This window comes from Phyllostomus hastatus, unplaced genomic scaffold, assembly GCF_019186645.2.
Source record: "Phyllostomus hastatus isolate PE091 unplaced genomic scaffold, TTU_PhHast_1.1 phas_contig_196, whole genome shotgun sequence".
In the NCBI taxonomy this organism is placed as follows: Eukaryota; Metazoa; Chordata; class Mammalia; order Chiroptera; family Phyllostomidae; genus Phyllostomus; species Phyllostomus hastatus.
The window spans coordinates 25,199,035-25,675,000 of NW_025333709.1; the positions used below are offsets into that span (position 1 = coordinate 25,199,035).

A 475,966-nucleotide genomic window follows, 5' to 3' on the forward strand; every position below is an offset into this window, starting at 1 on the left:
AACCTTATATGGTTCTTTGCTGTGTCTCGTGAATTTTGTTTAGGTTGTATGGTTTTTCCATGTATTTTGTACCTTTGGATTATACGCTCGACTTCAGCAGAGTTTGTCTGTGGATGTCCTGTGAGGCTTACATGGAGGGCATGTCTTCCAAAGGGATTTTATATTTGTTTCTTCTAAGTGCCCAAGTGGTCCTAGCCCAAATTTTAGGTTAATTCCTTAGTACGGGGGGCCTCTGAATCATGAGTATGTTGTTTATAAAAAACACCAGGCTTTTGTGTACATATTCTCAAGGGAGGTTCACTTACACCCCATCAACCTAGTGCTGAGGTCAAGACAATGAAGCTTCCTTGTTGTCCTTATTATCTCCTTCTGTAGTGATGGTGGAATATTTTTTGACTCATTCTTTCTCTGTGGGAGTAGTGTGTGTGTGTGTGTGTGTGTGTGTGTGTGTGTGTGTGTGTTGTGGCTCAGTTTCAGTTCTCCACGTGACATAGGCCCAGGGCCTCGGCTTCTCATACTAAAACCCTGGCTCTGAGTGTCTGGGTCTAGCAGCCACTGTTCACTATGTCTCTCCGTAGGGCAGTCAAGGGTTGATTCAAGAGCTTACTGCTTTTGTTTTATGTTTCCTCTCCATTCTGTTTCCTGGGAAATTTCTGTTAATTTCTTTTGAACTCAGCTATGCATGCAAAAAATATTTTTTATATTTTGTGTGGCATTTATGTGAGTTTTTGTAGCAGGAAAGTTATTTAATTTGTCATAACTTGGGAAACTAAAATTGTCATTTGCACTCTTGCATTCTTTTTAAATGGCTTTAAAAAATCAAAGTACTGCTGAATTCAAAACCCTTCCTAAAGATTCTTATACTCCCTTTGCTATGTTGACTTGGTTGCTAAGGAAGTCACCAGAAATGTGACGTTTCAGTCAGACTTTGGAAGATGAGTAATTTAGTACACTTTTGTACCATCAGCCATAAGTCTTCAAAGTCTTACATATTATGAAATTTAAAGTTAGTTTTTGTCCAATTGATTTATCTAATTTTCTCTATTAAAAGATATAAATATTTTAATACACAATATCATCAAGGTTATTTATAACCACTGATTTCTAAGTGCTAGGCATTTAGGAAAAACAGGTGCTTTATTAATTAAACTGAGATGCAGAGAGGTTAAACAACATTTTTTCTCATGCAACATAATGAGTGACAGGGCTGGATTCAAACTTAAGTGTAGCAACCATGAAATGAGCCCATCAGGGAGCTTAACTGACCAGGTGCCTCAAAGTCCATTGCCATGTTTGCATTGAGCTGCACTTTCCAGGTGGCTCCCAGCCAGTTACCAAACATAGCAGGGATTCTAAGGTTCCTTCTTTTGAGAACTGGGACACCTCTAGTGGGTGATGGCTCACGAACCTCCCAATGGCTTTGCCGAGTCTTCCTTAGACTGAGGGGCAGCCCACATGCATCTACCCGACCTTCCTTTCCCTCTCCTCACTACAGGTCAGACTTGCATCGTGTTCCAACTGCTTTCCTAGCATACTCTGGCTTCATCTGCATTTTCTCTTACAGTCATTTCCCTAATTAAACCCTTCCATCTTTAAAATTCCACTTTTCTCAGAAGACCCAGACTATTACTCTATTTGTCTGATCTCAAAACTCATGTTTTTACAAAAAATAACTAAAAGTGGATTAAATAGCCAAATGTAAGAGTGACCAACTGTAGAACTGTTAGAAGAAAACATAGGCATAAATCTTCATGACCTTGGATTAGGCAGTGCTTTCTGAGATATGACACCAAAAGCATAAGCAACAAAAGAAAAAAATATATATACATTAGACTTCATCAAAATTAAAACTTTGTGCTTCAAAAGACAGTATTAAGAAAGTGAAAAGTCAACACTACAGACTGGGAGAAAATACTTGCAAATCATACATCTGATAAGGTACTCCTTTCTAGAATATAAAAAGAACTTTTATAATTCAATGATGAGAAATGACCCAATTAAAAATGGACAAAGGATATGAATGGACATTTCTCCCAAGAAGATGTTCAAATGATCACTATGTACATAAAAAATACTCAGCAGCATTGGTCATCAGGAAAATGAAAATTGAAACCACAATGAGATGCCAGTAGGATGGTTATGATAAAAAGTCAGATGATAACAAGTGTAGGAAAGCATGTGAAGAAATTGAAACCCTTATACATTGCTGGTGGGAGTGCAGAATTGTGCAGCCACTTTGAAAAACAGTCTGGTAGTTTATCAAAAGTTTAAACAGAGTTATCATATGACCCAGCAGTTCTTCTTCTTGGCATACTCCCAAGAGAAATGAAAACATATGTCCACACAAAAACATGTATGTGAGTATTGATAGCAGCATTATTCACCATAACCCCAAAATTGAAACAACCCAAATGTCCACCAACTGATGAATGACTATACAAAATGTGGCCTAGCCATATGATGGCAATTTCTTTGTCCATGAAAAGGGGTGAAGTCTGGAGGCATGCTGCAACATGGACGGACACGTTCTGCTATGTGGAAGAAGCCACACACAAAGGGCTACACATTATATGACACCATCTACATGAAATGCCCAGCGTAGGCAAATTTAGGAGGCAGAAAGCAGAATAGGGGTTGCCAGGACTCGGGGCCAAGGGGCGCTTGGGGGATGACTACTAAATGTATGGGATTGCTTTTTGGGTAGATGAAAATATACCAGATTAATTGTGGTGGTGGTTGCACAGCTCTGAGAATATGCTAAAAAACACTGAATTGTACTCTAAATGAGTGGGTTGTGTAGTATGTAAGTAATATCTCCATAAATCTATTATAAAAAATCCATGCTCTTTAAATACACCGTGTCTCCCATTTGGCATTTATTGTAGAGTACCTTGTCTTAGGGTTATTGTTTGCCAATCAAAATGTTTCTTCATATTCCCCAAGTAGTGATGATTTTTGAATTGTAGGGTTTCTTCTGGATTTGTTTTCTTCATTATATCTTTCCAATTTTCTCCAGTGGATATATATTACATTATACTGGAAACAACATTATGCAGAAATGAAAATATCATTTCAGGAACAAAATTATTATCTCCTAAAGGGTAAAGTCTGTGTACTTTTGTGGATTCTTCCGATGCTAGTACAATCTCTTCTGCATAGTAGGTGCTTAACAATGGCATGTAAAATATATGGATGATGGCACCGGGGTTGAATTTTCTTATGGTTGTAAATCTTCCAGTCTTTGGTAACCTATATGAATTTGTTATTGAATTTGTTCGAGTTCAGAAAAAGCAGATGTTCCTTTGCAATTATAAACCTTAAAAGAGTATTTTCACTGAGAGAAAAAAAGTTTTAGTTGAATGTTAATTTCAATAGCAGCTATTTCAGAGATATCGTAGGTTTAATCCTAACGCTTGGTTTTCAGATGGATTCCGGCACATCATTTAGATCACCAGGCTTCCCTCTTGCAGCTACTGCATGCAGTGGGAGCTGCGTTAGTGCAGCCCCTGTGCTGGTGTGCTGGAGTCATTGTGTGGATTATTTACTCTGCCATGTTTCTTCTTGAAGACAATGTCATCTTCTGACTGCATTTTATTAGCCCTTTTCCTTCATCTGCTTTCTTTACCCTTCTTGGTAACTTCTCCTCCGTCTCCTCTTTTCTGGAAGGCAGCACAGAAGGGCTGGGCACCTGGCCTGCACTGGGTGCTAACTATGTGCCAGGCCTGCCTTCTGTCTTTTCGCATTCAGAAATACTGTTTCCTCCTCACAGTGATAGTGCTGAAATGTTGCCATTTCAACCTCATCTGAGAGGAGGAAACTGAGGCACAATTTGTAAGTGGCAGAGTCTGGACCGGGACAGGCAAGGCAGCTTGGTGTGCGGTGAAGAGCAGATCTGGCGCCGGGCTGTCTGGGCTTGAATCCGGGCTTCCCTGTTCACCAGCTGCGTGACACCCCTCTCTGCTTCCTGGTTTCCTCATGGGGATAATAGTCTATCGTACAGGCTTGGAATAAGGAATGAGTTAGTCAATTATTTGTAATGCACTTAGAAGAGTGCCTGGCACCATGCAAGTGCCATATAAGTGTTTTAAAAGTAAATAAACCGAGGGCTGTCTGACTCCAAGGCCAGTAATGGTGGAATTTCAGGTCTGTTTTTTGTTCCATCCATCCCCCATCAAAGCAGCAGAGTTGAACAAAGGCTAAACTTGAGTTCTGAACAGGAACAGAGACTTTGCTGCTGAGGCACCCACAGGACTTCCTGCCCTGTCCTACCCATCTTGCCAGCAGCCATTCTGAAATGTGAATCCATTTGCTTTAAGTTAGCTCAAAGCATTGAGCTATTATATACCCAGTGCTGGGCTCACCAGTGGATGCCCACGCAATACATTCTCACCGTGGTCTCACATAACACCCTCCCCACCCCCACCGTTCTTGGGACCTGGCCTGCCTCTCCCATGCTATCATTCCCACCTGGTTCTTTCCTCTCCAAGCTCCAGCTTGTGGGGTCCGTGATCCCCATCCAGCTCATTCCTACCTGAAGGCGTTTGCACCCACCTGGAAATATGTCCCCAGATTGTTGCATGGTTAACTTCTCTTCCATTCATGTCATCTCATCACACTGTCTTGTCAGAAAAACCTTCCTTGATCATCAGTTGGGCTCTCATGCAAAAACAGAAGGCGTGTTCTAATAGGGGCAGCTAAGAAGAGTTTATTATGGGACCATTGGGAGGAAGTGGGCAGGGTGGGGAAACCAGAATGGGATGGGGAAGCCTTTACCACCACCAGGCCTGGGGAAGTGTGGTGTGACAAGAGGAGACAGGGAACCATCAGGGAACCCAGAGGCCCCAAACAGAGCTGCATGCAGCCCTGAGCTGAATGGTGCAGCCAATCCCCTCACGTTTGCAGGGCGGACAACATAACTACCCACTTCCCTCTCCTCTACCCCCTGATCTCCTTCCTGCCTCCCTCCCATTCATGGAACCTGGACACACAGGTCAGTCCGTCTCCCAGGTGGAGGGTGGAGAGGTGATGGACTTAGCCAACACTCTCTTTTCCCAGGTCATAGTTCATCTTCTCTTCTTCTACTTAATATATGGGGTCCAGCAGAAGTAACACCATTGAGTGTGGTTGGTGGGGTACATGAATGTCCTGCACGAGATGGACAGTAATTTGAACATTTCACCGAAAATGTTATATGATGTGCTTGAGTGTGATGTTGCTGTGTTACAGAATTACATGCTTATGATTTTATAATAAAAGATTTGGTATAGATTAGCAGCTCATAAAACAGGGGCGTTATTTGTGCCAGACCCTGTATATCACTCTTCACAATTACCGGGCCTTCTTTTCTTCTACATGTTGATTGTCTGCCCGCCCCCCTCTAATTCCCTCTAGAATATAATTATTTTAAAGGCTAGGACTTCGAGTTGTTCTCTCTTTTTCCTTCTTTTTTCATCACTGGGTTCTCAGCAACTACCTCGGTGCACAATACTTACGGGTCGAATGCATTATAACAGACTGGGACACAGGTAGCTTGCCCAGAGAAAAAAAGGCTTATAAGGGTCGTCTTTCTTACAAAAATATCAGGTGACTGAACCCTCCCTGGTGCCGGGTCAGAGGGCTGCCCTCTTGCCCCCATTTCTGCAGTAGGAGGGACAGCAGGTGCGGCTCGGCCACTACCCGCGCGACCTCCTGCCTCGTTGCAGCAGCGCCGGCTCTCCGGGGACTTGTGCACCCGGCTCCGTGCGCATCACCCAGGTGCTGCCCGTTTTGCCCTCCCCTCCGCAGGCAGCCCTGCGCCGGGACGTGCAGGGGGGCTGGCCGAGTCCCTCTCCAGGTCCGGTTGTGGGAAGGGAGGCAGACACCCAGCCCTCCCTCTTGGTTATTTTTAGTTGGTAGCTGGCACCCCACCCCTCCGGTCCCTGGCGGAGGCGGGGCGGCCAGAGAAGGTGGAAAGCAGAGGGAGCTCCCGGCACCTCCACGCTCGCTCCCGCGGGGACTCCAGGCGCGGCCGAGGCCAGGCGGCGCTGGGAACAGCTGCCGCGGCGTCCTCCAGCAGCAAGCTCTGCTCTCCGCCGCGGAGACCTGCACCGACGGGGGAGGGGCGTGCAGGGGAGGGGGAAAGAGGGTGGGCGGGAAGGGGCGGGGAGCGCGCTCCAGCGGCAGCGACGGCCGTTCTCACCCAGGCGGCCCAGCGCTCGGGTGGACGCGGGGCTTCGCAAATGGCTTGTCCCGCTCTCGGTCTGGAAGCTCTTCAGCCCCTGCAACCTGAGCCGCCCCCCGAGCCCGCCTTCTCCGAGGCGCAGAAGTGGATCGAGGTAGGTGCTCGCGGCTGGTGGGCGGCCTGGCAGGGGCTCCCGGGGCCACCGACCCCCTGTCTCCCACCCCACGGACTACAAGTCCAGCCTCGCCTCCCCTGGCGCTTTCTTTTGCCAGCTGCTTTGGGTCGCCCTCCAGGGCCTCAGGCGCGCTGCATCCCCTGGCGCTTTGGCACTGGAGTCTCGGGTGAGAGCGGGAGCGAATGCGGGACACTGCAGTGTAGCTGCGCGTGCCGGGGCCAGGAAGCGGTTCCCTGCACCTCCATCCCTCCTGTCCGCCAGCCGCGCAAATCTCGGCTCCCGCCGCTCCCCGGCGCAGCCACGGGAAGCGCGGTTCGAGCAGAAGCGCCGCAAAGGCGCAGGAAGCGTGAGCCCCCAGAGTCCTTGCGGACGCCGCATTTCGGGGGTCTTGCCGCAGGTCCTACCTTCCGCCTTTTGGCCCCCCACCCTGCCCTTCCGGAGCGGAGTCGGCAGTGTCTCCGCGGAAGCGCATACCCACTGGAGCCTCTGGCTGTGTTCCTGGTACCGGGTCAGGTGTGAGGCTGGCACCGCGCACTGGGCCGGGAACCTGCAAGACCCACCTTCGAGCGTGCCAGCCGCATAGACGTTGTCCAGCCATTGACAGCCCCCACTCCAGCCCAGAGGGGGCGGGCTCCCAGGTGCCGGGTACCCGGCCCCGTTGGCATATTTCACTTCTTCAATGACTCGGTGGCAGGCCAGGGAAATCACTGGAGCTCTCGGCTCAGTCCAGGAAGCAAGCGTTAGCTGGGTGATCCTGATTCTCGATATCTATCTGTAGAAGCAGCTTGGTAGCCCTGCGCTCCCGAAATGACGTGTGTGTGTGTGGGGGTGGGGTGGGGTGGGACGAGGTGTTGGGACGCTTGGAGGGCGCAAGAGGGTAAAGGTGACCTCCCAGTGATCCGTGCAATGAGCCTGTTTCTCTGGACAGCCTTTCTTGAGTCTTTAGCACGAGGCAAATCTGCCCCTCTTCTCCTCGGTGGCAGACAGCGCTCCTTAGCTGTTAGTTCAAAGGAAGAAACATACCGTTTCGTCGTGACCCAGCAATGGTGAAGCCAGTTAATGCTCAGACTGTCACTTAGCGACACCCTCTGTGGCACTGCGGATCTTAAGATGCTGCTGGGGTAACAGGGCTACCATGGTTCAGATTTAAACCTGCTGATCAGCCGGCAGAAACCACGGCTCCCTTAATGCTGCTCTAATGCTCCGCCAGAGGCCTGCGCCTTACAGGGTTAACCCGTTTCCATCAAGCAAGAGTGTTAGGCAGAGTTTAGAAACATCTATTTAAAAATAGGGTTAAATAAACAGAAGGACACATCCGGGGCTCTATTGCTAAGAGCCCCAACCGTGTCCCTCATAATTCGAGAGCCCATGGCCAGATGAGAAAAAGACCTTGGCTTTTTATTTTTGATAAGTGGCTGGAAGAGCTTGGGGTGTGACAGGTGCTCTCTCTGTGCTGCATAGTCGGGCTCCCGGGACACACAGGAGACATTGTAGTCACTGGCTTAGTTAAGAGTTGGAGAACTGTATTTTTCACGTTCTTGAACTTGAAAATTCTTAGGAGAGATCTTGGGTGTGGAAGGTGGTGAGGGGAGGCTATGGGAGCAGAGCAATCTTAAAATTTCAGAAGGCAAATGGTTTATTCCCAATATCCTTGATTGTCACTGACATTGGCATACTCTGCTTTAAAAATGTACTGTGGTGTAAGTTACATACAGGAAGGTGCACAAATCTTTAGGGCACACATCCTATTGAATTTTGACATGTCTCCATTACTCTAGCCCCTACCTAGATCAAGTCCTCAAAGAAGATCACAGTCTGAAAGTGGTGGTATATTTTAAGCTAAATATCAGTACAAAATACCAGCTTTTGTCTTTGTTCTATGGGATAAGAAAAAGGAGGACTTCCTTAAGAAAGTAGAGTCCCCTCAGGCCCTAGAGACAGTTCGGCATTATTCTTGACACTGTACAATTGGAGAATGTGAAAACCTGAAAACCCTAATGGGGCGTGTGTGGTTCTAGGATGGGGGCCCTGGAGCTGCGTGCATTATTGAAGTGGCCTATCTCCTTTCAATTGAGGAGTTCGGTTTCACGGAAAGGAGAGCTTCCCCTCCCAGGCTACACAAAAAGGTATTTGCTCCAGGGAGAGATAGAGACTTTTCCCCCTTGCTCCCCCAAGGTTCCTCTTGAAATGCAAATGCCGTGTCTGCAAATGGGGGGGGATCCGAGGAGCAGGAGCAGATGGTTCGGCCGGCAGTTGCCCGGTGAACAGAGATTCCTGGGCTAATATAGCCAATAATGCAGTACTTAGTGTGAGCTGCATTCCCGAGGGGGTTGTTATCTGGAGACAATTGCATCTCCTTCAGGGGCCCCATTGTCTTCGGCAACATCCTCATTGGCAGGGCTTTGTTTTTCACTTTTGTTCAGTTGGTGATTAAATTTCCCACAGGCCCTTTCTTTTTTCTTTTGAGTAGTCAAGAATTTCACCATTTCAGAAAAATGTTCCCTTGGGCGCAGCAGGTTAATAAACAAACTTTGCCACTTGTCACTCCTCCTTGGGCCTGAGTCTCCCTTGAGTCATGGGTTGGCCGGATGGCGAGAAAACTAAAGGAACAAGCTCTGGGAGAAAACTCCTTAGTGAGGAATTTCTCAGCCTGCAGCCGTGGCTATTTGAGGGCTGTGTTACTGGGCAGGAAATGGTGGCCTGGGAACCTGGCTTGCACCTCACTCCTCCCCCATTCCCAGCTCCTGCCTTAGCTGGCAAAGGTGAAAGCCCTAATGGAGGTCACAGACCATGTGGGAACAGTTCAGTAACACTTGCAGTGACTTTTTTATAGCTGTACGAGCAGGCGGCTTGTCTTAATGTGGGTTTGGGGAGACTCCTAAAGGAAACAGCAAACTTTAAGTATTAACTCTGACTCCTGGCAGGCAGGGGCCTACCTTCCATCCACATTCCTGCTCTGGAAGGCCTTCCTAAGCAAAGGGGCAGTAAGTACAGCGCAGTTAGGAGGTCAGACTTCGGGGCTCGACAGCCTGGGCTCAACAGCCTGGGCTTGGAGGCTGCATCTAGTGCCTTCTAGCTGGGTGACCTTGGACAGGCTGTGTTTCCTTTCCTTTGAGTTCCAAATATTTTCTTTGAAAGCTAGCTGTAGTTGGTAATAACAACAGAAATAACAAAGAGATATTGTTGAAAGCATCTGTTAAAACGGGAGTACTAATAATAGCTTACGTACCTCAGAGGAGTGACAGGAGGATTAAATACATTAATATTATATTTAAAACACTTGAATAGTGTCTAGTACTTAGGAAGTACTGTATAAATAATAGTATTAGTCCTACTGTTAATATTACTCTGCTATTATTTTGCCTACTCCCATCATTATTACTAGTACTGCTACCATACTGCTCTGTCACTGTGACTCCCATCATTAATACTGGTCTTACTGCTATTGTTGTTAATAATAACCAGAGTTGGTTTTGAAAGAGAAATTTCAGAACCCTAGGTTTCTAGTGTAAAGAGTATAATTTAATTACCTAATGATCTCATTCTCTTTCCCTTACTAACTCTGGATACCTGTACTAGAAGTTAGGTAGATGCTATGTGTTACTCTAACTTGCATTAAAATAGAATAAGGGATCAAGGGAAAGCTTGTAATATCTACTCATGAAATGATCCTGATAGTCCATTAAGGCTCAGAAAATGGCACCTTGGTATTATGCTGAATATGTAGGTTTAATGCCTAGCCTTTGTTGCCAGACTTCAAGCAGAATGCTCACTGCCTGTCTCTCAGACAAGCCAAAGTTTGAGATGAATATTCATCTCAAATGCAGCAGCGTTTTGCTCACCGAAGTGTCAATTCTTGCAGGAAAAAGAATAATTCCTCCATTTATTTTCCTTTCTCCTTCCTCCCTCCCTTTCTTTCTTCCCTTCTTTCTTTTTCCCTGATGGTATTTATTGAGTTATAGGAGTTTGTGAGCAGGTAGATGATTCTAATTTTCTTGGTCCCCCCTCCCACCCACAACAGTATTTATCTCTAATCTGTCATTCTTCTCTGCAATGCCGAACACATAGAAAACAGATGTCCCTTCAACTTGGTTTCAGTTGTGATTCGGAACAGGTTGCCAAGTCTTTAGGGAGGGGTTGGAAATTTCAACCCAACTCAGTCTTAGTTCTCAACTTGAGTTTCTGGACTCCTTTAACTTAATCAGAGCGTTCTTGTGGGGTTTGGTGATGAATATAATCTTATTTGTGACCTAATCCATATTTCACATGAGTGGGAACTGGTTGCACTTTATCATTTTGGGTCAGTTCCCCTGCCCACTTAGAATTGTTTTTTTTTTTTTTATTCAACTGGGACCTGATTTTGAAGATTAAAAGCACCAAGGGTACCTTAGCTTTGCAAGACGAAAAAATATTGTATTGTTTGGCAGTAGGGAGAATTTATGTGTAGGCTTTGAGAGAATCTAGCATTTAGTGGCCAGCAGCATATGACATTTGCAATGTGATGATGAGTGAGCATATGCCATAAGTTATATAGTCATTCTAATTCTCTGTCTCTGTAGGAACTTGATGACTCACATCTTTATACTACAACAGAAATAAAACTTTGCATATGGTTCTCCAGCTCTGCACGGAGAGGGAGAGCCAAGACGAGGAAGAGGAAGAGAAACTTTTTCTGGCAAGATCAAGAAAGGAGTAGGGTCTGAATAGATATGTAAATTAGAGCAGGCAGCATCTCTCTCACAATGACATTTAAATAGTCCGGCTTGTTTGTATACAAGGGCTGCTATGACACAATGCTGTCACATGGTAGAAGAACAGTGAGGTCCCACAGATTTGGGGAAAAGGGAAGTGGATTGGGAGGTGGAGCTGGCACTTCTTGCTCCACCATCTCCCTGGAAACCGGGTTGCATCAAGTCAACTCCAAAGGGCCAGACTGAGCTCTGGCCACCAGGAAGGGGTAGGGTGGGGCATGTGTTCCCAGCAACTGCATCTCTCTGGCCCCTGCTCTTTGCCGACAGATAACAATGGTGCTATGATGCAGACATCTGGCTGTGATTCCGAGGGTGGCAGCCAGTGCGGGGTGGGACCAGGAAGCTCCTGGACATTGGCCTGGCAGCTTCTCTTTTTGCTTTGGACCATTTTGAAACTTAAATATGTTACAGTTAGGGGTAACAAGATAATGATAATGATGGCAATGAAGTTAATGATCATGGGTGAAAGCTGGTATGTATTTTTAAAATTAAATTTATTGGGGTGACATCAGTTAATAAGGTTATATAGTTTTCAAGTTAAAGGCTGATATGTACTTTTTTTTGAAAGATTTTATTTATTTATTTTTAGAGAGGGAAGGGAGGGAGAAAGAGAGAGAGAGAGAAACATCAATGTGTGGTTGCTGGGGGCCATGGCCTGCAACCCAGGCATGTGCCCTGACTGGGAATCAAACCTGTGATGCTTTGGTTCGCAGCCCATGCACAATCCACTGAGCTATGCCAGCCAGGTGGAAGCTGATATGTATTGAGTTCTTACTGTGTGCCAGTCTCTGGGCTAAAAAGTCTATGTATGCATTAATCCCTTAGGAATAAGTGCTATTATTTATCCTTGTGTGCAGATGAGAAAATTGGGGCTCTGAGCAATTGTCTTGCCCAAAGTCACACTCAAGTGGCAGAACTAGGACTTTAAAGCATCCTTTCTTCCACAAATACATGTATCTAAATATCCAAGATATTCAAAATGTGTGATTGGGGAAACTGGGCTCTTCAGCAGTTAGGAGACTGTCCAGAGTCATCTAGTCACAACGTACCTGTTAGAGTCAGGATTTGGACCCAGGCAGACTGGAGCCCTTGCTATCCGATCCCTTAATGGTGTCCCACATTTGCTGTGCAGAGGTGCCTCCCTGCCCCCATATGTGGAGGCAGGATGTGGATTTCAAGAAGCTGTAGCTCCCTAAACCATTTCCCATAGTCCATCTCTTTCAGCGGCAGGACTTAGGGGCTCTCCTCACTTGGGGAGATGGCCTCAGTGTTACATTGGGTGGGGAGCAGGAAGCCAAGTAGGTGGTGGTGCTACCCAGGCCCTCAGGCAAGAAGAATCAGGCTCCTCAGCTTTGCGTGCTGCTTCCAGATTTCGTGTCGCTCAGCAGTTGTCTGTAGTTGAGGGCTGCTAGAATCTGGTTCCCATCTCCTGTTGTTATTGCCACAGCCCTCAGTCACTCCACTGAAGTTTTATCAGGGCAAAGTAATTAGTTTTTGACTTTTTAAAGTTTGCTGATTCATTAACATACGGTTTCTTTAGATGATAGATATTCTAGCATATTTTATGTTTATGACACTAGAGACCGTAGCTCTTTTGTTATATATAGTTTTATCTCCAGGGCCTGTTTCATATGAGGATAAATGAATGCATAGTCCTTGTGTGCTTGTAACATTTTCTAATGCAGCAGGTGCATTATTCTATATTTTACACTCCCCAGAGAGTTTGAGTAAAGACCTAATACCTGTGTGGTCTCTTTTGTTCTGCAAATACGGGTGCGAAGGGATATCTCTTCTCAGTGCTGATGTATTTAAGCATTGTTGGCACATCTGTCCGAGGCCTTTACCACAGCTCTGTCACCTCTACCTGCGAGTTCTCCCATCTGGACAAGATCTCACCTGGGAACGGTTCTGTTGCTGAGTTCAGCCAAGAGGCAGCTTCTTTGCACAGAGGAGATTGGCAGCCTCCTCTGCAGGGCTCCAGGTCCCATCCTTCGTACTGAAGGGCCCGAACAAAGCAGCTCTGTGGCTTCTGGGAATCTTGGCTGGTAGTCGGCGTCCCTATCACCTACATTCCTGTCCACCCCCAATCATCTGGGCCTTCATCTTCATGGCTGAGGACTGACGCACTTCACACTGGTTGATTTTTGGCTAAACTACTCTGGAACTAGCTTTTCTTTTTAAGCCCAGTTCACTATTCTGTGATTTAGAAAAATGTACAATACAATTTTATAATATTCCCCTCATTTGTTCCTTAGGGTGTGTGTGTGTGTGTATGTATTTACATTTAAAGCAAAAGAAAGGTGTCAGATATGATTTTTTGGGGGTGGGAGATTAGGGTGGGAAAAAGTATGACTTTAGTGTGATTACATGAGAGGAAAAGATAATTGAATGTTCTTTTTAAGTGATTGAGAAATATAAAGATAGCCTAAACTAGTGGGTTACTAAATAAATGATACAGGGGGAAAAAGCAGTCCTTTAAAAATAAAAGAATGACAGAATAATGGAAGGACCTCTGCCTGGATGCAAGGAGATGCTCTATCTCCCTCTGCAAGGCAGAGGGGTGTCATGGAGGTCAGTTCTGCGGTGGTGAGATTCCACATTTCCAGTATTGAAAACAGCATTCCCAAAGAGGTGTGCTCACGCAGCGAACTCTGTTGGGATGGCCATCAGATCTCAGGGAACTGTCTTTGGCATGAAGGGGGAAAATGAGGTGAGGTTGTCCAATAACAGGTGTACCTAAGGAACATCTTGGCTGACACCTTTCCCACTAAACTAGACGATTGGCAGAACTGTGTCCTTACATCTTTGCTGGCACCTTCAGAGTTAAGTGTTGGTTAGGTTGAGAGAGCTCCATGTTGCCACAGCCCTGCACTCTGCCCAGGATAGTCACTCTGCTGCAGCTACTGCAGAATGCCGCTGGGCCTCCCGGTCCACCTTAGAAGTGAGGGCCGTACCCCACCCTTCAATCCCTAAATAGCCCATTAGGAGGCCATGTGAGAATAGGCCTGCCCTTTTAAAAAAAATAAAGGTCAAGGGCATAAGGGCTTGTGGCTTTTTTATTTCTGTGATCCAATACTATTATTAAAAAAAATCTTCAGCCTTCTATTTTACCAAGTGGGTGCACCAAGTGAGGAATTCAAGTTATATTTATTGTGATGGGTACACAGCTCTCTTTTTCTCCCCAAGAGACATTTAAGAAATGATGTTCAAACAATTATTTATTCTAATGGGTAACTGAATGAAGGCTTGGATAGGCTTAGTCAAATGGTTTAAACTATGAAAATTATTATGTGGGATGCTTGGCTGTCACCCATTTGTTAGCTCGCTTCAATGTAAACACTCAAAATAAGCATTAATGGTGCAAATAAGCATTAATATGTGAAAGTGTTTTAAGCAAATTAAAAATTTCATTTCCTGAAAAGTGTTTATGAAGCTCCAGCGATGTGCCAGCCATGCTTCTAAGAACCAGGGTTAGATGGTGAACAAAAGAAACTTAATTCTTGTCCACATGACGTGCACAGTGTAGCTGGGGGTGGGGAGAGAGCTTACATGGTAAATCTGTAATTACAAATTGGGGTAAGTACCATGAAGACAAAAATGGGGGTTTTAAGAGAAAAGTACTTGAGGCAGACAAGGACTGAGAGTGCAAATAACACCTGACCTAGGACCGTTGAAGGGTGCTGAGCAGGGCAATAATAAGACTGTTAGTTTATTGAGATAAGGGCTTTCATATGCACGCAACAAATGCTTTTATTGTGAACATGCTTTGGAAAAAAGTAGGAAAAAGTAGAAATGTTCTTGTCGTTCTCCAGGTGTGTTGAAGGTATGTGTGTGGGAGGGTAGAGGGCCGGGAAGGGAGCTGAGTCAGAAGTTCTCAAATATTCTTGCAGGCCACTCAGGAAAGGGTTTGCATGATGATCCACTGCACCTCTCAGGACCGAGGCCCCGATAAATAAAAAAAAATCTTCTAGGAGAAATGGTAGAGAGAACTCTGCAATCAAAATTCTTGTACAAAACAGGGCTGTAGAGGCTCTGCTCCATTCTGAGGTCAGAAGGGGCTGTAAGAAACCTTCCTGCTTTCCAGTGAGTGAATAGAGCAACTCTGTGTGAGACTTTGGAGGCGGCACCCACAGATGTCTTCTGATTGGGGAACTTGCCCTCAAATTCCTCTAAAAGAAGGGGCTTTATAAATGAATAAAGTCATGTGCCATTTGGGAGCGCCATAAGTTGTAACTTCTGGAGGTTTGTGATTTAGGTTTCTTTCAACACTCAAACCCATCTTTCTAGACCCCACTTCCTCATGGTCCAATGTGGCTGCTAGAGATTGATCGTCACATCGCCCTTTCAGGAAGCAGGATGGAGAAATGGAAAATGAAGGGTGTGTCCTTGCTTTATAAGAGGACTTCTAGAAGATTCTGACAGGCATTTCTTCCATTTTATTGCCAGAATTTCAGTAGCATGGCCACTCGTGAATGCAGGGGAGCCTGCAGTGTCCCCAGGTAATAGTCTGGGTTCTGTTCCTCACCCTGGCATGCCCCTTCTCTACTTCTCCAGTGACAGAGCCTTTCAAGACAGAGCTTAAATATGGCCACCTCTGAGGTGGACTCCCTGCTTCCTAGCTTCCCGATCCTTCCTTCTCTGTGCACAGCTGCCATTTAGCATTCACCTCTGTTGGAAAAGTTGTCCCATTTCACAGGGACAAAGGTATGTTCGGGTAGGATCTACCACCTTTGACAAACCCCAGAGCCCTTGTGGCCAAGGGCTGGGTCCTCCTTGCTGTATTCCCCCTGCACCCTGCCAGGGCCCAGAGCCACAGTACCCACTGCCAGAGAGATTTCTCGGTGAGCCTGTGCCCAGCTATAATTGCCTGATTGGCACTTGGACTCTGCTGTGGCAGAGAAAATAGACTCTGTTGCTGCCCTGACAGGAAGCAAAGTGTTTTTTTAAAAGACTGATTAAAAAAAGCAGTTTACCCAATAGTTGCCTGGAGACAGTCAGTGATTGGACGCTTGGAAAGCGATTCCACTGTTGGCTCTTAGATAGGTGGTATCAGTTGAAGGAATTATTTAGGAGGCCAACCTTCCTCTCAGGTTGGATGGGTGTAGGGCTTCCTGCACTTGGAGGTCCTGTCTGCAGGGGTGGACAGCAAACAGCTCTGTTTTTAAAATAAACATGCCCCGGCATGCTGCACTGGGACTCTCACCTTCCCTTTCTCTTCTCACCTCAAAGCAGTCAGCCAGCCTCCTCTTCCTCGCCTGTTTTCAGAGAATTACCTGTTTAGGTAATTCCCATATATTTATATGAGTACTTCCAATTGCAGAGCATCTAAAAAGAAAAAAAAAACAATGAAGAATTTTTATTATAGTGGCTACCTATATGGATTCTGTTAGGTAGTTGTAAAAAGAAAATACCCCACCCACACCAGTGACTAGTAGCTGGCATTCATAAAGGATCATGGCTATGACCACTAATTGTCATGACCCAATGGAAACACTGACAAATGGCATCCTCTCTGCCTTTCTCACACGAAATTAAAAAAGGAGCTTGTGGAGCTGAATGTTGTCATCAGCCAACAGATGTGGTTGCCGCCTGTTTCCTCAGGAACTTTGCAAGATGTCATGAAGGGGGGTGGTGACAAGTGGAAGCCTGATTCATTATGTTTCAAGAGTTGACATAATGTGATAATATAAAGCAATAATGTGGCTAGTTCAGTGCCAAATAAAGTAATAATAGTTATCATAACATACTTTTTTGTGGGTCAGTGCTAGGCTACGTGCTTGTTTAAGTGAATGACATAATATCTATATATATGTAGATATATTTAGATATATAACGATATGTATATAAACATATAATGAGATTTTATCTATCATCTATCGATGATTTATACATCTGTATATCTATCACCTGGTATAGTGCCTGACAAATAAGGAGCTTCTTAGATAAGCACCACTTTATGTCCATTTTACAGATGGGAAAACTGGAGCACAGGAATGTGAACCAATTTTCCTGCAGTTCCATAGCCAATAAGTGGCAGAGCTGGGATCTGAACCCAGGCAGTCTTGTTCCAGAGTTTGAACTTGGGCTGGTGACCATCATGCTCTAGAAGTAAAGCAAAACTTCTAAAAATATCATGATCCCAACCTAGCTATCCAACCAAGCAGAAGACCTATTTCCCTTTTCTACCCGCTCTTTCTCTTAACAGGTGTTAAGAGAAAAAATTGAGCATCTTTTTTTGGTGTATGGTGCTGTTAGTTGCTAGGAAACAGCCCACCTGTATGGCTCTGGAACATGTTATCTGAAACTGGAGCCTTTTCAGTGTTTTTAAAAAGATAAATTTTAGCAGGAGAGTAGTTAGGGCTACGATGAAACATTATAGGAGAATGAGCATGGCCAATGTGTGGAACTATTTTTCTCCTTTCTCTTCACTTTCTCATCTCTTTGTCCCCTTGATTGAGATCTGGTTCTCCCTCTGTGTTCAAATAGTCCTGGGCACTTACATCAAGAAATGAAATCATTATTAAGAGAGGGGGAAAAAGCATGTATAGTTAGTGTGTCTCCCTGCCAGGCATTGTGATAGGTTCGCTATATTTGTCATCCGTTTAATCCTTGTGTAATAGACATCTGTTGCCTGCCGTTCCAGTTCAGCGTTTTCCACTTTGTGTGTTCCAATCAGATTCACTCATGTTAAGACTGGGAGGCAGGCCAGTCAGGATTCTCATCTGACGTGGCTCCTAGGACCTCAAGCAGTGCCCCTGATGGAGGTCCTTCCCTTGGCTTTCCCCTGGGGTACCTCCTGGCCACAGCTCCACTCCCACCTGGCATGGGCCCCTGGTGAGCAAATATAATGTATTTTTCAGTGCTGTGATTATTGCATATGCAATTGGAAAAATAGGGAATGATGCTTTGTAAGGCACACGTTGCAATGGTTCACATGAGATTTTTCTTGGTACCTTAACCTTTTACATCACCTCACTTTGTAAGGTGTATAATGTCTAATCACTATGTTGCTCATCTCAAACTAATATACTATTCTGTGTCAACTATAATTGAAAAAATACATTTTGCATCACCAAATAGCAGTAGCTGAAAGCAAAGTAGGCTGGTACAGGTGAACCAGGGAGGTGACCATTCCTTGTTCTTGCTCTGGGCTCCATTTGGCTTTTTGCCTGTTACCAGATCTCATTGTCTGAGATCTTTCTGCATTTTTCTCTTTTGTTCATAATGCAGCGGCCTGTCTTTCCATGCATGCTCTTCATCCTGCCCCCTTTCCGCTGTCTTACCTTTTTGGTGTAAGTTCCATATTTATTCTGTAATAGGAAAGAGAAAAACTCTTTTTATCTGTGCTGGTAATTTTCAGCATTCTTATTCTTTTTGTTAGTGTTCTGTTTACAAACTTGAGCGGGATTTGAGCTTTCTGCCCCAACTCTGTATTTTCCATAAGCCCTGTTATTTTCTAGTGTGTGATTTAGCAAAATATGAGGTTTTTGGTTATTTGTCTTACTTTGAAACATATTCATTCCTTTTCAGGAATGTACACATTGTTTTATAGTAAATATACTTGGATACTCATGTTTTGTGCAGACTTACTACACAAAACATGAATATCTCTCACTCACACGCTCACATACAGATGAGTAAAACAACAGCTTGGAGATTCCTGACACTGGAGTCTGGGATCTTGGCTCATAAGGAAACTTCTTTTTTTAGGAGCTTATTTTCTATCTACTACTCGAAGACCTTGGACAGCCCTTCCAGAAGAAGCTCCTCCTGCCTTTGGAGAGATAGTGGAATATTGTTTTCTACTTTGCCTGTTCCAATAGGTTTTTTTCCTGACGCATTTTTTGGGGGTGGATTTTTTTTTTTTTTTGCCTTGGTAGTGTTTAAAGTAGCAGTCTTCTCCCAAAGAAACTACAGGAGTTATTTGTTATGGGTGAGAACCTCTTGGGAGGTGAGTGGGACAAGAGGAAGCTGAAGCTTGAGGGTAAGTGGTTTGTCCAAGGTTCACAGATTTCAGGGCTGTCGATAGCCACGTGGCCTCCCTGCGCCAGTGTGCATGCATTGGCAACTTCTCTCAGTTTGGGACAGTCTTCATTCATTCATGATATGTTTGTTGAGCACATGCTAGGAACTCAGTAGTATATGAGACAAGCGTGGCTTCTGCCCTGGTGGGGTTACATTCCACCAAAAAACACAAACCCTGGACACCAAATCCTGTGTGTGATGTCTGTCCAGAAAGGGAGGACCTGGCTATCAGGACCTCCTTTGGTTTTGGGGGCTTTGGGCAGGGCTCTCTGAAAAAGTGCTATTTAAGCTGAGACCCAAAGGATGGGCAGGAACTGGCCAGACCGAAAAAGTAAAAAATAAAAAGCAGGAAATCGTGTTTTAGGTGGAGGCTCCTGGCTGTGTAAAGACTCGAAAGAAAGAGCCAGAGGAGCCCAGGAAGGTGGGAGCTTTGGGAGTCAGGGTGAGGGAGGTGCGGGATGAAGCTGGAGTGGGTAGCAGGAGGGCGTCTCGGCCCTGACGCAGAAGGTCAGGGTCCCTGCGCTGCCTCTGGCCCAAGCCCGGGGCCATGGCTGGCTCTCTCTTGGAGGACAGTGATCAGATTTTCTCTAAACTCCATCAAATTTCCATAGATCATGACAAAAATTTATGAGGGCTGATAGCTTGGCTGGCCCTGTTCTAAATATTTAACTTCTCAATCATCCTGTGAGCTAGGGACAAGCTCTTATTATTCTCATTTTGCAGAGAGGTAAGTGAATGGCCGTAGTCACATAGTCATTACATGGTGGAGTGGAGTAATCTTCACATGCAGGCAGTCTGGCTGCATTGACCTGTGCTAGTAACCACCGTGCAGTGGGGCGTGATACAGGCTCTTCACCAAAGGCATCCTTCAAGGGTATTGGTGAGGGGCAGCAAGAGTTGGGGGGCAGGGTTGGGGGTAGACTAAGGATGCTGGAGATCAGTGTTGGTTTTTGACATGTTTTCAGTGTTTAGAAAGAACCCATCCCCACACTTGGGGTGGTGAACAGACAATGCGTTGTACAGACGATGTGCTGTAGAACTGTGCCCCTGAAACCTGTAACATTTTGTTACCCAGTGTCACCCCAACAAATTCAGTAAAAAAGAAATCCCCCAAATGAATCCCTTCACCCAATAGTTGCTGCCACCTGAAAAGGAGAGACATCTTCTCCAAAGGAGGCTCCAAGCATCTCTCCAACCCCACATTCTAATGCATATGAGGACTTGGAGGGGGACCTGGGGTTGCTTTGACATGATGAGCCACTGACTTTTAACTTCTGTTAAGAGTTGCCAATTATATGATGTGTTAACAATTTTTTTTTATTCATTTGGTTTTAGGTGAGTGTGTGTGCAATAATTTTTTTCATTCAAAATTTTCTTTGTGTGTTTTGGTATTTGATGATTACCAAACAGAAATCCGATTGAAACTGGCTTTAGGAAACAAAACATGGCTCGTTGACAGCCTGGAGATAGATTCCCCACATCAGACAAGGCTGACTCAGCAGCTCAATGATATCGATAAGGACCTGGATTTTTCTCAGCCTTTCAGCTGTGCTGTGCGTTGCGTGGCTTTGTGCCAGGCTTTATGTAGTGTAGCCACACCTGTCCTACCCCGTCCCAGAGAGTCCAGGCGTTTCCCCTTGATGGCTGCCTGGGCAAGAGCAATTTTGGTCTTCATATTCTTTTTACATTCGCTGGCCAGAGAAAGAGGCCCCACCCCTCATTCATGATCCTCGGGAGGATAGACAAGTTGATAAACTCTAGCCAGCCAGGGTCCACCCTGGTCCATCCCTAACAAAGGCTCTGGCTTCTACCCAACAGAGAAGCAGTGAATTCCCTACAGGAAAATCTGGGAGAAGTGGATGCTGAGGACGCCACCAACATATGGTGCCACTTTTTAATGACAATGTGATAATATATAGGAACACATACATGAGCGGTAAGACTGTACAGAAAAAAATCAAAGAAATTATTAAAATAAAAACTTAGAACAATGGCTACTTCTCAGAGTTGAGCATGGAATTATAACCTGGGATTGGTTAAAAAGGCATTCATAGGTTGTTTTACTCCTGTTATTATAAGACTAGAAAAGGGTCATGTTTAGGCGTATGATTGAGTGTCAGGTATCTGACCCTGTCCTGGTTGGGTAGTTCTATTGATTTGTGGGTGTAAAAAGTGTGACTGGATGAATCAGATTGACTTTGAAGTGCTAAATTAAAAATAATGTAACTTCTACTACTCCATAGGAAAAACAATCACGCAATCTGATTAAAGATTTGCCAGAGGAACTGAATAGACATTTTTCCAAAGAAGACATAGAACTGGCCAACAGGTGCATGCAAAGGCGCTCCATGTTACTAATCTTTAAGGAAACACAAATCAAAACCACAATGAGATGCCACTTCACACTGTTAGAATGGCTGTCACCAAAAAGACAAGGGACAAGTGGCGGGGATGTGGAGGAAAGGGAACTCTCGTGCCCTGTTGGTGGGAATCTAAATTGGTGCAGCCGCTGTGGAAAACAGTATGGAGGTTCATCAAAAAATTAAAAATAGATCTACCATATGATCCAGCAGCCTCACTTGTGGGTACGTATCCAAAGAAAGGAAAACAGGATCTCCAGGAGATACCTGCACTCCCACGTTCGCTGCAGCCGTGTTCACAATAGCCCAGACATAGAAACAACCTGAGTGTCAGTCAACAGATGAATGGATGGAGAAGATGCCATATACAACACTGGACTATTATCGAGCCATGAGAAGGGAGGACATTCCATCGCTTGCGACAACATGGATGGATCTCGAGGGCATTATGCTGAGTAAAATACTGTATGGTATCACTGATACGAAGAATCTAAAAAATAAGTCAAACTTAAAAAGTCAAGCAGAGAGTAGGAAAGTGGTTGCCTAGGGCTGGGGAGGGGTTATAGGGAGGAGTCGGTAAGTGGATGCAGACTTTCAGTTATAAGATGCGTGAAGCCCAAGGACCTAGTGTAAAGCATGGTGACTATAGTTGATACCACTGTGCTATGTAATTGAAATTTGCTGAGAGAGTAGAACTTCAATATCTTCTGTCCCACTAAAAAAATAAAAAGAAAGAGAAAAAAGGAAGCGAGGCGATGGATGGACTTGTTAATTAACTAGAGGGAAGGAACCCTTTCACAATGTATATGTCTATCAAATTACCACAGTGCACACTTTAAATATCTTACGATTTTGTCCATAAAGCTGGAAAAATATAAAAAGGTCCTTCTGGGTGTTTCAACTGTGCTTTCTTCCCAATAAATGCACCTTTTTACCAAATTATAAAATAGCAGCTCTGAAAAAGTGTTCAAAATGAAAGTACCCAGTACCAGAATCTGAGTTGTTTTCCCCGTTGAATTTCACATTCCTCAGGTGCGGATGTAGTTTTCGGAGCCTCATGCCCAGAAATAACAAAGCCATGCTGTTCGCTGGCCACTCTGGGGCTGGAGAATGTTCGGCACTGCGCCTGCACACTCCCCAGGCATGTGGGGCCCTTCTAAAAGTGGACACGCGGCTGTCGCCCACTGATCCTCTGGTTGAGTGACCCAGATTGGCACGGCGCAGCTGGGTCTCGCACAGAGCCTGTACGGGAAAGAGGAAGGTAAAAATAAAACGTGGTTGGGTAGCTGGGGTGGTGTCAGGATACTTGAAAGCTCCTTGGTTACTTTGCTAGTTTTTGGTCAGATTTTCACTTTTTTTTTTTTAATGGGATAGTGGTGGGTAGAATGACAGTTTTCTAGGTTTCTTAGATTTGGTAGAATAGGTTCACATAGCACAGCAAAACAAAGTTCTGGGGTACTTTTTCTATGTATGTATGGAGAGTTTTTAGAATATTTTGCCCTTGATCTGAGTTCTTATTTATCCCATTACTCATCGTTTAGGTCCTGACTTACTCTCTGAAACAAGACAATTTATCTTCCTTTTCAACCATTAATAGAATGAAATGAGCTTGTTATTATAGTTCTTTTGTAAAATATACTTTTCTTTGTTATCTAAGAAAGATAAGTAACAGGGTTTAAAAGTCTGATGCCAGTTATCCAATGCAAATAGTTTTTCAACCCGGCCATTTTTGGGGATTTTAACATTTGTATTTTCAAAGTGTGGGTTTCCTAATTTTTGAAGCTCTGGTCCATATTAGTGGAAACTTTGAGATTTTAGTTTTGGCACTTGACCAAGAGTTTTTTTTTAAGTGCAGATCCTATATCACATTTTCCTCAGTTACTGATAGCTTTGAACTATATGCGATTTTTTTTTCTCCCTGAATGCTTTGTGGCTTCTAATGTAAGCATCTCTCTGCGAGCTGTAGATGGAAAATGAAATCCCTAAAGGGCCTTTGTCTTGCAATAGCAATTAAAAACAATAGCAAATATTTATATTTCAAATGTATGGGAATGTGAGTATAACTTATTTTAAAAATAAAATGATCTTAACATACCTAGTGGAGACATATGTCTGAAAAAAGTTTTTCCTGCAATGTTTACATTATCACACTAGTTCTGATAAAAGTTCAAAGAATTTTCTTACATTTTCATTCATTAAGTTACTCATTTATAAAACATCTACTAAGAGACTATTGGTGATGGGTTTCTTTTGAGGGTGATAGAAATATTTTAGAATTAGATAGTGGTGATGGTACTGAGTACAACTACTAAAAATCTGAATTATATACTTTAAAAGGATGAATTATGGTATGTGAATTGTATCTTAGCAACAACAACCCAAAAATCTGTTAATAGCTCTTAATGCTCCAGGCAGTGTTCTCAGCCCTGAAGATATCTAAATGAACACATGAAATTACAACTTCTGGGTATAGAGTAGTCAGCTCTTGGTACAATAGTGCAGTATGAAAAACCACTCCAAAAATGCAGTGGCAAATAGCAGTAGTATTTTTTCCCCTTGTTCACAATTCAAGGTCAGCTGGAGCTGTTCTGCTTCAAGCTCTAGCTTGGCTGTAGTTGACTCAGGGCTATGGGCTGGGTTTAGGTCTGTTTCATGGGTCTTTGTTCCCCTGGACCAGAGGCTACCTGGGGATGTTGTCCTTATGGCAAAGGAATGACAGGTGCACCAGAGCCCAGCCAAATCATGCCACCAATTTCAAGTCTCCACTTGCGTTGCATCTATCACATTCCACTGCCAAAGCAAGTAATGGGGCCAAGCCCAGAGTCAGTGGGACGGGGAAAGACATTCTGCTTACAGTGGGAGAGGAGGGGAGTGACTAGTTTTTGGACAATACTCCAGCCTGTCACAAAGTGTTAGGAAACAGGTCTGTGCAGAGACTCTGGGAGACACAAAGGAGGAAGTGAACATTTTTTCCTTGTGTAGGGGTCAGCATCTTTGAGGAGATGGACATTGGGTTGAGTCTTGAAAGTGAGCAAGTATTATACGTTGGATGGGGAAGAGAAGTGAGAAGAAGTGAGAGAGCAAGGGCTGGAGAAGGGCCTTGCAGGTCGTGAGGGCAGCTTGAGCAGAGGCAGGGAGGTCTGCAGGAGCGGGGTGCAGTTAGGAAGCAGCAGGGCTGCAGCGTAGCATCTGGAGAGGCCCATGGGAGAAAAGATGCCGGGTCCTGTCAGCGAAGGCCTGGTGCCTTGGGCTGTGGTGCCGGCACTAGAAGGGCAGGACACGGGGTCAGACAGCTTGCTTCAGATCTTGACTCTGCCGTTTACTCGCTCGGTGACCGTGGGGACCTTTACTTAGCCTCTCTGTGCCTTAGTTAAGTATCTGTAAAGTGGTCAGGGTATATTCAGTATCTGCCCCATGAATTGTGTTTAGGATTAAAAAGTTAATACCCATCGCTAAGTGTAGCCCACACTCATTTTTCAAAGGGATGATCATCAAAGAATTTGTGGATATAATTTAAAACTATCAAAAGTGGCTACAGAATCAACATGTACTTTTAACTGCAACTGCTCATGAACTGTTTTATATGTAAGGGATTCAATAGTAGATATTCTGATATGCAGTAATCGTTTGTCCTAATCCATTCTATTTGTGTAAATGGTGAGTTTAAGATGTTCTCTATAGATATATTTTCCAAAAAAAGATCTACTCTTTCAACTCATAAGATTGAGAAAACAACAACAGGAACAACCAACAATGTAGGATTAAAGAGCCACCAAACCTCACCTGATACAGGTAATCGATGGTAATATCTATCACCTTTTATATCTAAACCTGTCTTGCTCAAAATTTTGCTCAATTCTGGAGCCTTTTGTTCAAACAAAATCTTACAGAGATTTGGGATTTTCTCAAAGTTTATTATTTATTTACTAAAAAAAATTAAAACAAATCCTTACCCAAGGATATGTTTATTGATTTTTAGCGAGAGGGAAGGGCGGCAGGCGGGGAGAGAGAAAGGGAAAGAGAAACATCAATGTGAGAGGGAAACATCGGTCAGCGGCCTCGTGCACACGCCCGACTGGGGATCAAGCCCGCAGTCTCTCGGTGTGCGGGACAGCGCTCCGACCAACTGAACCACCTGGCCAGGGCTGCGACTTCATGTCTTTAAGGATAAGCATTCAGTAATAATTACCATCTCCTGCTCGTGGAGAGCCGCTGCTCCGCAGCTCTCAACCCTGGCTGCACACTAGAATCACTTGGGTGTTTTTGATTTAAAATGATCTGGATCAGGGCCTGGGTATTATTATTATTTCATAAAAGTTTCCCCCAAGTGATTGCAATGTGCGGCCAGGGTGGAGAACCCAGCAGATGACAAAACAAGTGAGTAAGTTGCACAGGGCAATATTGGCAGATGTAAAATTTAAAACTTATTTTAATGATTATTTCCTGTAGGCGTGTGCGAAGGGATGTGCATCCAGGGAATACAGCTGTATCTTCTGCCAACAGCATCATTCCTAGTTCATACGATGGAATAAATGATCAATATTTCACGGTGGGATCTGAAGAACAGTATGAGATTCCAGATATCTGAGCAAATTTGACACATTTCTTTAGGAGAATCTATTTTCTACACTGAAACACAGATGTCCCAGCATATAAGCTCACACCACAGCCACTGCCCTTTTCATGAATGCCTTCATTTGTTCAATACACAGTTCCTGAACACCTACGATGTGCCCGCTACTGTGCCAGGCACTGAATGCCCAAGGAAGACTCAGGTGATCACTCTCCATCCAGAGCGGGAGACCATCAGGCACACAAATAAGAAGAGGCATAGGTAACAAAAGGTCGAAAACTGTTATTAAAACAGCACAGAAACAACCAGTTTGAACAGCCCAGTCACGGTGGTGCCAGCCACTGGCAGTAGGTCTGGTGCCCACTGGCTGTCTGTCAGCCCTGAGTGTGGAGAGCACAAAGTATAATATTTTAAGATATGATATTTTAAATGCCAAAAGAGAAATGTCAAGAAGAGGAAGCAGAGAGGCAGAACAATCATATAATCTCAAACCTGTGTTTCCCTCGTAGACAGAACAGAACTAGTAGGATTGATTGCACCGGTTCTCCATCCTGTCTTGTCTACTCGCCCTTTGCCAGGTGACTGCCGTTCTTACTAACGAGGTGAAGTCTGTTGCCCTACTGCCTGGACATGGGGCGGCCTAGCAACTGGCTTTGGCCAATACAATGTGGCAGTAGTGATGGCGTGCCAGTCTCAAGCCCAGACTGTGAAATGCCTTGCGTAGTTCTGCTTGTTCTTGCTCCTCTGCCATCACCACAACAGGATGATCAAGACAGCCTGCTGGAGCAGAAGAGACTGTGGACCGAGCCAAGTTGTCTCAACTGTCCCAGACAAGGCCGTCCTAGATCAGTGAACAGCCAGTCAACACCTATAGCAGGGTTTCTCAACAGGGCCACTGTTGACATTTGGAGCTGGAAAATTCTTTCTTGTGGAGAGATACACATTTTAGGACAATTAGCATCATCCCTGGCCTCTACTAGATAGATGCCAGGAGCACCCACCACTCCCTCTCCAGCTGTGACAACCAAAAATGGCTCCAAACATTGCCAGATATTCCCTGGGAACAAAACCACCCCTGAATGAGAACCCCCGCCTAGGCTTATGACTGTATCCATTCAAGATCAGCAGAAGCACCCAGCTGCTGACCCCAGGGGTGAGAGGAATAAATGCTTATTGTTGTTTGCCTCTGAAATTTGTGGTTGTTATGTAGCATTTTGCAGCTAATACAATGAATGCAAACGTGGACATGTGAAAATGGCTAAGGTTAACGTAAAATTTTTAGCCTGGCTGTTTGGGCACATAGTGATGGCATTTGCAGCAGAGCAGGAAGAACAACCCGAGTTTGGTGTTGTGTTTTAGATGTAGAAGGGAGAGGGCGAGTTGGGTTTGGATATGTTGAGTTCGATGCTTTCTTTCTGAGCATTTTGCAAGTAGAGTGTTATCTTCAAAATCCATTCTAAATCCAACAAGGGATTACTTACAGTTGACCAAAACTGGGGGTTCCCCTAAAATTTATAAGCTTGGGAATGTGATAGAACTTAAATATAAAAGAACCAGAAATCTAGGAATTTCAAGAAAAAAGGAATAAAAATTCTTCCTGGGCGGAAATGAACTAGAACTGATGGAAGGCAGAACACAGCCTCTTCAGCTGAACTGCCTTAGTTATGGTATCTTTGAATCGCACAGTTGATTTTTCAGTGTATTTAACTTCTCTTTCCTTTTGAAATTGGGAGAATTCGGTTGTACTCTGAACCAAGGGGTAATTGTGCTCTGGCTCTGTTCCACCTGGGCAAGCTTTGCTTCCTTAATGAATGCACTTCCTTCATCTGTTAGTGATAAGCAGGCGAGTGAAGAACCCTTATCAGCATAGATGGGTTGAACATCTGTTTCTGTTCTACTGTGTTTCAGTTTAGACTTTTCTTTGCTAAGAAATGATTGCAAATAAGTAAGCCCCCTCCACATAAAGCCATTTTGGGTTGAGAGTATTTGGCATCTGAACACCTTCTATGGGTGAAATTGATAATTCAGAATTCTTTTTCTGATATTTTGAGTGATGCTGAAATTGCTGTCATGTGACACACTTTCTAAAAGTGTGATATTTGGCATGATGACTACCAAGTTTATCCTATGGGTGTTAGGATAAATATACTAGAGTAATGTAAAACACTTTTGTTCTGCATATAAGAAATATTCCAGAAAGGAGAGCAAAAAATGACCTTGGAAACATGGTAGAACACCCTCACTTGTCTTTTTGGAAAGGCGAGTGACAAATCGGGGTCATGAGGTATAAAAGAGCAATGCAGACTGTGCAGCTGGATCCTAGGAAGCAAGCTCAGGAAAGAATGGATTGGGTGCCTTGTGTGGGTCAGTCTTAGTGAGTATCTCCTTTCTCCTGAGGAAGAGCTATAAAAAGGTCCAGCAAACAGCCTGGTGAATATTTCTGGGCGATGAAACTTTTTTGGAGCCCCCTGCAAGCATCAGGGTCAAAGATGAATGGAGAGTTGCAAAGGTTGGAGGGGAAAGGTTGTTAAGAGGCCATTAAACCATTTTTGGCATCTTGAACACTGGAATAGTGCTACCAGGGTGAGTTTGATTAGAGTGATTTTGACAAGGAGAGATAAATGTCAAAAAATAAATGATGGTAGTTAATGAACTGACTCCTTGGTCAGTAAGAACTAAAATATAGAAGGACGCCTGCCACCCTTTTTGTAGGAAGACTGGTAGGCAAGGCAGTTGTCACTGTGACATCCGGTTGTAACACCAAATGGATCATGCAGAACTCAGTGGCCCACCTCCCAAAGGGCTGCTCCACTGGAACTGCGGTGACCCCTCTTGAAGGAGCACCATCAGGCCTGTAGGGGCATCGGCACAGGAACTCAACAGAGCGGGTGAAGTGCCCAGGCAGAGAGCCCGGCTCGCCAGGTTGGAGTTCCAGGTTCACTGTCAGTAGCTGGGAGAGCTTGGGAGAGTTGCTTAATTTCTCCAGACTTCAGCGTCCTTGTCTATTTAGTGGTTATGACCATAGCACTTACCTCCTAGGGCTGTTGTGAGAAATAAATCAGTCAGTGTATAAACAGCACTAAGAGAAATGTCTGAAACATAGTAAACACCCATTATTAGCTCTGATTATTGAAGAATCTATGAGTAATGCTTATTTTGGCTGTGACTTTTTTTTTTGAATTGGATATATTTACAAAATGGCCAGCCAAGCAATAACTTTTTTTAAAAAAAAGATTTTATTTATTTATTTTTTAGGGAATGGGAGGAGAAAGAGAGAGAGAGAAACATCAATGTGCGGTTGCTGGGGGTCATGGCCTGCAACCCAGGCATGTACCCTGACTGGGAATCGAACCTGCGACACTTTGGTTCGCAGCCTGCGCTCAATCCACTGAGCTATGCCAGCCAGGTTGCAATTACTTTTTGTTGTTCTTTAGCAGCTGCGTTTTGGTGAGTTAAAATAGGACAAATATCAATGGGGAGGGGAGATGTTGAAATCCTGTTTTTATCACGTGAACATGTGGCATCGTGTATAACACTGGGATGTAACTGACACAACAATCTGGTCTTAAGCATTCAGGGAAAGTGGGGCTGTTTAGCAAAGGTGCTTTGGAGGGACCACCTAGATGACCATCTGTTCAAGGGTGGGGCTTCTGAGGTGCATCATATTTAGGGTGGGTTTTCTGGTGTGCACAGCAGGAAAATGAATGGCATACCTTTTTTTTTATTGGTCTTTTTTTTTAAAGCTAAAATGGCTGCTATAGCTCTACACTGTTGTGAACAGTGCAGCTTTTGGTCCAAAGGAAATTTTTGGATTATCCAGGTTCTCCTTTCCCCAAGTTTTGGTGAGGGATGAAGAACTGGCTGTCAGAGGTGCAAAAAGAATAAAACAGTGTTTTACTTCTGAGACATAAATTGTTATGCATGGTGACAAATAAATACTCATGAATGTTATATTCTTTTAAAAAAGTTAAATGAAATTCACTTTTATCTGTCTTATTACAAATAGATGGAAATACAGAAAATCAGAAACTGTAGTTAAGTACAAAGAAGAAAAAGTGTTTATAATTCTTTTCACATGGAAACTACTTACCTAACCATTTTCTAGGTATATATACATGCTTTCATTTAAAAGGGGCTCATATAATTTCTATGTGAAGTGTATTGTAAATACATGTTTACAATTAATATACATCTACAGTATCACTGAACAATTGATAAAGAATAAAAAGATACAGCAATAAAACTATTTAATTGTTACTTTATTATCAACATGTGGGTTGTTTCCAATTCTTATGAACACATCGTTGAATAACCAGGACTGGCAGCTTGCCAGCCATGCATAGCAGTGAGGCTCCTGCAACCTAACAGATCATTTACTTTGACAAAGCAGAAGAAGTAGCAGCCCTCTCTGCACATGGACCTCAGCTGGGACCGCTTCTCGATGAGAGTATGGTTAGTGTTCCATATATTAGTGTTCAGTGAGGATCTAAGTGATGAACAAGGGGGTGATTACCTTGGAGATCTACAGTAGGCAACCATGTCACAACTTTTGCCAATTAAAACTTGGTGTTCAGTTTCTTAAAAACATAACTATAGACCCAGCAATTCTACTCCTAGGTATCTATAGAATAGAATTGAAGACAAATATTCACATAAAAACTTGTACCTGAATGTTCATAGCAGCGTCATCCATAATGACCCCAAAGTGGAAACAGCCCAAGTGTCTGCGGGTTAGAAGGTGGATAAACCAAGGCTGTATATCCATGGAATGGAGTACTATACTATTTAGAAATAAGGAGTGAACTAGTGCTACATGCTACAACATGGATGAACCTCAAAAACATGTTAAGTGGAAAAAAAGACGCAAAAGACTATATATGGTATTACAACTTTCATATGAAATGTCCAGCAAAGGCAGATCTGTAGAGACAGAAAATAAACCAGTGCTTGTCTGGGGCTAGAATTGGGGTCAACTGCAAGTGGGAGTGTGGAAGCATTTTGGGGCGATGGAAATGTTCTGAAACTGGTTTGTAGTGGTGGTCACGCAACTCTATGAATGCCCTAGCAATGACTGAATTAGGTATTTTAAGTGGGTGAATTTTATAGGATGTAAGTCATTCATCCATAAAGCTGTTAAAAAAGCCTGATGATTAATGCTTGATTATCAATACTTTAAAAAGGAAACTGATAAAATATCTACAGCAGAAGTTGCCTACCTGTTTGCTTTGGGGAAATTAAAAAAAAAGAGTCCTGGGCCTACTTCCAGCCCTGCTTTCAGTGGTCTTCCTAGGTCGCTGTCATGGCCAACTGGGGTGGAAACCACTGCTTGGTGCTTTTAGGTCCTGAACTGTCACAAAGAATACAAAAACATGCATAGCCAATCCATGATACGCAGATGTCCCGGACCACACTTAGACTCCCCAGGTTTGCCTACAGCCTTTCTTCTCATACCTAGAGTCGATTGGGTGCATCTCTGTATTCACCCCGAGGAACCCACTCACCTTAGAAGCATCAACCTCATGGATTTATTTATTTATGTCTGGAAAGAAAGACAGAAAAGACATATTAGCCCCAGAGCAAACAACATGGCCATTCTTCCTAAGTCCTGGGTGTCCTTTTCCTGTGACCCTTCCATCAACTGGTTACCGTACGCCTCTCCCTCCACCGCTTTTCTGCTCCAGCAGTTTCTCTCAGAGAGGGGAGGCCCTCAGGCTGCGTGGCCTCCTTCCTGCCTCCTTGCCCCCCGGCCTCCCTGACATTCTGAGGAATACAGTGTTTCTTCATTCTGTTGAGTCCTTGTTGCTTGTTCCTTTTGTCTGCTCGTGCCCTGCGTAGTTAAACTCAGGCCATCACATAGCTGCAGAGGGCATGTGCCAGGCGGAGGTCTGTGTGTCACAGGGCGTGACACCACCATGCCACGGGCAATCGGATGCTGTCAAGGTACCCCCCACACTTTGGAGTCTGACTAGGGTTGCCAGATTAGCAAACAAAAATACAAGGTACCTAGTTAGATTCGAGTTTTGGGTATATGACAACATTTTAAAAAAAGATTTTATTTACTTATTTATAGACAGAGGGGAAGGGAGGGAGTAAGGGAGGGAGAGAAGCATTGAAGAGAGAGAAACATCGATCAGTTGCCTCTTGCACATGACCTGACTAGGGACCGAACCTGCAACCCAGGCACAGGCCCTGACTGGGAATTAAACCCGTGACCTTTCACTTCACGGTACAATGCCAAACCAATCGAGCCACGCTGGTGAGGACAATAACAATTTTTTTGTTTTTATGTGTCCCTTTATCTGAAATTCAAATCTAGCTTTGTGTCTGTATTTTATTGGGCAACCCTAAAATCTCCATCAGTCCTGGCTTCACTGAACTAGTTAGGAATTCAGCAACTTACCTGACATTTTAAACCTTGTTTTCTTTATCTGGAAATTAGGGTAAATATTACCTAGAAGTGTGAGCACCCCCCCTTCTCAGTGGACTCTGAGATCATGGGGGACAGGGTAGTTAGCCTTACTTACTGAGTTTAGAACCTCTGCTTATATTTTGTTGCCTGGAACTTAATCAAATGACCACAGCCAGCTCCAAGGGTGGCTTGGACATGGTCCTCCCTCTGGGCAGCCCATGTGCCTAAGCTACAAATTGAGGATTCTGTTCATATTGTAGGAAGAACTTGGGAGCGATCAACAGTCTTGGCCACACACTTTGTTTTCTCTGTGCAATGCTATGAAATAAATGCAATGGACTACACACAATTAATAGAACAAAGAGTATTACCCAGTTGCGACAATGAAGAAATTGTTTGGATCCTTGCCAAGGATACAGAATGGGGGATTATTCTGGGATTCCACTTACTTGTCTTTTACCCTGCCATATTGGGCAACTATTTTAATCTTTAAATGCTCTATTTTTCCATTTGTGTGTCATATTATAACCAGATTATGACCACAGAAATAGGGGAAAAAGTCTATGCTGATTTAATCCACAGAATAACCATATTATATGGCTGAAAATTGATGTGTTTCTGGCACGTCACCCATATTTTATAGAGACCTCGTCTTCTCTGGTGACTGAGCGCATGCAAGTGGAGGTGCGTTAGGCAGGCATCAGATTCTAAACTCAGCACCCAAAGTGAGCATCATGTATAGTTAAAAGTGCTCCTGAGTGTGGGCTGACGTAGTGACTCACTTCCAACAAATAAGATGGCGAAAGGGAAAAACAGTAAGTAGCTTTACTGTGGAGGAAGCTAGCAGTACCAACTTTACCAAATATCCAGGGTCAACGTCACCAATAACAACAACAATAACAATCATCAGTAAGAATAATAGTAGTTGGCCTCATATGCACTCTGAGATGATGTGATAGAAGGACAGTGCTTCTCCGAGTTCCTTTTTCCCCCAGATCCACACCCCAGGTAGTCATGATAGAGCCTCAGACACACCCAAGCTGAGGAACCTTCCACAAAACACCTGGCAACTACTTTTCAAAAGCATCCAGATCGTGAAGAGCAAGAGACACTCTTGCAGATTGGAGGAGAATGGGGGGTCATGATGAATAAATACAGTAGGGACATTAGTGGAAAAACTGGCAACTATTAATAAGCTCTGTAGTTTAGTTAACAGAGTTGGACCCATGCTAATTTCTGGGTTGTGATAGATGTGCCATGGTTAGATATTAGATATTAGCATTAGGGAAAGCATGTGGAGTTCTTCGTGACTCTTTTAAAACCTAACTTTTAAAACATTTTATTTTTTCCATCACCATTTATCCCCCCATCCTCTCTTCCACACCCCGCCCCCCACCAATTACCACACTGTTTTCTGTATCCATGCATTTTTTTCTCTTTTTTGTTCAATCGCTCCTCCCTAAACTTATTTTTTAATGCTTTAAAAAATACTTCTGAAATTCTTTTGAGAATGTCCCATGTTGAGAATGAGAACCATGTGCTACCTTGAAAGATTTGCATGTGTGTTTTTCTTCCAATATTAGAGCAGATTCCCGTTAGGTCAATAGATAGTTAACATGGTTTTCTCCCTGGAACTGAAGACAAAGCACTGAACAAAACAGTAAAAAAAAAAGCAAAACAAAACAAGCAAACAAACAAAAAAAACGCCTCTGCCCTTATAGAGCTTACATTCCCTCTATGTTAAATAGTTTTAAGTGCTATGGGGGGAAATAAAGCAGAGAAGGAAGAAATGAATATTGGAGGACTGGTAAAAGTTTGCACTGGATGCTCAAAGGGAGACCTCACTGAGAAGATGTCTTTCACGTCAAGATGTAAAACGAGGAGATGAGCCACGTAGACCACAGAGATCCTTTGGGGAAAAGCCTCCCAGGCAGAGCCAACAGCATGCGCAGATGTCCTGCGGTATCGTGTGCTCGGTGTGTTCGACGAACAGCAAAGAATGCTGTCGGCTTGTTTCAGCCTCAGAGTAACTAGTTTTCATCTGGGGGCATGTTGTAGAAAAAAAATGCACATCTTTAACTCCTGGAATCACACTCAACTTGGTGAGACGCTGGATTATGGAAGGCATATGGGAACTCAGCCTGATTGAAGGGGCTGTCTTCTTCAAATCTTATCCAGTGCCATATGCTTCGCCAGTAAAATGTCCATACTCTTCAAAATGTTATTTTTCTCTCTTTTATTTTTGGTCAAGCACATATGGTTCATATTGAATTTGTTCAAGGCAAGTTGGATGTGACGACACAGTACATTCATAATCGAGACGTTGAATGTTGCCAGAGAAGATTGACTTTCTCTTTGATGGCTACCAGTCTTCTCTGGCTTTCCTCATTTAGTGCCCACTCCCTACCTGCTGGTGAGAGAGGTGGCCGGCAGGAGGGTGCTCTGTCTTCCTTCCCTTTGGTGGAGGCCGAGAATGTGGCAGCTGCTGCGGGTAGTGAATTACGATGCCTCTGCCCTGCTCTCCATGAAGGTCGCTCTCACTGGCAGTAAAGTGTGCATTAGTAGAGTCCGTGGGATTGTGGCAGCTGGTTTTGGTGTGCGCTTGGATAAAGGATTTCTTTATTATAGGGCCCTAAAAGGCAGCCTCTTTAAACATGAGAAGGCCCAGGCCAGATACACAAACGTGTGTTCCAGGGACTCGCTCAGATCTACCTAGTTAGCCCTGTGAGGGAGGCTGAGGGCTGGAAACTTTGCTGGAAATAAAAGAAAATGAGAGTTTCACCTATAAAAGAGAGAACCATTGTTTCATTTGGAGCTTTAGTACCGTATAACAAATACCAGGGCTCTAATACCACATAAGAAAAAGGAAAAAGACTTTTATCTTGACCTTGTCAACTTGTAAAAAATGGGTCCCTTTCTTAGTCATCTAGACTGGTGTGTGTGAATATAAACTGTAAACTTGGAAAGGCCCGAAGATGCTTGTACAAAAAGAAATAACTTTTCTTTTATTCAAAATGTATTTTTACCATCTGGCTCAGACTTTTTCACTTTTTAGGAGCTGTATAAAGTGGAACCCTTGCAGTTGGATTATCTCAGCAATGATTTTTACTATGTCATTAGGAAAAGTAACGATGACTTTGGAAGAACATAAAATGCCCTCGACTCTGAAATATATGGGCATGAATAGAAACTTTATATCTGAGGGCAGCTTTTTATTCTTGCTTTTGGGACTGAATTCTTTGTCTACGTGAACTTAGTTTGTGCCGTTTGAACAGAACTACATAAAGGGTTTTCCTCCTGTTTCCGAAGCACACTGTGCCAAAGTGGGTTCTGTTTTGTGCAGTATTGACAGTGTGGATGGCATTTGGGGAGCACGGCGGGAGGGGACCGGGGAGCCCCTTGCTGTGGTCCGTTCAGGAACGCACACTTTCAATCGGACCCTGGTCGCAGCACGCTGATAGAATCAGAAGAGGGGTTCTTGGGTTACACTCAAACTCTCCCAGTGAAAAGGACTTTTTTTCTCCTACTATGAAATAAGAATGAAATATTCATTGGCTTGGAACCTGTTAAATTCTTAAATTTCATATAGGAGGCACAGAATAAAGACCTATTGTGGATTAACCTAATCTGAGAATCTCTATCACACTCCCTGCAAGCTGGAAAAGCTGTGCAGCTGGACTCTGGGTCTTGGCAAGGAAAAGCTCTGGATTTCCTGTAATTGGTGGTGGAAGTGAAAATGCCAAGGAAATTACTGCGCTTCTTAGTCTGCAAGTGGAGAGGCTTCTGGGACCTTTAATTCAAGATTTCTGTTATGAGTCACCTTCATGTGGCCCTGGAAATCACATGTGTTGGGGAGCACCTGGATAGCTTTTTCTTGGTTCTGTAGTTGGGAGGTGCTCAGGGCAGGGCAGATGATTTAGAGAGCACCTTTCGTGGCTGCAGGAAGAAAGACCAGGCCTCAGGCCGTGGCGTTGGTGTGTGGTGCTCAGAGCAAGGGCACTGCCTGGGTCCATGTCGGAAAAGAAACTAAGGACCTAGCATGAGTTCTCCTTAAAATCTGTGTAGAGTGAGCCATTAAACCTCAGTTAAAGGCCTCGCTTCCTTCTCTGGACAAAAGGACAAGACATACTGTTGGACATCTAAGAAACAGAATTGAAAATGCATTTAAAGGTAGTATTAGAGAGCTGTCAGCATAAGACAAGGAATACCAGGAGTGAATTCATTAGTACCTTAGCCATTCTAAAGTAGTTTCTGAGAGGGTGGGGGGGAGGGAGAGAGATTGCCTATATGATATGATTGTTGGGCATCAAATTACTTAGCAAAATAATTTGACTCCTTATAGCTTACCTGAGAGAAGAATAATTGATATACCATTTTATACTTTTAAAATGGACTTTCTTCATCAACTGGATTAGTAAACACATATACACAGTGGTGGTATGATTGTTTTTCCTTTTGACTTGAAAAAGAAAGAAAAACATGCTGTTCCATTCAAGTGCTTCCTGGTGGCTAGATCTCCCTTTCCCTGCTTTTAAGCCTGGGTTTACTTTCATAAAAGTCTTGAGCACATATTTTTTTTCTTGTATGGTTCCCTCTTATTCCCATTAGTTCATCAGCAAATAACCTATTGAACACCTATTATGTGTCAGGAACTTTTCCATCTCCTCCGGATCCCTGTCTTTAGGGAACATATGTGTGTCCGTTAGGCATAAGTCCTGTAGAGAAAAAGAAAGCAAGGCAGTCAGCATAGTGAATATTTAGAACGGGAACATGCTGTGTACATAAGGGGGCCTCAGTAGGAGGGTGGCAGCTGAGCTCAGACCTGAAAGGGACTAGGGAGAAAGCCATAGCAACTCCTGGGAGACAGCCCCCTGGGAATGGGAGCAAGCAGGAAGGAACAAGAGGGAGTGGGGGATGCAGTAAATAGGAGACCCCCTCAGGCAGGTCACGGGCCCAGATCTGTAGGATCTCACAGGCCAAGGGCGAGATGTATCTTAATGTGATCACTGGCATGTCTTCTGCCCAGCCCCTTTCATCTTCTTTCTGTACGATCCCCAGTTATTTCACCACCCAGACTTGTCAGAGTTAAAAAAAACCCACAAAACCCTAAACCAAACAAAATCAACCCGAAGAACAACGTGCTGAAGGCAAGTCATTGAACTCTAGGCATCTGCTTCGGTTAAGTCACTCTTCCTTACATGTGTCATTGGCTGGGGAGAGCAGCATTTGCTACTGACCCTCGTCAGTGCGTGGAGCTCGTGCCCTTGCCAGTCCGACCTCTGCAGGGCTAGAAGGTTGATAGGTTGTTTGTTTCATGATGGAGTTGTGTTTTCTTGGTTGTGTGTCCGGCTTTGATGTTCACCTGCATCAAGACATTTTTGGAATCTGAGCTCTGGGAAGACAGATATGTTCTCTGACATCCAGTTCCGCCCATCGTGGTCCTGTGGTTGAGTCTCATGTGTCCCATCCCTCCTGTGCTCCTTGCCAGGTATTGGTTAAGGAATGGGCTGGAGAGTCAGTCCTGGCCATGGCCAAAGTTGGAAGGACTTCCATGAAGGGTTTCCTAGGCTCTAAGAAAGACATGAAGGTGGCCCTTCTTGCTGTGGTCATTGCTGTGTCTGTATGAGATGTCTGGAACCAAAGCAGCCATCTTGCTACCAGCCGGAGAAAGAAGTCTGTACTTTCCAAGCTACGGAATCATCCAACTCTGTAGCCCACCCATGTTGGGCTTTTTATGGTTGAAATATAATATATTGTTTTCTTTTTAGTTTTTATTTTACCATTTTTTATTGTTGTTCAAGTACAGTTTTCTGCCTTCCCCCCCCCACCCCTCCTCACCACCTCAGTCCTCCCCACCTCCCTCCCGTTTCCACCACCTCCCCGCCTTGTTATTGTCTGAAGCAGGTTTGTTTCCCTTAGAGCTGACAGCTTCCTAAGGAGTCAAGATTTGTTAATTTCCTCCCGCAGCCCTTCTCGGAATGTGTTATATGCATTTACACGTAGTGTTTTCTAGTAATACTCAGCTTCCTGGACCTTCAAGTTACTGAAATAATTCAGAAGATTAAAATGGAAACGTGGTTACTCTAAATTGCCTTTGTATAATATCTGGAGTTTTGTGTACATGAAGGGACTATGGTCATTTCCTGTGTTTTAAGAACTGAAACTCTTTAGGCAGCATTCATTCATTTTAACGATCATTACTCTGCTCTTCAATAGCATCAGAAATGACAACAGTAAGAAAGAGAGGTACGTTTTAAGGTACAAACCCATGCCTCTATGCCAGATCACTGGGGGCTCTTTTTGCACAAACCCCAATACTTTAAGAACTTAAAAAAATCATCCAAGAACTTTGGATTCATCCCTTCGTCCCGTTCATTTACCAAAGAACGTCTTGAGCACAGGTGGTACTGGCACACGGAGACGCTGGTATACGAGGGTTTGCAGGTGGCAGGAACTGCGGTCTCAGCAATGTCTGCACTTTTCCATCACCCACCTGAGTTGAGTGGGTTAATGACATCACCACTCCCTTTCTTTTGAACCAATATTTTGGGTGTTTTGTCCTAACTCACATATCTCTTTTAGTAGTTATACAGACTTGGAGTGGAACCTGGCTTCTCAAAAGAGGAGCGAGCAGGTAAAATAAAAATGTTTGGCTGAGACCCTGGGAAAATGCTAACAGGGAGTGCCTTTTCTGCATCAGAACTGAAATCTGAGAGGTTCCGAGGTTCTGTACAAGGTAGCTTTGTGCATATTTCTCGGATTGCTGAGTCTAGAGTGAGCTACCTGACAGGCCTCTGATACTCAATCCCAAAGGACACACTGTTCTTCTTCAACTGTTCTAGGGAAGGGTGGACAAACGAGTGTACAATTAAGGATTCTCTTCCCAAGTGCCCCATCCCAAGCTCAGCATTGCTGTGGGATGCTGACAGACTTGATTACTGATTGCCCTCACCTCTTTCCCGCCTGGGGATAACAATAAGCAGACAACACCAAATGCCTCACAGAAAGGTGGGTCCTTTTTATTTTGGCAAAATCTAGGAACTGCTTGTGTTGTGGTGTCCAGAACATAAAAGGGGATTTTTCTGAAAAGATTTCACCTAATGAACATTTACAGGGTTCTCATTGCTACACTACTGTGTTAAGTTGCTTAAGCTTTGCAGAGATAAATTAAAATTTCCCTTTTGTCTCCTTGCCTACTTACAGGGGAAAGCAGAAAGTAAGGAGGTTGATTTTAATGGGACGCTTAGTATGATCAGTTTCATTACTCTGTCTTGTTGTTTATTCTGCAAATCATGCCATTTACACATTACAGCCTTCTTTATTTAATTGCATGTTTCTTATATTAAGATGGCTCAGCCCTGGCTGGCGTAGCTCAGTGGACTGAGCTCAGGCTGTAAACCAAAGCATCGCAGATTCGATTCCCAGTCAGGGCACATGCTTGGGTTGCAGGCCACGGCCTCCAGCAACCGCACATTGATGTTTCTCTCTCTCTCTCTCTCTCTCTCTCCCTCCCTTCCCTCTCTAAAAATAAATAAATAAATGAAATAAAATAAAATAAAAATATTAAAAAAGACAGCTCAGTGGGACAAATAAGAGAAAAAAGCCATGAAACTAGAGATGATGAAAGGTGTAGTGGAGAAGGGAGGAAATTCAGAAGGAGAAGAAATATCATGATTTGCCCGAAGGATGCTGGGAAATAACAAAATGGAAGAAGTGGAGATGCATGTCATTAAAATAATTAAATGGTTGGTAGAAGCAAGAGTTCCTAACACAAGATCTTCATGTAGCTGGTCAAATATGGTAGATTCTAGACATACCTTTCAAAAAAGATATAATTATAATAAGAGTATTGGCTAGTGGTTTATGAATGCTTATCATGTATGTGCCCATACTTGTGGGAAGCAAGACTTCATGTACATTTTTTCAGCTAATTTTACTCTTAATTATCCAACAAGGTAGGTACAGTTTTCATTTCCATTTTTTTAAAAGGAGAGAATGGAAGATTAGAGAGATTAACTTTCTTAAAGTCTCAGTTGATAGTTGATAAAACTGAGATTTAGACCAAGGCGGTGCCACTAGTGGCTACCCTGTACTGCCTTTGAATACTTGAGCAAATAAAACAAAACATACAAAAACATCATTTTGTGTGTTGTTTTAAAAAACAGTAGCAGTAAAAACCGTAATAACATTTTTATATTTAAAAGGTCTTTTGGGGTCAGTTTATAGGAGAGAAATCTGAAGTCCAGGGAGAGTGTTTGAAAGTTCTTAAACTGGTTATGTGATACCGTGGAAGAATTTCCACCCTTGCATTTCAACTTTCCAGAAAGGATACAATGCATATTCTACCCTGTCAATTTTCCCCCAGCTTGTTTGTGATGAACATCAGGGCAGATATCTATTTTAAATTGGACCCTGTCGTGAGTAGTGCTTGAAGAATTGCATGTGCTTGGCAATTCACACTGAATGCAAAGCTGGGATGTAGGAAATTTCCTATCTTGTTACTCTCTTTCTTATGCGTAGGGCGAGAAGAACAGAGTGCTAATGTTGTTTAGTTGGCAAGTGTAGTATACCAACAGTAATTAGAATTATTATTATGCTGTAATGCCAAAGGCTCTAGAATATAGTTTAAACATTACCTGGCGTTTTGTAGCCAGATAGTAAAACAGATACCAATATAAAACAAATTGGGGTACAGAAAATCGATCCTAGAATGTCAATTCTGGGACATACTTTTGTGAGCATGTGAGAAATTAGACACAGATTGCACATTATACCTTGAAATTTGCCATAGAAATTTCAGAGCAAAATATGTTTGAGGTGTTCTTTGAGCCCACTTTTTGTTTTATTAAAAAAAACCCTATCTAAATGTTGAAATGAAATGAGTGTGAATTAGGTAAGGATGAAATATTTTACATTGATGATTTTACATAATTATCATGGCCTAGATATTTTCCAAGTCCAAAAACTAAACAAACCTAGTGAGTCAGATCTAGGAGAGTGGACTGGATGCTATAAAAATGCCTCAACTACTTATTAGACATTTTATTACTGAATTTTCTCCTGGGGTGAGGGTGGGAGATGGAATTTCCTACGTGATTTATAACTTGAAATTTAAGATGTGAAGAACTATGTTGCCTTTTCTATTTTACAAGACCCACCAGAGTTTTTGTGTGGCTCCTCTCCAGCAGTAACCCTGTAATTTCCACCTAGCTCCCGCATTGGATCATAGGTATTTTTCAGTCCAGTACACTTCTGCTGACCTACCTGTATATTGAATTCCTGTGGAATGCTTCATTAATGTCCCACACCCTTGGCAACTGCTGAGAAGAAAAGTTAGAACTTGGGATGAATTCTGTTGGATGAAAAGATGGAATGATGGGAAGCTCCTCTTCTTTTTCTTCCTTTCCCTCTCCTCTCTCTTTCTTCTCCCTATTTTCCTGTAAAGGAATATTCTAAAAGTAAACTAACTTTAAATATTTGGGATTTAATACATTTGGGGAACTAAGGGATGTTTGGTATGAGATATGGGTACAGGGGAGATGCGAATGGCTTTTAGGCGTTTAATAGTGTGTGCCTGAGCCAGGATAGGCTAGATTATGCTTCTGTAGCAAATAACCCCAAGGTCTCACAATGGAAGTTTCTTCTCACTCATGTTATATTTCCAACATGGGCTGGTATTCAGACTGACAGAGGCTGCCTCTGTAATATCCCCTACCATGACCACCCTTACAATGGGAAGGGGAAGTAACTTCCTGCCAGTAAATTATTCACTGGCCACAGCAAGTCCTATAGGATGCCTGATTGCAGAGCGGCCAGATAACAGCCATCCAACCGTGTGTCTGAATGGAAAGCCAGCAACCAATGACAGGTGGTGCTCCTCCCTGCCTTTTCCCCAAGAAACAGCAATTTCAGTAAAGTTTAAGGTGGATCCATTTGAGTTGGGCTCTGCCTCTCTCAGAGAATCTTCTTTTTGAAAAGCTATGAACAGAATCTGATAAACCAATATTGCATATGGAGGCAATGGTCAAATAAGTGATCCCAGCGTGTGTTTGTCTGCTCATTCTTTTCTTCATTCCTTTGCTCCTTTGATCCCTTCAATAAATATTTATTGAACTATCATATATCAAGTGCATAATGTAAGCCTCGATTTATTTATTTTCTTGATTTTCATTTTACTTGTATAATCTTCGGTGTTTGTTTCTTTAACACATTTTTTACTGTCTTGTCAATCTCTTGTATGTGTGTTTATTTTGAGTCTATTATTTTTTAACTGTCTTGGGGTATGAATCTGATCTGTTTTCTTTACCAGACTCTCCAGATGTGTTCTTACTAAATATTTGAAAATGAGGGAGTAAGCATAGTGTATTATTGATTGTTTTTTTCTCAGTATTTCTATGAAGCCATTTCAATTAAAAAAAACTGCCCTAGTTTATTAACATTTTATTTATTTTGTTTTATTTATTTATTTAGAGAGAGGGAGAAGGAGGGAAACATAAATGTGTGGTTGCCTCTCACACGCCCCTCCCTAAGGACCTGTCCCGCAACCCAGGCATGTGCCCTGACTGGGAATCGAACCAGCGACACTTAGGTTCACAGGCCGGTGCTCAATCCACTGAGCCACACCAGCCAGGGCTTTTTTTTAAAACATTTTAATTCATATCTTAAAATTTTACCTGTAATACATTAGGATAATTTTTCCCTTGCTGTTTTAGTTGAAAAGTCAAATGAGTCTACCATATGTCATTAAGGTGACTCCAAAAACCTCTGAATAATGAGTAAAATTACTTGAAGGGACGGATATCATTTAGACCACAAAACGTGGCATGGTCCTGGAGTGTGACTGAAGAAATGTTTTTCAGTGATTGCTGCCCCCAGGTTCATCCTTACTTTGTCGCCTCCATTGCCACCTTGCATGCTGACCTGTAATCTGGTCCTCCAGGCTTGCCTTCCTCAGAACCGGCCAAGCACAGGAGGCGCCTCACTTTGTAGCCTGCACACCACCCCTGAAGCCTCCCATGATACCCTGCACATAGCAGCTGTTCAATAAAAGCTTGCTAAATGGGTCTGATTTTTATTGTCTGTAGTGATTGAACTTTTGAAGTGATACAATGCTAAAAATGAAGCCATAATTACTTAGTACCGAAAATGGTTGTGGAACTAAGTTTGAGGAGAGATGGAACACAAGATAATACCTTGAAGATTATCTGTATGGAATGTTCTGACCTGTTCAGATCACCTTGACATGTCTCAAGGTAGCAATTTATTTCACTTTACTTATATAAAATTAATATTTCTGAAATTAAAAAAAAACCCAAAGAGCTTTCTGATGTAACGAAGCCTCCATCAGTCACTTGCCTTATACTTTCTTCTTAGTAATTTCAGTATCTTCTTTTCAGGAGGGTGGTTGAAGCAAATTCTTCTGGGACCAAACCCAGTGTTTCTGCCTTGAAGGAACATAATTAACTGACATTTTAAAAGCTCCTTTATAGCACTGGTCTGAGTCTGGGCAAAGAATACTACTTGATTTACAGTTTATGTAAAGTCTCCTTGCAGGATTTGGGTGTGTGTTATGGTAGCTTTTTTAGCTGATTACTCTCATTTTTGCTCGGTAAGTTATCTAGAACTGCCATGTGATGTTATCAGAAGCCTGACTTTCACTTCACTGTACTTGGAAGGCTGAACACAGGAAAGTATTTCACAATGAATGGGAAGGTTAAGCTTGTGTGCACACGGAGAAGGTAGGTGGGGACCATAGCTATCAGTCATTGATTTCCCTGTTACCCAGGGGTTTGGATATTATTGAGAAAAATTATTGAAATCTCAAGGATTTTGTTTTGTGACTTAGATTCTCTGAAGCCTCGCCCTAAAAGACTCTGACAGTGGAGTAGAGTGTAAGATGCTAAAGACATCACTGGCAAGATTTGTGTCGTAAAAAGTACTGCAACAAAATGCTGGATAATCATGCCTTTTTTTGGTGTGTATGGTAATAATTATTCAAGTGAACTGAGGCAGCGTATATGTTCATTATAAAAGATCCCAACAAGGATATTGGGTTTCAGTGAAAAGATTCTCCCTAAGTTACCATGCTTCAGGAAATAGGAGTAAGAGTTGGTGACCTTTGTTCACAAGTCACGGGCATCCTTGGCAGCTTGAGAGCGTGGGCACGTGTGATGTCCACGCTTCCACACATATGTGCCCATCGCCGTTGGCTGTGCTAAGGTGTTCAAGTCAGTGTGCCTGTGGCTGTAAGACCCTTCTGTGGAGCCCAGCCCCACTTCTGTGAAAACGGGTCCCTCCAGCTTTCTGATGGCTTTGTGTTGGTCCTTGTGTTGATTCTTGGGATTTAGGTCAAAGGAAGACACGCCTTTGTGAGTTCGGATTCCACACTGGGTGCTTCCTGTGGCCTCCATCCTCCACCCTAGGAGTCCTGGAGGGACCAGGCAGTGTCCGTAGGTGAGTGGCATCACTGTTGTCATTGGGCCTGTTGTGCCCTCTAAGGAAGGTGCTCGGCTAAGAAAAACAAAACAATACAAAATCAAACAGCCCTGGTCTAGGTCGGAATATATGAGTGTTTAAAGCCATCAGCCAGTTGCAGCTACTGAATACTTTCCCCGGTTCTTATGACTCAATCTCTAGGCTACTAGTGTTTTGAATATTTCAGTTGGTCACTCAACAGATCTGCTCAGGACCTGTTGCTGGGCTTAGTTTTTGTAGGTGCTTTTTTCATTGAAAAAGTTCCTGGAAACAAGGCAGACAGGAAGTATTTATAAAATTATCGGCCTGGCTTCATTTCATACTTTCCCTCACTCCGTGTCTTGTCTGTAATTGGTGCCCAAGGTACCGGGTTGAGTGGATGAGGAGGGGGCCCCAAGCAGATTTACTAATAGGAGGCAATGAAGTGAACACAGTGAGAGTGGACAGGAGTAGGGGAGAAGCCCGGGAGCACCTGGAGGAGTTAAGGACAATGAAGCTCTCTGGGCCTGTGAGGTCAGAGAAGGTGGAGCAGAGATGGCCAGGTCGGAGAAAGGAGCATCTCCGATTTTCTTGAAGCTGGCAGTCTGAAATCTTCAGAACACAGAAATGCTGTGGGAAGGTTAAGGTTTTGCTGTGCAACAGAATTTGGCTTTGTCCATGCCCTGTCACTTACTGGCCGTGACCTTGAGCAGGCCACATGATGTCTTTGGGCCTGAGGAGCAAGTTTAATCATTGAGATAAGATTGTATTTTGCTCAGCATTATCTTGAGAATTAATAATGCATGCAAAAGTGATTAACAACAATGTATATATGTGTGTCTATGTGTATATGTATGTATATATACACACATATGATTTCGTTTGGTAATTTATCAAATGCTGCCTGGGGCTAGGCAGCGTTGCCAGTACTTTCCAAGTATTTACCGATTTCATCCCCACAGCAACATGTTAGGTCCGAGTTATTTTTCCTGCTTTTCTAATGAGGAAACTCAGGCATTGGCCAGACAGATAACATGCCCACGGCCACCCAGGCAGTGAGCGGTGGAGTGGGGCTGCGAACCCAGGCGGTGTCGGAGGGGCGGGTACTCTAGGTGCTCAGAGCACAGCAGGGCCCTCCTCGGAGTTCCTGCCATGGGTATCAGTGTTGGTCAGACGTGAGGGTGATACTGCCATAGTCACGGAGTCACTTTTATTTTAGTCAAAGCTGCCATCTACCCCCTACCCCCTCTTTTAAAAAAAATACTTAGAGCAAAATGATTAGTATTTACTGGTTATATTGCTGTATAAGTCACTCAGCTGGTTACCCTCAGTTTCTTTAAAATAAAATAGAATAGGTCGTTCAGCAGATAGCGGGGGCAGGTAAGCGAGAGAATGCACGTGAGCACGGTAAACTGTAAGACATGGAAACGAAAGGCACTCCCCAGTGTCTGATGTACGGGCTCGGACCGGGTGCTCCTTATTTCCCTGGTGACAGCACACGAAGAGTAATTACGTTGGCTAATATTTGTTAAACAGCTATGATGTCCTCAAGCACTTGTGATATTTCAAATTTACTTTCAAGTCTCATCTGACATAGGGATTAGGTTTTAAACTTAAAGTCAGTTATATAAGATGAAAAACATATCTAGTAAAAATTATCCTTAAAAGACCTTAATAGCCACCAGTTGAACTTTAGAATGTTTTCTTCAGTGTTCTTTTTTAAAAAAATTTAATTGTTGTTCAAGTACAGTTTTCTGTCTTTTATTCCCAGCCAACCCCCCGAGCTTTAGAATGTTAACCCCAAGGTCCTTTTTGCTTTTGTCTCCTGCCAAATCCCAGGGCCTGAAAGAGTGATTGGTATATATTTGTTGAATGAATTAGTAGTTGATTTGCATTGAAGGGCTAACTGTATTAAAAAAGTGACTCCTTTTTATGCTGGTGTCCCATTCAATGCAGTGCAAGGCTCATCCTAAGAGATCCTCATGGGAACTCCCTTTGTGGAATCTGTGTAGTTGGATTTCTCAAATTTAATACAACTATAGCAAGACCCCACTGTGTATATTTTTGTGCTTACGACAAGCTTTCCAACAGCTATTACTCCTCCAATTCAGAAATGAGGAAACTGAGACTCAGAAGTGGCAAGAATTTTGTCCAAATTCTTACAGCCAGAGCCTCCCTCCTGGCCCTCATGCTGTGCAGATTCAGGATGTTGGGTTTCCTAGTCTTCCTCCTGCAGCCAACCATATAGTGTTTGTTTGCCCTGAGCAAAAGTAGGGAGTGAATGAGAAATAAGAACTGAGTAGGGTTGTTTCTTGTGTGATTCTGTAGAATCAGAAAGAGCAGTCAAATCAATAGGTATTGTTTCTGTCTGAAATAACGTCTTCATTTTGTTGGGCCCTGTCTTAAACATCTGTGATGGTTTGAGCTTTTGGGAGTTCAACTGGATTATTACTGAGGATAAGCTTCCAAGATGGGACAATTATTGGCCCCGACAACTATTGCCGTGGAATCTTCCAGTGCTCAAATTGGTCCTGATGTTTCTGATAAATTCCAAGGATGATCAACAGTTCAGTCTTGGAGTTAAGGTACTTTAGCTGCAGAAACCAGTGACTCCGAATAATTTGCTGGCATCTGTATTCTGATTGAAAGTATTTTATGACAGTTACTGGACCTGACTCAGTCAGCACATGGGTTGTGTTCAGGTCAGTGTGGGAAAGTGTGCCTGCTTCGTTTTGAGGACTTTTGTATTACATAAGTTTGGAAACTTGCAAGTGGGGCCAGGACTTGGCTGGTTTTTTCATGTAAAATTAAAAAATTTTTGTTTGTAAGCAGTTGTATTTGACTCATTATTACTCATAAGCACCTGATGTCAGCGGTCTGAATTTTGAGTCAGCTCATTAGGAAATAGTCAGCAAACAACATTCCTCGGGGCTCCCCTGGGCGCAGAGTATCAAGAGGATCAGTACAGCCAATAGACTCTTTCCATTATGACATTTCACATTTGCGTGGTATGCCATTTAGGCGAGTCAGAAAGTGTATCCAGTGATACCTAGTGATATCTTGATATTGAGTAAATATTGACAGATTTGATTAATCTTCTAAAAATCTGGACATCTTTGCTATCATTAAAAAGCTGTTATTTATACCTAAATGGGGAAGGATGATGATTTGATAGCTATAAGTTGGTCTGATCTTTATTCAGAAATTGTGTTGACATTTACTTATGGGCGGTTCTTATGAATGATGTCATGATACAGTAACACTGTATTAATCTTTTAGAAGCCCATTCTTGGCTCTTTTACTCCAATAATGTTGCCAAATTTTACAGCTGTAGTATCATTTGAAACAATGTGTAAACTTCCTGTTTACCAAGCAGAAGGGCTAATAATAAGTTATTTTTCAGGATACTAGTTGATTGAGTTGAGTAATAGCCAACTTTATTTACTCTTCTCTGATGCTCTTAATTAAAACCTCTCCCTCAATGCAATCATTGTGATTTGAATTCTTTAAAAAATAAAAGAGAAAAAAATCCTCAATGTTATTCTTTATCCTTTATCTGCCTCAGAATAGTATTGTGTTAGGAATTCCTGAAAATGGAGTCATAAAAGGACTTTCTATCTTATGCTACCAAAATCCTTTTATGTAAACTGGAAAAAATCATCAGATTCTGATGAAATCCCAGGAAAAAAAGGTGGGGCTGATTCTAGCGGATTAGCTGTGAAGATGAATGCATTTTCATTGTATTGCCTTCCAGAAACAAGGGAGGTGGTGATTCACGGCCCAGTTGATACCTGTATACCTTCCCGGAGGCCGGGGTCTATGATTCCTAGGGCCATAGATTGCACCCTACACAGTATTTGATTCTGCTCCCTTGTCTTGGGTAATGCGGCCTTCACGCTCTCTGATACAGCTGCTTTTGGTCCAGTGAAGATTGGCACTCATCTCAGTTTACTTCTCCTCTTCCACTGGCGCCTGTGTTCCTGGTGCTGTAGGAAAGAACGGCTTCTTCCCGTCCCTGCCCCTGGTGTTTGTATCAATGGTCCTTCTTTGCCTTTCCCTGAAGAATCTGCTCTCAAACCACTTTACATCTCGATCGGCAGGTGATAGCTCTGCGTGGGTGCACTCAAATAAAAAGCGGTGGAAAACAGCGCTCCTTGTAGTCCCTGCAAAACAGCCCCCTCCCCTGCGTGGTCACTGCAGCAGTCCCCTCCTTCAGCCTGGGGGTCTGGGGGACGTACCCAAGCCCCTCACATTTTGGGGGTTAAGTCATGTGCTTCTATTTCTGTTACAAAATGGGTTTATTAGTCCACCTTCTGGTGCTAGTCAGCTCATCCCTGGGTTAGGTATTAGGTCTTCTGATGTTTTCCATACTTGCTGCAAAAATCAAAAGTTACTGTCACCTTGTTGTTGGGTCACAGAGACTTGAAAAAAAAACCACTATTGACTTTACTGGCTCCATAGGTGCTGTCTTACAGCCGAGGTCCCTCCACCTGTCTGGAGCCCCAGCCCCGTGACTGTCTGGAGGAGCCTATGGACCCTCACAGAAAAATGTCTTAAATGTATCAAATGAGATATATAGTGTTACCAAAAAAGCCAATTATGCTGCAATGTTATGAAAATATTAAATTTACGATACAGTAATGTATGCATTGCTTTAAAAAAAACTAATTAAATGATAAGATTCAGCAGTGGGTCTAAGAACCACCATAATTTTAAAGTACTGGAGGCAGTAAAAGATGTTTTTGATATCTGCAGTTGTAATAGGACAAAGAAAAATCTCTGATTTCTTTTGGTGACAAAGTCACAGATTCTGCTAATACTGCTATGATTTATTAGCAGCATTCATTGGAAGAAAGTTGAATTTCAGTTAATTTAGTGAAATAAAGTGCATTTTTTTCTTTCCTTTCAAGTTCACGAACACCCTCAATGCGATCCACAGGCTCTCACCTGTTCACGTATGATACCCATTTGACCTTTTGCTTTAACTGACTTCCCTGTACTGCAACCCCTATCTTTTGGGGACAATGGTGTCACCTTGTCTTTCCATCTGTTTTCTTGGTCCTTGCTTCTCCCTGGCCTGACCATGCCCTGGCTCTGGGGTCTGACAAATTAACCCCATTAGTCCTGCCTATTGTGTCTGTAGAGGTTTATACAGCACAAAGCATCCCTTGACACCGTTAGATGATTTCTTTTGTCTTTTGTCAGACTCCATTTAAGACTCTCAGTCTTCTCAAACTCAACCACTGAGTAATAGTCTGCATTTGTAAAGCGTATTTTACTGTGTATTTTCTCCTAGATGTCTCACTTGATCTTGAAAGGAAAGAAAGATATAGATTATTATCCCATCCATCCATCTGTCCATCCATCCATCCAGTATTTATTGAGAGTCAACATGTACCATGTGTAGATACAGGCACTTGGACATGGTGGAGAAATGCTAAGGGACTGTACAGCATGGAGACCTCGTCTAACCTTAGGAATCAAGGAGGGCCAGAGGCTGAGAGATTTAAAGCAAGATCTGTGTGATCTGGTGAAAGAGGGTTGGGGAAGAAATGGAGGGAATGTTCTAGGTAGAGTCCACAGCAGGTACTTTTCTACAGACAGGAAGGGAAACTGTCCTGCAAAGTTAAATGACTTGTGAAAGCCTCATCACCTGGAACCTGGGAATCCTTATCTCTCCATTGTGTGCCGTCAGGATTACCAACGCCATTATCCTCTCTGTTGTTCTGCTTCTATTGACTATTTTGGTTCATACCCATATAGAATTAGCCAAGCTGATATATCTGCTTCTTGTCTTTTCCTTTCAGGTTGGATAGTCATTGAGGAAACTTTTATGTTTGTGTGTCTTTTAAAAAAGTCAAAGTTAAAATTTTCTGAACTTGATTGGCACCCAGGGAAGATTTAACGATACATAATAATTATAATGATAATAATATGAAATGGTACTATTTGACATTTACTGAGCCTTCCCTACGCACCTGGCACTCTTTGATATACTTTGCACATATTTATTCGCTTACCACTCAGAACACCTCTGAGAACTGGAATACACAGGGGTTGAGCGGCTTGAGCTTCCAAATGTGTCTAGGACATAGGCTGGGATGTGAACCCAGGTAGTCTGGTTCCAGAGCCTGTCTTCTAAATTACCAAGTTTTATACTTGGGATAACAGGGAAATAAGAACTTGCACAAAACCCTTTGCTTGCATGGCACTCAAACTCATTATGATCATCAGAACTTACTAACCAAAATACTGTATTCACTGTATTGCTGTTTGGCGTTGGCCCACTGAGTTGCTTTGGAAGTTGAAGAGACCTTCAGACCTCACTTTTCCTCTCTCCCTGCATTGGCCACAATGGGATTCATTGCCCGGTGGACACGTTCACCGCCCACTCCCAGGGTCTGTCCATCACCTGCCAGTGAGCTCAGCTCCAGAGAAAGAGAGGGTAGCCCTGACACAGGGTGCAATGCTTGAAGAATAAAATAAAAACAAACAAATAAACAAACAAGTTAATTAATTAAAAAGTAGATTGCAGGGAATGCGCCTTTTAAAAAACCAACTCCTTTAGCAGAGGTTATGAGCTATTTCCAATTTAAATTAAAAAAGTTTTTTTTCTTCTCCGCTGTGCCTGGGATACACAGTTTTCCTCACACTTGCACACTGGGGTTTGTGCCGTGGAGCAGCGATTTATTAGGTACAAACTGAAGATTCCATATGGAGCTTAGTTGTCCTCCTGCCTCATGCAGCCAAATATTTTCGATTGTGTCCAAGAAAGGGTCCAGTTGAAAATCAGGAGATATTAATAAATGAAATAGAATCATGTACTGAAGATATCCAACAGCTGCTCTAGGTACGGAATTGCCTATCTCAAATCATATTTTTCCCTCTCTTTTTAGGGTTGAAGACTTTTAGACAATCCCAGGATCTGTAGAGGTTATTTAAGGATACTAAGGGATTTGAGGTTTTATAGTCATAGGGGGAAATAGAGGTAAAATGAAAAACTCTAAAATATTAATATGTAGGGCAGTATTTAAAAAAAGAATATGGTAATTGGGTCAGTTCTATATGTATGCATGTGTATGAGGAAGACACATGCATCGGGAAAGGGAAAACTTTTTTTTATAGTCCACATATACTCTCACATATTTGGATAGCGCTCTGTGGGTGGAGAAGTGAGTCTAAGAGAGGTTCAACGGGTTGACCAACAGGCTAGGAAGGAGTGCAGGCAGAGCCAGGACTGAGTGCATCCTTGTGGCTTCAAGTACACTCGGCCTTCGCCATCTGGCCAAAGAGATGACAAGAAGCTTCTACTCTGACAGGAGAAGAAAGTGGAAAGAGAAGACCTTCATCCCGGGGGCCAATGTAGTATGGCATGGCATAGCATAGCATAGCATAGCATAGCATAGCATAGCATAGCATAGCATAGCATAGGGCCTGGATTACAAGTTTAGTGCAACACTGGGATCACCAGCTGTGTAACCTGTGTGAGTTACTGGACCTGGGGCCTTGAGTCTGGAGCTCCCCATACCTCACCTGAAACTTTTTTTGAGGATAAGCTTATCTACCACCTCTGAGATGAATTAAAATCAGTCACGTGATAACACCTAGTGCTCGATAAATGTGAAAGTCCCTTTCCCTTCCTTTACCTACTGATCTGTAAGTTGTCTGAGTTTTTCCTGATGACATTTGTTTTCAGATGAGTCCTCTTTGTCTTGTAAACCTTATAGAAAATGACTATTTTCTGTAGCATCATCCTGTAGCTATAATAAGTAAACTCCAACCAAACACACAAAAAACAAAACGGGGCTTTTGCATGTTGCAGGGCGACTTCCAAGCAGTTATTATCTGACCAAATGGTCTGAAGACTTGTGGAGTCATGAAGATGCTCTCCACAATTTGACTTTTAAGAAAACAGCAAAGATGTAATGCAATCACCAAGAGAAACAACGAGATGTTAACATCTTCTTCCATTTATACTTGTGGCTGTGCATATTTATATGGCATGGTTGAGATTTGTGTGTGGAGTGGTTAGTGGAAAGCTGGCCTCACATAGGATGAGGATAAATGGGTTAAAGAGAAGAAAAGACTCGCAGGGGTTGCTGTGGTTTATGAAAAGGAAGTGGTTGGGGAGGAGATTGATGACCGAGGATTAATAGACCAGCGAGGGCTGGTGCAGGGTTTTGATGCAGACCTCGAGGGCAAGGGGTGGTGGGGCCGTGCCTGCCTCCTTCCGAGTGGAATGGGAAATATCATTAGAGGGTAATAAATATATTTAGTTTAAACTTCAGGTCTTTATGTTTATGTGAGGGAAGATTAGGTTACAGATTTATTGTAATTCCTTTCCCCCAAATATCTGGGAGTAAATAAGAAACCGAATAATCCTCAATAACTCATATTAACAGAATGGGGGAGGCAGGAAGAGGGTGTGTGTGGATGACACAGAACAATCAATAACATAAAAACCACTGGTGGCTGACAGACTCCCACAGTATCTTCTGCTCTATCTTCTGCCTGACCTTGGCTGACAACCCTGGACACAGCTGAGTCCTCCGTGTGAGGAGAGGAGATGGGAGGAAGAGACAACTCACACACTACTGACAGTGGATGATCTTCCATTTTAAGAAAACATTACTCCAACTCCCCCGCCCCTTAAAAACTCTTTTCCTCTCAACTTCCCACACTCAGTGAAATATACTTATAAGCCTCTAATGCCTGACTGGATCCTCACTGTAGTGATTAGAGTCAGATGTTTAGACACACTAGGCTAATGTGCTTTGACTTGGCCACAGCCAAGACTATAAATCCCTATGACAGATACTGGTCGTTTGCCATTTCTGTTATGAACATAAATTATGTGGGACCTGGAGCCCGAAGTAAAATTATTCATTACGTTGCTGTGTCAACTAATCATCACAGAAGCCTTTGTTTGATGTTGGTCCTGATTGTCTAATTTCAGGAGTATGAAATGCAATAAAGGGTGCCAATTTCAAATTCAGATGTCAGCCACTCCTGGTGATAAGGTTTTATAAATGTGTGCCTTAAAGGAACTTTTAATTTTACAAATGGTTCTCACTATATAAAGAATAATCTTGTTCAATGCTTTTAAAGAGTGTTGTTTACTTACTGCACTCACAGTAGTAAAAGAAAAAGGGAAATGTCATTGATAAAATGGCGAGTGAACATAATAGAATGATCCGGAACATCGGATTTGGACTAAAACCTTAGTTTGAGTCTTGGTCCTGCCACTTATTAGTTGTTTAATCTCTGTCAACCTCTCATTTTCCCCATGTATGTGGTGGGGATGGCATAATACCTGTCTCATAGACACAATGTGACAATTAATTGAGATGATGCATATGCAGTCTTTAGCCTAGTATGTAGTGAGTGCCCCAGAAATGCTGGCTGCAGTTAATAATCATAAACATAAATAATAAATCTACTGCTGTTAACATCTTGAATTTGTAGTACCTTTCTGAAAACACAGAGGGATTAATGTCTGTTATCGTTACCGATGTTGTAGAACGTATTTATGTTTATTCTTTGGTGCCCTTTAAAGCATGTGGAGAATGTCAGTCGTGTGGCTGGAAGGTCTATTATTGGGAGGTGACCTGATATTGATTTTTTCTTAAACATCCGGTTGACATGAAATGTTCTTTAAGCTTTCCATCCCCTGTTCCCTTCCCTCCTTGGAGAGAAATTGGGTGGCCATAATGTGTATGTGATTTTTCACTTTTGCTGGCATAAATGATCTGAATTCTCTGAGTTGATGCCGCAGGAGAAGAAGAACAGGCCTGGGGGCGGAAGGCTGGCCCCCAGCCGCGCCTGTGCATCTGTCTGTCTTCAGCTTTGGCTCCAGCTAGTCCTTCGCTCCCTTTGTCCCCACGCCCGCTATCGAATTTGTGTGCATGCCTGCTCTCATGCTTCAAACACTATATGGTTATTTTTTTAAAAATTAGTAACTGCCTACTCAATAGACTGCGAGTTCTTAGAGGGTATTTTGTGAATCTGTACATCCCCAGTGCCCAGCAGAGAGCCCGGCGCTGAATACTGGTTTAGTCAAGACTGGTCGAATGCGCACATGCAAGGTCAAGGCATGACTTCGGGCTTACTTCCTGGGTGGTCTTGAGCAATTTACTCACTTAAACACGCAATTTCTTTGTCTCCCAAATGAACCTGGCACTTGATTTGTCGCCTACCAATCATTGATGTGAGCTCAAATGAACAAATGTTTCTGGTGGATTTCGAAGTGTCAGACAAGAGAAGGTAATAAAAAAAATCTAGTCATAATTCTGAAACCTAAGCTGTAATCTTCGCTGCGGTATGCTCTATAATAGCGAGGACTGGACACAATGGAAACTTCTGTCACTGGGGTGTTTACTGAACGGGATGCTATGCACACACGCATACATGACATAACCGTGGGCAGCTGATGATGCTGTTCATTGAATTCTTTATTATATGCCAGGTCCTAGTGTAGGAACTTAACACATACTGTCTCATTTAGTCCTTGCAGCATTCTTCTCAAATCTGGATGCCATTATTTTGAATTTGCAGGTGAAGTAGAACTATATGACTAGCACAGAAAGAGGAGCAGAACATTTTGGATATGAATAAAAAGCAAGTTGAAGGGCAGCATGTCGAATGTTGTGAGCATGTATTGAGCAGAGAAGAAACAGCCCAGAGAGGCCACCCACCAAAGATTTAACGGCATTGGTCACTGGGGACTTTCACTTTCTCTGCGTACCTTTCCATTTAATTTGAAAAAAAGATTTTTTTCCAAGTGTGTATATTTTATAGTTAATAAAACAAAGCAATAAGTCAGAGTTATAAACAAAAAGAGCTTTTTAAACAAATTCAAAACAAAAGATACGCAAGATTTCTTGTTCCTGGGTCTGGGCTTCAGGTTTTCATCTGTCGTCTTTGGGAGGGAGCGTGAAGTTCAGGCTGATAAATTGTATAGCTTGAAATCTCAGTCTCTGTGAGAAGGATTACAGCTTTCTAGGCAGCAAACGGCTCTTTCCCTTAGGGAACAGACTCTTGAAGTTTCAAAAAATTTAATATACCAAACGATGCTGTCCTAGCTTACGTGGAAGTTGTAAAACTGAATTAAATCTGCCTTCCCCGTTCACGAGGTCTGAGGGGGTCCACAGCCTGGGCGAGGTCACCCAGGTAGGGACGTGGGCTGTCGTGAAGTCCAGGTTTGCTTCAGGAGTACGTCACTACGTGTGTGCATGCCAGTGGCGTCTCCGGGCTTCCAGGGGCCACACCAGGGCCGTGCGGCCGTGGCTCCTGCCATGGGGTTGTCCAGCCTTCTGGGCACGGCACCCCTGCCTTGCTGCCCCTGGGATCCCAACTCTTACTGTTGCCTCTGTTACCACAGAAGTTTCTCACACTCACCGACCCAGATGTTCGCCGAATCCCGGGCCAGTGTGTGTGGTCAGGAGCCAAATCCCAATTTAGAATGCTGCTTACGACTGTGAAACTCCAAGAACCTAGGCCTTTAAAGGGCTGACAGGGAGCGTGCATGTGTGTGCGTGTGTGCGTTTGGGGAAGGGGTAGTGATGCAGACCAATCAAAGAGCAATCGCCAACTCGGGAACAAATGTGTATTTTAATTTACAGGGGCCCTGAGTGTTAGCAATGACCAAACAAAGGTGTCTGAAAGGTTGAAGGGCCCTAGGATCTTAAGTTATCCACATTTTACAAAGGATTGCAGTTTTGTTTTGTTTTTTCAGAAAGACATAGTGCTCACTTCACCTTGGAGTTTCCAGTCACTTCACAACTTTCTTCAGCAATGGCTCAGAGTTTGACATCATTTCTAATCCTAGAATAAGCCTTTCTTCTTCTAAAATTCATAGAAGCATCTGCATTCCCTCCCGCCCATACTCAAGTGCCCATTCTTGGAATAGGTATTGTCATTGGCATTGAGACTACAACCTTGAATCAAATGGATGCGTTCTCTATCTCTTAGAAGTTGACATTGTACTGGGGCAGACAATAAATAAACTGAATAAGAATGTTGGATAACATTAAGTGCTATGAGTAAAACTAGACAGGATCACATAACGGGGAGGGAGTGTGGGAAGTGGGGTGGGGGGAGGACTTGCGGTTTTAGACTGGGTGGTCTGGGACAGCCTCTCTGTGGAGCCGACCTTCCGGGTGAGACCTGCAGGAAGAGAACCTTTGGGGGAGACTGTTGGTCACATCTGGGGGCTTCAGGTTCCCTGTGTGTGAAAATGGTGGCAAGTGGGGCAGGATGATGGTATCTACCTCCCAGGTGGATGGGAATGAACAGGCAAGAATAGCCAGCAGTCTGCTTTGGTACATAACAGCCTTGAATTAGAATAATAATTGGGCTTTTAAAAACACTTCCCCATACCACTTTGCATGTCTGTTCATTGAAATAGTTGGTCATCATATCATCTACATAAAAATCCATTAGCTGCAGAGCCAGAATACAAGGCCTACCGAAGCCATGGTTTGAATTAAGGGTGTAGGACCGAACAACATGGTGCCAGAATCCAGCCTGGGCTCTGGAGATTACCAGGGGAGTTAATTGTGTCCCATTTTTTGCCAACTTTACTTCAAGGGTTGGCTAGAACTTAGGCATTTGATAGATGAGTTGGACATAGGACTTCACAATATGAACCACGCCTTAGGTTTACTTAACTAGATTTCTCCTCCCCAGGGAGGTGAGTTGCAGGAAGCCCTCAAGGCAGGGCCAGCACGCTAGCCTCGGGAGGCTCCTGAGATATGCTGCAATCTTGGCAGATCCTCCGCTGAAACTCCCCAGTTCTGCAGCGCAGAACACGGAAGAGATGGCTTTGGCCCGGGAAGGTTTGACGGCAGGTGTTACCCTGTGGCTGCCAAGTGCTAGATGATAGAGATTCCTCGTTGCAGGAATGCTGGAGAAAGCACATTTTCCTGTACGTGGGCCAATTTGAATTTCTTCCTACTAGTTCATAATTTTTGTACACTTTATTTCAAAATCGGCATTCGAGTTTACTGAAATAGCACAAGAGTATCTAGTGCTTGCATTTTTGTAGCATATACACTTTGACCCGGATCTTCGAGCCTGACAACAGCCCTGGTGAGTGTCAGGGTGAGCCCGGGAGTGGTATACCCAGGTGGTGGGGCCAGACTCCTGGGGGCCGCGTCTGGGTCCTCCCCCTAGCTGTGAGACCCTGGTTGACTGACTTACTCTGTGACTTAATTCTTTTTAATAAAAAATATATTTGATTGATTATTATATTATAGTTGTCCCAGTTTTTTCTTCTTTGTTCCCCTCTGCCTGGTACTCTCATTCCCTCCAGCAGTCCCCGCTTAGTTCATGTCCATGGGTCATGTATGTAAGTTCTCTGGCTTCTCCATTTCCTATACTGTACTTTACATCCCCCTGTCTATTTTGTAACTACCAATTTGTACTTCTTAATATCTGCACCTTTCCCCCCATTCTTTCCCTTCCACCTCCCAGCTGTTAACCCTCCAAATGATCTCCATACCTATGACTCTGTTCTTGTTCTGCTTGTTTGCTTAGTTTGTTTTTTAGATCCAGGTGTTGAGAGTTGTGCATTTGTTGCCATTTTAATGTTCATAATTTTGATCTTCTTTTTCTTATGTAGTTCCCTTTAACTTTTCATGTAATAATGGCTTGGTGATGATAAACTCCTCTAGCTTTACCTTGTCTGGGAAGCACTTTATCTGCCCTTCAATTCTAAGTGATACCTTTGCTGGACAGAGTAATGTAGGTTGTAGATCCTTGCTTTTCATCACTTTGGATACTTCTTGTCAGTCCCTTCTAGCCTACAGAGTATCTTTTGAGAAATCAGCTAACAGTCTTATGGGAACTCCTCTGTAGGTAACTCTCTGCCTTTCTCTTACTGCTTTTAAGATTTTCTCTTTATCTTTAACCTTTGGCATTTTAATTATGTGTCTTGGTGTGGTCCTCTTTGGGTACAACTTGTTAGGGACTCTCTGTGCTTCCTGGACTTACATGTCTGTTTCCTTCACCAAATTAAGGAAGTTTTCTTTCATAATGAAATCTCATTCTTCGAATGAGTTTTCAATTTCTTGCTCTTCCTCTTCTTTTGGCACCTCTATGATTCAGATGTTTTTACGTTTGGAGATGTCCCAGAGGCTCCATATTTTACACTTGTTTTTTGGGATTCTTTTTTTTTTCTTGCTGTTCTGATTCAATGCTTTTTTCCTTCCTTATGTTCCAAACTGTTGATTTGATTTTCAGCTTCATCCTCTTCACTGTTGGTTCCCTGTAGATTTTTATTTATTTCACTTCATACAACTTTAATTTCTGCCTGGGTCTTTTTTATGCTATTGCAGTACCCAGTGATTTCTTTGAGCATTCTGATAACCAGTGTTTTGAACTCTGCATCTAGGTTGCTTATCTCCATTTCATTTAGTTATTTTTCTGAAGTTTTGTTCTGCTCTTTCATTTGGGCCATATTTCTCTGCCTCCTTAATTTGGCAGCCTCCCTGTGTTTGTGCATTATTAGGTAGAGCTGCTTTGACTCCCTATCTTAATAGCATGACCTGCTGTAGAAAAGGCACCTGTTAATTGTGTGGGATGGAGCCTTAGGTAATCGCTGGGGAAGGGCAACCTGCTTCACTGCTTTGTGGCTCTGTGTGGGGAAGGGCTTGGAGTGCAGACAGTGTCACTGACTGGCATTTGGGGATTGCCTGGGAGGAAGCTGCCTCCCAGCACTCACCTCCTTGCCAGTCACTTCACTTTCTCCCCTTCTCCCCATATGCCACTTGTGCCCTTCCAGCTGTTGCTCTGGTGCTGAATCCCAGAGGGGGTGGGTCTGAGTGAGTCCTAAGTCCGTTGTGGGCCTTTTAAGAGGAGGCGCTTGAGAATCTTGCAGTTTCTCCTGCCACTCCAACCTCCAGTGTTTTTTTTTTAATTTTTTAAAAAGATTTTATTTATTTATTTTTAGAGAGGGAAGGGAGGGAGAAAGAGAGAGAGAGAGAAACATCAATGTGCAGTTGCTGGGGGCCGTGGCCTGCAACCCAGGCATGTGCCCTGACTGGGAATCAAACCCGCGACACTTTGGTTCGCAGCCCACACTCAAGCCACTGAGCTACACCAGCCAGGCCCCCAGTGGTTTTTACAGCCAGAAGTTATGGGGATTTATTGTCCTGGTGCTGGAACCCTGGGCTGGGTGGTCTGTTCTGGGGCTGGGATCACTTGCTCCCAAAATGTCCCTCCTGATGTTTATACACCACACGTGAACGTGGGATGCCCATTCTGCCGCCTCTCTGCACCTCTCTGCACGTCTCCGTATCTCTACCCCTCCTACCCACCTGGATGAACGTGGCTTCTTTAAATCCTTGGTTGTTGGACTTCCATACTGCTCAATTTTCTGATGAATCTGGGTGATATTTGTTTTGTGGTCTAGTTGTAATTTTTGCTGTAGTTATGTGTGGAGGTGAAGCATGTTTACCTACGCCTCTATCTTGACCAGAAGTACCTTAATTCTTCATTATAAAGGGAGGATCGTGGTACTCACCTCAGTGGAGTGCTGTGATGTTTACGTCAATGTATGTAAACCCCTTAGGGTAGCACCTGGGTGTGAACCAAGACTCTACATGGAGGAAGATGGAGACTCCAGAGGTCCCTTCACTGGCTCAAGTGAGCAGGTTTGCAGAGCTGGGACCCAGCGTGAACCTCTTAACTCTAAGTCTAGTATTCTTCCTACTTTTGCTTGTGTTGAGCAGTTATTGGTTATGATTTTAAAACATAAACTCAGGAAGTCATGTATTAAGCTATTTCAGGTTATAGTTATAACATAGTGTAGTATTAGTAGTAGTGGTGCTGTTAACTCTGCTTTCTATACGGAGGTATATAGTAGTTTTTCTGAAATTACTGTTAATGTTACTGTTGTTGATATTTTTCCTATGCCACTGGTCTTTATATATTTTGTTCCCAATTTTATGAGTGTGAAAAACATAAGACTGAAAATGATATTTCTAATATTACAATCAAATGGACTTTCCTGTGAGGCAAAACTATAAAAGAATATGATTAAAAAGATGAAGTAGAAACGTATCCATCACGATAAGCATTTTCCCTTCTCAAATGAGGTGACAGACTTTTCTCAGGGACGCTGTCATTTCTCAGATATGTCTCAAATGTGTCTTTGGAAAATGCCTGATCAGTCAGCATTACCTTATTTTAAATACATTTTTAAGGTTAACATTAACTTGTAAAATAATTTAAGGACACATTTAGTTAAAAAATGGGGAAAATCACTCAGTAGTTTTTTTTTTTTCCAGAAGTAGAAAGTGGCTTCAAAAGTAAAACAAGAAAACAATAGGTGAATAATAAATTGGGGTTAAAAGGCTAAAGATGCGGCAGGGTTCCCATACAGTCGCAGTGGCTACAGGAAGGATTTCAGTCGCTGTCTTTGTCACCATGGCAACCTCTGCAGGAAGGGAGTCCCCTCCCCAGAGGACCCCACTCTGAAGCCAGCATTCATGGGGGTGCTTGATAGACATCGTCAGAAACACTCTGTGCGATACGGAGAAGTAACGAAGAATCATCAAATGTATCATCGGGTCTGAAGTCGTAACTTTTCTTTCCAAGGGTCATCACTTAAGGGAAAGCCTTTGGTTTTGACTGCAGCCATCAACAACAGGAAAGATTTGAATTGCATGAAGTCTGGGGGAGAGAGTTGTGGGTGGGATGTGTTCTGATGTGATCAAGAGGCTGTTGGAGTGAATTTTTCCAAGGCGCGAAAATGACCTGAATCACAGAGAAGTCCGTTGTCCGGAGGTGAGAATGAGTCCCGCAGAGCTCTGGTGACTGCAGTGGCGGATTGATTCGGGAGTGGGGTGGGAGGCGAGGTGGTCCGTTGGAAGACACAGAGGAATGGGTAAGTGGGGGTTTTATAGAGAATTTCCTGAAAGAGGGAGGAGGTAGAGTTAGCTAAGGAAGGCGGGGGGGGATGTCCTGACAGTGCCCCCAGACCAGCTTAATGCAATTACCCAATTGGCTTCAGGGGGACACACGGAGACGGGAAGACAGGAGGTGTCTGCTGGAGTTACAGATTGGGAATACGGGTCATGCACTTCCCCGCTTCAGTAAAAACCTATACAAGTCACCCATTTTCATGAGCTATTCCGGACTGAAAGCAGTCACTCAATTCACCTGAGCCAGGACACTGTGGACCTACCAGATGTCTCGGAATGTAGTAATTATACCTTCTCCTAAGACTTCTGTATTACATAAAAGTCAGATGTTTCTTTGATATCTGACTTAATCTAGGATTTGCAGTCATAGTAGGGGCATTGGTTAACTTCAACGCCAATTTAGTTTGCTTATATTTTAGAAATTGAGTCCAAAGCAGTAATTTCAGCAAACATCAGCTATGTGAATGCATGGTCGTGTTCAGGAAATTTCAGCATCAGGAGACGATTTCAACTTGGTTTGAGATGAGAATAAGTTGCTGTTTCAAGGTTGACATCATGGAGAATACAAGCCAGGAAAATGTTACACAAACATCTAAATGGAAAAGACCCTTCCAGGTACCTGTTCTACTCGGGGAAGAGAGTTCCCCCATCCAGGAAAACAACTGGGAGCGTCATTCTTTCTCACTGGGGCTGCAGCCGTAGCTGGGAAGCGAGAAGGAAGAAGAGTTCTGTGGCCCTGAGTTAGCACTCGCCCACCCTACACTGTGATCTCCTCGTATCTAAAATGAGGTTAACAACAGTATCTGTTTCATTGTTTTTTTGTGTGTGAGAATTAAACAAAAGATGTATAACACCTGGCATATGTGTGCAGTGAATATATTTTTAAAAAGCGATGCCAGGGTGCTGTTTTCATAGCCCAGAGAGGTAAGGGGCAGTCAACCTCTTCTCCCCTGGGGAAGTGACCAGTCCGAGTCCAAGCCCTGTTCTCATGGCCACATTTGATGTCCTGGTGGGGCTGGATGCACACCGAATGCCTCAGGACTGCAGAGGTGCCTGTTCTTCCCACTGCACGTATTTTCTCTGATTATTAACCTATGTGCAGGATCACACAGTGAACAGTGGTTTGCACTTGATTAGGTTTTATTCAATATCGTGCTCTGGGTCCCCCGTTAGCTGGTGTTAGCCGAGCAAGCTCACACACGTTGTTTCACCTTTGTCTGCTTCACCTTCCTCACCTGTAAACGGGGAGTGAGACGTATCTATACAGGCGATTGTGTGGACCTTAAACAGTAGAAATACGGAAAGTGTTTACCCCCGCCCTCTCTCATGGCGCATGCCCAAGAAATGCCCATCATTATCAAGTTTATTGTTAGCACTGTTGCCGTGATTGGTTTTGTGTTGGCTCATGGCCTCTGTCTTTAATTTCGGCTTCCAATACTAAATTTGATTTCTGCTTCGGTGCAGGAATGCAATCCCCCTTTTCTGCTATCAGCCTCAGAGCCCGCCAACATATTCACTTATGTCATATAGAATATGTGCACTATGTTAACTTTTTAAAGTCTAGAAAATCCCGAAAGATGAAACATATCTGGCCCCACGGGTCTCAAACAAGGCTCTGTGGTCTGGTACCTGGTGCAAGTCGCCAATAAGAGTCTTTGAAGCAGGAGTCAGGATATTTTTTGGACACAATTGTTAAGTACAAAATAAAACAATGTTTGGTTAAGCAGTGAGTAATAAAGTGTACTAAGACACTGTATCTCACTTGTGCTCAAGTTTTTTAGTTCATTCAGCCAGCATTTTTCAAAGGCTCCGTGATGTGCCTGGTGCAGTGCTAGACTCACAGGTCCTGAGTTCCTGCCTTCTCCAAGCATGCAGCCTGGGAGTGTGTGTGTGTGTGTGTGCAAGTCAGTCTTCTAAACAGATGTGTGTCAGTATATCCTTGTGGTGGCTATACTCATCCCAAGGTGGAAGTTGTGGTTGAAGGCTGAGAATTGCAAAGTTAACTTCTAAGCCAAAGTTAAGGTGTTGGGTTTGGTGGAGAGAGGGTGGAGGTAGCTTGGGGAAGAACAGTGAAGTAGCATGGTGGTGTTTCAGGTTGTCAGGACCAATCAGTGGGTTCTCTAACCCCAGGAGTATGTTCCGAGACTCAGAATAATGGGGGTAGATTCTGCCAACAGTGCTGCTGCCTCCCTCCCTCCCTCCTTCCGTCCCTCCCTTCCCCTTCCTCCTTTCTCCCTTTCCTTCATACCTTTCTCTTCCTATGAACATGGAACTCCGTGAATAATTTAAGCAGCCATAGTGATATTTATTACTGATCTTGTTTTGCACACAAGGCAAAAATAAAATTGAGGCCTTTTGGAAACACACACACCAATACCCAGTTTCAGGACATAGTGAGTGCTTTGAAAATGTCAGTTGAATGAAAGAACCTAGGTCGGAATTAGAAACTCTTTCATGCATTCTTATTGGCAGCTTCAAGTAGGCTCGCCATGCACAGACCTGCAGATACTCACCTGGAACTCTTGGAGTCAAGAAGTTAATACAGTACCTATAACTTGTAATATTATGTAATATCTCTAGTGGCTGCACCCTATATTCAAACACATTGATATTTTGTTTTCAATGAAACATGTAAATGTTTACACTGACTAAATAAAGATAGTTACATGGTTTCAAAAAAAGTTGAGGTCTGGTATTGTCACTAATTGAGTTTTTACCACACTTACATACTTTTGGTCTTCAGAGTTTTTGGGATTCTGGAACTGAGGATAAGGAACCGTGGACCACAGTAGCTTTGCAGCAGCTTCCTGCTTATGCTGCTGCCCAGGCTGCCTTTAAAGTATCGGGTTCCCCTGGGTCACCCAGAGTGGCTGTCAATATCATTTGTCTTCTGTTTCCTGCAGGGAATCTGTATTTCTTTTATGTTCCACCGTCAAAGAGAAAATCAGAGGGGAATTTGTCCTGGGTGTCTGTGTTAGGTCCCGATTCGCTCTGTGTCTCAATTATGAAAATGTTCTTCTTGGCCACTGAGTTTCTCAGTCACTCTCCTGGTCCCCCTCTCATCAGTGCTCGAAGAATGTGACATTGTTTGTTGCTTTTAACAACCAGGGTTTGGCCTGGTATAAATGGTTTCTTAAATGGAGAGGAGCATATCTGTTTTTCTTCTGAACATTTAAAAGGATTTTGAACATGCAGCAGCTTGAAAAGAGTAACTTACTTGTTTTCCTACAGAGAGAAATAAGGGCTTCTAGTGGCTTCGTGTCTGTCAAGGGCTGAGATCTCATGAACGGGTCCAGCCGCATCCGTTGCTGCCGTGTTCCTCCTTCCACGGGAGCCGTTCCCACCTTCACTTCTCAGTACTTTCAGGAGCTCTCTTTCCTGCCACCGCATCTCTGTCTCCGTTACCTGCTACTTTTTAGCCAATTATATTGACTTACAGTTATTTTCCCCTACAGACCTGGTGTCTGTAAGCGTTGGATTGGAGAATCATGTGCCAATCTCTAAAAACAGTTGCCTAACAAGCTGTTGCCTCTAACTGGCTCTTGGTGCCAGAGGCTTCTCTGGGATTCTGCTCACATAGGTAGGTGCTTACTCTTCCAGCTTCCTGGCTGCTGCAGAGAACTGCCCAGAAAGGGTGTCCAGGTCACATCGGGTGAATCAATAAGTGAATGATCAATGGTACTTTCGGAATCCATCGGACAGTCGGAGAAAGAGGCCAGCCCTAAGTTATTTTACATCTGAGCATAACCTAGGCTAGACAGTTTGGAGAGGGGCATGTTTTGAAATTGATGGCCTGAGACAATTTGAATTGTTGGAGGATTTCCATTGCTCCTCCTGCTCCTTTCCTCTTTCCACCATAAACTGTCCAGCGTCTTGCAGCCTCTTCATTTCTCCTGACTCAGGGGATAGACATATTGTGCGTGTTTTAAGTATCAGATGAAGTTTGTCTTCAGAGTAAAGCTTCCTTTGCCAAGCTCGCAAATGATGGATTTCATTTTCCTTCTGCCTGAGGGTCAAGAGAGTGGGCAGTTTTCTATTTATCATTCTTCCTGGCCATTTCCTCCTTCCTACCCCACTGCCCTCTCCCGGTCTCATACAAGAAATCAGTTGGTCTGGTGCAGTGACCTCCACTTTGTCAGACGCAATTCTGGAAGCCTTTGTAAGCTCATTTCCTTAACTTAGTGGAAGGTAAAATGTTTGAAAGTGAGGCAGCTGCGGGGCTGTTCCAAAACATCAGTGTTGGTTGTTTGTTTTTCTGGGTTTTAACAAAGGCGCTTTTGCCAGAAGACCTTTGCACTCCCACTCATACACCGCCCCCTCCTCCGAATACAAAAATACATAACAAAAATAAAACAGAAGCCAGACTCAAGGTTATCTTACCAAAACAGGACTCCTTCCTTTCGACTGCACAAACAAACGAGTCCCCCATTTAAGTTTCAATCATTCCTGGTGAATTCAGGGCACGTTTCGCTCTATCTTTAGATAGACACCGCGTTGTCTAGTGTCTAGTCCTCCCCGCTTCCGTCCGTTTCCTCACCTTGTTTACCCACTAAATGGTGAGTCCCTTTGGAGAAAAAGAATAGTTTCTATTTTTTTTCCTCTCCATGTGTTCAGCAATTGGAAAATTCTCCAAAACTTGTGCGGGGGAATGAGATAAGCAGTTTTCCTTGGGTGGTCTCACACGTGTGCTTTCCCCTCTCAAGCATGTGGTCCCCTTTCCTGTTTTGACCCTTTCCCAAGCAGCTGGGCTCGCAGCCCCGCGCTTCTCGCCTGCTTCCGAAGCTGCGTGCGAGAGCCTGGGTGCCCGAACCCTCTGTACCGGGGAAGGAGGAGAGCGGTGAACACCGGCGGCCACGCAAAGAGCAGGAGCAGATGCTCCCGACGAGTTCCCGCCACGGGAGCGTGCCCACGTGGCTGTGCCGCATTCTTCCCACGACGGCGCACCTTTGACATGATAGTCCCTCTGTGCTTTAAATATTTCTGTTCTACAAAGCAGCATTTTTTTTTCTTCTAGTGCTCTGACCCCTGGGTTCCTTGGATATAAATGTACTGTGTTTAGCCATTGGGCACTCATGTCTGAGGAACAAACGTGTTACTCTGGTCCAAAATACACGAACAGGCCGCTCTCTATGGATTTCAGTATCTTCGAGAGGTGTTGCTGACACTTCTCAAAGGAATTTGGCAGCATGATGCTCGATTCGGATATTCAACTTGGTTGTGTTCATGTTTGTATCAGGCTGCGGTAAGCTCAGTGTTCTCAGGTTTGAAGCTGAAGAGTTACGAAACAAGGGCAGTGAAGGACAATGAATTCAATGGGAGTGGTCATTCCCCTATAATCGTCAAGTTTTTCTTTCTCGATTTCTCTTCATTTAAGTTTCATTCAGAGGTTTTTGTTTGTTCTGTTTTTTTTTGTTTGTTTGTTTTGTTAAATCAGTCAGGCTGGGCTCGGCTATGCTGCAGTAACAACACTCAAATCTCAGTTGCATAAAAGAACAAGTTTTCATTATTGTTTATGTTGCATATCCATGTAGGCCTCATGCAGGGATGCAGGTTGATGAAATCTTCCCCATCTAGAATGTTGCCAGTTTCCATAGTGAGGGGAAGGATACATGATGAGGTATGTATCACATTTTGTGGGGTTTAGCTTAGAAGTAATATTACTCCCACTAGGATTTTGTTAGTCAGCAAGCAAAAGCATGCAAAGGTAAGTCAAATGGCCATGCCTAACTTTGGGTGGGCAGGAAAGTGTAACCTTAGCATGTCCTTGGAGAGAGAAATTCAGAAATTTAAGCCAGATACTGTAGTGAATGCTGGGGATGCAAAAAGGAATGGGGTGTGCCCTAGTCCTAGAGAAATTACATTTTGGGGCACAGCTTTATTTAAGAATTTCAAAAAGATGATGAAGCTAACACAGTTTAAAAATGATCTCTGTATTAAAAGAGATTCGAAATGTCTTCTTTATCATCCAATTTCTCCAGTTTTTAAATTTTCCAAAAGTTACAAATAGCTATGAAATAATCTTCAAAACTTTAAATCTGGTTAAGGAAAATTGATTTCACTTAATTTTACATAATTTAGGGTCCTCCTTTGAATTGTGATGAAACACATAGTTTTTGTGGTCTTCCCATGCTTTAGCAGTCTAAAAATTAAATGTGCCTAAGGAGAATAACTTCTTTATTACACGCTGGCTGAAAACTCAGACAACATTCCATTGAAAGCCTATGGCTTTAAAATTTTTTTTTCCTGTGTCCTTCGGTGCTGAAATTGGAAATAGACCAGCATTATGGCTTCATAACTCAAAGTGTAGCAATTCTGCACAATACACAAGCAAATTTGTCATTTAAAATATCAGACATCTGTCTGGAGTTGGTGCTGACCTTCTAAACCGCAACTGAATGTCCAGATTGTTATTTCTCCATGCTGGGCAGAGGCATGCTCAGCGCTGGGTTCACAGCCCCGTGCTTCTTGTCTGCTTCCTACTGCGTTATGGGTCGTTTCCTAGAGTCTAGACATGAAATGAAAAAAATGATTGTTTAATCCGTTTCCTGTTTGTCTCTGCGACATTCAGAGGAAGGTCTCGAAGTTCGGAGACGTACCACCTCCTCTTACCTGGTAGAAAGGGCAGACGTTCGGGCTCTATAGGCCTGAGCTGAAATCTGGCTGGCCTCCTGCTACCTGTAGAACCTTGAGCAAATTGCTTAATCTCTTGAAGTCTCTGTTCCCTTCTTAGTAAAATGAGGAAATAAGAACTTTTTTAAAGGGTTGTGAGAGTTAAGAATATGGTTTATATGAAATGCCAATGAAGCCTGACATGTAATAAGCACCCGATAAATATTCCCCATTGGCACAGGGCTTACTGGTTTTCAAAGGGTTCCACTGCACTTTATCTCATGGGAATAAATCAAGGAGGTGGAAGGCATATACCTGAACTGGCTTTCCATTAACTTGCCCCCCCGCCCCCCGGCAAAAAAAAAAAGACTTTGAATTCTCTTGGAGTCACAGCCACAATTGACTTAGCAAAGATCTTATTTAATTATGACGTGTATCTGTTTTCTCCTCTGCTCCCATTTCTGTCTATTCCTCTTGTTAGATTCCATATAGACTGAGTCCCTTTCACTTTCTTTCTTAACTTACAGATCTTTTCCTCATGCCCTTTTGAGTTTTGAGTGATTACTTTAGTGAGCAATGATTAAGGGCTGAGGGATTGATGCCAATACTATAGGAAAAGAAAACAAAAACTTTAATAGTTTTAATAATAATAGCTAACACTAATTGAATCTGTGCCCTGTTTGTAATTAAAGTTTTTTTTCCATATGAAGTCATAATTAATGCTCCCTGTAAGGTAGCTATGAGTACTCTATATCACAGGTGAAAAAATTCAGTCTAGAAAGGTAAGTAATTCACCCAAGGCAACACACTTAGTAAATGCTCACCAGTTTCTGGAATTTGAATGGAGTGGTTTAACTTCTAAATAGCTTGTTTTCCCCTCACTGAGTTTACTGTACAGAGAAGTTTGAGTTCAAAACAGGGAGGTTATATTCCTGGCTGAGGAATGCTGGGGGAACACTGTTTGAGTAGATGAATTGTGGAAACTAAAAATAACAGGGCGTACTGTTGCCTTTGTATACAGTGGAAGCTTGCTGGTCTTGGGGACCTGAACATCTAAGCATGGCTGCTGCTCCTGATTCTTGCCAGGGGGGTTTCCAGACCTGGAAGCCTGTCCTTTGTGTAACTGTCCATATGTGACCTCAGAGTTTGTGCTGTGTGGGCCCCCCTCTGCATCCACCCTGGAAGGATTGTAAGGAGGAGGAGACAGGGTAAAAATGGAAACTGGAAAAACAAATAGGCTGCACCTGCCTGTCCAAACACCGTCATTTTTCTCGTCCCTGACAACTTTCTAAACAAGTTGGCCTGGTGAATAAACCCAGGGATCCTCTGCATTGTTTGGAACAGGATCCTTTGTGCATGGGTGGCTTTGCTGCCAGTTTTCCCTTGGAAAGCATTTCCTAAGGTACGTGTTAAGAATTAGGTGACAGCTATCAGTCAACATTTTTTCTTTGAAGGATGAGGCTGACTTGGTTGGACCGCATTCTTAAATGTTAGTGGTCTTTCACGATTTAAAAGCTGGTTGCTAAAACCCAGGACATTTGGCAGATCTTAAAAGGATTAACGTTTTTATTATACTGTTTATTTTTTTTTAAGTAGGCAATGGAGGCTGGTGCATACTTTTCTAATCTAGTTTCATGGTCCTTGTGATGAACCCCAAATAAAGTTGAACCAGACAGTGTCTCTCTAAGGGTTAATACCCTGGAAGTTCACACTTAACAATTGGCATTATGTCCTCTGCATTCTTCGGGCATTTTCTCACTGATGTCAAAAGACTTTGGTTTGTTATGCAAGACAGTGGCCCAGTAACTATGCATATCACATTCTCTTAATCAGGAGGGAAATCCCTGCATGGTAATTGGGGGGAAAAAAAGTAGTAGAAGTGGTTCTGTAGCTACCGATGAATGAAATGAGTGCATTTAAGTTAAAAAATAAAGCACAACAAAACTCTTGCAAATGAGTGGATGTTCTGTTCAAAAGGCTGCTTACCATATTTTTGTCATTTTTTGCATGTCTTATTACTGTGTCACCGTTGGTCACACTTTGGGGAAACATTTTAATATATTTATGTAGTTTGTTCTTCTATTTCTCTGACTGCTTTTGTCACCATTTACAGGCGGAGAAGCCGCTCCAAACTTCATGACTTAAAGTAACAACAGTTTACTATGAAGGATTTCCGAGCTGATGTGCAGCTGGGTGTTTATGCTCTGTGGGGGCGTTGGCAGGTCATTGTGTCCAGCGGGTGTCAAGGCCAGGCGGGGAGGTCCAAGAAGTCTTTTCCCATGTGTCTGGGACCTCAGTGCTTCTCGCCGTGGCCTCTTTACCTGACTGGTGTAGGGCTCCCTGAGAGCTTTCCGGATACTTGACTGTCCTCAGGCATCTTCTAGGAGAAAGAAAGCAGGTGCCGCCTGGTCAAAGCACGCAAATCCCAGGTCATTCTTCCCACTATATCCTATTGGTCAAAGGAAGTTACAAACTCAAGTCCAGGTTCAAGGGGAAGGGAAATAGACCCCATCTCTTGTTGGATGGAGAGGTATGTGCCTAAAGGACTGGAAGGAATTGATGGCCAAATGTAGACAGATAGAGAGGAGTGGTGGGGCAGAGGTGTCCTGTCCTAGTCGGACTGCCAAAGACAGGAAAGTTTTATGCCACTTCCTGTTTAGGGTTCTGGGTGGAGAATGTCACATACAGTGACTTTATGACAATTTGGAAAGGGTGCACAGCAGCATCAGAAGACAGAATGGTAAGGTTAGGTGGAGAGAGGCCTCAGGTGCACTCACAGTCCTCTGTCAGCGCCTGTGTGGTGGCAGAAGGAGCTGGAGGTTTTTGAATTCCTTCAGGGGAGGACTTAGAAGGTAGCCGAGTTAAGAGGCAATGGGTCTAATCCAGGAACTGGGTGCAGCATGAGACCCAGAGGGGGCGGTCTCACCCTACCAGAGACCAGCCAGTTGCAGCCCAAGGCCCTGACCAGAAGCTGTGGATGTCAGCAGCAGATGTCCACAGAATTGTCTATGGAATTGTCCATGGCCGGAGATCTAGCCAGACTCATTTCTGTGGTCCTCAGGCCCGGCAGCAGCCCAGACCAGCCGCTTTGCTGAGGCGGGCAGCCAAGATCCAGAGGACACCACTGGTTTTTGTTCTCCATCTCCCATATCACATAATAATGGAGACAGCCCCTCGCTCCATGCACCTAGTGCTTATCTTCGAGAAAAGTGGGAAGAGGATGAGAAGCCTGGGCAACGGATCATGCTGCCTGCAACGACTGTACCTAAAGGAGTATTTAATTTATTGTATTGGACTAAATATCTGCCAGATGTGTCTACAGTTAAGTCTTCCTCCTTCTGGTAGTCTGAATAGTGGCTCCCAGACATGTTCATGCCCCAGTCCTCAGAACCTCTGAGTATGTTACCTTATGTGGCCCAAGCGACTTTGCAGATGTGATTGAGTCGAGCATCTTGAGTTGGGGAGATTATCCTAATTCTCAGAGTGGGCCCAGTGTAATCTTGGGGTCCATATGAGAAGGAGATAGGACACAAAATTAGAGAAAGGAGACGTGATGACAGAACCGGATGTTGGCGTGACATCCTTTGAAGACGGGGCAGGGGCACGGGCTTAGGAGTGCAGGTGGCCTCTCAGCGTTGGACCAGGCAACGTTGGACACAGGGAGGTTCCTGTGAAGAGGCAGAGACAGAGAGAGAGAGACAGAGACAGACAGAGACAGAGACAGAGACAGAGACAGACAGAGACAGACAGAGACAGAGGCAGAGACAGAGACAGAGGCAGAGACAGAGACAGAGTGCAGCCCTAACAAGCCCTTGAGAGTAGACTTCTGACCTTCAAAGCTCTACGAGAATTAAATCTGTGTTGTCACAAACCACTAAACTGAAGGTGTCCGTTTGTTCTAGCAGCAATAGGAGACATTCACCCCTCCCATACCCAGTCGGAGTCACTTAGAAACATTGAAACTGCAATTTCTTTGTTCTTGTGAGTGCAAAATAAAGCTAGAATTAGCTTTATTCTTTGCCATTTGTTTTCCTAGTAAGATATTATTTCTGTCTATTTGATAAATAAGAATGCTGAGGCGTAGGGAGTGAAGTTCAGTACATTTGTCCAGGTTGAGTGGGTTAATGATTAAACCAGGATTAGAACTCATTTCTTTCAGAGCCATAGAAAAGCCCTCTGATCATGCAAGAGCATGGTCTTGTATCCAAATATATCAATGTATCCAAATGTATCAAATAGAAATGTATATTCAGAATAAGCTTTCAGGGTCTCTGAATCCTCTCTTGAAAATCCTATATTGTAGTGAGTTACTGACGTGAGGCCTCCTAGAAACAATATGGAAACAGTTGCATCTGCATGATGGAGTGATCCACCCCATCCTCCTCACACTTGAAAACTTTCACTGACTCCTTCAGAAATAACTGGTTTATCGTGTTTACTCCACTCTTAATGGTACAGGCAGTCTTCACAGGTCCAGCTGTCATTTCCCTTGGTGGGAAAGGTCATAGAGCCACAAGAAAATTTCTTCAAATTTTGTTTTCCTACTTAAAAAGCATTCTGATTTCTAAATCAGGTTCCAAGGAATCCTTGCTGCATCTCTGGAGTGACATCGGTGGTCAGGTTTGGGCCGCTCCTCCCCTCACCCAGATCTGGACGCCCGGACGCCGGGCTTGCTCCCTCTTTGCCTTCCTCCACCTGTGTGGTACCCCTGAGCGGTTGCCCGGATGTGGGCATCCCTCCCGTTTGTTTTTCTTCCAGCTTTTCTGAATTAGGGAAGGTGGGCAGTTGCCCCCGCTGGTGGACTGGAATGGTGGGTTTCCCCGGGGCCTGCTGGCGCATCTGGGCCATTCCGAAACACTATCCATATGCTGGGGATAGCTTGTGTTAAGAATAATCTTTGCACGCCAGTTAACACGGCGAGAGATTTTTTCCTAACGTTGTCATTGTGCTATTTGCAGCACAAGTTCCAACAAAACAGCTTTTCCATTTTATCATCGGGATTATGGAGGCAGCATGTAAAGTAATTAAAATAATGGCGCCAGGGCAATCTGTGTGAGAGATGCTGTCAGAACTGGAAGCGGAATTCAGGCGATTCTGCATTTCTGGGCATGAGCTATGGTCATGGTCAGGGAACTTTAATATGTGTTTCAGGGCTTTGTTTGGGGAGGACAGGAAATTCAGATTTGGTCGGTATCCAGGTCGATATTGGACGTGTGCAGCTGGTAGGAAAAAATCCATTAAGGAGATAGAAAGTGGAAAATGAGGGCAAAAATACATGGTTTCTGTCTAGTCTTCTACACTGCGTATCTGAAAACTGAATTCTTTAATCTAAAACTGAACTCCATGCCCAGAGCCCCGTAGGTGACATGTCAGATACTGCCACGGGGCCTGGGGCTCTTTATTTATGCTCTTTGTTATTTCTGAATGTGAGCCTGACTCAAACATCTTCTTGTAAGAGGGATTTCCAGAAGGGTTACGGTGGCCACATCCATGCTTTAGAATAAAAGTAAATCCATTTCTCGCTGAAAGAGGAAAAACAACAACCCCCCTCCCCCTAGTTTGTGTCTATGAAAAATATCTTCACATGTCTAGACAGTAGGGGTGATTAGTTGCTTTTCGTAAGGAAGCGGTACAGAAAAAGTATTCTTCTCCGCAGAAACCTTGTAAGGTCCTGTGTGACCCCAGTGACCTCTCACTCAAGTAGTGTAACAGGAGCCAGGAGTTAGCGCAGAGCCCGCGCCTGATGACTGATGTGAGAAATCAATCCAGGCGCAGTGGAACTTTCCTGTTTTTAACCAGTGGCCTCTCAAGGACTCCTGCGGATTGTCCTCCAGACTGGGGTGAAAACATGTCAGAACCAGTGTGAGGAGAGTCACTGGTGCATTGTTAGGTTTGCATCCAGATGGCATTTACAGCAAACCAAAAGGAAACTCTGTGATGTCATTGCATTAAGCAAAGGAACGAAGAGCTAAAGCATGATTTTACAGGTGCAAATTGCACAGGAGGGTCAAAAGGGAACATTTATTGGCTATCTGCTTTAGCTAGATATTGTACTTGGGGGATTGGACTTCACAATAATGAGGAAAGGGCTTTGGTTTTTCTTTACAAAGTGGCCGGAATGGCCTTGTGCATGCTAGTTAGAAGTTATCTGTGTGTTTCTCTTTGTTTTCCACATAATTTTTCCCTCTCTTTCTCCTGGACATTTTCTTCAGCGTTTATGTCATTAAAGCCATCCCAGAAAGCTGTTCTTGGGTCTTCAGCTGTTGTTGGATGGAGTTGAGAAAGTTTTGCTTTCTTCACAGTGGCCCAGGGTGAATTGTCACACGTGGTTAAGTCTGAACCCTGCAGTGACCACAGGATTATTATACCCACACCCAGTTCATTGTGCACGGAGTTTGCTGCCAAAATATTTTCTACCTGGGGTATGAGAGAATGCTGGGCCACTCGCCATATTATTGTAGGAGAGCCGATGTCCGACACAGCGATGGGTTTGTTCACACAGCTGTGGAACAAACCACATCTGAAGCCTGTTCAAGTGTGTGATTGACCCTTGTCAGGGACATGCTGAAATTGTAGCCCATTTCATGTCCTGGGGAGGAAGTGGCTCATTTAACAGAGACACAGCCTCCTGAATCCAGATCTGCTCAGATAGAAGGACCCGGGTTCAGAGTGGTTAAGCAACCTGCTTAGGTCACATAATCAGGTGAATGGATGAGCGAGAGGTTTTGGGGTCTGTCTTGACTCCAATGCCCATGTTCTTTATTGCAGGGCTTCTCAGACTTCTGTGGAGAAGGGTGAATTTTTTGTTTTGTTTTTAAAGTTTCCAATCCATTGCAGTTCTCTACACATTGCATTACACATGGGAATACTGGCTGTACACAGTTCGTACACAGCTTGCATTACCCACAGCTCACCCAGGCCAGCTGGCCAACGAGTTTCTGAATGCTGATTCTCAGTTCCTGTAATGTATGATGCCGTGGGCTGGAAATGGCCAACTCACAGATCACACTTTGAGTAGTGCTGCCTTGGCGTAAGGAGAGGGGAACACGGCAGGGAAAGCCAGACTGGCTAAAGAGAAACATTGGGAGGAAAGCTGAAAGTGTGGGAAGTTGGCCCTTCCACTGGCAGGTGGGGTGGTTTCCCTTACTCTCCTGCAGGTCACGCTCTGGAGTCAGATGGGAGAACACGGCCACCTCCTCTGCAGGAGAAACCCCACGTGATTTCCAGTACCCAGGGCAACATTTCAGTGTGGGGGCAAGGTGGGGCAGTTCAGAAGGGGAAACATCAGAACACTGTTTCTTGCAGTAATTGCTCACAAAGTCCTGTGCAACTTGTTCAATTCACATATTGAGCACCTCCTGTATACTAGGCACCTTGGTAGATGCTTTGTGATCAAGGTAGTGTTTCTATACCATGTTGTTTGCTGCTGCTGGAAGAAGGGAAGAAGCAAGAAGACACTTTAAAAATATAATTAAATAAACTTTAGTATTAATTTTATTATTAATTGGTCCAATATAAATAACAATTTTAACAAAATGTGGTGACGGCTGGGTGGGAGGAGGGGGAGGGGTGGAGGTGGAAGAGGAGATAGGGGGATAAATGGTAATGGAAGAAATACAATTAAAAAAGAAATGTTTAATGCCTAATTATGTTCTTTATAGGTGATGAAAATAGTATTTGTAGTAGTAATTTTATTTTTTAAAGGTATCAATCAGGAAACTAACATCTGATTAGAACAGTATTTCTATGGGGAAAAAATCACATCTTGCTGAAATATTTTCGACTTCAACACTTTCCTCAAGAATAAAACCTGTCAGATGGAAGTGTAAAAACTGCCTGTACTTAGCAGAATAATTTATGTGAGCCAGTACTGGTTAAATGATGCGGTATGGTGCCATTTGGGTTGCTTTAGTCCACGACATTATTGAACAATCTCCTAAAATTTTAGTTTCTACCAAATGAAGAAAAAGCATTACTATCTATGGTAATATGGGCAGATCTAATTCTACAGTGACTAAGTCTAGAAACAACTAATGAAGTTTTTAAAAGCCTTTATAATGATATTGAATATGAAGCGATGGAATAGTAGGTTTGATTTTAAGTCTCTGACTCTCACTGTTCACAGATTCTTCTCCCGTGTGTGAGATTTCCCTCCTACCTTGCGGTTAGGCGGTGCATTTCCCTTGGTGCTGCCTGTGTAGGTGTGACTGGCTTCAATCCCTCTTCCCACCACTCTGTCCTGGAAAGTCAAGGGCGACGCAGATTGCTAGGTATCCTTGATTCAGCTGATCTCTTGAATTGAAATTAATTTATTAGGAGAAAATATGGAAATGCAGATCTGAATTATTATGGAAATCAGTGAGAGTGACATTTGTTTCTGTTTTCATGCAAAATGAAAATTGAACAGCCTCTTCATGAATAAAATCTGTTAGTCATATCTTAAGTAAAATCTAATTAACATATTTAAAAAAATACTGGTATTTGTTTTGATTCCTTGGCTCAATTCTCTCTTGCTCTCTCTTTTTATGAGTCTCTATAGGAAAAGACTTAAAAAGTTAGGGTGTGCTGTCTCTCAAATGTGTTACTTCTTCCACTTTGATAAAGGCATTGTTGTGCCTTGGTTTTAATCTGAGGGAAATGAAGGTGGGGGTGGAATTTCTATTAAATATTTGGGTATTTTCATCCTCCCCACCCCCAACATCTAAAATGTGCATGGTATTTGGAAAACAAATTATAAATAGGATGTGTCACAGATATTTAAAAAATGCATTTCTAAGTGTTCAAGAGCTCTTATTTTTGAGTAGTGCTATTTTATTTAGGGGTTTGGTTGCTAAGGGGTTTGTATGTTATAATCTCTATTCTTTTCCTTGGGTCTTATTTTGACTTCCTAAAGCATGAACAACCTTTGATTTAAAAATTAATATTAAATATCCATTTTGCTAATGTAAACTCACTTGCTAGTATAAACTAATAATACTGTATGCTAAAATGTATTAATTTTACATTTTTTGAGGGACCTCTGCTAAGGAAATAGAAATAAATTAGAATCTGAGGTAGTTTTGCTTCGTTGTCTCTCTTTGTCCCTAAACTGTTGAATTAGTAGGAATGTGGAGACCATACATACATGAAATGAGAGATGTGATTGCTTTGCAAAGACCTTAGTTTCAAAATAAAAGAGGACAGGTGGGTCAGAAACAGAACCCCAAAACAGCATTTTACAAAAGACATGAGTTTGGCCACTTAAGGTCAGTGTCTGTATTTGCTCACTATTGTGTGCATGTGTAGCCTATTCCCCAGCACATACATGGCTCTCAGTATATATTTGTGGAATGAATGAGTGAAGGAAGAAACTGGGTAGGTAACCGACCAATTAACTAACCAACTTAAACGATAGTTGGGAATTTCATCTGTGTGGGTCATGATTGTGGGTCGAAATCACCTGTATTTTCCAAACAACCTTTCTCTGTACTCATTTTGGTTGACCGTGTTGATGAGGGAAGAGACTCTCTAACACCCAGAAATCCAAATATAGCTTCGCACAAAAGCACTCATGTTATAGTGATGCAATATGGAAATAATAACAGACTGAGTTTTAACCATGTAAGCGGCACATGCCTCCTTTCCCTCCTCCCTCTTATTATAGCACATGTAATTATGTCATTAGACATCAATGGTTTAAACAATAATTGCTGGAAAACTACGGCTTTGAATTTGAAGAAAGGAATTATTGAATAAATGAAAGAGGAAAACACGAATGTGTTGTGTTTGGTGATTCTTTTTGTGTCACTGTTTGTTTAACAATTCAGGAAGTGCCTTAAATTTTGCCTGCCAATGTTTGATGCTAGATTTTTATCAAAGGAAGGGCCGTATCGGTTTTCATGTGTGTTTAGTTAGAGATTTGTTTAAATGGAAACATAAGCTAGCAAGCAACAGCCTCACTTTTGAGGGACGAGTTCTCTAATGAAAGCTTTGTGTCGTGTGCTCCAATATAAAGAGAAGAAAATCATATTGGATGTCTTTTTCTTTACGCTCTGGAGAGTACATCAAACGCGGCCAACATCGTGAGTTCGGACCACCTGTGAGACGCCAAATTGCTTTTCCTGAATCTATGTTGAATTAAATAACAACATTTGATTATAGTATTTAAAGCAAATCAAGGAGTATGTAGATGAATCAGTGGATAAACACATTTAATAGTAGTATGGACCTTGCTCATATTGCAAATGGATTATTATCCAATGAAACCACGGTTCTTTCATGTAGTAAAGCTTTCCAGATTTCAGGAAGCCAAGGGCAGCTGTACTTTTTGAAAGCTCATACATGATCCAAAAGCACCATTTCCTAGGAGAAATGAAGATCTGTTAATGTACAGAAAGTAATGTGCTTAAAGTATTTGTAAGCAATGGCTGAACTCTCTTCTGGAAGCATTGGAAATACACCTGGTGGAGGAAAGCTCTCCTACAAGGTCAAACTGAATGTTTTTTATTAACCAAGGGAGCAGTTTGGATGAAAGGACTCATGGAGCAGGTGCTGCTGGGCCACTAATTCCAGCGTGCAAAGGATGTGAGGAGATTTGTCTGGCCTCAAGGGTTGAGAACTATTAATATAAGCAATTCAGCAATTTCCTTCTACATTGCTTCCTTTGTCTTGAAGGCTGTGCCTACAGAAAACTCATTGACTCAAGGAAATGCTGGCTGACTAGACCCACTAAAGCTGTGATTAATAGAAAAGGCTGCATCTGCCACAGACAACCCTGTAATCAGAGACGAGGCAGATATGTCTATTTGGACAGCAATCATCAGTGGGACTGAAGGGAGTTGGAGTGTGTGCAGGAGATGGCGTAGAGACTAAGAGCTCTTTCAGTTCATGTGAGTGTGAATCCGTATTGATGCATTTGACTGGTATCTGTCCAGTTCATACTTTTGGTGCCTGCTTCCTTGCCCAACACAATGGTGTCTTCGCCTGGCGACCTCTACCCCTCGTTTGAGCAGTCAACATATCCCAGCAACTCTTCCCTCCTCAAATAACCCTGGGATCAGAGGAGCTACCACAGCCGCAAACCCTTTCCAAGTACAACAACATGAGGTTCCGTCTGCCCCAAGGAGGGGCGTCCCTAGAAACCTCAGTGCCCTCAAGCTGGCCACTAGAGCAGTGGGATTTTCAGTCTTGCTCAACACTGGCGATTTGAGTATCTCTTAGGATAATCTTTCCTTCCCTGGTGGTTAGGGATAGCATCCCCATAAAAGAGATCTTCTTGTGGACTATATTTGCCTAAATATGCCTATCCACAGTCTCCAATGTGATGACCAGACCACCAGACTGAGGTTAGAGTGCTGGGTGATTTACTGGAGATGTTGCCAACTTCTGGCTCAGAGAGTCCTGCTCAGTGACCACTACGTGCTTCTGTGTGTACAAACTGAGAGACTCTTTACCATTTTCCATTCTATTAACTTATAAGAAGCCAATGTGGACCTCAGGCCTCTGACTGACCATCAGGTGATTGCCTGTGAAGGGTGGACTCATCCCATCTTGTGCTCCCCAAGGCAGTGTAGGAAGAAAATGACAGCAGCCTCCTGACATGAGAGCCCCTTGAAGGCACCCACAAAGCAAGGAGGTTGGAGGCACCTTTGGAATTTTTATCCTTAGTATTTTGGCAATAAAAATTGTGATTGAAGTCCTCTCAGTATTTTTAAGAAAAACAGAAGTGGACTGTTAGAATTAGTTCCTTCATTGAGATATTCAAGGACACTGTAAAAATATGCGAAGATTTCCTTATTTGTTTTTGTTTGCTGACCTGTGTCTTTCCACCATACTTTCTCAAATGGAATTTATTTAGCTTAAAATGGCGATGAATTTTGCAGCAGTGACCTGAGGTCGGTGTTTCTGTGTGTTCTGGAGGTGGGTGGCTGCCGACCTTCGGAGCTGGCGTTATCACCCATTGGTCTTGGTGGCACCTTCCTCTTCCAGGACACATTCCCGGAACGGTCTGGTGAGACAAATGCGGTCTTTGGAGGACTTTGGCTCTTTGTGGCCGAGATAAATATATATCAACTAAGAGTGGGTTTTATTCTCCTCAATGAATGAATTCTTAGAGAATTGCAATTGCGGAGAGAATTAGAAGTTCAAAAATAATAGAATGAAGTGTCCCTAAAGCATTATGGTTTGAAGCCTCAGTCCATTGAGTAATTGTTCTAATATAGGTGTTTCTGTTCCAAGGGTTTGAGGGTTGCTGCCAGGCCGTTGTCCAAGCTGAAGATGAGGGGAACAGTTCAAAATTCCGGTTTGGTTGGAACATAGTAGGCGTAAAAGTCGCCATTCTGTCTGTCATTACTTGGTTTTTTGTTTGTTTTTTTTTATCTTCACCCGAGGACTTTTTTTTTTCCATTGCTTTTAGAGAGAGTAAAGGAGGGGGAGAGCGAGAAACCTCAATTGGTCGCCTCCTGTATGTGCCCCAACCAGAGATTGCAAATGCCAGAACTGGGGATAGGATCTGCAACCCAGGCATGTGCTCTGACCAGGAATCGAACCCGCAGTCCTTGGTTATGGGACGATGCACCTACCAACTGAGCCATACTTGCCAGAGCTCTTGTTACTTGTTCGAAGCACAGATGGGATCTGTGAGATGTGGGCAGGACAGGGTGGGTGGTGCAGCAGTGGTCTAGAGGGTTTGGCCTAGTGTTCCTATTCCTGTTGCACTTTCGAAACCTCTGAGTCTACTAATGCCCCTAACAATGCATGTTAACGCAGATGAAAGACCAGAGCCTTCATCAGTAGGGAAGGGAAGTTCACCCTGAGAGATTCCCAAATACATGTAATTCCTGGAATCGTAAGCTTTAGAAGTCAGTATTCAGAGAACAGCATGGGACTAGCTGGGATGAAGTGAGTTTTGAATGCTGATTGCTTTATTTTCATACCAGCTCGTGAGTTAATGTGCCGCACATCCTCCCGCGTTCCTGGAATGGGGACCAAATGGAGAGATGTGCTGAGTAAGTGCCGGACGACAACACGAGCCCTGAGGCAATTAGCTGGAATTTAAAGGACTCAACCATGCGTTTACGATTAAACCAGTAAAAGCCTGTATATAAATCCGATGGGTAACACTTTATATAAAGACAAGTGATAAAACCCCTAATGCTTTCCTTGATCTTTCAAAGTTTCTTTAGAAAATGGAAAGTGACTTCAGAAATGGAATTAGTCTGAGAGGAAAAGGAAGGATGACTTAAGGGTGTGCATGTGTGTGCGTGTTTCCGAATTAAAGATTCTGCTGTGGAGCAGTGTAATGAAAACATCAGAGACACATTTGAAGGTTGAGTTAATTCACCGCATCTCCAGGGAAGCGAGGGTCGGGGAAGAGGGTTCCTGGGGCCGTTGTAAGTTGGGGTTCAGCACCAATTGCTGCTTCTTTAACAGGATCACCATTTGTGTCTCCGTCTGGAAATCAGTAAGAGGGTTTTTAGACAGCAAATACTGTTTTTATTATTATTTCAGTGATGTCAATCCAAACTGGATGAGTATGATTCATGGAATCTTCAAGGAAAACCAAATATTCTTTTTTTAATAAAGTAATGGAGTTGGGATTTGCACATCTGTTCTTAAAAATCTGTTTTTTATAATATGGAACATATGTTAATAGCTACATCTTTTATTAAACTGAGGGAAAGTTCTTGTCAAGTGGATTAACTGTAGATCCTGGGGATGTGGGAAAACGGAGAAGAGCATATCGAGACACACACCCACCTGTGTGTCTCGCCTCTTACCCGTAGAGCAGTGGTTTTCAGACTGCTGGCTGTGACCCTTTTGTGGATCATAAAAGGAAGTAGTTTGTCACTACCTTCTATTCCAAATGAAATGGAATAGAAGGTATCAGCGAGCACAGAATACAGTGAAAGGTAAGTACTGTTCCGTGAATGTTGTATCAGTGCCCTGTGCGTGTGTACACACGGGTGTTGGCAGTCAGGACACAGATGCATTTTTCCTGTATTTTAGAGCTCCGGTTTGGGAGGCTGCTTTAGGTTTGGCTGGGCCAGAAAATCACACCTGTGATTGGAGAGGTCAGGCTGACGGGTCCAGGCTGCCAATGTCTGATTCAGAGGCCTTGAAGACTCAACCACAGCTTCTGAGTCTGTTATTCTGAAGCGACATCATACCTGCAAGCACAGCTGCCTGTGCTGGTCGGTTCCCCCCAGATGAAGGACTTCTTCCCTTTGTCCTTGTGTTCCTTGCTGTTCACACTCTCTCCTTGGCCTGCACTGACCCAGGAACTACTAGATGCAATGTTTGAAATGTATAAAGCAGAAAAATTCATTAATTTTGAAATATCTTTTTGGTAACCTTTTTATAATTGATAAATGATTCATATACCATACCATACAATTCATCCTTTAAAGGAGGAAAATCATGGTTTTTGAAGTATATTCATAGAGTTGTGCAAACACCACCACCATCCATTGTCAAACATTTTGTTGCCCCAAAGGAAATCCCATACCCTTTAGCTGGGGTCCCCCAGCCTTTGTTTCTTGGGTTGATGGTGCTGCCTCTGCAGAAACCTTGAGGGAAATGATTAATTTCCACATCTAGGCTGACACAGTGGTCTCCAAACGTTTTCAATCACTTAACCTATTCAGTAAAAAAAAGTTTTTGAGTATATACTCCCACTTTATGTACACTGAAACACATTTATAAATTATATATGTCACTATTATATTATCAAATACACACAAATCAGTTAGGCATAAGGTAGAGAAGCTGATATTTTCCCACACCCCCTGTGGGTCATGTGACATGCCCCACCCCGTTTTGAAGTGAAGCCCTCAGTCTAGCGTGCTCAGCGCGGTCTGTCTAGGTTCAGATGACCTCTTAGTCTCCGTTTCTACCTCCCAGCACCCTCCTCCTACTTCTCACACACTCAGGCAGCTTTCCTGGATGCTGAGCTTCTTCTCACAATGCCAAAGCAGTGTCTTAGCTGGTCCCTGTGCCTTGAGTGCTCTCCCCCCTTCACCTTTCTGGAGGACTCTTTCTAATTCACAGAGAATCTGCCCAGTGTATTTCCTCTAATGTCTTCCTTAATCCTAAGCAGTTAGGTGTCCCCACCTCTGCCTTCCCATAACAGCCTGTACCTATTTACTACTAAATAAATTTATTTGCCCGTGTCCCATGCTAGGGTTAGAATTGGAGATTGCTTAACTTTTTTTTGTTTACTATTTGAACAGTGTGGCGAAGAACATCTTTTGTACATGAATATACGCACTTTTCCACTTGTCTTGGGATAGATTCCTAGTCCGTTGATGCCATTTTTTTGGTCATAGTTTAAAAAAAAAACTAGAAAAATATATTGGGATTCGGTTGTGGAGGACTTGAATATTGGATTAGAAAAATTCCAAGCATCAGAGGTTGCCTGTCGGGATGTCAGTGGTACCAGTTTTCTAGGGCTGCCGTAACAGAGTCCTCCAGACTGAGGGGCGTTAACAACAGGAATTTATTGTCTCACAGTCCTGGAGACAAGAGGCCCAGAATCAGGGTGTTGTCCTGTTTGGTTCCATGTGAGGGATCTGAGGCCCTCAACTCTTTCTCTTCTAGGCCTTTCTCTGTGGCTGTGTTCATGGCATTTTTCTGCATGTGTGTCTGTGCACGAACTTCCCCCTTCCGTGAGGACACTGGTCGTACTGGATTAGGATCCCCTCCTACTCCGGTTTGACCTCATCTTAACTAATTATATCTGCAGTGGGCTTAATTCTGAAAAAGGTCACATTCCAAGGTTCTGGGGGTTAGAACTTCAACATATGAATTTTGGAGGTAACAATTTAACTCATAACATTGATTGATACAAAATTGAATTTGTATTTTGTTCAGGGAAATTTGATATATTTATAATGTTGATTTTTTCTAATGAGAAATAAGATGTATTTTTCTTTTTATTTAAGACCTATTTATATCTCTTTCATCAAATTTTATGGATTTATTATATTTAGGGCACTCAGAAAATTACACTATTTGGAAAATAACATCAGAGTAGGAATATTGAGTAGACTGTGTTAGGGAAATTAGGAAGTTACAAGAATGGAGCGGGGTACTTGACATATAGTTGGACTTCTTCAATGTCTGTAGAACCCTGACTGGTGTGGTTCAGTGGATTGAGTGCAGCCTGCAAACCAAAGGGTCACAGGTTTGATTCCCAGTCAGGGCACATGCCTGGGTGGTGGGCCAGGTTCCCAGTAGGGGGCATGAAAGAGGCAACCGCACATTGATGTTTCTTTCCCTCTCTTTCTCCCTCCCTTGTCCTTTCTATAAAAATAAATACAATCTGAAAAAAATAAAATGTCTGCGGAGTAAATCTGTTTAACAACTAGAGTCAGAAAATTTAAGTTTGCAAAGTAAAAGTTGTAACAGATATTGCTGTATAATTTGGGGGTACTGACATCGGAATTAGTCTAAAATTGTCCTTTTTCAGGATGGACTGGGTTTGAAACATGGTAATTCAGTTGGTGTGTATAATTTATCACAGAGGAAGTATAGAAACTGAAATACTATTATGAGAAAAGAGTTTGCATAAGATAAACTCATTACTATGACGATCTCCTTTTCCTCTTATTATAGTCTTCAGAAATATAGATGATTGAAAATTATTTACATTACATGAAAAAATAGGAAGCACCCTCAAAGGAGTAATTAATTACTTTAAAACACTTATTTTTATGATGAAAAGCACACTCCCAGAGTCCACCTCCTCCTATACCCTGTTGCATTTCTAACTCCTGGGCAATTTTCCTTCTTATGGGTCCTCCCTTCCCAGGCGAGTGCTGGCTCAGGAGTATTTGAGGATGGGCCCAGTGTGTCAATACTCAACATTGTATCTCAAATCCTGGAGATGAAAGCAGAAATACTTTAAGTTTTGAAAGCATGGGAAGCCTTTGCAATTCACGATCTGCAGTTCCTCATTTCAAAGAGTTGCTTGATGTTCCTGTCTTATTACAGGGCTCAGTTCAAACTTCTACCTTCAGAGTGGTGCTCCGTATTCGGTTACTGCACCCACCTTTTGGGAAGTCTCTGCTGGCGTGAGGCCTGTTTCTGAAGGGAGGCTGAACTTGTCACTTCGATTCCTCATTAGCCGGAGGATAAGCAGGATAAGCTTTCCGCATGAAGTCCTTTCTTCTCAGGATCAAACAGCCCAGCCCCTGTTTGGTGCTTCCTGTGGGCTCAGGCTCCAGTCCTCAGAAGCTCACCGCCTGCCCCTTGAGAACTGAAGAAAAGGCAAAAGCATGCTTCTGCTACTATGGCAACCACTGCCTGCCACATCTTACCTCCTTTTGAAGTTGTTTTCCTAGTTGCCAGGGTGAATTTGTATAGTTGTCCAACAGCTGAGTTACATGCGTATAACTGTCCTCATCCTCATCTGAGGGCTAGACCTCGCATCCTTCAGAACCCCTTGTTATAGCTGTTCGGTGCCTGGATCTCTCCCCTGCAGATAATCTATCTGGACCATTTCCCCTGCCAAAGGCTACTAGATTGTCTCTAGATCTGCAAGCCCCTGTGTGTGAGGTGGCGCATCAGCTTCTTATGCACTCTCAGTTTGAAAATTATCTCCTGGCAGACTTGGGGATGACAAATTGGCTGTAAATCTAAAATAAGGTGGTCTCTTTGAAAGTGCAGACTCAACAACACATAGTAGCTCACTTTGGGCCGTTGTGAAAGTGAAAATTCTTTACTTGTCCTAACAACGGTTGACCCACAAACAGCTCTTAGGGGCTGCCTTAGTTTCTACCACCTGTACGGTGACGATGTCCAGAAGACGGTGGGAAAACACAGAATTGCATGCAGGCAATGAAGGGGAGCACACAAATGGCTCCTAATGACACGATTAGGGATTGGAGGGCACTTCTTTTGGGTGATTATTGAAGCAAGGATTCTGAAGTCTTTGCGGTCACGTGATTCCTGAATCCCTTTTTTTACCTTTTGTTTCAAGTAGACTTCTCGCTCCACTATAAATACCTTCAGGGTCTGGAAGGTCCCTTTTTTTAGGGGATCCCACTTTATCTTTGGCAGTCTTCTACTTACACATTTCTTTCTTATTGAGACTGCCTCTCTGAGGTCTGTCGTTATGTCAGCTTGAATTTCCTGGGCAGTATGCAAACATTTGCGTTGTTGTTGTGTGGCTGGAGGAGACGGTAGCAAGGAATGATGTGTGCACGCGAGGCACAGGGGCACGAAGCTGAGTAACGCTCGGGTGAAATGTTGACTTTGTCGACTTACTCAACAGACCCTTGAGGACTGGATAACTTGCAGGGCATCCTGCTGGATACCGAGGACTTAGCAATTGGTATTGCTGGCCTCAAGAGCTTCTAGTCTGTTTGGGGAAGGAAGTATACATAATACACGATGGGGCAAAGGTTGGTTTACAGTTGTTCATATGAAAAGTAAAACACTAAATAATAAAAAATAATATAGGAAATAACTGTTTCATGTACTCACAACTTAAACCTACTTTTGTCCCACCCTGTGTATATCTGAAGCCTACTCTATACCTCTTCCTAAGTCCATCTTCTATCCATATTTAGAAGCAACCACTAGCCTGCATTTTTTTTTATCATTCCCATGCATGCTTTTACATTTTTATATATGCTTTTACCACATATGTATATATCTATAAACTATGTATAATATGCATGTTTTTGAATTTTATGGAAGTAGTAACACACTAATCAGTAACTTACTTTCCTTGCCTTTGAGTTTTATCCATGTAATTCTAATGTATAATTTTTGCTACTGTGTTTTATTTTATGCCATTATTTATGCAAGCCATCTGTTAATAAATCCTTAGCGCATTTCAGTTTTTTGCTGTAGTGAACCTTGATGGATTGAACAGTGTTGCACGTGGCCCCGTGCAAGCATTTCTCTAGGTCCATTTATGTACTCGTTGAGTCATATGATCTGTTTTCCTCAGCCTTTCCAAATTTTGATCAGTTAGTTGCCCTTCAAAGCCATATGCCAACTTTCTTTTTTTTTAAGATTTTATTTATTTATTTTTAAAGAAGGAAGGGAGGGAGAAAGAGAGAGAGAGAGAAACATCAATGTGCGGTTGCTGGGGGCCATGGCCTGCAACCCAGGCATGTGCCCTGACTGGGAATTGAACCTGCGATGCTTTGATTTGCAACCTGAGCTCAATCCACTGAGCTATGCCAGCCAGGGCCATATGCCAACTTTCTTTCCCACCAATGTTATGTTGGGGTTTCAATTCTTTACATGCTCACTAACACTGGGTTATGTTGTCTTTTTTGGTAGTTGCCTTTATGATATTCTCATAATGCCCTGAAATGTTTTCTTCTTATCACACTCGTTTAATGTCTTTGCCAAGTTACAGACTCAAGGAGGCTGTGCCTCCTTATTCACCATTTCACTCTCAGGAGTTACTTACATCCAACTCTTTCCTCCTCCTGTACCACAAGGCCAATTTAAGATGCCCTGTCTTTCACAAAGCCTTCCTTGATCCCTCAGAATCAGATGGCTCTTCCTTCTTCAGGGAATAATAATAAGTGAGAAAGCACATTATTTGTGCCTATCATACTTCTGTGTGTACCCCTTTCATGTTTACTATTGCCTGCTGTGTCTCACACCTAAACATGACCTTTTCTGTTGTCCCCAACACATTAGTTGTTTTTTTCCTAAATTTTATTTATTGATTTTACAGAGACAGAGAGGAAGGGAGAGAGAGAAACATTGATTTATTGTTCCACATATTTATGCATTCATTAGTTGATTCTTGTATGTGCTCTGACCAGGGATCGAACCTGCAACTTTGCTGTATCAGGACGATGCTTCAACCAACTGAGCTACCCAGCCAGGGTGGCAATAGACTAGCTGCTTCTTGAGGATAGAGAAGGTCTTGCTCATCTTTGCAGCACCCACAGTACCTCTGCCTTACGTATTTTTGGTGCTTGGTAAATATTCGTGCAGATACTTTAGTGTGCGGTGTGTGCTGGGCAATCATCACACCCTTTTCACTTAGTGATGTTCAGTGGGGTCGCTGATAAAAGATATGCACTTATCGTAGGCTGTTGGTCCACGTCCAGAAGGTGCCCTAGAAGGACTGTAGAAACAAGAGGGCTTTTCACCCCACACCTGGCCCAGGACTGGGGTTACCCGCCTCTTCATATTTGTCAGTAGGACAGGGAGAAATGGTATCTCTCTAATTTACTTTGAACATTATTAGTTAAGTTGGAAGTGTCACAAATAGTAGCACTTGTATGTTTCCTTTTGTAAGATTTCTATTTGTGTCCTCTGCCCTTTTTTCTTTTGGGGTATTGTTTTATTGCTCATATGACCCCTTTCTCCATGAACAGTATTAATACTCTTTCATGCTGCCAATTTATTTGTCATATATGGTTTGTTTCTTAGACTGAATTTCCTGCCCAAGCGCCTCCACTGATATTGTTTCTCTGGAAGGCTGTTTCTTCCTTTTTCCACCCTTCTCTACCTCTTCCACTCTTCTCTCCTTGCCTCACCCCCTCTAACACTCTTAACCCGGCCAACTCCTACTCATCCTTCATAGCGAAGTTCACATACCGCTGCCTTGGAGGTGCCTGTCCTATGCTGCCCCCGCCTCATGTAAACCAACCCTCCCCCAATTACCCTCTTCTATAATTGCCTCCATGCTCCCTTCATGGCCCTCGGCATCGTTTTCAGTCACATGCACGTTTCATGTCTTTCTCCACCACCACCACCACCATGCAGACCTTGGCTTCCAGGGCTGGGTTAGAATCTGTATGGTAAATAAGGGAGTGAGTAAATTAAACAGCCAAGCGCTTCTCTCTGATCACCATTTTATTAAATCAAACCAAAATTTAATTTGTATTTCATCAGTTGGTTTAAAGACTTTCATTCTAAAAAAATTTGTATTTGCTAAATGGAAATTAATAAAAATGGAGCTATTTCAAATGGGTGGATGACTGAGACAGAGAGAGAATGTGTATCTGTGAGCAAAACAGCCGCACATTTGGGAGTAGGTGTGGCCAGCTGGTCGCCTTGTGCCAAGGATGCCACACCCCTCCTGGTTTGTTTGCCCACGTAGGCTCTGGGGAAGTCTGCAGCACCCAAACAGCCCTCGGAGCATACGTCACAAGGTGGTGTCTTTAGTGGCTGTGCACATTTTACAACTCTTTCTAAAAGATAAGGCAGAGACGTCAGCTATTCGAGGCACGTCAACATTCACAGCAGGCTATTTTCTAGAGAGCACTTGTGAATCTGATCTGATTATTAGGCTATTTTCTCACATGGCAGGTGCATATTAGGGGCAATTTCATGCTCGTGGTGTGAAAACGAGAGATGGAAATCCTGACCCTCTCTGATTCTGCATCAAATGTCTTCATAGTACAGAAATGGATTCCCTAGGGTTTTATAGCTGGTGTGTAAACGTGCATGGGTGTGTACGTATGCGTGTGCATGCATGCGCACATGTATGGGCAAATTTAATGCAAACCTGCTACTTTGACTGGTTAGGTGGAGTTATTGAGATGAATACTATGGATACAGCCCTGACACGTACTGTATTACTCTGGGGGGGTTTCGCTGTTGTAAATATTTATGTGTAGTTTCCTTTCTAGAATAAATTTTCCCAGATTAGCAGGAAAACACAATAGCTGACTATTCTGCATGAAGAAGAAAGGGGAGGCTGCTATCAATTATCGTGTTTAACAGTGTGGCTTTAGATAAAAGGATGACTTGGTATGTAATGTATCAGACAATATTGTGAGACAATTCTGGTTGACCACATCTGGGCGTGTTCCCCTTGACCTTATAAAAAGAGGAGTGAGCCAGGAGTGACGAGTTTGGAAGCAGCCCTTGGGGCAGAGCGGTGGGGCTGGAGTGCACAGAGTGGGGGGTGACTCTGCCTGGATTGGTCCTGACGACCGAGCGTAGTATTTGTGAGGAGACACGGCTTCCGTCCAGCTGTGTGCAAGGTCACAGCACGTGATCCCCAGTTGTTTCTTCAAGTCAGCTTCTAAGAATGTGGCTTAAACTCTCAGCTATTCCCAGGCAGTTGGCATCATCTAGTTAGTTTTTTCTTTAAGATTTATTTTATATAATGCCCAAAATGAATTAAAAAAAAACCAGCCATACTGTAAATGTACTGAGGACTTTTGCATTTGGTTGCTGTGACTCAGCATGCAGATACATTTAATGGTCTGAGTTTGGTGAATTACGGCTGTGGTTAGTTTATGATACCAACAGTTTTGTCAATCGTTTTGGCTATGTTTACCTGTTACTCAGAAGGAACTCCTCGGCTTCGGACAAGGCATCCAATGGTAGCACCGTCTGACTTGGCCCTAAAACACAGAAATGCCTTGTTCCCTTAGATTTACTCGTATCAGACTTATCCAGTTAGTGAGTTCCTATTTTAATATTTCTTTATTTCTCACTTTATGTAGCTACTAGATCAAAAACATCAGCCTTTTTTTGCTTTCATGGGTTCTTACAATATTGGTGAAACAGCTAAATCAATATCTTTTATTATGATAATAGTGATTTTTGTCCATGAGAACATTTGGTGTATGGGAATTTATAAAACTTAGGACTCGGTAGGAGCAAGACCATTATCGATCCTGTTTCAAAACATGGCTTTTCTACCCACTCATCCACTGATGGGCACCTGGGCTGTGTCCAGATCTTGGTTATTGTAAATAACACTGCAATGACCATAAAGGTGCATATATTTTTTCAAATTAGTGTTTTGGGTTTCTTCAAGTGTATACCCAGAAGTGGGATCAGTGGGTCATAAGGCAGCTCTGTCTCTTAATTTTTGAGGCCACTCCATACTGCTTTCCACAGTGGCTGCACCACTATGAGAAAATGAATGATCCACTTGGATTCTCTGCTGTTGTAGTTTTTAGAAGTGTGTACTATTTTTAAGTGTACTTTCTTATTTCTCTTGTTATGTTTATTTGATCTTTTTGTGCGTGTGATGTTTTCTTGGCCAAAAGAGCAACAGCAAATTCTCAGGTACAGCAAGTGATATGCCTTGTCTTAAGCTGTTAATTAGACAAATATTTTTAGCTAATTTTAGGTTTATTATCAGATTGCGGTAGCTGTAAAACTGTGATATGTGTCTTAGACCATCTTCTTCAGCCAAGGCTGCAGTTCCGAGGGAGGTGCCCAAGGCAGAGGCAGGTGGAAGGTATTGCCTTCACCAGCGACCTGTGCTGCATGGCGAACCCTCTGCTCTGGTTACTATGCCTGCGTAACAAATCACCCCAAAGCTCAGTGGCTGAAAACAATGACTGGATTTTTTTCCCTCACAAACCTGCAATTTGGACAGAACTTGCAGAGATAGCTTGTGAGAGAGCTTGTTCCTGCTCCATTCAGCGCTGGCTGTCTCAGCTCAGAGGCTGGGGGCTGGAACTGTCTAAAGCTCACTTGCACATCTCATGGTTGATGCTGGAGGTCAGCTGAGACCTTAGCTGGGACTGTCACCATAGGAAGACATGTGGCCTCTCCATGTGGCTAGGGCTTCCTCACGATATGTGACTGGGTTTCAAGGGCAAGGACAATGTTCTGTGACTATGTGAGAAGAGGAGGCCAACCAGCACTCTGTCACCGATGCTAAGACCATCAGAGCTAGAGCACACAAAGGGAAAGGACCACTTGGAAACTGGGCATAGCAAACCTAAAAACCCCAAATCCATGCCTTGGTTAGATATAAAGAAATTGCATATGTGTTCTCTCCAATAGCATCATGCAACAACTCTGTTGGGTTTATTGGACACATAGCTCTCAATTTAGACAAGTTTTCTGAATATATTTTAACTTCTCAATTGTCAATTAAGTTTATCTTTGCTTCCTGGTCTTATTGATATCATTCTGCTTATAACCACTTTGATTATCTTTTTTTGTAAGTGTGGACTATTTGTTTGCTGGAGGCCAGAATGAGACCCAGTGGGGGATTACGGATCTGAGATGTTCAGCTCTGTGACTTAGGGATTATGTGCATTTTAATCGGGTCCATCATACCACTGGTTTGAGAGGCAATGTTATACTAATGACAACTGACATTTATTGGGCACTTAGTATGTTGCAGGCACTGGATGCTGCATCTGTGAAGAGTTACATCAGTGAACGCAACAAATACTTGCAGATCATCTGAGTGATTTCTTAAAGTCACTTAGATGCTAGTGGGGGAGTTTAAAAAACCTTTAAAACACCATCTTTTCCCTCAAGGACTTTACAATTTAGCAAAGATATTAAAACAAGAAGACAACTAAGGTATAAACCAAACAATGGATAAATGCATGAGAAATTATGCATGAGAAATTATGCAACCTCAGAGACAGGCCAGAGGACTATGTTTTGGAAACAGTAGGCAATTAATAACTATTTGTTAGGCTGAAGTTAAATCTAATTTTGAGCTGGTCTTGAGAAGCCTCTGAGTGATCGAATAGAGGTGGGAAAACACGAATCACATGTGTGAGGGAAAGCCACGACTGGAAAGGTGAGTTAAAGCCAGATTGCTGAGAGCCTTTTCAGACAATCAGGCTGAGGAAGTTGAACTGATCCTCAGACAATGGGCAGTCATTAACAGTTTCTGAATAGTGGACTAGGGTGGAAGGGGTGTGCATGAACTTGCATGAACTTTGAGGCATGCTGAGTCACCTGGCTGCTGTTTAACCAGCATAAGTTGCTCTCTAAGCTTCATTATTCTCAGTTATAAAGTGGGGATAAAAATTCTGGCCTCATAAGGTTTTATAAGGAACAAAGAGGTATGATATGTAAAATGTCCCATGTAATTCTTAGCATGTGCAAGCTCTGTACAAAGGATGCTTCTGTAGTTTTATAGTGCATACTGTTTTGATGGTGACGATGATGGTAATGGTGGCCTCATGGCAGCAATTTTCAGGGTGAGTTAGAGTTTCCGAGGAAATGCCAGTTAGGATGGGGTATTAGTTAGTTTTCAGGAAGGGAAACAAAAGCTGTGTTAGGTATTTCAGTGGAGAGGATTTAATAGAGGGAATTGGTTACAGGGATGCTGTAAGGACTGAGAAGCCAAATGGGACACCCCAGAGAGGAACCATGGAAGGCAGCTACCACTCCTCTTAGAGCTGAAGGGACATGGGGAGAAGATAGTGCCACCTGAGCCCAGAGACGAAGGCCACTCTGGAGGACTGTCACTGTGGAGGGTGGGGCTGGCCTGTGCAAGCTGGAGCTAGGGAGGGGAGGTGGTCACTCTTGGAGATGCCACCCGAGGCAAAGCGCCCTGGCTGTTCCGCTCCTCCTGCCCTGGTCTTCACCGCAGCCTCTCGCTGATTGAACTTACCGGGAAGGCAGTTGTCCGGAGAGCCTGGGAACCGGAAGTCTCCTGCGAGATAAAGCTGATAGGGGGTGTGGGCAGTAGGGGGTGGATCTGAGAGCAAACAAATGACTGGTACAATTGCCATTACATGTGGCTTTCTCTCTGCTGTCCATTATGGTAGCCACTGGCCATATGTACAATAGCTCTTTAAGTTAAAATTTAAAATCAGTTTCTGAGTTACGCTGGCTATACTTCAACTGCTCAGTGGTCACATGAACATTTCCGTCATTGCAGAAAGGTTTGTGGGACAGTGCTGGTCTATAAGCTGTCACGGAGGGTGTGTTAGGGTGATGCAAATGGGAAGGTAGATTCAGATTTGAGAGGCAGTGAGGGAGACGAACAGACCTTATAAAATTATGGGAGGGGGAGGGTGTGGAATAAAGAGATGACAGTACTGAAGTTTGTTTCTACAGCAAATACATTGGTAGTCGTTTTAGGAACAACAGGGAAACCAGGAGAAGAACCTGCTTTGGGAAAGGAGATACTAAGTTTGTTCCGGGCCATGGCAGGTTTGAGGATCCGGCAAAGCCATATGTGTGAAGCGACCTAGGCAGTTGTGTCTTTGGATGTGGTTACAAATTGGGCTGGAAATACAAATTTGAGATTTGCTCCCATAGAAGTGATAGTTGAACTTTTGGGAAGAGAGCCACCACTAAGGATTTGGCACTCTGTTTAAGGGTAGAGGTGCAGACAGTGTAGACCACGTGGGCCATGCCTTGGTGGATCTGAAGATAGTGATCCCACCTGAAATTGTCAATCATCCTACGCAGCCCTGATGCATAGGATGGTTGTCAAACCTAAAGAGAAGTGACGTTAGGAAAGTGGGGTGATTGGAGATCTTGATGGAAATGAAAAGTTGATACATTAGGTAGACATGAGACAATGTCAACAGTGAAATGATAGTGAGGAGCAGATGCTGCCATTAGGAAGGCTTCTGAGTTTGGGATCATTCAGGAGATGCCACAGGGGAGGTTGCAGAGGAGGCTTGAGGTGAGGCAGACGTGGAGTGGAGGGAAAGAGATGTGAAGAACTGGGTCTCTATAGAAGTTGAAACTGCTATGGGTTTGTCCATGAGATAAATGTTTTTGAGCACTCATTGTGTGTCCAGCACTGCGGAGACACTGGGCACAGCATGTTCAAGATACAGCCCCACCACGTCAAGGGATGTGTAGCCTAAACTAAACCAAGAATCTCCTGGGCAAGTGGAGATCTTGTTTAAAATGTGGGTGCTGTTCCCATCCCTGGAGAGCCTGAGAGATGTGGCGGCTGGGGGACAGAGGGAGTGGGAGGTGAGCTGAGATAGCAGAATAGAGCAGAGGCAATGCTGGTGCTGAGGAGGGATTATCACCAAACCGTGCCCAAGCCACAAAGGCGGTCAAGAAGGAGGTAGGAAAGAGACGGGAGGCAAGCTCTTGACCCGTGTGAAGGCAGGAGCGATGCCCAAGAGGCAGGTTTTTGTTTCTGGGGGAGTTTACAGAACCAGCCAGCCCTAAAATCCCATGCATCATTTTCCTCTCCATGCCTTTGAGCTAATATTTAATGAAGTTAAATATTTTAGTCTACATGGTGGATGTAGGGTGACTTGACCATGGCCTTCAAAAACTGAGATGTTTATCAGCACTGTAGACAGATCATGACGTTGTAGCTGTGACCAGTGAGCTTGGCGCTCCTCCTAAAGCGGCTGCTGGTTTTGACGACCTGTGCACCCAGCGTGGTCGGATGCCTCCCACCATACACTGCCACTTAACTCAGTCCTGGGGACGAGCGACTTGCTTTGGTCACAAGTGCCTCTGCCCCCAGCCCTCTCTTAGTTCACTTGTGTGCTGCTGTAAGTGGCTGAGAAAGTGTGTCCTTTTGGCTTTTCCTTTTGCAGATAAGATGTTTATTTCAGTTTGTGACTGATGTTTAGAACCAAAGTGACATGCGTGGTGGCAAGGAAACGCCTGCCCAGATGAACTTCCTGCTGTCCTCAGCTCCCCCTGGACCTGTGTGTGGCAGGCCTTGCACATATCGGCCCTTTGGATATTGCTTGTTCTTTTCGTTGTTGTTGTTTGTTTTTCAAACAAAGAAAGTCATTTCCTGAATGGCTCTTTTGTTCCTAATTCACTATTTGTTAATGACCAAGATGTAATAATCTGGTTTGATTTTAGTTTTGTGGAAATAGTAATAGCAAACATTTATACAGTGGTTACCATATGCCAGGCCTTCTTCTAAACCCTAGTACCTCCTAAGCACTGCAAATGTGTTGACTCTTCACAAAAAAACAGGAGGTAGACGCCATTGTTATCTCCGACTTACAAATGGAGAAACTGAGGCAAAGAAGGTTTATGCACAACAGCTAGGAAGTGGATGAACAGGTTTCAAGCCCCAGGAGCACTCTCCGCAGGTCTCTCGCCCTCGAGGCCTAGCGGCGCTGCCTGCCGTTTGCTTGGTTTCTTCTCTTTACTTAAAATGACCAGAGAGAGTTTGCCTCATTTGATGTATACTTCTATTGTGAGATGCACAGGTTTTTTTGTCTCTTGCTTAAAAAAGACGAAGATGAAAAGCATAAGAGAAAATTACAGATGGTTTTTGAGAAGCTGAGGGTCTGTGGTCCCTTTCATTGTATTGGTACCTGGTCTGTGCCTCACATCACAAGAGCAAGCAAGTACAGTGGGAGCTCGCAGACGCACTCCTTTGGGCTGTGACAGACTCAGCACAGAAACAACAGAAAGGGGAAGCAGACTCTACCGGGGCTGCTTTCGGGGCCAGTGCCTGATTGCTGGTCGGTTCTTGAAAGCCTGGCAGTGTCTTAAGGGCTGGGAGGCCCTGAACACAACCTAGTTTTTTTCCAGGACTTACAGTCTAGAAAGCCATCAGCCAAACATTAGCCCAAGTGGCATTTCCCCTCCCATGCTGTCCCTCCGCTTCGTGTGGAAATGATTACCTTAGTTTAAAAACATAAAGGAGAAAAGTCCTCAGACCTAAGGAAGATCCTAATAAAATGAACATGTGCAGACCATGGGTCTTCAGCAGGCCCTGGGCCGTGATTGATTGTTCTGCAGGGCTGTCTAAATCAGTAGCATGTTTTTGGACAGCTTGCAGAAGACCAACCTATTTAGCATTTTGGCCAGCATGCCAAGGGGGCTGCTGCTACGGGTCTGTGCAGTTCTCTTCATATGATAAATAATTGCAAAGGGAACCGTCAACTTGAGCATCTGGATGGAAAGACTGACTTGAAAGCATGCTGAACTTTGGGTGTATGCAGCCCCAACATCTGGTGTGGGGACTCCGTGGGTTTGGGAAGGGGGCAGTATGTTTGGCATCTGTGTAGTAGTTCCTAGAATGTTCTTTTCAAGTCGTTTGTGCTGGTCCCAGTTGACTTGTATCTGTAGGAGCTAAAAAGGCAACGGCAAAAAGGATTAATTAGGTTCCATCTCTGTGGGACAAAAATCCTCGTTGGTGACTTAAGAGTTTGAGATGGGAGTTTTCATTGCTCATGTAACTTCGCAGGGGCTTGACCTCCTCTGTGAGTGGATTATAATCCAGGACAGGGTGCAAGCAGAAGAATAATTCTAACATCACAAAGGTAAAAAGCTAGAAGAAGAGAGAAGAAGATTCCTACAGGAATCGTGAGAGCATTTGGCATAGTAAAAACAGAAGTAATTCAAACATAAACTAAAAAAAAAAAGCTTTGAATCACATGGAAAAACATAAGTAAGTCATCAGTTTGTGCTGGATGCATCTTGAAATTTTGAACTTTTGTACATAACACAAACTAAAAAGAATACAAGTTTTATACCAGTGACCCAAAACCACAAAGTAATTTACTTTTATTAACATTAGAGTAAATACCAGTGTTTGCTGGCTTGCGGCTTGGATATGAAAAAAGAGGAAAAGTGTGTTTGGCTTTTTTTCCCCCCAAAACTAATACAGCTGGCAAAGGCCACATTTTACCTCACTTGTAATTGCCCGGAAATTTAAAATAGACCTTTTATACTTTTTCAGAGTTTATATTGAAATTCCATCTTTACATGAAGTCAGTGAACATGGGTTTAATAGCACATGCTGGTTTCTCCTATGTAGTTTGTGTTATGTGAAAGGCCAGAGCAGTTTTGAGCACCAGCGTGGCCTAACTCAGTTCCCTTGGGACGAGGCTGCTTGGAGTGCATCCAGGATCTCGAACCTCCTGAGTGTCGGACTAAACACCGAACCAAGTGAATGCTGTCTTCTGTGCGGCTGTAATTGTTTACCCCCTGGAAGGTCTCAAAAAAGAATGTGTACATACAGAGTGTGAGTTGAGGAAAATTCATACTATTTTTTTTTGTTTTACTTTGAAGTTCCTTCCCCAGATCCCAAAGGCCCTCTGAAGAGCTGGGGCAGGTTAACCCAAGTGTCCACTGTTTAAGATGGAGACACAGCTGACTTCCTCGAGGTTACTTTTTCTTGTTAGGATAAACTCACATTTATGTTACCAACCATAGTCTAGAGTAAAGGCTGTATTACAGGTATACCCACTTCTCAGAAGTTCGCATTAGCCCTTTTTCATGAAAGACCTACATTAGTGCCTATTTTCACTCACTGAAAGAAATCCAAAGAGGATGTTTGCTTTTCCAACAAGGGGGTGGTGCAGAAAGGGAGGCAACAAGTGAAAATAGCAGTCAGCGTGTTTTGCAGTGAGCTGGGATAGAGGGGCAGCACCCTGGGCAATGAGAGCGCCCCACCCGGCTTCTTTGCAGGGAGCTACACTCAGCGTCGGGCTGCCAGAGCTGTGAACTGTGTCTGTGAGCATCTGGCTCTGTCTCAGCTCATTCTGTACGTCCCTCAGCAAGATGCGCATTTGTAGGCACTAATAGGCACAAATAGGCACTAATGTAGGTCTTTCATGAAAAAGGGCTAATGCGAACTTCTGAGAAGTGGGTATACCTGTAATACAGCCTTTACTCTAGACTATGGTTGGTAACATAAATGTGAGTTTATCCTAACAAGAAAAAGTAACCTCGAGGAAGTCAGCTGTGTCTCCATCTTAATGCGTCCCTAAAGCATTTGCTTCTTTGCTTTGGCCATTTCAGTTACCAGAGATTTCATAGGCACGCTCTACTTTCGGATGGTGAGAAGGGGGACTGAACCCTGTATCTGTTTTCAGGGCTCAGACAGAGCAAGAGAAAACAAGAGAGGCTTCATTTTACTGTTGCCAGTAAACCTTTGATAAATGTCAAGAATCTAGGCCCCGGGCATTTTGCATTGGTTGAAATCTACCTTTATTGGTTCGCTGTGGCATGGTTTCCGGTTAGGGGTCCACAGCCAAATGATCCCAGTGCTGTCCCCTTCTCCCAGTCCTTTCTCTCCACCATAGGATCTTCCTGAAACACTCATCTAACCTCTTAACCCTTTTCTTCTTGAAACGCTAATCTGACCTGTTAAACCTTTTCCCAGTTCTGCTTTCCTGTATTTTCCCAACGTGGGTCTGTGCTTCGTGTCATTCCTGGGCTCAGCTGCCATGTCTTCAAGACTTTGTGCTGGTCCTTGTTCAACCCGCATCTCAGACCAGGTGTTGGCTCTGCTCACCTTGCTCCCTGGGCTCCTGCTAGAGTGTTCCTCCCGAGCCTCACTCTCGCCAGGGTCCCTCCCCCTGGGCTGTGCCTAAGCCATTTCCTCTTCCCAGGAGGCTCATCCCTCTCTTTCCTTCCCTACCTCCTCCTCATGTTTACCATCTCAGCTCGGGAGTTGTTTTCTTGAGTAGATCATCTCCTCATCCAAGCCATTTGAACACCATGTGTTTTTCCTTTCTAGAACTTGCAGCCGTTGTAATTTCACATGTGTGTAACTGCATAGACTGTCTTCTCCCTCCCACATGCGTCATCGCTGTGTTTCTCATGTCCAGCACAGTGTCTCTCTCACAGGAGGCACACACCGATGTTGTTGAATCAGTGACTGTTCTGCAGGGTATCCACACTCCCGGACCACAGTGATCAGAAGCATGTTCATCTACGTGCAGACTTTAGAAATTCACAGTGGTGGCACCTCTCAATTATGTGTTTTCTGGGGTCCCAGGCTACTCTTGGGTACACATTCAAAACCTCAAACTTCCAAACTCTTGTCTTGTCTTGGTCTACTACATTCATGGCGTCAGAACTAAGTTGAGCAGGCCATTCCCAATTTAGAGGAGGGACTTCTCCAAGAGGCATTTCCCCCCCGTCCTCCTCCTGCTCATTTCCACGTTTTCATCCTCAGCAGACTCCCTAAGCTTTCCTACCCTGGTGCTGCCATTTGCTTCTTTCTCTGGAACTCTGAAGCTGGTGAGCCAGTCTCCTGGGGTGCAGCCCCCGCCCCCATATTTGCTGCCATCTGAGAAATCAGCTTGGTGGGTTTCTGAACTGGTGGCACCCTCGGTAGAGATTCCTAAGTCGCTGCTGCCAGCACAACAGTGAAGTCCAGAATGTCTTGGCCAAGTGACCCTTCTCCGAGGCTTGTCTTTGCCCTGCCTTTGGATTCAAGGCCTTGAGTAAGAATCCCCTCCCTACTGACATGCCTTTCCGTGGCCTCTTCCATAGCCTGGGCCGTGATCCCTGTTCTTCCCACACTCCATGCCTGTTTTCCTCTGTCAACACAGCATTCCCACCCAATTCTTAGGTTGCTTTGCTCCTATCTACATGTGGAGCCAGATGAGCCTGTTTGCCTCCCTTTTTGTTATTTTCCCAACAGTTCTTGTTATAAACTCCCAAACCAGTGTTTTATCTTGACCCTACTCCTCTCTGCATTTGAGACTCTCTTTCCCCAGCTCATGTGTTAGTTTTCTCCACGTTGAGTATCTGAAACCATCTTTCCTTGTAGAGCAGAGATCAGCGAACAATGGCCCACTTCCTGGTTTTTATAAATAAAGTGTTATTGGAACACAACCATGCCTATTCTTTTATCTTTGTCTAAGGCAGAGTTGAGTAGTTGTGACAGAGATAGTATGGCTCATAAAATCTAAAAGATCTACTTTCCTGCCACTTACAGAAAACCTTTGCAGACTTGCTGGAAATCAGTGGTTATCTACCCTGTCTGCACATCAGAATTACCTGAGAAGTTTAAAAAAAAAAGTTACAGACCAAGCCCTGCCCTGAAACAGTTAAACTAGAGTCTCTGGCTGGGGCAGTATTTCCAGTGATTGTACAATGCAATCAGATTGAGAAGCACTGCTAATAGGTTCCCCTTTCTTCTCTCTTGATTACTTGATGAGCTCTGCTTCTGGAGCCTCCCAAATTTATGATCCTTATCAGGGCTCAGAAACAGTTCGGTTGCTTGGCCTCAGCTAAGAGGGAGAATGAGTCCAGGGAACCCCGTGCTGCACGGCACATTGAAAGCCACCAACCTGCACACTAAAGGTCATGGCAAACTCCCAAGGAGATAATTTATTCAGAGGCAAACAATTCGGTCTTCTTTTCATCCTGGCCTTCTGCATAGCTTTCTGGTTTGTCACTGCACTCTTTTCCTTGTAATTTGGACTCTTTTGGCTGCTTCTTGTATAGTTCTTGTGTCATTGTTTTCAGAATATGCCTTCTTTCACTATTAAATAATTCACCATCATCGTCATCATTTTTAATTGCAATAAAACACACATAACACGAAATGTACCACTTTGACCATTGTGCGCGCCCAGTTCTATGGCAGTCAGTGCATTCATGTTGCCGTGCAGCTGTCCCAGCCATGTGTCTCCAGAGCTCTTTGTGTCTTGCAAGACTGAACCTCTGTACCCCCGAGACAACTCCCTATCACCCTTTCCCTCAGCCCCTGGTAACCATCATCCTACTTTCTGTCCCTATGATCTGAGTATTCCAGGGATCTCACATAGGTGAAATCTTACAATAGTTGCCCTTTTGTGACTGGCTTATTTCACACAGCATTATGTCCACAATGTTCATCCATGTTGTAACAGGTATTCAGCCTTCCTTTTTAAGGCTGAAGAATATTCCATTGTATGTATATACCATGTTTTGTTTCTTTATCTTTTGATGGACACTTTTGGCTACTGTGAATAATGCTGTTATGAACACGACTATGTAAGTATCTCTTTGAGTCAATTAAATTCTTTTTTAACGTGCTACACCTGATCCTGTCTTTGGGGAATTTGGATCTGGTACAAGGTCCTTATCATTCTCACGTAAAAGATGATGTTCTTGGAAGCTCAATGGTCAATGAGCGTTTTACATCTTGCAGGTCTACAAAAAACTAGAACATCAGCATCAAGTTTATAGGTACCGTGGAACCCAGAGGCCACATAATGTTTGGCAGTGTCCACCACAGGGCGCTCAGAAGCACTGACGCATGCTGGGCACCCTTCGTATAATGTCACACATTGTACTCCGAAGATGGTGCTTGCCTGGTGGAATCTAACATTTCCATAATCTCCATTTTTTAAAATGTACTTTTCATATGGTAAAAGTGACAGCCCCTCAGGGGCCTGGCAGTCCAATGTGGTAAACTCACAGGCCAGAGCTTCGAGTCCGCTTTTGTTCGTACATGCCCACCGTCGTTTTGGCACAATTACAGAACCTGAGAAGCTTCGAGAAGTGGAAGTGCTCTTTTCAGTTTTAGCTTTTTTTAAATTTTGGGTTTTTTCCCTCCCTCCCTCCCTCCCTCCCTCCCTCTCTTCCTTCCTTCCTTCCTTCCTTCCTTCCTTCCTCCTTCCCGCCCTCCCTTTCTTCCCCCCTCCTTCCTTCCTTCATTTTGTAATTCATTTAGTAACAAAACTTGGACCTGATCTGTAATGACTCTAGGTTATTCATTATTTTTGTTCCCTTTGATGTGATCTGTCAAACATTTCACCACATCGATATTGTGTTTGATTACAGGTACTTCTAGACCCCTTGGAAGTGTTACATGGTAAACAATACATACATGTTATTACAGTTCTGAAGCTTAAGAAATTATAAACTCAAGAGTTCGGGGTAAGGCCCGTAGCCCTGCACTATAAGGTATCTGTTTTCCTCTCATTCAGATCGGATCAGAGTTGGCAACCGCAGTCCAGCTAACTTTTGGAGTCTGTTTACTTTTACACACCATCCGTTATCTGGCCAGCACAGCACATAGGTAGCAGCTCAGATTTCTAACTCTGGGCTTTTGTCTGTTGGGAATGTGCCTGAAGCTCACTTGTAGAGAGACTCTTCTTTTTAAGAAGCTACAAAGTTGTCATATTGCCCTAGGAAACCCCAGCCAAGATATTTATCTTAGGGATTTGCAAACCCTTATCCCAAAGACTTAGCAGAGGATTTGACATCATGGCCCCACTTAAATATCATCAAATAGGCAGCTTTCACCATGACGTTTATATGCATGTCACAGGGTCATCTTATGAATCCACTGGGCTGAAGACCATGAAACTCCTTAGGAGGTGGACATTAGTAAGCTGCACATCTGGTAGCTGGGCATTGGTCATTTTCAATCTCCTCCCTCCCAACAATTGACACAAAGCCAGCCACATTTGGCATGCTCCTCTGTTCATCGTGCTTCTCCATCAGGAGAAATAGGGTCCTTTGTATTACTCCAGAATGTACAAGTGTGGTCACAACTAAAAAACCGTACCACGCTGGTTTATTTTCTGCCTCCTCTAAGTCAATACAGAACTTCCAAGTCTTCAAAGTGTTGTTCCTCTGGAATGTTCCACTCATCCATGACTCCCACGCACTTGTCAAAATGAGAGATGAAGGTGACTCTGCATGCGGGCTGCAGGCCATGCTCGCCGTCCTAGGCATTGTTCATGGCGTCCAAGGCGTAGCTGGCCGCACATACTTCAGAAATACTTTTCTTTTCATTTTAATATCCTTTTTCAGGATAATATCATGGCTCATTTTGAAAAACTTGCCAAAAAATTGGTTTTTGAGTTGCTTTTGACTTGTAGGTTTTTGTTTCTCAAAGTTGCTAGGCTCATCTTTAAGCACAAGTCCCAGGATCCTGGGCTCATGGACGATGCCTGCAAGGCCGCAGGCGTCCCTGAAGGAGAGCCAAAGAAGGGGTGAGGGGGGAATGCGCCATCAAAGGGCAGCCCACACGTATTCACCACCCGGTTATCAGCTCGCTTTCCGCCTTCATGGTTTTCTTTCCTAAATCTCCTGCATTGTTCTCCTTTTCTCCTCCTCTGCTGATGGCTTCTAAAATGCAATCTGAAGAGGACTGCTAATCTTCCTACCATCAAACCTGGCATCTACCCTACATCTGTACCCATTTGCTTTGCCTTCTGTCTTCTACGATCAATGACCTCTCTCTAGGGCTAGACCTTACCCTTGCGATCTGTATCCCCTCACATATTCAGATATTTACTCTTTTCTCCCTCAATGGTCATCCCTCTCTTTTCTACATCATTGACTTCGCTTTTTCTGGTGGGTCAGTCCTTTAGCATGTGCCCTTTTTAAACTACACATCCACCTCCGCCTGCTTCTCCATATCCACTCATTCAGAGAGTGGACTATGTTTTCCTTCCTCTATGCACACGGTGTACTTGTATCCTCACCATTCTATGGAAGTTACTCATGTCAAAGTTACTGGTGTCCGTCATTGCCCAAATCCAGCAGACAATTCACAGTTCTTATCTTCTGTAACCTCTCAACATTGTCAGGCCATTAGCCACTCCTTCCCTTTTCAAACATTTTTTCTTCCTTGATTCCCGTAACATCCTCATTGGCCTCCTAACTCAATAGCCTTTCCTTCTTGTTCTCCTTTGCTGGAGCTCCTCTTTTTTCTGACTTTTAATTGTTGGCTGGCCCAGGGTTCGGGCCTTGGACCTGTTACGTTGCACACTCCACGGGTGATTTTATCTTGTGGTCCGCATCCAAATACGTATCTTTAGCTCTGTCCTTTCCTTTGAGCTCTAGTGTATCTAAGTGTTTCCCCGGGATATCACAAAGTCATCTCAACCTTAGTAGGAAGAAAATAAATCTCTTGATTTGTTTTCCCCCAAGTTGCCTCTCTTCAAGTCTTCCCTGTCTTAATAGCTGTACTACTATGTACTCTGTTGCTCAAGGTCAAAATGTACCAACATTCCCAACTCTTCTCCTTGACTGATATCTCACATTTGGTTAGTCTGTCAGCAAACCATTTATTTAGCTCCTACCTTCAAAATAAACTAGGACTGACCACTTCTCATCATCCCTTTGGCTACCGCCATAGTCCAAGTTACCGTCTTTGTCACTTAGACGATGCCATTGTGTCCTGAAGGGTCTTCCTGTCCCCAGTCTTTCCTGCCTGCTCCCCCCAGGTCGATTCTTCAGACAAGGGCCAGGATGATGTTTTTAAATGTTAATCAGATCACCTCATTTCCCAGGTCAAAGCCCTCTTTTCAGTGGCTGAATAGCACTGAGAATAAGTTCCAAGGTCCTGACTACTGCCTATAAAGCCATTGGCTCCCTCTCTGTCCTCATCTTGTCATACTGTCACTCTCATTGGCTCCATTTCAGCTCTACTCGCCTTTTTCCGTACCAGACATTCCATGCTCGCACCCACCTGTGGACCTTAAACTTGCATTTCTCTGCCTGGAATGTTTTCCCCATCGAAATGAGCATCGCTCACTACCTCCTTCATTCAGACCTGATTATGTGTCACCTCCTTGGACGATCATTTCCAGTCTAAAATATCTCAAGTGGCAGTCTATTCTTTACCACTTTTTATCACCTTGTTTTGCTTTATTTTTCTTCATTGCTCTCATCACTATCTTATATTATATTGTATGTTATATTGTTTATTATCTGTCTTGTCTACTAAATGGTGCCACAATCCTGGGTGTGGAGAACATTATTAGGCACAGAATGTGTGTTCTGTAAATAATTGTTGAATGAATGAATCTACTCGGGGACACAGGGACAAAACATACAAATATTAATAATAATTCAAGGTAAATTACATGAATAGTTTTCATGTGCTCTCAATATACATCATCTCATTTATTCCCAACTTTAGATCAGTGCTATCATATTCCCTCTTTTAAAGGTAAGAAAAGAGCAACATAGCTAGTTAATGGTGGAGGTAGGATTTATGTCCAGGTCTTCTGTCTATTTCATGTATAAAAGACAGTAGGTGCATCGGGAATTGGAGAGAAATTTGGCCTATTAAGGGATACAGAGGCTAGTGAGTTCTTTGGGGGAAATCTTGTCATATTTGTACCTTGAAATTTAAATGTGGGACTGGACACAAATAAATAGTGAGGGATTTCAGATTTGGTAGGTGGCATGAGCCATGGCAAAGAGGCAGGGATATATGTGGTCACTTAACACAAGGGTCAGCTTTTATAGCAGATTGATTGACCAGCAGTCTAAGTAGTCAGGGCTTGAGCTCAAGGAAGTAGGAAACATTTAAAAATATTTGAACCAAGACTGCCATATGCAGTGGGGAATTCTGAAGTTCACCCAGCTGGTCACAGGGCAATGAGGAGGGAGGGGTGAGGATCAGAGCAAGAGGAAGCAGGAGCAAGGGCCTGGGTTGGAAGGATTTGCTCAGAAAGGAGAGGCAGTTCTTGCTTCGAGGTAGAAAAAAAGAATGCTGAGGCTGGGGACGATTCTGGTAGCTCCCAAAATTTTAGAGAGTAATCTCTTTTGTGTCTGAGGATGCAAGGCATTATTTTGAGAATGTAAGTAGAAGACCAGTCTGAGGGTTTGGGTTCTGAATTGTTACTACAAATCTTGGAAGAGTCATTATGTGAAAAATAATAGAAATAATAGAACAGCAACTGTTCGATCTTAACTCGGATTAAGAAACATGTTTTTGAGTTCTTACCATAGTTGAATCTAACCTCTTTTTAAGAAAATATTATTTATTTATTGTTTTTTAGAATGTGCTAATTGCATTGTGGTGAAGTTAAACAGTTATGCACTGTGACTTCAGGCAAGGTGAAGCTTTATTTTAGAAGCTGACTCACTTTGAACTGGTTTTGATAAATGTTCTGGGATGGTGGAAATATACGGGTGGAACAATGCTTAATATTTCAAAGTGAGCACTTGAAAATCTATTTCTGCTTCTTAGTAATAGGATCTCTGAGGTTTCAGAATTATTTCGAACCAGTTTACTGGTTCTTGGAGGCCCTGCTATTACAGGTCTGTGGAACTGGTGAGGATTTTGTGGTAATTGCTTTTGCACCTGGCGTTTGATGGAAATTGTTTTGGGGATTACTTAGTCATATAGCTAAGAAATACCTAGTGTCTGTCCTCTTAGAGATTGTACGTAATGGCCAAATGGCTTGATTTGACCTTATCTATGGCTCAGAGCTACTTAATTGTTAAAATTCCTAGCTGCTATGCTCCTCAATTAAATTGCAAATTTAAAGTGTGTTCGTGTCTATGTTTAAAAGCAGCCTATGATTTATTTTTAGGACTTGACTGCAGCCTGTGCTTGTGTTGTTGGTGCTTCCTTTAGCTCTGAACGTGTCCCTCTTTCTGCCCACCAATCAGAGCTCATCCCACCTGTTCAGAAAACCTCTTACTATCCCACTCCCACTTGCCTAGTTTCACGCCTCTGAACATTTATACACAAGTAAGTGCACTTACTTGTGTTACAAATGTACTTGGAAGTTTTCTTTCCTTAACTTTAGTGCAAACTAGATGCCTCACATGGTTTGTTTTTTAAATTGATGGTTTAAAGTAATCTGCAGAGAAGGCAAGTCTGTGGGCATGATATGCCCCATTAGTGCCCTCTTTTTTCAAGAGGAGCAGTAAAAAAAGTGTTGTTGTTGTTTAAATATTACTTTTCTGATTTTTAAATTGTGGCAGCTTATTAAAATTATTGAAAGTACCAAGTGATCCAGTATGGTAAAGGCCAAACAACATGTGCGAGGAGCTACTAGCTCCCCCAGGCAAGGAGTTAACCAGCTCTGCAGAAAGCCTGAGTTTCCTCATGCATGTTTCCCTGAAGGCAGGTCCCACCCTCCAGAGACTTCCCTCGACAATAGCTCTTGGTTAGACACACTGGGAAACACTATTTTACTCGCCCCTGGAGGACCTCAGTGCATTGGCATATTGGCTCAGAGAACCTCAAAGTCAAAAGGAAAAAAAAAACATGTATTTTAAAAAACACAGCATTCTCCAGACTTACTGGACCATGGAGCCTGTTTTCCACATCACATAGCTTCACATCCTGTGGAGTTGGGGTTCTGTGGGACACTTTGGGAAATGCTTCTGAATTTCCTCTCTTGGGTGGGCCAAAGAGTAAATGTGAAGGGCAATTCCCGTGAAACAATAATTTAATCCCTGAAGGACATAATCGGAAGAACAAATATTGTCTTTGCATGTTCGCCCCTCCCAATGCCATTAAATGGCGACTCAGTAAAAATTCTGGTGTGAGTGGATCTTTGAAGGACCTGCCACTACCCAGAATGGGCAGAGGAAATGTGTGAGTCTTTTACTGCCTGTTCCTTGAAATCTTGGGTCTGCTTCTTGGTCTTTCCTCGGGTTTGTCATTGTGTGCGACAGCATATCTCGGTCCCATCACCACCGACATGTGGCATAGTTGATGAGGCTGAAGACACTGAGGCAGCAGGTGTCCTAGCAATTAAAAAAAAAAAGAAAGAACAGAGCTCTTGATTGTTGCAACAGCGTTAGTCTTCCCCCTCTTCCTTTCGCAAACAGCAGCTCTCTGTGCCAGCCAGCGGTAAGACAGCCGCTGGTCTGCTTTGCTGTTCTGTGTGCTCATCACCTCCTGAGCAGTGCAGTCAGCACTCTCGTTTGGACGGTCTGTGTCCTGAGGTTGGAAGTGGGCTGTGTTTTCCCCTTGTCCTCTAAAAGGCTACAATAGTTAAAAATGACATCACTGCGCACTAGAATGGATTGGTGACGATTCTAAGCTTTGTTATACATAATTCTTGGCTCTCCACTTTGGGGAGAAGAAAGAAATTTGTTTTCAAATGGAGGACTAGAGAGGGTACAAGCTTCTGAGAACTTGAGCATATTCCATAGGTAGGAAATATTTCCTTCGGGAGGACAAAAGGAAAGTTTTTAGCTTTGATTTTCAGTGCTTGATAAAAGTTTGTTCTTTAGATTATTCTTACTGCTCCAATTTTCAGGAATTTAGTAAAGACCCTTTGCTTCCTTAGCCAGGAGAGCGGAAAAAGCTATCTGAAAGCATCACAGGTTTATATCGGCATAGCAGCTGTGTCTGTCTGTAAGATGGTGACTGTTTATGAACAAGAGCACATGGCAGTTTAGACGCATTTAAATGTTTCCATAGTTACAGGCTTTGTTTTCCATGATTATTTGATAAATCCTCCATGTCATGGATATTTAGAAATTATAATACACTTGGAACCCGGCATTTAAGCTGTTAGCCTTATCATGTATATAACGTAGCACAAGTCCTCATGTCACATCATGGACAGGTTCGGCCACTCTAAGCAGACAACATACAATGAAACCAACTTTCCCATAGGTTAATTGATGTAAACGAGAGTTAAGTACCTACAGCACGTCATCACTGTTGTAGTGAAAGGACACTGCATGACACAAGACACAATATTATTCAAGGACCTGAGGTACATGTGATACAGACCGCAAGTCCGCAGTGGTGTTTCGGAGCCAGTTCACGGCCCAGGAGAGAAGTCTGTGCGCATCCCCTCCTCATTCTGTGGTTAGTGACGTCCAGCTGAGCCTGAAATTGCCCGTGGTGAGAGTTCTTACACCACAAAGATTGGCAAATGGTGCAGGTCAGGGCTCCCCTCCCCCTTCAGTGAGAATCAGTTGTTAAGCATTTAGCAGAACCTTTGGTGCTGTGCCATCTCACAAGATGACTTGATTGTAAAGGGTTTTAAAAATATAACCAAGGACCTATTAGAGCGTAGCACTTGTTCTAACAATAACACAGTTACCGTTTCAAACTTTTTCCTTTCTTCTTCTTCCCTCTCTTTTCGTAAATACAGTGTTTCAAGTTGCTGTGTGGGCAGAAGGTCCTGTTGTTGGTTTGGTTTGGTTTTTGCATAATATGGCTCCCACCTATCAGGTTCATGAAGACTGGCCTTCCTGCTTTTTGTGTTTCTGTAGTCCAGGGTTATGCTGTTCTTCATAGTACCCTGAACGCTGGGCCCCTTCCTTGCCAATGTGCGCACTGTGCAGGGAGAGGTACGGAGGGCTAAGTATTCAGTCCAAGGCTGAGCAATGTTCACTCCGGTTAGAACCCAGATGGCAGCCACTTCCTCAGTGTGGGGAGAGGGGAGGAGGGTGGAGGGGGGGCGCTGGGGAGACAGCCACCACACTGCAGCATCTCAGCGAGGCCCCATGAGTGGCATTTCAGTGTGCTGGGATTACCGCCTGCTGTCTTCATCACAGACCAGCCAAAGGAACAGATTTTCTGCCATAACGCATTATTTGTGAGTTTAAAGAACCAGAGGAAAATAGGTAGGGAAATACTTGGTTGTAGAAATGCCCATCGGCCTTCATGAGACATCGTATCTTCCTTTCTTTCTGTCCCCTTCACTCCCCTTTAATGGATATTTAGTTTTCGTTCTATGGAGGGTCACGTTGTATGTAGGATTATTTTAATTTGGATTCTTTGGATATTTGGGATGATTAAAATATAGAGATAAAACTCCAGTGACATCACGAAGATTGTTAATATTTCACCCCCATGGCATTGAGTGAATTGATAATAAATGTACAGACATTTTGACTTATTTCTGGATTGGGGGGTTTATTTTCTATTCCATACTTTAAGGAAGAGGCACATTGAAGAGAGAGGTGGCACAGGCAGTGGGAAGTCAGATGTCTATTTACAGTTTCACTGATGTTGGGGGAAGATCAGCAGGGACACAGATGTACTTCGGCAACACAGTGTACTGGTTAAGAACATGGTTAATCAGGAGCCAGACTGTCCAGCTCAAGGTCCTGGCTCTGCCACCCACTAGCTACATGAACTCGGGCCAGTTACTTAATGGTCTGTATTTCAGTTTATCTGGTTGCCAGGGACAATAATGGTCCTCATAGCAGGGCCTCTGGCAGCCCACTGAGCACCTTTGCAGAAACTCAGAATGACATCTCCGAGTGGCTGCATGGGCATGGGTACAGGGAGCGGAGAGAGCGGCTTTGTGTGAATTAGGAAAACGGAACTCTTTCTTTAGGAGACTGTGCATGGTTTGACAAAGGGAGCTCAGGCTGGCTTTTAGCCATAACTTGTGTCCTCGACTGGGTGCCCTTGTTCAGGGCACAGTCTGTGTGACTAGCCATAGTAGCTCAACTGCCACACTGGGAAGCTGAGGAGTAAATGAGCTGATTAAGGTTCAGTAAAGATGCTGTCCTATTAGCAGCAAAATTTCAAGGTAAGAGGCTAGGGTGGAAGGGGTCAGAAAGAGTCTGGAGATTTGTGCAGAGCTCTGTGAGACTTAGAGAAGCGAAGTGATTTGCTGGAAGCCCTTGGTTGTTAGCAGAACTGTGACTAGAACCCAGTTATCTTGACTTTTGGCTTCTTAGCAGTCATGACAAGGTGTCACTAGACAACTGTGTGATTCAAACAAGAGAACCGTTGATAGAACATGGGAGTGACAGACACTGTGGCCATTCCTAATCCCTCCTGGAGCCATGTAAATGACAAAATCTCCAAAGATGATGGGTCTTTTAGATGTAGGCTCCTATGTCCAATATTTAAATGTTTGTTTTAAAATATACTAGGCAGTGGGCATGTGTGGATACCAGCTACCATTTTAATAGTGGACCTTAGGAATGTTATAAGATAGAAGCATATTTCTGTTACGCTGGAATGAAAAACCTTTTAAAAGTGGGGTTTTGTCACTACAAAGTCTTTTCTGAGTAAAACAAATGGAAATGGCTTCAGTTAGTAATGAGAGGAAAAAAGTGAGGTTGACTCACTATGGAGGTTAACCTATTTATTTACTGCCTTCCCTTTAAAATCTTTTTAACTGTAAAATATAACTCAGTTACAGAAAGCCACATAAAACAAATACATAGCTTAGTTTATTATTTAAGGTTAACAGTCTTGGAATCACTGTATCAAGAAATAGATCTAGAGGGAAAATTTGGCCACTCTGGGGCCCCATCCTGCGCCAATCACAACTCCTTCCCTCCCTCTGAAGGTCACTCTCCTCATCTTACCTTGACCATTTCCTTGCTTTCCTTCCTAGCCGTGTTGCCCAAGTCATACCAACTTTTGAAAGGCCAGGCCGTCTAAAACGTCATCGTCCTATCTGTATCACGAGCATTTCACCATGGTTTATTTTTGTTTGGTAATCTAATAACTTGTTTGGGTGAATTCTGGTCATTTTCTAATTTGACTTTGATGCCTTTTAAAATGCCAAGTACTGGCGAAGTATAACGGTTTCATGGTTACTTTGGATTCTTAGCTAAAACTGATTCAGCTATTAGAATATCAAGTGGTGAAACTGATCAGTTCTTAAGACAGCACTGCAGCTGTCACTGGACTCTGTGTACCTGGCCGAGACTCTGGTTCCAGTTCTTTGCCCAAAGTCAGGAAGCCACGGGGCCTGACCCTTTCTTCCTTCCCACCCTCAGTGCTGACGTCATGCTGATCTGATGGTTGGAAAGCGCCATTTCTGTGTGGTAAGCAGTTAAGGGGACGGGTCGAATACAAATGAAATGACCGATAGTGAACTGGTAAGTGAGTGTCATCAGTGAAAACAAACATAAGAAAATGCTCCTAGAAATATATGAGAAGAGGAACTGGACAGGCTGACCTGAGTGCTTCCTCTGGACTGCTGAATGGCTCCCAGTGTTGGCTCCAGTCCATTTTATTATGAATATTTTGAAACATTTAAAAGGAGGGAAAGAAAGAATGAAGGGAGGAAGGAACTGAATCGAGGTAATACATATACCTGACACCTAGTTTCAATAATTGTTAACATTTTCTATATATTTACTTCTTATACACACACATACACATTCACACATACCCTAGTATTTCTGCAACTATTTAAAAATAAATTATAGACATGAGAACCCTTTCCTTCTAAATACTTTGGTGCATATTTCCAAAGAACATCCTTCTACATAACCACCATGCCACTGTCACTGTTAGTAAAGTGGAGCCCTAATATTATCAAATGACCAGTGTGTGTTCAGATTCTGCAATTGCACCCAAAAGGTCATCTGTAAAGTTTCTTTTAAACTAAGATTTTATTAAGGAGTATCCAAAGCAGCTGGTTGTTATAGCTCTCTCTTTAAAATTATATTGTATTGATTATGTTATTGCAGTTATCCCAATTTTCCCCTTTGGCCCCCTCCACTCAGTACCCCTCACTCCCTCAGGCAATCCCCATACCCTTGTTCATGCCCATGGGTCATGAATATAAGTTCTTTGGCTTCTCCATTTCCTGTACTGTACTTTACATCCCCATGACTATTCTGTAACTACCAATGTGTGCTTTTTAATCCCTTCACCTTTCACCCATTCCCCCAATCTCTCCTTGCATCTGACTGCCCTCAACCTGTTTTCCATACCTGTGATTCTGTTTCTATTCTGTTTGATTTGATTAGTTTGTTTTTTAGATTCAATTGTTGATAGGTGTGTATTTATTGCCATTTTATTGTTCATAGTTTTGATATTTTTCTTGAATAAGTCCCTTTAACATTTTGTTTAGTAGTGGCTGGGTGACGATGAACTCCTTTGGCTTTTTCTTATCTGGGAAGCTATTTATCTGCCTTTTGATTCTAAATGATAGCTTTCTGGATAGAGTAATCTCGGTTGTAGATCTATGCTTTTCATCACTTTGAATCCCTTCTAGCCTGCAAAGTTTCCTTTGAGAAATCAGCTGATAGTTTTATGGGAACTTCCTTATAGGTAACTACCTGCTTTTCTTTTGATGCTTTTAAGATTCTCTCTTTATCTTTAACCTTTGGCATTTTTATTATGATGTGTCTTGGTGTGGGCCTCTTTTCAGTCCATCTTGTTTGGGACTCTCCGTGCTTCGATTTGTATGTCTATTTCCTTCACCAAATTAGGGGAGTTTTCCTACATTATTTTTTCAAACAGATTGCTCATTTCTTGCCTTTTTCTTCTCTTTCTGGCACCCCTCTGATGCAAATGTTGGTAGGCTTGAAGTTGTCCCAGAGGCTGCTTATGCTATCCTTACTTTTTGGCATTCTTTTTCTTCTTGATGTTCTGGTTGGTTGGTTTCTACTTTCCTATGTTCCAAACATTTGATTTGATTCTTGGCTTCATCCATTCTATTGTTTTTCCCTGTAAATTGTTCTTTATTTGAATTAGTGTATCCTTCATTTCTGACTGGATGTTGTTTATGCTGTTGCTATACTCACTTGGTTCTTTGAGCATCCTTATAACTAGTGTTTTCAACTCTACATCTGAAAGATTGCTTATCTCCATTTTATTTAGTTCTTTTTTTGGAGTTTCAATCTGTTCTTTCATTGGGCCATGCTCCTTTGTCTTCTTGTTTTGGTAGCCTCTTTTTGTTTGTTTCTATGTATTAGGTAGAGCTGCTGTGACTCCCTGTGTTGGTAGCATGGCCTAATGTAGTTGGAGTCCTCTGGGGTCCAGTGGCACAACCTCCCTTATTACCTGAGCTGGGTGCTTGAGGTGTGCCCTTCATGTGGGCTGAGTACCCCCTCCTCTTGCAGTTGAGCCTTGGTTGCTGTTGGTTGGTCAATGGGAGGGAGTTACCCAGGCCAGTCAGCTGCAAGGACTGAGTGTGACCACTAAACACCAACCTTTACCCTCTGTGGAGGATCAGCTGTGCGGGGACCCACTCCACAGAGCAGGACTTACTTCAGCAGGGCTCTGGTGCCCACTTGTATTCTGCCTGAGGCCACTTGGCATAAACTATAAAGCAATCTGCATCTGGATGCTTCTTGTGCTGGGCTTGGGGGTGCCCTAGTGAGGCCAAGCTGTGAACCAAGGCCAGCTGCTGCTAGTGCTGGGCCTGGGGGCAGGGGGGCACTTAGCAAGGTATAGGGGCTCACTGAGGCCATCTGCTGCTTGTTGGGAGGATTTAGGAAGATCAGAAGCATGAGCTAAGACAAGTCATTTGTATGGGTAAGCAACTGCTACCCACTTACTTGGGTGGGCCCATAAATTGAGTGGAACAGAGTCTCAGGGAATCACCATCGTGGGGGGGCAAACAGTGTGAGCCAGGTTGATGGAGTCTCGGATATGTTCTGCAGCTCTGTGGGGGGAGGGCTCAGAAGAGGAGCAATGGCCTCTGTCATCAGTCTTAGAGAATTTCTGTCTTGGAGAAAGCTGTCCCCCAGTTCACGCCCTGATGCCAGACACTTCCATTCCTCCTTGTATGCCACTGGTGCCTTTCAAGCTGCTGCCCTGGTGCTGGAGCTCAGTGGGAGTGAGTCTGAGTAAGTCTGTGTGTGGGCCCTTCAGGAGGAACTGCCTGAGAATCAAGCAGTTTCTTCCATCAGCTCAATCTCCACTGGTTTTTACAGACAGAAGCCATGGGGACTTATCTTCCAGGCACTGGAACCCTGGGCTGTGGGGCCTGGTGTGGAGCTGGGACTCCTCACTCCTGGGATGTCCCTCCCACTTTTTATCTGCCACATGTGGGTACTCGACCAGCCCATCTGCATCCCTGCATGTGCGCCCTTACCTACCAGTCTGGATAGATGTGATTTCTTCCTTAATTCCATGGTTGCAGGACTTCAATTCACCTCGATTTCTGCTGGCCCTGAGTGATGGTTGTTCTATAGTTTAGCTGTGATTTTGATGTGGTTGTGCGAGGAGGCAGTGATGTGTTTACCTAGACCACCATCTTAGAGGTAACTTCTTGGGCGAAACCACAGCCCCCAGACGTGGGAAGGCATTGGCACCACCAGCTTCTGCATCACTCATCTGAAGAGAGAATATTCCAGGGAGACTCAACACCAAGCAAAGCGGTCCTGAGGAGGCGAGTGCGGTGGAGAGGAGGGTGTGCTCCTCCACTCCCCAGCCTCTTATTCTCCGTGGGGGTGAGCACGTGGGGTCTCCCTGGTTGTCTTATCTCTTAAGTCTCTTATTTCAGAAGAGCAACCCTCCTGTTTTTGTTACAGCATTGGCATTTTGAAAGCCAATTTTCTTATACAATGTGTCATATTCTGAATATGCACAATTGTTTCCTCATGGTCTCATGTAAGCTGGACAATGTGCAGGATTCTGTGCCCAGCACTCCCAGGCCCAGCTTCATCAGTGCATGGCAAAGCTGCCTCAACTCTACTCCCTTGCTCTTAAGCAGTGTTTCTGAGGGATATTGCAGCCATGAAGCTTGCGGGGGTCGGGGGGGGAGTAATAGACGTTCCAGTCAGGAGTAAATGTCCCACTAGATGTGTCCACTCATGATTCCTAACCTCGAACGACCTCATAACACAGACACCTACAGTCATCTTTTAAAGATAAGGGAGCAGGCTCAGAGAAATGAGGCATTTGTCTGGTGTCACAGAGCTCCTCAGTGTCGGACCTGAAATTTGGATCCAGATTTTGCCTAATTCAAAAGTTTTCTATCTCACTGCGCTGAGGAGTACAGTTACATACACTGATTTGCCAAAATTAGCCCAGAACTGAAGTGTTGATGGAGCGACTGGATACCCAGGTAAAAGCCACTCCATGGCTGGTGCATGTCTCTGCTCCTTGAAATGGAGAAAACACAGCCCAGAGATACTCTATGAGAGCATTTTCTTCCTGGACTCTTCTTTCTCTTTGCTCTCCAATCCGTTGCTGACACTTATGTCGTGTTGAAGCTCACTGTGAGCGTTGTCCGACTGTCGCTGCAGCTGCCTTGCTGGTCTCTTTGTAAGTCAGGAACAGCTTGAGGATGTGCAGCCACAGTTCCTGCTCAACCCGCCCACATGCTGCGGGGCTGACCCATTTTCTGTGTCTGGAGTGTACAATGGCTGCATCAGAGGATTTACTGCTCCCAGGGTGCTTTTGAGCATTGCCTGTATTCTTAATTAGATTTTTTCCCTTTTTAGTGGAGTCTGTCAATGTGTGGCTATAAACAGCGCCTTCTGGTTTTCTGATGACATGATGAAAATATAAATGGATTCTGCAGATTGCATTCCATTATCCTCACTATTAAGCACTCAGAGCTAGTGCTGGAGAGGATCATGGTCTGATAACAGGCCTGGACTTCTGTGCTGTTTCTTTGCCAACCCAAACTGAATAGATATAAGGAGCTATTGTTGTTAAAGAAAGTGTAGCACTAAAAGTGCCACCAGAAGAAGTGCCTTGAGAAGGCAGTATTGGGGGCAATGAAGCCCTGGTGTGGGCAAAGGGAGACCTGATTCTAGTCTTCCTTGCTGATAACTAGCTGCATGACCCGGAGCAAGTCTCTTAATGTGCAGGACATTAGTTATCTCACCTGTAAAACAAAGCATTTGAGAATATACTTGGACCAGCCAGACACGAGATGGATCTGTAGAATTGTTCCTGGAGGCTGTGTGAGAGGCAACCTGTGCAGGGGCCAGCGTAGAAGCAGGGCAGCCATGGGGGTGGCTGCCACAGTTACCCTGCTGAGAAGTGATGGAGGCTTGGACTAGTGTGGCCGTGTGGAGACAGAAGGAAAAGGACAGATCTCAGATACCTTTTGGAGGGAGGAGTCACGCTCTTCTTGATGGCTTGAATGCATCTCTGTATTATTGGGGGTGGAGACGGCGATGCCCTTCCCTGATATGAAGAAGACCAGGACAATGGAACAACTTTGGGTCAGGAGACAGACATCACGAATTTTTTTTTTGCCCTTAAATGTGAAATATTTATTAGGTACCCAAGTGGAGATGTTGAGTGAGAAATAGTTTAAAAAATGTGTGAGTTACTGTATGCAAGATATTTAAAGGCAAGAGATTTACATTCATAAAAATGTATGAGTTATTATTATATATGAGATATTTAAGGGTATGGGACTCTCCAGGGAAGGGGAATGTGTGGTTGGAGAGAGAACAAAGGAAAAATGAAAGAGAAGGAAGAAGCATGTTTTATTACGTTAGGAAGTGAATGAAGTGTAAGCACCCAAGGTGGCAGGGCAAGGAGAATTTGTTGAATGCGGTCGGAGGAAAGTGGGAGAGTCTGGAGGGGAAGGAGCCTGGGAGAGGCAAGTGACTGGAAAGGAGGGAGTGGTTGACGATCCTGCTGCTGAGACCTGGATTCAGGTCAGAGGAGAAGATGTCTCTTAGGTCAGACAGTGCGGCGATACTGGAATTTAAGACAGAACCGGTAAAGCATGGCATCAGGGAGGAAGGACCTGCAGAGAATATTGGAAAGAGAGAAATCCAGGATGAAATCTATGACAGTTCTAACATTGTTGCCAATATTGACAGTGAAATTTATTGAGCTCTTCCTATGGGTACTGAAGGAGGGCTCCACCTACACCAGTCCATTTACTCTTCAGCAAACCTGGAGTAGATACAATTACCATTTTGTAAGTGGGGAAGCTAAGGGTTGGTAGAAGTTCATTAATCTGTTGAAGATTTAGCTTATGCTGGTGGAGCTCAGAGTCAAAATCATGGGTCTTAACTCTTAACCCTTTAAGAATTTTCAGTAAATTAAAAGAGGGCAGCTTGTACGTGGCTGAGCAACGAAGATAAGGGGAGTGGGTGCGGTGTATGGAGGGAGTGTGGACTGTGGCCAGAAGGGTAGTGGTGAAAAGGGCTGGACTGAATTAGGGTTTTTAGGAAAAGAAGGGTCTCACTGTGCTACCAGCAGAGAGATGAAGGGTACTGCTAACCAAGAGGTGAGGTTGAGACAAAGACAGCACCTTGACCGAGGAAAGAAAAAGTGTATTTTTTCTTTTTGAGCTGGCAGGAAAAACTGAAAAGACAGGTGTAGCCACAGTATACAGAGCGAGGTGCGCGTGGTGGTCCTGACGGGAAGTTGGGCCTGGTGGTCTCAGTTGCTCTGTGATCCCAACAGCGAGGCCGTTGCTGTGACATGGCCGTGGGAAAGTCAGGAGGAAGTAATTGTGAGCGCCAAGCAAAAGTCATTCTGGGATTCTCTCTTTAGGAGTGGGGAGATAGTGGAACATGGGGAAAATGCTTGGCAGAACCCTCCTCCTACCCCTTCTTCTGGATACCTGTTTTGTTTCAGAATCAAGTACAAGCTGTATCTCTGACACACAGGTTCTCCATCGTCTGGGCCTTGCCTATTTGACGCTTCATTTCCTACCACCCTCCTGGTCCCGCCCCGCCTGCTCCCTGTACTCAGCCCTTAGAGTTTTTCCTCTTTACTCAAAGAAACCTTTGTACAGGTCTTTGTGTCTCCCTGGAGTGCCCTACTTTATCTCCTTCCTTTGGGGAATCCCTTCTTATCCTTCAGAACCATCTCAAATGTCAGCCCCTCTGAGGCTTCCCTTGACTACCTTGGGTAAAGAGAGTTCATTCCTTCGCTCAGATGCTGCACAGAATCATGCTTGGGAACGTGAACTTGGCAGTCACACTACCTGGGGTTAAGTCCAGGCTCTGCTACTGACTTGCTTTGTGTCCTTGCACAAGTTATTTAACCTCTCTGTGTCTAGGTTTTCCTGACTTTAAAATGGAGATAATAATTATCATACCCACCTCAGTTGTTATGAGGGTTAAATTGATTAAAATGCAGCAAGCATTCAGAACAGAGAGGACATATGGTAGTTGTATTGACCGTTATCATTCAAGTATTTCTTCAGTCGTGTAGTTTGTGTTAATCGCTCCCTCTATGATCCTGTAGATCTCTGTCCATATTTCTCTACCAACATCTACTGTATTATAATGGTTTGTCTTTATAATACAAAGGATTGTGGATTCTTACTGGGTAGGCTCCAGATCTTGTTATTTTGGTCTTATACCTACTATTCTGCCTGGAATGAAATAGGTATTCAGTAGATGGTTGGTTAGTTGATTGTTAATTCTGGCTTAAATGTGTATGATTTATAATTGTTTGCAAAAAGTTTCAATATCATCTTCATTTGTGATCCCGTCAGTAAATAAGTGGATCAAAAACCCATGGTACATTTACATAACAGAATACTACATAGAGGAATGAAAGAAGGAGCTACTACCCTTTGCGACAGCATGGATGGAACTGGAGAACATTATGCTAAGTGAAATAAGCCAGCAGTGAAAGACAAATACCATATGATCTCGCCTATAAGTGGAACCTAATCAACAAAACAAACAAGCAAGCAAAATGGAACCAGAGACATTGAAATTAAGAACAAACTGACAGTAACCAGAGGGGAGGTGGGAGGGGATAGTTGGGGGGAAAGGGGAAGAGCCATCAAGGAACATGTATAACATAAAGGACACGTGGACAAAGCCAAAGGGGGTAGGATTGAGGGTGGGAGGTCGGGGTGGCTGGGTTGTGGGGGAGTGATGAGGAGAAAACGGAGGCAACTGTACTTGAGCAACAATAAAAAGAGGAAAAATACAACAAAGGAACAAACAAAAGACAACAAAAACAGACTCATAAAAACAGAGATCAAACTGATGATTGCCAGCATGTAGGGGATGGGAAGACAGGTGAAAAAAAGGTGAAGGGGAAGATAATCAATAATATTGTAACAACTTTAAACGGTGACAGGTGGGTACTGGACTTAGTGTCGCGATCACATTGTAAAGTGTATAAATGCTGAATCACTGCATTTTACCCCTGAAACTGATATAACATTATATGCCAAGGATATGTAATTATTTTTTAATGTAACATTCTGGCACTCATTGCAAAAAGGTTGTTGTAAAGATAAACCCCTGGGCTGGACTTAAATAAAATCTTTTAAATTTTGAAAAAAAAAGAATCTTGATTTGCTTTTTTCTAGCAACCCCATAAAGAAGACAGAAATAGCAGTGAATTTATTCTCAATAAATGTGAAAATTAAGAGCAATTCCATTCTGCTTTATTTTACAATTTAGGTATAAAATATGCAGAAATGTTCTTGTTAAATAAGTCAAATATGATCAGGAGATAAGTGAGCATAATGAGCCACAAATAATCACCTCCAGTGAATTAGAGAGGTGTGATGTTCATTTACTGTTTGTACGCAGAAATTATAATTTCTGAAAAGTGTACCTGTTATGGTACAGTTGAAAGAAAATATCCACGTCTTTCAAAAGTTAAGTAACAAAATCTACTAACTTTTGTATTTTTTCCAATTGCTTGAATCTAGGGACCAGTATTTTGTCAGCCAATAGATTCTCCTCTTAAGATCATTATAATAAGTTTTCCAAAATTTTTGTAGTTAAAATCTTCAGGCTTTCAGTTTACTAGTAGACTGTAGTTTATCCACCAGATTGCTTAAAAAAAAAAGAAGCTTAATGAAAACATATCTGAAATACAATTTGTTTAAATGGTAATTATCAGGCTGAGACTGATTCTTGGCAGTCTTTGCCTGTTCATGGCAATTATATAATAAACAATGGTAACAAAATAATTAGTGAAGTATAGCATTGTGATATACAATGTGTTACAATATAAACACATCCTAAAGATGTTACCATAAGTTGTGTGGCTTTCTTTATCAGACTTTTTTTGGTTAGTCCTTCATATTTCATTTTATTTGAATGGCTTACAGCAGTGCATTCACGTAGACAAACTCAGAAACATAAGAACGTTTTAGTTCTGTGGGAAGAAAGTCAAAACACAGATGAGCTTACTCAGTAATTACTTGCATAAAATAGTGTGATCACACATCATAATGTCTGCTTGTTTCTGCTTTTGGTTTAATTGCTAAGCTGCATGAAATCTTTTCCTTTAAAACCATCAAGGTTTTGATAAATCATCCATTCATTGAGTGTTTTCATCTGATACATGTCTCTTCAACAAACATATTGGTTAGTCACAAAAGGGAATTAACCCTGAGCCATAAAGCAGGGGGGAAATCTGGTAAAGGGCTTTTCCGAAAGACACACCAGGCATCGTTGGTGACATAATTGCCACCGTAAGTACTTCTGAGGATCCCTTGAGTGGGGAGATCATGATGTCCACCCTTCAAATTGCAGTGTTATCTAATAGTCTTGTCCATGCATTCCAGTTAGTTGCATGGTGTTTTGTTGTTGTTTGGGTTTCGCTTGTTTGTTTTTATGTTGAGTATCTTTAGGGAACGACAGGAACTTTGGCTTTTGCTGTGAGTGAGATGGAAGGGCATTGGGGGTTTTGAGTGGAGTGATGGCAGGATCTAACTTTCCGGGATTACCCTGGCTGCCGCGCTGAGCACAGATAGAAGGGAGGCAAGGGCAGAAGCAGTGGGGCAGTTGAGACTCTTAGCGAGGTATGAGATGATGGAGTGAGGTGCTGGCGTGGAGGCAGTGAGCAGTGGTGGGTTCCGGCTGAATTCTGAAGGGGCTATCAACAGGATTTGCTGGTGTGTCTGCTTGGGTGTGATCGATCAGGGTCAAGCATGACCAAGCTGAACAATTGCAAGGAAAGAGCTGCACAGATTAATTGATCAGATGTGTGAAATCAGCAAGGGGTGGAGAGCAGAATTTGGGGGGATGACAAAGAGCCCCTGCCGTTTCGTGCCCTGCTAGCCCCTGGATGCTCCTGAGCCTGGGCTCTCTGCCCACCCACCCCTTGTCCCCGGTGCCCAGCTCAGGCTCTTTCTAAGAGCTCTGCTAATTTTCCCTTCCTGCTCTGTGTCCTTGGAGAGTGATCCTAAAGTGATGGCTTGGCCGGTGTCTTGTCCGAAAGGTTCCTGAGAATCCTCACGCAGTCAGGATCCAGGTGGGAAGGCCAGTGAAGAGTTTGGGTGGTCACTTTTCCCTTCTTCCCCTGCTCATGAACTTGGGTAGTAGTGGTTGATTCTTGGCAGCTATTTCGTTTTTTTATAGTAATGGATTATACTGTCACAACGGGAACAGCAATTAGCAGTCTTCAGAGTTAAATCTATAACATATGATATTGTAAACACATCATAAAGATGCTGCCGAGAGGGGTTGCTGAGACAGGTCATCCAAAATCCCAATTCCAAAGGAAGGTCGCCCCTTTCTGATTTGCAAATGCTGGCTTAGTTTAGTGTGCTAGGTCAGGGCTTTGTAAAATGTACTGCACCTGTGAATCACATGGGAATCTTTTTAAGATGCTGGTTCTGATTAAGTCTTGAAGAGGGCGGGAGGAATGAGTTTGTTTTTAACATTAATTTTAGGCAAAGATGCTGCCGTTGCTGGCCTGAGGAAGACTGTTTTAGGGGCATGGACCTTGTTGAGCTTCTGGAGTGCATTCAGCTGTTGACCTTCCTAACAAAGATCCATGTGCCTCTATTACACTCAGTGACTTTGGCCTGGGAGAATGGATGGCATTTGGTCGGTGGGAGCCATGTGGAGGCTGTGCTGGGACCTGAGGGACACAGGAGAGAGGGGAAGGAAGCAGAGGATGCGGATCGGAGGCAGAGATGAGCGCCTTCTTCCAAATGCACGGTGCCTATTTCTGTCTCCAGAATTGGGAGGCTAGGAAATTGAATTCAATCAAACTACATCTTGGAGGGTTTCGATGAGCACACTGACGGAGGATTATTAATCAACTATACTTGAAATTTTTTACTGCCTATGCCTCACATGCAAGATAGTTGTAGACAGCACATGGGCCTTTTAGGAAGTCTGTGGACCACCAATATTTTCTTATAACCTTAATAGTTATGTTACCCTCTGTTTATGGTAAGAGTTTAGATACTGCCTTCTTCACCAGTCTGGTGCTGCATGCAGTCATCATGTCTCAGTTGAATTGCTGTCTCCAGGCCTTGTTTATCATCATTGCTTAATAAATGGAGATGGGCCCGTGTTAACTTAGCCGGAGATTCCATAAAAAATGTAACTGAACTGTCTGGGTTCTCAGTGTTAGCACCATCTGCACTAGAACACAGTACTTTTAACAAACATGTAAAGCCCTGGGGGGAAATGTTTTCAAAACTTCCTCATCACTTCTCGGTGAGTGAGGTTAGTTTTATAGAAAATGTAAGTTATGTTTTGAGAATACAAATAGGACTAATAGATTTAGGGAAGAAAATATCAAGGTGCTTAAAGTCTATGTTTAAAATCTTAGCTTTTTAAACGGCATCTTTCTTAATGTCTTTATTTTGGGAAAAAGCTAGATCTTTGTAACCAGTAAAGAACTGTTTTTTTACTCATTTTTCTCACCTCTCAAATAAGAAAAAGAGGATATTAACAAAGGGGTTTCCCTCCCTCCCTCCCTTCCTTCCTTTTCCAGGCAATACATTTTATTGGCTCTAGTGGGAGTGGCAATGAGGATGTTTTATGATAGAACTGGAGCTCTGGTTTGAAAGGAAGAGTTGGGACCACTTAATTTCCTTAGGCTGCTCTTTAGAAAACAGTCAGACACACACACACACACACACACAAACAAAAAAACTGTTTCATTAAAGTAACATGTATTAACTGTTGAAAGTTTAAGGAAAATAGGGACATTTTTATTATTTTTTTAAAAAGATTTTATTTAGCCCTGGCTGGTGTAGCTCAGTGGATTGAGCACAGGCTGCGAACCGAAGTGTCACAGGTTCGATTCCCAGTCAGGGTACATGCCTGGGTTGCAGGCCATGACCCCCAGCAACCGCACATTCATGTTTCTCTCTCTCTCTCTATCTCCCTCCCGTCCCTCTTTAAATAAATAAGTTAATTAATTAATTAATTTAAAAAGATTCTATTTATTTTCAGGAAGACAGGAAGGGAAGGAGAAAGAGGGAGAGAAATATCGATGTGTATTCGTTGCCTTTTGCACACCCCCAACTGTGGACCTGGCCTGCAACCCAGGCATGTGCCCTGACAGGGAATCAAACCAGTGACCTTTCAGTTCTCAGCCTAGTGCTCAGTCCACTGAGCCACACCAGCCAAGGCAAAAATAGGGACATTTTTAAAGAAGAAAATAAAAGTCACATCTGATTCCAGCCATGGAGAGAGAACATGTTGATCTATTTCCTCTATGTGTGTGTCTGGTAATGTCTTTTTCGGGTTTTGGAAGCAAGGTAATGTTGGCCTAACAGAATGCATTTGTGAGTGTTCTTTCCTCATCAGTTGCCTGGAAGAGTTTGTGTGGAATTGCATTATTTCTTCCTTACGTATTTGGTATAGTTTACCAGGCAAGCCTTCGGGGCCTGGCATTTTTTGGAGGAGATGGGTGGAGATGATCTATTTCTTTGTTGAGTGAACTTTGATTGTTTATATCAAGGAATTTATCCCCTTCATCTAAGTTGGTGAATTTGTTCCGGGTGGGGAGAGAGAGACCCGAGTCAAGAGGCCCCCTCCCCCACCTGGGTTCTTGTCTCACTTGCAAGAGAATAATTCAAGCAAGAGACAAAAGGTCTAGCGGAAATGAAATAGCAGTTTATTTATGAAACACATACAAGCACAGAGCTGAGAGCAGGCACCCAGCAAGTCTAAATGCCCCACATGTTGAGGAAAGAAAGTTGTTAGTAAGTTTGCTCTATACACTTGAGCCGGGTGGGTACAAGTGGGTACGTAACTAATCCAAATATGCCAGCTCTTGGGGTTCAGGGTTTGTATACCTGAGTCAGCTTCCAGCTTCCTCCCTCCCCTTCTAAATCCTGGGAATAATGTACAGCCACAGAGCTTTCTTTCTCAGGTAGGAAAGGCTCTTTGTCTTAGAGAAATTATTCCAGAGGCTCCCTTTCCCAGCATAAAATCTCAAGAACTATCCCTTTCGTCTTGTGCTGTTTATGTTCGAGACACCAGCAATCTTAACAAACCGAGCTCAGGACTGCTGAGTTAATGGGCGAGACTTGTCTCCCTTTTGCTCCTTGTCTCCTGTGTTAACTTCTTTGTTAGATTGTAACGGCGAGGGCCCTGCCTTTAGCCCCGCTCTGCTGCTCATTCCTAGCTGCTACCTAACACATTTATTCATACTGTTTTTGGTTACCCTTTTAATGTCTGTGGGATATGAAATAATGTCATCTCTGTCATTCCTGATGTTGATAATTTGTGTCTTTTTTTTGGCTAAAAACCAAAGGTTATCAATTTTATCAGCTAATGGTTTATCGACCTGGCTGAAGAGTTGTCATTTTATTGCTCTCAAAGAAACAGCTTTTGATACCATCAATTTTTCTGTTTGATTGATTTCAACTCTGATATAAAGTAATTTCCCCTCCTTTCTGCTTAATTTAGGCTTAATTTGCTTAAGGCGGAAGCAAAATTCACTGATTTGAGATCTTCTTTTCTGATATAGCTGTTTTGTGGTATACAGTTTCCCCAAATACTACTTGAGCGTCTTCCTATACATTGGTATATCACCATATTCTTTCACTACAGGATACATTCTAATTTCTTTTGATTCCTTTTCTAATCAATGGGTTGTGTAGAATTGTGCTACTTAGTTTAAAATTATTTGTGGGTTATTCCACAGATATTTCTGTTGTTAGTTTCTGATTTGATTCCATTGTGGTCAGTCAGGTAACATACTTTTTTATGAAATGAGTTCTTTTAAGTTTGTGGAGACTTGTTTTCTAACCCAGAAATTAATCTATTTCAATAAACGTTCATTGTGAACTTAAGAAGAAAAATGGGTATTCTGCTGTTATAGGTTGGAGTATTGTAGAAATGTCAATTAAGTCTACTCGGTCAATAGTGTTGTTCGACTCGTCCTTATCCTTATTGATTTTCTGTCTGCTTATTCTATCTGATTTCAGAGAGATATTCGATCTTTGATTCTAGTTGTAAATTTGTCTATTTCTCCATGCAAGTCCATCTGTTTTGTCTTATGTATTTTGAAGCTTTCTATTTTCTGTCTGCTTATTCTGTGTTTTCAAAGAGAGAGATTCAATCTTTGATTCTAATTGTGAATTTGTCTATTTCTCCTTACAAGTCTATCTATTTTGGCTTATGTATTTTGAAGCTTTTTAAATTATTTTGCAAGTATATTTTATAGATCATGCTATTACAATTCTCCCATTTTTTTCTCTCCTTCATCCCCCTCTGCCCTGCACTGCCCTCCCACTATCATTCCCCATCCTCAGTTCATGTCCATGGGTCATACATATAAGTTCTTCGGCTTCTCCATTTCCTATGCTATTCTTAACTCCCCCCTCTGTCGGTTTCATACCTATGAATTATGCTTCTTATTCCCTGTGCCTTTCCACCATTCGCTCCCCTCCCACTCCCCACCAGTAGCCCTCCATGTGATCTCCATTTCTGTGATTCTGTTCTTGTTCTAGTTGTTTGCTTTGTTTGTTTTTTAGGTTCAGTTGTTGATAGTTGTGAGTTTGTTGTCATTTTACTGTTCATAGTTTTGATCTTGTTCTTTTTCTTAGATAAGTCCTTTTAACATTTCATATAATAAAAGCTTGATGATGATGAACTCCTTTAACTTGGTCTTATCTGGGAAGCACTTTATCTGCCCTCCCATTCTACTGATAGCATTGCTGGATAGAGTCATCTCAGATGTAGATCCTTGCCTTTCATGACTTTGAATACTTCTTTCCAGCCACTTCTTACTTGTAAAGTTTCTTTCACAAAATCAGCTGATAGTCTTATGGGAACTCCTTTGTAGGTAATTCTCTCCTTTCTTTTTGCTACTTTTAAGATTCTCTACTTATCTTTAATCTTGGGTAATTTGATTATGTTTCATGGTGTGTTACTCTTTGAGTCCAGTTTCTCTGGGACTCCCTGAGCTTCCTGGACTTCCTGGAAGTCTATTGCCTTTGCCAGGTTAGGGAAGTTTTCCTTCATTATTTTTTCAAATAAGTTTTCAATTTCTTGGTCTTCCTCTTCTCCTTCTGGCACCCTTATGATTCAGATGTTGGAACATTTCAAGTTGTCCTGGAGGTTCCTAAGCATCTCCTCAAGTTTTTGAATTCTTGTTTCTTCATTCTGTTCTGGCTGAATATTTATTTCTTCCTTCTGGGCCAAACCGTTGATTTGAGTCCTGTTTCCTTCCCTTCACTGTTGGTTCCCTGTACATTTTCCTTTATTTCACTTTGCAGAGCTGTCACTCCTTCCTCTGTTTTGTATCCATACTCGCCCATTTGTGTGAGCATCCTGATTATCAGTGTTTTGAACTCTGCATCTGACAGGTTGGTTATCTCCTCACCACTTAGTTCTTTTCCTGAGCTTTGATCTATTCTTTCATTTGGGCCATATTTCTTTGAGTGCACTTGTAATGTTGAAAGGGGCAGAGCCTTAGGTATTTGCCAGGGTGGGGCAACCCACTTCGCTGTGTCATGATGCTGTATGTGGGGGAGGGGTCTGAGAGGGAATAATGGCACTTGCTCTGCTCTCTGTCATATTTCAGTCACTTCCCCCTTCCCCCAAGCAAACTGGGCCCTTCTGGTGCTGATTCCTGTGTGGGTGCGTCTGTGTGCTTTCTAGGACCCTTGGGTCTCCCACCGAACTCTCCTGTGAGGTTGGGAGTTTCTACCACTGCTGCAACCCCCACAGATTTTTACAGCCAGAAGTTTTGAGGCTTTAGTTTCCTGTGTTGGAACCCTGGGTTGTGCTGTCTGTGTTGCTCCCTAGTTGTCCCTCCCAGCTTATCCACGTGCCCAGTCCACCAGCCGCCTCGCCTGGCCCAGTCTGTTGCCTTGCCATTAGTTCTTTCCACCCCAGCTGCCTGTGTCTGTCCCTCCAACCAGTCCAAATGAATGTTTCTTCTTTAACTCCTTGGTTGTGGGACTTCCACACAGGTCAATTTTCTGGCAGTTCTGGTTGTTTTTGTTTTTAAATTTGTTGTTGTCCTGCTTTTGGTTGTGTGAGGAAGGAAAGCATGTCTACCTATGCCTCCATCTTGGCTGGAAGTTCTGAAGGCTTTTTTTATTAATTAAGTGCGAAAATGTTTAGGATTGCTGTGTCTTCCTGATGAGTTAAATCCTTTGTCATTACGAAATAACTTTCTCTGTCCCTTAAATATTCTTTGTTCTAAAAGTTCCTTTGTCTGACATTAATGTGACTACTCAACTTTCTTTTCATTAGTGTTGGCATGGTGTATCTTATTCTATTCTCATATTTTAACGTGTTTCTATCTTGTGCATTTCTCATAAGCATCACATTGTTGAATCTTGCTTTTTTTATCCAATCGGACAATCTGTCTTTTAATTGGGGATAATTGGGCTATTTATATGTAATTCATCTACTGATATGGTTAGGTTTAAGTCTACAGTATTACTATTTCCTTTCTATTTATTCCACCTGTTCTGTATTCCTTTCTCCATTTTTTTTTGCCTTTTTAAAATTGTTAGAGTGTTTTGTGATTTCCTTTAATCTCATTTCTTGGCTCATTAGCTGTAACTTTTTTATTTTGCTATTTAAGACGTTGCTTTAGAGTTACTAGTGTGGATATTTACATGGCATGCTGTAGATGATCAAAAAGTATTTATCACATGAACACACGAGCGCCCGAGAGCCTAAGCTGGAGGGCTCCGGAGAGGTGTCGAGACCGGCCCTTTGCCCTGTGCTGTTGGAGGTCGTTCCTTCCCAGATCTTACTTTCCTCTGTCACATCATGCTACCTTGGATATTAGCTGTAATCTTCCTGTCTTACTATTAGTCTCTGAAGGCTAGGGGTCTGCCTTTCTTCCCCTCCTGCCCCCTTAACATTTTAACAAATAGACACTTCATCCTTAGATGGTACTTCCTACAGGGTTTTGTGAAAGTGTATGGATGAAAGAGGCTTGGCCTTGACGTATCATGGCCAAACTCCCCAAAAGTAACATATTTACCAGGAAGAACAGATATTTTTAAAGGTAATAGATAGGAAAAAAACCCCTTCAAAGAAATGGTCTTAATTTAAGATTAGCTGATCTAAGCAAAACTACACATGGAAAGGAAATTTGGGGCTCATTTTTGCCATTCTTAAAATGCTACCAGTTACTTCAAGGCTGGTAAATATATACAAGCATATAATGACTGTGCTTTCTGATTAAAAAAATGAAAAATTTATGGTCTCTTTTTGTTTTCTTTTCCAGCAAGTAACTGGCAGGAGCTTTGGTGATAAAGATTTTCGGACAGGGTTAGAAAACGGAATCCTTCTCTGCGAGTAAGTATCGCCTATATCCCGTTGGTTTTTATTCAAAAAGAATTATCAGTGCTATTCAGTTTGCAGGTAAAACATCCAGCGTTTTGTTTAGAATTTAATCAGTTTGAATCTGAAATTAAAAAAAAAATCACCGGGTTAAGCAGTAAATGTAAAGAAATAGGTGAGGGGTCAATGGTCAGTAGGGCGCGGCGGGCCTGGGACAGCTTTGGACTAGATAAAGGAGCATCTGGTAGTTGCTACTCAGCTCCAGCCCACTGTCACTAGGTAAAAATTCAGGCCCAGGTAATTGGAAGGGTGTGGACCGAATTGTGATAAAAGTAGCAGCTTTTCCCCTCTTGTCCGCCCCACCTCCCACCCCAACAAAAGCAGCTCGTGCCAAGTGCAAACAGTGCTTCTATTTACTGACGAGCATGCCAGGCAGTGTCCCTCTCTGGGCCTGCGTCCCTGAACTAGTTTTCGTATGCTTCATTTGTGCTGTTGGCAGAATTCAAGTATGAATCATGGCTGCAGAGTTTAATTTGTATGTTTTGAGCCTGGGCTTTGTCATAGAGTGCCTCTGGGATGATGGATTCAAGAACTTTCTGTGAAGTAGTTCTGGACACAAACTAGAACCTTAAGACTTATAGGTGGGTAGACACAAACTTCAAGTCAAATTTGAAAATTCAAAATCTGAATTTATTTAAAAGCTTCTGTAATCGAGGTACTGATTCATATTTTATTGAAGCGAAATAAATGTATCTACATGAAATGCACAGCTCCAAAATTTACAGTCTCATGTGTTTTCAAAACGGTGTGCTTGCCTGTAACCTACACCCTGATCAAGATGTAGAACAGAAAGTTTCCCCATGTCCTTTCCCAGTCGATCTCAACCACCTGTAGAAAGCACTGTTCTGATTTCTATCATCACATCTATTTTATCTTTTCTTGAACTTTATGCAATTGGAATCACATAGAACGAGTTCTAATTTTAGCGGCTTTCAGAATGTTGTTTGGGACCCACCCACCGATGTAACTGAAAGAACTCGGGTTTTAGAGCCTGAGAACTAGATAGTCAGGTCCCTCCTTCACCCTTAAGTAAGTTACCTTCCTCTCTAGTCTCTACTTCCCTTCTCTAAAATGATAATAAAAACTTCATACCTATTGCCCCTTCCACAAACTTTTTTTGTGAATTTCAACAGGATCCTGTGGATAAAGTGTCCTAACAATTACATTTGTGTTCAGATGTTGATTATTATGCAGCATCTTTCAACACATTTCACATCAGCGTCCTTTCCCCCCTGCTCTCTACAACCCTTCTTTCCTCAAAGAGAAACCCCCTGTTAGCTGATTCCATGCCTTCCTTCCTATGAAGTCTTCTCATACTTACGTCCCTCACCAGATCTTTTCTCTTTATTAAAGCTCAGTCAGAGCTCATCTCATAGGTGAACCATAACTGGTTTAGCACCTCACTGAAGACAAACCCAGACAGACCCCTAACACTTCCTTTGGATTCTAGCACCTGCTTCTCCAATGATTCTGAGCTTAGCCCTCTCCCAGTGTTAATGGACTAGCCAGAATATGACCTAATTTATCTCCCTAATGCTTTCTTTCTTAATCTGTGGAAGTGGGTCTTGGATATCAATTTTTGTTTACCTAAAATTTGTTCCAAAGATTCTTATAGGCCTCTGCTTCTCCACCGCATCCCCATGAATAAATTCATCAGGGACAGTGCCTGACTTTGGACTCTGTAGGCTCAGGTGAAGGCAAGGCTCTTGATCTAAAGACATTTGCACACACAGGATTTGATTTTTACCTAAATGAAGATGTTGAGTTAGAGGATGGATTCTCTTATGTGTGCAATGCCACTATCCATTGGCCTTTTGCAAACACATTCATGAGTGTTAGAGCTATATCAGAGTGGAGAGATAGGGTTTAAGTCCAGGCCATGATTAGGAAATAGTATGGTTAGACAACATGGAGGCAGAGATTATAGCAAAGGTCTCTTTAAATAAATAAAGGGCTTGGACAGCAAACAGCCTGCTGTTGAAACTGAGAGGCTGGCCAATACAGGACGTGGACACGTGTTGCTGTCTGGGTAGGCAGGATACAAACCCAAGATGAGTGAGTTATTGTCTGAGTCCCACAGAGCAACGAGGCACAAAAATATGACCCAGCAGCTGCATGCACTGAAGGTTGGTAACAACGGAGGGAGATTTCCGCTCTCCATTTTGGTCAGCGCATGGCTAGGTTTGATCTGAGCACATTGGGCTGCTGCAGATGGGCATTAGCAGGTGCATTTTCTGGGACTTGTCTCCAGAGACCAGGCTGGCCAGGAGGGGGCCTTGCACTGTTCCAGGTTTGCGGTTGGCTGATGGCAAGGGCCAAACAGCAGGAAACTCAGCTTGGAGGGTCTCGGGAAGGGGAGGGTTGCCAGTCAATGGGTCCATGCAGGTTTTAAACACCTGTCTTTGGAAAGCAGAATACACTTGAGATCTATATAACTTTGTTAGCCAATGTCAGTCACCCCAATAAATTCAGTAAAATTTTTTTAAAAAGTGCTTAAGGCTGTGCCACTCTCTAGAACCAGAGAGTGTTCTAACTCCTTAATCACCACCCATATAGCCACATTTAAAAACATAGGACCCCAGCTGAAAACTATTCTTCCTTTTGTTCAACAAACTCTCATCTCCTTGTCTGAGTGGGATCAGTTTCTAACTGTTGGTTGCAACCGTGGAGGGACACCATGCTCTTTGTCCACTAAAAATTTCCTGAGTTTTTTTATGAGCCTGGAATTTTAAGTTCATAGTTCTTGTCAAACTAAAGGGCATCGTCTGGGGCTGGGGCCTGATTTTCTTCTTACCAGCCTGGTTCTACACCTACCCGCAGCCTATGAGGACTATTACCATACCCATTGTACAGTGGAAGTAGCTGAGGCACAGAGGGTTGCCTAACTTGGCCAACATTATACAAGTAAGAAAGATTTAAATGCAGAAGTCTGATTTCTTGGCTTTTGCTCTCCTCCACTGCCCTGTGTCTAGAGGTGGGATTGCAATGGGAGAGAAAAACAAGAGGTTGGAAGGTCGTGTTGGGATGGAATCGGTGCCAGAAAACCGAGAGTGTGAGGAGAAGGGCAGTACAGAGGATAACCGCTGGGGGCTCACTGGGTTGGCGGGCTTGAAACTGTAAGCATCAAGGGCCTGGCTGTCCTTCTTAAGATAAGAAGGCAAGTCCAGTAAGAGCGAGGGCATGAGAGGACGGGGAGCCGTGGTCAGTGGACGATGTAGATTTCGGAGTGCTTAGGTGGAGCCGTCAAAACTAGATGGAGACAATGAGAGCGGTGGGCCTGTACTAAAAATAAAAACTACAGTGGCAGAGAGAAAAGACTGGCACCTACAGGCAGCTTAGCAGATGGAAATTGACGAGCCTCCAAATCGCCCTGGGAGCTCTTTCACTTCGCCCGCAAAGTGCAGTGCACACGGCTTCTCACAGGCACATGGCTTCGCATATGCATCCCCGTGTAAACAGTGATACTTGTGCATAAGTGCATAACTTACAGTAATAGCAAGCATAAAAGAGAGTGCGTATGCCAGCTGGAATTATAGTGGATGTGTTTTTGCTATAATCATCTCTCTTGCTCTGTCGCTTTTGTCAAGTGTGTATAGTTGAAGTTTGAGAGATTAATGCTCAAATGACTGGGCTTTCTCTCCCCTGAACATTAGAGGTCTGGGGTCAATGTGTGACAAAGCTGCAAACATGTGACAATTGTCATGCTGTTAGAAGTGTTCATTGAATACTGCATTGTGTCCCTTGAGGACTTCAGGGTTCAAAAGGAAGGCTGCAAAAAAAAAAACAAAACAAAAACAAAAGCAAACCCATTCCTCAGTCTGAACAACAATAAAAAAAATTAAAAAATAAAAATAAGAAGAAGAACTAAAGAACATTAAAAAAAAGAATCCGCTCCCTAAGGAAGCCCTTCCCTGTACAGAGTCGCTGTGAGGGTCATCCACTTCCCTGCACCCAGGTCAGACTGTTTTGAAATCATTCCAGAAAGGAAAGTTTCTGACTTGTTTTCCTGACTCTGACTTTATTATTTAGATAGAACTCTATGACATTCCATCTGTATCAGGGGCTGGCAAATCATGACCCTTAGTTTGTTTTTGTACTGGCCTTCCTCCTTGCAAAGAATGGCTTTTACATTTTTAAAGAGCTGAAAATAAAACAAAACCGGAGTTTGTGTGTGGGTTCTCGAGCCTCGTTACTATCTATCTTTTACAGGAGAAGTTGGCCAGCCCGTGAGTACCATGGAATTGATTTTAGATGTAAATTGTTTATCCTCGTAAAGTGAAGTAATTGAGTTTGGGCAATGCAAAAATGCTATCTGGGTAAATCAAATAATTTTTTACAAAAGGTTTTCTCAGGAATTTCTTCATAATCCACTCCCCCCAGACCCCCCAGCCTCCCCAGCTCTGATTTTTTACTAGAAATTTTCAAACGTATACAAAATATGTTACAAGAATAATGTAAGGATTATAATGTAAGGGTTATAATATAATAATGTAAGGATTACCCATACACCCCACAACTAAGTACAGTTATTATCATTGTGCCATACTTGCTTTACATATGTTGTATATATAACAAAAGGCAGTGCACATCCTTTAACGAGAGAGTATAATGGGAAGTGAATGCATTTGGGGAACCTTAAGTTGAATTCTATGATAATGTTGTATTAGTAGACCAAATCAGTCAGAAAACGTGATTTTGTATGGTTCAACCTAGTGGACAGTCCAGACCTCGGAGTCGCCTGCCCCATGTCCTCAGGCAAGTTCCCTCGCCTCCCTCAGCACCAGTTTCCTCACCTATAAAAACAGATGTAATTATACCTAGTTCATAGGGTTGTTCTGGGGATTTCATGAATTGAAAATATGTAGGAAACTCCTTGTTTAGTGCTTGGAACCTAGCAGACACTCAAACGTTAACTTTCCCCCTTCTGTCTATGAAATGGGGAAGTTACTGCCTCTTATGGTCCCTGAGGGATTCCAGGGAGAGAATACCGTAAAGCACTCAGTGGTGTCTGGCTCTTGCTGGCACTGTGGATCACTAGCTCTCCTCGTTAATAGTGTTGGAAATAGGCCCAAAGTCAATTACGAATATGACAGTCCATGGAACTCAGTGGCACCGTGCGCCCATCAGCTCTCTGCCTGGGGCTGCCGACAAGCCACAGGATGAACGAATTGAGATTTTACTTTCTGGCTTCTCTTGCCCAGCCTGTGATCAAAAACTGGGCAAGAAAGTTTGGGTGCCTTACAGACTTCATCATCCGTATGTATGAGCATTGGCTGGCAGAGCGGGAGGCGAGACCGATTGTTTTGAAATTGGTAACCTTGACCTCTGTGGTGATGTCATTTCCTCCTGCTCCCTCCAGTCTGTTGCAGTTTCTTTCTTTGAGAAGCTGTTCCAGAGCACCCCAGGCAGAGTTAGTGGGTCCCTCTCAGGCTTCTGAGGACCCCTGCTGCTGGCATTTTAGCTCTTTGTCCTACATCTGCTTCCTGTCCCCGGTGGAAAGCTTCCTGAAGACCTTTCTGATCCTCTGAATTTCCCTCACTGGATACGCGTGTAGCACACAATACACCTGTTACTAACACGTATTAACTAAGTTGAGACTAATAGTAAGATTTCTACCTAGGCTACCTAACCATCAGTGACCTTAACTTTCTCCCAATCTTAACTGTCATCCTCAATATTATTTGCTATCTCTGTCTTCGCTCTTCTTATCTCTTCCCTTCCTCTCCTCTCTCTCTCTGTTTCTCTCTCTCTCTCTCTCTCTCTCTCTCACACACACACACACACACACACACACGCACTTTTACATGAAGAATGGACCCATCCCTGAGAACTTGGAGGTCAAGGGCTGGAAGCACCCGCTTTCTTTATGTGTAAAATGCTCTGTGATGGCACTGTCTTCTTTGGAGTCATAGAGGTGAACTTACAGTTTGTTCTGCAGACACCTTTTCATGGAGTGCAGAGTCTGAGTATGTTACTCTGCAAATAAATGACCAATAGAGAATGCCTTAGTGGATTTTTGTCTCAGTTCTTATGTTGCTGGAATGATTTTCTGAAGATAAGAAATCTATTGGTAGACACTTGTTTATATCATCGCTGATGAATGAGCTGCTTATTCTAAGAAGGAGGGTTTGTCTTGGATTCTTGTCCTGATTTCAGCATAAGATGTGGCGCACACAGATTTATCCATGTCTCTAGGACAGGCTGGGAGTACATGGTGTAGCTTTCCATGGAGACATTTTGTCATTTGGAGGAGGATTTGTTGGATGTTGACCACGTTCTGCACAGCCCGAGAGTAGTCACCAAGGGGCATAAAAAGGAAATGCAAGGCTTTATTCCTGATCTTCAAGAGTTTCATAATGTGCTCAGGGATTGAACACACACACAAAGCAGTGGTTACAGTGTCAACCTGTGTATGAGTAAATACAAAAGTGACCAAGATTTAATAAGTTAAACAAGGGAAGATCTTTATAGTGTGGGAGTCAGTTATTGGGGAAATGTTACATCAATTGAATTTTTACATTGGCCGAAAATAGAGTAAGGGAAAGAGAGGGGTATCCTGCCTAGGGACGCGAGCAGGAGGAGAGGTTTGGGGGGAGCATGCTGTGTTTGGCGTATTGTACATACATAAGATCTGCTTGTCAGTGTGGGGAGGGCTTCTCTTCCTTCAATCAACTAACCTTTTAAAAACCCCACTTAGAAGTGTAGTAAGTTACTAGAGTGACAAGTTCACTGCAATAAAATCATGTGACAGTGGTTCCCCGATCATATCTGGAATCTAAAGCCTTACTCCATGTGGGTTGTAAGCTTCAGGTTCTCTTGTAGAAGGGACATTTAGGTGGAGGCATGAATATAGAGTAGAAATTAGCCAGAGAAAAAGGGGAGGGAGATGGGAGTAGGGAGGAAGCATATTTTAGACTGAAAGAATAACGTGTTTGAGATCCCCAAGACAGGCAGGAAAAAGTTCTGTGTATTGGAGGAACTGCAAGGTATGTTTGGTCAAAATGTAGAAAACGAGACAATGGTATGAGAAGAGGGTGGATGGAGAGAAGTTAAGCAAGGACAGGAGTGCTTGGGGCCTTGTAAGCCATAGAAGGGTTTATGGGTTTGATCTCCAGAGCAATCAAAACAAAAAGAGTTTTGAAGAATTCAGTAGGACTTGGTGGAATATAGGGTATAAGTAAATGAAAGAAAAGGCTGAAAACTAACACCACAGTTTCAGTAGTCAATGACAGGCAGGGTGGGGCCCCCAGTGAAAGCTGTGCAGGGTTCTCTGATTGCTGGGACAGGTCATGACTTCAGTTTGGTGCATTTGGGAGACACACAGCCCACCCAGGGGGAGAGGTGAGAGGATGGATTGTACGTATTCAAATTAGGTTGGTCAGCTATTGCGGGACATCAGGGTCAATCTATGAGGTGTGAAGATCACAGCCAGTATGTCCTCCCATTCCGTGGGTTGTCTTTTTATTTTGTTGATGGTTTCCTTTGCTGTGCAAAAACTTTGTGGTGTGATGTAGTCCCATTTGTGTATTTTTTCTTTTGTTTCCCTTGCCTGAGGAGTATATCAGAAAAAATAATGCTATGAGAAATGTCCGAGGTTCTACTGTCTATATTTTCTACTAGGATTTTTGTGGTTTTAAGTCTAGCATGGAAGCCTTTAATCTGCTTTGAGTTTATTCATGTGTATGGTGTAAGAAGGTGGTCTTATTTCAGTTTTTGGCACCTATCCAATTTTCCCACCACCATTTATTGAATAGACTATCTTTACCCCATCATCTGTTCTTGCATCCTTTGTGAAATATTAATTTGCCAATAATACACTGACTAAAGGGTGAATATCCAAAATTTATAAAGAACTTAAACAACTCAACAACAAAAAAACAAACAATCCAATTAAAAAAATGGGCAAAGGACCCTAATAGACACTTCTCCAAAGAAGACATACAGATGGTCAATAAACATATGAAATGTTCAATGTCACTAATCATTAGAGAAATGCAAATTAAAACCACAATGAGATATCACCTCATACCTGTCAGAATGGCTATCATCAATAATCAACAAACAACAAGTGTTGGCAAGAATGTGGAGAAAGGGGAACCCTTGTACCCTGTTGGTGGGAGTAAAGATTGGTGCAGCCACTGTGGAAAGCAGTATGGAGGTTCTTCAAAAAATTAAAAATGGCCCTGGCTGGTGTAGCTCAGTGGATTGAGCATGGAACTATGAAGCAAAAAGTTGCTGGTTCAATTCCCAGTCAGGGCACATCCCTGGGTTGTGGGTCAGGTCCCCTAGGGTGGGGGGGCATGTGAGAGGCAATCACACATTGATGTTTCTCTCCCTTTCTTTCTCTCTCCCTTCCCCTCTCTCTAAAATAAATTTAAAAATTAAAAAAAAATTAAAAATGAACTGCCTTAGACCCAGTAATTTCACTATTGGGAATATATTCAAAGAAGCCTAAAACACAAATTTGAAAGAATATATGCACCCCATATGTTCATTGCAGCATTATTTATGATAGGCAAGATTTGGAAGCAGCCCGAGTGTCCCTCAGTAGATGAGTGGATAAAAAAAATCTGTGCTACATTTATACAATGGAATACTACTTGGCCATAAAAAATAGGGAACTGTTATTTTTTGCAACAGCATGGATGGACCTGGAGAGTACTATGCTAAATGAACCAAACCAGTCAGAGAAAGAGAAATACCATATGATTTCATGCATAGGTGGAATCTGATGAACAAAATAAACTAATAAACAAAATAGAAGCAAACTCATAGGGACAGAGAGCAGACTGACAGCTGTCGGAGGGCAGGGGGTTGGAGGCTGAATGGAACAGGTGAAGGGATGAAGCAAAAAACAAAAACAAAGCTTATAGGCAGACAATAGTATGGTGATTACCAGAGGGAAAGAGGGGTTGGGGAGGTAGGAGAGGGTAAAGTGGGGGGATAAGTGAAAACTTCACTTATCAAGTCTTCAAAAGAAGACTTGACTTTGGATGGTGAATATACAGTACAATATACAGGTGATGTATTATAGAACTGTGCACTCAAAACCTATATAACTGTATTAACTAATGTCACCCCAATAAATTTAATTTAAAAAATTAAAACAAAAAAAAGAACAGCAGAACAAGGTCTTAGTTGAGGAAGCCTCAACCCTGGGTGAGAGGTGAGAGAGAAGCTCATGAAGGATTATCAGAGAGAGGAGAAGAAACCAGGAAGTGTGGTGTCATGGCAACCTTGGTTGCCTTGGGATCTAAGTAGAGTTTTGAGAAGCTCGAGGTCACTTGTATTTCATAGCCCTGATAGAGGGAGGGACTAGAGAGCTTAACAACCATCTCTGGGAACTGCCAGTCAACTGATTCTGATTTAACCTGATTGTTTTAGGTCTGGCTTCTGCTTTTGCATCATTTCAACAAGCTATTGTTAAGAGGTCTTATCTAATATAAACTACACATGCAATATTTCCCTAACTATTGTAAAAGAAATGAGATTAATCTGACCCAAAGGCTTATAATTTGTCATTCCAATGAAATTCTTGAGAGTGAATGAGGGAATTAACCAGCTGAGGTGCTGGTACAACCAATGAAATTTGGGACTGACCTTGGCTGCCTGGGCTGTGTGGTCACCACAGTTGCTGGGGACTGCAGACTGGTGCCTTTGAATCAGCATTGCTTTGTTCAGTATTCACAAACCCATCCTTTATTTAATCCTCTCAGCAACCCTGGGGGGTGAACAATCTGGATCAGACCTTCAGCCCTACTCCTGCAGATGACTGGATAGAGACCAGTCATCTGGTCTCCATCCAGGTGACTGGTGGTAGATCCCAGTGTCTAGAGCTCTTTGTTGAGAGCTCTTTCTCTAACCCAGATGCTCATTCAAATCTCAGCAAACTTGTGCCCCTGTGCTCACTGATTTTGGCCTTAGCAGGCTGCTAAGAATTTGATAGGCCTTCTATGTAGGATTCTCCCTTGTCTTTCTGCCAAATCACAACTGGCCTCCCTGACTTGGCCTGTCTCCAGCTCTTTGGCACCAAGGCTCATTAAGCTTTTAAGTTCAAGCGAGGACATTTCAACCCACTCTTTTTTTAGAGATCTCCAATGAAAAGCTGCTTTTTGTTTGAAGATTGGCCTGGCTTAGGTGGGAACTTAGGCAAGAATTGGCTATCCTATTTTCGACAGCCTTATGTTAAGGAAGATGAAAACAGATGAAGAACATGGAAGGCGAACTGGCGCAACTCAGAATGAGCAGAATGGACCCCCAGTGTTGCCCTTTAAAAAAAATCCCCACCAAATAAAGAGCCCTTGGTTGCTATTCAAAAGAAGGACTCTTAGCACAGTGTGTGGGGGGTTACTGTTCCCATTCAAACTGCGCCTTAGCATCGATTACAAGAGGCTACATGAGACCCTCGTGTGCATTTGAGCATTGTGCATTGGAAACATTCTCAAGTTCACCCATCTTTGCAAGAGTTTTGTCTATTTAAAAGTATATAATTTTTGTTACAGCTTCTTTTCTATTAACACATAGTTTTACATGGCCTGGACCAAGAAGAGCAATTATAGAGCATGTTTTGATGCTTCCAAAACTGTTTGAAATTTATTTTAGCAAAATTATCATTCAGAAACCACTTCCCTCAAAATATGCAATGAAACCACTTCTTTCAAAATAGGTGATTTCCTTCCCCCTATCAGTCTGTGCCTTAATAAATATGAAACTTCTGCTCATTAAAATCATGGGCCTAATCTCTTTCCTACTGTGCCAATTTATTACACATTTATTAGAATGACTGATTGACTTTTAAAATTATAACAACAGGTTTAAATATGGGCTGCTTGGGTGGTAGAGGAGAAACTGGCCTATCCCGTGGCCTGCCTGGGGAGTTACATGTGGGATTAGGATTTGCCTGCATTTGAGAGGATTTGGTAGCTCCTAAATTGTATTTCCCTAATAATCCATTTTTTCAATGTGTCCACTGGGCTGTCAGGCTGGGTGGGCTGGCTTCCCACAGAGAAGTGGTCAAAATTCCTGCCTCAAGTGCTCCATTCTAAATGTTTCCTTTGGTTACCCACAGGAGAGGACCTTTTCTTAAATATCTCATCAAGGACCCAGTTCATAAATGATTTCTTTTTCCAGTTAACCATGCAGAAATAGACTTCCCTCTGTGTATTAAGGGGAAGAAGAATGAGTGCATGAAAAGGACACATAGAAAGTTGAGACTTTATGGCTGAGTGATTAGTCTACAGACCACTGAGGACTCTGCCACGGGGCTAATATTCCCGAACATGCTTCATGGTTCCCGGTGCCCCAGCTCACAAGACAGGACATGACTGAAGTTCCTTTGTTTAGAACCTGGTGTCCCTCACTGTCTGGGAGCAGTGTTTCTGTGTGGCTTATCGAAACTACCCCTTTGCACTGGCCACCGAGAATGACTTTTGTTCCTCTGATTCTCTTTATGTTGCCCCGTTTGTGTGCCTTTGACTGCAGTTCATTGTAGCCACTTGAGTGCTCACTTCCCTGTCCATTTCCATCTTTCTAAATCCTAAACCCACACATTGGGCACCTTTTCTTCCACTAAGGTACCCTCTACCTGCAGCCTGAATCCAGCGCTTCCTTCCTCCTCGTAGTGCCCCTGGCAGGGATAACCGAACATCCCGGGGTGGAGGCGACGGCCTTGGTTTCGAGTGCTCCCGCTTGTTTCTGATTAGAAAGTATTTGGCTTTGTCTAGAACAAGTAATTCGTCTCACACATGGGACTACTCATGAGGTTGTCTGTTTTAACTTTCTATTACATTATAAATTCCTTGACACAGCGACAGTGACTCATACAGTTTTCCATGCCTCACAGTGCTTGCACGTGGCAGGAATGCAGTCCATCGGAGGAGAACGGAAGAAGGAAGATAATTCCAAATTAAAAAATTTTGAAATTATTAACATGTTCATAATCAATCAGTGTGTACTCAGACAATGCTATATTTACTCAAAATGGGCCATAGGCCTAAAAGGTAAGAACTGAAACTATATAATTCTTAGAATAAAATACAGGAGTATATTTCTGTGACCTTGGATTAGAAAATGATTTCTTGCATATAACATCAAAAGTATAAACAAAAGAAAAAAGAGAGATAAATAGGGCTATATCAAAATTAAATGCTTTTGTCCTGCAAATGATACCATCTCCCAGCCCACAGAATGGGAGAAAATACGCTATTTGCAAATCATATATCTGAAAAGGAATTTATATCTAGAATATAAAGAACCCTTACAACTCAATAATAAAAATAGGAACAATCCAATTAAAAATAGCAAAAGATATCTGAATAAATATCTCTCCAAACAAGACATAAAAATGAGCAACAAACACATGAAAAGATGTTTAACCTCTTTAGTCTTTTGGAAAATGCAAATCAAAACCACTATGAGATACTATCACACCCACTGGAATGGCTGTAATTAAAAAGGAAGACAGTAAGTGTGTCACAGATGTGGAGAAATTGGAATTTTCATGCATTGCTGGTGGGGATGGAAAGTGGTGTAACCACTTTGGTAAACAATTTGAGTTCCTCAAAGCTTTAAATGTTAAGTTACTGTATGACCCAGCAAGTATACTTCTAGGTACATATCCAAGAGAAATGAAAACATGTGACCAAACAAAAACTTGTCATGTTCATGACAGCATTATTCATGATGCTCAAATGATGGAAAGAAACCACCCAAATGCCCTTCAACCACCGAAAGGATAGATAAAATGGGATATATCCATACAATGCAGTATTATGTGTCCACCAAAAGGAATTAACTATCAATAAGGGACACAACATGGATGAGCCAAAACCATTATGCCAAGTGAAAGAAACCAGTCACAGAAGACCGTGAATTATATGATCCCGTTTATGTGAAAAGTACCGAATGGGCGAATCTATAGAGACAGGAAGTAGATGTGGGTTGTTTACGGCCAGGGGCTTGTGGTCGGGTGAGATGGGGTGTTAAAGTTAATGGGTATGGGGTTTCTTTTAGGGAGATAGGAAACTAAAATTAGTTTGCATGATGGTTGCACAATCTTGTGAATAAACAAAGAAAAATCAGATTCTAGTTTCAGTGGGTGAACTCTGTGTTATAAAATGCATACATACACATACATTATGATATTCAAAATTTTGCTTCAAGATGTTTACTATGCCCTTTAGAAGACTCATTCCAATGTCATTTAGTGCATTTCTAGATGCGCTAGTATCACATTGTAATGTGCTGCCAGATGTAAAGGAAATAACAACACTAAAACTGAATATCAAAGGCTCACTCATTAAAATCAGGAAGCAAAACAGAACAAGAAAGGCCACGGAATGGAGAGATGAGACTTTATTGCTTAAATACCACAGTTGTCTTTTACTTAAAGCCCATTTTCTGTAACCGACAAAAAGGCTTTGCTTTTAGTATTAATCCTTCCCTGTCGGAGCTTCTGGCCCCAGGAAGACACTCTCCATTCCTCTGAATAAGCCTGCATTTTGTATTTCTGCTGCCACCCAGAAAAGTAGAATGATGTGTGTTGCGGGAGAAGGAACAGCCATGGTGCCCCCCCACCCCCCACTGCAGCCCCCTTCTCGTTTGTGCCATGTGCTACATCAAAGGGAAGAACCCAGAGACTTCACGACCTTCTTTGGGGCCAGCCAGCTCACAACTGTCCTTTAGAGAGGAACACAGTGACTTCATTAATCCCCACCCTCCATCCCCCAGCCCAGTAGGAACTTAATGAAATGACAGCGATTGGTGAGAAGGAACTGGAAGCCTATCAGCTGATTCTTTTATGATGTGGTTGCCTGAACCCACCTTTAGTCTTGGTGCTGAGAAAATGGTTCGGATGTGATTCACACAACTGTGGTTGCAAAGTTGCCAATGAACTTGAAGTCTACTGGAATTACAAAACTGATGTTTTCAGCTTCTGGATACTTTGCAATTATTGTTTGTTTTATATCAATTTACTCACCAAACAAATTGAGGCCCTACCAAGGACTGGCCCATACAGTAGAACTGGGCTTACAGAGAGGACTAACCCTTTGCCTGGTGGGAAATTTGGACAGTTTCGGTGATGTATGATAAACAGGGAAGCCAAAGAATGTTGGCACCTAGAGGGGAAAGATGCATTTCTTACCTAGGAAATGGTTTGGAGAGAAGGGTGATCTTTAAGCTGGGTTTTGAAGGATGAGTAGGAGTTTGCTAGGCCACAAAGGGATGTGGAGAGGCTTGTGGGAAAGGCAAGTCAGACAGAGGGGACAGCAAGCTTGTGAAAGTGCTCAGCGATATGAAGGGGCTTTGCATGCCTAAGGAAGGAATTGTGGCCAGAGCCTGGGAAGAAATGGGACAGGCTGGGGATGAAGGATGGGTATCAGTTTGAGAAAGACCTTGAATAACATGCTAAAAAGTTTCAACAGAATCCAGCAAACAGCAGGCAGCTAGCACAGTCTCTGTACAGAGGAGCATGGGATTAGGTTTACTTCTGAGGAAATGACATTTGTTGGAGACTTTTGATTACTTTTTGCTGTGCACCAAACACAAATATTTGAATAAAATGCCGTACCAAGGAGAAATAGAAATGCTTCTTACACCTGTCTTGCTATGTCCATCCTTAATTTACAACCTTACTATGTATAGGCTGTGTTTCCAGAGTTCTTTCCAAATCACTAATTTAGAACTTGGAAGTTATTTCCCCATAGGACTAGTGTTCTTCACAGAGTCTTAGGTCATCCATACCACAGCTGAGATCGTGTCAGTCCCACTGAGGAACCCAGTCCCCTGGGGGGGGGGGGTGGGCTTAGCGCCATACTTGGTGTGGGGTGTTCGATAACAATTGGTGAAATGAATAGGACATCAATCCAGAATGCTAACTAGCCACATTAGAAGCTGACCTACCTTTTCTAGGACAGCAAAGGCCTCGTAGCTCTTAGCCTTTCCCTATCACCTGCAGGATGATAAGTTAGGTAGGGAAACAGGAGCCTTGGCAAGAGATACGGCTCTTGGCAAGAGTTTGGCAGGGAAGCAGGACCAGAGGCAATGTGGGCACAGCTGCAATGTAGCCAAGGTTGTCCTTGGAGCTCTGTGCTGCCTTTGCTTTGTCAGCACCCTCCCTTCCTTCCTCCCCAACCCCAGTTTTAGGGACTGCACTTATGCGGGCCTACCCTCCCACAGGACTAACGTCATCTCATTCCCTCACTGCTGTCCTTTCATCGCTCCCAACTCCCAGCCTAGGGTGAGCCTCGGACAAGACGCCTAGGAGGAGCCGTGAGCCAATAGTTGACACATCGGATTTCCACCTGTGGGCAGGGCGGGGGTTGAAACCTTCTTGGAGGGGAAGAGACGATAATAATCGCTGCCACTTAGGAAGTGTATGCTCTCCACCAGGCCTGTGCCAAGTGTGTCACCTGCACGTGTCACACTCTGATGCCATGGCTTGTGGGTATTATGTTCCCACTTCCCAACATCTGAAGCTCACGGAGGTTGAATACTTAAATAATCTGCCTAGTGAGTGGCAGAGGTGGAGCCAAACCCAGGTCTTTCTGTGTCAGGAGGCCCTTATTACTCTCTGGATTTTATGGGTCCCAGTTCTGGAACTCTGGGCTCTGAGCACTTCTTGCTCAAGGAGTATGGAAAGCCAGGGGCTGGCTGCTTACCTCACTCAAGTCTGGGTACAGAAGCATTCAGAGCCACATCACAGCAATTTTACTTTCCAAGATATCTGTCCACCCTCCTGACAGTAAACTCAGCAACACCGTGTTTTAGCTGTGCAGAAGAAATACTAATTACAATCATTTATCTGTAATTACCACATAGCACAATGATGATTACATGTATCTTTGCCTCTGTCACAGCAACTCGAGTCTCTCTTTCTCTGTCTTTTTGTGGGGGGGTTATACTAAATTCTGTTCATGTATCACCAGCTTTCACAGTTCATGGATTCTGCTTCATCTTAAACTTGTAGCTTGTAAAGGCGGGGAGGACCTTGAGCAGGAGGCATCATGGGAAGGGCAGCTTGGGGGTGAAGGGGCTTGCTTACCAGTTGGAGGCATTGGGAGGACTCCTGCAGAAGTCTTTGGAGGGGAAGCAGCACGGCCAACGCCAAGGGTTAGGTGGGGCCAGTTTGCGTGTGGTGGGCAGGTCGAGGAGGAGACCCAGACTGGTGGCTGGGGATTAGTTATTGAAATGCAAAAAGCTAAGCTTCATGGGCAAGCCCTCTTCTCCAAGGTAGAAACCTCAGATGTGTGTCTGGTGAGGGTTTCCTAATCTAGGTTATTTTATTAATTCTTAGGTTTCTTCTAATCCCAAAATCTCATAATTTCCAGACTGCAAGAATGGTCATGCAGAGATTGGCCTGTGAGACAGATTAAAAATGAGTCAAAAAGGAATCCAAGGTATCAGATAATTGCTGTAGGTTCCCTTCCATGCTTATAGATTATTTAGTTGTGTTAGGTTTTTTTAGTATAAACGTCAGAAGTGATGTGAAAGAAGGACAATAATAATGGGTCCATTTGTTTGTAATCTCCCAAATTTTTGCTCTTCTCCCTCCTGCTGCTTTCCCAGCAAGACCCAGGGGGAAAGGCTCTGCCCATGTGTTTAATTTTGTACTTGGGGACAGGGGTTTTATGGAAAAAGACCTTCTGGAGAGCCATAATCATTAAGGTACTGCTGGGTGCTATATATCTCCTTATATCTCAGTGGGTTAATACAGTAGAAATGTGCTTCTCACTCCCACGTAGCCCTGCTTTGGCAGCAGGGAAGGGTGGAGATGACTCGGCTCCAGACAGCTGTTCAGGGACCCCAACTAACAGCGACTCCATCCTCAACATGTGACTTCTGCAGTCTTCCTCGGTGCCAATGGGGAGGAGAGAGAGAATGGAGAATCGCCTGGGAGAGATTTTAGGGGCAGGCCTGGGTGATACATATTACTCTGCCCGCACCCCACTCTGTTATATCACTACAGAAAATTGCAAAGGAGGCTGGCAAATGTAGCCTAGCTGTGTGTCCAGGAGGGACAGGAGACAAGTTTGGTTAGTGGTCTCTGCCACAGGAGCTATACTGAATAATAACAGTACCGCTGACCCCTAGAATTCACAGAATTAGGCCCAATTTCTTGGAATTTCAAGTCTATAAAGGCCTTTTAAAACCTCTTATGATCTCTTCTTTAGGCATGTTCAAGCCAAGTGGCTTAAATAGAGCTGTACTTCACACACTCTGGACAGTGCATAGCCCCCCTCAAACATTTGGTAGATATTAATGATGGCAATTTGCATTCCATCACCATTTTGTTCATATGAAATTCCCCCTTTGGTCCAGGTTTCACTTTCCCCCTTATTTTAGTCAATTTTTCTTGACCTCAGAAAGTTTATTAAGTTTCCTGCTTTTGCCAAGGCACCTCTAAAAAGAAAGCTTTAAAAATGACATCTGTAACAGGTTTATGGTCAAGGTTAAATTGATCTCATGCTTAGGTTAAAAAATAGTTGCCATGTTAGATTAAATGAAAGAGTAGATACCTTCGTCTAAGATACCCAGTCAAACTCAGAAAGTGATCAAGGAAACCACATAGAAAAACACCAGTGAGCCAAATTAAAAGTGACACAAAGTAGGTAATTTTGTGATCACAGTTGCCTATTGCAGCTGTATAAACCGAACTAGAAGAGATGATGATGTAATCTTTTGTTGCAAAGAATAAAGTAATCTCCCAGGAGATTAGGCATGAATTCCCCACCCTGTGTTCAAGGTCCAGATAGCATCTCTGCCCTCCCACAAACACTAGAATAACTATTAGACTTGAATTTCTGAATTGAATGACTGGTGGAATATGCTAAATTTTGCAATCCTTTAAAAATTTTACCTTTAATGTGTATATTTCAGTCCAATAACAAATACACTGCTTGTTGGTATAATGCCTACTGTCTAGATGGTCTGTAACATACCTTTGTAACGATATTCTCAGTGTTGTGCCCCTTGAAAAGCTATTATATTGGCTGCTGGAAGAGTCCATTTGAGACAGAACCACTCTGTTGCAGAGTAGGCATTTGAGATTATCTTTTAAGTTGCAAATGGAAACAAGCTTCTTCAGTTTGTATTTTATAACCATTGAAGTATGATTGAGAGGCTACCACAATGTGGTGCAAAGACTTATCAAATGCAGCTTGGGGTCTGGTCAGGACATCAGCTTCATTCCTGGACGTCTCACCAATTGTTCCTTTAACAAATCTAATCTTTAGTCACTTAAGAACAGTATTCCATAGAATGGGTTTGGAGCACGTCTTTAATTCACCTTCTCGAATACTCAGGAAGGCTGTGCAGTAGGTGGCTGTGCATGACAGGGGCCACGTGCGAGCACAGTTCGGGTCCTCCTGTGGGTTTTAAATCTGTGGGTGAGCATGCCCATGAGGGAGGGAGCGGGGTCCGCCCTGTCTTCCCTCGTGTCTCCTGTACCCAACTTCGGGCCAGATCATTATGCAAGCTCCATAAAAATTTGCTGAGCACATGAAGGAACATAGGGGGCCTCTTTTTGAAACAGGTCACAGTATGTTTTAGATTTAGAAGATTTCGACTGTAAGAGTTTAGTAGACACCATTTGATTTGTATAATATATGAAACACATGTATTTTTGCTTACCTTGAATGCCATGAACTTTTTTCATAATCAAAGATTCTCCAAGATCCTAAGTTTTTTTCCTGTTTCTACATATTTCTCACCAGACATATTAGGCCAACTATACGGTTTGTTGACTTGATTCATTTATGTGAGATTTTTATCCAAAAGTGGCCAGGAAAAGAAAATAAGGGAAACTTCTTTTAGTCTTTGGCAGCTGGCCAGTGGAAAAGCTAAAACTAAAATAACTTGCGCTTACCTAGCAAAAAGGGACATGCTCAGTATATTACATGAGTGTCAATGTGCAAGCTTCCGTTTACCAAACACCAGCAACACATTGTCCCATTCTCTCCTCACCACAGTCCTGGGTGGAAGATGTGTGTGTGTGTGTGTGTTTTTCAAATCCTCATTTTATTCAAGGGAAAACTGTGGCTCTGATCAAGCCACATCCCAGTAGAGTAGCTTATCGTTACCTTGCGTTGGATTCACCTGTTAAAACCTTGACCACTTAATCCAGATTCATTGTGCCCTCCTCTTCATGAAGCTGAGTGTTATAAGTTATGTGTGATATTTGTCTATGCTTTCCGATACCCATATTTTAATAAGCAAAAGCTTTATATATGAAACTAGTTATAAATTTATGTTTTATCTATTTGCATGCAGTGGGAATTTGAAATGATGAATCAGAGTATCTCAATCTCTTTCAAATCTTTAGATGTACTTCCGAGTGCATTGTATTTAGGAAATAATTAGACACCTCACCGGGGCCTGGATATCGCTTACACCCTGGCTCTCATGTGATATGTCTCCCCCTTTCACTCTCTCTGCTTGGCTACATTGGCGTTTGAATGTACCGAGCCCACTCCTTCCTTCAGGCCTTTCTGCTAACTGTCCAGTCCACCAGAGACTCTTGTCTTTAATCTCTCCTTGGCCAGTACCTTCATAGTCATTCCATTTTTTTCTCAAATGTTACCTCCCAGAGCAGCCTTCTGACCACCCGACTGAAGTGCCACCTGCCTGACCTTTACGGTGCTTGTCTTCCCAGTGCTTATGTGACCTGAAATTTTCTTCTCTTTTATCTGCCTGTTTATTTTCTGTCCCTCCCACTGCTGCACCTTTAAGTAGACATCACGTGATAAGTCGATAAGTTGACCAAGATGATACATTCGGAAGAGCAGGACCTGGGCTTGTCTTGCTCGCTGCTGCCTCCCCTGGGCCTAGAACTGTGCGCAGCACACAGCAGGCCTTGATAAATAACTGCTGGGTAAATAAAATATCACAAAATATTTCATCCTAATCAGGCCTCACATCGGTATTTTTAATTATCTTTATTTTTGTTTGTAGTTGTGAGTATAGTTCATGCAAATGACATGTGAATACAATGTGAATGACTACAGATGTTTAATTTTTTTGTTGCATAGAATTATGCCGGTCTCCCAGAAATGTCATTAGATGAGAACAAAGATAATCTGTTAACAGACAGAGAGAGCAAATTACTCGGTCAGGCCTTCTAGCTACAGGTTTTGGGGAGCACAGACCAGGTGGGACATTGGTGTGGGGTTCTGCTCAGTGGGGATGAATGGCCACCTTGCATTCTCTGCAGTCCCTGACGATGAGGTGGGAGATCACCCATAGAGCAAATTCAGATCTGATGAGTCTTATACTTACCCATCTGCCAGCAGACATCCTCTTCCATTTTCTTTTCATTCCCATCTGCTGTGGATATTATCCCATTATATTTAGACAGTTTTTGTTTGGGGGGGGTGTGTGTGTATTGATTTATGTTTTGCTTACACACTAAAGCTGCATTTTCTCAAGAACCAAGTTACAGATTAAAATGACTGGCCTAAGACATGAAGACTGTCTCTGCAAACTAGCTGGGCACGTCTCTGGGGGAGCCCTCGCATCCGGTCAGGGCCCAGTCTCTTCTTCTGCAGAAGGGGTGGAGAGGATGCACGGCCTGTCTGTATGGACAAGGCAGTTGAAGGACAGTGTGTCTCAGAAGGGTTGCAAACATCAAATGTCATTGCTTTAAAGCATGTCATCATTAAGTATTTATTGAAAATACTCATATTTTAATTTGCACAGGAAGGCAATAGTGTTTTTTAGTAAAATTGCAAGTGAGTGGCCTTGACTCTTACTTGTAGCTGTTCTGTGAAACTTTCTCACTTGACTCCTATTATATAAAAAAATGCCCTCAGTCTAATGCAGAACACAAGAAAAGCAGGTGTTGGGCATTTCTGCAATGTGAATTCAATGTTATCTTTTATTGTTGTGTTTTGTAAACTCTGCATGAGACTGGGGCAGTGTTTGTATGAAAACACACACCTGTCTTGGTCTTGAAAGTATTCCAAATGTTTAAGAGCACTTCGGCTTTTTATTTTTTTAATATGTGGTTAAAAATGTTGATAGATATCATAGATTTTTCTTGCTCTTTTAATTATACTCTAGCATTATAGTTGGCTTTTTTTTACAACTTCATGTGACAGGAAAGATTTCTTCCATACAAGTATGAGTGTACAAATGATGAATATAGTGGGGTATTTAAGACTGCTTAAAATAAAAACATGTATAAAAGAGGACTTGGTGGAGCCACGATACTAAAATTTTTAATACAAGTTTCAGATATAGATGATAAAAAAGAGTGCCTCTTTAAAAGGTGATTTCTAACTTCCAATTTTTTGGGGGGGGAAGGGTGTTTGTTATTTTCCCTGCTTTGGTTAATTAGCAAAAAGCTTGGGAATATCTGGTGACAGTAGTATTTTATTGTTTCACTAGAAATGTCTCAAATATTAGAGAAAGTGGTTGATCTGAAATGCTGTGAATTGAATTACTATAAGCACACACAAATGTAGAGAAACATTTATCTAGAGAACTTAGTGTGCACCAGGCTGTATGCTAGCTTCTTGCATGTTTTGTCACATTGAAGTCTCGGCGACACCCATGCAATTGGTGCCATTACCTTTCCATATTACGGATGAGAACACTGAGACTAGTGGACCTGCCTGAAGTAACAAGCCCAGTGAGGGCCAGCCGGGTGTTGGCTTCGGTTGGCTGGACTCCCAGCCAGTGCCCTCGCCCTCCCACCAGCCCTGTCTGTCTGCAGGCACAGCCGCTGGAAAGGACACAGGCCCACATGGATCCATAAGGTACACTCTTCAAGGCAAATTGTTCAGCTTCCAAGACGTATCATTAGGGAGAAAGACAAGGTGTAGGACAGTGTATAATACATGATACATCTGTCTTTTTTTTAAAAAAAAATATGTATCATTATACATTTTCCTTGGAAGGTCTTTAAGGTTTCCTTCTGGGGCCTTGTGGGACCGGGGTGACAGCAAGACTTGCGGTTTACCGAATATCCTTTTGATTTCTTTTGAATGACCAACGCTGTGCACAAATAGTATTTTAAAATCCAGTTTAACATGACATTGTTAAGAACTAGTGAGAAGAGTCATGTATCTTTACAATTCTGTACATTTAAAACTGCTTTGGAGACATCATCTCTATCTGTGTATCTGAAGCCGCGAGACGTGGGACGGGAACCCTGTGTTAGGGCGCATGCGTGCAGACTCCGCAAGCCTGGGTGCGGGGCCGGCGGGGCCACTCGCCCGCTCTGGGCCAGTTCCTCATTCTTCATCATTGGGCATCCGCTTTCTCAGCCCTCAGTTTCCTAAACTGTGAAGGGCAAAGCACGTACAAGTTGCCTTCCAACTTAAGTTATAAACAAGGTATAATAATTTCAAATAGAGTTATAAACAAACACTTTTCAAAAAAGACTAAGTTCATGGTTAAAACTCAGTGCGTTCATGAAAAGCACTCCATCTTGGTGGGCAGGCAGGCATGTGTCCTCTCCAGTGTCATCCGTTGGTGGCAGCACGTTGGAATAGCAGTGAAAGTTACCAGGAAAATGCAAAGTCCTTGGTGAAAACACAGAACACCCTGTCGGTCATAACTACTGTAGGGACGTTTCTTAATATAGCAATGCATAGTGGTGTCAAAGTGAAATATAGGCTGCATTCAAGACTAACCATCAAACTATTTCAAAGAATCTTTTGTTATTATAGATTTGTAGAAATCTATTAAGGACAGATTCTTCACAATTGATTGTAATCTCGGATTGCATGATTTATAGGCACACCTCGTTTTATTGCGCTTCATTTTGCTGTGCTTCACTGATGTTGAGTTTGTTATAAATTGAAGGCAAGACCCTCCACCAGCAAAAAGATTTGGACTGATTTCATTGCAATGGTCACTTTATTGCGGTGGTCTGGAACCGAACCTGCAGTATCTGCGAAGTTTGCCTGTGTAATAGAACCTGCAGTATCTGCGAAGTTTGCCTGTGTAATAGAGGTTGGCAAACTTCTTCTATAAAGGGCCCACTAGTAAAAACTGCATGCTTCCTGGACCATATGTTCTCTGTCGTAACTACTCAGCCCTGTGCAAATGCATCAATAGACACCATGTAAGTGAACGGGCATAGCTGTTTTCCAGTAAAACAGGTATTGGGCCAAATTTGGCCCATGGATTAGAGCTTGCTGACCCCTGGATCATAGGAAGTTCCTGCCCCAAGTTTCTCTTTACACTGCAGCCTGAGATAAGTTACCTGACTGCCTCTCCTTGAATTCCTGAACATGGGAATAAATGCTCTAGTTCTGCAGCCCTTCCTGACCTCCAGTTTTCCCTTTACGAATAACCTCGCTTGCAAATGCTACATTCCACAGTGTCAGCCCGGTGCCAACCCTATTTTAGTTTTACAAGTTGCTTTTTTTTCTTTCTTTTTACTCTGAATTGGTGTTTTCTGAAGACAAGGACCATATTTTGCCATATGTGATACATACTTTTTGTGCAAATTTTTTGCCATCACACATAGGAAGTACTTGAAATACCTTGTGTCTGTTCTTGTGTTTTGTAATTATTTATTACATAAACTTTCTTGTACCATATATGTTCAAACACAAATGCTAAAATCCCCTTATAATACAAAAAACAAATATCTAAATAAATTAAAAATCAAATTAAAAAATTAAAACAAGAGATTTTTTTTCCTGAAAATTTGGGTCAACAACATGGGTGTGCATTTTACATGGCAAAATACAGGTCATTATACTTTTTTTCTCTTGCATCCCCTTTGTTGTGTTACCATTTTTACCCCCAAGATATTTTTCTCATGCATCTTTTGTACCTAGGGATTTGTGGTCAGCTTTGTTTAAAATCTTCAGGACGTGATTGGTTAACCTCTTGCTAAATGTATTCTTCCCTTTCTTAAGGCAGGCTTGATCACACTTAACAAGCTACTCTCCTCAAAGAGCAAGAGTGCCTGGAGGTAGTGAGTCTTGGCAAATTATTTGGGAAGATAGATGTGGGTCTCTGAACTTCGTGCATGCATCCCAGGGAAGACCCTGCCTCGGCCAGGAGAATTGGGGCCACACCCTGCCTAGGTAGTAATACCTGGCTCCCATCCTAGACAATCCCTCCCAGCCTCCCCCCCCTTCCCATGTTTGTCCTTTCCCCCGAAGCATCTCTCAGTCTCCAACCTTTCCCCTGCCAACATTTCCAAATTCCAGCACTTCACCTGTCACGGACAAACTCGATGTTGGCAAAGCTCTTCACCTGTATGCACTAAGGCTCGTAGATTATTGAGATTTACCACATGCTTTAAATTCACTGCTTTTCTTATTCAGCAATTTAACTATATAGCCCTGGATAAAGGTGATTTGTGTGATCCATCTTGGTTTATGTCTCATTTGACATTCTGCCTTTTCCACGACAGGTTGCTGAATGCTATAAAGCCAGGACTTGTTAAAAAGATCAATAGATTGCCTACCCCCATTGCAGGATTGGTGAGTATCCAGAATTGAGATTTATTTTCCAATATTCCTTTGCTCTAACCTCAGGGTCATGACAGCGCCATTTATTATAATTCTCCCTTGCAATATATATTGCACTTGAATGAGAATGCATTGAAGCCATTAAGCTAAGAGGTCACTTAAAAATGAAAGGTTGCAGTTATGAGTAAATGTCATCTTAATCTTTGTTTGTATTTTTCCCATGAGTGATAAGGGCCTTTATTTTTAAAGGGGTAAATTTGTTTCGGGTTGAGAGGTGGATAATTAGGCTGACCCTGGGGCAGGAATGTGATCGTAATTATGGTTTCTCATTTCAGCGTTCACTGCATTCCCCTGGAATGGGGTGGGGGTGGGCAAAGAGGTAGAGAGAAAGAGGATTTCATGATTACCAAGCAGCACTTTCGTGATAAATTGCTGTTTTTAATCTTAAAAGTCTATTTGTGTTTAAATGCCACATTTGTGGACTGACTCTTCTAAAGACACAGGGGACACTAAGATGACCCTAATGTCATCTGGAGAGCTGCTGAAGCAAAAGCCCTTGCCCTCTGAACCCACCCACACCCAAAACTGAGAAACTCACGTGTTTGCATACGGTCAGGAGCAGGATTTTTTTTTCATGCATTGACATGTTCATAATTCTTGGCAACTAATTTTAATTATTTAATTGGTGTTGCCTTTTGTGTAAAAGAAGGGGAAAAGGTGGAAGATCAGGAGGGCAGACACACCTCAGTTTTGGAAGGCACTTGGCACCTGCATGTGTATGAGCACCTGCACATGCAAGTCGTGTGCACAGAAAGCCGAGGGTGTGTGTGCCCTGGTGACGGCTCGCTGACTGTTTCTATTATGACTGCCTCCTCTGCATGCAGTTTTGCAGAAAACAATGAGAAAAATGTCAAGAATTTAGGCAGGCTCCTACTGTGACCTTACTGATTGTTAAGAAGTTTTATAGCCATATCATGATAACTAATTGAAAATAGACATTGAAAAAAACCCAATTGTGTTTGGGAACTGTGAGGGTCATGGTAATAAGTACATGGTTCTAGCAAGTTGAATGTAATGGATCGTTTTTTCTTGTAAGAATTACTATTTCTGTGAATGCATTCTATTTCCCATACTGGTTAGTAGTAGGTTAATGATTAGTCATTAAAAATCCTTCCAACTTTGTCAGCATCATGTTACCAAGTAAGTTAATAGATAACTAGGTAGATAGGCTTGGAAGGAATGAATTTGAAAATTCTATGAATAACCCATCTATAGATGTATATTATATGTTGCATATATTAATATGTAATAGATCATTTTAAAGCTTTTTATTAAATCCATCTCTTCCGAATGTTAAGGCCATAGTCTTAATGGTACAGATGAACTTCTGTTTGGCCCCAGGCCTGTGGCAGCTCCAGCCCTCAGGGGGTGAATGTTATAGGAACAAAACACGCAGGAAAAGGGGTCTGGTAAAATCCACAGGAACAGAAAGAAGCAAGCTGCTCTGAGACCAGAAGCTACAGAGAAAAGAATTTTGAACCCTTACTTTAAAATGTGAATCATAAATAATTTTAGTAAAACTAAGGGTTGGTATATGTGTGTTGACCTTTATATCATTGCTTATTGTAGCTCAAATGTTCTTTTTTATACATTGCCTCAACTTTGGAGCAGGCGGGCAGTTTAAGATTGCAGGGGGGCCTTGGTTGCTTTCCTCCATTTATATCCTTCACTTTTGTTTCTCCTCTTTCCTTCTTCACTTGAATTTTCTTTCTTCTTTGTCCTTTTCATCGTTTTCCCTTTTCCTTGCCCTTTTCCAGCTACCATTTCCCCACTGACCTTCTTCTGTATATTCTCCTTACCCATCTGTTAATGCGATGCTATGATTTATAATATGAAATATATATTTACTCTTTGTCTGCTTCTGGCACAGAGCTCTTAAAACCCTTGGATTTCCTAAGCAACAGAAGCAATGGGAGCATCATCTAATAATATTTGTTTTTTTGTCACTGGTTCCTGAAATAGCTTCAGTTACGTGAAGGTTAAAGGTGTACGTTTCTATCCAGAGCAAGCCCCATTCAACCACACCTGGGTTAATGTCAATGAGGTGACTTTTGGAAAGTCCCCCTCCCCCAAGGCTGGAGGCTGGTTGCCAGGGAAACCAACCAGGTGATTAGAGGGTTGGAACTTTCCGTCCCACCCCATCCCCCACCTCTGGAAGGGGAGAGGGGGCTGAGATTGAATTCAGTCACTGCTGACCAATGATTTAATCAATCATGCTTATGTATTATAATAAAGTCTTCATAAAACCCCAAAAGGATGGGGCCAGAGAGATTCCAGGCTGCTGAGGCTGTGGAAATTTGGGGAGAGTAGCGTGCCTGGAAAGCATGGAAGCTCCATGTTTTTTCCCACAGACATTGCTCTGTATACTTTTTTAAATCTGGCTCTTCATCTGTATCTTTTATGCTATCCTTGATAAGAAACTGGTTAACATAAGTACATGTTTCACTGTCAGCCACTGGAGCAAATTAATCAAACCCAAGGAGAGGGTCACTCGAACCTCTGACTAACAGTCAGCTGGTCAGAAGTACAGGTGATAACCTGGACCTGTAATTGCCATTTGCAGTGAGGGCCGTCCTGTGGGACTGAGCCCTAACCCATGGAATCTGATACTACCTCCAGGTAAATAGTGTAACAGTTGGGCTCATTGCTTAGTGTTGTTTAAAACACACACAGTGAAGTTATCTTTAGTCTAAAAAATCTTTACCTAAGAATAGTTAATTACCGTCATTTACTAATGTCCTGAATTTGCAAATCTGGTCAAAGTCTTTCCCTGTCTTTCCATTACTTTCAGATCAAAGTTTCCAAAAACCAGTGTGCTAGTTGGGGTCTTGACAAGAAGTAGACTTACCTTACCACCTTTCTCCTTGTATCCCATTCCGTGAATGTTCTTCCAGGCTCCTCTCTCCAAACCTACTGACTGTTCCCTGTCCACACCCATTTTCTTGTCTTCTTCATGACTTCAGCTCATCATAGCATCGACCCAGATCATGACCCCTCACCTGAACTGCAGACCCCTTGTTCTCTGTGTTGGACAGCTCCATCTGAATGTCCTAGCAGCATCTCAAACTTAACATGTTGAACTCAAACTTCAGTGACCACTCCTGCCCCTCCTATTTCCCTGTATCAGTAAAGGTAGCATAGACAGGCAGTTGCCCCAGTTTCGCTTTTAGAGATTTTGATAACTTCCTCCAGTCTGCCTACTTCTTCACATTTCTCTGGCCACTAGACAAGGCCTAAAGCAGACCTTTCTCATCTCTTGCCTGGCTGATTATAGTCAGCTCCCAATTCCTCAAACGTTATTTACTCTCGGGCATGATGCCTTTCTCATGATACTTCTTGGGAGTGTAATACTCTCCCCCTGCTCTTCTTGACAAAATCTTATTTATTTATCTAGACCCAGTGCAAAACCACCTTCTTGGTGAAGTCTTGAGTATTTAAGGTTCATATTATCTTTTGTTATAGAATGGAGTTAGCATTTCTGGGTTTAGGAGCAGATGAGTTAGTATGTTAGATAAACGATAGCTGGTTGAGTATGCTATCAAGGAGTAAGAGTTTGAACAACTGTTGTTAACAGTTTAAAATGAAGGCGTGCAAATGGCTTAGTATCCATGTTAAGACATTGTAGTTTTAAGCAGTCAATTTGCTGTGATCAGTCTTGTCGACACCCTTCATGGGTTCGAATGATGGCAGGTGTCCCATTGACGCACTAAGAGGTCCCAGCACCGTCATGATAGAACATCTGCCAAAATAGTCCGCCTGAATCCACTTCTGAGGAAACAGTCAGACAAATCTAAACCGAAGGACATACCTAAAACAGCTGGCCTTCCCTCTTTAACACTGTCAGTGTCAGTGAAGACACCTCCCCACCCTCAAAGCCTAGAATATGGTTTCAGGTCAAAGGTGACTAAGGAGACAAGGTGCCCTGACAGCCAAAGGCCATGTGTGATCCCTGATTGAGAACGAACAGCTATAATAGACATTATTGGGACAATGGGGACATCTGCATGTGGATCAAATACTAGATAATAGTATTCTCTCATTGGATTTCCTTTGTGTAGTAACGATCTTGTCAGAAATAGTTGCGTGTATTGGGGAATGCTCTTGATGTTGGCAGATGCGCAAGCTGGAGAATTTAGAGATGAAGTATCACAATATGTCCAACTAGTTTTCAAATTGTTCAGCAAAAAGAAGTCTGTGCTTATAGTGTATTGTTTTACGCACACCCACACATGGACAAAGGGGGAGGGTGGGAGACAGGGAGAAAAACGGAGGGAGGGAGGGATCGAGGAGGGAAATGTGGTGAGGTGTTGGATCTGAATACGGAGTGTACAATTGTCATGGTCCTGCTCTCGCAACTTTTTGGTAGGCCTGAAAATTTATAACATAGAAAGTTAGGGATTAAGTCTCTTCTTTTTGAGTGGATGGGGGACCTCAAATTGGCAGTGCGTTGGAAGATGGAGACCATCTTCATGTTAGTACAGATGCAGCCCTTTATGTGAGTGTGTTCTTTACATGACATTTTCTTCCTCCTGCTTTTGTGACTGTCAGGACCTACGTTGGTTTCTACTTTGGCAGGGGGTTGACAGGCCACTGACCATCCACTGACCAAGAGTCCTCAGGGGTCTGGGCCACGGAGATCTAAGACACAGCACCGGGGAGTTGACCATGCCTGGAACCCGAGGCCGTGAGCCCTAATGGCCTAGTGTTGAGAAGAATCCATTAGGATGGCCCAGCTGCTTGACTTGAAGATAAGTAGGAAAGTGTGTTTTCACGTAGCCATCCCAAATTGTAAACACGTGTAGAGTTTACCAAGGCATGAATAGGTGTATTTTAGCTCCTGAGTTGAGCTGTGGTTACAAAGAATTCAGGGGTGAAGGTGTTAAAACAAAGTAGTTGAAAATCATTTCCTGGCAAGAATGCAAAGACCCCGGATCCGGGTCTGGGTTTCTTCTGTAACGATTGCTGACACATGAAGCCGCGCGGTGACTGCCTGCAGATGCTTGCATTCTTTTTTAGGTGTTAGTGATACTGTTAGCTATTGCCAGAGAAAAAGACCTCAAATTTCGGTTTTGGCCTACCAAAAAACTTTAAAAAAAACGCTGCCTACCCTTTAGTCTGCCAGTTCCTTAGTGTTGCACAATCAAGCCACATCCTGAAACTCAATTTAATGGTCATCAGAGATCATGCTAAACTGTTCAATTCCAGAAACTTTAGACCGTGTGTAAGAAACATAAGTGTCTGCAATTCTTGCTCACAATATGAATTTTGTAATGAAACTTCCTTTAGCCCAGGTTTTAATTGGAATAGCCATTGTGTGTGTGTGTGTGTATGTGTGTGTGTGTGCGCACACATGTAAGGGATAATTGGAAGTAGATGATATTTGGGGATTCTGCCCTTGGGGGCTGAACTTGCCTAGAGCTATCACTGAATATTTGCTTGATCTTGCATGTGAATCCAGGAGCGTAAAGGCCATCTGCGAAAAAGAGAATTCTACAGCTGAAAGGGCATCTTAGATACACACACACACAGGAATTAGTTGCCCAAAGCCACAGAAATCGTAAAAGCTAAGATGCCTCCAAAGCCCTGGCCACCCCTTTCCTAGTTGTGTGACTCACAGGTGTTTCCAGCTGACCGTGGGACACGTGTAAATGACATTATTTTATCTCGTGTGAGAAGGAGGGGGAAACTTTGAGTTCATCATTTTTTTTCTCCTTTTTTCCCTTTCCTTTTGAAAGATATTTCAAAGTATCTTTCCGAGCTCTGTGAAAGGCCTCCCTTCACGGAATGTCTCCCAGCCTGGCAGAGGCTGGGAGTTGGATGCTGGCTGCGGCTCAGCGGGATGTGGCCGGAACGTACCTGGTAGAATTCCCCTGCTATTTAGTGACTCTAACCCACTCAAAAGCTTCTACTTTAAAAAAAGGGATGTATTTTTCTTTAATCAAAATATAAAAGTTCAATTACTTTTAGAGATGAGCTCCCTGAAGTGGATAAAAAACGTAACTTGATATAAACTCTGTAGACTTTAGGAAGCTTTCGAAAGGTACCTGCTTCACTTTATGAAACTGACCCCAGAGCAGTTGACGGTCCCTTGTGTGAGGGGGGTCCGAGGAGGGGAAATGGTAAAAAGGCAGTAGAGGTTTCCACGCTATGAAAAGATAAAATGTATTGTCTGGGTAAAAGGCGAATATATGAAGCTGTTGAAAACTGAGTAGCGGGAGCGAAAGGCCTTTACGCAAACTTTATAATTTTAGAACGGTGACAAGGCAGTGTGCTTGAGTCCCACGCGTTTGGTTGGGGTGTCTACCTGCTAAGAAGCGGTTTCGTGCAAATGCTAACTGAAGATTAGCTCTTGTGTGTCTGAGCTCACACTTATCAATGTCTTTTATTTTAGGTTTATAGCCTACAAATTCCATTTAAAATTTCTAGAGCATTTACCTTTCCTCCAACAGTTTATCTTACAGTTTCTCTTACAAAAAGCTGGTCCAAAGTTCTGTTCTCTGCCTCTGTATCTCTTCTAGCTAAAATTACTGTTTTAGGCCAGGAGAGAGTTCGGAGGTTTTATCATCAATGAGTTATCGCAATGATGCCCATGGTATATTAAACACCTACCATGTATCACATGCAGTAGATCATCCTTCATAGACTTTACAAGTGCCCTGCAATGTAGCTATTACTGTGTCTTTACTCTATATCTCAGGAAACAAAGGTGCAAAGAAATGTTACCAGCTTTGCAAAAATCAGAATGAGATTTGGACCTGGGTTTGCCCAGCTCTACAGTCTGTGCCTTTTCTACTGTGTTACACTGTCTGCATTATGCCTTTTAATGTGCCATTGAACCTTAAGCTCCTGAACCTCGGCTTGGAGGCATCAACCTCTAAGGAGATCTCATATGTCTTTTGGAAGACAAACTTACACCCTTCTCTTTTAAGATCTATTACTTTCACCAAATTGAAGCAGCAACCTATTTTAAAAGGCACTAGAATGCTAATATTTCTACTGTTATCCCTATAAAATTAGTCTCCGTGTGGCCCCATCTCAGCATCCCAGGCAATGATGCAGCCATTCAACAAAGATAGTAATAGGAGAACATTAGAAATCTCTATTGTGGTCTTTCAAATGTCAGAGTGGTTCCATTCATAACATGGAGCAACACTTCCTAATATGCATTCCTCTCTCCCTTTTCTCTCTTTCTCTGTTTAATCTCTCTCTCCCTTTCTCCCTCCTTCCCTCCCTCTCTCTCTCTCTCTCTCTGTGTGTCTCATATACACATGCACAGCAGTCTCACACTTGCCACCTTGCCTCAAATATCTCCCTACCTCCAACTACCTAAAATCTTCTAGACTCATGCAATCTTAGCTCTTCTCTTTCTTGCAGTTACCCCTTTCTCTGCCACTGCTAACCCTCAGACTTTTCTGTTGCAAATCAATCTAGTTAGACTCATTCCTTTCAATCCCCTCTTTACCCGTAATGCTGATACAAAACATCAAAGACTCAGAAAGAGGCAGACATGGAATTCTCCTTCAGCGGCAGAATTTCCCACCCAGAATATTTTCCTGCCACACTCTGCTCCTTGTAACAGCTGCATGTACAGTCATGCATGCTAATAGCTGCATGACCACTCTGGAGGTGGCCTTGCTCTTCTTTGGGGAACAAATAAAAACCAGTAGCTGTGTGGTGTTCTGTGTGAAGGAGGTACATTTCACTGAGGGAAATGAATAGACCTTGGGAAGAATCTCAGCCAAAATTGAATTTAATGACACTTTCCTTTATCTTCATCCCTGGCTCAGTGAGAAAACCTCAGTGGCCTCCCACACCACACACAGGAGAAACGCTCAATTTGCTGCCCTCGAGTTCAGTGCCAGAGCTGAGCCAGAGTAGGGCTGGTGGTTAGCACTTTAGTAGGCTGAGACATAAAAGAGACTTTCGGGAAAAACAACAACAAAACACATAGGGTCTTGGGGACATTCAATCCTGCACTCAGTGGAATGGGGGAAGTGACCCTGGGGGACGCTGAGTGTATTTGATGCCTCTTGAGTCGTATGGTTTGTGTGCTGCCTCTTGTAACAGTTTTCACAGGTGGTTCCTGAACGTACAGATTGTCTCATGTCCATCATCTTCCCATTCAGCTTTACATGGCTGCCCAGCACCTGTGGAGAACAATCCAAATGCCTTAGAAATGCATTCAAGGCTTTCCCTGAGCTGCGGTTACAGCCTAGGTTTATCTCCCACTACATACGTCACTCTCAGGAGCCAGGACTGTTGTTCATTTATGGCCGCCCTGAGCCACAGACTTGGCCGTATAATGCATACAAGGAGAACACCGTGTCATTTGGTGAGAACCGTTCTCCACAGTGAGGTAGAATGGGTTTGAAGGGGAACTCTGAGGCCCACTGTAGCCGGCAGACTTCAGGTTATTCACTGAGCTGCTTGTGTGAAGCCAGCAAGTTACTGACCTTGTACACGATTTTGAGTACTTCGGAAGAAGCACTCAATAAGAGTTTTTGGTCCTTCCCATACATCCTGTGGTTATTATCCACCTTTGGATTTTCTAATTTAGTGAATATAGTAGTTATTGTTAGATTGCTGTGTAACAAATTACCCCCAAAATTAGTGGCTTAAAACAACATTTATTGTCTCTTAGATCCATTGGGTTGAGAATCTGGGCATGACGTAGCTGGGTACCTGATTCGGGGTCTCTCACAAGACTGCCATCAAGGTATTGGCTAGTGTCACCTCAAGACTTGATTAGGGAAGAATCTCATTAGGGAATAATTTAAGGTCACTCCTGTAGATGTTGGCAGGATTCTGTTCCTTGCAGGATGTTGGCTGCAGCCACCCTCGGGCCCTTGCCACGTGGGCCTGTCCACAGAGAACAGCTCACAGTGTGGCTGCTCGCTTCAGTGGAGTGAGCAAGCAAGAACCCCAGAAAGAGAACAAACCAGTTGGAAGTCGAAGTCCTTCATAAACTAATCACAGAAGTGACATTCCATCACTTCTGCCATATTATACTAATTAAAAGCAAGTCACTAAGTCCAGCCCCCACTGAAGGGGTAGAGATTTCACAAGGACCTGAACAGGAGGAAGAGCTCACTGAGAGCTATTCAGAAGCTGCCCGCCACAGTGCATGAAATGATTTTGTCAATCTGGAAGTCTGTCCCTTGTATTTATAGGACCTTAGAGATAAGACAGTTTTCCTTGGACCTGTCTTGCATGCCACTAAAGTCTGTTTCCCCCTTTCCTTCTGCACAAATGCACTTGAGAGATGGTATGTTCCCTCTTGCTTTCCAAGTGAAAATCTGCTTATGACCTAAGACATAATTCCTGCCTTTCAGAGGGTCACATTCTAGGGGACAGATATACAAGTAAGGTCTAATGATGGTAGCCAATGAAATGTTAATGAAATAATATACAAGGAAGAGATTTGTATTTGAGATGAACACTTGGGAAGATGCGGGATCTGAGCTGGGCATCCACAGATAGTGAGGTCCACTGGAGTCAGGGAAAAGACATGCTAGCCCCTAGGGATGGGATGTGGCTCTGAGCCATAAGAGCCTCGGTCTTATCTGGGCATGGCTATTAGCTGCATATGGCTGCAGCTGGAGCCCCAGGGCCCCTGTGAGAAATCACTGCTGTGGAATGGGGACCAGAGATAGTAAGTCGAGACCAGAAATGCCATCTGGGGGTGTTTTGACTCATTTTGTATGCGATCAGAACCACTGCAAACAAAGGCATCTTGTGTTCCAGATAACTCTGGTACCCATATGGAAAGCAGATTGTGGAAAAAGACCAGCAAAAGTCAATTAGCAGACAAGTAGTCCAAATAAAAGATGATGAACATCTAAACCTTGGTATAAGCAGTTGAAATCAAGATGAGAAAACAGGATTTATGTTTCTATGTTTTTCATTGTCTGTAATATTCCATCCTTTATAAGACATCATTTTTTAAAGTATAACTAATGAAAAAAAGCTGCCAATTAAGTTGTGACACCAGCAATGGAAAGATGCATTTTTATTTCAGAGGTTAAAAAATGTACATTGTAGAATTAATGAAATACAGTAAATAATCTTAGGAAGGTGACACCTGCATTTTGGACTTGAGCAGCTTGGAGGACAGTGATGCCTTTAACAGGTATCGTGGGAGCAGAGGGTGTGGGATGGGTTCCAGGAGAAGAGATGAATTCTCTCTTGGACACGTTTGACAGATATTCATGTGCAGATGTCTGGCAGACAGTTGGAGATGTTGGTTTGGAACTCAGGGAAAATGCTATAAAAATTGGAGTAGGTTAATGAATGGATTATTTTGAAGTTAAATCTGTATGCTTAAGCCTATATAAATATAAATTATTTCTTTTTCTATGATCCCAAGATTTGAAACTCCGCCCCTCCCCCCAAAATTTGCAGTCTTATCTGTGGTGTGTTTGATCTACACTGGCTGAGATGGGGTGGTGGGTGACGGGAACAGACCAGTGATGAGAGGAGTTGAGCCCATGGGAGACTTCATTGGCAATTGCATTTTGATAGGAAAACCATGATGGATAATGACTTAGAAAGGTGTTCATATAATTGACAATTCATTGAATATAATATCCAACTAACCTCCTACCCTCTAGCCTCTCTTGTACTCCTTGATACTTCACTGTTAGTGCTGGGTAAGTTCATTAGTTTGCTAGGGCCGCCATGACACATTATGGTAGATATTGGGTGGTTTAAGCAACAGAAATTTAATTCCTTGCAGTTCTGGAGGCTAGAAGTCAAGATCAAGGTGTGGGCAAGTTTGGTGTCTTCTGAGGTCTCTGTCCTTAGCTTGCTGATAGCCATCTTCTCCCTGTGTCTTCACATGGTCTTCCCTCTGTGTGTGTATCTCTGTCATAATCTCCTCTTCTTATAGACTCAATCGTATTGGATCAAGGCCCACTCTAAGGACCCCACTTCATGTAATCACCTCTTTAAAGAGGCACAGTACAGAGGCACTTTCCAGTATAGTCACATTTCTGAGTTACTGGGGGTTCTGACTTCCACATATTAGCTGTGGGGTGCAGGGGGCCACAATTCAGTGCATAAGCCAGCCAAGCACCAAATTCTTACTCACATGTGTTATGAATGCCTAGACTTACTAGCTAAAGTCTAATATCCTCTTCATGCTCCACAAATTATTTTTCCAAGCTTGTTTCCATAATTATCGTGTGTCTCTGCAGAGGTGGAAGGTTATATATAGCAGTGCTGTAAAACTTTTTTTTCTAGCTTTTTTTCCTTCCTGTTGCAGGAAAAAAAAAAGAAAGAAAACATTCTTTGAAGAAAGAAATGACTTGTTCTTCCTTATCTTTCATTGAACAGCATTCAAGAGTTTGTGACATTACATCAGTTCCTCACTTTTTTCCCTTAGGAACAGACCTTCAGCTAGGAGCTCTGAGGAAAAAAATATATAATAGCAGGAAATAACATATTTCAGTCTAAGTCTCACTTCTTTCGCTTTCATAGTCATAGCTTACCTACAGAAGAAACTTCTGTGGAACTAATTTTTAGCCTGTACTCCAGACCCTGTTGTTTGGCGATGAGAAAAAAAATTCCCCAAATATCTGAAAGCATTTTGTGAAAGAGTAAGACTGTGCTAGGATGAACCAGTACTTCTGTTCAGTTGCCACAATCTGAGACTGTTTTTGTAGGAAATTTGCCTTGGCAAGCATTTCAAAAGCACTTGCTAGATGCCTTTCTTGTCATTAACTGGCTTCCTGCTAGAATCTTAGGTCTCCCCTCATCTCAGTGGGCGTAAAAGTTAGTGCCCCTCTCTGTCGTTCTCTCCACAACATAAAACACTGTACTGCTGAGTAAATTTGTGTTTAATCTGTCTTTTATAAAATTTAACTTTATTCAGTTTAAAGTTCTGATTTGACAAATATTTCCCCTGTTTTTTTTATAAAAGTAGGTATGTTTTTTTAAAGATTTTTTTATTGATTTTTAATTTTAGAGAGGGAAGGGAGGGAGAAAGAGAGAGAGAAAGAGAGAAACATCAATGTGCAGTTGCTGAGGGCCATGGCCTGCAACCCAGGCATGTGCCCTGACTGGGAATTGAACCTGCGATGCTTTGGTTCGCAGCCCGAGCTCAATCCACTGAGCTACACCAGCCAGGGCATCCCCTGTTTTTTTTTTTTTTTAAAGGATGATCCATATATTATGAAAGTAGTACTTCACTGCAGTGGCCTTCCTCCCTAAAACCCATAGTGCTAGTCTAGCCATGAGGAAAATATCAGACAAAGCCAAACTGAGATACAGAATACCTGACCAGCATTCCTCAGAACTGTCAAGGTTCATGAAAAACTAGGCAAGTCTGAGAAACAAGCGAAGTCCATGTGATGCCGTATCCTGGAGGGGATCTGGGAACAGAAAAAGTACACTAGGAAAAAACTAATGAAATCCAAGTAATAAGATGGGGTTTAGTTAATAATAGTATGCCAGTATTTGATCATGAGTTATGATAAATGTACCATAATAATGTAAAATGCGGTGTGCGAGTTATGCCAGAATGCCTTGTACTATCCTTGCAATTTTCTGTAAATCTAAAAAGTATTCTGAAATTTTAAAAAGTACTTATAAAATAGAATGATTAGAGAGAAAGATAAAATAGAGCCGTAATGCAAGGACACTATACCGTAGGTGAAGAAACAGAAGTCATTAATAAATATGAAATGCCAGCCTACCCGTTGATGTACTGGTGTCAATAAATGGCGCGATACCAGTGAGTTAGTTGGCATATCAATCTCATAAGCTCGTATAAATGATGAATTGGCTGTAAACACTGTTTTACAGCATTTGGAAATTCCAAACAGTAAATCCAGCCACGGGGTTTCTGCGCACATATTTCAGGACCCCCGTTTTTAGAATTTGCACAAAGAAATATTTCATGTCCTTTAGGGAGGTTTAATAAAAAACAACAGGTGGGAAATGGGTTTTGCAGTAGCACGAACGGTCATAACCATAAATACTAGTACCTCTGAGTGTTACCGGCAGAGGATTGTAAACACATTAATCAGCCCACAGTGCAGAAATTCCATTCTCGGATGTCATCTCAATTTTCAGGCACAGAGACCAAGTGCCTCCGCTTAAATTCAAAACACTGAATGGATATGGTGATTTCTTTTTATTTTTATGAGGATTCAGAGAGGGAGTTCACCAGTGTCCTCATCTCTAAAATAGGGTAGATAAACCTCATCTGAGTATTGTGGATTAAATGAGACAATATCTGTAAAATGCCTAGTATGGCGCATAGTACATAGTATGTTTTCAACCAATTGTAGCTGTGCCCGTTATTTATTTGTTCATGATTATTTTGATGGTGTTCACATTTCAGAACTAGAAGCTCTTTAGAGATTGATTTCTGAGACACCATTATTTTACAAATGAGAAAACTGAGCCTCAGAAGGCAGTAACTTGCCTGGGGCCATGCAGCCACTTTTTTCCCACCCATGCAGCCACTTTTTTCCCACCTGGAGTCGGGAATTGAACTGTTGTTCCTCAGGTCCTCCTGGGTGCCTATTCCAGACCCACATTTAGCGATAGTATTGGGGGCCTATCTTGTACCTGCAGCTGTCACAAAGCTCTCCTGCAGAATTGCCTTTGGGCATCTCCTCCCCTCGGGGATTCTGTTCCCCTTTCTCACAGGGAGCAGAATTCTCCGCCTCCCTGATAGGTGTGGCAATCAGTCTCCTCCAGTGAGTTTTCTTTCACTGCATCAGCATTTTGGGCTGCTGCAGCCTGCTCCTGGGCAGAGCAGGGTTTGCTGCGCTGAGAACTGCTTGGAAAAGGAAGGGAAGGGAGTGTGCCAGCTGCAGCACTGGGGCTGCCCACTGGCGCACACGGGAGGATGCACTACCCACCTGTCAGTGAGGGCATGCTGCAGTGTGATGGAGAATAGGAGGACGCGTGGGGGTAAGTCCGATCCATCATGCAAATGAACATGTATGTGTCCACGAGGGAAGGAACAAAGCTATTCAGATTTTTAACCCTTGATTTTTTAAAGGTACTTTTTATATACTCATTATATGGCTTAAATAATGTCCAAATTACTTTCCTATGGAGTTCACCTTGTCCCCTGGTATTTCTACCTCCTGTTGCTTTTATCTGTCCCTTTTTTATTCTCTAAGGTAAGGATTGGTTTTCTTTTTTCTTTTTGGGCGTGTCATGCAAGACGCTTTCATTTAGTCAAAAGAAAGGATTTTCAAGAACTTGGTGAATTGTCCCAGCACTCCTCTGCCCCTCGGTCCTCGTGGGGAAACATGCCAGCACAGCTCCGAGGCCGTTGCACCTGGGACCCTGAGTCTCCTTTTGTTTCCACCACATCCTTTGCTTTCTAAAAAATGAACAAACACACAAGTTAAACAAAAACTCCATTTCTTAAAATGAGGAGGGAAAGAATTGGGGAGAAAATCAGGGAGGGAACGAGGAGGCAGCGAGTCCAGGTTCAAGGGCTGCATCCCCCAGCGTAGCCTGCTTGACCTTGCCCTTCAAAGTCGTATTTACTGCAGGCTGGGGAAGGAATGGAGGTTATATCTGGGTAGCCCTCTAATAAAATCCTGTCAGACCTGTCCAGATCGAAAGGCTTCACGGCTCTGGTTATCTAGGGGAAGGAAGTATTCCTTAGTCAAATTTATGAGGCTGAGTTGAAAACCAGGCTGAAACAGAGCCTAGCGGGTCCCCATGGCAAAATGATTCATCTCCGTAGAGTCAGAAAATCTATTTTTATCGCCTTTATTCAGCCAACTCCTCATTTTTATTCTCTCCCTGAACGACTGCTATTTCCTTCATGGTGCTGAGCAAACCAAGCGTCTCGGGAGTGTGAAACTTCCCTTCGGTCTTTCCCAGCGTGGCTGCTTCAGCAGCCCCCGGGGAAGGGGGTTGTTCCACACTGCATGGGTGGGCACTGCGCAGAGTGAAGGTCACGTCCAACAGAGGCTGCACCCTTCAGCAAGCAGCCTGCCTTTTATTGAGGAATTCTGCCTGGGACCACGTGCCACTCTGCTCTTCTGACTTTTGTGTAAGGTGTGTAGAGGGTCACTCAGTGACCGTTAAGTAACTCTTGTAGCCCAGAAGACCTTTCCAAGGGTGGGAAGAAGGGGCAAGAACATAGCACTATCCATATGGCTGGCCTTGTTCACTGTGAAGCAGGGCACTGATGAGTTGCCACTGCCCCTCCTCAATCTAACCCTAGAGCAGAGGGGGACTCCCAGACACCCTTTCATCCATTTCCCTAGTTCCATTGGGGTCTGCAGCTGTGCGATTCTGGGCTGCCTCATAGCCCCACTGCCTCCTGTTCGAGTCCCATGGAATGCTGAGAGGAGTGGTGGTTGTTTTCTACCAGGAATTTTTTTTGAAAAGATAAGGAAGAGAACCCATTTTCACGGAATTTTGTTGTCTGACAGATTCAGCATGCTTACTGTCTGGTGGATATGGCAGTGCAACTAGGAAAGCAAAAGGAATGTTAAATATATAGGAACAGCCAGTGTTCATGTCATCTGATGTGTAATAAGCACTCAACAAATATCTTATTAAGTGAATGGCTGGGAGAGCATTCCTCAGAGTGCCCAGTTAATCTCCTTCACGGCTCTCTTTCAGGAGCAAGCGCGCTGTGGGGGTTAGGAGCGGGCGTTGCAGAGTCAGGTGGCCCCAGTTCAGATCCTGGACTTGCAACTTCTTAGCTGTGTGTTCTTTGGAAAGTTACTCAACCATCTGAGGTCTCCATTTCCTCATTTGTAAAATGCAAATAATATAGTAACAACGTCATACGATTTTCCTGGAGAGTAAGTGAGTTAATACAGGTAAAGACCCTAGAGTTTTTCCTGTAATGTGGTTCAATATCTAGAGGAGCATTGGTTATTGGGGTGCATTGGGAAACATTTGAGATTTTGATGCTGTCTTTCAGGTTTAATGATTCCCTTAAACTGTGAATCCAGTGATTTACAAATCTTCCTTTGTTCAGTGGAGAGAATAATTTGAGAATGAAAGAATAAGATGGAACTTAGTGGGGGAAAGACTACTTCCAACCCCTTAACAAATAGTTATTGAGCTCCTACTCCCTGCCAGGTACTATGCCAAACATGGCTTGTTTAGTGTTGAAATAGGCAGGCGTGGCTACAGCCTTAATGGGCACAACAGTCTAGACTTTGCTGAGCACTGTGAGTTCATGGGTTCAGTGCAAACAGCTGCTGGGTTCCTTTTCCTCTATCAAAGGGTATTTGAGGAGATCCAAAGGATGATGCTTTCAAAATAAGCTTCCATGAGTGAAAGAGAGGTGAGGAAGTCGGGGGAGAGTCATGTGGGTGTGGAGTGGTATACAAAGCCCAACTCCACAGCAGTACAAAGGCAGCGAAAGATGTGCAGACATGGGCATTGGATTGACCCATGAAAATGGACGGGAATCCAAAGCAAGAATGTGTATAATCTACCGCTGCAACACACAGGAGCATGGGTAAATAGTAATAGAACGAGAGAACCAAAGCAGTTGTTATAATGCTGTGATGTAAGAGCCATTAGACCTGCACGTCCCCAAGCCCAGCTTTGAGACGGTAGATTGAAAAGGGCTGGATATTTTTGAGGCCCTCCTCTCTTTTCAGCTCCAGTTACTACGTTGGCAGGTGGGCTTCTGTTTGGTCCTTTTCAGAGCCCAGAGCCTCACATCTTTTGGAAACACAGGGATGTATGTGAGCTACTGATCTTCATCAGTGTTGCTGGTTTGTGGAACATTTTGATATTTTAATTTGGTGAGTCCCTTTTGTCTTTGGAGAACTCCAACAGTGATCTGTACCTGCCCTTTCTACCACTCACTCGCCTTTGCCAGCTCTGTTTGTGAGTGGTGGTTCTGTCCTTAAATGTTTTCTAGCCCAGACCCTTACGCCACCAGTGTGAACTGCAGAATGGAATAATTAATACTTTTTTATTTTACTTTTATCCCGGGGGTTGGATTGATTCCTGGGGGCTCTGTTTTCTGTAAGCAGTCATTTCTTCCACAGCAGCCATCTGTGAAGAAATGGAGCTTACGAAATGACTGGGGCATGTTTTACATGGCTGCATTCAGTTCCTTCTGTTTAATTCCCATGTAAGCTTTGGCAGTGATTTCTGTAAGTGTTTCTCTGGGTGGTGCTGGGGAATGACTTTAGTAAACAGCCCCCTGGCTGTTGTTGGCCAGGTCCCTGCAAATACCATAAAGGATACAACTTCAAAAGTCACTGAGGTTTCCCTGCCCTTCCTAGAGCTGACCCCAGGACTGACATCTGAAAGCCTGACCTCAGCCACACTGTGGTCGGAGCAGCGGCCAGGAACCGGGCTGTGTTTGCTAGCTTCTGCGTGGCTGCTCTGTGTCGGAGGGGACTTCTGACCGCATCGAGTTTCCTGTCCTCTGATTACACATCCTGGGATTTGCACCTGAGCCCTGAATCCGCTGGAGTCTTTTTTGATAGACTCTCATTTCATCTTCCTCATTTCTGTTCCAATTTTTTTTTTACTCCCAGAATAATTCACCAGCCTTAGTATTTCCCAATTTATTGATTTTGTGTGTGTGTGTGTGTGTGTGTAGGCTACTGCTGCTTCATTTTGCTTTTAGGACTGCAGACAACTTTAGGATATTCTTGCATATGTGTCTGTATAAAGTTGACCTATTTTCCCTGTTTCTCTCTTCTTCCATTTCTGTAAAACAAATATGTGCATTGCATGTCGATTGCCACAGTTGTATCTAGAATCCCATGGCATCACAGTACTTGCATCCTTTTACCCTGTGAGCAAACCTGACCTTTGTGATGCTGTGAGCCAGAGGACAGTCAGAGCAGGTGTTAACAGTAAGAGAGAAGAACTTCCCACAGGGTGCGTATATGAATTAACTCCAACTTATTGAAAATAGGACTAAAAGATTATAAATATTCCTCACATTATTGCTAAGGAATTAATCTTTCATGCATTTTCAATTAATATTTGTTGATGCTGGCAAAACTGACTACTGAATATAATGGTCAGGGGGTCCACTGGTTTTCTTTTGTACCATCGATGGTTTTTTTTTGTAAGTAATATGTTTGTGTGATGGAAGATAAATCTGTGATTTGTGAGGGAGAAAGGAACGCACAGAACTGTGTCTAGGAAACGCAGCTGTCAGTTTCATTGGTGGATCCAGCATTGCCCCTAAGGTCACTGTTGTCCTTCACGGCACAGAATGTCCAACTCGGCTCAGGTTTGTACTATAAATAAAATATTACACTATTTTTATGTATTTTAATAGCACTATGTTAGCCTATGCTATAGATTTCAAGATAAAAACAAAATATATGGAATAGGTTTGAGCATGGTATTAGGGGCATCTTTGAGCTACCGCAGAGACAATGTTTTGTCCCTAAATGAACTTGGATTTAAGAAAGTTACAATTTTTTTTCCCCCATAAACTTCACTCAAGCCAGGCAGCATGCCAAGTTCACTGTATACAAAAATCATATTTTGGTCCGTTCTGTGCCAAAGCGAAGCTTTCTTCGCTCTGAGCACAGGCATCAAGGCTCGTATGCTCTCCGGGAGACTGAAATGGACTTGGTGTCATTCTGTCTGCCTTGTGAGCACAATTAGCTGGGCGACGTGTGGAGGAACATTGCCACCATCTTACGTTCTCTCTCCAGGAACCAGTCCCCCTGGCAGATCCCCGAGCCCCAGAGCACGGCCCCGCTCTGAGGCCCTGGCATCTTGACCAGGTTTCCGATGAACAAACAAAGGCGCTTCTGTGTCATATGTTTATAGAAAGCGCGTGCTATGTATTTTTTTGTGGTAGGTTTATATCACTTGGTAGCAAGATGCTGTGTCTTAAGTGGATGATCACTCACCCCACGGTTTTGCGGATCCTAGTTGTGCCTTTTTTCCCCACATGGGTGACAGATTTAGGGGACACGTTGACAGGGCTGCCGTGGAAATATTCCTTCTCCAGATGATACTTCTATACTGTTATCCAAAATCCCACCTTTTAGCCTATGGGCATGCTTTCCCACAGCAAATAACACGGTGAACTCTTGGTCTTGTATCTGGGGCTCCTTAGCTGTGCCCCTCCAGCCCCCTCAGCACAAACCCATGGTTCAGCTGGATGCATCTGTGTTCCGCTTTGGCTCGAAATGGGCCAGTGGAAAGATAAACGGCTCTTAACTAAATCTATGACCCTTTTGAGAACAAATAGAGCTGTTGAAAGGGTTTAAGAACATAGTGACTCCTTAAAAAACTCAACATTCTTGAACCCTTTGACTAAAAGTAAATTTTCTTCTGTGTGTGTGTGTGTGTACTGAAACTTACAAAAAGGAGCCCCAGTAGCAAGATATCTGAAGCCTTTTGTGTTTTTAACCTTGCGGAGTTTTTCTTGGCAGGACTTAAATAAAACTCCCCTGCCCTTGTTGAGGGGAGCAGTTGGGACCAGGAGAGTGGGGTGGCAGGGAGGAGCCTACAGATGAGAGAGGAGCTCAGGCGCTGCCAGCTGTCGAGGGTTTCCCGAGTTGTTCCACTGCGTTCACCCTGCTCTCCAAGGCCCAGCCTTTCTTTTCTTTTTCTCTTTCTCTCATGTGTCTCCACTGCTTTGGGCTTGGAACATGGGAGCCTACCCTGGACCACACACATGTCCTATTGCCACCAGGTTCATTTCTGGGCACTAGATCAGCCCTGCTGCCATGAGGATGGTTATGCTTCCTAGGGGACCTCATTTATGTGTGCTGGGGCGGCTGGTTAGGACACTGCAGGCTTTGCTGTCATGGGTTTAGTTCTCCTTGAGGGACTCCCCAGCCTACCTAAGTAACCTCTTGGGTCCTTGACCTAAACTCTGGTTGCCAGGTAACGAATATGTAGTGCTTTGGATTGTTCTCTTTCTCCTCTTCTGCCTTTCTTGTTTGCATCTTGAAAACAACTGCTCTGAACTAGCAAATGCTTATTCGGACTTTTATTATCATCACAGGACAGGTTATGTTACCCCTTCATATAGCCCCAGAGTGTCTGCCAATATGAGGTGAAACAGATTGTGTTCATTTTCCTGAATTGCAGTGTGGTGCGAGTTGGAATGCAAAGACTGACTTAGAGATATTTTTAGCAAAATGAAATATTTTGATGCATATCTCTCACCTGAAATTTTTCCCAGATTTGCTATTTCTAGCTTCGTAGCAACTTCACAAAGGGGTATTGTATTTGAGTCGGAAGAGAAAAATATTTTTATTTCCTGCCCTTGACGTTTAGTGGAATTGATAAAAAGCATCAAGGCCCTTTGAGTTCTGGATCTCCCCCACACACAAGAAAATAATACAAACACATTATGTAAGCAAGAATTTGAGTGGTTTTTTCCTGTTTGTTAGTATGAGGGGAGATTTACTGGGTGGAAACTGAGGGGCAATCATCAGCAGGATTGGAAAACAAAGAGCTTCGCTGAGAAAATCATAGCAAGAGTGATTGGGCGGCTACCATGTCATCTGGCTCTAAACTTAACATTGACCTTGACAAATGGCTCTGACTTTCCATCCTCAGACTAATTCAAATGCTCCTTTACCCACATATATTCCTGAAAGAAATTGTTGCACCTTGAGTTTCAGGGTGTTGGGGACTACACTGTGTTTTATTAAATGGTGATTGTCTCTTGCAGTTGATCAATAAGTGAGTGATAGTCCCTTATGCTTGATCAGAAAATACTCATTTAAAAAGGCATGGGTTTGATGGCACAAAAAATTAAGTAAACACAGAGCTTATGTACTTAAGCATTTGGAAGACAAAAATGCATTCAGTCAAGAATATCCATTTCATTTCGTACTTACTTGGCATTTAAAATTTTTTGGCCATACTTTAGACGGCCCAAACACAACTGTTGTGTTGGTTAAACTTGCCAACATGAAGTATTAACCATTAACTGAGTGCTTTACAAAAAATAAGAAATGATTCTTGCTTGGCGACCTACATTTTCATTCACCAAGTGTTCCCAGACTGCCAGTAGATTTCTAAGCACTCGGTGGCATATTGTTGTCAGTGCCCAGAAGACTGCCTTCTCCGTAGAGTAGAAAGAAGCCCGCACCCATTTCTGTTTTCTTTTAATAAAAAAAAACCCCTGGGATCCATTGTTTATGTTCTATTACACCTGTCTGTCCATGAAAGGAAACAATGTGTTGATTGTTTTTATTTCCCAACTTTCTTCATAATTACTCCTCTTTCTTTAACCATCTTAATTTAGGGGTGTGTGTGTGTATGTGTGTAATTCCTAAATCTTTTAGGCATACTCTTTTCTTGCCTGATTTACTGTTCACTTAACATGGCATTCCAGGCAATGAAGGTATTGCTTTTCCTGTGACAGGTTATGGCACTAAAATAGCAATGAGCTTTAGTACAGTTGGAGCAAATATTGCTCCCCTGGGTCAGCCCCATTCTTCCTCTGGCTCAACTCCATTCTCTGTTAGCCACAGAAATGCCAAGGCTTTCCCCTCCACCCACTTTCAGAAATTCCTTAAGATTTTCCCTGTATTTGTATCTCCCTATCAGCTTGAGTCTTTACTACTGGAAGAGTCAAAAGATTTGCAAATGGAATTTTTCTTTGCACTTTCTCCTTCCTATTGTTCTTGAAGATGTTAGAGACAGAGGTCCAGGTACATCTCCTGGATCTCCTGGCTTAGCCACTTTCCAGCCAGGTGACCTTGGGCCAATTTTTTAACCCTGTGCTTTAGCTTAGTCATCTGTAGAATGAGTTAACTATAGTACCCACCTTATAAGACTGTTGTTGTAAGGGTTAGGCAAGCTATGCAGGGAAAGCAACTAGAATACATACCTGGTGCGTGGTGTGTGCTCAGAAAAAGGTAGGAATGGTAATGATGCTAATGCAAGTGGTAATGCTACTCATACCCTTCCTGAAGCCTCTATTTCTTCATCTGTAAAAGGGCATAATAATAGTACCTAACTCATTGATTTGCAAGGAATAGAGATGTATGGGCCAACTTAGTGTGTTGTCTGGCATCTGATAAGCTCTCAGAGGCAGTGGAGACTTCTGCAGTGTTGTTGGTTCACTATACTTCTGTTTGTCTGTCTCCACTCTTTGTTTAAAGCTTCAGCATTAAACCATAAACCCATCAGGAGGCTCTAAACTAATCAAGTCACTTGGAGCGAGCCACTTGCTCTTTCTGTTTCTTTTCCTGGTTGGAAGATGGTCATGTTGAGCTAAATGCTCTGGGTAGACTCTTCCTTTAAAGGACATATAGCAATGATCACCCTGTCACTCAACTGCATTTCGAAAATGCCTGTTAATGAGAAGCTCATCCAAAAGAATTTCTTTGCCCTCTACCTCTAACAGCCTTACTAAATTAGTCTCTTAGTACAATTTCTCTTATTTAAACAACCAGGTTGTTTATTTATATGATTCCATCAACTGGCCCTATCCAAAAGTGTAACTGATTAGTCTATAATTTCCTAAAGCCATTCTTATTTCTCATAGTTATATTTTTAATCTATAAAACCTTGGCCGGTTTCATCCCAAATTAAAACCTGATGCCTTCTGGATACGTATGTCCCGTATCAAGGAAGAGTATTCTATCTTGTCTGTTTGCCAGCAGCTGCTCTCCCTTTGTTCTGCCCCCAGGTCCCCAACCAGCCTTTTCCTTTGGAGAAGAGAGATGAGAAACTGGTTTCCATTACAATCTCATCACCCCGAGGCAGGAAGACTCAGTGTGCAGAGTGGTTTCAGGCCAAGAACAGTGGACTTGAACTCCAAAGAGTTACAGTTCAGGCTCTGACCCCGGAGCTGAGGGACTCTGGACAGGGTGCTCACTGTTGCTTTAGTCCTTAGTTTTCCTGTCTGTCAAATGAAAGATAGGACAGAATGAATCCTAAGACCTTTCTACCTTTGAAGGCTTATGGTCTCTATTTCTTCCCGTATGTCCACTACCGTTAGCCTTAGCTGTCACTTACCTAGTACCTACAGTGTGTCAGACATTATCCTAATAAATTAACATCAGTGCTCATTGTATGCTCCACACTTTACATCTGTTATTTACTCCCCACAGCAACCCAACAAGGTAGAAGCCACTGGTTACCCTCCTTTTATAGAAGAGAAAACTGAGACACAGGAATGTTAAGTGTATGCTCACAGCAAATGATGGGTCGAGCTGGAATTGGAATCCGGAGTCGAATGCCTTATTGTTGTCCTTAGTCATTTTATTATTCAACATTCTAAGCCCTTTTAGTTCCTTCTTTTTCTTCATGTAACAACACGAGGGAGGATATAATAGTGCCCTCATTTTATAAATGAAAGGACTAACACAGACGGATTGGACAGTTGGCCAGAGCAGCCCAGTGGGTGTGTAGCAGGGCTGGGCTTCCAACCCACGCCTGGGTCTCCATTGCCTCAGTCTGTGGCCAGTGCGGATTGCTCGCAATTCGAACAGGCTCCTTTGTGATTAGTGAAAAACTAAGTTATGCTCCATTTTCAAAAGAAGAATACTTTGGTTTTGGTTTTTATTTTTTAAAACATGTAAGATAAAGGATTTTAAATGTGTAAATTTTTTGAAGTCAGGTCCAAAACACTTTGTAATTAACACGTTACTCATAAATTTATGTATTTCATATATTTATATGCTTATAAACAGATTCTTTTGATTGAGTAAGATGTTCCACTGTAATCTAGCTCCTGTCTGATTATCTTAGATTCCAGATAACCCTATCCAAATTAACTAAACTTCACCACGGGCCCGCATTGTAAGAGATGGCGGGCTTCAGCCCTAACATCCTCAGTGAGGGGCTAGTTACTGAGTCCTCTTTCCTCACTCTGCTGTTTATAAAATCCACTTCCTGTTGATAGGATGGTGAGAACAACAATGTGATATAGAGTGTAATTGGTTAATTTTTATGTTTTGTGTATTGCTTTATTTATTTTTTGAAAAAGAAAAGTATTTGCTTTGCAAACATGTGTCATATTGCAAATTTGCTTTGCAAACATTCTCATAATTATGGTTTCACTAACTTTTCTTTTTTTTTTTACTGTTGTTCAGTTACAGTTGTCCTGCCTTTCCCCCATTGCTCTGTCTGACATATAGTAGGTATTCAGTTAATGCCTGTTGACTGAACCAATAAAGAAAAATCATGTGATATCTTTACCTCATTTTAGCCTCCCAGGCAGTAGAAAATGAGTCTTCTTCTTTCTAAGAGACCTGGAGTAACGGCCCAAGGCCACCTGATGTCATCACCTCTGGGGGCATCAAGTTGGAATCAATCACACACCACTCGGCCTGAAGTTCTAAGAGTTGACAGGAAGTGGGCAGAAATTGTTACTTTGTTTTTTATTGTTTGTATGAATATTAAGTGCCATGGCAACACAAAACTAATAGCCAGATGAAGAACAGAAACATATGGGGAAGTAGAAGACAGTATCTTCTTGAAAAAGAGGATATTTGAAAGAAATGCTTCATTTGGTTTATCTTATTTTTTTAGAATTTTAAATTTATTTTTAGAGAGAAAGGAAGGGAGGGAGAAAGGGAGAGAAACATCAATGTGTAGTTGTCTCTCACACACACCCTACTGGGGACCTGGCCTGCAACACAGGCATGTGCCCTGACTGGGAATCGAACTGCTGACCCTTTGGCCTGCAGGATGGTGCTCAATCCACTGTGCTATACCAGCCAGGGCTTGGCTTATTTTGATGTGAATGTATTACCAACATGGTTTATTCTGTTTCTGAGAAAAAAATGAGCATGTCATGGGTATTGAGAGGCAAAAGTGTTGACCTTTGAAATTCCAATATAAATAAAGAATAAATATCTTATTTAATTCTTATAATTGAAGCCCAAATTGACTCTGAATTTCCTGGCAGCCACAGTAAAAAGAAAAACATGATTAATTATAAAGGTTTTTACTTCCTTGGGACATAGTTATATTAATTTCTTTTGAGGAACAGGGCTATTTTTAACACCTACATTTAGAAAAAATTTATTTTATAAGATTACATATAGGAGGCTAATGCTCTAATTTCAAAAACTCAGAGTGTTCTATCATTCTCCCTCTGTGACAGGAAGATGAGAAGTATAGTTCCGAAGTCATTGTCAGGTCAAGTGCACAAGTACATAAGAATATAGATGGCCTGTGTCAGGGGGTGGGGGAGGGGGGGAATAGGAACATTCTTTCATGCCTACTGCACTGTCTACAGAGTTTATGAATGCAGTTGAATTTTTATAAACATGGATATTCATAACAACTTTATCTTAATTGCCAAGCTCATTAGAAACGATGCAAAACACCTCTTGACCCTTGAAATTTCCTGAAAGAGTTGCTGGGGACAAAGTAATCCTCCTAAAATCCGCTTTTCTTTATGCAACTGTATTATGAAATTAAAATTTGCCCTTACCAAATCAAAGTGATCACTCCTGAGGGTCTCCTGGGGCAGCCTGTGCTGCTCTCATTGGTCAGTAGGAGTGCTCATCTCAAACAGCAGGGGTCAGCAAACTATGGCCTCAAGGCCAAAGCCAACACGACAGTTTTTTTTCTGGGGCCTACACGCTAAGAATGAGGTTTATATCTTTAAATGGTGAAACAAATTAAAAGAATATGTTATAACACATGAAATTAAGTGAAATTTTAATTTCAGTGTCTATAAAGTTATAGTGGAAAACAGCCAAGGGCATCATTTATGTAATATCCATGACTACGTAAGGCCAACAAAGCCTCAGCTAGGTACATTTAAGAACGTGTGCAGACTCCTGCTATAGTGAAGGGGGTGCTTTCTGTGTGCTCAGGAGCTGTGTGAGGAGTCTGTAAAGATAAGAGCTGTTCCCTCCAAGGGAACTGATCTTTAAGACATGGCACCTGCTAAGCCTGCATCAGGATCCGCCGAAGAGGAAGAATGTTTTAGAAGGCTGGAATCATGAGCCCCAAACCCAATATGTTTAAAAATACCATCATCTTGGCCCCGGGACAGGTGGCTTAGTTGGTTGGAGTGTTGCCCCGTAACTGAAAGGTCGTGGGCTGGATCCCCGGTCAAGGCACATACCTCGGTTGCTAGTTCAGTCCCGGTCAGGGAGTATGCAGGAGGCTACCAATCAATGTTTCTCTCTCACGTCAATGTTTTCTCTCTGTCTCCCTTCCTGTCTCTAAAAACAAGAAACAAATCAAAAACAAAAGCCACGTATCATTGGGTGAGGATTTAGGAAACATACCATCACCTTGTTCTTGAAGCCTTTCTTTACCACCTCAGTGCCTTCTCCTTGTCCCTTGCTTCTTGTTCTCCTGGGCTGCTTCTCACTAATCTGTAGAAATTATAAACATGCGTATTGTAGAGTTTTATATCACAAAATATTCAATTTACTCTATTCTACCTCCCCTAGATACTTAGCCTGTTCTGTATTACTTCTGTTCCTTTTCTCAAGAGCTTGAAAAGTAGATTTTGTAAATATTTTCTTAATACTTGGTTAGATTTATGTGGCTTTTAGACCCAGTTTCAGCAATTTACTCTCTTGGATTCAGGGTTTGAGGTCCAGTCTTGCTATCTTCCATTCATTTTTGGTTTAACAAATATTTATTGAATGCCTGCTATGTGCTAGATGCTATGTCATTACCTGAATGTAAACATGAGGAAACAAAACAGATAAGGTCCCTGACCCAGTGGAGTTCTCAAGCTCTCTCATATTCCGCCAGGCTAGATTCAGCAGCCTGAGCCTCGTAAAACTGTGATGGGTGATCAGCGTTGCTGATTTCCAAGCTCAAATTCAGTAAAGTTTATTTCCAAGCTCAAATTCATTAAATGGATGGCTCCAATCCTTATAAAGATCCAATTTCCTAAGAGCCAAAGTTTTCTTCTTGAGAGCCACTAAGGATTTAAATAAAGTCTTCTGCCCTAATCTCCAAAGGAAATAGAACTATTTTGCTTCATCTTATATACGATAGACACTCCTTCTCTGTGTATTAGCTATCCGTTGTTGCAATTAAGCCATGTACTAAACCATCACAAAACATCAGGTGGGTAGAGTGAGTGTTTGCTGCTCATGCGTCTATGATGGTTAACTTTGGTGGGTCTACTGAGGTGGATAGCACCCTCTTGCATGTCAGGAGGGTGACCTGCTGTTGGCCAAGGTGACAAGGAGGTGACTGCCACTTGCCTTTCTTGCTCTAGTTGAGTACCTGAACATGTTCTCACACCACTCAGTTCCTCTGACTATTACCTCTGAGACTTAGTTCCTGGAGTACTGCTGATTAGTCAGAAGTTTTCTTAAAGCATGTACCTAGACCTGGACAACTTTTTCCAAGTATGGCTTGACCAGTTAAAAATGCTGGAGAACCATTATTTCTTATCCTCTGGACACATTACTTCTGTCAATTGTTAATTTGGGCTCAGATGGCATTAGCTTATTTAGCAAGTTAGTTGCACAGTGGTCCTCATGTCATGTCAGGCTTGAGAAAAACAAAATCTCTCAGACCTTTTTTTGTACATATTGTTGCCAAATCTCATCCATCCTGGTGGATAAAAATCTCTGTCTTTAATCTCTAGCCTTGGAACTGTGTCAGTTGGGTTGCATAAAGGGGCTTGAAACTATATATTGAATTAACTTAGTTCATTCATTCATTCAAGAGGTATTTATTGTTCGTCTAGTAGGTGCCAGGCACTGTGTGGGAACAAGATACTGACTTATTCCTGCTCTTGTGGAACTGATGATGCAATTGCAACAGGGTAGGGTGGGTGCTAAAGACAGAGCAGTCAGGATTAAAAGCCATGATCAACTTTGGAGCATCTCTTTTTGCTATGGAAGCCTCTCCATTCTATCTGAGAGCTGCTGTAGTTGATTAAAATTCCAGTCATTGCTCTTTGATTGATATTTTGAGGAGATGTTGACACATCTGCTTGAACAAGGCATGAATAGTTAGCGGATGTGGAAACTGTTCACAAATTACAAAAAAGCAGGTTTCTGCTGAACATTGTGAACTTGATCGACATCACACTGATGGTGATGTTGATTTAAGCAGGAGTTTCCTACTGTTTCCATGGAAAGCTCAGACATCGTTTCCTTGTGCAGCTTGATGAGCATAATGTGTGAAGGATTCCAGGCGAGGGAGCATGTTGTGAATACTGAAGCCGATTTCAGGAAAGCTTTTTGTTGCCCACACGACCCAGTGTGCCCTGCTGGAGCTGGTTAAATGCTGCCTTTGGTCAGCAGTGCCCTCAGCTTGCCCCGACTCTCACCCGGTAAGTGAGTAGCAGTGTGAGCGACCGTTACTCCTCTTTGACACACTCAGCATTCAAAGACAAACACACTGAAGCACAGTTCTTCTTTTGTGCCTTTAACAAATACCAAGAATCCACTAAGTGCTGGAAATGCATCAGTAGGAGAAACAGACAAAACTCCTGCCCTTCAGGGGTTTATGTTCTAATGGGAAAACAGATAACAGCAACAACTAATACATAAGAAAATTACAGAGCGTGTTAGGTGATCCTAATGTGTTGGGAGGAACATTGTAGGTTGTCCTGTTCAATAGAGTAAGTGAACGGTCAGTGTAGGCCTCTTTGAGAAGGTAATATTTGAGCAGAGATATGAAAAAAATAAAGAAATTAGTCATGTAGCTATTGGAAAAATATCATAACATGCAGAGATAATAGCCAGTATCAAAATCCCCGGTTCCACTTTTTTTTTTATAGTTAACTATGCTCTCAGTGGCCGATAATAGTAGCAACCACTTTTTCAGTACCCGTGATCCGCCCAGGCACTGGGCGGTTCATACACATTGTACGGAGTCTGCCTAGGAGGTAGATTATAGTATCAATCCCCATATATAGTTAAGGAACTGAGACTCAGATAAATTAAGTCAAGTCCCATATCTTAAGTATCAGCTGAGATGGGATTAGAGTCCATAGGACTTTGAACTCTAACTTCCTAAGCCTGAGCACTTCCCCTTTGCCATGTGGTTTTCCTCAAGCATATACCCCTGGTGGGAACAGACTGGGGACTTACCCTTTGAGTCAAGCAATTTCGGGAGTTTCCTTGAAACTAAGGGATCATGTTTCTTAGAGATACAATTACATCACTCACAAATTCTGCAAAATTCATCTTACGAGCCACTTTTCCCAGGAAACTACTCTTGAACCAGGCAAAGTGTTTGCTTTGATCCATCACCCGGCTCGGTTCACAGAGCCGGTTGTATGACTGTCTGCCATACAGGCAGCCAGCCTGTAGCAGGGGCGTCCACCCTTTGGCGTCTCTGGGCCACACTGGAAGAAGAAGAGGTATCTTGGGCCACACATTAAATTCACAAACACTAATGAAAACTGATGAACAACAACAAAAATAGGTTTTAAGTAAATTTACAATTTTGTGTTGGGCCGCGTTCATAGCCACATGCACCCCGCAGGCCACGGGTTGGACACCCCGCTAGAGAATTCCGTTTAACTGTCGTGACAGATTATTGTGGGTGTGGATCTCTGATTGGTGGCTGCTTGGCAGCCTTGCCACGTAACAAACACAGAACTCCCTTGTACCCTAACGTCACAAACCGTCTCATCATGTGGGCCGTTGTCAAGTGGTTCTCGTTTTCTCTGTCTCAACCTCACGAGGACAGAGGACTCGAGGATGGAGGGGTCGCCTGCACTACAGTGCCTACAAGGACTAGGCATTGAGTTGTCGTCATGACCACCAGCATCCTGAAAGTGAAGATAAATGCACAGTTACATTCCAAGCCCTATAAAAAGGGTTATACCCGTGTACTGTTTAGGTTGCTTTTAACACATTATAAAATACAGCTTCACTCTCTCATACGATTAGAATATCTGAGAGTCTGGGAGAATGATTTGGAAAACCCAGGCCTCTTTTTAAAAGATACCCATGGAAGCACTGATGCTTTTTCTCTCCACAAGTAGCCCTAAATCAAGCAAAGCCATTGAAATGTTTCTATAATATTTTATATTTATATGATATCTACAATAAAACTTTATAGCTGCTCTGTGTGTGTGTGTGTGTGCAAAATGGCTGTCCGATCATTAACAAGGCATGATCTGCTGGGGAGAATCAGTAGAATTTTAGTCACCAAGGTGCTAAAATACCACTGGAAATCTCAAACAATAAGGGGAACTTGGTTCAGTGGAATTCTCTCCAGGCACCGCATGTTTGGAAGTGAGCCTTAGGTAGGCCTGCTGGGAGAAGGTGGAGGGGCAAATTGAAACCCCCAAGAGACATTCTAAACTACACCCTAGTGAAAGTGAGTGAGTCTGTGTGAGGCTTTTGTGGGGGCTTCCCCTGTGAGCTTAAGAGCTGAACATGAACACTGGAGAGCTGAACTTGGTGTGGACGCACACCCCTTTCTAACTCTGCCCGTGCTGGACTTAACCTTCGCTACAAATTGATGCTCACTAGATAGGTTTCAAGGGTTGCAGACACCCAGCCTGATCATGGTGCCCACATGGGCCAGCTTGATGGTTTGAGTTCCTTAAGGACTCCTCACAAGTTTATTTAAAGCTTTAGCATAGCTACTACATTCACATTGACCAAACAAAAGCCACCCTTGCCCTGGCCAGTGTGGCTCAGTTGGTTGGAGCATCATCTTGTAACTGAAAGGTTGCAGGTTTGATTCCCAGGCAGGGCACATACCTAGGTTGCAGGTGTCATCCCAGTCTGGGCACCTATCTGCCTATGGGAGGCAACCAATCACTGCTTCTCTTTCACAAGGATGTTTTTCTCTCTCCCTTATTCTCTCCCCTGCTCCTTTTCTAAAAACAATGAAAAAATGTCCTCTGGTGAGGATTAAAAAAAAAAAGAGCCACCCTGATGCCATATGTGTTTTTAGAGCACTCTCTGACACTTTGGTGACAACTCTCAGACCATTCCACTCTTCTCTAAAGAGCCATAAAAAACGAATAGCAGCATTTAAAAAAAAAGAAAAGAACTTCAGAGTTGTAAAGGCAGGAATGAGACAGAACTATCTTGCTTTCAATCTGTGGGCTCCCTTTCTAAAGAAAGGGGGGCGTGCGGGGAGGCGCTTAGGAAGGTATCAGTTAAAACAAATTGGGCAGTTATTCCTGATGATGCTCCTTTTCGTTTCAACTTCTTTTATTGGTTCCATTCCCAGGCAGGATACAGTCCATAGTCTTTTCCACAGTCCTTTCCCAGCTCCATTTCCTGCCCCTTCATTCCCGTTGCCCCCACCGTCCAGGGCCGTTCCTCATCACGCCCCATCCTCCTTCAGAGAAGAGGCAAACCTGAGCCTGCCTGGGAGCCCCCAGCTCCCGTCACTCCCAGGTGGGTTCCCGTGCCCCTGACACAGTTCACTGCGGCAGTGTCAACTACAGTTTATTTAGGAAAGAGGTTTCTGTGTTTCTCCTCCTTGAGACGTTACACTCTGTGGATTGAGGAACCAGTCTCTATCAGCCCTTCCAGTGTGTGGCATAATTCTAGCTCATGAATGACTGGATTGAAGCTATACAGGCTGTGAAGAGGAGGCTCCCTATATATAATCTCAATGCAAGCAGCACTTCTTTCTTTGTTAAAAGTGCTGGATTTTTTTAATTTTAACATCTATTTTAACAAACATGTCTTTTTTCCATCTGAAATTATACTAAACATTTGCTTCACTCAGTTAGAAATTCGAATTCATCAAACACACATAGATTTTGGGGTTTTTTTGTATCACCCCAAAAAGTACCATCTTCCTAGATGAAGAAAAGTAAATCTTTTGTCTAATTTAGCAGGCTAATTTTGCGGGACCTGGGGAGGGTTTATGATAGTATGTGCTGGAAGACAAGGGTTTTTTTAAATTTGCCTTTTGAATACAGTCCTCTAAGAATAATAGATTTTTAAATGAAATCTTGCTATTATTGCCACTAAAACATAACAAAAATAAATCGTAGGTCCAGCTTGAAGTCATCCTACAGCAACACCTGCAATTTCCTTCTTCTCTGAGATATCCCTTGGGGATATCCCCTGGGGACTGTCTCTGTTCTCCATCCCCCAATCCTATTTTGATCCTACTTTCTTCCAGAGTCTTCCTGAGCCAAGCTGCGCTGTTGCAGCCCATCCCTCTCACACTTCCCATCCCTTATGTCACCGCCAGCTCCTTCCCTTCGGTCTACAAACCTACATTATCATCCATTTCCCTGATACATCCTAATATCTCAATCCTTTACTGACTTCCACCTCTGCCTTCTCTGGGTCTCTAGAGGTCACCAGCTAGCTGCCTGAACATGACTGGTGCCACCGATCCACCCCTACTCAGCATGGCCTTTCCCCTTGATGCTGCAGCACTGCAGCTGCGAGTTCTCCCTTCCTTCCTTTTCTTGTCTCCGGCCCCGACCCCATGCAGCTATTTCCTCGGGTCTGTTCCTGGTCCTTTTTGCACCTCTCTCTACTCCTTTCCCTCAGCAACCCTGGTTTCTCTCTTAATTTCAGCCATACATGCTGAGGGCCCCGGATCCACATGCCAAGGGTTCCCAAGTATGTACTGGCAGTCCCAACCTCTGCGCCAAAGCTTTGTCTCTGACACCACCTGGATTTCATTCTGTTGAAAACGTAACTGATCTCGCAACCTGTCCCGGTGTCAGCATACCTTATTTCCCTTCATAACTTCTTTCCCTTAATGACAGCGCCGTCTCTTCAGCCATTGTGCTGAAAGGCATTCCTAACACTCGCCCCTCCATCCGGTCGTTCCAGAGCCCTGTGCATCCTACCCAAATCCTCTCTCTCACACCCACCCCCTCCTTTCGGTTCCTACTGGCTTTTGTCAAAACTCCTGTCGCACAGTCGGGGTTATGTTACTCTCCTGCCCCTTCAGTACAACATTGAAAGACTTCAAATTCCTATACAAGGCTTTCAAGATCACACAGGTCTGACTAGAATTTATCTGATGTATTTGAAAGGGCACGCTGGAAGGCAACAGCCTGTTAAAGATCAAAGTCCAGGCTTCTGAGTCCTAGAGACAAGGATGGAAACCTTGGTCCTCCCCGCCCTCAAATCCAGTCACTTTTCCCTGAGCTTCGTCTTCATGTACTCCCCTCTCCACGATCTCTCCCAGGGCTGAGTACAAAACGCTCCTGACTCCTTTCTACCCCAGGATATCTCAGAGTCCTGAGAAGACCCCAGTGGTGAGTTGGACTGTGGAAGTTGCCAGGCTCTTCCTGACCCTGTGTTGCTCAATCCAGCCGCTGTAAATGGGAAGGGAAAAGAAACAATACTGACCCAACACATACTTAAATCCTTTGTAAATTGTTCTCCCTTCCTGTCTCTCTGGTTGGTTTGGAAATGCCACACTTAAATTTAGTCTTGCTTCCTTGGCCGTATTTTTTCTTTTTTCAGAGCTGCACAGGATTTTTCTGTAGGTGTTAGAAAATCTGGAGTCCAATTAACTTTGCCACTGATTGCTTTGTAAATCTTGGTGAGTCAGGGCTTGTCTGTGAATGGTGATGAAAATTGTAAAGTTCCTTGAGCATGGCAAGGCATGAGCAGAATACAGATGAACTAATTAGAATTTTGAGTCACTGAACTTGTGTGTGTGGTTTTGGGAAGAAGGCTGTAAATTAACGTGGGGCTTTCGAGTCTTGTTTATGGATTTCAAGGGGAAGTTTGTGTGCTTTACCCTGGATGACAAACTAGTCTCTAAACTTCTCTAAATCTCTCTCCTCATCTTAAATTCATATTCTTGGGCATTAAAATATGGAACAATCATCACACACAAAGAAGAAAGCAATGGATATTCTTCAAAAACTTCACTGACATTGGCTAACTGAACTCCTACCGGGAATTTGATCAACAAGAGACTGAAGACATCACAGGAGAGGGGAGGCACTCAGCAATTCTCTTCTGTATGCCTCCTAATTATACAGTGAAGAAATGGGAGGATGTCACAAGAGCATGCACATCAATACACATTTGCTTGAAATGGTATTTAAGAATCCTCAGAAATTTCCCCAAAGGCCTCTAAAAAGCCTCCTGTCTGGCGAGAATTTTGATTATAAAATATTTTCTGCATGTCTCATCCTCTTTTATAGGCAATCTCATTATTGCTTGTGGGTTTGGGGTTCGATTTTGCTTTTGCTTCTGTTGGGAGCCTGGGAGTAGCATTGAACAGTGGCCAGAGTGGTCTTTTCCAGGTGCTACCAGCACCAGGGCTGGGCCCCGGGCCCAGAAGAATCAGGGTCTGGTCTCACTTCTTTTAAATAAGAGGCACTAAGACCTCCCCTTCACTTTGCATGGTGGTGAATAAAACACTTTCTTACTTTTTTGGTCAGAACTTTCCAAAAACTCTTTGCTTCCCTTTCAAATTTTTATCTTAACCACAGGGTGAGTGATTGGGGCATGTGGGAAGTTTTCTCTTTTTCAGTGTGGTGAGAGTGAGTCAGTTTTCTGAGTTGTTATCTCAGCAGCTTTCCTTTGTCCCCAGTCACATGCAAAGAAGTCAGCAGAATGTGCATTAGCAAAGGTTCTAGCCCAACGTGCAAGTGTGGAAGTAGAATAATAGTTGGGTGAAATGCTTAAATAAAAAGGGAAGTATGTTTTGACCTACCATGAAAATTAGCATGGGTCCAGTCATCCTGTCTTAAAAGAAATTAATGTAGACTTTAAACAATTTTTGCAATCAGAAATCAAGATCTTTAGCAAAATTAAAGATAATCACCCTGAGTATCTACTCCATATTGCATTATAACCATGGTAATTGGTTCATTTAAACATTTAAAATAGGAAAGTTCAGGCTAGAACCTGGCAGTAAGTGTTGATCCCTTCTGCAGGAATGTGTTTGACGAGAATTACCTTCTTGTTAGGTAGATATCTGAGTACCTGTACCAGGAAGGAAATGTCATATCCCTCTCCCTGGGCTGTTGGGGAGTTTTGTTGCTTTCCCTTTTACCAGAGCTGATAGACATTACATAGAAAAGATCTTCGGAATGACACGGGTAGTGGTATTACTCTACTAGAGTATTATGAAAGAGTTTAATTGCTTAATTACTGCATTCTTAACCAGATTAAATTGAACAGCACCAATTCTCATGAGGATGGATCATTTTTTCCTCTCCAAATGGAACACTGCAAAAGATTGTCTTGGAAACTTCAGTGTGTTTACGTTGGGAAGGTTCATCTTCCTCTGTTAGTGTCTGAAGCATGAAGTGTGGACCCTAGAGACCCTGGATCAAATCTCAGGGCCATGACCCAGGGCAATGATCCAGGTGCAAGTCCTGCAGCCCATCGACAGTGTTCTTGATCTGTGAAATTTGATGGTAATAATTCAAGGGATTATTGTGTGGATAAAAGATGGTGCACATAAAGTGGCCAGCACAGGGTGGGCTCACAGGTCAGGATCCCAGTGCCCATCCTCCATGTACGTGATCCCTTTCCAGAGATTTGTCTGGAGGACAGGTAATCATGATGCACAAATAGCTTGTAAAGAGAAGGGAATATCTCTCAAATTCAAGTAACCAGCCCAGATATTTGCAGATGGATTTTACTGTTTTTCCTATACAAACAGGCAGGCTAAAATTACTCATAGTGATTTTATCAAAAAGAGAGTGAATTTCTTTTTTTTCATTGTCCTGAATCAATGTAGTTTACTGAGAAATTCTGGGAATTTGGCTTGAAAAGCAGCTGTGCTTTGGAGAACAGCACCTCCCTCTACCCCATCCTGCAAAAAGGCATGAATGTTGCATGGGAAGGCCTTGTACAACAGTGCTCCAACTTTCTTCCTTATAAACCACCCACCTCCAGGTCAGGTCTAATACATAACAGCTTTCCTCATACCAGCCAGGTATCATCAGATTTTATGATTTAAGTCCTAGGATATCTGTTTTTGAGATAAAAACATTCTTGTACCAACAGTTGGAAACTTTTCAGTCAGGCACCTCCTGCCAATTCCCACCAGGTCAGGAGTGGACTGCGTCCATACTCCGCTTTACACACGAGGACCTGGCGAGGCAGTGGGACTAAGTGCTTGCCCAGGCCCTTCAACCTTCACATGATAAAGCAATAACTAACATACTGAGTGCTGACCAGAAGCTCAGACCTTTCCTTATGCTGTATATATTATTTCTGTTACTTCTCATGACAAGCCTAAAGGGGTAGAGACCGTATTATTATCCCCATTCTACAGACGAGGAAAAGAGCTCAGATCACTTCCCTGAGATGATAGATCTGGAATTGGAACGCAGAGGGCTGACTCCAGAAATTTTCCTCACCCATGGGCTCTGCTGGAAGAACTGGGAATAGACCTCAGACTGAAGCTATTTCCAGCTTTGTGTGGAGAGGACCCCTGATTTCTCCATAAGCCTTAGTGTTCAAGGTTATTATAATGAAAAAAAAAAAACACAGACCTATGTTTCTGCAATTCAGAAACACTTATTCAGAAAATATTGAGTACAGACTATGGTTAAGGGTCTGCGCCAGGCTCTGTGGGGGAGGACCCAAAGAGAGAGATTATCCCTGCTTTGTCCTCAAAGAAATTAGAGAATTCTCCTCCTGAGATGTTGTAGTGACAGCAATAGAGCTAGCACTGCTGATGTCAGTTTCCACACTCAGCCTTAAGTCTGTAGGGAATCAGAATTACTTACAGGGTGAATTGTTCCTATCCAAGACAAACAAGAGGATAATGAGTGAATAAAGACTTTCCCCAAACTCCATCTGGAGTCAGTGGGAAAGTGACGTGACAGTGAGGGCTGCGTCACCCACCGGTGCCTGAAGTGTGTTTGCCACGACTCTGTTTTCGAGCTGTCGCCATCCCGTTTTCGTGCGGACCAGCGGTGGGAACGGAGGTTTCCGCCCCAGGGTTTGATTGCTCCTCATCACGGGTTGGCATCTTAGGAAAGAAGGGTAGAAGTGACTGGACTCCCAGGGGGAATTGTTATTCTGCCATGTTTCTTCCAAGTTGTTATTTGTCTGGTGTCTGTTTCAGCTGTTCCAAATGGAGTCGTGGTTTTCAGAATTTCACTTGTCTCACAGTAAAAAAAAAAAAAAATCACTGAGCTTTTATATCCTTCACTAAAAAGAATTCCATGATGTTGTACAAGGTCCATGTATCTGTTACTACTAGCGAGCTTGGAATGGTAGGCTGGTAGATCCCCAGACCTAGAGAAGCAATGTTGGGAAAGGGAAAAGCGGCATTCGGGCGCTCACTCCTGGGACTGGAGTTATGATGTGCATGGTGGGGGCTTCAGAGTCAGAGCATCTTTCCAGCTCTGCCTGCGCTGCGCTGACTCAGGACTAGAGCAGATGTCACATTGCCATCTGTGTCCCTGCACTCTCACAACATCCAACATGAGGACAGCAAGAAGCACAAGCAACCAGCGTTTGGGGACGTGTATTGTATAATAGGCACACTAAGTTCTTGGGAATTTCTTATTTAATCCTCACAGCTTGTCATACAGATGTGCTTACTCCTGTTTCACAGATAAGGGGACTTGTCTAATGTCACAAAACTAGTAAGACAGAGCCGGGGTTCAAACCAATATCTGTCTCACGCCATCCCTGAACTCCTAACCACAAAAGTAGGGGTGGGTCCAGGGTGGAGAGGACATAAGGGCATGCTGTATGGATGGAAGCGATGGTGAGGCTTTTTTAGAAAGAAGATTTTATTTATTTCCAGAGAGAGGGGAAAGGAGGGAGAGGAACACTAATGTGAGAGAGAAACATTAAGTGGTTGCCTCCTGCATGCACCCTGACTGGGGACCGAACCTGCAACCCAGGCATGTGCCCTGACTGGGAATAGAACTGGTGGCATTTCTTTGGCAGAATGACACCCAACCAACTGAGCCACACCAGTCAGGGGGCTATTGTGAGGCTTTGAATGTGGAGAAGAGGAGACGGAAGGGGGTCATGAGGAAATAGCAAAATACTGAAGGACAGCTGTGTGGATGACAGCCGGAGCATGACTTAGGCAGTTTCGTCAGGTGGAATCAGAACCAATAAGGAGAAAGCACTGGGATCACCATGTTGATGCAATGTAAGAAAGGGGATTTCTGTCACACTCAAAGTTATCCCAAAATGGCCTGAAATCCATCTCTTCTTCATGACCGAGGCCTTTCAAGCTGCGGCTGGACAGCTCCCGGTGATGGCTCCCCCACTGTCAGCCCTACCATTATCTGGCTCCAACCAGTAATGCTCTCGGAAGTGCCCCCAATGCCCATCAGAATGGTTGCACACCCTCTGTCTACTCAGACTTCTCTGTTCTTAAATCTGCTCCTTCTTTCACCAAGTTCAGGCAACTACCAACGTCTCTGCCAAGTGGTCCGTCAGGGCACGGTGCAAGACCGATGGGTGTGCAGGGAGGCAGGAGGGAGGGCACTGAGAGCCAGGGTGGGGCCTGCCTGGGTTTGGACCCTGGCTCAGCCCTGTGCTGTGTGTACATCCATGGTGAGGTTACTAAAGAAGTTATGAAACCTCTCTGTGCTTTGGTTTTCTCATGTATTGTGCTGTAAATAGGATAATATTAAAATGGAGGCTTTTTCAAAATTAATGAGTTAATACATTCAAAGTTCTCAGAACAGTGCCTGGAATGTTTGGGGTGTTCAGGGTTAGTGTGAACTTCATAATGAGATTTGCTCTTGACTTGCTGTCTGCCAAGTAAGTGAAACATTTATTCAGTAATAATCATAATGAGCTCTACAGTAGTGGCAACAGTAGTTGTAGGTGACAGTTATACGCCAGAATTAAATTCCAGAGCCCACACTTTTAACTCTCTTCTCAGTGCTGGGTACTAAGTTAAGTACTGTGCCTGAATTATCTCATTTATTCTTCAGAAAAACCTGATAGTATGTTTTATTGCATTTTACAGGAACATGGGACTTAAGGAAATTACGTAGCTCACCCAGTATTACCAATAAGTGGAAAGGCATAATTAGAACCCAGGTCTTTGTATGTCTATCTTTGGACATATTTCTACCCCCAAAAGTTTTAAAAACTTCATATTCAGTGGCATGAGAAATGATTACAAGTTTGTTTTACTTCCTAGGTCATGTTAAGATTTTCAGGTCTGACATCTACTTAATGTAGACAGTAAAATGGCATTTGAAAATAATGGTTGATAGGATCCATATTTACAACTAAAAATGATAGTGAAATTACAGACTTAGCACAAAGCAAGCCTTCTGATCACTTTACAGTAAATCATGGGACCTAAAAATAATTTTTAAAAAAGATTATTAAGACCCAGCTTGGGGCCTGCTGAGGTTACACACACTTTGAGGCACCAGAATGACAGACAGGACAAGAAGAATGCCACAGTCCCTTGGACTGGGGTGTCATGGGATTTGACCCATACGAACACCGAGTTTGTGGATTCAAAACTGTGGTAACATAATGTTCTACTTTATTTTTGGACCTAAATTTCTTCAAACACCAATGCTAGAAAAATACTCTAAAATGGATTATTTCTTCTGGCTTTCCTTCAGAAAGACTGAGTAAGGAAAATATGCTGCTAAAATGGGCCAAAACGTTGATGAAATGTCTATGGATGTTGTAAGACATAACCAAATGTAAATTATCTTCTTTGTCAGAAAACAGAGCCAGGCGACAAGTCTAGGTGCTGGCATTGCCTATGAATAGTAACGAATTGTTGAAAGAAGATGCTTGACTTTGAAATTGATTGCAAGGATAAACATTTTAAAAGCATTTCCCCACATTCTAGATCTTTCAGAGACATGTTATTTACTCCCCTATTCAGGTTACTCTGCCTGTCTTGGCTCATTGGCGATCTCACTACATTTTTCTTCTCTTTTTGTCTATTTGTATTTTGAAGTTCCAGTTTTCCATCCTGCTGCCCTTCCGGATATGGGTGTAATGAAAATACACACTGAACGTGATAGAGAAATATTCTGAGTAATTAAAACAAAAAAGCAATTTTGTGCTTCTTAACATTGGACAAAAAAAAATTGTCCACCAGGGAAAATAGGGAAGAATTGACTGTGCGAATGTCTGAGCCCAAACCAGTGTAACTATGGTTTAATAATTGCTGCTGGTTCTCCTGATTTGCAATGCCCTGTCACTTGTTAGCTCACTTGAGAGATGCAGGAATTAGACACGTACAGATCAAAATGCTCACTTTCTTACCAATAAGAGCTAGGTCAAAGACCGAGACTTTGGTCTGGCAAATGTGCTTGCTACTGTTTTAGCCCTGATTGAGCAAGACTTACCCAGCTGGCCCTCGGGGGAAACTCTCGATGCTGGCCTCTGCTGTAGGAGCTGTGCCTGTGAAGCTTATAGTATGGACTAGGAGAGAAAGCACGCTTCCTGCCAGCAGCTGCAGGAAGAGGCTTGGCTGAAAAGACTAGGTGTCTTCTGTACTCAGCACTCAGATAACTCATGAGCAGGGGGCAGAAAAAATGCCCAGAGCATTGTGCTAATGGTACTCCCTCTACCTGGAAATACAAAGCAAAGGAATAAAAGGTTCTGTTCTCAAAGATAAACTATGAAATAAGGTGTAACCGAAATCTCAGACATGTTTTTAAACCCTGGCTAAACACATTAACTACAGTGCATTGTGCATAGTGAGTACTATAATTAATATATCATATGTACCCAGGTTACTAGAGATGGGTTGTCAGGGTAACAAAGTCCAGAGCCATATTCAATACTGGGACAGTTTCACACATAATGGCCCCTAATAAGAACTCCAATAATGCCACTAAAAGCAGATTCCGAATTCTGGCTGTGCACCTAATTCACCATTGATGAAGAATCTGTTTACTAGAGCAATCTTGTTCCTCCTCACCACCAGGAAAGGGTATATGCATAAAAGTCCCTACACCATTAAATCTGTTTAGCATTTCTCTGACTGTGGTGACAGAATTTCTCTTTGATGAGGAAAGAAGACTAAAAGTAGCCATCATAGCATCATGGTTGAGAGCACAGTTGAGGGTCACACAGTATTAGCGACATGTTTGCAGGATGGTGGAGTGGCATCAGGTTCCAGTGTGGGATATTAGGCACAGGTGTCATGGTGTGTCTCAGGTACACGTGGCAATACCCTTGACAACAACATACTCTGTGACCCTAGGAAGCATTAGACATGCTGTATCAGCTTGAACACTGGAAAATGGTAAGTCTGCCTGTCACTTACCATTCCGTAGCCATTCCATGCTTTCACCAGTGGTCCTAAAGCAAAACTCCTACAAGAGGCATTCTGGTTATAACTCTTAACAAAACTTTGTCTCCCAAGAGGTTTAGTAAGTGATCTCAATACATATGACCTCACCTCTGCTTAATTGCTGCAGAGATTCTATGGTTTCAATAGGGGCCATTGAATCTGAAGTTTGAGGCTGCTTTTGTCCCATTTGACCTCTTTTTCTTAGGTGTTATGGTTTTCATTAGTGTTGTAGTGGAGTAGGTACAAACTCATGTTTATTTAAGTTTGCATGCTTACACTTAGCCACAGGTGTTAATTTTGGAGACAGACTGAATCATGATTTTGGACACAAGCACCAAGGTGAGGAGGAAATTGTCATTCAGCAATATCTGCCACAGTGGTCATTCTCTGGGCATTTTGTGACATAACAGTGTCCTGTAGGTAGTTCTGGACAGCCTAGAAGTATTCAAGAACCACAAATGTCTAGGCAGAGGTTGAAACCACAGGATGAATGGGCATTGCCCACTAGAAGAATAGACTGAGAAAAGTAAATGGCCATGGGGTGTGACCTGGGGAAGCTGTCATTTAAGAAACAGGGTAGAAAGAGGAACTCAGGAAGAACACCGAGAAAAGGAGGCAAAGAAATATTAGAAAGGGGAACCTTATAGCATCAATAGGAAGCAGAATGTCTCAAGGAAGAAAAAGTAACTGTGTCAGATGAACTGTGTCAGATGAAGGTAGAGAGTTAGCCCACTGTGTGAACTGAAAAGTCCCCCTTGGACTGGCAGTCAGGGCAGGACTGTTGATAAGAGCATTTGTATCAGACAGTGAGAACTGAACTCAAGTCATGCAGAAGAGCAAACGGGAGGAGAGAACTAAGGACTGTGACCGGGAACAGCTCAGGGAGCACATGGGTGTTAGTCTGAGGGAGACGCATCCCTGGAGGACTTTTCTTTGGAGTCGGAACATTTTTTAACTTGGTTATAAGACAAGGAGAAGACTGGTGAGAAAAAGAAGATGAACTGGTAGGAGAGAGGATGAAATAGGTAGAATGAAGTTTTGGGAGATAGGAATGGATGGCCTCAGATGCCGAGACCTCAGCCCAGAGGAGAGGAGGGGAACGCAAGGTGTATAAGGGAGGAATGGAGTGTGGACAGTGTTGTTCTGGAAGGCCTCAGCTTTCTCAGTGCGGTGGCAGGCAAAGGTGTCTGAAAGCACGTGGGAGGAGTGCCACAGAGGAAGCCTGGGGACGGAAATGGGAGGCCGCGTCAGTTGCCGAGGGGAGTGGAAAAGGACTGTGGTCTCAGCTGTTTGGAAACCATGAATTGCCATGGAGCCCATGTGTTCCAGTGGTCAAAGGGTTAGAAGTTTGGTATGAGTCCAAGAACTAGTGTATTTTGAGGACAAGAGAGCTGGATGGACAATGTGTTTGAGCATGGAACACGGGACTGGCTTTTCCGAGATACCAGTGCAGGTAATGACAAGGTTCATGGTGGGTCTCCAGAGTGGAGCAGGCCTCACAAGAAGGTGAGATAAGTACCTCTGGTGTGGCTTAATGTCGAGGATGTTGAAAAGCTGCGTCATCTCAAAAAGTCACCCCCACAACAAATAGGTATTTACAGGAGCTTGAATTTCTGTAGGGGTGCTCTATACCTACCTTCACAGTAAACTAGAAATAGGACCGAGACTGATCATATTTTAATCTGTAATTATTTCTACATAAGCATGAATAAAAGATGCAAGGCACAGTTCTTAGAAATGTTGATTGGTTAATGGGCAAGGAACAAGGAATGTTGATTGGTTAATGCAAGGATGGCTGAGTGGGAGCTCTGAATAGAGAGAAACTTCAGCTGCTGAACTGAATTCAATGCTGTTGAACTTTTTCAGTCACAGCTCCATCTCCAAATACAGCATAATCAACAAAATCTTCACTGGTACAAGAAAGTGGTCTTGCAAATGCCCCACTCAAATTATTATAAATCATATAGAGATACATAACAGTTTCCGGGGGTTAGAATCACAAAGAAACAAATATTTGACAATTAACAATACATTGGATTTAAGTATCACGTTGGCCAAAATGTTTGTTTAGTTTTTTTCCGTACTATAGCTTTAGTAGTGCTTAGTTGTCTTTAATTTTATTCAAAACAACTTGGTTAGATTGTATTGTGTTAGATTGTGATTGTATTGTGTATTGTATCATATCAGTGTGCATTTTTAAAAAACTTATCAAAATTGTAAGTTTTTGTGCAGTCATTTTAATATTGAAGATAGAAGAAAATACAGAATATTTTTTGGCATACTATGCTTTATTATTTCAAGAAAGGTAACTAAACTGAAATGCAAAAGAAGATTTGTGCAGTGTATGTAGAAGGTGCTGTGACTGAACATGTTAAAAGTGGTTTGCAAAGTTTCTTGGTACTATTCAAGTTTTGGCCAAATAATTCTTGCTGTGCAGCTGTCTCATGTATTGCAAAATGTTTAGCAGCACCCCTGGCCTCTACCCACCAGAAACCAATAGCAGGAGATAGCCAACATACTCAAAATATCCAAATCAATAAAGTTATTGGTGAAAATGAAAAAATGTGTCATTTATTTTACAGAAAAAAAACCATACTGACTTCTTGGCCAACCTGTAGATTACCATCGGAGTTGGTTTATAGTACATCTCAGTGACCCAGGTTGCGTATTCCATGGTTTTTACAATCCTTGTTTTTTACTTAAGGAAAGATACTATGACACTCTTAATTTCTGGATGAAAATTAAGAGTGGAGGTGAGTGATATGGAATTCTAGCAAAAAAAAAAAGCATTAGGCTTTAATAGCAGGTTTTAAATGATCCTGGGTAAGAAAAATTAAGGAAAACAGATTATTTTCTAAGCAAGGAAGGGAAAACATAGAAAGGAATCATGCCAGTCCAAACTAGAGTTAGAGTGTGTGGAGGTATAGCCAGAATATAGCCACACGGGTTGTGTGTTTTGATCTCAGTATATGGACAGTGAAACCAGACTTTGGCGTAGAAGTAGAGAAGGACCCAGTCAGTGAATCTGTGGCTGGTTAAGGACTGCCCAGGTACAAGGCATCAGGAGCGAGCAAACAGAGGAAAGAGGCAGACAAGAAGGTCCTCACAGCAGGAGGCAGGCATTTCACAGGGGCTGCTGCCATTCTGTGACATCATGGAAATTCTTAGTTTAAAGGCTCTTATTTCCTCAGAACAAGATTTGGTTGTCTACTGAAATGGAACACATTCTACATCAGAGGTTATATAGATAAGGAAAATCTCTAAGTAACTTTAGCCAGTATGAGACTTTCACATCTTCTCCAAACAAATGTACAGTTGGTCTGTCCTACCAAAGGATGGCTTTGACTTTGACTGTCGCATCTCCTCTTTCTACACAGAGATGATATGAATAGGCAGTGAGTTGGTCAGACTGCAGAAGGCAAGAGAGGAATAGTCCATGCCTAATGAATGGGCCTGGCTGTACCTGGAGAAGGGCCAAGACTGAGAAGGTCAACAGCATCAAAAATCAATTTAAAGAATCATTTTTTAAAAAAATGTACTACTTGTTCTCTTTTTCTGGGTTCAACTACACTTTACCATTATTGCGTGAATATTGATATCAAAAGTATACGAAGTGGAAAATAAAATAAAATCACGCATAACGGTCTACCCAGGGGCTCTCAGTATTCTGGGGCACAGTCTTCCGGGTTTTCTTTGTATGTGTGTGTGTACACCAGTGACAGGGTCGGGACCAGCCATGCTCTGCATCAGTTTCCTACCTTTCATTTTCCCTTGTCCTTGACCATGAAAATGTCCCTCTGTCGTTAACTATTCTTAGAAAACACCGTTTTGATGGCTGTATAATATTTTCCCCACATGGACGTACAGTAAGATTTTTAAGTATACGCCTTTGTAGGCTTATGGATTATTGCCATTTTTAAGCTGTTAAAAATAAACGTGATGGACAGTAGTGTCCACAAATCTTTTTTTTTTTACCATTTTTAAAGAACCAATTCCCACAGTAAAATTGCTAGATCAAAGAAAACCCACATTTTTAAAGTTCTTGAGACATATTGTCAAGTAGTAAACCCTTTTCATGTATAAAGTATTATGAGTGCCTTAGGCAGGATACTTGATTATAAAAGCTAGTAGTTATTAGGTCATTAGCTATTTTTAAAGAACTATTTAAAGATTTTTGAGTCCTGGACCTTTGCTATAAGCTACCATGTACAATATAACTAAGAAGATAAATCTTTCATATACCATCTGTGAGAGAATTTGTGCCGAATTATCCAAACACACCTCTTTTTATAAAGCACACCCAGGAGGCAGGAATACCCAAGAATGTCATTGAACTATCTTTATTCCTGTAGTACAGATCGTAAGTATAGTATCAGGTGGGATCTGGCAGGGGTCATTGAGTTACAATTTTTTAAAAAATTCTCACCCGAGGTCATGCCTATTGATTTTAGAGAGAAGGGAAGGGTGGGAGAGAGAAGGAGAGAAACATTGATGTGAGAGAAAAACATCAATAATTTGACCCTCATACACGTCCCAATTGGGCACTGAACCCACAACCCAGGAATGTGCCCTGACTGGGAATCGAACTTGTGACCTCTCAGTTTATGGGTCTATGTTCCAAGCAACTGAGCCTTACCAGCCAAGGCGAGTTACAAGAAATGTGTTTAGGGTATGGGGGAGGATCCTCCTGGATTTCACTAGCTTCTTTGCGGGTCTGTCTTTATATTATAGGATCCAGACCCAATCCTGGGAGACTAGTATGGGCCACAAAGCTGTCTGCTTACCCATCCTACTCTGGTTTTAATTTGTTGATTTAAGCTATCAAGACTTCCACTGTGGCTTGAGTTTGTTTTGGGCTTTATGGGAAGACATCTATGAGGCCGTGGAAAGAGAGTGGAATGGGCAGGGCATATGGGATTAGGTTGGAACCCCAGCTCTACCACTTGCTGGTTGAATGGCCATGGGGAAATCATTTCATTGCTCCGAGCCTTAGATTTAATTTCCTTGTCTGAACCCACCTTGTAGGGGCTGTTGTGAGAATGAGAAGAATGTCTTTGAAATACTTAGCACAATTTTACTTTTAAGTTTTTTTTTTATCCTATAGCTATATTCCCACTTGTGTGAGGTCGCACGCTATTTATTGTAGCATATTTTGAAGTAGTAAGATTGGAAACAGCCTAAATGTCCATCAGTAGAGACTAATGTGATTATGTCAGGGCTAGTAGCTGTTGTTATTATGTTAGGTGTGGAGACACTGATTTTTAAAGGCATTGCAACCGAGAAAGTGCACTTTTGCCTGTTAGCTCTGTATTACACCATCAGGTGTGGTTTTAATAGGTGTCTGTCTGTCTCACCCCCAATTCAATCATTCAGGAAGTATTTATTATGTGTGAGCCTTATGCTATAGTTTCACATACTCATTATGCACTCAAAACTTAAAAGTTGTATTCATGTTAGTGTGTAGTCTCTTGGAAATAATTTTCAAGTGCTGTTTCACCATGCGGATATGAAATTCTTACAAAAGAACTCATAGAAATCCTCCCTTGTACATTTGAGAATACTCTGTACTTGGTCTTGCAAGTTCTTGGCATATGAATTTATATGATAAATACAAAGCTCCTACTAGGAATGTCTTGTGACCAGTAGGGAGATGTTTAAGGTTAAGGTCTGCATATGTAAGATTCTTAAAACATATTTTGGCAACTGTGGGTTTCATTTTGTAGGTGAAAGAATCTGTGGCTTTTCTCCCAAAGCTCATATCCACAGAGCAAGAATAAGTCAGTCTCTGAGGCACAGGATATTAGCTGCTTGCAGTGTGGACGGGACACTCGCAGCCTGCTGGCCCTGGCAGGAGATTTCCCTTCCACTTTGGGCCCAGGTCCGGCAGCTGTGATGGATACCACTGGAACGGCAAGAGCTGCCCTTGTGTAGTGAAACCGCCTTTTTGGAACTGTGCCTTCTCCGAGAAGAAAAAAGGCAGGTTTCTTCTGTCAGCCATTTGTTGTCACTTACTGACTTCAAATGAAAACTGACTTGCCTCGTTGGACGAAATGAAGAATGTGTAAGATCCAACATCAAAGGCAGGCGAGGGATGCACAGTGACATTTATAAGCATTACATTTCCAGAGAGCTTTGGAGTTCACCCTCTGACTGCATAATCCGTCCGTGCACAGCCATTCTTGTGGGGTTTATGTTTGTTTTTGAAACTTTTCTATAGTCTAAATACCCTTGACTTTAATTATTTCCAGTCTTCTGTTCCTATATGTGTTTATGATTGAGGATGCTTTAAACTTCCTAAATCTACATTTTTCACATTTTTAAAATTTTAAAAGCAACATTGTTTTATCTTTATTATAAAACCAATACCAGCTTATTTCAGAAAAAAAAAGAAAATGCAGCCTTTCTGAGTGACAGTCTGGAAACATCTATCAAATAAAAACAATGCCGATATCCCTTGACTGGGCAACTTCATTCTAAGGATTGCATCCTATAGACACACGCCCCCTTGTGTGAAATGACACATATGTAACGGTTTTTATTGCAGCAGGGGTTTTTTTTGCTCTAGAAAAATGATTAAAATAACCGAGGTTCCATCAAAGGGGGACTGGTTGATAAGGTCTGGTCATTTATGGTTAGAACAACTGTTAAGTCCAGGTTTGTCTGAGAATGCCCTGGTTTAAGCCTGGCATTCCAACTGTCATGGGTAATAGCATCCCCTTCCCTTTCAAAGTGTCTTGATTGGGACAGTAAACTGTATGTCCCCTAACCTTGGCCTACTCATCCCATGGAATAGCACAAAGTCACAAAAAAAGGAATGGTGACACTATCTATTGATTAATAATAATTTTTAAAAAGCAAGCTGTGCCTTCTTTATGTTAAAAAGAGGGAGAGGGTGTAGAGTACATGTGTGCAGATAGACTTGTACTCACACACAATACTTCTGGGAAAACATACGGGACACTGGAACCCTGCTTTGGGAATCTAGGTGACTGGAGGGCAGGTATAGGAGCGAAACTCCACGGAGTAAGCTTTGTGTATTTCTTAACCACGTGAGTAAACCACCTACCTGAAACACTCAAAAGAATTTTAGAAAGGGGGGAAAATTATATATCTAGGTAGAAAAATCACTTAAAAACTATACAGCCTAACACTAACAGTGTTTATTCTAAGTAGTTCAATTGCAAGTAATTTTTTGTAGTCATTCTAAAAAATATGTGCATCATTTGGACGTCAGGATTAAATTGCATAGGTTCTCGAAATCAGTTTAATGCCTAGCACACATATATACCAATAGGAGTGCATACAACAGTTTATAATTATATACCACAATTCTCTTTAAGCAATCCCCTCTTGCTGAACATTTACCTTGTTTCCACTTTTTCGTGTGAAACAATATTGCAATAGACCTTCTTTTACAGAAATCTTTGTAGTGATCCATGTTTATGCGGTCAGAACACATTCATGAAGGTGAGAATTGCTCAATCTGAAAAACACAAAATCCTAAGGCCTTTGTCTCCAATTTCTGAAACACCGTCTGAAGGGTAACACAGAACCGATTCACACGCTCGTTAGCTGAATATGAGACTGCCAGCTTCTCCATGCCTTCTCAACATGGGGCCTTACTATTTGTAGTCATCTTGGCCCGCCTGATGGTAGAACGGTGTGTATGTTGTTGTTTTAATTTGAGTTTTTCAAGAATTTTGTAGGTTAAAATTTCCCCCACGTATGCATTGGCCACTTATATATCTTGTGAATAAAAGTTAACAAAAGAAAAATAAACAATTTTTTTTTTTTAGTGGGGAAAAAGCCTTGAAAGAATATTCTGGGGGGATGGGCTTGTGCTTTTTTTTTTTTTTTAATTTTCTGCTTGTCAAGATAGATTAAAAGCTTGTTCTAGAAATCTCAGAACCCCAATGGCTATGCCAGCCTGCAGGCCAGCCGCTGAGTTCTACCCCAGGGTCAGGCCGCTCACCTCCCGGTTTTGCTGCCCAGTTGCAGACATTGATCGGACATAATTATGTCACCACTTCTGATTCTTACACTGTGGTATGGGCACAGGCAGGAGAGGTCTTAAAAGCTCCTTGTAATTTGCTGAATTGTTTGCATTAACAATAGAATGCTGTGCCCTTAAACATGGGGCGGGGGGGGGTCCCTTGTGCTAGGACGGCTTTACCTTAATCTGCTTTTGCAGTGGCTCCGAGTCCGCTGTCTCACCAGAGTCGCACGGGCCATCTGGTGCGCAGGCGGTCGTCCCTAATCCAGCAGTCATCCCCATCGTGTGTACAGGTCCACACATCAAACAAATCAAACTCTTTTGATGTCCCTCTCAGTCCGTCTTTAGTTTCAAAAAGACTCTCTCCAGTGCTGAGTCTAACAGCAAAATTGCTTTAAGACCTCGTCCTCCTCCCCCTGCCACACACTCGCACCAGTGGGGAAGGGAGTTAAAACACTTGAGTGCTTCAGAGGGCGCTTGGTCTGGGACACTGCCATTCTCTAGGATCCTCTCAGGCGTGTGTGACATACAAGAGTGTGTGTGACATACCTGCAGCAGTGTGTCCGTTTCTCCACTGTGTGGTCCAAGGTGTCCTACAAGACCTCAGTCACCATTCGAAGGCATTTTTGTTGCCTACCAAGCCTGCGGAGAGCTGCTTCTCGAGGGCCGTACCGTATTTCAGCAGCTCCCTGGAACTTCGGAGAGGCACTGCGTAGAAAGGGAGAGCGCTCCAGGCTCGAATACTTTTCTCACTAGTAACACTGTGAGGCAGGTAAGCGTGATTTGCATTTTATAGAGCAGGTAACTGGGACCCAGGCCTATGAAGGAAGGAGAGAAGAGTTGTCAATTCCAAGTCTCATGCCTACCCTCACCACATCATACCAGTGTCCTGTAAAGGAATTGTTAAGCGAACACATTTCACGTAAATTTTCAAAGACCCTAGTCAGTGGGTAAAAACAGACGGTAAATGTTCATGGAACATTTAATGCCATCCTCCTCCCCCCAGGTCATGTACTTGACCACACACAAAGCCTTCAAAAGCTCAAGGAGAGGGAGATTTAACAGGGCACGCTAATTGTGATGTGATGAGAACAGAAAGAAAAAGCAAGAAAGCAATTTAGAAAATCTTACCCACTTGCAAATTATGAAACAAACTCACTGTCACTCCTGGAATAAAAAGTGGAACCAAAGAGAAAAATAAAGTTATTGGGAAAAAAAATAGAAAAAAGAACATTTTGTTACCAAAACTTCTAAGCACAGTAAAAGTTGTAATCAGAAGAAATGTTTTATTCTTTGTTAGGGAATAAAGAAGAAATAGGGCAACTTATTACTCAGTTTAAAAAATAAAGAGGAACAAAGTTAACCTGAAAAATAGCAAGAGGTTGATCAATATAGATAAAAGCTAAAATTACAGGGATATAAAAATGGATAAATAAATTCAAAAGTTCATTCTTTGGAATGACCAATAAAATAAACAATTCCCCCCACAAGCCTAAATAATTAAAAGATCAAGATCGCAAAAGAATATAAAACAAAGAAAAAGAACTGGCAAAACAAAAACTACAAAATAAATTAAAATCATTTTGAGAGGTGTAAATAAACCTGTGGTAAGAGGCTTGACAACGGATAGAAAAAAATTATTTATTTGTAAAATATAAATTATCAAAATCAACCCCAGAAGCAGTGGAAACGATGAAGGTGCCATTTACTATAGAATAGACCAAAAAGGTAATTAAATAGGCTAAAAAGGTAATTGAAAGGTCATCCCTGAAAAGGACTCCTGGACCAGACAGTTCAAGTGCAAACCTTCAAAGAACAGGCAATAACAATGTGATTTGAACTACTCCAGTGAGTTAAGAAAAACTTACTGAAGACATGTGGTGTACCAGCTAATCCTAAAAGAGGGGGTGCACACAGGAGCGCGGATTCCTGCAGGAGAACTCAGATGTGATGGGGAAGTTAGGTCGCAGACTCTAACCACAGTGCAGAGCGGAGTGCGGATGTAACTGCCCTGTGGTTCAGGCAGTGTGAGGGAGCGAGGCCAGTGGTGCAAGAAGACTTAATGGAAGGTGATATTAAGCTACCTTTAGAATATCCTCAGAGGCCAGGTGTGGACTAACATTTATTAACTCACATAAACATTATTTATAACCTATGGGGGGTTTTGGTCTGTGCATCATGTTGCAGCTAATGAGGTTTATGTCTTTATATGCTCTGTACATGAACTTATACACAAGGAGGCAAAGACGTGAGGTAGGAAAGAACAAGGGCTTGGGGATCAAACTGCCCACTCTTGATTTCAAGTTCGATCACTTATCAGCTGTGTGCCCATGAGGGAGCTACATTGCCCCTCTGTACTTGATTTCCTCATCCGGAAAATAGGGACCCTAAAGGTACCTCCCTAATAGGGTAGTTGTGAGAATTACGTATATAAGTACGCGTAACTGCTGAGAATAGTCTGGCACAAAGTAAATACTGGTGATGATGATGATATTTATAATTTTCACCATCATCTTTATCATTATTTTTGAGAGTCAAGAAAGACTATGGGCTTTGAGTCAGACTGACATACCTTTTAGCTTTGTCATGGTCACAGTGTGTAACCTTAAAAATAAGTACTGAACTTATTTTTTTATTGTGGTAATGCACATATGACATAATATGTACCACTTTAACCATATTTAAGTATACAATTCAGTAGCGTTAAGTTAAATTCTCTTCAGATATTGTGCAACCATCACCACCATCCGTCTCCAGAACTTTGTTGTCATCCTAAACTGAAATTCCATGCCCATGAAACAATTACTTGGTTGAACTTAGTTTAAACATCATTTTTCTCCACATCTGTTAGGTACGCATCCTTAGAGCTAGGTTGCTAGAATTAATGTGGTAAAAGTTGCAAAGCCCTAAGCACCTTATAGGGTCTCAGTATTTTTTGTCCATTGGTTCTGTCCCCATGGATACACCTTCAAAACTCTGGGTGCACATGAGAGGGACCTTTGCAGCCACACTGGTGGCCCTGTACATTCCGATGCTCACCCCCTTCTCTGGGGATTTTTTCCCTGGGATATCTTTTTTTGTGAACATGAATAGCATATGCAACGTGTTAACTCCTTTCAGATGCCAAGAATGTGCTAGGTGTTATTTGTGAGAGATAACTTACCCATTAGATTTATTGTATAAATGAGGCCAAACACTAACTTAGAAAAAGGAAACCAATATCCGTGGAAAATTTATTGTTTTGAATATATTTTCAAAAAAAACGTTCCTTGAAGATGAAATGTGGTTTCCACTTATGCATGATTACAAAGTAGAGATTTCCAGAGTTATTTGAAGACAATCTTTTCCCCACACCTTTTTTGCGTTACATAGGAAAAATTTGGACAACTGAAGTCAGTCCCAACTTGGGTTAAGAACCTGATAAACTTGAAAGAACGGGAGGAGTAGCTGCAATCTCTCTCTCTCTCTTTTTTTTTTTTGCTTCGAATTCCTCTTCTGCATACCACTTCTTCCTTTTCATGTATGTTTTAATATCAGCAGAACATTTTCAATGAACTTCAGCCTAAAATTTCAAATACTATAATTATTTCAGGCCATGGTATATGTCGATGAGGGCAAAGGTTGCTTTTGGTTTTCTACTTTGTGGTATTTCCTTTCTTTCTGGCTTTCCCCCTGTCTCAGTAGAGAGGCTGTGACCTCTCAATATGATCGGGGTAATGGTATTTAGATCTATCAATATGGCTCCTGCTCTGCACACTCATTTGCCCTCTAACAGCTTGTTTCTTTTTCTAATGTCATCCACATGTCTGACCTAGACTATGAAGTGCTTTGTTCCTGGAGTTACCCCTAATGAGTAAATCGTTGTCTTAACTTGCAGCCCTGGAAAGCCAAGTGTGAAATATATTCTTATTGTGAGGCTGGAAGGATACAGGGATGAACCAGACTCTAGTTGTTTGACTCCAATTAGCCTGGCTTGCCTTGGGTTTGGCATTGCCAGCATGGGAACTGATTGGCATGTCTCACCAGAGGTTGGCGGTATTAGGTTATGGGCCACAACCTACGTGTTACAACTATTTCACTCTTATTGGTACATGATGTGAAATTATAAACGATGCTTTAGTAGTTCATCTGGCTCATCCTTTTTAAAACTATGTGTTGTGAGGTACTAGAAGGTGTATGATGAAAAAAGTTTTGAAGTCCAATACATTTAGAAAGTGCTGAGTTAAAATTAAGAATTTTCTAGTAAGGAATTTTTCAGAACTGTTAGGCTAAGCATTATAGACTCCAAGTAGGGGGGTGTTTTATGCAGCATTTTCCAAATTTCATTTGATCCAGAACTTCCTAGGATGTATACCTTAAACTTCTGTAATGAATATATTTTATTGTTGTGGTAAAATATATATAACATAAATTTTTCTGTTTTGGTGATTTTTAGATAGACAATTCAGGGGTATTAAGTACATCAACAATGTTGTTGCAATTGTAACTACTGTCCGTTTTCAGATTGTTTTTACTATCCAAATTTAAATTGCCATTCTGCTGGGTATAAAATAGTATCTCGTTGTGGTTTGGGCTTGCATTTTGTTGTTGTTTGTCCAATTTCTAACGTAGGTGAGACTGATATGTGATTCCATTGCCACTAACTACACAGTTCAGACAATATGCAGTTTGGACAGCATCCAAAATGGTGTAGACCCTGTTCAGTGAGGTCCATCCATTGATCACACATTTGGGTGTGGTTAGAATGCCAAATTGGAGAACTTCTTGTCAAGGTAGAAGCATAGGTAGACACGGCTTGCCTCCTTGCACAAACATGTCAAAATTACAACTAAAATATAGGACAACTATCACTCAGAACTGTCAGAAATCGACTTGATGGAAGTCTGACAACTACAGAATTAAAGAAACCACATCCATACAGACTGTAGAAGGTGTGGAGACACAGCTGGTCTCATATCCACATGTGGTGGATAAAAATTTGAGAGGGATATCTTAGGCATGAGGATCCCTCATGAGACATGGATACCAGGCCACCCAGCCCAGGGTTCCAGTGCTCTGGCAGCAAAAACAAGTGGGATGGGTAAAAAAATGAGTGGGGACTGACTCAGTGGAGGAGGCTCCTGGAGTTCCAAGCAGGTCTTCTTGGAGAACCCATGCAAGGACTTGCTCAGATTCACTCTCTCTGAGTTCTAGTATGAGAGTAGTAGGTAGAAGGGCACTGGTGGCATACAGGGAGAGACCGGGCTGTTTGGCATTGGGATGGGAGGTGGGGGACAGCTTTCTCTTGGACAGAAAGGTGGGAAGAGTCCATTGTCCCTTTTCTAAACCCTCCCCCCACAGGGCTGTGGAACCTGAGGGCTGTTGCCATGTCTGAAACTCCCATCAGCCTGGCTAACACTGTTTGTCCCACCCTGAAGATCCCCAGGGACTCTGTCCCACCGAACTTACAGGCCCACCCAAGATGCTTTTCCAAATGAATGGCTGGTCCTGGCTCATGCTTCACAACTTCCTAAATCCTCTCAAGGAAACAACAGATGGCCTCAGTGAGCCCCCAGCTTCCATACCTTTTGCTACGTGGCCCCAGACCCAGCACTAGCAGCAGCCAACCTAGATTCACAGCTTGGCTTCTCCTGGGAGATTCTCAAAGCTCAGGGCAAGTAGCAGCCATCTCAGATTACTTTATAGCTCAAGCAGAGTGGCCCCAGGCAAAATGCAGGTCCTGACTGACCTTAGCCTGCACCACCCGGGAAAATCCAAAGCCAGCACACCCAGTGCACAGCTATAGACCACATTGGAATACCACCACCCTACCCCTACATAGCTGATCCTCCATGAGGGTGGAGGTTGGTGGTCAGTGGTCATGGCCAGTTTTTGCAGCTGACTGGCCTGGGTAAATCTCTCCCATTAACCTACCAACAGCAACCAAGGCTCAACTACAAGAGGAGGATATACTCAGCCCACACACAGGGTGCACCTTGAGTATCCTGCTTGGGTGATAGAGAAAGCTGTGCCTCTGGACCCTACATGACAACTACTACATTAGGCCATGCTACCAAGACAGGGAGTCATAGCAGCTCTACCTAATACATAGAAACAAACACAGAGAGGCTGCCAAAATGAGGGAACAAAGAAACATGGCCCAAATAAAAGAACAGATCAAAACTCTAGAAAAAGCCCTGGCTGGCATAGCTCAGTGGATTGAGCACGGGCTGCGAATCAAAGTGTCGCAGGTTCAATTCCCAGTCAGGGTACATGCCTGGGTTGCAGGCCATGACCCCCAGCAACTGCACATTGATGTTTCTTTCTCTCTCTCTTTCTCCCTCCCTTCCCTCTCTAAAAATAAATAAATAAAATCTTTTTTAAAAAAACTCTAGAAAAAGAACTAAACAAAAATGAAAATAAGTGATGTATCAGATGCAGAATTCAAAACACTGGTTATAAGGATGCTCAAGGAATTTGGTCAAGACCTCAACAGCATAAAAATGATCCAGTCAGAAACCAAAGATTCATAAATTGAAATAAAAAACAATTTACAGGGAAACAATAGAGTGGATGAAGCTAAGAGTCAAATCAATGATTTGGAATATAAGGAAGCAAAAAGCAAGAAGGAAAACAAATCCAAAAAAGTGAGAATAGTGTAAGTAGCCTCTGGGACAACTTCAAGCATTCCAAAACTTGCCTTATAGGATTGCCAGGAGAAGAAAAAGAGCAAGAAATTGGGAATCTATTTGAAAAAATAATGAATGAAAACTTCCCTAATTTGGTGAAGGACATAGACATGCAAGTCCAGGAAGCACAGAGAATCCCAAACAAGATGGATGCAAAGAAACCTACTCTAAGACACATCATAATTAAAATGCCAAATGTTAAAGATAAAGAATGAATCTTAAAAGCAGCAAGAGAAAAGCAGTTAGTTACATACAGGGGAATTCCCGTAAGACTATCAGCTGATTTCGTACAAGAACCTTTGCAGGCTAGAAGGGATTGGCAAGAAATATTCAAAGTCATGAAGAGCAAGGACCTATGGCCAAGATTGCTCTACCCAGCAAAGATATTTAGAATTGAAAGGCAGATCAAGAGCTTCCCAAAAAAGTAAAAACTAAAGGAGTTCATCATCACCAAACCATTATTATATGAAATGTTAAAGGGACTTATTTAAGAAAAAGATCAAAACTATGAACAATAAAATGGCAAAAAATACAAATCTATCAACAATTGACTCTAAAAAACAAAGTAAATAAGAAAAACAGAGACAGAATCATGGATACAGAGAGTGTTTTGATGGTTGCCAGATGGGAGGGGGAGGGGAGAATGGGTGAAGAGGTGAGGGGATTAAGAAGTACAAATTGGTATTTACAGAATAGCCACAGGGACGTAAATAACAGTATAGGAACTCATGGACATGAACAATGACACGAGGATTGCCTGAGGGAGTGGGAGGTGCCAGGTGGAGGAGGGTAAAGGAGAAAAAATTGGGACAACTACAGTAGCATAATCAATAAAATATAATTTTAAAATGCCTAGTTATTATAAAAGTTTCTAAATACTCATGTTCAATTCTGCGTTTATCTCATCATGGATTAATACCAGACCCACAGCAGTCCAGACCAGTTTGATGATCACAGCTGCGAGAAATGCCAAAGTCATGCTCTGTATATCAAGTATATGTGTATTGTGTAATGAGGTATGATAGATGATTTAGGCAGTTTTATTCTAACATAACTGAAAGCTCTGTGTCATTCAATTCCCAAAATGCAATTAGCAAATTATGCTGGAAAACTATTTGGCAATATAACACAATAATGCTTATGTTGAGTTTTAGGGTTAGTCTGAGTAATTGGGGGAATAACTGTAATTTTTTGGAGGGATAGAGGCTTTGGAATCTCTACAGTTTTTCTGATAGGCTCAAATCCCCGTTCTTCTGAGTCAATAACACATTGTGGTATTGACTCTCAAGTGGGCTTGAACGTCAAGTCTATGAGAGGAGAAGCAGCTGCTGGGTGGATGTTCATGAGTCTGGAATCCGGAAAGAGATAAAATCAAGATGCTGGAGGCTTTAGGTTGGACACTCTATTCCCCTGTGTGTCCTGAGGGAGGAAGAGCTCCAACCGCTGTACTGGTGTGGGATCATGCTTGAAAAAGCTCTCCCAGCACAGTTAGTGAAGTCACTTTTGCCGCTTCTTTCTGTGGCTGGTCTTTTTGGCGTCAGGCCTGTTAAATTCAAGAAGTTGAGGCAGCATCGCAGCGGAGTGCACAGACTCTTTCCGAAGAACACCTGTAGAGGGAAACTACATTTGTCCAGCTGTGTTTAGGATACTAACAATGGTGCTAGTAATTCTGTGTTCTACTCTAGAAGAACTTTGGGAGGAAAATCCACACCTGGTCCACTTTTGTGAAGGTAGCCAGCATTGCTCGTTTTGTGTGCCCGGGGCTCCCCTTCCTAGGGAATTGTGTTCTTATTCTTTTGGAAACTGTTCCACACCCCTCTCCCTGCCTCACCACTGACTGAAATGATTCATGATCTTTTTTACTCTGTTCCATTAGTCACTGTGGGAGGGAACCTGACCCCAGGCAGGCCAGTAAGGGTCTTTCCCTCTCCTGGGATTTTTTCCACACTGCAAATGAAAAAGAGAATTAGCCCTCTCAGAGGTGACAACCATGGGTATAAACTGTGGGAAGTGGGGGATCCATGTGTAGGAAACTTGTGTGCAGTGAAAGCAATAAGCCAAATGCGGAGTGAGCAAACAAGAGATAAAGCAATTGCAGGTTCCAAATGCAAAGGCCCTGGTCCCAGTTGTTTCAAAGGGTCAGCTGCATCCCCACCCTCCCTGTGGCCAGGACGTACTGAGCTCTGTAATCCAATATAGGTCTATTTCCATCTGGGCTTCTCTCATTTGCAAATAAGAGCCCCAACTCTTACCCTGACCCCTTCCTGTCCAAAGCACTTAGCACACTGCCTTTCATACAATAAATATGCAATAAATATCTTGGGGAAAAAATTGAAAAAGTTAAACCAAAGTTAATATAGCATAGCTGCTGCCTGTTTGATCTCCACTCTAACACAGCGTCACATTTTGCTCCCATTGCTGAAAAAATGTTAACAGATTGTTTTCAAAGGCCTTCAAATATCCAACTTCAAATCTTTTTAAAAAATGTTATTAGATACAGAACTTGGGATGGGTGAAGTGAACGGAGTTAACTCTTGGGGGCTAATGACATCTGTCTGTTGATAGAGAAGAAGGTGAAGGCATGGCAGAGAGCAGAGGAGGCTTGTGAAAACCTGGGCAAGGACAGGAGAGGGCAGACCAGGATGCCCAGAAGGATCCCAAGTGGATCCGAGGGGCCCACAGAGGTGGCAGCTCATACATTTGTAGCCCCCAGAGCAGCACCATTATTTCCAGTAGCACCAGGAGCAGAGCATTAGGGGTTTAGGGTGTTCAGTAGATAATACTCCTCTCTTCCCCTCCCAGCTGAGACATAAACACAGGCATCAGATAGAGATCAAAATATCAGTTTTACTTCTCATGAAACAAATAGGACAGCTTGGGTTTAGAGCTGTAGCCAAGTGGGTTTGCTAATCCTCACTCTTGAATTAAACAAATTTATCCACCCGTTCCTCTCACAGCTGGTCAACCACAGGCCTCCCCCACAGAGAGAGGCTTCTGACCACATGGCAGAGACAGGACACATGTGTCCTACAATCAGGCTGTCTTCCACGGAGAGGAAACCCATAATGGCTGAGCTGAGCATGCCCCATTCCTTCTCCCAAACCAGCCTTGGGAAGGTACAGTGGGGGGCCAGGAGTGTTTTCCTCCATGTCGAAATATGAGGAGTGGGCATACCTGATTGGTTGGGTTAGCCACCAGGCTCATTTCCAAGGCTGACTCTCCCACCTGTGCTATTTCCTTTTCCTAGTCCTTGCTCCCTAATGGAAAGACAGAGAAGTGGGGATGTTGAAGATGCAGGCAGTGAGTAGTTGGAGAGTCCCACTGGCTTGGACGGGATTGGGAAGGGAATTAAGCAACAAGGGGAAAGGAGAATGGTCTGAGATAAAAGTGCAAAGTCAGGAATGAAAGAGCAGGTGTCATGGGGGAGAAGTAATGACAACCCCGGAAGGGCTAAGTCCAAATCATCAGATGTTGGAGTTCAAGGTTCCATGGGGCAGGCCAGGTGATGATGATGATCCTGAAAAAGCATGCATAAGTAAAACCCATTGGAACTGAGGGAGTCAAAGAACTGTAGGGTTGGTAATGTGCTAGAACCAGGTCATTGAGCAGGTTGCCCAGGGGGAATTTAAAGTCACCTGGAATGTTGACTACATTAAGTGGTTGGTGACTGGCTCCAGAGTCCTCTGTGATTGTGGCAGAAATAGAGTGAGATAGAAGATTATTATGTAAGGAACCGGTGGCTCAAACCTCACATGGAGTGGGGATTGCTAATGGGGGTGAGGAAGGGGCCACAGAGCCCTTGGACAAGCAGGGTGGCATGTTTCTCCTTAGCTGCAGCTTTCCTGAAAGAAACCATCAGCCAACCTCCCTTTGACCTGCCATTCCTCATTTCAGAATCTCTTCTCTGCTGAACATCCCCAGCGTGTCTCTGTGTGTTTTCTCCATCATTTTTATTCTACCTGCACTGACTTCTTAGTTTCCTGCAATCTGGTTTTTACCTTGTCATTCCACCAAAACTCTCCCAAAAGTTGGTAATATCTTTTCAATCAGAAAGCCTATTCATCGACAACTTAAATATCACAATGGAGAGCATTTATTGCACCACTGTTCTATTCTAAACGCTTTACATTTATTTTCATACTTAACTCTGCACAGCAGCCCTGTGACATTAGGAGTATCCCCATTTTTAATATCATTCATTTATTCTGTGCATACTTATTGAATGTTTACTTATTATACCAGAGATGGTTCTAGATAATATCTAGGGGGGGGATAGAGAGCAAGCGAGCTGTGCAGAGACCCTGGCAGGTACCTACCGGGCTTGGTTGAGGACCCACACAGAGTTGTGCATGGCTGCAGGCAGAGAGGACATGGTGGAGATGGGCTCAGGGAGGCAGTGAGCAGCACATCCTGTGGGGCCTTTTAGAAGAGAAAACTGAGGCAGAGACCAGGTAGGCAACTTGCCCAAGGTTATTCAGCCGGTCAGTGGAACAGCTGGGGTCCTGGATGTGGTGCTGCGTTATTTGGCACTGGACACATGGTGCTACCCACACAGTGCTCTCACTTGGCGCCCCTGGCAATCTTGCCTGGATCTCCTGTGCTCATTGGCTTCTCCTCGGACACAAGGCACTCCCCTTCCTCTAACCGTCCTTAGCTGTCGGTATTCCGGATGGCCCTGTTTCAGCCTCTGTTGTTCTGTCTGAGCTCTCCTGGCAATACCATGCTCTCCCCTACATGTGCTGCCAGAATTCATATTCTGTTAGGGCCTCCCTTTTGAGCTCCAGATCAGAGCTCCCAATAAGCTATGGCTCTTTGAATATGCAATGTTCCAAACTTATTTCCATTTCTCAAAGAACTCCCTTTCTTCCAGATGGGTCTCAATGGCTAAAACCCTCAGCAACACCCCGAAGCCCTTCGTTCTCATCCTCTACTCCCAAATCCAGTCAACTGCCGAGCCAACGAGGGATGCACACACCCTCTCCCTTTCCTCTGCTCTTGCTGCTTCTGGCTAAATGCGGGCTTTCCACATCTCTCCCTGAGGCCTTGTAATAATCTCTCGGACAGACCCTCTCCACATTTTGGATCTCACTGGCTAACACCCGACGTATTCTCCTGAAATGATAGTCAGATCCTGGGACTCCGTTCATCCTCATCCACTGGTCTGGTTTCCCCGCTGCCTAGAGAGGAGTCTGCATCCTGGGCAGGGCTCTCACTGCCCTCCTCTAGCTGACCTCTCAGGGTTTGCATCGCCTCCCCAAGCTTTCAGTCCCTCTGCAGCTGCTGTGCTTCTGCTCATTTCCCACCCATAAAAGTTCTCCCTCTCCTTCAAGCAGCCACCCAGCTGCCACCCTCTGAGTTGAACCTCCCCAGAATTCCTCCAGGCAGAACCAGCCACTCTTGCCTCTTGCCTCTCAGTGAAAGGCCTGGTATCCTCATTAAGGGCTCCCAGCAAGTACAAATGCATCGCAGGTCTGGCGGTGCAGACGGTTGCTGGGTGTCGGCCAGGCTTGGCTGGAACCCATCCGTACAGGCTGCGAGAGCAACCGTGAACACAGAGGCAGGTACCGGAAACCCCCAAATTCTACTAATTGTGGGGGAAGTTCCTGGAGATATTTTGGTAATATATTCCTTCAGTTCTGAATTTCAAAATTGCATTTCTGTTCAAGGAAGTTTGTTTGCTTCAAATGTACGACACCTAACAAAAACTATATTTAAAAAGAAGCCTGATGTTTCAAATGGAAGAGGAACATTGGAGTTAGTTACTCATTTTCTAAAAAGATCTGGGTCTTCTCTGATATTCTTGCAAACCCTTGTGAGGCATTCTAATTCTAACTAAGAGTTAAAGCAAATATTTATTATAGAAAATGTATTAAACTAATAAACTCACCAGACGTAATTAGTCCCAGTTTACATTTGGATATTTCCACCTAGCCTTTCATTTATAGAAACTATATAGATGTTTTATATGTGTTGCATTTTAAATACCTGGCAGTACAGGCATCTGCATTCATTTGACACTCAGGTGAGCATGACCTTCCCTTTCTGTGAACCCCACATCCGTCACTGGATGACCTTTCCCCACTGGTTGTAAAGGAAATAAAGCCGAGGAGATCGTGCAGAGAAGGGGGCTTCTCATACCTGTCCGGTTTCCCTGGAGAACTGCTAAGGGCCGGTGCCCTCCCCGGAGCCGGAAAGCTGCATGCTACTCTGCAGTGGATCAAGGAAAGAGAGCAACCCCTTGCCAGCTGGAAATGACAGCTGGAGAAAGGGAAAGGTGGCAAGCAGATCCTTGCTTGCCTTCTGGAGACAAGAGGGAGAAAGGCCTGGGTGAGGCAGTGATGTGTCTTGCGGGGCTGCACTGGAATGAGTTGCTGGCCCACCCTTCTCCCCTCTCGTTCTTGCCCCTTCCTTCCATGGTGCCGTGTTGGGCCACGCTACAACCGAGAGAGACATGTTACTAGCATTTCTGAACACAGTTCCCCAGTGAAATGTCAGTCTGCTCAGTGGCTAGGTTCCATAGTGAATTGTTACCCCTCGTCAGGGACACTTTGGCTTAAGTAGGCTTTTCTGATCTAAGCTGGGAACCACTCTGTAAAGGTTATTTCTCTGGGATTATTACAAATGATAACATACAAGCAGCCTCCTTACAAGTGGACTTTGGGTACATAGCCTGCGCCTGAGCTTGAGGCTGCCTGTGTGAAGGACCAAGTGGGCAGGCAGTCAGTGGCAGTGACTAAACAACAACCAACAATAACAGCGACTACTTTTTTTGTGTGCCATCTGCCATGTGACTGGCAAGGACTATAAATACACTCTGTCTCTGTTTTTCCTGCATAGATAAACTGTTCTTCATCTCACCGTCCATGGTCCTTTGTTGACCCGAGTGTACAATAATGTCATAATAATAACTTCCATAAAATAAGTGTCCCAGAAGGTGCCAGACACGGGGCTGTGTTCTTAATACACATTTTCTGTAATTCCGATGTGCCCGTCAGGTGGATGGCATCCTTCACCCTTCAGAATAGAAACTTGAGGATCAGAAAGGTGAGGAACTGTGCCCAAGGTCACGTTGCTCATACATGGATGAGGCCGGGGTTCGAACTAGGGTCCTTCTGACTCCAAAGCTGCTGTGCCCTGTTCCTTGATGTATTTGTGGTTCTTTCATTTCCATTGTCCAATTTAAAGTCAGGCCTCTGTTGATGTGTATCTTGAACAATTCCAGCAATTGGATGGATCCCGAAAATTAATCTTGAAGATAAGATACTTTTTTATGAGCTCAGTGTTTTATCTACTAGGATGTCAGCTCTATGAGGGTAAGGAATTTTGGTGTGTGTGTGTGTGTGTGTGTGTGTGTGTGTGTGTTTTCATTCTTATGAGCACCTAGAATGTAGTACCCACTTTATTTTACACATTTAGTGAGTTCCTACCATATGCTAGGGACACTGCTTCATTCTGGGACAGAGACCATCCTGGACCTTCCTGCGTCTTATCTTTGGCATGAGGAGGGAGGGAGCAAAGTACAAGGACTTATGCAGAGAAGAGGTCCCCTGAGGGCAGGGAGCTCAGGCCTCAGCCCCAGGCCCCCGGGAATGTCTCCCTGCACACAGCAGGCCCACCCGTCCATGAAACGGGAAACCACAGGGCTGAGAACAAGGAGGAGTGAGTGCACGGTGGGGGTGACATGAACAGCGGTGTAAACCCATAGATTCCCATCAGTCCAGCACAGAACGGACTCTGTTAGGAACTTTACGTTACGTAGCCGTGTTGGACGAGCCTCGTGTGACAGTCCTTCCCCGTTAGCCAGAAATGGTAACTTTCCCTCGGCTGTCCTTCGGCATTTCCCCTCAGGGACTTGGCCGTAGTAGTCTCTGAGGGGAGGGAGCTTTTTCCTCGAATTTTATAAAATTGGTTTTGCCAATGAAGTCATCACCCTATGTAGCTGAATATGTTTCCACAGATTGAAAAACTCTTTTTTTCAAAACCTTTCTTTGGAAATTTTCAAATGTACAGAAAAGTCAAAAGAATGGGCCAGGTGAAGGCAGGATCATTTACCTGTGACAGGGCCTGTGGCCTGCAGCCCTGGGCCCAGTCCAGCCCAGGGCCTGCCTGGGTGACTAAGGGCATGGCGGTGTGGACACCCCCATTTGTTATGTACTGTCTGGCTGCAAAACCGAGGTGAGTCATCTGGACAGAGACCACCACCAGCCACGAAGCCATATTTACGCTCTGCCTCTTTACAGAAGAAGTTTGCCAGACCCCGATCTGGATTCACCAGTTGTTGATATTTTGCTGTATTTGCTGGATCTCTTTCTTCATGACAGGCCGACACGTTCATTTTCTCTCTGTCTCTGTCTCTGTCCTTTGTATGCACAAAATTGCATGTTTGCCCCTGACCATTTGAAATTATGTTATTAGACATTGTGATAACTCATCCCTAATAACACACATAGTTGCTTAAAAATAAAGGCACTCTTTCATATAACCACAATCTCATCATCGTCATGTCTAAGAAAATTAACATTCATTCAGTAATGTTATCCAACATGTTACAGTAACTGGAAAAGTACATGCTACATTTAAATATATTTACATTTAACTATGTACATGTTACATTTAAATATGGGCTATTTAACTTAGACTGTTATAGCCTTATGTACTTTTCCTTTTTTGTATCTCGGATCCAATCCAACCAAACATAGGTCACGTTTGGTCATTGCGTCTCTCTAATCTCCAGTGTTGCTTTTTCATGGCTTTTAACTTTTTTGAAGAGTCTTAAAGGACTTCTTTTGAAGCCCCACAAAATCACAACAGGGTTGTAATACTACATGAGTGAGAGCCGACTGCAGTGCTCCCTGTCATAAATCAGCGTCTTCCACTTCTCCCTTGGAATTGCGATGCTGTTGCACTGCTTGGCTTCTGAAGCTAAGACACTACTATGTGAGTTTTGCTTGGAATTATAAATGTGGAAAAATCTTAGTGTGAAGAGCAAGGCAGATGGGAATTTGCAAGTTGCATTTTATATAATTAAAGGCACAGTCCTTCCTGCCCGCTCTGGTGGCTGCCCCTGTGAGCTCTTGGCTGGAGGGTTCTTCCTTCTGGCTTTTCTCCTGACTGGGGTCTGGCTCCCCTCCAGCATCATTAGGTTGCAGCAAGGAGCTGGAAGGAGACCTGCAGTTCTTTAAATCTCCCAGCCCAAATTGTTCAGCCTGGCTGGTAACACAGCGCTTTTGTGTTTGCAGTCTGTGTGCTGAACACAGCACAGAGCTCAGACACGCATCTGGGCTTCTGGGCATCTGGGTGTGCATACAAAAGTGTGCCTCCTTGTCCTTCTTGAGAATCTGAGGTGCCCCCGTCATGTGCTTCTTATGGCACTGGGTGGTAGTTACAGGTCTCATCCTGACATTGTGATCCCAGATGATTCCCAGAGAGTACCAGGACATAGCCTTTGTTTTCTGCTGGGCAGGAAGCCCTCAGAGCTCATAGGCCAACCAGAAATATAGTTGCATGCCCTGGAAAAACTTACCTGAACATCTATAAACCTCTGGAGATGGGAGGGAACATAGAAAAACTCCAAGGAGAAATTTGATAATTTTAAAATGTGTGAAGTCATTGAAGGAGAGGCGGCCAGGGTGTGGATGACTTCAGGCTATGACCGGCTCATTGTCAGTCTACAAGAGGCCTTGTGAGTGACACAAGTCTTGTGAATGATGGCACATCTTGCCTGCTGAAAAAGTCCAGGGACACAGGAAAGAACACATTCCGAGAAGGGCTGTGGGTGGACAGTGAGATTGTAGTATCTCATTGGCGTCCCTGTCTGCTATCTTGCTCCTCTTCAGTCCTTCCTCCACCTGGTCTACCACCCCATAGGCCTGCCCACAGTCGTCTTCTTCTGCTGCAGATCTGGGCATTTGTCTTCAGATCACAGCCCCTTTGTGACTCGCACAGTCTGCCCTCCATGGCCTTCAAGGCCCTCTGCAAGCAGCGCCTGACTCCGCAGCATCATCTTCCACTGCTGCTGACCTCAGAGCTGATGCCTGAGCTCCTCATCTGTGCCACGTTGTTTGCATCCTCATCCTTTTCTGGCTATGTGACCTTGGACAAGGTGCTTAATTGTTCTGTGCCTCAGACTGCTCATCTGCTGATGAGGATGAAAATAGTACCTATCTCACTGGTTGTGCAGGGGTTAAATGAGTTAGTAGATGTCCAGCTCTTGGAAGAATATTTAGCATATAAAAAGGCTAAATAAATGTTAAATGTTAGCAGTTTATTGCTATTGTTCATGTTGTTTTGAGCCTGGGTTTTTTTTTATTGCTGAATAGAAAATTACTATAAATGTCACATCCGTTTAAATCAACACCCATTTATTATCTTACTTTCTGCAGTCAGAAGTATGGTCAGAAGTATGGACGTGGGTTCTTTGCTCAGGATCTCACTGGGCTGAAATCATGGTATTGGCAGGGGCTGGGGTCCTATTTGAGCTTTGTCCAAACCTCTTCCAAGCTCGTAAGGTTGTTGACAGAATGCATCTCCTTAAAGCTTAAGAACTTATGGTCCCCAGGATCTCTGACTTTACCTTGTTTAAAACTTCCTTGGTTAGGTCAGACCCAATCTGATCATCTTTCTTTTGATTGACTGAAAGCCAATGGTTAGTAACATGATCACAGAGGGATATCCCCTCATGGTCATAGTTCTGCTGGCACTCAAGGGGAGGGATTATACAGGGTGTGTACACCGGGGGTGGGGTTCTTGGAGGTTATCTTAGAATCCTGCCTACACACTGGATAGTTGGGAAGAACTCTTTGCTCTTTGCTTCATTAAGTTGCGCTCGGGTGAATACATGATTCTGTAACCACCACCATCGTTTCAGATTTTTGTAGCATCTTTCTTAGAATATTCAGATGGATTCCCATTGATGTGGCTTCTGGAGCCAACTTTTATCATTCCTCTCCTGTAACTTTCACTAACTGATGGGGCCAGCCAGCTCTTCAGAAGTCTTTTAGGAAGAGGACAGAGACTTGTGACTACTGAACTGTTCACAGAACAAGTCCCCCCACCCCTAGGGTCTTTCCGTTCTAGGTACGTCTTTGCCTGCTGCTGATATGAACCGTGGCTCTCAATGCCAGAGTTTGGTAAAAAGGAAAGGAAGTATTTATTCAAAAGTTATACAGGTTCAAAGTAATCGCAAATGTCACTGTTAAAATCCCGAAGTCCTTTAAAACACCAACAAACACACACACACAGTCCTGCCTTCCCCCCTTTGCCCAACCAGGCCAGCCAAAGGTGTGGTATCTCAGGAAAAAGAAATAGAGGTCCATGGCTCAGTTAGACTCCTGGTTCCTCCCAGTCATCCGTGCTCAGCTGGGCAGGTCTCCCACAGTCCCCAGCACCATCAGCTATGTCGCCAGGATCTCCAGTTCTGAATCCAAAACCACGTGCTAACTTCTCATGGCCCACCAACGAGATTCCTTTCATCCCTTTCTGTCCCCATGGTCTTGTATTGTCCTTCCATTGTCTCCTGTAATCTCTGTCCCACATGTTGGCCCACCCTTTGTTTAAATCCCAGTCTGGAACCTCCTCTGTAACCCCATTTCTGACTCCTCCCACAGTCGGCTACACCTGCCAGCACTCCCATATTTCCAGCCTTTCTTGGCTGCCGTAGGTAGTCCAGACAGGCATGGCCCCATGGCATGGAGCCATCCATCTCCAAGCTATCACACAGGTGATGTAACTATCTCCTAGTTACATCACTGGTCAAAGTTTTGCATACTTACTTCCTGGCTCCATTCAGGCCAGAAGATCAGTCTGCTGTTATTGATATGCAAAATAACCATTTTCGCGTATCAGGTATGAAATTGGCCTGCAAAATAACTCTCAATGGCCCTGTTTCATGTCTCCCCTACCCCAGCCAGGCCTATTATCCTGTGTACCCGGACACCCCAAGTTCTGGAGCCCGTTACAAATGCCCACTTTTGGGGGCTTTGGGGCCTCCCAGCCTACACTCCGTTACAGAACCTGCTGCTAACACCCTGGAGTTCCACCAGAATGGCCCACAGTTGCAGTCCCTTCCAGAGCCATTTGTTTATGTTTAATGACTTCCAGCAGAGGAAGACCAGAACCCTCCCTAACTGTCCATTGTGCCTGCTCCTCTGCCAGTTCAAAGTACATGTATGCCTGCTAGGGGACGTTTGCACTGTGAGAAGGGTCTTCTGCATTATTTTCAAAAGTTTTCCTTTCCCTTCCCAATTAAGTCTAGATTTTTCCCACTTCAGTTTATTATCCACAAAAAGTTATTATCAGTGAAAACCCACTGATAGTGAATGTATTTTAGATGATCAATTAAAAAAACTTATTGAAGATGAATACTGAAGTAGTAAAACCAGTTTTTCATATAAATTTTGAACCAGATTCTAGGTAGTAAGACATGGACAGAAGTTACAATAGGGAATATCTGGGTTGGGTGTATCATTCCCCCAAAAGATGCTAAGGTCTGCTTTTCAATGGCATTTTACTTGCAATTTTACAACAGTGCGTTACGGTAAAGGAAAAAATGAATTTGGTGTGGCTGTCGGTTTAGGAGTTCGAAGCATCTCTTTCATCCAGCATGTCCTAACAAAGTACGTCTTGCTTTTCTTCAACAACCATGGTGTAGACCTGACTCCTGTTGTCTTACTGACGGATATCCCTCTGGTGACTTGGACTATCGAAGAGAAGGGGCCGGTGGTTCATAAAGATAATATAAAGTAATACAGAGCTGGGTTTCTTTTCTCCCTTCCAGGACAATATCATCTTATTCTTGAGAGGTTGTAAAGAGCTCGGCCTTAAAGAATCTCAACTTTTTGACCCTAGTGACCTACAAGATACATCCAACAGAGTAACAGTCAAGTAAGTGACGCACGATTTATGTTTAAGGGGAACCCATTTATGCTTTGATTTGTGATGATTTTTTAAGGTTTAAGCGACAGACAGTTGGGCGTGGCTAATAAATAAAAATGTATAGGTAAAAAATCAAGCTTTCAAACCAAGACACACTGACCTTCCCTCTGTGTATAGCTTTCATTCTGACCAAACAGAAGCTTTTGAAATGCAAACATCACTCCTCTAGAGATCGAATGTTGAAGGGGAGAAAAATGTTAGGTGAAACTTAAAGGAGGGAGAGGCAAGAGAGAAATAGGCACAGAATCTGTGTGTGTTGGACAAAAAGCCTTTATTGGCTCCATTTGGACATTTGAATAGGCTCTTGGAAGACTGCGAACTCAGTAAACAGATCTGAACTCTGTTTATTATGCAAAGAGAGCAATAGATTATGGATAAATCTCTTCCTCATTTACATTTGTAACTGTTTTCTCCTGTGTGTCAGTGATCAAGCCCTTTGGAGATGGATCATTGGCCATTTGGCTGTTGTTGACTCTATCTTCTCAATGAGCCATGCTTGGGGCCAAAGAATCCTAGGGAAGAATGTCAGAGTTTTAAAAGAAATGGCAACATGCTTCTTTGTGAAGAAATAGATCATGACTGGAGTTATGAGAAAAAAGTCTTTGTGAGACAGTAGAGATCATTTTCCCATGGTTTAGAAGTCCTTTGGACTCTACAGATTTCATATAAAACATGTTCACTTTAGTCAAATAATATTTGGCACGAATACACCTTGGTAATAAGCTTAATTACATGGACAGGGTCTGTGGATTGGCTATACGTCTTTTGATTAATTTTGGATTATTTTATCATAGAAAAACAGAAAAGGGAAAGAAACCAAAAATCAGAGCTGTTAATTTTATATTATTTGACAATATTGATTTTTTAAAAGATTTTATTTATTTATTTTAGAGAGGGAAGGGAGAGAGAAAGAGAGAGAGAGAAACATCAATGTGCAGTTGCTGGGGGCCATGGCCTGCAACCCAGGCATGTGCCCTGACTGGAAATCGAACCTGAGACACTTTGGTTCTCAGCCCGCGCTCAATCCACTGAGCTATGCCAGCCAGGGCTTGATTTTTTTAAATGATAAAGAAAAATGGAAACTACTGAATGAAATTAAGTTAGGAGTTTATATTGGATTTTATGATTTGTGACCGGATATGAGAGAGCCAGCCATGACTGATTGTACAAAATTACTGCTCTGTTGTTAATGTGCCATTCCTTAATATTTCTCATGGAAAAATGTTGGTTAAGGGCAAACATAACAATAAAAATTATGATATTTGAATATGGAAACTACCATAAACCTCATTTTAGTCATCACATGCTCCATTTAGTATTGTGTCCAGCTTCCATAAATTTTGTTTATTTTAGGAAATTGTTTCAGGTTCTGCCTCATCTCACGTTTGTAGTTTCACCTGGTGGCAAGTGACCAGAAACAATAGTAACTAGTAACTACGCAACGTCATAGTCATTAGTCATACATACATTGCTTGGAAGGTGGAAGAAAATTCACTTTCACACATTTATTCACTTTCTAGAGCTACTTTAAATCGGTATGTTACCAAACCAGGAGAACTCTGAGACTGGTTTTAGATATTCAAAACTCTTAGCACCTTTCTTGCTTATTTACAAAAAAAACTGGGTATCAGGAAGTTGGGGGTCTAGCCTTCCATCGGTATCTTTCTAGGTCTGTCATCCAAAGGCAAGCAAAAATTTGCTGAGTGCAGATTTGAGAAGATGATCCTCAACCCATTTCTGAAACAACAGACTTTAATTCAAAGGCACAGAAAGCAATCTAAAGGGGAACGTGGCATGTAGACCAGGGGCACACAGACACTGTCACTTCGTTTCCGTCCCACCTTGCCCTCCTCCTATTCTTTTCTGTCCTTTATCTTCCTCTTTCTGCTTCTTTTTCTCACCTCCTCCTCTTCCCTCTGCTCCCCTTCCCTCCTTTATCTTGTTTTTCTATCTTGCCTTTTGTATTTCTTCTCCTCATTTTCTTGCCTTTTCAATTTTTCCTTCACTTGAGCAATAATATTCTCTTTAGGCAATACTTTTCCATCATATTCCCCTATGACACTATCATTTTCCATTCATTCATTCAACAAACATTTATTGAGCAGCTATTCTATGTCAGACACTTTCCAGGCCCCAGAGAACCAGAGCAGTCAAGATAGCCAATGCCTCCTCTTCACGTGGAATTCACACCCCATGTCAACAAATGAGAAATAATTAAGTAAATCCAAAGAAATTGTAGGAAGTGGTAAGTGCTGAGAAGTAAACATAGATGATGTGAAAGATAGTGACTATCATACTAATGGATATATCAAATCATTATGCTGTAAACCTTAAATGTATACAATTGTTATATGTCAATTGTGTCTCAATAAAACTGAACAAAAAGAAAATAGTGACCAGTTCAGAGGTGGTCAAGAGTGGCCTCTCAAAGAGGCAGCATTTCAACTGAGGGCTGAGACATGAATGGGAAGCAAGAGCCAGCCACGCAGAGATCTATAAGGCATGGAGTGCAGAGGAAGAACATATAGAAAATCTGGGGAGGAGAAACCAACATGATATTTAAAAAGAAAAGTAGCCAGTGTCGTAGAAGGGTGATGAACAGGGACAAATGTGGTGGGAAGGGCAGTCCACAAGCATGGGAGGATGTTGACCTTGGAATAATTATTGAGAAAAATTTTTATTTCAATGTAGGAATATTTAGAACATAAATAATTTTATATTAAAATTATGCCATAAATTTATTATAGTACTTAGAATATTGCTTCTGGTTTTAGTGAGAGTGGGGCACAGATGAACTTTCTGCTTACAACATTTCTGTAAACAGTGCTGGTTAATTTGGCACTGTACGTGAGACATTCGGACCTTACATACGTTTTACAGCTCTCGTAGATCAAAGTAGAACTGCTGTATGTCTCTGCTTTTTCCTCTGAGAGTTGAACAGAACGCTAACAGAGCTGGAGAATACCCCATTGACACCAATTAATACCATAAGCAATAAGTTATCAGGGTAGATCTTACAGAAAACATTTTGATGCTTTTTTTAACTTGTTTTTTAAAAAACACTCATTAGTTTAGCTTTCATTGGAAGTAATTTTTCTTACATTTTTTTGAGCAGTAACTTGAGCAGGCCAAAAAGAAAAAAAAAAGGAAAAACCTGCAAATGATTACTGCGTGTGTAATTTAGTGAGCTCTACCCGTAATGGATGCCAGACAACCTCGATGGGGCATAAAAGCACAGTCAGAGGGCACTCGGCGAGTATCCTTCCAGGGATCGAAACAATCGGATGAAAATGAGCCCAGGCTTTGCATTTGAGAAACACTTGAGTGTTTCTCTGGAAAATTTGGAAGTATTTGCACATAATTGATTGCTGTGTGAGAGTCTTCAATGGATATTTTGTGAGCTCCTACTATGTGCCAAAGATGATTTTTTTAGAACTGGGTCATAGTTTTAGTCAATGAACTTTTATTGTCAACACAGAGAAAGTTTTGTGTGCCCTGTTCTTAACTTGTTTCTTATAAAAATCTTGAATCTTTTATAGATTTTTTGTTTTTATCTCTTTTTGTTAAATTTTTTTTTAAATCCTAGCAAGTATCTAATGACATATCATTTTTTCTGTTAAAAGGAGGGAACATGAGGGTATTCCCTTACTCTAATCCAAATTGGACCAATGGGTCTATCTTAATATGTACTACATTGTCTTCTATTTCCTGAAACTTAAATTGACTTAAAATTGTGCACTTAGTCATTGATATGTACTTTGGGTCAGATATGCAGCAAGGAAGCAGTTGGAGTCTGAAAACTGGAAGGAACCTTGACAGGCTTATCCAGTAGTTTACCTTCTCCCTCCTGTCTCCCCACCCGGAGTTACTGTGAACACACACACACACACACACACACACACACATAATATCTGTTTTTCCTAGTATCTATTTGTTGACATGTTAAAGGAACTTTGGAGTAATTTTGGAGAAATTTTTGTATTTCACTGTATGAATATTTAGAAAGTACCACCAACTAACTTATTTATTTATAGTTTGAGAATAAATATTTATGTATATTTAAGAATGCACATGTGTATATTTCAACATAACATGCATGTTTTCTTGCTTGTAGCTAATTCCGAACACAAATTTATGTCCATAGCAGAAAAGAACAAATATTTGGATAGCACTTCCTCTTGTACCTATCTTTTCAAGACTTTTTAATTAAGGTTTTAGACCTTTGTTTAAAAAAAGTTTCATGGGTTCAATTCCCCATCAGGGCAGGTGCCCAGGTTGCAGGTTTGGTCCCAGGTCTGGGGGATGTATGAGAAGGTAACCAATCAGTGTTTCTCTCACATTGAAGTGTCCCTCTCTGTCTCTCTCTCTGTCTCTCCCTCTCTCTCAATCTCTGTCTCCCTTCCTCTCTCTCTGAAGTAATGAAAAAAATGTCCTCAGATGAGGATATATAGGGCTTGTATGAAAAATATTTGTGCAATCAGATTTTCATTTGACAGTGGTTTATAATTAAGGCAAAATTTTACTTTAACAGCTCAACTTTGAGAATACAAATATAAACAGTCTTAGATTTAAATGAAATTCTTCATTTGCCAGATGTTACGAAGCACTCAACTTTTCATGGTGCATGATGAACCTTTAAGCCCACTTTGCGTTGTCTAAATCATTTTAGTTAGAACCTAAAATAATAATCATGAGGCTTAAAAATACTATACTCTCCTGGTTTCATTATACTAGTTAACTTCAAGCATGTCCTAGGAGTGTTTGAGGGAAGAGCAGACTGAAGGAACTGCTGTTCTGATCATGTTTTCTTTTCTTTTTCCTTAATCAGGAGCATTGATTATAGTAGGAAGCTGAAAAATGTAAGTGTTTTTAACTTTCATTTCACCCAAGCCTATTCCTTCTGACTGTGATGGTTCAGGTGTAAAATTTAGTCCATACATTCAGTGCCTCTTGCATGTCTTGCTGGAAAGAGTTCTAGAAAGCTAGTGTGTGTGTGTCTGATAGAATAATTAATGACTACCATAGAAATAAAAATGGTAGATTGGGGGGGTCTCTTTAATTAAATAAGTTCTCAATCCAGAAATAAACAAATAAAAGCCTGTGCCCTGTTGTTGATTTAGCATCTTGAACACCAAGGGATTTCTCAGCACCAATGAGAGCTGCTTTCTGGTGGGGGGCACGTTGGGATGACGGCACCAGGCAGTTGGGCCGGTTGTGTCAGGGGAAGAGCAGCACGATAAGAACAGTGTCGGCTGACATGTCGGCTTTGTGCTTTTTTTTCCCTATTAATCTTTCAAGGTTTTTATTAGTGCTTCCCAAAATCAACTTTCTGGAGTTAGATCTTATTTTCAAAAGGCAAGCATATGACTGCTCTTTAATTTAAAGGTTAAATAGAGGGATGGAAGAAATGATTGCCTATGTATAAAATAAAAAAAAATTAGCTGTGAGCCCCATTTTTAAATGTCTAGGGTGCTATTATATTTGATTGCCAGTCTCATTCTTATCTTCTTTTTCTTCCTCTATAAAGCAAGTGCTATATGCCATTTTTCATCACACAGTTTTAAACCAATCAGAGGCCCTATCATGTAAAACTGAGCGCAATAGTGTTTTCCTTTCTCCCATTACACGTGTCAGGATAGCCCCATGTTCCCTTAGCACACATCAGTTCTGTGATGGTACCCCAACACTAGATATCTTCACATCCTATTCTTCATCACACTGTATTCTCCAGACTTCAGTTAGATATGTTATGTGAATCCTGTGCTGGAAACCACTAATTAACCTTTGTCAATTCACTGGGATTGTTGCCATTGGTCTTAGCGGAGCCTCTGGGCCCACAAGTAGCCAGCGTGCGCCTTTGAAAGCACCTCTTTCAACGGGAATTGCCAACCTGTTCATTACTCATCTAGGTGAAGACTCCAGAGTTTCTGAAAAATTTTGCCTCCTAATTTTGAATATTTGACTATTTCATTATACAAAAAATAATTGTTGAGGATTTATTTTTCCTTCTTTCTGTCTTATAGATGAACTCTTCCTAACACGGGGGTCATAACTGGGGTTTAACTACTGTATCATGATTGTGTTGACTGAGACAGCATTGGGTTCCTATGAAAATGATTTTACATGTAATGGATACCTCATGGGTGATGGTTTTCGTAAATCAGGACTGCACGTTCTCACCTTCCTGCTTCCCTGTTAGTGGAACATTATTGATTCCTTAGTTTAAAAGTAATTCTTGAGGGCAAATTCTCCCACTCTTGTGCATGGTTTTGTTTCACAGGTATTAGTTACCATTTACTGGCTGGGAAAGGCAGCGAATAGCTGTGCATCCTATAGCGGAACGACGCTGAACTTGAAGGAGTTCGAAGGCTTGCTGGCTCAGATGAGAAAGGTAACTTGGCTTTTCTTTCTTACCCCATGAGGTTTAGACAAGGTGGGAAAGCAACCCCTTGGCCTGTTTTTAAGATCATTCCAGTTCTGTGTGGAGGAATCAATCAGGCCAAACATGTCACACATGTAAGGAAACGGCCACTTGCCTTGCCAATGACATCTTGGCCTCGTGCTTTCGACCCTTACCTGAACTTTTATACCCTGCAGAGAATGGGAGATCTGAGCTCGTCCAACTGTAATTCCAAAAGAGCAAACTCAATCCATCAGTATATGGCTCTGTGTGCCAGAGAGCTCAGTGCTTGTTTGCTCGGGGGAATAAAGGCTGAATTAAACAATACAGCATTATACAAAAATGAAGACTTGCTCTGCACTTTTGTCCTAAAGGTCATTTTGCTTACCCGTCAGGGCCTTGGTGTGGGTGAGGTAACGTCAGCCAGCTTCTTGCCCGGGCATCCGCCCTGGACAGGCTCTGACAATTAGACACATTCTCTTTTAAGATGTGCTTTTCATGGCCATTGTATTTGAATGAGCTGGACATTTTGAAAAAAAAAATCTTTTTTACAATATTTAAAGTTCTGTTTATTCGATTATGGGAAAGACCTATGATAGGGATTTGTCCAGGAAACAGTGGCGCGTTTTATGTGTGCCTGCTTGGGTGTCCTCTTTTAAGGTTCAGAAGTATAGATTAACTCATTCAAAGTACTAGGATATAGTGTTACTCGAGAGAAGCCCCGCCCAACCAGCCTCAGTGAATAGGTAAGGCTCATTTGTAACCGAGAGCATTCCTGGGTTTTGGACAAGGCCCACATTGTGGCCCAAATCAATTAAGGCCTAGCTCTTCTTTTTTTTTCTCGAACATGCAAACTAAATGCACTAATGAGACCTCACTGAGGGGCATTCCTTGCTTTAAAATTTTTCTTTTAGTACTGAAAGCAAGAATTTGCTCCTAATAATTTAGTCTTTTTTTCCTTGAATTCAAGCTAATAGCCCTCACTTTTCTTCTCATTTGCCTTGACCTAGTCTGGCTCACATTTTTATAAATGGACAAAGCTTTCATATCAGTTGTAATACATGTAAACAAAGTTTTAAACTTAAATTCTTTTTTAAAAAATAAGACAAATGTGCCCGCTCCATTAAGCACAGCACATTGTTTCTAAGTGTCTCTTGACTCTTATTTATTCTTTAATTTTTCATCTAAGTCTGTTTTCCGAGAAAGTATGAATCTGGTGCAGGCCTAGTCTGGATTTGTGAAATCTAAACTTTTTATATATATTAAATTTGGACTTGCATCATGATATATGGATCATCTCTTTTAAACCGCATATTTAAAAGCTCTGCCTCACAGTTCCTCTGAGGGATTCTCCTGGAATCTGATTTATTCTTGTTATTGGCATTTCTTACCACTAGTCCAGCTCCTCCACAATCTGAACAGTTAGTGGTTTCTTCAACTTAACTTTGCTTTCTGTTGAGACAATTGGTTATTTCAGCTGCCTTGAAATGGCCTGTTATTAGGAACAGCTGTTGCCCTGTTAGTGACTATAGATAATGTCACAGGACATGGGCCAGCTGTGGTAGTCCCATATTTCTGTGTAAGGTAGAGCGTCACTGACCTGAACTTCACAGGTCTACCCACTACCTGGAAATAGTAGTTAATCTGGAATCCATATCATTTCTTTTCCTCAGTTAGGATTGGGTTCAACTGGGAAATGCAGAAAAGTCTAGCAGTGGCTTCCATAAGACAGAATTTTATTTCCAAGTCACAGATTATAAGTGAGATCTGGATGTGAGCTATTCAGGGTCAAGCTGGGCTGGTTGGTGATCCTGTAGGACCAGCCTCCTTCCATCTTTTCGCTGTCAACCCACAGCTCCTCACCTGCTGGTTCAAGAAGACTGTGAGCTTTGGCCCCCGTGCCCACACCTGAGTCAGGAGAAAGGGGGAATGAGGGGAAGGGCCTACGTCCTCCCTTTAAACACACTTTGGGGAAGTCATACCCTATGCCGCTGCTCACGTTCTGTCGACCTGATAAACTTGGTCACACATGCAGAGCCAGCTGCAAGAAAAGACCTGGGAAGAATAGATTTTATGTCAGCTAAAAACTGTGGGTATTTTCACTGGGAAAGGAATAGAGACCAGATGTGGAGGGACCACAGTTATCTCTTCTGCACATATACAGGCTGAAGTAAATTTGAAATTAAAATATTTTCTTTCACAAAAGAGACTAGCCATAGATTTTTTATATTCATTTTTCTATTGGGAGAAATGTGCATAAAGATTATTGACTATGGTGCAACTTGTTAAGTTCTGTAATACAAGTAGAACATATAGAGTCTTTAGCATAAGTGCCTGGCACGTAGTAGGTACTCATAGTAGGTTGCTAGTGCTATATCCAAAAAAGGTCTCTGAAGGCATAGTGACAGTGGCCTTTCAGTGATCCTGGGTGTACCAGCAGAAGTCTTCCAATGGAGGGAACACCGAAACCGAACAAAGGGGAATTACTATGAGAATAGAGAGGGAAGGGAGAACCAGGATCTTAGAGACTGGAATTAGAAAGTCAACAGTCTAAGTCGTTCTCTCTGTCTTTGCCTCACCTCTTCCTATCTCTCTCTGAATTCACTCTCTCCTCACATAGGCGAACATTCCCTCACATCAGGACACATTGCCTGCAGCATCCCCAGGATTTCCTGCTTCTAGCTACTTGCCCAGGAAGGCAGGGGATTCTTTCTCCTAGTCCAAGCTATAAAATTCCTAGGGGTGTACTCTGACCCAATGTGGGTCCTTTTTCTGAACTGGCCACTGGGACCAGGGGCAAGGGGTACCACGATTGGCCTAAGCCAATACTGTTTCAAGAAGTAAGGACTGTTAACCAGACCAACGAGATAAAGAGAGGGAGTGTGGTAGAGAGGCCAGACCTCAGCCCAACATAGCAACCACCATCAACTTCTCTTCCTTTAACCTGCCTTACTTTTCAATGATACTTACCACCCAAATTTGTATTCACTTATCTTTTTGCCTGTTCATATTTTGTCTTCCTAACGAGAACATAACATCCATGAGGATGAGGTATTTGTCAATTTTATAGAATGTTGTGTTCCCAGCACTAGGACAGTGCCTGGCACATATCTGATGCTCAGTAAATATCCATGGAATATATAGGTGCCCCATCCAGAGTGTGGTGGGTGGAGATGGGTCATCAGGCTGGAAAAGTAGAACCTGGAAACCTTCCAGAATAGCATTGAGACACCTTATAAATCACAAAGGAAGCAGAAAATGTTGGGTGGTAAAGCAGAGGCATCTGGAGTTTCTCAGATACCAAGAGTCATCCAACAACACTCGCTGGTTTTCATTATCTCTCACAAAAGGGAATGAGAAGAGGACAGGTGAGTGAAATAATTCAAAAATGTCATGGAAGCTGGTTGTTCTGATCCCATTCATTTACACACTTTTACTGGAACAACTAGCAATTAGCACAGTGGACATATTGGATCCTTCTTTATTGAATTTATTGGGGTGACATTGGTCAGTATAATTATATGGGTTTCAGGTATACAATTCTATAATACACCATCTCTATATTGCACTGTGTGTTCACCCACCGCAGTCAGGTCTCCTTCCATCACCATTATCCCCTCTTTACCTTCTTCTACCTCCCCACTAAACTCCTTTTCCTCTTGTAATCACTATACTGTTGTCTGTATCTGAGTTTTTTTTCTTTGATTAATCCCTTTACGTTTCTCACCCAGCCCTCAACCCGCTTCCCCTCTGACAGCTATCAGCCTGTTCTCTTATATTTATGAGTCTATTTCTATTTTTTCATTAGATTTCACATTTAAGTAAAATCACATGGTACTTGTCTTTCTCTGACTGGCTCATTTTACCTAGCATAATAATCTCCAGATTCCATCCATTCTGTTGAAAAAGATAAGATTTCCTTCTTTTTCACGACCAAGTAGTATTCCATTGTGTAAATGTGCCATGGCTTTTTTTATCCACTCATCCACTGATGGACACTTGGACTGCTTCCAAAGCTTGCCTATTATAAATAACACTGAAGTGAACACAGGGGTGCATATAGTCTTTTGAATTAGTGTTTTGGGGTTTGGGGGGGTAAATTCCCAGAAGTGAAATTGCTGGGTCATAAGGCAGTTCCATTTTTAGTGTTTCAGGAAATTCCATACTGCTCTCCACAGTGTCTGCACCGATCTTCATTCCCACCGACAGTGTATCAGGGTTCTCTTCTTCGCACATCCTTGACAGCACTTGTTGTTTGTTGATTTATTGATGATAACCATTCTGACAGGTGTGAGGTGATAACTCATCGTGGTTTTAATTTGCCTTTCTCTGATGGTTAGTGATGTTGAGCATCTTTTCATATGTCTATTGGCCATCTGTATGTCTTTTTTGGAGAAGTGTCTATTTAAGTTCTTTGTATTTCTTAATTGGATTGTTTGGGGGTTTTTTTTGGTGTTGAGTTTTATAAGTTTTTAATAAATTTTGGATATCAAGACCTTATCAGATATATCGGCAAATACCTTCTCCCATTGAGTGGGTTGTCTTTCATTTTGTTGATGGTTTTCTTTGCTGTGCAAAAACTTTTGAGAAAGAATAAAGTTGGAGCAATCATGCTACCTGATACCAAACTGGACTACAAGGTCATTGTAATTAAACAGCATGGTACCAGTAGAAAGACATAGAGATCAATTTTTCAGAATAGAGAGCCCAGAAATAAACCCACGCCTCCGCAGTCAATTAATATTTGACAAAAGAGGCAAAAACATACAATAGGGTAAAAATAGTCTATTCAATAAATGGTGTTGAGAAAGTTGGACAGATATGTGTAAAAAAAAAAAGAAACTAGACCACCTTCTTACACCATAAACAGGAATAAACTCAAAATGGATTAGTGGATTAAATGTTAGACTCAAAACCCATAAATATCCTAGAAGAAGACATAGGCAGTAAAATCTCAGACATTTCTTGTAGCAGTATTTTTTTTTTCTGATATATCACCTTGGGCAAGGGAGACAAAAGAAAAAATAAACAAGTAGGACTTAAATCAGACTCGAGCCTTATCTTTCTTCCCTGGACTGCTCTCTGTAGAAGGCAGAATGCTGGCAGGCTTCTAGGTTATAGAGGGCTAGGAAGCCTAGGTTATGTCCAGTTATAAATGACATAACTGGACTCTGATAAGGAAGAATTTAAACTATACTACCTTTGTGTTGCTCTGTATCTTCTGCTCTCTCTGTAAACTTAACTCTGGGTGACTTGACAGAATCCAGTACGACTGTCCATCTAGCTGTGTCTACTTCTTTATTTCTGGCTGAAGAGCCAGCTTCTTGCTTCATCCTGAGGTTCCACGGGACCAGCTTGGTCAGGGATGCCATGGGGGGCCCGGTTTTCACTTTGCAAACTGGCCACACCATTCAGCCTTCAGGTCTCACCTGATCCAAGGTTTTATTCTTGGCTTGTTACACAGTCGTGAACAGAACCGCCTTTCTGTTTTTCTTTCCCATAACTAACTGTGAGAAAGCGCTGAAGTTCCAAGAACCCTGTTGATTTTTTCTTCCTTTCTCGTCTCCCGTGGTCTGTAGCGTAGGGATGGGGGAAACACTTGGGCCTTTGGGAGAGCCTTTTTCATATTATTTTCTTCAAGATTCAGCTTTGTGCTGCTACCCCAAGCAGTTTGTAAAATTTTGTCATTTCTAGATGAAACTAATGGCTCAGCTACCTGAGTGTCTACCCTCCCTGTTGGGAAACTGGGCCGAAGCATCCAGATATGGGATATAAATGAGAACAAAGACCAAAGAGTTCCAATGTGTATATAATTCAATGTATATATAGCTACACATTGAAACACACACGGTTGTGTTTTTAACTACATTTATAAGTGTTGTGTGATTTATATATTGCTATTTACATACATAGATGAATACATAGTAGTAATTATAACCATAGCTAACACATTTTGAGTACTCACCATACATCAGGCATTTTTCTGAATGCTTTCCAGGTAGTAACACTTAACCCCCCCAGCAATCCTGTGAAATCAATGATATTATTAGCCCCATTTTACAGATGAGAAAACTGAGCGTGGGCAAGGCCGCACTCGGCTAAGGTCATGCAGCTGACAAGGGGTGGAGCCTGGATTTAAACCCAGTCAGCAGGACTTCTAAGACACCCTGTTGACCTACTCTAAACTGCTCCAGACTGCCTGTCTTTACCAATATTTATAGTTTGGTGATCTGGGCATCAACAGCATTTAGTGAAGGGACGTTATCCAGGCTAGCACAGCCTCATCCTCAGAGTAAAGAGGCCATATCTAGCCATCAGCGGCAGTGATGATGCTGTTGGAGGCAGCTGTCTAACTACACCAGAGCTGATGGAATGTTGCTAGGTTTCACCTTGGGATGTAAAGGCAGGGGCCTGTGTTGGGGTTACAGCTTTGGTGCTTACTGTGTGACCTTCTTCAGGTTACTGCTTCTCTCTGATTCTTTTCTCTTCTGTAAAATGGGGACAGTGCAAACCACATCACTGGGGTGGGAGGGTATGGGAATTAAATAATAAAATGTATAAAAAGCATCGAGCATAGCCCCAGACATGTAGTGAGTGTTCAATAAAAATGATATTCATTTTCTAGCATTTGGCTTATAATCTGTGGATAAATAATCCAAGATAATTATTTGCCTTTCTGGAGCAATTAAATATGAAACCATATCCAATTTAGATCTGTCCTGAGAAATTCATGAGTTCTTTTTCCAGGCTCGGCTTTTGTTCAAATCCTGGTTAACTGTTGACCTACAAGTAAACCACCTTAATTTCCATCATTGGAATTTCTGCCTTCCTCTGGAGGGTTGTGTGGGCTGCACTCACCCAGGCCATTTGAAAACCTGCTCTTCAGGGGCACGAGTCAGGTCCTCAGTGTGGAGACTGCAGGGCTCTCCTCTCAACCCCATCCTCCTGCTCTTTCCCCTTCCCTTCGCTGGATGCAAACCTGCATGTGCCCTGTGAATCCCAGCCACTCCGTCCCCTCCAAGTGCCTCCCACTGGGAGCTGTGTCACAGGATCTGGATATAATTGATAGGAGCAGCCGGCAAAGGTGCTTCCTACAAAGGCATTGCCTCCCTTGGGCACATGAGCCAGCGCAGATAGACAGTTTCCAAAATCTCCACTGTGGAGAATTTTTTTCTTTACATTGGGAATGTGGAAGGGACTTTCCTGAGCATCCCAGGAAATCCACAGTGTGACATTCCCGTCTCTGCAGATGAGAACAATGTCATCCACAGCTCCGATTTTAAGCAACCGTCTGCGGAACATTAAATGGAGGTTTATCTTTGAGTGACCAGAGTTATTTTTGTTTTCGTCAGCCTGGACTATTGTAATTAATGCTAAGACACTGGTGGGAACAAGGCTTTTATTATAATACGAGGGTGAGGATGGCTTTGACTGACCTTTCTCCTGCTGGAATTTCAGTGTTTTAGTATGTGCTGCTTGTGCTGAAAAGAATTTATAATCACAGGCTGTCAAAGACAGCCATTGTTCTCACTGCTCTGAACATGTGGGTCAGCCACAAGTGCTTTCAGCTCCCCCAGCGCCAGGAGCTGGCTGAGAGCGAGAGCATGCCTGGATTCTTCTGAGGCATCAGGAAAAGCTTTTTGCATATTTTTCATTGCTCTTTTTTTTAACTTTTTGCCTCAGAAAGACAGCTCCCTTTCAGAGCAGGAATTTCCCTTCAAGGTAGCAGGAGATGGAAGCCCGCTGCTCCAGGATTTTACGGATCTGATTCTGTTGCAACAACAAATGCCGGGTGCATTTGCCAGATCGCATAAACAGGAGCAGTTGCGCCGCTAAACTCGGGGCTCTGTCCCAGAACAGACATGCCGTTATGGATTCCGAAAGGCGGGTCAAGGTTAAGGTTTTAGTTTTCTGGGGTTTTTTTTTTTTTTGGTTGTTTTCATCTACCATAGTATTCTTGTGAATCCACACTAGATGATCTTTGATTCTTCCTTCCTTTTTTCTTTTTTAAAAACGTTATGGAGTAGGAGGTCCTGGGGATTTTTTTTTTCTCTTAAAATGTGTGATTTTCGGATTGGGAAAGTTGCAGCAGGGAAGGGTTGGAGGATGAAGTGTTGGCTTGTAGATGACTGGAGGATGAAATGTTGGCTTGTAGATAACTGGTTGCCATAACCGGCCCATACTGGTGCTAGCTGCAGGATTTCTTGGAGACCACGGGAGGCTGATTTTCCTGCGATTGAAGGCTCAACGTCTGTTGCTGTAATGTCTGCAACTTTATTTTATTTTTGGACAGGAGACCGATGACATTGAGAGCCCTAAGCGTAGCATCCGAGACAGTGGTTACATCGACTGCTGGGATTCTGAGCGCAGTGACTCCCTGTCTCCCCCTCGACACGGCAGAGATGATTCCTTCGACAGCCTGGATTCCTTTGGCTCCCGTTCCCGGCAGACACCTTCGCCAGATGTAGTCCTCAGGGGAAGCAGCGATGGTAGGTCGGAGCCTTACTCAACTGCACGTCATAGAATTAAACACGAACAAGGGCAGCCTTGTCACCAGCAGAGGGGCTGGCACTGGCGAGGCGGAACCTGGTAACTCTAAACTGGTAGAAGAAAAGTCTTTTAATGTTGTTTTTCACCATCCTTAGAATTTTGCTTGGCTTTGCTGGCAGTTCGTCTGAACATTGCCTCAGTGAGTGTATCTTCTGGTGGAAAATGTGTGACATCATTGCTCCCTGCGTCTCGGTGAACCAAGACGCTGTGCAGACCATTAGCTCATAAAGTGTGCCGAAGGTTTATGTCCTCCGGGTATGAGGAAGGGAAATGTTTGAGCGAGTACCACGCTGTGTCAGTGAGAATGGATTGACTTCCAGCAAACTGGAAATGCAGTGCACACACTGAGGAAAGTTCTGAAGCCTGGAGTTGTGAAACTTTAAGTGTCACGACTTGGGCAGTGTTTGATAGGTATGTTGCCCAACTGTTGATGGGAGCCAGGCAGGTGGCTGTTCGTGGACAGGACACCACCTGGACTGCCTGTTCTGAGGCTGGCTTTGATTTAAATCCTGTGGATTTTGTGTTACCTGTAAGGAATGATTATTTTTTTTCTTCATAAAAACATATTGTTCTGCAACCTGATATCAATTTGATGTGTATTATCCAGAAGCTGTTTACCTTTAGTCTCTTGCACCTCTGTGCTTTTTAGAAGGGGCCATGGCTTGGTTCAGCATGCATGAACTTGCAGAAAGATAGTAAGGCTGGTGGGGAATTTTTTGTTTGTATTTTTAAATGTATTTCTTGATGCTAATATTTCTAGATACTTAAGCCTACTCTCCAAGATGAAAATGATCTTTTATAGCTAAAAGATGCCTTTCAGCTGTACAATTCGACATTACTAAAGCATGTGGGTATTTAATGTGCCTAGGTTCTGAGTTAATTACCCGACTGCTAGTATCTCATTTAGTCCTCCTCACAGATCATGATACACTCACATAATATCTCACTTAGTCCCCCCACGGGGCTGTAAGATGTTCCTTCTTATCCACATTTTCAATATGAACCTTAGAGAGATTAAATAAGCATCCTAACATTGGCAAGTGACAAAATTACTGTAAGTAGCGTAACAGCCTCCAGAACTGTGCGTCCAAATCTTAAACTCTTAAACTTAATTTACCCACACTTCTTTGTTTCCCTAATAGATTTTTTAAATTCTAGAATGTCTGAACTAGTGCTTTTGTTTAGTACTTAAATGTCCCAACAAATAGATTAGCCTCAGGGCCACATAGTATGTGACTCCTAAAGAATTCCATGGCACATTGTGAGGTGCTTGAAAAACATTTCTAAAATTTCATATGACCTCAAGTACCACCCACAGTTTTAGAAGTTACAGCACCCAGTGTACGATCTAACTGAGCTTTAACGTAACTAAAAGGCAGGTTTACTTTTACAAAACCTATCTTAGCTAGACTATTTTCTCCACATTATTATGATTGCTTTAAAAATTGTTATTTTTCCTCATCTTGGTTCTGTATAATTGGTAGTGTAGCTCCTTTATTTTTTCTGTCACCAGCTGCCAGGGGTTCAGTTTGTAACGAGCCACATCTTGAAGGGATTTGAGATGGTGGTTGCTAATATTGTAGCTGTGCAGAGGCACAATTTAGTTTGCAACAATTAAGATTGATAAGCTAGAGTCTTTTTATAAACTTTTTTTCATCTAAAGACACATGAAATTGAGCTTCACAAAACACCGTTCATGAAAGAGCATCCGACACACAGATTTCACCAATCAGCCCGATACCTTCAGGCTCATGTTCTTGTAAACTAATCAAGACCTAATGAGGTTTTTAAAGCAACACATTTTTATGTGCCTAAAAAATTAGTATAATTTTATCCAAGTAGATGTTATATTTCCTTAGAGTGCATGGTATTTTTTAAGTGCTGCTAATCAAGAAGATTGCTAGTCCTAATAAACTTTCAAATTTAGAAGAAATTTTTTTAAGTGTTGCAAATTTATTTCTTAGTACTCATAATCAATTAGGGAAAGTCTGACTATAAAGTTCTCCAACTCCATATTGAGTTGATATGGACAGCTTTTGCATTATTATTATTATTGAGGCCCACTGACCCATTCAGTAGGGACAATCAAGAGCCACACTCAGCACAGGTGCGATGATTCTATGAGTTGGACACAAGAGCTTCCTGGTGGGGATACTGTGGGTCCCCAGGGTGATGCAGCCAACTGTCCTGCTAGACAAGTGCAAGTCCCTCCCTTCCCTTCACCAGTACTCCTCCTGGGGGCGTGTGAGGAGCTTCATTGAGGAGGAAATGCAGAAACTTCCACTTGGGTACCTTTAAAATTAAGAACATATTTTATAAACATGATGCATTTTGTTAAATGAATACTCTCATCTTTTATGCAAAGATGAGTTATGGGAGAGAAATAAGGAATGAGAGAAATTAAAGTGCTAGGAGAAGATTAAAGAGCAGAGGATGGGGGGTGGGTATGGCAAAGATATGTAAAAGAAAGAAAGACCCCCCCCCCCCGTTTGCTACAAGGGAGAGAAATGTAGCCCTGTGGAAAAGAAGGATCAGATGTTGATAAATTTTTTTAAAATTTTAATAAGTGAAAAAGGTGGTCTGTTTATGTGTTAAATAGCCTATTTTGAGACATCCACTCAGGATATTATAGATAATATATACTTTTTAGATATTGTACATGAAGTCCATAGACTATAGGATTTTAAAATTGAGACAATTCTGATCTATTACTAAGCCTTCACAGTTGATCGAAGAATGATTTTCTTTCATTCATTTATTCAGCAAAGGGCAGTGCCTCCCCCCAGTCAGAGGCTTGAAGCAGAGGGTGCTTTACCAAGAGAAGGAGAACCCAGTGGGAGAAACGCTGGGCTGGGAGTCTGAACAGCAGACATCAGGGTCCCTGCTGGTAGTAACCAGCATTGGAAAGGGAGTTCTCTTGGCCTCTCCAAGCCTCCATTTCCACCTGTATAAAGTGTGGATGATATTAAATAGGGAAACACATCTAAGAACTTGGCAAGGTATTCCCTTATAAAGCAATTCACAGGGCTCTAAACATTTTATTATGACACTGAGAGAGATACACAGCATTTGATAAAAGACAGGATGGGAAGGGAGCTAAGTTGCAAATTAAAAACTAACAAGTAATGGACCAGTCAAAGCTTCAGAAGACTGAAAACAAGTGGCATGAATAATTCATAAACCGAATATTTTATCTGCAACAATGCACAACTTGTTTATGGTCAATGGCATTAGCTTTTACAGTCTTTTTTAAAAGATTTTTTAAATTTATTTTTTAGAGAGAAGGGAAGGGAGGGGAAAAGAGGGAGAGAAAAACATCAATGTGTGAGAGAAACATCCATCAGCTGCCTCTTGCACACCCCCAGGTGGGGACTTGGCCCGAAACCCAGGCATGTGCCCTGATGGGGAATCAAACCAGCAACCTTCCAGTTCCCAGGCCAGCGCTCAACCCACTAAGCCACACCAGCCACAGCTAACTTTTATAGTCTTTTAAAAGCCATTAAATCACGTCATCTCAAGGGCAAATCATTTCATTCTCATTTTATAGAAAAGGACAGCCGAGTGCATTAGACACGAGCCCAGGAGCCCACAGCTCATTATTGGCAGATCCAGAACTATTAGGACGTAACGAGTAGTCAGCGTTTATTAAGCCCTTGCTGTGGGCCAAGTGCTGCACCGATAATTTTACATGTGTCCGATCCTCCCCATAGCCCTATGAAGCAGACAACACTGTCTCTTCACTTTACCAGTTGGGAAACGGAGGCTCAAACTGGTCAGTAACAAATGCAGAGTCTCGTAGCTCCCGAGGGGCGGACGGAGCACACCCTGAGTGGATCTGACTAACCCTGTACACACTCCCCACTCTGCGAGGCTGCCACATCTCTTTGACTCTTAGTTTAAGGTTCTCTTTGCAAGTGTAAATAGGTAGTTTTCCATTTGGAGTTGAATAGTCTCATAATGCTCTCATTGATTAAGAGTTTTCACCCAGTGTGAAGATGGCAGTTATGCGTAAATAGGAGTGTTTTAATGACAACTTCACTCTGGGTGTTAGAAATCTAGTGATGTAAGACTCAGGATACAAGGATACAATATAATTAATTGTGGGAGCTACTTGCAAGAGAAGACTGATGTTGGCAACATTGAATCCCTTCACCTTGGCTAAAACAGTCTTGAAGCCAAACCAATTCATTGAATTTGAGGACACCCACTGTGTGCAAAGACACTGCAGGAAGTGCTGTGAATAATATAAAGCCCTGTTCGCAAGATACAAGATACAAGGTGAAATGTGCAAAAGAAAAGAATAGGTTATTAGGCCATAGGGTTCACAGGAAGGGCCCTGATTTAGAGGAACATGCATTTATCATAACTCAAACCATTTCCTGGAAGGCAAACCCTTGGTTATAATCCAAATTGGCCACATTTCTGAATTCCTGTTTTTCCTACATTGTAACTAATATTCTCCAGGTGTTTCACGGGTTGGTTAAAGGTACCTCAAAGACAAATGCTTTATAATTTTTATTTGTTGGAACATCTAGCACAGTGTAAGACGTGGAACAACAGGTGCTCAATAAAAATTCCACTGGTTAATTTATTTTTTCTCGTGAGAGTTGCAGAATCTAGGCTGGTGTATTGTGCTATTTTGCACGTGTGTTGCTAATTGTAATTCTCAGGTACAGCTAGGCTTGCCTCTGTTTTTTTATTTTCAATAATTATTTATTCAACAATTTATTGGGGTGACATTGGTTAATACAATTATATAGGTTTCATGTGTACAATTCTATGATACATCATCTCTATATTGTATTAGGTGTTCACCACCCAAAGTCAAGTCTCCTTCCATCACCATTTATCCCCCCTTTACCCTCTTCGGCCACCCCCTACCCGCTTTTCCCTGTGGCCATCACCATACCATCATCTGTGTCTGTAAGGTTTTGGGGCTTTTTTTTTGGTTAATCCCTTCACCTTTTTTACTAGGCCCCCAACCCCTGCCTCCTGACAGCTGTCAGTCTGTTCTCTGCATCTATGAGTTTGTTTCTTTACCTCTATTTTCTTTAATTTGAAGGGTTTTTTTTTCCTGATTAAAGTTGAGAGCTTTTCCTAGAGTAGGCTAATTTAGACTGATACTTTAGATTTGTTAAGTGAGTAATGGAAGGAAGGAATCCCCAGAGCCCACAGATTTAACCACATCCCTAATACTGCGCCTTCGGGACCTTTTCTGCTGGCCCGGGCCCCTGCTCAGCACCTGGCCTCTCTTCCCCAGGGAGAGGAAGTGACTCTGAGTCTGACTTGCCACATCGGAAGCTGCCTGATGTGAAGAAGGATGACATGTCTGCCAGGCGGACTTCTCATGGTGAGCCGAAATCAGCAGTGCCTTTTAACCAGTACCTCCCGAACAAGAGCAATCAGACGGCCTACGTCCCTGCGCCTCTGAGAAAGAAGAAAGCGGAGCGAGAGGAATACCGGAAGAGCTGGAGCACCGCCACCTCACCCCTGGGTGGGGAGAGGCCCTTCAGGTAAGGCCCGACCCAGTGCTGCCCCCGGCCTGGCGCGAACACGAGTGGTGCGGGACCTGCAGCTCCTGGCATGCATTGGCTCAAGCCACTGTTCCAGAACTCGGGTGTGAGATCGCAAATGCAGTGGGCGGGACAGATCTTTGGAGAGAGATTGTGATGGTAAGACTGGAAGCTTCATGAAGGCACCTAGAACAGTGCCTAGCACACAGGAGGTATTCAACAAACACTTGTCTAACAAGCAGATTAAAAAAAAAAAAACTGGCCCTGTTGATAGAACGTTGAGAACAGATTTGTTATCCATGTCCTTCTGTGGAGACCACCCGACTCATACTCCTATTAGATTAGGTGCAGAAAGACTTGCCTTTATCCAAAAAGACATTTTCTATTGAGATGCATGCTAATTTAGGTACACGGTCAAGTATGTGAGGGATGCGTGGAACGTGCTTCAGAATCTCAGGTAGAAACTCCTACTCAAAGGAAGATACATTGGGCTGCTACTCTCTTTACAGAAACAGTGTTTTTCCTTTTTCCTAATCTCTGATTATGTGTTTCTTCTTTCACTTATTCAGCGAGTATTTATTGAGCATCTACTATATACTAGGTGCTGTCTTTTAGGAATTGGGGACCCAATAGTAAATAAAATAGAGTCCCTGCCTTCAAGAATCTTATAGTCCAATACAAGAAACTTACAGTCCAGTCTAATACTTTCAGCAAAACCACCCTGATTCTTGCATGGTTTTTTCTAATAGTCTACCTTTATTATCTATGATTTTCCATTGAACAAGCATTTTATTAAAAGTTTTAATTACTGAACAAAACATAAAGTTTACCATTCCAGCTGAAAGGGTTTTTGCCTTTCAATAGCAATTTTGAAATAACTCTTAATCAATGTGGAGATTATGATGCATTGTATTAATTAACAAATGGCTACATTTAACTTTTGTCACACTGTCAGGATCATATTGCATGCCATGACTTTTTTTTTAAGTGGAAAATAGTACCAGCATGACCAGAAGAGGACGTGGGGTCTGTTCCCCAGGTCGGTCTGTTAGTTTGGTAAACCGTATTGTCCAACTCACTAGCTATCCCGAAACAATAGAGGAAGAGGGAAGTGAAGCGGGGTCTCCTTGTGAAGAGGAGGAACCGGCTGGCCAAACGGATCCTGACGGGAAGCCTTCTGCTGGAGGTGGGTTAGAATTACCCGCTGGCAGTGGTGAGGAGAAGCCTCCTCCAGAGGGGGCTGCGGTAGCACCAGCTCCCAAGTCTGAAGAAAAAGATGCTGCTGAAATCCAAAAGCGCAGAAGGCTAGAGCAAGCTGGGATCAAGGTCATGCCCGCAGCACAGCGCTTTGCCAGGTTAGCTCTGCAGGCCAAGGGCTGGCCTGGCCGGCTTGGTGCATGCCTGGTGGGGTGGAATCTGCCTGGCGTGTTGGAGTTTCCATCTCGTTGCCCTCCTTCCTGCTTTTTGTGGCACTGCTGTTCCCTCCTTGGAGCAACTGGAAATCCCGAATAGTCTCTGCTCTCAGGAATGTCTCTGCTTAAGTAGTTGGTTATGTGAAATGAAGGTGAAGAGCAAGCTTCTTGCTGCCTGATTAGACCTTGTCTTAGTCAAGAATTGTGGCCAGTCATTTGCAGGCTGCAGGATTTACCGCGCAATAACACTTTATTTTTCAATGGTTTATGGCCTGTTGATTTTCACACTACTCCTAAATGGCTCTTATCTTACTTTACACATCACTAGAAAATAGTTCCTTTGAAATAGGGAGCACTCTCTGTAGAAAGAGTGGCTGGCTTACAAAAATCCACTTACGTCCTTTGTCCCAAGGGAGTAGTAAGAAAGACTGGGTTTATTTGACTCCTCTTCTAAAGCATGTTGATTCAAAAACAAAGAATGGAGTAATTACTTCTCTTAATTGTAACAAAGGCACTAGTATACAGTCCCGATGGCTTCATGTTACATGTGGGACGGAGACTTTCAGCAGTCAAAGGCACAGGAAACTACGGTTCTCCAGTTTTATGTGGTGTTTTGAGAAGCTGGTTCATTTTTCTCATATAATAACCACAAAGATCCTAACAAATAATAGTGAGACCAAAATTTGACAAACTGAAATTCATAACAGTGTGACCATTGAAATTCTTTTGCCACTCAGCACCCCATTTGATCCTAAGAAATGGGCGACACACCCATTTTCAAGCAGGGCAAACTGAGGATCAGTGATAGTAAGTGACTTCCCAGTCTCAGAGCCTGTCATCACCGCGTACCTGGTGCCGGATTCAGAGACTGTGATCACAGTACCCCATCGGTCTCCCACACGTTTAATGGAACGTTTCCCATTTCTCTGTCTAATTCCATATGTGGTTATTGCTGTAATCTAAGTCTTCATTGAAAGTTCCAGCATTGACTTCTGTGGATTTCATTCTAGAATAACTTGGTATTGATAAAAAAAAGGACGTATTTCTTCCCTGTCTGTTGTATTCCACAGCTAAGTGTGTCTATCCGAAACATGCGTGTGCTCCTAGGAAACTCTAACACAAAATCTGCTTGTGTTAAGAGCAACTCTCTGGGCTTCTGAAATAAGGAAAAGCAATGTGATAAAATCTTAAACACAAAAGCAAATTTTGGCTCAGAGACCCTGTCAGATACCCATTTTTCCAACATAATTTGAGCATCTACTTGTGTGGAAGAGCAGGCGAGATGCTGAGAGTACAGAAGTGAATAATACCTTCTTGTCTTGCACCATTTTTCAGACTGTTCCTGTTTCTGTCTTCAGATCTAGGGCCCAGTGACAGTGTGTAATGAGTGATACAAGTGAGAGTATGATTTAAAAAAAATTAATCCTAATATCTTTGACACAAACCTTCATTTAATAACTTCAATGAAGTCTTTAAGCTAAAATTTACCAGAGACCATTTTTTTTGTTTTTGTTTTTTAATTGCCACTCTCTTGTTCAAAAAAAAGCTCCTCTTTGAAAATTGGTTGTTCCCTGATTACTAATGTGGTTGACTATCATATTATGTGTACTGGCCACTCAGGTTCATTCTTCCATAAATTGTCTCACATTCTTTGCCACTTTTATTCCTTTTGTAACAAAATTATTTTATTATGATAAGAACACTCGGCATGAGAATTCCCCTCTGAACAAAATTTTAACCGCACCATTTAGTATCGTTAACTGTAGATACAGTGCTGCACATCAGGTCTCCAGAGCTTATTCTTCCTTCTGAACTAAATCTATGCTCGTTGATTAGCAACGACCCACTTTCCCCTCCCCAGCCCCTGGCAACCCCTGTTCCACCCTCTGATTCTAGGTGTTTGACGCTTAGGCCTTTCTTACAAATAGAATTGTATAGTATTTTTTCTTCTGTGACTAGCTTGTTTAATTTAGCGTAATGTCTTCAAGGTTTGTCCATGGTGTCTCATATGGCAGAATTTCCTTCTTTTTAAAGGCTGAATTCTTTTTGAAGGCCCTTACTTTCTTTCTTCGTTCACCGGTCGTCAGCGGACCTCTGGGTTGTGTCCATAGCGTGGCTGTCGTGAACAGCGCTGCACTGAACAAGGCTGACATCTCTCCAGGATCCTGATTTCAGTTCTTCTGGATCAATACCCAGAATTGGGATTGCTGGGTCATATGGTAGTTCTCTTTTAGGTTTTTTGAGAAACCTCCATATCATCTTTAGAGTATTCAAAAGAGTAAGGAAAGACAAGTGGGGAGCGACATTAAGCTAACTCAGCACACCCAGAAAGCATGGTGGCAGCAGGAAAGAAGAGTTTGGGCAAAGGCTGGAATTTCCACTTCAGTAACTGGGAGCTTTATTTTCTAATAAACCACTGAAATACTTTGTAACAACATGCCTCTGTGGGCACTCCTAGCATCACAGTTAATTTACAAGTGTAATTCTGATTGATGAATATTATACTATGTGGTCATTTTTACTCCTGTCCACATTTCCTGTTATCTGGCTTAATTTTTACATATTTTTGCCCAACTTACCTCTGTTAGGCAGAAATTTGCACGTCAGTAAATGTCAGCACACCCTAGATCTTTTGCCTTAACATTTAAAATTGGGTTCAGGAAAATTATGCATATTCCTGGAAAATGTCCCTGCTAGTAGTGGGACACAGCTGTGCCAAATGCCCAGGATTCCTTTCTTAGACCGATTTTCAGCCGCCAGTGCTCTCGGCAAGGTTTTATACGTTCTGCGCCCCTCGTCGGACCTCTGTGTCTTTGTCACCCACTTTTTGTAACCCACAGCAGAGCGGAGAGTCGCTCTACGTTCATCCACGTTTGGGATCCTGCTTTTAAGGTGGCAGAAAGTAACTTGAATGAAATGCATGCAATGAAAAAAAAAAGGATTCTTGGTGTCTCGAAAATACGAATATAAAATATTTAAATATGCTGACATCTCTTAAAACATTTCAACTTTGTCTCCTGTCTTGGCCACCCAGATGAATTCTGGCCATGACAGAGTTGATTGAACTCCATCAGAGGCCCAAGATATTTCTTTCTCCCGTTTCTTAGCTGGGAAGGTGTGTGTTGGTAGAGATGGGTGAGACTGTGGAGCCATGACTCTGCTTTTTAGACTGTTTCTCCTGTTGACACCACTCTTCCCCAAGTATTCTCAAACCCCTCCTTGTATTATTTTTAACTCCATATATTAAAAGGTGGAAAGGTGCATGGTATTCCATTCTCACATGAGTTTAGAAGCCTAAGAGTCCCAAGTATATTAGGAGGCATTTCTGTCTCTTAGCATCCAGAGACAGAAAGCAGGACTGCTTCATAAATGTGTGGAGTTTAATCTTTATTAGAGTTGCCATTGAAGTAAAGAGCACATAAGCCACTTTTTCTTCTCTGTTAGTTTATGATCAAGTTAGCTTAATTACCCCCAAATATAGAGTCCGCTAAAGAAGCCAAGATTTCTGTTTTTTGAGAGGATAAAACAAGAACCGAGATTCACTTCCCCAGAATTAAAACATTATGGAGATTTGAGTTCTCTGACTTGGTGTTTCCCATTGGAGAAGTAAACGTTTTCTGAACTGAATTATAGGTTTCACGTGATTGTACTCCTCTTCTAATTGTTTTCATATGTTTCAGCACTCGGTATTTTCTGCTAGTCTGTGGATCTTCTCAACCACATAGTAATTAATTACAGAGGGGAAAAAAAAGCCCTCCGAGGAACAATAGACATTTTAGAAGTTTCTAGAGGAAGAGCAGACGCAGCTAAGCGCCAGACACATGTTCCTCTCCATCCCTCCTCACCAGATGCCCGTGTCCCTGACTTGCTGAACAGACCCCTGGGGATCAGGGACCAGGCAGGCACACAACGTGCCTGAACTTTTGTGACTCTGGCTGGAGCTGCCCTGTTTGGACTCCGGGTGAAGCCGGGATGTTTTCGGTGTTGCCCATGACATTCCCAGGAGGCCTAACAGGCTTTTCTGGAGAGCCCGGTTTCTTTGAATAGAATGAACTGACTGCCAGTCTGAGCTGGTTGCTTGTGTGTTGCCAAATCAAAGGGAGTGAAAGAAAATGCCAGCTCTTCCTTAGTTTAAAGCATTATCTCGCTCACTTTGAAATATATAAGCCTCAGAAACGTTGAGACAAGAGCTTTTTCTTCCCCCTCACCTGCTTCGAGCCCATAATCCCTGCTGCCAAGATAGCCTTCCTTGTTTCAGATGACGCTGGACAAGGTTGCTAGGTTTGAGGCAGGGCCTGGCATTTCTTATTTCACGGTGACTGTGTTCTCTCTAAAGGAAACAGTGGGCTGTGCCCACAGGGCCACCCCTTCTTCCCAAAGCAACTCTTTTATGAATGACTTAGAAAAAAATAGAAGTCCCCAAACTGCCCGTGAATACCAAGCCAGACAGCCTGGGTCTCCCCCTTAAATTTACTCAGTGTACCAAAGTTCAGATACCTGGAGCCAGAAATCTCAACGTTCTCCTCTGCCAAGTGGGCACCAGATTTCTCATCTTGCATTCTGTTATCGTGAAAGTCAGTGGACCTGAACTTACTTAGAGCCTGGCGGGTTCTCGCTGTTCAGAGAATTGTAATGATTGAGAAATAAAGTAGATTGTACTGAAGCCTTACCAAAGACTGCCCTTAAGGTCCTTCAAGGGAGAAAGAAAAGCACCTTATAAAAAGTCACTTAAATATTTTGGTAACTAGACACCTGTGAACACAATCGTCCACATCTACCTGGTACATATGATTTATTGCTTCGTGGCCAACAGTGCCAGGCCAGAACTTGCGTCATTATTATTTTTTTCTTTCCCTGAGCCTGCCTTGAAGCTCTGAATTTACAGGATTCAAACAATTAGCAGAAAACCAGTCTTTGTGACAGTGCAGAGGGAGAGGCTTTAAGTGGCCAATGATATGGAAAACTACAAATCTAAACTGAGATCACTTGCAGGGAGTCTTGCTGGGCTGGGCACTTAGCCTAAAAAGAATCACCCAGGGGAATTTGTGGTCTGACTGGGCTCACATGATGCAAAAGGTGCCAGATTCTCTCTGCTTAAATTGGCATCACAAATTGTCATGGCTATTTGCATAAATGTATATATTTTACTCCAAAGAATTCTGCCTGAGTTGGGGGAGATTGAAACCCAGGACCCAGACTGAAAATGGAAAGAATGCTACTCTTGGACTTAAGAGGTTCGAGCTAGGGGTCTGCTCCCACACTGGGACCGGAGCTGGATCAGCAGAGATCAGCAAATGAATGTGGCAGCACTTCGTGCACTGCGAAGCGCTGTGCAAGCATTGTGCGATATGATTAGTTAGCTTTCTGCTTTCATTAATCCTGGCTGAACATTGCTCTCTGTAAGCAGCGATGCAAATCACAACTCCATTCTAAGCACAATTCACAGGATCCTTTCATTTAGTAACCAAAATATTTCTCTTTCTTCTTTTCCCATAGTAATGATCATGCCTTAATTTTTGTATGATGCTCTGCTTTCAGTCCCGTTTCTGCCCCGGTCCCCTGTTTAATGAATAGCGCAGTGGTGAAGAACTGGACCTCTGGAGCCTGCTTGGGTTTGAATTTTAATTTCAGCTGACACTTTGACCTTGGGCAGATTTCCTCACCTAATCTGAGTTGTCACTCCGTAAAATGGAGATGCTAGTAACACTAACATTGCAGGGTTAGTTTTAGGGTTTAATGAGTTAACACTTAGAAAAAATTTTAGCACATAGTGTGCCCTCAGTAACTATTAGTCACCTTCTTTGTCCTCATCAATGTGCTTTTTTAAAAAAGTTATTGTATTTTTTCCATTACCATTTAGTCTCCTTATACCCTCCCTACCCCCCTGCAATCACTGTTGTCCATGTTCATGAGTCCTTTTTCCTTTTTGTTTGATACTTCCACCCCCTTAGCTGTCATCCTGCTTTCCACCCCTGAGTCTGTCCCCATTTTCCTTATTAGTTCAGTTTGTTCACTAGAGCCCACATGTGAGTGAAATCACATGGTATTTGTCTTTCTCTGACTGGCTCATTTCACTTAGCATGATGATCTCCAGGTCCATCCATGCTGTCACAAAGGGTAAAATTTTCTTCTTTTTTACAGCCGAGTCCTATTCCATTGTGTAAATGTCCCGTCGCTGTTATATCTACTCATCTATTGATGGACACTTGGGTTGCTTCCATGTCTTACTTACTGTAAATAATGCTGCAATGAACATAGAGGCACTTATATTCTTTCTAATTAGTGTTTTGGGTTCCTTCCAATATATTCCCAGAAGTGGGATCACTGGGTCAAAAGGCAGATCCGTTTTAATTTTTTGAGGCATCTCCATACTGCTTTCCACATCAGCCAACACCTGTTGGTACTTGACAAACACGTCGCAAAGGAGGCGGGAAGGCGTGTGAGTGCGGTGCAGGGGTGGGCCGGCAGGACGCCGGGAGTCAGGGTGCAGCACAGAGGGCACGGTTTCGTATTTGACGACACACATGTATTTAGGGAGGAAAGCACCGCCAACCGCCTCCCAGTAACATGTTTCAAAATGTTACTGAGAACGATAGCAGTGAGAAGGAGTTTTCCAGGCATGACTAATGATGACTTGATTTTCCAAAAGTCAGATGGAGTGAGGGCCTGCTGTGGCCCAGAGATGGTGACCTCCCCTGGAGCAGTGCGGGGCGGAGCAGCCGGCGGTGGGCCGCCTGGCTGACCGGAGAACACGGCACCTTGCTCCTCACTTTCCTCTTGGCCAGGCTAATTCCTCCTGTCTTCATTTCTGAGATGAGTGGCCCTTTGAGGATAAAGAACTTCTTCTTAATCCTCTCTCAGAAACCGGATGCAAAGTAGGTGAACTTTCCTTAGAGATTAAAATACTTTATTTACTTATCATCTTTATGAACTGAGATGATAATAAATGATTTTTTACTGTTTTAAAAAGTATTAATACTTGGAAACAAGGCGATCTGATGAGTAAGGGTGAGAGGAGTTCGTATGAATATCAGATAGGCAACAATCAACTGTATTCCCACCCCACCTGTCTCCAACAAAAACAAAAAAAAGTGAAAAAGTCCTGATATTCTATCAGTAAATTACATTCCTCTAGAAATTTAAAGTTTGGGGCTGTCAAGATGTTTTGAAAATGGAAATAGCCCAAAGAAATAATGGTTAAGCCATTCTGTCAAAATGTCTGACTTGGCATCTAGCATTTGACAAAGAGCTGGTGGTGGAGAGTCGTGGGGGTAGAATCTGGAAAAAAGGGTCTCGGATGGGGGGATGGGTGCAGGGCAGGGCAGCCTCTTCTGCCTTTGGTCCATCCTGTGAATGGACATAAGCACCTCCAGATGTTTCAATGAGCTCCGCTCCGCTCTGCAGAAAGACCTCCCGTACACTTTGCAATCTGGTACATGCCCTAGATGTGCTATCATGTAGCTGCCTTCCTTAGCTTTTGCCCAGGTCCCTGTCTTGGTGGCTCACATTTCTGCCCTGTCAGTCAAAAGCAAATTGAGTCCCTACTGGGTCCATTACTAAGGTGCTAGAGAAAATCGAGCAGTGAAAAGCCTCCTACTCTTCCAAATTTCATGAAAAGAATTGGAATTGCCACTTTCAGAGCCATTTAGGACCCTGCTTTTCTGATGCTGATGGACCCAGTAAATTAAATGAATTTTTAGTGTTGCTAGTAGCTGGCTGAATTCAAGGTTTTAAAACCCACACTAACTATAATGCAACTCTGGACTAAAACAGTAAGCAGATGTCATCTGAACTAATGATACTGAGAAGACCTTTCACTAACAACACAGTTGCCTGCCTGGAAATGGGGATTTAAACAAATTTTTTTTTTGGTCTGACCACATGTGGAGTTCCATTTAATTTTGCTCTATCAGTCAAAAGCAATTAAGTGATGAGAAAGAAGCTGTTCACGACATTATCCTTTGGAAAGAAAACCCTTTCCTAGCCCACCAACGTGGCAAAAATTCAGAGTCGGAAGAGGAAGTTGCACGCCGACTGCCTGACCTGGAGAAAGATGACTTTGCTGCGAGGAGAGCCAGGATGAACCAGACCAAGCCGACAGTGCCCCTGAATCAACTCCTCTATGGGCCTTACCGGAAAAAAGAGGCAGAGAAACCAGAGAGCAGCAGACAACTTTCAAAGGGAATCTCAGAAAAGAAAAGTCTAGAACACAAAAGGTGTGCACCGTGTGTGTGGTGTGTAAGACAGAGAGAATGTAACTGAGTAACAGTGATTTGTATCATAGCCCTCCCCACTCGCTCCTCTCTTTCCTGCCCTGGGTATGTGTCGTTGGTGTGGTGGTTTACTTTGAAGCAGAACTCCAGATATCCGATCTCCCTGAATGTAATGGCAGTGAGTGAACAGACCATGTCCCAAATAGGGTTGGATTCACCAAATAAACTTCGTTGTGCTGGATCTGGACCCATCACTACATAGGGGCACTGGTGTCACAGACTGGAATTATTGGCACAAATATATATGTGCCATTGCCACCAGGGACCAGCCACCTCTCGAGGCTGTCCAGTTCGTTCTCAGCAGGCACAAGACAGATATTCCTTAGCTATAAGCTCTTCTCTCCTGTGTTCTCCTTTTAGATATTGGCAGGGAAAATAAATGAGGCTTGCCCTTTCTTCCCTCGAACTAGCAAGGTCACCTATACGTGGGATGATAGCTACTTCTCATTTTTTTAAATTCAAAAACATATAATGCACCTCTATTGTTCATAGACATTGTTTTTAAATGAGTGTCCTCCCAACTTTTCTCCCATCCTCTTAATTTGGGAAAGGAAACATGTAGTGAAGTTGGATTTGGCCAGTGATTTTTATCCATAGAGGGATATGGTTTCATTTAACGTGTCAGGTTGCTAAATCTCATAGAGTAGAGTTGGTCTGTGGTTTTTGCTTATATCAAAATCTGTTAGAGCTTGCATCTTTAATATTTCACTGCCATCTTTTTGCGTATCACTTAAGAGGTTTGCAAATCTGTTGAACTAAGATTGTAAATATATCGACTATGTATTATTACACAATGAAAATGCTTCTTTGGGCAGAGTCATTGAGTAGTTAGTGCTTTTTGGGTTTGTTTTTGTTTTAGGAAGTACCAGACACAAAACACCTAAAAGATCCCCAGATGTAGAACAGGTATTAGAGTTCGGAAGACCTGGCACGATTTTTTTGTAGGACACATTATAGCTTCAGGAGGCTCAGTGTTAGCGGTTCTTGTTGGCATGCCTTGTAACAGACCATCCTAGAAGGGCCTTGTGGGAGGGATCGGTTGTTGCCAGTGAAACAAAGACTTCTGGATAACTGACTAGCATCAGGGCATATTGATGGGGATCAGCAACTTGAGTTAGGAAAAGGAGTAGCTTTAGTATCTCCCCTTTTTTTCCTTTCTCCTGCATGCAATTTTAATTCCTGCTGTTTCCAGCTTCATTTGTCTGTTGTCACCTGACTCTATGAGTAGGGACACAGTTCTGGGTCTGGATAGCCCATGACCTCTCTGATGGGCATCAGAGAACTGATGGAAAAAAGAATGCTCCTTGGTGGGCCTTTGCTATGCCCTTCCTTGATCTCCTTCCCCAAACTAGAAGTAAATAGAAAATTCTGTAGCCTTCCTATTTGCATATGCTCTACAAATACACGAAGGCATCCTAGTAACAAAAGAATACCTTTTGGTTTTCTGGCTTGGGTGATATATTTTGAGAAAATAAATAGCCCTTGTTATGTATAACTTTTGGATTTTCTGTGTCAATAAGCGTGTTTGGTTGGAAATCGACTTTTAATGTTTATGCAGATCAAGACCACAGCGTTAGTTTAAATTACAACATAGTCAACATTAGACATCAAATGTTCACTTCTTAGGAGAACAACTGAAAAATATCAGTTTTAGCATCAATGAACCTAAGCAGTTATTAACACAAGGAAGAAATGGATATTGAGTCTAGATCAAGGAAAAGAGGATACACTCTATTTGTTCAAGTTCACATTAGCCAAACCTAATGCATGCTCTCAGGAAGCAGGGACTGAGTTTGAACATGGAAACTTTCTGGTCAGAATCAACTCAAACGTGCTTTCTGGCAGTTGTGGGTTTACGGTTGAGATGTTTTCGTATGTGAACAACATTCCAGCTATCTCCAAACTAATCCTAGAATTTGGAGCAGGCGGAGCTCATTACTAACATTTTACTGGTGCAGTAAAAGACATTCCAGGAGGGCTCGGGGATTCAATTAGAAAACTTGAATTCATTATAGTAACTGGAATAGTGTGGGAACTGGGCATCATTACTGACAAACCAAAATCTCATTACCATTCTTAAGAGTCTTTCCGTGAACCCTGGCTTCTTTTCCTAAGCTAAACCAGAGACTGTCATCTGGTGGAAAAACTGCCTTCTCGTTACCGTGTCAAAAGGTAATGCAGGGGAAAGGAATCAAGGCTCGCGCACGGACGCGCTGTTTTTGAGAAAGGGAAAGGTACTTCCATCGTTTCGTTCAACCTCCGAATGTCCGTGCTTGACCACCTGTTTGTCTGCTCCCCTCCCTTGAACTTTATTTTTCCGATGATGTCGGGGTCTGGATCCCACTGACAGAAACCGGGGCCAGACAGAAGAAGTGAAGTCAGTAGTGACCTGTGTCCTGCGGGCTCGGGAGAGCGGACCTGCGGAGGAGGGACTCAGGAAGGTGCCGGATATCCACAAGGACGACCTGGCACAGCGGAGGATTCAGGGCAGCCTCGCCCCTCCCCGCGAGGCTCCGAGCTTTGTCGGCGGCTCCAACATCACGGAAGCCGACCTGGAGACCTGGGAGAGACTGAAAGTGTCAGGGCAGACGAGGTGTGTTATGTTTTCCCCGGCAGTGGTGTTATTGAACTTTAAAGGAATCCAGTGCTTAGCCTTCGATCATTTTTTGTTTTCATGGCTGGAAATAGTTAATGCCTCTCAAAACACAGAGTATATTCTGCATGAGTTGAGAGTTATTAATGCAAAAGTTACCAGCCACGGGGATGGAAAACTTCCTCTTTAATCCAACCAATTAATTGTGAATGGTTATTTTGATAGGCTTGTTTGCTATAAGGAATTTAGACTTGATTTTTAAATAATTTTAATATTTCATCATACCTAAGATTTTTTATGCCATCACTTATGATGTTGGAAGTGATATTTGTTAAAGCAATAGACACTTAAAGTCCTATTTACCGCTTTGATTGATGGATGGAAAAGCAACTCTGCCCTAGCCATAGAAGTATTTTTCATATACCTAGCACCTAAAAGAAAGGAAAGAGAAGAAAAACCTCTTATTGACTTGTATTTGCCTTAGAAACCTTTGGAACTCATTTCTGGTTATAACTAGGGATGGAGATGTTGAGCATGCCTGTGCCCCTGAGCCCTCGCCAGAAATTAAAGCAGAAACTGCCATCCGGGACGACTTCGCCAGCCGCAAAGCGCGGGCCTATAAGAAAGCTTCCGGCCCCAGGCAAAAGTTTGTGCACTTTGGACCAGTGACAGAGATAGATCAGCAGAAATGGAAGCGGCTCACCATTGGCAAGGCTGGGCCTAGGGAGGACATAGGAGTCATCGGTCCCAGCAGCAAAATTCAAACCTACTCTGTGTCCTCGGCCTCGGTGACCACACCCAAATTAAAGGAGAGCCGAATGCTTGAGCCGCAAAATGATGACAGGTATTTTTTGCCAAACATGTGCGAGGAGATCCGCATGAGAGTCACTGCTGCTTGTAAAGGGTTTGCCGAAGCTCGTTAAAGAAACCTCCAGAGAGGCCTCAGTTACGACAGGCTCTTTTGCTGGTTAAGGGGAAAGTAATGCTGGCGTGTCACCCTGGGGGGAAGCATGTCAGCGCAGTTAAATGGCAGGCGTCCATTTTGATTCTGTTGTCACCAGAATCACGGCCTGGGAATGCCAATAATCTTGGCAGATGACCCTCTTCCTTCAGCTGCATTAAGCGCTATTTATTAGTTGGAAATACTGAATGAACTCGATGGAATGTTTTAATGCTACCCCTAGTGTGTCTTCTAAAGATAGGTGATAAAAATCAGGTTTACCTACCTACCCCTTCCCTCTTTGCTATCCCACAGAGGGAGTTAAAAATAGTTATCAGTCCTGTAAGTTCAAAATTTGAACATCTAAGTAGACATACAAAAAAGTGAAGGTCTCTTCCTTCCCCTACTTAAAAACATGTGATGAATCTTGAGTGAAAAGAGACCGCTCTCTCAGTGGTGTCTGTGGGTCAAGAGTTTCCTTGGATGAATCACAACCCCAACTCATGAAGGTCGCCTTGGAAGACTCCTGCTAGGCCTGTGATTGCCCCTCATCTCCACTGGAGGCCTTCCAGCTTTAAATTCCCAAACCCTCTTTTGGGGATGCAGTTCTGTGAGCTGCTCTCTCTTCCACTAAGCAGGTAAAAGGCTCTGGGTCTCCTGGGAACCCCCATTCCACCTGCATGGTGGGATCAAAGTGAAGCTCTCTGTGACAGGAGGAGATGCACAAGTCATTCTCCTTGGTCCTTGAAGTCCAAAGGAAAGAGTTAGATGATCCATGACGTACAGAGAGTTTCTCTGGTTCCATACTGTGGGTGACACCACAGAGGAAAGCAGGCTTTCAGTAGAAGTAACCCTAGCACACCAGAAGTACACAGCTGGGGTTTCTGAAACTGTGGGGGACCTGGGATGGAAGAGTGGGAGTAAGCAATTAACAAGAAATGCGTCTTTGAGACCTTGAGTATAGAAGGGGCCCCCACTCAACCCCATGGTGGCAGTCATGCCAACCGTCTTCCACTTTTCCCAGGCCCTTGCCAGGGTTCATAGTGCTTCAGCTCAATTGGCGTATGTCATCTATACTAACTGGCTTCTGGAATGAGAGCAACTGAACTCTTCATCTTTCAGTCTCCACGATTTCCACTGTCTTCCTTCATAACTCTATTTCCTTTTCTCTCTTGATACCATTGCTACTTGATTATCAACAGCATAGTGAATTCTGGCATAAATGGCAACTGCAGCAGGGTCTCGCAGCAGGCTCCTGTGCAGAAGTCCCAGGAGGAGCCTGTCCGTGGTGTAGGCGCATGTCCAAGAGGGACAGAGGAAGGTGAGGAGCAATGTTTCCTCCCTCCCTGGGAGGTGAAGGATGACAGGTGGGGTCGAGGCCTCTGGTGTGAATTCTTCCCCTAGGAGTAAAGCTGTCCTCTCCGGCTTTAGTTACATCCGAACAGCTGCCACAGGATGGCAAAGAAGAGCAAGAAGGAGGTGCTCAAAGAGCTTCTGAGATGCCGCCACAGGCTGAAGGATCCGAGGAGAGCGGCCAGCCACTGTGAGCGCCTTGCCTGCATTCCAGGGTGTGCTGCCTCTGCTGTGCTGGCTTCTGTGTCCCCAAAAAGCAGCTTAGAGCCACAGTATGCACTCAGTGACTGATGCGATGTGGAGTTAAGTCACTTAAAGGAATGCGCCCATCCTGGGGTCAGAGTTCCGCTTTCTGCGCCCACTCTGGGTAGAGATTTTAGCATTTGCATGTGGTTGGGCGCTGGCCAGATTTTCTTCTCAGAAATCGTGAAAGCCAGAAAGGGAAACGTCTTCCCACGTGAGTATCAGTTGCATGATGGAGACCCATGGTATTAGTCCTCAGTTGCTGTGCGTGCTGCTGCCTCTGCGGACATTGGCTCCTTCTGTCTTAACGCCAAGTGAGTGACGCTACTGAAAATATCTTTAGAAATAAGTGGACTTTGATTGGCTGGACTAAATGTTGCCCTAGTTCATGTCCCCTGGCCTCTGAACGGGAGGCTTCGGGGAAAGAAGAGAGCTCAGAGAAGATGACAGCCCCTGCCTGGAGTGGCAGCAGACTGAAAAACCAAGGAAAGTCGTATGATTCACAAAGAGATGACATGATGGCCAGGAGAACTGGGATGTCTCTTAGACACATTCGATCCAACCCAAACCAGTTCCTTCCAGTTCCATTTGCAAAGCAACAGAATGTGGAGGAATCTGCAAAAGGCCCACCAATGAAAGATAAGAGGTCAGAAGATTATCCTGTGGCCTGTTTCTTGTGACTTTGTTTCTCCATTCTGAGCCTTGATATATGCTTTGAATATGTTATTAATGCATTATGGCACATCAATGCCACTTACCCACTATTGCTTACAGAAACAGAGTGTTAAAAAGTGGCTCAGTCTGCCAAGAATGTGTCTTTCTTTTTTTTTTCTTTTTTTGCATGGAAGCAAGTGTGGAAAGAATAGTTCAGTTATGAATTTTTCTGTCAAGCATTCTCATCCATGGGCCCCCTAAATGAGAAGCACCTTTGTTTCTTCCTCGCTGACATAGGAGCTTCTGGGTAAAGGGATTGAACTTCTTTCTGATCTACTTGATTTCACTCTGATTCTAGGAGGTTCTTCCAGTCCAAAGAAGATGTATACCACTTATAAAATTTGTAACTTAATTTAGTTTCAACATTAGGAAATACTTGGTGTTTTCTAGATGTGGGAGTTGTGTTCTGTGCGATGACTTGATATAAAACGAAGAGTAGGGAGCTGTGGCAGGTGTGGCTCAGGGGCCTGGGTGCCATCCCACCAACCAAAAGGTCACTGTTTTGATTACCAGTTAGGAACACATGCTTGGTTGTGGGTTCAATCCTCGGTAAGGGTGCGTACAGGAGGCAGCCAGGCAATGTTTCTGTCTCACATGGATCTTTAGCTCCCTCCCTTGCACTCTTTCTGAAAATTAATTAATTAATTAATTAATTAATTAATTAAATACTGTTTAAAATGAAGAGTAGGGAAATGATAAAACTTCTGTCGCTATTTAGTAGGAGTGGTACATTTGTGGACTGCCTGGTCAGTGTAGGGCAAGTGTTTAGCATGATTGTAAGTTCTGCTCTGAAACAGGAAGTGATGGAGTTCTGCTTCATAAAGGGGGCTTGCTTGATGGTAGTGGGACAGAGGGTGGAGTGGGGGGCAGGAAGAACCTGTAATCCTAAAATTGAAAAATAATATCCTACCCATCTTGATCTTCTGGATTTAATCTGTTTTACATTCTTCTGAATGATACTAATAATACTTTAGTACAGCCTTACTATGCCACTGGTTTCAGGGAACATGGGTAATATTCGTGCTCTACAGCTAGAGAGAGTGCTAAGTGGCCTTTTCAAGGTGTGTCTGCTCCCTCTAGCCCACCTTCTTGGAATTCACAGGGAGTTGAATGGATGTCAGCTCCATTTCACAAATGGGATGCCTGATGCAGAGAGGAGTGAGTGGATCTCACTCAGATATCCAACGGCTAGGGCTGGTGAGGACTGATGCACCACACGTGCCCTTGACATAGCTTGGCCCTGGATCCTGGGGCTACTGTAAAGCAAGTTGAAATGAAAGGAAGGGAGGCTTACAGCTGCCTACATTCTAGGTGCTTTCTCGTTTACTTACTACTCACACAACCTTTGAAAGTGAGAATGTTCATCTGCATTCTGCATTTAGGAACTGGAGGCCAGTGTCTTCACAGCTGCTAATTACAGATCCAGGATTCAAACCCAGCTCTGTCTGGGTGAAAGCTGCTGTCCCACTCTGGGGCATTGCCGGCACAGGTTACTAGAGGAAACTGTGGAAGTCTGATGAATTCCCTGTCACTTCTATCTGTCCCTCTACTTGTGTTCAGAAGGAGTCCTCTTTGTATTCAAATGGGAAGGGATGGCTAGTTTGAGCATAAGGAGATATATAGTCAGAGTCACTGTGTGACAACATCACGTGATTGAGCAAGCACACACCTTGGGAATTCATTTCCCTTTCAACAAGTGTTTATGGAGCGATTGCTGTCTGTAAAGCACACTGCACTGGGTGCCGGGGGACAATCTTAAATGACCAGCAAACCCATTTTCCCCTCTCACTTCACATGAAGCTTGTGTTAGTTCACAATATGGAAATATATAACCAGCTAATTATTAATTCTGAAGTGCGATCAGTAGGTGCATAGACTATTTCATTTATCTTTCTGAATACCCCTACTCTCACAATGAAACTTTATTAATCGCCTTGTTTTAGGACACTCATACAAGCTGTGATTCATCTGGCCGATCTTGTGCCTCCCAGCCTATTGACACACCCACTTTGCATTAAAAAAGCAAAGCAAAGCATCTCTTTATTCCTTTTTAACTTTTACATTTCGATTTCCCATAGGACAACTGAGAAACCAATTTGAAGCCCAGGCTCTAATAATTATCTTCTGCTTAACAGCAGAGGCAGTCCTGCTGCGATTGATGCCCTCCTAAAGCTGATAAATTAGTCAGAGAGGAAATTCCTTAAATCCACAAGTAAAGAAATACATTAAACTTATCTTCAGAGACTATGCTACTCTTTTCTTTCCAATGTCCAGACCATCCAATAAGTACTCAATAAACACTTACCAAGGGCCCAATCTGGTCACTCTTCAGGGAATCCCAAAAGAAAACCCCTTGCATTTGCTGGCAGAGATGTTTGTGAAATGTTGTATTTTGTGTAGAGGCGATTTAAATTAAAAAATGTTCTACAGCAACAATATAGCTGAACGTCAAACAAAATATTCTAAAGAAGCCAAACTCAAAAGAGTATATACAGCCTGGGTCATTCTCATAGTACAAAACATTCAATGCTAATCTACGGGTGTGTTTAGTGTGTGAAAATCAGTGAGGTGTAGGTGTGGTTTGTGCACTTTCTGCATGTGTGTTACACTTCAATCAAACATTAACAGAAATATTCAAATAGAGACAAAAAAACACATAACTGTCAGTCAGTTTATTTCTGGATTAACCATCCATTAGGCATAAGTTCTCGGCTCTCCTCCATGGGTAATTTACGACACACAGTATTTGAATAAGTCTGTTCCAATAGGCCTATTAATTAACCAGGAAACATTTACCCAGTGTTCAGAATTAATGCTGTTTATTCATTCTCTCAGTATGCAGGAATCCACTGACCATCTGCTTCAATATGGTGATAGTTTTGGAGAGTTGGGTGTATTAGGTTAAATTTTACCACCTTCTGAAACTACCCCCTGGAGAAACAGAAAAAAAGAGTCTCACTACGCAGAAGGGAAACATCCGCAAACCCTTTCCTTGCCTTGGTTTTGGCCGTGTCAACATATATTTTTGGTTTGCTCTGGTGTGGTTGCCTTCACTGTGAATGAAAATAATTTTCAATGAATGCAGACTGTTCAAGAATGGTAAAAACATACGAGAGAAGGGTATATGTGTGTGTATTCCCATGTATTCTGAGGGGTTTCTCTATTATAGGAAGAGACCTTTAGAAATTACTAATTTCCCTCTAGTAAACTGATATGAAAGTCAACATGGGATCAAGTAATTTTTGTCAAAAACCCCACAGTTTAATTGATTGGAAACTGAAAGCAGAATGTTTTTTTTTCTTTACTCAAATAGTCCTGTATCCACAATCAGAGTGCATAAATAAGCAGCCTCACAGGGCATTAGGAGGAAGAGCCTTCTCTTAAGATTCCCCTTTGCAGAGGAAAGGGAGCCACATTTCTAAAACATGCTTAAAATATGCCCTTCTGAAGTTCTGATGTTGTTTTCCAACTTGACCTTTTGCTTTGCTTTATCAGACACATTAAAACTTAAAGAACCCATATTGCAGAGGGTACAGCTTTGTAGATCAAAATAATCAGAAGACTATAAAAGATTGTAAAAAAAAACTTTGGTGTTTCAAGTGATGGAATATCACACAAGTCTGGTTTGGATTAAGGCTGCCAGTTTTCTAGGAATTGTGGTTTTTGTCAAATGCATGCAGAAGGCACTGATTGGGGATCTGGTTAGAGTTCTGGTTTGCTTTCAGAAAACTGCAGAAACGCTCTTTGATGTCATAAATACATTAACACATCAGGGGAAGGGCCAGTAAGCACATGCTTCTATGTTGGGTGTCCATTACAGCCCATTACGGCTGAACATAAGGCATGGACAGTTTAACTGCTTGTGAGCAACCGTAATGTAGGTTTGGTTTTTTTAAGCTGACTTCTCTAAACATTGTGTGTTGCACCTACGTCTTTTTGTGTTTTTATTGAACAGATTATTTTGTGTGTGTGTAGCGTGGGGATTATTTTCATTTCTCCTTTGTATTTTAATACACATTTTGCATTCTTTAGAACTGTCAAGAAGTTTCTTTCATTTTCAGCAGTTAATGAATATTGTTAATTGTATAATGACACTTCTCTTCCAGTACAATCAGCAAAAAGAAAAAAGGTGTGCACACATACATTTCACCAGCAGTTTTTCTTTTCAGCTTGGTGACAGCGTTAACCTTATCTTGCAAATCCTCTAATTTTGTATTTGGTCTTGTAGATACGGTCCGAGAACTCCTGTGTCTGATGACGCAGAGTAAGTTGTCTTGTATTCGTAGGAATGCATTAATTACTAGTCTAAACTGCATGCCTTCAGTACTTACCACTAATGGAAATGCAATCGGTGCAACAGTGAACTGAATAGCTAACCAACTCGTGCAGCTTCAAAAAAGCACTTGAAGTTGGAATGCAGAACATATGTTCTGTGCAGGAGAGATGAATGAAAAAGCAACTGAAGCATGATTCTAATGTGCAGCTGCTGCTTAAAACTTAACATTTGCTTTTCATAGACGAGGCATGTTAATGTTCGTGTTACCATTTGACTGTTGGTACCCCTTCTGAACCATGGAATTATTAAAGCGGGATTCTGCCTTTGCATTTAATTCTTGATATGTTAGGTCTTGGAGTTAACAAAGAAGCAGCCATTGTCATGGCCACATTTTTTTAAACTAAGAAAATAAATCCCAAACCACTAATTGTGGATTCAGAAGCCCAAGGTCCTCCCAGGTTGGAGTTAATATAAACTGTGGGATGCTCAACACCAAAATGTTGGGATTCTGGTCAGGTTCTGTGGCATAGAAGGCATCACAATTTAATACAGGACTTAGGCATTCTCTCCCTGCTGCTTGGTTTCCACTCCTCTCCAAGATTCACCACCTGTGAATCTTGCCCATGCCTGTCTCACCTCCAAATTTGAGAAGAATTCACACTCTCCCATTTGTGACCACATTAATTCCATTTTTTAAAATGGATTTTCTGTGCACAGAGCATTCTGAAATGAATATCTAAGGCAAAAGTTGTCTTAGCAGAACACTAGCTTCCTCAGATTGGAGCCATTTGCGTGTTAAGAAACATGATTAAGACCTAATTCCACCCGCTGAGCCCGATGTGTTTCCTCTGTGAGAAGCGTTCTGTGGCCTCGTGGGAGTCGGGCTCCTCAGAAGAGCGAGCACCACCGTTCTCTCTCCCGTCTTCCTGCGCTGAGCCATAGTTTCAAATCATACCACGAGGAACCCAAATAATGCTGTGGAGCACACAACTGCCATCTCCATTGGTGACAGTGAGAGTTAGCCAAAATTTATTGTTTGCAAATTGTGCTTTTTCCACATTCATGCTCAAGATGTCAGCCTAGCGTGCACTCTAAGCTCTGAGCAGCCTCACTCAGGCACCCAGGGCATCCGTTCCCGTGCACGAACCGCTGACGGCTTTGTGGCCTGACGTACAGAGCATTCGCGGCTCAAAACCAAAACCGAAGTCAGCCTGAGCTTGACTCGCTGCGTGGAGTTAAGTAGTCTATAAAATTGAGCCCCGGTTATTACTTTTAAAATCTGCAGTGGCAATGTTTAACATTCACTGAAAGGAGGATTACATAAGATTGATAGGCAAAAACACGACTTTCATTTGGTTAAAAAAATATTTTGATAGAATGGATTTGTTCTTCATCAGTACAGTGACACCGTGCAGTTTGCCTGAGATAAAAGAGCTCTATTAATGAGCTTTGGGATTTTGCCTGTACCTGCATATGAAAGCTCACCCACAGGAGAAGTTAATGATTGTTTTTAAAAAGGGCAGGGGAAGGGACTCCCTCCATTCCTTCTCTAAATTTGCAAAAAAAAAAAACAGCTTTATGGAATAAGAAGAGTAGAAGGAGCTTTTTTTTCCAGACATGTTATCTAGGAATATCAAAAGTGCCACATTTCCTTCTCAGAGTAGACACAATTTACATGAATCCTTGTGGGGAACAAAGTGAAAAGTTTATATTGGGAGTTTATTTTTGAAATAGAACGTCATACTATGTTTAGTTTATTACCTCATTATCTCCCTTTTTCAAAATCTTTAAGGGCGGTTATTGGCACAGGCTTTATTTATCCATAATTGACACATTCTTAAAATACAGCCCAATCAAAAAAAGATGTGCCCTTTAAGGAAAACACAGGTCAGGGGCAGACCTACCACACAGGCAAACAGAAATTTCCACCTCCTGGCAAGCCAAGAATGTTTCCGCAGATTCAGTTTCACCTTCGTGCCCTTTTCCTCACTCGTCCACTCCTCCTCCCCCAGCACTCTCCCCGCCGGTGGAGTCTGCACCCTGTGAGAGCCAGAGGCCATCTCACTCTTAACTCCCTCACCTTGGACTTGGCCCAGAAACAATTTCCAGGCTCCCCTTGAGGTAGTTTAATCCTGGCCCTCAAAACTGCCAGCCCACTACCAAGAAAGATCCCCAGGCTCTGCAGCCAGGGTCCCTGGCACAGCAGCCCAAGGACCCAGTCGGTGGTGTTGAGGAGCACAGGTTTAGTGCAAGTTGCACTGATATTCCGGAACTTGGGCTTCTTCAGGGGCCCCCTCCCCAACCTTAGGCACACACTTCTTCATTTTGGAGGCTGAGTCCAACCCCTGAGCTAGGGAGTGTTTTCCAAATGGTGACTCAGCCTATTTTCTGTCTAGTATTTTCAGTTCTCAACTTGCTTAGTTCCTTTATTTTAAATGGCCTAAAGATATTGCTCGGAGTTTTGTTGTTTCCTTTTTGGCCAGTTTGCTGGTATTTCTTAAAAAAAAAGTCTGGTAAAAATAGTACTTACGGTACATGAGAGGACAAACAAAAGTTTCTCTTTTTGTTTCACTAATTAGCCCTTGGCCACATATGGGCTGAGGCAGATAGAACGTCCCAATGAGATGGAGGTAGGAACTCGGGACAAAGTCAGGTCTCGAGGCCTTGCTCTTGTCCTCACATCTGTCGAGTGAGACAACCAATTCCCAATTTTGGAGAAGGCTGCCATTTTCTTTGTGGGGTCTCAGGAGAAGACCTAGCTGTATGGCCACCCACTGCAGCCTGAACCAAAATTCTGCCCTTTAGAAATTATGTAGATGGCAGAGTCGAAGGAAGGGACCTTCTTTTTCCCACAATCTGCCAACGACTACTGACTAGACTACAAGTGAGTCCCAGCTCAGAGAGATTTTTATCTGCTAAGATCTTCGCAAACACTGACTTGCCTTAAAAGATGAACTGACTGAATTGAATATACTTAAAGGTAAGTTGTTTTTTTTAACTCTAGAGGAGGAATGGGATGAATTTCAGTATCCTTCCAGAAAACCTACCTAAGTGGATTTTGATCCATGAAGTTCAAAAACCATGGGTTAGACTTTCTTACCTAACTCTGCAAATTACTAACTCTTTCCCAAACATTAATATAGTATAAAACAAGTGAAAAGCTGCAGTCCCTCCCGCCTTGTGAGGACTGTAGTGGGTCTGGAAGGCACGGCACCCACACCCCACCCCCGCCATGTGGAGGTGGCTTCGCCCCGTGGTTTGTCCTATCTGAGCTGAGAGAAGCCTCAGATGAAAGTTCTTCCCATGCAGTTGGATTATTAGAATACCCTCAGGGAAGACAGATTACAAGTACAGTCTTCAGCTTTGGCTCTCTCAGGTCAGACTTAAACTGTCCAACATCTACAGAGGGGAGAGGTACCCACACACCGTTACAGATTGATTTTGAGTGTGTTGAGGTGACGGTGAGCAGCCACTGCCTCGGGGGTCATTCTCCCCTCCAGAGAGCTGCCTGCTGAGGGTCCCGCCAGCACCCAGTGATGCTGTGACTGTTCACTGTCCCGCCACGGCACTAACTATTTTGGACATCACTAATGGTGTCTGGAATGAGTGGGTGTCGAGTGCATGGCTTTTCTTTTTCTTTGTGTTAGTTAAGCTGGCTTCCAAAAAGTGCAGTCTTCTGTCCTCAGAGTGAACCTTAAAGGGCCCTTCATTTCTTGATGTGGGGGCCACATGACCCACTTCATCCCAGAACTCCTCGTTTCTTTGAGAGACAGAGAGAGAGAGAGAGAGAGAAAAAAAAAAGAAGGGGAGGATTTTGCTTTGATTTTTTTTATTTCTGTTTTCATCTTGCTGCTTAAGCTTTTGCTGGAACAAAGGTCTGTGTCAGTGTCATAGGAAAAAACCTACGGTCTCACCCTCCATTTAGTGAGCTCCTACAGAGTAAACATCTCAATTATATATACAGTCTGAGGGTTTAAAGTTAGTTTCTCTCTATTTTTTTTGAAAAAGTAAATGCAGAGGTATCCTCACAAAAATAAAGTAGACTGATTCTGAGAATATTAGGATACAAAATGCATAGGGGTTTATATATTATTTTGTAATCTTAATATGACATACCATATTTTTTTAGTTCCAAGATATCATCAACTGCACTTAACAGTTTTATAGGAAATAGAAATAACCATATCAAATACATGCTTCACTAATGCATCCACTAATGTAGAATGCATCCAAAATTCAGAACATAGTACAATATGGAAAGGTGGGTGTCTTAGACTTAAGGCCACATATCTTTTTTGGAAATGGAGAGATTGACTCAGTTAATGTAGAAAACATTTAAGCCAGATCTTTACACAAAGAAGCATTTACTGTAATAAAGTTTCACTTCATGGAATGCCACCTTCTTTCTCCACAAATCCTTCCCAAGTTTAAACCTTTTCATTCTCTTTTTGATTTTCAAATACATTTCCAAATTAGAGGAACCCTGAGCGTCACATACCTTTTCTAGCTCTTCTTTAAACATACTTAGGCACCTGTGTGCAAAATTATATTGACCTGGTGCATCCACCATCGAAGACAAAGATGGTCATATTTTGGCTTTTGCAGCAGAAGATGAGGTGGGGGTGCTGGCGTGCACGCTGCTGGCTGAGGGAGGGACCGTTTTTTTTTTTCGAACGCGGTAGCGCCCCCACGCGGCAGAACGGCCCCAAACACTCACAGACAACAAGCGCTGATCCCAGTCCGTTTTTGTCTCTACTCTCTCCACACTCAGGAGCACGAGTATGTTTGACATGCGATGTGAGGAGGAGGCTGCAGTGCAGCCGCACAGCAGGGCCCGCCAGGAGCAGCTGCAACTGATAAATAACCAGCTGCGGGAAGAGGACGACAAATGGCAAGATGTGAGTGCCGGCCAAGGCCACGGGCAGTGGGGAAGCTGCCCAGCACCGTGGGTTACAGGCCTTTTGGAGCAGAAGATCCGGTGGGGCGGGCAGTCCTGGACTTGAAAGACATTCAGGGGAAGGGAGCCCCTAGAGGATTTCAAAGTGATACAGTAAATGTGGGAATTAAAGGCAGGTTGATAGCAGCCTGAAGGGTGAGGAGTGAGGGACACAGACAAGTAATTTGCAAGTATCCAGTAGAAGGTTGGCCACACAGCAGGGGGGCACTGGGGGGCGGGGAGCCGCTGGTGTGAGATGTGGGACGGAGGAGGCACTGTCTTGTGAAATTGTGTGTTTGAAATTCATGACGATGACGACAATGACAATTGCCGACACCGAAAGCTTACCAGTAACAGGTACTATTCTAAGTGCCGTGCATGCCATAATTCCCTTTAATCTTTTTAGTAACTCAGTGAGCCAGCAATTATTATTGTGCTCCGTTCCACAGATGAGTCCCAGAGCAGCTAAGGAACTTGCCCAATATCACACAGTTAGGGAGCTAGGGACAGAAGGCTCCAGAGTCTGATGAGGGCCCTGAGATTGTCTGAGTGCTGAGAGCAAAGAGCCAGGGTCCGGGAAGGGTTTGAAGACAAGGATGAGAGGAGGGAGAGCGGCTTGGTTCATCTAATCCTCACAGAGCACTCCGGGGCAGCAGCGGTAAACTTGACTCTGCCTTTAGTTTAAAAAGTTAACTCCTCCAAAGCCGATAAAATGTAATAATAATTATGTCTACCGTATATTGAGCACTTACTATGTGCCTACTACCTTATATGCACTATCTCATTTAACCCTCACGAAAGGCTTGTAAGGGTAGGTGTTATTATCATCCCCATTTTTGAGATGAAGAGACTGAGGTACAGAGAGGCTGAGAACCAGGCATGTGATGCCAGAGCACGGATGGGACACAGCTAGGACCACTTCCCAAGCTGCAGTCCCACCCACCCGACTCCAGAACCCTAACTCTTCATTCATCCTTATGCTATAACTGCCCATAGGGTTTGTGATGAGATTGTTGTAAGGATCAGGAGAATTAATATGTGTAGAATCATTGATTCTGAGAGACCCCAAAGCCAATTTGTTCCACGTTTTCTTCCTTCCCCGAGGACATTGTGTAGGTCTGCGGTTGATTCCTACCCTTGTATCATCAACAAGTCCACTCACAATGCAGAAGTCATATGTAGCAAGAAATGAAGTTTCTTACAATCCCCTGTGAGGCAATACTTTAAAATTTGGCGACTGACATGGAATATGATTGCAACTTTCATATTGCCCTATTTAAATAAATGTGCTGCCCTGCTCTGCAAGGTTCTCTGCCTCTAAGGCATTCCTGTTCCCACCAGGCTCAGATTGGAGTGGGAGGGAATGCCCTAGCACAGTGCCTGACCCATAGTCAGCGCTCACTAACCTCTGGAGAGTAGAAGTGGAGTTATGTGCAAGCCTGAAAGGGTGTGTTCTGTCTCCGCCAAATCCACCCCACAGGACCTGGCTCGTTGGAAGAGCCGCAGAAGAAGTGCTTCTCAAGACTTAATCAAGAAGGAGGAAGAAAGGAAAAAAATGGAGAAGTTACTGGCTGGAGAGGATGGGACAAGTGAACGAAGGAAAAGCATCAAAACCTACAGAGAAATTGTTCAAGAAAAGTGGGTTCTTTCTGTTGTTGTTGCTTAATGTACAAAATTATCTAGATGTGCTTTTTCTAAAAATTGTTGGTTGTCACAAAGGCCCTGGCACCAATATCACATACTCCCCATGCTGTCCCGTCAGTTCCACCTTGGTTCCTACCGAGGTCTTCTTTGCAATTTTTGTGGCTGTTGTTGACTTTGGTATTGCTTCTCTGTCCCATGCCCGTGCTTTAGAGAGCGGAGAGAGAGGGAGCTGCATGAGGCGTATAAGAATGCACGGTCCCAGGAGGAGGCGGAGGGCATCCTTCAGCAGTACATCGAGAGGTTCACCATCAGCGAGGCTGTTCTCGAGCGCTTGGAGATGCCAAAAATCCTGGAAAGAAGCCATTCAACGGAGCCAAACGTATCCCCCTTCCCAAACGACCCCAACCCCATGAAATACCTGCGGCAACAGTCACTGCCTCCACCCAAATTCACTGCCACTGTGGAAACCACCATCGCTCGTACCAATATCCTGGATACCAGCCTATCAGCAGGCAGTGGGTCTCCGAGCAAAACTGTCACTCCCAAAGCAGTGCCTATGCTGACACCCAAGCCTTACTCCCAGCCCAAAAACTCTCAAGAGGTTCTGAAGACCTTTAAGGTAGGATGAGTTCCTTAAGAGTGAAACCGACACTGAACTCCAGGGAATTGGTGGAAAGGAGCATTTTGCCCCAAGAAAATGCAATTATTTTCTTTTGCCTGAAAAAGAAAATGCAAACAAAACAAACTGTATTAACATTCACAATTGTGAAGTTTATGTGCTTCCAAGATTTGGTTTGTAAATGGTTAGGGAGAGATGGTTCCCCTCAGTTCCTGCTGCTCATATTGATGGGCTCCAGTGCGATTGATGGTTGAGTCATTTCCATGAGCAAGGTCTATTTTCTAACCTGATATGATGGCATGGTCTCTATATGTGTGGTTATGAACCCTAATTTAGGAATACCCTAGGTGTCTCCAGCTGTCTGGAAGTATTTGCAAGCTCTTAAAAAAATTTAATTGCCACTGTTCAAATAGAAGTGTATACAGCTTTCTCTTTGAGGAAGTAATTGACATGATGTCTGAAAATATGGCAACCATTGAAAAAAATACAGGGAACATATGGAAATACAGGATGTTCTTAGTCCTCAAATGAAACAGATTTTGAAGTATCTTTAAGTGGAAAGAAACTAGGTTGTCCTTTTACCAACCAATGTGAAAAATAATGTTTCAGAACCAACCTAGGACAACCAAACATTTCTTCACTTTCTCGGATTCCTCTGTTTTCCCTCACATTATGAGGAGGCACTCATCCTTTGTGTTAAGCCCTGTTGACTACAAAGACAAATCAGTTCCCATTGTCCCTGCGTACCACATGGGTCTGTAATAGAAGACAGAGGTGGGATTCATCACTGGCAGCCATGGACATGTAACTGTAAAGAAAGTTTGCTTAAGCAAACTAATTGAGCACTAATGTGATGCCTGGTGTCTTTCTATTAAATTTCAGAGGGAACCAAACCACATTTCCTGACTTCTGCCTAAATAACTCTGAATATATCTTTAAAATCTGTGCCTTAGGCTTTGCTAAAACAAAAGGAAAATGTCGAGCCTGTCTCATCTGGGTTGAATTGAGATGTTTGTCCCTTGAAGGGTGGCGGCTGTGCCTTTGTCGTTCGCAGCTTCATCCTGAGAGCCTGACATAGGTGCCCGGGACACCGCAGGCACTCGGCAAGTGTTTACTGAATACACACGTGGCTTTTCCCTGAGAGGATGGGCTAGTCGTCGAGCAGACTCACACACACACACACACACACACACACACACACACAGATATGCATGAGCCCTGTACACTCAGCAGCTCACCCAGGTACTGCCCAGCGCTCCTTCACCTGGTGGGACCCATGGTGATGAACAGCCTGTGATATTTCATGAAAGAAGGGTTGATGTTGGGATGACTCCGCTAGGAGTAGGGAATACATTTATTTAACTTGGTATCCAAGGCATCCAATCAGATCATCTGTAGTCGGCTTCCCCTCATTTACATACCCAGTGCAGTATAATCATTTACAAGAATGAGGGTAGATGACTTTATGGCAAGACTTAGGCCCCGAGAAAACCCAGTTCCTGACCGCTGTGGCAAGACGGTGCAGAGGCCTCAGGAAGAGCCTTCACAGAGAGGTGGATTGAGCCACTGCAGTAGAGGTCCCTTTAACACCAGTGCTCACTCTTGACCAGCAGTGAGCCCTTGACTCATCACCGGCCTTGATGGCTCTCAGCCTGCTCACGGCCCCACCACTGAGTGGGTGGACCCATTGTGGTCAAGGGTAATCTGTAAATAAACAGTTGTTACCAGACAGTGCTGGGACAGAAGCTAAGGGGTGAGCGTGTGTGGGCAGGCGGGGAGGGGAGTTGGGACGCAGGGACTACAGGCTCAGTTTCCCAGTACAACAGAATTACAAGTAAAGGAAGGTCAAATGAAATCGTTTAAGGCAGCGTTTTTCAAACTGAGAGTTACTAACTATTCCTAGGTTGTGAAATCACTTTAGGGGTTTACAATCAACGTTTTTAGAAAAATGAGTAGAACAGAATACAATTTTAAAAATGCCTAGTACATCACACACAACAAAGGTGAATATTGTTTTACAGAACTCTGGGTTCAGTTATATTGGTGTGTGCTTAATGGTGATTTAAATTTCTTCCTTATGGATGACAGACAGTAGAAGTTTACAAGCCACCAGCCTAGGTACACCAAGTATAACTAATACCGGGCCTTCCATGATTAGTAACAATAATAACTAATATTTATACACTTAAAATGGGTCAGGTACTGTTCTAAACTCTGTACATATATTAATGCATAAAATCACCATAATAGCACTGTCAAGAAGATACTGTTATTATGAATTTGGCCGATATTCATACCTGAGGCTGAGGTTGAAGATTACATGGCTAGTAAGCTGCAGAGCCAGGACTCACTCCGAGGCCGTGCAGCCAGAGAGCCTCCTCTCGCACCTACCTTACCTACTGCCGCAGACTTCCACACGGAGGCTTCTGGGAGCCTCTCAGTGAGCCAGCCTATTGGAACTCTCCCCGCTCCTTGCTTGCTCTCGCTGCCTTCTCTAGACACGGGTACAAAACTATTGTAATGTGCCTGGCAGCCTCTTTCCTTGAAAAAATGGGATTATAAAATTAGCTAGAAGTAGGGATTTGCTGTAACAAAGCAAGCATTAAGTTCCCTGCCATTCATGATTGTGTCCCAAAAAGTACCCATTTCCCTCCTCCTCCCCCAGGATTACCTGTAAGACATTCCTGGTCTGAGGTGGGTTCTACCTTGTTTATATGCTAACCAGTGGGAGAAGAAAAGAAAACCCTTCACAACTGTGGAATAACAGAACTTAGATGAAAAATTACTGGAACCCAAATATGTGGCATGTATTTATACATAAGTTTCCTTGCTTTTCAGTATTTTAAAATAAAAGCACACCCTAGGTAAAGTGAACAAGAAGTGTAATTTAACGTGAAGTGGCTGGGGAAGCAGAGCACCCTTGAAAGAGACCCTCCAAGATAACATTTTTAGAAGAGTCCTCACGTCTAGAACCAGTCAAAGCACATAAGAGATGTTATTCTATGTTGGACTATGATTATCCAATGATAATGTCTTAAGATGATTCTGAATGTGTTATTTCGTTGAGGTCTTTCTTTGGGGAATAGCGTGTTTTTGTTCGTTCGGGTCTTTGCAGGTAGATGGGAAAGTCAGCGTGAACGGGGAAACGGCTCACGGCGACGAGGAGGAGCAGGAAAGCGGGGGTCCCACGGAGGCCTGTGCGCCCTCCTTAACCAAGTCCCAGAGGTTCGAAGGTGTGGCCCGAGTGCACGGGTCCCCCGTGGAGCTGAAGCAAGACAATGGTGGCATCGAGATCAACATAAAGAAGCCAAAATCAGTTCCCCAAGAACCGACGGTAAGAACCAAACTTTTTGTCCTCTTTGGGATGATTCCATGGTGAAGGAGTCTGCTTTAAAAAATAAGTAGGTCTTGAGAACGACCATTTCTCTGGATGTGGGTGTGTGTGCTAGCACTGCCCTGACAGGGCACCACCACCCGAGCGGCATGAACAACAGAAACTAATTGTCTCAGAGTCTGCTGGCCAGAAGTCCCAAATCCCGGTGTTGGCAGGGTGGGTTCCTCCGGCTGGGAGAATCCGGGCCTCCCCGCTGGCTGCTGGCAGCTGGCTGCTCCAGCAGTCCTCGGCGCTCCTCCGCGCTCCTCGGCTTGTGGCCGCATCACCCTGATCTCCGCCCTCATCTTCACCTGGCGCTCCCTGTGTGCTTGTCTGTGTCCAATCCACGTCTCCCCTTTTTAGAAGGATGCCGGTCACACTGGATTAGGGGCCACTCCACTCCTGTATTCCCTCATCTTAGCTAACTATATCTGCAGCAACCCTACTTCCCAGTAACATCACATTCTGAGGGACTAGGGAGGGGTTATGACTTCAACGTATGAATGTGGAGTGGGCAGGACACAATTCAGCTCTGACAGTGGCTATAAAGAAGGTGTAATATGAATTATGAATAAGAAAAACTTTCCTTGTCTTCACACTATTGGTGCCTAGTGTTGCAGAAGCATGAACTCTCAAAATCCTTTTCTTTCCTGTTTGTCTAGGACCTCATTGGACTTGTTAACACAATTTGAAAGTAACTGCTGCTATCAGAACCTGACTGCCCACCCTTGATAATATGTGGAAAAGGGCAGCTTTCTTATTAATTAAAAAACCTCGTTCAAACCCAATCTAATCCTTACTAGCTTAACCCCTTAAACTCAGAGTCATTAGAAGCACCATTGAATGGCCAAGCTGAAAAGTGTTAAGATAATTCAAGAGCAGCAGAAAAAGAAAACTCAAAAGAACGTTCTCTTTGCCTCTTGGGAGTAGAAAAGTCCATTGAGAAGGGGACAGGTCCTCAGCTTTCACACCAGAAAGGCCCGAGCTGCTCATGCTGATCAAAACCAAACTCCCCGCCTCTGGTGCAGCCCTGCTTTCGGGGTGCATGCTGGCCTTGATTCAACCCCATTTGTTCTCACCAGAGGCTGATGTCTGCAGTTTTAGTTTATAGCATTTGGGCTGGGATTGTAAAGGATGGGGAAAACTGTCACGATTTTTCCCGCAGCACCTAGAAAGGTGTGGTCCTGAGGAAAGCTTGCCTCCTAGGTCCAGGGCTGAGTTAAAGGGATCAGCTAGCTAAACTCCCCCAGCAGACGGGAGATTCTTTTCCTTATCTCCGGGATTTGTCTTTGGAAGAATAAAAAACGTTTTCTTCTTATAAGAGCTGCGAGGATGTGATTCTTCCCCACAGAGCTCAAGCCCTGTGAGATTCCAACTGGAATAAACCAAAATAATTTCCTCACCATGGTAACACATTTGCTGGTCTCCAGGAGCTAGGTTTTGTGATCCAGGCCAATGCTGAGTCTCTCAACCTGGAATTTCACTTGGCTTTTCATGGTAACCCTCTCTGAAGAGTCTACAAATTACCATGAGGTGAAATACTGATTCTGCCAGCAAGCGTGGAAACGTTATACTGGTAGAGTCAACACTGACTTAACGCTCGTAAATTTAAGTTAGAAGTTCTCCCAATTAATCAGATATTGCAGTGCTGGATTGCTTTTCTGGGACAGTCGGTAATTCTCTTATTTCTCTTTTGCCGCACTGACCGATGGGCATTTTCTAAGTCCTTGTCATGAACATATTCCCACTCCTCAGTTTGGTGACTCCCTCAGGTCGCAGGCCCTCTGCACATACTGTTGAACACAGCTCTTTCTCACCGAACTGTGCAGAGGCCACCGTGCAGCTGCCCCGCTTGTCCCACGGCACTTGCCACATCACAGAGGCACACAGGGCTTCCTCGGGCCCCACAGGTTACTTACGGGAACAAACCCTAAGGCCCCTGCTAACTCCCTACCCCTCACTAGCGCTGCCCTCTGACCGTTCCGTTGTTGGAGTTCAGAGGAAACGGTGCCCCCGGCTGAACAGATTTTATTCCTGGCAGAAGTTAAAGGAAGAAGGGGAGAGAGCAGATGGTATAAGGCCTAAACTTCCTAAAGCAACTGTTTAATCTCCCTTGTTCTAAGCTTTTAACCCTTTGGGGGGAAAGCTTCGCCCGTCCTGCTCGGAGACGTACGGTGTTAAGTACAGGGCTCCTCACACAGGAGGAAGGGGGGTTGGTTGGTTTGGTTTTAGAGTGGCAAAGCTCCCTTAAAAATATGCTCATTCTCAATAATTACCCATTTTCTTATTTTTACAATGATCAAAATGGAAAGCAAGTAGCCTACTTTCTTTTAATGCAAGGCCTTTTCCACTTCGAGTACTGCTAAACTCCCTGAAGACAAAGAGAAGACAGATTGAAAGATTTCAAAGTGAATACATATCCCCCAAAATATCTTATTTTAAGAGAAGCAACACTCGGTGACCTGAAAAAATATCAGGTTATTTCAGGAGTTTATACAGTATAACGAGGAAAACCCAAACAAAGGTGGCCTTATGAACCTTCCTCCTGGGAGGCAGCTCGACCCTGGGCAGACCCGAGATGCAAGTCCAAACTAAGGGCACAACCTAAACATCGCTTCCTCCGTGTGTCTCTTCCTTGAAGAAACTGCCTAGTTTGGAGTAATTTCTAGTTTGATAAACCCTAGTGAATAGGTCATTTATTTACCCTGCCTCTAGTACTTTAGGCTCTTGAATTAACTAATAAGGCAGGGCTCTTACCTTATTTTCTAGGTAGATAACTATCCGTGTATATCGATTACACTATAAACTAAGTTGTTAGCTCCCTGTATGAAATTTTGGCTCAGTACTAAAACCTTCTTCATACTTGCTTATACTTGACACCGAAAGTTTTCCGTTCAGAATGTGTTGCCCCAAAAGTCATTCTAAAAGAATCTCTTCTCCAATAAACCTGCCCCTCGTTGTATATGGGATTCTCCATCTTCCAAGGAAAGCATTTCTTGACTATGTTACAGCCAGCGTATTCCTGTTGAAGTGGTAGAAGCGGTGATGGCAAGGTATGGCGACCAGCTTACAACATGGGGCTGCACTTCCAAGCCTCCCAGGGCTCGATACCAGCTTGGACCTGATTTGCTCTTTTTCATTCATTTGCCCCATTCTGTGGGACTGTCAAAGGAATAGTGTTCTTCTGTTTAAATAGTGTCTTTCTTCTAAAAACTGCATTCCCAACAGATACACTTTTTACAGAGGAGTAGCCTCACCCACCACTAAAATGTCATAGTTCCCTCCCGGCGAGCTGGAGCTAATCAAAGGGCACAGAGCAGTAGGCAGGGGCTTGAATCCAGGCCGTGCTGTGGGGCAGCAGGGAAGGCTGCCCCCGGGACCCCAGTGGCACAGGAGGAGGTTAGAGTGTCGGCCTCTTATGCTGGCACGAGCATTGCTGTGCAACATTCTGTCATCTCTTCAGGTTCCTTCTACCTCGTCTTTCTCATGGGAAACAGTTGGGATCATGGATCTCTAACTTGAGAAATAGATACTTGCCCTGGCTGCTATGCCTCAGTGATTGAACACTGGCCTGTGAACCAGAGGGTTGCCAGTTCAATTCTTAGTCAGGGTGCATGCCTAGGTTGTGGCCTGAGTCCCTGGCTGGGGGTATGTGAGAGGCAACCAGTTGTTATTTCTCTTCCTGTTTCTCCCTCCTTTCCCATCTCTCTAAAAATAATAAATACAATAAAATCTTCAAAAAAAGAAATGGACCCTAAATTAAGTTAAGTTTGCTATTATTATTGTTATTCTAATATTCTGCTGTATCTACTGACACCAGCAACTCCAGATCATCCCCCGTGGAATCATCTCTAAATAAGGAGATTGGGATGGCAATGATTTTGCCCATGGTTACGTGTTTAACTGATAAGCCTGAATTGAGGACCTACTCTGTGCCCCATTTTTGAGATAGAAAAAGAATCTCGTAAGCTTTCTGGGAAAGCACTTTGCATAAAGCAATTAAAGTATACAAAATGATATTTAATTAAGTGCTAGGTAATAGGGTCAAAGACTAGAAGGGATGTAAGAGTTCAAAGAACGGGTAAGATCCTGATGGGTTGCAGTTAGTCAGGAAGATCTTGTGTGGGATGTGGATTTGGAAACTTGACCTTAAGTGTAGGATTTGCATTGAAAAGGAGGAGGGAAGCAGGCTCTTCTACATGTTGGGAATATTCCCATCTTCCCACACTCCATGTGTTGGGCGCAGCAGAAACGGATGCATGGACAGTGGTGAGGAGTCCCCGGGGGGCCCGGCGGGGATCACAGAGCTAAGAGGTCACGAGGGTGACTAGATGCTGTATCCTCCAAGTGAAGGAACACGTTTCCCCTGTCTCCCCCTGGGGATCTCTTAGATATTCCCCAGTGGAAACCTGACAATTTTTTAAAAAACTCATGACAGCACAAATACAGACTTCTAGAATCCAGGACTAGAAGAGAATATGGAAGGTCTTCTAACGTGAGGACTAATTTATTTTGTTCAGTAACCCAGGGAAAGATATTTTATGTCTCCCTCAAAGCTTTCCCAGTTTCTTCTTGACCCACTGTATGTTGTATTTGTATTTGAACCTCTTCTTTCCTCGATGGTACTGAAAATGACCCTTTCCTAAATACATATCCTCCATGCACTAGGTCAAAGATCAAACCCCTCCTGAGCAAGTTAAACTGTCTGAGGGTCAGTTATATTTAAAATGAATAGAATAATATATGCATCCAATGGTGGTTGTGAGAACTCATGTATATGTATGAATTCATGTATCATGCATGATATTAAGGCAGCTCATAGCAGTGCCCTTAAGTTATTTTTAATACTGTCATACAACAAATGAGAAAGAGTTACAATCTATTTTTTCAAAAACTCAGAAAGGTGATAGGTGTAAAGTTTTTTGCATTAAAGTAAGACCATCAAAATTACCATCTTGAACAGATGTGAATTTCATACAGACAAGTGAATTCCTTGTTGTCTTCCAACTCTACCTGTCAGTCATTCCAGTCGTAATTCTCGAACACACATGCAGATGTGAACGGCTTTTTCCAGAAGATGATTGCCCTTGCAGATGGCTCCTGTGATTCTTCCTTCAGCTCTTTTGCTTCTCTTATTAATTCACTTTTCCCCAATTCTGGCTTCCCTCTGGCACCAAGACGCCCAGGACCCCCACCCATGCATCTCTCAGTCACTCTATTCCACGACCATTGGTCAGCTCCCTCTTGTGGACTCATCCCAGAGGATGCCGCGCACCCACCCTGCTGGCCAGGGCTTCCCACCAGGTTTTCCGCAATTCTCCCTCATTGACCAAGAGCCAAGTCCAGTGATCAGATACCTAACCTACTTCACCTGTTCTTCTCAAACTGCGTAACTAGGTCTGTTTTTTCCACCTTGATTAAGATCCAGGCTTCCCTCTCGAAAATTCAGTAGTTTCCTAATGTCTTCTGATCCAGGAAAGCAGACAAGCAGATCTTTTTTTGAAATATTTCATTTTGCAGTGAGCACAGCATGAAGGCATTTGAGTAGGTGCTGTTTTTCTTACAACTGAGACCAACTACAAATTCCTTCTAGACGTCAAATGTCAGCAGACATTTCTGCAGAAACTTTTTCTCCTTCTAGAAGTAGTGGTAAGGATGTTAGATTTAATGCTCTTTAAAAGCCATTAAAAATCTTTAGGAACAGAAGCATTTACAGACTTCAACAAAGTATACATCAGGGACAACAACACAATCAAACCCAGCCCATCTTACCTGGACCGGAGCCTCTCATTGTTGGTTCAAAAAGTTTAAGGCAAAAGGAAAACACTTAGGGAATGGAGTAGCTGATTGTTTATGCAGATCGTCTCTCATCCAATGAAAATAGACATATATTTGGGGGGATAAAAGCAAAGGGGCAAACACATGCATGGCGTATGCGGCCAGAACATAAGTAGACTGACTTTCCAGGCTTGTGTCCAGATAAGTTATTCGAGACTGGAGCCAGGAAATCGCTGAGTCACAGAATGGTAGCTCAGCAAAGGACCTTGGACATCACATTTTCCAGTCTGTACCGGTTTAATGATCAGTCCAAGTTCTCCTAGTTACTCTGTCCTAGAAACGGGACCAGCCACGCCCTAGGTCCCAGGAGGGTTCTTGGTCTCCCTTCTGATTTCCAGTGCATTCCTCAATGTTGCCCTCTGGGCCAGTCCACCAGTAAGAGTCTTGTTAAAATAAGCAGCAAGATACCTAGTAGATTCTGTGGCTAGACCGTGTCCACCTCAAGCCAGAAAACTGTCACCTCCCACCCGCGGCCTCAGGGCTGAGTCTGGCATCAGAGCCAGTTTGGATCATGTTCTCAGTCGAGAGGAAGCCAGCTCCTGGCTTAGGCCCCTGTAACTTTTCTGTGCTCTCATTCATTGGTGTCCAGGGATCTGTTTTATTTACTTATTTTCATTCTTGAGAAGGGAAGGCCCCTCCTCTGTTTAGGAAAGTGTGGGTCAGAAAGTGAATTTTCCAACAAGGCGGGTTTGTTTCAGGCAAATCTCTGAGTCTGTCAGGACTGGTTAAAACTGCCAATTTTGAACTCGTGGCCTTTGAAATAACGATGTGAATACAAAAGTAACAAACCCTTGAGATAGAGTATGCCGACACAAGTCCATTAAACTGGCATTGGGGATTCCCCTTGTTATATATAGTCTATAGGTATTGCTGAATACAGTAAATTGTAAAGAAAATATAAATACCTATTACTCCAGCTTCTCAGAAACTAATACTAAGATTTTTAAATATGCATTCTCTATTTTTTCTCAGTGCTTATAAAATATTTTCTAATGGGCTCATGTTATTCAAATTGAATTGTAGCTTGCTTTTTCTCTTCATTTATCCTGAATATTTTGCTACTAATAGCGTGATTTCAATGACTAGCATGCATTTACACTAAGCTGGTTTAAATGGATTGTGGACCTGATTTGAAATCCCTAAAATGAAGTGATGGCAGGGGACAGTCTGGTCTCCAGCTGCCCTGGGAAGTGGAGACTTAGCTAACTTGCCTCCTGAAAGATTCCAGAGAGTTCTTGTCTTTAGCGGAATAAATGGAGATGGAGATGTAGGACAGAAAGAATGAGGGAGAATAAATGACAGGGAAAGGGAATATAAACAGCAGTCTGGATCATCTTAACAATTAACGTGGGACCCTCAGGTTCTAGATCACTTCTTACCAATCAAAACCTTCAAATCTCCAGGGAAAACTTGGAAGTGGGTATGACTCTCACCCTGATGATGGGGCATTGAGGCTACCAGCACAGGGCTGGGCACCCGCCTCCCTTGCCTGCTAGCACTGTGACCCTGGGTAAGCCGTTTAGTGTCCAAGGCCTCAGTTTGCTCAACTGTATAAAGGGAATCATTTTGGTACATACCTCAGAAGCTTGGTCTGACAATTAAATCAGATAAACCATGTGGTAAATGCTGGACATGTTGATCACGGCTACGATAGCCAAAGGACGAAACCTCGAAAGCATCACTTTAAGGGAGGATAAATCGGGGCATCTGGGAGCTCAGTGTCTGAGTGTTAAGCCGTATAGAAATGCATTCAGAAATGAATGAGAATTCTTGAAAGTGGAAGTTTTCCATTAGTCTCACGTAAGTAAAATATTTCTGGAATGTGATGTGCGAGCAAAATAATTCTCAGTGAAGTTGTGCTTGAGGATTTTGTCTCCTTCAAATTATAAATGATATCTGAAGGACTTGAGTTGTCTTATTTTACTGATTCCAATAGGCGCACTCTCCACCTTTGAGCAACTCTAGACCGGATGTCTAATACTCAGTAGTCAGTCATCTCTAACAGACAGTGTGTCTTCTTTCTTAGTAGCGCCTAAAATAACACAACCTAATATTGGTGGCATCCGAGATTTAATAAAGCACGTGCTTCTTTTTGTTGTTGTTCATTGTGGGCCTGGGTTTTTGTGGTTATTCATGTTACTTCTAATAATTGGAAACACCAGAGCTCTCAATAGTTAACTGCAGATTTGTTTCCCAACCTCAGATGGCTTTCTATAGCCTAATCCAATTTGGGGGGGAAACCTAAAAATCAATATTTCTGACCATATTTTATATATTAAATCATAAAACATAAAATACTACCATATATTGAAATTTCTGTATGTGGAGGAGCAATTTAACTTAAAGAACCCAACTTATTATTTTGTAATGCTCAACTGCTACTATCTTTTGTAATCTTCAAATGATACTGTCGTATCAGTCATTAATATAAAACTGTGAACACACATATACAACATATATATATAATTTAAAAAGGAGAATCTTCAGTGTATTTAACTATTTTCACTCTTTAAATCTCTTAAAAGGATTCAGTTCAGGCTTGTTGATATGTTAGAAAGTTATAAAATCTATTAAATAATATAAATGTAATTTTTATTTCCTGCCTAGGGTTTTAAAAGTGCATTTTAATTTAATATCATGTTCTTTCAGAATTGGTACATGTTATCCATCATTAGAAAATGCCCATCTAATTATGAAGATTTCAAAACTACCCCATCTTCCAAAAGACCCCTTTCTGCCATTAGATGCTGTGTAAAGTCTTTTAGAAGCTTGAAGAGGATGTTATTTAATGTTATTTGTGTATTTTTTAACTTAAACATTTGCAAATAATTTTTATTTTTAACAGTGTTTTTTCCTAATATTTTTATTGTGGTAAAATGCACATAGCAAAGTGTATTATCTGAAGCATTGTGAAGTGTACATTCAGCGGCATCAAGTCATTCGTATTTTTGTGCAACCGTCACCACCGCCCATCTCCTGAACTCTTGTCATCTTGCATACGGAAGTTCTCTAACCCTTAAAAAATGGCTGTCACCCTCTTTCCCAGACCCTGACAATTACCATTCTACTCCCTCCGCCTTTCTTCCTGTACCCCAGGTCTGGTAACTACCATTCTACTCTGTATTCTGTTCTACTGATCTATGCGTCTGTTTTTATACTAGCACTGTACTGTGTTGGTTACTATAGCTTGATAGTATAGTTTGAAGTCAGGAACTGCGGTGTCTCCAGCTTTGTTCTTCTAGCTCAAGATTGCTTTATCTATTTGGGGTCTTTTGTAATTTAAGATTTCTTTCTTCCCATTCTGTGAAAAGTATCATTGGAATTTTGATAGGGATTACACTGAATCTATAGACTGTTTTTGAGTAGTTTGAACATTTTAACAATACTAATTTGTTCAATATATGAACACAGGATATCTTTTCATTTACTTCTTTTTTTTCAATTTCTTTCATCAAAGTTTCATAGTTTCATTATACAGATCTTCTACCTCCCTTGTTAAATTTATTCTTAAGTATTTTATTCTTTTTAATGCTATTATAAATGGGATTGTTTCCTTAATTTCCTTTTTAGATATTTGTATATTGATTTTATATCCTGCAACTTAATTCATTTACTTGTTTTAACAGGGTTTTTTTTTGGGGGGGGAGTACAGTCTTTAGGGTTTTCTTTATATAAGATTATGTCCTCTACAAACAGAAACAATTTTACTTCTTCCTTTCTAATTCAAATGCATTGATTGATTGGTTGTTTGATTGATTTTTTGCCTCATTGCTCTGGCTAGCACTTCCAGTACTATGTTGAATAGAAGTTGTGAGTATGGGCACCCTTGTCTTGTTTCTGATTTTAGAGGAAAAGGCTTCTACCTTTTCATCATTAAGTGTTATGTTAGTTGTGAGCTTATGAGGTTTAGGTACATTTTTCTATATCTAATTTGTTGAGGTACAATTTTTATAGTCTATAATATTTAGGTACATTCTTCTATACCTAATTTGTTGAGAGTTTTTACATGAAAGGATGTTAAATTTTGTCAAATGCCTTTTCTACATCTATTGATATGATCATATGATTTTTATTTTTCATTCTATTAATATTGTATATCACATTTATTGATTTATATATGTTGAACCATACTTTCATCCTTGCATAAAGTTTTACTTTCTAAAAAAAATTAATGACCATTTCCACCAACACATTAACTTTTTTTTATCTTCACTTGAGGACATGCCCACATGAGAGAGGGTCAGGGAAGGAGAAAGAGAGAGACTGGTTGCCTTTTCATAAGCACCCCTACCAGGCACACAATCTAGGCGTGTGCCCTGACTAAGAATGAGACCCACAGCCTTTCAGGTTATGGGATGAGCCTCCAACCAACTGAGCCACACTGGTCAGGACCCAATGTGTTAACTTTGAAGAGCTTTTATTTTGGCTGCTTGAAAGGCAAAATTTGATTTATAGGTAAAAGGTATATACTTATGAGAAATCAATAAATCCAAAGCTTCTTGAGATCCCATGGGGATATTTTATAAAGTATTTAATAGTGCCTTATCTGAAACCAATTCTAGTCCTTATCTTAAAACCTTTTAAGATTTATAAAATATTTTATTCACACTTTACAATTTCAACTCTGGCCTTTTATAATAAAACACTATTACTAACAAACATGACAGTCATTAACTTGTCCTCTTTGGTTGTGGAGGTGTATTTTAGCAAGTATTTAATTCGACTATCATTTACTTATATCATGCAAATACTGTAATATCAGTGGGAGAATTTTGGAATTCACTCTGGAGTCAATTGGCTCCCAACAAAAGATAATGTAAAAGTACGTTGATTTTATTTTATGATTATAGAAGCAATACGTAGTCATTGTAGAATATTTCAGAATACAGAAAATTTATTTGAAAAAGTCATCCAAAATTTAAGCACATTAAAAATAATCACTATTAACATTTTAATGTTTCCTTACTGTCTTATATATGTACTAATGGAAATATGTGTGCATTCATATAGCATATATAAAATCTTATGTATACAGGCATCATATTGAATATACAGTTTACATTTTTTAACCTAACATTAGATAATAAATATTTTCACATATCATTAACTATTGTGCAACACCCCTTTATGATGGCATGGTATTTCCTGTTTTGAACACAGAGTAATAATTAATTCAGCCGTTCCTCAATTGTTGGACATTTAGGTTGTTCCACATTTTCTTGATGGTGTAAATTCCATCAAGCATCAAACTGGCACCCTCGCGGTGCTGCTGCAGGAGAAGCGCATGAGCATCACACTGATAAGCCGCGGTGCTACTGAGAGAGGTGGACATCATGGTGATGTGCCAAGGGAGTTCCACGGCAAGATCCCAACTCAGTGGGAGAACAAGGGAACAAAGGCAAAGTTCACCTCTAGCTGCAAAAACAGAAAGGAAGAGACGGATTCAAAAACTATTGTGGTAGAGCCTTGGCAGGACTTGGCAGATGATGGGCACTCAGGGGGCCTGAGTCAGGAAACACTTCAAAGTTTAATTTGTGCAATGGGGGAAATTCATGCCAGGACAGAAAGCACTGGATTTGGCAGAGGGGCTTGTCCGAGGGCAACATTTAGTCCAACATTGAGGGTGAGCCATTGACCATGACGGTGATGGTAGGTTGGCCGAACTAGAGCTTTGGTGGACTCCGGGGTTAGGAGATGAAAGTACAAGTCATCAATTGGAAACAGAACGTAGTGGAGAACCCCAGGGAGTAATCAATATTTTACATTGGAGGGTGACTCAGCACAGGTGGGGAAAAATAGTTGGAAGTTTTTAGGAGTCACTTGTATTTTTATGGAAAGAAAAGAAATAAGAACTGGTAGAAGTCCAGAGAGAGAAAATGAATGAGAATATCAGAACTCGAGTAACAGAGTTGTTGAGAGCCCAGGAAGGAAGGGAACATCAGGAATAAATTCCACAATGCTGAGAGCCACAGGCATCTATGCTGAAGGCAAGCAACTGGGAGGTTACTTGTAATCTTAACAACAAGAGCAAAACATTTCCCCACTGTCGATATGACCCCAGGCCACCTTTAAAGGCATCTGGAAGCAAGTGTGTAGGGGCAACTATGATTTTGAAAATTCGGTGGTAAAAGGAAGGACAAAATGGGCATGTGCATCTGAGGCAGCCAGAGGGTGTGGGCAGGTGGCTAGAGGGTGTGGGCAGGTGGCTGGTGGGTGTGGGCAGGTGGCTAGAGGGTGTGGGCAGGTGGCTGGTGGGTGTGGGCAGGTGGCTAGAGGGTGTGGGCAGGTGGCTAGGGGGTGTGGGCAGGTAGCTAGAGGGTGTGGGCAGATGGCTAGAGGGTGTGGGCAGGTGGCTAGGGGGTGTGGGAAGGTGGCTGGTGGGTGTGGGCAAGTGGCTAGTGGGTGTGGGAAGTGCCGCTGGTTCAGCCTCCCTCCTCTCCCTCACTAGATGTCTGCTTCCAGCAAAGCCTGCCCTTCACTGTAAAGCTGCCTGAGAAGCACAAAAGAGTGAATTCCTATAGGCAGCTTGCCTTGTTGGCCTAAATAGTACTGTTTAAAAAAAAGAAAGAAAGAAATCTTTTACTTTATAGAAGCTTCAAAGGAATTATTTATTCAAGAGGACATAAAAATCTTTTTTTCAGGCAACCACTGAGGATATTGACCTGAACAGTCAAGAAGATAAGACTGATGGTGGAAAACCACACAAAGGGAATACAGAACTTGCCTCCTCAGGTTTGTTTCCTAACGGGCTAGTTTTAAGGTTCCATAAATCATGATAATTCTTAAGATGTTGATATAATGGAAATAGACTCAAGAATTGCTCCTGAGCAACAGAAAGGAAATGAGATTCTAAAACTGGTGGGGTTGTGCTGCCACCTAGAGGCTACTAGGGGAATTCTGATGGATTTACCTGGCTCTGTTTTGTTTTGTTTTTTTAATCTCCATCATCATAAATAAGATTATATTGCCCCAAATAAGTAATGATAATAACTGAGGGTCATACTTTAACATAGAGTAACAACACTATATGTCACAGATAAGAAATATATTACAAAATAGAAACTGAAATAATATAGCTGTTGAATAGTTTGAAAGAATAAAGTAATATGGACAGTGACTATGAAGAGACCTAGTGTTTCCTGAATTAATTAGTTTTTCAATATTTGCAACACATTTCTTCTCTTGATAAGCATAAAAGTCTCTCACTGTCTTCTAATTCCAAGTTAAAATTCCATTTTCAATGACCTGTTAGAATACATGAAACGCCATTCCTAAAAATTTCAAACTGGATTACCCCTCCTCATCTTGATACACCCCCACAGGTGGTGACTTTCCCACCCACTGTAGAGTGTACCCAATCCTTCTTCCATGTGTCAAAGAACACTTTGTTTCCCTTGCATTCTGTGTACACGTTCATTCCGAACACATTCAGTGATGGAAATGCGAAGAAGACAAAGGACATACACACAGGAGGAAGAGTCAGGCTGTGGCTCAGCCTCCGGATGGAAATCACATGGAGGTGTTCATCCACCCAACCCACCTATCATAGCGTATCGTGCCGGCATTGTTTTCCTGTAGTGTTACTCACACGCCAGCTCCGAGTCTTGTTAGGAACTTAAGTTTTTGACGGTGGGATTCTTTGATGTGTTTTATGTGCTTGATTTTTTTTATAATATCATGAAAAAGCCTGGCAAATTCTTGCAGCTTAGGCTCTTTTATACGTCTCATCACACAATAATTCCACTTCTTTATGTTTCTGCATGTGCCTCCATTTCAGAGCCACAGCATTTTACAACCACTGTGACTCGATCCAGCCCGACTGTGGCCTTGGTGGAGTTCTCCTCCAGCCCCAAGCCGAAGAACGATGTGCCGGAAGAAGAGGACCCAAAGACACCGGACACTGAAATGAGTGGGAAGGTGGAGTTGGTGCTGTCACAAAAGGTGAATTACGTAGTGGGTCAAAGCAGTTAAATTTAAATTAGTGTGGCCTCACGTGTCAGCTGGGTGCTGCTGTGGCACTTGTTCCTAATGAAGATTTATTTTCTCTTCCTGTCTGTTTTCTACCTTTAACCTGTGTTTTTTCTAAATACAAATGTACTCCACGTTCATTGTAAGTAACTTAAATACATATGGCAAGATGTATTCGTCCACTGCGGCTGCTGTAACAGAATGCCATAGACTGAGTGGTTTACAAACGACCAACATTCATCTCCCACAGTGCTGGAGGCTGGGAAGTCCAGGGTCAAGGCAGCTTTGGGGTCTGGAGGGAACCCCCTTCCTCGTTCACAGATGGACATCCTCTCACTGTGTTCTCACTTGACAGAAGGGGCGAGGAGCTCTCGGGGCTTTCTTTTATAAGGACACTAATCCCACTCCTGAGGGTTCTGCCCTCATGACCTAATCACCCCACCCTTATAACACCATCACCTTGGGGGTTAGGATTTCAACATAGGAATCTGGGTGGGGCCACAAACATTCAGTCTATAGCTATATACTTTTTAAATTTGTATTTATAGTGATGTATACATAAATATGTAACAAATCTATCACATAATATATGTATATTTATTTTAAATGACATATAAATAAGCAAACATAGAGCAAGAGCAAGAAAAACTCACTGAAACCTACCTTTCTATTAGTAATAATTTGTATATGTATATATGTATTTTTCCACATATTTTAAATTTTATTTGAAACAGTTTTTAATTATGAACACTTGTCTATATTTTTTAATGTGATGTTCATATAAGTTATAAAGCTTTGCAGTTAGGCTGTGGTCTGTGTGTATGAGTGTGAGCTTGCTTATTTTCAGCTTACTAATGATTCTCTTTCCCATATTTAGCTATTTTATAGCAGTATACTTCTGACGCCTCTAGATTTTAGCAACAAGGAAACTAGAACCTTATTGTGCTGATATAATGAGTTTTAACATGTTGTTTTGATTAAATTTTTTCTTTGTTTGGAATCTCATCCTTTTCATAATAATTTGATTTGTTTTCAGGCATAGACCCCAAAAGTCTTCATGTTTTATATCAATTGTTCTCAACCTTGGCTACCCCTTAGAATTTAAAAATACACCAAGCACAATCCAGCTCAAATAAATCAGAATTCCAGGGGGCAGGGCCCAGTCATTTGTATTTTAAACAGCTCCCCATGTGATTCTAGCATGCCACTGATATAGAGAGAGAACCACTGAGCTGCATGCAGGCATACTATCATACATGTGGTAGTATTTCAACTTTAAAAATTAACCCTAAATTTGGATTTGACTTTAGAGTAAAAAAATTACCACTTCTACATCTGGTTCATCCATCATTTAGTCAATAAATAAGACCTGAAGGCTGTGCACCTACTGTGTGCCAAGCACTGTATTAGACACTGGATATTCACCAGTGAACAAGACATGAGCCTGGCCTTCGGGAGGTGAGAGTGTTGTGTCTTCATAAAGCCTCAGAAATACCTGTTGCCTTAATGCCTTTTGTGAATGTCAGAGTCTAGCTGCTGCCCACTTTCATACACAGGGATGTAAAGAGTGCTCTGGAGGTCTGAGCAGAGTAACTAGGCTGTATGTTGAGTAACATTGGGGGCAGGCAGACTTCCCTATCTTTGCAGGTTTTGCTTTATCTGTGTTACACTTATAACCATCGTTTATCATTCTTCCCAACTGACATTTTGTTCCATTTAAATCTAAACTGAAAGGAAAACTCTTTTTCATGCTAGAACTTTTTCAATGAAACAAAATGCATGCCGTCACTAGAATGTATTTATCTGCATTCCTCATCTGTAAACCTCATCTGTGACCCACCTTTGGAGTATCACATGTACTCTGTGGAAAAAATATTCTCAGGGACTCTTAACTGTGTGCACGCTTGTATGTAGGCTCACGCAAAGTGGCCTTGGACGCTTTGGCCATCTGGTAAACCTTGTTCTCAGAATAATATTTTTAAAACATAAACTACACAGAATTACCCAGTCTTCCTTGGTATCAAGTGGTACTAAGTACACACAGGCCCTGAATTCTGTCATGTGGACTCCAGGTTAAGAACTAAGAGCTGATCAGGACATGTGATCGTGGGTCTTTGAGCCCACAGCTTCTCTCACACCACGTGAATTTCTGCCCCCCCACTGTAGGTGGTCACAGGGGTCTCAACTGCCTTTCTTTTCTGACTTCACTTGAGAGTGTTGCAAAGTTTCCATGCACACAAATCGACAGTGGTCGATTTTCTTACAGTGGTCATTTTGAGCGTTTCTGCTGACTGTGAACTGTTTCATTTACAACTGGGCCTTATCTGAGATGTGTTTTTATCAGACTTGAGTATAAAGGAAATGGTATAAGGTCAAGAGGGGAGGGTTGTCACTTTGCTACATGTTTAATTAACACTGAAGTTCATTTGGACATCTCGTTAACCTTTATAATGCAGAATGAAGTGAGTAACTGTATTTTCTTCAGGAAAAATAGAATCCTGCCAAGAAGAAATTCTAGACATTAAATCATCCTGAGGACTGAATCATAGATCCACTTATGATGAAACAAGTGCTCTCTCTATAACCTCGCTTGCCTTATTGGCTGTCAGATTAGTTTGTGGGGAACACAGCCACCAGCCAGAGTGAATGAGAGGAAGTCCGGTAGGCAGCTGAAAGGATGTGAGCTGATGTAGCCCTGCTCCTCATTCAGATCTGTGCTCAGAGTCGACTGATTTTCATTCTAGACGTTAGTTTGGTAATCTGGTCTTTCAGAGATCAGTTGATGAGAAACAACAAATCAGATAGAAGTTGTTTCTACCCAAGGCCATTAAGATTAAGGAAAAACAAAATATAATTAAATAGCAATAGCAAGAAAATTCTATTTTTACAAAGCAAACATAAGAATTGCAAAGCCGGTAATTTGAGAACTATTTACCATAGGACAAGTAATCTACCATGCCTCAAAAACCCCCAAAGGACATCATTGCTGGGGTGTTGTTTGGTAATGGCTATTTATAACAAAGAATGCTTTTATGTCAACAGGCAAAGTATATTATCTTTAATGTGCTTTGCATAAATGTGTTGGGAGCGATGTGCAGTATCTCAAAAATAGTGTCCATTAGAAGGAAATATTACTTTAGTATTTAATACTCACATAGTAAGAGTTTTGAAAATCTTACATGGAACATCTCACACCCTGACATTATAAATTCAGTATAATGTAGTATCAAGAAGAGAATATGTGATTGATCAATGAGAAAATGAGACAGAGTGGTATATAATTCTAAAGACAGAATTCTATCTTCTGGGTTTAGAGAAAAGTGATCATCAAATCTTTATGCTCTCCTTCAGTTTCTCTGAAAAACTGACCTGCATTACAGTAGAAAAATACAAAGAGGGATAGGACCATGGGGGAAATTCTCCATTTACAAGTTAAATGTTGGGGCTTATTGACTTATACAATAGCCATGAACTCTTTAGTGTGATTTCACCTGTATGTTTATTAATGGACAGTACTTGCCATGTTTATGTCTGTTGCTCATGATCCAGGTGGTAAAGCCAAAATCTCCAGAACCAGAAGCAACCCTGACGTTTCCATTTCTGGACAAAATGCCTGAAACCAGCCAGTTACATTTGCCAAATCTCAGTTCTCAAGGTAAAGAGATGGAAATGTTTTATTTTAGTTCTGCATGTTTTCCTGGGCCCATCTGTAGTAAAATATTCTCTGATTTGAAGGAAGATTACCTCCTTTGTGTTGAAGTCCCTTTAGCCACAGTGTTGGCCAGAGTCCTTGATGGCGGAATTAATAACTTGCAGAATAGACTTGCGGGGCCGCACCCTCTATTTGGCCTCGCCAGTAGCCCCAGCTGCCGAGGTCATTTTGTCATCCGGGCACTATAGGCACGATAAAGCCTACACAAGTGATTGATACCTTAAAATAATTTTATTGGCTCCAAAATGCTTTTAAAAATATAAAATATAAAATCAATAACTTTAACAGAAGATGTATAATCTTAATATTATATCAACTTGTTGTTAATTGTTGATTATCCAGGCTTTATAAAAGATCCACTTGACAGTGACTTTAGAAGAAAGTCAGACCTTCTTACTTCAGAGTGACCACTGGGTGTGCCCTGAGAAGTCTTTCCCAGTCATAGATTAAATGTATTGCTCATAACCAAAAACTTCAATCTTTCCAAAAAGTTTTATAACAAGAATAGTTCTATGTCTATACACATATATGTGCAGATATATACATATGTATGCTGAGGATATATTTTAATATGTCTCTTATGTTCTGTGTAACATGTGGAAGGGTAGCCTCTGGAAATATAGGAGGTTCAGGCCTGTGGAGGTCTTTAAATGGCACTACCCACTGCAAACTCCCAAGTACCTTTTAGGCCCATGTATAGGTTGTGCATTTACCTCTGTACTCTTTAAGACCCCAACTTGAATTTTTTTTATCCTGGTGAGAAACCGGGATGCCCACAACCACACCAAAAAGAGCCTTAGGGGTGTGAACAGTGGGGGGTGGGTCCCAAGGAGTCCATGATCTATAGAGACTGTTCTTCAGAACAGATCACTGGGCTTCACTGGTGTGAGTTCTCTCTCTAGATATGAAAACAGCTAGACTTTAGGAGGCAAAAACTGTAAGGTTTCTTGTTTTTCTTTTTTAATGTACTTTCCCTGGTACATTTTACATACTCATGAGCCTTAGCACAGAGAGGACGGTACAGATACGCTGTGGCTGGAGATTGACTTTTACTTTTCTTTAAAGGAGGGTCAGCTAGCAATCTGGGGCAGAATCTGAGTGGCTTCCGTCACCCTTTGGTGATGTCTACGAGATAAGTTGGGCTCTCTCTGCATAACAGGAAGTACTTGGGAGGGAATGCAATTGATACATGCTCCGAGGAGCATTAGTTTTTTAATGAGGAAGCAAGTTCAATACTGTCTTCAAAACATTTGTTTTAGAATTTTCAGCCCTACTGCTCTGAAGGAAATGGACAAAAATAGTCTTCTAATTGGGCCAGCAGTCAGTCACATTTAGAGAAATTTAAATTATGCCCTATTTCTAGCACTTTGCAATTGTATAGATAAGTAATGTAGAGAGCAAATACATGTATGTTAAGCCGTATTGATTAGTTTTGTGGTCTTCTATTTATTTTTACATCCCATTGTCTGTCGTAAAGCACTTTGATTGTAGAATATGCTGTTGAATAAGGGATTTCATGCAACATCTAAATTGAGTGATGAGAAAATAAAATTTGGTAGCAGTGGAGCATTTCAAAAGCTGTTCTTCAGGACCACATTCTATTTGGTGTACATCCACCTGTTCCGTACTCTGGCTCATGGAAGCTGCACTTACTGTTGAGGCTCTGGAGACAGAACATCTGGGTTCTAATTCTTACTCATCTAGTTCTTACCCACCAAATTCTCCCTAATCTCTAATCGTCACCTGTAAACTGGAAATAATAATAGGACCAGTCCAGTAGGGGTATTGGAAGAATTAAGTGAGATAAACAACAAGAAAAGGTTTACCTCAACCCCTGCACCAGAATAATCACTAATAATCATCGAGCAGTTACAGAATAGTGGCAATAGAAGTACAGAGTGAAATGCCAGGCAGAAGTGAACTATTCTAAATGTTTTCCTTACAATGAAAGTATTTATATTGTGGAGCTAGGGCTTTAAGCAATAGTTCTCAAACATGAGTGTATACCAATGACCTGGGTGGGATGGGTTAAAGCACAGATCGCTACTCCTACCCCTGGCCCCAACCCCCACCCCCAGTGTCTCACTGAGTTTGTCTGGGCTGGGGCCACAGTATTTGCATTTCTAACAACTTCCCAGTGGGATGCTGAGGCCACAGATCCAGGGAGCACACTCGGAAGACCACTGACTTGAAATATACCTTGTATGTTTAAATTGTGCTCCAAAGACATCACCGATAGACATAAAAAAATCAATAATACATGTTTGGAGTGTATAAATTCCTGTCTTTCAAGAAGCAAGGCCTGTAATAAGTGTAACCTTAAAAGAAATGATTTGTCTTTAATTGGAGGGACAGAGAAAGTTTAGGACTTTGCTCAGATATAAAGAGTCAGTGCTCCTTTAAGGGACTAGTTTGAGGTTGCACATCAAGCGAGAGGATATGTAGGGTCAGGACAGGGAATCCTGGAGCCGTACCTGATACTCCTTCCTCTAGACAGTGCTAGCTGCTCCGATGCCCTAGAGCTGCCTGTTCGTAGACAGGCCCTGCGAGCCACGGAAGGTCTGCTGCCGGGCCCTACCGGTGTTCCACGACTTCCCTTAAACATACACACACGCACAAACAGTCTTTAAATACTCTGGAAACCTGCATAATGTGCATTTAAAGTTCACAGATTTCCTTTTCTCAGCTGTCTCCCAACAGTAGAAAGGTATCTCCAATTGGTATTTCAGGAAAATATGTGCACATCTCAGAAACTGATGTCTTTATTTGCACTGAGAATGATGGCAGATAGGCACGGTGCTTAGTGTAAGGATGTGAAGGAGCTCCTTTGTCTGCTTGAGTCCATCACACGGCACTTAGACACACACGCCCTTTGGTTCCACACATTTAACTATCGCCATAGACTTCCATACTCAACCTTTATAAAGTGTATAAAGCGACAACTGAACTCATCTCAGCTGCCTTACATTTTTGTAGTGTTCTCCAACAGCAATGCAAAACTGTGCATTTTGCTCTTTCACAGAGTATCATCTTATTTGGAGATGCAACATTTTAATGATATCACCATTAGATATGAGCCTATCAGGTTTCACCTAACACCAAAGAAGACAGACAGCAGCATAAACTGTCTCGTTTCTGTTGACTTTTTGTCCATGTCTTCAGGTTTTGGATGAGTTTTATTGAGATATTTTACACTCTAGATTCTTCTACTCTCAGTGCTTGTGTAGCCAGACCTGGGACATGAGAGCGTGGTTCTGTGTAACTCAGCCTCATTTTCATGATTTTCTGTTTGTTCTGTTCTGCCATCTGATCTAGAGTCTCCTGGCACTGCCAGTGTTCCGCTTAGAGTTCAGAACTCTTGGCGACGCTCCCAGTTTTTCTCCCAGTCAGGTAAAATGCGTACTGGCTAGCTGTCTTCCTCTTGTGCAAAAATCCATGTTGCCGGCAACCAATAATGTTTGGGATTTTTCTTCACTCCTGATTTCAGAAAAAAAATGCTTATTTCTGGCACACAGTTAGCAAAGAGCTGGTTCTTTGATACCAGTACCAGTTATACTAAAATTGGGGGGAAATTCCCAGAATTTTACTTTGATTTTGAAAATCCAAAGAAATAATAATATTCTTTATTATTGTCCTCTTTTTTAAAAACAGAGATTAGAAGTGTTTACCAGGAACATGGTTCTCTTGTTAACTGTGTCACTCTCTTTACTTCCTGGGTGACATCTGGCCTCTCTCTGTACGATATTTCTCCATGTCAGAGAGTGAGGGAACTGTCAATCAAGCCAGAATACAAGGTGCATCAAAAACCAGCACCTGTAGGATTAGATTTTGCTTCCTTCCTCTAGTCTAGTACTTGGTGCTAATTGATGTGTTCAACCATATTACACTGGTTGTGACTACTTTTGGTGATGGGTACCAGCTGCTTCAGGGGTCTGCTTTATGATAATTTTCTAATGCTCTTGGCTTACAAAAAATGGTCTGAAGCTGACACGGGAACCACACTCCACTGAGAGGATCAAAGAGAAACACAGTAGGAAGCTACTCACATTGTGATCCTTTTTTCCCTTTCTTTCTGTACAGTGGATTCTCCAAACAGTGAAAAGTCACCTGCAACTACACCTGTAAGTAACTCATTTTAAGGAATAAGGTCATACGTTTAGTGTGACTTTAATTACAGGGTATTGGGTTCACTGAAAGAGGGTTCGGTCAAAAACGGGCTTCAAACAATTGACTGTACAAGAATAATTGGAAGTCACGTATAATGCTGCCAGGTGAATTATGAAGATGTGGGTTATCATTATGTGTAGTCGTGATCTGGAAACATAATGGGGAGTCAGGAAAGTAAAATGTGAAGGTAGCAATTAAAATGCATGTGACAATAGGAATTAGTATTAAAATATGCTCCTTCTGTACGCACGCAAAGTCATTTTCTAATTGAGGACGATACTTCAGCGCAGTGCGTGTTGGCAGCAAGGCCCCGCCTGCGCTCCTTCCAGGAGACCCAGGACGTCTTTGCCCCACCTCTTGTGACAGTCGGTACTTTGAATGACAGTAACCGTACATTTAGTTTTTGATTTTTTATTTCAACGAAGTAAAAAAGCATTTGCTAATTAAAATGTCAAGACACGTGACGCTGTCAAATTCCACGCGGCTCAATTTTACCTGAACACACTGTCGGCTGACCTGGCTCTTCTCTAAACTGCACATGCGCTGCTCTGAGCCCGTCATGCCTGTCCAACCCTGGCGTTCCCAGCAGATCTGCACAATTCCTCTGCGGGACCATCAGCTGCAGCGCAGAGCCGGTGGGGTGCAGCCGCATAACCACTGTTGTGCTTCTGATTCCAGACTGACTAACAGTAGGACCCTGGAGGTTTACATACCTTCTCTGAGCCTCATCTTCCTTGACTGTACAATGAGATAATACCTTTCTTTCAGGGTGTTGTGAGCCTTAACTGAAGTAATTACTCAGAAGTCCCTAGCACAGTACCCAATACATCAACAAATCGTCCCCAGTGGCTCCTCCAAGAAGCCCGCCATGGCCAGTACCAGTTCTTACCTAGAAGTAAATTGCCTCACTCTGGGAATTCCTAAGTGTCTGTGCAGAATGGAGAAGGGGCCCAGGTGTCACGTAACCCTCAATATCTCCAGGCACATTCCAGAAATAGCAGCATTTGTGGAGGCTCCATCTCAACCAATACTGGGAATCTTGAGTTTCCTGGGAAGCTGGGTACTGCCACAGGGGCGGGGAACCCCAGAAGGACCCCCAGCAGGCATTCATGTCACAGGCCAGTTCTCGTTTAAAATCACATCAGAACAACAATGTCACATTGTTGTTCTACCCCCTGGTCAGGGGTGGAGAGGAAGGGTGCCCTAAAAAGAAACATTCTTATTTCTGTTTATGCAAAACAAAACAAGAAAAGACAGGTTACTGACCTATTATAAGTGCATTCTTATCCGGAAATACCTACCCAAATTCGAAATTCTTTTGGTGATAAATAGTTCTTCATAGAATAGAAAAGTAAAAGAATTTTCAAAAAAAAAAAAAGAAAGAAGGAAGGAAGGAAGAAAAGAGAGGAAAAAGAGAAAGTATGCATTTGATTATGCGGACCTCAGCAAACTCAGCCATTTTTGGTCAGACTTGGAGTGGCCTTAAGCTACAGGGTCATGGTCTATGAATGAGAGAAGAGGAGATGCATCACCCAGCATGGAGTCCATTCATTTATTCAGCAAATATTTATGGAAGGCTTAACAATGTAAGTCTCGGCATACTTGGGGGATAAAGGGCCCTCCCTGCCCTTGAGTAACCCCTAACACAAAGACAGACACCGATCTATAAAAAAGCAAATTATAAATGGCACACCGTGGGCTAAAGGCTCTCTATTCCAACTTTCTCCGGCACCTCTTATATCTCTTTTATGGTGGTTTTCCCACTGTCTTCTGGTGATCATTTATGTATCTGGTCGTACAGCCCCACCCCTCTCATACCACACACACACTCACACTCACACTCAGTCATTGTAAGCTCCACAGTGCTGAGACTCTTCGCCAGCTGGTATCCCCACCTGGCCCATATTAAGTGCTCAGCAAATAATTGCCAAGGAAATGATCACTGTTCTTCCCCTCTTGTTTATTACACCGGTATCTTCCTCTGAAAATGCTTATTGTTTTTCTCTCTTGCTCGTTAACAAATAATCTTCTGAGCTTAAATCCCCTGCCCTACACCTCCTCCTCCGACCTGCTTCCTCCTTACTTGACTTGTCCCTGCAATGAGTACCTCCAGACATCTGAAAATTAAATAAGTCCTGATTGTTTCTTTTATTTTCCTACTAGGCTTTTCCCCATTGGGCTCCTGATGGCTTTATTCACACACCACACCCTTTTTCCTCAAAACACAAAGAAAGGCCGTGCTCCTGAGGTTCTGAACATTTCAACTGCTTGCAGGTCTCTGGAAAATGCCTGGTAGAGCCAATGTCCAACATTATTAATCCATTAGAATGTCCCATCTGGCATTCACATCTGGATGATATTTTCTGGTCATCCAAGGCAGTTTGATTAACTTTGGGTTATATCCAGTGAATGGTTTTTGCCCTGCACAGCTTGTGGGAGCCGGTAGTCCGCTGATGTGCAGCGTGACTCCCAAGAGGGGTGTAGAGGAAGTACATTTCCCCACGTCGTCTGCCTCCTTTCTGTGATGTTCTGTGGCCATCCCAACATTTGCAGGAACCACAGCAAGAGTTCCAATCATATGTCTAAATATACTAAAGTTATAAATATTTATAAAGTTATAGATCAAGCAACACTCATGGCCCGGCCTGCATTCCCATCCTGGAGATGCCAGCCTTAGGGTCACACACCTGAGTGTCGTGCGGGTCTATGGGAGGCAGGGCAGCGTGGAAGGGGGGATCACCCAGGTATCCAGGGCAGTAACTGGACCCATCTAAACCATGGACCCGACTGCCTCTGTCTAGCTAGCTACCCAGGCAGCCAGGGTAGGTCTATTCTCCCTGGCCCCACCTCACCCCAGGCTCTCCCCTTTCTCCCCAACTCCCCCACCCCCCCTTACTTTTTCTTTCAGGATTCCCAGGCAGTTCTAAGTGTCTCTCAAAATTATCCCATTGGGGGGAAGTAGGAAGTACAGTTATTGGGGAACCTGATATGCCTCAGCCCTTACTCCCAGTGATAGGGGAGGCCAACTTTAAACCCAGCAGCCCCCCCTTTTGCTGGTTTCCCAGGGAAACCCACTGGGATTTCCCTCGGACCCTCTCAATCATACACCCCGTGGCCTGGGTGCCCACTTGGACTCACATTTTTATCCCTGTATTTCCATGGACTGACTCAGTTCCCACACTCACAAAAACCTTTCTTTCTTTCTTTTTTTAATTTATTTTATTGTTGTTCAAGTATGGTTGTCTGCATTTACTCTCCACCATCACCACCCCCACCCCAGCCATCCCCACCTCCCTTCCCTAACAAAAACTTTTCTTAAAAGGCAATAAAAAGCCTTGGGTTTGAATGTTTGTTACATGTGTGGGTCCCAGAGCAGGGACTCCCCCGTTGCCCCAACATCAGGCGATGCTGGTGGGCGGTGGTGAGTTAAATGACCCACTTCGGAGAAGGCCGGTGTGGAAAGCAAGAGCAGTACAAAAGATGACATAGTTCTACAGTGCAGCGAGCATCGCTTCTTACGAAATGCAGTTCTGCTGAAATAAGCATTCCCATTTGCTTGGACCCAGGATCAATATGCAGAATGAGTATCTTACACACCAGAGCGTGAATACATTTAAGAAATCACTTCTAAAAGAAATTAAGCAAAAGCCTGCCCATGCCAGGGACTAATTACTTCGTGTTTTCATTAGCTCCAGAAAGGTTCAAAGAATCCTATCAGCCTCTTGGAAGTAAACCAAAGAGGGACTAAGATTAAAAAGTGGTTGCAGCCAACATGGATACATGAATATACGTGAAGGCTTCTGCCTCTGCGTGTCCATACAAGTGCCAGCCCGCAGGCCAACTGTGTCCCTTTCCCTGGCCAGGCCTTGAGGACATGGCTCGATTCTGATCACGTTTTTATTTTCTAAGCAGTTTAAGTTCTGGGCGTGGGACCCGGAAGAGGAGCGCAGGCGACAGGAAAAATGGCAACAGGAGCAGGAACGTTTGCTCCAGGTAGGACGGCTGGGTTTGCTGCCTTTTTTTTTTTTCTTTCAGACGACGCTCTCCTGATTCCTGTTGTATTAAATAGACTTTTAGCCCAGGAAACACATGAAATTGATTTCTTCTCAGAAGTCAATGAGGCTGCGAGTTCCTTTGTGTCCATGTGACATAATGCCCACGTCTAACTCCTCCTGCCAGAGGTTGCAATGACATGAACACAAGGAAAATGCATTTCACTTAAAAAAAACCCTTTCAAACCTCTGGGTATTGACGAAGGGCCGAGTCAGGTGCTCACCACCTCCTCAGCCGCCAATGAAATCCCGTCCCAGTAGCAGTGGGAATGAATTGTCAAAAAGCCTTTTGAAAGCGTGCATGTGAAATAAAATTTGGCCTGGCTTTCTTGCTTCTTAAGTAGAAATGTTTGCTCCCTCTGAGTAAAAGCTGCTAATTGTCAATTCTAGAAAATTCTGGGAGGAAATGTGCCATGTTCCTTGTCATTTTAGGCCTCTTTTGTGGAGTAACGGGACTTCAAAAAGTTACCTAATAACCTTAGAAACTAACCTATGCTGTGTACTTGGGATGTGCCAGGAACTGTGGTGGTTTTTGACATAGTTTATCTGATTTAATTCTCATAAAACTCTTCAAAGTATGTCTTATTAGCCCAACTTTGCAATTGAAGAAGCTAAGGCTCAAAGAAGTTAAATTAATTGGCCAAAGTCACACAGCTAACAAGGGTTGCGCCTGGTTTCAAATCTAAGACTGGATGACTTTAAAACTCATGTTCTTTTCATGCCCTGACCAGCATGGCTCAGAGGGTTGGGTGCCATCCTGCAAAGTGAGAGGTCACCGGTTCTGCTCCTGGTCAGGGCACACGCCTGCATTGTACTCCAGGTCTCCGGTCAGAGCATGTGCGAGAGGCAACCAATGGGTGTTTCTTTCTCACATCGATCTTTCTCTTCCTCTCTTTCTCCCTCCCTTCTCCTCTCTCTAAAAGTAAATAAATAAAGTCTTAAAAGAACAACCTCAGGTTCTTGCCATTATACCCCCAATAGTACCAATTTTGCCAAAATAATATTAAGAAGTTTAAATAAATAATAAATAAGAAATTTAAATCTCATTAATTTTGATGGCTTTCTGCTGCTGTATAGAAAGCAATGCTTAATGTGAGTTTATTTTACTTTTTTAAAAAATCTTTTTGTTCTAATCCTTCTGGCTTAATTCCCAGGGGTGGGTTGCAGGGGTCAGTTTAGACAGCTAACCATATGCTTTAGGTCTGCCGGTTAAATTTGATGCTTCAAAATTGCGTAGAGGTAAATCTTCAATATCAAAACGTTAGTAATGACCAGATTCAACAAAGTCTGGGAGCTGTTGGGATTTTTGTGTCCTTTGGGAGACCCCAGACCAGCCCTGGCCATCTGCTGGTCTGAAAACCAGACGCCCTTTTTCCGGCTCAGTGGTGAACCGCCAGCAGTCAGAAGCACCACAGAGTAAAGACATCAGGCAAGTGTGCCTTCCGTGATGGCACTCTGTCTGTTGCACCCTGAAAGGTGACCACAGTTACCGACACAGGCGTACATCTTGTTCCTGTCCCACCGAGGTGGGGTCCGGCGTGGGAAGGGTGTCTGTGGGGAGAAGGGAGGGGGCAGATGCGCACCTTTCACTCCCTCCGCTTCCATTCTCGGCACATCTTCTTGGTGACGGGAGCGCGGACAGACAGGAGCTTCTAGGACCAGTAAACCTAAAATGCTGTGCCTGGGTTTTAGCTTTTGTGAAGCTTTGAGGTTCGTTTTCTCTCCTTGAAAAGCCCCTGAAGTCCCTCGCTGCAGTACTAGGTTTTGATAACAATATTCTCACCTGGAATGAAAAGCCTGGGGTGGGTTGAGCAGCCATGGTTTTGCCGGAACATTCATAAGAAACCAGACTCTAGACAATCCCAAGGAAGCCCTTTTGCTCCTAAGATAATGACATAACAGGCGAGACCTGGAGGAGCCCTCAGTGCCTCCCGGGAAGATTAAAAAAAAAAGGCACAGACCTCTTTTAGCCTCAGAGAGAGGACTGACAATAATTAGCCTGAAATAGTCGGCTGTGTGTTGTACAGTTCGGTGATCCCTCCGTCTCTCTCTCTGTCACTCGGGGATGCCGTTCCCAAGGCTTCCAGGGGTGTCAGTTCTCATTGTAGGCATTAATTTTAATCTCCATTTATTCACTTCTTCTAGGCAGCTGTCAGGAACTCCAGGCACATTTTGAAAGCCGTTCTTATTCAGAGTATTTTATTCTTTTTCCCCTGAAGTGGTGACTAGTGTCGTATTATTTCTGGAAACAGTAATGGCACTTCTGGTATTGAAGCCTTCTAATGGACTGTTTAAAAAGCTACTCTTAATTCAGAAGTTACTTAAAGCTAGGGAGATTCCATTTGGGTAGAATGACTACAAGCAAAGAGTAATTCAGCTACTCAGCTAATTATCATCTTGTCCACTTTGGACCTTTCTGCAAGGTTGGGTTTTTTTTTTATCTTTTATTAAACGCTGCCAGCAGCAAACATATTTCTATTAACGGAATGGCAAAACTCATCTCTGAAAGGCCCAGTAAAAAGCAAACTATTGGTTTAGCCTACCTCCTACAGCAAAAACCACATGAAGGAAGATTTTAGAATCTTTCACTCTTTTCCTCTTTCCTCTTTTTTTTTTAAAGATTTTGTTTATTTATTTTTAGAGAGGGAAGGGAGGGAGATAGAAAGAGAGAGAAACATCAATGTGCACTTGCTGGGGGTCATGGCCTGCAAGCCAGGCATGTACCCTGACTGGGAATCGAACCTGCTACACTTTGGTTCGCAGCCCGAGCTCAATCCACTGAGCTATGCCAGCCAGGGCCCCTCTTTCCTCTTTTTGTAAGCACTGCCTACTCATATATGCGAACAACAATTCTATAAAACAACAACGGAAAAGACAGGACAGGGCAAAAGTAGGTGTATAGTTATGAGTACGCAAAAACAGTTTATTCTTATATTATTATTTATTAGTTATTGTATTATTTTCCATACAAACAACTGTAAACCTACGCTTTTTTTTGCCCCACTCTGCACCGTTCTCCTTTGGGTTTTTAGGTCCCTAACATGTTGGAGCACCATAGAATAGTACTTCCCTTGTGCTGCAGGTGGGGATTAGATTCCAAATGTTACAACAAGGAGATGGTCTCACAACACATGATAGATGGTGGTTTAGAGGGGGAGAAAGCCCAGTGAGGCATGCCACGGTGAGTTCAGAACAGTCTCTGGAAATTCTGTAACAGGAGAGATACCAGAAGGAGCAGGACAAGCTGAAAGAAGAGTGGGAAAAGGCCCAAAAGGAAGTGGAAGAGGAAGAACGCAGATACTACGAGGAGGTAGGAAATTTCCAAGAAACAACTTGGACCTTGTGGTCCTGTTTCCTCAAAGTCAATCCATAATTTTCATGTCTGTGGTATGTGTGTGCCTGCGGCCGTGTCCGATTCTCCTTATTCAAGCAGAGCCTGTCATCCTCTTCAAAGGAGTCATATCCTGTAGGTACTAAAAGACCACAAGTCCCCCCAGTTTAGTTTGTGATAAGGGTGTGTTGAGTCATGGTCAAGTGTGGCAGACTCTGGCCAGCAGAGTCCGTCTGTTGTGACTGAAGACGAGAATAAATGCACAGGAGACAGCAGTCCTGTGGAGAAAAGGGGGACAGAATGGCTACTCCCTCAAGGGGAGAGTGCCTCTGAGTGTCTCAGCCACTCTCTCAAGAGGAGAGCCTCCCAATCCTTGCCTTGACAGGCTTTTATTGTTTTTCTCGGATTTTATATCAAAGAAGGATTTATTATCACATAGAATATTATTGTCTACATTTTCAGCACAATCAAGGAAATGAAAATAGTATGCAGAAGGGAATGGCGGCGAGCTGATTAGCTCTGTCCTTGGGAAAATTCACACAGGCTTTGGAAGATACCTTGAAGATAGACAATACACATTTGTTGTTTTAGACCAGGGTGATGGAGTTTTAGCAAGAGCAAGCCCTAACAGTCTGTATGCATTTTCTAGGCCTGATTCCCATGGGAAAACTCGGTTTGAAGGTCTGGCTGCTGCCCACCACCTCGCTTCCGTAGGTTTTCCATACACAGCTGAGACACATTTGCCAGACCAAAACAAGCTGGTCCCCTACAGTCAAGAGACAATATGATTATATTTGATCTCTAGTCAGAGAGTCAGATTCTTAATTTATCTTAGAGAGATGACATGAAAGTATCACTTTATTTACAGTGTGTTTGAGAAAGCACATTTGGTAATGAATTAATTTTATGACGATAATTGTGACATTAAGGCCAAAAGAATCCGTACCACTGCAATCACTACGTGCTACTAAAAAGATTCAGTAAAGAGATTTGGTGCCATATAGTGAATACAGTGATAAGGAATGGTGGAGAGGGATATTTGGTTTTGTATGTTTCATTTTTTTAGGTGAACAGACCAGACCACACTAGAGAATTTGAGGGGAGCTAAATTTTATGTATATTATTTAAATTTTATATATGATTAATATTACTGTGAATTTTATCTTCAACAATAATTTTTGTACATAATCCAATCCCTGTAGCATTTCTAATAAGGCTTCTTGAGTCTCCCTGACTAATTAATTTGTGAAGACTTTGTTTTTCTATTAAATCAAATGCTAATTTCTAAATCATTATCCATAGAGAGTATTATCTGATTTACATGCATTTAGAAAATAAGACCTTTTTTTAATGCCCTGCTTGTTTATATATAATACTGATGTCTTTTTTCTAAAGTTCCTTAATGAAATCTTTCTCTTGACAAATGTCATGTTTGATTTTTTTCCCTTTCATTAATTCCTGTTCTTCCTCTTAGGAGCGCAAAATAATTGAAGACACTGTGGTCCCGTTTACTATTTCCTCGACTTCTGCAGACCAGCTGTCCACATCCTCCTCCGTGACGGAAGGCAGCGGCACAGCGGTAAGGCCATCGATTCAAAGCGCTTTGGTAAAGAGAAGCACCAACCCACAAGGCCAAGTTTTCCACAAGTTTAAATCCAGGACTGGCTATTTCCCTAGAATCACATCAGCTACCACATGGCCATTGTGCCCCTGGGTACTGTCCCTGCCATGGCCAAATCCTAGAGTCATTTCTCAAGGAGCAGTGCAGTCATGACCGAGGCCAGGTCTGCCCCCACAGGCTCGCAACCAAGTCTCTCTGCACTGGCTGGCAAGGTCCTGCCTGATTCATGAGCCATGTGCTGGAATGTCCCTCTTACTGCTCATCATTCATTCATTCAACAGGCGAGCATTCCTCTCTGCCGTGACACACGTCCCTTTGCACTGGATGGCAGCAGCAGGATGCCAACAGTAGGCTCTCCACCAGCCTCCATTCAGGTTGCTTCTAACGCACCCTTAAAATTGCCCATGAGGTTTACATGTGTCTTCCACGGCTGGAGAGAGCCCAGAAAGACCAGTCTACCCCTATATCCTCCAAATATGGCCACGAAGGTAGTGGACAGAAGTTATACCAAACCCTGCATAGCCCATAATCTGCATTAAAAAAAGACAACTGGTGGGCACTAGAAAGCCATTTGTCCTGAAATGAGCAGTTCTATGACGTTCAATTTTGGATGGTGGGTTTTCTAACCAACTCCCTTTTGTGATGACTTTTGAGAGAAATCCCAATTATATGTTTATTTTAAATCATTAGAACTCAGTTACTATTCAATTAATTTGAACAGCTGTTCTTTAAATTGTAGGTGATGTGATTGGAAAAAAAAAGCTTCAACTATCCCCTAGCCAGAGATAAGTGTTGTCCAGTGGGTTCAAAAATTATATTTAAGAGTATCCTTGTTTGCCCCATTAGAATAAGATGGACCAGGAAAACTGTCGTGAAAGAGAACAAGACACAAGACAGAAGACACCATTCCAGGGGGACAACCAGGACTTGTTGCTGAGGGCTAGCGAAAGCGAGCCACTGGAGGAAAAGGGAAGGTATGAGCCACACCAGGCCGTCCGTCTCAATGTGCAGAACCAGGCTCCGCCTGTTCTCTCCCAGGAAGAGTACTCATTGCTAATGCAGATCACATTCGGCCTTGAAGTGATCATTCCAGTAATACATTACATATTGCCTGGATACATTCTGCTAACTCTGAAGTCAGTATCTCTGTGCTACTGAATATAAATAGCCTTATTTTTAAACAGGCAAAACCTCTTTTAACTAAGGGGAGACAGTAGAGATTAGAAAAGGAGCATGGGATCAATTCAAAGCCCCAAACCTAAACATCACTCAGCTGAAGTGGTTGATGTGTCGGAGGAACAGAGGTTGGGATGATGCGCTGGGGTCCCATCCCCAGTGGTTCTACTGTGGGCCTGAACGTCATCAGTATCCTCTGAGCCATGAAAAGCCACATTTACTCTTCTGTGATAATATAATGAATAACCGACAAATTGATTGTTTGTAGGTAATCACCCCACTCATGGGGTCCAGTCTGTCCCATGGGATGTCAGAACAGGGCCCCCAGAAGTACCTGCCACATTCAGAGCTAGCTCAGACAGGACAGAACATGGTTGTAGCTAGGAGATATCGAGGGTTTATCACTGCCACCCCACACCTGACCTAGAAGGGACTCACAGAGACCCAGGAGGCTCTGCCACCAGCATGTTCTTTGTGAGATGGATGTTTGCCTCTGGGACTCTGAGATCACAGGTAGATATTGATAAATGTGCATGCTTATACAACACACAAACCATCCTGATTTTCAAAGATTGGTCAAGTGAAGGGTTGGCCAAGAGCTGAGCTCTTCTGGTGGGAATCCTCCTATGCTCAACAGCTAGAAGACTGGTTGAGTCGTAGGGTGTAGGGGCTTGGGGCCCACGTCCAGAGTCTTCAGAGCCCTTGGAAGAGCACACCTGTTTCCAGTGAACACTGTTTAAAGGGACTTCCAGTTTTATGAAATGAAAGCCACCCACCAGGAATGTTTGAGTACCACTAATAAGCATTTCATGTACATTTTCACCAGTTCTCCAGACATTCCCTGTTGTCTCCAGAAACTTTAAAAAAATCTCTTGCACCTCTCCTTGTAGCTTGGCACACAGAAGCTACTGAAAGGCTAGTAGATTTCCACAGGCTGCCAAAGTCCCATGCAGCCCAAATGATTGCCCTAGAAAGTCCTCTGGTGAAGATCTGGAAGAAGGCAGCAGTTAGCTCAGGCATCCCTTGAAATTATTAGAATGAATTGCTTTGTGGACAGGGGGGTGTGAGGGACATCAGATATGAAGGTTTTGTAAGCTTGTTAAATTGTTGGATAGTAAAAATGAGTAGCAGTTCAGAGTATTTAAACCTAGTTTAAAATAAAAAGGATAGATAAGCATGTAGTTAGCCCCATTTATTTTTTTCATATTGAAATTGGTACTTCCATACCCTAAGGAATAGGATCGGTAATTTCGGTTCAGTTGTTTTCATCTCTGTTCTGAAATATACTTATTTATTTTAACAGCCTTACTCAAGGGGCCTGGACTGATTCAGAGAACCCCATATCCAAAGGAACCCATCAGGATGACCAGCTGGTTACAGAAGCTGAGGCCCCACACTGTGGGGCGAACCCACAGCTAGCTCAGGGTAAGGATGGAGAAGACCAACCCTGATGTCCAAATTGTTATAAGACAGCCCCTCTTACTGTCTAGACACATATGATTTCTCTTGGCTGCAAGCTTCTCTTCTAGCTCATATGAAATAGCACCAGGAATCCACTCCCACCACCAAGTGCTCAGACCCCCTAGAATCATCTTGAGACCTCAGCAGGCATTAGCACTTTACAGAGAGGCGTCTTACTAAGCAAAAGTGGCGTAACTGGGTACTGAATTTATGTTCCTTATCTGGCCTCAGATCCATCCCGGAATCAGCAGGTATCAAACCCACCCATGAACGCTGTAGAAGATGTGAAGCCAAAAACCCTCCCATTGGACAAAAGCATTAACCATCAGATTGAGTCACCAAATGAAAGGCGGAAGTGAGTAACCAAAGATGGACGTGGAATTTCTTTCTTTCTTTTTTTTTAATGTATTTACTGCCCTGACCAGTATGGCTCAGTTGGTTGGAGCATTGTCCTGCAAAGCAAAAGGTGGACAGTTTGATTCCTGTTCAGGGCACATGCCCAGGTTGCAGGTTCAGTCCCTGGTCGGGGCGTGAATAAGAGGCAGTCAACTGATGTTTCCCTCTTACATGAATGTTTCTGTCCCTCTCTCAATTCCTCCCTTCACCTCTCTCTAAAAATAAATAAATAAACAAAACCTTTTAAAAAATGTATTGGCTAAGAAGGGGGAAAATGAAAAAGCATGCGATGGCGAGATGTTAGCAGCATTTTGTGCCTTCTCTCCATTGACTCTCACTGACAAGGTGAGAAATATTCATGGAAATTTAGGACAGTCTCCAGGCAAGTAATTATGCATTCTGAATTTATCAATTTGAGAGAGGCAAAGTGATGTTTTTAACCCATAAATTAAACATTGGAAAGAATTTGTAGGCACGCTGTATTAGCAATTTATTTATTTAAGTGAGTTAAATTGTCTCAGAATCTATTGACAAATATTTTTTCAAGGAAAAATGGTTTTCTCTCATTATCCTTCTCTTTAAGTAGCTACCCTGGGCTGTATTCTAATTTTGTAAGATTTGTATCTTCTTACAGTAATGATAGTTCCTAACATTTTTGAAACATTTCAATAGAACAGGCACTGTGTTGAGGGATTTACATATCTCATCTCTTCTTTTCATAAATTAACTCACTGAACTCTCCAAATAACTCCAGTTGGGTTACGTTCTCATTTTTCAGGTGAGCAAATTGAGGCTCAGGGAAATTGAATAACTTGTGCAGAGTGCTTGACTGGTTAAGTGGTGGAGGAATTCAAAGTGAACCTGCAGTTCCACGATAAGGTCATATTTGAACTAGACGTTCCTTGTAATCCGTTTTAAAAACATAATGCTCATTATTCTTCCGTCACTCCACCTGGAGCTGGGCCACCTGGATTCAAGTTTTCATTCAGCCACTTGCCTGCACGGGGCTTTGAGCACGTTAATTAATCTTTCTCTGCTTCAGTTTCCTCAGGCGTCAAGTGGAAATAATAATAATAATGCCTGCCTGTGAGGTTTTGTACCTGGGAACTAATAAGGACTCTATAGTCCAGGGGATGGCAGTGACAATGACAATGATGGAGATGATGATGATAACAGCTTGCTTTATAAGTTCATCTTTTTACCCTGTTCCATTTTTAAAAACACAACATCAGAACCATTTCCCCCTTTTCTCTTATGTCTACCCAACTTGGTTTCTATTTGCCTAGATGACACGCAGAATCAATAAAGCTGAAATCACATGGAAGTGATTTTTGACCTTTTTTTCTGGCAACGTTATTTATATTTTAGCATATTACATGAAAATGTGGTATTTTGGAGAAAACAAGCTCTGCCTGAGGAGGGAGTTTTGGGTGGGCAGGGTCTCAGGGACTTATTCTGAAAGCAATCACAAGACAGATGCACTGTTCAACTCCTGTGTTGGCATTTCTCTTACCCTTGCTTTTTCTGTCCCTTTCTGTACCCTGAGTTCTGTCCCTTTCTTTACAAATGAAAATGCCTTCAATAAGCAAGATCCTGGAACTGACAGCTTAATCACAGGCAGGGCTTGAGCAACCAACAGCCCCTGTAAAACCATCCCGTTAGCTTCCGGCTGAGACTATTGTGCTTTGGAGGTGCACATGACACAGCTGTCATTGAATGTTTTGAACGCCGCCCCCACCCAATCACATGTTCTTGAAATGCATTTATTGACAGGGCTGGAAGCCACTTCACTGAAAAACACCTCTCTGAGTTCCATCTTTTATCTCTGGGCTCTCTGTACGAGCTTTTCACTATATCCCTACTCATCTCTCCCCCCTCACCTGGTCTATAATTTTTATATCTAACTCAGCATGCAATTTTAAATCAGCCGAGAACCTGGCACAAATGAAGATGAGAAAAATATTCTGTCTTTTCTGTTCAATGGTGTCAGCCTGGTTTTGATCTTGTGCGGCCAATGCATGTATAATCTTGGCTGGACGGAATTACTGTTTTTTGTCCTTCATAGAAAAATTACCTCTAGGATGAAGTTTTTTATTTTCTTATCTAAAATGTCTTTTCTTGTAGGATTGAGCTTCTCTTTCCTTGTCATAATTTTTGGCTCCTTTACCATGTTACAGGAAAAGCCCTCAAGACAACTTCCAGGCAGGACATTTGTCCCCCTGTCCTCCCACCCCTCCTGGCCAGTCACCAAACAGGTACAAGAGGTCAGCAAGCCTTTCTGGGGTGGCTCTATTTTGAAGAGAGCCTGCCAAGCATAATTGTAACTGGATTAGTGCTTGCCAAATGATTTTGAGGGGCTTGTCCATCAAGGCTCTTTCAACACACACACAGGCAGGAGGAAAGAACACACTCCCCATCTGTCTGCAGCCCACGACCGAAGAAGCCAAGTGTGTGGCGTTGGCATGGCTGTGGCCCTAGGCCTTTAATTATATTGTGTGGAATCTGCAATCTAATAATAAAATCCACCAGACAATTGCTGGGCTCCTCAGTCGGCGCCTTTCCTTCCAAGATGGCTCAGTCCTTCCAGGCTGATGGCTCTTAACAGAGAACCAGGCGGGGGCTGAGCAACAAAACTGCCTCCTTCCTTTCCCCTGCTCAAAATCTCTGAGAATTGCTGCTGGACATTAATTGAGCCCCATGATATTCTTAAATGCTGCCTGAATTCCCATTCACTGGGGAGACCAATTACTGAGTACTCCATTTTCTTTGATTTAGAAATTTTGTTTAACTACTGGATGAGAGGGAAATCCTAATAAATAGGGTTTGCCTAGGGCAACTCTTCCTCTTTTCTTTTATCTTCCTTTCTATTTCTGCTGTCCCTCTCTGCCCCATTGGCTTCTGAATGATATTGCATATTTTCACATTTCTTGAGTAATTCCAAGAGACAACGGGCGTCAGTGCAGTTTGACCTGAATTTCGGGAGAGCTGCCTTCTTGGACAGCCCTCTTGTGCCCTCACCGGTGTCGGGCTGCTGGGTTTGGTGCTAGTCCCTCAGTGGGTACCGTGCACCGGGGAACAGACATGGGATGCATGCAGCCCGTGCCCACAGGGGCTTACAACTCAAAGAGGATGTCTGTCGGGTGCCCAGATTATAGAGTCACAGAGTGTCCACGCTGGCAGAGGCAGTAGAGATCATCTACTCCAGCCCTCTCATTCTGAAGGTGGAAGGGAAACCCAAAGTGGGTTCTTTACACCAAATCACAGAACTGGGTGAAAAAGCAGGGATTCGATCCCATATCTACCTGGGACCTGTTGGACTGTATCATAATTGCCCCTCTATTTTTAAACAAAAAAAGATTTCTTTTTCTAAATAGGTCAAAGAAATTCCCTAGTGGGCCAATGAATCAATTATAGAAAATTTTAAAGCAACTTAGAAACCTCAGTAAAGCTAAACTTCATTATCTTTTAGGACTTCTGTAAACATGATAAATACATTGCATCATTTCAAGGCATTTGATCACTGTGGTTGAATAAACCACAACACAAACTCTTGTAACAAATAATGCAAACACACGTATGCACGCACACCAAATTCTGTACCGCGGTGGAGGCCTATTGCATTTAGTCTAGCACGTGTTTGCAAGTTATGTCTAGTGCTTCATTTCTGCTCATCAGTTCAGTAATTGTCATTCCACTCATGATATAGATATTTTTAAAATCCATGTTTTTCTTTTTTTTTGCATGAAGCTACATATTTATGTATTTAACCAACTATTCTAAATGGAATACTTTATTATTACCTATGGCTTTCTATGCAGGTCTATCAGCGGGAAGAAGCTGTGCTCTTCCTGTGGGCTTCCTTTGGGGAAAGGAGCTGCGATGATCATCGAGACCCTCAATCTCTATTTTCACATCCAGTGCTTTAGGGTATGTATTCATCTCTCTTCTAAGTACCATGTCCTAATGTCATTTGGCATCGTTCTATGCTGGGAAGTACCTCCTGGAAATCACGATGGCCTTTGTTCGTGAGGTACCCCCTACAGACGTGTGTGTGGAATTCATCCTTCACAATGAAACTCAGCGATCATGCATCCCTCTGGGATGTCAGGTTAGAAGAAGCAAAACAGGTTTGTGCAATGTACCTTCGCAAACCAGGTTCCGTTGCTAAAGCAGAGTGTCGACTGCAGCGGGAAGCTGAGAATGCTACCCTGGGAAGACAATGAGACTTCTTTTAGGGTTATGTGGATTTATTTGGCATGTAATATCTTTGCTGTGTCTCCAACTCTTGTGACTTAATGTTGAAGGTTTTTCTGTCACTTAAGTGTGGTTATAGCTAGTTGCAAAGTTGTAGGTCTCCAAATGAATGTCTGTGATCCCAAATTAAATATCACTTCCTCTGAGAAGCCACCCTGTTCACCCAGACCAAGCCACTTGCCTTTGTGATAGGTCCTCGTAGAGCCTTTCATGGTCCATATCACTCACTGTTGAATCATTTCAATTATCAACTCCTCTCATATAAACTGTCCACTCCATAAGGGCAGGAACCATGTGTGTCTGGCTCCCCACAATGTCTTCTGCACCTGGCAGATGGTGTCTATAAACATTTTTAGGTAAACAAATAAATGAATAAACTGAAAATGATGAGATGTAGATTCTAGTCCCAGATTTCCTGCTCATACTTAGGTAAGCTAACCAGTTATAACTGATTTATTATAAAATGTATAAGTTAGCATCTTTCAGCATTTCCCAACTTCTTTTTTTGGCTCATGAACATGTTTCAAATTAATATATATTTTTTGAAACTAAACCCTCCAGCTCTGAGTAAGAGTCATTTCTTTCATGCAAGAGTCCTTCTTGAATTTTGTTCTCTTTCTTGTTGGTAGTCTCCTCAGCTATAAAGTACACTTGCATAGGTTAAAATAACTCCCACTTTATCTGTAGGCTCAGGGAAAGCAAGTGAAGTGGTCCCAAAAGTATTTACTTAATAGTATCAGCAATCACTGGGAAGCAAAGCTTATCATGGACAAAACACAATGTGGAGACTTAATGAAATTCAACTTATCAATGTTCTCATTGGAAAATTAATGAAGATACTGCTTGTCTTAAATGGTCTAGGAGTATTTTGAAGCTCAAGGAATGTACTTTTTAAAATGTCATGATTATGCCAAGATAATATGTTCCAACACCATAGTTAGTTCTCCAAAACTTTACCAGAGTTCAAAATAATCAAGGTGGCAAAGGGTACTTGCTGATTCTCAGGGGATAGAAAACCTGCTTTCTAAGCTGCCAAGGCCTTTGTTCTCTCTAGTCATTCACTTTCTGGAGCTGACCTGATGCTTTAAGATACGTCACCTCCTAGGTTTATCCCCTACGTTTGTGATGTAGATGCAACTTGTAACATAGCTGGGATGACGCCTCCCTCTGTCCCAGGTGACCTTAAAGCATGAGTCTGAGGCCCGCCCTCTACTCCTGAGCTGAGCCTTGATCTCCCGGCAAGAGGCTGGCACCAGAACCAACCCCACTGCCACGTTCTCGGGCACCCCCAGCGCAGTATGTCCTACAGTGTCCTGCACACAAGCTGACTTGGCTGAAAGCTGCTCCATTCTCAGCAGATTTGTGACTCTGGGTGCCACTGCCTTTAATGTGGAAAGATAAGGTGGATAGCTAGCTATTTCCTAGTAATTCTGACCTGAACTTAGCTACGCTGAGTTGCTTAGAAATGCTGGAAAGCATTTAATGATTAGTCACGGGGAAGCTTTAATTGATAATCTGTTGGCTAAGTGTTTATTTACAACCACTAGCATTTGACTATTTAAAATGGTACTTAGGTCAAATATACGGTGATGGAAAGAGATTTGACTTTGGGTGGTGAACACATTGTACACTTGCAACTTACATAATTTTACTGAACAAGGTCACCCCAATAAATTTCATTAAAAATAACAATACAAAATAAAATGGTTTTCCATATTGACATAGAAACAGCTTGTGATAGAGGTTAATAGCACAGGCTCTGGGATTAATCCAACACCACTCAGCAGTTTTACAACCCTGGGCAACTCAGCTAAGCTCTCTGAAACAGTCTTTCTCTGCAAAATGCAAGGAGTCACTATAAAATGCTAAAAGGATATTGTTGCTGTAGGTCAGTTCTTCGGGCAGCATCTAACACACAGTAGGTGCTCAAATGTAGAGGCTGTCTAAGAGATTATTGTGCTACTCATGAAAACGGTAACTACGCATTGTAGAGAAATTCCTTATGCACCTTATAACTTCTGTTCTTTCTCCTCTTTAGTGTGGAATTTGTAAAGGACAGCTGGGAGACGCAGTGAGCGGGACTGATGTTCGGATTCGCAACGGTCTCCTAAATTGTAATGATTGCTACATGCGATCCAGAAGTGAGTACTGGGCTGGAGATGAGTGTGTGTGGCCTCATGCCTTTCGTAGGACCCACTGGAGGAATTCAGTTATTTCTGCCCACCGGTTGACACTCCTACCCCGAGGGAAAGATTTATTAGCATCTACAGGAGGAAGCGATAATGAAATAACCCTTTAGGTAGCACTTGTTTGTTATTGGAAGTTACTGCTTGGGTGTGGCCAACTTCTTTTCATCTAGAAGTTCATTCGCACACCACCGGATAAAAAGTGTATGCCAAGTTTGAGGCTTTGCCTGAGCTCACCGTGGAGATTTGGGTGAGACAGAAGGCAGATAGAAGCTCTGTAAAACACTGTTAGTCACTTGTGGAGGTGTATCCTTAGGAGACCGGCACCATTTGGCCGGTGGGGGAGCTAAGCATAAAGAATGGCTCTCCCTTGTTCATCAAATCAAGCACCAGCTCCTCATTTATCTTCATGCTCAGCATTCAGGAGTTTCATGACATAATATATCTTTACTCCCAGCTAAATTGAAAGTTTCTTGAGAGTCTAAATGATGGGTTCTGCTTCTTTGTGAATCCCTGCCCCTGTCCAAAAATACCTTAGCACATAGTCAGAGCTTTCAAAACACGTGCTGCCTGGAAGCTCCCTTGAGTAGCCTGCCCTATGACCTTGTTCTCTGGCTGTCCTGCCACAGAAGGTTCGTTTTGGTTGTGGCGGCACCAGGGGGTGCTGTTGCCCAGCCTCTGCTTAGAAAATGTGTAAAGAGCCAGTGGCCAAGCCTCTGCATCCTGCCTCATTTTCCAGCATAAATGAGTCCTTCTGGTAGGTGGCCTAGGCAAGAGACTCCTCTGTGCAAATCCCTCAGTCAGAGACTTTCTTTGAAAAGGCCAGCAGGGAGGGAGGGAAGGAATGAAGAGATGGTATTTGAAATTCAAGAATGTTTTATTTCTTCTCCAGGTCAATGCAGTGATATTTTCACATGAATCTCTAAATCTGTAAGATTAAAGACTTTAAGAGTAAAAAAATGGAATTAAGTTCTTTTATAGATATAGATTTAGTATATTCTGAGAAATATATGCATTTTTTATAAAATTACGTGAAATAAAATTTAATCAAGCCCAGGTGATTCTGACCTATGATAAACACTTGACTTGAGGTCAGAACAGTTCCAACGTAGAGCTGGTACCATCTAACTGGACTATGTATATTATATATTATATTTTTATAGTATTTACATTTATATGTTTATATTAGCTGTTATATATAATATAGTATATATTTATATAATATAGTATATATTTGTATATTTACAATATATATTTATATAATATAAATTTATATATTTATAATATATAAATAGCATATAGCACATATAATTATATATAGCATGTATAATATATAAACATATGCTATAAACATATATTTATACTATATGTATATTGTATATGGTATAAATGTATAATGTGATTTTTATACTGTGTATTAAATATATAAAATATGTTATAGAATACCACTTACATACCATGCATACAGAAATACATATATACATGTATAATATGCAATAATTATATTTTAACTGAATTTTTGTTTGTTTTGTCTTAATACAATAGAAGTGAGAACTAAACCCTTTCCCCCCCAGTTTTTAAAGTGGTTTTTTCTATAATCTATAAAGTATAGTTTTTCTCAGTCCACCTGAATATGAATCTTGGAACCAGAAGAGGGCACCATTAGGTTGCAGGACTGTTGGGCCAGACTTCAAGAGCGCTGTAAATCCGAATTTCTTTCATAACTTAAAGTGCTTGAAGGATGCCAGCAGAGAACAAACGTGTACCCACCCCTGGGGACAGTAACCTGTTTTCATCCAGATTTTTATTTTAATTGAGAAGTTGGATGACTCATTGTCATTTCTGTTGGAAATTAACTTTTCAGATGTAGGCCAGAAATTTTTTTTCCTATGTGTATGAACATAAGGGACACTACCTGCTTTTAGTTCCAAATCTGAAGACAGGAACCGTGGAGTTTCAGTACCAGTCTCATAAGATGAAAAATAAGAAAGTGATTTGGAAGGATACCAAAGATGGGATTCTTTTCTTTATTTTCTATTTTAATGCAATATTTTACTAGGATTTTTTTTAGAATATTAAGATTCTAAGAAGAAAGCAAAGTCTTCTCTCTCTGTTGAGATAACCTCTATAGACATTCAAAAGAATAAATAAGTAAAAGTCATGTGATATAAGGTTAGAAAAGTTTAATGTCCAGAAAGATACCAAATTAAAAGTTAAAAAAAAAAAGCAGCCACTGTCTGATCATGGCCTGGGGAGAGAGGCGGGACGCCTGTGAGTGCAGATACGCACACACGTGCACACAGATGCACGTGCTGGTTTTTACTTCACAGAGCTAATCACATAGTCAGTTTTCTGTACCTAGCTTTTGTTGCTGTTGTCTTTAACTTAGACATATATCTTGGCAATTTTTCCATCTGACATGTTCTTTCTCCTCATTCTTGCCAATGTTTTTTTTAAGATTTTATTTATTTATTTATTTTTAGACAGAGGGGAGGGGAAGGAGAAAAAGAGGGAGAGAAACATCATCAATGTGTGGTTACATCTCGCACACCCTCTACTGGGGACCTGGCCCACAACCCAGGCATGTGCCCTGACTGGGAATCGAACCAGTGACCCGTTGGTTTGTTGGCAGGCTGGCACTCAACCCACTGAGCCACAGCAGCCAGGGTGTCAATGGTTTTTTAATAGCTCAATACAATCCTACCTTATGGACTTTAAAACTAAAACTCTGTGAATGGGCACCTCAGGTGTTTCCAGTTTTCTAATACTATTTTTTAAATGCTCCAGCAAACATCTTGTTTATACATCCTGATGAAATTTGAAAGCATTTCCACAGGGTAGCTTGTGAGCAGTGAGACTGCTGAGTTAAAAGGCACGTGCTTTCTAAATTTTCAGACAACCTGCCTAACTGTCTTCCAGAAAAGTGTGCTCTTCCTGCAAAGTGCACAAGAGCCTCTTTCCCTCCACGCCCGTGTCAGCCCTGGATATCAGCCAGGTTTTTACTTTTGCACTCTGCTAGGTGGCGGTGGTGGGGAGGGAATTCATCGCTTTGACCTGTATGTCTTTAATTATAAGTGAGCTTGAACATCTTTTTATGTTTATGCACCATTTATATTTCTTTTTCTATTAAAAACTGTACCTCTTTATCCTTTGCCCATTGTTCTACTGGCACTTGATTTATATGAGTCTCTTGTAAATGACAGAAATTTTTATTTTATTTTGTATTTTCTGCTTGTTGTAGTTACCATTCATCTTTCTACCTTGCGATTTTTTTCCCACAGAAAAGATTTTCATTTAAGTAATTAAACATATCTTTTTTTTCTGGATTCCGTGTTTCGCATTCTATTTAGAAAAACTCTCACTACTCCAAGGTCATATGTTTAGCTGAGATTTATCCTAGAAATGTGTTTTGTTTTCTTTTTCATATGTAAATTTGTGACATCAGGAATATATTTTGGTGTAAGAAATTAGACAGATGTCCCTCTTCCCCCCCCCAGTTAGCCCATTGTGTGAATATAACTTACTGAATAATCTTTTTTCCTCACTAATTTGAAATGCTAGCTTTCTCATAAACTAAGTATATATACTTGGGTCTATTTCTGGATATTTATGTGTTATTAACCTGTTTACAGTAATGTCAAACAGTTTCAATTATTATAGCTTCGTAATATGTTTGAAAATTGAGTAATAATGACCACCTTAACTCTAATTATTTTTTCCAAATTTTCCTAACTCTTCTCTCACATTAGTTTCCCAGGTAAATGTTAATGTCATTTTAGGCTAAACTTTAAGAAATGACATGACGAGGAGAATGACCAGCACATCTGAAAATACTGTTCATTTTTATTCTTGGTGTCGTCAGAAAAAAACATTAGTTAGGAATGAATAGACGGAAGGGATAATTCTCACTTAGAGAAGTATAAATACACTGGAATTGGTTGACTATACCCCAGATGCAATAAAAGAGTCAGAATGGGAAGAAATAGCAAAAACTCATTTTTCTTTTTTTTTTATTTGATTTTGATCTGAGTTGAGAAGAGGGGAGATGGATGGATATGAGGGGTGGTTTACATCATAAGCATTCTAAGTGAAACAAAATAATTTCATTTCGTGGAATAATAAAACCTGAATATATAATCCTATTTTCTTCAAGTAACTAGTCACATTTAAATGAAAATTTTCTCTTGCAGAGGAAAAATAGCATAACAGCATATTAAAATGCAATTCCTAAAAGCAGTGTAAACAGTTTTTACGCTCATATGTAAATGGCAATGGAAGTGCAAAACAAATTACCTGTCACGAGTCGAGCCGTCACATGTCCCACTCGTGCCATTTGTGCCTGGGTGCGGGCGGCGGTGTCTCTGTGTCTGCTCCGTCAGTCACTCGCATGAAATGCACTTAACGTGAAATCCCCGGGGTCTTTCCCACTGTTGCTGCTGCCTCATTAGAGCTCTGGTGCCTAAAACGAGACACTTGGTGAAGGTGTCAGCAGGAGATACGGAACCCGATCCATCCTTCCCCAGTAGGGTTGCTGGCTAAAGGCAAGATGCCCAGTTCAATGCTGTTCTGCCCTGTTAAGTTCCAATGTCAGATCAGCAATGAATTTCTTTTGTATGCCTGTGTTTCAAATAGTGTATGTTTAGAAGTTGGCACTTCTATATCCCAAATATCATATGGGACAGATACTTATGCTAAAAATGGTTTTTGTTGTTTCTCTGAAATTCAGATTTTATTGGGTGTTCTGCATTTTAAATTGCTAAACCTGGCAATTCTGTTTATAGGTCATTTGTCTAATTCCTCCTATTGCAATGCATTTCTCCTTAGAGAATCCAAAACCTAAAGAAACTGAGAGGAGAGAGAATATTTTCTTTTTATTTGCCAAGAAGACAAGGTAGAAAACTTGATGGAGATCATTTGGTGTAGGGTGAAGTCCAGATGATTTCAACCAAGTTTTGCAGGGTGTGGGAGTCACCTGGGCTCCATGTTAAGTCCTGGGATGGAGCTCAGAAGTCCGTATTTCTGACAAGTTCCAGTTAATGCCAGTACTGCGTCTCCTGGCACCACGCTTTGAGCTGTGGGGTGGGACAAGTTTCCCTCCCTGGGGGGAAGAGACAGAGGGCATAGCTAATTTGGGAAACCTGTAAACATCTGAAGTAAGAAGCATTGACTACTTCAACCAAATGTCGCTCTGATTTCTTCATCACAGGTGCTGGCCAGCCTACGACGTTGTGACATGGCTTTCAGGCTTCCCGACCACCCACCATTTCTTTCTTGAGAGTGTCTCCTGGCAATTGTTTAACAGAATTCCAAGTTCAGGGGCTTCTCAGCATTCATCTAATTTCTGAAAGGCTATTCTAAAAAATGGTATCTGTTCTTTTATAGCACATTGTTTGTGTTTCTCCTGGTTGTTGGTTTTTTTTTTTTTTTTGCATTTGCACAGTATATACAAAAAAATCTTGAATTGTAATGATTCTGACTAGCTCAAAAGAAGGTGTTAGTACGGTCAGACAGACTTACAGTTTAAAATGTGTTATTCTCTTCTTTTGGGACTTAATGAGATAAATGATTCAATAAACCTGTTTTGTTTTAGTATTTCTAGGAATTAAATACTTTGTGTTTACAAAATTGAGCTGCAGAAAGTGCAAGACATGCCAATTTGAGACACATGGTCTTTTAAGACAGGAGCATACAATTAATGCATTTCAGAAACTAAAAACCACATCATATAGCTCTGAGCTATAACTGTTTTTAATGCAAAGACACTAATCTGATAATATATACTGTAATCCTGAAACATTTGTGTTACTTACCTTTTGAGGTAGAAGTCATACCAATAAATTATTGCACCATTAGTGTTAGGTTTTGTATACTTTGAAGGTTATGCCATTGATAGAGTCTGGCCCATCAAATGAAGAGAAAGAACCCTTGCAATATCAGCCAGACTTACACTCTGGATGTTGCCCAAGGGTAGGGAAAAAAAAACAGAGGAAACTATTTTAGTCATCATTTCCAAAGTTATTACCAAAACGTATAAGGAAGTTTGATCTTCAAAAGAGTGGTGGGCCGTTGCTAGCCATGAGGACTTTGTTGCTTGCTTCTCTTCAGACTCCACATTCAATACAAGACTCTGCATAAGACACACGGAAGGAAGCTCTCTCGTCGAGAACAGTCCTCCATTAAGTGGGACCTCAGCTCACCCTGGCCTGCAAGTTCTCTATCAGGGCCTGAGCACAGGTGTCTAAACAAAAACATTAAGTTCATCCTAATAGAATCCAAATGACATATGATGTGATAAGCCACTGGGGTGTGGCCAGCAAGAACCTACAGGTCATATGTGTGCTGCCCACTGTAATGGATATCTGGTCTTCCTCATTCTCCCACGTCACCGACTCTCTTTCCTATCAAGAATTCTGGACCTTGCTCATGGAGATTTTGAGAGAGGAACTCTTGTGGAGAGCTGGTTGTTTCTTGCCCTGTGTGGTGAGTTTCAGCTAGCCAAGATAGGAATCGAGAAAGGAAAGCATCATGTTTTAAATCTCCAGGCTGTTTCTTTAAAACTGGGGAAAGGAGAACTATTTATTCTGCCTTAAAATGATGGCAAATAAGTGAAGATGACATTTTGTGAATGTAGACTATGGCTATCCTCCTAATAGGTTAATGTAGTCATAAAAGGAGATCAAGTAGATGTTTTTCTGTTATGTAAGCAATAATTTTTTTCTGTGTCTTATTGAGTATGGCTAGCAATTATTTATTTACATGCTAGACGGTTCTCTGCATGCGGGTTCCATGTAAGTGCAGAAATTTCCTCAGCCACTGGAGGTGTTTTGACTATTTTGTCATTTGGATGAGCTGTTGTCAGACTGAAATTTACACATCCCTTCGTTAAAAATTGTGCCTTAGAAAATGCAAAGCTGTTGCACACAGTGATGAATTATGGATGCAGTACATTGAAGAGAGACGAAGTCACCTCCAAGTTCCCAAGACTCACGGAGGTGTTCACTGTTTTACAGGGGGAAAAAAATCAAAACAGAAAAAGAAAAACAGAAAAAATTAAAAAGAAAAAGTTTTGAAAATGTACAGATTAAGTTCAATATTTTGGTTAACCACCTGCATGTTTTATTAAATATTTTGATAATGTGATGTTTACACTTTGCATGATATTAGCAGAGTGCTTTACCAGAAATAATGCACAAAACATGTACAATATGATCATTCATAACCGATTTTTATGGAATACTTTTTACATGTGGAACTCCATCCGTTATGTAGGAATTATATGAATATTGCACATTCTCTTCTGGTTTCACAAACCCATTTATACATATTTCTTAGAGAGACTCATTGTACATGTATTGAAGCTAGAATTGAGTCAAGAAAAATAAAGCGCATTCTCCAACTGCGAAATGCTTTCCCATAATGAACTATAGTCACCAGCACAGAATAATCTCCAACATTTTCTAAATTCTAATTGCCAACTGTTTCTATTTATATTTGATTTATATTTCATTTGGAGTCTGTTACATGGCAGACTAGATCTTGTTTTTTCCGATGCAGCATAATGAGTATGATCTATTTCTTTTCAAATAATCTTTGAGATCCCAGGGAAAAAAAATGCTCTGCTCTGTTGAGCTACAATGTAAATGTGTTTGCTTTAAAAAAAAAAAGATGAGGCAAGTGAATGATTTATTGTTCCTGAGGAAGTATATCTGATTTTTTCTCATACTCCAAAAGCTAGTTCCTTCTCTTTCTTACAAGTAAATGGGGAACTCTGTTTTTCACTCGCAAACTTTCATGACATTTTCTCATTCTTTCTATGTAGTGTTATTAATGCAATACCTATTATAGTTATTGATACACAGTGTAAGACCTAATGAACTGAAATGATCCACCTCCCGTGTGAGTCCGTCCAAAAGATGTTGCTGTTCCGGTGGGCCAGTGTTCTATGTCAGTTACACTAACCTTCATTTAAAATATTTATTCTAAAATGCCTCTGAAAAATAGTAAGAAAATAAAAAGTTGCCTAAAATGCAACAGCTTTTATAGCAAATGTACATTTATAAATAAAATACTCAAATCAACTTTGTATTCCATTGATTTTGTGGGGGCGGGGAGGGAGGTTTTCTGACTTGGGGAAGAGAATCAAGCTCGCTCTTTTGTAGCTTTAGGTCCAGGGTTACATAGTCAGGTGAGGGCAAGGAGCCATGAAGGAAGTAATTGCCTTCCACTGAAGGATTCAAACACCTTGAGATGAGACACACAATAATGAGGCAAATGCCAGTGGAAATGATCTGGAACAACCAAATGATGGTCGGCTTCCGACGCTGGCTGGAGAAAACCAAATCAAGCCCTTAAAGTGGCCGTGCCCGCCTCCTACCGGCGCTGCCCCAGGCTCCCTCTCACTGCACACCTGCAGTTTGTTTTGCTGAGGGTCTTTCTCTCCCTCCTTGACCCAGGGAATAAATGTTGTGAAACAGTGGCATCCTGTGACGCTGTTAGCTTTCCGAAATATACTTGTATCTTTCCTGGCATTCTGTCCCAAATGTGTAGGTGGTGCTTCCTTGGCAGTTTTTGTGGCTTTATGAGGCAACATCCTAATTGCCACCAAGTATTTGGCTTCTTATTGCAAAGTTTGGTAGGCAGTGAGTAGTTGCTGTGGTTTGCAGAGAAAAGTGAATTCTTTGTCCATCAGGAAGGAGTTTTCGTAGCTTCCAGTGTAGTTTAATACATCCATTGTTATTTAAATGAAAGTCCATTGAACTACACTGCATTTCAAAACAAAGTAGATTGTTATTCTAGCGTGTGACCTACAAAGAATTTCTTGATGAAAAGAAAAACACCTTACTTCAGATATGTTGAATTATCTTTCTTCCCATTTACTTTCTTCAAGACCTAGGGCCCCACATCTACACCACAGAAGGGTCTCTCCTCATCTGCTGGTATTATCTAAGTCGGGAGTTACAAATTCAAATGACTGGAGGGACCAGTTAGGAGTTTCAAATGAGAGCCACAGGAGATATTAAGAGTGGCGTGCACAATAGCAAGCAAAAAAGAATGATTCTCTCTAAAGAAGAGAACAACAATTCGGCTTCCACCAATGGTCTTCATATGCAATCTCTAGCTTTTTAAATGTTGACAACAATTTAGAACATTTTCCGACACAATACTACCAGTCAAAACTGTGAGACTCCACAAAATATACTGCAGGTCAAATTGTATTCTCAGGCCACCAGTTTGCAACCTATAGCTTAACCTTCTCCTCGCTTTTCTATCAGCTACTAACCACTCGCTCTGCTGTGAGTCCTTCCATTAGACAAATGTATCAAGAAATGGCCACACAAAATATTTGCTTTCCAGGCGTGTTGGTCACGAAGAGATGTTGCGCGTGGGTCACCGGCCAGCAGTGACCACGGAACGCTGTGGATGGCTCGACAATAAACACGCGAGAAATAACAACATGCACAGAGACAAACTAGTTTCTGTGGAGAAGTAGGGACGAAATGGCCACCCCCCCCCCCAGTGGGGAGCGCGCTGATTTACCGTCTGTACCTGCTTTTATTAGGCTCATTTTGCATAATAATTCAGGTAAAGTATAATACTCATTAGGGGGAAGTAAGGAACTATAGAAAACAAAGAACTCTGCCTGTCTATTGAGTTGGGGTCAAAGAGCTGTAAGACTGAGGAACAAACTAACTTCCTCCTAAGACCCTTCTCATTCAACTGAGAGCATTCTAAACAAAGAAGGTTTCACAGTAATTTACATGTTCTTTCTTAGGCCTGATCACCCCGGGAAATCCGCACTTCTCAGTACCGAGCTGCACCACCCTGTCATTGTTTCAGGCTTAGGTGGAGCAAGGGAACTAAGGCAACCAAGAGATAAGGAGATTTTCTCCCAGACGCTGAGAACTCAGGCTATGTCAAAGCCGAGGAGCGAGGGTCCATCACCCCCCTTTTGCTGCAGCCCCCCAAGTCCTTCTTTTGGGGGGCCTCCCAAAAGTGATCGTGCCTGGCTTAGGTCGTTCCCCCCGTGGGGAATCTTACCCGTCTTTGGCTAACCGACCAAGCTTTTGGGGGTTCAGTCATGAATAAAGCAGCAGAAGCAGCATTCCTGCCAGGAAGACAAGCTTTTATCTCCTTGCTGGCTTACGGTTCCAAGGGCGTTCCCTTAGCCTTAGCTAGGCGGGGGTTTCAGCTTCTGATACCAGTCAGGGCGGTTCCCAACAAAGAGAAAGCAGCTAAAATTCATTAGCCCTTTTAGGTAGGATCATGCGTGTGTTGCCATCAAAGATAGCTAGTTGACAGGCACTCACATTGGTTTGCCCTTCCGCTTAAGAGTTTCCTTCTTTTTTCTAACCAGAGACATTGACATAAAGAACAAGCTGCCAGTAACCAGAGGGAAGTGGGTTGGGGGTGGGGGATAACAGGAAAGAAGGGGAAGAAGGATCCTCTAGGAACAAGTATAAAGGACCCATGGACAAAGCCAAAGGGGGGTAGGATGGAGGGTGGGAGGTAAGGGTGAGTGGGGTGGGGGAGGGGGAAAGTGGAGACAACTGTGCTTGAACAGTAATTTATGGAAAGAGTTTCCTCTTTTCTAAGTGACTAAAAAACAACACAAATTGTCTTGGCCATTTTTGGACCTTTACGCTTCCACATGATTTTTAGGATAAGCTGTGAAGTTTCTCTAAAATGCCTCTTGGGACTTGGATCAAAATTGAATGTATACACCATAGTTTTCTAATTGGCATTATTAGCCTATGAAATGACATTAATTTTTTTATGTTAATCTTGGGCCCAGAAATGTTGCTGGACTCTTTTATTAGTTCTAATACTTTACTTATTGCTTCTCTTGGGTTTTTTTATGTAGCCAGTTGTCATCTATAAAAGAAAAGATTTTATCTCTTTCCAGTTCTGTCTTCATATTTTCATTTCTCATTGTGTTGTTAGTCAATGGGCATCTTGGTCACACATTGTTACCTGATAGCCTAAAAGAAATGGAACACAACCTAGATGTCTGACTTCCTATGTGTTGTGTTATATGTGCAATTCAAGCAACCCCAGTTTTCAACACAAAATTGAGCTGCTCATAATATCTCAACATTTTCTCTTTCACTGTTCTGCCCCACCCTACAGGGCTGTAGGAAGTCCAGTGCTCTCAGCAGTTATTTTGGAAAATCTCCAGCATATTCTGGTTTTTGTTTTCCACTTTCCATGCTTGCCTGCTGACCCAGACTTCTCCGATCAAATTTACCTATTTCTAGCCCTCAAACGTGGGCACACCCCAACACCCCTTTATTCTTCAGACACCAGCTAATAGAGAACTCTGTGGTTTAATAAACTTAAATATGGCTTGAGAACAGCATAGCCAAATTACAAGGCAAGAAAGGAAAACATCAAGTTGGAATTCCCGTGTCATTGCTCTTAAAATCTATTGGCCATGCCTGTTCCCAGGGGCCATGTCCGTTCCCAGGGGCCATGCCTGTCCTTCCTCCTTAGCTCTAGGCCCCTGGCCTGCTGCTGCACTGAGGGACACACTCATCTCAGCTACAGTTTCTCTTTCATTCTCTCTCTCTCTCCACGCCACGCCCTCCCCCCCGCCCCATTCCTCACCCCTGCCCTTTGGAGTATTGCCCTTGTATCCCAACATGCTGGAGGAATCAGAACCAAGCCCACTAATAATCTAATGATTTTTTAAATTTTATATCTTTTTAAAAAAGATTTTATTTATTTATTTTTAGAGAGGGAAGGAAGGGAGAAAGAGAGAGAGAGAGAAACATCAATGTGCGTTTGCTGGGGGCCATGGCCTGCAACCCAGACATGTGCCCTGACTGGGAATCGAACCTGCGATGCTTTGGTTTGCAGCCCGTACTCAATCCACTGAGATACGCCAGCCAGGGCATAATTTAATGATTTTTTAAGGTTACACTCACCACACAGTGAAGGCAACCTTTACCGTACCAAACATCTTGGTTAACATCTCAGCCTAAAGAAGGAGTATAGACTGGAGATGGAATGTCCAGGTTCAAATCCCAACTTTACTACTTACTACTTAGGACCTTGGGCACATTGTTTATCCTCTCTTTGCCTTGTGTTCCTCACCTACGTAATGAGGGTAATAAGAGGACTTACCACGTAGTGTGGTTATTCTACCACATAGTGGTATTGTGAGGATTAATCAGGGTAATGCACTTAAAATAGGATGTATTCCAGCATATCGAAAATGCTAGCAGTCCTATTAGCATTGCAATCACCGTGTGCTAGTGGTAATGTAGTACAAGTTGTAGTAGTAGAATCACCTCACTGATATTCATGGCTACAGTATGAAAAACTCTTGCTGAACTTGTATTTCTATGGCTAGACAGGCTCATCATTGTAGTTCTTGTGGGAAGAGAGAGTCTGCCCCCAAAGTAAATTCTAGCCTACAGCATTAGCACCACAAAGAGTTTAGAAATATTCTTGAAGCATCCTGCAAAATAAGTATGTGCCATCTTGAAAAGAATGAAAATATTTAAATAGATAAACCAAAATATCAATAGCAGTTGTTTCTAATTAGTGGGATTATGGATGATTTTTATTTGATTTGCATGCTTTCGTGTGTGTTGCCCACACCATTTATTGCTTTTTATAATATGAAAAAACAAGATTACAAAATATGAAAAGCCTTCTTCTACATCTATACCAGATAAGACAGTTTATTAGAATTTATTCAATTACCAAAATTCCACAGTGAACTGTAGTGTAGGCTCGAATAAAGAAGGAATTCACCCAGCAGAGCCTCTTTGCAGAGCCCCGCCGCCCTGTGGCGTGTGGCTGCTCTGCGAGGGGCCTGTGAGCTTTTCAGCCGGAGCCCCTGAATATAATTTAGAGTTCTGTTCCCGTCGGCCAGATACGAATCTTAACACGATCTTGTAGCTGACACCACATGCTCATCTCCGTTTGCCTCTTGTGTGTGCAGAACTCATCCCTGCCTTAAAAGTGGGTTACAAAGAATGGTTTCCTAAAGCTTACGTCAGTTGTCTAAAACCACAGTGTTATCACTTTGCAAGTTTATCATGACCTTGCATTTACATGGCAGGATGTACTTTAAGATGGGAAAAGGCATCCAGTAAAAGGCTATGGCAAAAGTCTTCTGCCTTCAGAAATACAACAGTTAAGAAGGTGGAGCAGAGGCTTCTGATTTTGAATCCGATCTGCTGCCCTTGAGAACACAGATTTTGAGTCTTTTTCCATCCTACTACTTTGTTATTTTGGAAAAAATAACAAAGCTTTCCTTACTGGATTTTGTCATGGACTAGAATCCTAAGAACACCCAATAACAAAGGTCAACAAAGGGCAAACAGACAACAGACTCCTAGAAAACGTGGTACTTTGACATGGACGGGGATTACCCAAAGTGTATTCCTCAGACATGTTACGTGAAATGCTCGGCAAGAAGATGATTCCGTGGTCAGATATGTGTAGAAAGCACCGTATATCTTTTTTTCTTGGAGGTGTAGAATGCCTATTAAAGGCCTGAGCTGTTTTGTAGTAGTCCATTTAAATTTCTTAAACACACATTTTCCTAAATATATTTCACTGAGAAACGCTATTGCAGATTCTTCTCAACGTCATCTGTCACTTGGGTTCCACAGAACAGACTTTGAGAAACATTGATTGAAACACTGATGACATTAATATACATCTGGGAAATCACACAAGTACCTTGATAATCTGCAGACATATTTTTTCCATTCTTAGACCATTTTTTTCATTCTTGATGCCAGACCACAAGAAAATAAAATCAACTAGGCTTCTTACATCTAGAGCTATGAAAGTAGGAAGTGGAGGCGCGTGTGAGGTAAGGGCCGGGGCAGCTGTGGGAATGGCTGGAGTTTATAAGCACTCTTTATCCAAGAAATTTCCAGTGCAAAGTAGTGCTTTCATTAGGAGTATTCCTCCCCAGCCCTCCCCCCCCCACACACACACCCAAGAATATAGTTTCTCAGTGCAGGAATAATACCCCCAAATAAAATTTTTGTGGCATGTCAAGAGACTATTAAAGGAAAGAGTAATTTACATATCTAACATATCTTTCTCTCTCCTACCCTTCCCCAGCACTCAGGAAAGAAAGTTCTTAAACTAGTATCCAAAGACTTCAGGCATTACACCATGGGTAAAGATTTCCAGAGGGCCAGTGGGCCTCCACCCACCTTCGACGATGTAGAACCACCTTCAGGGTGTCCAGGGTGTCTCAGTGCACTGAGCATCATCCTGTGAAGCAAAAGGTCGCTGGTTTCATCCCCGGTCAGGGCACATGCCTGAGTTGCAGGCCAGGTCCCCCTTTGGAGCATATATGAGGCAATTGATGGATGTTTCTCTCACACATCAATGTTTCTCTCCCTCTTCCTCCCTCCCTTCCACTCTAAGAATAAATAACTAAATTCTTTTAAAAAATATGTAACCACCTTCAGCTGAATTTAGAACAGGCAGCTGGCATAAGTTGGTATTGAAAGAAGTGTGTCCAGACAATCTATTCTGATAGGCAAAGTAAAGGATGTACTGCCTTCGGAAAGCTGGTGAAACGACCCTTGTAAATTCGTATATTGGTCGTCAATTTGACCAGCCTAGCCAGATTCTGATCTGGGCCCAAGGGTTATCTTGTTTGGTTTTTCAAAAGAGTATTTAATATATGCCATTGTTTCTTCTATTTGGGGAATCTTTTGAATGGGATGACTTGCCCTTGTCTAACTTCTTAGTCTATCTTTGCAAAACCGTTTTTATAAAATGTGAGGTAAAGTAAAATCTTTTGCTTTAATAAGTCACTTAACACAACATTTTGGTATTTTTGGTAAAATGTGGGTGCTAGCTCCCATCCTCGGTGTCATTGATCTCCCTCCTCTAGTACAGAATTCAAGGATTATTCCTGACTCCGCACTGAACCGGTATACTTTTACGTGATTCATAGGAGAAAAGTACGAGTAACTGCAGAATTGGATAGAACACGAGATCTGCAGAATAACCTCACGACCTCACGCTCTCTAGTCTCTCTCAGAAAGGAGCCTCAGTAAAACCCCGGAGATTTCTAACAGCTTTAATTTAAGTTACTATTGTACCCTTCCCTGCCTATGATAAAACACAGCCCTAGGATAGGGATTCTTGAATTCACCGTCTCCCAGAGTGCCTACAGTGGAAAGTCTGCTGCCTTCCCCACGTTGATTCTACAATGGTCACGTAGTTTAGGTGGGATTGACCCCTCCATTGGCTGCAGGGCTGGGTTCTGATTGCTATAAGCCATTAGGATAATCTCACGCCCTTGTTATGGATACTGTTTCAAGTGACCTAGGCTTAAGCCAATTAATGGTCCCATCTGTTAGATGTAGGCAGGTCTAGGAGGAATGAAAATTTCACCAGGCAAGAAAATGGCACCGTGGCAAGCTGCCTGCAGACCTTACCCAGGAAAAACATGAAGATTAGGGTCTGGGGTCAGTTTATCTGGTATAACAGGATGCAGCTTTCACCCAGCAACCAGCTCTAGCCAATCAGACTCTAATACCCCGAATGCAGGTTTTTGTGTTTAAAACCCCTGATCTAAGAACAACTGAGGGAGTCCCAGCCTCCCTTGGTTGGCTTTCCAACCTCCCTTGGTTGGCCCCACTTTCCTCTTAACCTCCCTCGGTTGGCTCTACTTTCCCTCTTATTCCCCGCTAATAAACCCTGCTCTCCTTAGCTCTTCGCATCCATCCGGTTTCTTGAGCAACTCCGACCTAACATCATCAGCAGGAATCTCAGAACTTTAGTTAGATATTTGTGGAAAGCATCCTATTTTTCTCTGGATAAGAAAGAGGAAGCATGGGGGGCCTAATCGTACTAACATATCCTATAATCTCCAGGGGCCTGGCCTTAGGTAAAGCTCGCTTTATAAATGCAGAGGTGGATGAAAAGATGGAAGAAACAGAGCCCACAATGACATCACTGAGCTACAGACTGGCCAGTTCTGGAACTCCCACCACTGCAGTTTCATGAAAACTATCAACTAAATTAGTATTTAATCCTATGTAAGTTTGTTTTTCTGTTGGAATGGAAATTTTCCTAACTGAGGCAGATATATTAAGCTATGGCACAGCCATAAAAATCACGTTAAAATGAGCGTAGGTACTTACAATTCTATACCTGGTAGTTCTAGGGATTTTTTCCTATGTCTTAATGTTCTTTTTATTTTTATTTTTTTAAAAAATGTCTTATTCCTGGCTGGCGTAGCTCAGTGGATTGAGTGCGGGCTTCGAACCAAAGCATCGCAGGTTCGATTCCCAGTCAGGGCACATGCCTGGGTTGCAGGCCATGGGCCCCAGCCACCTCACATTGATGTTTCTCTCTCTTTCTCCCTCCTTTCCCTCTCTAAAAATAAATAAATAAAATCTTTAAAAAAGAAAGTAGAAGTTGAATATTTAAAAAATATATCTTATTGATTATGCTATTACAGTTCTCCGATGTCCTGCCCTTTATTGCCCTCCACCTTGCACCTCACCTCCCACTGTCATTTCCCACTCCTGCCCCCTTAGTTCATGTCCATGGGTCACACACGTAAGTTCTTTGGCTTCTATGTTTCCCATACTATTCTGAACCTCCCTCTGTCTATTTTGTATCTACCATTTATGCTTCTTATTCCCTGTACCTTTACCCCCACTCTCCCCCTTCCCCACTGATAACCCTCCATATGATTTCCAATTCTGTGATTATGTTCCTGTTTTAGTTGTTTGCTTGGTTTGTTTTTGTTTTTGTTTTAGGTTCAGTTGTTGATAGTTGTGAGTTTGTTGTCATTTTACTATTCATAGTTTTGATCATCTTCTTTTTCTTAGATAAGTCCCTTTAACATTTCATATAAAAAGGGCTTGGTAATGAACTCCATTAATTTAACCTTATCTGGGAAACACTTTATCTGCCCTTCTATTCTAAATGATAACTTTGCTGGATAGGGTCATCTTGGATCTAGGTCCTTGCCTTTCATGACTTTGAATACTTCTTTCTAGCCACTTCTTTCCTACAAGATATCTTTTGAGAAATCAGCTCCTAGTCTAATGGGAATTCCTTTGTAGGTAACTGTGTCTTTTTCTCTTGCTGCTTTTAGGATTCTTTCCTTGTCTTTCATCTTGGGTAATGTAATTATGATGTGCCTTGGTGTGTACTTCCTTGGGTCCAACTTCTTGGGGGCTCTCTGAGCTTCCTGGACTCCCCGTAAGTCTATTTCCTGTGCCAGATTGGGAACATTCTCCTTCATTATTTTTTCAAACAAGTTTTCAATTTTTTGCTCTCCTTCTCCTTTTGGCCCCCCTTATGATTCAGATGTTGGAACGTTTAAAGTTGTCCTGAAAGTTCCTAACCCTCTCCTCATTTTTTTGAATTCTTGTCTCTTCATTCTGTTCTGATTGAAAGTTTATTTCTCCCTTCAGGTCCAGATGGTTGATTAGAGTCCTGGTTTGATTCCTGTCACTGTTGGTTCCCTGTGCATTTTCCTTTATTTAACTTTTCATAGCCTTCACTTTTTCCTCTATTTTGCGACCATACGCAATCATTTCTGTGAGCATCCTGATTACCAGTGTTTTGAACTGTGAATCTGATATGTTGGCTATGTCTTCATTGCTTAGTTGTATCTTTTCTGGAGCTTTGATCTGTTCTTTCATTTGGGCCATTTTTTTTTTGTCTCAGTGTGTCTGTTACCTAGTAAGGGGCAGAGAGCCTTAGCTGTTTGCCACCTCAGGGGCAACCCATGTCACTGTGTTGTAACACTGTATGTGGGGGAGGGGTCCAAGAGGGAACAGTGCTGCTTGCTCAGCTCTTGGCCAGCTTTCAGTCACTTCCTCTGCTACCCACAAGCAAACTGGGCCCTTCTGGTGCTGGTACCCAGGTGGATGGGTTTGTATACATTCTAGGACCCTGTGAGTCTCTCCAACACACTCTCCTGTGAGGCTGGGAGTTCCTTCCACTGCCACAACCCCCACAGGTGTTTTTGGTCAGAGGTTTTGAGGCTTTATTTCCCCATGCTTTAACCCTGGGCTCCATGGTCTGTCTTGCTTCCCAGTTGTTCCTCCCAGTTTATCTGCATGCAAATGTAGGACCAGCTGTTACCTTGCCACAAGTCCTCTCCACCCTGGCTGCCCATCTCTGCCTCTTCTACATGTCTGAATGAATGTTTCTTCCTTAACTCCTTGGTTGTTGAACTTCCATACTGTTTGATTTTCTGGTAGTTCTGGTTGTTTTTTGTTTTTAAATTTGTTGTCCTTTTTTTGGTTGTGTGAGGAGGCATAGTGTATCTACCTATACCTCTACCTTGGCCAGTAGTTCCAGGGATTCTTTAAGACAACATTATTGTGCTTATTTTAAGGTAACAATTTAAAAGGCTCCATAGTATTTCCTTAGTAATACCTCCCCTGCCTTTAATATCATTGGTCCACATTTCTTTTTGTTTATTCTTCCTCATCACCAAACTCCTCCTGATGTTCCCATTCAGGGGAAACAACAACAAAAGGAAGAAGTTTGATATCTCTTTTTAAGTCAACACAGTTACTTCTACTTTGTAGGCATTGTAGAAACGAGGCTTTCACAGGGCATAGCAGCTCTCCTATTGACAAGGGGCCTACATAAACAATGAAGTCCAGTTACTCCTCAAGCTAAGTGAGTAATGGGAAACGTGTTAAAAAACAAACAAAAAGATTGCCAGTTGTGGTCATTTCCAAAGCCATGGTCCCCCACCCACCCACCATCACTACCAATCCAGCATTGTGTTTCTTTCGTTTTCTAAAAACCCTACTACTTCCTCCATTGATCTTCCCTGGAGATGAAAGGCTAACTGATATGTAAAAAGATCATAATGTTTAATATTCAAATATTGAAGCCTGGGTTAAAGGGCCTCTATAGACAGGTTTCTTGTGGCCCTTTAAAAAGCACACTATGGTTCTCCTTCTTTAAGTCCCAAGGCAAAGCACCAGAAAAATGAATTGCGTGTATAAGAAGACACAGAAGTACTTAACCCAGGGAGATTCATACTATTTATTTCAGAACCAAGGTGGTTGCCTGTAGCAACCTGTGAAGCAGGCTAAAGGGCAGAGTTAGCAAGAGGTTAAAAGAGTTATTTCCACTTGGTGACTCACCCCATTTGATTGTCTTAAGTGTGTCTGGCTTCTAGAATGTGCTTTTATTTCAGATGATTATGAATGTTCCAAGTGGACTCATTGCAACCACCTGGCTTAAGGACTGTAAGGCACTTCAGAAATCAAATTTCAGGAGAGAAGATTGGTTTGAGAAACAATGAACAAGGAGAAATCTTCTCTTTGCAGAGCTGCTGCATGTCAAAGTTTATCCTCATTATATTATGGTAGGGAGAAAAGAACAAATTAAGACATTTAACTGCTTAAAATTTGAGACCCAATTGCATTTAACACAGCAAATCTTGTTACTGGACCTGTGGGCTTACCTTTTGCCTGTGTGAAGCCTGGTATGTGTTAGCAAATAACAGCTTCTTAAAAGCACAGAATAGATCTGGGCTGAGTGGATAATCACTGCTATACAATTTCTGTCATATAAGAGAAGACTCTGCAGGGTTCAAAGAGTTTTAGCTGCAGGATTCAAAGAATTTTAGAATAAGATCAAAAGTACCTAAAAAGAAGAAAACATTAATCTGCCCACCATTGCTAGCACCAGCATGCTTTAAATTAATAGCAATTATAGAACTGCCCAAGTTCTCATTTTTAACATAAGGGGTCATTCATATATTCAAACTATCCTTTCAAATTGGCTCCCACAATTAAAGAACCATTAAGGACTTAGTGAGGTTCCAATAACTCTTCCCAAAAGAGAGAGGGGGAGAAAATTGGCTCCTTTTCTTTGGCCAGTAACCCATGGTTTAATTGAATTTTGATGAGATGAGAGATGTACTGTATTCCAAATCTATATGCTAAATTAACAAGGCTGTCTGCTTAGTTTCCTCTTTTGAAGGCACACTGAGATGACTTTCTGATAATTCTCTTACATAAAGCATGATGTGATGTCTCAGATTCTCAGTTGGTGCCTGGAATCACCATTTTCTCGAAGTTGGTTCCATGCTGGAGCATAAGCCCACCAGTCTGAGGAAGAACTCCTCGCTGAATAATGTTCAATCAGTCAGGAAGATTACATCTCAGTATTTTAAAGGCATCCACTCAAGCATTTAAAACTTCAGTATTTTTAAAGTCTTATCAGTGAGCCTTTTTGCAAGAAGAACATGTCTCCAATGCTGAATGCAGGTAGCTGGTATTTGCCTATAAAACAAGAGTAAGGAATACAGTGAGCAAGAAAAATAGATAATTTCAGCAAATTCTGGTGCACAATTATTCATTCATTTTTCAAGCTTTGTGCTTTGAGATAACTTGGGGGTTAAACTCTATAACTCATTTTTTTCTGTATTCTAAGTAGTTTCAAAGCCACAGTCTTGAAAGTTGACTCATTCTCTAAAATTATGAGGACTTGGGCAGGGGGAAGATTATCAAATTTTGCTATTTGGAGTTTTGAGGGTTTTTTTTTTAACTTTGGCCCTAATAGTCCATTTACTTTTTAAATTTCTTGATGCAATAGACCTGCCCAATTGTAAAAATAAAAGTTTATTCACCACTGTAGCACCAAAAAATAGCATGCCTAATGGTAACTATCCACCTTCTACAGGCTGGAGGGGTCAGATACATAGCTCTCCACTAGAAGAGCCCTAACAATGTCGTCCAGACTTGACCATGGCAGCCACGAACTTTCCAAGTGGCCATGAACAGACTTAGGGCTTAGATATGCCCTAGAAGGAATGAATCCTGGGAATCCTGGGAACCTAGTCCAAATTGCAGGCAAACTCCTCATATCTATCTTCTTCCAGACCTCATCCCTCAAAATAGACCAGGTTCTAAGAGTTTTGCCAGTCCATTTACACCATGATATTCCTTTTCTGTTATATTAACTCTTACAGGTTGAATTGTGTCCCTCCCATCCAAAATTCATATGTTGAATTCCTAAAGCCTAGTACCTAGGAATCTGACTTTGTTTGGAAATAGGGTGGTTGCAGAGATGTACTGGTAGTTAAGATCAGATCATGTTGTAGTAGGCTGGGCCCCTAATCCAAAATGACTGGTGTTCTTATAAAAAAGGGAAAATGTATACACAGACATATGCAGCCAGATAGAACACCTCGTGAAGATGAAGGCAGAGGTGGATGATGCTTTGAAAGGACATGAACACCAAAAGTTGCCAGCAAACCACCAGAAGCTAGGGGAAAGGCATGAAATGGACTTCTTTCAAAGACAAGAGAAGTAGCCACTCCTGCCATCAGCTTGATCTCAGACTTCTAGCCCCCAAACTGTGAGACAATAAATTTCTTTTTTTTTTTGAGCTATGCAATTTGTGGTACTTTGCCATAACAGTCTTAGCAAACTAGTATGATAACAAAAGTTCTTTTATTCAAATGCCCCAATAGCACCATGAATACTCCAAGTTTAAATGATGTCAGACACATTTACATTCAGTGATGAGCCATTTTTTTTGTTTTGGATGAAGAGAACATATAAGACAGTATGGCCAGAAAGCCCAAGTTTTCCCCTATTTTTGAGGATATGAGCTGTCATTAACATTTAATTGAAAATATTGAACAAAACCTCACTTGTGGCTAATGTTTGCATTTCTCATCAGAGATCAAGTAAATCATATTACCTCTGGGTCTTCTCCTCCTCCCGTATGTGATGCTAGGCTTAGACACAATGGTCCCTAAGATCCCTTCTACCTCTGTATTCCATTAATCATTATTTTGTTACTTCTTATTGTAAAATAATATTCTCAGTGCAAAGCCTTTTTAAGAAACCATTAAAAAATGAAGTTCACACATATTCCCAGCACCCGGAGAAACCATTCTTTGGAATATAGCCTTCATCTTACTTTAATGAATGGCTGTTAAATGAAATGTTTATTTGCATCCAACATATTTTCAAAAAGGACTTGAGGTGGCTTCCCATAAATGCCTAATACTCCAAAGGACTACTGAAATTAGAAGGCCGTTGTAATGAACACAGGATCTCTTTGACCAGAAATGGTGTTGCCAACAAGAATGGCCACTAATAGGTATTCCATGATGGCAGGGCCTTTGCTTATTTGTCTGCCCTCATGACCTTTGGTTGCTACTCCAGGTTTCTTGCAGAAATTTCCCTGAAATAGGGCTAATAACCAGAGACTGTTATCTGAAGACTTTCAAAGATGGTAAGCTCTGTAAGAAAACTGGTCTACCTAGCATTTTCCAGGCTACCTAATATCAGTCAACCAGGGCAGAATCATTGTGGGGGTTACCACAGTTACCCTCTCTGAGCACCCTGGAAACCACTCATCTTTAAGGCATATTTGGTCTTCCAGAATGGATGAAGATGTTCCTACCACCATATCTCTTTGCAGCAAATATATTCAAGGTGTTTCCAGGGTTCTTAGACCCTACTAGGGCTCTCTGTAAAATAAATGATGCAGTGACTGTGGGGCTTAGTTTCCTGTGGAGAATGTTGTTTGAAATGGCCCAGAATCAAAGCTTCTGGCTTAATGCTGAATGGTCCCTACTCCACACCTCCAATTCATGAATAACTGTAATTTCAGAAAACCAAACTGGACTTGAGTTTTTATCTTAATTTGTCACTGAAAATTATACTTTGTCTCAAATAAACAATGAACTTCTCTCATCAGATAGTTACTAAAATATTATGTGGTGTCTTTATCAGAACTGAGTACCTATTGAATAATAATTTCCTTCCACTGGTTATAGCATCTATTGAGACTAAGTTTCATGTTTTCATTACTTATGCATTGAGTGTCTATGATATGTTAAAAACTGGGGTACAAAGTGGAACGAGATAAACATGTTTCTTTCCTTGAAGAGCCTACAAAAGTAGTGGCAGAGCTAAACAAAGAAATAATTACAGGGGAGGATGAGCGTTATTGCAGGAGAACGTGGTATATGACTCATAGGATAAGTGCAATATAAATGTGATGAGTGAAGGCACTGGTAAATGACATGGGAGCACTGGACAGGGATCGCTAATCCAGGTGTGGAGGATAGGAGAAGGCTTCTAGGATGAGTAGGAGTTTGAAAAAAGACAAAGGGAAGGGATGACCAGGAGAGAAAGTATTTTAGGTAGAAAGAACAACACATGAAGGAGCAAGGAGTCAAGAGACAACAGGACACCCTGAAGAAGCTGATACAAACTGAGGAAGATTGGAATGTAGAGTCTCATAAGATGAGGCTGGAAGATAGGCAAGGACCAGAGGCTGCACCAAGTTGCAAACAATGTTAAGGAGATTGAATTTTATCCTAAAAACAATAGAAATCCATAATAGGGTTTTAGGTGGCCTTCAAAGATCATAATTGTATTTGCACTTTAGATCAGCCTTTTTGCTACAAGAGAGATTCAATACTAGACAAGGAGGGTAATAGTGATCTGCACTAGGCAATAGCATACAGAAAAAAGGGGACTATTCAAGAAATATTTAGTCTGTACAATGACAGAGGCTGAGAACTAGATGTGGAAAATGAAGAGATGGAAAGATGATATCCAGGTTCCTGGGGATATGCTGTTTAGTTATTTATATCTCTGTATAACAAACCACTCAGTAGATAATGATTTATTATTTTAATTATTTTATTATTTCTCATGATTCTGTCAGTGGTTGGTGCTCAGCTGGATGGTTCTTCTGCTGGTCTTGCTGGTTCTGTCTCATGTGTTTGCAGTCAGATGGCAGCTTGGGCTTGAACAGCCAGGATGGCCTCAACCACGTGTCTGGGCCTTGGTGCAAATGGCTGGGAAACTGGCTCAGCTGGGATGTTGGGAGAGTTGGGCTTCTCCCTTCTTTCCATGTAGACTCAGCGCCTCACTGTCTCTATAGGGACTCTCCAGAAGAATAGCTGGACATCTTAGGTGGCAGTTCAAGGCTCCCACAAGTGCAAAGGTGGAAGCTGCCAGTGCCGTGTCTCCCTTCTGCCACGTTCCATTGGTTAGAGTGGGTCATGGCACCAGGCAGATTCAATGTGGAAGGGTCTAAACAGGAGTATGAATAGGAGGAAAATGAGTGAAGAAAAGGTTCACTGGGGTCATCTTTAGAGAATAGATAAAACATATGGTGACACCATTCACTGAGGACAGAAAAACTGGAAGAGGAACAGGTGTGAGGGAAGGAGAGCTAAGTTAAATTTTGAATAGATTAAGTTTATGAAGCATGTGAGATATCCTACCTATGAGTAGGTAGGTTGATATGCACAGGGAGCTATAATTTAGGACAGAAGAGTGGGCTAAAGACATATATTTGATAGTCCTCATCACATGGTCACTGATACAAGGAGACTGAATAGAATGAGAGGAGAGAGCCCAGGTCAGAAAACTAAGAAACTGCAATATTTAAAGACTGGGACTGGGAAAAGGAACTTTAAGGGCTGACTGAGAAGATGAAGTTAAAGAAGTAGCAGGAAAATGAGGGGAGCTTTGAGTCACATAATCCAAGGAAGTTTGGCAGAGTCAGATACCCCCCAGGAGGCTGTAAATCAGAAAAAGCTAAGTGATGCTGCAGTAACAAAGTAACCCCCAAGTCACAGTGACTTCTACGTGTTTATTTCCCCCTCACACTCAGTCTGCTGCAGGACTCCGAGGAACCTGACCCAGAACCCAAGGGTCCAGGCTGGTTCCATCCTCTGCCACTGCCACCTTAAGCGATGGCCTCAGCAGCCATAGCAGGGTGAGAGAAAGCATGGAGGGATCACAATGAACTTCCATGCTTGAGCACAGAAGCGGCACACATCACTTTCTTGTAGAGGTTTTGGCCAGAAGTAGGTTTCAAATTAATGAAGGTAAATGCATTCCTCCTGTACATCCAGGAAGAGGAAAATAAAATAGAACTTAATGAATTCATACTATTGTCTTTGCCACAAAGATCAAATAGGGTGCAGATTGAAAAGTGTCTTTTGGATGGAGTAACAAATTATCTTTGTACCCTAAACATCCCACCACTATGGGCCCTCCAAAAAGATGTTTATTGAGATGCTTAAGCACCTACTGCATGTTCAAGTGTGTCTAAACTTCATTCTGAAATAATCCCTAATAACTCTTCTAGACCTCAGGGCTTTGGCTTTTAATAACCAGCTCTCCAAGTCTGTACAGTAACACCCATCAAAAAAGAAACATCTGTAAGGTGTCTTCCATCATGATAAAAGCCAATTTGGAGGAGCGTGTGGTCAATCTGGCTGACTTTGCCTTTTCAGACAGTCAAAAATATGAATCAACGGAGACAGTGGCTTGCGTGGAGGCTCTAGTTGAAGCCAGAAACTTTAATTGCATTGTCTTCTCTTAGGACAAGTAATTAGAAATGACTGTTTCCTACCAGTCTGAATTACAAGATGATTATTTCCCTTTAACATTCACTGGCTGCTTGGCACTGCAAGACTGTGGTATTATTAAAAATATACTAATTACTGGAGAAAGTGACCAATGAGGGGCAATTTTCTACCTTTCAGGGTCAAGGTCAGTCACAAGAGATAGGCTACGTGGGAGGGACTAAAGATTCCGTGAAAATCCCACTTGGTGGGGTTTTCGGAGGGTAATCCTGAGAATACTGGAATGTCACTGTCAAAAAAAAAAACAACCCAAAACTCCTCAGACTGGCTCTGTTCTTTATGTCTTAATTAACAAAAAATATAAAACTAACAAAGGATGAGATAATGATGAACAGGAAAGAATATTCTGCTTCCAACAAGAAGAAATCATCCATCAGCACCAATCAGAGGGTGAGACCACTCCCTTCAGCAGGGAGCAGAAATTTCAATCTTCAGTAAGTGAAAAGGAAAGAAGTCTGGAGAAAATCAAGGAAGCGTTTTAGGGCAGTGGGTAAACATCATGTTGTCTTGTAGGCACCATTTCCCCTAATGAAGGGAAAGAATCAATTATTTTAAAAACATTAATGTGGAGAGTAAAAGATGCATCCAAATTACAGCCCTGCTGTCCCTCTGGCAAAAAATCGATCTAAGTTAGAAAAATAATAATGCCCAAGTCATAGAAGCACACAATACAAAGAAACTTTTTATAGGACAAATTCTTCACAGTGGCAACTCAGAATTACTGCCACTAATAGTATAATGCCTTCTGATTCCTTCATTGCACATCTCAGGGGGAGAAAGTTGAGTTAAAAGCCTACAATTCCAACATATTTCAGGTTTCAAAAGACAGCGTGGCTCCACAAACCTGACCATTTCTTTGACAGTGGTGTCTGCGCAGGCGAGAACTAAGACAGGTGAGTTTGCAGTCCCAGTGGTTTCTCTCACTGGATCCACAGAAGGACGGGGCAGCCGGATGGCCAGTGCAGACTGTTGCAAAGCAATGTGTAGAAGGAGCAGCAACCAGAGAGAAGCAGGCACATCAGGACATGTTGTAGCATGTAACAAGGGCCTGCAGATGGCTGTGTAGGGGTTATAAACCCCCCTTATAAGCATACTATAATCTGTGATAGCCAGGACAATGAAAAGGTAGAACTGTAAAGACCAACCAATAAAGGAAATGGTTTTTCTCTTGGGTAGGAACTGAACCAGCATCTGAGGAATGGCAGTGACAGCATAACCTCACCTACAAAGGCGAGGCGGCTGAGGAGGAGGTACACTGCAGTCTTGAGTCCCTTCTGATTAACAAAATCGTGCTTACGTGGCTGATTTCTGTGGTGAGGTAGATTGCTAGGGCCATGGCAAAAAGGACTGGCTGTAACGCAGCTCCATCTGTCAGTCAAGGAGAATAAACTTCGTCGTGGCTGTGTAGTTTAACAGCATATTCGCTTGACCTCCAATGAGGTCTAAAGGAGAAAAAAACCAAATGCATTGGTCTTTTGTCATTTATGCATTAAAAAAGACATACGGCTACTCTAAGTTGTCTGTAGTCTCAATTGTTTGTAGACCCGATGACTGAGACAGCATTTAATATAACAAGGTATTAAAATAAAATTCAGCAAGCTTTACTTGATATGAGTATTTTATTGCGTGAAAAACAAACTGGGCACAAGGAAACTTCAAAGCCAAAAGCAGTCAGAAGCTGGCTGTCAGCAATTTTAGCTCAGATTATAAAGCATGATGGGGAAGTACATTGTTTTCCTATTCTGGTGGGTCACTGGAAGCTGAGATTCCTCTTGGGTTACTGGAAGCTTAGATTCCTCTTGAGTTACTGGAAGTTTAGATTCCTCTTACCTCTTGGTAAGTAGCACTGAATAAACTGACTTATTTAGAGCTGATTGGATAAAAATCTGCAAAATCACACTGACATGAAGAAAGCTTACATTTTAAGGTCAGACTCAGCATTTTGAAGAAATCAGGACAGTTTTGATTAGGCAGCTATGAGTGGTTAGATTAAAGGTGTACTCAAACTGTGGCTTCCACTTTGGCTTTTCTTTAATAGAGGTAAAGGTGTGTGGATTTGCAAAATGCCAAAATGTATCTTGAGGAATCAGAAGGATGAGCCACAGTACACATAAAATGTGCACTTATTACCTATTTTATTATCATAGTCAACTGTGTTCTTTAAAATAAGAAAGTACTTTAGCCCTGGCCAGTGAGGCCCGGTTGGCTGGGTGTTATCCTGCAAACTGAAAGGTTGTGGGTTTGATTCCCGGTCAGGGCACATGCCTGGGTTGCAAGTTCAGTCCCCAGTGTGTGCAGGAGGCAGCCGATGGATGTTTCTCTCCCTCTCTTCCTCCCTCCCTCCCCCCTCTCTAAAATCAATAAAAGAAAAAAAAATTAATAACAACAAAAAAGTACTTTCAAAAAGAAGTTATTCCTTTAAAGTTTGGTGAACCTACATAGTTTGAACCGTGGTTCTCTGAATGATCCATGAAAAATTATTGTTTTGGTTTCTTTCCTGTGCTCTAGACAAGTGAACTCTTGCCTGCAGAGGTGAGCAAAGTTTCTGTCTGTCCACCCTACCACTTTCTGATCTCAGATGTACTGGCATGATGTGCATCCCCTATTTTTTTTAGCAGAAATAAGTATTTAAAAGCCAGAAATTTTATTTTTTTCCTTATGTCTATACACCAAAATATGCCTAAAATTAGTTTTTTTAAATTTATTTCTGTTTTAAAAAGACTTATTTATTTATTTTTAGAGAGAGGAGAAGGGAGGGAGAAAGAGTGGGAGAGAAACATCAATGTGTGGTTGCTTCTCATGTGCCCCCCCACTGGGGACCTGCCCTGCAACCCAGGTATGTGCCCTGACTGGGAATCAAACTGGTGAGCCTTTGGTTTGCAGGCCAGCATTCAGTCCACTGAGCCACACCAGCCAGGGCAGTATAATCAGTTTTTTTAAGGTTACTAGGTATGTAGATAGATAAAGAGATCCATGAATTTCCTCCCTTCCAAAAAAAGAGAGACATGCTTGTGACTGGATTAAAAAAGAAATCTAAAAGGGAATATTTCAAACTCTTAACTATTTCTGATGACAGATGAAGAAGGATGTACCCCAATAAATTTAATAAATGAATAAATGAATGAATGAATGAATGAATAAATAGTGTAAGAAGTGGGATTTTTACTTTTTATTATATCCATTTTACTATTGTTTCATTCCCCCCTCCCCACAAATAATTACTACTTTGGTAATTGCTTAAGCATTTATTTTTTAAAAATAAAGATATGGTAGTTCAGAGCAGGAGAATTATAAGAAAGCATCTCTAAAAGACAAACTAGCCCTGGCTGGTGTGGTTCAGTGGATTGAACACTGGCCTGCGGATCAAAGGGTCACCCGTTTGATGCCCAGTGAGGGCACATGCCTGGGTTGCAGGGCAGGTCCCCAGCTGGGGGCACACAAGAGGTAACCACACATTGATGTTTCTCTCCCTCTCTTTCTCCCTCCCTTCCCATCTGTTAAAAAATAAAAAATAAAATCTTTAAAAAATAAATAAAAGACAAACTGAACTTCCAATCAGAAGCTACATAACTCCTGCAGATCAAATGTCCCGCATAGTGATTGCAGACAACAACACTGTATTATAACATTCCAAGTGGTTTAGAGACTAGATCTTAATTGTTTCCACCACAAAAAAGAAATGACAGCTATATGATGTGATAAATGTGCTAGCTAATGCTTCTTGATAATTGTATAGTAATATACAATGTATCAAATCAGCAAATTGAACACCTTACACTTACACAATGTTGTATGTCAATTGTGTCTCTAAATAAATAAAAAGACAAACTAAGTTTTAATACAGAATGTCTAACTTCCAGAGTATTGTGCCTAAAAATTTAATTCTTTATAACACACAGCACACACAGAAATAATGTGAACCTATTTAATGAGGCTGAACAACCATTTGGGACTAATTAGGGAAGAAGTTATTCACTTTAACACTAATGATTCAACAGAAAAAGAGTTGAATGTAAAATAAATACAACATTAAGAGGCTTCATTGGAAGTAGATAAGTGTAGGCTTTGCAGCGATTCTGAAGGAAATTGCTGAGTGTGAGTGCCGCAAAGGGCCGGATGACGCGGACCCCACGTGATGTCACGTGGTCTGCAGTTGCCGTGTTTGTCTTTTGTTTTTCTCATTGCTACCAGCACTGTTCTTACATATAGTGGACAAGAGGAGGGGGCTTTTTGCCACATGGAGAGAAAAAGGGATGGAAGGTGGAGAAGTTATAAAAGAGGGGACATCACTCAGGAAAGAAAAAGATGTCTGAGGTAATGAACAATATTTTAAAAGAAACACAACAAAGAGGAATGTACTTAAAGAATATCTGTATAGATATGGGGGGGGGGGAATTAGGTTGATCAAAATAACTGAGCTGTAGCTGTTTAAAAAGAAAGGTGAGGGAGTTGGGTAGACCAAGTATCTTTTCTCTTCAATGGAAGAAATGTAGATACATGGGTTCAAATAATTCCATTGTTTTGCCAGTAGGCGAGGCAACTGTCTTAGTGTAGCTTGGTTGGTTGCTGTTCCTACTCCTTTGAGTGGGTAGAAAATTTTAAAAAAATAAATAAACAGAGTACAGCAATCTATTTGCACTATATAATTCTGTAGGTAAGGATTTTGTAATATGAGGAGTCCTTGTAATTGATTCTTTAATAGCATCAACCATTTTTGGATATGACTGTAAAAAAATCTCTATTAATCCCCTCAAATTGAAAAGATGACAGAGAAGTTGACATCTTAAAATCAGAAAGGCAAGACTCTCAACCCACCCAAAAGCTGTAAAACATTTTGATCAATGTTTAAAATCACTTTGGACAATGCTTGTTGCATCCAGAATCTTCAAAGACTGAGGTTGGTTATTTATCAGGTTTTATCTGTCCAGTAGATACAGTTTCTACACACCATGGTCTTTAAAATTCATTCTTATTGATTGATACTCAACAATATTGATTCTACTGTATTAGACTGAGTGGTTTATTTTAAACTACAGTGCAGAGTGCAGTAGTTTGCTGGAAAACAATAAAATAATAATGATAATCGTTTTTCCTCTCCCCCTCTTTTAGGCTTTGACCAGGAGAGAATAACTACAAGAAACTACTAATTTACAAAATGTGCAGATGACCTAGTTTATTCATAACCATAGGAGTTTTAATTTATTAAACAGCAATTTAATATAAGCAGTGCCTAGTAATTCTAGTTCGCTGTGTTTGGTAGGAGAATAATGTATTGCTTAATGGGGAAGATAAATCTATTATTGGAAAATTTTAATAATGAACAAAATTATGTTTGGGTATTTTCATGAGAAGTAATTAGTTGCAAACTGTCCTTCCCTGAAGTGTGGCGGTATTGGTGGCAATTGCTTTTTAGTGGTGTATTCTCTACTAATGGACCTACTTACGTCTTGCTGCAGTGGAGTGGAGGGAGGACCAGGAATGGGAGGACCGGTGTGGAAGGTCCCAGGACTGAAAGAGGGATCATTAACATCAGTCCCTGATACCCGTTAGCTCCAACCCCTGTCCCTCGCTCCCATAGAGGGGATCTAGATATGAAGGAGAAATTGCAGGCTAAGGGCTTGGCTTCACGGCCCCAGATGACTTGAGAGGCTGCAGGAGGTCCAGGTGCCACAGCAAGTCTCTCTCCCTTCAGCTGGCTCAACTGCCCGATACTCGTTCCCTCCACTGAAAGAATCCTTCGCATCAAAGCATTAGCTCTAGAAGGCCCTTGGTAAAATGCACATGTTAAACCAGACAAGGAGCAGATTAATTCATGTGAATCTATGAGCACTCGGGCATTTATTAGTAATTACGTTATAGGTAAGCTTTAGAAACTGACCCAGTGTTATCTGAACCTTGCAAGTGACAAAAGTCTGATTCAAGCCAAACTTAAACAAATAAGGAATTCATTGGTCCTTAGAGCCGTTAAGGGGAGAGCTTCAGGAATAAGGCCATGTGAACTAAAACCAACAATTCAGACACCACCAGAACCCTCTCCACCCATCTCGCAATTCTCTTTCTCTTTAGTGTTGATATAATGTTCTGTTACTGAAGATGAACTTTCTCCATACAGCTGAGGAAGATTAATACAGACAGATCTGGGCCTGTCATCCTCACTTAGCAACACCAACCAAAAGAATTCCTTCTTTCATCTGGCATCTGTATCAATTTCAGGGAAGACCATGAGTGGTCCAAAGGGTTGCACACCCACCACCTGGACCATCACCGTCATCAGGAGGAAGGAGCACTGTGATAGTTCAGTGCCCATCCCTGTAGACCCAGGAGTGAGAAAGAGAGTAATGAACACCTTCTCCAGGACTCAGTATTTCAAACAACTTAGCAGCATTACACACACACACCTGACTTCCACTGTCACAAGCTATCTAAAATGCCACTCCCTCTCCCCTTTTTTTTCTTGAATGCTGTCATCTGTCATAATGTTATTGTGAATCAAAGGCTCTGATGGACTTTTAAGCAATTCCAAGGAATCTCCAAAGTGCGTGGGCAGTACAGGAATTGTTGGATATCAGAACCCCTCTGACAGGGCTCCATGGGATTGGTCAGTGCTGATCGGGGATGGTTTGAATATCACCCCTGGCCAGAAGCCTAACATCCAGGAACCTTCCTCAGCTCCTGAATCCACTCCAAAATAAAGACAGAAGTGCAGTAGACAGAGGTTACTGAACCTCATCCTTATATTCCATTTCAAACCTTGCTTTAGATTCAGAAAACATGAAATTGAGTCAGATTTCTGTGACCCATAACATCAGCAAATATGACCCCTGTGGGTGATGTTTATTTTGCTCGAGGAGAAGAAAGCTCAGCTCATGAGTAAGAGACTCAGGCAATATGTCTATAACAATGCAGACAAGATTTTAAGAATTCAAAATGTGGGAAAGACAGAATTAATTTGACCACCCAACCAAGGACATCCTCAGACCACTGAATCCTTCTTCCAGCTGGGTCAGTGAGGTGTGATGGATAGAAAGAACACTGGATCTGGAGCCACAAGGCCTGAGTATTAGCTTAGAGGAGTGGAAAGAACAGGTTTGTAGGTGGTTCCCTAATTATAATCTATGCACTAGTCTCCACATCTGTAAAATCAGGGATAATAATATTTACCTCAAAGTGCTATGAATCATGAATGAACTAGATATGCTGGGCACCTAGCATACCTATGGCATGTAGTAGGCACTCAATAAAAGTAAGGCAATGCTTTTTTTGTTGGTTAAAATGTTGATTTGCTTTTGCTCTCCTCTCTTGTCCTTTTTTTACCCATCACACACCCACACATGCACACACATGCAGAGGAATCTGTAGTGCAACCACAATCGGGTCACTTAATATATGTCTCAGTTGTGCAACAAGAAAGGCAGGGATCAGACTCACTGTCTTGCATGGTGAGATTATCCGTGTGAATCAGGATACAGATGTAGAGGAGTTGTCAACAGGAGCAAAAGGAGGTGACAGATTTACACAATTCCCCATGCATAGCTTCATAGTTTCTATAGCGTAACTTGCAACCCCATCTACACAGTTTGCCTCTGGATTAAAGCCAACCTCTGTAGTATTGGATACGCCAATCATTTCACCAAAGGATCCCATCCTTCAGAATACGCCTGGCCCTGAGTAGATACTCCCTCGGTATTAAGTGAGTAAAAGAGTGGGTTTGTGATGAGTCAACTGACTTTGTAAGGCAAAGACAGCATACAGTAGGCTGTACTTAAGGTACGTGTGACCGACTTCATAGCAAACCCAGACAGATATGTGAAGAAAGAAGAGCCTGCTCATGATTTTGCTGAAGTTTACACTTCTCCTCCAACTGGTAATTGCTTTAAGAAGAGCCTTCTGCCTCAGTCATTGTCAGCAAACGGATGAAAATGTATGCTTTTCTGAGGGTATATTTGAATTTCTAAAATCTTAGGTTTCACACCAAGAACCAAATTTCAGTCAACATTTCCATTTACTAAAAGGAAGCAACCAATGAATAAACTTTGTTTTTAAAGAGTTACCTTTGGGAAGTAGAAATCCATGCATAATTCATGAACTGGCAAATGATTTTTCAATTTCGGAAGCATTGCTCACATAAAACACCTGGCCCAGAGGGGTGCAACTCCCCTCCTCTCTGCAGACCCATCAACGAGTAGTGCGCCTCTTCTTTCAGCAGACTCTGTCAGAGAAGTTCAAGGTGATGGTAAGAAACCATTAGAGAAATGGGAGGGATGTTATCAAAAGTTCTGATGTTATGAATATAACATATCCCTTTAAATTAGATGTTTGGGGGGGTAAATTTCCAAAGATTGGGTAAAAGGGGGGTAGGTGACTTGCCTCACGAAGAGCCTTTTGAGCCGTATTGCAGGATGTAGACTTCCTCCTGCAGCAGAGAGTAGTCTCTAAATGCGTTCGACGGTATGTGCGGGTACTGGGCATATGTGCTGCGGAAAAGTGGGGGCTGAAGTGGAGGGGGTGAGCCTGGGAAGAAGGAGCCGAAGAGGAGGCTGTCATGGTAGCCGGGTAATCAGTGCAGGGGGCAGAGCTCAGAGCATTTCAGTGAGGATGCTGATTAAAGGAGGGTCGCAGGAATGTGTGGGGAGGGGATCAATAACTACCCCAGGGGGCAGAGCAGAGCACCTGTGAGTCAGGGCTGACAATATGACTTCAATTGGTCTTAAACTAATCTAATTGCTAGGTTGGCCTCAGGGATAGTGTTAGACACTTTCCTGTTCAATTCTTGCTTCTCCTGGCATTTTAACTAAAATGTTTGTTAATTTCTGTCTCGTATGCCTGCAACACTGGTCTGATTTTCATTTGTTTAAATGGCAGTATTCTTTGGAATTTATTTTCATCTCTCTTCTTCAGGTCTCAGGAGATCTGTTTCCCCTTCTGAGACACCTTTGTTCACCTGGGGGATGACCGGGGGCCTCTGGAAGCAAGAAGGGAGGAAAAAAACAACTTCTTTTGCTCTAAAACCTTAAATCCTTTATCACAGAGATAAAATATATATATATATATACCTTGTTTTATCCATTTTGACAAGAACAACACAGTTTACTTAAGTAGAGCTCATGTTTGGGGATTTCCAAACTTAAAATCACTACATGCTGACCCCTCACGAAGGCCCACGTTGTCACTCGGTGTCCGCAGAGCCTGGTCTGGGTCTCGCCGGTAGAACTAAAAGCACATAGGTGTGTTTTTTTCTTTTTAAGGACTATCCAATTTTTTATTATTTTGTTCTATTTATAATATGTCAAGCTGTGTTTATTTATAATAGTGATAAAAAATTTCTTTTTATTTTTAGATGCAATCAGAAGGACATGGAACAGGCTCATTATTTTATTTTTATTTCTATTATTTGTTTGCAGGTGGTGTCAAAGAAATGTCACATTTCCTCATTTAAATAAAATTAAATCAGGTTGGGAGGTTTATCTCCCCATTCTCAGGTTTGGGGGAACTCCTTCCCCTTCCTGAAAGTCAAATGCGTGGAGGGGGCTGATTCTACAGTTAAGGACATTAGGGAATAGGTGTTTTTTATCACAGTTAAAATCCTCCTGCCCTGGCTGGTGTGGCTCAGTAGACTGAGTGCCAGCCTACAAACTGAAAGGTCGCTGGTTCGATTCCCAGCCAGGGCACATGCCCAGGCTGTGGGCCAGATTCCCCATTGGGGATGCACGAGAGGCAACCAATTGCACATTGATGTTTCTCTCCCTCTCTTTCTCCCTCCCTTTCCCTCTTTAAAAATAAATAACTAAATATAATTAAAGATTTTTAAAATAAAATCCTCCTTGTGCAAGTGTCGCAGGTGGTTGGTTGGGTGGCTATGGCCCCTCTAGGCTAAGTGGTGGAGACGTAAGAAGCCTTCAGAGCTGGCTCCTCCTTGGGGCCTGGTATGTGGCCCTCATCACATCCTTGTTGGTGCCCGAATTACAGTTCATGGTTTCTACACAGCAGAAGACTCTGGGCCTTCACCACTCTGGGAAACCAATCCCTTCTCTATCTATCAATCCCCCCTCCCCCTCTTGAAGGTTTGCCCCAGGGCACCTTCCAAGCCAGGCAGTCAAAAACAAGATTCTGTTCTTTCTCCACTCAGCCACAGTAACCTCCAGGATGGAAGAGCTTGTATTAAAAGTGTGAGGGAAAGAGAAAAAAATTTCTCCCTCTGTTCTGAATCTTACACAATAGGAAGAATACACTAGAATTTAACATCTCTATAATTTATTCTGCTATGTGTTTTATTAAAGCGCCTCATCCCACTACAGCTTCTCTCTCCAGCCAGACTCAGAACTGTGGGCAGAAAGGCCTGTTTGGAGGAGACAATCAGGCAGCATCAGCTGGACTTGTGCCCAGCGCGCAGCCGAGATGAGCTGACGGAACCCTGCTCTTCTGAGACAATGGTGACCTCCAAGAGACTAGATTGTGGCCGATATCTAGATTCTCCCTGGGGAAGTTTGTGCTTGTTCCATGGGGGAGGTCCCCAAACAACCAAGGAAGCCTAGACTCTGGTCCTTCTCGTTGTTGCTGTGAAAAGTACCTATGTCGGCTGACATTTGATGGTTGTCTGTTCTTTACAAGGAGTAACAAAGCAGTTCCGGAGTAGACCACTGTCTTTCTGAATCAAAGAAACAGTTCTTATTTAATGGATTCATTTTGTTGATAATATATTTAAAGCAAAAATTTTAAGTTCCGGAGGCAAACTTGACTGATTTGACTAGTGCTCACGAATGACTGTGATTTTTTTTAAAGTAAAATAGAAATTATCTAAAGATATATAATTGCATTAGTTTCCATTTTAAGCATCAACAAATTGAACTAATGAAAAGCAGTGGCAAATTCAGGTTCTTTAATTTTTTTCTTTAAAAAATTAAGCACAGGCCTGGCTGGTGTGGTTCGGTAGACTGAGCGCCGACCTGCAAATGGAAAGGTCGCCGGTTTGGTCCCTGATCGGAGCTCACGTCTGGGTTGTGGGCCAGGTCTCCAGCTGGGGGCATGTAAGATGTAACCGATCCATGTTTCTTTCTCTTCCTGTCTTTCTCTCTTTCTTTCCCTGTCTCTAAAAATAAATAAGTAGCCCTGGCCAGCGTAGCTCAGTGGATTGAGCGTGGACTGCGAACCAAAGTGTTGCAGGTTTGATTCCCAGTCAGGGTACATGCCTGGGTTGCAGGCCATGATCCCCAGCAACTGCACATTGATGTTTTTCTCTCTCTCTCTCTTTCTCCCTCCCTTCCCTCTCTAAAAAATAAATAAATAAAATCTTAAAAAAAAAAGACTTGGAAAATGTAAATAAATAAATAAATAAATAAGTAAGTAAAACCTTTTTAAAAAATTAAGCACATTTGTAATTAGAATCTGAAAATTTGCAAAGGTATGAATTCTGAGAATTAAGACCTAATTAGAATATCACTGGAAATTTGGGTCACGAGATGAAAAATAATAAATTAGAGAGGAGGGTCACTGATGTGTCAAAAAACTGTGCAGCTGGTGAGAGAATGAATGTAGCTTGGGGACAGTAGACAAATCGAAGGTGGGATTCCAAGTCAGAAGATTCCACCCCAGCTTGGTCATAAATAATCATGGTCTTAAGCACACTGGGCATGTTCGTGTTGCTGAAATTCACCTGTGAAATGGAGACAGTAATGTCCACCTTGTAGGATCTCGATCAGAAGAAATAGAGTATGTGACAGAACCTCGAAACCTGCCAAGTACACTGGGAACGTTAGCATTTATTGCTGTGACAGGTGCCACAAGCCCCAATGTTCAGCCGCTAATTTACAATTGCTTTTCCTGAGAGAAATGTAGCCCAGGGAGCTCACCTCCCTTGCACCGTGCACCGTGCCCTAAAATGCATCTGTTGCTTCCTGATGATGTTATCAATCTGTAGGGGAAGGACCGTATTGATTTGTTTCCCTTCGAAGTGCTTCTGCAAATTGATCTGGCCGTTTCGATGTTGCAGGCTCACTAATGCCTCTGCCTCTCTGGCTGCGGTTGGAAATGATCCTGCTGCAGGGAAAAGGCCGGATCCTTCTGACACTCTCGGGTCTGGCCTGGCTCCTCCAGGTCTGAACAGCCTCAGAGCTGATGCTTAACCACTCCAGCAGAGTTCTCGTTATTCAGTAACAACCAGTGATCTCAGAATGTGGCTCTGCTCCCACTAGTAGTTGGGGCTGGATGCTGTGGATATTTTCATGGGTATTTTCCTTGTGTAAAATTGCCAAAGGGGAGGGGGCAAAGAATGTCATATGTTCCCAGAATATTTAAGTCATTTCTATGATTTTTCCAATTCCAAACACAGGTTCAGTGGAGACGACAGAACCACTGAACAAAGTGTGTGGGGTTTTGAATCCAAGTTTCCACAACATACACACCGAGCAATCTCATTCAAATCACTCCTCCCCCTCCAAGCCTTTTATACATCCACAAAGTGGGAATAATCATACATACTTATAAGGTTGCTGCGAGGACAAAATAAAATAACTCATACTGGGGCACACAGCAGGTCCTGAACCCATAAATATGTTTCTTGGGGTATCATGGGGCTTTGGTTCAGCACAATCCATTTATCACCTGCAACAGATGTCCCCAGGCTCACACTGGAAATTGTCAGCCTCCCTGAATCAGCCTGCTGCAACACACAACCAGTATGGGATGGCAACCTGGACACTGTGCTGGGGAAGAGATCCTGACCCTCTGCCCCTAGGAAGGTCTTAGTTCACAAAGAGGGAGGGCCCAATGAGGTCATCCCTGCCATTTGGGGCCGACCTCCTACTCTCAACCCCACTTGGCTGCTCTGGCTATCCTACTGTGAATTGGGCTCTGAGGAAGGCTGCCTGAAAGAGAAGTGAGGGGCAAGGAGAGGAGCGTGCAAAGTGGCCCCCATAGGGATCTCGCCCCTCCCAGAGCACTGTGGAATCCTTCCTGCTCCTTCTGTTTGGGGTCACTTTGCACCTGGTGCAAGCAAACACTCAGTAGTCATTGGCTGGTGGAAGGACGTGATTTGGGCTCTGCAGACACACACATGCAGCAGTAGAAAGGCTCTTGACTATTTAATCACACACCAGACTGTGCACAAACGCTGCCCTGTGCGCAAGTAAGACCTTTACTCTTTACCAGCTCTGGGAACTTGAGCAAGCTATTTAATATCTTTGAGACCTGGTTTCCTACTCTCTAAAATGTGGATAATCATAGTGCTCATCTCATAAGCTATTATTGCTAAAGTTAAATGAGATAATGCTTATAAAATGCTCAGCACAGTTTCTCCCACCTGATAAACCCTGAATAGAAGTTTATTATTATTATTGTTGGCTGTTAGTAGTGGGTTTCCTTTTTCACGTAGTCAAAGCATATTGGTAGACCCATTGCAAAGAGATTATTTACTGGGCATTTAATCCCCCTAATCCAGTCCTTGAAAACTTTGCTCCATGTTTCATTGTAAGGTATTTTGAGAAGCATAGATGATGCTGGCATGAGTTTTTGCAAGAAGGCACAAGTTGAATTTTGAGAGAGATTTTGGGTGGAGGGGACTGAAGACAATTCTGACCTTCTGTTAACTCAGGATTCTTCTGCTCAGAAAGTTTCTATGTAGAAGGAGAGATGATAGCCTCCTAGTTACTTTTCTCTGATGGGACTGTCCTTTGGCACTAGGATTGGTTTGGACTGGCTTTCACAACATTCTAGTAGAAAAAAAAATCTGTTCTGGGATTTCCCAGTGAATCACAAACAAATTAAGCAATTTGTGCAGTAATATCCAAGCCCACCAACACTTTCCAGGGGAATAAATACCTTAAACGAGCATCATATTAATGGTGCTGTGAAATGATTACAGACTTTGATGACAAGAGACCTGAATTTTCTAATCTATCTGCCACTTACTGGCTCTTTCAAAAAATTGCTTAAGTTTCTCCAATCTTGTCCATGCAGCAGCCTGGAATGTCATTCTCACACCCCAGTCCTAACCTGTAGAGTGGAGAGTGGACTGGAATACGCATGCATGAACAATGATGACTTCACTGTACTAGTCAGTGGGGGTGGGAGATGCCATTGAGTGAGCATGTGTACTGTGTGGCCATCGCATTCAAAATGACTGAGCAAGTAGGGCAATGAATCTGCATCAAATTTTGCATTAACCTTGAACCTGAACATTCCTCCATGGAAAATATTCAGATGATTCAGAAGGCTTTTGGCGATGATGCAATGAGCGCAGCACAAAGAAAAGTGTGGCTTCAAAGGTGGTCGAGAAGGAAGGGAGACAAAGTCACAGCAAGATCAAGCCCATGTTAACTGTGCTTTTGGATTGGGAAGGTGTTGTCCATCATGTGTGCACCCCTCCAGGCTGAACAATTAATGCGGAGCACTACCTCAACATTCTTCATCAGTTGAGAGATGCAGTGTGACAAAAACAGCTGAAACTGTGAGCAACTGGTGATTGGCAGCTTGATCATGACAACGGGCCCACTCATTCATCACGTCTTGTGCAGAGACTTTTTTGGCAAAACATCAGATCACCCAGGTGACTCCACCCCCCCTACTGCCCAGATTTGGCACCCTGCAACTTCAGGCTTTTCCCAAAACTCAAATCACCTTTGAAAGGGAAGAAATTTCAGACCATGTATGAGAATAGGAAAATATGACAGGGCAGCTGATGGTGATTGGGAGAACTGTGTGAGGTCCCCAGGTGCCTATTTGTAGGGGACTGAGGTGTCACTGTCCCATATACAATGTTTCTTGTATCGTCTTTAATAAATGTCTCTCTTTCACAGTCCATGGCTGGATACTTTCTGGACAGGCCTCAGTACAAACTATGGTTCTCCTAGATGTGTATAACTTTTCACTTAAAGATAGCACTTTATGGTTTCTCTTTGGCACATCTGAATTGCCAGCATCACTAGTCTTGCACTTTGGGGCCATTATTGAGCAAAATAATGGTCACTTGAACACAAGTGCTATGATACTGTGACATTGGATCTGATACCCAGCAGGCTACTGAGTGACTAACGCCTGGGGAGCCCAGACAGCCTGGACACCCTGAACAAAGGGCTGAATCGCTTCCTGGGCTGCATGCGAGGGATGGTGCCAGATTTCACCATGCTACTCAGGATGGCACGATTTAAAGTTTATGAACTGTGTATTTCAAAAATGTCCACTTAATATGTCCAGACTGTGGTTGATTGTGGGTAACTGAAACCGAAGGAAGTGAAAAAGTGGATAAGCAGGGGACAACTATGGAATCTTCCTGAGCAGGACAATCCTTGGTTAGCAAAAAGACACAATTGTCTTTTTTTTTAATTTTATTTTAATCATTGTTCAAGTACATTTTTCTGTCCTTTACCCCCATCCCAGCCCACCCACCCATCCCCCCCCACCTCCCTTCCATTTCCATGCCCCCTAGTTTTTGTGCATGTGTCCTTTATATTTGTTCCTGTAAACCCTTCCCATTCTCCCCTGAAATTCCCTCCCCTCTCCCCTCTGGTCACTGTCAGCCTGTCCTCTATTGTCTTAAACCAGAAAATCAACTCCTCAAAATGCAACTTGTGTCTTCTTGCAAACTCATACTCCAGCATCAGCTATCTTTGTCAAAGGAGCTTGCAAGAAAACATGAAAAACTTACGTGGGCGACCCCAATTTCTGCTGATCAATTGTGTGCTGAAAATTTAGTCATTTGAGAATTTTTTAAGAAATGACTTATTGATGTTTCAATGGACTTCAAGATAATCTCAGCATTATATTTATAGAGAGACACGGACAACAATATGGTGGTACCCAGAGGAAAAGGAGAGTGGAGGGGAGATGGAAGAGGACAAAGAAGGACAAATAGGGACAAAAAGAGACTTGACTTTGAGCCGTGGGTGCAGCACGACGCAGCGTGCAGGTGATTTTTGTTCAATGCTACTCTTGACGCGTTATGGCTTTGTTAACAAATGTCACCCCAATAAATTCAATTTAAAAAAAAAGAGGAGCATTTGAGATCTTGGTCTCTGAAATATGTCTTCAGTTTGACTCAAATACACTCATAAATTCTAAAATAAAACAAAAGAAAAAGAAAATCTCAGCATAAGTGGATGGATACCCTCAGACATTTAAAAATATCCTTTAAATTTAACTTCTTTTTCCTTCAATAGAAGGCAAGAAAGGCCCCAGAGAGAAGTTTCAGTGCATGGTTGTTCCCATGTATGATCAGGTATAGATACAGTGCAAATGCCTGACTATTTGAACAGTTAATTATTAAATGTGAAACAAAGGCTTCACTGAAACAATTTTTTGCCCACTTTGTTTTAAAATCAATATTGGAGGACATACATTCACTAGCCCAAAAAGTATGGGTAATTGGTTAAGAAAACAGTAATATTTTCCACTCTCTTCCCTTCTGTTCATGTATGTCACTCTGACTCAAGACTGAGATGATGGTGTATGTGAATCACGTCTGCAAGAAATCAAGGACATCATTGGGGGAGACAAAGGCTGCTGGATTTCCCAGGTTAGTCTCTGCTTATAAAAAACTGAGATATGACTCACGTGCCATAAAATTCACCCATTTAAAGAGAAGGGTTTACAGGAACAAATATAAAGGATGCATGGACAAAAAACTAGAGGGGGTGGAAATGGGAGGGAGGTGGGGAGGGAAGGTTGGGTGGGCTGGGATGGGAGTAAAAGACAGAAAACTGTAGTTGAACAATGATTAAAATAAAATTGGAAGAAAAAAATAAATAAAGAGTACGCTTCAGTGAGGTTCAGTATATTCACAGAAGTGTGTAGCCATCACCACTATGCAACTCCAGAACGGTTCATACCCTCGCCACCTCTTCTAACACTGGCCTAGGGTGTGAGCAGGCGGGCTGGGCCAGTGCTGCATTATCTCAGGGACTCGTCTAGACTCTGGGATCCCCAGAGAATGGGGCTTTTCGATCACAGAGACAAAAGTTTGGAGCTCTACTCTGGTACTCTGGTACTTACCAGCTCTGGGGTCTTAGATAAGTCTCTCAGTCTTTCCATTACTTGGAATTTTTCCACCTGCTAAAATAGAATAATAGTATCTCCCTCGGGGGACTTGAAAGACTATGTATAATACACAACACATGCAAAACAGCTAGCAGATTACCTATACAGAGTAAGCACTCCAAAAGCACAATAGCCTATGCCACAGACAACCTGGTTTACATTCCACTCTTCCCTGGGGTGGCCATCACGCTGGAGCTTAAAGAAATTAAGTTTTACACCCAGGCTCTCTTCCTGTTCTGGAAATTACCGCCTAAATCATTGGACAGCAAGTCGCAAACAGTCATCCACTTGGATCCCTAATGACTTTATGTGCAGGTAAGAAGCCTTCATTTCCCCCTCAATGTCTGATTGTCCCCAGAGGAAGTTCTCTGACATCAAACACATGGCTAAAATAACATCATTGCTCAGTCTCTGGGCCTTGGGGTATTTGACCAAACCAAATAGCTACAGGTTCAGACAAAATAGAAACGAGTGACAGCTAGGCAAATAAAGAATTCTTTTCTTCTTTCTTTTTTTTTTTTCAAATTTTTAAGCATACTGGTGAAGCGGCTGGGCTTTGGGTTGAGTTCTGGCTTTGCCATTGTACGTGGTGTGACATGGACAGGTGACCCAACAGCGTGGGTTGCAATAATGTGAAAGAAGGAATTCACCACCTCTGTCGGAGGCACCGTTCTGTGGTGCAGTCAGCGCAGTGCCCCGCTCACCGTGAATACTCGGCGAATGGTGCGAGGGTTTCAGGTCTCGTCGAAGCCTCTGAACCCCTTCTACCCTCCCGCTCTCACGGTCTTTAAACTCCTGGAACTTTCTTATACTTCAGCTTTGGGGACTTGCTTTATTCTCGTGTGTGCTTTGAAGGAACGCGTGACAGGTTACAACTTCTCTAAGATTTCTCCCACCTGTAGGATAAAATGATCTCGCGCTCCGGTCCTAATGAGAAGCTCCTGAAGTCAAAGCTTCACAGAGGGGGAGGGACACCTTGCGTTCCTCCGGCAGCCAGGAGCTCTCCACTGTGCCACAGGCCCCCAGGCAGCTGCTGATGCCCAGAAACGCTCTCAAGATAACATTTTTAAGTGCAAAAAGAAAATGCATCGTATTATAAAAGAAGTCAGTTAAAATAGAGCTATCAAAAATGTTTTAAAACAAATTTGTAATATAGGCACATATGTGCTTCTTTATTAGTGTACTAAATAAGACCTGGTGGCTAGACTATCATCATCATCATTTCAAATTAATGGTGAATATAAACGATACATTGATATAGCTCAAGAGCTTGAATGTGAAATAAAAATATCTGTGACCAGTTCACCTGAAGCTAATATAACATTGAATGTCAACTGTAATTATAAAAGGAAATATCTGTGATTTTCATTGGTGACAAAGTTATAGGTACTACTAACACTGTGGCTTTGTTGCCTACATTTATCATGGGAGAAAATGCTAAATTTCAGGTAGAGATTAGTAAAACTATAACTGTATTTTTTTCTGTCTTCCTTGAATTGTATCCATGAACTCAAGGTTAAGAACTCCTGAGTTAAGCCAAGACAAACACAATCCAGAACTCTACTGTGGTGATGATGACTTGGCACAGACTGTTCTAGGATAACCCTGCTATTGGCCTGAGGACGCTTCAGGTCTTTGCATTATGCTTTGCTTTCCATAGTGGGTGAAGGCCTCCAGCCATTATTTATCCACGCAGATTTGTGGTGTACTCCCTCTGGAGTAAGGGCTGGAAAATTAAGGATTCAGGTGGGTTTTTGCCATTTGTACCACGCATCTGTCATGGTGGTGAAAGATGAGCCTAGAGGCTGACATTTTTTTCCTGACATCCACTCTTGTCCACCAACAGACGTACTGCACCTCATAAATGTAATTCTTCTTCCTTTCATGTTCCATGCTTCTGGCTACTTCTTGTCTTGTCCATTTACCAGAAAGAGACTGTGAACTGTAACCACATTGTCTTGCAGAAAACATTCTCCCTCCTCCCAAGGATCTCAAAGCAGCTACCTTTGGGCCCTTGGACTTCATTCTGAATCTGGCCAGGCCTCTCATCAGAGTACCATTCCTCTATTGTCCTTTCTAATCTTTACCTAGCTTTCTGTGTCTTTTTTTTTTTTTTGCAGTATGAGAACTTCTCCCAGGTTGGTAGTATATGATCTCATGGGTTAAAAGGAATTCTTCGCCTTGTGGTGATTCTGAAGAACAGTGGTTAAAGAGCGTGAGCTCCAGAGACAAACGGGAGTTGGTTTCGTGCTACAATATCACTAGCTGTGTGGCCCTGGCATGTTACCTAACCCCTCTATGGGAAGAGCACTTTTCTCATAAAGTAGTTATAACAACTAAATGCTTTAAAGATTGTAAGCTTAAAAATACCTGGCATGTAATGAGCACTCAATAAATATTAGTAGTTATTTCTTGTCAGCCCATGGCTGCTTCCAGGCTATTATTGTCACTCTCAGCAAAATTCTCCAATTCCAGCCTTTGCATGTTCTCTCATATTCTGTGTTCCTGGGCCATTGACTTAAGTGACAACTGAGGGCTCTTTTTAATCTTATGAGACCTGATCTAGAGAGATATAGAATCCAGAAGTTATATAATATTATTAATAATAGCTGACACTTGCCCTTCCTGGTGTGGCTCAGTGGTTTGAGTGCTGGCCTGTGAGCCAAAAGGTCGCCGGTTCAATTCCCAGTTAGAGCACATGCATGGGTTGCAGGCCAGGTCTCCAGTTGGGGGTGTACAAGTGGCAACCATGCATTGGTGTACAAGGTGCAATGGCAATGTATGGTTGCCACTGATGTTTCTCTCTCTCCTTTCTCCTCTCTCTAAACATAAATAAATAAACTCTTTAAAAAAATAATAGCTGACATTTGCTGAAAACTTCCTGCTGTACCAGATACTTATTTCATATCTTATTTCATGCCCCCAACAACCCCCCAAGTCTGTATTATTATTCATATTATGGTTGATGAATCAAGCTCAATCAGGGAGGTTTATTTGCCATCCGAGATCACACAGATCCTTTCTCTGAATTGAAGGACATCTTTATCTAGCTGTCTTCCTAAGAGAAGCATCCAGGGTGAGTTATAGACAGCTACTATTTGCTGGGCTGTCTGCTCCCCTCTGAAACCACTCAGGGTTCCTGTACTTGGCCATCTTGAAGGAGACTTGGCTTAGAGGTGGCCATCTGGCATCAGCTCATGCTGCTTTTGTGAAGTCACATGTGGTCCCGGAGTTGCCAGGAAAAAGGATGCCTTGATGAGCCAAAATGCAAATTCCTTAGGAGAGGAAAAGTGAAAGTGAGCTTGTTCACACTGTGCACGACTCCAAGGAAATGACACAACTCGAGAGACACAGTGTCCTGCCCCTAGGCTCCATCATATTACAGGGGCATTATTTTACATTTGATAATAAACTTGCCTCCCAACAGACAGTTTTGCTTCTTTGACCAGTAAGAGAGGCACAGGTGAACCAAATTAAAAGGAAGTTGATGTTTGAAATACGAAAGTGGGGTGGCTCCTGACATTTTAAATGCCATCCCCTGGAAAGCTGGGACAGGTGGGGGTGGGGAGCATGTTTTCCTCACCAATCCCGAGTTTGGAGAGTTTCTCTTGCCCTAGAGATGAATTGTTCAAAGCAGGTGAAGGCCGGGAGAAGGGAACTTGGGAACCCTCATCTAGTTTGTTCATATCTGAAAGAATTCCTAAGGCCTTCACTAGGGTTTTCAAAAACTCTTCTTTGGCTACTTGTTTTTCTTCTTTCTCTGCTTTCTTTTTTTCTCTCTCTACTTCTTGTTTTCTTCCTCTCTCCTGGTCTTGCCTTCTCCAGAGCCCATCAGATCTCAGAGGTTCCTTTTCCTCTAGCCATGCCCAGGACTGGGTCACCTGGGCTTTGAATGCTCTTTTCATCAATGAATCCCTGCACCCTTTTGTTCTGTTCCTCCCAAGATTTTCTAAGTTGTATTTACAGTGACAGGTGGGTCTAAGGGATCTATGATTGCTGGCATTTCAGACCAGCACCACTGATGCCGTGGTTTACAGAGTGTTGTCTCAGAGGGTTTACTGGAAGGCATTTAGACAGGTTTTTTAAAAGACCCAACAGTGAGGCGATTGCTGGGGGGAGGGGCATATAAAAGGACTAAATATTAATGGAAAAAATATATAATAAAGATTATATTTAAAAAAACAGGAGAAAATCCCTTTAGAAAAACTATTAAAAGTTAGATTCAAAGGTTTCAAACTTGTAAATGAAGCCTGCATGATCTCCTGCAAGCTCTATTTCGATGCTTAAGTGAGGGGCCCTGACAAGTTCAAGCCAGATCAGCTGCAGATCCTCAGACCAGACAAAGCAGCATGTGGCTTCCCCTCAGATGTCAGGTGAGGGGAACTGACTTGTCTATGTATAAGGCCCAGCCACAGAGGTTCCAGGTGAAATACCAGAAGTCCACACAGGCTTCTCCTGGAGAAGGTGGCCCAGCCAAACAGTCCCAGATAAAAGGCTGGACTTCATTTTGGGGCTGTGCAGACGATTCCTTCCTTCCAAAAGGGGATCATCGAAGCTGCCAGAAACCCTTCACTCTATGCCCCCCACGCACACCTGTTCCCAATGCAGTCCCAATTTTGGAACCTTCCCCTCTGGGGTTTTTTATAGTGCGGTTCAGTCGTTCTCATATCCCCTATAGGGCCTGTTAGAAACACAGATTGCTGAGCCTCGCTCCCAGAGTTTCTCATTCTGTAGGTCTAGGATAAGGTCTAGGGATTCCTGCATCTAACAAGTTCCCAGGTGAGCGGATGTGGCTGGTCCTGGGACCACACTTCGGGAACCATTAGTACAGCTAACCAATCAGATTTCCTGGGTTCAAAGGCTTGCCCCGTCATTCACGCCCAGGGCTCTTGAACAAGTTAACCTCTCTGTTGCCTCAGCGTCCTTGTCTGAAATAAAAGAACACGAGGATGAGAATGACATTTGCTTCACGATGTTGTTTTCAAGGGCAGATGGGACAATGCATAAAAAGCATGGTTTGGTACATGCAAGTGCTATTTCTCAAAATGCTATTTCTCAAAACACACCAATGTTATAGCACTGCTATCCACCCAGAACCTTTCTGATCCACCTGCCGATGCAAAGACCCTCGGTGTCCCAGGGCTCAGGTGGCCTTAGGTGTTAAGGAGGCTGGACCATGGAGACCTATGAGTCCCAAAGGCACCTTTGCTCAGAATCCATAGATGAGTCCTTCTCAAAGTTGGGTATTCAGATACTGCCTTTGCTGCCAGAAATCCATGAGACCTCAGCCTAGGCACTGATCTGGACATGTTTGTCAACTCCCTGGCGTTGCTTTTTGCTCTGTGACCACGAAACAAGCAAAACCAGAAGAGTCCTGCCTGCTGTCCCAGGCACTAAATGTTATACTGGCTGAATTTGGCTGCATAAATCTCTACTCCCCAACAGCTTAGATTTTCAGAGCTGCTGTGGCTTTTAGAGATTTTATAGAATTTCCTCTGAGCTCCCTTATCATTTTTTAAATTAAATAAAAACAAAAACAAAACAAGGAAAATCCAGAGGAGTTCAATCTCTAGACTTGCTTTTTGTTTTTATTATCAACAATCAAGTTAATGGTACACTCTTGGAAAACTATATGCACATGTAGAAATATTTCCCTTTTAAATAGAAGCATTCATTATAACACATATAAATAAATTTGAAAATCTGAAACATAACTTATGACGCTTATGTTCACAAACAAGGTCCAACAGGAAGAAAAAAAGAAATCAGACAGACATGCACCTGATAACAAAAATATATACTGTTGTCTGGACCGTGGTCTCTCTAAACACAAAAGAATTGAACCCGTGAGAACCTTAGTACTCCATAAAGACACGCCATAGAGACTACAAGAAGAGGAAAAACATTGTACGGTCACGCAGAAGAGACGGTCTGTACTGATATTAACACGATACAATTGAGTCACAGAACACAGTTGTAGAAAGACACCCAAAAAGTTAAAGCCTCAACATTCAACTAATATCTATAGTTTGTGCCTTTTAAAATAAGAAACCAAAAAAAAAAATCTCAACAGAGATGTCTAAACTGCGGGAAGAATGGAATCATCAATATACAGTCCATCCACCATACAGGATGTGAGTCCATTTCGGATCGAACAGAAGTGCAAACCCAGACACTTCTGCAAACTTGTGTGCGCACCTTTCCCTTGCTCCGTCGATTTCTCTGCAGCCAGTTGCACGGACTGCCATTGACTCCAATCCAAAGCAGTGCCAAAAAGTTCAGTAAAAGCTGGTGGAAGAAGAAAATGCCGGTGGGGGTGGCGGGAGAGAAAAAAAGGGAAGAGTTTCGAAATATGAGACACAGTTTGCAGTTTGCGGATGAAAGGCATCTCATGTATAGGGCATCTTTCAGGGCCGAGTGGCTGCAAAGATTCGGGGTTCGGGAGTTGCGACGGCGCTGGGGTTCGGGAGCGCTAATGGCGGGGTGGTGGCACTCGGCGAGGTGGGACAGGCAAGCGGGCACGAGGAGGTCATCTTGGCCGCGGTGACAATCTGCTGGAGCTTCCGCCGCAGCAGCCCGAACCCGAGGACAGGACGGGGGGCGAGACTGGAAGGCTCCCTAGTCGCCCCGAGGAGAAGCCCCAGGGAGTCTGTGCTGTGCGCGGGGCGCCGGCTCAGGGCTTCACGAGACGGAGCCCGCAGACAGTCCCAGCGGCAGCCTCCGCGCTTTCCCCCTTTACCTTTGCTCCCCTTCGATTTTAAAACCGTTTAGAAAAATGATGACTGCCTTCCCGATTTTTTTTTTTAATTATGGGGGATCATTTGTTTATTTCTCTCTTTCTCTGAGCAAGACACTGAGTTGGTTGCGCCCCGCACCCATCCCCACCTGTCGCCTGCTCGGGCCACAGACACACATTCCCAGAGACGGACAGACACGGCACGCAGACGCAGCCCCCTGAGAGCGCCCCCGAGTCCGGGCCGCGCGCGGCCGCGCCTGGCTCTGCGCGGCCCTGGGGCAGGTGCGAAGCCGGGGAAGTTTCTGTTTTGCTTGGGGGTCAGGATGGGGGTGGCAGTGGGGTTGACGTGGGGGCGACGCCGTTTTTTCTCTTTATTCTCATCGCGATTACTTTAGGCTCTCCAGGAAAAAGCCGCGGCCGCAGCGACGACCGTAGCCTCGGGCCCACCCGCTCGCCCACTCGCCCGCCCGCCCGCCCGCCCGGGCCCCGGCCGGCCGCCGCCGCCGCCCAACCCCCGATCAGAACATGCTGCTCTTCACTAAGGCGGCTTTGGCACCGTTGGGTCTTTGGAGCGAAGATAGGACGCTGGCGAAGGGACCCCCGAGTGAATCCGGAATGGAGGTGATGGGGCCCGGGCCAGGAGCCCAGCCTTGTCCCGGGCCCGCGGCCGCGCCCAGGCCGCCCGCCGCCGCCAGGCCTCCGGCCGCCGCCGCCGCTGCCGCCGCCGCTGCTGCCGCCGCCGCCGCCGCCGCCGCCGCGCTGCCCTTGCCCGGCTCGCCGCCCGGGCCCCCCGGCCCCGCCGCTCCCGGGGCTCCTGCCGGGCTGGGCCCGCCGCCGCCGCCGCTCGCGCCGCAGCTGGGAGTGGGGTTGGGGTTGGGGCCCGGGCCTCCGGTGCTGTCCGGGTCGGTGCTTTTGGCCTCCTTGCTCTCGTCGTCCCGGGAGGAGTCGGACTTCTTCCCCGAGGAGCCGTTTTTGGCCGCGGCCGCAGCCGCCGCTGCCGCGCGCTCCTGCTTGCGGAATTTGGCGCGGCGGTTCTGGAACCACACCTGGGCCGAGACCAGAGGAGAGGCGCGAAGCAGGGGGAGAAAAGGCAGGAAAAAACGGGAAAGAAAAGCGCGAGTGAGGAGGGTGCACGTTCCATCCCAGTTTGTTTTAAGCTCAGCGCCGCGAGGTACCTCCGTGCGCACCCACCCCACCAAGTCCGCCCCCACCCCTTGGTTGCTGGTGCATCTTCGGACAAGTTTTCTTTGGGTGACTTGACCATGCCAAGGAAGCAGCGCTGTGCAGGAGAGGTAAAAAGGGCGCAGTTTCCAAAAAGGCACTGAAATGGAAGCCTTTAATTTGGCGGACCTTTGCTCAGTCAACTTTTTGAGCCACTCCAAACTCGTCATCGCCCATAGGCCTGAAAAGTTAAATAAACCCTAATTGGTAGAAGGAGGAGGGGGATTTGGGGTTGGTGCTTGCCGCGCTCCCTGACCTTGGGGCCTAGAGAAGCAAGCGGTGGTGCGCACTGCCCCTCCACTGGGGGGCTCCCCTGGAGCGGCGCCATGTCCCTAAAAAGTTAGAATAAGCCTTGGTTCTTGACCTTCGTGGAGTCACAGCCCCTTCGCGAACCTGATACAAGCCTTAGTTCCCGGGAAGTTACGCCTATACGCTATGGCTCCAAGTTAAAAGTGCTTGAATTAGAAGGCATTTAGCAAATATATATATATATATAGTACGCGGGCAAACTCTGCACTCTTCCCAAAGGGCACTTTCCCGACTGCTTCTGCAACGTTGGCTGTGGTGGAAAATACTCTGCAATTGTGAATATAAATACCCAAGAGCACGGACCCTAACCCTTCCTCCTGCGCACAACCACTCCAAACTTGGCCTGTCTGTTCATCCATGAACCAAGGGTCCTTCCCAAGAGAGGCCCTGGGATCCCGAACCTTTAGCAGTATCTACCACCCGCTCCCTCACCCACCGCACCCCTCCAGGACCAGGCGCGACCAAGCCTGGTAGTTTTCCAGGAGCGTGTACCTGGACTCGCGCCTCGGTGAGGTCGATCTTCAGGGCCAGCTCCTCCCGGGTGTAGATGTCAGGGTAATGCGTCTCCGCGAAGACCCTCTCCAGCTCTTTGAGCTGTGCACTCGTGAAAGTGGTGCGGATGCGCCTCTGCTTGCGCTTCTCGTTGAGGCCGCCGTGGTCGGTGAAGAGTTTGTATGGAACTGGGGACAACAGAGAGGACAGAGTGTGAGCGAAACGGCCTGGGGAGCACGGGCCGTGGAGCCGGAATGTGGGGACTTCAAGGTCAGGTGTCACTGGAGCCGCTACCGACAACAGAGCAGGAGAGTGAACAAGAGGAGCTGCCGAGAAAAACCGAGGAAATTAGTTATGTACAGAAGCTGGCTCATGCTTCGGGGTTTGGCGAGGTCCCTTCTGGCACAAAGCGCCCTTGGGTGGGTTGAAATAGAGCACTGGAGACCTCTGAGGGTCGGGACTCCCCCTGAGGGATAATGCTTTGGTGAGGGAAAAAACGAGAGAGGAAAAAAGTCGGAAAACATCCGTCGGAATATCAGGGAACCAAGGAAGAAGTTACCAAACGCTCTCACTGTTGGAACTCTTCAGTTCTCCGGAGTGGACCCACCCCAAAAGTTGGGGGAAAGTGTTGCAAAATAAAAATAATAAATTAAAGAAATAATCATAAAAATGACCAGCCAAAGAGGTGTGAGCTGCTGTCGGTTCTTTAAAAAAGAGACACTGCCAGTAATGAGCTTTACTCTTTGTTATTTAATTATTTTCTAAGCTTTACGTCTCATCGCAAAGTAAATAAATTATGCCTATCATTTTGGCAGCTTAAGATAATTTTGTTGGCGGTTCGGGTGTGACTAGGATAGTGTAACCCTGTAAGTGAATTACCCCTCCCTGCAATCGCTTCTAACGTGATAAATTCTTTCATTTGTGTAAGCAAATTTCGTTTGGTAAATACTAAACACATTTCCATTTTCAAATGCAATCAAGGCTTCCTATATACGAGAGGAAAGGCAGCTTCCTCCGCTGAGAAAGCTGGAGGTCCTTACCTGCGGCGTACGGACTGCTCTGGTGGTCCCTGAGGGTGCCGAGGCTGCAGGATCCCGGCGTGAGGGAAGGGCAGCCGGACGTGGCCCCAAAAGTGGTCCTGATCGGGTTATACTGGAAGCCACTGGCCTGGCTGCAGGAACTGAAGTCAGCATAGGCTGAAGCCAGGCTCGAGGTGTCCATCCCAGCCATACAGGACTCGTAGGCAGAGGAATTGAGGTAAGAATATTCCATTTTATACATTGAAAAGGCTCTGGATGGCTCAGCCAAGTGGAAAAACGAAATAAAAGATGGGTATGGAGAAGGTGGCTGGAGTGGGGAGATGTGCACAGCTCAACGCCTGCCTCCAAACTGGCCTCCTTACTACCAGCAGAGCCTAGTTTTATGAAAAAGCCTCCTATGAGATGCCTTGTCTGAGGTCTCTAGAGCATATAGTCCTCATAATAAACTTGGCTCTTTCCACTTGGACAATAGCAAAGCGGTTGGTCTTATTGCTGGCGCTTTTTACATGACAATAACTCATCCGTCTATTGGGCTGGCACTGGGGAACTGAGCTGTCCAACCTCCCTATCATTGATTCCTGCATCTCTAATTAGAATTTAATACCACACCATTACGCACTGAGCCCCTGATCCTCCCTTCTAACCAGCTCCCTGCCCTTTAATTCAATCACACTACTTGGAAATAATGAAAGTTGGGTGACGATTCTCCCTGATCCAATTTCCCCAAGCTTTTAAGCCTTTTTAACTGATCATATACCTTAGGCATAAATTGAGATAGTGTGTATGTTTTCCTCCTTCTTCGTCCTCTTCCCACCCCCCCTCGGTTAGGAAGAAGAAACCTTGATGTCATAGAAAACCTGTTTTGTAAGAGTGTTACACGCTCAATTTAACAACAAGCCTACCCCCCGAAGTGCATGAAATGTTATAAAGGACTGGGACATTGGCAAGACTCAGGCGCCCTGTACCGTAGAGTAAGTGGGCCAAGGGGGTTTCTGTGAACTAAAAGCGTATTTCTTTAAAATACACCTTGTAGAGGGGCTTTTTTTTTTTAAAAAAGAGCATCTTATAAATTGCATTTCTTGTCGCGCCTTAATGTGCTTTTCTAGAGACTCAGCTTACATAGCTGCTTTAAAAAAAATAAAAGAACAACGCTGTTGAATGTAAAACATCTGGATTTTCAACCGATGGCTTCGTTGCGCTCAGTTCTGTCTTTCTGCCGTAGTGCGAGGTTTGCATTGTGTCGGTCTGGAGGTTCTCGGCTGCTGTTCGTTTTAATTACGCCACAACTCCCCGGCGGACTTGAAATGCCCCCCAGTGCCCCTCGCCCACCCCTCTCGGCTCTCTCCCTCTCTTTTGTCGCCCCCTCTTTTTCAGGTGCCCACAATTCCCCACAGACCCCAGGCTTCCGGCAGAGGACTGCTGTCTGTTGCCTTTCAGGTTCGCTGACTGCGGTGAGCCAGATCCTTCCTCTGTAAATGCCCAGGCTCCAGGTCGGGCACTTTTCTTGCCCAACTAACTCTTTGAGCTCTTGGGTGCTGGCAGCCCGGCACAGACAAAGAAGCAAGCCGTGATCTGTGGACCTTGGTGGCCCCATGATTTAAGTGGAGCGTAATTTTCATTTGGTTCGTTAGACTCCAGCAGAATAAGGAAAACTATTTTATTAAATCCTTCCTCTCGGTGGACAAGAGGGGGAATGCTTAGTTGAATCGCCGTGTGGTGTAAACAAACCCTGGATATTTTATATGAATTAAATGTGTAGATAATTAGTTTTATTGCATTCATTACCCCCTTTATGTGCTCTGTAACAAGTCAGTAATTAAAGTAACAAACTCATAAAGTCTTTATAGGGGCATTTAGGCGTTCAGTGTTTGCCAAACTAAGTGGTTTAATTCGATGCTAGTGCCGGGGAGCGGATGGGCGCCCGCTCTCCACTGCCACTGTGCTTTATTGCGCACTAAACTGCAGCGGACGCCGTAATGGATTAAACGGAGACAGCGGGCCCCCAGCCCTGCGCTTCTCCGCTGGGTGAGTTTCAGGCTGGTTTCAGGTGATGGCGCGTCCTCCGGGCTTGAGGAAGCGCTGCTGGCGCGGGTGCAGGCAGCGGGGCTCGCGGAGGAGCCTGCTGATAGTTTTATGGGGAGGGCTGATAGTTTTATTGCAGTTGTATGTTGTACAATGCGTATTTGATAAAGAAGGGCCCTTGGTGACCAGTGTGTACTTTTTTTGTGCACGGAGGTGAAATGAAAATAAATGTATACAAGGTTTTACTGCGTCGGGAAACAAATTGCAACGCTCTAAATGGTTTTTCTTTATGGTCACCAGACAAGAGGAGAAAAGAGATGCAAACATCTGTCTTCAGTCCCCTAAACCTAAAGGCCAGCAAAGACGGATGTGAATCCAAGTGTTATTACAGTGGGGATTTATCTTTATTTATCCCGCTCTCATGAATATGAATCTGCTTTTGGACCGGGAGGCGGCTGTGCCCCTTCGGACGCTACTCATGGAATTTCCCCACCCTGGCTTATCCTCCCCCCACCTTCAGCGAGGTGGGGGGCAGCTTCTCTGGCACAAGACTGAGGTTGTCCAAGTTTCTGGAATCTCTGGGACTTTGGGCTGGGGCGTGCTGCCCTGACCCCGCCGCCCCCGGCCTGCACCCCTGGGGGATGTGGATGTGGGGAATGGGCCTGAGTGGGACACCCTAGCCCTCTCACCGCCCCCACCCCCGCTTCTGTGGAGTTTAAGCGCGTTTCTCTATGGAATCGAATGATGTGCGTGTTAGGGAGGGGATGTGTTTTGGCTTCAAGGCCCATGCTTGGCAGTAACCAGGCCCACACCTCTCTTGGCGCCCACTCCTCGGTGCACCGGGGCTGTGTCCCTGTCCGGTAAAGAGCGTGCCCTCGGCTCAGGAAGCCTCATCCCGGCCCGTGCCCCAGGGGCCTCACACTCGAGAGGACTGCAGGGCTTTTCCACCTAGGGTCTTAACTGGCACAGTCTCCAGGCCCCCAAACCAGGGGGCCAGACGCTGGCGGTGGAGTTGGAGTGTGGGGAGCTGGGAGGAACAAGATTAATTTGGGCAGCCTTTGAGGATGCTCTCGGGCGATGATGTTGAACTTTGGGATTAGTCTGCGCTGGAGGAAGTTCTTGTTTGCAGGGGACTTTGGGGTGGGGAGCGTGGCGTGCAGCTCAGGAGAGCTGATGTTGACGAGGCTTTTGAAGATGACACCGGGAAAAGCCGTGGGAGCCGGGCAAGGACCCCGCCACCCGGCTGGGACGAGGGAAGTGAGGTCGCGGGGGGTGCGGGAGGCGAGGGGCAGGCCTGGCGGAAGCCTGTGCGGGGCACCTGCTCGCCCGCCCCAGGCTCCCTCTCCCCGCCCTGCTCTCCGGGGCTCGCTGTGGCCTGCGCTCCCCAGATCCCCTCGTCCAGCGCGCCGGCGCTCTCTCAGGTGCCGCGGCGGCCTGCCGCAGTCTCCGACCTCTCTCCAGGCGCCCCCTGGTGCCCGGCCGCCCTGCGTCGGGTGCCTTCTTCTCTTTGTACTAGGAGACCTCTGAGCGCCCGGACCGCACGGTCCGGTGAGCAAACGCGCTGGACTTCATTTTCCCCTTTGTAGGCCTTGTAGGTTTATTTGGTTCAGTGTCACCGTCCCTCTCCCCATCCCACCCCACCCCCCACCATCCACAGCCTGTTGTCCCCTTGGCCCGTCTTTTGTGGCCAGGGGTCCTGCTTCTGCTCCAAAGATGAAAGGCCTGTGGGGCCAGGCCAGAGCCCCAGTTCCAGCGCCCTGTTTTGTTCGAGCTGTGCTTTCTACACGCGAGCTCTCCCCCAAAAGTTGTACCAAATGGTTAATTTAATTATTCCAACTATAGACCAACTGCTTCAGCAGCCTCCACCACGCGTCTGGGGGGAAAAAAGAAACCATCTATAAGAAATAATCTAATAAAAGTGAAGTGTAGAAAAACCCCTCCTGATTTTCAACCGGCACAAATAGAATTAGAGCTTCAGCATCCTTTTCCCAAACAGACCTTTTGTCCAGATCACAACTTCAGCCAACCAGCAATGTGTACAGCGCCTGCTATTTATTTTAATGGAGGCGGGTGGGTAGCGAGATGGATTGATAGATAAATGGCCACATGGATAGATGGATGGTTGATCCATCTTCCTCTGACTTTCCTTTCTTAATATGTGTACACGGCTGATTTTTTCCCCCTGCTGATTTTTTGAATCAATAATGGAAAGGCAATGTTATGTGGTAAAAGGAAAAAAAAAGGTCATTTAAAGCACAAAAAAAGGGAAGAGACTACCAGCATATACACCATGAGAAAAAAAATGTTTACATGCTACCCAATACTAAATGAGAAAGGTTGAAAGTTTAAAAGAAACTTTTCTTTCCTTTTCTTTGCCATTCATAGGAGGGTTTCTTTTTCTGCTTCTTTTTTTCCTTGAAAGTCAGAAAGAATGTTAGAAGACAAGGAAACAAAACAGCAAACAAAATGCCATTGTATTGTAGTAGCAATTCATGGGAAAACGCTTGTCAGCCGCCTAATGCCTCACTCCTAGGAGGCTGTTTTACCGCAGGCAAAGCACAATAACATGGGAATGAATAAAATATTAAATACCAGTGAGAGTTTCAGAGGAATTTTCTTTTTGATTGCTTTATTTGAGGCTGCATCCAAATTATTCCCCCACAGTGAGGCCACTGCCTGGCAAAGACTCAACTCAGAACCGACAGTTCCCTCAACCACAGAATTAAAAGATGAGATTTGTCCTCCAGTTTCTAACACAAAAATGAAAACAAAAAAACACACAAACCATGAAAAGAAAAACATTTCTGCAGACAGCAGCCTTTTTCACTCACCTGCACCAGGAAAATTACCTGGACTCATTGGGACACCATTTCCCCAGGACATGGAGCAAGCCAAGCACAGCATTCCCAAGCACGAAGGTCACTGATACAGTTGTTCTCTGAGCATTTTAGAATTTTCACCACATTTTCCATTTCCTAGCAACCATAATACACCCGTTTCATAATAGAGACTCTTTGTATTTCTGGTGGCTAACCTCGTGGCACTGTGAGACTAGCAATTATTAACTGATTGACAACAGCGTACGTGAAGCAATGAACACAGTACTTGGCACTTGGGAAGAATCCAGTGGATGTTAGACACCAGCGTTGTGATAGTGGTGAGGATGATGATGGTGGTGGTAGAGTCTCTTTCAGTTGTATATTAAATACTTGACTTTGGAATTTAGGCAGTGCATGAACACCCTCTTTCCTATGGAGTGTTCATTATACCTGTGAAGAGGGTAGACTGATCAAAGAATAGCCAGCCTCTAAGTTATCATCAAATGGGAGAAAATTAAACAGTCAGGCAGAACACTTCTACCTTTTAGGAACTTACTGTAAGGCATGTGTACATGTAAGTTAATTATATGCTTTGTCTTACATTATACACAGAGTGTATGCATGGCTAACGTGGTACTCTACTCCTGTATGTAAATGTCCAATGCTCAGGGTCCTGTCACTTTAAAAAGCGTTTGCACTGGATTAGCTGTGTGCATTTGGGCTGAAGCATAGATGGTGTTTCTGCATTTGGGTTAACTTCAGAGGAACCCCAATATCCTCCCTCTAAGGACATCATCATGAAAGAGCCACATTCTGCTCCTCTCATCCTCCCCCCTCCACAGTGCTATGATTAGCAGAAGGGGCTGCCTGTTACCTTTTTTTGCAGGAGTTTGGCTAATAGTAGTAACATCTGCTGGGCTGGGGTGGGGGAGACAAGGGGCATTTGATCAGAGGCACAGATGTAAAAGTGACATCTGCTTGTAACAAAGAAAGGAGAAACAAAATTAAATTAGGTAGGGAGGCCTCTGTCTCTGGACCAAAGGAGGGGAAAACACTATTTGAAAAAGGAAGAAAAAAAAAAACCCATGAGTCCTAAGCAAGCTTGCAGGGCTCAGAGGAGCCCTTGCAGAGAGAACCGTGATTTTTCTGGGCCAGAGCTGCCAGAATAGTTGGAGCAGCAGCATCCTAAGCTAGCAACGTCCTGAGACCTTGAAGTCATATGTTTATACCCTAAAGGAAATAGTGAGGTGAGATTATCCTCCTTGGCTGAGCACCGTCCCAAGGAAAGCAATGTAGGGTGAACTGAGAAGCCACCTCCAGGTAGCAGACAGGAAGAGGGTAAGGCTCTGGTGTTAATGACCCAGTATATTTGGGGGTTAATTTGGGAAGAAGCAAGTGGTTATTTCATAGATATATTAAAACTCCTGTCAACTAGTAAGAATGAGCCATTTTCCACTGGGCCCCTATGTGTGTTTAGAAGACTGTATTTGGCACTTAAGACCTACATGATGCTTGAAAGGGGCTCAGTGGGAGGAGGGGGCATGCAGAGGCAATATGCTCAACCTCCTCCCAACCACTGCGCTAGGAAACCACATGTGTACAAAGGGGCTTTCTCTTTTGTTTCTCCCCTCTATAAATTTCTCCAAGTGGAACAGATTATGATAGCTTTATATAAAGTAATTTCACAAAGATAACAGAAACCAATGGACCAGATTCCCTCAGCTTCCTACTTCCCAACCTATAAAAAAGTCAGTATCTGTGCCCACTTGCTTCTCTGTTTTCCTGCTGCATGCAGAAGGGGAGCCTATTCCAGCCTAAAGTCAATCCCTCTGCCATGCTTTGAAGTCTGCTGTCGTCCATTGGCTCGGGGACCTCTCCCAGTCCTTCCTGCCACTGGATCTTCAAACTCTCATGCTCATCTGGACATAAGCTCCTGCCATCCAAACATGTTCAAGCTACATTCATATTAAAAAACAAGCAATGAACACCATTTATTTCCTGGCTAAACTCCCCTCTCCCTTCTTCCCTTTATAGTCACATATCTTGAAGGAGTTGTCTCTTCTCACTGTTTTTATTTCCCCACTTCTCAAATACTCCATAGCTTCCTCCAGTATGGCTTCCACTACCTCCACACAGATCTAACGTTTCTCATTAAGATCACCAAATCCATTGAGGGTTTTCCTGGTCTCGACTTATTTGGATGTATACGTCACTAGGGCTGTATAACAAATTTGTCCAGGTCTTCTCATTTCTAGGCACAGAGTAGGATTTTATTTCCCTAACCCCAAGAAGTTACATGTGGCCATGTGACTTGCTTCGGCCAATAAAAATTGAATAGCAGTGTAAAGTGTGATTTCCAGGTGGAAGCATTAAAAGTTAGGGTTCAAGTATCTACGCTCTCTCTTTTGCCCTGTTTTATGGCAGCCGACAGAGCTCAGGTGGTGGCTGCTTTGTCAGCCTGAGTTTCAGAGTAAGGAGGCCATGGAGAAGAGATTGCAGCAAACCCATAACAGGCATGTAGTTTCTTAGCGTATCACAGAAGGATTCTGAAAGAGGGGTCATCCTCTATGCTGGGTACAAAAGGAGAATTAGGAGTGAAAAATAACTGGTAGTGAAGTGGAAAAGGAGGAAGTTACAGGCATAGGAATCAGTGATAGAATCCCAAGCCCGAGAAAGCATAGTGTGGTTAGGAACCTACAAATAGAATAGTTCGGTTTAGTTTTTTGTTAGGCCAGGAGAGATGGGGAGGTGGAGATGACAAACAAGGAAAGCTTTGATGAGATAGAAGATGGGAGAGAGGATGAAAGCAGGTCCCACAAGACTGGGGACACAGTACAGTGTGATTTTGGGGTAAGGAATGGAAGAGTAGGGAAGTCAAGAGAGAAATTAGAAAGATGTGGCCCTAATGTAGGCAAGAAATACATTTCTCAGAATAACATCGTAGGGTGAAGAGAAGTAAAGGGATTCAAGAGATGCTAAAGAAGTCAAGTCTTTGGTCAAGCAGAGTATACAATTCTTGTGCCCAGTGCTGGGATTTGGGGGGCGGGGGGGTCCAAGAGAATACCTCACAACAAAAACTCTCCCATATCTGCTGGCGAGATCTGCACCTCTCTGACATGAGTCTACAGGTCCTCAATAACACGCTTACTTCTCTGGGTTTGGTAGAACTTGATGGTATCAACCATTCATTCATTCTCTCACTCATTCAACCCACAGTTATCAAATACCTACTATGCCCTAGAAATCTGCACTTTAGGGTACAGTGGTTCAGATATTGTCTTGAAAGCTGATTTTGAGATGGAACAAACCCAGGCACTGTAGGCTTCTGAGTGGAAGGAAGGCCACTGGACTGAAGTAGCGCAGGAAAGTGTGCACACTGGATTTGCAGGGACCAGGACTCCACACTGGACTGGCCACCAGACCTGCCACTGCTTGATCTGAGGAAGACCTTAGTTGCCTCGAGTACTGGGATGACAATTAAGTTCTAACATTCTATTCATTGATTGGGGGGCAGCCTGAGAACATGTTCTACATATATTTCTAAATGAAAGAAAGAACATAAGGGTCAGTGTATATGGTAGGAAATCAGAGGATACATTTGGAGGGTGTGGAACAGTGCAACATGAAGAACAAGAGTGAGGAGGGTGATTGTGGTCTGTCCTCCGTCCTTTATATTAAGGTCTTAGGATGTTGTGTGTTATTCCCGCTGGGAGTATTTTCAAATGAAGACACCAAGAGCCAGGTGTCACAGAGGGAAGAAGCACGGACAGTGAGATAACAGGCATTCTAGAGGTGTTGGGGGTGGGTGGCTATTATATAGAAGGGATGCATCCCTATGTCACTCCCATCATACCTACTAGGTATCCATTTCCACCCCCCCAAAAAAGCATGCCAAGTTCCTGGTAGTCAGGGGCTTTATCTATGTTGCCTTCATCATACACAGAATTAATTCCAATAACAGGGTCTTGCATGTGAGTCAGCCCCATGAGCCAAATGAGAGATGTGTTGGGAACACTGGAGTCACTCACGGTTTGAAAATGCTCAGGCTTGAAATACATATAAAAATGCATGAGAATTCTAAAGCTTCTAAAAAATACTTTTTTTCTGGGCTCCCAAAAGATCCCAGGGTTGTTTGTTAGTTTGTATCATTTTGTTTTACTTCAGAAGTTTGTGGGTTTTGCCAGTAATATGCTGCAGCATCATGCATTTTAATGTGAATTTCAGCTGATTCAGAATCTAGAAGCAAATGTAATCCAGTACTCAGGGACAGGCACCACGCGTCCCAGACCTCAGGAGCCAGAAGACAATAAAATGGTTACAATGATGCATGTTTGTAGTATTTCCCCAGTTAGATGTAATGGAGAATATTAATTTTCTCTTTAAACACACATTTCCTCTCTCTCTCTCTCTCTCTCTCTCTCTCTCTCTCTCTCTCTCTCTCTCATTTGTTCACTGTCCTAAGTTACACAGCAGCCTCAAGAATTATGACTAAGAGTTCTAATCACAAACTCACTCCAAACTCTTGCTTATTCATAAGCCTTCACCATTTGAGTTTGGACGTGGGAAACAGGAGGAGGAAGAGACTTTTTTTTTAAAGAAGGGGCAGGGAGGCTGCTAGGAGGGAAATGGGAAAAAAATAATGGACAGGACAGCACAGTGAGTCACATAAGAGACTACAGAGCAGAAGCCAACAGTGTTAACCCAACCACAGGGAGACCTCCTGAAGGAACAGTGCTAACCGCTGAGAGGTAAGGCACAAAGAACCCCCATGTGGGACCAGACAGTTTCCTTCCAGAGACTAGGCTGAAGCCAGACTGGGCTTTTTGAGCTTGCCTTGGCCAGACCTGAGTTCCTGGGGTAAATTCCTTATTTAGCAACTATTGCACAGTCATCTTCCCCCCATCTGCCGAGACTCTCTTACATCGGAAGGAGTCACTGACTCTGCCCTTCATCTTTTTTTTTAAGATTTTATTTATTTATTTAAGATTTTATTTATTTATTTATTTTTTTAAGATTTTATTTATTTATTTTTAGAGAGGGAAGGGAGGGGGGAGAGAGAGAGAGAGAGAGAGAGAGAGAAACATCATTGTGTGGTTGCTGGGGGCCGTGGCTTGCATCCCAGGCATGTGCCCTGAATGGGAATCGAACCTGCTATGCTTTGGTTCACAGCTCGTGCTAAATCCACTGAGCTACACCAGCCAGGTCTGCCCTTCATCTTTGAGTGCAGAGAGAGAACAGAGAAAAACCTCGAAGGGAGGTTACTGCCACTCTGGGAGGTGCTCAGGTCAGAGCAGACTGCACCCAGCAGAGAGACAGACTGTGAAGCGCAGAGCTGGCCTCTCCTTCTTTCGTTGTTCATGACTTTTTTTTTGTCTATCAAAGTAGTAAATAGCCATTATACATAAATACTTTAACTTTCTTATATGACTTTTCAGTCTTTTTTCTTCCATGTGTAAAAATAATTTTTAATGGGGAACTTTCTTACAGACTATTTGTAACCTCCTTTCCCCCTCCAGTGATGTATCGTGAACACTATCCCACATCATGAAGCATTCTTCTACCATTTTTGTTGGTTATATGGCATTACACTGCATGATAAGCCATGGTTTATTTAGTCGACTCTGATCCCTTTGACATTTAGCTTGCTCCTTATTATTAATGTATATTTAAAAGCTCTGCTCCAGACTTCCTGTTAGCCTATTCTCTGTGCCTGTCCACGTGGCTTGCTAAGAATTAACACCTAAAAGTGCAATTCCTTGACCAAAGAGTACACATCTTTTAGAAAGCTTTGGATGCGTGTTGCAAAATAGCCTTCCACGGAGGTAGTGCCAGCTTACATCTGCAGAGCGGAATATGACTCACCAACACTGGGTAGTACCAGCAAAAAATTTTGCTCACCTTCTTCCAACTGTGCTATTGTACATGAGCAAGTCTTCTTAAGAAAGAAAGAGGAGAGGTTGCCTGAAGAAACTAATAACCCTATCCAAAAGAAAGAAATCAGCCTGGGCTGGTATGGCTCAGTTGGTTGGAGTGTTGTCCCATAAACCAAAAGCCTGTGGGTTCAATTCCCAGTCCGAGCACAAGCCCAGGCTGCAGGTTTATACCACAGTTAGAGTGCATGAGAAAGAAATCAGGGACGGGTGATTTTTAAGGATAACAGAGACCTGTAAGAATAGCCAATAAATGGGTTAAGAATGTGGTATATATGCATATACAATGGAATTATGTAGCAAAATAAAGGAATGAGATCTTGCCTTTTGTGACGACATGGATAGATTTAGAGGGTATTAGGCTCAGTGAAATATGTCAGACAAAGAAAGATAAATACCGTATGGTCTTGCTTATGTGGAATCTAAAAACAAAACAGACTCATAGAAACAGAGACCAAAGGGATGGTTACCGGAAGGGAGGGGTTGGGAGGGCAGGTGAACAGGGGAAGGGGAGACAGTCAACTATACTGTGGTGTTCACACAGTGACTGACAATTCCTGGAATTAGTGGGGTGTTTGTCACATTGTAAGGTATCAAAATGCTGAATCATGATATTGTACATCTAAAACTAATATAACCAATATAAAATTGTATGCCAAGTATACTTTTTATTTTTTAATTTTTTAATCTTTGATTACAGTTGTCCCCATTATCCCCCCACTACTCTCCTCCACCCCACCCACCCCCACCTCCTGCATTCAATCCTCCCCCACCCCACTGGCTTTGTCCGTGGGTCCTTTATTTATGTTCCTTGACAACTCTTCCCCTTCTTCCCCTGTTATCTTTTTTAAAAGAATAGAGTCAAAATGCCGAAGTCTACTTTATTCAAAAAATAGAAATCTAATTATGACAAGGAGGCCTTTTTCTTACGCATAGAACTAGGTGACAAAAGGGATAAATTCACTAGTTGGGATTGAGGTTTTTGTTGTTGTTCAGAAATGACAAGTGTTTGCTCTACTGGCAAACACCTAAATTTTCAGAAAGGGAAGGAAAACGGGTTCTGAAAACAACAGACTGGTGAACTCGATAATGATTTCAGGTAAAATTCTATACTGCATTAAACAATAATTGTGGAAAATTTCCCACATATAGCGAGGAAAGAAAATCATATAAAGAAAGCATCATGAGCCTCTCGAGGCCAGCCTTGTGTCACCATTTCCGCCCCACCCTCAACCCCACCGTACGGACCCCACTGCACCCCATGGCTGCTTGGTTTGTTTGAACCAGACTTGAAACCAGGTTCACGCACTGGGTTTGGTTTCTATGTCTCTTAAGTTGCTTTTGATCTATAGGCCGCTCCCTGCTTTTTCCTCTTTAGGATTTGTTTTAGAAGAAAATAAGTCACATGTGCTATAGAATTACCCACATTCTGGATTTGGTTGATTATCTCCCCATGTGTTGTTCAGTCCTAGCTCTTACTCTTTTCTGTGGACTGGAAGTTCAAGGCTTCATCAGGTTCAGGGTCAGTCTTTTCAACATGCATACTTCATATAGATGGTGCTGTGTACTTCCCACTATACTACCCCAGGAGGTTGGTTGTGTCTCTTTTTATGATGTCAGATTCAATATACAGGGTTGGGGTATTATCAGCTGGAATTACCCATCATAAAGTTTCCCATCCACTCCTTACCCAATGATTTTAGGAGCCATTCATTATCATTCCATAGATTACATGATTTTATACATCTAGTAGATGCAAAACAATAATATTCTAATTATATCATTTCTGCTCATTTATTAGCTAAAGCACTTCTGTAAAGGAAAAAACTCTCCTTTATCAATTATTTAGGACCTAAGGTTGGTGTGGTAATGTAGGGAAAGTCAGCATAAATACTGAATCCTTCCCCTTTATTTACCAGTTTCCAGAATAATGAGTCTCCTCCCTGGTGTGTCCTTCTGAGATCACCACTGGGGTCTGGGGGAGGTTTGGGGAGGCAAGAGTCAGCATCATGAACTCACGGGTCTCAATATATTTTGTGCATCTTCTTTCACTGCAGTAATTATTCTTATTCGTGCTCAAATGACCCCGATTCTGACCGGTGGAAGACTCTTCAACTGGTCCCCTCAGTTTTTTTGACAGGCTCCAAATGGCCTCCGATAGCTTTCTTGCTAGCTGGTGTGACAAGAGGTCCCAGGCTCATCTTTTACACTTTTTCCCTAGACCTGGTACCAGCTATTTCTCAAAAGATCCCTGGTTATTTTTAGTGGGAATTGGTATTAGAGACCACATTGTGGGTCCTCGATTGGATTTTGGAATGAGTGATTTATGAGTATTTGGAAGGGAATTGATGGTCACTAGGCACCAGGGTCTAGCTGAATTAAAGTCATCATACATTTATTAAATGAGACATGGTTCGCTGTAGATGAAGGAGGGGAAAACAGGCATAAACAAGCAACTGGACAAAATACCATGTACAAAGAGCTTTGGGGAAATAAACCAGGTGTGAAATAGTTACGCCTGGAGTCAAGGAATAAAGCTCAGCCAGGAGGTGACATCTGAGCAATAGAAACAGGCCGGCAGGCAGGACAGAATGGAAGACGGTGCTGGGCAGAAAGGAGAACACGAACAAGGCCTCAAAACCATCAAAGTGTGTGGCGTGTTTGAAGGAGTCGGATTTGCTTCATTTCCTCTGACAGGGATAGTGGATCTGGAGAACAGTCCCCCGCAGTAGACATAATGCATCTGGACTTCAGCAGGGCATTTGTCCAGGCCTATCACGATATCACTGTGGACAAGATGGAGAAATATGCACTGAACAAGAGGACTATTAGATGAATTAACAACAGTTAGGTGAATAAATGAACCCAAAGGATACTGATTAGTGAACTGACGTCAGCATAGAGGAGGGTCTCCAGTGGAAGTGACACAGGGCTCTCTGTCTAGACATTTTTATCTATGATTTAGATAAAAGTATAAACACTTAACAAATCTTCAGAGTATATGGAGCTAAGTGGGGTAATGAGTAGTCTTAGTGACAGAGTCTGGATTCAAAAAGATATTGGCAAGTGGAGCTTATTGAGCTAAAAAAGTAAATTTCCATAGCAGAGTGAAAAACAAGCAAACAAACAGTCAGTCTCACCTGGGAGAAGCCTGATTCGTAGAACAGCCGTGAAAAGGATTCGGGGTTTGGACCAGCACAATGTATTGTTCGTGTGCATGGGTAACAGCGGGGTGTGCAGAATGTGGTAGGGGTGCTTGTCGACCGAGGGATGCTCACATACCTCCCGGAGAATACTTCAAAAGAGCAAGTGGGAGACGGACTTCCATTCTGCAGAAGAACATTGTAACAGTCAGTTCCCCAGCCGTGAAGTATGCCGCCCCACAGATCAAACCTGCCATCATAGAAACAGAGACAGCTAGTGAAGAGGTTCTTGAGGAGAGCTGAGCATCATACGAAAGAATCGGTCTCCTCTGTATCAGAGGGTCCATGACCCCTGTTCTCCTTAGCAGCCTCCCTTTTAGGATCCCAATACTCTTGCTACTCACCTGGGTGCTTATGGTTCACCCTGAAATGTTCTCCATTCACACAATGCCCCACATTCGGTCTCTTCATCCTCCTACACACCACTGTCAAAGTTGTCATACTGCATTAAGAGTCAGGAGGGATGGATTCTGGTTTCAGTTCTTCTCGTGCTAATTCTAGGACCTTAGATGTAGTAAATCAAAGATAGCTGTGAATCCTTTGATGTCCCTCCCATTGAGAAATGGAGTCTAACTTCCCTCCTCTTGCATCTGGGCTAGTCTCAGTGACTCGCTTGGCCAATCAGATGTGGTAGAAGCTGTGGGGCTTCTTCCTAGGCGAGGTCATGGGAAGCCTTCCTGTTTTCACCCCAGCGCCTTGGGACTCGCTCTGTGAGGAAGCTCCAGTATCCACTAGGGACGACCAGAGAGAGATGCCCAGAAAGGCCCAGCTGTCCCGGCCCTCAGACGTTTGAAGTCCCAGATGCCATGTGAGGCAGAGATGTCACCCCCTCCAAGCACAGTCCAAATTTTACTATATTTGAGAGCAAAAAGAAAGATTGTTGGCTTTCAGCCACTAAGTCTTGGAGTGGTTTATAGCACAGCAATAGATAAACAGAACACCAGGTAAGTTGTCCCAGTCTTCGGATATCAATTTTCAACCTGTAAATGGTGAAAGGACTTTGTATCCTCTAAGGTCTCTTTCTATTCTGACAGAATAGAAAGAGACCTTAGCAAACATTCATGGTCCCAGGACGCCTTGGGAAAGAATGAGAGTAAACATTGTATTAGTATTGTTATAAGAATAGTTTTGACCTCAAAGACCCCCTAAAGTGAGTGTTGGGGATTTGAGGGAGTCCCCAAGTCATACTTTTGAGAATCACTGCTCTAAAGAAATTATGTGGAAAATTAATCTATACCCATTCATTTGTAGCTGATAGCACTCAACAAGGACACATTTTTGGACTAACTTGCACTTCAACAAGGAATAAAGTCTATCTCAGATGGCTCAATCTCTAATAGAAGAACGTCCAAAACAAGGACAGTCCATTGTCTGGTTAAGGGTCCCCTCTCCGGGCCCACTTCACGGGCCGCTGCCCACTCAGCTTCCACCGACTCGGGTCCTGGCCAGAGGGAGGCCGTGGCCGTAACACTAGGCCCATCGGAGACTAGAAGAGAGCAAACAGGCAATCAAGTTCAGTCCACGCATGGCTCCTTCACTTTGAGAGAACATACCTTTCTTGCTTTGTGGACACAGAGGCGTTTTATGAGTATTCACGAAGGAGTTGAGATCGCAAACTCTCACTGTGCCCACTGGGAGCGATCAGACTGAGTTTTTCATCATGTTGGAAACTATGAGAAGAGACTGTTGTAGCATAGGGGTAATATGCTTATTTATTTTAATTAAATTGTTGAAAATCAGAAATGATATCATATCTAGACTTTCCTAGCAATGTAGACATTTCCCAGAACTTTTAGCTGCAGATTTTTAGTAATTGCATTGTGCTAATCAACTAAAATGGCCCAGTGTAAATGTTAATAGGTAAACATAATCATAATCATAACCCTAGACATATCCAGTTGCCAAGGACTTCAAGAAGTCATTGAATCCACCCCTCTGCCTCCAGGCATGCTTTATCTTCCCATCAATTCTCAGTCAAAGTTACGTCAGGAGATATATTCTATGTTGGGTTACTTCTTCCCGCCTTCTTTACATTTTTTCAGATACCCTAAACCAGAAAGAAATGACAATTAATTTAAATTACTTTGGAAAACATGGAAAAAGATTGAGACACCAAGAAATTTGTTGGACAGATTTAAATTATCAAATGAGTATTTTGTGCAGGAAATGAGGCAGTGAGTATATTTCACCAAACACATGCGAACCTACTGACTGTACGTGTGTAGAATATGATTTAAGTTTTTAAAGGGTTGAGTTAGATAATGTTATTTTTTATTTTGGTAACAACCAAACTTAATAAATGGTTAATTGAGCATTTTCCACCTAGTTCCACTAGAAGTTAAATGTGTTTTTAATGTGCATTTAGAAGTTTTGGGATGTGAAAAGCTATACAAGCTGTATAAGCGAGCTCATACTTGCCTGGAGAATGACTACAATCACCTAAGATTTATGTAAGTATCGACTTTGTAGTATCTACTTTGTTTCCTTTAGGACTAAATGATTTATGAGAGAAGGTCCAAGGACAACATGTCAGATCATGTCCTTAAATGTTGCCTCACTGGGATTTTCTAAAATAATTTTCTAAGGTGATTCTTGTGTTATCACGGACTCTAATAAAGAAATCTCTTGGTGAGCTCTCCACATGCTCTGAGACCCAGAGAACAATTTCTTCTTTGCAATTGTACGCATTTGCTGGTGTGACCCAAAAGCCACAAACGTAAGCAAAATGCTTGTTTCCAGAGCTCTGCCCCCATCAAAGAGAGAAATGCACACTTTCTTCCCCTTTAGCATGACAATGCCCTTTGTCCAGGCCTGGACGCTCAGGGACTCTGTCCTTCCTGGACCCTACTCCCCTTCACTACAGTCAGTTTTGATTGGCACAGCTAAAATCTTCCACCTCAACAGTCTGGAAGTTAGACCTCAAAACCCAAATGAGCTCAATCCTGCTTCATACCAACAGTGCACTTTAGACACCTTCTCTTGGGGGAAGAGAGACAATTCTATCACAGTGCCCGAATGCAATAACATGGTGCTGAAAAGCACCAACTTTGAAGTCTGATGTTAAGCCTGCTTTCTTTTGTTTTGTTTTATTTTTTGAAAGCCTGCTTTCCCACTAACTACTTATATAATCATGGACAAATTATTTACCCTCTATAATGTAATTTTCGTGTGTAAACTGGGGTTGTTTTAGTCTTTTGGTTGTGAGTCACAAAACCAAAACCAAACTGGCTTATTAAACACACGTGCACTCACACACTGGGATTTACTAGCTACCGTTAACTGCAGAACACTGCAGGGTGCAGGGGTAGAGGCAGAAAGGCCAGGAACTCATTTCATATGTGGCCAGTTTGAGGTTCTCAAACTCTGGTGTGGGAAAAGTTTCTCCTTGTCTGAATTCTGCTTTTCTCCACTGTGGCCACATTCTGTGCCAGGTTCTCCCCAGGACTGCCCAGGAAGGGGCAAGACAGTCACCATGGCCAGCTCCCGGTTTCTATCAAAACAGCTTTAACAAACCCAATGGAAGATGTGCCTCTTTGTCAAGAGTTCCAGCAAAAGACCTGCTGTCACTCTCATTGTCTTTGACTGGTCCAGCCTGGGGCCCAACCCAATGTTAAACCAACTGCTATGGCGAGAAAGATGCGTGTTTTCCTTGGCCAGGCTCCGGTCACGTGCCTACTGCTGGAGTCGGAGGTGAAATTCATCTCACCTGACTGCACAGACTGAGACAGTTCTTGGAAGAAAAATTGACTTTCTCCTTGCAGATGAAGAGAGACAGTGGGTGCTGGACAAGACCAAAAGCACAACAAAACTAATCTGCCACTGCCTACTACAGTGGATAATAACATCTACCTTTACCTCTTAAAGTTTTTATGAGAATTAAATAATAATACAGGAAGGGCACTTGGCACTGTGCCTGGCACATAGCCAGCACTCCATGACATTAGCTATTATATTAGTTATTATATCCCTCAACAAATCTTTGTGGAATGAATGGTGAGTGTTAGTAAAGCTTCAGTAGTAACCACTCTAAGTGGATGGCATTGCACATATTTAGTGAAGCACCTTAGAAGGGGGGGGGGCATCTCACAAGAAGAGTCTCATAATGACTACTTGGAATGCTGTGTTGACAAAGATTCTGAGGCTAAGTCTTAAGACATCAAGAATTAGCGATATGCTCAATTAGGAAGGCCTATAGGCCCTTAAGTTCTCTCTTCTATAGTGATATCTATATCATGGATAATTATATTGTAATAGGTTACTACTAATAATGTATAGCTATGCATTATAATAGTTCATGTATGTACTATATAATAATAATAATAGGTAACTAATAATAATAGTACATAAAGCTATTTAAAGAGCCCCTTTACTTAACATAGGGGGTGGGAATTAGTAAAATACAGGATTACATGTAGATTTTCAATCCATATTAGAAAGGTTGCAAAGAACCATATTATGTGTAGTTAGAGAAAAAATAGGGCAGGTATATGTCTTATTCATTCAAGTAGGTTCAGTGCCTATAGCACATACATAGCAGAAACTTAGTCAATTTTTTTTGCATTGAAGCAAAAATAATTATGTTATGCTGAAGTTCTTCCCATGAAACCCAGGGGATATTGGTGAAATTAAACCATGTGGAACTTGAATACTGTTATAATTTTGTTCATAGGTTTTCTGTATTCTTGCATATATTTTATGGCATTTATATTAAATTCATAAATAAAATATTCCTCTGTTTGTGTGAACTCAATAAAGCATTTAAAAAATAACAATAAGAATGTCCTCCTGCCCTAATATGTATTTACCGGTAATTTCGCTGATTTCTCAGCTCTTTAAAAGTTAATGAAAGAACTCTGCAGGGTGGCAAGGCAGTGACAGCAAATGTGGTCTGGCTCGTGAGACGCAGAAAAGGTGGCAGGTGACGTGTGTGCCAGGCTCACACTGGCTTCAAGTAAAACTCTCCTTCCGGCCTGCGTCACAAGTGACATGATGACCATTCGAACAGCCATGAGTGCGTGTTGCAGTTTCACCAGACGCTTTGGAGAATGTATATGGGCAACGACTGCATTGCCAGACGTGAAATGACTAACAGAGCAAGTCGAGAACTCTGGATGCAGGAGGACAAGGAAACAACACCCTGAGTAGTGTCAAGGTCATGAATTTTGAAGCCAGACTCAAGTTCAAACCCTAGTTCCAGCAGGACTTTTGGTAAGTTACTTCATCTCTCTAAGCCTCAGCTTATTCACCTGTAAAATGGAGCTAAAATATATTAAAAATAAAGAAACATCAGCTCTCTAGGTTATTGTGAATATAAACAAGGTTGTCATAAACGTCTTAGCATATGATAAATGTTTAATAAATCTTAGTTATTATTGATATTGTTTTGATTTTAAGCTTCAACTCATAGGATGTTGGCTGGTAAAACAATATGTTGGATTAACTACTGTAGGTTAAATTAAATGTATACATAAACATGTGTACACACGCATCTAATAGCATAATATGGTGAATTACCTCTTGCTACATTTCCTTGCTATAATATTCTCCAAAATCTCACACCAAGAATTTTCTGAGGTTTTAACTCCATTAACACATGATACAAAAAAAAGTCTACTTCATTCCCTTTGGAATTTTTTTTGAAGATTTATTCGTTCTTGAATGTCCTTAGGAGTCCCCCTTATATGAACTGGGTCAAGATTGAGCAGTAATTCAACCACAAAATAGTATTTTATAAAAGGAGATAAAAATTATCTAATCACACTACAGAGAATGCTCCATACAAACAATGTTACTAAACCCAAGAGATGTCAATATAATTAAGCCACATAAACTCTGCTTTGTTCTCAGTTTTCCTCTTTTATGTATTAGATATATCATGATACAGTGTAAGGAGAACTCACGCTCCCATCACCTGACTGCGGAGGCCGTAAGCACAGCTGGCCTTTGTCAGGAGCTGACAGAGAAAGGGGACATGTAAGAACAAGGGAGGAAGGAAGGGAGGGAGGGAGGGAGGGGAAAGAAAGGATTAGAATACCTGTGGAGAGTAGAAAACCCCCCATCCTGAGGGTGTGAAAAAGCAGGGTACTGCCCTTGCTCCCAACAAGCTACATGTCCCTGGACAAGTCATTTCTAACAACCCACTTTCGTAACATAAATTGGTTCAGGAAGCCTTCTCACAACGGGTAACGCACAACATATGCACTCAACCCAATCCCCAAGACTCCGTATTGTAATACTTACCAATCTGACTTTCAGTGGGCGGATTATTTCATCATCGGGTGTATGCAGAAGTCAATGACGGAGCCCAGCATTCCACCGATGTCGCCGGCGCTATAAGACTTGAGATGATCCACAGGCCCCCTAAGAGTTTCAGGCCGAAATGGTTCAGATAAAGAGGAAGCTGCACTTCACTCCTGAAAACTCAGCAACCATCAAGCAAATTAAAACAGGATCTGAGATTTAAACTCTGGAAGAAATTTGGTCAAACTTACATTTAAAAAAAATGAGGTCAATATAGACACAAACTGAAATTATTCCTCGGGCAACTGACATTTATGTCTTCTGATACATCTTCATTGTGGCACTGGGAAAGAAGTGAGAAAGGTCGGGTCAGATTTTTGCTGGTACGTTTATTTTTTAAATTCATAAGACCTACCACATGGAGAGCACTTCTCTTGTGCTAGGCTTTTCACACATTACCTAATCTTTATGCCAATCCTGTGACTAGGGCTGGCCCTAGTTGACAAATAAGAAACTGAGGCCTAAAGGGATTATATAATATGTCCACAGTCATACAAGAAGTGGTGGTGTGTGAGGAGTGGTAACCTATTAATCACTTTTGAGATACATTAAAAAGAGAAATTATAAATATATTTTGAACTATATTTTTGAATATTGTGCCACTAATATCTATTTTTACAAGATCCCTAATTCTGATTTTTAGAAATTCAAGATTCACTACTAATAATCATAATGGGTTATATCAACTAGGGATGGTGCCAGGCTAAAATATTGGCCCCCAAAGGTATCAGATCTAACCCCTGCAACCTGTAAATGTTCATTTAGGTATCTTTGCAGATATCATTAGCATAAGGACCTTGAAATGGGGAAATTGCACTGTATTATCTAGATGGGCTCTAAGTGCAGTCACAGAGGAGGCAGGGGGCGATGGAAGAGGAGAAGGCAACGGTGTTCCTGGAGGCAGAGATTAGAGCGATGTGGCCACAAAGTAACAGGAACGTTGGCGGGCACAAGAAGCTGGAAGAGGCAACGAACTGACTCTCTCTCCTCTGGGGCCTCTGGATGGAGTATGATGCCGCAGACACCTTAATTTTGACCCCATGATAACGGTTTCAAATTCCTGGCCTCCAGAACAGTGAGAGAATAAATTGCTGTTGTTTTAAACCACCAAGTGTGTGGTGATTTGGTAGAACAGCCCTACGAAACTAGTCCATGTGTGGGCGAAGTGTGTCTGTGTGTGAGTGTGTGTGTATGTGTGTTCTCCTCACACTAATTCTATAAAATAAGCATTACATGTTTGCAAATGGAGGACGTGAGGCTGGGAGGGATTACATAAGTAGACTAAAATCACACAGCAGTCAGGCAGCAGAGCTGGGACTCGAGTCCTGGTCCCTACTGCTTCCCCTCCACGAGCCACCTCTCTCCTTAGTCATTAGTACAGTTTACGTACATTTGGATGAGCAGCTGGGAACAAATATGAGGGTGGAGTTTTGCTTTTTTTATTTTCTATTATTTTTAATTTTAATTTTAATTTTTTTACTATTGATTTTATTGATTACGCTGTTACAGTTGTCCCATTTCCCCCCTTCATTCCCCTCTGCCTTGCACACCGCCTCCCACCCACATTCCCCCACTTTAGTTCAAGTCCATGAGTCATAAGTTCTTTAGCTTCTCCATTTCTTATACTATCCTTAACCTCTCCCTGTCTATTTTCTACCCACCATTTATACCACTTATTCCCTGTATCTTTTCCCCTTCTCTCCCCTCCCACTCCCCTGCTGATAACCCTCCATGTGATCTCCATTTCTATGGTTCTATTCCTGTTTTCATTGTTTGCTTAGTTTGTTTGTTTACTTTTAGGTTCAGTTGTTAATAGGTGTGAGTTTGTTGTCATTTTACTATTCATATTTTTTATCTTCTTTTTCTCAGATAAGTCCCTTTAACATTTCATATAAGAATGGCTTGGTAATGATGAGCTCCTTTAACTTGACCTTCTCTGGGAAGCACTTTATCTGCCCTTCCATTCTAAATGATAGCTTTTCTGGATAGAGCAATCTTGGATGTAGTGCCCTGCCTTTTATGCCTTTGAATACTTCTTTCTAGCCACTTCTTTCCTGTAAGATTTCTTTCGAGAAATCAGCTGCTAGTCTAATGGGAACTCCTTTGTAGGAACTGTGTCCTTTTCTCTTGCTGCTTTTAAGATTCTCTCCTTGCCTTTCATCTTCAGTAATGTAATTATGATGTGTCTTGGTGTGTGCTTCCTTGGGTCCAACTTTTTTGGGGGTCTCTCTGAACTTCCTGGACTTCCTGGGGTCTACTTCCTTTGCCAGATTTGGGCCATTCTCCTTCATTACTTTTTCAAATAAATTTTCAATTTCTTGCTCTTCCTTTTCTCCTCTGGCATCCCTATAATTCAGATGTTAGAATGTGTAAAGTTGTCCTGGAGGTTCCTAAGCCTCTCCTCATATTTTTGAATTCTTATTTCTTTATTCTGTTCTGGTTGAATGTTTATTTCTTCCTCTGGTCCAAATCATTGATCTGAGTCCCGGTTTCCTTCCAGTTACTATTGGTTCCCTGTATGTTTTCCTTTATTTCACTTTTCATAGCCTTCATTTTTCCTTCTATTTTGCAACCATACTCAGTCATTTCTGTGAGCATCCTGATTACCAGTGTTTTGAACTGTGCATCCGATAGGTTGGCTATGTCTTCATTGCTTAGTTGTATCTTTTCTGGATCTTTGGTCTGTTATTTCATTTGGGCCATTTTTTGTCTTGGCGCACCTGTTACATAGTAAGGGGCAGAGCCTTAGGTGTTTTCCAGGGTGGGGCAACCACGTCACTGTGTTGTAACACTGTATGTGGGGAAGGGTCTGAGAGGGAACAATGCCACTTGTTCAGCTGTCTGCCATCTTTCAGTACTTCCCCTGCTACCCACAAGCAAATTGGGCCCTTTTGGTGCTGATTCCCGGGTGGGTGGGCTTATGTACATTCTCGGACCCTGTGGGTATCTCCAATGAACTCTCCTGTGAGGCTGGGAATTTCTCTCGCTGCTGCCTCAACCCCCACAGGTATTTTCGGTCAGAGGTTTTGAGGCTTTATTTCCCCGAGCCAGGACCCTGGGTTGTGTGGTCTGTCTCGCTCCCAGTTGTTCCTCCCAGTTTATCTGCACTCGAATGTGGGACAGCCCAGTCCGCCAGCTGCTGCCTTGACATGAGTCCTCTCTGCCCCATCCATCCATCTCTGCCCCTCCTACAGGTCTAGAGGAATGTTTCTTCTTTAACTCCTTGGTTGTCAGGTTTCCATACAGTTCGATTTTCCATCAGTTTTGATTTTTTTTTAATTTGTTGTTGTCCTTCATTTGGTTGTGTGAGGATGCAAAGTGTATCTACCAAGCCTCCACCTTGGTGGGAAGTCTGGAGTTTTATTTATAAGAGGAATTTCAAAAACACTTGGAAGTACATTCTTTAAGATCCCAAAGTATCTATAAAGTTGACTGAGACTATTTATTCTACAGTGTATGATATGTACCTATCCTCCTAGATCAAAGGCCATAGGAAGAAATGCTCTTTAACAATTAGCTCTCCTGGGCCAAGAAAACCCCATCCCTGATGGCAGAAAATTTCTGCAACCTCCTAAGCAGGGGTGTCCAATCTTTTGGTGTCTCTGGGCCACACTGGAAGAAGAAGAGTTGTTTAGGGCCACACATTAAATACACTGCGACACATAATCACACACAAAAAACCCTCAATGTTTTAAGCAAATTTATGATTTTGTGTTGGGCCGCATTCATAGCCACCCTGACCCACATGCCACCCATGGGCCACAGATCAGACACCCCTGTAGGAAGTGAATACCGAAGTTCAGTTAGAACCAGCAGCTGCGTTACTGAACATAGAATGTTTTTGAATTGTTCTTTGACATGGCCTAAATTCTAAAGCAGTACCAATGGAAGGAAGAAAGGATAATGCTGACATTGAATAGCATTGATTTCAGGTGTATATTAAAAACTGTATGCTAGTGGCCCTTGTAAAGTACTCTTTCAGCCTGATCCTTCCTTGTAGATAATTTCTTTTGGTGGCTAAGAAATGAAAACACAGAAAAGAAGTTACCAAATAAAGAATGTATGGCTCTATAATAATCATCTCATCACTGGCATTTATTAAAAAATATCAGTCTTCTGTTTCATCTATGACTAGATTCAACACACATTTTGAGGGCCTATAATTTAAAACGCAGTATGCGATTTTCTGCACTAAGGCAAAGACAGGCAACCCTGGAGGAACTTACATCATGCCCAAGAGCTGCACAGCACTCGCTGTGCACCAGGGTCGTTCTGAATGCTTTGGACATATTCGCCATTGAACCCTCACAACGGCCCAATGGGGCATGTCTCATCACTATCAACCCCATGGTACAAGTCAAGAAAACAATGTTTGGAGTGCTTTAAACCTGTCCGACTTCCAGCTAACACGTGATTGAGCCAAGATTTAAACTGGTGGTCTGGCGAAGAAACCCATGCTCTTCCCTTTCTCCAGGACTAGAACCAGGCAAGAGTCCAGTTAACCGGAACATGAAGTGGACAGAGACAACAGCCCTAAGAAATGTTTGTGGAAGTTACTTCGATGTTTAAAGGGAACTCATCTTGCCATCCTCCCTTCAGCCTCCTTTCAGTTCTTCAAACACAGGGACACAAAGCTGAGCTTTTGTGCCTCGGGGCCTTTGAATTACTGTTTCCTCTGCTTGGAACTTTTAAAATTATATTAGAATGAATTTAATTATACTTGATTTTCCAACATATGATTGTATTAATTCTGTTGTAATTAGTTAAGATGATCCTATGTGCCTGTTTAATAGTTTGTCTGTTCATTTTTAGCACTAGATTCCCTCTCTCTGAGGGTGGGGCTCACCTCTGTCCTGTTCGCCACTGAATCCCAAATACCAGCAACTGCCACACAGTAGGCCATCAGTGTGTGCTTCAGGTTGCCAGGTGGTTGTGGGGAATGTAGGAAAGGCTTCATACACGCGGTGGCTTGAGGCTGGCTTTGGAATCTAGCTAAGACTTTAACTTGTGGAGTTGAGAGGGAAGGAGATTCCGGCCGGAGGAAGCAGCATCACATCGCTCTGGCATGGTTATTGTTGGGCTTAAAGAAGCACAGGATGTAAAACACTTTGTAGACTTGTGCATTTCTGCAGCAACGGGCCGGTAAGACTGAAAAAATAGGACGATGTCTCCTGTAAATGGTATTTCATCCTCATTTACAGGAGAGGACACTGGGAGGCCAAAGGTGAGGTCACTTGTCCAAGCTCACCACAGCTGGCGAACCACAGAGCCAGGATTTGTACCGAAGACGGGCCAGCTTAAAGCCCGTGGCGTTAGTTAATCATTGAGCCATGCTACCCCCCAGGTAAAAAATCCTGAAATGCCAGGATGAGAAACTGGTGTTTGATTTGATGAACCACTGGGCAGGGCTGGCACGTGGGTGAGAGGCCAGGGGAGCATTCTCCTTGGGTGCAAATTGTAAGGGAACACCCCAAAATGCAGTAATCAGGATAAATATTATAATACAATAGTTATAAATAAAGTCAGCAAACTATAGTCCCCAGTCCCTATTTTGCTATTTTTGTAAATTACGTTTGATTGAAACCAAGAATAGGATTTGGTTACAGTGAGGGAGGCAGGCTCGTGCAAACTCAGGGTTGAATCCTGTTCTTCACTTAAATTTTTAATATTTTGTGCATCATGGATTTCTTTTACATTCATTTTTATTTTAAAAAAATATTGCAAGCCCTGGCTGGCATAGCTCAGTGGATTGAGCGCAGGCTGCGAACCAAAGCGTCGCAGGTTTGATTCCCAGTCAGGGCACATGCCTGGGTTGCAGGCCATGGCCCCCAGCAACCGCACATTGATGTTTCTCTCTCTTTCTCTTTCTCCCTCCCTTCCCTCTCTAAAAATAAATAAATAAAATCTTTAAAAAATATATTGCCTTGAAATAATACTTATCTTGACCACAGAGTGTTTTGGTGCCCCCTTGAAATTTGCCCCCAGGGTGGGCACCCCCTCATCTCACCTCTGTCGCAGCCCAGTCTGGGTGCTGGCTTTTAGAAAAGGTAATCCCGCAGGGACACGGGATGGTTCCGAGTGAGGAGCTGAGAAGAGGGGGTTAGTGCAGACCCGGAGAGGAGAATGAATCACAAGTTGTCCAGCTGAAGTTTTAAAGTGTTTTGTAACAGTTCCCTCGTGTATTAATCAAGCTCATCACACTTAGATCCGTTGTGCTAGTTCTACTTTTGAATCTTAGCTTTGTTTTTAAATTTATTTTGTCTTCTAATTATGTAAAATGTTTACGTGTTTCCAAAGTCAAATCTATAAGACCGAATATGTTTGAAGAAATCTAGCTTCTAATTCGATGCCTTCCACCCTGGCCTGCACCTACTGCTAGAAGGAGCCAGGATGAATCAGTTTTACTGATCCCCTCAGAAGGAAAGAAAATCAAGATCCAAATGAGGGTGTTGGGGGTAAAGACACTTTTCAGATGTAGAGTCTGCAGGACTTGGCGAGTGGCTGCTCCAGAAGAAGGAGGAGGACAAACACAGGCACCCGAAGACTGCGCTGTGATCTGAGGGGTTGAAGATGACCTGGAGTTTCAGACCTGCGTCTCTTTGGTCAGGACTGGGGAGTCGGGAGAGCACCCTGGTCTGAGAGGGGTGCTCTCCGTCTCAGGTTAACCATGTGTGACAGCCAGTGTGCATCTGAGTGTTCTGTCCTATTGTTGGCAACTGATACTGTTATATAGCAGCTTTAGGAGTATAAGACATTTGGAGTAATTGGGCCAATGATTCGAACTTGGAAATAGTATTATTTTAGATTCTTTCATGATATGCTTCTGCTATTTTGGTAATAAGGTTTTAGCTCTTTGAAGACAAAATGACCATAATGTCAGTTTCCCCTCCTTTCCATTGAGGAGAGTAAAGACTGGATTTATTTATTTGCGTAATATCTAGATTTGCCTCTTTTGACCTCACATGAGGCATCTTACATGCTAAGTATCTTTTCTATCTCTGGGGGGTTTTCTGCCTTCATAAACACTCACCCAGCTACTATATTAGCTAATTTTTCTTTCTTGAAATCCCCTTTTACCTGAATAATTTAAACTGATCTTTTCTGAATTCCCTCTAAATGTTTTGCTACTTCATAAAGCAAAGCATTTTAGAATGTATCCATTTACTAGAAATATCTTTGGGAGGCCTTTCAGCCCATTGTGGAATATAATACCCTATTGTGCACATGTAACCGAAACTAGTTTCAGGCTATTTTTTACCACACACGCTCACCCTGGTTTGAGCATGTTAATTAAATCAGACAAGCAACCAATGGCTAACTTAGCCAGTAACCAGTCATTCACTGAGAACAGTGGGACAGCTTGTGTCTGTAGATATAGCCTCAATCTTTTTGTTAACACAGCCATTTTGGTTTTCTCCACTTAATCTCATTAAGGATGCCCCCCCTCCCTCCACCTGACTTATGACTTTCTGGGTTTCCCTGACCCAGTGAATGTTTAGGATTCCAATTACATGTCCCCAGATGCATTTGCTCTGCCTTAATTCTTTTTGTTCTTTCCCTTAAATGTACTTAATATATTTTGGCCCATTGTATTTTTCATTTGTCATAACTAGTTTTTATACCAGTTCCCAGTTTAGGGTCTTACCATTTTAATGTATTAGGTATGCATACCATCTTTGAGTGTTCAGGCTTTGTAATATCCTTATCTTGGCTTCCTTTCATCTTTTCCTGGTTCTGGGGATGGACGAAGGCCTTGTGTCTAATAAGTCATTTGCATCAGCATGTCCCAAATGACCCAAGAGATGAGGATAGGAGAGATTAGCATGGTAATCTCATTCTGATGGATAAAATTAGCAAAGATATTCCCCACAAATGGAGATCTGCCATTGGCGAACTGCTGTGCTTAGAATCAATTACTAAATTACTTTGAGCTCTAAGTTGACATTAACAGAAAAGAATTGCCATCGACCGAAGGGAAATAAGATAAAAAATATGCGATCATTAAATCTCTCGCTACTATTCACGAATGTGACTCACAAGAATGGTACACAAAATAGGGCAGAATTTAATTTCCAACAGTGCCCCCTGTCAACATTTCATCCCAAGCCCCTCCATGGCCTTTCCCATTCAGTCTTTGCAAAGGAATGAGAAGTAGGGAGGCGAGGAGAAAACAGGTGAGCAGTGGCCTGGTTCAGCTCCTTCCCTTTCCTCTGTGGCTCAGCAGCCAGCTGAGGAGGGACAGGGGTGATGTCTGACTCTGCAGCTACCCAATCATGTCAGGCAGGCATTGGCAGGGTGCCCTTTTGTGTACAAAGAAGAACCACATCAGAGGAGGCCTGTTGACATCCTGAATGTGCTCTGATCCACGTCAACAATAACAGTGTGATGCTAAGGCTCTCCCCAGTTTTGACTAGCCCAGCCTACCAGGGAAACAGTGACTGTAAACATTTCCTGTGATTGTTACACACTATCGGCTTTTCCAGAAGATGATCAACTCACCCAGCATAGCTTGTTAGTCCAAAACACTGACATTAAGAAAAAAGCCTTTCTCCATTAAGAAACTCATCTTCCTCTCAATAGGGACAAGCTGCTGATGATAGGTATAAACAAGGAAATCAGCTCATCTAAGGGAAGAAGCTTTAAAATCACCCTTTTTTTCCTAGAGCCTGGGGAATCCCTGTGGCATAGTAATTGTTAATATTATTAGCACAGTATACATATCAGCTGTCGAGATATTATGAGGACTTGAATTCAATCTCTGTTGGGGGAGTCAGGGTCAACATCATTAACTATACATCTTGTCTCCGTTTCCATATAGATGCCTCAGGGCAAGTGTCTGCCAGATACATCTCTATAGATGGGCAGAACCATGGGACATACAAGGGGCCCATCACACACGTCAGTAATAGACAACAAGCTTTTGTTTATCTGAAGGTTTACTGGAATTAACTGATTAGTGTCAACTTGACACAATAACTTTTGTCTACAATGCAGTAGATCATTTTGATGGTTTTATTGATGGAGTGTGTTGTCTAATGTAAATTGTAGGAGAAGTCGAATTTAGATAAAGTCAGGCCCATTTTTCTTAAGAGGAAACTGAAAAAGCTGTTTGTAAATGCACCCTTGACAGGACACCTTCTGCAGGCTTATGGATATTGCAATAGTAATCGTGATATTAATAACAATAATTAGGAGGGAGAGTTGTAATTGAAATGTATGCAGTTCAGTGTTTGGCAAATGCATCTTTAAGGGGACACATTTTGTGCTCTTACAGATATTACAACAAAATTGTGATATTAATAACAATAATTAGAAGGGAGATTTGTACGTGAAATATAAGCAATCCGTTCTTAAATTAAACTTGGAACACAAAATCATTAAAGGGAAATTAGAAAATAAGGCTAGGTTGCTAAGGGTGACACAATCTTCAGGTAAAAATTGCCTATGAGTATAGCAGAGAAATTAAATGAGAGCAAGTTGGAGTTTATATAAATATGGAATTTTAAATAGCAACTATAAACAAATTTTATTCAAAAGCTAAATTCCAATTTTGGGGGAAAATTCAAAATGGATCTTGCACTTTGAAGGATTATTTGTGGTAAATGTCACCAACATGTCAGCCCAAGCAAACTGTATGCACAGTTAATCTGGAGATTTGGGTAAATACAATTGCTTCTGGAATAATTAACTGAATATGACTGGTGATTTAAAATTTCCTAAATCAAATAGTTCCTAGAAACAATCTAGAAGTTTCATTTTTTTCAGTTTTGTCCAAAGATTCTACACTAAAATTGTTAATAATTGCAGCTTTCTGAAGCCACGTTCTAGAAAGACAAATGATGACCTGCTGTAGTCACAGGAGAAATAAGAGGATTTACCCTTGAAAGTAGGAAGACAGTAAGTATCTAGGAATTGAGGAACTTAATGGAATAAAAAGGCGAAGCAACACTTAGCAAACAGGCACTGTTTAATCCTAAACTCACTTGCTACTCTTGGAACATAATTTTTCTTCATAATAACATGTTTTATTGGAACCAGGTCAGTCACTGCAAGACACACTGTGAAATGCAACCTGGAGTCTATGTTTTGAGTGTCTCATCAATGGTGTTTCCAAAGGCTGCGATGAGCCATCTCAGTCTGGTTTTAGGAGAATTATTTTCTGGTCTCCATGAGAGAATAATATTATCTCTTGCCCCTGAGTTATACTTCTTTTTCTTTCATTCCTTCCTTTCATTCATTCTTTCATCTCATTGTTTTAAACCCTCTGCAAACATGCTATTGTTATTATATTGCGAATAACAACCACACAGATCACAGAGTGGTATCAATCCCCATCCTGAATTATTGGGCACACTTTCCCCCAGGGTTCTCAAGACTGAAAGGAAATGAGAATGCCAACAGAATTTCTTGTCCTGAGAAAAGAATAGTTTACTCTCTTACCTGCAAGTGCTGGGATAGCTTCTGTAGACACCCTACAAAGACTAGCTCATGCCTTTAGATACCCACAATAAAAAAAAATCAAAAACAATTCCTGTGACCCCTGCACACTTCTTTCCAACTAGATTCTTGACCTAGAACAGAAGGTCGCTGAGGGTTACCATGGGCCCTGGTGTCCTTCAAACAAAAACACCTAAATCTCCTTTCTCCAAGCAAGGGGCCTAGAAGAACCAAACTTTGGGGCAGGGGAAAGAGAAGAGAGAGTTAGTAAACTAATCTATTCAGGAATGAAAGAACCAATTTAACCAAGTAGAATATTACACCAAAATAATAGGAGTGTTTTCAAAAGGGAAGAGAGAGTAGTTTCTCTGGACATTCACGCAATGTTAGTATCAGCAAACATGAATGAACTAACAAGCATGATTGCTAAATTGCATTGCATCCTTTCGGCAATTCTGTCCGTGAGGGATTAGCATCACCATTCCATAGGTGGGAAACTGAGGCTCTACCAGGTGATGTAATATAAATCACAGTTACACAGAGAAATGGCACCCAGGCTTCAGAAACACTCTGATTGTAATGGTGCCCTCCTGCCTCCCTCTTTCAGCCTTCCTGTGCTGGGGTTTGCTTGACCGCCCACCCCCACCCACCAGGGGTGGCCAGAGACAGCTGGGGGGGAGAAGCTGAAGGGTCTTCATTGTTTGTGAGGCAGTTCTGAGCTGGGGGTCCAGCAAGCTGCCCCTGGGCAGTGTCTGGCCCGCCTCTCTAACAATCACTGACAGGGCTGAGGTTTCTGAGGGCAGAATGACCCAGCCCTGGGAGGGGGCTGTGGGCGGGGGGCGGCGGAGAGGAGCCTCTTTCACCCCTTGCTAGTCATCCTCCAGATTCCTCAGATGAGAGAGAGAGATCACAGCGCAGATCCAAATATGGCAATATTTCCTACCTATGCCCCAAAGCTTCTTATGGCCAAGTCCTTGTATCGTGCCGGTAATTCACACAATAACAGCAGTTCAGACCCATGAAGCATCCACAGCGGCAGAACCCAGATACATGAAAATGTAAAAGTGTAGAACCTTCTCCTCCCCTCTTCTGCAGTGCCCTTGTTCAGAGTTCCTGCTATTTTCAAGCTGCAAATCTCCCAGCATCCAGCTTCCCCTGGTCCCTTTACACAAAAAGGTCCTCGCCTCACTGGGAGGGCTCCGCAACAGGAGGCTCTTCCTGGGCCTGAATTTCCAGTATGGGGCGTCTCTGCTCTGGCATTCCCTACCACCCAGGTGTTCGTCAGTGGTACGTCCACTTAGGATAGAATTTATTTAGACATTTCAGATTATGATGCCAAAGATAATGTAATCAGCTGGGTGAATGTTTATTATAGGAAGGTAAATATAGAGAATCATATGCAAATACACGTACATTCTGATTACAGCACATCGAGGTGGTTGAAGCATGGAGTTTGGAGTCAGGTAGACCGCCGCTAGAATCCGCTACGTACAAGCTGTGCGACTTTGGGCAAGCCTCTTCGCCTCCCTAAGCCTTCACTCTATTTTCATCTGTTAGACAAGAATAGTGACGGTACAACGAGTTGCTAGGACTAAATGAGATAATACCTGACTGAGGCTTAGCATAGGACCAGGCTTATTTAAGCATTCAATAAGTGGTACCTATTATAATTAGAAGGAAAATTGAATTGGACCAGGGAGGAAAGTCTCTAGTGCTTGTGAAATTCTCCAGTGATTGAAAGCTGAGTAAAAACACCCTTAAGAGGAGAGATTTCTGGGTGGGACCAGGCCGAGGGACCCACCGGCCCTGGGAGCCCGGGGAGGAGAAGCCAGGGCAAGGCCCGCCAGCTCGAGGTCAGCGAGGTCAGCCAGGTCAGCCTTGGGATCTGTCTTGTGAGCACTTCTCGGGCTGTGCACCACCAGACGGGCAAAACAGGGGCCTGTGGTCACAGGCACATTTAGGGACCACGTATATTCACTGCTGCCTTTACATTCAATATTTTATGAAGGGATTGAGCAAAAAGAAAAAGAAAAAAAGGAAAAGAACTCATGGACAAGGACAACAGTATGGTGATTGTGGTGGGGGGTCAGGTTAGAGGTAGAAGAGGGTGTGGGGAGGATAAATGGTGATGGAAAAAACACAATAAAAAATAAAATAATAAAAATTAAAAGTCCAATATTTTAAAGGGCCCAATTGAGTGAAACAACCATGAAAACAAACGTACCTGGTCATTATAATCCACAGTGGGGACAGAAATACACTCATACCCAAGATCATATGGCATTCACCCAACCCCTCTTCACTGAGTGCTCTTCGGCACCAAGCGCCGTCCCCTGCGAGGGCCCTAGAAGTGGGCCGGACACCGCCTGGCCTTACGCTGCCTACCGCCTCATCAGCTACACAGAAAATCTTGTAAGGGGCAACTTCTGGACAGTGGAGATAAATAGGATTTGCTTCTTCATGTTATTCTATGCTTTCCTGTGTTTCTACAATAAAAATGCATTATTTTTGTTTTCAGGGGGAAAGTGTTGTTAAAAAATCTGCCTACTACCAAATAACTAGTTCAAGCAGAATTTTTTTTTAATTTTCAGTTGATGATTGGGTATCAGGCAAGCTGACTCAGGGTTCCCCGAGTTTCTTGTGCCTGTGAGATCCGCTCCACGTGGTCCCAACGGCGAGTCTCCCCGAGGCACTGGGAGCCTGCACGTGGCCGGAAGGCAGGAGCCATGGTGCTCCTGTCTTCCGCTTTCCCTGCAAGGCACTAGGCAGCCCGCGGACTGTGGTTTTGGTTACTTTCGTGCATAGTCATCTTTAAGAACTGACTTCATTTTAGAAATTTGTTTTCCTAACCTAAAATTACTGCTAGCATTACTTGATTTTCTCTACATTACACTAAGCCCTTCTTGTACATTGTCTCATTTAAACTTCAAAACAAACCTAAGGAATATGTAACATCATTATCATTATCAGTAAACAAGCTGTCCATGATTATAGAATAATAAGCACCAGAGCTGGATTCAAATGCTGGAAATCAGAGTCCAAAAGCTGAGTTTCCCACCGCACCACTTCACTGCCTCCTGAGCCACTGCCCACCAGGTGAAATAGGGTTTGGGAATCAATATTGGAGATGGGGTCACCTTCTAAATGCCGGAGAACCAACAACAGGTGTCTTGCTGCTGGAGCCAGAAACCAGTAATGACTGATTCCCCTTTCCTCGCTGTCCCCACAGTGAATACCGGTCCTTTGCTTCTGTAAGGGCTCATTAACATTGATACCAGGTATCTATCATGTGGCCTTCGAAACTGAGGCACAGGAGGGAAAAGCAGCATGCCCGAGGTCACAGAGAACCTGGATTCTGATCCAGATGGCCAGAGCCCACACACTTATCATTACATCTGCTTGGCTCCCCCAGCCAGCCCACCTCCGGAGTTAATAAGGGTAAAAGAGAACAGGACTTCAGCCCTGTTCAAGAATAACCTTCCAGAAACTTCCAGATCTATCCAACAATATGGTGAGCCACCTTAATCTAATGAGTAGTCTGCCCCAGAAGACGTGGTCAAGGCTAAATTTCCACACTCTGGATGCTGGGCAGAGGGTCTGTGTGTGTATTAGAAGTTGGAACACGCAGCCTCCAAAAAGAACTCAGTGAGATGGGGAGCTCTCCGACTTTGTGCTGCCTCACACCAAGGTCCGGTCTCCACCTTCACATCACTAGTGTGAGACCCCTGGGAATGCAAATGGACCAGCATTTATTATGAGGCATCAGTCTCATCCTTGCCCTCCCTCATCAAAATTCAAGACCCTGTGGGCTTGGAGACCAAGCTGAATACCTCCATTCCACTTCTCCGTGAGATGTCCTGCCTCTAAGGCCCTTCTATCTCTGGGGTTCCACCCTTCCTCCTGCAGGATACTAATTGGTGAACTAGACCTTGCATGCAAGAGAGGAGCTCTCATGACATTGCATGAGAAGCCAGCAGGTCCCAGGAATCCTATAAAAGGCTTTTCTCAGAAACACATCCAGAATTAATAGTCCCTACCTCCCACTGTTGCCACCTTGGGCCACGCTGCTGTCTTCTGTCACCTGGAAACTGCAATCATCTCATCATTGTCTTCTTGCACTCTTGACCCCTACATCAGATGTCTACATTTCAATCAGTGATCCTTAAAACACAAATCAAATCATGTGACTCCTCAGTTCAAAACTCTCTGCTTACTTTCCATTTCTACTAAAATGAAAGACAAAGCCCTTACAATAGTCTCCAGGACCTTTGTGGTCCACCTTCCTCTACACCTGACCTCACCTCCTACCATCCGCCCCCTCACTCATTCTGATTCAGATACTGGCCTCGTTCTAGTAACACACCAAGAACGACTCCTGCTTCCTGGCCTCGAGTTTGCTGTTCCACCTGCCTGCAGTGCTCTTCCCCCAGGGAGCTGTGTGACTCACGGCTTCACTTCCCCCAGGGCACTGCTGAAATGTCACCCCTATCAAGGCTGCCCCCCCCTCCACACACACACTAGTTCTCAAATACTTTGATTCCATCTGTCAGGAAATGTTCTCAACTGCATGGATGTGTAACAACCCTGAGGGAAAGGCACCCCCTGGAGTCGTGTGCGGTCCAGCCCTAAGTGGCAGCCCCAGAGGAGAGGTTCTCTGACCAGTCCGTATAAAACAGCAACACCCACACCCCAGCGCAGGAATCTCCCCTTCCTCACTTTGTACTTTTTTCTCTCTAATACTTATTACTATTGAGTGCAGTACTGATCTATCTGTCTGTTCACTGTCTTTCCCCCACCACTAGAGTGGAAAAAGCCAAGGACTTTGTTCTGTTTAATGTACCCCAGCACCTGCACCAGCACCTGCCATGGAGAAAGCACTCAGAAAGTATTTGTTCAATCACCAATGACTGAAAGACCCAATGTCCTCAGGAGGGAAGGGAGCGCAGAGTCAGATGTAACTAGGCCATCATGAGAAGTGCACAGTCAGTAGTGGAGAACAGGAAAAAGGGGGGGGGGTGGGAGTAATAAGGTTAATGCACAAGCTATATAACCTGGAATGATTGTATAGATAGATCTATGCAAGTGACTGGGCAGATTAAAGGAAAAGAAGCAAGCAGGGACATTTTAAATGACCTCGTTGCCTGCAAGCTACTCTTAGCACCGGCGAAGTCCAGTCTGTGGAGATGTGATGAAACGTGGTAACATTTTAGAGGTGTGTGCTGGGTTCCACCTGGAGGCTGTGGAAGTGAACGTGAAGACGGCAGTGGCAGGAGAAGGAAACTGGCCCTCCTTCATTGTCCCTCTTTTGTCCTTCCCTCTACCAGCCCACGCACACCCCTATCCAGGAAAAGCAGAGGAAAGCAAGCCTGAGATGGAACAGAGAAACTTGCATCCATTTGGAGACAAAGGAACAGCACCAGGGTTCCCCAGCAGAACTGGGGTCACGCAGGCTGAGCTGAGAAACCACCTGTGCGGGTGACAAGAGAGACTGGACAGCTCCCCTTACTAGGATCTCACAATCTAAAAGGGTGTCTGAGGACATCACATCAAACGGAACATTTATGAACAGCTGGGTATTCAAAACAAAAATCGGGAAGACAGTTGAACACAGGCAGGCTCCTAGGGAAGGAGTAGACATTGGAGTCTATTTATTCCAGTTCCATACTCCGCCTGCATGGAAACGGAAAGAAACATGGAGCACAATTTGGGCACTTCTGCTCTGATGCCCTGTAAGGAAAAGGGGTTTTCTGTTTTAGCCTGAAGCTGCTGAGAGAACAATGAGTAAAACCCATACTGGATAGACCCCTGGTTACACATCTTCCATGGGACATAAACATACACTGGAGGACTTTTGGGGGTGCTCTGTGACAATTTAGTCATCTGCACTTGATACTCCTCTTCAGAGAAAAGGATGTAAACTCTCCAAGGTCACATCAGATGTGATTTGGAGAACAACATTTCATCCATTTCTATGGCATATACATTTTGTTCCGAAATAATGAAGACACTGAATCCCAGAATTCCTCATCTGCCCCTAAATGTGTCATCTCATTAACCAGGCCTGTGTAAGCAATAGAAACTCATGGAATGGCATTAGCAATGTTTATTATAAAACAATATCAGAACTGTATGTGATTTAGTAGAACCCATTTTCTGTCAAGCATTTGACATAATGATATTTCCTCTTCTACTTAAGCATTTCATTATCTGTTTTTGTGTCTTTGGAAACACAATAAAGTATAAGAAACATTAAAAGATTGGTATATTTTTCATAACATGTTTCATGTTTCATCCTTAATGGTTGTTTTTCCAGGGTTCTTGTAACCAATTGAAAGAGAATGAAATAGTTCCTTGCCTCGTACCAAAAATACTCCTTACACTGCGGGCAACCTTCGGAAGGGAGGCGCCTGGGTACCGATGTTCAGGAAAGAGTGAGGTAGAGAAAAAGCAAGTGCCAGTCCCTTGAAAAGTAGTCCCCCACCCCCACCAGTTGGAGACTCCTAATTGCCCTACCCTCCTTCCTCCTTCCCACTTCCTCCCATCTGCCTTTTTTCCTAGGTACGCTGCTGTTCCAGTTCAATTCTAATTGCATTTGTGTTGCACACTAAAGCACATAGTATTCTCTGTTCCAACAGGCATTAGTTTTGAGGTTATAAAGCACAATTTTCTCCCTTCACTTCCTTAAAAATATTTTTTCTTCTCTCTTTTTAGAAATTTCCTAAGGGTAATGAAAGTTTAGGCACAGTCACCTGTGGCCCTGGGACCCTTAGCATCACCTGGGAGCTGGTTGGAAATACAGAAACGCAGTCCTCATCACAAACGTACTGCATCTGAACCTGCATTGTAATGAGAACCCCAAGGAGATTCCTTGGCACATTCAAGTTTTAAAAGCACCGACTTAGGTCAAACTGGGTGGAATAAATAAAGTCAGGTGTAAAAGTTGAAATAGGAATAGGTAGTAACACAAAAAATGGCTTTGACCTCCTAAGAGTGCAGTGTAAGAAAAGAGAGGCTTTCCCAACTGAAATATTTGCTCCTGTCTTATCTCTTTCCACACTTTTCTCAAGTGCCTAAAAGTGTGCAAATGGAAATACAAAACCCCTCAAGGAAATATGTAGAAAAGTCTGTCTTGCATTTTTTTATTTTTTGCCTTATCAGAAATTGAGGCCAAAGATTAAAACGCTAGCTATTAAATGTCCATGTGTGGCGACTCAGGGTGGCGTCCTGGCCCTGAGCTCCCCCAGCTGCCGGGCCTCACAGAGATTCTCTTTCCTCTTGAATAAACAGACCGCCCTCGCCACTTTCAGAAGATCCCTTTTCCGTGTGTATCCCACTAAGATTTTAAAAGCAGAAACTCACAGTTTATTTCATTGCTACACTTTCGACCTCAGTAGGACATGTTGATTTGTTGGAAGGCAGGGGACTTGGTATAGTGACAAACCGTCCCAGTTTGGGGGCAAAGGGTTTTCCATTTTACAACGAGGGCAGTCTCTAGATAACTGGAATGTTTGGTCATCCTATTCTAACATCATGTATGAAACCCAGTTAGTCTAACGAAATTGGTGCACAAAAAACGAACTTGTTCGAGGCAAACAACTTTCAAGGAAATAATTTACTGCAACTGCAAGCTAATCCTGAGCCCTCCCACTTGAAAGGCACCGAATCGAACAGATCATTCAAGGAGATTTCTTCAAATTGGCTGGAAGTGCACAGCTCTCGTTTCAGCATCAATAGATGTGTTCAGTTTCGACTAAGCAGTTCACTAACTGCATTGATTTTTCAGGCTACGCTGTAGCTATTGAGAAAGTATCCAGTGAACAGAGAATCTGGGATATTCCGGAAGCCTACAGGCAAAGGAGAAATTTTGCTTCCATAGCTCATTCCTGAGGTCACCTCTAACTAGGTGTAGGTATCCCAGGGCCATTAGTAGTTTCAACCTTTGGCCACCTGGTGATTGAACATTTCTAGTCTATCCCTATGCCTAGGAGTTCTGAAAAGACTCCATGGGTACAAGTTCTTGCTCAAGGTTCAACAGCTGTGAGAGCAGATGGCTGGGGATTTGTTTAGCCTGGTCCTAAGTATCACCCTTTAGCTCTAAGGCACTGGGAACAATTTGACAAATTTGATTAACTGCAAACAATATGATGCTTGCCTGGGAAGCTCATTCTACACTTTCATAGAGTTCCTTATGTTCTTTTCATGGTCTAAGGATACAGGATAATATTAGCTACCACCTCAGTCCAATGAGACTATCACAGAAAACAAAGACAGTCACCCTTGGCTACTCCTTTTGTTTATAGCTGAAGGTTCAGCTGGTGAGGTCTGTGATGCACACATGCAACCAGCTGTGCTATCAGAGAACTGTTCGGAGCCCCTCTAGGCCTGCCCCAATAAATGGAAACATGGCTTCATGTTCCAAGCCACTCTATGGCTTATTTGTCATTGATTAAGGAAGCCTATCTGCTGTGTGAAGTTAAAAATAAGCAGTCAGTCTGCTGGAAAATGTCATCTACCCTTCCAACTTGCCTCTGCTTTTCCTCCTCTCAACGTATCAGTAGTTCCCTTGGTGAGCTACCAATGGAAGGCTTGCAAAGCATTCTGTGCTTTGAGATGGCGTGTGTGTCTTTGGGTCTGTGAAAGGCCACTGCGGCTGGGTGGAGAGACAATGGTCGGCTCTGGCAAGTCAGTCTGTGGGAATTCCTGAGGGAGCTGCAAGTTGCTATGAATAGCCTGGCATTTGGAGGAGAAGATTCGCAGAGGAGTCTCCCGCTGTGCCCTCTAGCTCCCGACTTGATGAAGGAGACAAGCCCAGGGCCCCGGAGGCTGGGAAGGGCTCAGGGAGGAGGCCCATTAGGGGACAGGCTTTCTTGTGTCCAGATTCCACTTGGGTGACCCTGGGGAAGAGAGACTGCTGGCTCTTTTCTGGGGCCACAATGCTCCATTTACAAGCTGCAATTAGTTGCAAACAAAATTTGTGCATCCACCACTAACTGTCAACTCAAGAGGTTGAAAGTTCAGTCCTGAGGAGGTCAGGATGCCTTCTAAGGGGCTGATGACTTTGCTCGCAACCTCCCCTCCCCCCCTGCGGGGCTTGGGGACCCTTGCGGGGGCAGGGGGACCACATTCCAGATTAGGACGCCTGCAAAGCTGAGTGACCAGTGTCAGGGGGGCTCTGGTTCTGGAACCGTTGGGAGAGAGGGCAGATGCGCCCGTTAGACGGTGGCCTTTCTGCGGCAGAATGTGGACGTGGTTTATAATAAATGTGGCCATTTGAAAAGAGCACAGCAAGAAAATGCTCTAGTGATTACGGGGATTTAGCTGATGTTTGAAAGTTCAGCCAGTTTGCTCGCATATTCCATGTGGAATAAAAAAAGCCAGAAGGGCCCAGAAAAATGAGCTGTTCTTTGCCAAATCAAAATGTGTAAATTGTTCTTCTGAGAGCATAACAAAGAGACTATTTTGTCTTTAAACACCAGAACCAGAAACAGGAAAAGGCTACAATTAACGAACTGAAGCAGAATGTGAAGTTAATCAATACTGGAATGGTTATTACGAAGATGTCATGCATTAACTACACCTTTTGTATGAGTGCTCCTTTCAAGGGTATGGACATTCTTTCAAATTCCAGGCACATTTTTTTCTTGGGGATGATACAGTTGCCTTTTCCATTGTCTTCTTGATTTTTATCCACAGTTCTGTGAACCTCAGTTCAAACTGTGACTAATTCCTCCCCTCCCACCAGCTACCAGTGTGGTGTGTGGTGTTGGGATCCCAAAATTACACTACCCTGCGGAGAACTGGAAGACACCTCTAGTCAGAGACTGGGCTGGCAAGGATTTCATCCTTCATTTTCTTAATAAGCATAGTGCAGCCACCCATTACATGGTGCTGACTCCCTTGGGTGAAAGTAAAATGAATGAGTACATACATCTTCATTGAGTAAATCATTCCAGGTCTTCCCAAAGTGCCAGTGGGATGCCCAAACACCAACATCAGGGCTAACCCGGAGAAGGGCTGGTGGCTTTGCAACCATTTGGGCGGTACTGAAGCTGGTCCACCCAACAGGCCTATCTGTCATCAGCATAAGGTAGAACATGCCCTTGGGTTGGAGGGAGGCTGGCCTGCCACCCCACCCCTGGCACCCATGCAGGACCACACAGCACGAAGGTGGGCAGTACGTTTTCAGACTTCTCTTCCAGGCTCCCATATGGACCAAGCCCGTATTTCCAACCATAAGACCAGCAGTGACAATAGACATAATGTGTCAAAACCATATACTCAAAGGACCTCACCCAACATTCTAAGGGATTTTTGCTTCCTTCCTTCTTCCCTCTCCTTGAGATCACTGATACCACATGCTGACGGGCACTGCTTCCACTCAGGGGGAGTTGCAGTGGGTCCCTCCTCCAAGGACACTGCTCTGGGAAACTGGCTCCCTTGACGCTTTCCATCACCTCCCATACTCACCGCACCCCGTGCAAGCAACACGTTACCTGGAGCCAGCGTTGAGAGCGCAGAAGGGTCTGCAGCTCGGCCGGCAGAGATTTTGAAGCCAGACTGTGAAGCCTGATGATAAATTAGTGAGAAACCTCCCATCACCTGGTAGGTAATTTTTTTCTAATTAAGTTAATCAGATTTTTATTATAAAAAATGTGCTCTTTATTAAAAATTTGTAAAGTACAGAAAAGTAGAAAGTTGGAGGAAAAAAATAAAGCCTATAGGTGGGTAATTATAGTCCCAGAATTATTAGTCATTGTGACTGGGCACCAGTTCATCCATAAATCAGGTTCTTAGGGTCTCTACAGTCTCACCTTCTAGTTTAACTACTTGTGTTTCCCCGAAGCCAGCACCGCAGTTTTTTTGTCATAGTTCTTTTGGAGAAGGCAAGAGCCTTTCTACCTGGACTTCAGGCCCACCAAACATTTCTAGGCAAACTGCCCTCCCCAGAACTCCCGAGATGCCCCTCCTGGAACCCTGCCCCTGGGGGCCCTGGGTTCTCCCTACAGCCTGCCTTCCCCAGGCCAGCTCTCTGGGCAGCCAATGTCACACAGCACTGGAGTTCTTATTCTTCCCCTACAACAAAACTTTTAAAGTTTCTCCGAAATCTGCTGGTTTTATAAAGATTCCCATGTTTAACAGAGTTTATAGGAAGTGACCCCTTTATTTCCCTTTCTGCAAAGAATGGACCCTTCTACTACAGGATGAGAGCAGAGTAATGAACCAAACATCAGGCAAAATTTTAGTTCAGGTGTGAAAATCAAATATCTGTCGGCCTCAGCTATCTAGAACTAGCAAGGAAGCAAAAACTGACCAGGAAAGTTCCTACCCAGCCAAAGTAGCCTCACAAAAAGAAAGATCTCGTCAGCCCTCTCTCTTCATCACTCTATGAGAATCCCATTCAAGAAAATGAGGGCTCTCAGTTCTCTTAGCTGTGAGAAGCAAATTGCAAGGTGACAATGGATTCTGGTGAGAGAGTTATAACAATCCAAAGGAATGAATGAAGTAGAAAAACTACCAAAGGTGGTCACAAGAATTCAAAATGCATAGCTACCTGAGGCCATTCTGTGTCAGGTAAATAGTTGAACTTCACTTCATTGACCATTGGTGTATTATTATGTTACCATATAATGCAATTATAATACTATCAAAGTTAAATCATGTTCTGTACATTGGGTCTAGAAAAAAGTGAAATTTGGGATCAATTTTAGAAATAATTTTTTTAAAACTTTCAGTGGGATATCTTCTTTTCTATCCTTACCAGACAACATTTTTTTCCATTGCTTTTCTTTAGAGAGAGAGGAAGGGAGAGGGAGAAACACTGATGTGAGAAAGTTCCATCGATCTATTGCCTCCCTCATCTGGGCGCACACAACCCCTGATCTGGGAACAACCTGCAACCCAGGCACATGCCCTGAACAGGAATTGAACTGCATCCTTTTGGTTAACAGATGATGTTTCAACCAACGGAGCCACACCAGCCAAGGCAGTAGGATATCTTGATTATACGGTAAACTCGACCATTAGAACAAGTTTGTTGTCCACAGGGCAGGGCAGGGGTGGAGCTGTGTCTGGATTGCACCAAGAGTGACTGTGGCTAACCAAGACACTCCTGCGGCCACCACCTCCTTTAAACAGAATGAGATGGGCTTGACCTACATTGTTCATTGCTTTTCAGCAATGCCTGTAGCACTGGCTGTACATAATTGATGCTCCAAATGATATTTGTCAAATAGATGACCAAATGTTGATGGGAAGTCTAACAATCCAGGCATACTCTGGGGATAGTTTAGGGCTTGAGACTTGGCTTCAGGAAATACATAGGACACTATGGGTATCATCTTAATCTTGAAGATAACCCAACAGCGAGAAAAATATTTAGTTCTCTTTTGTATCCCACTGAGTAGCATTAAACTGTTTTGAAGTGTCTTGAAAAACATGGTAAAACCTATTATTATAGATGAATTATAATACATAATGAAGAATAGACCCATACAAGACAGTGACTCAAACACAATAAAGTTTGTTACGGTAACAGGCAGGTGCCCAGGTCAGCCATAACCCACCAGTTAAGTTGCCCAGGGACACCTGCTGACGAAGATTGTGCCAACTTCAAGAAGGAGCTTTCAGGGTCACTCTGGAGGACTCTCTTCATTCCAGCTTCATTTCATTGGTTAGAGCCAAGAAGCTGCCATCTGCAGCTTCGGGGGTACAGTCTCAAGGTCACACCTAACGGCAAGAGGCTGGAAAATGGTGTGTGTCCAGAAAGTTGAGAAAATGGGCTTTGGAGGACACCTAGCAGTCTCTGCTATAACTTGATTAGCTGAACTTAATAATTACCCTCCATTAACCACCCAACAAATGTTATATACTACCATTCTGTGAGAAATAACATAATCACAAGCAAACAGAAGTCCATACAAGAGATTTATCCATAGAAGGCATGTCTTAAATTTATTTTAGATATAGTCTAATTTCCTGTAGTTTATATAAAACTGTAAAATCATAGCGTCTTAGACCTGAAAATAAAAATTGAAATCATGTACCCCCATCCCTCTCCTTCATTTTGTGGGTAAGAAAAATGAATGCCAGAATCCTCTGTGATTTTTCCTAAGATAATAAAACTAGCTAGCTTGTGACAGAGCTGGGACTAGAACCCGGACTTGATAGTGATGGAAATGAAGAACCATGGCCCTGAGTTTCTGAAAGGCCTTTAATCATTGAGAAGGCTGTGTACATTATACTCTACTTGCAGGACTAACAATTATTTTTAGAAACATTTTTGTTAACAAAGGCTGAAACTCAAATGATTGTCTTTCTGAAATGATTAAAGATGATGGGTTAAAAATGACCACAAATTCAACCCCAATCTTCCATTGAGAGGTGGAGGCTATATCCCCTCCCCTTGATTCTGATGTGGCCCTGTGACTGACTTGGTCAGCAGAATGCCACAGAAGTGACAATGTATAACTTCCAAGACTGAGTCCCAAGCCATCTGCAGCTTCGGAGTTCACAGACCTGGAAAACTCCCACCTAGAACCCAGCCACAAGTCTACAAAAATCGTAAACCACATGAAGAGGCCAATGGAGGCGAATTGAACACTTCCATGGAGCCCCTGCTCACAGCCACACCCACTGCCGGCCATGTTGGTGAGCCTTCTTAGCCGATCCTGTTCATATTATGCAATTGTGAGAAAATAAATTGTTGCTTTAAGCCACTTCATTTTGGGGAGGCGTGTTATGGAGCAGTACATGATTGGAGCAACTCTCTCAAGCACTAAGTTAAAAGAGGCTTCGCGGTAGTTAGCAACTTCAACAACTTAGATGGAAAACAACATTTAGGAAAAGGACTGCAATATTTCAAGCATTGAAGAAAATGGAGCTGAACTATTTCCTCAAATTCTTGGAAATAAATGGTGGGGATATCTCTTTGATTAAGAGTGGTCAGGGCAGACCTCTCTAATAGGTGAAAATTGAGCAGATGGCTGAGGGAAGGAGGGTGTTGAGTACATGAAGTCAAAAAATGCGAAGGCTGGGAGACAGGAAAAGGCCTGGGAAAACGAAGAGGGGTTCCCTCTAGCTGTTGCACTTTGAGTTGAGACAAGGGTGGAAAAGTAGATTGGACTTTTTTTTCTCAGACTATTTATTTATTTTCTCACACATACAGTCAACAGTTATTTATCAAATACCTGCAATGTGCCAGGTATTGCGATAACAGCTGAGGATATATGTGGCAACGAACCAGGGAGACAAGAATTAGGATTAAAATTAGGGTCAAGGTGTCCAGAGAAGAAAAGACTGAAAATGAATAAGTAAACCAATATATGGACAAGATAGGTAAGTGTAGATAAAAATTTAAGATAGGTAAATGCTGTGGGGAAAACAAAAGAATAAAATGACAAGAAGTGACTGGATGGGGGCTACTTACATTTGGAACTCAGAGAGCCCTCTGAAACATGACACTTATATGAGACCAAAATAAGAAGGTCATGGCCATGCAGATATCTGAAAAAGACTATTCCAGGCAGAGGGAACAACAAATGCAAATGCCTTAATCCAGGAATGAATTTAGCATCATCAAGAAAGAGAGAGAAGGTCAGAGTGACTGAAGTCAAAATAAAGGGGGAGAGCGATATCAGATGAAGTCAGAGACAGACAGGGGCCAACTACATGTAGGAACTTGTCAGCCATGACGAGTCTGGATTTGACTTTGAGTGCAATGGAAAGTCACTGAATGATTTCAAAAACAAGAGCTCCTCAATCTGATTTGCATTCTTCGAATATCACACTAGCTGCTACAGGAGAGTGGAAAGACATGTCTTAGTAAAAGCTGATGGTAGCTTCAAATAGGGTGGTATCTGTAGCAAAACAGGAAGTAGAAATATGTTTTGGATATGGAATCATTCAGACTTGCCAAGGGCTAAAAGTAGGGGTGGGGGGTGAAGGAAAGTCAGAAATCCAGCATGACCGCTATACATTTAGCTTGAACAAGGATGACAGGGATTCCACTTATTGTGATGGAGACCATTGTGATAAGAGTAGGACTGGTGGCAGGGCACCAAGAGTTTTGTTTTGGTCATTTTAAAATTGAGGCTCTGCCCTGACTGGTGTGGCTCAGTGGATTGGGTATCATCCTGCAAACCGAAAGGTCACCAGTTCAGCATCGATGTTTCTTTTGAATATCAATGTTTCTCTCCCTCTCTCTCTCCCTCCCTTCCCCTCTCTCTAAAAGTAAATAAAATCTTTAAGACAAAATATAATTGAGAATACATCAGATATAGACATAGAGATGTCAAGTAACCAATAGGATTTTTTAGCCTGGGACTCCATGCAAAGGAAGCAACTGGAGGAATAAGAATCATTGGTCATATGCATGGTATTTAAAATCGTTACAGAAGATGAGGATTCCTAGTGAGAGACTGTAAGTTGAAAAGAGAATGAAGGCCAAAGTCAAGTCCAGGTTATTCCAACATTAAGAGCTTGAGCAGAGGATGTGCCAGCAAAGGAGAATGAAAAGGATCAGTTGGTGGTGTAGAGGGACAACCACGTGCAAAGCATGGTGTCACAGAAGCCAGGAGAACAGTTTTCTAAGGAGGGAGTGATTGCATGTGCTGAATAATTCTGAGTGCTCAAGGAAGAGTCAATTTTACTATAAATCTATTTTTCATCACTTCCAAGTCACTTCCTCATGGGGATTACTGAAATAACCTCTTACCTTCTTGACTTCCACTCTTGCTCACTGATTAGTGCTCTATCGCCACATAGCAAATCACCCCAAACACTAGCAACTTAAAATAAGCATTTATTGTCCCACACTTTCTGTGGGTCAGAACCCAGGAGAGACTTAGCCAGTGGCTCTAGCTCAACGTCTCTTATGAGATAGACACCAAAATGGTATCTGAAGGCTTGACTGGGGAATCTGCTTCCAAGATCCTCACTGACATGGCTGTGTCCCCAGGGCCCAGAGCTGTGCCAGACACCACCCAGTTGCTGCTTAGGAAATATTTGCTGAATAAATGACAAAAAAATGTTTCTAAGCCAGATTACACCCATATTTCAAGTAATATTCAACACGATTCTTTTCCCAAGTGTACAAAATATATTGAAATCTCTTGATGTTCTCAGTAATAGGATGTGACCTTCATCAGAGAGTAGCATGGGGAAATGGCGACAGAGAGAGAGAGCATGGACCCAGACCTGAAACTTTCCAGCCCTAGTTCTGGTGCTACCCCTGTATTCACCCTACAAGTATGTGTATATGAACATATGTAAGAGAAGGAGGGAGATTTTAGAAAAATCTAGATTTTAGGCTTACTTACATATTAACAACAACAACAGCTACAACAATGGCTACCATTCACTGAGCATTACTGGCTTCCTGACACAGTGCTTTGAGTTGTTGCATACTCAATTATTTAATTCAGTCCCCTTTTTATTTAATTCAAAGAACCCATTTAAAAAATGAGGTAAAGGCCCAGTGAAGTAAAGCCAGTTGCTCCAAGACACACGGCTAGCAAGCTGTGGGATGGGAGTCAGGACCTCCCAGGTTCTGTGACTCTGACCTGTGACTCTGGAGCCCATCGTGTTTGATCACGATGCAGACACCAGCCTCAGCATGCACCTGGATTGGGAGAAAATTTGCAAATGACAAAAAACCATTCCAAAGATGTGTTTTTCTCCATTTTGTTCTCTCTTTTTTGTTGTTTTGAAGTACATGATGTTCTCTTATAATTAATTCTAACCACCCCAATTTTATAGAACCATACAAAGAAGTTTGGAAAATTTTATCAAAATTGGTTTTTAAATAGTACAATGTACTTTAAAAACGAATCATTTTACAGGCTGCTTCCAATGTGGGAGAAACGCTGCCAAATAAATGGGATATTCTCCCAGTTGGGATTTGCTCCCTGGAGGGAGAGACCTTGCTACTCCCTCTGGGCTCCCATGGTAGCCCAGGGCCAACACAAAGCAGGAGCTCAGCCAGTGCCTGGCTCTCCCTGTCCTACTGCTCCTTCCCCTCCACCTGTGAAATGAGGGACCTGGTCTTGGAGGACTCCTTCCAGGCTTTTTGGTCCCTGAGGTGAGCATTTGCTAAGCATACCATTGAGCTTGCTCCTGACCTCGATATTTTCCACTTTTCTATCCACTCAGAGACTGGGGCTGCTGCTCACCTGCCCCTCAGCTCCTTGGCCATCCCAAGAGCTTGGATCAAAATGAGCTGCCCTTAAAAACATAGCTGCTTCCACTATGTGGCTGCTGCCCTGACATTTCTAACCACCGATGCATGAGGAGCTTCCCTTGAGGCCTTGTTTGACTGTTTCTTCTGCCCTGCCTGTTCCTGCCATGATCTTCCTACAGCTCCAGTGGAGAAAAAGTTGACTAAAATCCACCCTCTCTTCTTACCACCAAGGCAAAGACTAGCTAGTAGGAAAAAGTCTTTCTGCAGAGCTCCTTTGGTCCTGTACAATTCAGGAATTCCCAATTTAAACTAATTTTGCTAAAAATCACAATTTGTATAGACCTCAGAGTTCTCCTTTTTACCCTCTGGTGTAACCTCAGTGCCATTTTCAGGTCACTCCATCGGCCATGGTTATTGGACTGACCACATGGTTTTCTGCCAGCATGGGGCTCTCTAGTGTCTCTGATTCTCATCTGGATATCAAAGCATCTCTTCTTCTTTCTACCCAGAAATTGTATTTATGTTATTTTTTTGTATTGTTAAGGGGCTTTGTGCTTCTCAAAACTGTTTCTTATACTAATCTCAAAAATAAGGCAGAAAAACATTGTAAACTTCTCAAGGGCAGGTATCATCTCTAATTTACTCATCACAGAGTAGGTACTTCGAGTCTGTTTGCTGAGTGAGTGGTTCATCCTGGATTAGAAGTTAGGAGTCCTGTTTTCTTGTGCTGACTTGTTTATAGTCTAAGCCAGCACTACCCAATAGGAAGAGACTATAAGTCATATGCTACTTAAAATTTTCTAGTAGCCATATTTTTAAAAGTAAATACATTTTAATAATGTTTTACTTAATATGCCTGCACATGTCTTCTATCATAAATCAACATAAAAATTATTAATATGGCATTTATATCCTTCCTTCATACAGGTCTTGGAAATTCGGGGTCTATTTTATAGTTACAGCGCATCTCAATTTGGACTAGCCACATTTTTTAAAAAGACTTTATTTATTTATTTTTTAGAGAGGGGAGGGAGGGAGAAAGAGAGAGAGAGAGAGAGAAACATCAATGTTCGGTTGCTGGGGGCCATGGCCTGCAACCCAGGCATGTGCCCTGACTGGGAATCGAACCTGCGACACTTTGGTTCCCAGCCCGCACTCAATCCACTGAGCTATGCCAGCCAGGGCTTGGACTAGCCACATTTTTTAAAAAACAGACTTTGATTTTCAGAGCAGTTTTAAGTTCACAGCAAAGTCAATCAGAAATTACAGAGACACCTCCCATATACCCCGTTCCCCCACACATGCACAGCCTTCCCTACTGTCAGCATCCCCCACCACAGTGGTACACTTGTTACAACTAACAACCCTACAATGGCACATCATTATCACCCAAAGTTTATAGTTTACTTAGGGTTTACTCTTGGTATTGGGCCTTCTGTGGATTTTGCCAAATGTATAAAGACATATATCCACCATCATAGTGTCATACAGAGTGGTTTGACTACCCTAAAAATCCTCGGTGTCGGCCTGTTCATCCTTCACTCCCTACTAATCCCTAGCAACTACTGATCCTCTTACTATCTCCATAGTTTTGCCTTTCCATACTGTTATACAGTTGGAATTATACACTATGTAGCCTTTTCAGATTGGCTTCTTTCACTTAGTAATATGCATTTAACCTTCCTCTACTTCTATTCATAACTTGATAGCTCATTTCTTTTTTAAAATATATTTTATTGATTATTCTATTACAGTTGTTCCATTTCCCCCCTTTATTCCCCTCCACCTTGCACCCTACCTCCCACCCTCATTTCCACACCCTTAGTTCATGTCCATGGGTCATACATATAAGTTCTTCAGCTTCTACATTTCCTATACTATTCTTAACCTCCCCCTGTCTACTTTTTACCTACTATTTGCGCTTCTTATTCTCTGTACCTTTTCCCCCATTCTGTGCTCTTCCCCTCCCTGCTGATAACCCTCCATGTGATCTCCATTTCTGTGATTTTGTTCCTGTTCTAGTTGTTTGCTTAGTTTATTTGGGGTTTTTTTTTTTAGGTTTGGTTGTTGATAGTTGTGAGTTTGTTGTCACTTTACTATTCATAGTTTTTGATATTCTTCTTTTCCTTAGATAAGTCCCTTTAACATTTCATATAATAAGGGCTTGGTAATGATGAACTTCTTTAATCTGACCTTATCTGGCAAGCATTTTATCTGCACTCCTGTTCTAAATGATAGGTTTGTTGGATAGAGTGTTCTTGGATATAGGTCCTTGCCTTTCATGACTTCAAATACTTTCCAGCCCCTTCTTGCCTGCAAGGTTTCTTTTGAGAAATTAGCTGCTAGTCTAATGGGACTCCTTTGTAGGTAATTGTGTCCTTTACTCTTGCTGCTTTTAAGGTTCTCTCCTTATTTTTAATCTTGGGTAATGTAATTATGATATACCTTGGTGTGTGCTTCCTTGGGTCCAACTTCTTTGGGATTCTCCAAGCTTCCTGAACTTCCTGGAAGTCTATTTCCTTTGCCAGATTGGAGAAGTTCTCCTTCATTATTTTTCCAAATAAGTTTTCAGTTTCTTTCTCTCCCTCTTCTCCTTCTGTCACCCCTATGATTTGGATATTGGAACATATAAAGTTGTCCCATAAGTTCCTAAGCCTCTCCTCATATTTTGAATTCTTATTTCTTCATGCTGTTCTGATTGAATGTTTATTTCTTCCTTCTGGTCCAAACTGTTTATTTGGGTCCCAGTTTTCTTCCTATCACTATTAGTTCCCTGTGCATTTTCCTTAATTTCATTTTTCATAGCCTTCACTTTTTTCTCTATTGTTCGACCATACTCAATCATTTCTGTGAGCATCCTGGTTACCAGTGTTTTGAACTGTGCATCTGACATGTTGGCTATGTCTTCATCGCTTAGTTGTATTTGTCTGGATCTTTGATCTGCTTTTTCATTTGAGTCATATCTTTCGTCTGGGCACACCTGTTACGTAGTAAGGGGCAGAGTCTTAGGTGTTCACCAGGGTGGGGCAACCCATGTCACTGTGTTGTGACACTATATGTGGGGGTGGGTCCAAGAGGGAACGATGCTGCTTGCCTGGCTCTTGGCTGGCTTTCAGTCACTTCCACTGCTACCAACCAGCAAATTGAGCCCTTCTGGTGCTGATTCCCAGGTGGGTGGGTTTGTGTAAGTTCTGGGACCCCGTGGGTCTCTCCAACGGACTCTTCTGTGAGGCTGGGAGTTTCTCCCACTGCTGCCTCAACCCCCACAGGTGTTTTTAGTCAGAGGTTTTGAGGCTTTATTTCCTCGCACTGGAACCTTGGGTTCCATGGTCTGTCTTGCTCCCCAATTGTTCCTCCCAGTTTATCTGCACACAAATGTGGGACCACACTGCTCTTCCAGCCACCGCCTTGCCTGCCCCAGTCCACCAGCCACTGACTTGCCATGACTCCTCTATGCCCAGCTGCCTGTCTCCACCCCTCCTACCTGTCTGGATGAACATTTCTTCCTTAACTCCTTGGTTGTCGGACCTCCATACAGTTCGATTTTCTGTCAGTTCTGGTAGTTTTTGTTTTTAAATGTGTCGTTGTCCTTCTTTTGGTTGTGGGAGGAGACATAATGTATCTATCTACACCTCCATCTTGGCCAGAAGCTGATAGCTCATTTCTTTATCGTGCTAAATACTATTCCATTGTTTGAATGTAGCACAATTTATATATCTATTCACTTACTGGTGAAGGACATCTTGGTTGCTTCCAAGTTTTGGCAATTATGAATGAAGCTCCTGTTTACAGATTTTTTTGTATGATCTTACATTTTTAACTCATGGTTAAATATAAGGAGTACAATTGCTTGATCATATGGTTTTGTCTTGTAGAAACTACCGAACTGTTTTCCCCAGTGTCTATACTATTTTTCATTCCCACCAGCAATGAATGAAAGCTGTTGTTTCTCTACATCTTGACCAACATTTGGTGGTCTCAGTGCTTTCAATTTTATCCATTTTAATAGGTGTGTAGTGATAACTCATTGTTATTGTAATTTGCCTTTCCCTAAATGACATGTGATGTTGAGCAACTTTTCATGTGCTTGTTTGTCATCTGCATATCTCTTTTGGTGTGGCATCTGTTCATGTCTTTTACTCCTTTTTTAAATTGGGTTGGTCATCTTATTATTGTTGAGTTTTAAGAGACTTTTGTAGTCTTAGTTAATAGTACTTTATCCATATATGTCTTTTGCAAATATTTCCTCCTGGTCTGTGACTCATTTTCTCATTTCTTGAAGGACTAGCCAGATTTCAAGTACTCTGCAGTAATCAGTAGTAATAGTAGTACTCAACAGTACTAGCAGCTACTGTAGTGGACAGCACATCTTTAGATAGGTTCCTCTGCAATAGAATGAAGTTACAGAACATCTGAGATAAAATATCCAAGAGGAAATATCTAATTGGTGGTTGGGTCTAAGAAGTTGGAGCTCTTAAGAGATATTCTGGTAGAATTTTAAATACTGAAGAGTTATCAGCAATTAGGTGGTAGCTGATATGTGTGAGCAATGGTATGGCTCAAGGAGAGTGAGTTGACTGGAAAGAAAAGAAAATCTAGAATGGATTTCTCAATAACCTGCTTCCCAAATACCTCCACTGGGATGATGGTGAATATGCTCAAATTCAGAATATTCTCAATTCAATATATTATTTTCCCTCCCCCTCAAATCTTTTTCTTACTCATTTACAAACTTGTACAATCTGGACATCTGGAAGTCATCCTCAAGTACTCCCTCCACTTCCAGTGCTTGTCTGTGGCCAACTCTTCCTGCTAATTCTATATCTTAAATTGCTCTTGTATCTGTCCCCTATTGTCATCCCCATTTCATCATCTCTCACCTGGATCACTGCCATAGTTCCCTAACTGGCCTCTCTGTTTCCAGTCAGGCTTCACTCCAATATATTCTGCACACTGATGCCATAGTGATCATTTAAAAGGTAAATCTGATCATGTCACTGCTGACTTAAAATCCTTCAATGACTCCCCATTACATTCATAACAAAGTCTAACTTCAACATGGCATGCAATGCTGTCATGCTTACCTCTCCAGGTGCATGCACAGGTACCCTGAGCTCCACCAACACCACATGCATACCAATTCCCCCGTTCTTATTCCCTTTCACTCTCGCTCTCTCACACTCACCTCTTCTCACTCTCACATCTTTGCTTTTGTACACGTGCTATGCGCTGAATGTTTGTGTCCTCCTCAAATTCATGTGTTGAAGCCCTAATCCCAATGTGTTGGTATTAGGAGGTGGAGCCTTTGGGAGGCTCGTAGAGTTAGATGAGATCATGAAGATACATGCCCCCAGGCTGGGATGAATGTTCTTATAAGACAAGGAAAAGACTAGAAACTTCCCTCTGTCCACCACGTGAGGATACAGCAAGAAACTGGCCTTGTGCAAAGCAGGAATAAATAGTGTATAACCCTTGCCTCAATCTACATTGTTTTGTTATAGCAGCCCGAATTGACTAAAACGTGTTTCCCTGTGCCTTCCCTCCACACCCCCCTCGCTCTACCATCTTTTTCCACCTGGGCAACTCCAGCCTTTTCTTTTAAGACTCAGCAGGGTTTCCTGTTCCAAGTGCCCTTCTCTGCACTTTTCATACGAAGCTGAGCTTGCCTACTCTCTTCTCCCACACCACCTTGTGCTCACCTTTAGTACATGTTATTTGGAAGTGTTGCATGTATACCTGTCTTTCCACCTAGATTTTGTGAACACTCTGAGGCTGAAAATTGTGTCTGTCCTCTCCATATCCCCAGAATTTTGTCCAGTGTTTGGTAGAAGGTATCTGATGACTTTTATGGAATAACAGAAGTGCCAACCTAGTACCCTGAGAAGAATCAGATAAGGTTATCCAGTAACACTACCCAAGGAATTTCTTTGGGACTAAACTGTCATGTGATAGGAGGAGGTAGCTCTGGAAGTGTTGTAGAAGTGAAATACTTAACACTAAATGGTAATGGTTAAGATTTTTGTATAGCTTTATTATGACTTAATGACCAAATTAGAGTGGTCATATGTAAGGAGTTAACATCCACCATCAAATGAACCCGGAAACAATCCTTGCTCATTCCTGTGTGCCTTCCCACTCCCCACTGTCCCTTTATTTGCATTCTACGGTGGAGGCCCACATACTTCCAGTGGGGCCTCTGCCCAACTTGGTAGACTCTGTGTTTCAATATTGGTCATGCCTTCAGGAACACTTAAGTCTACAATAAATCCCTTCTCTGAAGTTCCAGAGACAGAGGATTTGGTTTAGTGCAAACCTAGAGAATTCTCCAAAACTGAGGGAGGCCTTCCTGCAGAGAATTTATCTGCTCACCCTGGGCAACCTGGTAGGAGAATTGAAACAGACCTGGTAGTGATCTGGCCTTCAGCCAGCATCAGAGATTAAAGAAGGGTATTAGTGGGTTAAGATGGATTGATGGGAATCAGCCTGGTGTGTCCCTCAGTGTAGTGGTCCACCTCACACAAGTGTTTCCTGGCTGCCACTGAGTAATAACCCCACCCCGGGGCAGCTGCCCTTTCCCCTTTACTTCTAGACACCCTCCTCCTCCCACTATAGCCTTTACCAATATCAGCTATGATTTCTGGTTGATCTGCCTACTCTCCAGGGCAGGAATCTTGCCCTCTCTACTTGGAGAGGAAGCAAAGCCTTAAGAAATTGAAAATTGGAGTCAGAACGGAGTTAGAATGCTCGCTTTGCCAGTTACGAATTTTAGGACCTTGGGCAAATTATTTCAGCTCTGTGCACCTGAGTTTTTATTCGTTTCCTTTGGCTGTTGCAACAAATGAACCACAAACTTGGTGGCTTAAAACAGCAAACTTATCTTCTTTCATGGTTCTGGAAGCCAGAAACTGGAAGTCAGTGTCAGGAGACAGAAATCAAGGCTATCAACAGCGCTCTACTTTCACTTAGGCTCCAGGAAAGAATTCCCTCCTTGCCTCTCCCAGCTTCTGGTGGCTGCAGGCAGGCAGTCCTTGAGCTGTGATCACATCACTCCAGTCTCTGCCACTGAGGTCACACTGGCTCCTCCTATTCCGTGTGTAACAGATCTCCCTCTTCCTCAGCACATGAGTCATACCTGAGCATAACAGAGCAGAGACGACGTTTGGGGCCCAGCTAATTCGGGATAATCCCCCATCTAAGTATCCTTAACACACTGCAAAGACCCTTTTTCCAAATAAGGTAATATGTACAGCTTCCAGGGATTAGGACCAAACATCTTTAGGGACAACCACTACATTCCTTAGGTGTTAAACTATATATACTAATTGTTTTTGTTTGAGATCCTTCCTGGAGAGCAAGCCTGAGACCAAGGACTCAGGCAAGCACCGTTTTGGGAGAAGTTATCCCAGGGAGCAAGAGGGGGAACTAAGAAGAGTGAAACCCAGAAGGAGGGAAAGTCACTGTAAACACACGTATTGAGCTGGTCACAGTGGGCAGCTGAGGCCCCATCTTGTTGGGCCCCTTTGAGGAACTGTGTAGAATGACGTCAGAATTGACTTTTTCAGGGATAGAAAAGGGAACACTTATTCACTGTCACCTATGTCTCACTGGGCTTAAGGGCAGCCCTCCCACACTTTCATGTCTGAGCTCTGCATTGGAAGGGCTGAACAGTTGGTTCCATAGGTGAAGTTCTTGGCATGAGATAAGTGGTGTGATGGCAACAAGGTACTGCCAGGCTCTACCTGTGAGAAACTGGCACATGTGGGTAGCTTTGAGGTGCCTGGTTGTCATGGCAACAGCTGGAATAAAAAGATGAGCCAAGAAGATATAAGGTGAGGCACACAATGGACCTGCACTTTAAGGGTTGTTGGAAAGATTAAATGCAGCAGTGTCTTTATTGAGGTATATTCTATATTACATCAGTAAAGGTATATTGAGAGTTACCAACATGCTGAACATTCAAGAAAGCATTAGCTGTTATTTTGGTTGCTGGTATTACTAATATCTGTTCTTCTGTCACATGCCTAGAATAGTGCCTGGTGTGTGGGTAACTCTCAATATACCTTTGCTTGTTGGCTGAATGGAAGGAAGGAAGGAAGGAGATAGATAGATAGATAGATAGATAGATAGATAGATAGATAGATAGATAGATAAATGCAAACAAACACCAACCCATGTTTTGAAACAATACTCTGGTATTTGCTCTGAAGAGAAACTGTTTCTCTCTGATTAAAAATCAGGGAGTCACATGTGGGTAGCTTTGAGGTGCCAAGTAAATACAACAAAACACAGGACTAGCACTCAAGATTAATGTTGTTTTAACCTAACTGGTTACATTTTTTCCTTCCCCTAAAACAAAAGTTAAAAGAGACTTCTTCAATTCACTCAGAGTTCTCATAGCCCTGGGCAATTTTGAAAGTTTGATCTCAGCAGTTTCCCTTGGCCCTGAGTGAACTGGAGCCCTCACAGTGCAAATGCCAGAAGGAACTTTCTATCCTGGAGTGAAACATTCTCTAAGGACTCATATGCACTCTGTTCTTTCCCTAATTCTGGCATGCAGAATGACAGGTGAGCAAGCTGCCAAACATCCTTTGGAAGAGAAGACACACTTCTTTATATCATCATAATCGTCATCACCATCATCACCATCCTAAACAAACACCACATGCCTCACTAGGTGCTTGCGAGGCAGCACACCCTGTGTTAGGTGCTGAAAATGAGATTCCTATTCCTGCCCTCAATGACTTTACATTCTACTTGGGGAGAGTCACATAAAAATAACTAATATTACTAGGCAATTTATCATGAGGGCCTGTTGAATGTTCCTCACAAAACTCTTGAAGTTTGGGGGAATGGGGAGATTACTCACAAGTATAACTCATCAAATCTTCCTGAGGAAGACAGAACAAGCTCAGGCCTTGAAAGGAGTGCAGGACTCAGCTACTGTGGAAGGGAGGAGGGGGAGGTGATCCCAGGCAATAGGAACCGTGTTTATGGTAAGAGCTTATGGCCCCGTAGGAGAGCTCAGACCAGGGGCATTTAGGCAGAAGGGCCTGCAAACAAGAGAGGAAAATACAAATGCTCTCCCATGCATCAGAGCTCAAGGAAGAAATGCTGCTACCCAGAGTGGAGCAGGTCCACCCATTTGTGATCTGGTGGCTACAGTGCCAAGAGCAACTTAATTTGGGATTGAGGCTAGTGAGATCACACTTGGCCAACTTTCCTCCAGCCAGATCACAACTGGCTGATGCTCATGGGCAAGAGTGTGAGGAAACACAATCCCTCGTTTCTTAGTGTTTTAATCATATGCTTTCCATTGTTTCTGCCTCTGCCTGTTTCTGCAATGGAAAGAAGATTATCCTCTTTGGTTTATTTATATACTCATCTGTTCACAACAAATATTTATTGAGCACCTACTACATGGTCAACTCTATGCTAAGCACTAGGGAGTCCATGGTGAGTGGAGCAACCACTGGCCTTACTCTTGTGTAGCTAATGACCTAGTGATATAGATGATTACTGATTAGATAATCACCCACTATGTGCAAAATCACAACTGTGATGAATGCAGAGAGTTTCAAGATGTATAATATGGGGGTTACCTCATTAGAAGGATCGGGGAGACATGAAGGAGTGACAACCGAGCTGAGATGTGAAGGACAACAGAATGAGTTAGAGTTAACCAGGTGAAAACATGGGCAAGATTATTCCAGAAAAAGAAACAGCTCACACAATGACCCTACAGTAGGACAGAGCAGCTCATTTGATGAACCAAGGCCAATGGGACTGGGCCAGACAGACCGAGGGGAGCAGAGAGCAGGATGATTTGGAAAGGCAGACAATCCATGTCATGGATTTTGGCCTTTAGCCTAAGAGTGATGGGGAGCTGTCAGAGACCCAAGTTAGTGTTGTCCCTGTGAATCAGTGTCTTGGCTGCCCAACTCGAATGGAGTTAGCACAAGTTTTGCTGGAGTTATCAAGCTCAAGTATCAAGCTTTATGATAGTAAAATAGGATTCTTTTTCAAATTAGTTGGGCACTCACAGTTGAGTGCTATAAGGGAGACCACAAATAATAGTGACTTCAGTTTATGTCCTCTTCTAGGGCCAGCATGATGGCTCCACATCAGGGATCAGATCCTTTCTACTCTGTTCCTTTCATCCACATGGCCCATGGTGACCCACCATCGCCAGGTCATCACCAGGTCACCTGGTCAGTGGGGAAGAAGAAAAGAGGGCATAGAAGGGGGTGACTGTTCTTGATAAGGGCATACTTAGAAACTGCACACGCTATTTCTGCTCACCTCCCACTGACCAGAATTACTTTCTTGGCCTCTTCTAGCTACCAGGGAAACTAAGAAATATGGTCTTTATCCTAGGCAGCCCTGCATCGTCAGCTAAAAATGTACCACTTCTCTCATAGAGGGGGGAACAAATATTGGCAGAAAGTTGGCAGCCTCTGCCACAGGGCCCTTCATGATCACCTAGGGCTGGGCCAACTAATGTAGATATTCATTCATTCAATGAGCACCTACTGTTTGCTATGCAGTGTGTCGGGGCAGAGGTTCTAACAATGAATGAGACACGGTAACTACCCTCCAAGAGCTCCAGTAGGGCTGTGGAGCCCCACCTTGGCTCCATGTTAGAGTCCCCTAAGGAGATATTAAATCTCTCAGCGCTCAGGGCTCACCTCTTCCCAATGAAGCCAGAGTCTCTGAGGGTAACACCCAATTGCTGGTGTGTCTTAAAACTCCCTGGGAGCTCCCAGTGTGCTGCCAAGAGGGAGAAATACTGGCTTCATGGAAGAGAGAGGTGGGCTAAGAAACAGCTCCAACACAAGGCAGTATGTGCTCTGATAGAGAAAGGCGCAAACCTCTGTGGGAACACAGGGGAGCATGTGACTCCTTTAGTAGACAAGGGTTATCAGAGATGGCACAGAAGAGGTGACACCAGCAAAGTCTTCCGAGATCAGTGGCAGTTTGCCAGGGGAGCACAGTTGGGACGGGCATTCCAGGTGGAGGAAGGGGCATATGTACAAAGGCATGGATCTGTGAAACATTCTTGAAATTTAAAAATAAATTTCAAAAATTTGAAATTATTTTTATGTCTTTTCCCCAAATGATACTAGGCTCTGACTCACGTGGTCGTAGATGAGTCAGAGTCCTGCTCACAGTATCTGAAAGCCACTTCTGATCCGCAGAAACAAAATGTTTAACATTACACACTTATTTGTCTACTACTGCCTATAAACCCTTGACCTTGTAGGTTCCTAGGGGTACCCTGAATGCATCTGAGCTATGGGTTGATGAGGCAGAGTGTCTCTCTGATAGGAATGGAAAATGCACCAACCAAATAGAAAGGAGGCAAAGTAGATCCCCTGCTGTGCCCAGCTTTTAACCTTCTAGTTGCCGAAACATGGGGAGAGGGTCCTAAGGGTTGGGCTGAGAAGCCCGGGCTAGCAGAGATGCACTCTAGAGACACTTTAAAAAATGATGTGACCACACAAGACAGAGAAACACAAATATATATGATCTCACTTACATGTGGCTGTCAGAGGGGAGGGGGGTTGGGGATGGATGAAAAGGGGGAAGTGATTAAGAAGTACAAATTGGTAGTTACAGAGTTTTCATGGAGACATAAAGTGCAACATAGGAAATATAGCCAATAATATTGTCATAACTCTGTATGGTGTCAGCTGGGTACCAGCTGTATCAGGGTGATCATTTCATAAGTTATATAAATGTCTAATCACCATGCTGTACACTCAAAACTAATATATTATATAACATAATATTGTATGTCCCATGTAATTGAAAAATAAAAAATTATTTTTTAAAAAATGATATGACCATACACTTGCATATTAGCTTTATGTTAGCGCTAGGCAAGGTGCTCCAAGGAGCACCAGAAAGTGAGCTATTACCCCAGTCACATGCAGGATGTGTGACGCTCAGGTGCGTAAGGCCACCAAGAAAGTGGAGATGAGGCTAAAGACAGGCAAACTGGAACATTAGGCACAAGAGGAGTGGGAGAAGGAACCCAGATGAAGGAATGGGGGCAAGAGTTACAGAAGAAAGGAAGGCATCATGGAAGTCAGGGAACAGGCAGAGACCCATAACATGCTGTAGCCTAAAGCCCCTGGGCATCAAATCAGTGGAAGATGCTGTTTTGCCACCTTTTCAGTCCTCTCCAGTCTTTGACCCAGGCTGAGGTTTTGCAAAATGACAAGAACCAGACTTCCGGCATGGCCAGAGTTTTCTAGTCCCGTCCCTGATTACTCGGGAGGGGGCAGAAGTGAAGAAGGAATGTGCCACACACGGCCGTCACCATGAATGCTCACAGCTGGCCCAGGAGAGGAAGGTCCAGGAAAGAGCTACTTATGTCAGGCTTGGCTTTGGCCCCTCATCCAAAATGAGAAGTGGACAATAGCTGGCCATTGTGTATCCAATCAACTCTCAATTATCCAAGGGCAGAGTCTCCACTCTGTGGGTTCCCCCTACTCCCTTTGAGTTCCCTCCAGCTGTCTGCCCTTTGACCGGTCCCTGCCCATCAGAGCCCCAGTCAGAGAGAGGGTGGGCAGGTGGAGGAAGGGAGAGGATGTAAAATTCAGATCAGTCATTTCATAGTTGTTCCTTAGAAGCCTGCAAAGGGGGAAGAATCATTGGTTAAACCAACATTCGGTTTATTTGGGGTTTTAATTTATCAGGGCTCTGCCTCATCCTTCATTAGTATGGATAATTGGTAATTGGTTAAGTGATATTTATTCAATCGGTGGCGCCTCTGCTATTGTATCTGCCTTGTTTCATTTAAAAAATCGTCTGCATTAGTAAAGGCTATATTGAAATGATGTTCTTAATGCACTTAGAGCTCTGCTATTTTAGCATAATATCTACATCTGCACTTCCCATTTGGGGAGGGGGGAGTAACCACAGATGTGGGGGGGTCATATCCATTGAAACATGTAAGTAAATGCTTTGAGGTTACTTTATCTCGCTTTTAAATATAAACATTCCAAATCTGACACAGATTTGTTGGGTGTTTTTAAACATCTCCCTTGAGGTTTTGCATGGTCAAGGTGAAGGCAGGTCTCCGGTGCCTCTCCTATCACTGCCCCTTCCCTTGGACATCTTAGTTTACTCGCCTGCACGAAACAGAGACCATTCCTTTCCTTACCGGAACTTTAAAATATTGAACTAACTTGAGCCTGTACAAAAAAATGTATTAAGTTTGGAGGCATGATTAGGTGTATAGTAGCATTTAAAGTGAAATCTTGTAACTAGGCAAACTAGGGCAGGGTAGGCTTTATTGCCAGGGCTACAGTATAAAAGGAACAAAATTTACATTCCAGAATTAGAAATAGAATTTCCGTTAAAGTTTCATGTACTTTTTATTATGGATGTTCCATGGTGTTTTCAATTATGTGTGTGTGTGTGTGTGTGTGTGTATCAGCAGAAGTAACACCTGCTTGAGTGTGGGTGGTAGGGTAATAATATGGGTGTAATAATTTACAGTTTTAATTTGAACATTTCACCTAAAATGTCATATGGTGTGCTTGAGTGTGATATTATTATGTTACCGAATTACATGTTTATGATTTTGTAATAAAAGTTTTTGTAATAAGAAAGGGGCATTATTTGTGCCAGACCCTGTGTGTGTGTGTGTGTGTGTGTGTGTGTGTGTGTGTGTGTGTGTGCGCGCGCATGCATGTATATATATATATGGAAGCAGCCACAGTTAACCAGCAGAGCTAGGCTGAGATGTGGCCAGGTTCAGTGCTAACCCCTAAAATTAAGAATTGAGCAGCCTGGGTATGCACATGGCTGAGCAGTTGCCTGTGAGCACAGATCTGCTCTCTCAGGGGAGGGCAGCTTTTCACAGGGGCCCTGATCTGCTCCAAGAAGCTCTGGGTTTGATCCTGAACTTTGTCACTTAGTGACCAGCTGTTGGTAACCATCTCAATGCTTTGGTTTCATTATCTACAAAAAAAGATGGGAGTGATAATATCTTCCACCTCCTAGCATTGGGGGAAGGATTAAATGCATGTGAGATGCCTGGCATATAGTTAGTGCTCAAAAAATGTTCTAAACTCTACACAAGACTTTCCTTAATAGCAGAGTCTTGGTGCCCTGAAAATTATTAGTAGTTGTGAAAAGAATACATATGATAAGTTGAGGAAAAAGTTATGAAAAGAAAGGATTTCAATTGCATAAAACAATATCGTCCAAGACAACATACTTATGCATCCATCCATTATTTAATAGATATAGTTATAGAATGAGCTTCCAGGGGAAGTAGATAGCTCTATTTTTCCTTCAAGTGGAGACACGTCCTACATTGAGCTGGCTTGGAAAAGTATTGGCACTTTACAGACAGATTTTGATCAGGGCCCTGAAATAATTTGTTAAAACCATAAGATACTCCCAGTCTTCAGCTAGAGCAGCTTGATGGAGCCAAAAATGCAAAGCGTCCAGGTCAGCGGTCTGAGCAGACACGGGCCTGGCCTCTCACAATGTATGGAGCTGCCTCCTCCTGTTCGGGCATTTCAGAAAACATTTGGATTGCTTTAGATGTCTTACCATGCTAATTAAATAAAATATGACTAATTAAATGTCATAAAGCATGATGTAAACTTGTTAATGTCAGGGGAGATCTTTAAAAACAACTATCAAGATGGGCAAATTTGTCACATGTCAACATTTTTAGTTAATTTTCGGTGGTAAATAAGCAAATTTTATTTCAGAAATGGGAAAACTGTCTGGCGATGTGATTAGGGCATCCTATATTTTGTGCCTGATTAGACCACGGCATATACGAGGGGCTGGAGAGTCTCTCCTGAATACGTTACCCACCCATTTTTTCAATTAAACATAATGTTATGTTAACATCCTTAAAGAGGTAAATGATGGCACAGTAAATCCAATTAGAATACATACTTACAACTGGATTCTCTTGCAATTTTCAAAAAGCTGATTGCATTTTACATCTTCCCTGCTATTGTCAGAGCGGCTTTAGCACAAGTTGCTGCACCCCCGCCTGGTGTCTGTGTCTTTTCGTGGTGACCTTTGCTGGGAGAGCTGCTGCAGACATCACAGACTCTCACATCAATTTGCCACAATTGGATGTGGCATCTTGCAGCTAATTTGATTTGGGAAGAAATGCACCTGGCTCTGTTTTTTCCCTATAGAATGTGGAGGGAGTTCTGAGTCCTCACAGATGCCATCTACCCGAGGAGCCCATGTGTTTTTCAAGGTCTAAGCAGTTTGTCTTCATCTCCCCAAATACAACCCGTTACAAAGGGGAAGGAGCCGAATTATTTAATGCAAAAATAAATTAGATTGGAGTCAGAGAGAGAGAAAGAGAAACAAAGTGAACTGAAAAATACAACTGTTGATATAACTTCCAGCCTTCTTACTTCAAAGAGAAGCAAATCCTTTTTATTTGGCTATTCAACTCCATGTTATTTCCCTTTGTTTTTATCACATCCATTAAACACAATTTCCCTCCTCTCAGAATTCTAAAGAAGTGCCAACCTGTCAAATTCGTACTACTTGAAAGACATACAAACATACAAATGCAGCTATCGGTTTTTTAAGTTTCCAACTGATTTGAGGTTGTGGAAAGTAGATAAAATGCTAATGTGCTTAATCTATTATTGATGAATTTAAATAGATCAAAGGGCTGCTTGTTGAAGGAAAAATACCAGTCTCAGGCCTTTTATTCAGTGACCCACATTTTATCATAATTATATTCCAGATACTGCAAAACAAAATGATCATCAACAACAACAAAATCTGCCTTGTAGATATGATTTACATTGAATAGGTGAGGATGCTGTGAAGGTAAGGAGGGGAAAAAATACTCCTGTGTACACTTGACACATGAAAACATGGGTTTGAACTGAGTAGATGCACTCACATGAAGATTTTCTTTCGACAAATACATGCAATACTATAAATATACTTTTTTTCCTTATGATTTTAGTTTTGTAATTTATTGGCATGACATTGGTTAATAACATAATATGAATTCAAGTACAATCCTATAACATGTCATCTGTGTACTTCATTGAGTGGTCACCCCCCAACATCCAGTCTCCTGTGACCATGTACTGGACCCAATCTACCCTCTTCATCCTCCCCCACCCCCTTTCCCCTGGTAACTACCATACTGTTGAGTCTATGAGTTTGTTTGTTCAAACTCATTTGTTGCTTTCTGTCCTATATCCCGCATATGAGTGAAATCATATGGTTCTTGTCCTTTTCCATCTACTTATTTTGCTTAGCATGATACTCTCAATATTCAGCCACGTTGCTGCATATGGCAGTGTTCCGTCCTTTCTTCTGGCTGAGTGGTATTCCATTGTATGTATGCACTGCATCTTCTTCACCCAATCATCTCTCAAGACACTTCGGTTCTTCCATGTCCTGGCCACTGTGAATAAAGGTGCAATGAACACAGAAATATACTTTACAAATAAATGTTTTCAAATGTTTTGAGCAGATACTTAGAAGTAGGATTCCTGGGCCATATGACAGCTCTGTTTTTGATTTTTATGGAAGCCCATACTGTTTTCCGTAGTGGCCGTACCAGTTTACATTCCCACCAGCAGTGAATGTGGGTTCCTTTTTCTCCACAGCCTCTCCGATACTTGTTATTTCTTGTCTTATTGATAATAGCCATTTTAACGGGTGTGAAGTGGTATCTCATTGTGGCTTTGATTTGCATTTCCCTTACAGCTATCCTTATAATTTTCTTAATAACATTTTCTTTTCTCTAGCTTACTTTATTGTAAGTAATATGTATTATATATTACAAAATATATGTTAATTGACCATGTGTCATTGGTAAGGCTTCTGGTCAACAGTAGGCTAGTAGGACTTAAGTTTTGAGGAAGTGAAAAGTTATATGCAAATTTTCAACTGTGTAGAGGGTCAGTGCTCCTAAACCCCGTGTGGTCCAAGGGTCAACTGTATTTGCCCCAGTGACGTACATCAGGTTTCATTTGCATAGGGAAAGTGGCATCCTGGAGAGGTAAATACATGTTAGTTGTATAGAACTCTCCCCGGGCAGCTCACATCTTATCTATATCATATTTCCATAAGAACACATAGAACATGGCTTATGTAAGGTAAAGTGGGGGGCATTCTTAGGAAAAACAAATCTGCTATTTTAAGAATGAGTCAACATTAGGGTAAATGTGGAATTGAGGCCGGTTTACACATAACTCCAATTGCAATTGTCTAACTCCTAATGATATACACGCAAGTTTGAAGTAAAGATGAGTGGAAATGGGAATGATTTTTATCAAGGAAAGGAAGAGAGCTGTGGCGAATTTGCACCAACATGAGCACAAGTACCATTCTGATTTTCCTGCCTACCCCCCACCCCTGGTGCCAAGTCGGTAATTGATGCTCAATAAATATTTATTGAATGAGTGCCTAGAGCTTTACAGCTTCAACACTCAGTTTTTGTGTGCATAGATAGACCTAACCTAACTATGTCTATCACTAACAGCCTGATCTCCAGAGATAAGCGAAGGATTTACGTGCCTGGCCAATTTTACTTTAAAGATGGAGGAAATAATTACTGTCATCACAATTCACCCATATACTTTTGCATCGGCTTCCCCTACATCTTAAAGACAGAGGCTTTACAGGAATATTCATAGTTGCTGTGATAAAGGGCAACTCATTTTGGGCTGGTGAGAGGTGATGTCATTTCCCACAAAAGGTGGAAGGCAGGGAAGAATTCAGAGCCAAGGGCGGGAAGGAAAATTAAGTTTCCAGAACTCTCCACATCTCACAATTTCCATCCCCAGTGGTCCTTCCAGTGTAGCTTCCTTTGTTTCCCTGAGTTTGTGTGAATTTGCAGATCATTAGAGAGCTCCATTTTCAAAAGCAGGAAGACGCTGTAATGCAAACATAATCATTTTGTATAATTTTCCATTTGGGATTATTAGAACCACTACTCATCTCCTTGAGACCCAGTGACCTGGAGAAGGAAATATTCCAAGAGGTTTCCTTAACTCTTCAAGGCCTACCACAGAGTGAGGACTCAATAAACATTTTGAATGAATAAATAATCAATTAATTGACTAATGAATACAGAAAGTAGCAATTATGAATCAGGATTGGCTGCATACGGCAGATATCAAACAAGTGGAAGTGCAGCGGCCTATCCTAGAAAAAGTGGATTTTGCTCTCATGAAAAGAATTCCAGCCCTGACTGGTGTGGCTCAGTTGGTTTGGCATGGTCCAGGAAAGTGGCAAAGCAAAAGGTCACCAATTTGATTCCCAGTCACGGCACATGCCTGGGTTGTGGGTTCAGTCCCCAGTAGGGACATGTGTGAGAGGCAACCAATCAATGTTTCTCTCTCACATTGATGTTTCTTTCCCTCTCTTTCTCCCGCCCTCTCCCTCTTTCCAAAAAAATAAATAAAATCTTTTTTTAAAAAAAAGAATTCTGGAGTCAAACCATATGAGGCCGATATAGACAGCAGTCCTATGCTACCTTCAGAGACACAAGTTCCTGTCTCTGCAGCTATTCAGAGTGTGGCTGTGCCTTCACGATTTAGGATGGCTGCTGGAATTGCCATCGTCACCTCCAAGTTGAAAGCTGAAGAAGCTCTTGTAAACTGAGGCAGCAACTGTTCAGAAGCTTGGAAGCCCCCACAATTCTATTTATCTTACTGTCTAAAGTGTAGTTATACCTACCTGCAAGAGAGATTTGGAAATGTAGCCCTTTGCCCAAGCTTGGAAGTCAAGTTCTAGTATGAAGGAAGGGAGGGAAAATGGATATCAGGTTTGGCAGTAGCAATATCCACCACATTAACATATACCCTGCAATAAAGGTTTATAAAGGTAAATGAATTGATTCCTTCACATACCTGTCCAGAGTATAAGAGAAAGGGGCAAATAGTTTTTTTAAGCATAAATGTCAAGGTCACTGAAAAATAACATAGTACTCCTATATGCCAGGCACTGTTCTAAATACCTTACCTATGTTAATTCATTTAATCCTCACAACAGCTCTACGAGGAAGAGAAAAATGTTCTTATTATCTCATGTTACAGATAAGACTTTAAGACACAGAGGGGTAAAGTAACTTGCTCAGCATCACACAGCAAATATGTTATACAGGCAGGATCAAACCCAAGCAGATCAAACCCAGACAGTCTGACTATTATAATCAACTGATCAAAAGTTGGCAAAAAAAAGATATAGAAGCAACCTAAGTGCCCATCAATAGATTAGAGGATAAAAAAAACCTCAGGCAATAGGCTGAATTTAGTGTATGGACAAGTTTGTTACAGAACTGAGTTCACTGGTAGCATTGGAGATGAATCCTGAAATAATAGAAACCAGATAGTGGAACTTAAAAATCAGAAGCAAAGTGAGTGCAATTCTCATGATGATCAGCCAGGTTAGATTAGCAATGGAGAAGACCTGACCTGACAGAGGTCTGGACACAGCTAATAGAATATAGTGTACCTAGGGGCAAGGTAGACCTGTAGCCCACAATGGTTTTGCTCAATTTATATAAGCAAAAAAGTATCAACGATAGATAATCAGGAGACTAAGGGCAGCTGCCCTAACATATTCATGATGCCCTGCCCAGTTTCAAATCTGAGCCAGTCCTCGGATCCAGAACCCACTGACTAAAGAGGTAGATTCCATGAGGAAGGGTCTTGCAACAGAATGGAAAGTGAATACAGTGATTCCCTCAATCCTTACCCAAAAGGACCTATGGCCATTTACTCATGTAACCACATAACTGTAACTCATGTAACTGGGGAAAGATAAAAATCCAGACTTTTGAGGACTGTTAGACAAAGGGTCCACATTCTGCGGATTATACCTGAGGACCTGAAACATTGCCATGGATACCCTGTGAGAGGGGGGTCATACAGGAGCCAAGTACAGTGAGGCCAATGAGGCCACAGATTCATTGGATCGTCATTTCCCTGGTCTCCAAATGCCTGTTTGCAGTGGCCATACATGGCAATTGGCAGAGTTCTATATGGGTTATTTGGTCAGTGTTCTAAGAGCTATCATAGTGGGGAAGGATACAAAGAACCTGTGAAACTGGAGCACCTAGCCAAGCTAAAAACAAACAGCAAAATCAATTTCAAACCCCAGGAAAAATAACAGAGGTTATGCCAACCCTAGGTCTTACCAGTCTGGGCCCTAACAAAACCAGATGAATACCAGTGAATAACAGTGGACAGTGGCAAACTCAACCAAGTAATAGCCCCAATTATAGCTATTTGTGTCAGATGTGATATTGCTGGAGGAGATTAATCAATGCATTTTCCCCACCCATACAAGGAAGGAAGATCAAAGCTTGTGTGCATTCACACAGGATAGACAGTGGTATATTTTTGTAGATTTGCCTCAGTGCTGTGTCAACTTCCCTGCACTGTCATAATATATTCCAAAAGGATCTGGACCATCTACAAAGCATCAGATTGGTCCACTCGATCACTGACATCATGTACATCAGACTGGATAAACAGGAAGTAGCAAGTATATTGGAGACTCTCATAGGATCCATGTACCTCAGGAGTAGAAGATAAACTCTATGAAGATTCAGAAGCCTAACACATCTATAAATTTTAAAGAGCCCAATTATCTAGGACATCTAGAGAAATCCTCTCCAAAGTATGGTTCCCGTATGTCCACCTCTCGGAAGAAAACACCATATCTTTTTGGATTCTGGAAAAAACATATTGGCAGATTTGGGTATTATCCCAATTAATTTATCAAGTGACATGAAAGACTGCAAGCTTTGGTAGCCTCCAGTGCAGGACAGGGCTCTGAAGCAGGCCCAGGCTCTGGTGCAAGAACTTCTACCTTTTGGACCATCTAACCTGGCATATCATATGTTTGAGGTGTCTTGTGTTGCTGCAGGTCTTGTTCTGGACAACCTTTTCAAGGATGTATAGCAGACAGCCTCGGAAGGTAGAGATAGTGTCTTCCTCCAGAACATAGGGAAGTTTTTCTATGTCCATGGAAGATAAAGATAGCACTTCCTTCTATAGCAAAAGGCAAGCACATTTGCTGCCCATTATAAAAGATTTAAGTTTCCTAAGTTCAGGGTCCCTCTCATGTAATGCAGCCCACTGTGAATACAGGTATGATGTGAACCACTTTGCATCACCTTATAGTAATTGGGGCTCAAGGAACCAGTACAAATATGCTGACACCCTGGCTATGGCTAGAGCTGTGAGAAATAACCTGTCCTTCATCTCTGACCCGGGAGCCTCATGTCTTCTACCAGCATCCATAAAACTGTAACACACTACCTTGTTAGCTTGCAAGGAAGACAAAACCTCAGACCCTTCACAGTTCTTGACACTACAATGGGAACAGACACTATGCAGTTTATGGCAAACCCCAGTAGAAGAGTCCTAACATAGGTCTCTAGGGTCCTGATGGCAGGAGAGATTTATTTTAAGGAATTGACACACTGCCCTGGCAGAGTAGCTCAGCTGGTTAGAGCGTGGTCTCCACATGCCAAGGTTGCGGGTTCATTCTTCAGGCAGGACACATACAAGAAGCAACCAATGAATGCATGGATAAGTGGGACAAATTGAGGTTTCTCTCTCTCCCTCCCCTTCCTCTATAGGTAAGTAAGTAAATAAATAAATAAAATAGTTTAAAGAACTGGTACACAATTGTGGGAGCTCTCAAGTCTGAAATCTGTAGGGCAGGCTGGAAATTCGGGTGAGAGCTGATACTGCAGTCTTGAGGTTGAATTTCCAGCAAGCTGGAAACTCAGGTACAATTTTTATGTTACCATTTTAAAAATTCCTTCTTCTTCAAGAAACCTCAGTGTTTGCTCTTACGGTCTTCAACTGATTGCACGAGGCCCACTCAGGTTATGGAGGGTTATCTGTTCCCTGAAAGTCTACTGATTTAAATGTTAATCCCATCTGAAAAAAAGTATCTTGCCCTGGCTGGTGTGGCTCAGTGGCTTGAGTGCTGGCCTGAGAACCAAAAGGTCGCCAGTTCGGTTCCCAGTCAGGGCACATGCCTGAGTTGCAGGCCAGGTCCCCAGTAGGGGGCGCATGAGGGGCAACCACACATTGATGTTTCTCCCCTTCTCTTTCTCCCTCTCTTCCCCACTCTCTAAAAATAAATAAATAAAATATTTAAAAAATTTCTTCATGACAATATCTAAGCAAACAACTGGGCGCCACAACCTGGCCAAGGTGACACATAAACTATTTACCACACCACTCAAACTCTAATGCTCCCCAAAGGAACTGCAGAGGCCTCTGTTGTCACTGCTTCTCAGTCCTGTTTCTCCCTCTACCCACTCCTGCTTCCCCAATCTCTCACGCAAGTAGTTCCTGAGAGCTTCCCCCCATAAATGCCCCCATACACACAGCTCCTTCTGGGAGCCTATTGCCTCAGAATGCTGCCGTAAGACAAGATACCATAAGAAACAAAACACACTACTCAGAATTATTAGTAAGTCTAAGCTAACAGCTAAATCCCGAAGGTGTTGTTGGTACTTTTTAAAATATTTGAAATCACATAGTCCATTGTCTCTGAGAGAAATGAGCCTGTTTAATTATTATGTATTGGAAAAGCTATTTGACTTCCAGAACAATTTAACAGAAAATAGTGGTTAAAAAAGAACTCTCAAAAAAAAAAACAAAACTTCGAGCATGTTTTTTCTTTGTCTGCTTTTATGCCTAAGCAGGAACTTCTCAGAGTTTCAGAGCTCCAAGCTGTCGGTCTGCTACTCTCATTGATGCACAGGTTTTGGGAATGTGTGCCCACAGACATTCAGCAGATGGTCTCGGGCTGGACATCTGGAAGTCTCATCAGATTATGGGGCACAAATTTGTGATAATAGATTTAATTTAGCTTTTGCTTAACATTTTTTTGGCTGGTTTAAAGACCCTGGGGTCAGTATGTAACTTGGCAAGACTTTTACAAAAATTGTTCTGAATTTACCATCAATGGGCCAACCTTAGACAATATTTTGTTTGTGCAACTCAGACCAGCTGGATAAAAGCTAATGAAAGGAATGCAGTTATGGGGGGGAGGTCCATGTAAGCCCTATTAATGCATTAGTCATTCTCTGTGTCCCCCTGACCACCCCACATGCGCCGCTGTGTAATGAGTGCAAGATGACCTTGGGGGAGCGTGGCTGTCTTCCTTCATTTTCTGATTCTAGACTCCAGAATGTGAGCTTTATTTGAACAATGAAGGCACAACACAGCAATAATTATAACCATATAATTTTGTATTTTTATTCGAAATAGTCTGGTAAAACCTTAAAAACAAAAGTATAAATGAAGTAAAGGTTCATCCTAATACAATGGTTATGTCATGTTGAAAAAGCTTTCTCTTTCTACCATCAAAAATAGTTGAGTACTTGTATATAAGAGACTGTGCTTTTTTTCGTACTCTTTTCATAGCATCTAGCACCCAATTTTCACTCAAAAATACATTGAATGACTGGCTGGATTTCTTTTTCTTACTTTTTTAAAAGATGGAAATAAACCAGGAAGAAAAAGACTGACAACCTGCTAAGAAAGTGATCAAAGGATATGAAAAGCCACTAATAACAAAGGAAACATAAATGGCCAGTAAGCATATGGAAGGATGGTTAGCCTTAGTATTAATTAGGGAGTCAAATTAAACAATGATAAATCATTTTACACCTTCAGACTGGCAAAAATTTACAGAATGACAATTCCAAAGACTGGCAAGAACCCTCATACCTTCAGGGTGGGACTGAGGGCTGGTACAACCCCCTGGAAGAGCCGTTGACTATATCTAGTTAGCAAATGATGCACTTAGCCTAGAACCAGCGAGCCCTCTTCTAGGTGTACGCCTTAAACGAGGATACAAGTTCACAGGTGTTCGTTGCAGCATCAGTGAAAATAGCAAAAACAAAAATAAAATTGCAAACAGCCTAAGTGTTCATCAACAGAAGAGGAAATTAATATATTGTGCCTTATTTATAAAATGGAATACTATACAACAGTCAAAATGAATAAGTTTCAGCCACATCTATCAACAGATGAATTTCAGAAACAACAATAACCAAAAAAAAGTGAACTGCAGGAGTCTAAAAGTAATACCCCAAAAAAGTTAGCAAAAGTTTACATGTTTATATGTTTCCTAATAACAAAGGAAACATAAATGGCCAATAAGCATATGGAAGGATGGTTAGCCTTAGTATTAATTAGGGAGTCAAATTAAACAATGATAAATCATCTTACACCATTTTACACCATTTTACCTAAATTTTAGAGAAATTTACTAAAACATGCATGAGAATGATGAACACTGAAATAAGTAGTATGGTTACCTCTAAGGAGGAAGGTGAGGAAACGGGGTTAGGGAAGTGGGTCGCAGATGGCTTCAACTGCATTTATAATATTTATATTGGGGGAGGGAAAAGTTTGAAGAAAATAAGTCCATTTACAAAACTGGTGTTTGTTCTATACCTTCCTATTTTTAAAGTGTGTTTAAAATGTAAAATGATCCTATGCTCTCTTGGGCTTCCAAATTGATCTGCAAAATATATAAAGAACTCACAAAACTCCACTCCAGGAAGACAAACAATCCAATTAAAAAATAGGCGAAGGACTTGAATAGACTCTTCTCCAAGGAGGACATACAGACGGCCCAGAGACATATGAAAGGATGGTCAGCATCACTAGCCATCAAAGAGATGCAAATTAAAACCACAATGAGATACCATTTCACACCAGTCAGAATAGCCATCATAAACCAATCAACAAACAAAAAGTGTTGGCGAGGTTGTGGAGAAAAGGGAACCCTAGTGCATTGCTGGTGGGAATGCAGACTGGTGAAACCACTATGGAAAACAGCATGGAATTTCTTCAAAAAATTGAAAATGGAACTGCATTTTGACCTGGTAATTCCACTGTTGGGATTATACCCTAAGAATCCTGAAACACCATTTCAAAAGAACCTATGCACCCCAATGTTCATAGCAACACAATTTATAATAGCCAAGTGCTGGAAGCAAAAAACTGTGGTATATTTACACAATGGAATACTACACAGCAGAAAGAAAGAAGGAGCTCCTACCCTTTGCAGCAGCATACATGGAACTAGAGAGCATTGTGCTAAGCTAAATAAGTCAGGAGATAAAAGACAAATACCATATGACCTCACCTATAAGTGGAACCTAGTCAACAAAACAAATAAGCAAGCAAAATATAACCAGAGGCATTGAAATAAAGAACAAACTGACGGTAACCAGAGGAGAGCAGAGGGGGAGATAATGAGGGAAATAAGGGGAACGGTCATCAAGGAACATGTATAAAGGACCCATGGACAAAGCCAAAGGGGTAAGATTGAGGGTGGGAGGTGGAGGTGGGGGAGCCTGGTGGCAGGGAAATGGAGACAACTGTACTTGAACAGCAATAAAAAATAAAATAAAATAAAATGTATCAGATTTGGAAAAAACTCTCTAAATGATAAACAGCTATTACAGATTTCTCAAAGATATTTCAAGATGATGAAATCATGGCCATAGTTTTGTGTGCTATCAAGGTAGTTCTCCAACATACTAAAAAATAATGCATAATGATTTTAAAGCACAGTGTGTACAATAAAAGAATCAACTTTTATTTAAAAATCTGAAATTAGGGGTCAGCTCTCTTGACCTCCATAAATTCACCTTGAGTGAGGGGAGACGTGCGCTACCTGCAACCCTCCGACGCTGACTCCCGCCCCAGGTCTAACCCGGAGGAGTGCCCTGCAAGCAGCCTTGCCAGCTGCCTGTTTTCCACACTTCCAATGCAGAACTGTCAAAGATGACTCTCTCCAGCAAAGCCACCATTTAGAATGGGAGGGCAGATGAAGTGCTTCCCAGATAAGGTAAAATTAAAGGAGTTCATCATCACCAAGCCCTTATTATATGAAATGTTAAAGGGACTCATCTAAGAAAAAGAAGATCAAAACTATGAACAGTAAAATGACAACAAACTCACAAATATCAACAACTGAACCTAAAAAACAAAAACAAAAACAAACCAAGCAAACAACTAGAACAGGAACAGAATCACAGAAATGGAGATCACATGGAGGGGCATCCGTGGGGAGGGGGCAGAGGAGAATGGGGGGAAAGGCACAGGGAATAAGAAGCATAAATTGTAGGCACAAAATAGACAGGGGGAGATTAAGAATAGTATAGGAAATGGAGAAGCTAAAGAACTTATATGTATGACCCATGGACATGAACTAAGGTGGAGGAATTCTTATGGGAGGAGGGTTGCAGGACAGAGGGGGATAAAGGAGAGAAAAAATGGGACAACTGTAATAGCATAATCAATAAAATATACTTTAAAAAACTATCAAAGATGGCAAAATTTGTCTAAGGGAGCTGAGCTCATTGTCTCCCTGAGAGTGGGCTAATATTTACATTAATTTGTATTGTGTGTGCAAATTAAAAATTGAAGCTGCCTCTTCAAAAGGCCTAGCGGGAAATTCTACATCAGTAAGAAATCCCACCAGCTACTCGACCTTAAGTCTTTAATTCTGCCCCGTGATGTAAATTGTTTTTTGCTTGGAATCCCTTTTTTTCTCTTGGGGTCGAGATGACCTGATCCAGACGATTTTGTTGTTGTTTTTTCTTAAAAAACAAAACAAACAAAAATCACAAACCCTTCCCCATCTTTCTGATTATGATAGTAATACATGTTCTTTGTAGGAAATTCAAAAAATGATGAAAAGCACTCCCCAAATTTCACACACACACACACACAATTGGGATCATACTGGATCTACCATTTTGTATTTTTCTCACTCAACAACATACTCCAGTTCATTATTTATCTAGAGCCCTGCTTTCATGGTTTATGTAGTATTCCCTTCTAAGACCGCTCCATAATTTACTTAAAGAATCTCTCATTGTAAAGCATTTACATACTGCCAGATGCCATTCCTGAAAGCCTGAACCAGTGTCGGTCCGTATCAGCACTATCAGCAGCGCATGAGAATGTCCATTTTCCTGTCCCCTTCATGGCACTGCTGACCAAGTGTTTTTCTTCCTCCACAGAAACATTATAGGAGATACTCATTGTGACTCATGAGTTTGGAGAGAGGGATTTACTTAGTTAGCAATGCTTAAAATGTGCATCTAAAGTACCGTTTATTTACCAGAGACTTTTTATGCCATTTTTTCTATTGAGTATAAGATGTGAAATTTCATAATAATGTATACTTTAATTAAACTCCATTCCCACTTTGTAAGCTCCTTAAGACCGGAGACTATGCGTTACTTATTGTTGTATCTCATCTCACACATAAAGTCTTTCTCTCAATAAATGTCTGTTGAAGTAATGAATAAGAGGGTTAAATCTTTCTCAAGAAAACCAATGGTCATGCTTTGGAAATCACTTTATGTGTTACAGCTGAGTTTCAGAAATAACATGAAAATTGGATCCAACTTTTCTAGTTCAAAAACTTTAGTTCTTGATGTTAATCTTCTCCACTGCTCTATTTGTTTTAGGACACTAGACCCTGACTACATGTATGCTAGGTAGTGGGGAACTGTAAGAGTAAAATAATAGGAAAATATCTGTAAACAATGAAGACTTGCTTCTGCTAGCAGTGTAACTAGCCTAAGGACTAGGAACATTTTCAAATGACTTGAGGCCCTAAGTGTTGGGTCTACACTGAGAATACTCCTCTCTACAGTAATGAGAGGAAACTATTGCAGCAGACGGGATAGATTCCCAATGAGAGAGACCCAGGTTGTTAGTGTCACACTCTCAGCCTATGCACAGGCAGTGGGAAGCTGCAGCTTCAGACCAGGGCAAGTCAGCCGTGATCACACGCCAGCCCAAGAATGGTGCTGTGTCTTCCCAGCACTCCCAGACAAGCACGATTCCAGGAATTTCTTTTGGGGTAGATTTGTAATGAGCTCTGGAATGACTATAGAAACAGCCACAATTGGAGTTCTATAGTAAGACATATTTTTAGATTCAACTTTCAACTCTGGTCACACAGAGCATGGGCTCTGGACATTGTCCTCCACATCCTCTTTCCCAGGATTTCTCCAGTTGCTGGGGAGCGGCGGGGCAGGTCATGACTCCTAACAGGGTCACAGAGAGGAAAAGCAGCAAAGCAGCAAGAGTTTTGTTGACGCTGCTGTGGGGAAATATTCTCTTCTGTCAGTGATTCCCACTGATCCTTCATTGCCATCAGAACTGCTTCCTCAGTCCCCCTCTTTCTATCAGTCATGACAGCTCCTTCTGGTGTTAAAGCTTACCAAGGGCCAAGCATCTAGGTGCTTTCCTTTCCCATGCCTCCTACCGTTTTTTCATATTATGGCACAGAGAAAATGATTTTGTTTGTGTAGCCAGCATGCAGGCAAGGCTGTTTGAGGCAGAAGACTGCTGGCTGAAGATCTAGAAGCCCCGAGCCTCACCCAACTGGTCTAAAAAGCACAGTATCATACCCTGGCTGGTGTGGCTCAGTGGACTGAACACCGACCTGCGAACCAAAGGATTGCCAGTTCGATTCCCAGTCAGAGCACAGCTTGGGTTGCAGGGCAGGTCCCCAGTAGGTGGCATGTAAGAGGCAACTACACATTGATGTTTCTCTCCCTCTCTTTCCCCCTTCCTTCCCCTCTGTCTAAAAATAAATAAATAAAAATAAATAAATAAAGTATTTTAAAAAATAAAAGCAACACAGTATCATAATACTCATGTAATCCACTTGTGGCATGTCATTGGAAAACTCTGCTTTATAGGAGTTATCTCATTTAATGAATATAATCTTAGGGACTTTATGTCTTATCCCCATTTATAAATAGTCTCAAGAAGGATAAGTGCCTTGCCCTAAATCACAGAGCTGGTTAAGAATTCAAACTCAGGTGTTGTAGGCTATATTATTTGTTCACAATTATTCCCAAGTATTCCTTTTCTGCTCTTGCAATGCTTCCGTGTAAGATGGAAAATACTTTTTCATGCCATTGACTTTGGGCTGGGCCATATGACTTGGTCAATGGAATGTGAACGGATATGCCATAGAGGCTCCAATCTCACAGTTCACTCCCAGGTTCATTGCAGCATTACTCACAGTAGCCAAGATATGGAAATAGCCTAAGTGTTTGTCAATGGATGAATGAATGGAGAAAATATATATATATATTTTAGATATGGATATTATTCAGCCTTGAGAAGGAAGAAAATCCTGTCACTTGCAAAAAGTTTGGATGAACTTGAAGAAATTATGTTAAGTGAAAGAAGTCAGCCAGAGAAAGACAAATACCATATGATATCACATATATGTGGAATCTAAAAAAGTCCTCAGAGAAACAGAGAATAGAATGGTAGTAAACAGGGGTGGGGGAGGTTAGAAATGGAGAGATATTGGTCAAAGAATACAAACTTCCAGTTATAAGATTAACAAGTTTGGGGATCTAAGGCAGCTAATGATATTGTATAATGTACTTGAAGGCTGCTAAAAGAGTAAATCTGCCCTGACTGGTGTGGCTCAGTGGATTGAGTGACGGCCTGTGAACTGAAAGGCGCTAGTTCAATTTCCCACAGGGCACATGCCAGGGATGCGGGCCAGGTCCCCAACTGTTGGGGCACAAGAGGAAACTAATCAATGTTTCTCTCGCTCAGTGATGTTCCTCTCCCTCCCTTCCTCTTTCTCTGAAAAACAAATAAATACATTTTTTAAAAAATTAGTACTCGCTGTTTACAGAATGAAATATAAATCAATATTCATTTTGCTTAAGAGAAAACAAAAGACTCAGAGACTAAAAGTAATAATAATGATAATTATAATAATAATGATTATTGTACAATTATCATAATTATCATTGTGCAATTATCATTATTATTATCTTGGGTCTGCTGTTTAACCATGGGCCCAGTTCCATGCTAAACAATGTACTCTAATACCCACAACTAGTCCGAGAGGCTGGTCGTCCGAGAGGCACAGCTAGCTGTGCCCCAAAACCATTTTCCCTGTCTTCCTTCAGGAGTAGAAGCCTGGAGCCAGCACACAGCTACCAGCAAATCCTACATTCCCATGCTCCTTTGCAGCTGGTTGTGGCCATGTGACTAAAGTTTAGCCAATGGAATTTAAACAACTTCCAAGTAATGACCTTCAAGGAAAAGTACTGTGCCTTCCCTTTCCCTTCCCACCCTCTTCCTTCTGCTGGAGTCAGGCATAATGGCAGTAACTGAACAGCCAGTGAAGCATGAGATGGGAGCCCAGTGCACACGAACTTCTACATGAAAAAGAAATAAAATTGTATCTTTTGAAGCCACTGTATGTTGAGCTCTCTCTTTTTCTCCACCCCACACCCCAGCAATCTAATACATACCCTAACTAATGCATTAGGTATCATCACTTTTCTCAGGTGACAAAATTGAGGTTCCCATTGGTTAACTTACCTCAAGTTCACACAATTCATAACCAGCAGAGGCAGGACGTGGATGAAGCCTGATGCCCAGGCCAGGCTCTTCGCCACCGCACTGACCAGCTTCCCGGGGTCAGGCTTTAAACCCAAGACTCGGTTTTCTCTTATTCCATTGCTAAGGTCTCAACAAAAGACATTATTATTACAGATTGTAACATTCTCTTCCCCACTAGGAAAGAAACCTCCTTCAGGTCTGCCAGAGGTGGGAGAGTACTATTCTCCAGCATGAAAGGAAAATATTCAACTACCTCCCCGGCCAGAAAGCTGCAGGAGAACCAAACAGGCATCTTACATCACACACCGACCAAAGGGAGCGGAGGCCCCGTGGGGTCCTTTGTATGTACAGGGAGCCAACATTGGAACTTTTCTTGTGTTGGCATTTTTAGCTTTAAAAGTCAGAAACTTAGGTGCCATGTAAAACAGGGAGTGACCTTGCTGCCTGCCATCGGTCCCTCCGTCAGAGAGTTGGGCGTCCGGGGAGAGAGCAGCCGCCGCCATCGGCTTCTCCACGTCACTGTTCGCGGGTGGCGCGTTGAAGCACACACTGCAGTGTAGAGTGTGCCCAGTTTACTAAGAATTCTGTTTGTTCTAGTATTAACCAAGCCACGAAAGTAGAAGTGTAGCTTAAAAGAAGAAACCATGCCCTGAGGATGGTAATGACGAAACAAGCAGAAGTTGAAAACGGCAGAATTTATACTCGACCCCCACAAAGATTCTTCATTGGCTGCAATATGGCCTGAAAAAGAAAAGGTGATCTAGTCAGATCTGACATGAGTCAGCTAAACAGTTTTGAAATGATCGATACGTTGTCCTATTTAACTTATGGGTAACATGCACATTAACAATAGCCTCACCCCAAGTACTGACTGAGCCTCGAAGTACTGGCTGATAGTAAAATAAGGCCATCAGACCTAGGGATATATCTTAAACTGTAAGTAATTTCCTTTATTTCATCATGCTGAATTTTTTACTTTGTATATGTAGTATTAGTTAATACTACATAAGAATAGTAGTGTATAGTATATAAGTATGTATACTTATATGCTCTATGAATACTAAATATAGACCATTTACAAGTAAATATGTATGTACTTATTTTGAGAGAGCATGCTTAAAAATGTTTTACTAACAAAGGACATAATCAAAAAGGCTAATCTATTCTACCTGGGAAGCGATTCTATCAATATTCCCAGCTCAGGGGGAAAGCATGTCCGGCCATAACCAGAGGACTTCGGTGCACGGGATTAAGTGTGTAGCTAAACAGGAGTAAGGAACATGACACATACGCCCTCAAATCTTTTTTAAGCCCTTAAATATTGGTCTCAGGTAAGACAGATTGCTTTCTCTATGCTGTATTTTCTCTCAATGTAATGTGTTAAATTGTGGAATCAAATTATTTCAGATCGGGCCAGCACATATTGGATAAACTAAAATGGGTTAGAATGAAATTTCTGGATGATAGGGCATTGTGCAACGTGGGAAGTGTGAGACCACGATTTTGTCATTTTTGACAAAAATCACTTTACTTTTTGACTTGTCACAGACAAGTATTGCCAAATGTGCCTTTGAATAATGCATTATTACCATTTAATGAGTGTCTACAATGTGAGGAAATTTGTGTTCATATTCGAGTTAGTCCGTGCAACAATAAGAATAAACATTTAACCATTTACATAATCTTTGTGGCAGGCACTGTTCTAAGCACTTTGTATGTATTAGCTCATTTGATTCTCACATTAACTCTCCACACTACGTACTATTATTCCCATCTTCCAGATGCAGATACTGAGCAGAGAATTTAAGCATCTCACCCAAGCCAGTACACAGCAGTGCCAGGGCGTGACATGAGGCAGCCTACCTCCAACTTCATGCTTTCAGCCACTATATTTTACTGCTAACAATCTAATTAGGTGCCTGTCATTAGTTCCATTTTATAGATGAGAAAATTGAGGCACAGGGTGCTAAAACCAGGACTTGAACTCAGCCTCACTGAATCCAAAGTCTCTGCCATTGCAACCCTACCCTGCTGCCTTCCTAACTAAGGCCAACATCATCATGATTAGTCCAGTCCTGGAGACTATTGGGTGGGTAGCACTCACCTTGTTAGCAAACCCTTTCTTAACAGAAATACTATGAGTAGAAGAAATGTCTGCTCTGCTATTTTCAAATTATTTGCCTTGCTTGCAAAAGTCAAAAATTTAAGTTAAATGTTTACCCTTTTTAGAAAAAAGTATGATATACATTCAGGAAATACAGACGTCTTAAGTGTACAGCTCAGTAAAGTCTCACAAACTGAGAATTAGTATTCTCCCCAAACTGTAGTTTCTCTTGGCCAGACACATTCTGTGAGCGTTTGTTTAGTTAAATATATACTAATACTTGCAAACTCAAACCATTTAATCAATTAGACTTGACAGATATTTACTTCCTGTTCATGGAAAGATTAAAACAGGATTCCTAATTGATCAGCAGGTAACTGATCAATAAGTGATAACTCGGCCAAAATCCCTTTACCTTGTAGCCTTGCTATCTTCTACAATACATGAGGCTTCTCAGGCTATAACGCTGCAGCCAAAGGGAAAACCTGGATGATGCCGGGTGAGAGGCGTTCAGGGCCAGGCCTGGAAGTGGTGTCCCTTCTGCCAGTGCTCCATCAGCCAAACACAGCAGACCACACCTCACCGTAAAGGAGAGGGAACAGTCTAGTCGTGTGTCCAGGAAGAGGGGAAAGCAGGCTGTCTCTGCTTGTCTGTCTCTGCCACAGTGACACGTACCAAAATGCAGAGGAAAATTTAAACAATGAATATTCTAATGTCGCATCCTCTCTAATCCTTACTCAAGCCCCTTTAAAAGGCCTCTAATGAGCAACATGAAATTTATTGTAAATAATACTGTATTCTGTTACTTTAAAGTAGACCAAACTACCTTTCCTTTTGAATGATTTATAACTCATATATTTAAAGTAATTTGAGCCAATTTTTCCTACAGTTAGGTAAAATCGCATAATTATAGAATTTCAGTTTTGGAAAGAACCCAGCTCTTGATCCTTGTTTTGCAAATGTGAAAACCGGAAACAGAGAGGAAGGGAGGGCTGGTCCAGGCCCCACAGCTGCTCACGGAGGTTTCCCTGCAGAGCAGTGACGTTTTTCTGCTATGAGTCTAATTTCCTTGAGTACAATGTCCTTCATGTCTAAATATAATTTGAACTTTTCTAAAGATTTTTTTCTTTTCTTCCCATTAGGGAAATTACTTTTACTCTTTGTTCAAGGAATTGACATCCCAAAGCACAAAATATCCAAAATCAAAAGAACTTCAGAATTCCTTTCACCCATACCCAAATCCTATGAGCATCTGTTCTCCTTTAAATATTTTTTTGATTTGAGGAAGAAAACATCAATTTGTTGTTCTGCTTATTTATGCATTCATTGACTGATTTTTGCATGTGCCCTGATGGGGGATCGAGCCCACAACTTTGGGGTACCAGGAGGGTGCTCTAACCAACTGAGCTATCCAGTCAGGGCTTGTTCTCTTTCAAATTGAGAAACACTTTGAGCCTCCCTCACTTATCTCATAACTCCCACAGTAAACAAAGTAGTACAATCTGTTCAGTCCATGTTTTTTAGCGTAAGGCAATTGTATTTCCAAAGTACATACCAGTTATTGGCTGTTCTTTTTCTTTTTGATGAGAAAACCTGGACAACTGGTAATTGTGTGTTTAAAACAATGAAGTTCCAATGTATGGCTTCTACCAATACTTGCTGAGCACTTACTATGGACCAGGTGCTGTGCTAGATGCTGAGGATACAATGGCAAGCCAAACAAAAACAGTTCTTTCATGACCTGCAGTATGGCAAGCATTATTCTGGCCACTGTTTTCACTAAACAGAATTAAAAATGATGTGTAAAGGTTTTATCCTTCTTAGAAAAGTACCACAAAGTGCAGCTATCTCAGGTGTCCAGCTTAAGGAATTTTTTTCACCGGCAGCACAGACCTATGTAATCAGTACCCAGAGTAAGAAATAAATTCTCAGCTTGTGCTTCCTTCCTGTCACTAATCTTCCAAGAGCAATCACCAGCATCACTCCTAGCCACATAAATTAGTTTGCTGATTTTGAATTGTATATAAGTGAAATAACAGAGGATGTTCTCTTTTGTGTCTGGATTCTTTAGTTCTGCATGTGAGATATATTCATATTATTGCATGCAATTGTGGTTTGTTCATTCCCAGCCTCTGTATACTAGTGTAAATATGCCACAATATCTCTTGCCATTCTCCCAGTGGTCAGGATTTGTGTAATTCCTAGTTTTAAGGCCATTGTGAACAGGTTGCTACGAACGTTCTAAAAAATGTCTTTGGAAGAATTGGTATAGTATTTCTGTTGGTTATATAGCTAAGAATACAATTATTAGGTCATACATAAGGTGTGCATAGATTTAGCCTTAGTACACGCTGCCAACAGTTTTCTGGAGTGGTTGCACCGAATTACATGCTCCCAACCACGTATTAGAGTCTATTTATAAAGTATTTTATAAATTTTAAGGCATCAATAAGTTAGTAAAATAAGTGTGGAATGTTCAGAGGTTCAAAATTAATTAATAAAGCAGAAATTCAGAAAAGTACTTAGGACCCTAAGTCAGGCCCCACCACAAACATTTGTTGAGCCCACATGATTCAAAGCTGGGAAATTCCATGGCCTTAAGGGACACAGGGGATGAGAGACAAAGTGCCCAAGTGAGGGTGGACCAAATAGACTTATTTTCTAAAAGGACAGCAAGAAAACTGCCTTTTTTTGGTCCTTGGTGCTAAGTGGAAGAGGGTAGAGAGAAATCTCTCCTGATAATTCATGGTCAAAAGCTGGCCTTCACAAGGGTTTGTAGCCCAAATTCATAATACCTTAGATCTCTGAAAAACCTCAAGCCTACAATTTAAAGTAATTCTTAATGTGCCAAGTGAGTTCTAGAATTATTGGAGGAATCACTTTGTAAATTATATAAATGTCTAACCACTGTGCTATGTACCTGAAACTAATGTAAAAAATATTGAATGTTAACTATAATTGCAAAAATGTTTTTAAAACTTTATTCTTCCAAACATCTTCTCAATTCCCCAAATCTTGTTAAAATAGAAAAAAGGTAGTTCTTACTGAATAAGGAACCTAGAAAAAGGGGAAAAAAAGGGGGTGGGAAATCATCCTTCAAACCAGACCTCAAAAAAATTCCCATAGAACTGCACAAGGACTAAGAGTTCATGGTTTAAAAAAAAATCACACAACACACAAGTAACCAAGTCACCATGAACAAGAACTAGCAGAAGCTCTAGACAGCAATGTTGGAATTATCACCCAAAAATGAACAGAATATCCATAATATCATTGGAGTTCCCATAGCAAAGAATTTCCATTTCTATCACTTAAGGCCACTGTTATTTCATAATTTTCTATTCATGGAGTGGGAAGAAAGCTCACCAAATGATTTTCTATTTGTTTGGCAAAAATTAATCTATCCAAAATTTCCCAGTTTCAGTCTTTGATGTATCACCTTCACGATTTCTTCCATATCAGGGTACCACTATACTATTATATACTCAATATTTTATTGAAATTGACATATATTGAGAAAATGCATATTCCTACCTTAGCCCAGCCCTAAGCGATGATATCCCAGAATCACAATTTTGTTGTACAAATTGTGTTTCCAATTTTTAAAAAGATTTAACTTATTTATTTTTAGAGAGGGAAGGGAGGGAGAAAGAGAGAGAGAGAAACATCAATGTGCGGTTGCTGGGGGCTGTGGCCTGCAACCCAGGCATGTGCCCTGACTGGGAATTGAACCTGTGACACTTTGGTTCGCAGCCCGCACTCAATCCACTGAGCTACACCAGCCAGGGCTGTGTTTCCAACTTAAAATAAATACTTAACAATTACATTTCAAATATTCATGCAGGTATCACCCAAATTAACCTTGAGCACTACCATGGTTACATGAACTACCCCTCATAAAACTGGGTTGGAGTAACCACACGGAATAGGTCGATTTCATTTTGAGAAAAGAAAAAGGCAAGGTTGAGGTGAAGGCTGAGGGTGGAAACAGAAGAAATACCATATATACGTATATGTGGAAGGGGCAAATGAACTGCCAGAAAGGTAAAGAGCAGGGAAATACCGAAGATGAACTTACCTAACTTTCAGGTGTATCCGGGAACTGACCCACGCCCACCGATGGCCACTTGGAAGGTGCCGCGTAGGCACACATGTTCAGCAGTTATCAGCTCTGTGCACACTGCCACATTCTTGGTGGGTAATCCTCTCAATTCCCCGAGCACTGAATACAACTCACCATTCTCTCTCCCCCACTCAAGAAAGCTTAATTGGGAGTACCTGGATGCAACATCATTCTAATTTATTTTTTTCAGATACAATTAAAATTCACAAACTTCTATATCTTGACTATTATTAATTTCCAATTACTTTCAACGCATTTCATAACTGAAGACATAATCAAATCCAGTCACTCCATTTTACAGATGAGGAGAGTGAAACCCAGGAAGGTTGATTCTTCTCACCTGCCTCCTGTATGCTCTTTGTCCTTTGTCCCCTTTTTCCAGCCAGAGGTTTAAACATAATGGACCTGGGTTTTAAGCCAGATGTCACCAGATGTTACCAGATTTCCCTAGGTAATCATCTTTTCAAATAATGAACTAATTCTACCAGTAATCCAAGCCTCCGCGAGAGGAATCAGAATTTTCTGGACTGAATATGTCTATCTGAGGACAAGAAAGCCTCTGTTTGACTCGAAAAGAGTCATCTTGAGAGGATACGTTTGGGTCCATTTGGCTTCTGGGTCTTGTCTCTAATGCCAGCAGACACCTGAAGACATGCCCGTCTGACTTAGCAACCTTAGATTCTCCGACTACTGAAAGAGGTCAGAATGAGAGTGAACTTCAACATGCAGCCAGGCTAGGCTCCCGTTCTCCCTCTGCCTCATTTAGGCAAATCCAGACCAGCGATAAGTACTTCTCTATAGTGGTTTGGAAAAGTCCACGTAAAAGGGAAAGAAAGCTAGGGGCTGCTGTTGAGGGGATAAAAATGAACCCCAATGGTTCTTTTCTCTCTTCCGGTTTCTGTCTTCTCAGCAGAAACAAACACAACAGAGACCATTCGACAATGACTGTCCTGGTGCTCACAACACCAGGGGGCACTATTCCCACTGTATTTTATGAAAATGACCCCCAAGAGCACACCTCTGTGGTATTCTATATAATATGCAATGTAGTTGTGTGATGCAGGCAATGTAGGAGCCTCTAAATTATGGGAGCAGGAGGTTCAAGTTTTTAACTGAAAGCTAGAATGCTCCCACCTTAAAAAAAAGAGGGTCCATCACAACAAGGCTTTAATTTCTCTTCTTAACAGCAACAGAATTCTTGCTTTATTAAAAAGATGTTAGTCCTTCTACAGTGTAGACATATAATTAATTGCACTTCTTCCACAGCTCAGCTTACAAAGTTTGAAGTGATTAGGCTACACTCCAGCATCAGAAGCCAAAACTACTGCCAAAGGCACCCAGCCATGTAAACACTCCCCCCAAGCCTCCATCCTTCTTTAAAACTACCTCTACGATAGCCCACAGGAGCCTCTTGCTTCAATCATAAATTATACATTTCTAGGAATGCTGCTTTTCACTTCATTGACTGCCATTTCCAGGAAAGAAGGTTGTTTTTTTTCTTTTACTGCACTCAGTGGAAGTCTTTCTGCTGACATTGTCCATAATTAAAAATCAAAGTAATAAAGTGACATTCTCAAATTTGAATACTGGGTACAAAAAGCTTAATTGCCAGTCCTCCTTGCCAAATAGTACAGTGGCTCCAACATCGAGTCACAAAGATTTTCAAGAGAGTGATTAGATAGGACTTTAAAAGAACACACATTTAATTTTATTAGAACAAGTTTTAGAACCTTAAGACAAGCTGCAAATACTGAATTGCATTTTTTTTCACACTTTATTTATTGGAAAGTTATTTAACAACTGTTGCTAATAGCCAAGTGGCTACATAACCGTTCAAAGGTCTAACTAATGGAAAATGTCATTCAAGTGTTCTGAGGTCAAGGTGCTTGTTTCCATGATGACATATAAAAGTGAAGATGCCACAGAAGCTTCTAGCACCCAAAGTGACCGATATCCGGGGTCTGACTTCATATGTGAGCCCAAAGGGTGACTAAGCAAATCATGACTTCACTGCCTGGAGTCAGCTTAGTTTCCAGTGTCGTTCCTTACCCACCGTGTTAATTCAGTTAAACAAGTGGGAAAACAATAACATTCAATGTGTTCAATTCTTTTCTCTTGACCCCTCATGTCTCCAAAACTAGAGGGAATAAACCCCACCTATTGCATCAAAAGATATATCCATAAGTTAGATTTTCTAAAGTCCTTGTCCCTTTTTTCCTAAGATATTATTGGTAGAATATAACAGAGTTCTGACTATAGATGATAGCCATGGATGCTATTGAAATTGATTTTAGGAAAGAACTGAGGCTGTCATATACCCTCTATTAGAATATGGGCAGCAAAAAGTTCAGAATTTTCATAACCCGGGAAGTCAAATTATTTCTCTAGTGTAATGTCTTTTTAGTCAGTGTCTTGTTGTAGAAAAAAGATTTAGGTTTGTTCCTAGTGTATTTTTTTGAGTGCGAAGCTGGAAAAATGAATTTACAGAACTGTGTGATACAGTGGTTAGAATTGTTTTTATTTCAAGCACGGAATCTGTATTAAAAATAACGCAGTTCCATGTCCTTCCTTCTGCATTCTCTCCTAGCACAAGGGAAAAAACACATTCCCTAATATATTTTCTGAGTGCACTCTCTTTGTAATATTTCCTTTGCAGAGGTCCTGTTCATATTTGTATCTTATTACTTTTCTTATACTGGATTTATTGATAGTTTCTAACAAAAATATGATTTCAGTATATTTACTGAACAAAATTCAATATAACAGACCCCAATTCAATTTTTTTCATCAAAATGGAGAACAATAAAGAACCTAAAGTCCTCAGTTCAGACACATAGCATCAAAAAAACTTATATTGTTTAAAGAAATAACTCAATAAAGAGGAAGTGATAGATATTACTTAAAGAACAACATTAGCTTTGTTTATTTATCTACGTTTCTGATAATCCTGCCTCTAACTTAGTGAGCGACAAACACGTTTGGTGTCTCTCAGCTACCGACTCACACAAATATGGTCCTGTTCTAAAAATAGGGGAAAATCGTGATTATGCCTTTCAAGGTACCCACGATCCATATTTACTGTTAATCGCCATCTCATGTATTCAAATTTAATTTGAGAATTTTTAAAAAACCTTACTGAGAGTGTTTCCCAGATTATGTTGCTATTGTGCCAGTATTTTTCATAAGTTAATCATGTTTATGCTTTTGCATGTTTACAAGAGTCTGTATTCTGAATCTCTAATGTCCTGCCTTGGAAGACCGATTACAGAGGGTTTTCTTCATTGACCATTAGGTAAAGGGTTGAAAAATAGCTTTGGTTTACAATAGATTTTTAGTTTAATGGATGGGTGTATTCATTATTTACCTGTTTTCAGTCTCTTGTGGATCGCCTAGTGATGATTATAGTTGTTTTAAAGATGATCCTCATTTAGGGTCTATTGCATCATCCCGAGATTTAGTAATGATTTTAGATTTTCCACCTAAATTACAGGGCACTTTCCACTGAAAATGGTAAACAATATTACAAACTAAAAAAAAGAAGTAATCCGATTTCTGGGAAGAGGGAGCCCAGTGAAAGATGTGTGCTTTTATAAGGATGGACAATGGAAAGCAAAATAATAACTCCTAACTTTGATTGTTCAAATATATTCTGCAATCCAGAGAGCTGCATGCAGGCTGGAGCAGGCATGGGGCAGGAAGGTTAAGTAGAAGAGAAGGCACAATACTTCAGATTGGCAGTAGACTGCAGCAAGAATAATCTAATCAAAGAGAAATTAAATTATCCAGTCCCAGGGCAGGCTCCTGGGACTGCCGCATTGAATGCTAGCAGAGCTCCTCCTAGAGATTTTTCCCCAGTCAAACTCACATGATGAATGCAGATGAAATTTGAAATATGAAAATCTGAAATAATTTATGGAAGTTGTCAGAAATTTGGCCTGCTTGTGGTGTAATTTCCTCTGAGACGAGGCAGGCCGGCTCGCTGCGGCAGGACTTGGAGCGGCTGCTGGCCTTCCAGTGGATGGCTCAACCCCTTTAAAATGCTCTTCCAGACAAATTACAGCTCATTACACACAGCCTTGCACCATGCCATTATGTCAGAGGAAATCTTTTTTCATTTGCACAAATTTGCTTGGAATTCTCATATTTATTTGAGCATCCATTATCGAATCTGAACATTGAATTATCCACAATTATTTTCTGGGTACGTGGATGTTTGTGTATATGGAATAGATGGTGACTGCGGGGCTATAAAAATATTACAGCGCAGCTGAGAACCCCACGCACTTTGCAGTTCTGTTACAAAGAGCATTGTTCGGCTGTTGAAAGAGAACTGACTTTTGCGGAGATATTTACAAGATTCCTTTTCTTTTTGGACATACTCCGAAGGGGACTCACTCTGCTTTTAGTGACTCTTTCTCTGATCTGTGATGTATAAGAATTACAAATTATTTGTTACACCTGGGTCAAGATCCGCTCCTCCCTCCCCATGCCATTTGGGTTTTGGTCATCATTTTCATATTAATCATATACTGGCATATATTCTTAGACAAAGCATTTCTTCTGATTGCTGAAAAGAACAATTCTCTCCCGAAATTTATGCCTTTCTTTGTCATTTTTCTCATAATGTCATCATGGCAAAGTGCTCAGAAACACTTCAATATAATTGCAAAATGAAATAATTGACTAAAAAATTAACTAGCTGCACACAAATCCTAATCAGAAGAATATTTGTATCACAGCTTTTAAAGTGTCACTGTTGTTTAGCTACTAATCTCTGCTTTATGTAGTATTTCTAAATTGCATTCAGTACTTCCCAATATTATTTTATTCAGTCATTCAGGCTTGTATCTAAATGCCTCATCAACCTTCCCAGTGACTAAATAATTACATGTTTTCATTCGACTTCATGCTTCACTCCTTATGGCAGGTGTAGATTCAAAAGAAAAAATGCAATCATTCTCCAAAGCCAGCATTTTTATTTCTTAAAGGCTTTTATTCATGGAGAAAATACACCAAAATATGATGTACTTTTGCATGTGGTATACATTTTGGTCAAATAATCAGTAGTTCTTCAAAATCAAGGTGAGTAAATGGCTGTTTATAGAACCTATTATTTTTCTAGCCATACTACATAAATATTATAATATAATACACATCTTAAGGTAAAAAAGAAAATAGATTGCACATCAGTAGTTGTATATTTAGAAAATACATAAGAACTTAGGAAAACCAAGTTGGTTACAGCAGTAAGGGAAAAGCTGGATTCTTGTAAGACAGCAAAGGAGTCACGGGCTGTGCTTCAGTCCTCCGGGGCCCTGACTCCTCTGAGATTCACTGCGGGGCTGGACCGTGTCACAGGCTCCCCAGCTTCTCCTTACTGCAGGAAACTTTGTAATAGCACTCAAATAAATAAAGAAACTGGGTTGGAGATTATTGCTTTCATTGTGCTATTGTATATGTGTATTATATAGTCACTCCATAGTTTGACACAATCAGTTGAATGTGGGACAAGACAAATGTTGTATATGACAGTGGGGTAGTATTGAAAGATGACCCCATATCTAGAGGGCTGAGAGTTATGGACGCATTGATAGCTGCTACTAACATTTTGAAGCGTGGCTGTTAAATTTTGCCTGCTGGCTTCTGGCTGGAGGCCGGCCTGCCTGGGCAACGGAGCAATTGAAAGGAACTGCAGGCAGCTTTTTTTTCTTCAGTTCACATCAAGGAACTTTGTTCTTCCTTTATTATAACTGACCACTGACAGGAGTGGCTTCTGAAGAAAGCAAGGCAAACAAGGCACATTGAACACTTCCCAGCTAATCTTTGTTACGCATTTTATTCACTTCCAGTGGGCACTTTTTTTCCTTAAATAACTGTTTAAATTTTTTAAAGGCATGTTCCCAAACCAGACTAGATAATGAAAATCACAGAAAAGACTGAGAACATATAAAGAAAGCATTTTTCATTGATAGTGTTGGATGTACTGAGAACATGGTTTATGGAGAAAATGAGGTAAGTAATGTTTATTATCAAGATTTGTGGGAAAATAATATAATAAAAAAGAGTCTCATGAAATTATATCTAGAATGTTTGAAAGCTAGATTGTGAGTGACATTTGTTCTCAAAAGCAATAAATAGATTAATGGTATTTGAAAATATGGGTCACATTTTATATGTGCGAAGGAAAAGGAATCAAATAAACATTAAGCTTCTAAGTTTGAATGAGTGATATATTTAAACAATTGCATAGCTAAAGTCTTTGTACAACATTGCTATTGACCAACCTCTTTTATATAAATGAATCTGAGAGTACATTTCTAAAACTAGGAAGAAATCCTGTTATTCACCATAAAGATAAACATGTTTGACCTAAGAGCCAAACTTTTATATCTTGCTGGTGTGTTTAACTTAGTGACCTGAAAGCTTTACCAAGAGACCCAAGGAATTTGGATTTGAGTTAAGGCCATGAGGTCTCTTTGTTTTGATTTGCTTTTACCATAGGTGATGGAAAAAATAAAAACAATATGAATGCAACTATTACAGCCTCATTTAAATATACAAACAAAAACCACTTGCATCACTATCAAACAAATGTACTAAAACCATAGCCATGTAAATATCAAACATCAATACTTCCTGCTTATGAAACTCTTTAGTCATATAAATAGTTATGTAAATCCCAATGTTTATAAATTCTATCCTACGCTTGAACAAATGCAATTTTTCAGTCACTATAGCTAGTTATTTTGTCATTTTGTTCCAGATTTCCCTAGAGATCCAGTGAGGACTAAGCACATAAAAAGTTTCATCATTTTTATTCCACAGTCAGCCAGTTTTCAGAGGAAGAGCAAAATTTTTCACTGTGCACTTTTAAGCAAATAAAATATTCCTGGAAAATTCTAAGCATAAAGAAATAGCTACGCAAATGTGTGCACAACCTCAGTAATGATGTTTGGGTGACCTCATAAAATATTATTCATCATGAAAAGGAAATTAAGTAAAAATTCAGCCCCTGCAAAATTTAAATGCAATTTTAGGCTCATTCCCTTGACCTTCTTTAAAATAAAGTAAATGAAGAGGTAATAATCAACAATTTTCTTTTCTAATGAAAAACAAAACTTGAATTAAAGCGGGAAAAGAAAGGGAATAGAGACGTATTTTAAAATGTCTAGCGTAAGTTTTTTCTAAGTCACTTGCAGGACTTAACATTAACATCTTTATTATGATGAGAACAAACCATTGTCTAATACAAATAATCCTGTATATTTAAGTTAGTACTGGGTTATTTTCCTATATTTTCTCTCCATTTTAAAATTATTTCACTTTTTAATGTTTAAGGTGCAAAAGTGCTGATTCATTCATCTGTGCAAACCTACTTTGTCATTTTTCTTGAAATCCAGCTAAACAGTAGGAACTTGAAACTGTAAAAATTACAATAAGAACTTTTCCTCTGTAGCAGCTAATGAAAGTCCACCTGGTAGGTACATCTATTTCCAACATGAATTAGAAAATAATTGAACAAAAAGTTAACTGTGCCTTGTCTTGAGTGATTTCTGTAAACACAGTGCTCCTAGGGGTCCCACTGAAGCTGTGGGAGTTCCTAGGACCCTCAATCAGAAATTTAGGCCAACTTTCAGCAAACTTGATTTGTTCTAGTCTTAGAGTGGCAATTTGATTTTAGGGAACCTGAGATGCACAACTGACTTTTTATTCCAAAAACTCCGAATTTATTTTGTTTATAGACAAAGAGATGGTGAGAGCTAAGCAATTATTTAATCGACAAAATCAATTTAGTTGAATTATTTCAAGAATTGGGGCTCTAAATCCCTTTCTTTTTTTCTCTCAACAACGTGCATAGAGGTGCATGCTTTCCAACGTCTAGTCACTGTGAAAAGACTTTTAGGAAAAATGTTCACATTTCCTACAACTCTATTCAACTGACTTAGATGGGTAATTATGACAGTCCTACAACCCAATTTGACCAGTGATATGGTCCAAAACAGTGTATACATATGACACTGACTGCAGTTAAATGTTGTTTTTAAAAGATTAGGGTTCCCCTCTAAGCTCAAATATGCTCTAATTGTGTTCAAGGTTACATTTTTTTCAGGTTTGTTTTCATCTTCTTCCTCAAAATACTCATGAGAATATGCAAAATTTAGGAACCCAAGAAAGAAAGAAAAGGACTCACTCTAATACAATAAATTGAGGAAGGTTTTCAAGGGAATAGTCAAGGGTATATTATTAAAAAGTTTTCTAAAGAATCTTAAAACAACATATTCAAAAACCTTTTAGAGTAATATCTATTGCTTTACAATCAGAAAAGAAGGTTTTTAAATATCATCCTTCATCTAAAGATGGTAAACCATAATTTTCCATCTTTTCTAAATGGTAAACTCATATGATTCATTTATTAAGTTCTACTTGCTTGGAATACAGTACACACTTATTCAATAGCCAGGAAGACTATACTTCAGGAGCTTGCCTTCTAAATTCAAACAAACGAAGTAGGAATGGTCCACACTTAATAAGTATAATAGTAAAAATGGCCAGAATAAATTATTTTATTATACAAATGCTATTTGATGTGATAGAGAGCTAATGCCCAGGCAAGTTTCTTTTGAAAGGGGAAATGAGGGGCAGTGCTGTCTTTACCCCTCGTCTTCAGGGTTCCGGGATCTTCATGGGGACCAGCACCTTTATCATATAGAGCCTTTGAAACAAAGAATATAATAAAAATACAGCTATGTCCACGAAAGAGAACTTAAAGTCAAGTTTTAGTAAGTGACCAAAACTTATGAGTAGAAGTTATATATGAACAGCTGTGTCAAATTTATGTTCCTACTAAAAACCAAGACTTCCATTCCATGGATGGAAATGTTCCTTAACCTTTTCATGCCTACAAGTAAGTGCTTATGAATTGACATTGGATTGTGGGGAAAAAAAAAGGCACTGTGTTTGCTCACCAGCCCCTGAGGCCAAGCAGGGGAGCAAGGTCACATTTCTTCCTACTTTCATTCTATCTCTTAGTTAGCCTAAGCAGCTACAGGGAGAGTGCCACCTTCTATCAGAATATTTATGTTTATTTTGCAACTACTGCTTCTCCAAGTCATTGTGCACTCTAATCCGAGAATTATTCCTGGCCAAATGACTGTTATCTTCTTAATTTATGTATGTGTTATAAGAACTATACTACATCATCCCTTTCAAAAGTAATAAGTATGGCAAATTAGTTCTGTTTTTACCCTAAGCCAATGGATCTTTCATTTCAGTTGTTTATAACAGAGAAATACTACAGAAGAGGTTTTTCTTTCATTGAAATCCCTGAATAGATTTGGGACTCCCCACCCCCACCCCACTTTCACTCACTTTCCATGATGAGAACCTGTTATTTTAATACTTACATTCTAATAGCTAAGAAGAGAACCAGCAGGTGCCCTAACACTAAGGCCTGCCAAGCAGTGGAGCAGTTACTTTTCTTCTTCCTGGTGCCGTTGCTCTCTCCCTTTCTGTGCCCCGTGGAAGGCAATGCCCTGGTCCTGATCCCATGCTGAGTACCCAGGCATCTGGGTTGTCTGATCTGGCCTTTGCTAAGCCAGAAGAGAAAGTGGGAGGCAGCCGTGTGTGTGTGTGTGTGTGTGTGTGTGTGTGTGTGTGTGTGTGTGAGAGAGAGAGAGAGAGAGAGAGAGAGAAAGAGAGAGAGAGACTCGCCTTTCACCCTCCCCACTTCCTCTGCAACCCTCTTCTGCTCTGTGTGGCTGGTGGCTTAGTGCATGAACCCATTAGGTAACAACAGAGCACCTTCCCTCCCTGTTTCCTCTCAATGCATTTGGACCACAGCTTTTGAAGGAGCCCAGCCCTGCCACTATCCCGCCTTTATCTTGGGCTGTATGGGGCTTTATCTGGAGCCTGGGCTTTGCCCCTGGCATCATCAATCATTTGGACCAGTTCACATCCCCTTCACGGTGTTCCGCCTCATTAAACCCATCAGGGACGATGCAGAGAGGCAGTGGGGCCAGGGAATGCCTCAGCACTCCTTCCCACTGCCCCACATCTCAGGGAGGAAAGAGGCCCCACAAATGTTGGGGACAGGATGCACAGGACCACATCAATGGCCTCCAAATGCTCAGGTTTCACCTTTTTGGCTGCTCCAGATTTCTTAAAGCAGCACTTGGGAAATTAAATCATCGGCCCAAGCTGACAAGCATGCACTTCTCAATCTTTCTTCTTAAGGAACTCATTTATCTGCTGGTGGGATTGGAGCCCACAGCTTCACAGAAAGTGAAGTGTTTTAGGGCTGATCGATGCAAATGCTGGTTATAAAACCGAAGTCTGCCAGGCCCAAAGTCAGGAAGGAAGCCTGACACTGAATTTATAGGGCCGTCAGGGGTAAACTGAATCATGAAGTGCCACCCAGGTAACCTAGACAAAACCCAGTTCTGTATTTGGGGAAAGGAGGCTGCTGTTCTACAACTCTCCAAAGTTTTAATGACTCCAGTGTCTATTTTTGGGCTTTCATAAAGATAATTTCATTTTTACATATAAACACATAGGGGATGGTGCATGCATTACTTCAAAACAACCTTTGGAGGCAGGTAGCTACAGCAGAGATTTTATTTTCAATGCCATTTTTAAAGGAAAAAGTCAAGAAGAAGAGATTAAATTTAACCAAGATCATATGACTGGTACAGGACGGGCTTAAGTACCATGATCTCGCTCACACAGGTTTGTTGGCATGGCAAAGAGAAGCTCAGGGAGGTGCTATCTGTGCATATTTTTGTAGCAATGGTCTATGATATGACATCTGATATCTAAATACAAATGTACTTCCATGAAGGTACTGCCCAGCTTATTAGGAGAAGGAAAAGGAGGGACTAAACAAAGAGCATAGACGTATTATTTCTCTGGAAATTATTTCTCCTCTACCACGAGTAGAAGAGGACATGCATTTAACTTCTAGGAGAGAAGTGGGTGTGGGGGGAAGGGGACAGAGGCCGGGTGGAAGCCAGGAAGGAAGCCATAACTTTAGAAAGGCCTTTTAACATCCAGCTGGTATCACGAAGAGCCAAGTTGCCAAGTTTCATCTCCTTACAGCACCACCCAAGCTCCAGAGTAATAGGTTCTGGGCCACCTCCTGCAACTGAACAACGCTTGTATGAGCCAGGCACCTACACGTCCTGTGCTATTACTTTTACACTTTGTTGGGAATCGAAGGTGGGAGAGTGAAAACACCTGGTCAGCCCTAGCCCCTCCCACCAGCATGCTACTACCCGGCACCAACCAGCTTCAGCTCCCAGACCCGCTGTCCCTGGGCGGCCTCTGCGGGAATCCTGGGTTAGAGTTGAGATAAGAAACCCTAAACCAGTCTGGTCTCGGGCAGGGAGCAACCCGTGAACACCCGGACCTTTGCGGGTGAACCCGCGCTAATTTGCATCCGCGACAAACACGCACTGGGCTGATCTCGGAGCATTGTGGGTATTAACAATCATAGAAAAACGTGCGATTACAAAAAAGAGAAAGTGCTAAATGTCAGGAACTGGGGCAAGATTTTTAAAAGGCAACGCACCGAATCCAAGTCTGTACTTTAACTTTTTTAATAACGATTTTTTTTTTCTGGGCTGGAAGCTCGCACCGAATCCTGGAGGAATTGCTAAATCAGATTAAGGTTATATTTTGCAACAGACTGGATGGAGCAATAAAGGAGAGCGCGCGGAAATGGGACTTCACCCATCAATTAGATCTCTATTAGCAGCCAATGCAGGCTTCACCACAGGAAATGGCACGTCCCTGCCCAGGCGGACCCTTTGGGTCCCTGCCCCCAGCTCTCACCTCCGCTTTCCCTAGAGTTAAACTCTTTGGGGAGCACTCGTTGGAGCCAAGCAAACCTCTTTGTTTGCACGAGGGTTTTCTGTTTTGTTTTGTTTTGTTTGTTTGTTTGTTTGTTTGTTTGATATTTTCTTCCCAGTCTTGTTTTGGAACCCGGCTCCACCTGCCTCCGCACCACCAGCGCAGCTCGCTAACCCCGGACGCTCCCGCCCCTGGCTGGCTGAACAGGTTGCAGCGCCACACCTGCGCTGTCTACTGGGTCGTTCTGGATCGTGGTGCGGGGGCTGGCGCACTGGGCCTTATTAATATTAAAAGCTCTATGACGGTCCTGAGCAGTCCATAATGAAAAGTGATTAACAAGACAATGGACAGGGATCTGAATGGTGGGACACCTCATCTGCTATAATAGATCATACCCGCCTCCGGGCCCCCGCGTGCGAATTCCGCCCCAGGACCCTACGGAGTCCCAGGGGCACGGTGTCTGCCCAGACACCGGTGGCCTGCGCCCTGATTCCTGAGCCTACGGGTGTTCACCCTCACCCACTCCGTAACTCCAGACGCTGGAATCCGAGCTCTGATGGGAAAATACCTTAATAATGGCTACTCCGGCTTGGCATACAGGCAAGAAGATAGGGCACGACTCCCACCCCTAAATCCACTCCCTTCCGGCCTCGGGCAAATGCACCCAGCCCTTGACCCCCGATCCTCCGGTCCCCAGCAGAACAGAAATTTCCCCAGGCCCCAGAAAGCCTCATTTATCATTCTCGTGGGGACCCGAATGACAACGCTCCTTGTCCTAGCCCGGCTGTGAATCGGAGGCCCCCCACTTCTGCTTCCTTGTCCTCCCGGTACCCCTCCCGCTCCACACCCTTGCCCATTAAAAGACAAGGTGCAACGGCCCGGGAATGAGCAAGCAGAAGCGGCCGATTGGATAAAGGAGGCACTGTTGCAGTTGCCGCCGCCGCTGCCCCCATTCAGGGGCCGAATTCAAATGGATATTTCCCCCCTCCGCCCAGCTGAACGAGGCTCAATGCCTCAAAGGTGCAGAGCTGCCTCCGTGGACATGCTCTGTGGCTGATATTATAATTTTCATAATGCGCTTTTATGTCGCTCCAGACTCCTCCGGTGAGTAGCCCGCAGAGCTGCTGAAAAGGGCTTTGAGAGGCCTGGGCGCGCGGCTGCTGCGAGCCGCGCGCCCCCCGCGGGCCTGAGTGGCACCGCGTGCCCCGGCCGGGGCGCGGCTCCTGCACTGCGAGCGCGCCGGCGGCGCCGGGCGCTGCCCGCGCCCCTCATTAGCATGCACCCGGAGTGCGCCCGCCAGCGCCTGCCCGTTTCCAGCCCTCCCTGGCCCCTCCGGGTCTCTGCCATCCCCCTGGGTGCGACGTCCCAGCCTCGCCCCTGGTCAGCTTCCAACTCCAGCTCAGCGGATCTGCGGCCAGTCAGGCCTAGAGAAGGTCAAGGTGTTAAGATGTGAGCAGATCCCGGAAGCAGTCAGGGGCGGGACAGCCTTCAGGCCCCGTGCAGGCTGTTTGCACCAGGCCCGGGAAGCAGGGGATACTGACTGTGAGGGGGTCGTGGTGACGGCAGGGATTGAGTGGAAGTCTCATCACTGTAACGGGTGAGATGTACTATTTTATTCTAAGCATTCAGCAAGTATTAATCATTTAACCCTCGTTAACAACCCGATGAGGAAAAGGAAAGGTGGTTTGTCCAAGGTCGCACAGCTAGTAAGTGGGCGGGCCATTCAAAGCAGTTGGTCTCAGGGTCCTTGCTTTCAGCTGAGTTAATGGTCCCTCTCCTGGTGTTTGCTGTGTGTTGGCCTAGGGCAACCAGTCCACGAGCAAACCCCTTTGCCAGTTCTGTAACAGATCCATTACAGATTAGTTAAAACTCCGGGCCCTCACCTGTACTCAGTCATTAACTATCTCTGCTGTTGGATGACAGCTCGAGTTACCTCCTTTTCCTTTTCTTTCCAGACTCACACTAGGAATTTGCATTCGATACTTAGGGCCTCTGACAGGCTAAATCAGACAAATACTTTACTCCCCAGGAAACACATTTAAAATGAATAAATATGTATCGTGACAAAACTAAAAAATGGAAAAAGAAAAGCAAAAATGAAGGCAAAAACTGCATTCTAAAAGAACTTCCCAAATAAACTCGCCATTGGTATTGGCCCTGAGTGAAGATTTTAAAAATATAACTATAACTTAACCTTAATATATATCACAGTAGGCCCTGTTACAGCAGACCCAGGGCTCTCATTCTTAAATGATTCACTTCACCAACTTGGGCACCTGTTAATGAGAAAGAGCAGGTAAAAGGTGTAAGGTTGGCATTAACTCTACCCCCAACGTCGGAGTTATAAGAAGGTTCTCAATTGCTCTCTAAAGTAGGGAGTCTGCTATTGTTGATAATGAGAGGCAGCAATTAGTATATGTCCTCCCCCCACCGCCAATTCATAGTTGTTCAAAAGGCAGGCATGAGTAAAGAAATAAATATATTTACAAGTCCCAAATCCCTAGGAGAATTTGCTTTACATAGGAGCACAATGAACAATGCACTCACAACTAGATATACTAGAATGCTTTAAGAATGTCTATCCCAAAAGCAACTGCCCCGGCAACTCTCTGGGCCATATCCTAGCCCAATGGTCCATCACTTTTTTTCTTAGTATGGTTAGAGGGACATGGCATCGTCAATACCCACCACGCACTGGGCAACAAAAATTAGCCCAATGTGTCCATCTGCAATAGTACCACTAGGGCAGTCAAGAGTCAGTGTCAGATTGGATTTTATTTATCTATACAAAGGCCTTTAGGGATCAACTGAACGTGAAAACAATTTTATGACCTAGAAACTAAGCAATAGATATGAAAACAAAACCCCCAGATTCCATCCCGAGAGTTGTAATGGTATTTGATTTTCTTCCTTACACTAACCTCATTGTTCTTGTTTATGAATCTACTGATATAGCCTTGCCTGTCTAATGGCAAGATCCCAAATTACAGCTAAAAATCTGTTCTTCTTCCTGATTTGTTGCAGTGCAGTGAAAGATAACTACATCTCAAATTGGGAGACAGCAGCTGCTCATACATTTCTTCATTAAATAAACATCAGGATACCTGCTGATTGAAACCATTTTGGGGTTTTGATGTGAATGGCTCTTTAAAACCCTTCCCATATGTTAGCCTCTATTAAATTCAACAACTTTGCTCTAGCTGCCTCTAAATCAGGTTATTAAATCCTTATTAAAACTTGAAAATGTTCTAAAGTAAAATTGTATTGCATGCTTCCAAAGAAATGATAAAGTGCCATTTTAACAAACCATTTTTCTAAATGATATATATGGTAGAGGGGATGAGGAGGTCAAATCACTCAGAAAATCCATGGCACCCACCTAGATGGCTTTTGTTTAAATTACCCAACCAAATGAGAAGAGGAGATAAATTTGGTTTAAATTGTTTACTTTGTATTGTCTTTTTAACCACCCCCCCCAGTTCTTAGTAAACCACATCATCTTCAAATAGTGTAAGATTTGATAATAACTACCAAAATAATCACCCTCATAGAGGAGGCGATGACTGCAAGTTAATGGATATCATTATTGAAAATAAGAAGGATGTTACCCCTCCTTATTGTGCATGTTAACATAAGCTTAAAAGAATTTTGAAAAGCATAAAAGATAATTGCCAAATCATAGATTTCTGTCAAGTGGTATATTTAAAATGTTATCATATTGGGAAAGAAATACATTTCATGTGGATGGCTGAGGATGTGATGGTAGTATCCTGAGAAGCGAAGGGTGGGATGAATTATACAGTGAGCTGAAGGCCTATCCGCATGCACACTGGACAAGCGTGGTTCCAAATACCTTCTTTTCCACTGGCCTGGGAGTATTTTTTCTTCTTTGTATGTACAGGCATAGCCCTTTTTCCTTTTCTTTCTTTTTCTCTTTTCCCCTATTTGAAGAATTTTTGTTTTCTTCATTTTATTGCAAGTAGGGAAACAAAAATGGGAATGCTGAGGGAACTACCCAGGTAATTCACAAGAACAAAACTCTTCCATGAAAGAAGACCTCCAGGAGCCCAGCTCTCCAAATGGGTGGTTAGTGTTGATTGAACTGAAGTTGTGCTTCCTTTGGCCTGTGCAGACATTAGCTTATTAAAAGGTGCAAGAGGAAGGTGAATCTTGTAAAAACTGAATATAAATGCCTTCTGGGTTTCCCTTTCCTTCCTTCCTTCCTTCCTTCCTTCCTTCCTTCCTTCCTTCCTTCCTTCCTTCCTTCCCTCCTTCCCTCCTTCCTTCCTTATTTCTCTTTTATGGACATGGGAAGGAACATTGGAGAACTGTGTCTCAGACTTAGTGAGGAGCAGCAGCGCAGGTAGAGACAAAGCTCAGTTGCATTACTAGTCCTACCACAAGTAAACACTGTGACCACCATTTTTTTCTGCGCAGGCCTAGTTTTCTAAAAAATGGTAAGTCAGATTGATTCAGACATTCCATCTCTGTCTATACTTCTGATGCTTAGGAAAACCAGTAGCTGACAAGACCCAAATTGCTTTATACCTAGTCATAAACTCAAGCACATGTTTCCAGGTATAACTTCTGAAGCCTTAAGTCTATACTTCACCATTTGTCCTCTGCTCTATACCTTTTTATTGAACACAGTGCGCTACATGTAACTGCCTGACAGTTTTCTGTTAATCAATAGGGCCTGTGCCCTCATAAACAGGGACAATATTCAAATGGCTTTCACTGTATGTACAGAACACATTAAAATTACAAAATAAAAATTGTGTAAGTGACTCTTTGATGTGGTAGATGGATTCCTGAAAGAAACTGTGTAAAACAGACTTCAGTAGTAGACAAAATCCTGCTATGCTTGTATGAAATTCTGATTGGAAGTGACTAACAAAATCTCAACTTTTAGTTTTTCTACTGTACTTATTTATCCCCTTGTCCTTCCTTGTTAAACAGATGCCACAGATATTGTAAAACTTATATTCATGGGTACCACAGATATTCTAAAATATATGTTAAGAGCAAATAAAATGACAGGGCATTAGGAAAAATATTAAACAAGATAATTAATTATGGTTTTTTTCTTCACAGGTTTGTTATTTTCAATAGTCCTTATAAATTCAAGAAGATAGTTTTTAAGATTAAAATGCCACTTAATAAATATGTTTTTTACCACATAAAATGTAAAATTAGTAATAAAATGACATGGCAATAGTGAGATAAAATGTCCTTCAGGTAGCTATACATTAAGTAAAAATGTGTACTCCTTGACAGCAAGACTTATAAAGACAAATGAGAGGCAAATTTTTTTTCTGAATCTCCAATTGCTGTTTTAAATTTTACATGGTGAGAGTGTGTCCAAAAATTGCAAATTCTTTTTAGCTAATAAAGAGTGCTTAAATAACTGTAGCCATAGCTGTGTGCTTCATTCAAAACTAATAAAGCCAGTAAGTTAATAACAGTAATTAACTTCCACTGTACCACACTCCCTTCCATGGAAGCTCTGTAATATACATTTGAGATTTAGTTAGCAAGTATAGAAAAGCAAAGTACAACAGGGAGATGATGCTCATGTGGTGGATCTAGGAAAAATTCTTACCTTAAGAAATATAAATGTGCCCTGGCTGGTGTAGCTCAGTGGATTGAGTGCAGGCTGCAAACCAAAGTGTCGCAGGTTCGATTCCCAGTCAGGCCACATACCTGGGTTGCGGGCCATGGCCCCCAGCAACTGCACATTAATGTTTCTCTCTCTCTCTTTCTCCCTCCCTTCCCTCTCTAAAAATAAATAAATAAAATCTTTAGAAAAAGAAGTTTCTTTTATTAAAAAAAGAAATATAAATGTATTCATTGCACAATTGTGTATGCCCCCACAGAATCTAGGAGCTCATGAGAACACATCAGATAATTAATTCATAAATAGCCAAGAATAGCAAGCATGGTTTCCCCATGAAGAACCACTGCTGTCCTTCAAGAACCTTTTTAAGGAGCTGGTTAACTTAAAATGGTAAGTGAAGAGATTATCAAAATGAAAACATTTCAAGGTGAAAGGTCAAGAAGATTGAAAAGGAGGAATGAAACTGAGATGACCAGTGAATAGGAAGTGACATGTAATTATGCTGAATAAGCAGATTATTTTTTAATAATGAAGAGGAAAAATATAACGTGTTGTTATTCACTTAGAAATTATATCAACAATCATCTTGAAAGGTCTCTGGAGGCAATGAGTTAAATACCCTTTTGGGGGGTTATTTTTGCTGTTTCTTTTAGGATTGCCTTTCATTCACTTTATACAAAGGACCATTTGTCAAATTCAAGAATAAGAAGGACACAGTGCCAGTGGATGTTGTTGTTGTTGTTAGGAAAATTAGTTTATATCCCAGCAAAGTGTCTAAAGTAGGGGCCAAAATGCTTCAGGAGCAACCATTGAGCAAATGGAATTTTCATACCAACTCATGGGCTTCAGCAACCAGTCTATTCGAGAAGAATTCTCTAGATCAGTCTATTGATTTGAGCAATAAAAGAAAAAAAAACTTTTCTTGTTTTGGGAAAACACACACACACACACACACACACACACACACACACACACAACAAGGGATGGGGGAGACACCCAGCGACTCGGCAGGGAAAAGGTCAGGCTACTACTGATGAGTGTGCAACGTCGCCCCCGAAACCATGGGAAAACATGGATAAATCGTTTCGACGCACTGCATTCAGAACCCATGGAAGGAAATCACAAAACTGCACTTTGGCATTGTTGGCCTGAAAGGATATCTATTTATCATCTTATAAGACAGCTGGAATGATCTTTATCTACTTTGGCCACTTTCTGACCCAAATTCAGGGTTTTTATGGAAAATTGCAGTCAGTTTGATTGATGAAATCCAAAGATGTCTAAAATGGCACCAAAGATCTCCAACTGTGCAGACTCCAACCGAGGACTTCAATGTTGGCATTGTTCCTGAAGGAATGAAAAAAGGAAAAGAAAAAGTTGAGAAAAACAGGCAAAAGTTCGGGAATTTCTGCTTTAAAACTTCAAATTTCAATGAAGATCCCCAAAGCCATTATCCCTGTTCACACGTGCGAACTGGGCGGACATCAAAGTATTTCCCACACATCGCAACAAAACCGGGTTCCTCATGAACCAGTAAACCTTCTTTGTAACCCGCTGAATGGCTCTATCTACGGAGAGAGCAGGTTTCAGAAAGGCGCTCAGAAAGGCAACTCGGAACAGGGAGCTGGGAAGCGGGGAGCCTGGCGCGCCTGCCCGGGCACAGGAGAAATGGGTCTATGCAATCGCCCCTGCCACGGGCCGTTTGGGGCTTTAAAATACCCTAACTAGGCGTCCCAGCCGCCACAGAAAGCATTCGTGTTCCGGGGCAGGGCAGCCAGAGCAGGCTCTCTCCCTTCCCCGCCAGGCCCGCCGGCGGCGCCACTATTAACCCTGAGCCAGACCCAGGCGCAGGCACTCGGCGCCGAGGCCCAAGGAAACGGGAGACTGCGTGATAGGCTGGGAAACCTCGGCCCAGTTTTGGGGACGATGCATTATAGCGGAATATTGTCACCTGCCTAATTGTTCTAAGCGTGCCTCCTCCCCTCCCCCACTAGTAATAATAGCTGGAGCACGCCTCCTACCCGGTTACCAGGCCCTGGAGCTGATGAATGAACCCCCTCGTAGGGGAAAATCTTGGGAGCTGTCTTCTGTCGTATTACCCAAGGGGGCCGACTATAAATCTTCCTTCATTTTAACCACATTTACCCTCATCCTCCTCGGGGCTAGGGATGCTGCGTTAAGATTGCACTGATGTGCCAACGCTCTGGACCAGCTGCTCCTAAATACAGACAGGTCCTTGTCAATTAAGGCTTTGAGAAGCAGGTCCTCCGGGCCCTGGGGGCACTGGAGCAGCCAGCAGCGTGCAGCCCCCACAATTAGTATCCATTTGGAAGGGACCTTCAGGGCACAAATGCACAAGCAAAGGAAGAATCAAAACACCAGGCAACTTCAATTCTGGAAATTGGTCGTGTAAGTGTTGTGAAACTGAACAGACGGCCCCCAAGAAAGGAGCTAAGATTTCTGGTGCAAGACGGGCCTCTCCTGCCCCCCTTTCCAATATTTCCCCTTTGTCTAGTTTCAAGCCAGGCAGTGGACTGAGTTTGTGGATAGGCTTGGAGGAAAGAAAGATAAATGAATACATTCATTTGCCTGCTCCAAGCTGAAGTTGCCTTTTGGTGTCTTTTGTGGTCACCTCAAGCAGCTGGTCAATCCTGCCCGGACCCTGGCCTTTGGCCCAGGGAATGCTGGACGAGGCAGGCGCTCCAAGGAGAAGAGTTGCGATGTATCGGGTCAGGGAGGCCAATCAGCCGGTGGGCCGGGCAGAACATTAGCAGCTCAGCTAAACAAAACCCAAAAGGCTCAGGGGGGCTGGGGCACCAGGAGGGAAGGTGTTTGTTTAAGTGATTAGGAGCAGTTGGTAGTTAGGGGCGGAGAAAAGGGCAGAGCTTGTGACACAGGGCAATTTAGCTGGACAGCAAGGGTGGACATTCAGAGGACATCACTGTTTAAGACTGTGTGACCCCACCAAGTTCAAGAACAGAGCAAACAGCCCAGGCCATTAGGGACAGCCGTCAAATGGATGGCAACAAAGCCAAGAGGGGCACTGAAAAAAAATGTTTCAATATTAAATATGGAAAAGTATTGGGGACCAGGGCAAGGGGTCAATGAAAGTCAACAAGAGCTTAGGCTTAATGAGAGAAAGAATTTAATATCAAAAATGCATAAATCTGCAAATAAGCCAGCCCCATAATAGAGATAAAAGAACCAGTTCGGTCAACATTCTGTGATAATGGCACCATAATAGATAGCATCAAGTTGTTAACATTTAACACAAAAGTTAAGAGAATAAAAGGAAAGACAGCTCCCTTAATGGAGAACCTGCTGGAAGATTTCCACATGCCACAAGGGATGCAGACGTTGCTAACTAGCTGCTGTATCCACATTTTGACCATCATGGGAAGGTGGGCCTGCTCCTTCTGGGGGCCGCCCCTCCCCCCCTTCCTAAGGTTTTCACCTCAGAGCCACACTCTTTCTCTAAAGAGTCACTCCTTTCTCTCAGAAGCCCTAGAGATTTCCTACTTTCCATCTCAGCAGAGGGATGAGGTTTCTTTTAAAATTCACTTCACCTCTCTGAGGTAACAAAGTCTTTAGCAAGGAGCATATTATTTTTTAAAAGATTTTATTTATTTATTTTTAGAGGGGGATGGGAGGGGGAGGGAGAGAGAGAGAGAGAAACATCAATGTGCAGTTGCTGGGGGCTGTGGCCTGCAACCCAGGCATGTACCCTGACTGGGAATCGAACCTGTGACACTTTGGTTTGCAGCCCATGCTCAATTCACTGAGCTACACCAGCCAGGGCCTATCAAGGAGCATATTATTTTTTAAAAATTGTTTGGCTTGGGTTTTATTTTTTTCCTGCTAAGAATAAAAACATGTATACCTTCAGAAGGGTGGGTCAGACAAAAAGCTTCAAAAGAATTTCTCACTTTTTTCCAATCAATAATAAATCTTATTTTCAAGGAAACTTCCAGCAGTGGAGTCCTTAAAACTCAGTGAAACTTACTGAAGCAAGTATTTCTGCTCTACTCACTAGATCTCTGGGACTTTGCCTCTATGTGAAAAAGACCTTCTCTTTAGTATCCACAGGTTGATGCTGAAAGTTGAGGACAGACTCTCCTATCTTAACAGCAACACAGCAAATGGTGAGTCATTCCAGATGTAGACAGCTGCTGCCTGGGACTCAGCTCCCTCCTTGCCTGCAGAGCCAGCAGACAGAGCCCACCTTTCAGGGGGTGGACAGGGTGCGTTCTACAGAGTGGAGCTATGGCTCCCTGGTCTGTGTCTTCCAATCCCATGATGCTTGTTAGTTTTCAAAACACATGCACATGCATTAGGAGACTTGATCTTTCCAACTACTTTGTCTAGTGAATAGAGCAGATAATATTATTCCCACTGTCTAGGTGAGAAAAAGGATTTAGAAAGATTAAATAAGCCAACTTATTTCACACAGTCAATGGCAGCCAGATTCCTCACCTAGTGTGTGTCCCACCTTGCCCTGTACATTTGTTCTCCACAATGTGGAATGCAAAGTTCAGAGGCATGGCTAGAAACCAGTGTCTTCCACGAGGCTGTGCAGGCACGTTGGTGCCTATTCAAATGGGGGCCATGACTATGGCGTGCATGTTCTAGAGCGCCTGAAGAACATAGGGGGGCTTCCAGAACACGTATCCAAAGACATTCATTTCACATGTGAGAAAAGTGGTGCTCAGAGAGAGACATTTCAGCACCCAACCTGGGTCCCAGAGTCAGAAAATGACAAATCTAGTGTCAGTCTGAGTCCTGAGGTCTCCCCATTGGAAACCCTTCAGCATCCACTACACCTGAGTTTTCTTCCAAGAAAACTGCAAGTTCCTTGAGTGACACAGCATTTTTTTTGTTTCTCTTGTATCTCATGTGAAAGTATGTCTTCAGAAAGCATTTGTGGAAGCAACTAAAGAATAACCAATGGCTAGTAAGTGATGGGATAGGACAGGAACCCTCATCAAAGAGATACAAGTTTGGGCCCGCCTCCACTGACACCACCAGTAGCAACCAGATATTGAGACCCTTAAATGATCCCTTTTCATGGGGGAGAAAACACATTAGACAAAAAACTGGCCCTAAAGTTTTGGAATCCAGAGGTTACTGCGTGTTAGCTTTGTTTTGTTTTAATAACAGCAGCTAAGTCAATGTCTCACTCCTATAGTCGTCACTTCCCATCACTCTGAGTGAGGACAGCCAAGGCCATAGGACCAGAGCTAACTCTGGAAAGGCCCAGCCGCAGCACCTCTACAGGTGGGGAAATCAGAGGAGGTCAGTAGGCCACACCTGGATGGGGGGGGGTAAATGAGACCTGCTACACCTTCACACTTGGAGGCTACTCTCACCACTTGACCTCTAAGAGCTCTTCCATCTGTCAAATTCTGAAATGCCGTCCTGGTCCTCTGACTCACAGCCAGCTGGACCTAACTAGGCAAGAGATGACTGACAGGAAGCCAGTGGCACCCACCCCTCACCCCCACCCATAGGAGGCCTGAGAGAGCAAGGCTGTCTCTGGCATCTCCAGGCCAGCTCCCTCTGGGGATCTGTGCTGGATGCAGGCTTGGCCAGGCGATTCCAGGGCATCTTCGGATGCTTCCTCCTCCTCTCCCCACCATCGGCTCCCTGTTGTCTTGGCGCCTGCAACTGTAGCCTGTGGCGCCAGCACAGGCACTTCCGGGGCCTGCCCCCAACCCTTGCTAGATCAGGTCAATGGCGAGCACACGCCAGGCGCCTGGCTGCTCTGGCCGGCTGGCCTGGCCCCGTGGCTGTGTCCTCAGACAGTTCCAGACCAAACAGGGGGTCGGCACCCACGAAGGCTGCTCTTCCCTCTGTCTCCTCCAAGGACAGCCAGAGGAGGAGATTTCAGAGGTGGGACCACTGCCTGGAGCTCCAGGTGCGTTTAAGTCACCTAGGAACGTTAGGGGTACCCGGAACTAAGCAACCAATGCTCCAGACACAAACAGGGAGGAACCAGCCCCTGCAGAAGGCTACTGTTTTGTCTTGCAAGTATGTTAATTCCAAGATATGCCAGAACGCGAGCTAGAGGTGGACAAGGCAGGGGAGCAGACATTGTGGTTTTAACGCATTTTTCTAAAGAAAAATGTAATTTGCCTAAAGGCAGCAAATGTTTTCCGCGGGGTCAGGAGGTCAAGCAGATGTAGAAAAGCGAGAGGGAGTTATTTATGTCAAGTCGGGTTATTGTGAAGGCGAGAGAGCGAATGGCCGGGGCGGCGCGGGCAGCCATTGGGCCCGCACGCTGGGGTCAGGGTGGCGCGCACTGTGTCCATCCTGGCGGGACAGTAATTGCCCCGGGTCTGACACGATGCCGGGGGCTCGGCGCCTTCATCCATCTCCATCCAGTTAGCAAAGCGCCCCCCGACTGGGCGGGAGGCCGGGCTTGGTCGAGCCTTAGCCCTGAAGAATAGGAACAATTGTCTCATGCCTGGCATTGCCCATAACTGCCCTGGGCTCGCTACCCCTTTCCTTTCTCAAGCCCCAGTTGTCCCCCAGTTTTGGCGATGGGGTTGGGGTGGGAGGTCGGCTGGAGTCAGGTGCACGGTGAGCACACAGCTGCGTGCGGCTGGGCGCCTGGGAAGAGACTCTCAGTACATGCACTCCCACTCCTCCCGCCACTAACCTGCTCCCTCCGCCAGCCTGCCCAGCAAGCCCAGCCACCTGGCCCTCTCTTCCCGCGCAGACCCTCCTGATCCTGCCTCTCAGATTCCCCGCCAGCACGGGGTGCTGGCGAAGAGTCTATCCCTTCTGACAATTTAATGGTCCCAAGTCATCATCTGCGTGACACTGGCCATCCATCTTCTCCCGGGGGAGGACAAAGCCGGGCCTCCCGGACTGCAGGCCTCTCCCGCCCCGGTTCCTTCTATTTCGGGACGGCCTCCCCACAATGGCGTCCTTATGCGCCATAATGGCGATGTTTATGAAGGCCGCGATACCAGTGTATGAAGACAATTTTATGCCTAATTAGAAAATGATGTAACCCGAGGGAAGACAAAGAGGAGCTGTCCCCCCTCCCGTTTCTCTCTCTTCAATCACACCCCAAATTTCCTCGGGCCAGTCCCTTTGCGAGTGCTCCGGGCTCCCAGCCTGGGTTTTGACAGCCGCTCGGCGCCCCGCGCTCCGCGGGCCCGGGCGGGCCGCACGGCAGGCAGCGAGCGGCCCGCAAGTCCCCGGGCTGTGGGCAGGGGCTGGCGGGCGGGACGTCGCGGGGAGGGGCAGCGGCGGGCGTGGAGGCTTAAAGAGATTTGGGACGCGCGCTCTTGGCACTTTCTCTTTTCCCCACGCGCCCCCATCCGAGGGGACGTCACCCCTGGGAAGACTCCAATAAATGCAGCCCGGCGCCACTCGATTCCGGGATAATTTTTAATATATATGCAATAAATGTTCACTTTGTTAGATTGAATGACAGACAATAATATCGGCAAATCTTCATATCCATCCATTACCAGCAAATGAGCCGCACAAAGGACAGATTTGCTTTTGATTAATTTATTTGCAGACTCGGGTTGATAAAGCAATAACTATTTGGTTAAACTTGACATTTGGTCTTCGGGGGGTTATCAGACAAATCCCTGTCGTTCGGGAGAGATAATAAAGCTGTTTAAAGGGGATTAATTATTAATTGGCTGCAATTAATTTCCCCCCTTTGCTCGGCTGCTGCCACAATGTGCATCCTTCACCCACAAACAAAAGGCAGGGGTTTGCCCCCCCCCCCCCGCAACACCACCGCCGACCTAGGGGCGAGTAGGGGCTCCCCAAAGCCCCAAGAGAAGATGTGGCCTTTTGCACCCAGGTTACTCTTGCCCAGAGTATTTTAACGAACCACCATGCCCAGCCGAATCTATCCGTTTCGTTTGGGGGCCATGAACTCTGACTGTGTCGAGCAGCGTTTCTGGAATCGAGGGTCCGATTGAGCATC

At 42.7% G+C, this 475,966-nt stretch overlaps 2 protein-coding genes and 1 long non-coding RNA gene across 16 annotated transcripts; 1 reads left to right on the forward strand and 2 right to left on the reverse strand.

Moving 5' to 3' along the window:
* Positions 1–2,586: 2,586 nt before the first annotated feature.
* LOC123815600 lies at positions 2,587–6,135 on the reverse strand. Its single transcript, XR_006785146.1, has 3 exons — positions 4,989–6,135; positions 4,552–4,656; positions 2,587–4,001 (listed from the first exon to the last, which is right to left on the reverse strand). It is a non-coding gene; the product is annotated as an uncharacterized LOC123815600 (long non-coding RNA).
* Positions 6,136–6,144: 9 nt separating this feature from the next.
* Positions 6,145–321,865, forward strand: LIMCH1 (LIM and calponin homology domains 1). 14 transcript variants are annotated; one of them, XM_045833958.1, is made up of 34 exons: positions 6,145–6,314; positions 129,546–129,616; positions 154,038–154,107; positions 222,629–222,735; positions 227,615–227,645; positions 229,067–229,177; positions 237,480–237,675; positions 242,997–243,249; positions 244,332–244,604; positions 252,575–252,877; positions 255,285–255,527; positions 256,045–256,371; positions 257,670–257,788; positions 257,899–258,010; positions 258,449–258,709; positions 263,006–263,041; positions 267,825–267,951; positions 269,470–269,627; positions 269,844–270,252; positions 273,368–273,586; positions 286,105–286,195; positions 287,241–287,404; positions 290,981–291,086; positions 295,224–295,264; positions 299,220–299,303; positions 302,580–302,672; positions 304,168–304,272; positions 305,161–305,288; positions 306,794–306,915; positions 307,183–307,306; positions 309,525–309,611; positions 311,166–311,274; positions 313,640–313,742; positions 318,994–321,865. In XM_045833958.1, the coding sequence occupies exons 1-34, from the start codon at positions 6,219–6,221 to the stop codon at positions 319,017–319,019; spliced, it is 4,905 nt and encodes a 1,634-aa protein (XP_045689914.1). In that variant the 5' UTR covers positions 6,145–6,218; the 3' UTR covers positions 319,020–321,865. The 14 variants fall into 14 exon arrangements, with proteins under 14 accessions (XP_045689914.1, XP_045689915.1, XP_045689916.1 ...); XM_045833959.1 differs by having other exon boundaries at positions 299,223–299,303; XM_045833960.1 differs by lacking the exons at positions 244,332–244,604; positions 252,575–252,877; positions 255,285–255,527; ... (2 more) ...; positions 257,899–258,010; positions 258,449–258,709.
* Positions 321,866–363,459: 41,594 nt separating this feature from the next.
* On the reverse strand, positions 363,460–366,244 carry PHOX2B (paired like homeobox 2B). Its single transcript, XM_045834627.1, has 3 exons — positions 366,004–366,244; positions 364,964–365,151; positions 363,460–363,987 (listed from the first exon to the last, which is right to left on the reverse strand). Exons 1-3 carry the CDS (start codon positions 366,242–366,244, stop codon positions 363,460–363,462), a joined length of 957 nt encoding a protein of 318 aa, XP_045690583.1.
* Positions 366,245–475,966: the final 109,722 nt, after the last annotated feature.

What these genes read in the sequence shown, in the direction of transcription:
- PHOX2B (XM_045834627.1), bottom strand. Translation starts at nt 366,244, where the DNA reads ATGTATAAAATGGAATATTCTTACCTCAATTCCTCTGCCTACGAGTCC. An exon ending in GAGCAGTCCGTACGCCGCAG is followed by an intron (nt 365,152 to 366,003) that starts GTAAGGACCTCC and finishes TGTTGTCCCCAG; the next exon opens with TTCCATACAAACTCTTCACC. An exon ending in TCACCGAGGCGCGAGTCCAG is followed by an intron (nt 363,988 to 364,963) that starts GTACACGCTCCT and finishes GTCTCGGCCCAG; the next exon opens with GTGTGGTTCCAGAACCGCCG.
- LIMCH1 (XM_045833958.1), top strand. Translation starts at nt 6,219, where the DNA reads ATGGCTTGTCCCGCTCTCGGTCTGGAAGCTCTTCAGCCCCTGCAACCT. An exon ending in AAAGTGTCAGGGCAGACGAG is followed by an intron (nt 255,528 to 256,044) that starts GTGTGTTATGTT and finishes GGTTATAACTAG; the next exon opens with GGATGGAGATGTTGAGCATG. An exon ending in TCCAAGAGGGACAGAGGAAG is followed by an intron (nt 257,789 to 257,898) that starts GTGAGGAGCAAT and finishes CTCCGGCTTTAG; the next exon opens with TTACATCCGAACAGCTGCCA.